At 39.2% G+C, this 514,037-nt stretch overlaps 11 protein-coding genes and 4 long non-coding RNA genes across 23 annotated transcripts; 7 read left to right on the top strand and 8 right to left on the bottom strand.

Moving 5' to 3' along the window:
* Positions 1-16,513: 16,513 nt before the first annotated feature.
* On the bottom strand, positions 16,514-20,103 carry LOC124292570. Its single transcript, XM_046729710.1, has 2 exons — positions 20,017-20,103; positions 16,514-19,809 (listed from the first exon to the last, which is right to left on the bottom strand). The coding sequence occupies exon 2, from the start codon at positions 19,061-19,063 to the stop codon at positions 16,514-16,516; it is 2,550 nt and encodes an 849-aa protein (XP_046585666.1). The 5' UTR covers positions 19,064-19,809; positions 20,017-20,103.
* Positions 20,104-30,469: 10,366 nt separating this feature from the next.
* On the top strand, positions 30,470-94,939 carry LOC124292531. The gene is given in 35 exon segments (XM_046729651.1): positions 30,470-30,575; positions 32,079-32,306; positions 34,050-34,076; positions 36,798-36,983; positions 38,279-38,380; positions 39,893-40,007; positions 40,693-40,855; positions 43,626-43,709; positions 44,251-44,387; positions 44,534-44,665; positions 55,655-55,902; positions 60,761-60,804; positions 76,140-76,346; positions 76,801-76,872; positions 76,874-77,018; positions 77,651-77,761; positions 78,655-78,758; positions 79,828-79,975; positions 80,923-81,202; positions 81,874-82,124; positions 82,442-82,474; positions 82,476-82,562; positions 82,941-83,096; positions 84,591-84,707; positions 85,221-85,394; positions 85,869-86,102; positions 86,658-86,744; positions 87,082-87,168; positions 87,601-87,696; positions 88,331-88,438; positions 89,299-89,454; positions 89,901-89,993; positions 90,457-90,561; positions 90,563-90,601; positions 90,966-94,939. Coding segments are annotated over 34 exon segments (4,335 nt in total). The 5' UTR covers positions 30,470-30,575; positions 32,079-32,144; the 3' UTR covers positions 91,011-94,939.
* Positions 94,940-99,311: 4,372 nt separating this feature from the next.
* Positions 99,312-101,952, bottom strand: LOC124292514. The gene is made up of 2 exons (XR_006902467.1): positions 100,520-101,952; positions 99,312-100,428 (listed from the first exon to the last, which is right to left on the bottom strand). It is a non-coding gene; the product is annotated as an uncharacterized LOC124292514 (long non-coding RNA).
* A 797-nt stretch (positions 101,953-102,749) lies between these two features.
* On the bottom strand, positions 102,750-113,056 carry LOC124292513 (phospholipid phosphatase 1-like). Its single transcript, XM_046729634.1, has 7 exons — positions 112,966-113,056; positions 108,008-108,159; positions 107,161-107,255; positions 106,081-106,284; positions 105,199-105,256; positions 104,687-104,863; positions 102,750-104,157 (listed from the first exon to the last, which is right to left on the bottom strand). Exons 1-7 carry the CDS (start codon positions 113,036-113,038, stop codon positions 103,966-103,968), a joined length of 951 nt encoding a protein of 316 aa, XP_046585590.1. The 5' UTR covers positions 113,039-113,056; the 3' UTR covers positions 102,750-103,965.
* Positions 113,057-117,325: 4,269 nt separating this feature from the next.
* Positions 117,326-169,204, top strand: LOC124292526. Its single transcript, XM_046729646.1, has 27 exons — positions 117,326-117,425; positions 119,019-119,151; positions 119,923-120,059; positions 124,985-124,993; positions 125,185-125,199; positions 127,291-127,580; positions 128,443-128,593; positions 129,309-129,473; positions 129,583-129,692; positions 130,055-130,142; positions 131,678-131,683; positions 135,700-135,731; positions 140,464-140,555; positions 141,839-141,971; positions 142,703-142,780; positions 143,285-143,424; positions 149,834-150,009; positions 150,362-150,445; positions 150,660-150,802; positions 151,151-151,266; positions 153,111-153,312; positions 154,049-154,114; positions 155,301-155,511; positions 158,648-158,699; positions 159,182-159,315; positions 160,297-160,355; positions 166,624-169,204. Exons 2-27 carry the CDS (start codon positions 119,033-119,035, stop codon positions 166,642-166,644), a joined length of 2,829 nt encoding a protein of 942 aa, XP_046585602.1. The 5' UTR covers positions 117,326-117,425; positions 119,019-119,032; the 3' UTR covers positions 166,645-169,204.
* LOC124292528 lies at positions 160,593-161,485 on the bottom strand. The gene is made up of 3 exons (XR_006902471.1): positions 161,469-161,485; positions 160,908-160,971; positions 160,593-160,613 (listed from the first exon to the last, which is right to left on the bottom strand). It is a non-coding gene; the product is annotated as an uncharacterized LOC124292528 (long non-coding RNA).
* Positions 164,136-165,087, bottom strand: LOC124292527. The gene is made up of 3 exons (XR_006902470.1): positions 165,054-165,087; positions 164,493-164,556; positions 164,136-164,199 (listed from the first exon to the last, which is right to left on the bottom strand). It is a non-coding gene; the product is annotated as an uncharacterized LOC124292527 (long non-coding RNA).
* Positions 169,205-175,487: 6,283 nt separating the features above from the next.
* LOC124292569 (transient receptor potential cation channel subfamily V member 1-like) lies at positions 175,488-187,591 on the top strand. The gene is made up of 16 exons (XM_046729709.1): positions 175,488-175,649; positions 176,427-176,577; positions 176,914-177,078; positions 177,669-177,778; positions 178,122-178,209; positions 178,375-178,400; positions 179,298-179,389; positions 180,532-180,664; positions 180,865-180,942; positions 181,747-181,886; positions 182,167-182,342; positions 182,935-183,018; positions 184,056-184,198; positions 185,789-185,904; positions 186,702-186,900; positions 187,514-187,591. Exons 1-16 carry the CDS (start codon positions 175,488-175,490, stop codon positions 187,589-187,591), a joined length of 1,941 nt encoding a protein of 646 aa, XP_046585665.1.
* Positions 187,592-191,247: 3,656 nt separating this feature from the next.
* On the bottom strand, positions 191,248-203,799 carry LOC124292530 (SOSS complex subunit C-like). Of its 2 annotated transcripts, XM_046729649.1 has the most exons (6): positions 203,690-203,799; positions 200,974-200,985; positions 195,912-196,077; positions 195,308-195,347; positions 193,420-193,470; positions 191,248-192,795 (listed from the first exon to the last, which is right to left on the bottom strand). In XM_046729649.1, exons 1-6 carry the CDS (start codon positions 203,718-203,720, stop codon positions 192,697-192,699), a joined length of 399 nt encoding a protein of 132 aa, XP_046585605.1. In that variant the 5' UTR covers positions 203,721-203,799; the 3' UTR covers positions 191,248-192,696. The 2 variants fall into 2 exon arrangements, with proteins under 2 accessions (XP_046585605.1, XP_046585606.1); XM_046729650.1 differs by lacking the exon at positions 200,974-200,985 and having other exon boundaries at positions 203,690-203,793.
* Positions 203,800-203,921: 122 nt separating this feature from the next.
* LOC124292498 (sorting nexin-7-like) lies at positions 203,922-225,619 on the top strand. Its single transcript, XM_046729612.1, is given in 12 exon segments — positions 203,922-204,060; positions 205,485-205,563; positions 205,566-205,675; positions 208,810-208,920; positions 211,442-211,603; positions 212,961-213,156; positions 213,932-214,062; positions 214,528-214,596; positions 216,053-216,138; positions 216,533-216,641; positions 220,705-220,857; positions 223,310-225,619. Coding segments are annotated over 12 exon segments (1,458 nt in total). The 5' UTR covers positions 203,922-203,931; the 3' UTR covers positions 223,433-225,619.
* A 2,765-nt stretch (positions 225,620-228,384) lies between these two features.
* LOC124292499 lies at positions 228,385-232,524 on the top strand. Its single transcript, XR_006902461.1, has 2 exons — positions 228,385-229,713; positions 229,819-232,524. It is a non-coding gene; the product is annotated as an uncharacterized LOC124292499 (long non-coding RNA).
* A 9,071-nt stretch (positions 232,525-241,595) lies between these two features.
* On the bottom strand, positions 241,596-270,533 carry LOC124292497 (dynein light chain Tctex-type 5-B-like). Its single transcript, XM_046729611.1, has 5 exons — positions 270,449-270,533; positions 267,013-267,047; positions 266,495-266,625; positions 244,145-244,358; positions 241,596-242,957 (listed from the first exon to the last, which is right to left on the bottom strand). Exons 3-5 carry the CDS (start codon positions 266,611-266,613, stop codon positions 242,754-242,756), a joined length of 537 nt encoding a protein of 178 aa, XP_046585567.1. The 5' UTR covers positions 266,614-266,625; positions 267,013-267,047; positions 270,449-270,533; the 3' UTR covers positions 241,596-242,753.
* A 344-nt stretch (positions 270,534-270,877) lies between these two features.
* LOC124292496 (guanine nucleotide exchange factor subunit RIC1-like) lies at positions 270,878-344,695 on the top strand. The gene is given in 35 exon segments (XM_046729609.1): positions 270,878-271,077; positions 298,134-298,241; positions 299,059-299,147; positions 303,503-303,613; positions 307,027-307,169; positions 311,140-311,273; positions 312,095-312,110; positions 312,113-312,185; positions 312,801-312,889; positions 313,105-313,249; positions 314,438-314,486; positions 314,917-315,096; positions 316,864-317,094; positions 318,399-318,440; positions 318,481-318,552; positions 319,885-319,974; positions 320,262-320,427; positions 320,615-320,722; positions 321,557-321,684; positions 322,018-322,146; positions 322,328-322,343; positions 322,346-322,423; positions 323,252-323,367; positions 323,809-323,855; positions 323,996-324,120; positions 325,661-325,803; positions 326,686-326,772; positions 327,354-327,438; positions 328,101-328,347; positions 329,407-329,580; positions 329,924-330,036; positions 330,542-330,739; positions 337,328-337,496; positions 337,596-337,784; positions 339,257-344,695. Coding segments are annotated over 35 exon segments (4,272 nt in total). The 5' UTR covers positions 270,878-270,936; the 3' UTR covers positions 339,498-344,695.
* Positions 344,696-347,353: 2,658 nt separating this feature from the next.
* On the bottom strand, positions 347,354-482,413 carry LOC124292524 (cytosolic carboxypeptidase 6-like). 2 transcript variants are annotated; one of them, XM_046729643.1, is made up of 12 exons: positions 482,380-482,413; positions 481,481-481,606; positions 474,812-474,936; positions 474,187-474,281; positions 469,700-469,916; positions 460,677-460,812; positions 459,130-459,244; positions 458,574-458,685; positions 455,978-456,180; positions 360,327-360,439; positions 351,188-351,386; positions 347,354-350,790 (listed from the first exon to the last, which is right to left on the bottom strand). In XM_046729643.1, the coding sequence occupies exons 1-12, from the start codon at positions 482,402-482,404 to the stop codon at positions 350,652-350,654; spliced, it is 1,605 nt and encodes a 534-aa protein (XP_046585599.1). In that variant the 5' UTR covers positions 482,405-482,413; the 3' UTR covers positions 347,354-350,651. The 2 variants fall into 2 exon arrangements, with proteins under 2 accessions (XP_046585599.1, XP_046585600.1); XM_046729644.1 differs by having other exon boundaries at positions 351,203-351,386.
* Positions 482,414-482,996: 583 nt separating this feature from the next.
* LOC124292571 (ELAV-like protein 1) lies at positions 482,997-495,016 on the top strand. Of its 7 annotated transcripts, none has more exons than XM_046729712.1 (7): positions 482,997-483,313; positions 485,067-485,197; positions 485,959-486,199; positions 488,274-488,389; positions 489,882-490,035; positions 491,520-491,766; positions 492,056-495,016. In XM_046729712.1, exons 2-7 carry the CDS (start codon positions 485,147-485,149, stop codon positions 492,402-492,404), a joined length of 1,158 nt encoding a protein of 385 aa, XP_046585668.1. In that variant the 5' UTR covers positions 482,997-483,313; positions 485,067-485,146; the 3' UTR covers positions 492,405-495,016. The 7 variants fall into 7 exon arrangements, with proteins under 7 accessions (XP_046585668.1, XP_046585671.1, XP_046585667.1 ...); XM_046729715.1 differs by having other exon boundaries at positions 482,998-483,313; positions 488,286-488,389; XM_046729711.1 differs by lacking the exon at positions 489,882-490,035 and adding an exon at positions 489,665-489,818 and having other exon boundaries at positions 482,999-483,313.
* Positions 495,017-514,037: the final 19,021 nt, after the last annotated feature.

Raw genomic sequence — 514,037 nt, 5'->3', positions numbered from 1 at the left:
GATCAGCAGAATATCACCCTGCTGGTCCTTCTTGATTTATCATCAGGCACCATAGACCATACGATACTGCTTTCTCGCTTGGAGGAAAGACTTGGTGTTACAGGAAAGGCTGTTTCTTGCTTGATCTAATTTGTCCGCCAGAACTTCTTATGCAGACTCTCATCACATCACGACTGTATTATTGTAACTGCCTTTTCTTCCATATTACTTCATCTCTGACCCACAAAGTTACAGCTAATCAATAATGCAGCAGCAAGTTGTAACAAACGCACGCCGCGAACAGAGCACATAACACACCTATCCTGGAGGCCCTCCACTGGTTGTCTATGAATTTCAGGATTCAGTACAAGAAACTCTTAGCCCAAAACTGTGCCTATGATGAATCATCGTGTCAAAAGCCTTGTCAGCATATACCAACCAACCCGTACTCTACGTTCTGTCGATCATCTTCGCCAATCATGAAAATGGGTGATCCAGAGCCTTCTCTCTGCCTCAGCTCACGATCACCCTACTGTGGAACGATCTACCTCTTCCTATAAGGATTGTGACAAACCTCATTTTAAGACTCATTTACATACACCTCTTCAAACAAGCCTTTGACTAGCTATTCTGAATGACTTTTCTTATATCTCCTGTACAAAGCGCCACTGGAGCAACCTGTATGGATATAGGTTAGGCGGTATGTGAATAATAATTATATAATTACTATTATATTATTTCAAATAAAGAATTCAACAGATCATTCGTTGTTTTCATATCTAATGTAGTTTATGTTAATAATTTGATTTTAATGATGACCCTGCTAACATTTTAAGTTCAAATAAAAATTTGACCTTAATTCTTGCTACAATAGACCATTCTTAGCCAATATGCATGACCTCGAGGTCAAATCGAAATCGAGGCTTAAATAGGTTGACCCAACCTTAGAAAATGGCGACCTCGAAAGGAAAGATTACTGCTGTGTGCCTTTTGCGTTGGAGTGATGCCCGTAAGGATTTTACGGTATCTTTTCACTATATTCCCAAGAATAAGATCAGAAGAAGGCAGTGGTTTACGAAACTACGGAGAGATCCTGGAAACTGATTCATAGTAAAGGTACAAAATAATTACGGCACATGGCATAGTCCTAGATTCTGCCGTGTGTAATGTACAAACTGTTGTTGCACTTCGTGCAAGGTTTTGTATTAGGGGCACATGTACAATGTGAATTTCACATACATAACAGACATTCTAAAAAACACAACACCCACCCCAATTCCACTTTATACATTGTCATGTTCAAAATCAGTGATCACTTACCTCGTTCATATGTATTACTACAATTGACCCTCTCCCCTGCCTGCCAAAACAACCAACTGGGGAGTACACCCCAACCCCAACAAACAATTAATCGCACCTAAAATCATCATCACCCCTCCTAGTCATGCAAATTATGAAACGGTCTGTTATTGCACACCTTGTTTAAGCATAAGGCGTGGACATATGGAGACATCTATTGTCATGATGGTATGGGAATCTTTATTAGGCAAATAATCTGTACTTCAGTGAAATCAGATTTGGCTGCAAAACGTCAAAGTAATTTTTCAAGCTACATGTATATGCAGGGACAATACCACATGCTGTTAAAAAATCTTAAATATGTACTTTCGTTCAAAAATACCGCATACACTGATTCAGTACTTCAGGGAAGGCAGGCATATTTACTGGACACCTGTTTTACAACAACTGAAATATATTTTAGTGTTTAAATATCCATTTCCAGATGCTTAATTACAGAGTCGAGAGCATGTCACCAGCCTCAGGAACCCCATATAAGGAATTCACTACAAATGCCCATCTCAGATACCATAAGAATGTACGCGATCGTATAAGTTAATTTTGCCAACCTGACATGGTTTCAAAGAATTCATTTGCTAACCGAATCCTTTGACCTATATGCTATGTTTTCGTCGGCGGCGTAAAAATATTGATTGCCCAGCTAATTCGTCTAGTAATATGAAAATGATGCTGTTTAATACTTTATCTTTGATATACTGGTAAATCAGTAGATATATATTTATTGTTTCCAGGTGGTTGAAGCAGGATAATAGCGATGCTTTACAATGCTTATGTTACAGTGAAGCAGAGAATACAGTAAGCCACTGACCCCAGTCCTGTTATGAACCCTTCAGGAAATTACATGAACAGGAGAGGCAACCCAAGGAAAAGGTTGACAAAATAGAAAAATTGAACAGAAATCTTGAACTTGAAAAGTTTGAGTTTTAAATTCATGTATGATGATAAAATAAAATTGATTGAACATTTTACAGTATTCCGTCATTTCAAACATTGGTAATCTCGATTAGCTGAACTTTTCATTTATTAACATCTTCCTGTGGTTTTGACATTGATAGACATGAATGTAAATGAAGTTGTTTCGTGCTTTTGTGTTGTGTGTAAATGATGGATGAAAAAGAGACAGCTCTGTAATACATACATTACTAGATGGATTTAGCTGAATAATAGGTCATAGGAATAAAGGTCTTTCATAATGGTATAGTTGTAGATGTAACTCATTTATTGCTGTTTAATTAATAATTGATGAAAACGAATTTATTTCATCCTGTTTGAAAAGAGTTGGCTGGGAATCAGAAAAAAATCATCTCATAGGTAAGAGATTATGAGAAACGTGGGTGGAGAAACTATGATAAATTATGAATTGATCCAGCTGTAATTGTTGTCATTCATGCTGTAATTTAATCTAAAAAGATATTTCTATCAACATAAATACTGCACTTAATATATTTTCAATTTGCATCCCTCTTGAAAAGTTTATTGTTATTCATCAGTGTTACAGTTGGAAGCTACTGTGAATGTGTCTACTGTTATTGGACTCTTTAAGACACCATTTCAGAATAATTTTATTAACTGCACACCAGGTGTTCAAGTTATTTTATTTAGGTTACTAATTGTTTGTTGCAGTGTGAACTCTGTTATGTTAATCTGATATAATTCTCCTTAAAAGGTCTTCAGTTACAGTGGTACAGAATAAATACACCAGATCTACAATAAATCACTCTTTGTGGTATAGTAACACTGTAATTGAAAATTGTTTCAGTCATTCCCTGCAGGAACCATAAGTCCATTTAGGTAAAATAATTATTCACCAAACTGTCAAGAAAGAACTTGAAAAAATCATCCAGTTTTGTCTCTTGCACCACTTTGTGTCCCACCCATGTTGATTGAAATAAATAGTTTCCTAATATGATGATGTGGCGATCTTCGTTGTTCCTCAGCGAGTGTAACATGTAGTTACGCGCACATCGCCATCACCAGTAGGTACAACTGAAAATATGTGAATAAATAACCTATATCTATAAAACAGTCGATAGGACAACACATTTTATACAGAAAAAATACCAAACAAATAATTTCCTTAATTACATGAATAATACAATTGTGTTTGGTCCAGATCCAAATTGAGGAGCTATCTTGATCTACATATTACTTTATAATCCTGATTATCCAGCTCAAAAATTGGGAACAACACTACTCCCATGGAAGTGGATGATTTGAACCAGGTCAGGAAATACGTTGAGTCCTTGTTTTGTTCATATGTTGATAAAGTAAACGTAATTGACTTCCCTTTGCAATATTTCCACTATTGTGACTTTAGGAGTAGCTTCCTTCAAGCAAAATGCCGCAACATGGTAAACGTTAACCTAGATATCTAGGTCATGTGACTTATCGTGATGTGTCAAAAGACGAAGTACAGTAATTATTCACCTTCAATCCGTGGATATGCCACAGAAACATTTTGTAGCCCTTCCCATTTCAAGTGATTCCTTGAACCACTGGACAGTTCTTGCAATGTACCGTTCAAGGGAAATTTGTTCAAGGAAGCATACATTTTAGATTTGTCGCCATTATGCGATTGTAATTTGCCCAATGAAGCATCATCGTTTTGGTACATATAGCGAATATTCATGAGGCCTCATTAAGAATGGTCTATATATGATAAAAATCTCTTCGGCTCCTTTATATACCTAAGCATAATCTTGGTTTTATAAGGACATGTGAAAAAAAAGCCTTTAAAATAATGCGATTGTAATTTTGTCATTTATTTATAGACCGTTTCGGTTGAAAACACGTTTTTGGGGCATTTTGGTTCCGTCAATCTCTTTAAAAACAACAAAATTCAAAATATGATTTAGAAATGTTAAAACATTGGTACCATCTTAGATCAACATGGTTAAAAAAGTATTAATTTATTTTACGCATATTTTACATGTTCCCATATGGGTACATTGGCAATGAAAAAGGCTAATAAGTCGTTTGAGACTGGTATATTCCAACGCAGTTAAGCAAATGTCAAGCTATCAACCCTCTATACATAAAGGGGATTGTACAAACCCAGCAACATTACAGAGGCATTTCTCTCATGAGTTCTCTTTACAAAGTTTTTAATACTCTCAAATAATCGATTCAAAGCAGCAAATATGAAAGATGTTATTCCTGAATCGCGCTACAGTTTTAGAAAAAATACTCAACGTCAGATCATATATTCACACACAACTCTGCCCCTAGTAGAAACACGTTTATCTCGCCGTAAGCGGTAGTACCAGTTTTAAGCAAATTTTGGACCCAAAGGGAAAAATTTACTTATTCTTGAAAGCAATGTATGATAAATGTGAAAGCATGCGTAAGCTGCGGTGATGATTTGACTGATTTTTTTTGTTTACTGTCCGATCGGTCTGAGACAAGGTTGCGTTCCTGTGACCCATCCTCTTCCTTTTTATTAATGAATTATATTACGATAGCTATTCTGAATGACTTTTCTTATATCTCCTGTACAAAGCGCCACTGAGCAACCTTGTATGGATATAGGTTAGGCGGTATAGAATAATAATTATATAATTACTATTATATTATTTCAAATAAAGAATTCAACAGATCATTCGTTGTTTTTCATATCTAATGTAGTTTATGTTAATAATTTGATTTTAATGATGACCCTGCTAACATTTAAGTTCAAATAAAAAAATTTGACCTTAATTCTGCTACAATAGACCATTCTTAGCCAATATGCATGACCTCGAGGTCAAATCGAAATCGAGGCTTAAATAGGTTGACCCAACCTTGAAAATGGCGACCTCGAAAAGGAAAGATTACTGCTGTGTGCCTTTTGCGTTGGAGTGATGCCCGTAAGGATTTTACGGTATCTTTTCACTATATTCCCAAGAATAAGATCAGAAGAAGGCAGTGGTTTACGAAAACTACGGAGAGATCCTGAAACTGATTCATAGTAAGTACAAAATAATTACGGCACATGGCATAGTCTAGATCTGCCGTGTAATGTACAAACTGTTCACTGTGCAAGGTTTTAATATTAGGGGCACATGTACAATGTGAATTTCACACACACACAGACACATTCAAAACACAACACCCACCCACCCTCACCCACACACACATTGTCATGTTCAAAATCAGTGATCACCCCCCTCGTTCATATGTACACAATTGACCCCTCCCCCTGCCTCCCAAAACAAACTGGGAGACACCCCAACCCCCACAAACACCGCACCTAAAATCATCATCACCCCCCTAGTCATAAATTATGAACGGTCTGTTATATTAATTTTGTTTAAGCATATGGACATATGGAGACACTATTGTCATGATGGCAAGGGAATTTTATTAGCAAATAATCTGTATCAGTGAAATCAGATTGGCTGCAAATCAAAGTAACATTTCAAGTACATGTATATGCAGGACACACACATGCTGTTAAAAAATCTTAAATATGTACTTTCAAAATTACTGCATACTGACCTGTACTTCAGGGATACAGGACATATTACTGGACAATCTAAGTACAACAACTGAAATATATTTAGTGTTTAAATATCCATTTCAGATGCTGCTAATAAAGAGTCAGAGAGCATGTCACCAGCTCAGGAACCCCCATAAGGAATCTACCACAGTCACCATCTCAGATACCATAAGAATGTATTAAGATCGTATTAAGTTAATTTTGCCAACTGACATGGTTTTAAAGAATTTATTACAACTGAACTTTGACCTATATGCTATGTTATTTACATATAAACATATTGATTGCCCATACTGTCTAAAATATGAAATGATGTTAGCCTCTATTCCTTGATGTATATTTGTAATTCCAGAGATATATTTATTGTTTGTGTGGTTGAAGAGATAATAGTGATGCTTTACAATGCTTATGTTACAGTGAAGCAGAGAATACAGCAGCCACTGACCCCCAGTCCTACATAGAACAACTCCTTCAGAAATTACATGAACAGGAGAGGCAACTCAAGGAAAAGGTTGACAAAATAGAAAAATTGAACAGAAATCTTGAACTTGAAAAGTTTGGAGTTTGTAAATTCATGTATGATGATAAAATAAAATTGATTGAACATTTTACAGTATTCCGTCATTTCAAACATTGGCACTGATTAGCTGGAACTTTTTCATTTGTTGAATATCTTCCCAGGTTTTGACATTGACAGACATGAATGTAAATGAAGTTGTTTCGTGCTTTTGTGTTGTGTAAATGATGGATGAAAAAAGAGACAGCTGTAATACATACACACATTGATGGATTTAGCTGAATAATAGGTCATAGGAATAAAGGTCTTTCATAATGGCATAGTTGTAGATGTAACTCATTTGCTGCTGTTTAATTAATAATTGATGAAAACGAATTTATTTCATCCTGTTTGAAAAGAGTTAGTTGGGAATCAGAAAAAAATCATTCATAGGTAAGAGATTATGAGAATGTGTAAGGGGAGAAAACTATGATAAATTATGAATTGATCCAGCTGTAATTGTTGTCATTCATGTCAGACTAATCTAAAAAGATATTTCTATCAACATAAATACTGCACTTAATATATTTTCAATTTGCATCCTCTGAAAATTTTATTGTTATTCATCAGTGTTACAGTTGGAAGCTATTGTGAATGTGTCTATTGTTATTGGACTTTTAAGACACCATTTCAGAATAAATTTTTATTAACTGCACACCAGGTGTTCGTTATTTATTTAGGTTACTAATTGTTTGCTGTAGTGTGAATCCTGTTATGTTAATCTGATATGTTCTCCTTAAAAAGGTCTTCAGTTACAGTGGTACAGAATAAATACACCAGATCTACAATAAATCAATTTTATGGTATAGTAACACAGTATTGAAAATTGTTTCAAATATTCCCTTGCAGGAACCATAAGTCCATTTAGGTAAAATAATTATTCACCAAATCAGTCAAGAAAGAACTTGAAAAAAATCATCCAGTTTTGTCTTGCACTTTGTGTCCCACTCATGTTGATTGAAATAAATAGTTTCTACATGATGATGTGGCGATTCGTTGTTCCTCTGCGATTGTAACATGTAGTTACGCGCACATCGCCATCACCAGTAGGTACAACTGAAAATATGTGCGTGAATAAATAACCTATATATATAAAACAGAGTCGATAGGACAAAACATTTTATACTGAAAAAATACCAAACAAATAATTGCATCCCATGAACAATACAATTGTGTTTGGTCCAGATGCACTCGAGGAGCTATCTTGATCTACATATTACTTATAATCTCGATTATCCAGCTCAAGAATTAACAACACTACTCCCATGTGGAAGTGGATGATTTGAATCCAGGTCAGGAAATACGTTGAGTCCTTTGCTTTGTTCATATGTTGATAAAGTAAACGTAATTGACTTCCCTTGGTAATATTTCCACTATTGTGACTTTAGAGTAGCTTCCCTTCATAAATGCTGCGCAACATGGTAAACGTTAACCTAGATATCTAGGTCATGTGACTTATCGTGATGTGTCGTGAAGACGAAGTACAGTAATTATTCACCCTTCAATCCGTGGATATGCCACAGAAACATTTTGTAGCCCTTTCCCATTTCTCTGCGATTTCCCTGAACTACTGGACAGTTTCGTAATGTACCGTTCAAGGGAAATTTGAAACAAGGAAGTATACATTTTAGATTTGTCGCCATTATGCGATTGTGGCCTTGCCCAATTTAGCATCGTTTTGGTACATATATGAATATTCATGAGGCCTCATTAAGAATGGTCTATATATGATAAAAATTTCTTTTGCCTTTATATACCTACATAATTTGTTTATAAGGACATGTGAAAAAAGTTTTAAAATAATGCGATTGTACTTGTCATTTATTTATAGACCGTTTTCGGTTGAAAACACGTTTTGGGGGCATTTTGGTTCCTCGTCAATTCTTTAAAAACAAAATTCAAAATATGATTTAGAAATGTTAAAACATTGGCAATTATCTTAGATCAATATGGTTAAAAAATTATTAATTTATTTTACGCATATTTTACATGTTCCCATATGGGTAACATTGGCATGAAAAAGGTTAATAAGTCGTTTGAGACTGGTATATTTCCACGCAGTTGGGCAATGTCAGTTATCATCCCTATACATAAAAGGGGATTGTACAAACCCAGCAACATTACAGAGGTATTTCTCTCATGAGTTCTCTTTACAAAGTTTTTAATACTCTTCTAAATAATCGACTATCAAAGTGGGCAAATATGAAAGATGTTATTCCTGAATCGCAAGCAGTTTTAGGAAAAAATACTCAACGTCAGATCATATATTCACACAACTTGCCCTAGTAGAAACATGTTTATCTCGCCGTAAGCGGTAGTACTGTTTAAGTTATTCGGACCTAAAGGGAAAATTTACTTATTTCTGAAAGCAATGTATGATAATGTGAAAGCATGCGTAAGCTGCGGTGATGATTTGACTGATTTTTGTTTTACTGTCCGATCGGCCTGAGACAAGGTTGTGTTCTCAGACCCATCCTCTTTTCCTTTTTATTAATGAATTATATTACGAAATTATGGCAAACGGAAAACATAGTGTCCAAATCTTTCCAGATCTAATAGATCTTAATATCATAATTTGCCGATGATGTTATTCTTTTATCAGAATCAGTTGTTGGGCTTCAGACACAATTAAATATTTTAGAACGTTACACAAAGACATGGAACCTATTCGTGAACCTTGATAAAACAAATATAGTCATTTTCAGAAAAGGTGGCCCAGTTGCGGCAAGAGATAGATGGAGTTTCAATAATCAGCCTGTAACTAAGTGAGTGAGTTAACATTTACAGTCACATCGCCAATATTTTAGCAATATCGCCATGTAACTAAGAAATCAGTACACATATCTTGGTTTCATGTTTAGTACAACCATTAATTTTAACAAATCGGTTGCTGAACTAGCCTTGAGAGCAAATAAAGCATTCAATAGTCTGTTGTCAATTATGCATAACTTTGTAGTGTTGACTCCCAAAATATTTTTAAGCTATTTGATTCACAAATACAGCCTATCGTACTCGACGGGTCCGACATATTGAGATTCCAGCGTTTTGATAGTATCGACATAAATACATCTAATGGCGTGTAAAAGGTTTCTTGGTGTGGGACAGTCGTTGGTTTATGAAATAAGCATACGTTCTTATTTCAGTGGGGAAATTAGGTTTTGCTCCAGGTGCAGGATAAAGCAATGTTTGTTCTGTCAGCTAATCCATTTTTCTAAATATTTAATTAGGTATTGTGAATAAAACTCGTCAGCACATCAGTACATGAAGGTGAGGGTGACAAGTTTACTATGACTCGCTGCGAACATAAAATTGAACAAGACAAATATATTTCATTTAATTCAATACCTGCTCAATACAATAAGGATATTATTTGGACATTTACGATGAAGGGGTGGTAGGAGGCAGCCTGGAAACATATGCCATGTCAAAGCCAGTTTTAAAAAGATTCCAGTGAACATGACATGCGAAATATGGTGAGTGTATATATGAATGAATCAGTAAAAGCCACAGGTTGATGTACGTTAAGGAAACGTTCGTAAAATATAATTAACTCCACTGAGGTCCATGGTTGGTGTCTTTCCTTCAATAATGTTCTTCTGTTTTTTCGAAAGTCATCCGACAAAGAATTGTCCACGTGATGTATATCAAATTCTGATGCCTGATTATTATGTATAATAAAAGGCTGCAAGGTATCCAGCAAGTATGAAACATGTATTTTATATTGTAATATTTGCATGTATGTGAGTGAGCTTTAGTTTTACGCCGCACTCAACACTATTCCAGCTATATATGGTGGCTGTATGTATGTATGTATGTATGTATGTATGTATGTATGTATGTGTGTGTGTGTGTATGTATGTATGTATGATGTATGTATGTGTGTGTGTGTGTGTGTGTGTATGTATGTATGTGTATGTATGTATGTGTCTATGTATGTATGTATGTATGTATGTATGTATGTATGTGTGTCTGTATGTATGTATGTATGTATGTATGTATGTATGTATGTATGTTTGATGTATGTATGTGGGCATGTATGTGTATGTTTGTACGTATGTTTGTTTGTATGTATGTGTGTGTATGTATGTATGTATGCATGCATGCATGTGTGTTTGTATGTACATATGTATTTATGTATGTGTGTGTTACTGTACGCATGCCGCTGTATCGATGTGAACAAAATGTGAATATAGCACATGGTGTGTGTAACATTTGAAAGTATGTAGTATCACTGTGCATTTATTTAACGGAATTTTTAATTTGCAACACTTTAAGGTGTCATTTCGGCCCACTGAGGCCCGGTGTTTGTATTGTATATCTGTACTGAATGTTTTGTACCATGTAACACATGATACTGTAATAAACTAGTAATAATGATAATTATTACTTTTATCTGAATAAGTGAAATGGCATTTCTGAGTAACTTCGATGGTGGCGTATGGACACTGAGTAATACAGCACGTCGTTTGATCGTTTTTCAAATCTGATGGATTAAATTGCACTTTATCATTTCTGAACGTGAAACTATCTTCATTATATAGTTTCACTGCTGTTTAAACGACGCCAGCTGATGTGTTTTGTTTGATCGTTTAACGCCACTTCCGGCAAAACTACAGCCTGTAGATAGTTGAGTCTCGTGTAACCAGACAATCCAGTGATCAACATAATTTTGGTGCAATCTTATGAGTCAGCGAGCCTGACCAACCTATCCTGTTAGTCGCCTCTAACCCAGATCTTCACTGGTAGTGTATCCAAGAACACACAAATACATGACGTTTGGGTCTCGTATACATATGCACTAATGCAAAGGACAAAAATAAGCGACAAAGAAAAAACAGACAAATTACCTGACAACACATAAATGTAATAACTGACAAAATTGTACACAACATACCTGTCAAATTATATCAGCAACCCGTTTGAAAAAGCGCTTGATCCGCCTGTTTATGATCTGTGTGGTTATCCGCCAGTTTATGATCATAAATGATCGATTTTCAACACATACACAAATTTCATGTAATTTATTGATACCTACTTGGGTGTCCCACTTCTTCTGGTCAGGTGATGATAGGTAAAGGCCGGTTCTGCCCCACCTGAACGATGGAGCCAAGCTAATTATAGAAACACGTCATGACATGGTGTGGCGCAATACACCAGGCTATTTTTAGAAAATGGAGTTCCCCAAGTTTAAAGATAGCGAGAGCTGGCTTGTGACTATGATGGAGGGAGACGACTTGTAATCCAGCATGTATTCATAATTAATTGTTTAATGACCATAGTCAAGCACGGAGACAAGGCTTGTTTGTAAAGCAGATTAAGGATACAGTCTGGGTGGTAGTGAGATTGTCATAGACCGAACGTGATTGTATGTATGTAAACTGGAAAACTCCCTCGCAAGGTGTTGGAAGCAGTACTTAACATCTTAAAAGAGATATTGTATGGACTGTTATATTTCACTGTACAATAAATGGGAAAGTCTATAAATAGGTCATCTTTTCATCCCAAGTATATATTAAGTGGAATGCAACGGTGAGAGGAATTAGCTCACACATATAGCGAGACGAGGTAGAGTCACCTGTGTAAACAAACCGTTATAGGTCTTACACAACAGCACTGCTTGTACAGTGAGAGCGAAACTTGGTCACACAGTCGGCCAGTCGTAGCCTGTGTAAACCGATCGCTTCTGAATGAGACATGGTTTCTTATAAAAACATATATATGCAATTTATTTTTATACCATTTGTCTTCTCACCATGCCCGCTGAAGGATGGAAAGAGTATTTGTCCAGCATTTACTTTAATCCCAAACACCCAGCCTCCTTCTCGGGTTCAACTAAGTTATATCACATGGTGAAAAAGGAAGGGAAATTTAATATCAGCTTACATCACATCAAAAAAGTGGCTCGCTTCTCAAGATGCCTATTAACTTCAGCGACCTCTGAGGTACAAGTTCAAGCGGAACAGAGTGATCTCAATTGGTTTGAACGATGGGTGGGATATAGACTTGGCCGATGTATCAAATGTAGCTTCGGACAATGAAGGTGTAAAATACTTATTGATAGCTATCAATATGTTCACACGATTTCTATGGGTGGAAACCCTTAGAAATAAAACACAAGACGCAGTCCTTAAGGCCATGAAGAAGTTATTTGCTCGTGCTACTCTTCCACACATTATCAGATCCGACAAAGGTCGTGAATTTGATAACAAGAAAGTGAGATCATATTTAGCCAACAAGGGTATTACCTACTATGTCACTCAGAATGAAACCAAAGCATCTTATGCCGAGAGAGTCATACGAACCCTTAAGGCGACTATGTACAGATACTTTACTTACAAACAATCATACCATTATATTGATGTTTTGCAAGACTTGGTGAAAGATTATAACCAGAGACCTCATAGGTCGCTGAATGAACGTTCACCCATTGATATCTGTTGTTTGGAATGAACAGTACATTGATCCACTGCACAAACAAGTCAAACCCAAAGCAGAGAAGATCAATGAAAGAAGACGGAAAGCCTTTAAATTCAAAGTAGGGGATCAGGTGCGACTGTCACATTTGAGACATGTCTTTCAACGTGACTATCAGGAGAAATGGACGGAGGAAATCTTTATTGTTAGGCGATACTACATGGATGGATCCAATCAAGGACATGGTAGGATCCAATCACAGGTACTTTTTATGCGAATGAACTTCAGAAAGCCTATAAGTCTGCAGACACCATGTGGCGTGTTGAGAAAGTCTTGAAGAAGAGGAAGAGAGCTGGTAGAAAAGAGGTGTATGTTAAATGGATGGGCTATCCTAAGAAATTCAACAGCTGGATCCCAGAGCAGGACCTCCAGGGTATATAAATAATGATACATGTGATGCACTTCTCACTTGGATACAGAACCACCATGGAAGCAACATGTCCAGATTGTCAGAGACGGTTTTCAAGGAAGGATGTTATGCTGAGACACAGGAGACATAAGCACATTATTGATTATAAAAATCCACCGCCGCGGACGCAATTACCCCCGCCGCCGCAGACACAATTACCGCCGCAGACACAATTACCCCCCACCGCCGCTGCAGACACAATTACCGCCGCCGCAGACATAATTACCGTCGCCACCGCAATTACCACGGCCGCCGCATAACTCAATGTAAAAGCAACAGCGAAACCACAATCAATTCAATGATAAAGAACATTTCAAGTTTACCATCCCCTCTAATGCAGTTGTTGTGGGCCCTACTGGCAGTGGTAAATCTATGTTTATCTACAACCTTCTCACGAAGGGATGTATACAGCCAGCACCTAATCACATTATCTGGTGCTATACCCAATGGCAGCCCCTGTACCAGGTGATCAGTGAACAGTTGCCCCATGTGAAGTTTGTGAAAGGAATTCCTTACAATGTACTTGACGATACCTACTTGGATGCTAGAAATAACAACATGATGCTGTTGGATGACATGATGTGTGAAGCTAAGGATGATAAACGTGTCAGTCAGTTATTTACACGAACTTCTCATCACAAAAATGTTATTGTCTTTCTGCTGCTACAAAATTTATTTCCGCGGGGGAAGGAGTCACGTGACATCGCTCTGAATTCCCACTATGTGACTCTATTTAACTCTCCTGTGGATGAACTACAAGTCCAATTGTTTGCCAGACGTATCTACCCCAACAATGCTGATAGGTTTATGTCAGTGTATGAGACAGCTGTTCAAAAGCCCTATGGCAATCTGACTATCGACCTACGGCCCACCAGTCTTGAATCAGATAGACTAGAACCTAATGTAGTCACAAAAGATTACATACCCTCAGTCCCAGAAATACCAAAAGGATACATACCATATCCCGCACCAGAATCAAGACAAAGCGAGTCTGGGATCCGGTCTATAAAAGAGGAGCAACTTGAGCCACCGCGTCATTTGACTCCTGACGCTCAAAGGGTGAACATCCCTGAGGTAGTGGCGAACACTCTTTACTCAGAAGACGAAAACATGCCTTCCTGTGACGAGTGTAGTATTGTATTTGAAAACAATCATGACCTTCAACGTCATGTTAGAACCTGGTGTCCTGAGAATGACGGCGAGCCTCTACAGAAGCGAGTAAAACTGGATGCAGCTGATGATCCTAAGAATGATATCCTGCGTCCGGTAGAGATAGGTACTAAAGTTGATCAAGAGAGAGAAGTGAAAGGGTTAGAATACATGTGGGAACAAACTTTGAAAGCTTGTAAGGAGGACATCTGGAAGAAAAAGGAGGACTTTGAGGATAAAGGAAAGAATGAACGATGGATTGAGAAACAACTACAAAAAATGCTGGCAAACTACTTTTCTTGATAGACTTGCGATAGCCGTTTGTTATGCCAGCTATTTTGGATATGGACCCCTCTTCAAGCCTATATTAGAGAAAATCACTGCCCTGGACCCTGACATGGACCCCAAAGAAATGGATGCTAAAATCACTCAGTGGATGAAACCTGTCGTGAAAGATATTCTCTCTCATGTGGACTTGAGCCAGGCTGAAGATTTAGAACTTGTTGACATGTCTGAGCATGATGATACAGATCATGGTGAACTGTGAACTCCACATTCTTTGTATCATATATGGATGCGTCCTGTGTCTAATATGAATACACATATGAATTAAAACTGTATCCAATATATCAATGTATATGTCTCATGGTCAAAGTGTATTAATGTATATATGTAATAAAGTGTGTAAATAGTATTATATATGGTTGATTTCTTCTTTCTCAACATGATTCAATCGTCATACACAAGCTACAGTTATTATTATAACCTTGAGATGTAGAAGCACACCCAGTAATAACACAACCAAAGATGAAAGTCAATATCTTTATTTCATGAACACAAACACAATATAGTAATCATAACATATTCAAGAATTGAATATACATTTGTCAAATAGCACAATGAACAATCAGTCAATGGACATGTCATGGTTTAACTGTCTATACATGTTACAAAGCTAATGGTGTTTTAAAGCTGAGGCGCATATAGAGCCTTATCCAGCTATGTAATACACAAATCAAACATCAACTGTACAGCTGGTCAAAAAGGATCCGCTCTAGCAAAACTATGTACATATTGACATTCTCCAGTTCTAAGCAAAAAAACAACAACAAAAAACAAAAACAAAACAAAAAACATAACTTGAAGCTACAGTATGGGTTAGCTAGGTACATCAACAATACATAAATATACATCTGAGAAGAGAGGTATGAAATGGCTTCCACAATATACATATTTATGAAAGAATTACAAGTCTGAATCTAACTTAATCTTGTAATGGCCATGGGCTAGTGTGTGGATCCCATCTTTTAACACAAAACGTTTGTCATCAAAAGGGGAAAGACTGATTTTGTTGATGCAAGCAGTGTACAGCTGATGGCTTTTACTCTGAATTTGTCCCACCTCATGTCTGAATTCTACCTTGTCAAAAAAGACACTGTTTGTACAGTTCATGGCAAAGATGTTTGTTTTTTACGGTTTCGCTAATGCCTTTGGCTGTCTTTTTCTCTGCATCAAGTACTATTTCAACTTCCTCTCCATCAACTGTTTTTGTTTCTGTTTCTTTATAAAACATGGAATACATTTTGGGGCGGAGACCTATAAACTCAATCATTTCCTCTCCCTTCAATTCATCTTTGAATTTTCCTAACACATTTTCATTTTGTCTTGAGAAGAGAGGGTGGTCTTTTTCATAATTACTAGTATCAAACAGATGTGCATGCCTTCCCATGTCCCCATACAAATCAGGGGTTTCAATTTCATAGCACAGCGAGTCTGTGTCTGTAAAACACAACTGTGCTTTGGATCCATAGTTGGGTTTAATGAAGTTGTAGTGGAAGTCGTACATGTGTACTTTGGATAAATCTTATATGGAAAAACCAGCGTACAGAGGTTGATTAAAAAACAAACTTTCTTCAAGTGAACAGCAGCTAAATCAGGGTTAAAAATTTTGAATGCTTCAAAAGTGGGTTTGGCACACAGCTTTCTCAGGCGTTTGTCAGAATTGACAAGTTCCACATTCACATGCTTTCGCACATTCATCATGCTGCGACCAAAACAAGAGTTATTCATCAGTTTGGAAAAAGCTTTGTCAGACTTATCTGTAGACTGTCTACGTTTCTCTGTATTGAATAAATGGTTTAAGCCATGGCGTCTGTCTGAACTGAATGGCTCTATGAATCTTTGTGAGAATCAATCCCTGACTCAGATAAAACTGCAAATTTCTATAATGTAAGACATATTTCTGTTTGTTGAACAAATTAGGGACAAGCTTTCCACTTGGTTTTCCCTTGATTACCAGTTTCTCTTTCAATTTCTCAGAGTGTGATGAAAGCATGTCCTTGGTTACTATCATAGACTCAGGAGCAAGGGGATAGTCACTGTGGGCATCAAGCAGATATGTGGGATATTCTAAATCCACCTCTAAAATATATCCAATGTCAGCATCAGGGGTCACACCCATAATATCTAACTCATCAACATCCTCAACCCACTCAAAATTTCGCTCAGGTAGGGCTTGAGACATTGCCCACCCATAGAGATTGTTCGCATCCCAGTATATCAAATGTTTGTTCGGTTTATCTGAATGATAACCATCTTGCCCTGGAAGGTTTGAAAGGCTGTGTTTCTTCGATATCATGCTAATACCACCCCTCATTCCTGATTCTATCATGAGAATTTGGTCAATATCAGTCAAACGCTCAAGCTCAACCTTTCCCATTTTCAACATGGCATCCCATCCCATGCCAGGGAGAGTGTAGTAATGAGCTGGGTCTAAATGATAGTACTGGAGTGCCATTGCTCTAAAACGTTCAAAGATATCTGCTAAAAGCAATACGTCTGTTTTCACATACAGGTCGTGATATTCCCCCATGTTTTGTAATTCAAAGAAAGACCACACATTTTGTGCATGTGCATAATCTCCATCAGTGAGAGAATTTCCAGTTAACTTACTGAAAAAATCTGCCTGTTTAGGGAGTTGAGTCAGTTTAAATTTGCATTCATCATCCATGAAGTCATAGGGATAGACCCCCTTTCTCAATAACAGCTCTGCCTGAGATGGGATTGGAAATTCCTTTCTTAAATGACAGAACTGGGATGGGTCTTTCTTCACCAGATTTGTAACTAAAGTATCTAAGGGAGCTGAAAGAAACTGGAGAGAATCAATGAACCTTAAATTTCCAATGGAGAAGGAAATGTATTTCTCCATGTTGTTAGCTAAGCAGCTAAGCTGTTGGTTCACTGATTTGTCTAGATGTTTAATGAGGTGGTGTGAATCGTAACCCCGTAGATTGTGAAAAATTATGGGTATGACACAATCTGGTCCCTTTCTCTCTTTATTACCTGCTTTGTTTCTACCCTGATCCCCTTTCTTTCCCCTTTTCTCTTTCTTACTCTTTTTGAATTTCAGTTGGAGATTGCAATCCTTATGTGCAGCACCACGATAATTATTTCTTTCTACCATGTGATCGTGGTCGTGCACCTTGACAGATTCTGAATCGAAAGGTTCTTGACAAACATGGCAGGTATCTGCCATTTGAAAGTTCAATTCTGCTTCTTTTGTCATATCAATAGGATATGACGTTTTTAGTTTTTCATTGATGACTTTCTCTTCTTGTAATAAAGCGTCAATAAAATGAGAAATGACATCAGGTCCCCGGTACACTACTGATGGTTTTGTAAATTCGGGATTTGAGCAGACAACTTTATAGCAATAACCAGAAGGTTCATGCTGTTGATAGAGGGTGGTATTTCCTGTTTTGTTACCCTCACTGACTTTTCTGGTCAGTGCCTCAAAGTCAGCATAAATGACAAAGGGTACTTTTAGCTGTTTCTGTATAGAATCAAATTGAATCCATTTGTTATATTCATTTGGTAATCGGATCTTCTGCGGACTGTGCTCAGAACAATAAATGGAATGATCCCCTAACAAATCCTGTCTGCAAAACCCATGTAGACAACGCCTGCAGTAAAACTGGTTGTGTTCATGCTTGGTTCTGTCCCCCATAAGGCGACTAAAATTTCGAATCAAGCAAAAATGTCTCTTCTCTCCATGAGAGAGTAGCAATACATATACTGTTTTGTCACACTTTTGTTTGCTAATATGGAGAGGAAACATCTTCTCTTCATATCCAAAGACATTCACTGAGATTTGATTTTGTTTCTCAAATTGCGGAATTTGGGACAGATGTATGGGGAAATCAATGCCTTGAAGATTCAACTCAGATAGAAATGGAAGATATTTACAAACCCTCTCGGGATGTTGCTTTCTATCTAAAGGATGCAGACCTGCCAATACGGACCATATAAAACATTTTTGGTCATTATTTTTAATATTCAAAACAGCTTTCTTTTCTGCCACATACTTGGGGAGAGGAATGTATGAGCTTGCTGACAGAGGAACATATTCAGCTGTATTCACCTCAAGATGAATGATACCATCCAACATCCACCCGCTCCCCTCAGCCTGAAACTCTTGAGATGAGGTATACAACTTCTGAAACGCTTCAGCTAACTGCTCGTCTATTTCAGATGAATTAGTTACCCAATAGTTTGTGGTTCTTAAAACGGGTTCGGCCAACATGCTTTCATTATTCTCATCATATTTAATGAATTTCAGTCTTAATGTAAGAAACCATTTCATACCTTTCTTCTTTGTCATAAAATCATGCAAAATTGTCTGTATGTTGAACTGTTCATCAGCCCAAAACTGTAGAATGTCAACATTGTTTGTTTCACTGGGGGTAATTGTTGTTGTCCTCAGCGACCCTTCCAGTCTGACCTCCTCCAGTCTGGTTTACCTGCCTTGCTTCATAACGTTGGCGTCTCCTCACACAGCTGTCGCACTGGTTCACACGCTCACTGTAGAAGCGCTCAGGGAGAGGACGGTGACAATTCATGCATTCCCTTCCCCGATGAGCACAGTATTCGCAGAACAATTTCCCGGGTAGCAAACATTTGTACTTTCCACAAAAATTACACGTATGAAATCTGGCTGGTACATTAGAATCCGTGTTCAGTGGATGTAGACAGGAACGTTTTGCCGGCGGTTCTGCTGCTGTTTCACTTCCCTTCCTCTTAATAGTAGTTTCACATTTGTGACTTTGAAGTGCGTCCAGGCGGGAATAACATTTTCCACATTGCTCACAGTTATATCTCTCGTTGTTGTGCACTGTCCTAACATGGCGGAGAAGATTTCTTTTCTGTGTGAATGTCTTAGCGCATGTATGACAAGTGTGCTGTGCTTGAGAGGGTGTCACATTTTCCCTATGGCTAATGTTATTTGCAAGCAGTTCAATACGTTTTAAATTCACATCTGCATCATGTATCAATCCATTGTCTGCAGCCCATTTCTCTAAATCATACAAAGAATCCACACAGTCCAGCAACCTTTGTTTTTCTGACATCCTGTAATACAAGAGGTAGTGTGTTAAATACTATCGACTCTATATACACAAGGGTGTAGTTTATAATGTAACTTATACAATTACGTATTGTAGCCTACAATATGGGGCCAGTGAAATAGTATTATATTTTAAATAACCCCCATTCACATAAACTTGATTGATATTACTCTGAAAATGTGTTGGTTACGCAGTGGTGCTGTTCGCCCACCTTTCAAAATGTTTCTTTCACACTGCAGTATGTGTAGAGAGCTCCCTCGCGGTCCTTACTCCGTGCTGACAGCAGTTTGAATAACCCGCCAACCGCTCTTGACTCTTTTATATAGAAAACATGCAACCAGCATAAGTGAACATTAGTTATCTGTTTGAAATGAAATTGGGAAGGGAGATAACTGCTTAGTTCACAGCATCACTCTTCACTCATTTCTACTCATGTTTCAACCTGCGCACACAGTCTACGAAAGATAGAATCCCATACATACAGAACTGGATCGCGCATACCGTTACAGAAAAGTATATATATATATATATGGTTGCTTTGATTTAAATATTCTTATCTACTCTACGTGATCTGTCATCAAGAAACGCAGCGAGTGTTTGAAACAGTGTCCCCATTTCACCCACAGTAGTTGAGAGGTTATAAATACATGTATAACCTATGGAGAGAGCTATTGAGAAAATCCGTATTTTTTCCTTCCTACCAATGATCCAAATATATAACCTTTCTAACTTTAGACTAGGATTTACATTTCTAACAAAAACCACCTGGCTTTATAAGCATCAATGTAAGGCTATGAATGATCCATTAGGGTTTGTATACAATAGGCGTCTGAAGTGAGCCAGCGTCTCACTATGTTCGACCCAGTTTCCCTCTCAATGGGGTTCACAATAACATTCTTTCCTATAATATAGTCCTGCTTGTCTTGTAAGAATATCAAACCATTACCTATGAACATTTATAAAGAGCTATCCCATTCATAGCTTGTCATTATCTTTAGTCTAAGTATTTTCACTTCTAACCTCAGACAGGATGAAACAATCACGTCAGATTCGTAGCTGGCGCCTCTCTCGCTATCTTTAGTGAAGGGATTCCCTCTACTATACATAGCCTGAATATTGCACCACACCTTGTCATGACGCATTTCTATAATTACCTCGGCTCCATCGTTCAGCTGGGGCAGAACCGGCCTTTACCTATCATCAGTCAGGTTTGATGACTTGTTAAAACGCATCATCCTTTCCCAACTGGGTAAATCGTTGCTCATGATGTGAGTCACTGGATTGTCTGATCTAGACTCAGTTACACATAGATCAAAACCTTGAATATTGCTGAGTAGGGCGTTAAAGAGCAAACAAACAAGCCCTTTGACTAGATTAGTCACGGTCTGTGCAAATTTCATCAGTGGGTAACTGGAAACTGCGCTGTAATTCTTAATTGAATTTAAATATGAATAATAAATATTATAACTTGCATGCATGTTTTCGTTTCAAAATAATATTATAGATGTTAAACAGTGCTTAAATGAAGATTGGATTTACACTTTGTTCAATGATGGCAGAGATATATATTTTTGTTGTAGAGGGGGGTATGGCAGGATATACGCCATTTTGTTTATGACGTCATTGAACACCTGGCTGACCTCGTTTCACCGGGGGGGTCAATGACCTTGTACTCAGCTGTCCGTGAGAAAAATAATGACGTCATAAAACAAAATGGCGTATATCCTGCCATCCCCCCCCCACCCCTTACAACATATTTTGGACGTTGGGGTACCCCGTGCTTGTAAACCAATTCTCAAATGAGGTTCAGAATATTATGTCCTATCTATACACTTAGAGTCGATAATTTCACTCACTTTTAAACTATAGTTTGTTACTTGTAGTTTCATAAAACATGTTTTGTTAGTGAGATGTCCGTAAGTCAAAACATTGATTACACAACAGTCTCGTTTCCTGTTGACTGAGTCCCGACCTATTGCACAACTTAGTACAATAACCAGTCCAGAATTGTGAGACCAATTCATTTAACTGGATACATAATTATTAATAAGTATTATTTGATACATCTAAGCACTTGCATATTGCAACACTACGCTCCTTCTAATCCTTGCAAACACATCGTGCAGCGTGCTCTGTCGTACAGGAGCTCTGACAAACGGAAACCTGGAAATCTCAAAACGAGGCTCTCCCGCTAGAAACGTTTGGCGGTCTGGTACGGACCTGATATTATATCATTCACATTGTGCGTTACAGAACGACACTGAATAAGCGCAAAAAACACATAACAGGTGTAACCAGTGAGCCAGATGCATTGTGAATCATTTTACGACCTCATCAAACAGGGGCAGTCTGTGACGTCTTAGTTAAAGTCATGCTGCCTACACCTCGCCATACGATGTTATTAAAGTTTAAAATTAAAATTCATTTGTAAATACCATTTTCTTATGTAACAAGGAATTGGAATTCAGTGTAACCATAGTTGTTTGGGATGTCTATTTTCACTTTCACACAAGAAAGTTTGGATCGACTGAAAAGTGGTCATTGTCTGAATAGGATAATGTTTTGTTTTGCAGCGATATTCCAGCTATATGATGGTTGTCAGTAAATAATCGATTCGATCATTTTTCGTTAGTTCAAGTTACTTTCGAAAACTCGAAATTTCGAACTTTTTCTCATAGCTTCCATTATTTCCTCTGTATTTTAATATTTTTCTCGAAATTCCTAGTATATTCACGTTACTTCGATTCTTTTCTCGTAATTCCGAGTTTTGGACGTTCCAGTTAGTCCACAAAGCCTTCGAAAAACTTTCCCATGTAATGGAAACTGGTGCTGTTGTTCCTCCAAAGAGGGAAAAAGCTTACACAAGGCCGTCAGTGTTTCAGAGACAACGCCGAAACAGAATTCAACGTCTTTATTTGTTGAATAATGAGCAGTTGTGCCAGTGGGATTTCTTTACCATTATTGAGATTTAGAACATGTAACCATAGTTACCTATTGAGACGGGCCGCTGGTATAATATTCCAAGGGGCGAAAGAAATTGACAACTATGCACTTGCAGATGAATATCATTATATTTTTCATTGCAAAGCATTTGATACTTTGAGGAAACAATTTAATATTTACCCACCCATCTAACCTCTTTTCCCAGTGAAACAAAGTTCACGAAACTATTATCTGTAAAAACATCTCGAAGTCGTACATCTATCATCTCTTGTCAGAAAAAATGTTAATATGTTGTGTTCTGCAATCTTGTACTTGAATTTGTATTTGTATATATGTTTACAATATATGCTCTTGTACCACCAAGGTGGTTTATGAGAATAAAAAATTGAAATTGGGATGGGAACAATAACAGGTTATCCCCTCTTTGCCATTGTAATTCTAAGACATGGTGTGCCGCAAACGTCCAGATCACATGATGTAACGCCGAAATACTGTTAGACACAGCTCACGTGATGTAACGCTAAAATACTGTTAGACACAGCTCACGTGATGTAAGGACGAAATACTGTTAGACACAGCTCACGTGATGTAAGGCCGAAATACTGTTAGACACAGCTCACGTAATGTAACGCTAAAATACTGTTAGACACAGCTCACGTGATGTAACGCCGAAATACTGTTAGACACAGCTCACTTGATGTAACGCTAAAATACTGTTAGACACAGCTCACGTGATGTAACGCTAAAATACTGTTAGACACAGCTCACGTGATGTAAGGCCGAAATACTGTTAGACACAGCTCATGTGATGTAAGGCCGAAATACTGTTAGACGCAGCTCATGTGATGTAAGGCCGAAATACTGTTAGACGCAGCTCATGTGATGTAACGCTAAAATACTGTTAGACACAGCTCATGTGATGTAAGGCCGAAATACTGTTAGACACAGCTCATGTGATGTAACGCTAAAATACTGTTAGACACAGCTCACGTGATGTAAGGCCGAAATACTGTTAGACACAGCTCACGTGATGTAAGGCCGAAATACTGTTAGACACAGCTCACGTGATGTAAGGCCGAAATACTGTTAGACACAGCTCACGTGATGTAACGCCGAAATACTATTAAACACAGCTGATAAGAAAAAGGTTCTAAGGAAACGTACGTAGAATCTGCCGACGTGACTCGATACGACGTTGCCCAGAGATTGGGTTGGTTAGATGGTTGGTTGTTTAACGCCGCACTCAGCAATATCCCAGCTGGCGGCGGTCTGTAAATAACAGAGTCTGGATCAGACAATCCAGTGATAAACATATCGTGAGCATCGATCAACACAATTGGGATACGATAACATGTGTCAAACAAGTCAGTTTGTCTGATCACCCGATCCCGTTAGTCGCCTCTTACGGAGTTACTGAAGACCAATTCTAACCCGGATCTTCAAGGGTTGAGGGTTGAGAGAGAGACCTAACCAAATCTTTACAGAAACAAGATGCTAAAATGTTTCTGGAATGATACAAATTGAAAATATTTGGCGAAATATTTCGTGGGTGTTTTTGAAACATTTGTAGTTTGAGCCGGGGTGTATAGAATGATTTATCTCCAAATAACTGGGCATTTCTGAAATATTTTGCTGAAACGTTATTATAATCTTATGACAAGATGTTCACAGAAAAAAATGGAATGTACAGTATGATATATCTCAAAATAATGGAACATTTCGGGAATAGTTTGCAAAACCGTTAAGATGTTATAACCAAATGTGTACAGAAAACGGTTGTATATAGTATGATTTATCTCAGAATAATGGAACATTTCTGATAGCATGCAAATTCACGTGAATAAAACCTTTTAAAAACATTTCCAAAACATTTGGCGAAATGTAACTTGGACGTTTTCATAACATTTTCGTCCAAGTGTTGATGTACAAGATGATTTATTTCAAACTAATGAATACACATGCTGAAATATACATAACAAACCTATAAAACGAGCTCTACCTTGAACGACACACATGTGTTGTGACCTCAAAGGTAGAATGGTTTTAAGTGTAGAATAGACATGAATATTCATCAGTGGGCGGAGATTATGTGACCACGTCACACGTGTTTCCTACACACGTGTTATATCCGGATTTAGCATCTCGCCACCTGTATCACTACGACGTGGGTTACAAGAACAAGTCGTAGAAGTACCATCTGTCAACGTCTTGATCTGTCAGAGGTTCAAATCACTGATCAACCGCTCTCTGGACAGATGCTCTATTTGACCACAGAGAAGGATAACAGAAGAAATATAGGTGTGTCACGCCAATGCTGTCAGAAACAACACTGCTTCTTGTAGACCAGATGGTAAGAGTTAAATCACAATGTCACTGTCAGGAATCGAAAGTACTGGCCTTCCTTGGGGGTAGTCACCCTTGCTCTGTCTGTAATGTTGCATCAGGTTAGTTTCATCAACACGGGAGTGTGCTTTTCTCCTTTAAGCATTTTCTGCAATTTAAAACGTGCCATGGAAGCATGTAACTTTTTGCAGTGAGCATCTTTACGCCTTGTGTTTTTGATTGATTTAGTTTGAATTTTGTTTTTCAACTTTTACAACTTTTTTGTTTTTTAAGTTTTACAACTTTTTTTTATTTTGGGGTCACATATTTAAAGTGGCACTGATCCAGAGCGATTAATGTTTCGCTTAGCTGCCGGGTGGTCAGTCCCTGCTCCCTCGACCGTGACGGACACGAGGACTGGGCGACCGGGGAGGTACTGCCAGGCCGACAATCGGGTTAATATCTCGGTTTCAGCCCCTTCTAGCAAGTCGGCCTGGCGCAACAGTTTACCCTTGCCAAGTTACAAAGGCTTAGCGAAACAATGGCAGGGGGTGGGGGGGGGTGTTTTAAATCTGGGGACATGTAAAAAAAAACGGTTGGGGAAAAGTAATTTACGATTGGCAAACGACTGGTTTATTTACAGTATATATTTTATTCATTACATCATCACATAACATGTACATTTTATACACTTGTTCATTCATTTATTCATAACTTAATCAATCACATTTTAAATAATTACAATCACTTTTCATACATTACATGAAATTTTGAACAATTTTCATACATTACATACATTTCATTCAAAGTGCAAACACGCAGCAACCTCGTCCACAAACCGCATTGTAGTGATCCGGTTAGCCTGAAGTCTCTCGCTGAGGGTCAAGAAGCGGGTGTCCAAATTTCGATATTTCCTTGTCTTTGGTGGCCTCTTCCCTCCACTGAGGTACTGGTGAAGGAGGGTTTCGTTGTTTTTCTGCTCCCGTTTCAAGAACACAATAAACTGAAACAGGGATGGGTGAGCCTTTGCAATCAACCTCTCCAGGCGACCATGTCAGCTTTCAAGGTGATTGCTGGTGTTTGGTCGGTCGGTTTCGAGATGATTCCACTGCGTTGTTGCCAGTCGCCCATCTATACAGTTAGCTGTAACCTTTATATCCACATTACCTATATATCAACGTCTACCTGTTGATGGTGATGATATGCTCCTTGTTTGGCCAAGATGACGTTTACTGCTGACAGTCTTGCAGGACAGATTGTTCAACATACATTCCAACGATTGCTTGGAATGTTTCTTCTTATTGCTCTTAAACATGTAGCATTGATGAACTAATATTCTTCCTCCACGATGGGACGGAATGATCTTAAGATCTATCTGTGCGTGAGCCATGATTGCTAATGCATGGTTTAGTAAATGTATCATTCCTTTATTTATACTCTTATTTTAGTCTGTAAAAGGCGACGTTTCGACGTAGATTCCTTGTCGTTTTCAAGCAAGTGATGATGACAAATTTTATGGATATACAACTTGTCAAGCAAGTTGTCATCACTTGCATGGCAACGACATTAGAATCTATTTCGAAACGTCTGTTGTGCCCTTAAACCTACAATGGTCTGAAGTGCACAGAAATCAAAACGTCGCCTTTCAGAGAATAAAAGAATTTGTATATCCATAAAAATTGTCATCATTCTTTGATCAAAGGATTAACTGATAACACGCTGATTGATTAATTACTTTTGCCTTACACAGCGGATTTATAGAAAGGTAGTGTTTATGTATGTAGATATAGTGAATACCCTTTGTCGTACAGGGCCGGTGAAAACAATGTCCTTCTTTCAAAGGATTAACCGCCAATACGTTGATTGTTTCCTCATTGTTGTAACTAACTAAATTACTTTCGAAAGAATGGCGGACGCCCTAAATTTTTGTCAGGTGCAAATAGTTGTCAGGTGTGCTATCTTGAGTGACCAATGAGACTATACACCAATGTGAAAAACCTGAAACAGTCACGTGACCAGTTGACAAAACTTTATGGGTGATCAACTATATTTTCACAATGACGAGGTGTCGGTATGCTTGAAAACAGTATAAGGATCTATACCGAAATGTCGCCATTGTGAAAATAAAGAAGTTGACCATCCATAAAGATTTGTCATCTCTATGCCACCAACTTAGCATGCATGAGTGGGTGGACACTGGCGCTTTACAAATATCCACTATTATTATTAACTTCTAGAATGCCACTCAAACAAATCACGTTACCAGTTGAGAAATGAGCTGACAAAGAAACCTGTTCCATGCCATGTGTGTTTTAACAGTCTAATAGGCACAACACATGTATAAATCGTTATAGCTAGTGATGAACAAGAACGGTTTTATGCACGTTTTAACTTCTTTATTGCAATCGATGCGACGTTTCGGTGTAGATGCTAATAATTAAGCATCTACCCCGAAACGTCGCATCGGTGCACATAAGACCATTGTAGGTTTAAGGGCACAACAGTTGTCTACTTCTCTATTGCAATCGATACGACGTAACCTACACCAAACGCCGCATCGATTGTAATAAAGTAGCTGTCTATCAGTCCTAACATATCTTACCACTGGCAGATGAAGTTAAACTTCAAAAAAGCTTCATTTGTTATCATAATAATCAAGATGGAAATGTTAATGAGTAAAAAAGATTACATCTTTGTTGATCAATGTCAGTATATACATGTCATATACGTATACTACCAATTGCGCTTCGGGGTGGCGCAGCAGTGATCGCAACCCAGTCAAGAATTCATCATCTGGGTACTCGCGGGGAAAAACAATAACAAAAGCAACAACCAGCCCCGTGAATTGCTCTGGATCAGTATCCCTTTAAAGCGTTAAAAGTTTCTTTTGGCCGTCAGTTTATGTTCTGACCCTCACATAGAACAGTGAAATATTTTGCTGTGGACATTGGGGAACGGCCAGTTTTGGGTAACATCCTTTGTTCAATTAACAGTGACTTTACTTCCAAAGCAAGTCATGACTCCTATGACACCGTAGATATTTGGACAGCAGGCGACGTAAATCCTGCAATATTCCTGCCATGCGACGGTGGCCTGTAAACACACCAGACAATCACAACAGGCCCAACTTTATAATTTAGCTCTGTTTGGAGCTGATCCAGAAGTTTTTTGCAACAATTTGTGACCAGGTGAAATAACTTCCTATCAAACAATCAAAAACACTGGAAACAATTGACATCAACACCATATAAGAAGACAAAGTACGTCCCATCAGCTGGATCGTTCTGGCCTCTGTGTTATGAAATGTCCAGGTTGTCATCATGGTGGTTGACATCCCAACTGCGTAGATCGATGCTCATGATGTTGATCACTGGATTGTCGGATCCAGACTCGACTATTTACATATAGCTGAAATCTTACTGGGTGCGGTGTTAAACAACAAACAAACAAACGCACATGTCAGTCAATGTCAAGGCTTTACAAGCGACAAGATTTAGGACTCCTTCAGCGATTTGCTCTTTAGAATTACCAAACATTTATACTTTGTATGCCCCGTACTGACATGTGACAACGACATTTTAACTGTTCAGACGGATTCTTTTGTGACTGTCAGCATGAAGAAAGTATTCTCTCTTCTGAGACGAAGGGACAGACACATTCCAGGTATAGTCAGTGCCACACAGACGGCAATGAAGCATGCATCCCATACACATAAATAGATCCGGCGATTCCGTGGTTCTGTGGCGTTACAGAAGCAATGTAGAGAATGCAACAAAACTTGCATCATACAATGTTACAATCAAGAAATATTGGAATTATATAAATTAATCCACACCATATATGCTGTTATATAATCAAAGAGACAAACAAAAGAATGAGATAAACCATCTTTCTTCAATCAGCAACTTAACATAAATAAAAAATATATTATAGTCTGCATATGTAATGGTAATTGTATTAACTGAAATATTTTGTTTGTGTTATACGTGAACTCATTCATTTTAACACCCCTTAAAAGCCAGTCTAATCTAACATTGCAAAGGATGATTTGTATATTTTTTCTTTTCCCCATGTTACTATAGCGGGGTATTCGTGAGTGTCAAGGTGACATTTAATGCTATTCGGAATGCCTTACTATTCGGAATGCCTTACAACATGCAGGGCTGTTTACTGGGTTTGGCAACTCACTAAATCTTACAGTAAAGGGTACGAAATAAAACTGCACCTAGACTTATGCAATGTTTTATTCATAGGCACCAATAGTGAGAGTATGTTGCTTAAAGCCATATTAGCAAGCTTGCACCTATTCGCGGCGATAACACCAACCACATAATAGGGAGGTAAAATAATGTTAATTCATGAGTACGGCCATGTAGAATTCACCCCAGCTTTGTCAAAGATACGTTCCTTGGCTGGTTATCCAACACAAAATGTTGATTTTGTATGAACGATATGCATCCATATCACCAAAGGTATAATAACAGGACATATATGCATCCATGTTCATGTCCTCACACCAGGAGGTTTAAGTTGATATGTAAACATACGTATGTATGGTAAAACGTGTACACTTTGTCAGTCTTGCACACCTTTGTGAATACACCTACTAATGCTAATGCATCCATAAAAAGGGTCGGTGGGGTAGCCTTGTGGTTAAGGCGTTCGCTCGTCACGCCGAAGACCCTGGTTCAATTCCCTACATGGGTACAAGGTGTGAAGCCCATTTCCGATATCCCCCGTCGTGATATTGTTGGAATACTGCTAAAAGAGGTGTAAAACCTCACTCACTCACTCACTCTACAATGGTGTTCCTGACCAAAGTTTCAAACTACTGAATTGTTTTGTGTAAAACATAAATGAATTATTATTGTGTGTAACGAACCATATTGTTTATTATTGCATGTAATAATATTGTGGTGGTAAATTATTTTTAATAAATTTGGGGATCTGCACCCATCAATAGTTTTACGACGTACAAAGCATGATTTCTTCTCTATGTCTTGTCGTTAGTATACAGAGAATAGTTGGCTTTAAAAGGTTTTTTTTATTTTCATGAAAGTTACTTAATTTATTAATATTTATTATCGTAGATCTAAATCTCTCTACTACACACGCGGTGACAGATATTTATATTGATCTCCGGGACATGTAGCCGGATCTACTCTGTATGCGTGTTAGAGTCGGTACTCGTTGAAGAAAGCAATATGAATGGGTATGCCTGTATTTACACCGGCACTATACGCTATTCAACTGAACAAAACGTTCCGATTCGTAAACATCTCTTAACGTAAAAGAGCTTTTCTTTCTGAGGAGCGTGAGGTTTTATTTACCTTAGAGGGGTGGGTCATGTGATGTCAACGTTCTCATGACAACGGCGAATGGGGGCACGCGAAACAGGTGCGTGCGCAGCAAGAAACAACATGGCGGCCGATGAGCACAGCAAAAGAAAATGTGAAAGAAAGTTGTGTTAACTTTCGGCGGAAAGCCGGTTTAGATCATCTAAAGGTATGATTTTGCCAACACCAGTGATTACTCGGTGTATGTCCTTGTTCAACTGTCAGCAAGTCGTTTTAATGGAAAACTGAATGTTTATTATGTCCGGAAATGTGATTTCAGAAAGTTGTCTGCTAGTGACAAGATAAGACAGTCGACTCGTCTGCATGCCGCAAAGATTATTGTTATTCTATCAATAACTGACAGGCCATGATTAGTTATCGTGATTTTTCTTCAGGTCTGAACGGTTGAAATATGTTTACTTTGAATGTGTTCAGGTTGTTTGAGAGAAATTCAATCGATTTTTTTAAAAAAAAGATAAAATATTCAAACACTGGTGAATGGTTTAAGTTTTTTTCATAGGCATTCAGAAGTTGAAAGAACGTGAATATATGACATGATACTTTTAATGGATGGCAAGGTATATTGATTTTTTTAATTTTTTGTTTTCAGAAGTAAACATATTTATTATTCAAATTATATTTTCAGAACTGAACACTCTAACTATGTATTCCCAATTAAGCAGTTGGTGTCACTTTAGCTTCCAAAGAAAGAAGCGATCATGAGAAATATGTGGTTCAAATGATAGTTTAACATGTTTATTTATTTTACATAACTGTAGGTTAAAAAAAGATATTTTTTTTGTATGAAATATCATGTCTGGATATTTTATTTCACTCACTTGAGATATGTGCAACACTTTACCCTTTAATCCCACTCGAGAGTAGGTAAAGCTAGAAATACATGTGTGTTTTAGTTTTCACCATTATATGTATTGTTCTTTACATGAAGGATACTGAGAAAACATATTTAAGGTTATGTTTTTTCATCATTTTCATCCATAATCACGCGTTATTCATTTACTTTGGGTACATCCTTGTCATGCTTATTAGTAATATAGAAACACTTACTTAATATATCATTCGTTCTTTGATTACATTTCTTTTCTCAATTATTAGTTATATTATTCTGATATAATAAGTTTCAAATATTTCATTGTTCTATATCATAGCTTTTCTTGAAGAAACAGATCCTAAGTAAATTAAAATAATGCACATAAGACAAGGGCTGCTATCAAAGGTTCTCAAAATGTTATTTATTCTAATACCCAAAGCAGATAAAAGTGAGGTTTGTTATCAGCTTCTGGTGTTGGTAATGTTCAGAGTAATATAGTAAAGACTGAGAAGGTTATGTAAGTCCATTTGTAACTTCGGAGGGGCCCTGTATTCCTTAAATGTTTTTGTTATAGTACTAGTGTTAACTTTCGGCACAGTGTAACCTCCTATATCTTTGACTTTTTACATTGGGCTTATGACAGTGACCCCTGACTTTCATCCTTAGTTTCGTAAAATTATGTTAAAGCCATTTGGACAATAAGCAGTTCGTGTCCTTGACATGGACCGGGACAAATTACAGCTTTAATTGTTTTATTTCTAATTGATACTGAACAGGTTGAAGATGAAAAGTTGGTTCTCTTTTCCCAGTTATTTTTAAAATGTTTTCATTATGTTTCAGAATTAACTTGTGACATTTGAGAAACCAGAAAGATGTAAGTGACAAAAGAGACAGTACTTTGTCACCATGTCATCATCAGCATTAGGGATATGGAAGTGTCATGAGTGTAGCATGACATTTACCAGCCCTGGGCTGCTTGCTAAACACAAGGGCAAGTTCTGCCCAGGGAACACTGTAGGCCGGACTACAAGGATACTGGACTATTCTCCCAGGCCAGAGTCCCCAGAGGTGAGTGATGTTATTACATAAATAAACCCTTTAAGATCCGGGTTAGAATTGGTGTTCAGCAACCCATGCTTGTCGAGAGGTGACTAATGGGATCAGGTGGTCATGCTCGTTGACTTGGTTGACACATGTCATCGTACGTATCTCAACTGCATAGATTTATGCTTGTGATGTTGATCACTGGATCGTCTCGTCAAGACTTAATTAATATAGACTGCCATCATATAGCTGGAATATTGCTGAGTGCAGCGTTAAACAACAAACCAGCATACTTTTACTTTTAAAATTGATGGTGAAGAAGGCTTAGTGAGATATGTGGAAATATCCACAATATATGCCTTATATAGCTGTGACCATGGTAAAAAGAATCATAATTTTATTACAAGGTTTGTGGAATATCTTATGAATATATGATATAAGCCTGATGAAGCAATTTTAGGTCACTTGTCTATTTGGTGTTAGTTCCTGATTTTATTGAAGTCTTTCCTTTCTGTCATATATGAATGATATGATGACAGTGTTTCTTATTAAGTACCTTGTCATTATTGTTATTGTTATTATTTTTTGGATAGATTCAAACCATAAGATGTAGATTTAGATATTAGATACAGCTTATATGGAAATATGCTGTGACATGTTAGAGCAAATGTTTTCAATTCTAGTACAACAGTAATATCCTGTTCCATGAACCAAGAATATTCTAGGAGGCAGTAAATATAAAAGACAAAGCCAGTAAAGCTGGCGATACTTTCTTCATTGATTTGTCTCCATAGGTGAATAAATCATTTGGCTTCAACAATGGAAATGATTGAAGACTGGGAATTATCCATGCAGGCTTTCTTTTATTACACATTCAGTGCCATTGTGACTGTGCCTGGCATGAAATGATCTGATTAACACCCTGGGATGGCAATTTATGGAATGCACATACAAAGGGTCAAGTGGATCAGACCCCACACCTTAGGGAAATGCAGTGAAAAGGTGGCATGAAATTGCTTGGTTTTCTCCGGTTTCATATGCTGTAGATCTTGGGGGGGGGAGACTGTTTACGACTAAACAAAAACCCATTATAGATCATTAAAGGTGCACTCTAACAATAAGCAGTCTGGATATACAGACATGTAAGACGCATTGTATGAGGAATTTGACTGCCAATTCATCTAAGCCCAGTCCCTCTTTAATCTGAATGGTATCATGTTAATTACAGGCATGTCAATTTGGAAAATGTTTTCTTTTGTCTGAAGTTGGGAATTTTTGTTCGTTACAAATTTCGGAGAAGTTTTAGATTGTATTTTAAACATTAATGGAATACTAAGAGTCTAAAACTTTTACAAATTACTTTTGTTCTATTTTCAGTAAAATGAAAGCTTTTCAAAATTATGAATAATTAATTTTTTAAATTTCTAATTACATTTTGGAAAATTTACTGTTAAACTGGAGATGATTATCAGCCTCTAAGAATGTCCAAATAAATCCTTGAACTGATTGAATAAGAAACAGTGATTAAACAATTAGTTTAATCATAAGGCAATTACGATATTACAGTGACCCTTTTATTAAATTATGTTCACTCAAATCTGTTCATTTTTAATTTCATTTTTACCTCTTGTATCCAAACATGAATAAAATAAGAAAAGTAGGTCACTTGGCCTGAAGTATAGAGTACTAGTAGTTATTTTACCATTTCTGTGTATTTACTGGATGTTTATATATTTCAGTAAGTTATATAATGTTTAATGGTTACAGAAAAAAACTAGGTCAATAGGGGAAAAGGTGAGTGTTATTGTCATGTTATTTTGTGTGCATATGTGGTTTGAATGTTCAATTGTTTATACTTCAAGGTGTTCTTTGCTGTCAGACTCTCATATATCTTTGGTGTTATAACGGCAAAACAATTCACTAAATTTCCAATATCTTGAACGTGTTTTTGTAAAAGTTGGTGATGAGCCATTGCAATACTGTTAAACATTATATATTGGTCATTAAATGCTGCTTAGAAAGGAAACATTTCCATAATATGAGCTTATTGTATACCATGTTTGTGTGTAGCCATGTTCGCTGCAATCCTGTTCCATGCATATCCTGGCATCCCCTGCTTCCTGATGTGTTTATCCAATTAAATATTCCCAATATCCTCTTTACATGTATTTTAATTTCAACAAGTTTTAACATAATTATGATTATTCATACTTTTAATCAAATCTTCATCATGCTTGATGCCTTGGTTTGAAATAGAAGTGCTGTCATAGTTGATTCTATTAATATAAAAAATAAGTTACATGCAGATAATTACATGCAAAAGTTATTTTGCTGAGTATATCTAAATCGTATAGATAAGTTATAAGCTTTAATAATAAATGTATTTATGAACAACATAATCATGAAAATAATGAATATGCTACAATGCATATATTTGTTTAAAGATCACTAGTGTAACGAATATAACAGTTCTTTATTTACAAGTTTCACATGTTGATAAATGTATCTTTGATTTAATACTGCTGTTCATTCTATCGAGTTCTTGTAGTTGATTTCTTGTTTCAGTTTCATCATGTTCCAAATAAAATTGCTTTTATTTGTGTGTTCTTTGTTTTGTGTCACCTTTATCTATGCATGTCTATTGTTTGTTTTCTGCATCTCTCTTGTCCCTGTGTACACATATTTAGACACACAATTATACCAATTCCCCTGTTGTTCTAATTGCATGCGTTCAGAATGGAAACACCATAGTGGCTGAGAAACTGGTGAGATCCTCCGTGCCTACCGTCATCATTTACATGTACCCATGAAGATCCGGGTTAGAATTGATCTTCAGTAACCCATGCTTGTCATAAAAGGCGACTGACAGGACTGGGTGATCAGGCTCGCTATCTTGGTTGACACATGTCATCATATCCCAATTGCGTAGATCGATGCTCATGCTGTTGATCACTGGATTGTCTAGTCCAGATTCGATTATTTACAGACCGCCGCCATATTGCTGGAATATTGCTGAGTGCTGCATAAAACTAACTAAACTCACTCACTCACTCATTTACATGTACTCTCTGTCATTATACATCATACCCTCATATATTTACGTGTCCTCTTGAGAAAGACATAATTTATTACAAAGCAGTGACCAAAATAGCTGAATGGCTGTGGCTGGTTACATTTTTCTCAGGATAGATGAATTTATTTATGCTAAAATAAAGTAAAGAGACATGAAAGTTTATCATGTTTATGAGTGTAAGTTGTAATGATGTGCCAAGATTGTAGATCACAGGGTTTACATATGACCCCATAGCAACATTTCTGGCTATCTGTCTTTCATTAAGCACAAACTAAATTGTTGTCAGTTGAAAATATTCTTATTGCAACGTGATTTATACACAGTCATACTATTGCTCATACGTACGAATAATCAAACATATATTTCATTAGGATAAGTGTGTATTCATGTTTTCATTTAAGAGACGTTCTGTTCCACTTGATATGTTTCCCTGGCATTTCAAGATTGATCTTGTTCATTTCCCCAGATTGTTGATGTCAGTTGTATTTAATGTTTTGTACCTTACTGCTACGTACTCCCTAACATTCTATATCAGCATGCTGTTGTCAAGCAGTCTATCCCCATTGTAATTGTCCTTCCCTGCTTGGCTATACCTACTCCTCAAGACCATAGAAAGCTTTCATTCTATCATGGCCAAGTGCCTATCTATTATGCATTGTCAACATATACCTGGCCTTTTCTAAGGTATGTTGTATAAACCATTGAAAGTTGTGGCTCTGCTTGGCAATTCAAGTTTAAATTGGTAGCAGTATTGAAAATACCTAGTTACAAATCACAACATGGCCAGTGTGTATTTGCTTGGGAAGTTGGTATTATTCAGGAATATAAAAGATGGCATTGTGTATTCATAAAAGATGAATTTGTGAGTGTGTTTTTATTGCAATCAAATTGATGGCTCTCATAATGTGCCCTTTGAAATTGATTCTCCACCCTCTGTCGGTTCTCCATGTGAGACGACTAATCAAACTTGTCACTAGAGTTGTTTGGATAGAAATGACCGTTGCCAATAGTCACGTCTCACCGGATAAGTCATTTTGGGCTTGGCTTCTCGTCAGATAGAGGCTTAGAAGATCTTATCTCAAATTTACGAAAATATTCCATCTGTGTTTGAAGGACAGTTCAAGACTTTTTTGTGATTTCATTTTTAGTCTCATTTCCTTTGATCCTTTTTCAATAGTTTTGTGGGAAATCAATTCTGTTCCTGGGAGAATTTCTTTATCCTTTGGCAATATGAATTTACAATATTTTCATATATTTTCGAAAATGAAATGCTTGAAAACATCAAGCCCTGAGCCTCTAGCTAGGCTTCATGGCAGCATAAATCAACAAGATCGTAGTAGAAGTCTTGTTGTTTCATCTTTTCATAAGAACTTGACAAATCTCTGAAAAATTTAATTTCAAGGCAGCAATTAAATTTTTCTAAAATGCCTAACCGCAAAAAGGTAAGCGAACTCCAGGCTCTGAAGGATCGGAGATCGCGTATGCGAGAAGTCCGGGATCTGGAGGAACGGATGCTTCTTGACAAACTGGACAACACGGAACGGCAACTCAATGCTGGAGTGGGAAAAAATAGCAAAGGAAGACTTCATTTATCTCATCATAAAGATGTACGGCAGCTTCAGATCAATGTAAGTACACTGTATGCACTTGATTATTTTTAAACTTCTATTATTATGGAGTAAATGAATAAGGTTTTGCATCGTTTACAGCAATGATTGAGCAATATTACAGTTAGGGGACAAGAAATTGTCTTCACACATTGTGCTCAGTTGAGGAGTCGAACCAGGGTGACCTTTGGCAAAACAGGCAAACACTTAAACCACACATCTACCCCACCGCCTCTGAATATTATAAAAGTACTCATTACACATTATCATTCTTCGTTTGTCACCACATGGCTTGTGATCATGAATTGCACAAAATGGAAAATATCTATGTGAAAATCATCAGAGTCTACTTGTTACAATGTCATGAAATTTCCCTTCTCTCATTCATACAGTCAGACAACATATCTGAGCATTATATGATATTATGTTTTATGAGACACAACTTTCATGTCATTTAAAGTAACATCAGGTTAAAAATCCTGCAAACCTAAAATGTGTTCATTGTCTAGATTCCATCATGAGTGGTTTGTCATTGTCTTGTCACATCTTTAACTGGTCTTGATGTGTGATGTAGTGTTATTGATGTGTGACCAATTGTCTATAAGCATAGCAAATTAAACATCATACATTTGTGACTATTGAGGCTGTACCCCACCTGAAAAAGTTATTTGTTATCACCTCATGGCCTTGTAATGCTCCCAAAATATTCTCCTTGTGTAACCAACAATGTGATAGCATACAGTGATAAAGATATTACCAGTATGCATAATAATTTACACCACATACTGTAATTACTTATTGATGCAGTTCGTTCACAAAACTAATTGGGTCTATCATGTCTAGAACCTGTACTTCAGTGGCTATTAGTCTTAGTGTCCATGGATTAGTACAAGCTGAGCATACTAGATTGTAAGAAATGTTACTAGACATGGGCTTCAGCCTAAGGACTAAAGTCACAGACTGCTGGTGGCTTTCTCTCTGTCTTATGGTCATCATTGAAAGGCCAGAAGCACTTAGTCATTCATTTTTAATATTGTATTTGTTTTGGTCTTCATTTTTCCTTTTCAAATTTATTCCCAGCATGACTCGTGTGTGTGAGTTTTTGTCACATATCCTCATCCCTATTTATCCAACTATATTGAAATGATTATCAATATACTTGATTAGGTTTAACATGGTCAACTGTGAATGCACAAGTAAACATGATAAGGTATAAGCTGCTGAATAGATTAAAAACAGGAAGTAAAGTGAAAAAATGCATGTTAAATCATCATGTTCTACAATGATTGTTCAGCATGTGTTCCATCATGTTTCAGTATGAGAGACTCCGAGAACGAGAACAAGCATACCCCACCGGCAGACACAGTACTTTTTCCACGAACAGTGACTCTAGCATGAGCATCCACCTCCCTGATGAAGTAAGTCAGTGATGCCCTACAGCCAGCTGGAGTGGAGAGATGCACAGTGGAGGCACTTGATCACAGTGCATGTTATGACACAGCGTGTTAAACTGTTCCTGTTTGTCATAGTTGTTCATTCCTGAAACTTATAAAGAAAATTGGTTTACAGATCCATAACCCTAAACAATTAAATTGGGTACAAAATCAAATGTGAAAACTTCACTGCATAAAATAGTGAATGTTATATGTTATACAGTAAAACCAAAGGGCCAACTTTGTAAACACTTTACACGTGGCAATATGCCAATATATAACAATGTCTTCTTGAATATCAAAAATGATACCTGAAATGTCTGTGGTATTTGTTTCCCACCTACTATCCACAAGTATTTACAAACAAATCTGTAAACCAAGAGTAAACTTTGGCACTTTTGTTTCCTGCACTAGTTTGACATTTTACATTTGTGGTTGGTTACACGAACAGGTTAATCATAATGTATTTGAATGTTAAAACATCATGCTGTTTAGTATTATACAGGTACCACTTAGGCAGTCTGAGCTCAAGTACTTTCGAGGCTACTTTATTTGCTGGTCTTACAAGACCAAACTGAATTTTACGTGACTCTGCCTTTGGGATTAGTGGCAAAAGTCGCACACAGACTGCGTAGAACCTGTTTCTAAATTGAAACCTGTGCCACAAATGCTATTATTGTACACAGTTGAATATTGTTAGCTTTCATTTGTACAGTACGACCTGATGCAGACTGGCATCATTTCCACTTGTGGTTTGTCTGCACTTACTAATTGCATGTAATTTCACTATTAATGTGTTTGTGTGCTTTAAGATAATCAGTGTGTTTGGGGTTTCATGTGTAATTGCTGTGATCACAGATTAGTTTGAATGGTGTTTTGTGTGACATGGGTTTGCTGGGTATCTTATTCCTGTTCACCTATTCTTGCACATGCCAATATTCTATTGTGAGTTAGATGTGAGACTAACATGAAATTGTAAATTTTTCAAATCACCTTGTAACATACTGGTAATGATATTTGGTTTCTGAAAATCCCTTTTCGTTTGAGTTATTCCAGAATTTCATTAGGGGTATATTACTTAGCAAGCACAACTGTTTCTTCATTTCAGTTACAATTCTAATAATAGGTACTTGTTTAACTAGCTTATAATAAATGTTATGTTAAGGCCCTTTTTGACAAATGCCAGTTTTGATGGACAGTAGTTTGTAGAATCAAAAGATTGCTCCCAAAGTGTAGTCATAGTTTAATGACTATCAGACATATTGTCTGCTAGCTGGAAGTACCTCATGGTGTCTACACCTGCTGGTTAGTTTATTAAAGTGTAATAACCTGCTATTTTGCTGGTTCCATGGTTTTATGATTCTTACGTCTCAGTCTTTCAGTGAGAAATATGAGTGAGCTGTGTTCGAAATGGAACGGTATCCTGAGTTTACGGCTATGGTATTTAAATCTTTCAGATTTTAACGTTAGATTAATTTTGTACTTTGTTTTGTGTAGGGTGATGTTCCAAGGAGGAACCCTGACCCACAGCTGGCTCAACTAGCGGCAAGCCATGGCCGTCAGATGGAGATGTTGCAGGGACGTAACAAGGACCTGGAGAGACAGAGGGAAGGTGTGTACTGATCAGCTGGTAACACTTTGAATCACCTGATGGGTCAATGTCAATTTGGGGGCCAATGATTGCTTAGTACAGATGGCCGTCTCCCAACTGTGATCCTGGATTTAAGATTTAAAAGTCATTTTTGTGGAATGAAATGTTAGTGTGATGGCAGTTATTGATACCACTCTGAGCCTTTTATTTTATCACAAACGTTGATGTTAATTGAAAGTAGTTAATTAATATACATATATCAGTATCAATACAAGCCAAACATAAGCTTGTTTTGTTTATTGTTTAATGCGGCACTCTGCAGTATTCCAGCTATATGATTGTGGTTTAAGCTTGTACTATTACAGTGTTTACAGGTTATATGTGACATATAATATGTAACTCTCAAAATCTTTACAAAGATGTGTTATTTAAAGATTGAGTAGGTAAAAGAAACACTTTCAGGAGCGACTGTAATAATCAGATGATGTTTTTTTCCTGTGGTCATGTAATGTTCCTATTTCTGCTGTGGAGTGTTGAATAGAAGTAAGGAACACACGGGTTATACAACATCATCAAGATAAGCCAACATCTCTAGGTTTCAGATATATGTCACAAAATAGTTTGTATTTATCACAAATTTGAATTAGATATAAACTGGCAATAATCGTGCCTTGTATTGTATCAACCTTTTCTTCCATACCTACAGAACTCCGGCGTCGATTAGAAGAGCTTGGACGAAAACCAGTAAGAGAAGAAGACCCATCTAACTCCCTTCTGGATGAACTAAGAGAACAAGAGTTACGCAACCAGAGATTGCTAGAAGAGCTGCGCAGACAACTTGCTGATGCCAGGCAGCCCATCAATATCATGTATGTACCATCAGGCAGCCCATCAATATCATGTATGTACCATCAGGCAGCCCATCAATATCATGTATGTACCATATGTACCATCAAGGTACCATCAGCCCATCAATATCATGTATGTACCATGTACCATCAGGTACAGCCCATCAATGTACCATCAGGCAGCCCATCAATATGTACCATCAGGCAGCCCATCAATATCATGTATGTATGTACCATCAGGCAGCCCATCAATATCATCATCAGGCATCGCCCATCAATGTACCATCAGGCAGCCCATCAATATCATGTATGTACCATCAGGCAGCCCATCAATATCATGTATGTACCATCAGGCAGCCCCATCAGGCATATCAATATCATGTATGTACCATCAGGCAGCCCATCAATATCATGTATGTACCATCAGGCAGCCCATCAATATCATAAATGTACCATCATGTACCATCAATATCAATATCGTATGTACCATCAGGCAGCCCATCAATATCATGTATGTCAGTATCAATATCATGTATGTACCATCAGGCAGCCCATCAATATCATGTATGTACCATCAGGCAGCCCATCAATATCATGTGTATGTACCATCAGGCAGCCCATCAATATCATCAGGCAGCCCATGTACCCATCAGGCAGCCCATCAATATCATGTATGTACCATCAGGCAGCCCATCAATATCATGTATGTACCATCAGGCAGCCCATCAATATCATGTATGTACCATCAGGCAGCCCATCAATATCATGTATGTACCATCAGGCAGCCCATCAATATCATGTATGTACCATCAGGCAGCCCATCAATATCATGTATGTACCATCAGGCAGCCCATCAATATCATGTATGTACCATCAGGCAGCCCATCAATATCATGTATGTACCATCATCAATATCAGCCATCAGGCAGCCCATCATATCATGTATGTACCATCAGGCAGCCCATCAATCATCATGTATCAATATCATGTATGTACCATCAGGCAGCCCATCAATATCATGTATGTACCATCAGGCAGCCCATCAATATCATGTATGTACCATCAGGCAGCCCATCAATATCATGTATGTACCATCAGGCAGCCCATCAATATCATGTATGTACCATCAGGCAGCCCATCAATATCATGTGTGTACCATCATGTACAATATCATGTATGTACCATCAGGCAGCCCATCAATATCATGTATGTACATCAGGCAGTCCATCAGGCAGCCCATCAATATCATGTATGTACCATCAATATCAATATCATGTATGTACCATCAGGCAGCCCATCAATATCATGTATGTACCATCAGCAGCCCATCAATATCATGTATGTACCATCAGGCAGCCCATCAATATCATGTATGTAATTTGATCTGTGAGTGGAATGAAGACTTTCGTTAAGTTATGTTGCTAAATAGGGATCATCTGACATGGTTTAGCAATTACTGTAATTTTGCTTGAGAGCAGTAACTGATTACTGTTGCTTTTGTACTCTATACTCTATACAGTATGATCCTATCCTCCATATTTCACTTCCTTGTCTTTCATCCAGCCTCCTTCTGTTGGCATCTACAGTGGAACCTTGTTTATCTGGACTCTGTTTAGTGAGAAAACAATCTTTCCTGACAATTTTTGTTAGCAACATCATCATAAAGCATCAAAGGATATTACTTTGTATCGGTGATTTGCTACCACTGAAGTCAGTTAATGTGGTTGATCTAAGTGATTTCATTGAGAATGGTACTGTCCAGATAGATAGGGTCTCACTGTATTCTCTTCAGCAAACTGTCTCTTACAGCGACTTGAACATGTTGTCTCGGAATGAGAAACTTACATCAGACTTGCTGGATAGATTTTATGTGATGATGAGGAAGGAAAGAGATGAAAAGTATGAAAAGATTCTGTCCAGAGTTGAAGTAGGAATACAAACATCTCCACCATTGTGGATGGGGAAAGAGACCTCATCTGACATGTCCTTGCTTTTGCATGGCAAAACATCTGGAACAGATGACTCGGACTCACAGAAATGTGTCAGAAGCCTGGCCAGTCATGAATCAAATATGAACAATAGGACTGTAGTGAAACATACACCTGGGTCGACCAATCCTGGTTCTGTCAAGGGAATGACACACCCAGAAGGTGCCCAGAAACAGACGTTTCAGCCAGCATCAGCATGGAGAGAATGTGTAACGGCTTTTAATAAAAGAGGACAGAATGGTGTCCCCCCAGATGTGACCAGTTATGCTGATGAATGTTTAATATGCAAGGGAATGAATATGAATAGACAGTTTAAGCCTGGATACAGGAGTTACAGAGACAATCCAAAATACAGAATGTGAGATTGACAGTTCAGGCAGTTATTGTCATTATTTTGTCTCATCGTTGATGGGAGTGAGTGTTTAGCTCTCTTTCCATGTTTGTGTTCCCACTTTATTTCTTCATAGTTCTAATTCTTTTGTGTTGTCTTTGTCACTTGAGCTCTAATTATATTTCTGCAGTTTCTTGCATTTTGTCATAAGTGTTATTGTGTTCCATACACTATTCTAGTGATGGGAAGAGTCATAGTTCATTGTTTCATCACCAGATATTGCAAATTCATCATCCAAAAGACGAGTTGGCCTTGCTAATCCAAATTTATGGAATATGATGGAGATGCAGATACTGTAATTCTATAAAGTAATGACTACTTGTTGATACTGATATGATAAGTGGTTGTTTCTATTGACTTAATCAAATAACTGATGCTTACCATGTTTAATAATTGTTCATAATTGCTTCAGAGCTGAAGAAAGGTTTGAGCAGAAACAGAAGCAGCAATTCACATACCCCATCTACTATGGAAGCTCCTTGGTGGCAGAAATCAGGTAGGATATGCTGCTCTGTTATCAATGTAGGTCTGTGCCATCCTTCTTCCATCCCATTTCAGCCTACTCCATGACCATAGCCTGCTTCTTTCATCTGTTTTCATTCATGGCTCACGTCCTTAACAAAGTCATTTGCAGCATGTACATTCCTATCTCATCATCACTGGATACTTCACTGTATCTACTTAAGTTTTAGTCCATCTTTGCTCCAAAGTCTCTTTACAATGATCATCGTGAGTGAGTGAGTTTAGTTTTACGCTGCTATTGAGCAATATTCCAGCAATAACACAGGGACACAAGCTTCATACCTTGTACCCATGTGGGAATCGAACCCAGGTCATCGGCATGACGAGCGAACGCTTTAACCATTGGGCTACCCCACTGCCCCTAATGATCCTTGTGTCATGGATAGAGGTGATTTCCATTGATTGTCAGTAACTCCTGATCCTGGCTGGTACTAGTAGTGTTGTCTCTGAGTCTCAGTCAGTGTGTCTGTGATGTGTGTGATGCTATCCTGAAGGACATGTCTGTGTTATTCCAGTGCAATCCGACAGGCATACATTCAGAATGGTGGATCTGATCCCGAGGTGTTGGCTCAGCTGGCTCAGATGCTGGCAGAAGCGCAGGCTATTGAAGATCAGCTACGCAATGCTCCCAAACAAACAAAGGTTGTCAAAGGTAGGAGTGTAAAATGGAGTTACAGTTACATCTTAAAAGTATTCTGGATTAAAGTTTTCTTTGACTACCATTTTGAGTCATGAATTATACTACAATAATTGCTTTGTAAAGTACTTCTAAATCGTATTTGTTTTCATTGCTTCCAGAAAAGAAGACCAATGAGTACATGCACAGCATGATGGCCCTAGAGATGGAGAATGAGAGAATGCAGAGAGAGTTGATGCTGCTGCAGGAGCAAAACATGTTGGCACGCAACCGGCGCAAGGATGATCGTGAAGGTAGGAGTGCCTATCTGTGGAGCAGACTGCGCAGCTTTGTCCGACAACCATCGTCGTCCATGAGATACCTTTCCTTGCTCAACAACAGTGATGATGATGATGCACTTAGATCTATGACTTCTTTCAGCTCGCGTAGACCTCACACTTCTTTAGGGCTCTATGGTTTAGGTGCTACCTTTCCTTTTGGTTCTGTCTATGGGTATTCTTCCCTGTCGCCTCTCTACCATGACTATGATGATGATTATTACCCAATTAGTCGCATCAGCACATACAGAAGTCCACTCAGGTCGATGATGAGGTTTTCCAAGAAAACAACCACGACAGTTGAAGAAGAGGAACCAGAGAAGCCAAAGATTATCTTGCCCTTCTCTGTGTATCCTCGAATCTGGAAAAAACCTAAGCAGAGAGGCATGGTTGAGAATATAGTGTCTGGGTTCTCACCCGGGGAGCGAGTGATGAAGGTGTATTCCAGTCAAGAAGTTGATGATGCTGGTCCAGTGATTCCACAGGGGATTCAAAGTTTCAGGAGTACAGACGGCCGTGTGAATACCATCTACACTCAACGCACCCCAAGAGATGGCAACACAACCAACAGGTCTTATTCTGTCAATGGGAGGCCTCACTGGAGCTCTGCTGGGCCTGTGTTATCAGGTGGTCAGCACTTCTCCTATCAACATCCTCATACTGGTTTGAGCAAAACCTTTGCCTTCACACCAAACTACAGATACCAGAATCTGTTACCATTCACTGCTGGTAGAAGTAGCTACTCAAGTGGTGCACTCACCAGTACGATTCCATCTGAAAGTTGGTACAGTAAAGTCCACCAACTCCCCAGGTCTCGGAGCGACTTCCAAACCAGTGTCTCAACAAGTCGCTACCTGGACAGTAGCCCTTTGGTAACAAGTCGCACCTTAGATCGTGACCCCTTGTTAACAAGTCGCCACTTAGTCAGTGACCCCTTGTTAAAAAGTCGCTACTTTGAGAGTGACCCCTTGTTGACAAGTCGCTACATGGACAGGGACCCCTTGTTAACAAGTCGCTACATGGACAGGGACCCCTTGTTAACAAGTCACAACATTTACAGGTACCCTTTGTCATCAAGCCACAACATTGATAGATACCCCTTGTCTTCAAGAGGGTATGTGGAGAGCTACCCTTTGTCAAATCGCTACATCTCACAGTCATGGTCTCACACACCTTCATCTGCTGGTAACCCGACATTGGTGTATCGAGGAGAGCATATCCCTTTGGATAAGCCTAACACCTACTCAACTGTGTACCAGAATGAAAACTCTTCTGTAAGAGTGATCCCAGTTGACAGAGACAAAAAGAGTAACTCAGATGAGAACAAAGAAAACAAGTCAAAAGGTAAACGGTTTAACTTTGGTTTCAGAAAGAAAGACAAACCAAAAGATGAGACAAAAGATGACAAATCTGGAGATCCTTTCAAAACCAATCCTCAGCTCGCTGCCAGATTTTATGCAGCTGGCACTGCTCTGCAGGCCATCTCTCGCTTCAGCAACAGGTCAGCAGGTGGCCAGACAGGTAGCACTCCAGCCTCCACCCAGCCGGTGTTCCAGCCTCCTGTCATCCCCCGCACAGCTGCTGGTCAAGCTCCTGACCCCATGGCCACTGATCCCAGCCTTGCTGCTCGGCTACAGTCAGCATCTGTATCACTGCATCAGCTCAGGGAGAAGTACTCTCGCCAGCAAGCTGAGATTGCAGAGGAGGCAGAAGAGGCTGAGAGGAAAGCTGAGGAGAAGGAAAAGGCAAGGCAAAGGCACAATGAGATGTTGAAGAAGTTGACTGAGTCACAGATGGAGTCCAGTCAGAAAACTGTTCGTTTCATCACTGACATGAACCAACAAGAACAGGATTACTTGGACGAACGAGCAAAGTCTCGAGCCAAATCCAGGGCTGAGTCTCGAGCATCTTGGGCTGCCTTTTATGAATCAAACCCAACATACTATCGAGACCAAGACAGCTACAAACCTCCTTCCAAATCCTACAAGCCACCCCCTGAGGAGGGAAAGGGAAAGAATACATCCAAGTCCAAGTCCAAAACTGAGAAAGGAGACAAAACAGAAAAGAAATCCACAAAGAAATAATAATGTTGACCAGAGTACCTGTCAGTCAGGAAGAAATTAGCGTGATATCTTTTGATGATTCATGTCAGTACTGCAAGGTTATTTCTACCACTTTCTTGAGCTCTTGTGGAAGTGATATTAATGCAGTTGTGCATGGAATCTGAGCACCATCACATATTTATGTCATCTGTCATTCTCCTTGTCCCATGATGTATGCTTTGCTACAGCACATGTGAGGACTGTGCACTGCCACTTCTCAGGGTCTTTGGATTGTCACTTGGTCCAGGATGACAGGCCATGGTATATGCTTCCCTATTGCACAAGTAGAATCTGCCAGTTCACAGGCTGCTCACCTTTCACTCAAAATAGCATTACCTGTCAGTCATAAGACAACATGTCACATTCCACAGGGTTGACATGCTATGACATATGCTTCTCTATTGCACATGTAAAGACTGCACTTTCACTTCATAGGTCTGTTGTCAATCAAAAGGTATCACCTGACACTCAGAAAACCATATGTCTCATGTGACAGGGTTGACATGCTATGACATATGCTTCTCTGTCGCACACTTAGAGACTGTGCACTGTCACTTCACAGGTCAGTTGTCACTCAAAAGACTATCACACTTCACTCATAAGACCATATGTCTCATGTCACAGGATGGACATGCTGCTACATATGCTTCTCTATTGCACCACAAGGATCTGTCACATCAACGGTTGCCTATTTCTCTTAGTGCCATCACGTGTCACTTGTAGTGCCATATGTCACAGGGTTTGACATTGGTTATCTCTGTTTGTGGAAAACATTTGGTTATAGTTCAAGAATACCCTTTCATTAGCCTTCTTTTATTAATGCTTTTGAATGCTAAAGTATCACATGTACTTCATGTACATGTATATTGATGTTTTGCCTAGTAATAGTTCTACTTTATAATTTGTAGATATGGAGAGTATTTCATAATGATTCATCGATAACATGAGTTTAATTTACTAACCACCTAACAATTCTAAGCTAGGATTTATTGGCAAACAGTGAGGGAAAAATGAATTTAAAAGAAAACAATTTTCTATCTTTCTGGAATGAATGAATTTCAAAGTTGCCTCATTGTTTGCTGTTGTATATTGCGCTATTGACACCCGACCTGTTTGGCTATACTGCTGGAGGTAGCTAGTGTAACCCTGCTTGACATGTGTTTATTTCAGGTGACTATACCATCCGGTACACCCATAGCCACAGCCCCCTCACTTCCAGATATTGCCCATACTGTCAGTACTGTTAGATGAGCCACCTGCAGCTAGGGCAGACTCTCCTGGCATAACTGTTCAGGATCTCTGTGACATTTGGTCATTTTTTGTATCAATAAGTTGAAAATGTACACAACTGTCTAAATAATGGATATTTCTTTCAAATATCTTCTGTTTGAAGAAAATATTTGTCCTTTTTACCTAAAATACATTCCACTTGTCTTTGGCAATGCACTGAATTTGAAAATCATTTTGCATTCATCTTTACCATTGTAAATATCTACAAATGTTTAATGTCTCATTTGGGTTCAGGATTAGAAAAGAAACTTCAGAGCTAGCATAAACTCAGACAAAGAAAATAATTTTACACGTAACTAGTTCCAGCAATTTACCTGAACTAACAAAAATGGTATTTTAGGAAGATAAGCCCAATTATATATGAATTATTTCCAACTTTAATACCTTATTCTGTATATATTTGTATTTTTAATTCCCTGTGTAACAAGAATCAGATGCTGTGATAGTAGTTTCTTCTAGTCATTGTTATCCTAAATATGTGTGGCCACACCAATTTCTTGATGTACAGATTTAACCTAAAGCAAGTTCAAATGAAAAATAGATGTAAACTAAAACAAATTTCATTTCCTTAAACAGACCCTCTCTGAAATGTGGCAGGAAATATTTCGACAGCTTGTTCGAATGTCTAAAGCAATGTCTACCTTTATATGAATTGTTTGGATATTGGATTGTCATGTTTTTTGGAAATATTTTTTGTATTTAGTCTGTCTTGAATGTAATTTGTATACCAAGAAAGTGAGGCTTTAATTGGATGTTGTATGGCTTTCTCAACTAGCAGGCATTTCAGTTACATAGATTACATAATCCCCTGCTACAAAATCATTATCATTGGTTTCAAGAATTGCTAAAACATTATCACTGACTGACTGACTGAGTATGGTTTTACGCTGTTTTTAGCAGTATTCCAGCAATATCATGGCGTGGGACACCAGAAATGGGCTTCACAAATTGTACCCATGTGGGGAATCGAACCCGAGCCTTCGGCGTGATGAGCGAACGCTTTAACCACTAGGCTACCCCACCGCCCCATAAAACATTATCAACAATGCCACTCCAGTTTGATTTAAAGCTGAAAATAAGATAACCTTTGATAAGTAATTCCATGTCAAAGTTTATCAGCTTCTCATCCATTTCAGTTCTGCAATTCAGAAATGTTTATTTCTTCTTCAGCCAATAACGGTTCTAAATGATTCAGCAAATGTTTTGATTCTAAAGATTGAATGATATGAATTTGAATAGCATTTTTAACAAGTTCCAAGCTTGTGTTTATTTCAGGGTCGTGAATTTTATGGATTCTAATAGCCTTGCTTGTTGAGGATGTGTTTACCATAAGCTCACATCACAACGCCTCTATATAGTGCTAGTCAGTATTTTACCAGGGTCATATTTGTGCTATCAGAGTAAGTTTGCTTTCCATTAACTATACCATAGTATTTCATCAGATACATGATATTAGTCTTAACACTTTATAAAGTAGCTAGTATATGCAACCTAGGTGCTAGAGATGCTTGACTTCATAGATTTGAGAACTTTGCCTAACATTTTCTACCTTTGAAACAATATCTGTGTATACAATATTCACGCTGCCATATTGTACATTTTGGCAAAAATATGGTAAATTATGTTTGGAGCAATGGATGTGATCACCTTGTGAATTATTATTGTTGGTCTGAATAAGAGGTCCTTGTTTCTATGTTAACAATTGTTTATAGGGCAAAAATATTGGTACATAGGTAATTTCTCTTTGAAATTGTAGTGTTATCAAACATAGCATGCGTGAGCACTGAATATATGCATTGTAATTTGTATTAGCTTTTATGACAAAAACCTCTCAACTTTGTTCGTAAAAGTATGTGACTTCTTAGGTTAAGATAATTCTTTCTTAGGAAAAGAAAATTATTTCACAATTAATACCTGACTTGTTCAAGTTCAATATCATTGTATACCAGCTTGTTTCCAGCTTGTTTACCACTATTCCTTGCAATTGTAAAAGTATGGTAAATATTGAAGAAACTCTAAATATATCAGTTTTGAAATTCACACATGTTCTCATTTTTAACTTCTCAAATGTTCTGTTTTCATATACTACAATTTGGGGCAGTTGGGTTTGGCATTTGCAATTCTATTATATCATGAAACAAACACAATATTTACCATATCTTATGAAAATTTGAACCTGTACAAAAATCAGTTTATGATTGAGTATTGGACAGCATGAATGTACACTACCTTTAAATATAAATATAATTTATTTATAATATAAATAAAGTTATTTTTACACAATTTTAAGCTTATGTAATAATTTCTTAATGCAACTATTACATTCACAATGCTTTGAACTTTGGAGAATGCTGTACCAATATTTTGATCATAAAGTGATTACATGGGGTGATATTTGGCATTGTGCTATTCATGCTATATTCAGTGCTCAAAAATTATACAGAAAAATAGAAAATTGTTTACTCAGCTGATATCAGTATTAATACTTACTAACATTTCTAATTGATTCAAAGCATTGTTGATGGTCTTTGCATTACTGGTATATGATGCTTGACATTGTTGATATAGCTTCAACAATCATGTCAAGCCATATTGTTATTGAATTGCGGTGATGACAGACAACTATTTGGGCATCATGGACTTGTGTTTTGTTTTGGACATGTCATCTTCTTTGATCCAGACAAACATTCTGGTATATCATGGACATGTGGTCTGCTTTGATCCAGACAAACATTCTGCTATAACATGGACATGTGGTCTGCTTTGATCCAGACAAACATTCTGGTATATCATGGACATGTGGTCTGCTTTGATCCAGACAAACATTCTGGTATATCATGGACATGTGGTCTGCTTTGATCCAGACAAACATTCTGGTATATCATGGATATGTGGTCTGCTTTGATCCAGACAAACATTCTGCTATAACATGGACATGTGGTCTGCTTTGATCCAGACAAACATCCTGGTATATCATGGACATGTGGTCTGCTTTGATCCAGACAAACATTCTGCTATAATATGGACATGTGGTCTGCTTTGATCCAGACAAACATTCTGGTATATCATGGACATGTAGTCTGCTTTGATCCAGACAAACATTCTGGTATATCATGGACATGTAGTCTGCTTTGATCCAGATAAACATTCTGCTATAATATGGACATGTAGTCTGCTTTGATCCAGACAAACATTCTGCTATAACATGGACATGTAGTCTGCTTTGATCCAGACAAACATTCTGGTATATCATGGACATGTGGTCTGCTTTGATCCAGACAAACATCCTGGTATATCATGGATATGTGGTCTGCTTTGATCCACAAACAAACATCCTGGTATATCATGGACATGTGGTCTGCTTTGATCCAGACAAACATCCTGGTATATCATGGACATTTGGTCTGCTTTGATCCAGACAAACATTCTGGTATATCATGGATATGTGGTCTGCTTTGATCCAGACAAACATCCTGGTATATCATGGACATGTGGTCTGCTTTGATCCAGACAAACATTCTGGTATATCATGGATATGTGGTCTGCTTTGATCCAGACAAACATCCTGGTATATCATGGATATGTGGTCTGCTTTGATCCAGACAAACATCCTGGTATATCATGGATATGTGGTCTGCTTTGATCCAGACAAACATTCTGGCATAGCTTTCACACTAACAACCATATACAAGTATGGACAGTGTGGACCTGTGCTCAGACAACCATCCTAGTATAGCTGGGACTACTCTCTGCTTTGCCACAAACAAGCATCCCTGGGACCAATGCTCTATGTTCGCTCGTCACATTGAACACCTGGGTTCAAACACCTGGGTTCAAACAGATGGGTGCAATGTGTGAAGCCCATGTCTGGTGTTGACCTTTGTGTGACCTTTACAAGAACACTTTTATCAGCCTTTGAAAAACAAAGTTAAACATGAAAATGTACAGTGAAGGGCATTTTTTTAAACATAATGATTACTTTAGGTGCACAGCACCCAGACTTGAATCATTACCATTTGTAAATACACAAACTGCATTAAGACCTATCCATGTTTGTTGACCATACGCAAACAATTATATTCATACATTCTTCACCACTAAACCTACTGCACTCAGCCAACAAACATCTATTATAATACACATTCTGTATATGTTAGTCACCATGAGAGGAATTACACAACAAATTTATTTCTCTGAGTCAAGTTCAAAGATCACCACACTGCTAGCTCAAGTACCACGCTATTGAGGTGAGGACTGGGTAATTATTTATCAGAACTCTTGAGATTCCACAGCCTTGTTGAGGAACACCCGTAGCTACCATTGTGACCTAGCTGTGGCTTGTATGCGTAACTCACACAGGCTATTGTATTTTCAGGATCATAAAATGATCTATGAAAGTGTCAAAATAGTGCTTATTGTTTGATTGGTGTACATGATTTGTTTATGCCCGTTGCTAGGGGTGACCCCCTTTCTCAACCAATGTTGTGGCTTCAATTCAGTAATCACATTACATTTATGAGAAAATTATGTGAATGGTTTTGGATTGTATATTCAGGGGACATTTAAGCGTCCAGTGTTATATCTATATGAAAATGAATATAGCTTCAATAAGTTGTTTTGAATATTGCCATCACTGATGAAATTCAGTCTCTTTTAATTATGTAATGCATTCAAATTAGATGCACAGTTGATTAAAGCTGTATATATGTATAAGTCAGACGTCAACCCTGGCTATTGAGAAAAACAACTGGCTATTTAGATGTGCACACGCACACATGCACACACACACACACACACACACAAACAGAGAGAGAGAGAGAGATAACTGTTATGGCTTCCATATCTGTCATTTTGCATCTCAGTTAATGACAAAATATGAATATGATTTTGTTACTTAGCAAGAAACAACACCATACATATCATTGTTGGCTTTGTACTAGAGTAACGCTTAGTAACAAACAAACCCATTTATATTGAAAAGGAGCCCACGGCAGACCAGAGATACAGGAACCTGAGGAAATCTAGACTTGCTTCATTTAGGGCTTTAGCACTGCAGAGAGGACGAGGCAGTAGGGTAAATAATGTGGTTCAGGGACTGTGAGACAGACCAGCTTTGTACAAAAAAAAGCCTCAATATATTTCCCCGTTACCAGACTGCTGGTGATACGAGTTGCCAATGAGTATCACATGGTTACCATTTGTGGCTGATTACACGTCATGCTGTCAACCATTGGGTTTCCTGAACCAGTGTCAATCATACAGCCGATCATGATATAGCTTGAACATTGCTGGCTACAGCATACAACAACATTAACTCCAGTGTCAATCATACAGCTGATCATGATATAGCTTGAACATTGCTGGCTTCAGCATACAACAACATTAACTCCAGTGTAAGATAAAATGACAGTAATAAAAAAATATTGAATGGTAGTGATAGTCAAAACACATATGGAAAGAATCAGTACTTTGAAAAAATGTTTAAATATTGTAGGGTTCTTCTTTTCCAACAACCAACAACATATTTATTCCTAAGTCCACTGGCATTGATCTAAATTATTGGATATTTGTGTATGTATAGATAAAGGTGTTAAAATATCACGTTGACATCTTTATGATGTTCGGTTCACAAGTAATCCTGCTATCAGCTATTTCCTTATCCTTGTGTAAATTCAGCTGACAGATCAACACTGATTTACTGTGGGGTAGATATCCAGTTTCTTACCAGCCTTGATGTGCCTTTGTGTTTGTGACAACAGAGACATGTTAATCAAATAGGCTTAGTATGGTGCATATATAGCTATCTTTTCATGTTCTTTTCCTTAGTGGGAGATAGGTAAATGACACTTACAGGTAAATGACACTTTGTGAGAGTAAACTTGTCCAAAAATATCTGTAAAAATGTAATACAAGTTTTATGTTGATAGTTCAGTCTGTGAAAACAAACATGTTATCAGTTTGAAATTACTAGCCTTAGTGGTGATGTCAACTAAATATGTTATCTCATGATGATTCAAAATAGATTACTGCCAGTGAGGTAGCCGAGTGGTTAAAGCATTCGCTCATCAGACCCGGGTTCGAATCCCCACATGGGTATAATGTGTGAAGCCCATATCTGGTTTCCCCCGCCATGATATTGCTGTAATATTGCTAAAAACAGCATAAAACTATATTCACTCACTCTCTCCCAAGGGCCAGTGAGTTAGCCGAGTGGTTAAAGTGATCGGCTCATCACGCCGGGTTTGATTCCCCCATGGGTACAATGTGTGAAACCCATTTCTGGTGTCTCTCCACTGTGATATTGCTGGAATGTTGCTAAAAGTGGTGTCAAGCCTACTCACTCACTCAAAATGAATTTGCTTGGAATAGAAAGTAACCAAAGCTACTGAAAATAAAGGTGTAGTGAAATTTTAGACAAAAATTCTTTGTCTAGTTGTATCAAAATTTGAATTTAAGGCACTGAAAATAAACTCAGTGTTCAAAGCAGCTTTAAGACGAAAACTCACTCATCAAAACCTGCAAACCACTGGAATGAAACTTAGGGCACACCAACAAGATAGAAGTTGAAGGTGTCATTCTACTGAAAACTTGAAAAGCATAGAAACCAAGGTTCCATGAATATAGCACTATATTTTTATGAACCAATCACTGTAAGCATGAGCAATAATCCATGCACAGTGAGTCATAATCAACCAAATCCCTACCCTGGTCACCTGTTCATTTTCATCAAATCTTATTCTTTACGTCAGTGTATGAAATAAGCCAAAAACCCAGCCAGACATCAGGGCTGTTAACTTCAAAATCTTACAAGCCCAAAATGGATTTAACCACACCAGACAATCAGAAGAAAATAACTAATTTTTTACTCAGATGTATGGAACATGTTATTTATAATTTTGACCAGACCTTCGGGCTGGCTAGCTGTAAATTTAGACCGTCCGTCAGAAATCTAGACCGTGTCGGGCGGAAGGACGGGCTTTATTTCATACACTGTTACTTACATTGCAGGAAACCAGTCCTACCTGTGAATCCCATGGGTTTTCACTAAGGTCATAACATTTGTTTTACTAATAATATACCTGTGGAAATTCTGGGTTAGAATTTGTCCCCAGCTATCAATGCTGGTAGCAAGAAGCCGATAATTAGATATGATGGCCAGGTATGATACCTTTATTGATTGTGTTCTACTGTTGACAGTGGGTTCTTCATATGTGGCTGTGGGGTAGTATAGTGGTTAAAGTGTTCGCTCGTCAAGCCGAAGACCCGGGTTCAATTCCTCACATGGGTACAATGTGTGAAGCCCATTTCTGCTGTTACTGCAGCAAAGATATTGCCGTTGTAAAATAACACACTCACTCACTATTTTACTCACTCACTCACTCACTCACTCGACTGGTTTCTCACTACAGCATTAAACATAAAAACATGTATAGTCAACAGGACTTGTTGGAACAGATAGGAACGCCATTCAGACTGATAGTTAAACAGTTGACACTAGTGACTTTGTATTCAAGATGGAATGAGGATTACACATTTCAGTGTGAAACCATAAAAATGTAATGATATTCTCCAGATGAGCTTGAGCGAGAGATTCGTCGACTGCAACAAGAACATCTCCGCAGAATGTATGAACTACAACGTGAGATTGAGCGAATCCGTCAGGAGCACTATTTGCACTGTCACGAACACCATCACGAAGTTGTGGAGAGTCCAACCAAAGTGATCATCGCTCAGGCACCTCCTCCACCCCCGCAGATCATCCAGCAGGCCGCCCCACCCCCACAGATCATACAGCAACCACAGGTGGTACAACAACCTCAAGTAAGTGGGAGAAAAACAGGGCAGTCTTACATGATGCAAGCAGCGCATGATTCTTTCTTCAAAGGTTATATTCATCATTACATGTCATGAATATACAACGCCATTTAGAGAGTGGTCAAATGTAACATATGTTATATTTGGGATTACAATTTCTTTGTAAAGTACAGATTCTAGTGCTTTAGTTGGGTTGAGTCCCATTTGGGATTCGAACCCACACCCTCAGATTCAGGCACCTAATCACCAGCATGTCAGCCACCTAACCCGCTCAGCCACCATGGCTTCCACAAAAATGGAAGTAGGACAACTGGTAGTCTAGACTGCGGACTTTGTGTACACCTCTGAATGCGTGGGTTTGAATCCCATATGCGACTCAACCCAACAAAAGTACTAGAATCTGTACTTTACTGAGCAAGTGTAACCCCAAATATAACATATGTTACATTACATGTCGTCTTGAACTTTAAAATTCCGGGCTCGATTTAGTGCTTTGTTACATGCACTGGTGCAACCCAATATTACAAAGTGCAACCTAGTTATAAGTCTAACTTGCACCAGGTGCAAGTCAGTTTTTAAGTGGGTAAACTTCTGAACAAAACATCTAAATAATTCAATACCATATTTCAGTCATTACATATTGCAATAAAAACAGTGCAACTGGAATTTGGCTGGTGCAACTAGGTTTTTATCTTAGGTTGCACCTGGTGCAAGTAGGTTAACATCTCTTAAATCGAGCCCTGAAATTTGAACAGCACTGCACAGCACTTGAACGCACACAGTAACAGGTCAGCTTTTTGTGGTTTTGTCTTTTCAAGAATTTTTCATGATCAATGCCTGATTTAGGTCTTACCAGTGAGATTCCATTTACACTATTATTATTTGTTTATTTCTTTTTGGTATAATTTATTATTTATCTAATTTCTCTACACCACTACCTGGAGGGGGATATATTCTGTTTGGTTAAATTGTTACCATAACTACACGTACGATTGGTAAAGGTAGGCCAGTCTATTTAGTGGTACAAGCTAAATCAATTATAGTTTGTGACGCAGAATTACCTCCCTTGATCATGCCAGGATCTAATGATTTGGGGTTTATCCTGATAATGATCCCTTGTATATCAGCACCGTACTTGCAATCACCAAAATGGTAAACTATAGGCTTTCTTCCCACATAAAGCTGATCCTGTGTGATATCACTAAAATCATCTCATTCACTCACATTTGTCACAGTGAGATAGGGCACTGCATCATGTATGACTCCTATAGTTTGTGAAATATGTTGGTCATGTTGCATGTGTGACAAGTAGAAGTGCACCTTATTCACTTTAGATTCACCAGTAGCACAGTATACTGTGAGTTTACTAATATTTTTTCAGGAGACATACACTCTTGGAATGCTAATAAAATGTATTTGTATTTTGGCACTTGGTGTACAATATAACAAGATGTATTTATTTTTAAAGAAGATTGTTTATGTGGTTTGTATGAATGGTAATCTGTTGCCATCGATACCATCAAATTTAAATAAATAAAAAAATTAGACTTTCTCAGTTTGTGACAGGAGAATCTAAAAAATATATTTTTCTGAGGCCATTTGATATTAATTCATGTATTACTTAAAAATACATTCAAGTAGACTGAAGATTTTGTCACACTGACTGTTGTCAGAAACCATAGAACTTGAACCTTACTTGGATTAATCCAGTTATGTTTTCATATACAGTTTTTCAATCTTAACATTAGATTAAAAGTCTAATATGTACAGAAATTTTGTTTTACTTGTGACAAACTTAAAGGTAGACTGAGAGAGGAGGTGTTTTTTTTTTAAGAAATTCAGTTTTCGACAATAAAAAACTGAAGCCTTGAATTTTTCAATATTTCATGACTATTGGACTATTTATATTACCACCTATTTTTATAGTACAGTCATTCCACATCTGAATCAAAATTTGGTTTTCAATATGGCCACCATTGCAGCCATATTGAAAATGTTACTTTTGGCTGATTATTCAAATACATGCAAAAAATCTTATCCATATCCATAAGGAGTCTCTGCTACAAGCAGTTGACAACTTCATTTTAATTAGCATAAAGTGATCTTATTATTGTCAGTAAAATGAAGTTCTTATAATGATTTGAAAACAATAAAAAGTTGATTGAGTTATTTAAACATCATAGGGCAAATGCAGCTATTTCATCAAAATATTGTTTTAATTTTTGTCACCAGTACTAATGGAAGAAAATACCAATGTTAATGTGATCGGTAATTTTGAAATTTATTCAGAATGCATGAAACTCAATTTACGATAATCAGGAGCTTCATTACATCAGTCTATTGTCCGTGTATACCATCACAAATGAGAAAATTCTGATCAAAAGCCATGTTTGAAAGGGAGATAACTCATGTCAAGTCAAAGAAGGGAGCACTTCAGTCACACTAATCAGCATATTTCACAAGCATGTTTAATCCCACTTATTTCTTTCAACCATATCTTTCTTTCTCACATGTTTGTGCAATTTAGTTATGAGAATGTCTTCACTTAATTCAGTTGTGTGTACAGTCAAAGCATGTTCTTATTATTACTACTCGTCTCACATTTCCATAATGTCCCAATGTCCCTTTGTGACGAATGAAGTCTTACATAAGAAACATCACGTGTAGATCAGTTGATGTCAACTGTATGCTTTCTGTATCCAAACATTGCAGTGGCATTTACAGACTTCATTGTTTTGGCTGTGCATAACATGGGTTCATATTTATAGAATAACCGATCAGTTATGATGAATTACGGATTATATGTCCCCAAAAGTCAGTAAATTTTATGTTAGGCCAGATTAATCTTATTTCTTGTTTTACGGATTTTTGTCCTCAGAAAACCTAAAGGCAGGAGGGAAAAAAAATAAAAATAAAATCACCAGTCAAAGTAATATTCTTCTAAATACTCAAAGTATTTTACTTTTGGCAATTTATTAAATGTTTATGGGGCAAAAAACAATCTGAAAAAGAGTGTGTGTGTTTTAAAGTTTCCATAAGGATTTTTTTTGTTTTGAGCAGGAATTTTTTTTTTCCTTTTTTTTTTTCTTTTTCTTGAAAAAGTACGATAGACGGATCCGTAAAACAAGAAATAAGATTGGTCTGACCTTATGGGCTTTTTTATGGGATTTTATCATCATTTCATAATGAACAGACACTCTGTAATTCTGAGTTGCGAGTAGGTTATTCTATACATTACCAGGTACAGTAGGGTAGACTACTGGTTAAAGCGTAGCTCGTCACACCATAGACAATTTCAATTCCCTGCATGGGTACAATGTGAGAAGCCCATTGCTGGTGTTCCTCTCTGTGATATCACTGGGATATTGCTAAAAGTGGCATAAAAATTAACCTCACTCACTCTACATTATACCCAGTCAGTGCATTGTTGGAACAATGTTAAATTGTCCATATACAGTGGAAGCTCTCTAAACCGGCATTCCTTGGGGCCGCCAAAATATGCCGGTACAGAGGGCTACCGGTTTAGAGAACTTTTCCCTTTTCAACCTGAGAATGATCTTCCGTGTGCCGTAAAATACGACTGAACAACGTGTTGATAGTCATCATATTCGACGCTCACTTTGAACTGTTTGATGTCGTATCGTGTCTTCCAGCGTGCCAGCCAGCCATCTGATGCCTTAAACTCATTGACATTTAATTCTGAAGCAAACTGAATAGCTTTCTCTGTCAAAATAGGGCCAGGAATGGACATGTTTTTTTACTGCAAGCAGTCGAAAAACTTTCGTGCGTCAGTGTGTTAATTTTGTCAGATTTACTGTTTTCATTCACACGACAATTAATTTATGATACAAGTGACACGTGTCCCTCACCAATTTACCTCACCATACTGCTTTTATCAGGCAACATCAATGAGCCTAATGCCGATGGTAATCCACTGTGTTGTCAATACACGTTCAGCCCATCAACCAATCAACAGGAGAGCTGAGATGCCGGTTTAGAGAGCGTTAATTACTGTACAAACAGTCCATTGGGAGGTCTTTGCTGTGCCGAAATGCAGAGTAGACTGACGCCGGATTGTGTAAATGATCATAAATTAACTAGCTTCTGCCAGGACCAAATTCTAGTGCCAATATTGAGCACATGCCGGATTGGAGGGCTGCCGGTTTAGAGGGCTTACACTGTAGTCATCAACAGTGGGCAATGTCATCAACAGTTAGTTGCAGTTATGTATTGGTACAATGCGACTTTCATATGGACCACTATGCAAATACGTAACGTCAACACCAGAGAATAATCTCCTGATGATCTGCCAGATTAAATTTGATTTGGCGTAAAAGAAAGAATAGTGACAGGGAGAATGGATACAAAGATAGTTTGGGCATATCAAGTGAGTGAATGAGTATGGTTTTACGCCACTTTTAGCAATATTCCAGCAATATCATGGCAGGGGACACCAGAAATGGACTTCACACATTGTACCCATGTGGGGGAATTGAATATGGGTCTTCAGCGTGACGAGCAAACGCTTTAACCACTAGGCTACCCCACTTGGCCATATCAAGGTTAACAACTGATTACGTTTTGCCAGGTTTCAAAATGGTTTTTTCTAATGTCTGAATAGCAGGGGTCATGCAGACCCAAGAAAGTCCAGGCAAGTATAGAAGGTCTGGCAAGTCGAGATTTTCACAGTCTGAAAATGAAGAAAGTCTCTGGGATCCTTTTCATTACACATGTATTTTATTATTATAATTTAGGAATTGCTTTTTTCTGTAAAATATGTTCATTTCAGAGACTAGATGTTAGTCTATCAGTAGCACTAAGAGGAGACGTGACACTGGTGTATATTCTGGTCTTTCTGTTTCAGCAAAGATATATGGAGGTTGAGCAAGTGGTGCCTTATGACCAATAGTAAGTCAATATGTCCTATTTGCTTCAAACCAGGGTTCTATTTGGATACAAATTTTGGCTGATGTTAAACTGAAACTCTTCTAATGCAATCTGATTCTGTTTCAAACAGTAAAAATCATTTGTAAAATCGATTTATAAAAATTTCAAACCATGTCAGCAGTTAAATCCAAAAGAAATAGCTTGAAATAGCTTGATATTTGGGCTGGTTATGTTTTTGTAAATGTTGTTTAAAAAGATTCAAGTCATGTCCAGACAAGTCCTAAATAGAACCCTTACAAGTATTTGACATGTATATTGTTGAACCCATGTATCACCTCGCACTTAGCACATTGGTGTTATAACCTGACAAACCATTCTTCTCTGGGACTCGGAAGTCAAACATGTATAATTCTAACACCAGTCCTGTTAGATTACACTTGAAGGGTAATGATCCTCAACTTTCTAACTTAATTTTCAAATATATTTAATGAAATTAAATTCTTCTGAGCAAAGATTTATTAAAGAAAATACAGAGTCCCTGAACAAGTATATACAGTAAACTATGTTTATAACATAATGCTTATAACTGTTTGAGAGGCATTCTAGAAGTTGTAAGTAAAAGGAATGACTTCTTTATTGTACAATATTACAACATTATAATGTCGCTATTGTACAAAAAGGAAGTTTATCATCCATAAAGTCTTGTCATTCCTAATGCTTATCAGGGAGGACAAATAGAAGAAACTGTTGTTTGGTTCCGGGCCACTTTGTGTATATTTTAGCCCAAATGGGTATTACGAATTGCGTTTATATTAAACTGAAATTAGTGGTCCTTTTGAGATGGTTATAACCATAGTTTACTGTAGTGCAACAAAGGTCTGTAATCACCTGGATTGTTAAAACAAAGTGGGCTGTTAACATATTACATAGTTTATCAGGTTTGAAGGTTGACGTATCAGTATTGCTGTGATATCCATTAACTGAGTTCACCCACTTGCACTGTGCCCTCTCCTTGCTGCCAGCCTCACTCACTCATCTACTCTTGCCCTACAGTGTTGTCCATTCTGTTCCTGAGTTAATAAAAGCATTTGTGGATACAAACAATTGGTATTGTGTGAGTGATCTTCCTTTCTCTGGAAGCAATATGCTCAGAAAAGTCTAAACATTACATATTTTTCATGTCAAGTCAATATTACAGAAGATTTTGTTTTGACAAGAAATGCCAAAGATTTAAACTAACTACTGACAGTTTTATCATCTGGGACAAAGTCTGTTAATCCATTAATCGCATGCTGACTATATTGACTGGCAGAAAACACCACTCATTCACTCACTAACCTGTCAGAAACATTCTCTATGTTTATTAATGATCTTTGAAAGGATAAATAGAATAGAACCATATGTGGCATGGTGAATGTTTTTCCATGGTGTATATAATGGTTAGTCCTAACATCTGTCAATGTTGATACAGCCCTAAAGTATTCAGTGTGGGTGTTTCCTTCCACATTGACCTGACATGATGTGAAGTACTGATATACCCAACAGAATTAACCCTATTAACCATCACAAAGACTTGCGACACCCATATTATTTTGAAAATTATAATCTTCTTAAAGTTTAAATCTTGACGAGTTAAACAAAGGGTTCTTTTTAAGCTCATTCTGCTTAAAATTGTGGTGGCATGTTTGGCCCAGTTGTTCAAGGCGATGTAATTTGATGTGGAGAGTTATGTCCCCTAGGCCTGCCAGGAACCTGTGATTGTGGGCTCAAAATCCTTGTTCTTCCTGAGTATGGTTCTATGTTTGTCAGCGCCATACCTGTGGTGATGGGTTTCATCAATTGGTACATATCTAAGATCTGCTGTATTTCAAGCTTTTCTGGGTCGGTGGGGTAGCCTGGAGGTTAAAGTGTTCGCTCACCACGCCGAAGACCCACGTTCGATTCCCCACATGGATACAATGTGTGAAGCCCATTTCTAGTGTCCCCCACCGTGATATTGCTGGAATATTGCTAAAAGCGGCGTAAAACCAAACTCACTCACTCACTCTCTCAAGCTTTTCTTGACATGTCATAATATAGGTGGAATATTGTTAAAAGGGGCATTAAAACCAACTCACTCACGCACTCATTAAATTGTAAAAAGTAATCCTACATTGTTGATAATGATTGCATGCATGACAAAAGACCCAAGTCAGTAAATCTGAAGCTATAAAAGGTTAACTGTGTCACGAGATATTACTGTTATCATCATCATCATCATCACCATCACCATCATCAGTTACAAATCTCAGAAATAACTTCAAAGTTGAGGTATCACTCAAGGATTTTGTATATGTCATTATGGTTCTGTTCCTGAGGCAATAATTCCGAATGATAATGTTTCTAATAATAAAATAAAACCAGGAAGACAGATTCATGAATGCATCATCCTGCACTTGATTTTTGGGGTTGAAATATTCAGGAAACATCTACCAAATGTATTACTAGGGCTGTTACAATTCATTTGTGTATTTGGTGAATAGAACCAGATTCCTTCATTAATTCAGTTCATTATTCGCTATCACTAGAATCAAATATTCATTCATTTTTTTTAAAAAAGGAGTGTTTTTTGCATGAATTGTGAGACAAAGTGAGACATGCAAAATGGAATATATCCAAGCCAGTCAGGATTCATTTGACAGTTATGTGGTCACTGGTTCTTGTCATGACACCTGTGCAGATACAGGTTAGAGTTGATCTTCAATAACCCATACTTGTCGTAAGAGGCGATTAACGGGATCAGATGGTCAGGCGCTTACTGGATTGACACATGTCATGGTATCCCAATTGCATAGATCGATGTTCATGCTGTTGATCCCTGGATTGTCTGGTCAAGATCCGATTATTTACAGACCGCCGCCATATAGCTGGAATATTGCTGGGTGCAGCGTAAAACTGAACTCACTCGCTCACTCTTGTCATGAGAAATTAACACAGTCAACATCATCCAAATTTATATTTTGTTATCGTTTGACTGAAGTTAAAGAATAACATCAACTGGTGATGAGTGACGGTATTCAGGAAAAGGTATTCATACCCGTGACCCGGTATTGGCGATATGTATTGTATTTGCCTGATAGTGGATTCATTGCAGCCCTAGAGATAACTAAATAGGATTTACAATCTCGGATATTTATGAAATTTTATCGCGAACTTCCCCCCAGCTTGCATCTCATTAGAGTAAACTGATCGTGGTTACCAGTTTCAGCTATGGTCCCCGCATGAACTACGGCGGGGTGACTTCAGTCACGCCATTTCAGACCATGACGCCAATGCCCTCGCAAGTAGGACCCATGATGCCAATGGGTCAGTCGGTGCCCATAGGGGCACCCATGGGTGGCGTGCCCCAACAATCATGGGTCTCATCGCAAACACGCAGATTTGAATCCGAGGTTTCTTAAGATGTAAGTCACTCAGCCATTTGTTTATTTTCAAGACATTAAATTCCACAACTGACACAACAAACTAGTCGAAGAAATTATTTTTTTAAATTTGACTATTTTCAGTACCCGTGTTTACAATGTGTGAATGAGACTGGTGGAGTTGTAAGTATTTACTTTCATAACACTGAAGAGTTTTGAAGCAGTTGTGGAGTTTTCACAATTCTTCGGCTAGTTATTTTGTGTCAGTTATAGTAGAAAGTAGGAGAAGGTTGTCACAACAGGTAGTCAGTCAGACAATTATAGAACAGTTTCACCATATTGGAATCATTTGGGACAATTTGTTGAAAAAAACAAATGAAAAAAACATCTGAAAATATCAGTTGTGATGATCTCAATAATACCAGTGGTTTTACGTATAATAAATATCACATTTAGTATCCCCCATTTCAAATCACATTTACCCTTCTTGTCATATTTTCATTGAATCTGATTCCATTTCCCGTTTGAAGTAGAGAAAAGTGTTTTTGTTTCATATCTACAGCGTAATAATGGTCAGATAGATTTAAACCTAATGTAGATAACTTAGTGGACAAGTAGATCTTCTTGCTCTTAAGCTTAGCATGCTTTTCTCTCTCTATGCACATAGCATTTAGCATGTCAGTATGTTATATATGTGTCATTTTTATACTGGTAAAATGTAGCATTTATCTAATATTACTTTTTCACATTACCTATCAAACTGACATGATCAGTTTTGCAGTAAGAAGTTAATTTTTCTTAGGTATATTTGAAATTATCAATTTCCATGTCGAAATATATTCTCTGAATTAAATAATTCTAATTAAATATTGGGTATTTTTCTCAATGGAACACATTGATAATACAGTAATTCATGTTCTTAATATTGTGTGAATATTTTACCTTACATTTCAAGAGACATTTTTGCACTTTAAACCAAAAAGAAACAAGTAAAACACTCACCTTGTAGGACGCCATACAGAATTTGACCAAAATTCAATGTGTGACATATCACTAACAGTGTTGTAGCTAGTGGCCTAATCTTAATTATCTTTGTTGCAGTATGGGTATGGGGCAAACTGTGGGGCAAACTATGGGCCCTCTGATCAACCGAAATGTGACTCTACCTGCCATCCCATCCCAGTTGCCTGGAACTTATCAGCCTGCGCCAATGATGTGATGGAGAGGTTTACTGCTCCTGACGTATATAAAGGCCAACTCTTTTGTAGTTGTTTGGATTGCAGATTCACAGAAGTGGATCCAGGATTGGGGGGTGGAGGGGATTGTATCTTTTTAATTCGTCTTTTAAGTTGGGCTGGTGGGGAGGTTACTTGTCAAGTACTTCAATAAGACAGAGGCATTTTATTGTCATTTATTTGATTTTTAATTTTATTATGTTGTTTTTGAATAGGAGTGAGACAGTTCAGTTGTTCTGTCAGTCCAACCTTTGCTATGTCTGTGGCAGGGTTGATGACTTTATTGTTCTGTTATTGAAATGATGTGAAGAAACACCAAAATTCAATCTCTTTTCCACCATCACATTATGAAAATGAAACCAGTAAATTACTGATCCAACTAATGAAAAGAAATTTGGCCTGGATATTAATTACAGTATTGTAGCAGTTATTCTAGCCATTATTAAAGAAATAGATACTATTTGTTATATTTTGTGTTTTATTCTGTAAAAAGTGCTTCAAGTAAAATGACTAATAGCTGTAGCATGTTTGTTTCTATTCAATAAGAGCTTTTATTAGGTGCATCACAGAAACCTGCCAAACTTTTCTTGCATTTACACACATATTGAGGAAACAATCTTTGGTTGCATCAACTAATATATGTTAATGTTGTACTTTTCTCCACACTCTAAAGGCAAGTACAAAAAAGTACAGGCTGTATACATTGTCAGTGATATTAGGCATTAAGTATATATTAAAGAAACCTGCCAATTTCTTATAGAACCACATACACCAAATATTTTTCAAAACTATGACCTTTATATTTTTTTATTTAACAAGATTTTGACTGTGATGTAGTTAGTAGTGCAATAATTACCTTAAAAATATTACCTTGATATTTTATCCTAACACCAACAATTATTGGGTGCAAATTTATTTGCACATTTATTTTGGAGAAGTGACTTAAGATCATATAACTCAAGATCATCATAAGTTATGCTTCAACAAAATAGCCTTATTTTGAGAATCAAAATGACATTCTTTATATGTCTGACTACCGTAAATAAATATTTATTCTTATACAGACCACTGAATAATAATGTAATGAGTCCTGTTTACATTTGTGGTATAGTTTATGATGTCTCTTGCTCAAACCTTGCATAGTACCAGTACATTTCTTTGTATTTGTTTTGTTGAATTAATTGCATGTTTTTGGTAATTGATTATCAAAGAAAACCTCCAGGTCAATATAAACCATTGAAATTTAATTTAGATTAAAAACAAATTTATATGTAATGATTGGACAATTTTTAAAAAATATTTTTCTTGTTAAGGACTGAATCTCACACATGCTTTTATGCATAGATTACCTTATGCACAACTCTTTATATACTCCTTTGTTATAGTTGTATTATGCAATTATTTTATTCTTTTCAACATACATTCATTTATACTTTTCTTTGTATTTCCTGATCAGAAATAAAATATTGTAGTCAATTTCATGGTTGTGTAATTCTTCACATTCTTCTGTGTTTAGCAAAAAAAAAAAGAATTTGTAAATGAATAGACACTTGAAATGGACACACACTTTCATAAATGTTTTTCCTTCACAGGTATAAGCTCCACAAGTGTCACCCATATCACCCGCTTGCTTGTTTCAATACACTTTGGCTTCAAATGCTTGATTACACCATATTTTATACATTATTATTTGTTTTTATCTATAGGATGAAATTTATAAAGTTATTGTATTTTCAATGTGAAGGGTGCAATTCAATAGTTTTAATGTTTATTTGAAACTAAAGGCAATACCATGATGTTTCAATTTGACAAGCTGCTGGTGTTGAAATATATTTCAAAACCTCTAAATTCAAGATGCAGTTGCTTCATCTTCCGTCAACCTTAATACAATCATAACAAGGATGCAAATATATACTTACCACAAAATTCACTGTTGTTATGTAATGTATACCCTCCAGAGTATAATTCATTGGACTTTTGGGCTCGCTTAAATAATAGCGTTGAAAGCGCTCTTGATATGTTGTCTAAGGTTGTCATTGTTGGTGATATAAATGAAGATCTCTTATCCGCTAGAAAACTTAATGTAAGTGAACTCTTGGTTATGAACAAATTTAAGAAATGTTATATATGAACCCACTAGAGTGAGCAAAACAACCAGTACTTTGCTTGATCCAGTAATTGTCAGTGAAGACATTGATGTTGTTGACAGCACTGGTGGTGAGTTTGATAGCAATATCAGTGATCACAGAGGAACGTATGTGAACATAAGTATACAGTTATGTAATAACATAGCTTATAAGCGAGAAATCTGGTGTTACAATAAGGGTGATTATGAAATGCTCAATTATCTTATAGAAAATACAGAATGGAAAGATTTATATGATGGATGTTCAGATGTTAATGATGCTTGTTCACTATTTTATACCAAATTTACTCAACATGTGAAATCATGTATTCCTTCAAAAATAGTAACTATTTGTCCAAATGACAAACCATGGTATGACTCTAATGTTTAGAAAAAAAGACCGACTACGGAGAAAGGTGAAGGAAACTAAAAAAGAGAGCGATAGAAAAGCTTATAAACATCAGAGAAATAAAGTAAACAACATGAAATGTTATGCGAAAGAAAGCTTTTATTCTAATATTAATGGCCTACTTTTGGAATTATATGCTGAAAATAAATCTTCATATTGGAAAATATTACGTTATATTGTTAAAAACTCGGGCTCTACTTCGCATATTCCTCCTCTCAAGCAGAATACTGATGATGAATTCCCAATGCTGTTTTCTGATTTAGAAAAAGCTGAAAAACTTAATACATATTTCAAATCAATATCTCGATTGAATGATAAAGATGTACCATTACCACATTTTCCCTCGAGGACCAACACACAGTTAGAAAAAATGGTAATTTCTAAGAAGGAAATATCTGATGTTATAACATGTTTGCAGCTAAACAAAGTTTCAGGGCCAGATAGAATAAGTCATAAATTATTAAAGAACACCGTTGATTCTATCTATATCTGAGCCCCTGTGTTTACTGTTCATTAAAGCATAGCGTGTATCCAAATATGTGGAAAAGTGCACAGGTCATGCCACTGTATAAGAAAGGTGATCACTCTATTGTTTCCAATTATAGACCTATTTCTCTTATAAGTTGCATAGGAAAACTATTTGAAAGAGTTGTATATAAACACTTGTATAACTTTTTCCATGTTAACAAAATTATATATAAGTACCAATCGGGGTTTAAAGCAGGTCATTCAATTGTCCATCAATTAATTGAACTTCACCATCATATTTGTACATCTCTAGGCAGCAAAGAAAAATATTGTATGATATTTTTCGATGTATCCAAATTTTTTATCGTGTGTGGCACAAAGGGCTTGTACTTAAATTAGAGAAGTACGGTATTAGAGGCCAGCTTTTACAATGGATTTCGAGTTATATAAGTGATCGCAGTCAACATGTCTTTGTAAATGGAGCTATATCCAAACCAAGGTATTTAAAGAACCAATAAACTTTGTTTTTTGTTACTCTTTTAACCATTACATATGAAAGATTTGTGGTTAGTCTTATCCTGAACACCAAATCTATTCTTTAAAAACTTGTGGTTAATTAATACCGAGCGATTAAAAGTGGCCCAAAAGTCGCCTGCTTCACTCTCACCCGCCAACGAAACCACAGACAGGTTACGTAACTCTGTCGCCAGAGCACTGCAGTGACGTCATATGAGGAACGATTTTCAGTTAGTTGTATAGAAAATGTGTAGCACGCTCATCATTTTGATGATTTCTCGACATCAACGGCGACATGCCGAATCGCTGCTTTGTCGTCAATTGCTCCTAGGGTCGGGCGATGGTGTCCCCATGCACAGATTTCCACAGGACCCCACAGTTCGTGCTAAATGGGTTATGTTTGTGAGTGCGGCGAGCGTTGTGGAAGCCTGAAACGATATCTTACTTGTGTTCAGATCGCTTCACGGAAGTTAAAGAATCAAAACTACTTACTAGTTTTAGTAAAATATGCATATGATTGATGACCATAAAGATTTTCTATGACACAGCTTGTAACATAACGATTTCTTCCTCGGAAGTGAGGTTGTGGTCGAAGTAACAATAATATTGTAAGTAGTATTATATTGACACCCACCTCGCTGCCACGAGAGAAATTGTTATGTTATACGCTATGTCATGCAAAATCCTATTGGCCATCAATAAAATACATATTTTACTACCAGTAGAAAGTAGTTTTGATTTTGTAACTCGGTGAAAACAAACCTAAATACCATTTATCCTCAGACTGGCAGATGTTCCCGACAGGGCGCCGCCATTTTTAAAAATAAACAAATCTGTTAGAATTAATGAGATTATAGTTTGTTTTCATCAAGTTAGAAAATCAAGACTTCTTTCTACTCGTAGTTAAATATGTATTGGAATCATAACCAAACGGATTTTGCATGACACAACTTATAACATAACGATTTCTTCCACGGAAGTGAGCTGGGGGTCGAAGTCACAATGCTGCGCGATAAATTTCTTGCTACATTCCTATGGTTAATGTCCACTCACCAGTATGTAGATACTAGTCAATGTGCGTCTTTATATTTGGTCTTATAATCCTAATTAGTTTATTATCATACTTGTATGCATTTTGAAACTAAATAAAAAGCAGACGATCTGCTGATACTTATAGTGAATTTATAACAGAACTGTAATATCTAGACATTTTATAGTTTGCCAATGTGAATCATAATTCGCACACACACCCTAGTGCATGTTGTCTGTCTCATTACACTTCACGGGCGAAAACAATGATTCTGTTGAATGCTACGACAAATGAATAAAAACAAAATGCAAATATTAAAATTAAAACAGATTAAAGTTATAGGAACAATATCAGGCCATTACCTTGTTTGAGGAATGTATCCATCAATATCCACAAAACTGTTCCAAATGATGTGTCTTTTAACAGTTTAATATACGAAAAAGTGATAATTTGTTTCAGGTATTGGTGTATAGTCTCATTGGTCACCCAAGATAGCACACCTGGCAACTAATTGCATAATGTCCGCCTTTCTTTAAAAACAGTAATTTAGTTAGCCAATAATGGGCAATCAATCAATGTATTGCCGGTTAATCCTTTGAAAGAAGGACGTTGTTTTTACGCAGACACCGACACGACAGAGTGTATTCAGTATAGATTAGTAAATCTACATACATAAACACTACCTTTGACAATTCCACTGTGTAAGATAAAAGTAATTAATCAATCAGCGTGTTATCGGTTAATCCTTTGATCGATGTTTATAATGTTGAATATTTACTCCAGACACAAGAAATGGCAAATGGGAACCTTTGTCGGTAATCTAAGTGTGTTACCACTAATTATACCTGTTATAAATTCATTAACTGACCATCAAGTGAATGATGACAAATAACATGTGTAGGTTTATACCACCTAACACGGGTTACAACAAGGGAGTATTAATTGCTGTATTGCATGTGAAAACTTATGGGCCGACACTGTTTTGAGAATACAAACAGATTTTTATATGACATGATTAAATATCGAGGTAAAAAAACACAGAAATGGGATCAATTTGGATCAGTCATTATACAAATAGGGCCTAACGACACCAATCGATTTTGACAGAATCGTCTATGAAAACAAGTTTTAACTTGGAAACTAGGCAAAGCAGGAGACAAAATTAAATGACAGTAGATTGTGAGAACATATAGCTTTCATTTTCCACAACAATTGTCACGATTTCAGGTTTATACAAGCCTGTAAACAAGATTATTTAACCCCTAAAATGTAGATGAATTCTGCATCGGCCCTCAAAGCTATTCTTCATATGACGTCACAGAGGCGCGCCGCTCTGATTGGTTGAAATTTCGTTCACGGGTGAGAACTGTGCACTGTTGTCAAAAAGGTCGATTTAAGTCAATTAAAGGTCGAAATGAGTAGTTTTAATGACGGGGTTTCATTTATAACGATGCCAGTTAGTGATTTATGTATTTGTACCCCCTAGGGTTTATGTGACCTTTAACAGCTGGCGTCCCCCAGGGATCAGTATTGGGACCCTTTTTATTTGTGGTCTATGTTAACGATATTGCTGATAAATTAGATTGTGTAACAAGACTTTTTGCTGAATTTACTTTGCTTGGAAAATCATCGAAAAGTACTAAAGAAATCGAAACTTCTCTTAATGCCAATTTAGACATATTACATAGCTGGAGCAAAAACTGATTGGTCTCATTTAATCCTGCAAAACCAGAAGCAGTGTTGTTTTCCATGATTGATGAAACTGAAGAATTGAAATTATTTTTTGACGGAAAGCAAATTAATTTGGTAAACAATCATAAACATCTCGGAATAACATTAGAAGCAAACGGCAAATGGTCTTGTCACACTAATCAAATTATCAAGTCGTGCTCCAAAATGATATCATCAATGTGAAAATTGAAATATTTACTAAACAGAAATACAATCAACAATATTTATAAGATATTTATCAGACCACACTTTGAATATGCTTGTGAATTATAGGATGGTTGTACCGTACAACAGAAGGAAAACAGAGAAACTTCAGTTAGAAGCTGCCAGGATAGTTACGGGTCTTCCTAGATATACCTCACAGGAAATTCTATATTATGAGACAGGGTGGGAAAGACTGGATGAACGAAGGAAAAGAAGAAAACTTTGTCTATTTTATAAAATTCAAAATAATTTAGCTCCTGTATACTTAAAAGATATTACTCCAGATAGTGTGGGATCCAGATCTAACTATAACCTTAGGAATGCTAACAATATTATCTTTCCTTGTGCAAGGTTAAGACTTTCGTATGATTCCTTTTTTCCATCAACTAAGAATATGGAATAACAGTTCTGAAACTGAAAGAAATCGACCTTCATTACAAAGTTTCAAGTCATATTTAAAGGGTGAGCAACCTGTAGCTCCACCATATTACTCGTTTGGTATTAGAAAATTTAATATCATTCACACAAAGTTGAGATATGTGACTAGTCAGTTAAATTATGATCTGTATCGTTTCGACATGAAAGATTCTGCTTCTTGTTACTGTGACAATGCTTGTGAAAATGTACATCACTTCCTATTAGAATGTAAACTGTACAACATTCAAAGGGAGATATTAATGTTAAATATGAAAAAAATATTGTAAAACGTGATTCTCCAATCACATTGTCACTGATGTCACTTGGACGTCCTGACCTGACTATTCAACAGAATGAATGTATTTTCAAATGTGTGCAAACTTTTATTCATCAATCAAAACGTTTTGAGTGATCACATAAGTCGTGTCCCTTCCTCTCTTCTCTCTTTTACTTCCTATCTCTTCTCTGTATTCTTTCCTAAGATGTATATAATTGAAATTGTATGTATGTAAATATTAGGGAGCGGGTATTTTAAGTTGGATAACTTGTCCCCAATCCCTTTCACATTTGTGAATAAAATATGTTTAATCAAATCAAGGATGCAAATACTTTTGTAAGCGGAAATAATTTGGGGTGGGATATCAGTTGAGCCTAATGTCTTTATTACGCAACCTATTTGGTGTTTTCATTCCCAGTACACACCACTGTGATGGCATCATAAAGTTCAAAAGGAAATCTAAGCATTGTGAATCTAACATCATGATGTTACACTATGTGAGAGAATACCCCCAGGAGTGGAACCATTTTGATACACTTTCTACAACAGTCTTGTTCCTTTCTTCAGGGGGCGGTGGGGTAGCCTAGTGGTTAAAGGGTTGGCTCGCCACGCTGAAGACCCGGGTTCGAATCCCCACAAGGGTACAATGTGTGAAGCCCATTTCTGGTGTTCCCCGCCGTGATGTTGCTCGAATATTGCTAAAAGCGGCGTAAAACCAAACTCAGTCAGTCAGTCCTTTCTTCAGTTAATGAAAGGTCGTGACCTTATTCCATCCTTCAGTTCATGAAAGGTCATGCCTTTATTACATCCTTCAGTTAATGAAATATGATACCCTTATTCCATCCTTTGCTTTATGAAAGCTGATGCCCTTATTCCATCCTTCAGTTAATGAAATATCATACCCTTATTCCATCCTTTTGCTTAATGAAAGCTGATGAAATAATTCAGTTAATGAAAGATCATGTCCTTGTTCCATCCTTCAGTTAATGAAAGGTTATGCCCATATTCCATACTTCACCTAATGTAAGGTCATGCCTGTATCCCATACTTCAACTTATGAAAGGTCATGCCCTTTTTCTGTCTTTCTTCAGTTAATGATAGATCATGTCCTTATTCGATCCTTTGGATAATGAAATGTTATACCCAAATTCCATACTTCAACTAATGAAAGGTTATGCCCATATTTCATCCTTTAGTTAATGAAATGTTATGCCTGTATTCCATACTTCACCTAATGAAAGGTCATGCCCGTATTCTATCCTTTACCTAATGGAAGGTCATGCCCTTATTCCAGTTTTTTACCTAATGGAAGGCCATGCCCCTATGTCCCATCTTTTTTCAGTTAATGACAGTTCATACTCTTTCTTTCATTGAAAGATTATACCCTTATTCAATCATTCTTCACTGAATGAAATGTGTACCCTAATTGCATACTGTTAGTACATCCAGTATTCATGAAAGGTCGTGTCCTCATTCCATTCTTGGCATGCTCTTTGAAAGAAGAGTCTCTCATCCCCTACTTCAACTTTTCTAGATCATTTATAACAATTCCTTATCCTTTATTTCCACATTTCCAGATAATTCTTTTGTTACAACATCCATGTTTTATGAAAGATTATTCTTCAGTATTTGTCCAGTGTAACTGAATACCTTGCACTTATTGCACATTCTCCTGTGCAGAGGTCACAGTGTCAGCATGCAGTGAAGACGGTTTCACTTTAATCAATCACATACTGGATTCCCTCTCAATTGCAAACAATGGTTTGGTGGAGATGTCATTCTGCTAATGAATAACATGAATGGCCAACTATTTCCCATAAAAAGAGAAGTGATCTGCAGCCATCAAAATTATCCAACTAAACAGGGAACTACTTGTCTGGAGCTGGTTAGATGAGGTGGTAGGAGTATTAAACTAAAAGAAGCTTTGAGGGTTTGTTTTGTAGTGTATTAAGACACAGACTTTATTGTTCATTGTTGAGAAGTCATATCAGATTCTGATCTTACATACAAATCAACCATTTCTCCCAGTGCAGTCTATGGCAACATGGGTACAATTGTCTGCTTGTAATTGCATAATTGTATCTTGATTATGACATGTACTCTTCCTATGTGTGTCCTACGTGTGTCCTACATAGTAGATATCATAGATGATAAATACATCATATTAGTGTGATTTATTGTTTGATTTTCCAGAAATAATGAAAGTTATAAATTGCTTATGCAACAGTTGCAACTGATGATTTATAAAAGGCTATCAGTGACTATGTCTCCATTGAATCCACTAAGAGGTGAATGCAATACAGGGTCATGAATACAAATATTTTCCTGAATGAGGTCACCAGTTGATGTTTTATTCTTTCTATTCAATCAGATGATAGAATACTTTATTTGACATGTTTTTTCTATGTTGACAGTGTTAATTTGTCACCACAATGACCAGTGACCTCATTACTGTCAGTTGAAATATATAAGAGTTTTGACTATTGTCCTGCCTGATCTGGTTATATTCCATTTTGCATATCTAAGTTTGATAAATACCAAAATAAAGCATGAATATTGTATTTTAGTGATTGCAAATAACAAATTGAATTCATGGGGAAATACAGTTCTATTCACCAAATCCACATGTGAATCATAACAACCCATCTAGCAGCCTATGCTTGTGTCTGTGTACAACGATGGTGTAACATCATTCACCGGTGCATCTGATTTACATGCTTTAATCAATGTTGTAATGTTACAGACTACAGCTTTAAACAACAAACAAACAAACCATATATCGCTTACTTCATACCATGTCAGCTTCATATGGAGGGGTGGGTTGTTGATGTATCTGATTGCTTACAACAATGAAGCTGATTTGTTGATGACATGCCTAATAAGCAGGATAAACCTGGGATTCAAACCCACATTCAGTGGCATTCTTTATACAGCTACGGGAGGCAACTCTGCATATTGAATGGAGATAATCAACATGAGTAAGGAGTGTCTTATACAATATGTCACAAGTCACAGCAAATATAATAAAAAGTGTTTCTCATACACCGAACAGATAAACCCACATTTTCAAACACTGCATATTATTGTATGATTTAAAAGAATACACATCTCGGAGCTGTGATGCAGCATTCATTTGTCCATGCGTGTTTTTTAACTTGTATTTGTGTCAGTGCATCTGTTCATGCACACATATTGCTACATGAATGAGTCATTTGTGTCATACTGCAAGAATTCTTGCATTTCAAATCTGTAGTATGAGATATAGCATCAACCAAAAGCTAGCCATGATAGGCAAATTGTGACGTCATTATACATTACAGCTTTTATGAAGCATATTTAGGCACTCATTTAAACATGGACATAAAAAAAAACAGAAACATTCATATCATCACATTCAGTTTGAGATATAGCACATTTCTAATCTGTACATTTATGATGAGCATTAGTATCAAGAACATATCAATGTGGGTCATTCACATCCTTACAAAAATAATACCTGCCTACTATCACCTGTAGTTGTGAACACCTGCCTTGTCTCCCCAGTGCTGGCTTTGTCATCTTCTATGACTTCCTGCTGAACCTGGACACCAAGATAACAGCAGCCAGACTCATTGTGGGAATACACAGCACCACAGCCAAGATGGGAGAACCAACATACCTCCCCATGGTGTACACAGAACCTGCCACCAGACAGAACCAGTATACGGATGTCAGCAATGCTGTCATTGGTGCCAGACAGCCTGTTCCTAGGTGAGTTTCTACACACAGAGGTACATATTACTAGAACCTGCCACCTGACAGAACCAGTATGTCAATGTCAGCAATGTATTTTATTAAACATTGAAAAATTCTGAGTAATATATGTTTCTAAGATAGATGAATATGTCACTGAGGCCTTGTGTTGTTTGTTAGTTTTTAATCCACCTTGGCTAGTAGGATTTGAAAGGAGGATGGTAGCTGTCTCTATGGTATGTTGGATTTGATTCATAAAAGGCAGCCCAAGATGCTCAAGACTCAGCTCTTGATTTGGCTTGAGGCTTTGCTCGTTCTTCCGAGTAATCCTGTTCTTGTTGATTCATGTCGGTCATGGAACGAACAGTTTTCTGATTGGACTCTATCTGTCACTCATTCTACTTCTTCATCATATTTTATTGTTGCCTTACTTTTCCCTGTGTATGATGTTTTGCCCCGACTGTGTCTGCAGATGTCCTCCCCAACAAGACCTGGGTATTGTGGTGGAGCTCCAGTGCCAAGGGGGCCCAGCATCAGACCACGACACAGCGACTTATTACACGGGCATGGACCAAGATTCCATTGTTTGACTCTAATGGCAAGCTGCAAGCTGGCAGATTCAAGATTCCATTTAGGAATGTCCCAATCAAACCTTTCATGACCTTCACCGAGCTCAACACTGTACCTCCAGTAAGTTAGACTGCTATGTTATTCCAGCACTTCAGCATAAATACTGACATTGTACATGCTTCAAGGGACCTCAGGGAAAGTTTAAACTTTCATCACTTATTGTCACTATTTCCTCCATGTCTATATAAGTGCTATAAATTCTGTTGACTTGTTTTCAGTTTCAAAAGGTAAAATCATTAATGTATAGTTATTTTTGTCACTTTTTGTGATATGAATGAAAAAGTATAAATGACAGCATTTAAACCTATTCAAATGTGGAAAAATTATAGCAGCAAATATAACAAATATGAACCAAAGATTGAAATATTTTGGAACAAAGGGGTCATACAACCACATTTAGCATTCCCAACAAAGATGAGTTGCAAATAGAAAATTCTTCATCTCGACACTGACCCTCATCTTACCTTCATGTAAAATACTTTAATTTCATTGGTCAAAGACGGTTTAACATGTATCCGTGTCACCCTCCCAGGAGTAAAATGCCTACTGGCTCGGGTGACACTGCTACAAAGAGGCGTACATCAGACCGCCTACTGGCTCGGGTGACACTGCTACAAAGAGGCATACATCAGACCGTATTACCCTCGCAGGCGAAGCATACAACTTATATTGTATCTGTCCCTTGTTTCCAGTATGCCGAAGCAGAACTCTTCTATCGCATTGTCAATATGCGTGATGTGCCGTCTCAGTCACAGTCGACCATTGCCGCCAACAACCGAGATCTCTACAGCCTGGCTCCCCAGGTAGACATTATGACTGTAGCTTTGTAGTGACCGTTGTCCAGCAACAGTAGCAGTACACAGCAATGGTAGTGTCACTTAGAGTGAGATTATGTGAATAAGATAAAATTTCATTTTACTCTTGAAATCAAAACTGTCAGCTGCTTCCCTTAGAGCATGTCAGGATCTGCTCATTTTGGATTGAAGCTTGCATTTACACTGAAAACAATAAATGGTCTGTCAGCAAACTTTATATTTCTGTTGACAGTTGTTCTTGGTTTTAATGTGTAAATTTGAAAATATTCATTTGACCTTTGAGCCAATTACTTTTGATTTGTAATTTTTTTGTTAGATTGAAACATTCATATCTTCTCACTGCAGTTATTCAGATTAAGAAACCGCTCTGTCACACAGTAACCACACTTAGATAATGTAGAAAAGGCACTCTGGCACTCACAATAGAACTGACACTCTGTAACATTTGTAACTCAAGGAACCTGAGTCCAACAACAGTAGACATGTTCCAACAATTAACTGATGTCAAGTTGGGATAGTTAATGCTGCATTTAATACCTAATCACATTAACCGAGTTCACCCTATGATGATATCCATGCTAGAAGTATAACTAGAGTATTATGTAACTGAATATATTTAATAACTGAATTAACCATGTGATATTAACATTACTCTTCACACTAGTAGTATATCAAAGGAATGATATATAACTGCATTATAACTGTAAACAGTGAGTATCTTTAGGAATGTCAAGATTTTTCTGTTACTTAAGAAATTTGTGTTCATGGTTATATTATTATTTTAAAAAAGTAATTGATATGAATTATCAGTGTTTACATGTTCAGAAGTAATAATAGCATTCGTTAACCAGCTTGAGGATCTGTACTTTGTATCTTTGCAGGGAGGGATGATCCTGCATCAGCTCCCTGTATCTCCCCACCAAATCCCCCCTCCCCCCTCAGCCTCTCCCCCTCTAAGCCCTCACTACCACTCACCAAGAAGAAGGTAGGGACATTCACTTTTCTCAAACCGTAGTTGGCAGACTCTCAAAGACATTCTGAATATCAGGAACTTGTCTAAAACTAAACTTAATTATTTAATGTAATATAGAAAAAAGTTATTATAGAAGGTTTTCACCAGATTATAAAAATGTATTTTGGATATTTTGGGGAGATACAATGGCGACCAGGCAAATCACCCTCAGCTTGTAGATATGTAGTTTTAGTTTCACGTCTTTGTAGAAAAGATTGTTGCATAAATATATATCACATGTTCATGATGTTTCCATGAAATGTATTTTGGATTAGAGGTACTTTTTGTAAGAGTTTAATGATGCATACATGTCATATTCTAATTATGGATGATGATAATAAATATTGCGCTTTTGGGCATAGATACAGCATGATGTAACATTGTATTTATTATTATCATTGTTGTTGTTATTATCATTATATATGTACAGCACTGTTTGTCTCTTTTCTCAAATCATTATTTATTAGATAGGACACAGTATTAAGTGCCTTTATTCAGTTTATTTAGTATGAACATAACCACAGTAAATCCAGATGGTATGTACCAAAGAATGTTCCTGAAGTGTGAATGGTTTAGGTCAGGTTTCAGCATGTCTTCACTGGTCTATTAGCTATCACAAGCTTCCCATAGTTATGAAATACACAATGCAATTTTAGAAAGTGGTCAAATGTAACATATGTTATATTTGGGATTACACTTTCTTAGTAAAGTACAGATTCTAGTACTTTTTGGGTTGAGTCCCATCCGGGATTCGAACCCACACTCTCAGAGTCAGGCACCTAATCGCCAGCACACAAAGTCAGATGCCTAGATCGCTCAGCCACCGCGGCTTCCACAAGATGGAAGTTGGACAACTGGTAGCCTAGACTGCGGACTTTGTGTACCCCTCTGACAAATGTTAATTGGCACAGCTCCCACGGCCGGATGGGACTCACCCAAAAAGTACTAGAATCTGTACTTTACTAAGAAAGTGTAATCCCAAATATAACATATGTTACTTCCCATAGTTGTCTCTCTATCAGTACATGTGTGTGTGTTGCAGCAGCCGACAGCAGGAGATCTTTCCGCCTATTAGATCAGGGGGCACGCCCCTGGAGCCCACCCTCGGGTTCCAGGTGGACCGTATCAAGCATGCGGACTCCGGGGAGGGCAAGGTCAGACTGACCGCCTACTACAAGGGTACTGGGAAGGTAAGTCAAGGTCATGTCCAATATATACAAATTATGTTCTTCTGTCACTGACATTTCACAGTGTCACTAAGAGAAAACAGGATGTCAGTTGGCTCAACCTCCATCAAGAGTTGTCTCTCTTGACAGTGCCAGAATCTGCTGATTTGTGTCTCTGTTGGCAGTACATGTGTGTCTGTGATCTGTGTTACCTTGGGCTTTTCCTCAACATGAATACCCGCCGTCATATAGCTGGAATATTGCTAAAAGCGGCGTAAAACTAAACTCACTCACTCACTCAACATGAATATGACATAACTTGATTAAACTGAATAAGTGATTTAAACATCAAGCAATGTCAAAAGAAAGAAATTGTATAAGGTTGAAAGAACATATACCTCTTTAACTTCCTTATGTGGCATTGAATGTTTTACTTAGTCTGTGACTGAGTGTGTAGCCTTCTGGTTAAAGTGTTTGCTCATCACTTTAGAGAAACAGTATTTGAAATAGTATTGTCAGATCTCATTCACTTGCTGTAATTGATATCTGAGTAGAATTTAAAAGTACCTGATTATTGCTTGTTGGTAATTATAATGGGTATTCGGTGAGAAAAGATAGCACAGATCAGGCTGTATTGGTATGTCATCTTACCCAAACTCAGATCAACGTGTTGCCTTCATGGACATGATCTATATATAGTCAACTCCTCACCCACACATCATGGTATACACAGAGGCCTTCTACCTGCAATAAATTGATGGTTAGGCTAAGATTTTGCTTAAATGGACCCAACTCACTCAGTCACTGATTTCAGCATTACTACATTATCATAAACCCATGTCGATCAGCTGCAGTGACACACTTTGGTGTTAAACAATATTGACTGTATAACTCAATCGATTGCAGTTTTAAGCCCTAATTTGTGTCTAGTTTTTAGAACTCACTCAGTCACTGCGCTACTTTTCCTCCAGGTTGTACAATCCAGCACTAGTCCTGTGACCTGTAGTACGACAGCTGTACGCTCTAACTTCAAGTACGGCTACCACGTGTTTGGTCAGCAGGAAGCAACATTCAACGATGTAGCATTCCAGGGGGACATGATTCTTATCGTTCGATTTTATCTACGCAAGAAACTTGGAGGTCATGTGGATGACCTTTACCTTGAGCCTCACTCCCAGGAGGCATCTCTGTATGACGAGGAAGCTCTTATTGCATGGACTGCGATCCCATTGGTCATCTCCCACATCAGAGGTGAGCACAGGGTTCATACGGGTCATAAATCCTGAAACAATTGTAGAGTTTTAGTTTGTGGGTTATCCCTGTTGTAAAGGTCAGGGAAATGGGCATTTTTTAGAGTAAAAATATTATTTTATACTTATCCTGACTCATGTGCTAAAAACCCTGCCAGCCATCCCTGATCTCCACTACATTTCTTTTGGACATTACAAAAATGGAGAGAATGATAAGTCACCAGTCTGGTCACATGGTTTAGGCTTAAGGTGTATGAAATCTTTAAGGGAGACACTTGAGGCATTGATGTGTAGGGCTGACATTCTCAAAAGGCAAAACTAATTGAACCGAGGTTGTGAATTTTACTGCTTTTGTAAAAATCTATACCTGTGTACATTAATATGGACCCTTTTCTGTATGTTATAGACTGCATCTGACATTTGTTTTTCACTGAGGGGGAGATAGCGTAGTGGGTAAAGATCTTGCTCATCACACCACAAGACTGGGTTCAGTTCCCTCTTGTGTGTATGCTGCCTTAGTCATGCAGTTATATTGTTAAGAGTGGCTCAAAACACATTCCCATTTCTTTTACACAAGGGAAATAACTATAGTACTCATTCAAGTTATCTCCCTTAGATCTTGCTTCTTTTTGAGATACTAATAATGTGTCCCACTCTTTCCTGCAATTCCAGATCTCTCGTCTCGAGAACGCCGAGAGTTTAATCCTGCTATCATGAGGATAAACAACGGCACACACACACTCAAACTCTTCACCCCGCCAGTACCAGAGGCAACTCGCCTTCCTCTGGAAGACTTCAGTTTACATGAATATAAAAGGTATGGCCGAGGATCTTTGCGACTGCATATTTTCCATGGCAACCCACGACCAGGCTCACTGACACCTAGCGACGTTTCTGATGATCAAGAGGACAATTTGCCAGAGGTAGGATTTTGCATTTCAGATTAGCTAATGACCACCAGAGATGAGTTTGTTTTCCTCACTAGGTGTCTAGGCGCTGTGCCCATGGTGGCGAACTGAGGATGGAGGTTGAACTTTTTTTTCTTCTTAATGAAAACAGAAGTGTGGAGTAACATTATGTTTTTTCTTTGACTGGTCTTGGTGACCAGACTGATTGTGTGTAATTGTACAAAACATTGATTTTGTGCAGGCTCTCGTTCATCTGACCCAGACATTACTAAGAATTTCTCGTGACTCGTAACATAAAACAGCATTCAGTGTATGTTGTTATGTGTCCTCAGTATGCCTGGCTGCCCTATGAGAGGAAGAACCCACTCACCGGAACCCTTCTTGGCTGGAGATGGCTTCGATATCTACATTGATGGCTGTCGCTACCTGCCAGACTCTGTCACATTTTCTAAGGTCAGAAATTAAACCACTCAAAATGAGAAATTAATCAAGTATAATCTGTTTCAACAAAAATTATACTAAACTAAAATTTGAAATAACTTAAATTTGTGTCACTGTTTGATATCTGCTACATGCTTTAAGGAGTCAGTAATTAATCCATAGCAAAAGGAATACAAATCAGAAGCACGCCATATTTTGATTTGCAAATAACAGGATTGTGTTTGTTATGTCAAGATGGATGAGATTTTAGCCAAGTTATTTGCTGGGTCTTGAATTTTGGGGAGTAAAAAAAAGCTCTTGAATTTTGTGACTAAAATTTTGAATGACCCCTTTGGTTCTGACTAGCTGATGAAGTGTGATGTACCCTACAAGATGCATGTATGTTGCCAGGTTGCCGGGCGTATTCTGGACCGCCGCTACGACGTACACGGCAAGGACATCTCGACAGGGGTCAAGCTGGACAGCGACAGCTACAACCCAGTGTATGAACACAAGGAGGAGTACAGGCTGCCTACTGTCGCACCATCCTCAACACTGCTGCTCAAGGTAACACTACATGGAGCTTACAGTCACACGTAGAACTAGTCCGCCCCTCGTAATCGAACAATTTTGCATTACGTCACAATGTAACGCGACGTCACGATGCATGTCTGTTGCCATCACCTCGTACAGCCTCCTACAGTAAACGACTCCGTTGCATCCCGTTTCTTGGTTTGCAGTTGCTTCACGCAGCTAACGCGTCACTGGTGGAAACATTCGTTTATGTTTTCCGACGTTTTAAATGTCTCAATTCGACTCACAAGTTCTCAGTGACACGGTAACGTTACGCAATGTTTACATTCCCACAATGCAATCATGGAATGTCGCTTGACTACTCAGCTTCATTTGAATGTACTGATCTAAACTTACTTTGCTAGTAGAAATGGGACGTTCATATTGCCCCATATGGTTTACGTCCTCGTGCTTTAACTATAATAGTTCAGGGCGAAAGTGTGGTTTATTACACTTTACATGGTGGTAGAGCGAACTGTATTTCTTAAATAATATACACAGAGATGAGGTCTCACAGTGGAGCCACTTTCAACAATCACTAAGATTCATGAGTTAAGCAGATTTATTTGTCCATTTGTTATATATAATTTGTTATACTCCATGACTTCATGAAATGCACAGATTTGATTGGACAGTCAGTAAAATCACAGTAAGTTAGGCATAAACAAACAATATGTCTGATTTTATGACTGCTTCTCTGCACTTTTATACTTATGACAACATTGTTGCTCTACTTCCATTTGATGACAAACATGGATCACATACGTTTGGTTTCAAATAAAATTAGATACTATCACTTCAGGTTAGCATTATTCTAATTTTCAAACACAGAAGGTTTACTCCCTAAAAAGCTATATGAAATAATAGAATGTCATTTTGGTGGGGAGATTGGTTTTCTATTCATTTTGTTTGATCCCAGGATATCCATGAATGTCACATAAATTTGTTAGAACATGAACAGTAAGGCTTATGTTAAAACTATAAAGATTTTCGAGGGTCCTACATTTCAAATACTATAACAGAAGACCTCCCTTAATGTTGAATAATGGGTTTTCATCACTATGTAGATCACCTCTGTGAATAGAGTGTCTGCTTAGAGAACAGAGGTTTGCCTCAGATTCTCTGGTCAGATCATAACTAAAGATGTTAATAGATGGCTGTCACTGTTACCTTACCTGGTACTTACCTAAAACAAGGCCTGGTCAGAGCATGATGTGTTTGAGTGGGTCAGTGGGGTAGCCTAGTGGTTAAAGCGTTCACTCATCACACCGAAGACCCGGGCTTGATTCATCACATGGGTACAAAGTGTGAAGCCCATTTCTGGTGTCCCCCCGCTGTGGTATTGCTGGAATATTGCTAAAAGCAGCGTAAAACTTAACTCACTCACTCGCTTTAGTTGAGTCTCCACGTTAAACTGTGGCATTATAACGAACTCAAACGGACCGCTTGTAGTTTATACAACTTTATAACTTGAATGTCTTGTTCCAGGTATACACCATGGACAAGTTCTACAAGAAGCTGACTGTGGTCGGGTATGCTACACTCAACCTGTTTGTGGAGTCTGGGTCAGAGAGACAACCAGCTATAGACAGACAAGGCTTACAGGTACGACTTTCACCTGATATATCTTATTGTACAGGCTTTCAGGATTTACACTTCGGCACCCAGGCCAACCTAACTGTATTGGCTTACAGGCAGGCTCTGGATCTATTGGGCCTTACAGGATTCAAGAATGACGAAGTTCTGTTTGTTTTTACAAGGAGTCATTTTTTATTTAGGGAGCAATGTGTAAGCCTCTGAATGGAAATGAATTTGCAAAATGAAGACTGATGATCCATCACTCTTTCCATTGATATATATTGTCTTGAGTGTTGTACAGCGTATTGGAAAGGGGAACGTAGTGGAATGATGTTGTAACCAAAACATGAATATCAAGATATAGATAGAGAGAATCATGTCAAACCTTTTGCCAGTGGTTTACCAGTTGTGGACATGTTTTTCAGTTTTGTTTGTCCAGTGACTTAGATATAGCTGACTACAACAAATGACATAAACTCACCCATTCATTCATTGGTTTTAGAATCAGTGTTGTAGCTTAACATACGTCTGTGGCTGCAGGTGTCCCTCAACACAGGCGCCCATCAGCTGAGGATCTACAACCAGGGACCTAACGGTGTGGACCCGTTCTCTGACGCCTCAATGAGGACCAACAACACCAGGTTTGTGCCTTGTGCCTCCATGCTGATCCGCATCACCAAGGTACCCAAAGGCCCTCAGGGAAAACCACTAGAGGTAAAGGACTTACCACAGAATATTTCATTGACCTGTTGATATTCTGGCAGGAGGCACTAGATTACATTTTTGAATAATTTGTCCAAGAAAATTCTTGCAAAAAAATAATGTTGCCTTAGGCTTTAATAGAAATATGATTGTTATTTCAACATGCTGAATACAAGTTCCTAAATGATTAAATTGTTTTGCTGTCTCTTATTGGTTTCATGCAGTGACAACAGAATATTGAATAGTATGTTTCTGAAATAGAGTTCTTGCTCTGGATGGACAATATGATGAAAATTACTGTGAAAACTATTGCCCATTTAGATTTTGTAGTGATACCAATGATCCTGCTTGTACTTTCAACATGGAGTAAATCAAACATTTAAACTGATGAAATAATATTTCATTCAAAGGAAAAGGAATAAAAATAACACAGTCGGGCATGGTATACACTACAGTAATCCATTCTTTACAACACACTTTTTGCAGTGCAGCAAAGTGCCTCAAGCAGACTGGCTGAGGTTGGGCCTGTGGCAACCACGGCCGAAGTACTCCGACCGCATCTACTATTCCATGAAGTGTCTGCCCACAAAGGGCGAGAGCAAACTGTTCCATGGGTTGATGAAGAGGACACCCATCCCTGTGAGGCAGGCTGTGGCCAGGAACACCCAGGCCAAGGACAGCTTCCTCCGCAGCGACAAGAACATGGAGCAGTACATCAGGGTGAGGATACACTCGGTCAGCTGACCAGTCACCATCAGGGTGTCAACCACTAGCCCAGAGTGGCCGTGAAGATCCGGGTTAAAATTGGTCTTCAGCAACCCATGCTTGTTGTAAGAGGCGACTAACGGGATCATGGTCAGGCTTGCTGACATGGGTGACACATGTCATTGTATCCCAATTGCGTAGGTTGATACTGATACTCATGCTGTTGATCACTGGATTGTCTGGTCCAGACTCGATTAGTTACAGACCGCCGCCGCCGCTGGAATATTGCTGAGGGCAGCATTAAACTAGCCCAGAGTGACCTGTAATGGATATCACTGGAATTTGTTGTGGTTGGCAATTCACTTTTCAAAGATCATAAGGAAAAATCAAAAGTAACTATTCGAAGAATTCATTGTTGAGATTAGGAGCCTAGTATTCATAAAATAAGGCGACCAAGTTCTGATAAATTGTGCCACATCTAAGGAAGATGTCCAAACAGGGAATATGGTGCCTCACTGACTGATGTTTGTTCAGCCCTCAATATGTTCACCTGTGTGTTGTGTGTTACAGAATCAGCTGACCAAGTCCATGGACACCAAGCCCCTAGAGCAGGACCTCAACTTCATCGCTGAGTACAGCCCCAAGCATGGTGTCAAGGTAAGGCTCTTGTCTACTTTTCTTTGTCTAAGACTCTTGCTACAGATTTGTGTTATCAAATTAATGCCTTACATTAACACATCTCATTTGGGCCTATAGATTATCTGTACAGTATGATATTACTGTTGAGTTATATTATGAGTTATTTATGCTTCATAAGCAGATATGGATTGTGAAATAGTAGGATCTATACATTTATCAAGAACTACAAAATTAAATACCTTGCAGATACCATTGGAAATCTTGCTTCTGGAAATGTTTCAAAACAGTCGGAACCATTTGACTTACCTCCAAATTTGATACATCAGTAAGATAGCCATCATTGTGTGTTGTACAGGTGTCTTTAGACAGTGCCGTCAATCTGCCATGGTCCAACTTTACCCACTGTCACATGTGTCTCAACCCACCGGGAGCCTTCTATTTGGTGAGTAGGATGACAGTCCCCGACCTGGCGCCCTTTGTAGTCCAACTGTGTCAGACATTGTAATTGACTTCTTCATAGGACTGGCAATGATAAGGAAAGGTTTTTTTTCTTGTTTTCATTGACAGGATCAGCACAAATATAGAAATATGAAAAAAAAAAAATTGGAAATCATTATTAATTATTATGAAAGTTCTGAGTATGTAAAGTATAATTTTATTGCAAAACTCCACTGACAATAATAAATGTTGGCATAGAGGATAACCTGTGTCAGAATACATTAAATGTAGGGTTATCCAAAGTGTGTTTCTAATATATTGGCATATTTCAATCAGGCTGATTTCCATTGCTGTGGATAAAGAAAATATATAAAATTCCAAGCCAGCACCTGTATTTTTTCTCGTCTAACCCCATTTCCTACATTCAATGTTCCAGGGAACACCACATGCCACCTATGACAAGTTGACATTCACAGAAAACCTTGACCTTCGTAGCACCAACACATCACCTGCCTGGAGAGATGGGTTCAAGGTCAGTATAAACCATCATCTCACTCTGTTCAATCAGTATTCATTATGGTATGATGCATGTGATGATGTCTTCAGGGCAGAGGTCACAATATGAGCCAAATGTTCAGCAACATTAGTTGCAGAGAGCAGATGGATGGGTGACTGTATTTGACAGCTTGAGTCCTGTGAGTTTCCAGCACTTTAGTCCTGTCTCACACTGAAACTCTATATGTGGTGTCTCTTCAGCCAAATGACTGTGTTCAAACATGACTCTCATCACCCAACTGTATATTTGCCCTGGAAATGAAATGGTTGTGTGACTGTTACCCTTCTAGCGATTCACAGGCAGCTTGTGTTGTATATTCCCCAATGTGAATGAAGATTTAGTACAGATGATTCCACTGACAGGGGAAATATGATTTCGAGCACCATGAGCATTCATTTAGTGGTTGGGATATACTGCATTAAGAGTGGAATTGTTCTTCTTATTATTATTATGAAGTTCCTGTTCTCTGTACCAGGTTATTATAATTGTGATTGTGGTCACAGTTATAATACAAATTCAGTGACGATACTTAGGTCTATTGAAAACAATATATAAGACCCTGTTTACAGTAATACTAGATGCACTGTATTAAGGCTTATTCTGTATTCAGCACTTCCCACGGCGCTCGTACCATCGGTTCCTGACTGCCGTGATCCACCTGCAGGAGGTGTTTGTCACCGTCTCCCGGGAAAACTACAAGTATGGCCTACTAGAACAGGTCAGTACAGGCCAAGTCAAGGTGGTAACCTCCTGTTGGTTCCAGAGGTCCAGTCTAAGTCACCTCTTATATTTATATTTATATCTATATCTATATTTATATTCAACCTGTTCCTCCACTGTAGAGGGTCTTTATTGTGCCCCTCTGGAACGGGTGACTACCGGTATGTATTCAGTGGCGTCTGTACGTCCCGATTCTTGTTAACGCGATATCCCATGAACTGTTGTACACAATGTCTTCAAATTTGGTTACAGTGTACATTTGGAGATTACGCAGACACCAGTCGGTTTGGGTGACCTTGACCTTATTTTCAAGGTCACCACGACACTTAGACCACTTTTAAACTCTTTTGTTAACGAGATATCTCATGAACTGTTGTACCCAATGTCTTCAAATTTGGTGACAGCCTACACTAGGGGATTACCCAGACACCAGTTTATTTGGGTGACCTTGACCTTATCTTCAAGGTCACCACGACACTTTGACCACTTTTCAAACTTATTTTAACGCGATATCTCATAAAACATTGCACCCAATGTTTTCAATTATGTTGACAGCCTACATTGGGTGATTATGCAGATACAAGTCTTTTCAGGCATCTTGTATGTGACCAAAAAATTTAAAGTACCGGTAGTAAATATAGATATTCCATTCTGGGGGACATTGCCATATCAGTGGCAAACACTTGTATATGACTTGAATCCGCCGAAGTAGGTTTTTACAAACATTATCCTCATGTATGTCTTCGACTCTTTGCAACCATTGTTAATACAGACATTCCCCTCCAGTAAGTCTTTACAATCTTCAGCAAAACTTATTCTCTGATAACTGTTTATTGCAACTTTTATCCTGTGTTGTAGGCATGGACAGCAGTACAAATGTTCAAGGACAAGTACGCCTACACCACGACATTCCAGCTGCCGCTGTTTGCTGGCTCACCCTCACCACAGATGCTCAAACAGATGGCTCGAGAGCCGTGTCGGGAGTGGCTTGAGAGGAACATCAGGAACAATACTGTGAGTACCAGGAACAATACAGGCATGGGAAGGGAAGGTTCTAGTACCAGGAACAATACAGGCATGGGAAGGGAAGGTTCTAGTACCAGGAACAATACAGGCATGGGAAGGAAAGGTTCTAGTACCAGGAACAATACAGGCATGGGAAGGGAAGGTTCTAGTACCAGGAACAATACAGGCATGGGAAGGGAAGGTTCTAGTACCAGGAACAATACAGGCATGGGAAGGGAAGGTTTTAATAAACAGATCTGTAAGTACAGGCCAATATGGTCAGTGATGAAATATTACCAATTAGAAGTTCTATGTAAATGATGGAATAAATTGATAACTACAGAGAACAGGACTAGATCATGCACAATGTTTACAATTGCACCATACAACTAGAAACAGATTTTGACTAGCCACAAGATGTCTATTGGAAATGCAGTAGCCTATCTTAATTTCAGATCAAGTTGATAGAAGGAGCATCCGTATTTGTGCGAGTCAGTGACGGAAGAAGAGAAGATGAGCTGATCACTGACATCCCCACTAACAAACTGGTCAGTTGTTGGTAGAATATCATACAGTCCTGCAATGATTTAATGCCAAGCCTGTAATATCTAGATTGCTGTATGGTTCCATCTTCACTGACATCCAAACATTGCACTTTTCTTGAACACAAATCATGTCTAAGGAATCTTTCCCAAGTTGAATCTTGAAATGTGGTTAAATCAAAATCCCTTTGAACCCTCTTACTTTTAAAGTATTTTGCATATTATGTTCATGTTTTTGTGTAAATTGTTTGCTTTTGTGATTATTTTGATATATTATATATACTACTCACATTTCAATAGGGATAATAAGTTATTCGTTCCATATATTCATATTTATATAAGAAATCAGCTTGGCCAAAGGTCATATTGTGTATATCAGAAGTGGTACTACCTTGTTAGGTTGGTAAAGTTAATTAAAGCTAACATGGAAATAAGTAGAAATTTGCTACAGTTGAACTGTACACTACAGGTTGAGATCAACATGGACTACATCCCTAACGGACTGAAGGAGCAATACTCCAGGGAGAGGCCTGGCCGACCGATGGCCACTCTCGTACCCACTGGCAAAAGCCCGGGAGCAGTTTATAGAAGGCCTCAGCACCAAGTTCAAGAGTGTAAGAATGGGTTCCACATGTTAACTTGCAGAAAAAGATATCTTGAATGTCTGATGAAAATAAACCTTGTCATGATCAGACAAATTATCATTTAGAAGCAAAGACAAACTTTTAACTCTTGCACTCTATGTGAGATTTCAAAATTGATAGCTTTTCATGACATTTTCTCTGAACCATAAAAGATGAGGTGAAATGGAGGTTAACATCACATGCAGGTGTGTGTTTGCATGGCTGCTTTTACCAGTCCAGACAAAAAACATTTTGTAGTGCTAGCCCATGGAAATCAACATTCAGTTTCTCAAACCAATATCTTTTTGCAAAAGTCATTATTACCCAGAAAACATGATAAATATTTTTGTTACAGTTGGTGTACAAACTGTATGAAGAAGGAAACATCTCCAAGAACTAGACGTCTGAGGATGGTGTAGACTAGAAGACTAGATGTAGCTGCTTCCACAGTTAGACCAGTAGTACAGATGTAACCAAGATGCTCAATGAAAACTGACTCCGAAGTCCGAGTGGCCAGACATCCAATGTGCAGAGGGATAAATATTGGCATGATTACTTCCACAGACAGGACAGAGGTGGGACAAAGGATTGACAGATCAGAATAAAGGCTTGACAAAGCTCGACAAGTTGTCATCACTACCTGGTTATACTTGAACCATGGCGTACTACAAAGGTCAGCTTTTGTTTGTCATGCAACTTGGCTCTGCTCCAAGGAACAGTTTGTGAAGCCTCTGTTGTCCTCTTATGGTCTCGCCATAACAGTATGGAAGTAAAGTGATGGTTATTAAAATCCAGAAAGATCACTCTCAAAATCTGCTGATCAGAAAAGGTCTTAAAATGCCAATGTGTGTGGGGAATGTTAAAGTTCATGATACATCATGATGGTGTTCAACAATATGGATGCTGAAAGAAGATGGTTCTTGGACAGATGGCACATGTTTCTATGGAAACAGGAGTTCCTTGATAAAGATGGTGCATGCTATAGAAGGAATATGGACTGTGACACACCTACTGGTTGTAGGTAAGGTGATTATTGTATTCCATCCAGGTGTTCTCAGGTTCAAGTCTTGCCACCACAGACTTTAGTGGGAAGGACAAATCAAAGTGATTTATACATGACTGTGCAATGGGAAAAAGTTGGAGTCTCTCATGATCTGAAGCTGCCGTACAAGATTTGAAATCTCCACTTTGAACTGACAGTATTATGAAGTCTTCCAGTCAACTGTGTTTTTTGCAGAATTTAGTGCTCTGAGGGGTTGATGCTGCCAAATTTAAAACCTCTCACAGCATTAGAATTCAAGACAATTTTAAACAGATTTTGTTGTTTTGTTGATTCTGAACCTTATATGACAAACATTTACCTGTGTGTGTGTTTTTGTTTATGTGGGACCAGTGGCATTGTAATGTTAACTGATGACAAGAGATTCTATCTACAGAAGATGTGAAAAGTGTGACAACTCCTTTATAAGACAGATGTTGTTACATGAACAACTGTAACTATTGTTACACATGAAGACCGTCAGCAACATCGACTTGAGTCTGTACATGAGATGACCTAAATTATAAGATGAGGAGCAGGGAGCTAAATGGTCGTCTATATTGACATAGGGTTAAAGTTAAACCCATATATCATTTTCTTTTGGTTTGTTAAATATTTATTAATATTTATTTTTGAATAACTGCCTATATCCTGAAACAGCTGTATATATAACTGCAGGAGTTATCGTGTCATTATGACATTTATATTTTACCAGCCACTAACTGGTGAAGACAATTGTTTATAATTACTGGATATGTTTGGTGTGTAAGACATACTTGGGATATCCTGGTAACATGCTACTAGGATGTTATGCCAAATATAATACCTGCACAAGGTGTAAAGGAACAATTATTAGGATATCAACAAAAATATGAAAATATTTGCAAAAAAGAACTTTCGATTTGAGCCAAGTATATAACCAAAGGAGTTAGAATCATGTTCCCCTTAGGAAGATGCTGCTTCTTCCTGGAAATCTCTCTACCTACCATGTCCTATCATAGATCTGTGTCTTACATATAGGTACATATGTATCTTACTCATTTTTCTAATGTTTGTTCTTCTTCCTGACCAAATACAACCGGTAGGGATCTTGAGGAAAACTTTAGATTTAGTTAGTTGCTTTGTTTCCCAGTCCAACACAAAGGTAGTTGGCTTTGAAATGAAACTTTCAGTTGTTTGGCCTACTATTGTGGATTCCGGAAGGAGTTTGTATAATACTTTGTTAGTTAGCAACACTTTGATAACTGGGGAATCATTGCTAATGTGTAGAGCAGAGCAATCCATGCTTCATGTTATGGTGAAGGTAAATAGATTCTTTTCTGCACACATGTAACTTTGCATCGATACAAAATATGTTATTCAGTGCTAATATGTAATATATTTTCATTCAAAGGACTGTGCATAACTTCAAGGTTTTCCATATTCACTGCATTAAGTGCCCTGCCCCAATACGCACAAATCTGTAGACATAATCTCCCCGTATAAAGACTATACAGGTCAGCATGTTAATATAAGTTACTGAGTAGCAGCAGTGCAGGGGTATATAATTAACTTGTAACTATTAACCAAACATTGTTGTTTTCATTAATATTTTGACTAGGTTTGTTCACCGAAACACATTCAACTTGTGTATGTTTGTAACTTGCGCTCACTTGTCAGTGTTATTAAAGCACAGGGAGATTATTACATTGAATATGGTATGTCATATGTAGGACATTTACAATCTAATCTCTGTCAGTTTTTTCTATGAAGAATAGAAATGAGTAATCTGCGATGTACAACCTTTCCAAACCAATCTTAATCAATTCAACAATTATTTCTATTGTATATGTAACCAATTTTATTGTCATTTGATAAGATATCCAAATGCAATCTTGTTATTCATCACAAATGTTGTTTTATCAGCTAAATATTTTATGGTTATGTATTATATATTATATGTTATGAAAATTTTACCAATGATTCAACATTTTTTTTTATGTCATAGAAGAAAGTTTTATTCTCAAAATCACAAGGACGCATTCCTTTTGTCTAATGATTGTATTTCTCATATACTTTCAATGTAGTCAATAGACCAATCTGAACGTGGCATTCTACCCTGGACCTTGTTCCTCAACCTTGTATACTGCTGAATAAACATGCAAGGACTTCAGCGTTTAGAACAGTAGGCATCCTAAATACAACAGGATGACAGAATGTGCTGCAGTATACTTGTAGTAGATGCTCTGTGTACATACCTCAATGTGTCACCTTGACACATACATTGTTGTTGTTTGTTGTGAAGGAGTAGCTGTCCTCAACTGCTGAGGTATTAATCACAGATGCTTCTGTCCTTAGAACTTGTGAAAGAATTGTCGAACAGTTAACTAGGAATACTTCCCGCCCATGTTGTTTCCAGCTTCACAGATTACAGTATTTGCCACAATAACCACCCCTGTCCAACCTCAAAACCAATCTGTAAGTAACCCTAATAATTGACCATCCAGTAAGACTAAAAATTTACATATCATATAAGTCTCTATTTTCATGTAAATTACAGCTGAGTAGAAAGTAAGACAGCTTAGAAGAGCAAACAACTGCCTTACGGCTCTTCTTCAATCAGTTTTTGTTTTATTGACATTTGAACTTAGTTTGTTTAAAAGAGCTCAATCTATGGCAACAAATTTAACTCACTGTTTATGGTTTGAAATGCCCCATTGTCAATTCTCTAAATGTCACTTATTATCAGAGATAGGAGTATTGGGGTAGCCTGATGGTTAAAGCATCTGCTCATCACGCTGAAGACCCAGGTTCGATTCCCTACATGGGTAAAATGTGTGAAGCCCATTTCTGGTGTCCCCCGCCATAATATTGTTGGAATATTGCTAAAAATGGCATAAAATCATACTCACTCACTGTTATCACAGATGCAATATCAAGGATTTAAATGTAAGGTCATTAGTTTTGTTACACGTTTAGCAATGGTATTACTTGATAGGTGAAGAAGTAAGAACTGCTGTAAGTACACATCATTACACCCAGCACTGGACCTGTGTTAGGTAAGTTGACATCAGCCTTACATGGAGAGGTTGCTGCAGAGGATATGTGGTATCTTTATATCATCCATTAGATTAGTTTCTTAATCAATAATCTCAGATATGTTTAAAGAAGAATGAAAAATGTACAGCCTACATAAATATTAAAATTATTTTTGTTAATTATGTAATTTGATTTAATGAAAAATGTGATAATTACAAGGTTTATTTTTCACCTCTAATTATTGTAATAATAAAGTGCTTTTGGACTCGGTATTGATGCTTTGCTGTCTTTTTCCTTTTTGGGGTTTAACTGAAAGGGTGTAGTGGCCGGTTTTCACCTTTACCTGAACACAGCCAAACCATCCCACCAGAAACATAGAACCACTCAGGTGATAACTGACATCACTATGTATCAGTATTCAGTATGGATTCCTTGTCTGATGCAGGGGCGTGTCTCAAATTACCCTAAACACAAACAGAGAGAAGTTCCAGTTTAATAACAATGCTTCCTGTTTGGAGGAAACATTCACTAGGCAGTTCAACTGGGGCAAGAAATCACTATGCCTGTACCCAAGTGAAAAATGTAGATGCACATCTGATTATATTACCTTGACCTTTATCATTCACTGGATTGTCTGGTCTGTGTCAGTGTTAAACAATCAACAAAAACTTTGACCCTTAATCTCTGCCAGGAGCTGCAAAAAAAATAAATTGAAAGTACAGTAATACAGATTGACATATTCTGTTCACAAGTCTTTCAGGGCTGCTTAATCATTTCTTATCTTTCGTCAAACAAATTTATGATGCCAATTTTCCAAAGATGCAATAATTGATACATAAGTAAAAAATTATAATCAACAATGATGTAACATGCTTCAATTAAATAAGTCTATGGTTTCCATTCTTTCAAGAGTTATTGAATCAAACCACAAAAGTTTGTTCAATGGATCATTGTAGAACCTGTAAATCCTATCATCATTTTATAATCAGTTAGTTGCTTGATGTCGCACTCAGCAATATTCCAGCTATTTTGTGGCTGACTGTAAATAATCAAGTCTGGACCAGACAATCCAGTGATCGACAGCATGAGCATGGATCTATGCAATTGGGATACGATAACATGAGTCAACCAAGCCAGCAAGACTGACCACTTAATCCGTTAGTCACCTTTTATGACAAGCATGGGTTGCTGAAGACCAATTCTGACCTGGATCTCCACAGGTAGTCAGTTCAGACCTAGATATTAATGATGTTCTTTTCAGTCAATGTTAATGGCTTTGGTTTGGCTGAATCAGATGATAATACAACCACTGGAACCCCTCAGAACCCTTTCAGTCTACTTTATCAGGCCCTAAAAGTGTTATTTTACCTTTCTTCCTGTTAATTACTGGTGTCAATAGCTGCATAAAGCTGCCGGTAAAGTGTTAATCAATACTCAGATCTCTGGTGGGTTGTGTTCTTGCATCACGGAACTGCTGCACAGTCTAATTACTGAAGCTGTACATGTTCTTGTGACACTAGCTGTATTTTATCAATGAATCACCGGAGACAGTCCTGTTTGGTACACTGGTCTTATCCTGATGGTATTCCAGGTCACAATGGTGATACACTGTACTTTATTGAAGGTCTGGAGGTTAAACACTGTGACATTGCTGATTTGAACTGTTTCTTGATGGTGTGGCGTATTGATTAAACTTCATGCTGTCATGTTCTGAGTCAATTGTAGGCCCAGACTCTGTTAGTTACAGTCCACTATGACGTTAAATATGTCCAAACTCACCCACCAACCCAGTGAAGACTCCAGTACTAAATGCATCCCAGTACTTGCAGGACCTTGATAGTGCTTTCATCATTGCTACTGCTTTCAACTTCTTGTCCTCATTATTTCTACAGTGCCAGTTTAATAACTGAAACTTTGGCTAACAAACAACTTAGATAAACTGTAGATGATGGGATACAACAACATTCACTCTTGACAGTGATCTGAACAATCCTGGTTTTATCCCCTTAATGCAAAGTGCCAAGCATTTAAACATGAAGTGTGATCTTTTGAAGTCTTTTGGTATGATGTGTTTAGTTGGTTGGTTGTCTTTTGGTATGATGTGTTTAGTTGGTTGGTTGTCTTTTGGTATGATGTGTTTAGTTGGTTGGTTGTCTTTTGGTATGATGTGTTTAGTTGGTTGGTTGTCTTTTGGTATGATGTGTTTGGTTGGTTGGTTGTTTTGGTATGATGTGTTTTGGTTGGTTGGTTGTCTTTTGGTATGATGTTTTAGGGTTGTCTTTTGGTATGATGTGTTTAGTTGGTTGGTTGTCTTTTGGTATGATGTGTTTAGTTGGTTGGTTGTCTTTTGGTATGATGTGTTTAGTTGGTTGGTTGTTGTCTTTGGTATGATGTGTTTGGTTGGTTGGTTGTCTTTTGGTATGATGTGTTTAGTTGGTTGGTTGTCTTTTGGTATGATGTGTTTAGTTGGTTGGTTGTCTTTTGGTATGATGTGTTCAGTTGGTTGGTTGTCTTTTGGTATGATGTGTTTAGTTGGTTGGTTGTCTTTTGGTATGATGTTTGGTTGGTTGGTTGTCTTTTGGTATGATGTGTTTAGTTGGTTGGTTGTCTTTGGTATGATGTGTTTAGTTGGTTGGTTGTCTTTTGGTATGATGTGTTTAGTTGGTTGGTTGTCTTTTGGTATGATGTGTTTGGTTGGTTGGTTGTCTTTTGGTATGATGTGTTTAGGTGGTTGGTTGTCTTTTGGTATGATGTGTTTGTCTTGGTTGTCTTTGGTATGATGTGTTTAGTTGTCTTTGGTATGATGTGTTTAGTTGGTTGGTTGTCTTTTGGTATGATGTGTTTAGTTGGTTGGTTGTCTTTTGGTATGATGTGTTTAGTTGGTTGGTTGTCTTTTGGTATGATGTGTTTAGTTGGTTGGTTGTCTTTTGGTATGATGTGTTTAGTTGGTTGGTTGGTTGTCTTTTGGTATGATGTGTTCAGTTGGTTGGTTGTCTTTTGGTATGATGTGTTTAGTTGGTTGGTTGTCTTTTGGTATGATGTGTTTAGTTGGTTGGTTGGTTGTCTTTTGGTATGATGTGTTTAGTTGGTTGGTTGTCTTTTGGCATGATGTTTTAGTTGGTTGGTTGTCTTTGCATGATGTGTTTAGTTGGTTGGTTGTCTTTGGTATGATGTGTTTAGTTGGTTGGTTGGTTGTCTTTTGGTATGATGTGTTTAGTTGGTTGGTTGGTTGTCTTTTGGTATGATGTGTTTAGTTGGTTGTCTTTTGGTATGATGTGTTTAGTTGGTTGGTTGGTTGTCTTTTGGTATGATGTGTTTAGTTGGTTGGTTGTCTTTTGGTGTATTCAGGTGGTTGGTTGTTTTTTGGTATGATTTGTTTGTTTGGTTGGTTGTCTTTTGGTATGATGTGTTTAGTTGGTTGGTTGTCTTTTGGTATGGTGTGTTTAGTTGGTTGGTTGGTTGTCTTTTGGTATGATGTGTTTAGTTGGTTGGTTGTCTTTTGGTATGATGTGTTTAGTTGGTTGGTTGTCTTGGTATGATGTGTTTGGTTGGTTGGTTGTCTTTTGGTATGATGTGTTTAGTTGGTTGGTTGTCTTTTGGTATGATGTGTTTAGTTGGTTGGTTGGTTGTCTTTTGGTATGATGTGTTTAGTTGGTTGGGTTGTCTTTTGGTATGATGTGTTTAGTTGGTTGGTTGTCTTTTGGTATGATGTGTTTGGTTGGTTGGTTGTCTTTTGGTATGATGTGTTCGGTTGGTTGGCTGGTTGTTCAACACCGCACTCAGCAGTATTCCAGCTATATGGCGGTGGTCTGTAAATAATCGAGTCTGGGCTAGACAATCCAGTGATCAACAGCATGAGCATCGATCTACGCAACTGGGATACGGTGACATGTGTCAACCAAGTCAGCGCGTCTGACCACCAGATCCCATTAGTCGCCTCTTACAACAAGAATGGGTTACTGAAGAATTCTAACCTGGATCTCTGGATCTTCACGAGTTGATAATTTAGGGGATAAAACCACTGAATTTTCACTCTCTTGGCAGATATTCTATCCACAAGACCACAGAAAGGGTCCTATTGCCAGGACTAGCTTGTACTAGAAACCAGGTATCAAAATATCTCATGCATCAGTTTTAACAGAATAAAAATGAACAGCTTTTGGAGCAAGTTGAGTTTAATGGCACTGTGAAGAGTGTCAGCATGTGGGAAGAATGGCTGGCGTAATGCAGACAGTTTACCTCTTTAATGTACCCATGAAGATCTGGGTTACAATTGATCTTCAGTAACCCATGCTTGTCGTAAGAGGCAACTAACGGGATCGGGTGGCAAGGCTCACTGACTTGGTTGACACATGTCACCGTATCCCAATTGCATAGATCAATGCTCATGCTGTTGATCACTGGATTGTCTGGTCAAGATTCGATTATTTACAGACCGCCACCATAGCACTTGAATATTGCTGAGTGCGGTGTAAAATTGAACTCATTCAGCTCTTTAATGAAACCGACAAACACAAGAGAGTTGATGACATTCAAAGAATCATAATGATGAATTTAGGATTCATAGCCATGATCATAGGATTCTGGCCCATCAAAGGGATGTAACTCTTCACAACTAAAGTGGAGGTCAAGACACCAAAATGCTTTGTATTTTACATCTTTATTTTCCAACAGATATCGATGGTATTTCATATTTCTCGTGTAACAAATAGTAACTATGTATAAGCATATGTGTGCTATGTAGAATATTTTACAAGCAAAAAGAATCTCTTGAAAATCATTCTAGAAAAGAATCTTCTTCCTATTTCAAAACACGTTTTGCTTCAAAATGTTAATAAACACAATACATATTGCATTGATATGATAACTAAAACTAAACTAAGAATACCAGTAGTTTGAGAAAAACATCGTAAATGATGCTTTCGGACAATATCAGTCATACTATCATCAGTATGAGATAAGGAAAAAACATGATGTATAAAATAGTAAACAAAGGATATTTCACAAAAGTGCAATAATAAATACTAATGAAGCAATAACTATAGATTGCGTTGATGATTGGGCGTACATTATGTGCAAAGTTGAAAGCTCTACTAAAAGTAGACTCCCTAGCTCACCTTCAATATTATTTTCATGTATTTTATTAATAATGTCTACATTGTGTATTCAAAAATTCCATTATTCAAAATATTTCCCTTCTACTTGAAACACAAGCAGAGGAGAAGCTACAGTAGATCTTCAATATGGAGGCCATGTGTCAGCTACAGTTTATAGTGCCACAATTTTACTTGCCAAAAACTGTTGCAAGAAAAAATGTTTATGACCTCTGTGTAGTTTTAATACCAACTACAAGGAGACAGAGATGACCAAATTATATAACAAAAGTACAGGTATATTTCTTGATACACACATAGAAACGGATAAGGGAACACATGAAAATACAAGTGCTCATTTATTCTTTTCCAGGTTTCTTCACAAGGCATGTATTGCACTGTGAGTGAAATTCTGGAAATAAATAAAGGAAATAAATAAAGGAACACTTGTACTTTCATCAAGTTGCAGCAACTATCTGCTAGAAATCTATACAAGAGATCATCATCTGCAATTCCCTATCTTGACTTTACCATATGCTCCTGTTGTTGTTTTTTCAGGTGAACAATTGACTTGCCTTCATAAGTATCTGTGACAGGAGCCATCGGTGGGACAGGACGCACTTGTCTTTCCACTCTGGTGTCCTGACTATCTCACAGTGATTTATAACCTGTGTATCTCATATGGTCCTAATGATACCATGGTCTCAGCTTACAGAAGACATGTATTATTGTAAGGGTTATCTCACAGTGATTTATAACCTGTGTATCTCATATGGTCCTAATGATACCATGGTCTCAGCTTACAGAAGACATGTATTATTGTAAGGGTTATCTCACAGTGATTTATAACCCGTGTATCTCATATGGTCCTAATGATACCATGGTCTCAGCTTACAGAAGACATGTATTATTGTAAGGGTTATGTCACTGTGAATTACAAGTCCTCTATACATTATTGAAGAAGTTGTTTCAAGAATCATAGTTGTATTTCCTGGATTCTGTCAGTGAGGTCTAACCTTGAGCAACAACAAATTGATATGTTTTTTGATTTAAGGGATTAAAGTGATGAGTTGAAAAACACTATGTTACACATGTGGAAGTTATTCTTCAGGGCCTAGATTTTCGAAGCTCTCTTAGCTCTAAGATAGTCGTAAGTGCCATACATTAACATTAACTTACGACTATCTTAGCTCTAAGAGAGCTTAAAAAATCTAGACCCAGATCTCTTTCATTTTCATAAACTTAATGGTGCATCAGTCTTTTCTACACATAAACTTGTTCGGATCACATCTGTAAATGGAGCACGGCAGCCCTAAGACACTAATCCAACAGAGCTGAATAAAACCATGTAACCATAAAACAATAGGCACATCTACCTTGAGTAATGCAATATAATGCGACACAATTTAAATGGCAATTCTCATCTAGTTTCAAGTACAGATATACATCAGCATCTAGATTTTGAGTGACTGAGTATGGTTTTATACCACTTAATCAATATAAGCAATATAAGCAGTATAATAGCAGAAGACACCAAACATGGGCTGAGCATGTAGTACACATATAAGGAATCAAACCCTTCTGGGTGACATAGCTCCCCACTGCCTGTCTAGACATAGAAATGCCAGATCACATACTGTCACAGTATGTCACGGCACTTCGCAATACCTTAGTACTTCCAATGACAAACATTTTATACCTTTTCGAACGGTCTCATGGTTGTCAGTTGACAGTAACGAACCGATAATCCTTGCAGGAATAACAAATTTCCAATCTAACCATTCCCAACTTAGTCAGCTATGATGACTGTCAACAGCTGTGACAGCCAAGCATGGTTGCACCTGCTCCGGTCTAGTGAAGTCATATTTAGCGGTCACACAATTTGGATCCTGAACTGGTTCTTGAATATATGCCTGTCACTGGAAATCTGGTACCTGAAGTTAGCTGGGCCCCATCTCAAATATCACAAGTTGGTGCGCTCAAACGGAGCCAAGAACCAGCTTAGTACTGGTAGTAGCGCCTCGTGAGACTTACAGGCCCTGTTGTACTTTCAGTTCCAGCATGGAGAATGTTGAAAGACTACACGTTGTGTATGGCATAAATAGCACAATATCGGTATCAATCATGGATGCAAGGCACTATAAACAGCAACACATTTCTACCACTACAAGCTTAATAACAATTGTATACATGGTAGAGATTATAGTAAGAAAATATTTGACAAAACCACACATCATACTGGCATCCCATGCAGTTAACCACTTCAGTATCAGTTATGACCTCATGATGATGATGATGATGATTTGGAGATTTTACATGCACTTTCCGACATGATGCATATTTCGCAATCATGAGCACATCCTAACCTTTATTTGTGACATCTTTGTGTTGACTTACAAAAGACGATATCCTATAAAGTCGATTACTCTTCTACTCAGCACCAGACTTACTGTCACATCTTCCAACATCCACGATGTTTATCTGTTTCATTTCTGAAGTCACACATCATGTAATGTTTAAATAGGGAATCAATAATAACTAAAAACTATTTCCATTTGCATATTTCCCCTCCACATGCTGTCATCAAAACCCTACAGACAGCTAGCATATCAAAGTTGATGTGTAAAGCCATGATGATATACCCCTCACAGTGTAGTAGTATATACATATAATAGTATAGTAGTATATCCATATAATTATGCAAAGTGCACTGAAAGGCTTCATTAGGTACATCTGTTTGGATTTCAGAATAAGTGTGTTTGTTTGTAAACAAAGTCCAGTCATGTCATAAGGCTACATCCACAGTGTGGTCCCTAGAGCAGAAACTTCTCTCTTATTTTCAAACTTCACAATGATTACACTGGCCCTTAATGGAGTGTCCAGCTATAATCTAACTGTATGATACCCTGTAAATAATCATGTCAGGCTCCACAATCCTTAATCAATTGGAAACATAAGACTGACTGACTGACTGAGTTTGGTTTTACGCCGCTTTTAGCAATATTCCAGCAACATCACGGGAGGGGACACCAGAAATGGGGAAACATAAGAAGAAAGCTTACCTGAATACAAAACAACTGTAATCTATATAAGGAATGTACTTAATGGCTGTGAGTGTCACTTGTAATAATGACCATACCAACACACACTGCACATCTTGTCACCAACCCAATACCAGCCAATTACAGTAAAATATGATTGTCAATGACTATGTGCAATAATCATATTTGATATAAATAACACTTATAGGGATATTTTTTGTGCAAGATACAGAAATCTGTGGTCCACTGACAGGCGGTCGTGCATACAGTTGACATTGTCTCATGGAGTCCCTTGTACAATCCATCAATCTACATGACATCTTCTACTGCCTACAGTTTCATTGCTGCACCTAAGATGTGTTAATACAGTTGTATAAGATTATATACTAAAGAAAATATGATGAATAAGTAATTGATACCCCACTCCGAGCGAGTATACTTTATTTAGTATACTTTACTCAAAACATACAAAGAAAAATATTTACACACAAAGACTCTCCATATCCTTCTCTCTCCAGACTAAAAATGTTGACTGCTTGGCAGTTAGAAGGTTCAGAGTTCATACCCCAGCTTTTCTTGACTTTTGATTTTATTTTTGATATGGAAATGCTAGAAATCATTCACATTGTAAAATGGCAACATGAAAAGTGTACATAAATTCACTTGTACATGAATAGCAAAGATGTTTCAGCCAATAGAGCTTCAGTTAAAACAATGGAAACCATGGCAACAGAGAAGAATCAGTTATCATATAATGTGTTCACCGGAAACAGATCTTTTACTCGTGTTATCCTCAGCCTACATTTGACTGAGCTGTGGGGCAGACATTTATCAGGCTAGCCTCAAACAAACATTCACATATGCTGCCTAGAATGATCTTCCATGAATGCAGTAAAATGTTTGAAACTTAAGTGACAAATAAATATCAAATACACATAATATACAATGCCGGTCACTTAGTTTCAAACCTTGCATGATAAACTGCTAACAGTGAACACTGCTATTTCTACTTTCATGATATCTTTAACTTTAATTCACAACACAAAAGCTCAGGCACATTTCACAGGTTTGCATGATGGCGTATATTTCACTCCACAAGACACATATACTGGCAAGGATTATCACAACCGTGTTGCATGACACACATGTACAGTCATGACATCCTCACTTGCCATGGCTCACATGACTAATGACATGCGTCAGCTCCTCGTTCATTTCTGCTGTGTCATCGCTAGGGCCTGAAGAGGAAGTCTCCTGGCGGCCATTTTGATGGTAGAGAGGTATTTTCTCATGGCGACTTCTGTAAAATCTCATCACAGACCTCCGCTCCAAGCGAAAACTGCTCATAAATGTTATCTGAAAAACAGTGGATGAAACCATTACCAGTGATCCATGCCTTCAATTACAAATACAATTATATGCATAATAAAAATAATATTAATGCAGAAAAATGTTACATTTATAAAAAGAAAACAACACAAAATGACATCATTCCAGGAAACAAGTTTTAACAAACAAAAAATATTGCAAACATATATGTCAGCTGTCATTTACTCTTCTATTACTGTGGAACAACTATGTTTGTAACATGTGAAAACTAGAAAATGCAACAGAATACAAAGGTAGGGAAAATACATTTAATGAAGTTACACATTTTGTTCCCCCAATCCTCATTTTAGTCAGCTCCTCTGACAAGCATAAGATCCTGGAGACCTACTCATGCACTTGATACTCATGGAATGATGTAAAATGGCAACTGTCAAAAATTGATAAGCATGACAAACATAAACAAGATATAAATAAAACCTTAGTGATTATCCTTCTCTAGATTTTATTTGAAAATGATCAACAAGGGTTCAGCAGTTTGTACCAATTTGGATCTTACCACAAGGCAGCAAATGAGGGTTCCAAGAATAGCTCCACCGAGCACATCACTCCAGTGATGCTTGTAGTCTGATATCCGTGACAAACATGTGAAGAAGGCAAGCCCGAAGGCCACTAGCTGCAAAACTGGGCGGATCAGGTTAGTTCTGGCTGAAGTCAGTCGAGCCTGGAGATACACCTGCAGCAGTAAAGAGTGTCACATAATTGCTGCATCATGTCAACCCATCAATACTGCTGGTAGCTATTCCTGGCCATGCTGATTATTGTTAGGCATAAAAATAGTTCTAAATATTATGAGCTGTAAATTAGCTGTGTCCTGAATGTTTGTTAAATTGGAATCAGACTCAGGAAAATGGGCAGTCCGAGCAAGTGTAATTACAGTGGTTCAGACACCTGTTGTCTGTACACTGACTGGGCTTCCATAATGTACATGAACATACACAGATAACATTAATGACACGGACAATATCTCACATATGGATTACATGAAGAAGTGTGTACGTTTACCCTTACCATCAGGAAGATCATGCAGTAGACTGCTATGGAAGCATGGCCAGAAGGGAAGGACAGTCTGGAAACACAAAACATTTTGAGTGAAGTCAAAACTTAGGTACAGAAGCTCACCTTCACCTGTTTGAGTGTCACCTGTCTGGTTAGAAATGATCTTCAGCAACTAACGGGACCGGGAGATCAGTTGCTGACTTGGTGGACACATGTCATCGTATACCAATTATTTAGATCGATGGTTATGCTGTTGATCACTGGATTTTCTGGTCCAGACTTTATTATTTACAGACCGCTACCACATAGCTTGAACATTGCTGAGTGCGGCGTAAAACCAAACTCACTCACTGTTTGAGTATCAATGTCTTGTAACAAACCAGCATCACATATATAACAGGTATGAATGAGAGAATGCTGTTTGATTCAACACCTTATGTCAACAAACAGTTACATCTTCAAAAACAATGCATATTCATTCACGTTTTGGGTTGTGAAGTAAAATACAATGATTTAGAACTAGAGCTTCAAGTACATGATGTAAGCTTATAAACAGGCTTTAATCACTGCCAGCCTCACTATCAAAGACTCTCTCATGTCATTTGAATGTTTAGGATGAAATATGTAAATATGAACTAAAGAATGGCACCATCTAATTAGTTCTACCAAGCAGTCATGTTTTATGTGAGTCACATCTGTCAACCATTAATAAATTATGTTAAAGAGTGTTTGAAAAACTATGAACAAAGAAAAAGCCAATACATCCACCTTCCATTATTTAAATCATTGGATAAATAATTGTACAATTATACAATTGCTAAATACGGACTGATAACACCATTTATTAAGTACAGAAAATGTTCATATAGTTAAATGACTATTCCACGAACATACCTCATATCACGAAGTTGATGAGCATTTGTTCCTGTACAAGTGAAATCAATGATATAGCCACTGTTGCAGTCTATGTTTGCCATGTCTGGTTTGCACACTGCGAAGAAATGTGGGCGGAGTCTCCCGATACTGAACTTGCCGATTTCTGTCAGAAGCTGAGTGACAGCTGTCCCAAATATGAACACGATGATAATTTTGTAACATTTTTCAAAGTAACTTTTGTGTGTTTATGCTGTTGATCACTGGATTTTCTGGTCCAGACTTTATTATTTACAGACCGCTACCACATAGCTTGAACATTGCTGAGTGCGGCGTAAAACTAAACTCACTCACTGTTTGAGTATCAATGTCTTGTAACAACCAGCATCACATATATAACAGGTATGAATGAGTGAATGCTGTTTGATTCAGCACCTTATGTCAACAAACAGTTACATCTTCAAAAACAATGCATATTCATTCACGTTTTTGGTTGTGAAGTAAAATACAATGATTTAGAAGTAGAGCTTCAAGTACATGATGTAAGCTTATAAACAGGCTTTAATCACCGCCAGCCTCACTATCAAAGACTCTCTCATGTCATTTGAATGTTTAGGATGAAATATGTAAATATGAACTGAAGAAGTGCACCATCTAATTAGGTCTACCAAGCAGTCATGTTTTATGTGAGTCACATCTGTCAACCATTAATAAATTATGTTAAAGAGTGTTTGAAAAACTATGAACAAAGCAAAAGCCAAAACATCCACCTTACATTATTGAAATCATTGGATAAAAATTGTACAATTATACAATAGCTAAATACGGACTGATGACACCATTTATTAAGTACAGAAAATGTTCATATAGGGTTAAATGACTATTCCACGAACATACCTCATATCACGGAGTTGATGAGCACTTGTTCCTGTACAAGTGAAATCAATGATATAGCCACTGTTGCAGTCTATGTTTGCCATGTCTGGTTTGCACACTGCGAAGAAATGTGGACGGAGTCTCCCGATACTGAACTTGCCGATTTCTGTCAGAAGCTGAGTGACAGCTGTCCCAAATATGAACACGATGATAATTTTGTAACATTTTTCAAAGTAACTTTTTGTGTGTTCATTTGGGTCAGTGGAAACAATCCCAAAACAAGAGGTTTTCTTCTCATGAAGAGCTTCGATGACCAAAATCTTGAAGAGATAAGAAAGATTTGAGAATATAAAAACAATTTTTCAAGAAGTAACAACAGCATATTATACATTTGTAAAGCATAAAACTGATACTAGTCCACTCATGGGCCCTTTAGATAAGCAAGTTTGAGCCTGACCAAGGGTTGATATCATGAGCACACATCCATACATTATCAAAAAGATAACACACTATCACCCTGGTCACACATGTGACTAGTCTGCCATACAGACCCTGAAACAAATATATCCAATAAAGCCCATGCAAGTCTAGAATATGTGGCAAGTCAAGATTTCCACAGTTTCTGAAAATGAAGAAAGTCTCTGGGCTCCTTTATATTATATTTGATGATTATAATTTAGGAACTGTTTTTTCTGTAATAAATGTTCATCACAGACACTAGATGTTAGTCTAACAGGTTACCGTCAAATTCTCAGTGCTCTGCTTTTAGTGAGTATGATTTCACGCCACTTTTAGCAATATTCCAGCAATATCACGGCAGGGGACACAAGAAATGGGCTTCACACATTGTGCCCATGTGAGGAATCAAACCCAGGTCCTCGCCGTGACAAGCGAGCGATTTAACCACAAGGCTACCCTACCGCCCCTACTCTGCTTGTATGTCAATCATGGGGCACTGGAGGTCTTATCTGCCCAGCATTCAGTAGTAGACTCTTTTTATGAAATTTGAATACATGTCATATTTCATTCAGAACAATCACATGAATATCATGCTACATGTGTATCTACTTACACACAGAATGGGTAGTCCCAGGCCCACCACACCCAGCAGCCATGTTGGGATGGTGCTAGCGATGAAGGGATGCTTCAGACTCTCGTCGTTACAGAAGAACCCTCGGTGGTACGGGACACCAATCAGGGTGAACAGACCGATGGGGATCGCAACTGCCAACATACAGGAGGTTAAGGATAGAATGTGACTTTGAGAGAAGTATTTAAAACCTAAGATATTCCATCTGATGAGAATCTGACTGATAATTCTTGTCACAGTCGCAAGCTCGATTGGTGGTTATGTGTGTTCACATCCATCAGTTCACAAGGGTTTCAATGGAACTTAAAAGAAAAGAAGAAATCTAATCATTATTCATTGGACTGAGCAAGAAATCAAATCAAACAAATCCATGCTCAGGGTCATAACCTTTGAATCAAAGTGACATGTCAATTCTCATACAGTAGCAAACACTATGGTTTAATGACAACACATATTAAATAAGACTAGAGTAGATTGGGTAGCAACGGGAGTGACTTCGGATTAATCATAATGCCCCTTTGAAGATCATTCCTGTTATTTTGCTGGTTTAATGATGAGGAGGATTAAAACAACTATAGTTCATGTGAGTACTCGTAGTATATTTTGCATACTTTATGTTTTTCTGACTCAATATGACACTGAGAGCATGTCCACCACATTTATACTAAGCCAGAACTATACAGATTACTGACCCAATCCCCTGAAGTTTACCGACTACATCATTGTAACAGACCATTCAGGACCTTCTTCTGAGCCTGCACACCTTCACGATCACAAGTTCTCTTCAATTTTTCGGACATTGCTCTTGAGCGTCCATTTTGTATCTTTGGACACATTATTTTTAATCCAACAACCCAACAATTTAAGATTTAGTGTGCCTTGGACCTCCACAATTCAACGTATATTTACTAACATGGCAACTCATGCATGTTATGAGAGCAGATGGATTTTACTATGCATAACTACACAGGGAAATTTGACAACTTGGTTAACAATTATATTAGGAAATACTGTTTTCAGGTGACGGATTAGTCATGTGTGTTCAGATGACTTCTGTATCTGTCCAATCAGTCAGTAGAAAAATGTCAGAACACTTCCTTATCGCTTACTAAAATAGCCCAAAACTAACTTAATTAAATTACATTTCCTGATGCCCTGTCTTTCATCAACAAAGAAACACAATATCTCATGAGGAAAAGCTTTTCTAAGGCTTTGTTTGTTTGCCCCACTCAACATGAATCCAGTTATATGACTGTAAATAATCAAGTCTGGAACAGTCAAACCAGCTGCTGGTATTGTGGGTAGGGCTGGGACGGTACTCTATGTCACGATACAACACATATCACGATATTTTACCTGCATCACGTATCATGATACATACACCTTGAAAGAATGACACGGTATCAAGATTTAAAAGGATTTATTTCAAGGTATTTGTGTTTAACAATAACACTTTTGTAATAAACAAACAAGTAACTCCATCATACTTGCGTATTTTTCTCTAAATAAGTACTGTAACATGTTTAAGATAATACTGTTTTGAAAAAAAGTTGTGCATCGTTTTGTATCGATACATCAGTCCACGATACGATAGCTGCATCAAACGTAAATGTATCGCGATGCATCGGTGAATCGTCCCAGCCCTAATTGTGAGTGACATTCTACAACGATGCCACATGTAATAAACCATCGAGTCTGACCACCCTGGGATGGGAAACTTGGATTCTGTTAATATCAAGGGCCCTGATTCCAACCTACATATCTGACTTCTGTGTCCAGCTTCCTACAACCATGGAGGATGTGAAACGGATGTAGAAAATTATAAACCAAAAGGGATGCTTCAGACTCTCGTCGTTACAGAAGAACCCTCGGTGGTACGGGACACCAATCAGGGTGAACAGACCGAGGATGTAAAACGGATGTAGAAAATTATAAACCAAAAGAAAAACATATTGACAGCAAGTTTCGACCTATCCTTATTGTACCCATTAATGCCGAGTGCCAGGCAGGTCCAACATCCAACCCGCGACCTTATATGACGCTGTCCACTCAACTCCGGGGATCGACCACCACGGAGACCTTCCACTCTCCACGGGAGGCGGGCTCTTGAACAGCAAGGAATGATGGAGAGAATGCAGTAACAAGCCACTGCCACCTCACGGGATGAACAAGCCACTGACCTTTCGCGGGATGACACAGTAACAAGCCACTGCCACCTCATGACACAGTAACAAGGCCACCTCCACGGATGACAGTAACAAGCCACTGCCACCAAGCCACCGCCACCTCACGGGATGACACAGTAACAAGCCACTGCCACCTCATGACACAGTAACAAGCCACTGCCACCCTCATGGATGACACAGTAACAAGCCACTGCCACCTGCCACCTCACGGATGACACAGTAACAAGCCACTGCCACCTCACGGGATGACACAGTAACAAGCCACTGCCACCTCAATGGGATGACACAGTAACAAGCCACTGCCACCTCACGGGATGACACAGTAACAAGCCACTGCCACCTCACGGGATGACACAGTAACAAGCCACTGCCACCTCGCGGGATGACACAGTAACAAGCCACTGCCACCTCACGGGATGACACAGTAACAAGCCACTGCCACCTCACGGGATGACACAGTAACAAGCCACTGCCACCTCACGGGATGACACAGTAACAAGCCACTGCCACCTCACCGGATGATGACACAGTAACAACACAGTAACAAGCCACTGCCACCTCACGGATGACACAGTAACAAGCCACTGCCACCTCACGGGATGACACAGTAACAAGGACTGAACAGTATACCTATATACCATAATACACTCTTCAAACGACACAGTTTGCAATATTTCTTCTTGATAACCGGTATATTGTGTAAAACAATTGTTGGAGATTTGTAATAATATCTATGATTAAGGTTAATATGTACACAAACTATATAGAAAAAGGCATTCTGTTTTTATTTATCTATCTGAAAGTTATGACTGAACACCTGTACTATTTTGGACATTTTGTGCATATATAAGTCACAGCTAATATTTGCTCTGTACATTAATTAACAAAATGACAAAGTTTACATTCTATAAATTGTATAAAATGGAAAATAGAATCCTTTAATACTACCAAATTTTGATATTGCTGTTATCAGAACCATAACATTTGGTTTTTAGGGTTTTAGTATGTAGAAAATAGGATCTGCATGAACAATCATTGTCACTCCCTGTCAGACACTTTCGCTCCCAAGACTGGAATGATGAAGGAGATGATGGAATTATGCAAACATCCAGTTAGGATGAAGACATTCAGTTGTAATAAATAATATCAATAATGGTGCTGACAAACTTGATATAAAGGAAATATAATCTCCCATGAACTGGTACTGATGAGTACTACCATGGTAACAGCAGACCTTCATTAATCATTAACCTCCTTGGAATAAATTATAATGATAATATATACAAACCATTGAAATCCTTCTTCAAAATATCAAGTACATCTGATTGTTTGTATGGTAACAGCAGCCATTGATGCTATATTTGCCTCCAAGCAATTAAGTACATTGTACTAATATTAATTAGGTACTTGGTAAGGACAACAGCTGGTATGGTAATGTGTCAACAGCATATGGAAAAGGCTCTTGTTAATTCTATTAATCTTGTTAAACAGAATAAACAATGTTCAAAGCATGAGTCAAGCATTGCTTGTGATCACTTCATATGTAATGATATACAATAATTATGACAAGTATTTTCAACAAAACAACAACTGATAAATCTAGAACTGTGGTCATTAGGGCTGTTATTATTCACTCGTGTATATTCGGTGAATCAAAACATATCCTTTCATGAATTTAATTTTATATTCGCAATGACAAGAATTTAATATTCATGACATTTTTCAAAAAGCAGTGTTTATACTTGAATTTGATAGTTATTTATCCAAACGAGATATGCTAAATGGAATATATCCATACCAATCAGAATAATAGCCAACACTCTTGCATATTTAATTTGTCAGTAATGAGGTCACGGGTCATTGTTGGGATATACATGTATCAATGCTGTCAACATGGTAAAACAAGTCAAATAATGTATTTTGTTATTGTTTCATTGTTGGGATATGCATGTATCAATGCTGTCAACATGGTAAAACAAGTCAAATAATGTATTTTGTTATTGTTTCATTGAATATGCTCAATAACATAAACTGCAGACTTATTATTGTATTCAGTAGCCGATATTTGTATTCATTACCCAGTATTGAAGATATGTATCCAGGCGCGTAGCAAGCCAGATTTTTCGTGTAAGCCCGATAGGTTGCAAAGCTTTATGTGTAGATAGTATTGAGGGCTTGCCCAACCTTTTAAGCAGCAATCATGTGCAAATGAGGTTAACTATAAACTATACAATCACAGTGTTACATGGTCCAAGCTACTTGAGTTACTTAATCACAGGACCATGAAACAGGAGTGTATACAGCACAACATTTGTGAGTGCTGAATACTGGTGATGTGGTCCTGTGAATTAATACTTTATGATTTATCTTCAGTTCAACACAGACAAATGCTACCGCCTATTAGAGCCTAATCTCTTGTGTTTTTCCAATAGCAGTTAATCAGTTTGAACACTAAATATGACAAAACTAACCCGATTCCACACAAAACGATGTTATCACGTCACATCTCGGCTAATGACAGACCGATGAACGGACTGAAGAGATGACAAATAGCGTCGATAATCAAGCGTATTTAACAGTACGAGGAAAAAACATGATTGACAGTCGGGTTTTAACAAAACCAAACCGAAGCTCGGACGATGAAACCAGAAACTGCTCTTTACCAAGCCGTTGTCATTACAGAGGCTGCAACCTAGCAACACAAACATGTAATAATATAAGCGGATACAGCTGTAATAATATAAGTCTAGTTACCTAAAGCGATGCACACTGTGTCAATGAAAACTCGCACACAAAGTTTGCCTCGGCTTTGCCGTGAGTTCGCCATCCTCGCTTCTTGATGTGATCAGGGGCAGATTACTCTCAATTACTTACTCACGGGTGGGCGTGGTTGACATGTCGCTTGTCATCAGCTGTTAGTGTCCTGGACGCCTACATGAAGATTATTTCAGCCGTTACGAACTTAGAGATTACTCATCAAACATGAGCAGATATCATGCTGTTTGTTTGTTCAAAGTATATTTTGTCTTATATGTCATCATTAGATATACATTCCTCTTTATTACGTTACGATACATTCACGGCCATATTTATTTAAATATGAACATAGTTATTTTGGGAGACCCCATCAAATCTACTATCTAAAACAAATAAACGTGCATTCAAAACGATCGAGTTAAAATAAGCATTACGTCTTGGGTGTTTATAGGGCATATTCTGTCTGTCTCCCAGTCAGGGATATGAAGATCCAAACCCATGAAGTGTGGAGAAATAAGGAATATACCATAAAACATAATGTAGAACGGTTGAATTACTGGTATACAGTTACAAGAATCGACAATTAAACATACATACCATTACATTAGCATTTAATGTATACCACGAACAACACGTATATTAAACACTACATTTTAGTGAGGTGAGGTGAAATTGGGTTTAACGTCGTGCTTGAGAATATTTCGCTCATATGACGACGTGCATGCGTGTGTATGTGAGGCTGCTTGTACTAGCCTAGACTTAAGCTGGTTTTATAATGCTAGCCCACTGAGATACCATGCCGCAGTGAAGCATGAATACCCCACTCAGACACATTATACTGACTCCGAGCCGACCAGTCCTTGTTGTACCCATTAATGCCGAGCGCCAGGCAGGGACCAACAAGTACCATATTTTAACGTCTTTTGGTATGACGCGGTCGGGGATCGAACCCGCGACCTTCCGCTCTCCGGGCGGACGCTCTAACCACTACACCACGGAGGCGGTCCTACATTTCAGTTGCTAGGTGAGAAAAGCAGATACAAATATCCCATTTATGTCATAAAAAAACCCGCATAATCTAGACGCACACGCACGCACGTGCGCAATTACCAGCCTCTTCCATTACCAACCTCTTCCATTAAGCCAACAGTACTGTAGTAATCTATGTAGTGATTTTACACCTACTAATGAAATGAAACAACTGATTGAAATCTATGTTATATGCACATATGCACCCATGCAGTCGTGTAGAGGCGAGTAATGGCATCGGGTGGTCAGGCTCGCTGACCTGGTTGACACATATCATCGAATCACAATTGTGTAGATTGGAGCTCATGATATTAATCACTGGATTGTCTGGTGTAGACTCGATAATTTACATACCGCTGTCGTATAGCTGGAATTTGCTGAGTGGCGTTAACCAGCTAAAAAAACAACATCCATGCAGACACATACTTTTTCATTCGCATGAACGCATCAATGTGAACCTGACACATACACTACATCAGTACACATTTACCATTCGTAGAAGTATGCACTTTATATAAATAAATATAAAACTCCTTCTATAAATACTGCTATAAATATATTTCCTGGCAGTTACAGCTGTTAGCTATGAATTACTGATAGAGACTACAAACTAAATAATTATATAAAGAGTGAGTTTTACGCCGCACTCAGCAAAGGTTTTACGTCGCACTCAGCAAAATTCCAGCTATGTGGCGGCGGTCTGTTAATAATCAAGTCTGGACCAGACAATTCAATGATCAACAGCATGAGCATCAATCTACGAAATTGGGATACGATGACATGGGTCAACCAAGTCAGCGAGCCGGACCACCCGATTCCGATAGTCGCCTCTTACGACAAGCATGGGATACTGAAGATCAATTCTAACCCGGATCGTCACGGGTCTAAGTACTAATGAAAGCACTGTATAACAATATGGTAGGTGAACACACTAATTACATTATATTCTATCGGTTTCTAGAATTGTTGCTGATCACAATTCATATTTATGTATCATAACAATGTTCATCATACAACATGTCTACATCCATCGTGCGGAGGATATTAAATATTATACTATATTACAGGTGAGGTGAAATTGGGTTTATCGTCGTGCTTGAGAATATTTCAAGACGACGTGCATGCGTGTAAATGCTTGTACTACCCCAGACTGAAGCTGGTGTTATAGTGCTTGCCCACTGGGATACCATGCCGCAGTCAAGCATCCCCACTAGCCGACCAGTCCTTGTTGTACACATTAATTCTTATTTTAACGTCTTTTGGTATGAATCGAACCCGCGACCTTCCGCTCTCCGGGCGGACGCTCTAACCACTACACCACGAGGCGGTTATATATTACAGACATGTAACAAGACTTAAATAAAAGATCCTAGTCCTTCTGATAAATAAAAGAAACATTCAACCACAATGACTGCAGTTCAGAGATCGTCAAACCAAGATGCTGCCGTGACCAGAGAAGAGATGGCTAAACATAAATACATAAATCACTAATTGGCATCGTTATAAATGAAACCCCGTCATTAAAACTACTCATTTCGATCTTACATTAACTTAAATCGACCTTTTTGACAACTTTTAATCGTTCGGTATTAGCTAACCACAACTTTTTTAAGAATGAATTTGGTGTTCCGCATAAGACTAACCACAAATCTTTCATATGTAATGGTTAAAAGAGTAAAAATCCCTGGATTGTGCGGCGTTAACCCCCGATTTAATTCAACCCTATAAGTAAAACTGATAATATTAATGAAAATGATTTATATATGTTATGAAATATATATGCACACATATTGAAAGGAAATGTCTTGTTCATTGCATATTTTTGTGTCGTTTTATAGACAAAACAATGATGTATATTGATTGTCCAGGTGCGCGTTTGTTGGAAACGTTTTATGATTCACTATCATTGTTTTCGATAATATATATATATAACAATACGTTTAAATTCAAATATATATTATTATGCCTCACTGACAGTGATTGCAAACAATATTTTCCATGCATTTTTAATGAGATAGTACTTTGTCGGACTGCAGTCAGTCAATTCATATACCAACGCCCCGAAGTAATTCTTGACCAGACATACCATTTTACGTACAGTGGTAAGTGGTGATCACTTGTCACAAATAGCATAGCGTCAATATATGTTGGTGCTTGTGAAAACCAGCAGGATCTATGTTTCCTCTGGAAATTGTTCGAGTACAATTTTAAATTAATTACATTTAATCCAAAGAAATCTCTAAAAGTATCTTCTAATACAAATTAATTTGTAGTGATTAGGAACGAGATTTAAACAGGATTTGTGAGAGAGTTGAGTTTTACATCAGTGTGTCAACATAAATTGGACTACAAATGAGTGAGTATGGTTTTTGCGACGATTTTAGCAATATCAAACAATATGGCGACGGGGGACACCAGAAATTGGCTTCACGTATTGCACTCATGTGGGGAATCGAACCCAGGTCTTCGGCGTGACGAGAGAATGCTTTAACTTCTAACTTACCCCACCGCCCCGCATAAGTTGGACTGACTGACTGACTGACTGACTGAGTTTGGTTTTACGCCGCTTTTAGCAATATTCCAGCAACATCACGGCGGGGACACCAGGAATGGGCTTCACCCCCACCGGGTCTTCGGCGTGACGAGCCAACGCTTTAACCATTAGGCTACCCCACCGCCCCAGCATAAATTGGAAACAAAGCTCATAGATACAAAAGTCGATCGCGTTTACACAATTTTCAAATTGACAAGAGCACGGATATGATACGGAGACACCAATAGATAAAACATATGACTTCAAGACGCTCCCCCACGCCAAGCTAACACCCCTGAAATACTGCTCAGCGTTCAACTCACTCACACCACCACTTCAGTTGGCCCTATAATGTCGCCATAGATCTTTCAAATTCAGACGCGGAATTCGCCCCATATTCAAAAGCCTCTTTCCTAAATCCATTGACTCAACTGATGTTTATGTGCGTGGATACGTGCGCTATATAAATATCCTTAATAATAATAATAATAATAATAATGTTAATGCAACATTTACGTATTCTAAACCCAACGATAAAACTATGCATTCGGGAACTGCAATTGTGCAAGCACTGTTATAGAACCGTCTGTACGCATACATATCAATAAACTCAGTGGCACTTTCCACAATTAAACGACAATGTGATTGATATATCGCTTTTATTGATTGACACCCTTAGAATGACTGTATATATAGATCATATACACATCAGCTTATTGGTAATGTCCCCAGCGGAGCACATCAAACGGTGCCGCCAGGTGCGCGTTGCCAATAGCGACGAAGGTAAACCGGACAAACTAAGATGGCGTCCGACAGTGGGCATGCGTTGTGATTTACCAGAGCAAGTGTGTACACGCAGTTGCTTTTGAGACAAACAGGATATAATGAATTTTAGGTAGGTTTTTATGAATCATTAGAAAATCATTGTGTAATTTTGCTGTTTTGGGGTAATGTCAATTACAGACGTGCCCTTAAGAAACAATTAGCTCACATTCAACGATGTTACGGATGGAAAAAAAAATGTTTACATTCAGATCAATCGCTTTCACGTCTATTGTAAGTGGTAACTAACAGAGGCGTGTGACAATAGTCATTGTCCAACATATAACAAATATGCTCTTCAGTTAATTACTGCTAAATAGCCTTATCAGCAGCTTGAACAAGCTGTCAAATGCAACATAAAGTGATCCCTTCTTGATACAATGGAGAAATACCTGCAGCATTACTACAGTGTTTTTATATTTCATTAGAGGCAGGAATAGAAATAAAACAACAGATTGCAAATTAATTGTTTGCTTTCTCTCTTTATTAATAGATAGGTTTGCCTAAGTTTACCATGGGGTAGGTTGGGTAGCCTAGTTGTAAGGTGTTTGCTTGTCTTGACAAAGACCCAGGTTTGATTCCCCACATGGGTCCAGTGTGTGAAGCCAAATTCTGGTGTTCCTCTCTGTGATATTGTGGAGTAGAACTAAACTGAAATAAACACCAATACTAGCCATGTAAAAAGATTGTATATAGCACAATCATTGGAAGTGTGCAACACAGCAAGTTACCGATAGTCAGCCAATATGAAGTTTGAATCCCTAGATAAAGCAGAGCAAACCTTGCAGTGTTTAGTTTTAATCCACACATTATGACATCAAACTGCTCATTGTGATGCAGAAAGAATATGACAGAGAGCAATAGAAAATCACCAGATTGCTAGCTTGCTGTGATCCTTTGAACATAATACATGTCATCTAGATCATGTTTGCTGACCAATGTGTATTAATAATAATAAATAATAATAGGGATATTTATAAAGCGCCAGTGTCCACCCACGAATGCATGCTCATGGTGCTGAGAACCTATGTACAAGGAGAAATGAAGAGTCACTGGAAGGCTTTAGTGAAGAAAAAAGTGTAAAGATTATTACCTGTCATCATAATTTCCCAGATTTGGATTCTGTGAATTAGACTTTTGACTACTCATAGTATTATTTAAGAATGCCTAGAGACCATGTCTGAAAAGGAAGACCCATTTCATAAATACTAGCAACTGTGATGATGCATCTGTCAAATTAGACATATTTATACAAGATGGTTATTGTGGTTTGATACCTCTGATTGGCCTATCTGAATCAAGAAGTTTCCAAATTCCTGTTAGAATTATGATTTAGTGTGCAATATCCAGTGAGACTTCTAATTCTAATTAAGTCATGTGTCAGTAGGTGTTGGGCTATATACACAGAGAGTAACAAACTTTCACTGTCTCCCTTTCTTTACTCCAAAACAAAACCTTTTGGGGTGCTAATGTTGATTCTACCTTCAATTTGGAAAATACTTAATGATGATTGGAGTCAGATGTTTCAAATTGTAACACCTGACTTTCTGTCAAACCATCTTTAAGACTGATATGCTCCTGGGTCTAGACTGCAATTATGCCAAGGCCATCTATAACACTCATGATGTTTAAACAGAATCTGAAAGGTGATTTCCACTTTTTGCAGGAACAATTTCTAAGATGGATCGTAAGAAGAAAAGTAAATCTAAGATAGTTCCATCGGAGGAGTCTGACAGCCTGCAAGGCGTCAGTAACCCAGGGTTTGAAATGTCCAGCAAGGGCGGCGCCAATAACATCAGGTGAACTAGTCAACCAATGATTTAAACATTGTTGTGTGTCAGTATGTACAGCATGGGACTGTGCTGTTGTTATGAAGCCTGAACTGAGTGGGAAAAGAATTCAACCAGACGGGTGGCTTGTACTGTCACTGGGACGGTGTGGTAGCCTAGTGGTTAGAGTGTTTGCTTGTTATGCCAAAGGCTGAGTTCAATTCCCCACAATGTGTGAAATCCATTTCTGGTGTCCCCTTCCATGATGTACAATGTGTGAAACCCATGTCTGGTGTCCCCTGCCGTGATGTTGCTGGAATATTAATAAAATTGGCATAAAACCATACTCACTCACTGTACTGTCACTATTATGTTGTCAAGGTGACATGTAATGTGACATGAGTCAGTTGTCTTTTGTGTGTTTTTTAGCCATTGTGTCTATAGCTTCAAAAATTTTCACTTGCACATGTGAACAAAATTGGAATGGTAGATATTATTTAACTGATGTTTGGTTATATGACTCCACTGCTAATAGAACCACTGCCATCATACTGTAATGTTGCTAGGAGGCGCAGGTGGCCAAGTGGACTAAGGTACCAGAATTCATTATTCAGTGTTGTGCACACCAGAAACCAATAATCAAATGTTCGAATCTCTGGTTTCAAGGTTTATCAGCACCAGACCTCGTAGGTTTCACCCAAGTAGCAAACATATAAAACTTGCATGATTTCAGGCTTTTCTCAAATGTGATAATCCAAATATTCTCCCTCACTCCCTTATAATGTGGTGGTTTGTTTGTAGTACCTCAGCCAAATTCCGAGAACTTTCTCGAGAGGTGACAGAGAAATCCAATGCCCTCCACGTGATCAGCAATGTCAAGCAAGCTGCCTCAAAGTGGAACAACTATGTCGCCAGGAAGAGAATCCGGAAGCCAAACAGTAAGTGTCCGTTACTTTTGTTGGAAGTAGAAAGTTATGTCACATATAGATATGTCAAACTGACTTCCCCAGTTTACAGAATAACATACGCTTTTACATAGATATTGAGGTTATTGGTTTCTTTCTCTTTCATGTTAGTTAACTGCAGAAATATGAGATGTGAATATACAAATGTTAGTCATCTTCTGTATCTGTAATCTCCCAGTACCTGTAACACAGTCACACCCTGTAAATCTGCAAATACTAAGCTAAACAGTTTCAGATTAGCAAATTTTAGCATTAAGTCATTATCAGTATTTGGTTATGTCCTGAAATTTTATCAATATTTTAACATTACATGTTGTCCATGGGGATCAATATTATCAGGGTGTCACTCCACATCTAGTCTCAAGTAAATAGAGTAAAGTTTGGGAGCACATGTGATGTGGTTGCCTATCATCAATAACTTCAGCACTAGATTGAAGTAGTTTGTGTTAAAAAAGTTTGCTTTATGATTCATATGTGAGCATCCATTTTTGTTTACAACCATATGTGTTACACATTAAGTCTTGAGAAACAAATTTGTCAGTTGAACATTGTTAGGTTTAGGTTGAATGACACCAACTAACTGCTTTTTTAGCTTAATGTTCGACCAGTTAACAGGTGTGTTAAAGTCAGACTGACAATGGGACTAAATATCGTTGTTTTAGATGGTATCACAGAAAGAGTTGAATATACAGGATTGTCTGATTAAGGAATGTAGACTTTATTGTTAACTGAAACAAAGAATGACAGTGTTTATTTATTTTTGTAGCAGACAGTGCCCCATAACCCCCATTCTAGGCTTCTGGGTTAAAATTGGTCACTGGCAGCCATTGCTTGTCAAAAGACTTCTGTATGGGGTGGTCAGACTTGGGGATTTATACAATGCAACATGGATCACTTCTCTTCATGTCAGTCACTGTGTTGTCTGGTCCAGACTTGATAAGAAACAAATTGCCATCACATCTTGCCGAGTGCGGCATTAAACAGCAAAGGAACAAGTCTCCCCCAAACCTTCCTAACAATTCCTGGAGTGTTTTTGGTAACCAACAAAACCTAACATACAGCATATTGTTTTGAAGTGGTTAAGCTTCTGGATGCATGTTTTTCACAATCTACTTATGGTGTAGACCCAAATGATACCGTAGAGACTGAACTTGGTCAACTCCCTCAGAGAACCCATGTCACATCCGGAAGTTGTAAGTAGCTCAGTACTAACAACATGGGATTTGATACTTCCAGGATTTTATCTCACAACTGCCAATATGTCTCACATATGAGTGTTACCACGCTTTTGAAAGCAGGCATTTAATATTCAAATTTTATTATAAGAAAAACTATTTAATTATAAATCAGATAAAATTCTGGAAATCTGGAGTGAGCTTTGGTGTTTGTAATTTTGTCATTTAACACTTCTACCGATTCAGCCTATCTACCACAATTCTCCATACTGTTATATCCTTGGCCTTACTGACTTGGAGTTATACAAATGGCACAGACATTCATTCACTGGGACGTCATCATATTAGAATGATGATGAAGTATTTTGACAGGACCTTCCATGTTGTTTCAGTGTAGTATGGTGAATTGTTTTGGGATCCATTGATGTCATATTGTGTAAATATATTAATTAGGCTGTTGATTCACCTGTCACATTGTTGAAATTTGATGCAGAAGATTTAGTGTAGTGCATGCAATGGATGCTACTATACAAGAGACACAGAAAGAACAGGGGTGACTGTTTTAGTGGACATAGTATTGCTTACACACTTCAACTGCACTTCTATTTTGAACATATATGAAATATAATGCTTATTATTTTTGTAAAGTTTGGTGCATATATGAAATTGGAATAAAAACATCCACACTGAAGCTATCAGATGTGGACAAAAACAGAAATATCTAAGAATCAAATTTGCAACTGACAGTATAATTTCCTGTTTTCTGATCCCTTACCTTGTTTATGAGAAGTCTGAAAACCAAGAAAGAAATCCCAGCACGTGTATATAAAACATGTCTATGATCCTTCAGTAAGTTGTGCTCATCAACATGGCTGTACATGTGGTAGATGGTTGGCTACGAAGTAGGTGATGTGATGTTTGAACGCATATCTACTGAACTTGCAGTATGTTGAATCTAACACAGCAAACGATGTGTTTGACATTTGTCTCTGATTTGGAAACGCTGATTTTGTAAAAGCGTTTTTACTCAGCTTTAGCACAACACAAGTGTGTGATTTTAGTGCAGTTTGCCATTTCAAACCTCCCTACATGTCTCTGTCAACTGTTTTGTTCAGTAAGGTTCAAACATCATCACTGAAAAGATGTAATCATAAGGATGTCTGCCAAGTATTGAATACTGAGTACTTTTCCTAAAGTAAAAGCATTACATTAAAATCAAGATGAAGATGATTTTAATCTAATTTTCAAATTGAAGATAAAATATGGTTAATGAGAATTTTTATTAACTATCATACAGAAATAACACTACAGAGGCCTGTAGGGAAATAACTCACCATGGTAACAGTTTTGCATAAATGTATTATGGTTGATAAAAATATTTTAGCCACTTACTGAGGAAACGTTCATCTAATGATACTTATTACTCTTTCTGTAAAAGTGCTAAATGTGCTGAATTTTTAACAAATGGATGAATATGTTTGCATATATGTATTTTGCTCAGTTTCTGACATAAACGACTTTTGATTGATTAGGTTATCCAGGTCTATGATGATTCACAATGTATTACACCACAGAGATGTACAAAACTCACTGTTCTAGCGATCTGTTGTAAAATTGGAATTGATCTACATTTTGCTCGGTCTATAATGCTTTTAGTGATTGACTGTTTGGCTTTCGCTGCTTCCTGTTTGTAATAGAGTGACATTAAATATGTTGTACAACACAGATAAAGATGCACGGTGAACTCAAATGCATATACCAGCAGACATCCTTTTGTCTTAATAAAATAAGTATATATATTCTTATGGTATTTGTCCTATAACTTTTGATATAGAAGTGTTGATCACATTTTATCAGCAGCTTTGTCTGCTATCATATGCTAATATATTTATACAATATACAAACACATTCCTACGTTGCGAGTGCTTGGTTTGGGATCAAACATGGACTGGACATGTTATTTTGTTTTGTACCACCTTCCTTAAATCTTTTGTATGTCTTCACCTTCACTTACTGTCTAGACTTCAAAGGGCTGCAAACAAGGGAGCCATACCTGGTATACATTGGCAGACTCTATTGTTTACATCATCCTTTCTGTCATGTCTATGAAACTGTCAAACATATTATCATACATCCTTTCAGTGAGACTTCACAAACCTACCTTAACTTTTGAAAATATATATAGTTTCGTTTTAGGAATTATAATTACTGTCACTTGTTCTTGTCTTTGTTTTTGCCTGTTATGTATGACATGCACTGACCTTAATGAACCATATTAACTGGCCTTAGCCTGTGCTGGGCGGTATGGTTCAGGAATTCTGTAATCAAACAGAGTTCACTTCTTGTAAGGAAGATTCAAAGTGACTTTCTACAACTAGTGGTGGAACCAGTTCATATTATTTCTATATGTCCATACACTCCAGCAATTCCTGACCCACCCCAACCCATGCCAATCCACCCCACCCTGCACACACACCTCATTTCTTGTGGGTAATGTACATGTCCCTATGTGTGGTCTAGGCAGTCTACAACCAACGGTTACATTTACAAACATGTAATGACTCTCATGATGCCAGCTTCTCTTCCTCCAGCTAAATTCTTTTCTTTGTTGTCAAGTTTAATTTCTAATTCATTTCAGTTATCATGTAATTAATTTGGACCAAATGCAAGGGAGAAATTGGTACTTGTCTGCCAACATGAACTATCTTGAAACTAGTAGGCCAATAGTAAACTCTTTACTAACTCGCTAGAATGGTATACCTAGGGACATGCCCAAACACTGTGTATATAATGGCTACTTGCATACTGGTGGCAGTGATGATATCGGAGGTGATGTAGATATCATAAAAGAGCTTTCTTTTTTCTGTCTACAAAGGAAAGATAACCATCTGCTAAAATTCAGTCAATCCAAACTTTAATGGAACTTTTGTAAAACTAAATACACAATAGTTATTAAAATATTGATTGCAATTACTTGACCAGATGGTTAGAAACATTTGTTAACTGTTTATGACAGGTATGAATTCTGATGCCAGTGGAAGTATGTATTGTGATATAGCATGGGGCAGCATGGCGTGACACTTTGATGTAGATGGTTGAAGGATGGTGTCCAACACCCATGGACACTGGTCACAAGGTGGCACCTCACTCATGCATGGCCACTGATTGCTGAGTTGCTGCAATACGTTTGATTGTCAGTTCTTATGTTATTCTGTTAAATAGGATAAATTAGGCTGAAATAACAGGTTTAATTTCAGACTGTTTGATATAGATTGCTGGATGTAAAAGGTTGGATGTTGTTTTCTGCCAGTCAGCAATGCTCCAAGTGTATGTCTGAGCCAGCAGATCAAGTGCGGCTTGATTAGGTCACAGTAATCTTACCTATTCTGCCATGTAAGCCCCACATAGAACATCCATAGAGATCTACCATTGGGTACTCATTTGTCAGTCACAGGATTGTCTGATCCAGACTGCATTATTTACAGGCCACTATCATGTAGTTTAAATACTGCTGAGTGTGGTGTTAAATAACCAACCTGCTATGGCATTTCTGTCCATATTATCATTTCTCTTAACAAATCAGAACTATTTCTGTGTGTCAATAAATAGTCAGCCTGTGTTGTGTACTACAAGGAAATGCTATTGCAGCATCACCTTTCACCAACAAAATTATATATACTGTATCTCAAATTTATTAAATATATTCTTTTCCATTTGTTTCAGAGGAAAATGGTAATAATAGTTTACAATTACACATATTAATTACAAAGAAAAAAATCTATCTTTATTTCTAGACAAAGTGGTTAAACTATCCATTTATTTTTTTCTGACTTGTAAAGTGTGTCTCTTAGTTTCTGTGATGAAATATCACAACTATGACAGCAAGCCTACAATTTACACTCTGTTCGTCAATGCTAAACTAGAGAGAGTCGTTCTTGGTATGTATATCCTGCAAATCACAAGTTTCTTCAGGCACACACATAGCTCTACATTCATATTATTCACTGGTGAAATGTATGGTCATTTTAAGTGACTGTTAGATGTTTATCATGTCCTTGTGTTACCTAGCAACTGCAGAATTACTGCAGCACTTCATGCACAAAACGGTATGTTAACAGAAAAACATAACTGTGCTTCATATAAAGTATAGTAAATATTCACAGTCATTATGTGCTGTTCACATTAAAAAGTACATGTACGTATGTAGGAGTATCATACTCTGAACAAACACACAAATATCCAAATTGTTTGCTCTGCAAATTTTTCATCATGACCTTCAAGCGAAGATGTCTTTCCGTATTGAAAGGTACATGAATAAATTTCTGAATATTTTTATTTTTATTGATCTGTATTTGAAGCACAGTTATTTTTCTCTGTTTGTATACACGGAAACGAGTGTCAGTGATATTTACAGGTAGAATATTTCTCTGTTTCTAACATAGATTTCTGTTTGTAGTCATGTGATGAGAGATATAAATATCAGGGAGAAATTGAGGTAACCAGTAATGTGTGGGGAACATTAGCATTGTCTAAATCAATTATCAGTATTAAAATATTAAAATATTTTGTGTTTTGTATGTATAAGCATCTGTAGCGGCAAAGAAGGACAAATTATTTGAAAATGTTTCTGTTTCATGACTTCTTCTTGTCAATTAATGCCAATCAAGGCAGTGAATAAAAGTAGCTTGTGAACTGTACCCTTTCATACCATGTTTCTATCTATGATTTCCATATGTTGTCTTTGACTGTCACGCTTCAAGTTTCGTCTCATGTTGTCACTTGAATCACACAATTGCACTTTGTAGCCATAGTTGAACATTGTGTTTGTTTGCCTATCCTACCAGAACACTCAAATCAACTCATGAAATTTTCCTTTCATTGGTCCAGTTCCATTTGCACTTTGTTAACCTTTTTCATTTAATCACAATGACTCCTGCTATTCTCCCATGAATTATTTTATCACAAAATGTTTCAATGCTCATTTTAAAACCTCTTTCTTGACAAGACAAAAGCAGTGACATGAGTGTTGGCTGTGGGTTGAGAGAGTAGTCAAGGAGTGCCTCAACGTTTACTTTGGCAAACCAGCACATTTCATGGCTACATATCTGTATATAGAACATACACATACCACTTGTATACCACACCGAACCACACCACACCACACCATGCACCACACATCACCACACACTACACCACACACCACCGCAAACCATGCCACACCACACCACACCACACACCATGCCACACACCACCATACCACACACCTACACCACCACACCACACACCACAACACCACACCACACCATGCATGACACACCACACCACACCACACCATGCATGACACACCACACCACACCATGCATGACACACCACACCACACCACCCATGCACCACACACACACCACACCACACCACACCACACCACACCACACCACACCATACACTACACCACACCATGCACCACACCACCACACACCACCACACCATAGATGGTGTGTACGTAATTTGGTGATGGAAACAGTTATTATATTTCAATATATTATTTCTGGGGACTTTTTTAAAGAATTGTGTTTAATTCCAATGATAAATTTGGTTATGGTAACAAAACTGTGGTTATGGTGAACTTTTTTTTTTACATTCACTTTGTTTGTAAGAATGTATTTTCTTACAAATGTTACATACAATTGACCATTGGAAGACTAGATCAATTTCAGTAAGTGTTTACACATCAACTTTGTTTTAAGCAAAAATGATAAACATTGTGATCTGCACTTCCAGCAGATGTGTCCAATTTCATTAACATATTTCATGTTTTGTATGATTTACATTGTCAACACTTGGAACATTTTCTTTAGAAATGTGAAAATACCGTTCGATTTGAGTTCTATAGTTCGATTTTTATTATTTACATATTTAGGTGAGCAAAGATATCTGTTAACCAATAAGTTAGTGCATTGCTTCATCTTTGCTGGTACTTGAAGGTGAGTACATAATCTTCAATTCAATTACCTGTATGGATCTGTTTAAAGCACATGGGGATGAAGATGACAATGAAAAGCCAAAGACTGGCGGCATCGGCCTGGATGACATCCACAACGAATATGCCACGCCTGGGTCGGAGACAATACGCAGTGTGGGCAAAGGTCACAAGGAGCAGATGATGTCAATAGCCAGCAACAGAGCTTTGATTCAGTATTTCGCCAAACTGGGTCAGTCTGCTGAGGATGAGATGCTGAACTTGGACTTTGTGGATCATCTCCTGAGGAGTGGTGCAGACATCAACTGTTGTGACAAGTATGGGCAGACCATATTACATGAGGTCAGTGTAACAGACCATATTACATGAGGTCAGTGTAACAGGCCATATTACATGAGGTCAGTGTAACACCATATTACATGAGGTCAGTGTAGCAGGCCATATTACATGAGGTCAGTGTAGCAGGCCATATTACATGAGGTCAGTGTAACAGGCCATATTACATGAGGTCAGTGTAACAGGCCATATTACATGAGGTCAGTGTTACATGCCATATTACATGAGGTCAGTGTAACAGGCCATATTACATGAGGTCAGTGTAACAGGCCATATTACATGAGGTCAGTGTAACAGGCCATATTACATGAGGTCAGTGTAACAAGTAAGGGCAGACCATATTACATGAGGTAAGTGTAACAGACCATATTACATGAGGTCAGTGTAACAAGTAAGGGCAGACCATATTACATGAGGTAAGTGTAACAGACCATATTACATGAGGTCAGTGTAGCAAATATGGACAGGCCATATTACATTAGGTCATTGTAACAGACCGTATTACATGAGGTCAATGTAGCAAACCATATTACATGAGATCAGTGTGGGAGAGATGTCTGGCCATTTTACATGAGGTCAGTGCGCTTACATGAGGTCCGTGTGGCAGAGATGTCTGGACATATTACAAGTTCCTTTTGGTGTTGAACTCTGAAAAGTCATGTCATTCTAAACTTCTCCCTAAAAACGCAGAGGGAGAGTGTGATACAGTCTGGACACCAGTCACACAGCACACACACCCTTATATTAAATGTCCTATCCCAAACCAATTTTCAAAAGAATGTCATATACCCCGGTATTCTCGAAGATTGGCCTTGTTTATCACTCTGTCTGTCCCTAGCAGTCTCTGATATGTTGGAGTTGACTTCAGGTTGCTCGTCACTGGCACTGTGATGTAGCCAGGTTCCTCTTGGAGCATGGCGCCAACATCAACCAGCAAGACAAGTATGGCCGCTCTCCCCTCCATGTGGCAGCCGCAGTGGACTACCCTATGATGGTCATTCTTCTCATAGACAGGGGAGGTGAGTGTACAGATCTTTGTAAGTCTGCTGTCAGTTGAAGCTACATGGCAGAGAGTTTGCACTCCACAGCATGAAACATGGGTTAAGATATATCCGCAGGGCCCTGTGCTTGTACACAGTGAATAAGTGGATCAGGTAGTCAAGTTCACTGACTTAGTTACATGTGTCGTTGTTGTCTACCATCTTGTGACATAGCTCTTGATATCAATCATTGGTGAGTGTAGTCCCACTTATCTGTTGGTCACCATCAACTATGTTGAATATTAGTGCAGTGTTGGGCAACAACCAACCCCCAAACAATCACCACTGTGTTTGCTTTCTTAATAGATATTAGCAGTAACCTGGCCTGATACTTCTCCTTTTTTTTTTTCATTTGTTGTTGTTGTCTTACGCTGCACTCAGAAATATTCCAGCTATATGGCAGCCCCGAAATTTGACAATTGTCCAAAGATGTGAATAAGCACTTAGTCTGCAAAGGGCAATAACTCTATATATAACTTTTGTAAGACAATGGACAAATGGGAGTCATGTCGCAACAAGTTGGAGGATCAACAAGGTGAGTGTGGAAGCTGAGAGCATGAGCCTGAGTGGAGCCACCTTGGGAGCAGATCTTGGTTGGGGTGGCAAATATTTTGTAATTTCGACAAAACAACTCTAAATGTAGTAAAATGTTTCCTTGCACATTGTTAATTTATCTTGTCCAATCATGTTCTAGCCGACAAGGAGGCACGCACGTTAAAGGAGGAACAAACACCAGTTCACTATGCTGCAAAGAATGATGCTATCAACTCCTTGAAGGCGCTTGTGAAAAGTGGCTGCCTTTACAAATGGGTGAAGGACTACAAGGGGAGAACACCTATACATGTCGCAGCCGAGCTAGGTAAGCCAGCAGGAAGTTTGGCTTTGGAAACAATGGAATATCTTGGTTTGGAACTTATCATGTGAACAGTCAGTATACCAGGTGCTCATTGAATATCTTGTGTTGTCAGATCGCAGTGAGTCAGCTCGTCTGCTGCTGGAACTGAATGCTCCAGTCGGCGTCAGTGACAACAAAGGGCAGAAGGCCATCACATGGATGATTACCAAGATGGCACCCGTGGTACGCTAGTATAATTATGTCATAAAACATGTCATTATTGTTTTTCATAAAAGAAAATCAAGACATGGAATAGCATTTTTTGTGAGTATTTTCTTTTATCATATCATCCAGCACCCAAGGACCATGAGCAAATGTTTGTTTTGATTTTTCAGCTGAATATATTTATGAAGGCCTGGTGACCTGGTGGTAACAAGATGTCCTCATTTGTCTCAGTCATTTTCCAGGAAACCATGAAGCATGTTTTATATCTGTTACAACCATAACATGAAGATGTTACCTTCTAAACATTCAAGACTAGCTGTATATTTCATATATGCATATGTTCATCTGCCTGTTCTTATCGAGAACCATCTAAATTCCAGGCAAGTGAGGCACTCAAACAGTTCCGCTCGACTGACCGACCGAACAGGAAGCAGTATTATTACCTCAACCTACTTGTCCAGGACAGAAGTATGTATATAGATGTCTCTGATGCCAGTCTCTGTCCTAGTGGATTTACTAATGGCACAAGTAGACTCTGGGCTGTCTAACACTGTCTGTACGGCAGCATAGTACATGTATATGGGAAGGAGGGCATTGTAGCACTCTCTGGCACAGTAGTACTTCATTTCCGTCATAACAGACAGAAGAGCTGACACTTGGAACCGATATTATGTTGGATGTTTATAAATATTTATAAATCAGATATCCTCATTTAATATTATTTGTAAAATGTCTTATTTTGCTCATATTTCTAAAAGTATTTCAATCTACAAAGTATATCGGTTGTTTATATTAATCTAAATGAATGGGTATATATTCTTTGTTAGAAAGCACTTGTCTTGATCTTGCTTTCTCTTCTTCCTATCTTTCTCTGGAACTGAACCCCATAGAAACTGTATAATACACTCACTATAATATGTTGTGGTTGTGACTGATGTATTTAGAAAATCTATGAAGAATATGAATGGGTATGACATTGAAAGTAAATTCTCAGGTAGCATAGTAGGTGTGGAAGCTAGATGATTTGTCTTGATCTGCTGCTGGGCATGTACTGCTATAACATGGGCATTACTGCTATAACATGGGCATGTACTGCTATAACTCTGTACTGCTATAACATGGCATGTACTGTTATAACATGGGCATGTACTGTTATAACATGGGCATGTACTGCATAACATGGGCATGTACTGCTATAACATGGGCATGTACATGGGCATGTACTGCTATAACATGGGCATGTACTGCTATAACATGGGCATGTACTGCTATAACATGGGCATGTACTGTTATAACATGGGCATGTACTGTTATAACATGGGCATGTACTGCTATAACATGGGCATGTACTGCTATAACATGGGCATGTACTGCTATAGCGTTGCGGTGTTGTCTTTAACATTATCATTCAGTATATGTATTTCCTGGAAAAACATTCACAGAAATTGTCATGTGACATGTGCATAGTGAAATATTTAACATTTATCAAGATCATTTGCGAGTTAAAAGATCCTCATAAAATATGCTACAATGACACCAGCTGGTATAGACTGTTACATCACATTCTTATTCCTGTGAGTGGGAATTAAAGTTTAACAATGTCAGTGGATTTTTATTTCATTTCCATTAAATATGTAAAACGTATATTTTAAGGTCACTTAGTAAACCCATACATGGTGAGTTACACTTGGGGAAGATCAAAGTTTAGTTTAAAAATCAATGAAGCTATATATCGTTTTCAGTAATAGTTCTCAGCCAAGAATGTAAACCCTCTACACTGCTGGTCTCAGTAGAACCTTGTATGTGTATTTCAGTAAATTATGTAATATCTATCACCAGTCACTGATGGTGAATTGTCAGTCAGAGCATAAGGAATTAGAAGACATATTAGTCTGTATTTTTTAAAGTGCATTCTTACGGTCTTATTGGACGTGTGATTTGATATTGAATGTTGTGACTGCCATTGCTTCCGTTGACTTCACTGATTGTTTTTGTTTGTTTAGGAAATGGTAAGTAAACCCTTAGATCACAATGCAGTGGTGGTGAGATCCCCTCCTTCGTGTGGTGGCATGCTTGTGTGTTGTGTCGTGTTGTGTTATTGTGTTATTGTGTTGTGTTATTGTTGTGTTGTAACATTAACCATAACAACTTTGTTGCAGGCCAGTTATCACATATCTCACCATGTTCCAGAAAACTGGTCTGATATTCAACATTGAGGTCACATTTCAAGCTGTATAGAGACAGGAATGACCAATGTGAATTATGTAGGAGGAACAATGTGAAAATCAGATCAGTTTTCTGGAACATGGCCTTTTTACACAAGTCAACATTTCACGGTTTAAGTTTGTTACACTTACAATTTCTTTACTGCATGAGTAAGTTGTGGAGGATGTGCTCAATGGCATATCGATGTTGTTCTGCATGCAAACTAATAACATTTTTAAACATTTTTTTTTTCATATTCTGGTTCATAAGTAACTCTTCTGAATTAAGATAGGAACTATAGCTGGCTAAATGTGATTGTTGTCTGAGATACAAGTCAGCCGGTGCTTCTGATCTCTGACTTGTGGACCTACTCCGTATATTTTCAGTGCTGCAGTAGTTCATGTTGTAAGGTTTTCTCATGGTTGGACACAAATAGCCGACTGGGTCTGTCAGTGCTGTGGTAGTTCATGTTGTAAGGTTTTCTCATGGTTGGACACAAATAGCCGACTGGGTCTGTCAGTGCTGTGGTAGTTCATGTTGTAAGGTTTTCTCATGGTTGGACACAAATAGCCGACTGGGCCTGTCAGTGCTGTGGTAGTTCATGTTGTAAGGTTTTCTCATGGTTGGACACAAATAGCCGACTGGGCCTGTCAGTGCTGTGTAGTTCATGTTGTAAGGTTTTCTCATGGTTGGACACAAATAGCCGACTGGGCCTGTCAGTGCTGTGGTAGTTCATGTTGTAAGGTTTTCTCATGGTTGGACACAAATAGCCGACTGGGCCTGTCAGTGCTGTGGTAGTTCATGTTGTAAGGTTTTCTCATGGTTGGACACAAATAGCCGACTGGGCCTGTCAGTGCTGTGGTAGTTCATGTTGTAAGGTTTTCTCATGGTTGGACACAAATAGCCGACTGGGCCTGTCAGTGCTGTGGTAGTTCATGTTGTAAGGTTTTCTCATGGTTGGACACAAATAGCCGACTGGGCCTGTCAGTGCTGTGGTAGTTCATGTTGTAAGGTTTTCTCATGGTTGGACACAAATAGCCGACTGGGCCTGTCAGTGCTGTGGTAGTTCATGTTGTAAGGTTTTCTCATGGTTGGACACAAATAGCCGACTGGGCCTGTCAGTGCTGTGGTAGTTCATGTTGTAAGGTTTTCTCATGGTTGGACACAAATAGCCGACTGGGCCTGTCAGTGCTGTGGTAGTTCATGTTGTAAGGTTTTCTCATGGTTGGACACAAATAGCCGACTGGGCCTGTCAGTGCTGTGGTAGTTCATGTTGTAAGGTTTTCTCATGGTTGGACACAAATAGCCAACTGGGCCTGTCAGTGCTGTGGTAGTTCATGTTGTAAGGTTTTCTCATGGTTGGACACAAATAGCCGACTGGGCCTGTCAGTGCTGTGGTAGTTCATGTTGTAAGGTTTTCTCATGGTTGGACACAAATAGCCGACTGGGCCTGTCAGTGCTGTGGTAGTTCATGTTGTAAGGTTTTCTCATGGTTGGACACAAATAGCCGACTGGGCCTGTCAGTGCTGCAGTTGTTTCACCAAGGTTCTTTTCTTTGGTTATAAGTACATAATAATGCGACTCACCTCCTTTTTTCCATTTGAGAATGTAGTTAATTGTTATTGGTTATCAAGATATAAATAATGATGTTATGAGTTGCCTCCCTTTGGCAATGGTTGGAGTGGGTTCTTTAAGTTTAATCCACCCTCTCTAAGGGCAGGTAATTCATTTGCGGGTGATTTAGTTACACAGTTTATAATCGTTGTGGTTGGGGTTATAACAACACTATGAATGTACTGAAATGGATCATGTCTTTCTTCTCAGCATCAAAGTTTGGTTGTCATGGACTATTATACAACTGGTTTGCTTTGTGCTATTTTCACTGGGCTGTGCTTTGCAAAGCAATATCTATCAGAAGATCAACGAATAATAGAATGTATGTCATAGCAAAGGAAATGAAAATGTGAAATGGTCGATGAAATTTGAGGTAAATGATCACCAGTATGGCAAGATGATTTACCATAAAAATTGTCTTTGCTGATTATTATTAAGATTATTCTGTGTATTTTCTTGTAAAGTAAGCCTGAAATAGCAGTCAGCCTTACACACATTTTCCCACATGATTCAGTTGAATAAATATCAATAATATACATAAATTCAAAGAATTTTGATGCAGTGATTGGATGACATGGTTCTATTTTATATGGAGATATTTTAGTTCCAAGTTTCAGTATATATTTAAAATAATAATATCACTTTGGAGCAACTGACAGTTATTTCTGGGCAATTTTATGAATGGTCGAGGCCTCATGTTCTGGCTACTACAAATGAATTAAAACAACAAATAATATCTCAGTTGTTCAGTTTTATATGATTGACTATTACTCCTTACCAACAGCATCGATCTAGCAAATACAGGCAGCATGTATCCTTGCTTATGGGCCCAGGGTAGCTTTCACAAGCTAGTATATACCTTGATTTATGCTTTATGTGGTACCTGACTGCTTTTCAAAACCGACATATATTACAGCATCATTAGTCGTACACTGTCTGGTTAAACACTGCTACTTGTTGGAAAGTGAATACTTCAGGAACCTAATAAACAAACTTAGCTATTGAAACATTTGTTTGAAACTTTTGCATGGTTGTGCATGATTTCTGTTTAAGTTTTTGTCAAATGTTCAGCAACTTTCATAATCTGAATGTTTTCTTGGAACAACCTTTAACCATTTTCTTTTCTCAAAACATTTTAGTTCCAAAATTTTGCCTAATTCACAGATACATGCCCCCTGTGGGTTTCTGCAGTATGTTTTACTGGTTTCCTATCAAATTATGACATCATATTCCTAGCTTACTGTAGGACCAGTTCTCCGTCACGCATGCTATTTAATTGGTCGTATATTATTATCTAATTGGCCCCAGTTCTTGTTGTAAAATAATGCTTGAATAGAGTATGAGTGTTTTGCCTGTTGCTGCTTGGACATTTACTTCATTGACGGCCCTTCATTGCCACAGTCTGGCATGTCGAGAATCAAAGCTCATTTGTGCCTCAGATCCCTAAATTTGACTGGCCTCTATCCCGTTGACACAATTCTATCCCATTTCAACACTAAACCAAATTTGAAATTGCTTACTGTCTTTTATGGTATAATTGTGTAAACCCCCTTTTCTCAGCCCTCTGTTTCATTTTGTATAACTATCCACATACCGTAACAATTTGTTGGAACATGATCATCACATTTACTCTGTCCTTTTCATTTTTAACTCTGCTCCAAATTGAAATCTAATGGGTGAGCATTGTATATGTAGCTGCAACTTGGATACTTTATGTCATCATAAAACCTGAGTGTTATTTTCAAGGTTTTGTGTGAAAGGGCATTGGGGTAATTTAGTCTAGTGGTTAAAGCCTTCACTCAGCATGCTGTGGACCCGGGTTCAATTTCCTACATGGGTACAATGTGTGAAGCCATCCGCTGGCCCTTGCTATCATATTGCTGGAATGTTAAATCATAGTCACTATTACTCACTCACTCACCCACTTTTGTGTAAAGGAGGCTAGGAAACCTGACAGTGTTGTTGCCAGTAGAATAAAGTTCCTTCAGCTGAATCAACTTTCAACTGAGCACAGAGATAATGCAGGGCAAATGGTTATTAGATGTAGTTCACTGACACAATACATAGATGTTCATCTGTAGAAACTGTGGACATTTCTTTTGTAAATTTCACCATGCATTTTTAAGATATGTAGATTTCATTTATTTTTTTTTTCTGTAACTGATGCTGTTACATTTTTTTAATAAATGGCATCATCTTTTTGCAGAACTGGATCCTGGTGGCCACACACAGACACCTGTAAGTCTCACCACTTGAAGCAACTAATCTCTGTCTGCAGTGATGTGACCTCCTCCCTGTCCCCCTTGATATATCTCTCCCTATTGAGCTCCTTCCCTGTAGTGATGTACTTCATCCCTGTAGTGGTGTCCCCTCCCCTGTAGTGATGTCCCCTCCCCTGTTGTGATGTCCCTCCCCTGTAGTGATGTCCCTCCCCTGTGTAGTGATGTCCCTCCCCCCTGTTGTGATGTGTACCTCACCCCTGTAGCAGTGATGTCCCTCCCCCTGTTGTGATGTCCCTCCCCTGTAGTGATGTCCCTCCCCTGTTGTGATGTGTCCCTCCCCCAGTAGTGATGTCCCTCCCCTGTTGTGATGTCCCTCCCCCAGTAGCCCTCCCCTGTGTGTACCCTCACACCTGTAGCTGTGTACCTCATCCCTGTAGTGGTGTCCCCTCCCCTGTAGTGGTGTACCTCACCCCTGTAGTGGTGTACCTCATCCCTGTAGTGGTGTCCCTCTCCCCTGTAGTGGTGTACCCTCACCCCTGTAGTGGTGTACCTCACCCCTGTCATCCTGTAGTGATGTCCACTCCTGTTGTGATGTCCCTCCCCTGTGTACCTCATCCCCTGTGTAGTGGTGTACCTCATCCCTGTAGCGTGTGTACCTCACCCCTGTAGTGGTGTACCTCACCCCTGTAGTGGTGTACCTCACCCCTGTAGCGGTGTACCTCATCCCTGTAGTGATGTCCCTCCCCTGTGATGCCCTCCCTATACCTCATCCCTGTAGTGATGTCCCTCCCCTGTACCCTGTTGTGATGTCCTGGTATACCTCATTCCTGTAGTGATGTCCCCCCTGTAGTCCCCCTGTTGTGATGTCCCTCCCCTGTAGCAGTGTACCTCATCCCTGTAGTGGTGTACCTCCCCTCATCCCTGTAGTAATGTCCCTCCCCTGTAGTGATGTACCCTGTAGTGGTGTACCTCCCCACTCCTGTAGCGTGTGTACCTCATCCCTGTAGTGATGTCCCCTCCCCTGTAGTGGTGTACCTCATCCCTGTAGTGATGTCTCCTCCCCTGTAGTGATGTCCCCTCCCCTGTAGCAGTGTACCTCACCCCTCTAGTGATGTCCCTCCCCTGAAGCGTGTACCTCATCCCTGTAGTGCTGTGTACCCCATCCCATCCCTCCCCTGTAGTGATGTCCCTCCCCTGTAGTGATGTCCCTCCTGTAGTGTGTACCTCATCCCTGTAGTGGTGTACCTCATCCCTGTAGTGATGTCCCTCCCCCTGTAGTGATGTCCCTTCCCCTGTAACGGCATACCTCACCCAGTGATGTACTGATGTCCCTCCCCTGTAGCTGGTGTGTCCCTCACCCCTGTAGTGATGTCCCTCTTGCCTGTAGCGGTGTACCTCATCCCTGTAGTGATGTCCCTCCCCTGTAGCGGTGTGTGTGTCCCCTCCCCTGTAGTGATGTCCCTCCCCTGTAGTGATGTCCCCTTGCCTGTAGCGGTGTACCTCATCCCTGTAGTGATGCCCCTCCCCTGTAGTGGTGTACCTCATCAATGTAGTGATGTCCCCTCCCCTGTAGCGGTGTACCTCACCCCTGTAGTGATGTCCCCTCCCCTGTAGCTGTGTACCTCACCCCTGTAGTGATGTCCCCTCCCCTGTAGTGATGTCCCTCCCCTGTAGTGGTGTACCTCATCCCTGTAGTGATGTCCCTCTCCTGTAGTGATGTACCCTCATCCATGTAGTGATGTCCCTCCCCCCCTGATGTGTCCCTCCCCTGTAGTGTGTGTGATGTCCTCCCCCTGTAGTGATGTGTACCTGCCCCCTGTAGTGGTGTCCCTCCCCTGTAGTGGTGTCCCCCCTGTAGTGATGTCCCTCCCCTGTAGTGATGTCCCTCTTGCCTGTAGTGGTGTACCTAATGTCCCTCCTGTAGTCCCTGTAGTGATGTCCCTCATCCCTGTAGTGATGTCCCTCCCCTGTAGTGTGTACCTCCCTGTAGTGATCCATGTGGTGTATGTCCCTCCCCTGTAGTGATGTCCCTCCCCCTGTAGTGGTGATGTCCCCTCCCCTGTAGTGATACCTCATCCCTGTAGTGATGTCCCTCCCCTGTCACCCCTGTAGTGTTGTCCCTCCCCTGTAGCAGTGTACCTCATCCCTGTAGTGATGTCCCCTCCCCTGTAGTGGTGTACCTCATCCCTGTAGTGATGTCCCCTCCCCTGTAGTGGTGTGATGTCCCCACCCCTGTAGTGGTGTACCTCCTCCCTGTAGTGATGTCCTTTCCCCTGTAGTGATGTCCCCTCCCCTGTAGCGGTGTACCTCATGCCTGTAGTGATGTCCCCTCCCTTGTAGCGGTGTACCTCAGCCCTGTAGTGATGTCCCCTCCCCTTTAGCGGTGTACCCTACCCTTTAGCAGTGTACCTCATCCCTGTAGTGATGTCCCCTCCCCTGTAGCAGTGTACCTCACCCCTGTAGCGGCATACCTCACCCCTGTAGTTATGTACCACTCACATAAATCAGTGTGATCCTTCTCTGTAGTATTGTGCCCCGAATCAATCACTCATCCATCTAAAGACTGAGGAATCACAGGTCACATGCTGCAATAAAGCATCTTGTATTTACCCGTGTATCATATCTGTTATGATCTATACATCTATTATACATTCTGTTATAATCAATAATATTTACCTTCTATTTCTGATTGGTGTAAATATAGGCACTGACATGTGATGCAGTTTACCAGCATTTCAGTTGTTTTTCAGGTGGCACCAACTAATTATACTGTTCTCTTTTCTTGTGTTACTTACCTCTAACTAATGGATGGGAGAGGTTGACACGAGACACTCTGATAACCACATGATAACTGTGTGTCCATATGTCCATGTGTTCATGTGTCCCTGTTGTCCCTGTGTCAATGTGTATGTCTATGTAAATCCTGCACCCCTTTTGTATCCAGTATAATGTTCTCATTCTGGGAAGGTCGAGATACAAATGTCTGGAGTCAGTAGTCCATAAATTTTGATGCCTTTAGTCAGAAAACCTGTATAATTTTGGCTTAGTTGAAAAGGCTTTAACAGATTTTCGCGTTTAGTGAAAGCATCTGTGTGGGCATAGTTTGTTCTGTTTCATTACTGTAGTTTGTGATTGATAATACCAAACACTAATTGGTTGGTTTTGTTGTTTCAATGGATCTAATTATAGATAAACTCTTCTGAGATGTTAGCTCGGTTACAATTAAATTTTCATGTTATGCTAAGCAAGGTTTTAAAGCCTTTTGACATTAATGATTTACAATGAACATTTGACTCTTCTTATAATAGACTATTTTAGTGTTTAGAAGTAAACAGTATACCCAGTTTGGACCCTAACATTATGATTGCAAATAATTCCTATTACTTGGACAAACCCCAAATTTTTCTGACTCACAAATTGAATTTCATCAATATTCTGTCCTCATAAGTTTGCTGTGTGAAATTTTGAATTTTAACCAAATTAATAAAAAGGTGTTGGTGGCATGTATTTCAGTGTCAGTGTCAGCTTCAGTGTCTGAAGGAGTTTTGTGGATGATGGTATCGGTATTATTGCATGTCCTGCTGTGCATGTTGTGCAGTGCATGTGTATGCATGTGCATGTGTGTTGCAGCTGCAGGTGATGGTGCAGTACTCCCAGTTCCACCTGGTGATGCAGGATAGCGTCAGCAGGCTCATCATGGTCATGTGGAGTCGATTCGGAGCGTATGTTTGGGCCCAGCTCTGCTTGCCGCTTACAGATAGATGTGCCATAATGCATCTAACATTTAGAGTCAACTAATACAAACTACTTTCCTGCAGACTGATATTCTAGATGTACTCCAGATATATAGTTGAGTGTGAGATATATGTTGTTTCATGTAAATAACAACAAAAACAGATGATCTTGTAAACACATGAGAGAAATTATCCAAATTATATAAATCCAATTGTTTACTGGATTAATTTCAGAAGTATTGATGTGGGGACTGTTTCACTATGGCGTGAAGACTTCAAAATACAATATGCAAAAATTACCAACATATAGGATTTAGTTAGGGTTTTTAATCATGTGATAAATAATTTACTGGATAAATTAAAACTGGATTCTTTGCATGCATGGTATATATTTTTAGATTTACACTGCAGGGGGTTGAAGAAAAAGGACTTTATGTTACCTGGGGTCTAAGATTTGTGTAGTCAAGATGTTTTCACACTGCAGTGATAGCATTTTAGGTTAGTATTATTTTGTGATAATAAAATGAAGACAGATGGTAGATGGGAGTGTATGTTTTACCTATGAAATACGGTTCAGGGTGAAGTGTGTTTACTGCACTGTTACACTCACTGTCATGGTTGTGGCAAAATGTCTGTTTTTGGTGTTTATTTGGCACAGGAGATGGTTAATGATTCACTCTCACCAAGGCTTCAACAAGTTGATTGCAGGTTTCAAAGATATTGACTTTTTGGCTTGAATAATAAAATTTCTCTTTCAAAATATCAATCATATGAAAGTTACTTGTGGATTGTTTCAAAACCGTGACAAGACAAATGAACAAGTTGTTGATTTTTTGTGGCCTTGGTGTGTAAGATTATGTACAGTGTGTCGTTAACCCTTTATACAGCAGCTCAAGGAATAGATGGCTTTCCAGGGAATAGGATTTTCATATGGATTTCTTTCAGGTAGACTAATCCAGTTTTAATCCTACCTAGAAACTAACATAGACACTTTTCTATTTTGAATGCGAGTAGTTGCAAGTGGCAACCAGTTATCGCCAACACGATCTTCTTATGTCGACAGTCTTCAGAAAACTTATTGAGACTATGTGGATGAAATTTGGCAGGTTAGTGTCTACAGCATTCCTAGATGTTGCTGCTTCAGTCAACATTCATATCTGCGAGATCTCTCACAATTGTTACAGTAGCTAATCACGTGACATGCAAGTCATTATCCATACAAAATGGCCTCCACTGTGAATCAGACGCAGGTGACATGGCTGGTGATGTGACAATCTGTCTGTACACAGCTTGACTCCTGTTCTTGGTCAGAAACCAGATTGTTATTTGGGGATGTAGAAGTGGATACAGAATAAAATGTCACCATCATATTCCACAATGAGTTTGACAATAGCCAGCTTGTGTTTTATTTGACACATGATCACAATAAATGGAGCAGAAAATCCAGTATTGCTACAATTGTCTCCATTGTTTTGTGTGTCCTTCGGTTGTTGGAAATCTTACTTACACAGGCCCATCTTTAGTGGTCTGGTTGAAGAAGAGAGTCAGTTCCCTTTGCTTGTCTTAAAGGATGACTAAAGTGACTATTGGGTGGCCAAAATGTCTGTTACTGAGTGTGGCCTGTCGATATGTGTCATTGTACACTGATAGCGTGAATAGGATAAACATTTTAGGCTGCTTTGTTCCGACTGAGATTACAACTGACTATGATAACATGTCTGCTCTTGTCTGCTCTCCTAATGGTTAAATGGCTTACCATCTATAATAATATTTTACATGTTATTGTCAGGGAAGGGCCTGAGATCTCTGTTCAAGGCAGATTTCCTCATAGTATTCTTAGGATCACCACTTGTAACAGAAGAGATAAATCAATTATTCTCTATAAAGAATATCTTGTGATTTCTGGTAATTTATTAGCTATAAAGGGGAGAGAACTTTCTTCCATATATGTCAAACCAGAATTTTGTTTGATATATATCTCAGGCCTTTGCCACATGATGTAATGGTTTAACGTGGACACTTCTAGTGTATTTCAAACAACAGAAAGAAATATACTGGTGTTCTATGCAGGACCTATATACTTATAGTGGTAATTCCAGTGCACAAACATATACCATAGATACATTATATCACAAGGTACCTAGCCACTAATACACCAAGTAGAAATAAAACAATATATATTGTAAATGATATATGCATGGACCATTTTTATAAATAATTAAACCTTTAGTATGATAAATGAAAATGTGATCATTATGTAAGCTGTGTAATTCAGTATGTAGTCCGTCAGCAGCAATTACATGTTTATAAAAACATGAAATATGTCTCCTCATGTATTTCCCCAGAGAAATGTCATTGATGCTACAGTTTTATGATATATGGCTTTCAGACGGGGTGCATGGATCAATTTACTAATCAACTTCGTATACATATGCCTATGGTCAGCCATTGGCATTCTTGTTGAGTATGATGAGAGGCACAAGTATATTTGGCCTACCCAGTGGTGGAGAATTGTTCTTCTGGTAAGTAGCAGACATCATTGGCAGCCATCTTGAGTTCTGTTTAAATTGTATTATACTAATGCAGCTCCTTATATATGTTTCAAAGATCAGGTCATTTATTAAAAAGCATCTAAAACAATTTAACATTGGTTTTATCTTTATTTAGTCAATATTGTTTGTGTACAGCCATTTTTAAACATTATGCCCCGTGTGGGCCTAAAAAGTGGGCCAGTGTTTTGAGAATATCATGAATATGTCCATCTGTTTATATAATGAATGGCCATTAAGAGTACACTTGTGGACCCTTGTGGACTCTAGGTGTGAACAGGTCCCAAGCAGCCTATTCTTGTTGTAAGAGGCAGCAAAATGAGTGGAGAAAGCTCAGCTTGTTATCATACCCCAGTGATGTAAGTGTTGCTCATCCACTGGGTTATCTGGTCCAGATTCAGTTATGTATTTGCTGTAGCGTGATGGTTGGAATATTCCTGACTGATGAGTTAAACAGAAACATTCACTCACTCAATGTAACTGACTTCTTTGAGTGGCATTTTAGAAGTTGGAAATGAGACAGAACAAGTATATATGGATGGCAACTTCTTTTATTCTAGATTCTAAATGGTTTTCATTCTTGTAAACGATACAAGAACCAGTACTGAAATGTCTGCTCTAGAATAAAAAAGTTGTCATCCATATATACTTGCTCTAACTCAATGTAACTGTAGAATGTAATCATATCCTATTGATTTCTTCAGCTCACAGCCATAGGTTTTACAGTGTGGCAGGTGTGTGAAGAAGTCAGAGAATTCTTCAGATCTAAAAGATCACACTCGGTGAGCTCATATAAAAAATTATCTCTAAATTTTGCACAATATTGAGTAACATTTTGAGTTATAGATCTACCTGCTGCTCTTTTAAGAATGTTATTTCAAATGGGATTAGATGGTTAAAATAGGTGCAGCTTATAGATCATAATAGGATGGAAGTATTGTGTTTTCATGTTATTTAATTTATTAAAACCTTTGTCTATTATAAAATGATATTTTAACAGTTGAATAAATTTGTAACCATACCATTTTAATGTCTGGGTGACATTGTGACTTGTAATATATATGCATTCAGAACCAAGTTAAAACAATGACAACCAAACACTACAGCTTCGTGGAAACTGATTCAGTTGGACACAACATTGGTGGCCAGAATAACCACATACTTGCTTTCCAACTAACCTATGGTAACGGTGCAGGAACATTTGAAGTGTGAAGTGACAGAGCTGTAACCATGCTGTATATCCAAGGTTTAAATGTCTCAGTTTGGACATCTTACCTTGTTTCCAGAACTGGGTAAAATGGCGCACCAAGGAGATCGAGGAGGATATGGAGTTTTGCCACCCAAGATGGCCAGAGGAAAAACAGTTCCTCAAGTCAGAACTAAAAGCCCTTGACAAGCTCAATCCCAAATACTTCAACGATGCATGGTAAGAGTTCTGACCTGGAGTAACCAGAAGAATTGCACAATGAATCTTGAATGCAATGTCACAAACAAACCAACATGTCATGAAAGGTTTGCTTCATATTCAGTGAACTCATGATCTTCACTCATTTCATTTTATGATCTTAAACAAATTAATTTTTAAACTTATCCTACCTCATGACTTGCACCTCTCTCTCTCGCTTCGACTTTTAGTGGAACGACTGTAAACTTTTTTCCATAGGCCTCCTTGTCCATTCGCCCGTGCACTCCATGCTGCTCTCCTTAATTAGCTTCCTAGTTCCTAATGAAGCTTGCAGCATGCTCCACTAATTGCCCACGTGACTACCTTAAATGATCATTCTCTTTCTTGTCGAACGACTGTGTGGACGTGCTGTATATTAGGGACATTATTTCACCCTAACATCATGGGGAAAACAGATAATCAGTCAAGGAATAGGAAAGTTTGTGCACAATGCAAGACGAATTATTCGTCCCTCGACCATCACTCGTCTTGCAGTGACTGTATTGGACAATGTAACTGGAACAAACGATGTGGCAAGTGTAATTCACTAAATGATGAGGATTTTAAGGCCTACATTTGTGTTTCCTCCCGGGAGAATCGCTGATAGGGACAGGAAATCAACAGAATCTGATCCCACTCCCGCCAAGCGTATCAAGTTACAGCGACAGAAAATCGTACCTTCACCCAAGAGAGCGACGTCTGTGGTTCATGAGGATTTTATGGACGCTTCATCAGATTCTTACTTATCTGAGGACGTTCGGCAACTATTACGTGCGCATCAGTCACATTCCATAGCGTCACATCATTCGCTGGTGATTGTGATCAATAATCCATCATTGCCTGTCCCATCTACACTATCAGGGGACCTTAGATCGACACTATCATCTTCCAGATCATTGGTACATATCCCCTCGATTGTCTCAGTTTGTTTGGAGCCTGTTTCAACCAACCAACACAGTTCCCCCCACAGTTCACTGAACCGGACGGAGCTGGCTACAACAGCGTCGCCAGGGGACGTTCATCATGAATCAACACTTAAGGTTTCATCACCTAATCGCCGATCCAGATCACCACATCATTCTAGATCACCACAACGATCTAGATCACCACAACGATCCAGATCACCATCACAAACCTGATCTAGATCACCGTGCCGATCCAGATCACCGGATCGATACAGATCACAGTCACGATCCAGAGCACAACTATGAGCCACATCACCTGATCAATCCAGATCACCTAACTGATCCAGATCACCAAACGGGTCCAGATCACAACTTTGAATCAGATCATCGGACCGATCCAGATCACCGAACCGATCCAGATCACAACATCGAAGTAGATTACCGGACCGATCCAGATCACCTAACCGATCCAGATCACAACTTCGAATCTAGATCACCTAACCGATCCAGGTCACTGAACCGATCCAGATCACCAAATCAAGCCGGATCGCAACTGCAAACCAGATCACCTGTTCAATCCAGATCACCTTATAGATCCAGATCACGATCACTGTTTCCTGTTAATGCATTGAACCGATCCAGATCACAACATCGAAGTAGATTACCGGACCGATCCAGATCACCTAACCGATCCAGATCACAACTTCGAATCTAGATCACCTAACCGATCCAGGTCACTGAACCGATCCAGATCACCAAATCAAGCCGGATCGCAACTGCAAACCAGATCACCTGTTCAATCCAGATCACCTTATAGATCCAGATCACGATCACTGTTTCCTGTTAATGCATTGAATCGATCCAGATCACTTTACAAATCCAACTCATCTTACCGACCCAGGTCACCTATAAAAGCTAGATCACCTTACAGCGAAATTGACAAATCGGGATCACAGTACAGATCCACATCTCATGGCCGATCCTATTCAGATGGTCGAACCAGAACTCCATTCAGAACCAGATCACCAACTAGAACTACAGCGACCCGGACTATCATATCATACCGGATCACCTAGCCATACTAGGGAATCCAGATCAGCGCCTTACCAACCTACTTAGGTACTTACCACTTCGAGATCTCGATACAGTTCCTCTGACCGACGTTCGGGTGATCATTGTTCTGATGCCACTAATAGGCCTACAGTCTCTTACGATGTTTCGCCTACACGCTCTGAGAATCCTTTGACTCACTCTAGGATCATCGCTGAGTCATGGGAACCTGATCACAATCCAACTCCTACAGCAACTCCGGATCAAAATATATGATGATCAGAGCCATAACCTCAGCCTGGAACCAAATACAGCCTTTTACTCCAGCCCATCCGGCTTCGGTAGCACCTGGCTCTTCATCTGGTCCACCTCCTGAGATTGATCCAGTCCAAATAGTCATGCCCGCAACGCCCGCTCACTCTCAGTTATCTACCCCTGGGGGTAGCTTTGCAGCAGTTGAGACAGCTCAGGTACTCGTTTGGATTGTTGAGAAGCTCCAACTTCCCTTGAGTGCTTCAGCAGATGACCTGGATCACTCTTATACTCTTAGGAACCAGGATTAGTCTACCATCACCCTACCACCTCGACCTTGTATTCTGAAATTATCCAGTACAATAAATGATGGTTTCAAGATACTGAAACGAATGAAGGAAGGATTCTCTGCTCCCAGATATAATCCTTCTACCTCTCATGCCCACGGCCTAACAAAAATCTCCGCAGCTCCAACAGTTGATGAGGACATTAGAACCCTGTGTGGCAAACTAGCTGCTTCGCCCTACCTTATTGAGGACCGAGAGTTGGTTCACATGGATTCAGCCATGAGAAAGACGTTGCCATCTATTAGTTGTGTGATTGCAGCAGTCGACACTGTCAGCTCTGCTGTGGTGCATACTTAGTCTGATCAAGACGCTTACATCCGAGGATGCATGACTTTAGCTCTGGACCAGTTCCAAATTATCCTGGATCAGTTGTCTCATTTTTGGGGCTACACTCTTGCTGTTCGCCGACGTGGACCCCTTAAAATCTCTTCATGGGAGGAGTGATTTAAAACAGAACTGTTTTGCCAGCCATGGCTTACTGACTCCCTCTTCAATGGCAGCATCCAAGAAGTATCTACTAAAGTTGGTAAAGAAACCCACTTTCAAGTCTCGATTGAACTGTTAAAAATACAGAAGTCACAGCTCAAGGACTCATTAAAACAGAGTCGAACTGCACAGTTCACCCCTACCAATCCGAAATTTACGCAATCTTTTTCGTGGTGCATCCACTCAAAGCCGTGGCAGAGGAAATAGATCTGGCCGTGGTGGTTTCTCCCGTCGCCCCCCCAGGAGCAACTCTGGCCCAGGGACCAGCGCCGGGAAGCAGTGACGGCTTGAGACAATCGCATGACTGGGATCTCCCACCCCCAGTCGTTCTGATTTACAACACTCCGGTAGGCGGGAGATTACAGATCTTCACCCCGAATTTGACCATTCTCAGAGATCCGTACGTCACCAACCTGCTACTTCACGGCTACCAGCTACCCGTTATTGGCAGTCCACCTCTGACGTCGCATCCAGCTCATTGCTCATATCCTGTGGACCAGCTTCAGACTCTGCAATCCACAATAGGTACGCTATTAGACAAACTCGCAATAGAGCTCCTAGGTCCATCGCCCATCACTCCAGGATTCTACTCCCCCATCTTCTTGGTTCCAATAAAAATTCCAACAAACTCCGGCTCATCTTCAATATGAAGTTGTTCAATGACCGATTCATGCCTCCATCGCCTCACTTCAGGATGGTGTCGATCAACCTCTTATGCACCATCCCGAAGAAGGGAGACTTCCTCATCAGCCTAGGTCTTCAGGATGCTTATCTTCACGTTCCGATACATCCAGAACACCAGAAGTACCTTTGCTTCATGTTCAACGGGAATCACTACCAATTTAAAGTCCTACCATTTGGAATTTCCATAGCCCCGTTGCTTTTTACCCGAATTACCAAGCCCATCAGAGCTTCCTCCACTTTCAAGGGATCACCTTCAAAAGCTACATAGACGATTGCATCCAGGCTCAACATCGCGAAATCGGAACTTATACTGACTCAGAGACTCTAATTCGTCAGAGCACTGTTTGACACTCGTCAGGGGATGATGTTCGTCCCTCACGACAGGTGGATAAAGATTCAGCGATCACGCATTCCTCGAGCGCTGTCTCAGGCGAGAACCTTACATCTGTGGCAGGAGCTACTGGGCCTTCTGACGTCAGCTCAAGCCTTAACGTACAGAGGCCAGCTCCAACTTCGGCTGATACAGCGATTTCTACGCCCATATCTTCAGGCCGACAACCCCAAGAACTGATTTGCCTTCCAGAACTGCTTCATCCAGTCCATCAGTGGTGTTTCGACGAACGGAATGTCTGCGCCAGAGTCTCTATGATGCCCTTTGCACCGACTCATCACCTATTCCTCGATGCATCCCTCATGGGCTGGGGAGCTCACTTTTTTGACCACCAAGTGGCTGAGCTGTGTTCATCCGACGAACAGGTACTTCATATAAACGAGCTGGAATTCAAGGCGGTAATTCAAGCCATCTCACATTGGGCAACAGAGCTTCAATCAACCAGTCTGTTGATCCAATCAGACAATTCGACAGTGGTTTGGTATATATATCATCTAGGCTTGTCAGGCTCGGCGAATCTGCTACAATTGGCGATCAGGTTCTTCCTTCTCAATAACTCACTCAACATCGTAGCCAGAGCAAGACACATTCCCGGGGTAAAAAATGTGATCGCCGATGCCTTGTCCCGATCCAACCAACCGTCCCCGACAGAGTGGAAGTTACTGCCCGAGATCTTTCAGTCGATGGTCTACCCGTTATCACGGCCTCAAATAGATCTGTTCATCACAAGGTTCAACAACCAACCTCCAAAGTTCATATCACCAATCCCAGACCCCATGGCTTGGGACCTCAATGCGCTGGCAATATCGAGCTGGCCTCCATACCAAGGCATCTGAACATGGCCACCTAGCATGGCCCTACATACCTGAGGCACAATCAGTATGACGATGCAGAGGTGTTCGACATTCACTCTTACTGACCTCTACTCCATGGAGCAATTACGTCATTGAAGTGTGACACTCCCGAAATCCAGTGGATTTCGTTGCGTTCTGCCACCGAAGTTGCCGGCACATTCTTTGACTAAGCTTAGGCAAAGGAGTGAAGGTCAATTTGATGCTGCCCGGAACTGAACGTTAAACCTTCAAGATGCCGAGTTGTGTTTCTCTTTCACCTGCCTCGGTTGGTGTCTGGGGGGGCCTTCTTGAAGCAGTGGCTGGCCCGATTCTAGTCGCAAGACTTTAATTATGGGGGTACCTTGTAAATCGTGGCGAGGCGAGGCCTACTTGCCAAGTTGCGTCCCTTGTCTTGTACAAGGTTGCGGTCGGACACCACATTGCTCGGGAGCACCCATCTCCCTGGGAGTCGTTGTGTTTAGTAAGCCAAGGGGTTCCAGAGAACCAACTACAAGCATAAGAGTTGCGTGCATGTGTAACAGGCCTCCCTTGTACATCGCTATCTACGGTTGTCATCAGTCAACACAGCTCCAAGACCATCTGTTCACACTGTCCAGACAGAAGGGTAATCTGCGGCCCGCCGTTCAACTGTGGGATAAGGGCAAGTCGTGAGATAGAATAAGTTTAAAAATTAGAAAATTTTAATATAAATTGTATATTTATATACTTATCCTATCTCACGCGATGGATGCCCGCCCGGCCTCCCCACTATTCAGATTACAACGTTGGCTCCAAGAAGAGAATGATCATTCAAGGTAGTCACGTGGGCAATTAGTGGAGCATGCTGCAAGCTTCATTAGCAACTAGGAAGCTAATTAAGGAGAGCAGCATCGAGTGTACGGGCGAATGGACAAGGAGGCCTATGGAAAAAAGTTTACAGTCGTTCCACTAAAAGTCGGAGCGAGAGAGAGAGGTGCAAGTCCTGAGACAGGATAAGTATATAAATATACAATTTATATTAAAAGTTTCAATTTCATATTCTTTGATCTAGAATTTTTCTGAAGAAAATATGCCCTGTGACAAAGACAAAAGAGAAGTGCCAGGGTAAAAACATGGTTGGATTTTATGCCACTTTTAGCAATATTCCAGCAATATCACAGCAATAGACATCAGAACTGGGATTCACATAATGTGGCCATGTGGGGAATCAAACCCGGGTCTTCAGCATGATGAGCAAACACCTTAACCACTAGGCTACCCTACTGCCCTGACTAAGACAAAAGGCTAGTGCCAAACAACAAAGAACGTTTTGGTATGACCACTTTACTGCCCCAAACTCTTTAATAAAAGCTTGCACCTTTTAGTGATGTTGTAGTCTTCTTTCAATGTAATTCAATTTTGGGGGTTAGTTTGACTATTGATATTCTTTTTCCTTTTTTCCAGGAACATATTTGACTGGACATGTTATTTCTTCCTGCTTTTGTCCATCACCACCCACTTTGCCGACATAGGCCTTCACAGCAACCTGCTGGCTCGCTGGCACATCCGCATCATGTGCGTCACCATCATCCTCCTTTGGCTCCGACTCATGAAGAATGCCAGGGCCTTCTCCACACTGGGTGAGTTAGGCGTTCACCCTTATTAGTCTCTCATCCATTAGTCTTCAATATTTGTCATAAACCAAGTGAACATGTGTTTGTGTGTGGAGTGTTATGTATTCAGTATACTGGAACTGTAGTTTGTGTCTGTGAGGAGGTTCCTGGTTATAGTGTGTCAAGAAATAAATTGCCAACATTGGCAGTAGTTTGCAGCTGCTCACAGTTATTGTTTATTGATTATAGAACAGCTTCATATCAATTAATGGATCAAACCAAAAACAAACATGATTTACAAATTTCCATGGCTTTAACAAACGATATGTACTGACCAAAAGGTCTAGATACATGGATCTCCCTGATATCTTGTTTCCAGGTCCATTTGTTGTGATGTTGGGGAAGATGATCGGCGACTTGCTGAAATTCTGCTTCCTCTACCTAGAGTTCTACATTCCCTATGGTAAGACTGTGTGTCAGAGTGGCTAGTTGTGTCTTTCTTAAGCTTTAAAGTTAGGCTATCGCAAGCTTGACCAAGATACACCGGGGCAAAGAGTGCTGGCTGTAACAAAGAGTCTATCCGTGTAACCTGCTTAACTGTGAAATGATTTAAAATGCTGAAATGATTGTAAATATGTCCTGGAAAAATCCTCAATGAAAGTGTGTTTGTTTTGCAGCATGTGCCTTCTGGATGATCTTTGGTGGAGACAAGCAGAAGGAATCGGATGGGACTCTGATTGAGGTGGACGGCTTCGGCTACCCCACCGCCATGATGTTCAGCCTGTTTCGACTCACACTGGTGGATGAGTATGACTATGCTGTAAGTATTTCTACACCATCATCAAGCCACCAACAGAAACCAAATACAGAGGCCACAGGTATAATACTATCCTGTCACTGTGAGATCAACTGATACATTTCGTGCGAAACTGGTTAATATTCTCACAGCTGGAGTTCATAGTTCTCTCATAAAAACTGTTTACTCTCATCCAGTCTACACTATGCTGAAACAGGTGTGCTTTTCACCATTAAAAGTAACAGCTGCTTTTAGAATTGCTGTGTACAACAAACATGGAAGGATAAAAAGTTATGTAATACTATGCTTGTTATATCATAATGCTGTGATAGTGAAAAAAGATGTTTCTATAATCAATGTCAAATCTTCCAGAATATGAAGCTTGTTGACTCCTTGATGGCGGACCTGTTGGTGGGGACATGGTTGGCGCTGTCTGCTGTCCTGTGTCTTAATCTCCTCATTGCCTTGCTCTCAGACACATTCCAAAGGTAAGTTATCATTGTGGCATTGTCTTTAATTGTGTTCCTCAGTCTCCATATTGATTTGCCTTCAAACTCATTCCAGAGGTGACTTGTCGTGGTGGACATCTTGCAGAGTTAAAGTTGCACTTGCTGCTCATACTAAAGTACTGTGGAAATGCTAGAAAAATGCTTTTAGCCCTAATATCTTTATAAAGGTGATAAATGTACTATGTTGTCAATATATCAACTCGCCTATTGTCTACCTAATTTTTTATTTCAATCGATTTAACATTCCCATGCATTTCAAGGTCAGTTTACAGGAGAGAATTTGGTACCAAAACAGCAACTTAAGATTTATTCAGAGTTTAACAACAGAAATCTGAAATAGTCTTTACATTTATGCTAATAATACAGGTGGTGTAAAAATATGAATCAACGTTTTTCCTAAACAAATAAATGTTGAATGTTTGTGTTACTTTACTTAATTATCGTTTTCTTTATTGAAGAAATATTAATATAAATGTTAAGTCTTGAATAATAAGTTTCCCGTCATGCATGCACATCTTTATCACAGCGTCCACTATGGCCAACGATTTGCAGTCGATTGTTGCAAAGGTTTATAGGTTTTTCTGCTTAAAAAAGACAGAGGTAAACCTTTCATTAGTGTAGAGAGGGTTTATTACAGAACTTGTAGAGCTGTTGGCATGTCTTACCAACAAGTTTACAATATTGTAAACAAATCAGACAAGACAGGGACCGTCTCATATGCAAAACCGGGACGTAAAACCATTCTTGACAACTTTGACAAGGGAGTGCTTAGACGGCGGTCTACAAACTTTATGAAAAGAAAAATATATATAATATATCTTTGGCCAACTAGATTAAACTGACCAAATTACATCCATATTTTTCAATGAACTATACTGTTGACATGCAAAACATTTATTAAAACGTTGCACATTTCTACAATCAATCGATAAGATAACACAAGTGATAGGATTCTTTCCAATGTACAGTAATTCCTATGTTTATTTCAAAACAAACACACATACACAAATGATCCCTTACATAACCAATAATGTATACTATAATGCATACATGTTAAACATTTTGCAGAAAACATCTATTGAGATGACCCCTAAGCCGCGTGTGCTCAGGTGTCAATTTCACCTGTCGATACCGTGCATGCTGATGACGTAACACAGGCAGTTAATGTTTGTTTCAAATAACGTCCCCACTACCCCTTATATTTCTAAGTTTTTGGTATTTTCATCAGTAAAACACAGTTTAGAGCATGTCTCAAAATTTATTCCCTCGGTCTACATTAGGTAGATATTTCTTGAAGTGTTATTTGTTATTTAAGTAACTGTAACACCTCTGAATTTTAAATATAAGTCAAAAGCATTTTTCTAGCATTTCCGACAGTACTATAATGTTTCCCTGTCTGATGACAGCCAGGCTAATGTCTCGCCACTGTAAAGTGTACAACAATGTGGAGGCTAATGTCTTCCCAAGATTATGAGTTATGACTGATGTATTCCTTGTCCAAAATGTATGAAATAGTGAAGGCTGATTTGTCTCCTGTCCAGAGTGTATGACAGTGGACAGGCTAATGTGTCCCTCAGCTAATGGGTGACTACTGAGGTATTTCCTCTCCAGAGTGTATGACAATGTACAACCTAATGGATGACTACTGACATATTTCCTCTCCAGAGTGTATGACAATGTACAACCTAATGAGTGACCATTGACATTTCCTCTCCAGAGTGTATGACAATGTACAACCTAATGAGTGACCATTGACATTTCCTCTCCAGAGTGTATGACAATGTACAACCTAATGGGTGACCACTGACTTATTTCCTCTCCAGAGTCTATGACAATGCACAGGCTAATGCCGTGATGCAGAGAGCCATCACCATCCTCAACATCTGGGAGGGGATGTCCAAGAAGCGCCGCCTGAAGTTCCTCAACTTCATAGAGGAGCAGTGTTCGCCTCAGTCCGACTACTATGATGACGACCTCACCCAGGCAGGAGAGGAGGACCTCAAGAAAGTCACTATTCAGATCAAGGTAGGTCATTAATGTTTGGCATATTAGGCAGCCCTCTCCAATAAGCATCAGTTTGTCTTGTACAGATCTGATGGCAACTCAGAACTGAAGGTGCATCAGTTTGTCTTGTACAGATATGATGGCCGCTCAGGACTGAAGGTGCATCAGTTTTCTTGTACAGATCTGATGGCCACTCAGGACTGAGGGTGCGTCAGTTGTCTTGTGCAGATCTGATGGCCACTCAGGACTGAAGGTGCGTCAGTTGTCTTGTACAGATCTGATGGCCACTCAGGACTGAAGGTGCATCAGTTTGTCTTGTACAGATCTGATGGCCACTCAGGACTGAAGGTGCGTCAAGTTGTCTTGTACAGATCTGATGGCCACTCAGGACTGAAGGTGCATCAGTTTGTCTTGTACAGATCTGATGGCCACTCAGGACTGAGGGTGCGTCAGTTGTCTTGTACAGATCTGATGGCCACTCAGGACTGAGGGTGCGTCAGTTGTCTTGTACAGATCTGATGGCCACTCAGGACTGAGGTACAGATCTGATGGCCAGTTGTCTTGTACACTTCTGATGGCCACTCAGGACTGAAGGTGCGTCAGTTTGTCTTGTACAGATCTGATGGCCACTCTGAGGACTGAAGATCTGATGGCCAGTTTGTCAGTTGTCTTGATCTGATGGCCACTCAGGACTGAAGGTGTATTATGTACTAAAGTCATCAGTTACTTCTTGACTACTTGTTCTCTTCTCTTTCAGGAACAACTTGATGACATGCAAGAGCAATGGAAAGCAAAATTCGGAGGGTTTGACGGTGGAATATTTGTAAGTATTAATTACATCATTGTAAGATGAAAAATGACATTTGTACAGCACTAGATTTCGTGGAATGAACAAATAAGCTGATATGCTATTGATTGAAACACGATGATCTCATAATCTCTCAAAGATAAGTAAATACTTTGAAACGCCATCGTGATATGTTTTATATGCATTATTTGAAAATGTCCATCCCGTTAGAGTCTACCCCTGAGATTGCTTGTCATATGCTTGTGTACATATTTTAAATATAAGCTGAATAATCCTAAAATGTGTTTGTAAACATCTGAAACATCTTAAGAAAAGCAAGATTTATGGATGCCAAATTCTCTATTGTGAATAGCACGACGTTTTGGAGTGTATGCTTGCTCCTTCACAATAAAGAAGTTGACATCCATAAATCTTGCTTTTCTTATGTATTCCACTTCTAAATGCCCTTCAAATATTTGGTAATGTCTTATATATATTTTTGTGAGCAATATTTTATACTGACTTCCATGCTATCCTATAAGAAATATATATTGAATGTTGATATCATATTGTATGCTAAACTTATCCCTCTGCACATGACGGAAGTGTGCTTATGGTGGCACATATGTTAACAAGTGCCAGCTAGCATGACAGGTTTTTGAAGGAATTTGAGGAGCTGAGAAGAACATAGAAACAAAGTGTCTACGATGGTTTAGTGGTTGTTTAGATTAGCTTCTTCAGGTCTGCCACCAACCCCACCTTCTCATCACCTAGCTTCCTTCACCAGGCTATCTCCTCTCCTCTCTATCTGCTACCCCCATCCACCCCACCCCCTCTATCTCTTCTCTCCTCTCACATCACATCTCACCTGTAGCTTCTGTCTGCCACCAACCCAACCTTCTCACCAAACTTCACCCAGGCATCTATCTGCTACTTCCCTATCCACCCCACCCCCTCTTCTCTCATCACTTCTCTCCTTCACATCACATCTCACCTAGCTTCTGTCTGCCACCAACCCCACCTTCTCATCAAACTTCACCAGGCACCCACCCCACCTTTCTCATCAAACTTCACCAGGCTCTATCCACCCCCATCCAACCTCCCCCCATCCTCTCCTCTCCTTCACATCACACCCTCACCAGGCTTCTATAACACAAGATCCTTCTGTCTTCTACCAGGAGGAGAGTGGTATGGCCTCCACCACCCTTCTGTCTTCTACCAGGAGGAGAGTGGTATGACCTCCACCACCACCAGAACCAGTGGCAGTATTGTCACCAATGACAGATTTGACCATGAGATCCACCTCCTAAAAGACAGTGTGTACCAACTGAAGCTGAAGCAGGAGGAGATCGCAGACCGCTCACGCCGTGACATGAAAGCTGTCAAGACCCTGTTGCAGCAGCTGCTGAGACAAGATGGCGGAGATATGGGAGGTGGGTCCCAGTTTCTATCCACACTTCTTAGTGTACATTATTAGTTGTTCACTGGTCAAGAGGGGGGAGTGAGTGAGTGAGTTTAGTTTTATGTCGCACTCAGCAATATTCCAGCTATATGGCGGCGGTCTGTAAATAATCATGTCTGGACCAGACAATCCAGTGATCAACAGCATGAGCATCGATCTATGCAATTGGGAACCGATGACATGTTTCAACCAAGTCAGCGAGCCTGACCACCTGATCCCGTCAGTCGCCTCTTACAACAAGCATGGGTTACTGAAGATCAATATTCTAACCCAGATCTTCACGGGTTCAAGAGTGGAGCCATGTGAACAACATGTTTATCTTACTGAACACCTCAATGTTAATTTTGAACTGTTTGAAACATGGGTATTGGATCATAATAAGGAGTACCAGAGTTAGGCAATTAGCCAATACCAATGACAGACGACAAGAAAAACAAAGGAGGTATCTCCCTTCCATCACAAAACATAAGTAATTTCCATCCATCATACGTGACTCAATTATTCAAGATAAAGAATAACTAACACAAAGTACCAAATGAATTCCCACAGTTCGGCATTCCCAGTGGGTAATATAGAAAATACTCGCTTGTAAGCAGGGTACATTGAAAATAATAGAAGAGCGCTCAGCCAATCAGAAAACGTCATTTATGTGGGAGGTAAGATAAAGTTCTTTTGCGATCACAAGTATGGTGTTGAGTATGGGGTAAGAATGACTATATCTGTACTTGAGAGAATTGTCCCTATTACTGAGTCACCTTGTTAACATTTTGCATGAAAAGTATGTACAATACTTTATAAATACAGTAACCCCCCCCCAGTTAATCTGGATTCCTGGTGAAATCATTCAGATTAACACAGAGATGCTGGTAACACCTCTTTGTATGTCCAGTAATCAGTGTAAAATAAGGTGTCCAGATTGACAGGGTCTGATTCAACAAGGTTTCACTGTAAAGTATAGAACATGGCAGATCCTATAGTTTTACAGCAATCCCTGCTTTGTGTTTTATAAATTTACAGAGATAGCATAGAAATGATAAAACACATCACTGCCAGCTATGTCAGAATGAGACAGAAACAAGTCTCACATCAATATATACTCAGCAGCAAAAAAAACGCCAGTACGAATTCAAAATTAGATAGGCACTGTAATCAAATCATTACAGAAATGGACATAACAAGCGGATCAAAAATATTTTTTGTGTACAATATCTTGACACATCAATGAATAACTCAGCACACTTTCAAGACATTACATGAACGTTTGCAGTCCATTCAGACCCTTGACTTCAGTATCTAGTGTGACCACCACGAGCGGCAATAACCGCAGCACAGCATCTATGCTTGGAGTGCACCAATCGATAAATGAAGGCCATTGGCACCTTGAACTACACTCTGAAAAAGGCCTGGCGCAATAAATCGTCTGTGTTCGGCCTTGGTATGACATTATTCAGTCTCCTCTGAATTTCATCCCAAAGATGTTCAATTGGGTTTAAATCAGGACTAAGGGCTGGCCACTGCATAATGTTGACACCGTTCTGCTGTAGGAAGTCCCGTGTAGCTCTGGCAGTATGGGCCCGGGCGTTATCATGCTGGAAAATGTTGTTCCGGTGACGTGCGAAATGTGGTATGACGTGGGGTCTAAGAGCTTGGTCGATGTAGCGCACCACTGTGATGCCGCCTCCTCTCCCTGGACCAAGGTTCTGGAACACCACAGGACCCACTCTCTGGTTCAGGCCTATTCCACCCCATACCATGATGCTTGCACCTCTCCATGAGTCTCTTTCCATAACACATTGGTCTGAGTAATGCTGGCCACGTCGTCGCCATACTCTTGTTCTGCCATCTGCAGTTGATACGCTGTACCGACTCTCATCTGTGAACAGAACAGTTCTCCATTGCCTGTATCGCCAGTTTTGGTGTTGTAGGGCAAACTGTAGACGTTCACGTCGATGATGAGGGGTGAGGATAGGTCCACGTTAAGGTCTACGGCAATGGAGGTTCCCGCTGTTAAGACGTCGACATACTGTATCAGTACTGATTGATCTTCTGTGTGTTCCCACTGTCTGGCGTGCTGTTTCGGATGCCTGCATGAAGGGATTCTGTACATGCTGTCGCACAACATGGCGGTCTTGTCGCCTTGTGGTCATCCTTGGTCTGCCAGTACGGGGGCAATCATTTGTGGTGGCCTGGAAACGTTGCTGCAGCCTGTAGATGGTCCAAACGTTGACCTGGAAGTGATTGGCAACGGCTTGTGCAGTGTGGCCACCTTCAAGTCTTCCTAGCACCTGGTTCCTCTGAGCTGTTGTGAGTCGCGGCATCCTGCTGACGTTGTAATGTGAATGTTTCAACCAGGTTTGGGGGTGCAATTTATAGGGCTGGTCCTTGTGAACAGCACGTGCAGCAGGAGTGTGCATGAAAAACATGGAGAACACCGTACCATCTCTGAGATCAGGTTGCGTTTTTGAGACCATTTCCTGGGTTCCATTCTGAGTTTAGGAAGGAATGTCTTTGCTCAGGTAAAGTTGGAGATGTTGTTAAAAATATACAATCAAAACATTAAATGAGTTACACTTATCCGTTTCTGCAAAGGAATTTTCCAAACTGATGTTTCTTTTGCTGCTTAGTATATATGTTAACTAGTGCATTATTTCTTGATCAAGTCTGGCATCAATATATACTACTCATACTTTGCTAAGGATCACAAAAATTCAAAACTTTACATAAACGTAGATTTATAATTTGAAATTGTGTCCATTTAAAACTGGAAAAGTAATTATATGGTAACCCCTCTTTAGGCAAACAGTCACTTTAATCTAACCTTATGCACTTGATACATGAGTAGCCATAAAAATGGTTTTCATGGCACCAATCAACCATTTTGCATATCATGGAACTAGTAACTGACAAGTACACAACACCTGTCAATAGCAGGTATGGGATCCACAAGATGCAATGACATACTGAAACCTGGGGTCCATGCTTACAATAAGCTTAGATATTTAAAACAAATTTGACCCCATATCATAGTTTTCTCTTGAAACCCTGATTTGATCCTTAGCAAAGTGTGAATAGTATATATGTTGACAAGTGCATTATTTCTTGATCAGGTTTAACGGAGTTGGAGTTTCGAGACAGCAGGATGTCAGGGGAGTTTGGAGGGTGAGTGATGTACTTCTGTCCACAATCATAAATATCTATACCTCAGTCAGACATCCACATCCTGGATTGAACATGGATATACTAGTAAAATCCAATGAAAACCACATATCATCATTGAAGGTCAGCTAACTTCAATATCTAAAAGATCAATGTCTAAATGTTGTGAGGAACTTATACCAGGTGATAACTAGACAATGATGTAACTTGTGTTCACTGGTAAACTGTAAAATGACTAAACATTCAAAACATTATCAAGGGAAGGACCCTTTGAAAAGACTAATGTAGTTGAATTGATTGTGTCAGAATTGTAGTCCATGGCAAGCTGATGCTTTGCAATTTCCTCATGAAGCACAGACATTTGTTATTTCCAGTTATAGACAAATGTTAGGAGAAGGTCTGTCTTCAGACTTGTATTCCCTGAGAAACTGAAGCACTATAAGGTTCCTGTTGATGCACATCCAATGTCATGTTCTGTCCTGCAGAGAGCAGGCCCAGCCTGACACCAGTGTCCGCAAGATGAAGAAGAGGAAGAAACCCTCCAAGGGCCCCTACCAGCAGGAGGGCCTCCTTCTACAGGATGAGGCAGCTGCAGATCCCAGGAGGCTGATCATGAGAGGTGAGGCCTTCTTTACATCATTGTCACACACTCTTCTCTCAAACCAATGCTTTGTGGTCAAAATAACTCTGTAAGGCTTTGCGTTTTCTTATGAAGTGACTGTTTAAAGCTGTAATCAGTTGAATAGAAATAAAATGGAACAAAAGAAAGATTTTTTTCAAAGGGTTACCATCTTGGTCCAGTTTATCCACCTAAGAAATGATACTTTACTTGTAACAAAATGTTCTTAAAGGTATAATTGATACAATATTTGTCAATTTTTTATTTGTGGATCTAAAGAAGATCCATATGAATGTTGGAGTAAGGTGGATCCAAGATGGGTTGAGTAGACAGCCTAGCATCTGAGTGGACTGTTAAGTATGAATACTCAATGCCATTTAGAAAGTGGTCAAATGTATATAACATGTGGAATATTAACCTTGAAACCTCCTCGGACTGGAGACATGGTTGACCTTAGCTGTGCATAGTCACTCTCTTTGGGATGGCAGAATCCTATGACATAATCACTGATTGAAGGTTTAATAGAACCATCAGTGTTTTGGGATTTTACTGAAACTGAAAAATATCTGAGACCTGCATTGACTTCCTCCAACATTAAAGGGCATCTTGGTTTGGGGTCATTGGCAGTCCTTTGACCCAGACATTGTCACCTCGTTCAAATTATATCCATGTGTGTGTCAATTTTGCATCTGTTGATAATGTTAGATAAAAACCCAGTTTCACATGGTATCTATTACAATGTCTAGAACTTGGCAGAAAATGGTTATCAGATCATAGAGAACTGTCCCCTATTGACACTCCATGATATCATCAATATGCAGGTCAAACTAGCACAAAACTCAGTTCCCTCACTCACTGCATGATGTAGACAAGTGCTCTGCTGAGTTATTGTCCTATAACATTAGGCCTGAGTTAGAATCTAAACCTTTCAGTGTGACTGTACAAAGTTTAAGACGTCTGCCATGTTGACATCTGTTTCAGGACAAAGAGCAGATATCTCCACAGTTAGTTTCCCAGACTCGGAGACAGCAGAGCGTGAGGTAGGTAGCTACAGATCATAGTTACGCCACTTCAAGGACATGTTGGATTCAAATTTGGATGAATTTATTACGTAAAACTTTTAAATACAACCATGATTCCATTGATGGCTGGATTACAGTGATAATATGTGTTTGTAGTGTAGTAGCATGGAATTTGGGGGTTTTCCGAAATGAAAACCACAAGGCTACGGGGTGTGAGTTGACGGCATCTTTATTACACTGGGATGAATCCACCAATATCCTCCTTATACATAAACCCTGAAACAGTTGGTGATCAATGTAAACCTACTAAGGTATCGTGTCATACACTATATACATCAAGACTTAGACACGTGGCACATCATAGGTATTGTATCAAGTACATGCTGCAATGTCTACAACATACAATACAGGTCAACTCTAATCAATACGAATCACCGCATATATATAATGCCGTGTATGTATATAATACATCTGTAATGAATTCTAGGGATAGTTATCCAGATGGGATGACTGCTCATTATAGATACACTATTATGAGGGATAAGATAACATAAGATATATAACACCTACCAGGTGTGTGGACCTAGGTTTGCAAGATCCAGCAGTCCCTCATACCATACAGTCCTGTAAGGATCTGTAGTAAATAAACATACATAGTACCACAATATTATCTATATACAAGTCAGTACACACCACACATGGCTAATGCATGTCATTAGATGCTAACTACAATAGTACCTAGTACATTGTATTATACCTACTTCCTATCATGAACACTTATGTACATGCATATGCACATGCACCTACCCATATATATCCACATATACGTACATACCAACATAATGTGATTACATTGTTTCACACTACATAACATGCATGGGTTTACGTTGATACAATAGTTACATTAAATGTGCTTGGATGACTATTGAACCCATCATGATATAGCTTCCCTACATTAGATATATATACATATATATGTTAAGTAGTCTATATCATTTCTGCTTTACCAGAAAATGGTAGGGATAAACACCTATATACTTCTATGTATATCAAACAGACATATGCATGTCATATAGAACAGATATACTCACATTAAAACATAATATACAACAGTACAGATGAAGTACTAACCGTGGAAATATACAGAGGTGAGCTGGTATCCAGATACCTTTTAAAACCTTTACACTGTAGTGTGGGACTGCTTACTGCTCGAATGCTTGAGAGTGACTAAATTAGCAGATCAAGCTCTGAGTTTAAACTGTGATGATTACATAAACTAGACAAAAGACTGAGGCAAGTCAGGGCTTTGGCTATTGTAAGGTTGGTGTTCATGCATTGATTGATATGCTTTGCTGGTGCATGCTTCAGTTGTATTGTAAGGTTGGTGTTCATGCATTGATTGATAAGCTTTGCTGGTGCATGCTTCAGTTGTATTGTAAGTATTCTAAGTATGGTAATATAACCATTATTTACAGGTGTGTATTGTGTACATAAAAACAGGTACATCTTCAACTAGCAGCACCAACTAAGATAAAATATAACACTGTAACACAAAAATACTACACTGCCACAGTAGGCACATCTTTCACAAACTTGACCATTAAACTGATTCTAATTTTGATATTAATCAAGAAGTCTTGGATACTTCAATATTTTAGACTGGTTGGCAGTTAGCATGCCTTGTTGACAGACAAACCAACAAGAAGTTACGACAAATTAGTAGTGCAAAAGTTAATAACATCAACACAGCTTTTGGCATTTTAAAAGTTGATTAGTAATAATAAAGGCAAGATGCCTTATGGGTGACAACTTGTTTATTACATTCTGCTGCGACATATTGGCATAGATACTTATGCTGTTGTGTAAGTACAACAGTGCAAAAGCCTGCTTCATTTCTCGGGGGGACATTTAGGTATCCTCGCTGTGTAGCCATACAATATAATTTGATGTTATGTTAAAGAAAGTTGTATTTAGAGAGAACTGTTCTTTACTATTAACTTATTAATCTCACATCCACTACCCATCCAGTATAGTTTGTGTGGATGAAATCAAACTTATGTTTACCGGTACTTATAGAATATAACTGCACGATTCCTAAATGCAACTGGTCACCATTTTGAAAATATTTGACTCAACCAATGATGTAACTTGTGTACACTGGTAAACTGTAAAATGACTAAACATTCAAAACATTATCAAGGGAAGGACCCTTTGAAAAGACTAATGTAGTTGAATTGATTGTGTCAGAATTGTAGTCCATGGCAAGCTGATGCTTTGCAATTTCCTCATGAGCTACTGACACATTTGTTATTTCCAGTTATAGACAAAATGTTAGGAGAAGGTCTGTCTTCAGACTTGTATTCCCTGAGAAACTGAAGCACTATAAGGTTCCTGTTGATGCACATCCAATGTCATGTTCTGTCCTGCAGAGAGCAGGCCCAGCCTGACACCAGTGTCCGCAAGATGAAGAAGAGGAAGAAACCCTCCAAGGGCCCCTACCAGCAGGAGGGCCTCCTTCTACAGGATGAGGCAGCTGCAGATCCCAGGAGGCTGATCATGAGAGGTGAGGCCTTCTTTACATCATTGTCACACACTCTTGTCTCAAACCAATGCTTTGTGGTCAAAATAACTCTGTAAGGCTTTGCGTTTTCTTATGAAGTGACTGTTTAAAGCTGTAATCAGTTGAATAGAAATAAAATGGAACAAAAGAAAGATTTTTTTCAAAGGATTACCATCTTGGTCCAGTTTATCCACCTAAGAAATGATACTTTACTTGTAACAAAATGTTCTTAAAGGTATAATTGATACAATATTTGTCAATTTTTTATTTGTGGATCTAAAGAAGATCCATATGAATGTTGGAGTAAGGTGGATCCAAGATGGGTTGAGTAGACAGCCTAGCATCTGAGTGGACTGTTAAGTATGAATACTCAATGCCATTTAGAAAGTGGTCAAATGTATATAACATGTGGAATATTAACCTTGAAACCTCCTCGGGACTGGAGACATGGTTGACCTTAGCTGTGCATAGTCACTCTCTTTGGGATGGCAGAATCCTATGACATAATCACTGATTGAAGGTTTAATAGAACCTTCGGTGTTTTGGGATTTTACTGAAACTGAAAAATATCTGAGACCTGCATTGACTTCCTCCAACATTAAAGGGCATCTTGGTTTGGGGTCATTGGCAGTCCTTTGACCCAGACATTGTCACCTCGTTCAAATTATATCCATGTGTGTGTCAATTTTGCATCTGTTGATAATGTTAGATAAAAAACCCAGTTTCACATGGTATCTATTACAATGTCTAGAACTTGGCAGAAAATGGTTATCAGATCATAGAGAACTGTCCCCTACTGACACTCCATGATATCATCAATATGCAGGTCAAACTAGCACAAAACTCAGTTCCCTCACTCACTGCATGATGTAGACAAGTGCTCTGCTGAGTTATTGTCCTATAACATTAGGCCTGAGTTAGAATCTTAACCTTTCAGTGTGACTGTACAAAGTTTAAGACGTCTGCCATGTTGACATCTGTTTCAGGACAAAGAGCAGATATCTCCACAGTTAGTTTCCCAGACTCGGAGACAGCAGAGCGTGAGGTAGGGAGCTACAGATCATAGTTACGCCACTTCAAGGAGATGTTGGATTCAAATTTGGATGAATTTATTACGTAAAACTTTTAAATACAACCATGATTCCATTGATGGCTGGATTACAGTGATAATATGTGTTTGTAGTGTAGTAGCATGGAATTTGGGGGTTTTCCGAAATGAAAACCACAAGGCTACGGGGTGTGAGTTGACGGCATCTTTATTACGCTGGGACGAATCCACCATATCCTCCTTATACATAAACCCTGAAACAGTTGGTGAACAATGTAAACCTACTAAGGTATCGTGTCATACACTATATACATCAAGACTTAGACCATGGTACATCATAGGTATTGTATCAAGTACATGCTGCAATGTCTACAACATACAATACAGGTCAACTCTAGTCAATACGACTCACCGCATATATATAATGCCGTGTATGTATATAATACATCTGTAATGAATTCTAGGGATAGTTATCCAGATGGGATGACTGCTCATTATAGATACACTATTATGAGGGATAAGATAACATAAGATATATAACACCTACCAGGTGTGTGGACCTAGGTTTGCCAGATCCAGCAGTCCCTCATACCATACAGGCCTGTAAGGATCTGTAGTAAATAAACATACATAGTACCACAATATTATCTATATACAAGTCAATACACACCACACATGGCTAATGCATGTCATTAGATGCTAACTACAATAGTACCTAGTACATTGTATTATACCTACTTCCTATCATGAACACTTATGTACATGCATATGCACATGCACCTACCCATATATATCCACATATACGAACATACCAACATGATGTGATTACATTGTTTCACACTACATAACATGCATGGGTTTACGTTGATACAATAGTTACATTAAATGTGCTTGGATGACTATTGAACCCATCATGATATAGCTTCCCTACATTAGATATATATACATATATATGTTAAGTAGTCTATATCATTTCTGCTTTACCAGAAAATGGTAGGGATAAACACCTATATACTTCTATGTATATCAAACAGACATATGCATGTCATATAGAACAGATATACTCACATTAAAACATAATATACAACAGTACAGATGAAGTACTAACCGTGGAAATATACAGAGGTGAGCTGGTATCCAGATACCTTTTAAAACCTTTACACTGTAGTGTGGGACTGCTTACTGCTCGAATGCTTGAGAGTGACTAAATTAGGAGATCAAGCTCTGAGTTTAAACTGTGATGATTACATAAACTAGACAAAAGACTGAGGCAAGTCAGGGCTTTGGCTATTGTAAGGTTGGTGTTCATGCATTGATTGATATGCTTTGCTGGTGCATGCTTCAGTTGTATTGTAAGGTTGGTGTTCATGCATTGATTGATAAGCTTTGCTGGTGCATGCTTCAGTTGTATTGTAAGTATTCTAAGTATGGTAATATAGCCAATATTTACAGGTGTGTATTGTGTACATAAAAACAGGTACATCTTCAACTAGCAGCACCAACTAAGATAAAATATAACACTGTAACACAAAAATACTACACTGCCACAGTAGGCACATCTTTCACAAACTTGACCATTAAACTGATTCTAATTTTGATATTAATCAAGAAGTCTTGGATACTTCAATATTTTAGACTGGTTGGCAGTTAGCATGCCTTGTTGACAGACAAACCAACAAGAAGTTACGACAAATTAGTAGTGCAAAAGTTAATAACATCAACACAGCTTTTGGCATTTTAAAAGTTGATTAGTAATAATAAAGGCAAGATACCTTATGGGTGACAACTTGTTTATGACATTCTGCTGCGACATATTGGCATAGATACTTATGCTGTTGTGTAAGTACAACAGTGCAAAGCCTGCTTCATATCTCTGGGGGACATTTAGGTATCCTCGCTGTGTAGCCATACAATATAATTTGATGTTATGTTAAAGAAAGTTGTATTTAGAGAGAACTGTTCTTTACTATTAACTTATTAATCTCACATCCACTACCCATCCAGTATAGTTTGTGTGGATGAAATCAAACTTATGTTTACCGGTACTTATAGAATATAACTGCACGATTCCTAAATGCAACTGGTCACAATTTTGAAAATATTTGACTCAACCAATGTTGCATCTTTTTCCACTTCTGCTTTGATGAAATAAATTGAGCTTATTTTCTCCCTTTGTCAAGGTGGAATGGAGAGCTCCTGTTTTCATTGTAGAAGATATGAAATCAGATTTGAAGGCTGTATTTTTTTTCAAATTCACTGGTATCAAAATCCTTGAAACCTTGAAATTTACACTTGTAGATTTCGATTCAGTGACACTAATTTCCATAGATGTGTGTTCTTTACAGAATGGGGCAGTGGGGTAGCCTAGTGGTTAAAACATTCACTCGTCACACTGAAGACCCGGGTTCAATTCCCCACATGGGCACAATGTGTGAAGCCCATTTCTGGTGTCCCCTGCAATGATATTGCTGGAATATTGCTAAAAGCAGCGTAAAACCCAACTCACTCACTCTTTACAAACTTCTCACCATCCCACACATTTTATAGCCTACATCAGGACAGATACAAATTACTGATGTTCTTATCTGTAAGGTGTTATATACATTTGTAAGAAGTTAAACAGAAACCTTTTCAAGACAAGTTATATTAAATGGAACTACTGGGTTTTTTTTTCACAGACTGATCTCACAGAATGCTGAAGGGGAGACAACTCTGAACAAACACTGAACCAGCAATTAACCAATGCTGAACAAATGGTGAACAAATGGTGAAGAACTGATAATGTTTATGAATGAATGGGATATGATCAGGCAGTTTACATACCTCATAGTTTTGTTGGCTAAAAACATTTTTGCAGACACTTTTGTTTTATTTGTTTAATAGAGTAAGATTATAAATTATTTTACTTTGTTCAGATAACAGTTTTGTTATATAGCCAAATTTTATTTTACATATATGTCATATTGTTCTGGTGGTTTTTGTTTTGCTGAACAATGTATTTTAGGTTCAAAATGTAACATCCCATTGTTTGTGTTCATCTGAAGGTATGTTTATGCACAGTGTGCATATATAGTTTATGATTACACTAAACCACAATATTTAAACTTTTATTTCTATTTAACCTTTGTATTTATTTTCTTATTTTTTTAGCAGGAATTCTGTTTCCTTAATAAAATGCTTTCATTGTTTTGCTAGCCAAATGTCTCAACATATTGTTTACCTGGTCTTGTCTTCCAGTTTGTTTTGTTGGAACCACTATCTCATGGCAAGTTTAAAGTTATAACTAAGTTATTCGGCCATGATTGCATAATGCTAAATTATACCAAAAGATTCAGTGTTAAAAATCATGCACAAAGAAATTATTCTGTACATTTTTGTTTTCATATATCATGTTATGAGATGCATCGTCTGCTAAATTGTAAGCTTTGAGAAAATATGTAACCTTTTGTCCAGATTTGGTAGAAGCTCATATGTCCCTTGAAGTGTTTTCTGGCTTACTCAAGACCAAAGAGATTAGGATCTAAGTGTATGTGTCAATGCTGAAGTGTTACTTGTTGATTTGCTTCACAACTGAAGCTAAGTGGTCAAACCCTGACCTTACGGTAGTCTGAATCTGTGAGATGGGATAAACTTGGATAGATGAGGTTCCCTGCGTTGATTATAGGATGATAGTGACCTAAAGAGACAATGGGTCATCTGACTTGAAGAATATTTTAACCTAATTTGAAGTCATCTGCACTGAAAGACTTTTTGGAACCATTTGAAATTGTTTGGCATGACATTAATATTCTGCTTATCATTCTTGTTTTGCACTCATCCAACATAATTCAACATGGATGCTCACTGGTCGTGTGTCGATATGAGGCAGCAATGATTAGGTTGTTTAGGTTGCACAGTCCAATATGTCCCTGTCCACCAATACTGTGATGTGTATGGCCTCTCCAAAATGTATTTCAAAATGGTGGCTACCTCAGTGGAATTCATACCTCAGTCATGTATGAAGCTGAGTAATAATATACATGAAGGACGAGAGGGAATAGGATTATTACGTTCATATAGAGCAATACATTTGCAGATCTGTTACTGACATGAAACGCCTTGTCTTATTTTAATCTTCCAATATATATGTATGCTAATGTATGTGCCATCCAAACATATCAGGTCTGGTTGCTATGACAACATATAGTGCAAGTATTACATGTTATTTATGAAGTTGGTGCCTTGTCACCAGACAAACTGTGATATTGTTGTGATATTACCTTTTATACATGTATATTTGTACAGAGATAGATACCTTTGTAGATATGTAGTTTATTGTATATATGTAACTTATGATATATATGTAGATGACACTGGTAGTTACATTCTCACCTCTTCCTGGTTAGAACACCAATCATGTATCATGTAACACTTGTAGTATCTGTTCAAATGCTTCATACAAACTTTGCAAGATGGAAATATTTAAACAAAACATTGTCTCAGTTAAATAAGTATAGTTCTCTCTCATTTTAACAAATGAAAGGCTTTCAAAGCCGACAACAAATTTTACATAATGAAAATAAGTCAGTTTTAAGCCTGACATTATTACCGGTAGCTTGTGGATAAACATGCACACGGTTTTGTTGCACTGACAGTTACTGAAGATCAGCTGTTCTTCATAAGGCTGTTGTCATCGGTTCCCAATTGTGCAGATCGATGTTCATGCTGTTGATCACTGGATTGTCTGGTCCAGACTTGATTATTTACAGACCCCATCATATAGCTGGAATATTGCTGAGTGTGGTGTTAAACTAAACTCACTCACTCACTTATAAGGCTGTAGCTGTGTGTTACATTCATCTTTACACATTAAGCCAATTTACATGTTGAACATTCCTTCTGCCTGCTGTTTTCACAATATCAGTTCAAATTTGTTATGATTATGGCTTTAAATTTGTCTGGAAATTGGAATACGTTTGTTATTTATTTTCATTAATCTGTCCCTAAACAGAATGCAATTTGTGTATGTTTCAGAAAGATTGGTTTAAAATATCTGAATATAAATAATAATTGTAAATAGTTTCTTAATGTCATGTACAAATTTTAATTGTCAAAAGGCAGAATGTTTTTGCAATTGTGGAAGCAGCGGGTCCGCTATTAATTACAGGGTACATGTCCCTCTTGGACAACACTGTCCAACATTGTCCAAAGAAATGACTCTCTTTTGTAGCAAATACTATATAGATGTATTTTTATATATCGAATAAATGAGAAAATATACATGTTGTGTTTAGTTGTTTTGTATAGAGGAACATATATAATGAACAAACGGTTCATGACAATATGAATGTCTTTTGTCATGAATATGGTTACGTGTGACACCTTTTGATGTGCAGGGTTGCATCCCTTGAGCACAGCAGAAAGCCATGGTTGTAGGTCCAGATACAGGCTTGCCACAATGATGATTTGTCAGCACCATGCTCATGGGTTTCACAAACAAGGTAAGCATCTGAAACCTGCATCACTTCAGCCTAGTGGTTAAAGCGTTGGCTCGTCACGCTGTAGACACGGGTTCGAATCCCCACATGGGTACAATGTGTGAAGCCCATTTCTGGTGTCCCCTGCCGTGATGTTGCTGGAATATTGCTAAAAGCGGCGTAAAACCAAACTCAGTCAGTCAGTCGGCTTTCCTACCACAGTAAGCTGACAGGTGCTAATATACCTGGAATACTAGTCAAAGTGGTGTTGAACCAAATCACTCAAAGTCTTTTCTTGTGAAAATTGCATATGTTTTAATATGTGCACCCCTCATGTGATTAGGGTACATTGATACATAATAACAAAGTCTCCAAGCGACCATCCTGTCAATTTATTCACACCATGACAATCATGTACAGTTAGGGACCATTCTTACTCAGAATCCCCTAGGGGCATCTGCCTGATAATCCTCAACACTGACGGCATGATGCAGCCATGATTAAGACACATTCTTACCATGAGCCAGTATAGGTATATCAGAGTAGATGCTTTGCGTTTGCATAATTGCATCAAGGGCAGTAAATGTCTGAGCTCAAGCCATGATGTGTAAAAACAGGACATTGTAGCAGTATCTCTGCACAAGACTCTACCTGTTCATGGTACATACTTGAACCTGTGAAGAAGGGTTAGAATTGGTCTTTACAACCATACTTGTCGTAAGAGGCAACTAACATGATTGGGTGTTTAGGCACTCTGACTTGGTCGACGCAGGTTATCGTATCCCAATTGTGTAGATTGATGCTGGATCAATCACTGGATTGTCTGGTCTAGATTCAATTATTTACAAACCGCTTGTATTTGGAGGGATATTGCAGAGTGCAACGTTAAACAACAAACAAACTATAACATACTTGGAGGCCTATGTTCATGATGATGCTGAAACACCACAGATTGCACACCTGGACAATAACACCTAATGAGCAAGGTAACATCACCTGGTGCAGGTGTGAAAGAGGATCATTGTACAGTGACCAGAGCAGGTGTAAGGACTGCAGTGTAAACATCCAACTCAACATCAGAAGGTATACACTTTGAAATATCTGGAATACCATAAATTTGAGTCATCAGCTTTCATGCGGAAGTGTAAGTATGCAGATTCTAATTGATGGAGCAGGTTTGATGTTAAATTCCCTCCAGTGATGTGTACAGCTGACTTCATTACTGTCTGCATATTTCAACACCGAAAACATTTGTTGTTAAAACCATTGTTAGGTGACACACTTTGTGTTCTTTGGTTTGTGAATCCAGTCAGCCAGAGCCACAATTTCATAATAGTTTAGATATAATTTATTTGTCCTACCTCTACATCTCTTATTAATTAAACAAGTAATGAATAAAACAAATCATATCAAATCAAGGGGACCATTAAGGTTTCAAATTATGTGATTCAATATACATTTTTGTATTACATGATGACTTCATGTTTGGAGAACAAACCTTTACAGAAATGTACTGGTAAATATGTATACATGTTACTTTACAAATACTAAATTCCTGCACTTGAAACAGTGATAACATTTGTCTTTTCCGACTAACGTGACTGACCCCCAAATCTTCATGCTAACAGAACAATATAGAGTGAAACTATTTCTTGTAATGTTATTTTGACATTCCCATGCAATTGGTCACCAGTAAACTGTATACAAGAGAGTGCCCTGCTTGGCATGTACTTACATCCTTACAGATCTCACAATTCAAGATACAATGATGTAAATGGACACAATATTGCTACACCAGTATGTCTCACAACTTGTTTACAACAGGGTGGTCGAGTGATTCAAGTATTTGCCTGTCTTGTGAGAAGGCTGGGTTTGATTCCCCACATTTACATTTCTGGTGTCTTACACCATGATACTGCTGAAATATAGTTAAAAGCAGCATACAACCATACTCACCCGATAATATTCAGTACATATATCTCAAATGTTGTATTGTTTCTCTCTGACAAAGTATTTACACACAAGTTTTGGCTTAATCTAACCCATCTTCATAATTTCTTAAACAGGTTGTAGTAAACTCATCACAAATTCATGTTAATAAGAAGAAATAGATATTGTAGCCTACAAACCTGATACCTATCTTGTATTCTGAGATCTGGAAAAAGCTAAAATTATCACTGTAAAATTTACAAAACATTATTGTCTGCATTGTGCCTGTTACTATGGCATACAGTAAATAACTGACACTCTCTGTGTGGTTGGGTTTTTTTATGACAAAAGCTATCCTCTCACTTCAGGCGAGGTCTTCGATCGATTGATTTGGAGCAGTGGCCCCTGGAATGAAACTCATAATCACTGAAAAGGATTAACTGGTTTTCTGTTGACGAAACAAATTTGGATGTGTTAACCTATAGACTTCTGAAAAGTTTCCCTCCAATTAGAATCAGTAGCTATATGATATTAATGTGTGGGTTGTGATGGATCCAGACAAACTGGATGACGTGGTCGGTCATTACATGGTGAACCTGCATGTGTGTTGCTAGGCTGACACATTCCTTGTGTTGTGTTAATCTAGGCAGTAAACGTGCCAGCGTCAGTGAGGGGCGTACTCCTGATGATTTACAAGCTTGTGATTTGATTGTGCACCTTTTGTATTTCAAGAAGTCAATATTACTACAATACAAGGAACAAAATAGTTTGGTCTGATTAGAGTGTAAAATATCTTAAAATTCTGAAATTGAAACAATGTTTTAAATATTAATGGTACATTATGGGTAATCTTAATCTATGATTGATATTTGTAATCGTCTCATGTTTATTGGACTCATCCAGCTGCCTCAGTTTCAGGCAGTAGTCACATAAGGTACATTTCTGTAGATACATGGCAACATACCTGGGGTACATACACCTGGGTCTCACCCTGAACAGTCCCAGCCCAAGCTACATCCTGGACTTAGCTACAATCTAATTCAATTTAAAGTGTCACCCTTACCAACAAATGAACCCCAGCAAACAATCTCACCCTGCCTGTTGATTCACTCTAACACACAACCTTGTGACTGCAAACAATCTCACCCTGCCTGTTGATTCACTCTAACACACAACCTTGTGACTGCAAACAATCTCACCCTGCCTGTTGATTCACTCTAACACACAACCTTGTGACTGCAAACAATCTCACCCTGCCTGTTGATTCACTCTAACACACAACCTTGTGACTGCAAACAATCTCACCTGAACCTATAGTGTCACCCTAACACACAACCTCACCCTACTTGCAGCATCACCCTCACAGCATCACCCCTGCAAACAATCTCACCCAACCTACAGCATCAACCTTGCCAACAACCTCACCACTACACACAATCTCACACCACCTACAGCTTCAACCTTACCGACAACCTCACCACTGCACACAATCTCACCCAGCCTACAGCATCAACCTTACCAACAACCTCTCCACTGCACACAATCTCACCCTACCTACAGCATCAACCTTCCCAACAACCTCACCACTGCACACAATCTCACCCAGCCTACAGCTTCAACCTTACCAACCTCACCTCAACCTCACCACTGCACACACTCACCCAACCTTACCTTTACTAACAACCTCACCACTGCACACAATCTCACCCACCCTACAGCTTCAACCTTTACAACAACCTCCACCACTGCACAATCTCACCTGTACCTACAGCTTCAACCTTTACTACCAACAACCTCACCACTGCACACAATCTCACTCAGCCTACAGCTTCAACCTTTACCAACAACCTCACCACTGCACACAATCTCACCCTACCTACAGCTTCAACCTTACCAACAACCTCACCACTGCACACAATCTCACCCTACCTACAGCTTCACCCTTACCAACAACCTCACCACTGCACACAATCTCACCCTACCTACAGCTTCACCTTTACCAACAACCTCACCACTGCACACAATCTCACCACTAGCCTAGCACACAATCTCACCCAGCCTACAGCTTCAACCTTACCAACAACCTCACCACTGCACACAATCTCACCCAGCCTACAGCTTCACCTTTACCAACAACCTCACCACTGCACACAATCTCACCCTACCTACAGCTTCACCTTTACCAATAACCTCACCACTGCACTGCACACCACTGCACAATCTTACCTCACCCTACCTACAGCTTCACCTTTACCAACAACCTCACCACTGCACACAATCTCACCCCAGCTTACAGCTTCACCTTTACCAACAACCTCACCACTCCACACAATCTCACCCAGCCTACAGCTTCACCTTTACCAACAACCTCACCACTGCACACAATCTCACCCTACCTACAGCTTCACCTTTACCAACAACCTCACCACTGCACACAATCTCACCCTACCTACAGCTTCACCTTTACCAACAACCTCACCACTGCACACAATCTCACCCAGCCTACAGCTTCACCTTTACCAACAACCTCACCTGACACCACTCATCCTCACACTATCTTTTCATATTGATATATATATGAGATAAATAGCCACCAACTTTCTTTCAAAATTACGTGTCACCCAAAGCAGATCATATCAATTGTATGTAGAAACGTTTTGAGCTTGAGTACCACTATCATTTACAAATGACACCCTAATCCACACACACATCAATGTTGTTTGTTTTCAGATTATAAACATGGAATATTTAATCAAATTGATTCAACCTTTTGTAAACGAACAGAAACAAAAGGTATGTTCCCATTTTGCCTATATCCCAATTTGCCTACACTCATATCAAAACAAATTTACTCTCCAGTGGCTAAGCTTCATGCAAGGTTAAACTACAACTACCTTCTATATACAATGGACTAATCAAAGTCAGTTCTAATGTCTTTATCAATTACGATCATCTTCTGATAATACTGTCTCAGATAATTGGATTCATGATTTTAATGAAGCTTAATCAAGTGTCCTGCTGTGTCAAGGAACTAAATGGCTGTCCTTCTCCCGGTCACAAACAGCTGCTTCAGATGCTGTAAACGCTGGTGAATGTCTCTATATACACGTGGTCAAAAGTGTTAAACCAAGCAGGTCTAGATTTTCCTCAGGTTCACCTCTCTGGTGCTCCAAATCAGTTTAAAAAGAGCTAACTGTTCGATCACAACTATGTACTGTCAGAGACCTAGATTTAGTCAGTGCTGTTCCTGTAGTGTTGAAATATAACAGGGCAAAATTTACTTGCAGTGGCTGTCAACACAAGTGGGAAATATATTCCTGTTCAAGTTAGTTGTGCAAGTGATTGAGGTATCATAAATGGTTTATTATGTTGCTGGTTAGACCATGTCTGTTGTGGCCATGCTGTCCAACTCCTCTTATGCAACATGACACAGACATACAGATCGGGTTTTAGGAAGAGTGTCTGGATCTATGAACACTGAAGGTACCTTTTCTTTTATTGCTATGGGAACATGTTGTGCCTGTTAACTGGGAATTCTAAAACAATTTCTGTGTCGTGTTCTGGGGCATTTTAGTTTGTTCTTCTGATGTTGTTTTCAGTCTTAATGTAGGGATATAGTTGGAATCAGTTGTAGATTTATATGCCTTTCTGGGAAGCACTTCAGAGGTTTATAAAGGTATGTTCTTCATTAAGTTTATTGTGCCTTTCACCAGGTCAGAGGAGGTAACTTGTTGTCAAAATTGTTTTATTCTTATCATGCTGTATTCATTTTCTCAGCTAGTATGCCAGGATACATGAGACAAGATTTGGTTCATTTGTTTCTGTGTTCTAGAGAAGAAGCAATTATAGGAGTAAAATCACAATCAAATAGTTATAAAGAGGGCACATTTTCAGATACAGCTTCATCCTTTGATTTTTTGTGTTACTTTGGCCATATATAGCACAAGTCTCTCAGGAAACATAAAAATGTATGTGGGAATAGTTGATTGGCTGATTAATCACTATTTCATCATAATCCCAAAATATAATTACTTTCACAGTGGATTTATAAACATATTCATTATATAGTCAAAACACACTGATATCTTTAGTGTATATTACAGTCAATGCTAATATTACCCATCTATACAGGTCTTCCAAGTGTCTTGTAAGGAGGGATGGCTACTGTCCAGAACAAAGCCCTGCTGCAGTTCTTCTCTGAGGCGGCAGGATCACGTGATCCCGAACTGCTGCCGGATGTATCTGACATAGATGAGCTGATCGCTGCAGGAGTGGACATCAACTGCAGGGACAAGTATGGACAGACCGTCTTACACGAGGTATGGGGAGAAGCACATCTCCATTTCATTGGTGTCCAGTGATGTATAAGGCAGACAACTGTCAAAGTTTATAATTAAATTTTGGACTTTTGACACAATATAACTGCTTTCTTGATTCCTAGGGTGCATTGGTGTCCAAATCACCTAAGTCATCACAAATCATTGAGTAGTCTTAAGTACCTTTAGCACAACGGAAACCTCTGATTGTGTGTTTGAATCCTGATTCACCTTGATTACGTTTCCAGGTTTGTCAATACCATACTTATGTGCCCCTTCATTGGGTAAACCTCTAAACCCTGTATCACATGGACACATGGATGATACCCGTGTTATGTTCAAAGGGGGGGGATTGTGGGTAGCCTAGTGGTTAAAGCATTTACTCGTCATGCTGAAAGCCTTGGTTCGATTCCCAACATGGGTAAAATGTGTGAAGCCCATTTCTGGTGTCCCCCACCATGATATTGCAGGAATATTGCTAAAAGCAGTGTAAAACCAAACTCACTCACTCTGTTCAAAGTACCAAGCTCACTCCTTCACTCTTCATTCTAAGTCTTCAACTTATTGTGTGATTTGTTGAACATCAGGACAAATTCAGTAACCATGATACAAGATGATTTCTGTACCATGTGTATGTATGGTTCTTACCTACCCATTGAAGAGAGTCAGCTTAGGTCAAAGACTTGCTTTGCTGAAACATGAGAAAAAGAGTCATCTATTTTGACTATATTACTGAGCATTATTTGGTGAATTTTATGAAATGTTTCATTCCTCCTCCAGGTAGCCCGTCAGTGGCATGTAGATGTTGCAAAGTATTTATTGAAACTTGGAGCTGCAGTCGACATGGCCGACAAATATGGCCGCACTCCCCTCCATGTTGCTGCAGCTAGTGACTACCCTCAGATGATCAAACTTCTCATTGACTTTGGAGGTGAGGATCAACTTGAACCATTGGGATGTAAACTATGGTGGCAGGAGTTCTTTTGTTGTCTTTCATTGTTGTCCTGGCCTCACATAAAATTGTGTTGATGTCATCTGTTCATTTGTTAGGGGAGAGATGTGAATCCGCTCCACATTCGTTTATTCATCTCTCCCAATTGAAATATTAGGAATTCATGCATACTTTCAGTGCAAAGCTGATAGCCATTCTTAAAAAGATGGAGACAGAGGAATTGAAAAGTGATATGTTTCTTGAATTTACATAGGTTGTACTTCAGTGTTCTTCTATAAGAAAATATTTCCAGCGTAATAATGTTTGCACCCACAGCTGATAAAGAAGCTAGAACTAAGGAACAACATCAAACTCCTGTTCATTTTGCTGCCCGTAATGATGCCTGCAAATCTGTGGCCATGCTCATCAAACTAGGGTGTCAGTATGAAGATGTGATAGACTACAAGGGCAGAACTCCTCTACAGCTGGCTGCCGAACTGGGTGAGTTGGTCACAGTGCAGATAGACATTCACATATAGTTACAATATGAAAATGGACTGAACATGGTGAGTTGGTCACAGTGCAGATAGACATTCACATATAGTTACAATATGAAAATGGACTGAACATGGTGAGTTGGTCACAGTGCAGATAGACATTCACATATAGTTACAATATGAAAATGGACTGAACATGGTGAGTTGGTCACAGTGCAGATAGACATTCACATATAGTTACAATATGAAAATGGACTGAACATGGTGAGTTGGTCACAGTGCAGATAGACATTCACATATAGTTACAATATGAAAATGGACTGAACATGGTGAGTTGGTCACAGTGCAGATAGACATTCACATATAGTTACAATATGAAAATGGACTGAACATGGTGAGTTGGTCACAGTGCAGATAGACATTCACATATAGTTACAATATGAAAATGGACTGAACATGGTGAGTTGGCTGGGACTCGCTCTGATCCACATCTTCTGTGTTTGATGATTCATCTGAGCAATGTCTGTGTTGACAGAATGTTACTGAGATTATTCACCTCATGTTATATTCCTGACCTGCTGTCTGTATTACCAGATAGAAGTCAAGCTGCTCGATACCTAGTGGAGAAGAAGGCGTCTGCCACTGTCAAAGACCATGATGAGCAGAAAGCAATAACATGGATGATAGCCAAGATGCCCCAAGTGGTCAGTCCAACTTAGTGAAAACACAATTCTACTTTGTTAGAACACAATTCTACTTTGTTAGAACACAATTCTACTTGGTTAGAACACAATTCTACTTGGTTAGAACACAATTCTCCTTTTCATCCTCTCATTTTCTATCAGGGACATAGTTTGTCACCATTCAAGGTTTTTACCATTTTAGTTGAAATAAAGTTGTTTTTCACGAGAAACTTGTAAATGAAACATTTAAGTGAAAAACATATTAGTGTCTGGTTGTTAATGTCAGTTGATTTCCTTACTCATGATTTTCACAAGTCACATTACATAATATGTTAATGTTTGTTCCTGTGTGACCTTTATTCAGGCCCACGAAGCACTGACACAGTTTCGGCAGATTGATAGCCAGAACAGGAAGCAGCATTATCTGCTACAACATTTGGTACCTGGCAAAAGTAAGAATCATTTGATAATTACAGGCACTTCTTATTCAAAATTTAGGATTAAAGACTCTGATCAAGAAACATATTCATCTGCAGTAAACGAGGTAAATAGTTCAAAGGATTTTGGTTTTATGTACTGTGTATTTATGTAACACATTCCATGAAATCTTATTGCAGACAAGAATACTCATAGTCACTCACCGGTAAGTATGCACTGAAATTTTACAAAATATTTTGTGACACTACAAATGTTTCATAAGTAATGGTAAGTAATTTTACTCTCTGAAGATTGTCAGATTGCTGGCAGGGTTATCCTCTAATGATCATGTGGACAAGGTGAAATATTTATAAAATAAAGATGTGATGCATCAGTTCTTGAAAGAATATGTAAAATAAAAACCACAATCTGTTAAAGAAGATGTAGCACGTGATGACATATTGATGCTGAAGTCATGAAGAGGTCCCAGGTGTCTGATGTCTTTAGGCTATTTGGGCCAAACAGATCATCACTAGGGGTAGCCTAGTGGTTAAAGCATTCACTTATCACACTGACGATCTGGGTTTGATTCCCCATCTGGATCCAATATGTGAAGCCCATTTCTGGTGCCCCCCATCTTGATATTGCTGGAATATTGCTAAAAGCGTAAAATTAAATTCACTCACTCACTCACTCACTGATGACAGGGGTACCTATTAGTCGGAACTGGAACTGACTGCACCGGTGTTGATGGTGGATGTTACCTTGGTTGCTGTATGATGGATGATACACAAGGCTTTCTGCAAAATACAATATGCCGAATTCCCTGGTGGCGGTCTGTAAATAATCGAGTCAACAGCATCAACATCAATCTACGCAATTGGGATACGATGAGCGAGTCTGACCACTCAATCCAGTTAGTCGCCTTTTATGACAAGCATGGGTTACTGAAGATCAATTCTAACCCGGATCTTCACGTGTAGTTTTGTATGAGACATTGCAGTTTTAATGTTTCACAGTATATCATTTATATTAGTGAACACATTCCATTTTGTATTTTAATGTACTATCATCTTCTTGATATTTAAGAATTTCTAATGTTCAGTATCTATTTGTCTGTCAGATGCAAGTGGCAGTAAACTACCATCAGTTCCATGTAGTCAGTCACCCCTGCATGACACGTCTGCTACAGGTGATGTGGGACAGATTTGGTCTGTGAGTATCTCTCATGTGTGTAGTCAGTCACCCCCATGCATGACACGTCTGCTACAGGTGATGTGGGACAGATTTGGTCTGTGAGTATCTCTCATGTGTGTAGTCAGTCACCCCTGCATGACACGTCTGCTACAGGTGATGTGGGACAGATTTGGTCTGTGAGTATCTCTCATGTGTGTAGTCAGTCACCCCTGCATGACACGTGTGCTACAGGTGATGTGGGACGTTTGGTCTGCTCTCACAGTCAGTGCATGACACGTCTGCTACAGGTGATGTGGGACAGATTTGGTCTGTGAGTATCTCTCATGTGTGTAGTCAGTCACCCCTGCATGACACGTCTGCTACAGGTGATGTGGGACAGGTTTGGTCTGTGAGTATCTCTCATACCATCTCGTGACCCATTGGTAACATCGTCTGTGGTGATGTTCAACCTCTGTGGTTTTTACATTATTTATACATTTGAACCATATCACTTCAACCTCTTGGGAAGCCATCACTGCTTTCCCATTGAAGGTGTTGCTATCATTTGGTTACAGATTTAATCTTATTTACTCACTTGTCAAATGTCTAAATGGTAGCATCATTTACTCTGGTCAGTATATGGCCTCCTATCTTTGATGTGTCAAGTTATATCATGTTTGCTCTGTTGTACTTGATTCAAATGTTTAATGATGTTTTTCAAACAGTTTTAGTTTGACACATCAGGGTTGTTTTAATTTGTTTGTAACTCTGTTTTAAATTATGTTCAAGACAATCAGAAATTTGGCACATAAAGTTCAACACTGGTTAAATAGTGATAGAAATAGGAGGAGTTTGTCAGGATTGTACTCGACATACAACTGTGGGGATTCCACACTATCTGAGGTAGCCATGGGGGATGTGAATATATAACCTGACATTCCACATGAAATATACTGAAGCCCAACTCAGAGACTGTTATATGCTCTCTGCCAAACCTAACAGATCTATATCCTTTCTCTGGATTCAGCTGGTAGGCATAAACACCGTTAATGCAGTCAAACTATGATGTGTTGAAGTTGAACAGACTAAATTAGGAATCTACAGGAACCAAACTTTCACTTGAAGACAACTGTAAGTTTGACACAGCAGAGTTTGATTATAGTTGTGTTTCCTGTGTGTAGATTTGGTGCGTGTCTGAACCTCCTCCTCAACCTGGTGTACATCCTCCTGTGGACTGTGCAGGGAGTCTTGATAGAGTACGACCAGAGACACATCTACACCCTGCCCCAGGACTGGTGGAGGATTGTCCTCTTTGTGAGTTTGTCATCAAATCTCTGCTCATACATCAAATGTCTTCCCTGATGCAGGGTAATAAATATGTTCAAACATTTTATTCTCATAATAGTGTCAGTTTCGCATTTAAAATGACCTTACCTGATAGTGAACTGTGATGTTTGGAGTGACACAGTGATGATGACCCAAGTGATGATGATGCTCTGTACATCCTGTACCAGGTAGTTGCTGTGGGCTTCACCGTGTGGTTGATCGTTGAGGAGTTCCAGGAGTTCAACAGGTCAAGGACAGCTAATAAGGTGAGAGACCCCACTAGTGCATATCAACTAACTATTGTCCTGTGTCATTCATCCCCAAATGTTCTTACACCTCTTTGTTTCCTTTCAGTCAAATCATAATTCCATCTGTCCATGACATTTAGCATTTGTTTCTCTAATGGATTTAACCAACTTATGTGGACTGTGCTTACACTGTGAAGTTATCATACATATAACACACAGCCATGGCATTAAGTCATGGGTTTTAATCCCACATGGACTATTTATGAAAAATACTTTGGCAAATGCAGGAAGATGGGTCACCAAAGTAATGTCAGTCCTTGTGATACATCACTTGTACATGACTGGAACATACCTACACGTTTAGCAATCACCTGTGTCATGAGTGACTTTTAAGCGATCCATTGATTTAATTCTCACCTTGTTTTGCCTTTCTAACCCAAAGGAATTTGTTTGGGTGTAACATTTATAATGATTATTATCTGGTGTTGGTATATTTATATTGCACTAGTTATGGGATGTAGCTTGGCATGGGCCCTTTTTAGATACACTAGTTTTGTTGACTGTTACTTCAAGGTATACAATATTTCCATGTTCAACTTTTTTCCACATCATGTATTTTTCAGGATATTCAGATTATACCTTTTTCTGTATTTCCTGGAACCATTTCACTCATTTCATTACATAATAGTTTGTCTTCCAAGTTAGATTATGTGAAATGTTGCGCTGACAAGGTGGATAAGATCCATTAGAACCAAATTTATAATGCAAGCTCTTGGATACCACCAGCTCACACTTCCCATGTCCACTGTTCTGCACCTGCAGGTGTGGGTGACATGGAGGACACAACAGATAGAGAAGGACTTGAAGTTCTGTCATCCAAGATGGCCGGAGGAGGCAGAGTTCCTCCAGCGAGAGCTCCAGGATCTGAAGAGTCTCCAATTGAAGTACTTCCAGGATAAGTGGTCAGTTGGAAACTCCTTGGTCCAGCCAGTGTATAAACTATTATATTGTACATGCTGAGGTGGCTTAGTCTGTTGTGGTTGACTGACTGACTGACTGTGTTCAGTGATTTTACTGCTGTTTCGTACAATATTGTAGTCATATTGCAGCATGTTAACCTTTCGTGGCTGATGAAGTGTCAATATAGCTCACAGTATGGGGGTGACAGACAATGATCTGAGTGAGTGAGTGAGTGAGTGAGTGAGTGAGTGAGTGCTAAACACTTTATCCTTCTATGTCCAGGAACTATTTTGACTGGGTGTGTTACCTACTGCTGGTCGTGTGTGTCGTCACCCACCTGGCAGACGTGGTGCAGCACTCAGATCAGCTGGCTCGCTGGCACATCCGCATCATGTGCGTCACCATCATCCTACTCTGGCTACGACTCATGAAGTGTGTTCGGGCTTTTACAGTTGTGGGTGAGTAAAACTATTTTTCTTTAACTGTGCTCATTGGTAATCTCAACAAATCACAATCTATCTCTTCCTCATAATAATAGAGAGAATTGATTTCATATTGGTCTACATTGACAGCTAGTCACTGTGCAGAGTTGTGTCCCCTGGTATTCCAGGATCCACAGATTGTGAGCCTTAAATACCCTTGATGTTTCCAAACTATTCCCATGATTATAGGTTCCACCATTTCTTCTTGGAACTGTGTCACTTCGACTTTTCTCTCTTACAGTGAGTGGAGACTTTGTGACACACAACTGGAAAACTGTATAATACAGAACACTCTCTGAAACAATACCAGCTACATCCAATAATCCACAGAGTTTGAATGTTGTATTTCTACAAGACTCAATGTTGATTTGTGAATTACTTCCAATGAACCTTGTTTATGACATTTTGGGTCCTGGGTTTTGGGAACTGTTGTGAATGTTTTTGTCATGTTAAAGATCAATGATTGATTCGGCACATAAATACAATGTTTGAAACCTATTATTGATGTTCCTTGAATGTTGCTGAAAGCAGCGTATACAATACCTGCTTATCTTTCCATATATTCCAGGTCCTTTCATTGTGATGATGGGACACATGATGTCTGACCTGCTCCGGTTCCTCTTCCTCTTCCTGGAGTTCTACATACCATATGGTGGGGGCCATGTTTGTGTAAATCTCATAATCACAGATTCAAAATATTAATCAGAATTCACAATATGTAATGATGGCAAACAAAATATCACATGACCTTATCTGAACTATCCCATGTGTGATAATATGTATCAATTATGGGTCAAACACTATCATCCCCCAAAAGTTTGGAGTCAACCAAGCTAGCTCATTTATTGTTACAGAGTGAGTCAGTTAATATTTAACACCACATTGGCAATATTTCAACCATATTGTGACGAGAACTAATTTGACATTGATAGAGAATAAATAAATGTATACCATAAAATCTGTTGTCAGTGAATAGTAAAACAACTAGACCTCAGTTAGATATAAAACTAACATTTGATATTGAAAAAAATAACACTATACACACAATACACACTACAAAATCAGGCTATAGATTGCCAACAACTGAAGGTAGATCACCATACAAGGGACCATGGGGACTTAGTGTTTTGTTACCTGCATGGACCCTAGCTGGATTTATAGCATCCTTATTATTACACAAATATCAATGGTTTGTGATATGTATTCAACATATAACTGATGCCTAACTTGTGAGGAAATGACACAAAATAATTTGATTGAAAGATGGTCACAGAATGGGATAAGTAAAACCATGAAATATCCATACCAGGTTTGTTCTGATTGGAGTTAAAAATGAAATGGAAATAGCACCAATTGGCAAGTCTTTCTGGGTTTTTTTAATATTTGATATTTCCAAAATCCCTGATACAGAACTGACCAGGCACCCAGGACCAAATAAGCAGAGAAATACATGTACATCAAACTTTGTTTTAAATCAGAGACAGAGTCAAGTACGATCATTTAGTTTCAGTACTGAGCTCTAGAGGGCTGTAAGATAAAATGATGTTCAGTGTCAGCAAAGACATTCTGCATTAAAAACATATTTTGTTTCAATTCATCAGGAGAACCACTGAAGTAAAAAATCCACTTTGTATAAAAACTTGGCTTGTTCACTTTTGTTGTGTGAGATACATGTATTGATGTCCCCAGTGTGTGCCTTCTGGATGATCTATGGTGGAGACAAGGTGGAGGAGGGTGGAGAGGAGCTGGTCGAGGTGGAGGGGTTCAACAATCCCGGTGAAGTCTTCTTCAGCCTGTTCCAGCTCACACTGGTGGATGAGTATGACCTTGAGGTCAGGATAGATGAGTGAATATATATTTAGTTCACCACTGCTATAAATGTAGTTTTTCAGTTCAAATTTAATTTCAGCAGCGTACCATGTCTTTGTTCATCAAACCTTTGATTGCACAGAGGAACTTGTCATGTCAAAATGACCTCTCTTCACATACACTGAGCGAAATAGGATGTGTCCAAAAGAGTTTACATGATAAATCTGATGCAAGTTTACATTCATAGACTGGTCGAATAAATGAATAAATTTAAAACATTAAATTCCAACCCAGTTGTGTGAAATGATACTATTTCTGAACTAGTCTTAGCACTTCCAGGGGGCACAGGTGTAAAGAATAGCCTCCTTTGGTCTGCTTATTGCTTGGTATCCCACTGTGCAGTTCTCCTGTGTGAAGCTGACAAGATGGGATTTAACTGGAATGCTGCTAACAAGTTTTTTAATTTATATTTTTTTTAAACCATTCATTCATATCACCATACTTCAGGACTAACTATGGGTGCAATACCACAGGTGTTAAATTGATGTATCACAATTTTTGATACAGAATTTCAGTCTATTGATCCACTAATTCCTGCACAGTGACATGTAACATATTCAAAATGGTGAAACCATGTCATGTCTGCAAATATATGAAAGTGTTGTTCCACATGGTGTTAAACTGATGTTCTATATGGTGTTAAACTGATGTTCCATATGGTGTTAAACTGATGTTCTATATGGTGTTAAACTGATGTTCTATATGGTGTTAAACTGATGTTCTATATGGTGTTAAACTGTTGTTCTATATGGTGTTAAACTGATGTTCTATATGGTGTCTATATGGTGTTAAACTGATGTTCTATATGGTGTTAAACTGATGTTCTATATGGTGTTAAACTGTTGTTCTATATGGTGCTAAACTGTTGTTCCATATGGTGTTAAACTGTTGTTCCATATGGTGTTAAACTGATGTTCCATATGGTGTTAAACTGATGTTCTATATGGTGTTAAACTGATGTTCTATATGGTGTTAAACTGATGTTCTATATGGTGTTAAACTGTTGTTCCATATGGTGTTAAACTGTTGTTCCATATGGTGTTAAACTGATGTTCTATATGGTGTTAAACTGTTGTTCTGATGTTCATATGGTGTTAAACTGATGTTCTATATGGTGTTAAACTGTTGTTCCATGTGGTGTTAAACTGATGTTCCATATGGTGTTAAACTGATGTTCTATATGGTGTTAAACTGATGTTCTATATGGTGTTAAACTGATGTTCTATATGGTGCTAAACTGTTGTTCTATATGGTGTTAAACTGATGTTCTATATGGTGTTAAACTGATGTTCTATATGGTGTTAAACTGATGTTCCTGTTGTTCTATATGGTGCTAAACTGTTGTTCCATATGGTGTTAAACTGATGTTCTATATGGTGTTAAACTGATGTTCTATATGGTGTTAAACTGTTGTTCTATATGGTGTTAAACTGATGTTCTATATGGTGTTAAACTGTTGTTCTATATGGTGTTAAACTGATGTTCTATATGGTGTTAAACTGTTGTTCTATATGGTGTTAAACTGTTGTCCATGTTCCCGGCACCCCCTCCAGCACATGCTGCAAGTGGACCAGGTGATGACGTACCTGCTACTCACAACCTGGTTCTTCTTCTCCGCCATTCTCTGTCTCAACCTCTTCATTGCCCTCATGACCAACACCTTCCAGATGTGAGTTCATTTTCTCTATAAGGAGCGGACCATTTCATTTCCTGGGCTTGAGTTAAGAGGAGGGGGTGGGGAAGAAGTGTTAACATTTATGGTTCAAAAATAAATAATACCTTAAGTCTAACCTTTGTCCAGGTTGATAATACCCTTACCAGGACACAAACACAGATGAACGTAGACAGAGCTACTGGAGGAACACACATCCTCATCTTCCAAGAGCATCACTAGCCTATATCTATGCAGTAAGCATAGAAATATTCTTATATACGAGGTGTTCTTCAGTGATGGGATTCACCAGTAACTTCTTCTGTCTACAATATATAGACAAGCTGGATGGATTAATGAGACAGTAATGATGATAGTTGGTTTGTGTTATCTCAAGAAAAGGCATGTCTTTCATGGTGTATAACTCTGTATCTAAAATGTTAATGTGTTTTATCCTTCATCTAGAAAAGGGTTCTGGCCTACAAGTCATCTTAGTGCTATGACAATTGTATGTGTATGATAAAGTACTGGCCCAGATAGTATTCGGACGTTGGCCCAATGTTGGCAATGTTGGCAAAACCATTGCCAACGTTGGGCCAACGTCTGAATGCTATCTGGGGGACTGTCTTAGTGTGAAGATCACAATGAACAGACAAACACATCTATATAAGAGACAAACATCATTTCTATAATTATACGAGATACTTCTGAAAGCAGTCTACTGCATGATTGCATGACTATAACTATTGCATGATAACACACAGTGTTCACATATAGTAGAAACAAACTAGCTGCATCATGTTGTGTCCTTCCAGAGTCTATGACAATGCCAAGGCCAATGCTTTAATGCAGAAGGCTATAACTGTCCTCCACACCTGGGAGGCAATGTCAGAGAGACGACAGAACAAGTTTCTACAGCACATAGCCAAAAAGTGCTCTCCCTTGATTGAGTATTATGATGATGACGTCCCTGGAAAGAAGGATGACCTTAAGAAGGTTACAATGCATATAAAGGTGAGCTCCAGCACCTTCACCAACACTACCCATTCTGATTTAACATTAAATGATGGATCCGGACTGGGATAAGGGTCCAAGGGACAGTCTTTCCAGAAACATTATGTGGTATTCCTACTGTGACTTTGTATTCACTTCATGAGTTTGGGGTTCTCATTAAAGGTAAATATTTGTAAAAATAATTTCCCATGGACATGGGGAGTATTTTGTTAATTACTGCTTACATTCAGAACAGAAGGTTTTCACTGGTGTAATGTTAAAAGAGAAATATGTGTACAAAGATTTTCAATCACATGTTTATTCACTACTGCTGTGATGTTTGTGTTCAGCACAAAAGGTTTTCATTGGCGGTTTGTTGTAAAGTTAGCTACGGAAAGACACATAGTATGGTATATAGACACTGATATATGGCAATCAAGCATTAATTCTATGTGATAAACGCAACAGTGAGTGAGTGAGTTTAGTTTTACTCCGCTTTTAGCAATATTCATTGCTGGGGACACCAGAAATGGGCTTCACACATGATACATGCAATAAAATGTATTAGAAAGGTTTAGTGTGATTACTTTCACAAAATAGAAATATTGTATCAGTTTCATTGTTTCCAAAACAGGGTCAGTTGGATTTTCTACAAGAATGCTGGAAGGAAAGGTTTGGGGATTCAGAAGCTGTGGAAATGGTGAGGACCTAGAAGTTTCTACAGGTTAACACAACAGATATCAGCTGCAAGGGCAGCATACGTTATCAATGTTTCAAAGGATCGTTTTCATTCTTAACGATTTTGACTTATATGAATGCTCTCTTAGCAGCTTCCAAATACACAGTGAGTAAAAGAATCCTATAATGTGGATCAATTGGTCATAGTGTGTGATGGCATATTCAATGTTCACATGATAACAGCAAACTTGCTTCATAACAGATCAGCCATAGGAATTCTGGTTAAGGACATGTCCTGAGCATCATTTGCTTGTTGATTGTTTAAAGATCACTTTGACAAAACTGTAATAATGGTGACTGTGGTATCAAGTGTGTGGTATCAAGATCATATAAAATATGTAATATGTAAATATACTCATGGAAACGAGTAAGGGAACACATGAAAGTACAAGTGCTCCTTTATTCTTTTCCAGGTTTCTTCACAAACTTTGCATTGCACTCTGGGTGAAATTCTGGAAAAGAATATAGGAACACTTGTACTTTCATGTGTTCCCTTATTAATTTCTATGAGTATATTTGGAAGATTTTTATTTATTGCATCAGTAAATAATTGCTGATTGCTGACACTTCCACACTGGAATCAAATGCAACCACAATGATCTCACTACAGGAACATTGCAGTATACAATATTTATCAGTGATTATGTTGCAGGAACAAGACCCATCTCTGCAGTTGAACAGTCAGGTGTTGAGCAACATGGTGTTCCATAGGGAGATATACAGTCTCAAGTTGACTCTACAGGATATTCAGCACAAACAGGAGTCTATGATAGCATCTCATGACCGTGACATGAAGACGCTACTCACGCAGCTTGAGAGACTTGTACATGGGAACACCAGATCTGCTCACGGTTAGAGTACAAACAATATCTCATAGAATCAAGGGAGATAACTGGCATGTGTAAAGACACCCCGTGCAGAGCACTTAAACAAGCAGGACAAAGGAAGTGTGCATCATGTGCTCATGTACCTATTGAGAAATGTATTTAGTGGATTTTTAGATAGTAGCATTTTTCTGTTTCTAAAATTAATAGTGATTATGAAGTCCTCGGCAGTACAAATATACATTCCCTATGGTTGTGTTACATGAGGTTTACAAGGAACCTAAGATTGTGAGGTCAGTTCTCAGATTGGCCCTGTCCATGGGTTTCACCACAGCAGTAACTATCTAAGGCCTGCATCATGCTAGGCTTTCCTCCCACATTTGTCTGACACACAGATATATAACTGAAATACTCGCCTGCTATATTACCCGACTTTTAACCCACCTTTTGTCAGTGGTTGATAGCATGAGCAAATATGCCATGAGTCTGTTCAATGCACTGTTCCCATTACTATGAGAAGAAAGGCACACTGGGATCTACTTCATCCACAAATTCTCACAGGATGTGAAACCATGTAACATGTAAATACCTGAAATTGTGAACTTGAAAATTTGAATATCTTTGCATAAATAATAGTTTAATAATTAAATACTACATTTCAAAATTGTAACTTTGTTACCATGGTTACAGGAGATGATTTTGATGGTGACATTGGCATACACGATGTTTCTGCTGACGCAAGTCCTCCAAATGGGTCAGTTTATTTTTTCATATACACTAATCATCAATATTCCATCTTTAATTGAATCTTGATCAGACAAACCAGTGATTGATATTATGAACATCATCCATGACCAAGAGGGTACGATGACATTCATTCAGCCAAATTGTAAATCCCAATAGGGTCACTCTGAGCAAAGGCACTGATGATTGAAATGTCTAGTATTTCCTCTATTCCCCGACTGAAAAAGTCATGAATAAATGCCCTTATGAAGCTAAAACAAACTTCCTATAGCAAAGAAAAACAATATAATAACATTTTTGTAAATATGTGTATTTTCAGTGATGAATCAAACTCTTCAAGCAAGAAAAAGAAGAAGAAGAAGAAAAGAAACCACAAGTCTATTGGTATACTGAGCCAGGAGGTAGAGGAGGAGCCTTTCTTTCAGGACAGAGGGTCAGTACGTGGGCGGACACGAACAGGCACTTTAAGCCAACTCAGGAAGAGAGTGACAGTTAATCTGAACACCAATCTACTAGATCTGACTGACTAGCAGTCTGCACTGTATTTACCTAGGGAGTTACTCAGTTCGTAGATCACACTAAGTCACAAGTGCTGTTTTTACCTGTTTAAATAGATTGAAATTAAGAAAAATGTGGTTAGGAAGCAGGATTTTAAACTGTGAAAATATTGTCCAAAAGTTACCAAATGTAGTCTCTGAGCCATGAACTCTTATTGTTCCAACTTTGTTTAAATAAACATCTTTGTCCTTCCTTTATGCATTAGTATTTTGAATTGTATTCCTTGAATACAAGACACCTCAACCGAGCATCACTATGGTTACATGAAATACAAACTTCAATTTCAAATTTGTACTGACAATTGTTAGAGACATTGGACCTGTTATCTGCCTCTGAGCCAGTCTGTATTACTGCAAGGTTTCTTGTTGGTGACCTGTTATCTGCCTCTGAGCCAGTCTGTATTACTGCAAGGTTTCTTTTTGGTGACCCGTTATCTGCCAATGAGCCAGTCTGTATTACTGCAAGGTTTCTTTTTGGTGACCCGTTATCTGCCTCTGAGCCAGTCTGTATTACTGCAAGGTTTCTTGTTGGTGACCTGTTATCTGCCTCTGAGCCAGTCTGTATTACTGCAAGGTTTCTTGTTGGTGACCTGTTATCTGCCTCTGAGCCAGTCTGTATTACTGCAAGTTTCTTGTTGGTGACCCGTTTCTGCTGCCTCTGAGCCAGTCTGTCTTACTGCAAGGTTTCTTGTTGGTGACCTGTTATCTGCCAATGAGCCAGTCTGTATTACTGCAAGGTTTCTTGTTGGTGACCCAGCATATCTGCCAATGAGCCAGCTGTATTACTGCAAGGTTTCTTGTTGGTGACCAGTCTGTATTACTGCAAGGTTTCTTGTTGGTGACCCAATCTGTTATCTGCCTCTGAGCCAGTCTGTATTACTGCAAGGTTTCTTGTTGGTGACCTGTTATCTGCCTCTGAGCCAGTCTGTATTACTGCAAGGTTTCTTGTTGGTGACCTGTTATCTGCCTCTGAGCCAGTCTGTATTACTGCAAGGTTTCTTGTTGGTGACCTGTTATCTGCCTCTGAGCCAGTCTGTATTACTGCAAGGTTTCTTGTTGGTGACCTGTTATTCTGGTAAGGAAACACCAACTGTTGTATGGGGCACATGCAGACAAGATAAAGATATCAGGCACTGAATTTATGGTGACAATCTGGAAATGATATGTGAAATAACTGTAATCCTAATTTTGTTTGTTCCCATATTTATTGTATTATTTTAAATGTTTACATTTTGTTAATAAACTTGCTGTAATATTTTTTTACATGAGTTGGATTCTGTGATGTTTTGCAATGGAAATTCTATGATGAGTGAGTTTAGTTTTGTTCTCCTTTAAATTCTATGGTGAAGACATAAGTCAATCATTCCTCCTGGAATTCAGTTTCAGTGAGTGAATGTCTGCATCAGTGTTACAGCTGCATCTGTTGTATACCAGGTCCAGGAAGACTTGGGTGTAGACACTGGTGTACTTCATTATACACCGAACCATTCAGCACAAAACACAAGTTGTTCATTCATATTTTATTACAAAATCATCTCTCAATAATCTCAAGATTTGTACAAGTTGGAATATTAAAATATTCCAGTCTTATATTTGATACAAAAAGATCATTTCAAAAACACATTTGTGCCAAAAATAATCTTCCCAGATATCATCAGAAATCGAAATCATTTCAACTGCCATTCCAACATGGCTGCATTGCTTAAATTGTCCAACAGTCATAGTTCCCGGTGCATCCAGCACTGATTTCACTGTTTATTCTCACTGAAGATAAAGCACCCGCAATGTCATCACATGACTGCCATGTCGTCACTTGACTGCCAGCGTCAAAATCATTGAGACAGTTTCACATCACCAGGGCCCACCTGCCTAAAACAACCTTAGCACTAAAATTATTATCCATCTTTGCCTGCAATCATCATCCATTTAAACAAAGAAATTTTACGCTAAGGTACTTCAAATCCATTTTGTTAAAAACTTTATGATTCAAATCAACTCAAAGACCACATCACAAATTTCATGTCAGATATATCCTAATTTGAGATTGTAAGCCACAAAACTATCAAGTGGATAGTTAAAAATACCATTCCAACTCCATATTGAATTATCCAAGGAAGGATAAAAATATAACATGTCTGCAGGTGTTTGTAATGGCTGTGACCTTTTGAACAACTCAAGGGCAGGTAATCATTAGTTGATACTCCAGATTGGAGTGGTTTCCCTTTGTATACATGTCAAGGCCAGGTAAACAGTGTTCAAATTAACTGCTTGCCCACAGGTCCGAGGCAGGTAGATCTCATGGTAGGAATGTAGTCTGGAAGTTGTGTGAGTCCTTATGGCCTGTGATAAAGTTACGTTCTGGTATATTTGTCAGAACAGTTTCTTAAATGAGGGACTGAAGAGATTAGTCAGGATGTGCATCTTCTAAAATCTGCGGGTCCTGTTGGTAGCATGTGTATATCTATTATATCAAACACTGTTTGGGGGGCCTTGATCAATGTACATTGAAATATCATAATTGCTGAGGTCTGCCCTCCTGATGTTTTTGTTTCCAATTAATAATGTACTCCATTTGTATTTCAACACTTTCATAAAACATGGGTAGGTTATTTCTCTTGTCCATATCAAACTGAATAGGCTTAAATTCTGAGAGTATCAGAGACGAAAGTCTGAGTCATTTCCTCGAATAAAATGGGACCTATTTGAAGACTGAACAGTGTGATCTCGTATTTTGTAACCAGTTTCACTGTGGGTGTCCACGTCTCATTAGATAAGATTAATATCTAAAATCCATGCAGTCTTACAATCACACCATACAAGACTATTTGGAATAATACTTTGACACTGTGATTGTAAAGTCGAGTGTAAGTGTGTAAGACTAGGGTTGCTCGCGATGCACGTGGGCCCAGCAGACATACATTTACAGCACATATAGCCTTAGAGTTATCCCCCTGTCAAGATTTGGTTTCAAATCTTGGTAACACTGGCAGTATGAGATTTCCAAACGAGGAGTCCTGAGTGATGAAATATCCCACTGAGTTGGCATGAGCGTGCTGAAAAAATCAAATCAGATATTGATGACATTATTGCTATGTCTGTTACTTTACAGTTGACAGTAATCATATATACATGACATACACATGGTAAAATATTTGTAATGGAATTGGAAGATTACAAGATCAGGAAACCAATCAATCATAGATTTCAGTGTTAATGTTTTCTGATCTTGATCAAGTTATATTCAGTTATTAACCAGTAATGGTAGTATAATGTTAAAAATCACAGAACCCAACTGTTTGTTTACGTCTTGCAACCAACTAAAAAATCTAAGAATCTAAGTTGATATTTTTCACGTTTGCTTTAATAAGTGAATAACATAACAAAAGAGAGAGCATGTGATTTTGTCAGTCAAAGAGAGCCTCTTGTTCAGAGTTCCAATCCAATGGAAGATGACACATTCAAGTTGGGTAAACAATGTTCTCGCTCCCTGTGTGGCCCTTTGACAGCTGTCTGGGGACGAGTTAAAACTTTGTTTTCAAATTATAGCTCTCATTATTCTTTTGATTAGGAACAGCAAGGTTTAATAGGAAGAAACATTGTAAGTGAAAGAAGCCAAAGGAAAGGAGAGTCTGTATGTGTCAGTTAAATTATGATCACATCCATGGAGCTGATCTCACCTGTAAGGCTGCCCTCTGTTGTGGTGTCATGTGCTGCTGGTCTACCCCCATCTGAAATATCACACACATCTCACTCAGATCATCTGAAACATCACACACATCTCACTCAGATCGTCTGAAACATCACACACATCTCACTCAGATCACCTGAAACATCACACACATCTCACTCAGGTCATCACACACATTTCACTCAGATCATCTGAAACATCACACACATCTCACTCAGATCGTCTGAAACATCACACACATCTCACTCAGATCACCTGAAACATCACACACATCTCACTCAGATCACCTGAAACATAGCACACATCTCATTCAGTTGATCTGAAACATCACACACATCTCACTCAGATCATCTGAAACATCACACACATCTCACTCAGATCACCTGAAACATCACACACATCTCACTCAGATCACCTGAAAGATCACACACATCTCACTCAGATTACCTGAAACATCACACACATCTCACTCAGATCGTCTGAAACATCACACACATCTCACTCAGATCATCTGAAACATCACACATATCTCACTCAGATCACCTGAAACATCACACACATCTCACTCAGATCATCTGAAACATCACACACATCTCACTCAGATGATCTGAAACATCACACACATCTCACTCAGATCACCTGAAACATCACACACATCTCACTCAGATCACCTGAAAGATCACGCACATCTCACTCAGATCACCTGAAACATCACACACATCTCACTCAGATCGTCTGAAACATCACACACATCTCACTCAGATCGTCTGAAACATCACACATATCTCACTCAGATCACCTGAAACATCACACACATCTCACTCAGGTCATCACACACATCTCACTCAGATCACCTGAAACATCACACACATCTCACTCAGGTCATCACACACATCTCACTCAGATCACCTGAAACATCACACACATCTCACTCAGATCACCTGAAACATCACACACATCTCACTCAGATCATCTGAAACATCACACATATCTCACTCAGATCACCTGAAACATCACACATCTCTCAGGTCATCACACACATTCACTCACTCAGATCATCTGAAACATCACACACACATCTCACTCAGATCGTCTGAAACATCACACACATCTCACTCAGATCACCTGAAACATCACACACATCTCACTCAGATCACCTGAAACATCACACACATCTCACTCAGATCATCTGAAACATCACACACATCTCACTCAGATCATCTGAAACATCACACACATCTCACTCAGATCATCTGAAACATCACACACGTCTCACTCAGATCATCTGAAACATCTCACTCAGATCATCTGAAACATCTCACATGTCTCACACAGATTATCTGAAAGATCTCACACGTCTCGCACAGATCATCTGAAAGATCTCACACGTCTCGCACAGATTATCTGAAAGATCTCACACGTCTCACTCAGATCATCTGAAACCTTTCCAAGCAATATTGTGGCATGTACATTTGTGGTTGGAGGAAAGCCCAAAGTAGCACAGGACATTTATTACTTTGTTGAACCTACAAGTATGACACTGACAAACCAATCACTTTGAATCTGGGGTGAAAACCCCTCCTTATAACATTCTGCCACCCCACAGGATACACCTCTACATAGCTAATGGTGCCTTGGGTAAATGTCAGTAAGGGTAAGCGTCATACTGATACATTGGGCAGTGGAGCAGCCTAACAGCTAAAGCTGAAGGCCCGGTCAGCACAATGTGAGAAGCCCATTTCTGGTCTTCCCTGCCATGATATTGATTGAATATTGCTAAAAGTGGCGTAAACCTAAACTAACTCACTCACTCACTCATACTGGTAGAATATCAATAAGGATAAGCTTCAAACTGATATGTAGTAGTGTGAACTTACATGTAAGTTGGTCAGTTGTGGTTGTTGAACTGTTGGTCCTCTGAAACAGTCAGTGGTCACATGGAATTACACATCTCTTGAATAGTACTGCAGTGTTAGCATGGAATGACTCACGTAGTATGGTTGTAGATAGTTACCATGCTTACCATTTTGCAAAAAAATATATCCACAGCAGATTGTAACTAATCAATATATTTCCAGACAAACTAATGATTCATAACACAATTTAGGAACCACCAAGATTGGTTGGTCTTTAAAACTGTGCTTTTGGGGGGCCAATTCTTCCCAATAATTCTCACAGGTTCCCATGGTTACAATATTAGAGAAACCACAGATCATAATCAAGGGGAATCAAGAGGGTCCTGGCATCTTGTAGCGTCTCACTGGGTCATTTAAGACAATCTGGATTCAAACTACTCCATCTATCTCTGAAACCAATTATAACCCATACACCAATCCAACTTAAAGAAACACATATTCAGAATCCTGAAAATGGTGGTGCAAAGTAAATCCAAGTCACATGATAATCTGACAAGTAAGGTGTTAGACAAAACGTGAGATATGCACCCTAACTCCTCTTTGCATTAACCACAGAATGGCTTACCCTGGGACTACCCCTGCTATGACAGGAGGGGCAGGGGCTGGGTTGAGATTGGCAGAGTTTCCAATGACTGCCCCAGCAGCTCCGGCCACGCCCCCTCCCTGAGCTGCCATCCTCAGCCTCTTCTTCTGCTCCTCAAGCTGCTCCAGAATCTTACGGTTCTGCTTTTCTGAAAATGGCACAACAGGATGTAAAGCCTCCTCCTCATCTGATGATTTAACAGTTGAAGGCAAGGCACAGTAGCCTTCACTTTGGTGTAAGCAGGACACTTGTCAACAATTCAACATCACTAAAGTGTTTTATGGTGTATATATGTAGGCCACAGGCCCTGACATATAACAAAGATACAGTAATACATATACACAGTCTGGTGCATACAAAGGTATCAGAAGGCAGCAATATTGTCGTATCCAGAAGACAAATGGACATAGATTCCAGAGATAGATTTGTTTTCAGGTTAACAAAATCATCAATCTCATCACATTGGGATTAGGGAAGTATTAGTTGAGGAGATAACACATTGTAATATACACATGTTAATGAAAAATTATATTAATATATCAATTCCAAGAACAAAGATTGTGCAAATCAGTAATGCCAGATCAATGGTCAACCAATACCCACTGTTCATTCAACTGTAACCATGGTAACAGGCAATTAAAAATTATATTAAAATGCTTCCACATTTTCAACATTAAAAACGTTTCAGAAATATTTCTGGTTCCATTCTATTATTGAATGTTTTATTCACATGTATTTTGTATTTAGCTCCTTTGTATGGTACTGTTCCAAGTCTAAAAAGACATTTGTTTCCTTTTCAGTTTTGGAGATCCATACAAATCCCAAAACGTGCTCAAACATATGACATTATCATGATATTAGAGAACATACATACAAAGATAAATGTTATGGTACTGTATACAATTTGGGGAAATCTATATATTTCTATACGCTTTAATAAATAAGATTGCCACATGGAATGTATGCACCATAAACTGATGACATAAATTACAATGAACAAAGTACAAAAATCAGTACAATGTCTTCTTCCAGCTACAGTAACTAATCACTTTAACATGACAGTTTCAATCAATAGAAAATATCAGCTGTTTCATGATCCTTGTATGTCATGTCCACTTTTGCCTGCATATCATAGGAACACAACCATTGAGTAAACAAAGTACAAAGAGGTCTTTCAAGAATATTTGAAGTTACTATGTCTAATGACATCTTGTCTTGGCAATAACATTATGAAGAGATTTAGTAAATAATCTGGAAATGGCCATGTGAACAGGTAAAGATGTACAGATACATGGTACATGTAGGAATGAGCAGAAAAATGTGACAATTTCAAGGTTCAATAATTTCGTAACTCTTACAGATACAGAATTTAATTATTTTTTTACACAAATATTCACACAAAGAATGTCCTGATGTGAATCATGTTAACAATCAGTAACAGTACCACAAACTGTGGTACATTGATACTCTGTGAAACCCTGCCAATTTTAAACCTTTTCTGCTAATCAGACATCAATAGTTTGAGTTTCCCTTGATTACTTTTTGTCTTGTTGCCTTCATCATGTTCATGTTCATGTTCATGTATAATACAACAAGGGAGATAATCAATGCCTTTACACTGTGAAAGAGCACTGTGTGCACCACCATATGCATGTATTAATTTACACGATCAAGTGAAAAGTGAAATTCCTTTGTCACATTTGTTCTCCTCTGTGCAGTATGTGTGCATAGCTATAGACTCAAAACCCAAACAAAAGTACACCACACCAGGTATATTGTGACAGGATGGTCAGAGTGAGTGAGTGAGTTTAGTTTTATGCAAGCGACTCAGCAATATTCCAGCTATAGGACCGATACTTGGCCACCTAGCCCGGCGGAACAGGTTCACCACAGCCAGATCTCTCCAGAATGACCTCCAGAGAGTTGCTGGGAACAGAATCTCCACACAGACAGTGAGGAACAGACTCCATGCTGAAGGTCTCAGGTCCCGAAGACCAGTGCAAGCGTATCCCACTGCCTGCACACCATCGTCAACAGAGACTGAATTTGGGCTAACCAACGGCGTAACTGGAGAGTCAATGCGGCTGGCGTAATGTTCTCTTCACAGATGAGTCAAGATTCTGTCTGGACTTCAATGATGGTAGGGCTGGAGTGTGTGGAGAAACCGTATAGCGAACGATACCAACTGTACGATTGCTGAACATGATCAGTATGGAGGTGGGAGTTTGATGATCTGGGCAGGAATCCAAGTTGGACTGACGAACTGATCTTGTGGTCATCAGGCGAAAGGTACCATGACAGGCAGCAATATTGTCGTGATCCAGAAGACAAATGGACATAGATTCCAGAGATAGATTTGTTTTCAGGTTAACAAAATCATCAATCTCATCACATTGGGATTAGGGAAGCATTAGTTGAGGAGATAACACATTGTAATATGGATGTTAATGAAAATTATATTAATATATCAATTCCAAGAACAAAGATTGTGCAAATCAGTAATGCCAGATCAATGGTCAACCAATACCCACTGTTCATTCAACTGTAACCATGGTAACAGGCAATTAAAATTATATTAAAATGCTTCCACATTTTCACCATTAAAAACGTTTCAGAAATATTTCTGGTTCCATTCTATTATTGAATGTTTTATTCACATGTATTTTGTATTTAGCTCCTTTGTATGGTACTGTTCCAAGTCTAAAAAGACATTGGTTTCCTTTTTCAGTTTTGGAGATCCATACAAATCCCAAAACGTGCTCAAACATATGACATTATCATGATATTAGAGAACATACATACAAAGATAAATGTTATGGTACTGTATACAATTTGGAAATCTATTTTCTATACGCTTTAATAAATAAGATTGCCACATGGAATGTATGCACCATAAACTGATGACATAAATTACAATGAACAAAGTACAAAAATCAGTACAATGTCTTCTTCCAGCTACAGTAACTAATCACTTTAACATGACAGTTTCAATCAATAGAAAATATCAGCTGTTTCATGATCCTTGTATGTCATGTCCACTTTTGCCTGCATATCATAGGAACACAACCATTGAGTAAACAAAGTACAAAGAGGTCTTTCAAGAATATTTGAAGTTACTATGTCTAATGACATCTTGTCTTGGCAATAACATTATGAAGAGATTTAGTAAATAATCTGGAAATGGCCATGTGAACAGGTAAAGATGTACAGATACATGGTACATGTAGGAATGAGCAGAAAAAATGTGACAATTTCAAGGTTCAATAATTTCGTAACTCTTACAGATACAGAATTTAATTATTTTTTTACACAAATATTCACACAAAGAATGTCCTGATGTGAATCATGCTAACAATCAGTAACAGTACCACTTCTCTGTCAAACTGTGGTACATTGATACTCTGTGAAACCCTGCCAATTTTAAACCTTTTCTGCTAATCAGACATCAATAGTTTGAGTTTCCCTTGATTACTTTTTGTCTTGTTGCCTTCTTCATGTTCATGTATAATACAACAAGGGAGATAATCAATGCCTTTACACTGTGAAAGAGCACTGTGTGCACCACCATATGCATGTATTAATTTACACGATCAAGTGAAAAGTGAAATTCCTTTGTCACATTTGTTCTCCTCTGTGCAGTATGTGTGCATAGCTATAGACTCAAAACCCAAACAAAAGTACACCACACCAGGTATATTGTGACAGGATGGTCAGAGTGAGTGAGTGAGTTTAGTTTTATGCCGCACTCAGCAATATTCCAGCTATATGGCGGCGGTCTGTAAATAATCAAGTCTGGACCAGGCAAACCAGTGATTAACAGCATGAGCATCAATCTATGCAATTGGGAACTGATGACATGTGTGTCAACCAAGTTAGCGAGCCTGACCACCTGATCCTGATCCCATTAGTTGCCTTGTACGACAAGCATGGGTTACTGAAGATCAATTCTAACCCAGATCTTCACGAGTGGATGCTTAGAAGATAATCAGAAATCAAAAGAAACCAGCTACAGACATGCTCAGAAAATTCTTATTACCAAAACCACATTTTTTTATAGAGAATACTTTGGGCCTTGAACACAGATAGATATCTACCACCAGTTATATCAGCTGGATAGTGAGTATCCCTGGCAATAGGAACTGAACAATATCCTGAGACAAGTGAGGATGTAGACAAGACGTAGCGGTTGTATCATATGCAAGGTAAGGAATATGTAAATTAACTTTAGCTTTGAGGTGGTAATTCTTTATTCAATTGCAGACATGAAATTTTTTTACCATTATATGTGAATGTACAAAAGAATTGAACAGACAAAATATAAGAAATTCCAAACCAACAATATTTGTTCCAAATAGATTGTTTTTTCTGAATCACTTTACAATGCTTGCATGAATGACACTAGAAGTATGTCTTGCCCTGAACTTTTCCCAACCCATGCACCAAAGTGAAAATTGATTATCATATATAAAAGCGTGATACACATGATCCTAATGAAACAGCTTCATGATGAAACATCTCTGTATCACTATCTCCTCTGAATGTTAGGCTAATGAAACACTTGGTTTTCTGGCCCTCTAGACTTGCACACAAGTAAAACGCTCTTCAACAATCAAATAACCAAGCTGTACATAACACTACCAGGACTACCTTGAACAGGTTTTCTATTACCATGATTTCATCAAAACATGGATACAGCCCAGATGCATCAGAATAGTGCTGAGAATTCTAAGGATCATAACTGGAGCAAATTTGGGATTTGAACTCACAGCCAGTGGATCCTAGTATAGCTGTGTGATGCAACTCTTCACATATACATTTTATACATCTACACAGCTTTGAATGACACACTGCTTCAACTTGAAACAAACAGGCCTTGTATCCATCCGTGTCTATATGTTATACAGTTATTTCTATCAACCTTGCAGGAAACTATAACTTCTTGATTAACAACTGACTGATAGACAAACTCATCAATGTCCATTTACTATGAGATGAAATATGGTAAACAAATTCCACACAAGCATATAAACATTAAACATCTCACGTGAAGCAAGTTCTGAAGAAAAAGAAGATATTATTATCATGATCCTGTTTTCATGATCACATGCTACTGGTTATAAGGTTAATACACATGCAACATAATGTGTTTGATAGGTTTGATAGGTAATGTTAATGTTAGGATAAAATAACATTGATATAAAGAGTATTTATTTTGTTGTCTAGGATTGTGTTTCCAATAAATTGTTCCAGTATGACATCAGGAAAAATTGAAAAAAAAAATCTTGTGCATTCTGGTTGCATAATATAAAAGATTATCCACATGAGGATGGCCTAAAAATGCGTTGTAACCCAAATTACATTGCTGACCTTGCAATGTCTGAATCACTGTCGGCATAAATAAATGTAGGAATGTAAGTAAAAGTTAAGGTAAAACTGCAGTTTATCAGGCCAAACCATAGAGCACTAACTGTGGATCTTACTTCACCGATCCTGCATAACTCCTAAATCCCAAACTATTTTCTTAGCCTCCATTATTATCCCTTATTAGGGCAAGGTATCTGTACCGATCAAACACCTCTTCAAAATCCTGTGGGTTTGGCACCACTTGTTGGCCAAACACCCCTTTCCAGTTCTAACATTGTCTAAGAGTCGGACAATTTTGCAGTCACTTTGATGATATAGGAATGCTTTTTTTTTATGGAAAAAGTACTTTGGTCTCTGTCGAAGTTAACATAAATGCCCCAAAATACACTGATATAGATAATGTGAATTTGCAGCCCATTGAAGCTAGGCATTTAAAACTGGAGATTAGATATTCCAAGATAATCATGCTCTTGTACACAGAGCCTGCACTGCCAATAATTACAAGATGGAAAACAAAGTTGTTGACACAGAATGGCCAGCAAAATCACAAGATCTAAATAATATTGATAATATTTGGCTTTGGACTAAGAGAGATCTTCAATGAGATAATCGTGTCCCCATCCAACATCTAGGGAAAAACACTGACACACACTGGTATGACACAAAACCAGCCAGGATATAGGAGATGATTCAAATTAAAGGTCATCACACCAAATATTAAGGTATGCCATAAACTGTTTAATGAGAAATTGCCCTTCACATGAAACGCAACAAATGTAAATAAACTGCCACCATACTGGAACTGATAAACACTAATAGTCTGTTTGCAGTGCAAACGTACCGACAAATTTCACTTTAAACAAAAAAGTAAATCAAATAAAGTGAAATTAAGATTGCAAACAACTTTTATCCTAAGTTGAATAAACTTCTGAGATTTTAATGTTCATTTGGCAAGGTAAAGTTATGAGGATTCAATCTTCAATTCACTTTACTTGATTTACGTTTTTGTTTAAAGTGAAATTCATCGGTACGTTTTCACTGCAAACAAACTATATGTACTATGACTGTATCTAACCTCTCTTAATATAAAGTGTGCCAGCTAAAATCACTTTGTGGTTACAGCATTCCCTCATATGTTCATTGTTTTACTATCACTTTGTCACTACAAGGGGTTACACATTGACTCTTGAAAATAGTCAGTTGTTTGCGCTGTAAAATTTACTGTGAATTTTACATCTCTGATATTTTTTTAGGTCAGCTGATATACTAACAAAATAGTTTATGATTTAAAGCCAGTTTCTTAGATCTTACTTAAAAAATATGTAATTTTAATAACCATAACTTTGATACCAAATTGAAAAGAAAAATTGGAATAAGTTATTTTGTAAATATTGGATGATTCAAATGATGCTGATAGCTTCAAGCTAAGATAGGCTTATGAGTTATTCAAAGAGCAAACACTTGACAACAATACCACAAGTGCCTTAACAAATACTCAGCGCTCACTTATCAAGTGAACAACACACAATTGTTTCGTTTTGGGCAGCAGCCATACATTGGGGTAATTACATAAAGGAGACAGATAACCCATGGTGTAACTCTGACTAAGAATCTTAGAGGGATGTTTGATACTGAAGTGGTGGCCGACCCAAATATCGTGAAAAGGTATTTGAATGGAAAGGGGATCACATGGCCGACACTGTAGAGTTGGTGTTAACCTACCCTAACAAAACTGACACTAAGTATTGAAGGGCATGCAAGATTTGTGAAGCAAAATCCACCAGGCACAGCCTGAACCATAGGGAGACGGTGATTTCGTAGGCTGAACCAGCTCGTAGACGCGGTGGATTCGTAGCCCAGACTGGTTCGTTGATGGTGATTTCGTAGACGTGTATTAATAATTGAATAATACTTACCTAATATATTTTATTTATTTCACAAAATGCAAACACTTTTCGGTTACATTCAAGTCATAATATCGATTTTCATCATCATTGATGTTGAACTTTCCCCATTTTACTAACGTCTACGAATCCACCGCTCAATCCGCCTACGAATCCACCGGATTTCCACGTCTACGAATTCACCTACAGCCGAACCATAGTGCAAAACCTGCAGTCGGTAAGTTGCTATGTTATGACATTTCTTTCTATTTATACGCAATCGGAGATGTACAGGTATTTTGCAAATCCTACAAAGTGCCGTATGTTTCTTACGAGACAACGAAGTTGTGACATCATTCTGCATGTCAGTTTATAAAACTGGAGACTCGTGAATCGTCATACGTGTTGTGAACGAAAACTGTGTCACTTCAAAGTGAAATCACAGTATACTATTTCCTAGCTCTATTACAACTGATTAAAATCAACGAAATAATTAGATTCTAATTCACAGACCTTGACCGGTATGTGGAGCTTGGAAGGCCATTGAAATTGTAACTTATTCGAAGATTTAATCTCTTATAACAGTGACAAGTGCCTGTTCACTTTACGCCGCTTAGATCAATAGTAAACGATAAAGGTTTAATAACTGTTTTTTGATTGGCTGTTCTTATTCAATATTTACTATTTCTGACCAATCACAAATATTGTAACATATCTTTATTTGTGAATGATCGGAGGGACAAAATTGACAAAACATGGCTGATTCAGGAGGTAGCATCGACTTGAAAGAAGAGGAAAACAATTCCTCCACTCAGTCGGAGGACAATGTCAAATTTAGAGATCCGTTACTAACTGGTCTTGAAAAGGATAGTGACGATGATGGGGTAAGGAAATCATAACTATCCTATCTACGATGTACTTTGATGTCGTTTGTAAACATGGGAGAGATCCACCCCCTGTGTGTTTGTTTATTCAATATTAATTAGTCTAATTATGGATATTTCGCGGATTAATGCACATAGTTTCTTTTCCCTATTAGCAGTTATTTGCACATATCTACGCATGTCCAAATGCTGTAGTGATTTTAAAGACTTATCCAAATAATCGTATTACGATGAAGGATAATTTTTTAAGCTAATGACACCAGGGCCCCAGTCTGGTTATAAGTCTACAAGTACGAGCAATCATTTTCCAAACAAAAACCACCATGTACATTAGACACTTGCAGCCATGCAACTATAATGTGTATGTACTCTACTGAATATTGTAAGGTGTACTTTTGACTAGCACTGGGCAGGTGGTTGATGTAAGAAATTATCCATGGGGTTGATGTAAGAAATTATACATACAAGGACTATAAATATGGTCATAAATGAGATTGAAGCAATTATCATGTGCTGTAAGCATTAAACAACACCCTTTTGAAGCATTCAAACCACCTCCTTGAACACAAATAAAATCTCATTTCCAAATCTAATAAAATAAGGCAGTGCCATTATTATATCATGGCAATGTATATATCCTCGTTTTATCTGTTTTCAGAAACTTAAGAATGTTCATTGTTGCCTCGATTATTGCATGAACAATTGTAATACTAACTAATACAAGATAACTTGTCATAAATTCAACCGGTCCTTCAAGAATTTACAGTGACTGATGATGCAATACTGTTTTAGCCTGAGTAAGCACTTCAGTCCCAAAATGTATGTTGTCTGAAATAGTTAAAACCTATTGTCAAACGTATATCTCAATCTCATTATCATGAGATCTTTTTGTACAATATGATGTCTCTGTGTGAAGATCTGAAGACACCAAAATAGGTCACATGAAGTGAACCCCCAAGCGAACTTTTACCATCTAATCTAAATCAAGGATGGGAGTCTTGTGCATGTGACTTGTTGAAAATTGAGATTTTCTTAAACTTCCTGTTTTTGTATATTCATTGGTATTTTGATATTCAACTCAGTGCTAAAATGTAACGGTAAACATTAAAGCCTTGATTTTTATATTGATCCTTCTGTCAGTGAAATACGAGTCACCTCTGCATTAGGACTAAGATTAAAACATGAATGTTTTGTTTCACTTTGGGGAATGTTTACTGACATGTGTTGAAGCCCATTTCTGGTGTCCCCCGCCGTGATGTTGCTGGAATATTGCTAAAAGCGGCGTAAAACCAAACTCAGTCAGTCAGTGAAGCCTTTGGGCTGAATGTCAGAGCAGGTCTAGATAAATCCCTGTTATCAGTAAACCAATTGTTTTGAAATGTATAACCTAAACATAATAAAAAAATTGTTTGTTTTTGTGACAGATGGAGAGTCTTGACCTGGATGCCTCAGCAAGGTCTGACATCACAGTGTCAAGAAGTTCCAGTCTGATCGCCAATTTCCGTTGGATGATGACTTCGATGGGGAGACGAAAGACCTCTTTGTTATTGTGGACAATCCAGAGAAGCACACAGGAACAATTGAGTCATATATCACATTCAGGGTGTCCACAAAGGTGAGCCAAATTACCCTGCAACATATGATATGTTTCCATAAAAGGGCTGCAGCATAGCTGTTAACCCAAAATGTATCCAAGAAGTGAGAACCATTAAAACTAAAGCGGGGGGCCATTGGCTGCAGATCCTGTTTGGGTCCAGGGCCAAGCTCCCTAGTGTTGGGAATTGGTTAAAATCTCATAATTGATGATTGATTCATTACAACCGATCAATCATCGAAAATAATTGGTTAGCATCATTTATGAAATTTTCCTGGTTATTTTTGTTTGCACAAAAACATAAAGAAAAAACCATGTAGTTCTTTTTTGTGTGTGTGCGCAAATTGCACATCTTTAAAGGAGAACTGGAATGTTAGGAACCTAAAAATTCTTGTGGTCTTTAAAAAAAAATATCATGACTTGTAATAGACAAAACCAACCTTGTGAAAAATATTGTTAATGCAAAAAGTGTTCCAGAATTGTGTGTGTTCGATTATGAGAAAACATGATCGATTGATTGGTCGTTTAGTCACTGCGTGATTATTTCAATTAATCGGACCACCACTAAACATGCTAAAGCTCCCCTGTCGAATTTTTTATTATTTGATTTTTTACTGTATTTTGGAAGCTTGTGGTCATTATTCGAGGTTGAAAGCATCATATAGTGATATTTAGAAAGCATTTTCACGCAAAAAATGTGAGATTTAGGATACTGGCTGTGAGAACATGATTTTCATTAAATGAACATGAGACTCATGACAAAATGTGAGAGTTGACAGGTTTGCTGCAATGCCTGAATGGGTTAGATCGCTAACTTTGTGTGCTGGTGTTTAGGTGTCTCTGAGAGTGTGGGGTTGAATCCCAGATGTGACTCAACACAAGAAAGTATTAGAATCTGTACTTACCGGTAATTGAGGAAGTGTAATCCTAAATATAACATACGTTCCATTTTGACCACTTTCAAAATAACATTTCATCATTTTCTAACAGATTCTATTCAGATTCAGGATGTACAATAATTAATACTATGTGACATCAATGTTAAGTAACCAGGTAAAAATGTGCATTGTTTGTATTCAGATAAGTCTAACTTTACTATACAAATAGAAAAATATGGTTTACTGAAACATTGTTATATCTTTCCATATCATACAACAGGTAGCTGAAGAAATTCTCAGCAAAACTTTGAAAGTGTACAGTGCCCCCTTAAGAGTTTGCACATAGTGTGTACAGTACATGTACTTTCCATGCTTACTGTTTAATGTTAGGGATGACACTATTCACCAATATGTCACTGCAGTGATAATATTCTCAGATGATAATATGTGATAGATACATAGCTATGTGGACTCATATTTGGATAATGTATCATTTCACTCATGGACCTTATTAAGCAGCCATTGATTGACTTTGCTGATAAAATGGGAACTACATCATGTACATATATTTTATGATATTTTTTTATCTTATTAGTTTATGCTGTATTGAAATTGTACAATAGTTTAATAGAAATACCTGTGAAGGTCTGGGTTAGAATATTGATCTTCAGTAACCCATGCTTATCGTAAGAGGCAACTAACGGGATCGGGTGGTCAGGCTCGCTGACTTGGTTGACACATGTTATCGGTTCCCAATTGCGCAGATCGATGCTCATGCTGTTGATCACTGGATTGTCTGGTCCAGACTCGATTATTTACAGACCGCCACCATATAGCTGGAATATTGCTGTGTGCGGCGTAAAACTAAACTCACACAGTCACTACAATAGTTTTAAGATTAAACTCTATTCTAGTCACTCTATTTTCCAATATGAGACAAGATATTCAGGAAGTTTCAAGGTTTTTAAATAGTGTAGTATATGTTACATTGATTTAACCACTTTCTAAATGGCAATGTGTATTCATAGCTATTGGCCATAGGAGCCATGCTAATTTACACTTGTCAGAGGGTTACACAAAGTTTGTAATCTGGACTGCCAGTTGTCCGAAGCCGTGGTGGCTGAGTGAGTCCCAAATATTATATAACATGTTCATCTGACTGTGTTGGGACTTGGTGGCAGAGGAAGTCCCCAGAAAATCAGATGTTTGTAAGGCCCAGTATCCATTGCTTCATGGCTGCTTTGATATAACTGGAACAGTGCTGATTGTTGTATAAGCAATGTTCACTCACTCACTGTACAGTGATTGTCTAGGATTCAAAATAAAATGCTCTTGGCAAAAATCATTGGGGTAAAATGTAATTTGGTTCGAAAGTGGGATTTTCTTACTTTGATTTTTTCAGGGGTATTGTCTTATACAGAAATTTAGATGATCATATATGTAGCAGTATGTTTGTAAATAGTATATTGGTAAATTTTCATGCATCATTATAGTAAACTTATATGAAGTATATTGAATAACCTAAACCTATATATTTAACATTTATTTTCCTTAAATACTTGTGTTTACTTCAGCACTTGCACAAATCTACTAACTCAAAGGTAAGCTTGGATAGTTCAGCCTTTTCATTGTACATAGGTTCATGGGTATTGTCACTTGGTCAGTCACAGGCTTGGCCTGTGATTAGTCTTATTGTTCTCTGGGTTCACATGATTGTTTCAGTCATGTGGAATCACTGATTCAAACGTTTGCTGATGAGTCAGTATATTTCTTTCTGCTGTGAGCACTTTCTTTGCACAAGTACACATAGGGGCTTATATCACTCTACATTTGGAACAGCCTCCCAACATCTCTCAAATCTACGGACTCTCTCCAGTCATTCCTGCTGTGACTTGAAAACCTATCTCTTCAACCAATAACTCTGTTTATTTTATTTTAATTTTAACTTTGTGAAGCACCACTGAGCAGCCACCGGTTGGAAATTAGGTGCTATACAAGTGCATTATTATTATTATTATTATTATTATTACAGCCTGCGTCCCTGAGACGAGGGCAGATCTGGACATCCTTTTAGAACTCCATTTTTTAATAAATCCCTCGAATCACTACAAGTACTCCCTTGTTTCTTGAGAGGACATGAGTACCACTGTTACATATATCAAGTACATGTTGTATGAATATCTTTTGGCTTGGTAATTTCACTTAAATGATAGTGTTTTTCACACTCTATCATAAAAATGTAAGCAATGACTAACCATTCATATGTTTAATCTGCAGACAACTAGAAGTCAGTTTGATACATCTGAGTATGCAGTGAGGAGGCGCTACAATGACTTCCTGTGGCTACGGCAAAGACTTGAGGAAAACTATCAGACCCATCTTGTGCCGGTAAGCAAACTGAAACTAGACATGCCAACTATTATGATTTTGCTGTGATATATTTTTTACATTTTCCTCCCCCATATCACATTATCATTTCATTTTTGTACCAAATTATTAACATGTGTTGAATATCATTTAGAGCAAATTGCTAATGCTCTGGTATTCAACAGTGAGACTATCTTGTCTAATGAGAGCCATGCATCCATTTTCTGTGATACAAGGTCTCTCTGATTGGTTGTGATGTAAAAACACTCTCAAGTCATTTTGTTGACAGGTAATTTAGCCTACTAATTACATCCATGCTTCAATTAGGGTTAGCGTCACTGTGTAACCATGGTAACTCTGCTGAATACTGGATGATATTTGGAAAGTCAAATCAGTCAGTGGTGTATAAGTCATCTGCAGAATTACCATGATCACCATGACTACAAGTATTCCACATAGATGATAATGTGACTTTCATGAATACATGTTGAACTCTATATATTACTATGTGCTAATGTCTGTTGAATCAGAATTTGAAATTGTCTGTTGTCTTCATTTTATTTGACTCTTGTTTCAATTTATCAGATATATGGACTACATGTATTAGTTGGGCTTGCTAGACATATTTCACTTGCTTTTGACTGGTGGCTATATATGTATATGTTTCAATTACATGTTTTTAGTTCTAATACATGTATAAAAGAGTGTTTGTGAACTGGGCTGTGTATTTCAGTAGTATTGGCTAACATTGGGGCAGTGGGGTAGCCTAGTGGTTAAACTGTTCGTTAGTCACGCTGAAAACCCGGGTTTGATTCCCTACATGGGTACAATATGTGAAGCCCATTTCTGGTGTCTGGTGGATTATTGCTAAAAGCGGCATGAAACCATACTTACTCACTCACTATTGCATTATATAACCCATGAAGATCCAGGTTAGAATTGGTCTTCAGCAACCCATGAATGTGGTAAAAGGCGACTAGCGGGATCGGGTGTTCAGGCTCGCTGACTTGGATGACACATGTCATCATATCCCAATTGTGTAGATTGATGCTCATGCTGTTGATCACTGGATTGTGGGTCCAGACTCGATTATTTACAGATCGCCGCCATATAGCTGGAATATTGCTATTCAAACACAGGTATCTGCAGTGCAATATGTATTGTGATATATTCGGAGCTAAAGTATATGACAGCTATCAACATTGATTGTACATGCAGATTATATTTTGTACATGGTAAGCATGTTGAAGTAAGTAATACAATGTCAAAGTCAGCATTATCTGGTGGCTCTGATTTGTTGTCAGGGATACAGGAGAGATTAGTGAAAATGTTTCCATCGTGTTGACAGGCAATTTCAAAGAGAAAAACTTGTGAGTCATGGTCTGTTTTCGATTAAACAATACAAATAACAACAAAACCTATGTACTTTTTACCCAATATGCAGGAATAAAGAATAAATATTGATAAAGGAATTGTGTGAAAAACATTTCAGTCTGCTGGTAACACAGCTTAGCTCTATTTGTGACAGAATCATAAAGGTCATGTAGCGCCAGGCTGGACCTGCAATGGTATACTGCTGTCCTCAGTGTACCACGATATTTACCATTAGTTCACTTTTTATCCCCTTGGCATGTAATGCGGGGGATATACCAGTAGTCAACGCCTCGTCCGTCTGTCCGTCTGTAATCATTTTGTTTCCGGAGCGTAACTAAAAAACAGTTCACTTTTTTCCAACATAAATTGGTAAATATATCAAACACAACCTTTTGCTATTTGCAGATTTTTGGCATGTTATTTTTCCCGGGTTCCAATGAAACTATTCAGACTTAGTCTCAAAAAGGAGGGGTGGAGTTTGTTTCCGGAGCACAACTTGAAAACCATTCAATATCTTTCAGCAAAACTTAGTAGATGTATGAGGTAGATCCCAAAGTAGTGCCTTTTGCTATTTGCTGATTTTTGGCATTTATCTTTTTCTTTGTTTCCATGGAAACGATTTGGACTTAGTCTAAAAAAATCAAATTGTAACTGTCAGATGATATTTTCTTTCAAATATGTGGGGGCCATGGGGATTTGTCATCTTCTGAAGACCATGATGACTCTTGTTAATTCAGTTGTTGCTTTTTTCAGTCCTGTCCAGTATTAGCATATTAGTATATGTATTATGATTTGCCTTTTAATCATGTTAATACATTTAGCCATTGGTAATTTCATTTTGTTAATGTTATTTATAGTCAGGGATAGTCTGTTTATCATTTGCCTATTTTTGTTTTGAAATATAAATATCTGACAGCCAACATATTGTGTTTCTTTTGCTTTGTATGCTCTTAATGTATTGAATCAAAATATATGGTACCAAGAGGTCTATACAGTGATATGTATCATGTTGTATCCAAACGATACTGTATCATTGCAGTTGTAGTTGCTTCAAGGGTGGTAATGTCATGACTGCAGATTGCTAAATTAAGGGACATTAGGTTCAATATGTTTCTTGAATTGTTCAAATTACTCAACTTACCTTTGCCTATACATGGTTTTATGTCAGCCCTTGCCAGAGAAGCATACCTTGAAGAGAATGGACAGGTTCAGCCCTGAGTTTCTGCGAGTCCGACAAGCAGCCTTACAGAAGTTCCTGACCAGACTGGCAGACCACCCAGTCCTCTCCTTTGACAAGAGTTTCCATGTGTTCCTCACCGCTAAAGCTTGGGTAGGTGGTCAGTCAGGGATACTGTAGAATGCGGTTTTTCCAAATTTCCAAAACTCATTGTTGAATTCAATTAGAGCTTTTGAAACCTGACTTTACACATTTATGCCCTTGTTGTTACCAAAAGTTGTAGAGTGGTGTCTGGTGTACGTCACACGAGTGCCGTATTGCGTTGACCTGTGTCGTAACAGCTTGACCTGAGATTTTAAAGATTTGATTGGATAACTGATGACCTTTCAGTTAGGTCACGTTGTGACGGAACTACTTGTTCATTCAAAACAAACACGTGAATTCATTCATTCTATAACTTAGATGCATTGGGGGAATGTAAACATTGCGAACGTTACCGTGTAGCTGTTTAATTGTGAGTCGAACTGAGACATTATATCCGTCGATAAACATAAACACAATGTTTCCACCAGTGATATTAGCCGAGTGAAGCAGTTGCAAACCAAGAAATGGGGTGCTACGGAGTAGTTTACTGTAGGAGGCTGTACGAGAGGCGATGACAACTGACATGCATTGTGACGTCGGTTACCAAGGGGACAGACGAGAATGGCGTAATGACGTCAATACAGTGTGACGTCATGCAAAAGTGTACCACAGAACAAAATTCTTCCGCAACCTCTTTATGAAACCGGTTTCGGTTTGAAACCATAACCATAACAAAAATACGCTATTTTGTCAATTCAATGCATGTAAGACGTGGGTAATAAATAAAATACCACACTCGGTCTCATTACATACGAATTATACGAAACTCATGACCTTCCTATGGTTTCGTATAATTTGTATGTAATGAGACCTTGTGTAGTATTCTCTATATCCTGCCTAATTCTTTCTGCGTTTCATCACATGACAATAATTATTACATATAATCATCCTTTCAATGTGAATCATATTTGCTTGTAAAGATGAGTTAATACTGTCCTGCAAAACTGTTGGAGATGGTTATTGTTAAATAATCTTGTCTTAGAAAGGGGTAAATGGTAAACTAACTTATATAAAGGAGGATGATTTCATCAACTTACTACAGAACTCATGTAATGTTGAATTAGGTTATTACACTTAAATTATTGGTGGGAATGGGAGGGAAAAATGAAACTGACAATTGATTTGAAAAGCAACAAAATGTTATTGATTTATGATCAATCATAAGGGAAAAGTGAAACATTTTAATTATGACTAACAGTGAATTAGATCACAAATCTCTGAAGTATCTGTCACATTCACATTTACTTGTAAACATTGCCATAGCTACAGACGTTGAAACTTTGTTATTCCAGTCCCCAAGGACAAGTGAACTCTTTCACGTACCACTAGATCTGTGTTAAAATGTCCGTGACTGTTATCACTGCAGGAGTTCCAAGCCCATAAGAAACAGGGGTCAGGATTTATCAGCCGTGTGACGGACTCCCTCCACAACATGGGGGCGTCCTACATGATGAAGAACAGGCCCCCGGAGTTTATGGTGATGCATGAGTATATTCACACCTTTGGGGATAAAGTCTGCGTCATGGACCGCATTGCCAGCAGGATCGTCAAGGAACAAACAGGTAGTTGGCTGCGATACAGATGCTGCCTTATTTCTGTGTCTGGGAGGCTTGAGGGCCTCATCATGTCTCCTTGAAAGTACAAGAGCTGAAGCTATACACCAGTGTCCTGATACAATATGTAGTGGTATTCCTTTTTCTTTATATACATGTTAGGATGCACTTTTCATAGATGTCATCTGTCCTGATGTTTCAACTAAAGTACAATATATATGATTTCTTCCTCAATTCATACAAATAATATTCCTGTTGATGGGAAAGACCAGGGACTAAATTTTCATAGATATTGGTAAATGGAGGATCACTATTTAGCCTTGCACCATCTACAGCAATCACATGTGCGTCGTATGGTATGAAGTCAGTTAATGTGTTGCATCGATACACTCCACGTTAAATGCCTTTTGGAATCACATGACTGTATTGTACTGGAGATGATTCAAAATTGCTAGATTTTCCTACTTACCGAAGATATCATGAAGAAAGACTAACTGTAATTTAGCAGGTTTGCAGCTCTGACTATCATGGAAAGTTTGGACAACTTTTCATACTGTGGATTTTTTACGTCATATTTGGATCTAATATGTGCATAGTCTTAAAGGCAGGGCCAATATACTGAAATGAATCAAATTCTGGATTCCATAGATTGAGCTAGAATGTTGATATGCACCATTTCTGTAAGAATGTCTGATGTGCAGATACAAAATGTTGTAAATAGAAATTGTTTAAATCATTGTACGTTAGAAGTTTTTTAACCTTTCTATCTTCTTCATCTGTTCAGAGCTGCTGGGTGAGCTTAATGAGTGGGCACCTGTGTACACCCTGTGGTCTAATTCAGAGGAACAGCTCAGCGACACACTTGTGCAGATGTCCAAGACGATAGAATCTACCTGCCAGATCCTCAAGGACATTGTAAGTGCCTACATTCTACAACACCTGGGACCCATGGATCCACTTTGTAACACAGGGCCCAGTTTTGTACCCATCACCATAGCTTCCCTTGTCTTGTGATGGTCATTATAACTGACTAATGGATGCCATGATAAAATAAACTGATGCTTACACTTAGACAATGTAATTTTGTGTGTGTCTGAACTGAAGAGTTATTGTCTTACATTTCGCATAAGATAATTCCAGTACTAAATATTAGGATTAAGGAACTGGTCACAGGGCAATTTGGATCTTGTTTGGCACCAAGACTAGCTGTGTTATTTTATTATTTATTATATGTTGAAGGTATCTTTCAGTAAAGGAATATAAAAACATACGCTTTAACCAGTCATGTTATTGTTTGGAAGAAAATTGTTTGATGACCCCACTTTTTTGTTAGTTGAGTATTGTGAATGTAGTGGACGTACTGAGAGTTGACTGTTCCAGATTGACTCCACGGATGACCAGCTGCTGCAGCCCGTCAAGGAGTACATCCTGTACACAGAGTGTATCAAGGTCAGTCCTGCCACAAGCAGCTGAACACTGACATACCTGCAAACACACGTTTATCCACAATGGTTTAGATAAGGATGTACACACAGACACACACACCCACAGCAGTCACACACGAGGAACATGATGGTTGATTGTATTACATGACACTTCACACGTTTATCCACAATGGTTTAGATAAGGATGTACTCACACACACACAGACACCCACAGCAGTCACACACGAGGAACATGATGGTTGATTGTATTACATGACACTTCACACGTTTATCCACAATGGTTTAGATAAGGATGTACTCACACACACAGACACCCACAGCAGTCACACACGAGGAACATGATGGTTGATTGTATTACATGACACTTCACACGTTTATCCACAATGGTTTAGATAAGGATGTACTCACACACACACACAGACACCCACAGCAGTCACACATGATGGTTGAACATGATGGTTGATTGTATTACATGACACTTCACACGCTTATCCACAATGGTTTAGATAAGGATGTACTCACACACACAGATACAGACACCCACAGCAGTCACACACGATGAGGAACATGATGGTTGATTGTATTACATGACACTTCACACGTTTATCCACAATGGTTTAGATAAGGATGTACTCACACACACAGACACCCACAGCAGTCACACACAAGGAACATGATGGTTGATTGTATTACATGACACTTCACACGTTTATCCACAATGGTTTAGATAAGGATGTACTCACACACACAGACACCCACAGCAGTCACACACGAGGAACATGATGGTTGATTGTATTACATGACACTTCACACGTTTATCCACAATGGTTTAGATAAGGATGTACTCACACACACAGACACCCACAGCAGTCACACACAAGGAACATGATGGTTGATTGTATTACATGACACTTCACACGTTTATCCACAATGGTTTAGATAAGGATGTACTCACACACACAGACACCCACAGCAGTCACACACAAGGAACATGATGGTTGATTGTATTACATGACACTTCACACGTTTATCCACAATGGTTTAGATAAGGATGTACTACACACACAGACACCCACAGCAGTCACACACGAGGAACATGATGGTTGATTGTATTACATGACACTTCACACGTTTATCCACAATGGTTTAGATAAGGATGTACTAACACACACAGACACTCACAGCAGTCACACACGAGGAACATGATGGTTGATTGTATTACATGACACTTCACACGTTTATCCACAATGGTTTAGATAAGGATGTACTGACACACACAGACACCCACAGCAGTCACACACGAGGAACATGATGGTTGATTGTATTACATTACACTTCACACGTTTATCCACAATGATTTAGATAAGGATGTATTCACACACACAGACACCCACAGCAGTCACACATGAGGAACATGATGGTTGATTGTATTACATGACACTTCGATGTTTGTTTTCCAGGCTGTGCTGCGCCGCCGTGATGCTATGCAAATGGAGTATGACATGATGGTTGAGGAACTCAACAATAACAAGAAAGATGATTAAGATGAGAACATGTAAAGGTAAGACTTTGAATGGTTCAAGTATCAGTGAAACACATTACCCGGTAAGTGTTGCCTTATACCTCAGTCAGCAATATTCTGGCTATATCACACCAACATTCAAACAATCAAGGGCAGTTTTCATAAAGTGATTGTAGTGCTATGACTATTGTAACTCCTATACTAAAACATGATCTATGATCACTTTGTGAAATGGCGACAGAGTCACAACCAGGCAAACAACTCCGGTGTCAGGGTAGTCAGCTCAATGTTACATTGTACCCCAATCACCAATAGACAGCACGTACACAATATGCATCATTCAACAACAGAAAACAGCACCTGTTATCTCTGTGAAGGCTACTTAACATTGTTGAAGTGATAAATTCCCTCTTGGCTTCCAGGTGAAAATATCAGACCAGACATATTCCATTGGTGCCTTCCTGGGGAAGGACCCGGAGGACGTGAAACAGCAGAAGCAGGACAAGCTGGAGCAACAGATAGCTGATGTAGGTTTGTCTGGCACAGTCCCCATGGGGATGGGCAGGAGGGGGCTGTCTGTCTAAATTTTAATTTACAAGAATGGTTGACTTGGTGTAATTGTATCCTGATGGTGTGGGTTCTTGCTCATGATATCAGTTATTGGATCTTCTGGGCAATGTCAGTCATTTGCTGCCCAGCATCATATAGGTGGAATATTGCTGATTGGATTGTTACACAAAGAAGCAAACATATACTCCTTTTAAACAGTGTTGCTTGTCAAAGTTTTTCATTTCTGTATCAACTCTTGTCAGTAAATAACAAAATATTACCTGTTTTGTTAATTCTTTTCCAGAAGAAGTCCACCTTGGGGTACATATAAGCATAAAATGTCCATTTTAAATCCTACGACAGTTGTCACTATATTTTCATTCTTATTCATCTTTTGTTGTAACTTTGCCGGGTTCTCTTTTTTCCAGCCTTGTGGCAGGCAAAATGGCGGACTGCGTGATCGTGGTCAAGAGGCTGTTTAGTGTGATGGAGCTACCGATCACCCCGACGTACCGAGGTCTACCCGTGTACACCGGGGAACCCTGCATTGTCAGGCTACTCCCAGGTGTTTCGGGATCGGTCTAGATCAGTCTAGAACCGCCGAGCTCTGGCTCCGCGGATGCTCTGAACCCCGTGAGTAGCACCGACCCAGGCTTCGGCACTGGTAGGGCACAGTTTCCTGGCGCCAGTAGTTCAGGTCTCGGCCTGATGTCTATCGACGCCTTGAGCAAGAATTTATTGAGTGTGCCGGGTGTGTCGGTCACCTCAATGCTCCGAGGTGTGTCTGAGTGCTTGGGATACACTGATTTATCAGGCTACTGCCATGTGCCTCGGAACCGGGGTTCAGGCTTGTACAGTGGACAAGTCTATTTGAGCTTCGGCTCTTTTCTCTACTTTGAACTTAACACTGAGTAGGTTTGTCCCGGGAGACAAGGCAAGGCAACCATCGAGGTGGTTTCCAATGGTCAGGAAAATGTGGGGTTTGACTCCATATATTTCCTTGTTGCCATTAAGAACGGAATGTTCAGACCCATTCTTATCTTAGAGCTGAACAAGTTAATAGAGCTACTGTCCTTCCAGAAGGAGACACCGCACTCGGTGATCTCATCTGTCGAGACAGGGGATTGGTGCATGTCAATCGACCTCAAGGTCGAGTACCTCCTTGTCTATTGCACCCTGATTTCAAGATTTACCTTCGGTTCTTCTTCGACGGGACGTGCTACGAGTTTCGTGTGCTCCCCTTAGGCTACATTACGGCCCCAAGGGTGTTCACCAAATTGAGGTTTATTACAGCCCAGATAGCCAGATCGCAGCTAGTGCTGGTGTTGTCACCCGTACCTAGGCGACTGGCTCATCGGGGTTTTAGAATAACAGTTGAGTCTGGGAACCTCACGATCAGTGTTGGTCACTTACGAAACTGTGCCGAATTGTCAACCTCACACAGTCAGATGGACAGACGTCAGGCGTCCCTCCGAGGGACTCCCCCTGGAGACACCGTCGCTCTCAGTCCAGCCAGATACATCCCTGCCGGGCTGGGGCGATGTTCTGGGCGACCTGCAGTCTCTTGACAACGAAGTCACAACCTGCACATCAATGTGCTGGAATTGACAGCAGTCAGGTTGGTGTTCGCCCCCGCTCGCCGGGATTTAAATGTTTTGGCCAGACATTCTCACTCTGAATGGGGCGCCACACCTGAATCCTCGGATTCTCTGGGTGGCTTGGCCTCTGTCGGGTCTAACCCCCAGACACACGGAATTCCGGCAGCCGTTGCAGACACAATTCTGGCTTCGAGGCGGGATTCGACATCCGTTCAGTGTGTTGATCGGTGGGACGCGCTGGTGTGCAGATTTAGTTCGGATATTGGAGTTACTATAACCTCGTTTTGGTTGAGAGCCTTATGACCTCCACCATTCCCGGGTACTCCATGGCTATTTCCACCTTTCACACATCGTTCGATGGTGCTCTGCCTGGGCAGCACCCTCTCGTACAGCGCAATTATTCTCAATTGACTTTTCAAGTATATCGTCTCTCTCACTTCACTTGTTGACGTGGAAGACGGCTTTACTTGTGGTGGTGAGCTCTGGTAGAAGGGTCGGGTACATCCATGCGATACCCACTGACCCGACACTGACAGTATTTTATACTGATCATGTCCGTATTCGCCTCCCGGATACCTACCACTCTCAGTTCGATATTACTTTCCACGTGACTGCTCATATCGAACTTCCACCCCTTACCCAGCCTTCCACACCTTGGGCCGATCTTTCGATTGCTCACCCGTTGGAGTGACTATAACAAACCAACAAAAGGGATCCGTACGGGTACCCATGTGTTCTGTTTGGTGGCAGATGACTGGGGAGTCTGCTAGCAAGCGGACTTTATCTCGTTTGCTTATTTCCGTAATTGTTCGGTTACAATGCTAAGATTTACCTTCCCCCAAGGGGTTGAAGGCAGGCTGGGTAGGGCAGATGCCGCTTTGTTGACAATACACAGTGGCACTGCTCAATGAAGAGATCGGTTCTGTCGCTCTTTGGAGCCGGCAGAACGCCTTCATTCGCCATTACGGACTTGACACGCATTCTAAGGATCGTGCACGGTTTGGTCTTTCGGTTTTCTCCAGTGGAGAGTGCCCTGCCACCCTGACCAAGTTAGTAACTGGTCATTGGTATCGGTTCTGTGTTCAATGTCGATATGGTTCATATCACTACATCGTATAAGCCTTACCACCCTTTCGGGTTGGGTCGGGTTTGGGTGTACATATGTCCCTTACCTCCTCTTCACTTAAAGGCAAGAGAGGGCGGGGCCGGTTTTGAACGCTATAAACAGTCATAAGCTATTAACCCGTCTTGCGACAGAATTGGGTACGAACCCCCAACGGGTCACTGTTTGGTATGCCTCTCTTCGAGCCGCATGTCATGTGACCAGGTTAGTGTAATAGTGAGCCAACACATGTAAGGCTACGCTTTTCGGTATTCAGGGGATTTTTGTACGCTAACAGTTTTTCCCTCTTTCCGAGACTTCGGTATTTGGGAGTCTGTGTTAATCAGCACTTTGGGTGATGGTGGTTTACACTTACCCTCCTCACGTTGAGAGCGTTTGGTGGGGGTGTTTTATCCTGCTTTTCACTCGTACAATGCATGGTGTTTGTACTCATTCGATTTCCTCAGTAAGTTTTTAGCGAGGCTAATAATTTCTCTGGGTTTTATCGAGGTCCCGGCAAGCCCTCTTCCAAACAGGAGGGGTGCATTTGAGCATTAGTTTGCAGTACTTATTAGCTTGACTCTTGGGTTATTTGCTTTTAAGAGTTTTTTATGCTTTCCCTTCCCTTATACCTCTCGCCACGCTTCTCTGGTTCTGGCTATTAAGGTTGGGAGTTGTTTCGGCATGTCCCCATACATTCCTTTCCATTGTAATGGTTGGGGCTGGGGTTTTATGTCATAATTGATTTGAGCCAATTGACGTTTTAGCTTGGGCTCTCTATTTCCCGCCCTAGCTACGCCCCCGCCTGATTGAGGTGGCTCGGTAAGTGTGTTTTTTCTATTTCTGCATCGGTTGTAGATTTCACTCCACCACGGGTTTAGTTGCTGCCAGACAGAATGCCGCTCCCGTCTCAATTATCTTTGGGAGTCTGTCTTATGCTTATATGTACCCCAAGAGGACTTCTTCTGAAAAAGAATTATACAAACCTGTAGAGGTTATGAATTCTTTGAAGAAAGTCCTCCTTGGGGTACCCGCCTCCCCTCATTCTGTCTGATACGTTCAGCATGAAAAGTGAGGTATGAGGTAGACAGCGAGAGTTACCTGCACTTGGCTGTAAAATATTGAAAAATATAGTTACAACTGTCGTAGGATTTAAAATGGACATTTTTATGCTTATATGTACCCCAAGAAGGACTTTCTTCAAAGAATTCATAACCTCTACAGGTTTGTATAAACTGACATATTATAATTTGTCAGAAAATGCCAATACCAGCCAGAGGAACAACTGAATGTATTGTACTCTGCTCTGAGTATCACTCACCTCTTATGTTATGACTACAGCTGCAACGTCAGATGGAGATGCTAAATGACCGGACAGTGGTGGCAAATGCGGACTTGAAGGCAGACATGGAGCGCTGGCACAAGACTAAACAGAGGGACATGAAGGACATCTTGGTGAACATGGCCGACAGACAGATACAGTATTACGCAAAGGTTGGTCATCATGTGTGGAATTCTGACCATGTGTATCTCATGTCATTCTCTTCCCACAGAGGTTACTCCTATCATATCTTCCTACGTAACCTCTGTTCTAATACGGCCCTTTCATGGTGTGAGCGTTCAAGACTCGTGATTGGAGGTAATCAGATTTAGTTGTGCAATCAGCAACGTTGTTTCAAAAGTGATCATTCGCAAGGCCTCGGTAATTTCCGTATACTTCGAGAAAACTAAACCTCTTCCCCTGCGCGATGCGCAAACGTTTCTTCTAGACAGAACTCAGTCATGTTATGGCGGATCAGTGGCGTCTCCATCGCCCTCGTTGACAACGGACAAGCTAGCCATTAAACGTCTTGTATGTAACATCAACACAAGTCCCCGGCAGATGGGGGATATTTGTGGCCTCACATTTGCTTGTGTTAGTCAAGTTGAATCTAAGTCGATGTAACACGTGTTCTGATTGGATAGAAAGAAGGGAGATAATTCGTGTTGCGATCTTTTGCCGCTAGGGGATTTTACGAGAACCGGGAAATATGGCCGTATTAGAACAGAGGTTACGTAGGAAGATATGACAGGAGTAACCTCTGTGGGAAGAGAATGATCTCATGTAAGAATGTGGGGAGACTGCGCATGGTCATCACTATGGTTTTGTTATTTTGGTTACAGAAGCTGACCAGGAACCAGGTAGCTTCCATATTAGTTAAATCAGTTGTGATCCTTGGGATGTTCATTCTAGTCAAGGGTGGTTGGGTAGCCTAGTGGTAAAGCGTTCACTCATCATGCTGAAGACCCGGGTTTAATTCCCCACATGGGTACAATGTGTGAAACCCCCTTTTTTGTGTCCCCGGCCATGATATTGCTGGAATATTGCTAAACGCGGAGATAAACCATACTCAAGCACTCATTAAATACAAACCTCTCAGCTTTGTGTGACAGACACTTTGTGTGTGATTCTGTATAACTATCACTGATGTGTACTTTCTATGAAATTGTGTCACTGACAGCTGTATGTGTGGTTGTCACTGACAGCTGTATGTGTGGTTGTGTCACTGACAGCTGTATGTGTGGTTGTGTCACTGACAGCTGTATGTGTGGTTGTGTCACTGACAGCTGTATGTGTGGTTGTGTCACTGACAGCTATGTGTGTGGTTGTGTCACTGACAGCTGTAGATGTGGTTGTGTCACTGACAGCTGTATGTGTGGTTGTGTCACTGACAGCTATGTGTGTGGTTGTGTCACTGACAGCTGTATGTGTGGTTGTTTCACTGACAGCTGTATGTGTGGTTGTGTCACTGACAGCTGTATGTGTGGTTGTGTCACTGACAGCTGTATGTGTGGTTGTGTCACTGACAGCTATGTGTGTGGTTGTGTCACTGACAGCTATCTGTGTGGTTGTGTCACTGATGGCTATCTGTGTGATTGTGTCACTGACGGCTATGTGTGTGGTTGTGTCACTGACAGCTATGTGTTTGGTTGTGTCACTGACAGCTGTATCTGTGGATGTGTCACTGACAGCTATGTTTGTGGTTGTCACTGACAGCTCTATATGTGGTTGTGTCACTGACAGCTGTAGATGTGGTTGTGTCACTGACAGCTGTATGTGTGGTTGTGTCACTGACAGCTATGTGTGTGGTTGTGTCACTGACAGCTATGTGTGTGGTTGTGTCACTGACAGCTGTAGATGTGGTTGTGTCACTGACAGCTGTATGTGTGGTTGTGTCACTGACAGCTATGTGTGTGGCTGTGTCACTGACAGCTATCTGTGTGGTTGTGTCACTGACAGCTGTATGTGTGGTTGTTTCACTGACAGCTATCTGTGTGGTTGTGTCACTGACAGCTGTATGTGTGGTTATGTCACTGACTGCTGTATGTGTGGTTGTGTCACTGACAGCTATCTGTGTGGTTGTGTCACTGACAGCTGTATGTGTGGTTGTGTCACTGACTGCTGTATGTGTGTGGTTGTGTCACTGACAGTTCTGTGTTTGATTGTGTCACAGACAGCTATGTGTGTAATTGTGTGACTGTCACTGATGGCTCTGTGTTTATTGTGTCACTGACAGCCATGTGTGTGGTCGTATCACTGACAGCTGTATGTTGTTGTGTCACTGACAGCCATGTGTGTGGTTGTGTCACTGACAGCTATGTGTGTGGTTGTGTCACTGACAGCTGTATGTGTGATTGTGTAATCACTGTACAGCTGTGTGTGTGATTGTGTCACTGACACTTCTATGTGTGTGATTGTGTCACTGATGGCTCTGTGTGTGTTTATGTCACTGATGGCTGTGTGTGGTTGTGTCACTGTGTGTGATTGTGTCACTGACATCTGTATGTGTGGTTGTGTCACTGACAGCTATGTGTGTGGTCGTATCACTGACAGCCATGTGTGTGGTCGTATCACTGACAGCCATGTGTGTGGTCGTATCACTGACAGCCATGTGTGTGGTTGCAGTGCCTTGCAGCATGGGAGGACTCTATCCGGGCAATCCAGACACCGCGAGAAACCATCACAATACCAGATGACAACATACAGAAACCCGATGACACAGACAATGTGTGTGCAGAAACAACATAGAGACACAGTCACTTAGATGAGCGGGTACTGCTTTAAAGTATTTATACTATATCAAGCACTAGAGATATTATTATACAGCTGCATGCTTTAGATGTCATCTTAAAAGTTCACATATTATGGTCAACTTGGTGTAATCTTGATTTGAAGGACTTTGAAGGTACCAATGTATTTCTTGCTGGACTAGTAGTGAAGTATGACAGGTAAATTTTGAAAGACAATTATGCATATTTATAGATGAGGTGTCAAGTCTTATAATAGCAGCCCTAAAGGTTTTGTATGAAAATGAATGTTGACCATTTGTCAGTCTTGATTTTTCTGTTCATGTATTATAATCATAATGGTGTTCTGCTACCAAGTAATGCTGAAGGTGTGTTGATGCTGATGGAACAAATGTATCCTGGGTTGCCAGTTTCCAAATCACTATATCCAGAAAAATATCTTCTACCTTGCTTTCTGTGGCCTACACAGATAAGACTCTGACTAGAGTAATCCACTCTCAGCAGCATCTTGTGTAAGTGTTCTTCCCTCAACCTAACTGTTTTTGGATTAAGTATTTATCAAAAACTACAGCAATTAGCAAACGTTTTAGTGTGCAGCAAGAAATGTTTTGTGTAGAGTTGTCTGCCCCAGGTTGTGTGTACATACACTGTTGTGGCCTCACTGCACGATACCCTGGTTGTGACATGTGTTGTGTTAGCTATAGCCAGTGATCTCATCTGTCCACGCACTGAAGGCTAGGTTCATTTCTTCATATAATGTCTTGAAACAGTCCAATACTCTGAGAATGTCTCTAGTTATTCTGTCATTCATTCTCAAGGCTATGAGATCAAAAATATGATTTGATAAGGTGATACTGACAATGTGCAGTGGAATATAGATATTCATATTTCAGGCTCCTTTCTGCAAAGTTTTGGCTACAGGTGACTTAATTCAGGGGTACCAGCACCAGCTCCACGATGATGTCAGCCTTGCTAGAAACTGTAGACCCTTGTGTGTTGGATCATAATGTATATTAAATCATCCAAACTCATCGATAGGTCATAGTGTAGATGATGAAATTAATGGACTACCTTTCAGCCATGGAACAGTGATTGACATCTTGACTTTTTGTAATGGGACCAGACTTGGGCAAATAGGCAATGCTAGCAAGTTTGATATAAGCAATACCAAAGTTGGAGTCAGCATTTTGGAAATGTTCAAATAAGTGAACTTTCAGACGTAATCTTGTAATTTCAACTTCAGAACACTTTAGTGTGAAAGTAGTGTGAAAACAGGGTAGCTTCACTGCTTGTGATTTACATTGATTGTGTTCAGTTGTGTGTGAAAAAATAGTGACAAAATGACTTTTGCTAGTTGGTCAAATTATCTCCAGAAGATATAAAATCAATTTGCCATATACCAGATCTATGTTGATTTGTTACACAAAATTTGTTCTTTACCTGCATTCGTACTCATCAATAGTAATCATCATAATAGTTATTACTGTTAATACTCTCCTTCTGTGTTTGTTGGACTGTTTTTTGTCTGATGAAAACTTGAAATTTAAGGATATTGTTATTTATCTCTTGGCCTTTTACCATCATATGTTTATGTGAATTGTTTATTTGAGATATATGAATGGTACTTTATCACTTGTTTTCTACTGTCAGCCATCAGCTGAAACCTCAACTCACTGTGTTGTTCAGCTGTGGCACTTGGAGACAGCAGCAGCCATCTTAGCTGCAACCATCTTACCATTTTTATACTGAATATAAGTTAATGTTTCATATTTATGACTGCCACCATCCTCGGTAATCCAAAGCAGTATTCTCCATTCTACTATGATAAATATACTGCACCCATGTTCTACTATACTGGCTATATTTCAGAAGTGATACCACCAGTTCTGTATCTTTTACATTATAGCAGAGATTCTCGTGATCATGATCTTGAAGTCAACAACCAATCAGAATGCTTCTGCTGAATGTGAGTTTGGCATATATCTCACTTAGAATTGACGCCTTGTACAAGTGTGTCCTCAGTATATGTAATGGAATTAAAACATGTTGTACAACTATTAGGGAGAAAAGATGTTTTTCTGATACAAAGGCAGGGGAGGAAACTCCTTATGATACAAAACATTCCTGTTGGATTGTGACAATACATAAAAAAAGAATACTGATGATGTCGCCACTTGTTTTAATTATGGAAAAAGGGAAATTTGATTGGATGTTGCTTTTATCATTGTGTCATTGAAACTGAACTCAAGCATGGGTAGGGATTCAAATGTGTTCAGAGAATTTATCCTGACAGAATGGAAATTTAAAGCATTGGATCACTGAGGATGTTTACCATTGGATTGGTTTTCTGGCAGCATGCCTGTGTCTTTAATTCACATGTAAGGATGCAATACAATTTGATTTTAGATTGGTACCAAGTCCTGTGTTCATATCATGCTTGAGTTGTCCAGCGGATGATTTGTTGATGTCTAACTGTACATACTGTATCCTGTACAAACAATTTATTTATTAAGGTCATGTGAACTGATTTGATCTCAGGCCTACATTGCCTGTCTTTGTTGTTTCTAGATGACTCTTTGTTGTTGATGATTGTATTGTGATAATTGTTGGAATCAAATAATCATATCAGGTGTGTTTGTGACTTGATGAAGCCTTGTGAAGTAGCTGTTTGGTTTCAAGATGAAGTTAGTTTGTAAGAAAATAACTTAAACAGTGACATGAAATAACTGAAATAGTCACAACTAATAAAGGTCTGCAGGTATGGTGAGAATTGCAGTTGGGTAATGTTTTAAAGGGTCATATGTGCAATACTGAAAACACTTCCAAAGAATATCTTGATCTAATTTCACAATTATCTAGGTTTTGTAAGAATACAAAAAAATGATTACAGTTCGAACATGTTAATTTGTGGAGCAGTGCTTTATTTATGTTTCAAAATCTTGTATTTGCTCTGAAGAATACATTTAATATACCAGTCCACCTAGGATTTGTTAGTTTAAAGTGTGGGTTTACCTGAAGTGTTGTCTATTTCTATACACATATATATGGAGAGATATGTTTAGCCACCGTAGTCTTCAAGGTTGTCATGATATCTAGATTAGACTGCAATAACACTTGGGTTGGTTGATAACGTTCGTAACATTTACTGACTAAGTAATTGGCTGTGTGAACCAGCTGCCTAGACCGGCTGCTTCAGCTGACTCCAGTGCACCTCACTGGAGTTGATCTAACAGTGGCACAAGCATCTGGGTGCAATCGTTTGGAGATCATTCATTCGTGGACTCCTAACACAGTGAAACCTCCTTAATCTGTACACCTTCCTAACAATGTCCTGACCATGGAATTGTTGATCTTCAGTGACCTATCAAACTTACTGATATTCAGATATGGTGGCATGATGCCTGTTTGGTTTGAGGCAGGTGATGGCCATCGTTATTGTGAAGTATATTCCTTGTTTTGGGGTCCCATTTCAAGATGTCTTGTTATAGAAACTGGATGTCTGCAAGGTTGCCATACTAACAGGATCTTTCTGTATATATTTTTTCTTCAGGTTCTAACAGATGCTTATGGTAAATAAACCCATTTCCTTACAGTTATCTTTACATTTTCAATTAGACAAGCTCTAATTAGTTGGTTGTCATTTTTTATTATTTCTTAAAGCTAGTTTCAAATCACAACAGTTTTTTTCTAGGTAACATGTTTATGATGTCAATTTTGTTTTGATTTTTCATAACAAAATCCAAATTTTCTTGGTCTCTCTGAATGTGAACAGCCCTGTTATAACATCACTAGCTATGAAGGTTGTGGTTTACATGCTCTGACATCAACACATCCTGACCAGTTTGTCCACCGATTGGTGTTGTGAAAATGTATATAATACAGTCATTCTCATCATTCACTTGGAAATACTGCTTCTCAAGCATCAGTCAATGATTTGTAGTTTACTGTCAGCTAAAGACTCAGTGTTTTATAGGTCAGTATACACCTGGAAAACAGTTAAGCACCGTTCAGTTATTTTCATACATCCTAAACTTCAGTGTATCTTTGGCAAATTTGTACATGACTGAGAAGTCATTATATGAAAGGCCTCAGATGACACTGGTATCCCCTGGCTGGTGGTCTGGAAGACTGTTCCTTCAGTTGATACCAAGCACTGGGTCATGTCATATGAGGCTAAACAAATAGGATGGAATACTAAAGGTAGTGAAATATATTATAGTCCATTTGGCTCCAAATCGGACTGATGAATTGCAATCTAACTCGAAAACTAATAAACATAAAATACTCAATGAAACGCTGATCATAATCAAAACATCATACCCAGTGTGTCAGGTTTTTTGCAGAATTTTTATCCTAAAAATAAAAAAGTTGTTTAACATACTATCATTAAAATATTGACACAGTTCACTATTTGTTACGAGGGAGGAGTGCAGAGAAAGGGACAGCCAGGTGTTCGAGAACGGATGGAGACGGCACAGCACAGGTTAATGAATAAATAACTTTGTCTGTGAACGTGCTTCTCGAACACCTGGCTGTCCCTTTCTCTGCACTCCTCCCTCGTAACAAATAGTGAACTGTGTCAATATTTTAATGATAGTATGTTAAACAACTTTTTTATTTTTAGGATAAAAATTCTGCAAAAACCTGACACACTGGGTATGATGTTTTGATTATGATCAGCGTTTCATTGAGTATTTTATGTTTATTAGTTTTCGAGTTAGATTGCAATTCATCGGTCTGCTTTTGAGCCAAACGGACTATAGTAGTAGTTATAAAACATAAAAGTGAGTGAGTGAGTGAGTTTAGTTTTACACCGCACTCAGCAATATTCCAGCTATATGGCGGCGGTCTGTAAATAATCGAGTCTGGACCAGACAATCCAGTGATCAACAGCATGAGCATCAATCTGTGCAATGGGGAACCGATGACATGTGTCAACCAAGTCAGTGAGCCTGACCACCTGATCCCGTTAGTCGCTTCTTACGACAAGCATGGGTTACTGAAGATCAATATTCTAACCCGGACCTTCACGGGTAAAACATAAAAGATAATTGTTTTCTGTTTCTGTATTTCAGTGAATTGTCACATTGCAAACAAAACTAAGTATGTTTCGTTATAAAATTAATAAAGAGAATGATTAAAAAATGAGTTTTATTAGTGGAAATGTATTGTGAGTGGTGCTTAAGTTTTTTTCGATGTGTATATTTGCTGTCATGTTTCCATCAGTCGCTGACGTTACAGTTGTAAATATCTGTGAGACTGTGTATACAACTTACATGTAGACTCATAATGACTGACATTCTGTATCACTCATGTTGTGGAATGTTGGCAGCAAAACCATCCGTCATTGGACAAAATTGACGAAGTTTGAATTTTATTTTATTTGCTTGTGCATTTTTATTTGAGTGCAGTTTTATTTTCATATGTTCAGACTACTCTTGTGAAACAATATTGTGTCAAGTAACTTGGACACTATGTATAAGGATAGAATAATGTAAGAGAATATTTGGATATAATGAAATAAGAATATCATAGTGTTAACTTTTTTGGTAACCAGGGTACTTCGGGATTCTGCAGCCAGAATTTGTTACAGATTTATCCCCATTCTTTAACCTGTTGACTGTTTTCTGCTGAAGTAGATATCAACATAATGGCTGGGAGAAGGTTTAAGATGATAGATGCATACTTCTGTGGAAACCAGCTGGAAAGGAAGAACCATGTGTGTTAAAATCAAAGGGTATATGTTTGGTTCAGATGGTCTGTAAGACCTACCAGGAACTTCGGAATTACTGTCATACAAGTTTAATTAATTTTGTAGTATTAACAAAATAGAGAAATGTCATTGTATTTAATGTTTTGTTTTTAAATGAACACCCATGCCTGTAGTCCAGTGGTTGAGGATGGGCCTATCTCCTAATTGATATGGTTATTTCCAGCAGTACCTGAGGTAGCAGAACAAAATGATGCATATGTCTATTGTTTTGTCATTCTCTTGAGTATAATGCAAGACACATGTCTAATCTTTCCTGCAATGTGTCATTATCTGAGTACGACACAAGACATATATATGTACCCTTACCTGCGAGGTGTCATTATCTGAGTAATGGAAGGCACATGTCTACTCTTACCTGCGAGGTGTCATTATCTGAGTAATGGAAGGCACATGTCTACTCTTACCTGCGAGGTGTCATTATCTGAGTAATGGAAGGCACATGTCTACTCTTACCTGTGAGGTGTCATTATCTGAGTAATGGAAGGCACATGTCTACTCTTACCTGCGAGGTGTCATTATCTGAGTAATGGAAGGCACATGTCTACTCTTACCTGTGAGGTGTCATTATCTGAGTAATGGAAGGCACATGTCTACTCTTACCATTATCTGAGTAGGTGTCATTATCTGAGTAATGGAAGGCACATGTCTACTCTTACCTGCGAGGTGTCATTATCTGAGTAATGGAAGGCACATGTCTACTCTTACCTGTGAGGTGTCATTATCTGAGTAATGGAAGGCACATGTCTACTCTTACCTGTGAGGTGTCATTATCTGAGTAATGGAAGGCACATGTCTACTCTTACCTGCGAGGTGTCATTATCTGAGTAATGGAAGGCACATGTCTACTCTTACCTGTGAGGTGTCATTATCTGAGTAATGGAAGGCACATGTCTACTCTTACCTGCGAGGTGTCATTATCTGAGTAATGGAAGGCACATGTCTACTCTTACCTGCGAGGTGTCATTATCTGAGTAATGGAAGGCACATGTCTACTCTTACCTGTGAGGTGTCATTATCTGTCTATGACACAGTCATGTCTACTGTTGCCTACTATTACCACCTATACCATGACACACTATTGTCAATCATCGGAAATAGCATTAGGATTGATGTGTACAATTATTGTCTTGATCATGCACATTACTTAACAAACATGTGCAATATAAGACTTGGTGCATTTGATATCTGTAGCATTTTGGTATATGTATATGTAGGTACATTGTATTGATTACCTTTGACTGATAAACATCTTTGGTCCTATGTTGTGTATACTTGAGAACAGAATGTTATTGGATTGATGATAAAAGTTACTTAAATTAAGTTGGATGAAGGAATGTTTGTTGAAGGCTGTAGATCATAGATGGTTAGATTCTAAACTGAAATATACATTAAGTGTAATTTTTCAGATTGACAAGGGACCAATCAGACACATGTTGATGGGAATATGTATGTTAATATTAATATATCATGAGTTATTATCATTTTCATGATTAGATATTGAGAGTTGATTACAAATTTGAAGCATGAATGTTGTTTATTTCTGAATATGTTGCTTTGTTTAGTTTAGTATATTATTTTCCATGACCTGTTCACTAATACTAGTTTCTTGTATGAAAACACCTGCAAACAATTCTAGTAACTTTTTTATATGAACTCCTTAATGTCCATCAGTGTAAAGAAATACATATACATTTATTCATGTTTGTTACTATGAAATGATTTATTTGATTGTATGTTTGATGACCCCTAAATGGCTTCTGATATGTGGAAATGTGTGTTATGTTGAAAATCACCTTGATTTGATTTCACCATGTTTCACCTTCGTGAAGAAAACCTGTTGAAATGTTTATGTAATTTGACTGATATGTTTATTACTGCATATATACTGAAGGAAACAATTAAGGGAACACCACTTTATGGCAGTATTCCTTTATTTATTCTCAGATTTCCTCTCACAATGCTATTCAAAGCTGGTGATGAAAACTGGAAAATATTAAAGGATCACTTGAATTTTCATGTGTTCCTCTATTTGTTTCTCTCAGTATATTATCACCTAATTGTAACATCATCGGTTACATTTATACATGCTTTACTCAACTTCCTACTATTGATGATCATCATATTGCATGATCCATACATGTACAGGAATAGGTGCCAGGTTTCCAAGGAATACTGTTTTGTCAGGAATAGCTGACACAGTCAACAGAATGGTAGACACACATGCGATGATAGTCATCCTCTTGATACAGGGAAACCAGTATTCTCTGGGATGGATTGCCTAGGTTTTATTTGTTCTGGTATAAGCTGAATAAATCATTTGAACCTCAGGTTTGATGGAAAAAAAGAAAAGAAAAAGGTTTTGGGTATGCAGGATGTCTTGAAACGAACTTATTCAGTTTCTTTCTGGAAAAGAAATGTCTTAAAGTAACTACTCTACAACAGAATATGAAACTCTTTAAGAGGTTGGCCCCATGGTCATATGTGTTCTATGAAAATTGTGAATGATATCAGATAGATGTGTTGGTTATGTTTAGAATAGAACAAATCAACGATTATTGTCATTCCCAACTGAGACATTGTATTTCCATACTTATGGAATAGAGTCATCAGATTGATTGTTTATATTCACCTTAAAGTTTCAGAATTTGCTGATGCAGAGTAACAAGTACTTCTCCTCTCTGTCTTACTCCACAATGATTTGGGAGCTGGTTAAGTCCATGCTGTTTGACTGCTGAAGTCTGTATCACTGACTTTCATTGTAAGATGTATAATGTTTTAACAGTAAATCTGACTGGTGATTGTATTCATGATATTTAATGATATCGACTCAGTCAAGCCAATAATGCCTTGAAATGTTTTTGGTAATGTTTCCTATTTTTGTTTCACAAAATGAAAAACTGGTCAGTTATGAAAAAGAAGAATCATTGAGAGTTGTCTCCCTTTGAAATTCTGACGTCTGCTATTTTTATCATGGGCGGCCATTAAAGAGCTGGAGACTGGCTCAGTAAAGATTGAGACTTCAGTGTTACAACAGAGAGGGAAAACATTTAGCATTTAGGGTGAAACTTTGAAGAACACAATCTTCTGACCAATTACTGAGTTCATAATTTATCTGAAATCTCTTTTTAAGAGTGATCACCATTGGAGGAATATGGAAGAAAGGAAATGGTTTTATATGGCAGTGGGTGTAGATTTCTACAGGGCCACATTTTTCCTACACATTTCTATGTTTACATCCTGTTGTGTTGTGTGTAGACATGCCTGATCAGTGTTATATAAATGCAGATTGATCATCCGATGTGAAGGAAATCAAAGGTGAATTCCTTGCCTTGTGTTGTTTTTATTACTGAGAGGACTAACAGCCTGGATTTGGGGTGACAATTTATGCTGAATGCTGCAGATTTGAAAGATGAGTTTAATATACCCCGACCGCAGCTGAAATATATTTCTTTATAATCTCTGAATGGGAGCTAGAAAGGAGGACCACAGTTGTACCTCTGTAGAGAATCACCCAGTCTGTTTCCATGACCACCAGAGCTCTCCCAGCCTCTTACTGTTACTTGGTTGTGGTGAATTGAATTCATTATTAAAGGGAGGTAACAAGGAATACCTGTCCAGTCCCACCTGGTGGGTATGGCCAATGGAAAAGGATATTTTTCACACCGGTATTTTCACTCAACAAGATTAAAATCTCATTGTTAGGAAACAATGAACTAAATACACTATTCAAAGAATCAGAAGAAAAAGAACCCATACTGAATACACATGTATTGCACTGCACCCAACCACAATGACACTGCCCTAATATTGCTCAGTAATGATTCTGACAGCCATGTGGTCTAATCGTCCCTTTGGGCAAGTCCAAAGAAACATTGTTGGAACAATGGACATAGAGTTCTCACCTTAGTGGTGTAAACATATGCTAACATGAGTAGTGAGTGAGTTTCGTTTAACACCCTTTTTAGCAATATTCCAGCAGAGGACACCTTAAATGGGCTTCACACATTGTACCCATGTGGTAAATCGAACCCAGGTCTTCGGTGTGACAAGTGAATGCTTTAACCACTAGGCTACCCTGCTAGCATGAGGTAGGATCTGTGCAAGTACAACGTCAGCCAGACGACACAGTGCAACATCTCAATCTACAGCATGCACAAATACTGCACACCTTCTCCGCCACAGAATCCACAAGACAAGAAAAACTCAGAAACAATGTACATGTACTTCTGATTTATTCCCACAGTTTATTATAATATAGTTTTTAAAACAAGTATAAAGTATAATCCGTTAGTGTAAAAAATATTTATATCTATGAAAAAAGATACTGTATGGTCAATGGTGTTAATTCACAAGGCAAACACGGGAGATACTTTTTGTCTCCAATCACAAACTGACGACCATATGTCTAGTTACCTCACATGTACAGTTCATGAAAAGGTTATCGACTGTACAACAGTGTGGATGGAAACATCAAGATTGTCTGTAAACACAAATCAGCAGTTTATCTTGTCAATACGTTAAAAAAATATATTTCTACTCAAAGAATATAAATTCCATAGGGTGCATTATTCTGTGTCTGACTAAAGTTGCTTTGTGAAAAGGGGCCTTGTTTGGAGTATCCTAGTGACTCTAATCTCAGGTCACATAGGGCAGGAACTGTGATGTTTGCAATCAATAGCTTTATATATTTATGATGATAAACTTAATTAGTTAATTAAAAACAAAACAGAAAATGATCTTATACTGTCTGTACATGAAGACCCGTGATGGGGTCACATTGAGATAAAGTTTAAAGTGCATGTATCATGATAAATATTGCTATAAAAAGTGTCCAAAAGAAACAGAAAACCATATATACATATGACATTACTGAGTAAGTCCAACACAGGCAGTGACAATATACATTCAGTCTGTACATCATTGATCACATTAACGGCAAACAGACAACAAACCCAGAGGAACCATCTTCCTCAAAATGATTGTAGACAAGCTAGTAAAATAATTGTTCCTTTTGTTGGTGACAATATTTTGCAAGTCACCATTTAAAAAGCCTCACTACCAATAACACAAACTATGAAGCCAACACTGGCTTGTAATCATATTCTGAGAACAGATTTCCTGTTATCTTAGCATTGAACTTATAGATCAACTGAAATAATAAATAGATTTTATCTATTAATAAGATTATTAGATGTCAAAATAATAATAATTTCAAGCTTGCAAAAAAGGTTTTCCTGCTAATGGACTATAATATATTCACACTTGTTCTCAAAGAAACAAAAACTTTAGTATCCAAGGTAACTATGAAACTATCACAAAAGATTCAAATCTGTTGTTTTCTTGAGTACTTGACTAGCATCAGCCTGAGGTACTGTACATTTTATGTATTGCTTAATAGAGGCATAATTCTTTCTCAAGTGTGCAGGTGTAGTAAAAAATATAAGAACACACATGAACATGTTGCACAATGAAAGGCTTGACAAAAGTTCCACCTCTAATATACATGTGTTCCAATTCAAACATGTTTCCGCGGTGCCCAGATGGGTCAAATACTGTAATAGGTAATTTCATAATGATCATCATATATTGTCGCTCTGGTTGATTTCAGATTACACATTTACCAGTGTTTGTGTTTAACACAGCACAGCCTGTAAATAATGAAGTCAACAGGTAAACCAGTGATTTATGAGTTACCTCCTAGGCAGCTACATTCCATGCAGTTGGGGTACTTCAAGACACCAAGCCTAACTACCTGCTTCACTTCGTGGCCTCGTACCACAAACTATGGCTGCTGCGGGAACCCAATTCTTTAAACATTGTTTGGTTTCCAGCCACTGTATCACATCAGCTGAATTATAGAGAAGCAGGATAAAAGACCTTCATCACTTAGATAAAACCTACAAGCAGAACAGATGTTGACAGATCTGTGACTACAATTCGGGCCAATTAAAAAACATGATCAGCGCATCCTGGAACTACAAAGGAAGGTAACTATGGACAGAAAATATACACAAATCACACCACATGAACAGAGGCTTAAACAGGAAGCAAGGCCATAATTCTATGGTCACATCAATAACATTCAATATACATGTTAGAAAATGGGCAACATGCACATCATTCACTGCATGGGCGTTGACGGAGGTATCCCAGAACACCAAGGCTTCATGTACAGTGGACTATAGAGGGTGGAGTGTAGTTCCAGTCGGCTGCTTCTGTGAGGGCGAGAGTTATTGTCAGTGTATGAGCTAGACAAAAACCCAGTTACTGTGATAAGAATCTGTGCACTCCACAGGGTGAATGTAGGTTGAAGAGGGTGGGTTCTCAGTGTCAGAGATATTTGAAGATGAGAAGTCATAAAACAGTTCCAGTTCAGTGAACTGATGTTTCCGACCGCCTTGACTAAAAATATGTACACAGAAAGAACAGATACATTTGTTCACTCAGAGTTCATGAAGCACAAGCTATTAAAATAATAAAAAAACACTGAATATAAACTAATTTTACAACTGAAATCACAATATAAGACCACACCCATTTCTCGTTTGTGCACAAGTCAAGAGAGTGAAAACGCTTTCGTATTGAATATTACTTTCACTCAGCATCTTAATGTTTGTATGTCACTGATAATTTATTAAAGGAGTACATTTAGGAAACCCAATAAATCATGATTTTATATAAAAAATATGCACTTGAGACTAAAAATTGTACAATAAGTAAAAAATTGATACGTCATAAAAAGCATGATCTTGATCATGTTAATATTGAACTTTTACCAGGATCTAATAAAGAGGTCAGTTTTAAACCCTGTGTATTTTCTGACACATCACAGTTTACAATTTACCCTTATACAAAGTGCCAGCTGTTTGTGTGGGGGAATACAACCAACTTCTGAGACAGGAGAAATGAGAGGCTTTACCCCATCTGGATACAAATGTATCAAAATTAAAACACTAAAATATGTAAACAAAATATTTCAAACCTGATTGTCCATTGATACTTCCATCCTTGATAATCAAGTGTAGCAGAAAATGGGTACCCAGTGGGATAAGTCATGTGACTATTAACCTTCTAATGCCTCACAGGCAGTAGAAATATGCTATTAATAGTAGTATTACTATATATCCATTCTACCATGACAGAATTCTTTTTGGTGATGTCACTATCACACCTTTCTTGGAATTTCTCAGGAATGTAATTTGATTGGATGGCTATTTTTAGTGCCATGCCATATGAATCAGGCTGGCGATAAAGCTATGGGTCCAATGGGTCCAGATCCATCAGCATACAATAATACTCTGGATCATCAAAGATGGTACTTTGCCAGATATATTTGAAAATGACTTTCAAAAATATTTTACTCTGATTAAAGCACACCTAATCTAAAACATCAATAACAAATTCAACTTGACACAGTACATTACACATGGACGACTCCCATGCTATACATATGTGCAACACAAAATGACTGGTGCTGAAACAAGAACAGCATTTCACGTGCAACACAAAAACTTTACCATGAGATGATTGTTAACCCAGAAAACAACGATAAACAGGGTAAATGACATCCTTTCATATTGCAAACGCTCAAAGTCTATTCAATTTTGAAATGTTTCCCATAATTATAAATATCCATGTGACATTTTATTGCAAACACTCATAGAATATCATGAACATTGTAACTTTATCAGTACCTGTTTACACACACAAAAAAAGTTCATAAAAGTGAACCCTTGACTGCATAAATAGAACTGGTTTCAATGGAAATAAACTGTCTGGAATGTCTCTCTTACTAATATTCCAAACACACCTACTTTAAATCAAAACATATCTACTTTTCTTTTATCAAGTAAATATGCTCAGAAAACTGATGTCCACAATAATGGTACTTTGTCAAACCAATACTGATAGTTACTCAAAGCCTTGTACTTTTTAATAGTGTATTATGAATATCACAAACAAAATTCCTGAAATCAGAAATTGATGCTTGATGTTTTGTATGTCCCACTGTTTCATATGGAAAACACAAGATAATACAGGTATGGTTCTCATTGCTGAAATGGTGATTTATGTAAAAGGTAAACAAAATCCCATTCATATCATAGACATTCTCTTCTGAGCATGTGATCTTGTCACTAATGCTTTCTCCTTCACAAGGAGTACAGTGAACATGGACATGGGGTAACGGTAATTAATTATTTGGTTATATTCTGGATATTTACACTGATTTGGGGCTAAACTACATCGTATGCATGCGCTATGCATGGATATATGCACCATACAAACAGACAATTATTTATTATTATGCATTACGTTATGTCACAGGGTCAGCTATGTCTGATTAACTTGATAAGATTTTGTAATGTGTAAATACAGCCATACATTATCTGAAAATAACTACTTTAAACCAATAGATGAGGAAATTATAAACAAGTTTCTGTATGGAAATGTTGCAGACATTAATACTGGTTGTGTCACACAACTGTTGTGATGTTTCATATAGCAGTAATGTTATTCTTAAACCATTGAAGGTTAAGAGGTAGTTTCATTCAGACTATTAAGTAACATTAGGCACAAGAATACAATGCCTGAGTAAAAAGTCTCATTTGTAAAATAGTGCCAAATATTTTGTCCCCACGTTTGTTTACAGAAGCACTTACACACCGGGAAAACCTTTTGTTCACTGAGGGAACACACAAACATATCAAGCAGGTTGGTATTTCATTGATGCGTGGAGCTTTCTAAATGTAGTTTCTGTTACCTGGCCTCATCCATAGAAACAACTGCATATTTATTCCATTTACGTTTAATCACTTTACAGTGGTGATGTCAATAACATCCTTCTCCTCAGTAGTAGCTGTCTCAAGTTAGCAGCGGGTTCGTTATTTGTATAACGAATAATGTGCCAACGAATAGCGAACTCGCTGCTAGCACATTATTCGTTGGACTTTGGACTGCCCTCAGTAATACTGGGCCTATCAGCAGTTCAGTTAATTTTTTGTGTGGTTATATTAACCCTAAGTACCCAAGTTTCATAATCAGAGCAAGTATGGTATCTGAACACTTGCGAGGATATCCTGGAGTTGCTAAAAGACACTTAGTGAAAAGTGCCCCTTCAAAATGGGCAACCAGCAGGTTACTTATCACCATGAAAAGCCAAGCAACAATTATCTTAACAAACATGGAAAAATATTTCTAGGTCTTAGATGAAATCTTCTACAGCCACGCATTTAAAACTGAACCGGAACATGAACACAAGAAAAATCCCATCATGCTACACAACACAGGCATATAACACACGGCCATTATAAAACAATTTCCCAGGTATACCACACATAAGGCATTACTGTCAGCAGAGGAATCACAACCATGGCCGCCCTTCACAGGGCTATCTCCCTGGAGCCACCTTGTACACTGCCATGCTGGCATGTCACACACCAAGGTCAGTCTGTGGAGGGGGGTCACAGTCGATGGAAGGCTACCATATATACATCAGCATGTGTAACATTACGGGTATCAACATGTGAAATGTATGTACATAAATGACTTGTATATTTCAATGAAGATGATGTATTACTTACGACATATCTGAAATGAACTCTCTGGTAAGGAAGCATCATGATGGTAACTGCAAATAGTGTTTCTCTTCAGAGGCTGTCAAACTGAAATTGGACTAAGTTTGACTCTAACAAAGACTATCTGAGTGGAGCAACCATTCTTGTTTGTCCAGTGTATTGTATCTCAGTTCAACCCTGATACAAACCCTGGGCCCATTCACCACTGTACCTTCAGTTTAGCAGTCATCACATATCTTGTCACAAACAGAAGTTGTGCTCATGGTCTTAACATTAACAAACATTCCTCATGCTTCTTCTGAACATGTGACGTCATTATTAGCATCATTCAAACAAGCATTAAAATATTCAATTTTATTCCTGTTAATAATTAACTGTTATTATGTGGTGAGGTGACATGATGTTCATCATGTGAGTTCATGTGTGCTTGTACTAGTCCTGACTAATTCCATATTACACAGTTTCACCTCAATTGGTTGGTTGGGTCGTTGTTTAACGCCACACTCAGCAATATTCCAGCTATATGCCGGTGATCTGTAAATAATCGAGTCTTGACCAGACAATACAGTGATCAACAGCATGAGCATCAATCTACGCAAGTGAGATACGATGACATGTGTCAACCAACTCACTCAGACTGAGTACACTGACTTGGAACTCACCACTTGTTTCATCCCTTTTAATGAGTGAGTGAGTGAGTTTAGTTTTACGCCGCACTCAGCAATATTCCAGCTATTTGGCGGCGGTCTGTAAATAATCGAGTCTGGACCAGACAATCCAGTGATCAACAGCATGAGCATCCATTAATCAACAGCATGATCCCAATTGGGAGCCGATGACATGTGCCAACCAAGTGAGCGAGCCTGACCACCCGATCCCATTTGTCACCTCTTACGACAAGCATGGGTTACTGAAGATCAATATTCTAACCCTGACCTTCACGGGTACATCCCATTTAATGGCAAGCACCAAGAAAGGTAACAACAACAACCAGCATCTTTTAACACATTTTGATATGTCTTGACCAGGGATCATAATATCGACCTTGTGATCCATGGACAGATGCTATATCCACTAGGCCAGGGACGAGGTTCTCAGAGTATCATAGCTGGGGTAGTAGGTCTCATGCTACAACAACTCTGGTCATATGTCACAGTTGAGCACATGTTTCAGTCTTGAAAGAACAGTTTAAACTGTCTGGACACAATAAAATCAATATCAATATGAACTAGACTGAAAGCTATAGTGAAGGATACATCAAGGGTATTTATCATCATAAAATAGAGATATAACAATAGTGAACACTGAATAGAGTGTCTGTTTGATTGTGTCTCCATTAAAATCTTGAAAAAGTGCACTATAAAAGTTATCATCTGCTAGGTAGACAGTACATGACAGAGCTATTGAGGTATTTGATTTTAGCTCAACACAACTTTTAAAACTTCATACCAAGGCAAGACAACAAACAAATGAGAAATACTTTTATAAATGTGAGGGAAACGTTAACATAGCTTCTACAATAGCTATAAAAAAATCCACTTCCTAAATAGGGTGGTACAGGACAGGTTATGAAAGTATTGACTATTTCCTTCCTAGAGGTGATACATTCAAAGTATTCACTGAAGTGATACACTACTGTATTAGGAAGCTTCAAACTTTATCTTTGTACATGTAACTTCTATTTGCCTAGGAAACACATTACAATTTGAAAATGTCCTTTCTAAGTATTAACTTTCATATTAATTATCGAGAAAATGAATGAAGTTGTCAACAATGTAAGTAGATACTATCTCATTTCATTCATCTCACATATGAAGTCATCACAATACGACCTCCTTCCCTGAAATCGTAGAATATGTGTTATTTTAATATATGGCTAGATTTGTCTCAATTGCTAACGGCTAAAGGAATGATGTAAATCCAGCTAGGGCCCATGCAGGAAGCAAATGTACTGCAAGTCCCCATGGTCCCTAGTATGGTGATCTACCTTTAGCTGTTGGCAATCTATAGCCTGTTTTCATATTGTATTGTCATCTATAGTTAAACTGTTTTAGATTTAATTACTAGTTTTAAATTCATATCTGTGATAATCTGGTTATTTTACTGTCCGTTGACAGTTTTTTATAATTTACCATTAATTACTATGTATAACAATTAATTGTTCTCGTCACGATATGGCTGAAATATTGCCGATGTGACAATATTTTGTAACTCACTCACTCCTTCCCTGAAAACTGTAAACTATCTGAACCACAACTCCACACAAAACATGTCAGTTTTTGCTGATCACATGACCATCATGGCTACAGAGGCAGCAGACAATGATATGTACATGATTGAAAATTATCCTTGTACGCTCAATGTAGATAACACCTGGTTATGAGATTACCATGATTCTCTGTGTGACAGACAGTGTCAGATTTCACAAGTCAATCTACATGTTTAGATTTCATTTCAACATCAAGAAATAAGAAGCTTGAGTTAGTTTAGGGAAATGTCCAAACATTCAGTGCAGGATAGAAACAGATTCCTTCAGTTTTTCATTTCTTAAGCCCCCAACCACCTCCCTTGTGAAATAAATGATAGAAATGTGGTGTCGATGGACCAAGGATCATTATCTAAGTGAATCTGAGATTCAAACCCATGACTAGCAGATCCTGGTAGGGCTAAGAGAAACAACTCAGTTACACCATCTGTTCCTTGACATAAGACATACAGTTGACTCACATTGAGAGGGTGCGGTGGGGTAGCCTAGTGGTTAAAGCGTCCGCTCGTCACGCCGAAGACCCGGGTTCGATTCCCCACATGGGCACAATGTGTTAAGCCCATTTCTGGTGTCCCCCTGCCGTGATATTGCTGGAATATTGCTAAAAGCGGCGTAAAACTAAACTCAGTCAGTCACATTGAGAGCCAAAGCAGGGGAGAGGGCAGAAGGTATGTATATATACAGTCTGCAGCAAATTTGAAAATGGTGTTTCCTTTGTTTATCAATTTCTACCTCAGTTGGAAATGAGTTCCATTATAATTTAATATGTGAAGTTCTTCCTCAACAAATACATTGCCTTATTTATTACCCAGTGAATTTTAGACAAATTATTTTAAGATAAGATTTCATCAATTCAGGCAAAAGCAATGGTATAAGAAATCTTGCAATGTATATTGTACACCTATCATTAAACTGGTACAATGTATCAGATTTTACATTTAAAATGCATTTGTAGCCAAACCTCTGGATGTTTAAATATTCTGTATAGTTTACCTGGTAAGTTGATCATGTAGCTCAGTCAGTGAATCAGGTGAATTAATTTAGCATCTATATTCATGATCGCCATGGTAATATATCATTCCATCCTACATGGAAGACACCACATGTTGTATGTAAAAGACAATGCAACAGCTGTTTGTATCCAACACATGGCAGATCAGTTACCTGTACCACACCTAAATATATCATTAGTACTAAAGCTCCAAAACTCCAGATGGCAAACATTCTTTCATAGGATTCTCTACATCAAACTTTATCTAAATTAGAGAAAATTGCCAAGCAATTAGGTCAAAACAGTCATAAAGTATTTTGATAAAACCATTCAACTTGGGTCAATAATGGATCAGTAAAAAAGATAACATTATTTAAGATAATGACATTTTTACTAAGTTTGATATGAAAAATGCATAAATCTTTTCTATCGCTTTAGTTCAATTCAATCAATAAATTCATAATAACAAAATCTTATACTTAACAGCTGTTGAATGAAATCCGATCCTGCCTTACCTTCACACAGGTAAAACAATTAAACAATAACTATGGCCAGCAGCCAATGAACAAACAATACTGGTCTATCACAGTGAGGAATGGTATGGGGGTTCATAACTCATGTATACCTGAGTGGTCAACGCTCAATTTACAACATGAAATTTACAACCCCCTATTGCTTATCAACAAGTGTTCATAGCAGTAATACATGTCAGTTATCTCATTCATAGTACACGCCATACACAGAGCCGATCGCATATAAATGTTGATTTCGGAATTCTGACGTGGAGAAAGTGTCGCTACCGGCATCCCACAAGCACCGACTGCTGACCCGCATGTCTTGACCACCAAGCTGACCAATGTGGACGAGGCAGATGATCTTGTAGCGAGGGATCATCAACTCTTTGACTCTTGCCTTTATCACCTGGATGGAGGCATCAATACTGACTGATGAGACATGTATAGCCAACAGATTAGATGCTAACTGTACAAAGTGATTATCACGTTTTAAACTTTTCAAAGGCTTTATTCACAGAAACTGAGAAAATTTGCTGGACATAACTAAATTTCAGTTCAGTTTCTAAAAGGAGAGAACGGGAATATAAAAAAATATTAAATTCCCCAAACATACACATCTTCGTTTGTTCATTACATTACATTACACACACATGCACACTAGTACACACACACATTATGGACAAATATTGTACAACATATTGGAAATTTTCTTGTTTATAGTTTAAGACCTCACATAGCAACAGTCTAACTATATGACAATGTCCTGTAAATAACTGACTCTGGAACAGACATTTTATTGAGTGATACTATCCACACTGCTCTAGTACAAAGACAAGCAATGAAGCAAGTCTCTGAGCGTACTCCACAAATCTACTAACTTTCAAACAGACACAGTTATGCCGGGGATGTCATCTAAGAGGGACATCTCATTCCTTCAAAACTGAATCAATATCAGACTGAAGAACTAAATTAATTCCATTCCTTCTTCACTGAGCATGTGAGTGAGAGTTTATTATCACCACAGTCTGTAATATTACAGATAGTAGCTCCTGATTATTTGTTAGCAAACATTAAATCAATAACATGCAAGACATCTTCAAAGCTATCCAGAAAGTCGGGTTTAAACATACAAGACTATGGAGAAACTATTTTCAGCTAACATCTTTGTCAGATCTTTCCTTTCTTCAACACCCAGCACCTTCAAAGAGTGAACTGGACTAAACACTGCTTTGAACTCTACAGCAGTTGTATCAGGATGTGTCAGTTATATATTTTGAAGCAATGCAGTTGTTAAAAGAACCACATGAGCATGGTTATGTGGCTGGAAAACTAAAGTGGGGAATCTGGGTTTCAAACCTGAGAGCCAACTTTTCTGGCATGTCTAAGGGAAGCAACTCAGCATGTGAATTTCAACATCTTAGACAAATGGGGTAACTATGTACTGTTCTCCTACAAAGGATATAAGATAATAAATGTCACATTTCAAAGCGAACCTTGAAAATGGACCTGGTAATGTTCCGCTTTATTCAACCCCATAGCAATTAAAGAAATGTTTCCAGAGAACAAAACCAATGCCGTCTGCTGCCTGCTTACCTCGGAGAGAGTTTTGGACATCTGTCTGCAGAGCTCTGGTTCGTATCTCTCCTCTGCTAAGTACGCCTGCAGAACGTCCTTTATAATGTTCTGGACCTTGGTGTAAGGGAAGCGTTTGTTTGGGGAAAGTTGGTATGTATTCTCAAACCTCGCTGGGACGCGATACGTCTCATCATGACCTGGCTCGTCCAGGAACGACACAGTGCTCATAGAACTGAAACAGACACAAAATACTTGACACGTTAGAAACTAGTGGAGGCAAATTTATTCAATAATTATTTTAGGATAAAGTCCGGTCTCAAAATTTGAATTCTTCATAAGGGTCAACCTAATTCCCAAGTTGACTTCCTGGTTGTCAACACGTGAACATCTGGGTTCGAATTGGACTTCAGCAACCCATGACTGACATAAGAGGAGGCTAATGGGATTTGGTGGTCAGGCTCGCTGATATCATTGACACATGTCATTGTATCCCAATTGATTAATGCTCGTAATGTTGATCATTGCTGGAATATTGCTAAAATCGGCGTAATACTATACTCACTCATTTATAATCTTGATAACTGGATTGTCTTTTCCAGGCTTGATTATTTACAGACTGCTGTCACATAGTTGGAATACTGCTGTGTGCATCATTAAACAACAAACAAACAAGGTGTGGTGAAATGGGGATTAACGTCGTGCTTAAGAACATTTCGCTCACATGACGACATGCATGCGTGTGTATGTGTGGCTGCTTGTACTAGCCCAGACTGAAGCTGGCTTTATACTGCTAGCTCACTGAGATACCATGCCGCAGTCAAGCATGAATACCCCACTCAGACACATAATACTGACTCCGAGCCGACCAGTCCTTTTTCTACCCATTAATTCCGAGCGCTAGGCAGGGACCAACAAGTACAATATTTTAACGTCTTTTGGTATGACACGGCCGGGGATCGAACCTGCAACCTTCTGCTGTCCAGGAGGACGCTCACACTACTACACCACGGAGGCGGCGAACATACAAACACAACAAAACAAAGCAAGTCAACAGTTACATGACAGCAGTACAAGGGTCGGAGCATGTGATGTTTGTATGTCACATGACAGCAGTACAAGGGTCGGAGCATGTGATGTTTGTATGTCACATGACAGCAGTACAAGGGTCGGAGCATGTGATGTTTGTATGTCACATGACAGCAGTACAAGGGTCGGAGCATGTGATGTTTGTATGTCACATGACAGCAGTACAAGGGTCGGAGCATGTGATGTTTGTATGTCACATGACAGCAGTACAAGGGTCGGAGCATGTGATGTTTGTATGTCACATGACAGCAGTACAAGGGTCGGAGCATGTGATGTTTGTATGTCACATGACAGCAGTACAAGGGTCGGAGCATGTGATGTTTGTATGTCACATGACAGCAGTACAAGGGTCGGAGCATGTGATGTTTGTATTGACAGCAGTACAAGTAGCATGTCACATGACAGCAGTACAAGGGTCGGAGCATGTGATGTTTGTATGTCACATGACAGCAGTACAAGGGTCGGAGCATGTGATGTTTGTATGTCACATGACAGCAGTACAAGGGTCGGAGCATGTGATGTTTGTATGTCACATGACAGCAGTACAAGGGTCGGAGCATGTGATGTTTGTATGTCACATGACAGCAGTACAAGGGTCGGAGCATGTGATGTTTGTATGTCACATGACAGCAGTACAAGGGTCGGAGCATGTGATGTTTGTATGTCACATGACACACACAGAAGAGTGAGTGAGTGGTCAGTATAGATCTGTGCCGCTTTTAGCAATATTCCAGCAACATCATGGTGGGGGACACCAGAAATGGGCTTCACACATTGTACACATGTGGGGAATCAAACCCGGGTCTTCGACATGATGAGAAAACACTTTAACGACTAATATACCCAAGAAGAGACAGAATGATGCTGCCTTTCAAATCACACAAAAGATCATGATCAAAGATACTATTAAACCTAGGTTGCTCTTCCAGTCTGTGCCAAAACCCATTGGCAGTGTTTGAGAAAAATTATTGAAAATACAGAAAACTTATATAAACAGAAATTTCACATGATTATTAATGAAAATATAGTTATGTAGGAGCACTTTGTGAATACATGTCAGGTGCAGTATATATAGAATTTGATGTTGGAGGAAAGACCGAAGTGATGCAACTTAAGACTTAAGAATCAGACAATTGACCAGTTTGGTCACACTTGTCTTGCTGACAATAATCCCGACAATAGCATGAACCTGGGACTATTTGAATCATTGTTATCACTTAGTGCTTTAGTGAGTGAGTGAGTTAGTTTGCATTGCACGGTCAGTAATGTTCAATTAATATTACTGTAGATAAGACAGAAATAGGCTTGAAATGACAAACTGTATCCATGTGGGAATTGAACCTGGACTTTTGGTTTGATGAGCAAATGCTTTAACCACTAGGCTACCAACAAAATATTTGGATGTTAAATAGACACGAGACAATGTTTTGAGAAATCATAGACTCACATCAAAGAATTTGGTCCCTTGGGCACTGTGACCTCACTAAACACCTGTTATGTTTCCATGACACATGTCCAGAACCATACCTTTACAATTTACCATAATTTGATACCTACATTGACAGTAATGTCACAACACCACGTAAAATACAGGAAAATGTGTCATGCTCGGAATAATATTCCATTACCTTCAGTACACATGAGTTAACTAATAACAAGATGACAAAGTCATCAATATCCCCTGCAACGGCAAAATACTCTTTATGAATATGTCTACTAGTTATGATTATGTCAAACGTTTTGGAGTGTAAACAGCAAAGTGGAAGGAGAGTATTGAAAGGTTTTTAAGATATGCTCCAGAAAGGAGCACTACCACCAAATTCAGTTGAAGCCTGGCTTGTTGCCATGGAAATGCAACAAGATGACATCCTCATAGCCACAGCCTAAGTCATGTTTCCATGGAAACAGCAAAAAATAAAATTCATATCTGGGTGTCAACCCCAAAAGGCACATCTAGGGATCATGCTTGATATGTGTACCAAGTTTGATGAAGCTAGCACATATAGTTTAGAAGATCTGCTCCGGACAAGATGACATCCTCATAGCCATAGCCTAAGTCACGTTTCCATGGAAACAGCAAAAAAAATAACATTTATATCTGGCTCTAAAGCCCAAAAGACACATCTAGGGATCATGCTTGACATATGTACCAAGTTTGATGAAGCTGGCATGTATAGTTTGGGAGATCTGCTCCGGACAAGATGACATCCTCATAGCCACGGCCTAAGTCATGTATTCATGGAAACAGCAAAAAATAAAACTCATATCTGGGTCTAACCCATTCTCTTCCCACAGAGGTTACTCCTGTCATATCTTCCTACATAACCTCTGTTCTAATACGGCCCTTTCATGGTGTGAGCGTTCAAGACTCGTGATTGGAGGCAATCAGATTTAGTTGTGCAATCAGCGACGTTGTTTCAAAAGTGACCATTCGCAAGGCCTCGGTAATTTCCGTATGCTTCGAGAAAACTTTTACAAACCTGGAGAGGTTATGAATTCTTTGAAGAAAAGTCCTCCTTGGGGTACATATAAGCATTAAAATGTCCATTTTAAAAGCCAAGGACAGTTGTAACTATATTTCAATAAAATATTTTACCAAACAAAAAACTCGTTATGTGTGGTGAGATCACCCCTACAGGGCCCCGTAGAGGGCCCCCTACAGCCAAGAGCAGGTAACTCTGGCTGTGTACCTCGTACCTCACTTTTCATGCTGAACGTGTCAGACAGAATGAGGGGAGGTGGGCGGCGGTACCCCAAGGAGGACTTTTCTTCAAAGAATTCATAACCTCTCCAGGTTTGTAAAATTCTTTTTCAGAAGAAGTCCTCCTTGGGGTACATATAAGCATAAGACAGACTCCCAACGATGTTGAGTCGGGAGCGGTATTCTGTCTGCCTAACATACCCCCAAGTTCAGTCGAAGGCACAGCCGGAGCCGCGACAGAGAGAGAAAGTACACTCACCTAGTCACCTGACCGCTGATGTCAATCAGGCGGGGGCGTGGCAAGGCGGGGGAAAAGGAGCCTAGCCGATAGGCTATTGGTGGAATTTATAAAGACTGACGCAAGTCCCACCCCCCAACCATCAAAATGGGAGGGAAAGTATGGGCGAGTCCAATATATATCCCTCAGCAACCCAAACCAGCTAAGCGTGGTGCAGGGATGAACACAGTGACTGTAGCGAGTGATAATCGCTACATACGGTAAAAACCACCACCAAAGTGATACCACCACCGATAAAGTTGAGGAATTTATTAACACCTACACCATGAGAAAAGCAAACGTGATTTCTAAGGCTCATTCGGCTAGAGAATCACGACACTGTCCACTGGTGAGAACTGTCTGGCCAAACCGAGCACGCTCCCGTGAGTGTTTGTCCAGCTGATAGTGGCGGATGAACGTACTTCGGGTCGGCTCCAGATAGCCGCTGAGCAGATCTCCTCAATGGGCAGTGCCGCGGCGTATGCTTTTGATGTCGCCACTGCCCTAATCGAATGAGCCTTTAAACCCTGAGGGATGGTTAATCCTTTGTAAGAGTAACTCGAACAAATGGCAGAGACAAGCCACCTAGATATGGTCTGCTTGTTCACTGAAGACCAGCCTTGCCACCGCCATAACAACAGAACAGCTGCTTATCTTTCCTGATAGCAGCCGCTCGCTTGATATAAGCCTTGAGAGTCTTACGGACATCTAAGACGGAGCACGCCAAGAGAGGTACCGGACGATGGAGGCTGAGTGAAAGCTGGCAGTTCGATAGGCCAAGTATATGAAAGGCTTCGCTAATCTTAGGACGGTAGGAGTCTGGCAACCGAATGCTGACTCTGTCTTTGTGAAAGACAGTCAGAGCAGGATCTGCTGACATCGCATGGATATCGGATATCACCTACCGCCTGCCAGACGCTACCGCCACAAGAAAGGCAGCCTTCCAACTTAACAGCTGGAGTGAAAGAGACGACAGATCGTGAAAGAGAGGACCGGACATCCAATCAAGAACGATTGACAAGTCCCACGGGGGACTAATCCGCCGGACAGTCGGACGGATTCTGTCCACGCCTGCTAAAAAGCGCTGTACTAGAGGGTGCTGCCCCAAGAGAGCACCGTCGGCAGGGATATGGAAGGCAGAGATGGCCGTGGAGTAGCGGCTTCTAACCGAGTCTAACCGAGACTGCAAGAACTCCAGTACTTCAATTACAGTTGAAGAAAAGGGATCAAGAATCCCTCTGCCGACACACCAGCGCTCATAACAGGCCCATCTATCCTCATACTGAACGTTTGTCGAATCCCTCCGCGGAGCCAGAATTGTGTCTGCAACTGGTGCAGGAATTCCGCTCGCGTGGAGGCGATTCCGGACAGAGGCCAGGCCACCCACTGAATCCTGGGATTCGGGTGCGGCGCTCCGTTCTGGGATAGTAAGTCCGGTCGAAAGGGTAATAGTACAGGAGGCTGAGCCAGAAACCTGAGTAGTACCGGAAACCAGCTTTGAGCCGACCAAAGGGGTGCAAGGAGCACAAGAAGTCGAGCTGGTTGGGTGGCAAGCTGCAAGAGGACTTTGGGAATCAGGGTAGTGGCGGAACGCCCACAGAACCCTGTCCGTCCAATCGAGCTGGAAAGCGCCTTGGGCGATGGCTCTCGATCCGTATCCGAGAGCAAAACACCGAATCTGGTTCGCCCCCAGATGCAAACAGATCCACCTGGAACGACCAACAACTGGGAGATAGCCCCAATATCCCCGATGGAGCATCCACTGTGTGGGGCCAGGATACGACGAGAGAGTGCATCTGCTCGAACGTTGTCCGCCCCAGGGAGATAAACAGGCATCACCCGTATGTCGAACTGGTCGCACCAGAGCAGAAACTGCCATGCCTCCTGCAGAAGAGACGGGAAACCGCATCAGCCTCTGCTTCAGGATGTAGGTCATTGCCGCCTGGTTGTCCATCTCGAGACGGACCACACGGCCTTGAACCTGCTCCCGAAGTCGCTTGAACACCAACCTGACTGCTCTCAATTCTAGCACATTGATGTGCAGTTGCGCCTCGCTCTGTGACCACAGGCCTGAGACCGACAGGGCGCCAGCAGCACGCTTCACCCTGTGAGGGAAGCGCCCGTCTGAATTGAGAGATCTGGCGATGGGATGTCCAAAGGGAGCCCCTGGATAAATTCCCTGCCAGTGTCCACCACCGTAAATGAGGAATTAGCCACCCTGGAGTGTGGAGAATCAACTCAGTAACCCTGGGTGTGGACCCACATTCGAAGCTAGAGCCTGCTGAATGGGTCGCATCCTCAACCGCTACCAAACGATGTCCACCGCTGCCGCCATGTTGCCTAGCAACTGGAGCCAAGTCCGAGCCGAGGCCCTGGGGAACTCGAGAAATTGTAACACAACTCTCTGGACTTTGGTGACGCTGTCCGAGACAGGGAGACTATCCTCGCTGTCTCGAATCTCGCCCCAAGAACACCAGATCCTGGGTGGGAACCAGTTCTGATTTCTTGAGGTTGATAATCCAGCCCAACTTGGTGAGAATACTCATCACAGAAAGTGTCGCAACTCGACTCAAGTGAGTGGCAAGCGCACGAAGGAGCCAATCGTCTAGGTACGGGTGACAGCACCTGCCCTGTGACCTGGCTACCTGAGCTCGAATTAGCATGAGTTTGGTGAACACCCGCGGCGCTGTGGAGATGCCGAAGGGGAGTACCGAAACTGATAGCACCTCCCGTCGAAGGAAAACCTTAGGTATTTCCTGAACTCGGGGTGCATAGGGACATGGAAGTACGCGTCTTTGAGGTCGATTGACGTGAGCCAATCTCCCTTCTCCACAGACGAAATCACCGAACGCAGTGTTTCCATCTTGAAGGACGGTACCTCTAACATGTCGTTCAGACCTTTGAGGTTTAGAATAGGTCTGAACCCTCCGTCCTTTTTGGTGACAAGGAAATAAGTTGAGTAAAAACCCAACATTTCTTGTCCCACAGGAACCACCTCTATGGCTGCCTTGTCCAGCAACGACTGGACCTCGGCACGGAGCACTTCCGCCTTCTCTAGGGCAGCCGGCACTGGAGTGCAACGGATCCCAGAGAAGGGGGGTGGGTCTCGCTTCCACTGTGGCATGTGGCCTTCCCTGAGTGTGGACAGGACCCAGGGATTGGACGTGACTTTTTCCCATTCCGACAGGAAGAGGGAAAGTCGACCACCCACAGGGATATGTGGCATGAGACATTGAATACCTGACTTCGGCAGTACTCCGACTGCTTGGTCTGGTACCAACAAGGGCTCCGGAGGAATTATAGCTGGGAAGCCGGGCTGACTTCCCTTCCTCTGAAAAGGCTGGTGGGCCCGTGGCTTGCCCTTGCCCCTGCCTCTGCCCTTACCCCTCCGCGACTGCAAGGGCTGAGCCCATTTAACAGATTCCTTCGCCGCGGCAGAAGGATATGCGGAGGAGGCAACCGGGGGCCGCGAGCGAGACATGTGAGGCTGTTCCAGCAAGGGCTTAGAGTCCTTGAAGGTTGAGACAGCCTCCGCTGCCTCCCCGACTACTGTAGCTGCCCCGGGAACAGGGTAGAACCCATCCGAATGGCAGCCAGCAGAGCCTGTTATGCGGCAGGCTTAATACCTCGCCACGAAAAGCCACAGGCTTAATGACGGAGGCCCATCACCGCCGACATCATTTGGCAAGCCGACGACCTGATAGAATCGCTACCAGATGTGACTGTACCTCCGCTAATTGCTTAGCCAAGGTGGAGGGAGACGAATCTTCCTCCACCCCACCCACATCCAGTAGTTGCCTCTGCAACACCGGTAGATGTAGGCGAATGGATCGCCACTTTGAGGCATTGAACCGCATTGCGCGTATTGCTCTTCAAAGGATCGATAGGCGGATTTAAGCGCTGTAGCGCTAGTCGAACGGGCGGAAGCCGGGCGACCTTGCTTGGCTGAAGCCATAGAATTACCCGATTTAACCCCCAGGGCTGACGGATGCGTAAACACAATCGCCAACCACTGGGGATTGTAAAGGCAAGCTTCCCCATGAGGTACCGACGGTCAAGTTCTGGCAAATCGAACCTGACCTGGTACCACAGAGGAGGGTTGATTACCTCAGACAAGACTGAGGGTAATATACGCAGCCTTGTGTCCCCACCTTGGTGGAGCAAAGCCTCCCCTGGGAGGCTAAACTCCTGAGGGTCGGGTGCGCCAGTACTGACCACTACCTGGGGCAGGACAGAGGCAATACGCTCCCGTATCTGCCTCAGGGACGCACCGAGCGAAACCAAAGGCGTACCCAACTCCTCCCGACCCTCATCCTCCTCCATAGCCTCCTCGAATCGATCCTCACTGAGTGAGGTCTCTGTAACCAGAGAGAGCTCTGAGGGATCATCCGAGGGGTCTACAGAGAGGGACAAAGGCTCGAGCAGAGCCGGGTTGCCCGCACACCTGACCCAAGACTCGACACTGAGTCGCTGGTGCCGCGGACGAGGAAGAGCCCGCGCTGGGATTCCTCAATGGTAGACAAAATGATCCCGACATCAATGGCCCGCCAAGCCGGGCGCAAGCGGTGGGACCAAATGGCGAAGCTGCAACTACAGGGACTGAGCCTGCCAAACTACTAACTACTGGACCAGACCCAGAGCCAAGGCTCGGGCCGGTAGTAGTTACTACAGCGAAGGGGTGGCCAGCAACCGAGACGAGACTCGGAGCCGACGCACCCCCGACAGAAACCCCCACACCAGAGCCTAAGCTGAGGTTGGGAGCACTGCCCGCCATAGACCCGGCACACACACCCGTACCTGGCCGGACGCCAATCTCCTGACGGAGGCCAGCCATTGCGTCAGCCACGAGAGTGTGGACCGAATCCATCTGCTTCTGCAATATATCAGAAAGTAAATCAATTGTTAGCTGGTTAGAAACAGGGACAGGAGGGGGGGAAGGTGCCTGTGATGTTGAGGGGATGGCAGGTGACTGAGCCAGAGGCCCCGCATCCTTCGCCCGTTTAGGAGCATCCCCCAAAAGAGAGGAAGCCGCCTTTTCTTTGCTTTTTATCTTTGTCTTTAGGCTGCTCCTGACCCCAAATGTCCCCCTCGCCTGAAGTAAGGACGTGTAGAACATGTAATCAGCACGCCTGGACTTGATGGTGCGGGGAGAAAGCCTGACACATAGAACAACCTTTGTTCGCCATGGGCTTCCTCCGCTAAACAACGTAAGCAAACCAGGTGGCGATCCTGAGGCTTACAAACTGCCGCTACAGGTGACACACCCCTTGGGCTGCAAAACAGAACCACGCTTATGACAATAGCAAGGACTGTAATGATATACATAATATAATATGCACACAACAAAACAGAACAAAATACAACGCCGGGCGATATTTTAACTGTTACAGCAAAGCTATTAAATACTAGCGCAAAGCCATAATAGCTGCCGCAATTATGCATATAGGTGACAAAGAGCAACATGTGTGAGCCGACAATGTAAACGCTGGCCACGAAAACACTCAAGCAAAACTTACCTAAAGCCTGGAAAAAGAGGAATTTAGGCAAGTATAATCTACAAAATGAAATATCAGCCCCTTTACGACCCGACTACAAGGCTTTTTCTAAAGCCAGGAGAAGGAAAGCAAACGGACCCCGCTGTCCGCCATCTTGCCTGCCACGTATTGGAGACAGCTTAACACGCCGTAAAGTTACAACAAATCATGAATGAAAAAGTCATACAAAGATTCCAGCTAGCTCGAGCCAAAAAAAGGAACCATACATACAGGATTTGACTCTATCTCACTCATCGCCTCTCTTATTCAGAAGCTTCTTGACTATGCAATCGACCTACACGGCCTAATTTTACAGCATGAAAAGTGAGGTATGAGGTACACAGCCAGAGTTACCTGCTCTTGGCTGTAGGGGCCCTCTACGGGCCCTGTAGGGTGGTCTCACCACACATAACGAAGTTTTTGTTTGGTAAAATATTTTATTGAAATATTGTTACAACTGTCGAGGGCTTTTAAAATGGACATTTTAATGCTTATATGTACCCCAAGGAGGACTTCTTCTGAAAAAGAATAAAATATGGCCGTATTAGAACAGAGGTTACGGAGGAAGATATGACAGGAGTAACCTCTGTGGGAAGAGAATGGGTCTAACCCCCAAAAGGCACATCTAGGGATCATGCTTGATATGTGTACCAACTTTGGTTAAAGGTCACATGCAACGTAAAACACAACTTCGCAGATTCTGATACCTTTTGGTATGGACTTACCGAAACAAATCATCAAAAATGCAAATTCAACTTATAAAGTTGAAAAACAACGCGATGAAAAAACCCTGCGCGAAATCGGAGTTCAAACGATTCACTATATCAACAAAACATTAGGAAAATAGCTCACACCAAAGCCTTCACCGAGTATTCACCGGACAGCCCGCTTCCAAGTTGCGCGAACCTATTTCACTGCGCACGTGCTATGAGCGCAGCCCAGCTGTTGAAACCAGTTTCCCCCAACTTTGGTTTGCGCAACTTGGAAGCGGGCTGTCCGGTGAATACTCGGTGAAGGCTTTGGTGTGAGCTATTTTCCTAATGTTTTGTTGATATCTCACAGGCACGAGCTTTTTATATGTTATGACAGTAAATAAACTGTTTATATAATTTCATTTGTCTATTTCACCACACGTTCTTCTTACCGAGTCACTTTCTCAGTTCGATACTTAAAAGCATTGTCATTATTTAGCGTTGACAGAATTTCTAACTGTGATATAGATATGTCGTTGTCACAGACAAAACTCAATGTCTTGTTTTATTGACACCTGTGTGTCTGCCTGCCTGTCATCTAATGACAATATTCAATACACAACTGCGATCACTGACCACATGCAATGTGAACTTCAGGCTATACACCATAAACAAAACGCATTGATTTATGGCCCGAGTTCGGTCTCTGTCACATTATGTAATTACACAGACAGGCAGGTGTGATACTTGAACACATGACATGTTATGATGTCTGTTGATTGCAAACTGTTATACACAAAAAATGAGCATGTATTTACAAAACCCAACATCTCTATATATACACACACAATGAGCCGTGAGGGCATCTGCAAATGAACCAGCCGTTACACTTGAGTGCACACCCGACCGCTCTGACTGGGTTCGGTATCCCGGCTGCTTCGTTTCTTAGGAAGTAAACCCAAGTACACAATATTGCACTTTTGATTTGCGATTGTACGCTTATAATTTTGTTTATATGTTTTTTCATAACCAGCAATGTATATTATATGTCATGAATAAGTGATAATTGTGTTTTAATTATGTTTGATTTTTTGGTTGCATGTAACCTTTAAGCTATCATGAATAGTTTAGGAGATATGCTTCCGACAAAGTGTGACGGATGCACAGACGGACGGAACTCGTTTCTATATCCCCCTATAAATAGGTGATATCCTCTTGTACTAACATACCATCAAAATATTAAACATTCTGGATAAAGCAGAACACACCTTATTTTTGCCTTAAGACTACGAAAGATGTCTAGTCTTGTCAAAACTCAACACACAATCATTTCCCTGAAACTGTCATAATTCCAGGTGACCCTCCTTCTGGAGACTATTCTGGAGACTATTCCCTGGTAGTGGTAATAAAGGACCAGGCCCTAATGCCTTGTCCCTGTAATGTCCATATTATATTTGCTGTGTAAGGCTGTTCTCAGCAATATACCATCTGCATGATGGTGGTCTGGACCAGACAATTGCATAATTAAGCCCTGATCAATGTAAATTAGAATACAATGGCATGCATCAAATCAATCACCAAGCCTGACTACATGATCCCATGAAACCTCTCACGTCAAACATTAGTCTGTCATACAGACCCTGAAACAAATATACCCAAGCGAGCCCATGCAAGTCTGGAATATGTGCCTAGTGTAGACTATCAGTTTCTGAAAATGAAGAAAGGATCTTGGCCTAGATTTTCGAAGCTCTCTTAGCGCTAAGATAGTCGTAAGTCAATGTTAATGTATGGCACTTACGACTATCTTAGCACTAAAAGAACTTCAAAAATCTAGACCCTGGGCTAGTTTACATTATATTTTAGGAATATAATTTAGGAACGGTATTTTCTGTGTTCATATGTTCATTTCATTGGATTATTGTTTAACGCTGCACTCAGCAATATTCTAGCTATATGGCGAGATTCGGTAAATAATCAAGTCTGGACCAGATGATCCAATGATCAGCATCATGAGCATCAATCTACTCAATTTGGATACGATGTCAGCGAGCCTGACCATCCGATCCCATTAGTCACCTCTTATGACATACATGGGTTACTAAAGACCAATTCTAACCTGGATCTTCACAGGTTTGTTCATGTCAGAGACTAGATTATAGTCTAGTCAAACATGAGTCACTGAAGATCAATTTTAAACTAAAGTTTAGTTTCTGAAAATATATAATTTTGATAGAAACAAATAACTCTATTTAATATGAAAAGGAATCCTGGTGAGATGGGACATTTAGAACCTGAGGAATACCTAGACTTGCTTCATTTGAACTTTAGCAATATTCCTAAGAAAGAGTTAGCAGAAGGAAAATAATATGGTTCAGTGACTGTGATGCAGACCAGATCAATTCTAACCTAAATCTTCATGGTAAGTTCTCCAAGTACAAGTGTTATGATCTGTGAGGACCTCCTCCCAGCTACTAAACCTACCAGTCGACTGTGAAGTCCTTCCCCCTTTCAGGCAATAACCAAGTCTACTCCATAATGCATAATGACCCAATGGTCTATAAACCCAGCAGGGAATCAACTTTGACATGTACTGACCATTTGATGATAATGGCCAATGGGAGATTTATGAGGTGGAATTTTACAATGCCTAATTTGGCATGGATTTCAACTTTGTTGGAAAGGCTTTTGTCCTAAGAATAATATCAAAATAGAAACTATCATGATAATACAAAAACCTTTTTATTAAACTGTAAATTAACGAGTTTACTTCATAATATATTTTGTCATAGTCAGTGATTTGATTTTGCATAAATTTTACAGGTTACCATTCCATTTAAAAAATTAACTTACTTTCCTGAATATAACATCTTTTTGACAACAATACATTTTTCTTTGAAGAGTTCTAATTGTAAGAAGTCAAAATTAAGGATACATTCTTATGTATGTATTACCTAATCTGAACTCAAGAACAAAATATCTTAAACAAAATGATACACAAGGCAGGTTTCAGATTAGGACATTGACTACAACATGGGCTGATTTTTTTTCAAATTTCATGATCAGCAAATAAATCCAAGTAGACAAAATCATTTTCTATTTCCAAATTAAAAATTTCTTGCAAAATCACTGCAGGAAAACACATTGCTAGGTACTAATATTTTCAAAATGGCCGTCAGGTCAGCCATACTGCAGATAAAGATAGCAATGCATCCAGAAAGAATTCATATTGCTAATACGTGACCAAGAATGCTTTACAAATATATTTTTGATTTATTATTTGCTGCTCAACTTACATGCAGAAAAAGGAAATCCTGCTCATATAAATCATGATTTCATGATTGATACTGTCTTGTATCTCAGCAAAGCTCAGTGGTTCTGTGTCTGGAGACTGAGATAGTTCATCTGGGCATCAAATACTGCCAGGGTTCACACAGATAACCCCAGGAACAGATAATGATATACAACTTGACCTGATTTGTCCTTCAATGGAGTAAATTAATTACACTCACTAGCTCAACATATCTAAAAAAAAATATCACAAAACCTCCATGCTGATATTTTGAACATTATAATAGTTCTTGTTAAGCATACGAGGGTCGGTCAAAAAGTAGTCGGCCTAACTATATTCTCGATGTCCAATGTTTGAAAAGCTTCCATTTTAGTTTGTAGGAATCATTAGCAAAGTCGTATAAAAAATTTCACATATGTGGGTAATGTGATTAACGAGATATTAGTCATCACAACACATTGGGGTATAACATTTCTAGAAAAAATGCAGAAAATGAAAAACGATCCGTCATTTAGTACCTCTTGGATAATGGTATGCCCTCAGATAATGTCATATAAAATATGTTAGTATAGTATTGGATGACTTCCCGTCATAATCAACATTCAAAGATTTGGATTGCTTGATTTATGTTTAGACAGGGCTGTTTTATAAGGACACACCCATTTTAGTCTTTCAAAAACATTGTGTCCAGATATTCAAGCTGGCCCTGTTTACAATATACTGAGAGTTGACACTTGTGTGACCATTCAGTATTTACTTTGAACCTTTAGCATCATGTGTGAAAAAGTGAAAACATTAGAATAAGTTATGTCCTTATGAATTCGTCGTCTGAACGGGGGTGGGTAGTGTCTCCAAAACAAGCTGCTTCAGTAAACATGAAAGGGGAATCACTTTAACAAGCGATTGTACTTTCAAATTGCTTTTTTATCCACTTTAATATCTAAGTTTGATTCTAGCGGACGTCTACCTATCTCAAACACACAAAATGTTTCTTGCATATTTTGTTACCTGAAGTTTGTGGTGCATTTATTGCAGATTTTGCGCTTTTGGGGGGTACCAAGATAAAATTTCAAACAAAATGGGGATCGTAAGGCTGGAACGTAGCAAAACCAATTTGCTTGAGGTTGACAGATAATATGCAGAAAAATAAAACATAAAAACAGCTGCATTTGTATCATTTACTAGGTCAGGCTCACTACTTTTTGACTGTCCCTCGTACATGATGAATGCATACTGAAATCTGACGCTGGTGACTGTTTATTCAGCTGTTGACCATAATGATTTTAGTCCATAATAAATGAAATTATTATATTTTCATCATTGCAACGACCAAACACACTTTTATCAATTAAATATCCCAATTTACTAACACAGTGACAGAAACTGTATCATGTATTCATGTTCAAAACACATGCCTTGAAAAACTGGTATGTTGTTATTGTGTACTAACAATAAACAAAATTCATAACACAGTTTGGAGATGATTGATTAATTTTTAGATCTTCACTCACTACTAAACACCTTGCTAATATCATTATTAATTACAATATCTCCAAATAGCTATTGATGAAGAAAATTGCTAAAATTGCTGTTACTGTGTACACAGATGCCTTAAACTAATAATAACAAGTGTAGAAGTGAGCACAGCTCACACACACCCTTTTCCCACTTTGGGACATGGAAATGACTGATATTGATATATATAATGTGACAAGGATCAGCAGCTCACAAGACTTTCCCCTTGACTCTACTAAACTTTATATACATGTTAGATAATAGTTTTGCCATGTACTGATTACAGTAATAATTTATGGAAACATTATTTTTTTTTTTTTTCCATGGAAACCTGACATACAACTGAACTTGACTTTCATGTTGCACACAATGAAATGAACGTTGGTGAAGATTGTTACTGATTCTCATGTTGCACACAATGAAGTGGACATAGATGAAGAATGTCACTGACTAAATATGTTGCACACAATAAAGTGGACGTTGGTGAAGAATGTTACTGACTCTCATGTTGCACACATTTAAAATTTAAAATAGCAAAAGGCACATCAATGGGTAATGATTAACATGTGTGTGAAGTTTGGTGAACCTAGCATGTAAACTTTAAGAGATATGCTCCGGACAAAACCATCAAACACATTTGGCACTAAGTCGTGTTTCCATGGAAACAGCAAAAAAAAAAAAAATTCTGAAAAAAATAGCAAAAGGCACATCAATGGGTAATAATTAACATGTGTGTGAAGTTTGGTGAACCTAGCATGTAAACTTTAAGAGATATGCTCCGGACAAAGTTGCGGGACGGATGGACGGACGGACCGACAGGCAGAATGAACGCTATATACCCCTGTTACTTGGCGGGGGTATAATTAGAAGATAGTTACTTGTTTTCATTTATGTCTTTATCGTTGATTTAAGACCGCTAATGTAATTTAAAACCGAACGCTGTTAATGAGGTTTTAAATTGAACATTTAGCGGTCTTAAATCAACGATAAAGGACCGCGAAAATTGAAAACAGAGTAGCTTTATCTTCATTCTAGCACGACAGATAAGCTGCTTTAAAACCGCGACTCTTTGGAGCGCAAGAACACAAGGCGTGAAGTGGCCTTTTCCTGGAAATTGCTTGGAATCGCCCAGTTGAGGGACAGGTTGTATAATGAACAAAATAAGACATTTATAACAGCACAAATTTGCTTTATTTCAGGAACCAGTATGGTTCCAGTATGTAACAAGTTTGTAACAGTAGCATAAATAGATCACAAAATATACAGTTTATACTGTGAGCAACTACAGTTATTTGATTTTATCAAGTGAATTATTCACCTCCCCTTCTATCACAATCGACTCGCCCATTCAAGTTATGAACTCGCAAAGTTTACTCGCCGCTAACTTTATTCGTGGAAGTAATTGTTAATAATGACGCTTGCTATTCCCAATCTGGATAAGACCCGACATACCAGCGCTTATGTGGGAAACCTGGACAGTGGAAGTTGAAGGACTGGGCATTACGGGCGGGATGGAAGCGACAGGTTAGGACGGTGTTGTTGATGTCATGTCCGCTAGACCCAGTTTGAAGTATGGCTTGAATACTGCCGCTTTTGGCGCTGCTGACTAATCAGTGTTATATGAGGACAGACTCTGGCAGTTTTGTGCCCAGTAATCTTCACATTTCCCTTGCTTCCACCCCAGCATGTGAAAGCAGTGTAACGGTGGTGGATCTAACACAGTGATTTGTGTACACCCGACTCAACTCGCGAACTGGCCGAGATCCGCTTCATCATCGCTTTCAGTGTGTTGTGACCGAGGGGCTTACTTGTGTACCAAACTTCATCATTCTCACACACATTCTACGAGGCTGCTGAAAGAGGGCTTCATTTTCTGGATTTAACTTGGACATGTACTTTCGAAAAGATACAACAGGACAGAGGGGAGTTCCTGTCGCCAGATATAATGCGGCTTTGTGTACTGAATCGCCACGCTTCCCAGGATGATTTTTCGTGGATTCGCTATGTGTCATGGATATGAATTCACAGCCAACATCGCCTGTTTTGACAACAAAAGAATGAACAGACAACTCCCTCTGGTTCTCACAGCCCCTTCGGCCCAAACCCTAGGGTCAAATCAAACCACACTTTGTTTTGAAGGTCTACAGGGTTTTCCAAATTTTGTTTGTTTCTAATTTTAGCTAAATCACCATCTGAAATGGCATTGTGATGTGCTGGATTATCCAGACCTAACTGCTTTATTTTTTAACATTGCTGCAAAACGGCGCTAATGAAAGTGAAATTCTTTTGTCTTGAAGAATGCTAATGTTCATGTTAAATGGTGGCTGTCTAAGGTGTCTGTGGATCGCTGCTCGATCCCAACATACGATGACTTGGCATAATAATTCCCGCCGGAAGTTCGACTTCAGCGTAGAATCGCTTCAGCAGAGCCGCTCATTTCACCAACTGGAAGTGTCTCAAACTCGAGAGAGTTCGTGAAATTGTAGCCACTCTGGAAATATATTTTAATAAAAAAATATTATTTTACGCATGCGCTTCAATGTTTTAATATCAATTTGTTAAAAGGTAAGTAACAACTTTATTTAACATGTTCAAGATGATTTACATCACCCTCGCTTATCATAGGGATATGTTAGGCCAAATCTTGATCAGTTTGTTGATTTAAAAGGATTGTCTTTGCTCTTACGCTTCAAGATTTTTACTCCCCACGCAGTTGTTTGAAGGGTGGTTTTGCTCCTCTAATCCAAAACAATATGTTCCAGATCATTGTCGGTCACTGTTTTGAAACGCTTGGTAGCAGGTTCATTTTTATATCTAAAACAGTAAAATCGTAAATTTGAGTGAAATATTTACTTATGAATAAATTAAACTGCCGCTAAATTTAGTAATAAGTGATTATTTATGCAAGGAAACATTTCCTACAATACAAGACATAAATTAAGGAATATTTTCAGTCCATTTTTTCTTTCCTTTTCATATGAATAGACATACACCTAGCGCTCGAAAGTTGACGCTTCGCTGACTTTTCAATTTAAGAAATGTGAAACTAATTATCGCTACCTGTAGAATTTTCCAGCTTCAAGTTTCTTCATTTGCGTTAGGCTCCAGAAATTCATCGTCGAACCATTCGCTGTTCAGTTCAAAAACATCAAAGATGCTGCCGAGATAGAAGTCTCCGATGTCAGACATGTTTGTTTACAAACAACAGGGTCAACGAGTTCGTTGTATTCATACGCGGTGAATCGGTCACTTTAATTAGCGGTCCTTAAACTGTCATTTAAGTACAGTTTTGATGAGCTCTCAGCCAATCAGAATCGAGTATCACACATTGTCGTGCTAGAATAATTGATTGTGGCCAATAAAACTGCTGTCAAGCCTTCAACAACGACAAACTGTTTCACAGTAATATCCAGAAAATACTTTAAGAAAGTACATAATACGTAGAACACAAGTGATTTTCTCATCAAATACCATATTTATCTAATCTTTCGATGTCCAAAGTCGACATTTTCATGCATGACTACACCTATCATAAAAATATCAACTGCATGTCATTGATGAGATAAACATCTTTTTAACAAGAAACAACCTTTGATAATGTACATAATCTGTGTTATTTACATTCCTGGTAATACCATTAACATATGCTTGAAGTATCAGACCTTTAATTGTATGTTACATGCATCATGTAAAGAATAATTTGAAACCGACCTACTTGGAAGTGTTGGATGCCTAACATCATCTCAGACAATAGCCAAATATAGAAATGTTCTTATGATTGATTTTGGCAAACTTCTCAGAAATATTTCATAAATGATTACACAATGCCATTTAGAAAGTGGTCAAATGTAACATATGTTATATTTGGGATTACACTTTCTTAGTAAAGTACAAATTCTAGTACTTATTTTTGTTTGAGTTGAGCCCCATCCGGGATTCGAACTCGCATCATCAGAGTTAGGTACCTTATCGCCAGCACACAAAGTTTAGGCGGCTGACTTTGTGTGCTGGCGATTATGTGCCTGACTCTGATGGTGCGAGTTCAAATCCCGGATGGGGCTCAACTAAAAACAAGAAGACAAAGTCATCAATATCCCCCGCAATGGCAAAATACTCGTCATGATTATGTCTACGAGTTATGATTATGTCAAATATTTAGGTGTGTATATAGAAAAGTGGAAGGAGAGTATTGAAAGGTTTTTAAAGTTCTGCTCCAGAAAGCAGCACTATCACCAATTTCAGGCTAAGTCAAACTTGTTGGCATGGAAACGCCAAAAATATGTTATTCAGAATTCCAAAACTACCAAAAGGCACCAGTACACCACCAGATGTATCTATGTGCCAAGTTTGGTAAAGAAATATTGAACGGTTTTAGAGTTCTGCTCCGGAAAAGACAAATGTGCACGGACGGACGGACGGACGCACGCACAGAGTCCATTTTAATACCCCCCTGCAAAACGCATTGCAGGGGATAAAAAGTACTAGAATTTGTACTTTACTAAGAAAGTGTAATCCCAAATATAACATATGTTAATATTTCATAAAGCTAGAACAAATAGGACCAAGAAATATAGGTTCACAAAGGCATTTTTCAATCAAACCCGACATGCTTGCTTGCAAAGTTTGAACAAATTTAAGTAAGGTCTATCCTTAACACAAGAAACCATTGCTCTAGAAAACATATAATAGATATATTGCTATTTCTGACTAAGCTTTGATCTAGTACCCTAGTATATACCTATGTATATAAATACGTTTTACCAATAAGAAACAGCGACATAATTGACCCATGTTTTTCAGCCAGCTATATTCAACTCTGAAGGTATAATTATTTCATGCACTTGTGTCTGGAGTCAGCCCATGCTCCATATACACAGGGTTGAATTAATAGCCCCTTCATGTGATAAATGGCCTCCACTGAACAAAGCTGCAATGGTCAATACAAACAAAGTTATTTACTACCCTCCACCTACTTTAGCTGATAAGAAGGTCATACAGAACAGTTTATCACCAACTGGGAAATATGGTCATCTAATACAGCCAGAATTGGCTGACAATAGACCTTTCTTACCGGCTAATGACCTACACAGCGATTCATGGGAAAAGGCCCAAGTGATAGCTTGTCAATAGTGTAATATAATATATAATATACAATTTTTGGGTATGAATTAGAGCGGAAGACTAAAGAAATTGCGGGGTTATAATTTTTATTCCTTGGTTTATGCATACCAAAAATGTCTGGAATATGAATATTTTAAAGTAACAAAATTAAAAAGTCAGACAAATGATGCTTACTGAATGGTCTCTGTACATACTACTTGGTCAAACACTAGTTTTCCTCGCTCGTACTCCTAGCGAAATTCATTTCTATATTCCTGTAACATTTCACAAAAACGATAATTCTGTAAAACAAATTTACTTAAATTTCCTCATCCTACCAATCATATATTACCACAAATACAAAAATATATCTGAAATTACATGTTAATAATTCAAACAACATCCACAAATTGTTATCTGTCAGACATTCCGAAACAGATAAGAAACCCATAAAGCCAATAATTCAACAACGAAACCAAAATTAGCATAACTACAATATACATTGTATGATGACGCATGGTTAAAGGTTGAATTGTCTTGTGATATTCAACAGTTCGAATATTTGAAAACCCTTGGATCGTTTTGAACTACTTCAGTTTGGGACAATTCCAAGTTGAGTAAAATATATTAAATATCCACAATTATACTTGAAAGAGGGCCTTTGTCATAGCCCTCCTTTCAGGCTTAAGGATTAGGCTAAAGGTACTTAGACTAAAGTTACTTATTGGAAAACATCAAAGATTTCAGAGCCCTCTTGAGTACAATACTCAATAGCTGGTGGAAGTAATCCTGAAACTCAGATTAATCCATACAGAAAACGATTTGGTAAGACAAGTTGTGTGTCCCATTCTACCAAGTGATCGCAGTGGTTATGGCTGCCAAAAGACTGTGTTTAAATATCATTAAGATCATTGTAGTGCTAAAATCACTTATGGAGGAAGGCCCTGATCTTGTCTCACTATCAGGCTCAAGTATATTGATCATAGCCTCGGGTTATCAAAAGTTGGTAATGAAAAAGATAATGAAATATGACGACCGCAAAAATTTCCAGATAGCAGAAATTCTGTTAATATTTCAAAGGATTTGATATCAGTGTTTAAAAGTTTCATTGATACTTGTGGTAATCTGTATCACCATGGCAACTGATTTAACTACTCCAAACACAAACACAGTTTGTTCTAATGGTATCAGATAGAGGCCGGTTCATGTTGATTTCAAAAGAGTTAAACACCATGGAGGCCCTGCTCTCCTCACACCACTGTATACACAAGGACTCATTGTATGGGGAAAGTCACGCCTGTGTGTTGTAAGTAAACAGGGTGGTTTTCTAAGGTGACTTAATTTGCCAACCTAAAGGGAGTATAAATGAATGGTGAAATCAGCAATTTTCATTAAAGGAGGCCTTTGAGCTCAAGCAAACTATGCCTGACATTCATGTGGCCCTTGCGTGGAGTCAAGGTGCACAGATTAAAGAAATTCAGTGTTCATTTTAAGACAGAGTATTTCACTTTTTTAAACCACTGACATTGTATTGCCTTCTATTGTATCCATTTACCAATATCCAAAATGAAGTTAACTACATGTTGTTAAGAGTATTTGTCAGTAACATTCCAGCAACTATGTCTGTAAGCAAGTAAGTCTGGACAACCAATGGCTGACAACATGAGCACCAACCCCCACAATCAGGTATTGTGACACACACCCTATTTTAGTCAGCTTCTCAGGATTTAAATTAAAGTCCAATTCAGTTGTCTCAAGATACAACAAGCATATAATGAACTGACAGATAAAGCAAACTGTTTTGGGTTCAATATGCTTTTGGTACTGACCACATGTATATTTTATTCAAAATCTGTACAACAAACTATCATTATAATGAACTCAAATTAGCATTCCTTTTCAGTTAATTGTAACCATAGTTGACTGTAACTAAGAATGAACTATGTTATAACAAACTCAAAAGGACCACTAATTTTAGTTCATTATAACTGTAGCTGATTATATGCATTTTGACTAAAAGATATGTAGTAAGTGCCATGGACCCCCAAACAGTCTGTGATATTCGTCAGTTCATCATAACCCTGTTAGTTTTAGATGTGGTTCACTGTGTACTGGCCAATATCTGTACAGTCCCTGAATTAAAGATAAGATGATAAGAAGTGACTCCTACTGACCCAACTTTGTATGCTCCATGTTGTCGGGTGGCCTCGCTACTGGCCAGGGACGACACACTTCCCTGCTTCTTTAACAACCGCGCCGCCTTGTCCCGCGCAATCTCTCGATCTGACATCATGTTCAACTAGTTCTGGAAAACAGGACAAAATCATCTGACACCATGTGACATTTCAGCCTGATCAATAAGTTCCTGTCTGCAACTGGGTATAGAACCAATTCCAAAACTAATAAGGCATTATACCGTTTATTCCACGTCAAGTATAATCAAATATAGTAAAAAGTAGATTAATAGAAAAAATAAATAGGACTCTCTGAAAATGGTAATATATGGGAAGGCTATGGGAATATCAAAAGGCTAGAATTTAATTCCATGTCTCAAGAAATCACATTAACTAAAAAGTTTTATTCATTCTATGCCTGTCATGTTTATTACATGTTTATGACAACTTCTGCTTCTTTATAACAAAATTAATCAAAATACAAGAAACTTCCAATACACACCACTAAACTATCTTACCTGTTCTGAACCAAGTCTCCAGCAAATGTAACAATCTGAAACAGATGAAAGCAAGACCTGTGAATATTTTCTGGAGGGAAGGTTAAGGAGACTTGAGCAACTTAAGAGATCCAACATGTCACATGTCAATCAACATGGATCTGGCTTGAAGTACGAGCAATAGGTTCACAAGATCAATGCTAGGAGCTCCTCAAGTTGTGTCTATTGTTGATATGGACGTTACTATGGTTGGACTACAATGTGCAGTAACAGATTTCACTCTGATGGATTAAAACTGGCGTTGGCTGAGTGTCTGACAATTGATGGCATCATGCCAGTCACTGTCTTAGTCTTTGAGTTCAAACACATATATCTAGTGATAGTGACAGCGCCTGCCCACTTGTCAAGGGCTAGAAGACTTTTACATCAACTAGCAATCATTCAAAGTTCTAAGTAATAATATCTTCCCAACAAAAGAATTTTAAATCAAGCACCTGTCCTATCTGTGTAGAATAATTTTTTATGCATATCTTATTCCAGCAAAACATTTCACAAATATGGTATAGATTCCGGATTGAGAGTAATCTTTTCTTTTGGCATTGAGTTTGATAAGTAATTAAAAGTTCAGTACTGGCTTGGTGGTAGTAACCCTTTGACCTGTCCTAAAGAAGGCAAAGATGAGTGAGTGAGTGAGTGAGTGAGTGAGTGAGTGAGTGAGTGAGTGAGTGAGTGAGTGAGTGAGTGAGTGAGTGAGTGAGTGAGTGAGTGAGTGAGTGAGTGAGTGAGTGAGTGAGTGAGTGAGTGAGTGAGTGAGTGAGTGAGTGAGTGAGTGTGAGTGAGTGAGTGAGTGGATTAACTCTGCTTGGAACTGTATTTCAGTTACATCATGGTGTGTCAGTGAAAGATTCCTTACAACATCCAACACTATTCTTGACTTTTCACAGTGACAACATTCTGGACATTTGTGAGAGCGCTATCATTTGTAATAGGGCATGTAACTACTTTCCAAATATTTGACTTATTATATTGCATCGTTTTATCATAAACCTAAAACTCTGTGTTTAATATAGTTTAAACAGCATGCATTGATCATGTGTGGACATTTACCAATTTACAAGTAAGGTGTGAATGTACAGATGCCTGGATTAACTTTTGTATTTAGATTTGAAAACATCAGGTAACTGGCAGAAACTACCACTAGGTAAGTGTAGGACAGTAACAGGGCTATGACAACAGAAAAATCAATTTATCCTAACAAACATGCATTACACTATTTCCATAGTAATTAGCACATAAATCTATCCAGGGTCTCCCTAAAACCTTGATTTACATATCACAGGTTATGACTAACAATTTGTTTCCAACAATAATGAGATGCCATCTGCCTAATAGCAGTGTGTAGATATTATTTCTTAGTTTCTATAGAATTTTCAGCTAGTCAACTATGTCAAGGAGAATTAGGAGCAGTAATATTTGTTGTGAATTGTCCAAACTAAGTGTATGTGTTTAGGGATGAGTTCAGTATTTCATAGCAGGGTAAAAAATTATTTACTTGAGATTTTGAGACATACTCCTCCCCATCCCACCTCCAAATATAATAATCTTTATCTTGATATTCTTGAACTTGTAATACTAAAAAACATACTGTCATTAAGAATGATATTTTAGTACTATTCCATATGTTTTAACACAACAAGAACAATATTCTTGAACGTTTAGATAAGTGATGAATATTTTATATGAGTAGTGAAATGTTCACAGTTTGGATAATGATCGCTTGGTAAATAGGATCAGCGTAATAAGATGGAAGCCTTTGCTATTTTAGCTGCTATATAATTACTGAGAAATAAGGTAGTAAGTTGATTTTGTAACATGGAGAACTTGTAGGGCCATTACACTAACACTCAACCTCAACTTATGGAATTGGGATTTTTATCTGACATCAAAGTTTTGAAATGTTTCTAACTGATGATTTGCCTTTTGCTGATTAAGATATTGTTACATGGTTATTGACATTTTAATCACATGTCATGATTTATGAATGACTGATCTAAGATTAGGTTGTTACAAGTGTTAGTGTTAACCACCAGTGAACTAGCGCTCCGGTTCAAAGTAAATCAGTCAGTCTCACATTATTTTCCCCTCCACTCAGCCCTTTCAGCAATGCTAAACCTCTTGATGAAGAAATTATAGAATTTCCCCATGATTACTGGGACTACTTTTCAATTTAAATGGATTTGGTTGGTTTTAACAGAGACTATAAACATTTATACATTTATCATGGGTTTCTGTGGTACTAAGAAATTTACGACTATGAATATGATCGCTCATATTGCCAAGTCATATAAACATAACATAGTGTTAGACGACATACCTTTGTATCATTTAATGTCAATAAAACACTTTTGTCATTCTGAAGTTCATTGTTGTCCGTATCGGACGAGAGGCGGCCATTGTGCACAAACTTTGGTGACGTCATATGTTTCCGTAGTATTTCCTACAGATCAAATTACGGGTGCCCAGCACATGTCACAATCTCACACGTTGTCAACAGCCAATCCGGGAGTGTCAATGTAGGTTTACAGTAATAACGAAGGTGATAAATTGTAATACAGTAAACGATTTTGTAGAATTAACACAATAGTCACATTTCTTCAGCATAAATTTCCAGTTCATAAAATATGTAGAGTTGGTCAACGGGATACATGAAATGAAAAGTGAAAAAACAACTTAAGAGATGACCCTATCGGGCTTCATCAGTTTAAAAAATAGAGCTGGGATTCCCCCCCTTAGGTCACGTGATTGTTTTTATTGATAACATCAGCTAGCAGAAGAGCGATGTTTGGAAAACTTTGAAGCTGAATAAGTCTATAGAACATGTTTGTAAAGATCGCACAAAAAGGTCATTACGTGCTAGACATAAAGTTGAATTAGTTTTTAATAGTAGATGACTGTACGTACGCAAATTGATGAAAGTCTGAACATTTTTCGCTCAGAGCCGTGCCAATCGACTGATGAACGTAAACAATCGATAGGTGGCGCAATTTGGTGAGTGGCTCGTGAGAAATGATGTCATTAGAAAATACCACGGAAACGTAAGTACCACGGAATCATATGACGGCATGGTACTGCAGTAGAGTGAAGATCTATTATAGGTGTTATCAACTGTCTTAAAGAAAGGAAATTTCATTTATCAAAACATTGAGTTAAAAGATATATGTTTGCTTTTCCATTTTAATTTTTTTAGCTATATGTTGATAAATATCATAGCTGATTTTGTAATTTAAGCAGCTCTTGGCTGTCGTCACCTGTTGACTTGCCCCCGAGAGCAGCACGTGGAAGAATGTCAGTGTTATTTCATCACCAAGTGACAAACCACAAAATCGACCGATCATGTAAATGTGATCAATGAAAACCGATTTTTAATTACGCCCATGCTTTAACTGAAACGAATTACCTTTGGAAACGGTAGTCCCTTGCTAGATTCCCACTGCATCAAACGCACCTGCTCCTGATGCGATAGTTGCTTGGTGACTGGATGCTTTGGCTAGAGACCCGTGTGGAGGCTCACAATCAAATACCGCTAATGTTTATGTTTACATTTAACACATACAAAACAACTTCAAATTAAATCATAGATTTATCGTTTCACATCATATTTGCTAACCGAAAAGGAAGTAATTGTGATTATGACCTTGTTGTAAAGCAACAAGCGTTCTCTGTGTATTTGAAAATGAGTGCTGAAATCTCCATTATAGCCTCCACCGGAAGGGAATCCCATTTGGTGGACACCGATGTATGTATGTTACAAGAATTCTGATTGGATATGTATTTTAAGCTATATCCAATTACTAATGCTCTTTCTAACAATAACTCTGTTTGCAATATGGCCTCTTGACATGTACTTGTGGCAGGACAAGTTGTCCAAATTTTATCACAACAAACATGTATTTCCCAATTGGATGGCCAAAATATCTTAGGAATTCACATAATGATTCCTCTCCAATCGATTTCATTGTCAGTAGTTGTGATCGGATGTTTTTTGCCGTTCTCTCGGATGATACTCTGACAATTTGGTATTCAAAGGTAAGTGAGTCTGCAGTCATCGTTTGACACTGTCACTGTGTTTATATCACTTACAGCCTATTTTCATAAATGTCGACATCAGTTCAGTTTATTGAAATTACTGTGCTGTACAAAGTTTGCCGCAAATTGGTCGTGTGTAGATTTGATGACGGAATATGTGTGGCAATGGTAGGCCTGGTTTTCATTGTTTTCCATAGGACTTTCATTTGCATTCATTTGAACTGTTCCTTTTCAGCAGACAGTATGTCGTCTATTTTGTAACCAGCAACATATGACATATAGTGGATATATTCACCGAATTAAATTTGCTTTACCAGAACATGTGATGTTATATCTCCTATAGTATATTATGTTTATTTGAAATGTGGGTAAGAGTTCCTCCCGTTCCGCCATCCCAAATACTATTTATAAATTAATATATACTAAAATTATTAACAAAACCTAACACAACAATTACTAGAGAACTCACAAAAATAACTAGAACCCAAAAAATTAATTACAATATATATAGGGTCGAACCACGTTGCGTTACCTCTGTTAATCTTCGGAAGAAAGAAGTGGGCGATATAGGGGAACGGAAGGAACTCGATCTTTCCGAAATGTGACATTTCTTTCTTTCACCCTATTCTTCAAGATATTCTGTTATGTTCTAGGAGTATAATAGGTTTCATTTCATGAAACGTTTATTTCATCACAACTCAAAGAACTAATAGCAATTTGTGTCAACATGTAAGAATTTGAGACACATTATTTCCCTTAAACAGGTCCGAGGAAATTAATCTTCACATCAAACCCTGATGAAGGGGTAACATACACTGTGATATTTTGATAAGGTAGTTTTAAGCCAAGTCACCAATTTCCCCAGACATAATATATAAAATACTGTCTTAATTATGATCTTCCGCCTATCCTATTTGAAAATAGTGTGCTGTGCCTGGTAGGCAGCATGCAAGGAGCAGGACAGCTGATTGGAAGATGCATTACCTAATAAACTAATTAGTGTGATTTACCATTGATTGCAGTCATCGTAAAGATATTTATCTCTGAAAGTTGTTTATTGTGGGTCACTTCTTGTTGATATATGATCAATGATAATGCAATTTACAGGCTCAAAACAAGGTTTTATGACCTAATCGTATCATGATTTAATGAGGATTGGCTATTTGAATGTATACTAAACATATTCTAAAAATGACATTGACATCACCCTTGAAATATGTCTGAGAGAATAGTATAATTTACTTTAGGTCATATTTCTTTATAATGATGTATAATGTTCAATGATTGGTATGATTTGATGCATTGTAGTGGAAATGCGAGTTCTGATGAGGATGCTGACTAGGAACTCATACAGGGATGCATGTCATTGGAAATAGGATACCACAGATGCAGTCCCTTCACATATACTGATAAGCTGTGCAGACAATTAGGTCATGTTGGTGCTGTAGGATCTTGGACTGTTGATGTATCGGCCATCATTTAATTCGTCTAGGACTGGTTACACATAGTAGTTACAACATTAGAATTGTCATAAACCCATGTTTATGTTAGAACACAAGCATCATGACAATCATAGCCCTAAAACTGAATTGTGAAGGAAATGCAAGACATTGTCGGTGTCTTTTGAAATGTGCTGGGTAGAATCTTTCAATGTCTGCGAAGGTGAAAGGCTACCTGTCCTCAGAATGATGATATATATCAGCAGGTATTCAAAATTGTCCAATACTTAATCAAAATATCTAGGTTGAAATGCTTGACAAAATGTCAGTTAATGAACACAATTTTGGCGATCAATGTTAGAACTCAGAAACATAGTGTGTCAATTTCTGTACACAGTTGTTTCATCATCTCTATTGACCTTTGTTGACCACTTGCCTGGAGGCATGGTCAGTCAAGCATAAATCATCTTATCTACCTACCAGTAAACCCATTACTGATGCTGACATATTGTTGTTCAAACTGTTGTACACAATCAGGGAAGAATCTTGATCAGACATCAGTTGTTTAATGGATGTGAATGCAGGGGTTGAAAATAACCGTTGATGTCAACATGACAAAACCAGTGCTAACCTTGCCACCAAAGATAACAGGTATTGTGCCATTGGTTGATCATGGTGATAATGAGTAGGTGGGTCATGATACACTTTCCTCATTTACCAATACCGGTACATATCCTGGGCATTGTTTAGGACTCGATGCTGTGTGCCAATGATGAGCAAATTAGTGTGTGTAATGTTGGTACATTCAGAAGTCTTTTAATGTTTAACATTGCACATTAGCATAGCATTTTGTGTTATGATGTAAAGTGAACATTAAAGCCTCTTCATCTTTAGTGGTCCTGTTATCAGTGAAATACATGTAATGAAGCGGACTCGTCTGCAGCCAAAGTCTAGTTACCTTCTATTCAGCCCAGTAAATTCAGTTAGTAATCGTCTAGTAACAGCATGAAAGTCTGCAGTTAAATTATGCTTATTGCCAAATTCAGGCTCTTGGCAAAATACTTTTGGCTCAGACTGTATAACTATACATTACATGTAATAACATGAGATTGAAACTCCTACTTTGGTAATTTTTAATGGCATTTGCTGCAGACTTGGGGTCAAATATTGGCACCAGAGAAGATTGAGATGAATCCCTGATATTGCAATATTGGAGTTACTTTTTCAATATGCATCAGTGTGTTGCCAGATAACCGGCCATCAACCAGTGTTTTTTACTAGAATGAATGACTTAGACTAGTTCTGTCGTGTTATGCATTCAGACTGAGTGTTTTGATTATTGTGAGTGGTGATTTAATGCTAGCCTATGTAGTAATCAGTCTGTGATACCTTTATGCCCAATCTACATTGATATTTCTTTTTGGAAATGTACAAATATGGACATAAATTGACCACTAAAGGCACTGAGTTTGAATACAGGATCCCAGTCCCCAGTATCCAGTGTTTGTGATATGAAGGGACTCAATGGATTGTCAGCTTCAATGACTTTGTTGATTTTCATCGTATCTCAGTTGCAGGCATTGATGATGTCAATCACTGGATTGTCTGGTCCAGACTCACTTATTTACAGACTGCTGTCATATAGCTGGAATATTGATGAGTGTGTTGTTAAAGACCTAAGATACATATACATTGTGAAAATAACTTGATACATTGTAGGTGTACTATGGTTGTATCTATAAGTGTAATTTCAGGATGCATTGATAAGTTGGTGAGTCCTGATATCACTAATAGTTACAGATGGATAAGATTTATCATACATTGACTGAAACTAGAAAATTCAACTATCTAGGGGTGTCATTTTCCAAATGCAAGTATTGAACAATCATAGTTTGTTTGACATGTTAGATCAAACATTTATAAATAGTCACTAAATGAACTCCAAGAAAATGAACTATTAATGTACTTATTATTCAGATGAATATCATGCATATATAGTCATTAGTCTAAAAGAAACTGATCCTTTTTAGTTTTGTCTCTTCACTGAGAGTCTGACTTGATGGTGTAAATTAAGAGAAACAGTTCAACAGTATACACCCTACAAAGTCCATGGACATGGTGCTACGTTAAACGTGAGGAAATCTGCCCACTCTATTGCCGTGGTGGAGTTGAGCTGTATCCCATGCTTCCTGTAAACATATGGCAGGAAACTGTTAGTGTCAAAAAACAAGTTTTATACATTCAGTACTGGAAGTTATATTACTGTGTTGATGGATGAAACAGTGATTCGTCATGTTCATTGTCACTGTCACTGACCTTTGTTAAAGCATTAACTGAGCAATGCATTGTGAGGATGGGATATGGGTCCTTGATTGTATAGCAATAGAGAAAATGTATGTATACACAGAGTATACTCCAGAATGCTTCAGTTTACTTCTGTAGTCAATAAAATGGCTATTATGTGGATAAGATTCATAATGTTTATACAAATACATTTCTTGCTTGTCATGAACCACATGCCCCTCAAATGCCTTCGTTCTCCTTGACCTTGGATTGGATTATGTTGGAGTGAGTTTAGTTTTACACTTTTAGCTTATTCCAGCAATATTACGGCTGGGGAAACCAGAAATGGGCTTCCCACATTGTACCCATGTGGGGAATCGAACCCGGATCTTCAGCCTGACAAGTAAACGCTTTAACCACTAGGCTTTCCCACTGGCCCAGATTATGATGTAAAATAATTAGCAACCTATTTCCATCTCCAGACAATTACACACAACCTTCCTCTACACACAGGTACCATGTACATGCACACTACACATACTGCACTTCCCCATGAAGGTCCGGGTTAGAATTAGTCTTCAGCAACCCATGCTTGTTGTAAGAGGCGACTAACGGATCGGGTGGTAAGGCTCGCTGGCTTGGTTGACACATGTCATCGGTTCCCAATTGTGTAGATCAATACTCGTGCTGTTGATCACTGGATTGTCTGGTCCAGATTCGATTATTAACAGACCGCCGCCATATAGCTAGAATATTGCTGAGGGCAGTGGTAAACAAGAAACTAACCAACTACACACAACACCATGTGTACCATCCTCCATATAACATCACCAACCACCAGGGCAGAAAAGACCACCGCCCCACCTTCTCCTGACCACCACACAAACACAAACACACATTTCTTCATCACTGTGATTTTAGTGCAAATGTCTGATGAAATATTCTTTAATTGTTCATTAAGAGTTGCTGCCTTGGAATTTGAGAGTATTTTAGGTGAAGCTAATATATTTATCCCTCACATGGACAATATTTTAGCCTTCCATTCTTGACCCTTAGTAAACACTCCAGGACCAAACCATTGGAGACATAATTTATCACAGATTATTGAATCACACAAACATCTCCTTTGTGTTGTGTTGAGGGTTATGTTGATGCAGACCTATTTGTTGAAAGACTTCAAATAACTCTGCTGCAGAATTTGATCACACTGATAGCAATGTAAACCTGTGTTTGGTATTAGGTTAAATATTTATGTTGACATAAGAACTCTTTAAGCTGCATAAACTGTTTTTGAAATTAACTTGAGTAAGCATGGTAAGTGTGTCTTGTTTCTTTGATGTATTTGAATCTATAAACTCGTAATTCTTTCATTCTCATCATCATGGTTAAGGCATTGACACTTGACTTTCATGCTGGGTTTCAAAACACTGTTTTCATAGTTAAACCTTGTATTCACTCAATAGATACTGTTTGTTTTTGTCAAGAAATTCTGAACAAACTGCCACATTTCAGCATCTGTTTGAAAGTTTAACACAAGTCAAGAAGGAATTATTGATGTTTGTAACTGGAATGTGTCACTCCATTGGCTCAAGGGATACTGCTGCTGTTTACGTGAATGTATATGGCAGATTTATGGGATTTTTGTCATTCAGCATTTTATGTGGGAAGTGTTCGTAAACTTGGAGAAATCGTTTCCAAAACCAGGATATTTAAACACTGAAAATTTTCATCAAATTTGGTCCTAACACTTCAGTGGTGCTACTAGTGGCTGATTGTCCAGCAGTTGTTACTTAGCATAGTGGATATCTTCATGTTACATGTTGACATATTAATAGGTGATGAAAACTTCTTATGCATTTGAATTTTTTTCAGTTTTAGAAATCAGTTTTGATTTTACCATCAATCATCAGTTATGAATTATGTTTTTCAGTTCTAGAATAGCTATGTATTTAGTTAAAGATCATAGATCACTGACCTCATGTAGTGTACATAATAATCACAAACTGTTTATTGCAAAAGAAATGGTTTCTTACTGTGTCATTCAGGCTTTGGGAACTATTTTCGACTTTTACATTTTACAGCAACAAATAATTGGCACCATATAATAAAAATAAATCTTTTGATAATGATTCTTCTTCTTGACTGAAGTATTGTTTGTGATCTAATAAATTCAATAAACTTGAGTTTGAAGAAAGGTTTAAGAAATTTGTTCACTGGAGAAAAATGTCTGATTAATTGTTGATGGTTGTTTGGTGTTAGTATAAGATTGGTATTTTAGTCATTACATGGATGGTAGAACTGGAGTAATTTTTGCAAAATCAAAATCAGCCATTCTTGACTATCAGTTTATAACACTTGTGGTTAATGATAGTGTTTTTATCATGGTTACACTCAACTTTCCATGCTAACTTTATTATTAATTAGTTTTTATTTTCAGCCATTGCTATGACAGTCTGATCATTGGGGTAAAGCTTTGACATGATTGCATGGCACAGTCACATGACATAATCATGATCATTCCCAGATGTTTATGTTCTATTTTTGCAAACCACATGTAAATATTAGTTTCTTTACAAGCTTGTAGGCACATGCTTACCTCAATCTCTGTAACCTGTAGTAAACGGGAAGCTATTAAGTAGCATCAGTGTTGAAATACTCCCAGTTTAAACAAACCTAGAGGCATCAGGTCTCCCCTGCTTACAGAGATATTAACACAGTCAGCAATTTTAGTTTCTCTCAAATCAAGGCTTTATTTCATGTTGGTTTAAACGCTGCAGGATAAAAAATTACCGATCTTGTGAAAGAGAGTTTAAACGTCTATTTGCAGTGTTGACAAAAGTTGTTCTTCCTATAGTAAGTGTGATTGTGAAGGAAACGTAAACATAGTAGATGTGTTTATTTATAGCTTGCAAGAAGAGGATTCGGTTTTTGTATTGATTTTCCCAACAATGTTCGTTGGCAAAGCTTTGCATCTGATCATCATGATAACACTGGTCATGATCCTTGCTTGAGAAATAAATCTGAACATTTTACTGGAAGTTTACAGGATTGTGTCAGGAGACGCCTGGTGGCTGAGGCTCTGTTTGGGTTTTCTCATGCCAAAAATCTCAATCAAAATCTCCTTTGAAAGTGTTTAGAAATACTGTAAACTATGTTTATAATGAACTCATTTATAATGAACTGACATGTGAAATGAACTATATATTTGGTCCCTGCCTCTTACATCATATTTTATTCAAAATAAATCTAGCGAACTATGTTTATAATGAACTAAATTTAGTGGTGCCTTTGAGTTCGTTATTACTGTAAGAGGTATGTTTATTTTCTTTGTGTGTGAAATATTTTTCCAGTGTTTGAAATGCCTTGTTTTAGAGTGTCACATATGGTTAAAATCAAAATGGCATGTTGAAACCATGCTGTTGGTGCTTGAAGTTCACACTTAGAAATAATGTCCCTTTTACCCTAATATTGTGTGATGATGTTAGCTATTGATCGTGGTTTTTAATCTCATTTATCTTGACATATACATGTCAAATGAACATATAGACATGATTGATGTGCAGTGTGATTCGCAAATAAACCTGGGTATTTAGAAATCAAATGGAGTCAAGATAGAATGTTATCAATCTCAGTGGAAAGAAATAGGTCAACTTTGTACATTGCAACTGCTTTATGTCTATCTCATGGTGAAATGATATAATCTGAAAAAGTTAGTTCTTGTCTGCAAATTTAAATTCCAAAATGCCTTCTTAAACATATTTTAAGAGCTCTTTGGCACAAATGAATGACAGCATTTGTATCCATGTTTTGTTTTTCATTTCCAGTTGTTTGACGATATCTGTAAAATATGTAACAAAGTATCTGTACCTTCATGGTGGCCGTGTGGGGATTAAGGATATCGGTCTCCAATGACCTGAGCCGACTAAATAGATCAAATAGTGACACTCTATGATGTATGTGATTGTCATCATCAGTATTCATGATGTTAATCACTGGATTGTCTAGTTCGGACTCAATCGTTTACAAAAAGGTGTCATATTATTGAGTGCAGCGGTATGGTATGTTTGCCCAAGAGCTAATTAATGGGAACTGGGTGCCATGGTTACGATATGTGACACGACTGACTGTGTCACTATCATAATGCTTCAGGACACATTGATTTCATGGAAATATTGGAGTAATACATCAGTCATGTGTCCAGTATTCTTACAGCAAGTTTGTAATTGTTCTATTTCCTTCTGACATTCTTTGCCCCAATGTTTAGTTACAAAGATTATATTTTGAAGAAATCAGTGCTTAACAACAACACTGGTATTTAATCGAGGCCCAGCCTGTAATCTAGGAAACGGGGGCATGGATAGCCTAGTCATCTTAGGTGATGCCATTCACTGTACAGAGCTGTTTTACTAGGTCATGCCATGTTATTGTGGGTTTGAATCCTGGTTCAGTGTGATGATGTCTAGGTTTGTCAGTGGCATGCCCATTTAACCAAAGTGTTCAGCATCCAAAGACCCGCATCACTTCAGGCTTTCCTCCACATCAACATGATCAATCTGACATGCCCCAGTATAGATGGAATAATGGTCAAAACGCAACTGAATGGAGTGAGTTTTGTTTTACACCGCTATTAGCAATATTCCAGCAATATCACGGCAGGGGACACAATAAATGGGCTTCACACATTGTACCAATGAGGGTAATCGAACCCGGGCCTTCAGTGTGACGAGCAAAAGCTTTAACCACTAGACTACCCCACTGCCCCGAAACACAACTGAAGCCAACACACATACTAATGTTGGAAAAGTTACTTTAACACTATAATACAACAGTTGTGCTCAGATTGCTCTCTGGAAAGGCAGTCTAAGTAAACTTTGGCTCAGTGTTATTTGTTACACTGCTATACTAAGTCAAACAAAACCAAGTCGAAGGTCGTGTCAGCTAACCTTTGAGTGACCTTTGACCATCCAATCAAACGTGAGACGGCCGAACGGATTAACCAATCTGACAATGACTACTGGTTAGGGTTTGGCGGGACTTACAAAACGGTTTTTGGATTTTCTCTTCCCTGGTCGCTGACACTGATCTATCAACAAACGAAAATCTGCATAAAACACAGATATTTGACCTGCACTATATACGCTTTTGGGTTTCTAATGACGTGGTTACTATTAGCCTATATTTTAGCAAGAAGACATCTTTGAATATTGACAAAAATGCTATTTTCAGCGAGTGTTTACTCATTGCTTGTATCACTCAGAAGCGATCGTGCGGAAAATAGCATTCGTAATTGTTCAAGTTTTTTAGGTAAAGGTTCAAAAGGTATGTGTGAATGTTAACTTTCTCGATTTGGTAAGCTGTGTTCTTATTGGTCAGTCCAAAAGGTTAGATGACGCGACCTTCTACTAGGTTTTGTTAGACTCAGTATAGCAGTGTAACGAATAATACTGAGCTTAAGTTTACTTAGATTGCTGGAAAGGCAGCATAGAATTCCCACAGGTATACAAATCCATTTGGTATATCTGATCTAGTCTTTGAGAAACGTTGGAGGAGTTGAATTTCTGTCATTATGACCAAGCACCACGTACATGTGTCCTATTGATTAGTGTCTGTGACACCCTCTGTGAAATAGATTAGTCCCTTATGTAGCCATTAGAGGACGATGTATTCCATGTGTTTCTGTAGTGGAAGTAGGACATGAAAAAGATATTTTGTAATTGGGTTGAGTTAGAACAGTGATGCATGGGTATTAGACTTGCACAAGTCTCTAAGGTAATAATTAATAGTTTAAATGAAAATTTCTAAAAAAATATAAATAATAAGCTTGTGTTATACTTACCTCTTCAAAGGATAGAATTACTAGACATCCACGGGCTTACTATACATCCTTGGATCAAGGCTACATGGGTATGAGCTAGAATATTTACCTAAATAATCAGTATTATGGTTCTGTGTACCAACATAATGGCAGCAGTTGTGATTCAGAAAACAATCCTTTAGGACGAAGTCTTGAGAATTTTAAAACAGTAATAGTCATTTTATTTAAACATGGTAATAGACCAGGTTCCAATCATGACAAGTTTCATTGTTGCCATGTTAGAGTATGAATTTTCATAGATTCTGCTTCATCATTATCTAGTATAGGAAACATTGATATGATTGTCTGAAAGTGAGAAATCACATTTTCAGAGATGCCAACTCATACGATTTTATCGTATTCCTTACGAAAAAAACAACTCAAAATACACGACTATGATAGCAGTAACAATATACAATTTTTTTAACCCCCCCCCATTAAATTGAATTATCAATAGCATATGTACCATACACAATAAATTGCAACCACATCCAATTCAGTATCAAGCAATATGTTTTTACTACTGATTTAAGTGAGTACAATGTTAATAACAAGTTCTTAGAATATCTATATATTCTGTATTAAATTTATATGAAAATTCTTTGGAAAAGTTAATACTCATTTTCCCCCAAAATACTATTTTTTGCATCAGTTTTTGCAGAAAATGAAGATAAGATAATACTTTATTACCCAAGAGAGAATTTAAGACAACAAAGTAAAGAATCGGCACATGTTTAAAAGAGCTTGTGCAATATAAAACATGAGCACAACTATGCATAGTTTTATCAGTTAAAATTAAAAAAATATAAGTACAATCTTTAACAATATGTTAACAGTCAGGAATGCTAATACTAACAGGTACAAAAAACTGTGTGGCACGATTGGTCTAAAATATTGGAACTCGGTAACGGTGTCTGATCTCAAAAGGACATATGTACAGTGAAGAACATGGGAAGAGTCTGATAATATTTTAGAAGCGTGGGATAAGACTGTGAAGTTCTTCCTGTCGTGGTAAATAAGTACTGGCTATTTTGGGCATGGTCAATGACAATGGGATCAAGAGTCTCTTTCTTTGTTCTGATGTCAATAATTTATTCTTTTATTTCAGTGGCTTTTAGCAGTAGATGATGATTTCGTCTTTATATTGTGTAATAAAGGGCTGTTGAGGGCTTCGCAGTTGGTAATATACGCATATGAGTATACATACCTCAGCTGAAACCTGATTTGAGTCAAGTTACATCTATCAGCTATGGTGGACATACCAAGGTCAGCTCAAGGTTACAAGTAGTGAAGTTTATCATGTCAGAAATTGGTTGAGAGATGTGAAAGATATTCAGGGCCATGGGTCTCAAATGTCAGAGAGGTTCATCTCTGTTCCCTCATGAACTTATCCTGTGTCTCCTGATAGAACTGTTTATTGGTAAAAGTAGTTGCTTTATTCAGAAATGGTTCATGATGCCAGTTTTGACATTTCATCGTTACATTCTATGAAGCCAAGTGAATTTGCTACACTTTTTTGAAGATCTCTCATTTGTTATACAAGAACTCTGACTTAATTACCACCTAGCAGGAAAGGAACCGAGTCTTCCACTATTGTGTATATACAGACCTGCCAATGCTTAGTCTCTGAATGTATGTAATTTTTATAGAAACAAGTAATTCCTTTTAAATAGAAAAGGAGCCCCAGTGAGATGGGAGATGGAGAACCAGAACCTGGGGAAATCTAGACTTGCTTCATTTAGGGCTTTAGCACTGCAGGGAGGACTAGGCAGTAGGGAAAATAATGTGGTTCAGGGACTGTGAGACAGATTTAGGAGTATGTACACACTTTAAGCTAAATAGCCTCACAAATATCAAACAAAACACAATCCTTATAAAGTGCACACTCAGATTGTTGTCTGTGTGATTAATGTGTTTGAAAATGTGGTGGGTTCTAATCATGACACTGCACACTGTGGAGGGTTGTGTCTTTGTGTGTAATTTGTGTGGCTGTTTATTTTTTAAGTGTGTGCATATTTGTAGTTTGAATGCTCTCTGCTGGTTTTCAATGTATATATTTGTCTTTCGGTTATTACAATATCAGTTGAAAAAATCTATCAAAAGTGTGTTCAATGGAATAATTGTTTGAAATAGATTGATTTTAGTTATTTTGATTTTGAAAGAAGGTTATTAGCAGACACTTGTTTTTCTTGTATTCTACTCTAGCTCAAGAGTGGTAAATGCTCCAGAATGTATCATGTATGCATCTGTGTGTTTAAGAATACTAAGATGTTCTATATACATATAAGACAGCCTTGTGGCTGTTTTAATAGTTTATCCTTGATCACTAGATGTTGAAAGTTTATCTGAGTCTATCAGTGTATATAAGTTTTCCAGTCAATATTAGTTTATCTCCATCAATTTTAATTTCTCATAGTCTTTCTCAGTTCATCAGAGACTATCTCAGTTTTTCAGTCTCAGGCCTACCAAAGAAAATGTTCCCACTGTGCAGAAAAACGCAGAAAAGCCCACATTAATCGTGGAAATAGCAACATAAACACATTACCTCGCTACTGAAACAGTAAAAACGGCAACGAAAAACTATGAAACTGCAACATTTTTATATCAGCGAACTTTGACCTCTACTGCGCATGCGCATTACGATGTGGGCTTCTTTCCAATTTCCGAGCAACCGTGAATTACCTCGCGTAGAAAAAGTATTAAATATGTCGAAATAATTGCTGTCAATCATTTCATACGAATGGAAAGTAAACTAAACAAGTGTGCACACAAGTATCATGATGATAAATGCCAAATAACACAACAGAAATACTTAAAAAGGAATGTAACTTTTGTCCAAGCTGGAAAATGTCAACATGTGGTCGAGATTTCCTCTTCCATGTGCGCATGCGCAAAATCGAAGTTGCGGGCTCCTCGTTTTATGATGCAGTGTTAGCGATTTAAAGTTGCCGTTTTCACTGTTTCAGTAGCGAGGTATTATGTTTACCGGTGTTGCTTTTTCCACGATTAATGTGGACTTTTCTGTACAGTGGGAAAGTTTTCTTTGGTAGGCCTGAGTCTATAGAAGGTTATCTTGGGCCTGTATCAGTTTCCCACAGTCTATTTCAGTCAATGTCAGTTTACCAGTCTATCTGAGTTAAAGCCAAGTATTCTAAATGTCTGAAAGCCTTGCCTCTACAGTAACAAGTGCCATAGTATTTGAACAAAAACAGAAGGCCATTTTAGGACTGTGTAATCAATCCATTACCAGGTTGTCTATCAAACGTGACCATGGTCAATGAAACTGAGCTGCTGTTGCTGGACAGCGACCAGCCTATGGCCTTATAGGCTTGTTTCTACACAAGATGCAGAGGATGAGTCTCTATGATTTACCATGTATGGTCCATTGAAAATGTGGCAGGTCTTAATCATTACATTGTGACATAGCACAGTAAGGTACCCATCTCATTGTTAACACTGTTAACCTGTTCTTACAGGGTCAGTGACAGGTCAGCTTGACCCCTCTTCAGTTTAGCAACAGTACAGCCAGTGGCCAGGGCTATTTGCTCTGCACTAGATACTGTAATGTAAGGAATGATCTTGCTGGGTTTGTGTCTGTTGAAAATATTGACAAATGTTGATTCTGTCAGGGCATTTATCATGATTATAATCATCTTGATAGGAAGTTGGTCATCAGGGACTGAATCTTTGCTTCCTCCAGTTTTTGTAAACATTCCACTCTAGAATATCTATCTTCACATGCTGTGGTATAGAAACAGTGTTACTGTTTAGACAGATTTGTCGGGGAGAATTGCATTGTTCATGGTATTTCCAGCTTAGAATATATACCGAGGCAACTTAATGGGTCAGTTAGGTGGTCTGGTTCACTGACTTGGTTAATTGTGTGTCATCATGCCCAAAAAGTACAAGTAGCTTCATATGTATGTCGTGTTACCCTATGACAGTCTGTTATAATCTAATAATATATGTTGCACCAGTGAGACATGTTTGTTTATAATGACATGTTGTAAAAGAATGACATGCTATGGAGGGAGGATATATATTTTTGTCATATTTGTTTTGCATGTTACATAGGTTCTATAAATCTACAGAAGTAAGCTTGAGTCTAGTAGATAAAATGATCGTTTTTACCATATGCTTATGTGATAAGAAGTTTATCTTTTTCACAGTCCTTGAACCATGTTATTTTCCTAACCACTCTCCTATTTCTGTAATGCAAGAGCCATGAATGAAGCAAGTCTAGATTGGCTTCAGGTTCTAGTCCCATATCTTTGGGATTCCCAGGCAATGTTCATGTAGCTGCTTCTACTTATCAAGATTATATATTTTCATGGACTGAGTGTTATTGTTTGTTTGAAATACAAGACCCAGACCTGGAAGATCTGGGTTAGAATTGGTCTTCATGCCCCATGCTTATGGTAAGAGGTGACTAACGGGATCCAGTGGCCAGGCTTGCTGACTTGGTTGACACATGTCATCATATCCCAATTACATAAATCGATGCTCAATTGATCACTGGATTGTCTGGTAGAGAGTCAGTTATTTACAGACCACCACCATCCAGCAGGAATAATGCTGAGTGTGTCATTAAACAACAAAGAAAGACCCGACACTGAGGCCATGTTGAACATAGCTTGGTTCTCCTGGAAATATGACTTATTATGAATGACATGGTGTGTGCGAAAAGTCCAAACCCTTCTAAAATGACATTTGATTTTGATAAGTCGTTTCTTATGCATAATTGATAAGATGTTATTTGCTGGTGGTTCATGAATAACAAGAAATAAATATTATTGAGGTATTCACGGAAAGTTAATGTGGTTAAGTTTTATCTTTCCATGTTTTATAGGCCATAATTTTCATATTCCTTACTCAGAGCACCGTGTACAATAATAGTGTTAGAGGAATTTTAGATGATTAAAAATCTGGATATCGGAAATACATGCATATAATTTGAAGTAGCATTTAAAAGAACATTAGATATTTGAGTTATTGGTTTTGCAAACAGATGCGTCAGGATATATGATTTATTACTAACTGTGGCAATATGTCAACTACTCTATTATTCCGAGAAGGATTTTTGATTAGAACTGATGTTACATTGTACAGTACTGTGTACGGTGAATTGAGCTATGCTAGTGTTTGAAACAGTGTTGTAGATTAGTGTTACAGTAGTAGGGAAATTACAAGTATTAAGTGATGAAAGATTTTGTAAAGTGTGGAGTACATGCTATGCCCATGAAATTCCGGCAAAGTGTTGGGTTGTATTTTGTTGTAGATCAGTGTGACATTTCTGTGTAGATTACAAGTAGATACGGATCCAGGATTTTGGAGAGAAGACTTGCTTCATTTAGGGCTTTAGCATTGCAGGGAGGGCTAGGCTGAAGGGAAAATAATGTGGTTCAGGGACTGTGAGACAGACTAGATAAAGTGTTGTGTTGTAGATGAGTGTGACATTGGTACGAAGATGGCAAACAGAAAGTGATTTGGAAAGGAAGGTGTACATACTATGCACTGGAAGGGTGAAGGAGTGAAGAAATCATGTGATAATTTGGCATGATAGGCATCTGATGACTAGGGTCATTGTGTTTGTGGTAGATAGCTGCACCCCTCTAGATCTGCCAGTGACAAAGCTATGGACATCATCAGTAAATGTGGCAGGGAAGAAAGACTTGTGAGTGAAACATAATACTTGACCCTTTATATGAGAAAGCATAAGTAAATGCACACTGTGACACATTGACTTATGTGATATGATATTTGCAAATACTTACCTAGCATCTATTTATGAAGCTTACTGTCAGACTTCCCCCCAAGATCTTTACAAAAGTGCTTCCCCTGTAGGGATTCCAGTTGGTAGGTCAGACTGTGTCGTCTGATTGTGAGTCATCGTAGTGCTGCAACAACATGGATGTTTCTTGGCAGGGAATTATCCAGGATTCCTAACTTCGTTCCCTTGTCAATCAAAATGAAAAGGACCCGTGAAGGTCCAGGTTAGATTGAACCTTCAGTAACCCATGCTTGTCGTAAGAGGCGACTAACACGATAGGGTGGTCAGGCTTGCTGGCTTGGTTGACACATGTCATTGGTTCCCAGTTGTGCAGATCAATGCTCATGCTGTTGATCACTGGATTGTCTGGTCATGACTCGATTATTTACAGACTGCCGCCATATAGCTGGGATATTGCTGAGTGCGGCGTAAAACTAAACTCACTCACTCACTCACAATGGAAAGGAACAGTGAGTGAGTTTAGTTTTATGCTGCACTTAGCAATGTTCCAGCAATATTATGGTGGGATGGCATGTGGGGAATCAAACCTGGGTATGGAAGGGAAGAAGTCTGTATTTTGTTTGTACAGTGAAGCCTCGTTAATCCGGACGGTTGCGTTTCTCAGTAAATTCGTCCGGATTGCGAATAGTCCGGACTACTGAATCAAGACCCAAGTTGCTTCCCTAACTATTACAAAAACGACACGAATCTGGATAAAACAAATAAGCATTTAATGTAAAGCTTAATTCATCACATCAATAATTTTACCGAGTGACATCCGCATGTTGAACCGACGTGTCTGATCACGTCCTTCCTCAGCACAGGTGAGGTAATGTCTTACAAGCGATCTATTGTAGTATGCCTTGAATGTCCGAATTATTCCTGCATCCATCGGTTGAATATGAGACGTGGTATTTGGTCACATTTCGCAAAGTTAGCGAAGCACACTTGTGACTTGCAGCATTGTCGTAAAGCAAAATCACTTTAAGTCCACGTGACCGCATCTGTCTGTCAAAGTACATTAACCAATCACAAAACAGCTCACTTGTCATCCACGCCTTTGTATTGTGGTGTCAATCAAAGTGTAAATGTACAGTATCTTCAGTCGGGAGCTTTTACTGTCTAATTAAAACAACAACCCAGTTGGCCAGTTAATTAAGTAAACATCGCCGGGAGGTGTTGTTACGGTTCGTGAACACGACTTACAACGTCCGGACTGTGAAGCAATTTACTGTTTATTTTACTGATTGGTGACAGCTACTTACCGTCCGGTTCTGGAAACCGAATTTCCGGATTATCGAGGCAAATTATATAGGCATAGATTGGTAACAAGCTGAAATCGCCCGGGAGGCAGACATCCGGATTATCGGAGTCCGGACTAACGGGGCTTCACTGTAATTGTAACATTTGGAGATCTTCTAACTTGCTATTGCTACAGTGAGGTGATAATTCTTGTATCATAATTGAAATCAGTGTGGCAGTACTGCATTGCCACATTTCCATGCTCTAGTGGGTTTCATTTGATCCTAATGTTGGCTTGATATAGTGATATAACCTGTATTGTGTATAACCTGTATTCGATCAAAAATGAAAAAACTAAAAATTGGATTTTCTCCATTTCTTTTTAGCCCTGTTATCAGTGAAATAAAAATCATCTCATTTTAATTATAACCATAACAACATGAATGGCACTTTGGGAAGTGTTACAGATAGATATAGACGCCAGTGAGCAGGTATGTAAGTCTCTGTTTTGCTATTAACCACTTATTTTCCTGGCCAGGACTGGATTATTTATCTGCAATATTACATAGCTGGAATAAGACTAACAGCGGAATTTAGGAACAAACTAACTGGAATGACCTCATACATTTATTTTCAAGATAATTTTATTAATCAAAATGAAAAAAGGGTGTTACATTATTTCAGAACATTTTAACATTATGAGCAATGTTTAAATTGAATATGGAAATTAATGGATATGTTTTGTAGCTTTTGAAGTTAAAAACTTAAGGGGATTCCAGACTGAAATATGACAGCTGAAAATATCCAGACGAAATTGAATTCTTTTGCATTGGAATCAGCTGCCACAGTGAGGTGATAATTCTTGTATCATAATTGAAATCAGTGTGGCAGTGCTGCATTGCCACATTTCCATGCTCTAGTGGGTTTGATATGTATCTTAATGTTGGTTCAATATAGTGATATAACCTGTATTGTGTCGCAATATTGATGTAACTATCCTCAGCAGCATATTCTGGGAAACTGCTAGAGATTGATTACCATGATTATCACGCCCGTCAGCCCCTGGAGTTGACTGCCAATAACAATCACAATCTGTTTCCTTGGCTCAGGTCACATATAGGGAGGTGTGTTTGTGATGAGGAAGGTATTGCTGACCAGATATTGCAGGGGTAGATTTAAGGTGCCACATGCCTGCCAACCAAGGTCTTGATTCAGAGTCAGATATTTTTCTAGACCTGTGAAGTTCCGGGTTAGAATTTATCTTCAGTAGTCCATGTTTCTTGTTAGAGGCGACTAACGGGATCGGGGTGGTCAGGCTCGCTGACTTGGTTGACACGTGTCGTTGTTTTCAAATTGCGTAGATCGATGCTCATGCTGTTGATCTCTGGATTGTCTGGTCCAGACTCGATTATTATTAGACCACCGCCAAATAGCTGGAATATTGCTGAGAGTGGCGTAAAACTAAACTCACTCACTCACTTGATCCAGATTCAAATATTTTTCTGGACCTGTAAAGATCCTGGTTAGAATTGGTCTTCAGCAACCCATGGTTGTTGGATGGGGATCTTCATGGGTTTCTATATATGGGGTGTCATACAACGCAGGGTCGTCCACTGACCCAGATGCACATAGTTTCACCAGTGTAATAATTACGTGCCACCTTAATGCAGCCTTGATGTAACGTTGATGCATCACTATAACATGTGTAGCATGAGACATGCCTGGGCACCAAACAATGGAGTATTGTCCCTTTAAACAGTGCTCCTTCTCACGTTGAGTGGAATATTTGGTGTGTGTATTTAAACAGTTAATTAGAAAGACATGTTACTATGAAACTGTTATTTTTTTGAGAGGCAGTGCTTTAACGAGAGTTGTGAGTTGAGAGTTGTGATGAGATTGGGATGTGATACAGCCCAACACACACACAGCATTGGTCCACAGGATCTGGGGATACACTGAGATTAATTGTGTGTGTATCCAGTAGATGACAGCAAATATGAACAAGCTCTTGGCTATTTACTGTGTTTCACCAAAGGTGTCTGTTATTTAATGTGAGCACTTTGCCAAGGATATATGGGGGAAAGATAGAACTGGACAGGCTTGGATAGATATTCTGGAACAACCTGTCACGAACATGAAGTTGGAGTGAGTGGGTTTTATGGTTGTGTGCAAATCCAGATTGACAGAACAGTGTGGACTTATAGGTCCAGCTGTGTCAGCAAATTATCACAGAATTTAAATGTAAACTTTAGATTGTTCATATTTGTCAGCTGAAAACAGACCTGCTGAACCATATGTTGTCAGCAATTTGAAAATTTTGTAATTCTTCATTATGTTCATAGCCAATTTTGTTTACAAAAGTGTTAAATAAAAGTATGTTTTATTGTAATCAGACATGACAAGGTTCGCTGGGTCATAGTAAGTTTCACAGGTATATATCATTGAAGCATTTATAAAGACCAAAGGATATGCAAAAGATGTATATTTTGGAAAAAAAAGGACTGTTATTTTTCTATGTTGATCAAGAATGGTCCCCAGATTTAGGGGTGAAACGGTATACTGCGGTATTAGTAGAACTGCGGTATTTTGCCTTCGGTTCAGTATACCGTAATGCAATCCAAAAATATCGGTGTTTTCGTACCGTCATTTTATGAACCTTTTTAAACCTTTTGCAAAATGTCTAGAAATTGAATCATTATGTCAAAATCTATGCGTTTCTTTTCTTTTCTGCATTATGATCATATCTCCTATACCGAACCGGAATGGACCGAACAGAAGGTCTTGTACCGCAATATGTACCGTACCGTGGTAAGAGCGTACCGTTTCACCCCTACCCAGATTCCATATATAAACCATTATATTGCTCAGTATTCCAGATAATTGTTTAACCTTAGGTGTACCTATGCCTGAAATTGGCTGAAGAGGAGCACAATGGTAGAATCACCCTTTTACGTGGTAGATTCAGAATGCATCACAAGGGGGAATTATTACTTCAACCATAGCAAAGTTTATGATCAGTCAGAGAGGAAGGGGAAGACTATTGAAAATATACCTCAAAGTAAAATCATGCTCACTTACTCACTCACTCACTCAGACAGATATATAGATATTTGTTTTTGCAAGTGATTGGCTGAGAGAGTGGCACAATGATCTGGGTTAGACATGGCCACTTGTCCATTAGTCTTGAGATTACTCAAAACCTAGAGGGATTAGTATTTTGCTCTACAAAATTTATTTTATTTTTTATAAACCTTGTCTCCAAAGTGTGCAGTGGAGTAGATGGAAATGGCCAGCATTATCTGTCTGAAATTATTCCTCATACCTGAATAACACCAAATGAAAGAATACTCAGAAACTGATGTCAGCCGGCTGAACAGAGCAGAGGTAGCACCTAAAGCATGTGACATGACTAATGATCAATTTAGGCTGTCTTCTCACTACAGTTAGGCCTCACTCTGTCAAACATCTGTAGGTTCCTACCTAATCACTAGTCCTTGTAATTGGTATACAACATAGCCTAGGACTTCAAGCACTGATTCTACCCCCAGCAAGTTGGCCATGATCACTTCAAAGCAAGTTATTCTGAAAGGGAATCCAGTCAATTTGAAGCAATCTCATTTGAGTATTTTCACTGGGACTCCTTCAGAATGTCCAGTGATACTGTTTGCATGTTTAAGTCAAGATAATCAAAACAGAACATTAGAGGCTCACTTTTTGAAGACGTTAGTGGAAAGTGGTGTCATTGAGGGTTCTATTAAATGTCAAGTTGGCAAGAAAATCTTTCATTGTAAATAGAGTCTTTGAGAACCAGACATGTCATGGTGGTGGGCCAAAACCTTCTCAATCCCGTTCCCTGAGGCAGGTAGTGAGCTTTGTAAGGATCAGTGTGAAACAAATGGTAGCCCGAATGGCTGGTGTATTTGGCTGCTTTATATTTATGATTGGCAGACAGAATACCGTTAAAACAGGTTGGCAAGAATATTTTTCACTGTAAATAGTCTTTGAGAATCAGACATCACATGGAGATTGTCGGACACCATTACCCTGAGACTAGTAGAGCTTTGTAAGTAACAAACATGGTAGCTTGAATGGTCAGTGCAGTTTGCTGATTACTGACACCAGAACTGGTGTTAGTTTCTGGTTAGAACTACATGAGCTACAGAACAATAGGGCTGGCTGTAAATATAGATCATAGAGACTGATGATCATTGTCTAAGTATTGATCGATTATCGATAAATATGTAGCTAATTGTTTTTAGCAAGAATATATAATAAAACTTGAAGCAAATCGGCGTGTTTCATATCACTGGTGAGTGGTGACCCATTTATGCATGGGTTATTAACAAAAACAGCATCCTGAGACTGATTTAGAATCATGACTAAACACATACACCTAATGTATTATGTGTGTAAATTAAAACTGTATTTCTTCACAATAGTTTACATAGCATGTTATTGATCACACAGTTTTTATATCAATAATTGTCAATAATTCTTCCCATCAATGATGTTTCCAATTATAGATATTTTTCTACAGAGCTTGTTTCTTTGTTTTGAACAGCTTCATTGTTTCAGGCACTTCAGTGCTCAATTGTTGTTGTTGTCAATCTACAAAGCTTACCTCAATAAACATCAGATCAATGCAATAAGAAACAGTTGGTCTGTAAAATGTGAAGGTGAGCTACAGAATGAAGTCTCCAGAATCTCAATATGGGGTATAACATGACATGACAATACTGAATAGCTGGCACTGTGAAAGGCTTGCCTTGTCTGAAAGGAGAGAAGATTTATCTTACTCTGACATCATAAATGAGATGTTCACTTGAATCTCCAGGAATGTGTTTGCCAGAGATGGATTTAGAACTAAGATCTGTCTACAACACTGACACACATGTGGTCAGGACCTAGATGTTTTTGTCAGCTAAATCAAACACATGTCATCTTAACACTGCATGTTTGGCTTGAGAAAAGATTATTTTTCTAGAGTTTTTGTTTCTTTGCACAAGAATGTTTTTTTGTTAGTTAAAGTGATAATATGGGAATGATAACCCTCAACATTTTGTCAGCAAATTTTCTCATGAGCTGTGGTATTTGTTTGTTAATGAGACATGCCTCTGTTTGTAGCTGGTGTGAAGTTGACAATAGTGTGACGCTGATAGTGATATGATGTAGAGGGCCAGGAGCATCCCGTTCACTCCACAGACTTAATACACTGTAGTGTTGGGAATTGGTTGAAATCCCACAATTGATGATTGGTTCATTGCCAACGAGCAATCATAAAATAAATTGGTTAGCGTCATTTTTCAGATTTTCCTATTCAGATTGTTATTGCAGATAAATATAACATGGTTTTCTGTTTTATTTTTTGTTTTATTTAGAAACTGCAGAAACTGCATTTGCAAACTTCACATCCAATGTAAAATGATGCAACTTGCTACTTTAATGTGATGACTAATATATCATGTACATAAACTTTCTGGATTGAAGGGGATTCTTCAAGAAATATTCAGTCATGACTTTTCAGTAAGTGAAGTGAATAGTTTAAGAATTAAACATGTTTTCAGACCCTTACAACTTCCCAGATATGTTCCATCGTTAAGTGTTTCAAAGACTAAAACAGTATTTCCAAAATCGGTTGTGTTCGATTATGAGAAAATGTGATAGATTGCTTTGTAGTTTGGTCACTGCGACCAGTCTTTGATTATTTCAATTAATCAGAACACCTCCAATACACTGGGCTTGCAGATAGAGAAGGGAGATGAACTATTTGGTACCTATCCAAATAATGTTAAGTGCCATGTGAAACTTTGTCTTTGACCATGGCTTCTTATGATCTGATAGATTGAAATACTCAGTAATGAAATTGATGCATTTGACTCAACATTTCAGTTACTTTTATATAAAACTCCCCAATGAAACTGGAACATTTCCTGAGCCTTATCCTACTTTTACTGTCATGAGGCAGGGTGAAATTGGGTTTATGTTTGCTGACATGCATTTGTGTGGCTGTTTGTACTTGTCTAGACATATGCAAGTTTATAGTGCTAGGCAGATGCAATTTAACGTAGCTACCACAGTGTGACACATTATGCAGACTGTCAGTCTTTGCTCTATCTATGGAGGGCGATGGGGTAGCCTAGTGGTTAAATCGTTGTCTCATCATGCCGGAGACCCGGGTTCGAATCCCCACATGGGTACATTGTGTGAAGCCCATTTCTGGTGTCCCCTGCCGTGATGTTGCTGGAATATTGCTAAAAGCGGCGTAAAAGCAAACTCAGTCAGTCTATCTATGGAAACTGTGCTTGAGGCAGGGAAAAAGCAAGTACCATCTTTTAACATCTTTTAGTATGGTGCATTAAGGGAGGTGTTCTGTCTGCTATGCTGTGAAGGTCAGATGCTGGACAAAGAGCATGTAAGAGGTCACAACTGGTGAGATGACCATTTATAATACCCAGTTAATGGTGACTAAATCACAGATGTCATTGTGGCAGTTCTCGGTCTTTGCCTGACACATGCAGCATGTCGTGTCCAACATAATTTTCCACTCAGCCATGACATGACAAATTAAGGGTAGTAATATGAAAACATTGTGTTCTTAACTAGTCCATATCTTTTTAGCATTTTAACGGTGACTGGTTTTCAGCATTTTGTTTCACCTATTTAAAGGACCTGTGAAGATCTGTGTTAGAATTTATCTTTGGCAACCCATGCTTGTAGTAAGAGGCGACTATTGGGATCAGGTAGTCAGACCTGATGGTTAACACAGGACACTAAGTTGACACTATATAGATTGATGCTCATGATGTTGATCACTGGATTGTCTTGTCCTGATTATTTACAGACCACTGCCATAAAATGGAATACTGCTGAGTACAGCATTAAACAACAAACAAACATTTTGAGTCCAGACAAGATCTTTATATCATGTCCTGTTTCATTCAGATAATTTCAGAGAAATGTGACCCTGATCTGGGACAGTAACTCATGATCTGTACTGTGGTCGGAGGAGTTTACTCTGTTTGATCACTGATGTGTCTTGTGTATGCAGAGGCTAGCACTGCTCTCCAGACTAAACACCTAGACTTCCACTTAACGGTTCCCAGGAGATTTCGGGGGGGGGATTTGATTTGTTAGTATGTGAACATAGACCTCACTTTTCCCCCACTGTACAAACTAAATTCAGGCCTCACAACTGGATTTTAGTATAAAGTTGTGAATAAGCCTTAGAAGTGTAGTCAGTTGGATAGAGAATCAGAATAAATCAATTTGGGGTCCAGACAATCTGATAACTTCATGGAATGGTGTGACATTTGTGGTAACCATGGCAATGGCATAAATACTTGTATAAGCATCAATTTTTCACGTGATCATTCTATCACATTATCCTTTGTATTGTTCAGCCCAAACCCTTCTGTTTTATCTTGGAGTAGTTGATAGATTATTTGATGACGCTCTTTGTCTATGTTGGTACTGAATGTGCTCCATTGATTGTTTTGATGCTGCACTGACTATAACGATATATCATCTGGCCATGATAGACGCAAATGTTTAAATTGACAGCCAATACAATGAGCTTTTTATTAGGGAAATGAAACCTTGAAAATATTGATTTGTCTTTTCTGTGATCCTGTGAAGCAGTGTTAGAGGCAATTGAGATGTTTCTCAGATGTCGAAACATCATTAGGATATTGGCTGCAAAGTTTTTTCTCTTTATTAAAGTTACTAACGATGCTAATGGCATTGGACTTTGATAAATTCATTGATATATGAGAAATCTATAGTTTTTACCAAGCAGTCATCAGCATGATTTAATATAGTTTAAACTTGATTATTTTGAATAAGATACCTTAAATAGCATTAAGTCTCTGTTACCATAGTTACATAACACAATTATCTTGATGGTTATGGTTTTAACCCTTGTGACATGGACAAAATGTAAATATCATTAGTATGATATATGATTAATATCCTGTTACCTGTCTGAAGGATACCTGGTGTATGTAGACTGTTGTGGATGGGTGGACGGACCACAGTCCTTTTACTTGGGTTGAAACGGATAATGATAACATGAACATGATAATGTGTGGAAAAACTATAGTTTGTATAACCTTATTTTTTGTCTGATCATCAGTTGATACTGAGTAGGGAGTCAAATCTTAGTCTCAGCAGTCACTGTTGAATTACTGCTAATAGCTCCATGTTTAAATCCTTGCGATCAGTTTTCTCATGCTTAATATTATTTGAAGTCACAGGGCAGGTGTGAAGCATTCGGTAAACAGGATACAGAGTTGATATACTCACCTGGTCAGGTGGTCGAGCGTTGACTGGCTTGTCTGCCAGACACACCTGTGTCAGGTAACCCCATCTGTTTCAAGGAGTTCTGATTTTACTTGCTCAGTCTGTGCCAAAAATGTTTTAATCTACGAACCCATATTGTCTCCTGGCATCATTTTCAGCAGATGTTCACATGAATGCCAGGTTTGTTATTGGTAGAGATTACAAGATGGAACCTGAACACTGTAGTGAATCTTGGATAGAATCGGTGCCAGCAATCTATGCTGGTTGTGTATGCTGCAATGCTACCAAATGGATCAAGTTGTCAGGCTTGGAAGCCTTGGTGTGGATCATTTTATAAAATTCAATCTCAGGATTGTCTGGTCCAGAATCAGTTATTTACAGGCTATTACTATATGGGTGGAGTTTTGTGGTGTATCACAACAGATAATACTAGGATTGGAACCTGTGGTTCGACTCACAGACTGCCTTCCTTAGCCATATTCTAGTTGCTGAAAATTGGCATCAGTCCCATTTCAGTAGGTAATGAAAATTCAAGATGGAAGTAAAATGTCCTGTATTCTTGATCTCACAATGTTAGCCGCTAACCATGCTGAAGATGGACAGGAGGATCAGTGGAATGGCTGTTTGTCTGTGTTTTACGTAGTTATATGTCTGAATTTTTTTACGGAAAATGTTGTCAAAGGCAGACATAAATTTCCAAATGCATGTATCAAGTGTCAAGTCTAGGATTAGAGATGCTTCTGCTTGTTAGGCAGTTATATATTATGTCAGGTTTCCTGTTTTGATGGTAGACAGGTGCCCTCTGTCCCATACTGGTTTTACAAAGCAAGGCCAGAGCAAGGTGTGATTTCACAGTATCATGCTTATTGTAACCTGATGATGGTGATTGTTGCTTTTGATGTGGTTTTGATATAGCTAATAAAACTAACTGGAACAGCACTCACTCAGCCTGATTTGTGAAGCAGGAAAGGGATGAGGTCGATATGTAAAGCTGATATGGTATTGGAACCATGTTGTGAAGGATTATCAAGATCATGGCATTCCACTGATTTTAGCTGGAGTTGTCCAGTCATATTACTGCCAGATATGGTGGTCATAATTCATTAAACATGAAAGTATACACCGTAGAAGTGTCCGAAAAGATTTGTCATGAAAGTGCCAGAAATAAATTAAGCCAGGATTTGTCTGGTGACATTAAACTGGTTTACCTGCATGTCTCACATAAATCAGTTGCACATGTATGCACTCAGATACTTGGGTCTCTAGCATATTAATCTTCCTTGTCTCCTCAAATATTCACAGTCTATTGTTATGATGGTATCCTGCATACAGGAAGGCCCCACATGTCTCCTAGTGCTTTACCAACAAAAACAACTGAGGGTGATGTTGAAGCTCAAATAAGGTTAGCATGCTCCTATGTTGAGGCATGTCCCCTGTAAGTGTGTGTATGTGTAGGCTCAGTATTTATCAGCAGGGTCGGTGTACTGGGCGGTGTCTTCACATATATATAGTGTTTACACGAGGGGCACAGCTGTGTTGTTGAGTCAGGTCCCTCTCCTTACATACCTCCTGCTAAGACAAATACAACCTTGTCAATTCAATTACAACCATTGATCAAGCTATGCTTTTGAAGTCATCTTCCTTGTACGTTTAAACCTGCTAGCTTGTCTCTAGCACTGTTGATAAGTTTTATAGAATGGAGAATAATTAACTTTCCTAGCTCAGTTAAGGGACATTATTTGTGATACCAGCTGTAAGCTTGTTATTTTTGTTACGTGTTATCTGTTTTGTTTTGACCTGGGAGTGTCGTTCTAAATCTGGATTTGTTGTTTTGTTCATTTTGAACATGACAGGTGTTAACATAAACAGTTTGGCAATAATTTTTTATTTTTAAATGGGAATGACTTATAATTTGTGCCCTTGTTTGTTACTGTTTATGTCATGCAAGTTTATACTGCTCTCGTTTACTGTTAGCATGGGGCATCATGGTTTTATGTTTTTTTTTTGTTTCCAGTGACATTCATTTATTGTACACTACCAGAAGTTTAATTTTGGAATTACCTACAGAACTAATTTTACCTTTTCCCATCCGAAATTATGCTTTTTAATTCATGAGATTTCATTACTTTATAGTATCTTCTATCTGAAATATATTTTTGGTTTTTTTCAGCCCTCAATACAGATAGTAAGTCACAGTCTGTCACAGAAGCAGCTGGAAGAATATGGAGGATATTGTCAGGCAGAATGGAAGCAGGACTCTTCCATGCTGGCTGTCATTGTAAGGGCAGATAACTCTCACTCTTCATGTTTTTGTATCAACATGTCTATGTCAACTTTGGGAATTCCATCACCATGATTACCTGACCAATGTCAAATACACTTCACATACACCTGCTTTCTCATGGCTTTTGATATCATACATAACTTGTACCTCAGAAAAAATATCATGACTTAGAATTTTTTCTTCAAATGATATTCATATCTTTAAAGTGGAATGCGTATGTTCTTGATAGTGTATAGATTAATTAAACATTTTGCTTAGTAAGATATAGCAAGTTCCAGTGAAAGGAATCTGTTGATGAACATGTAACAATTAATGTTATGTTAGAAACATGTATATGAAATACAGAACCACAAAAATTAAATTTTGAACATTTGAATGAAAATGTCCCAATTTGTTTTGTGAGCCTTAAAGTATGGGAGTAATTTCTTCTTGTATGGAACCCTTCTGTAAGTCCCCAGATTATAAAGATTACATCACACACCTGAAATATAACTGATAATACTAAGTGACATAGATAGTATTAGATACACCTTTCTGTAGACAGAAACTCCGTCCCTTTGTGGTATGTAAGAATCAGGACTTTTCAAGAACCTCTAAAGTAGATTTATCATGTGCATCAAAGTTCCAAGGTTACACACTGTTTTAAAATCGCAGTGAACTTAATCATGGATGTGAAAATATCGCATTTCAAAGCCAGCTGTCTATCACCTCCCTGACACACATAGCAGTAATCTATGTAGGCTTAGTGTATTTGTTGACGTATTTGATGTAAACACGGAGTTCTGAGCCAGATGTTGTTTCTCTATTACAGACCACAAAGTGCTATGTTTTGTTCTTCAAAGTGGAAATTGACATCTCAGTGTCCAACCACAACTGTTTGTATGTACAGCAAGAAGGAAGGTGAGTTGACAGTGTAATTGACTTGCAATACCCGGATATAGGAAGGTTTGGTTACAGTGGAATTTATGGGCAATAGGCAAGGGTATAGGAAGGTGAGGTTACTGTGTAGGGCAATAGGCAAGGGACTTATAGGAAGGTGAGGTTATGGTGTAGTGCAATAGGTAAGGCTATAGGAAGGTAGAGGGTTACTGTGTGAGAAGGGGTATAGAAGGTGAGGTTACTGTGTAGGGCAATAGGCAAAGGTGGGAGGTAGGTAAGGGAAGGTGAGGTTACTGTGTGGGGCAATAGACAAAGGGGTATAGGAAGGTGTGGTTCCTGTGTAGGGCAATAGGCAAACTATAGGAAGGTGAGGTCACAGTGTAGGGCAATAGGTAAGGGTATAAGGAAGGTGGGGTTACTGTGTAGGGCAATAGGTGATGTTAGTAGGGCAAGGGTATAGGAAGGTATAGGAAGGTGAGGTTACAAGGTAGGTGTACAGTAGGTAGAGGGGTATAGGAAGGTGAGGTTACTGTGTAGGCAATAGGTAAGGGTATAGGAAGGTGAGGTTACTGTGTGTTACAGGCAATAGGCAAGGGTATAGGAAGGTGAGGTTACTGTGTAGTGCAATAGGCAAACTATAGGAAGGTGAGGTTACTGTGTGTAGGCAATAGGTAAGGGGTATAGGAAGGTGAGGTTACTGTGTAGGGCAATAGGCAATAGGCAAGGGTATAGGAAGGTGAGGTTACTGGGAGGTGTAAGGCAATAGGTAAGGGTATAGGAAGGTGAGGTTACTGTGTAGTGCAATAGGTAAGGGTATATAGGAAGGTGAGGTTACTGTGTAGGAAGGTGATGGCAATAGGCAAGGGTATAGGAAGGTGGCAGGTTACTGTGTAGGGCAATAGGCAGGCAAAGGTGGGTATAGGAAGGTGAGGTTACTGTGTAGGGCAATAGGCAAGGGTATAGGAAGGTGAGGTTACAGTGTAGGGCAATAGGTAAGGGTATAGGAAGGTGAGGTTACAGTGTAGTGCAATAGGCAAGGGTATAGGAAGGTGAGGGTTACAGTGTAGGTTACAGTGTAGGGGTAGGCAGGGGTATAGGAAGGTGATGGGTGATTACTGGTGTAGTGCCATAGGCAGGGGTATAGGAAGGTGAGGTTACTGTGTAGGGCAATAGGCAAGGGTATAGGAAGGTGAGGTTACAGTGTGTAGGGCAATAGGTAAGGGTATAGGAAGGTGAGGTTACAGTGTAGTGCAATAGGCAAGGGTATAGGAAGGTGAGGTTATGGTGTAGTGCAATAGGCAAGGGTATAGGAAGGTGATGTTATGGTGTAGTGCAATAGGTAAGGGTATAGGAAGGTGAGGTTACAGTGTAGGGCAATAGGCAAGGGTATAGGAAGGTGAGGTTATGGTGTAGTGCAATAGGCAAGGGTATAGGAAGGTGAGGTTACAGTGTAGGGCAATAGGCAAGGGTATAGGAAGGTGATGTTACTGTGTAGTGCAATAGGCAAGGGTATAGGAAGGTGAGGTTACTGTGTAGGGCAATAGGTAAGGGTACAGGAAGGTGAGGTTACAGTATAGGGCAATAGGAAAGGGTATAGGAAGGTGGGGTTATGGTGTAGTGCAATAGGTAAGGGCATAGGAAGGTGAGGTTACTGTGTAGGGCAATAGGCAGGGGTATAGGAAGGTGAGGTTACTGTGTAGGGCAATAGGCAAGGGGTATAGGAAGGTGATGTTATGGTGTAGTGCAATAGGCAAGGGTATAGGAAGGTGAGGTTACAGTGTAGGGCAATAGGCAAGGGGTATAGGAAGGTGAGGTGTTAAGTTATGGTGTAGGGCATTACTGTAGCAAGGGTAAGGGTATAGGAAGGTGAGGGTTACAGTGTAGGGCAATAGGCAAGGGTATAGGAAGGTGGGGTTATGGTGTAGTGCAATAGGCAAGGGTATAGGAAGGTGAGGTTACAGTGTAGGGCAATAGGCAGGGGTATAGGAAGGTGAGGTTACAGTGTAGGGCAATAGGCAAGGGTATAGGAAGGTGATGTTATGGTGTAGTGCAATAGGCAAGGGTATAGGAAGGTGAGGTTACTGTGTAGTGCAGGCAAGGGTATAGGAATTACTGTGTGTAGGTAATAGGCAAGGGTATAGGAAGGTGAGGTTACAGTATAGGGGCAATAGGCAAGGGTATAGGAAGGTGGGGTTACAATAGGTAAGGGTAGGGAAAGGTGAGGTTACTGTGTAGGGCAATAGGCAAGGGTATAGGAAGGTGAGGTTACTGTGTAGGGCAATAGGCAAGGGTATAGGAAGGTGATGTTATGGTGTAGTGCAATAGGTAAGGGTATAGGAAGGTGAGGTTACTGTGTAGGGCAATAGGCAAGGGTATAGGAAGGTGAAGTTATGGTGTAGGGCATTAGGCAAGGGTATAGGAAGGTGAGGTTATGGTGTAGTGCAATAGGCAAGGGTATAGGAAGGTGAGGTTACTGTGTAGGGCAATGGGCAAGGGTATAGGAAGGTGAGGTGTTACAATGTAATTCACATGGTACAGACAAGGGTATAGGAAGGTGAGGGTACTGTGTAGGGCAATAGGCAGGGGTATAGGAACATGAGGTGTTACAATGTAATTCACATGCTGTAGACAAGCAGGGTATTGGGGCGTTGCAGCTAAGGGAGCTTCTAATGAATGGGGGTGAATCATGATATAGTGTTAATAGGTTGTCAGTGTGACATGCTATATGCTTGGTGTCAGGGCACAGAAATTGAATAATGGAAATACTGTAGAAGGGTAGATCGTCACTCTTTCAGATTTTTAGTGTTTCAGTTACATGTGAAATATCAGATTCCTCTTTTAGACTGTATATCATATCTTTTCTCAGGTGTTTATGTTTGAGCCAACAGGAACTGGAAAACAATTTTCTTTTCAGTGAAAATAAATCATATCTGACAATGATAAACCAGAATATCCCGAGTGATATCTATCCACATTTTTTGAAAATAATTCTAAAAATGCATTCAGAAGAAGGGATGAATTACAATTTATCTGTAGATATTTCATTTAATTGTTTTAGAGGCATTTTAATTCATCCATGGACAACTAAAATGCAAAATGATAGTCTGGGCAAGTGGTGTATGTTGGTAGACAAGTGAGTGAGTTGAGCTGAGCTGAGTTTTACGCTGCTTTTAGCAAAATTTCAGCAATATCATGGCGGGGGACACCAGAAATGGTCTTCACACATTGTGCCCATGTGGGGAATCAAATCCAGGCCTTTGGCATGATGAGCAATCACTTTAACCACTAGGCTACCCCACTGCCGTGTTGGTAGATGACAGAGGTACACAGCAAATGCACAATGAGGATCAGTAGGTCACAATGTCAGGCAACCCTTCATGATGTCAACCACAGGCTGGTCTGACCTGAACTGTGTACAACAACACTCAAATACATTCAATCTATGTTCAAACAGTATTCACTCTCTCACTCTTGTATGTACATAAACGATTCGCGGTTTAGAGAGTTGTGTAAATGTCATCTTAATTTTAGTAGCAATGTTGTCCAAAGGCAAATCAATAATATCATTATTTATATAGCATTCTATTCTAATACACTACACTCATTAATTGATGTTGTATAGACAGCAATATAGTTTTAGCCCTGCAGTTCATCATATAAATTACTTCAGTGCTAGCCCTGTTATACAAACATCAATGAACTGTGTCAAGCACTGTGTGCAAATGTTAATGAATTTATTCAACCATCAGATACAGACATCAGTGAATGGACCCTGTGATATGGTCATCAGTGAATTTATTTATCTGTATAAATATGAACATTAATGTATTGATTCATCCCTATAATACACAACATGAGTGAATTTATTTATCCCTGTAATACACTTTATCAACTGAATTGAATCAGTCCTGTTATACAGACATCTAGGAATAGTGTCAGTCAGCTGATGAATACTGGGGTATGTTAATCAATTGATTCAACCATTTGATACAGTGAGTGAGTGAGTTTAGTTTTATGCCGCTTTTAGCAATATTCCATCAATATCACAGCAGGGGACACCAGAAATGGGCTTCACACATGGTATCCATGTTGGGAATTGAACCAGAGCCTTCGGCGGCGTGACTGGCGAACGCTTTAACCACTAGGCTACCCCACCCCCCCATTTGATACAGACTTCAATGAAGTAATTCAGCCCTGTGATGCAGTCATAGATGAATTGATTCAAGATTGTAGTGCTGATGCAAAAAACAATTTCTGCCCTGTGATACACTAAATCAATGAACATATTCTGATACAGATATCAGACATCGATTCATCCCTGTAATGCATGAACTTTATGTAATCACAGCATCATTCAAGTGTCTTACTGTTTTCAGAAGTATTCCAACACCACGTCACAACATCAACGGCATCCTAGACAGCGACAGTGTTCCTGCCCTGAAAGTGTCCTGGGTGTCACAGATACAGCTATCAGATAACATCTCCTGGTAAGTCTGAACAGACTCCTGGAAACCTGTAGGTAATGTGTCTGTGAGGTGACTGGGAGATCTGGTAAGAATACAGGTCCCCCACAACCTAGGTGTGTCGTAAGAGGCGACTGAATGGGTTGTGTGGTCAGGCTTGGTGACTCGGTGGCGTGTCATCACATTCCGGGTGGGTGGGTTACTGCTCATGCTGTCAGTCACTTGATTATCTGGTCCAGACTTGATTATTTACAGATAGCTGGAATATTGTTGAGTGGAGTATAAAGCAACAAACGAACTATTATTGAGTTGTAGACATGTTTTTGTCATCATTCCACAGTGGACACAATGTTTTGCTGACCATATGTAGTTATTTCTGAGGTGGCTAATGAGTCCACAACATACAACACACAGGATATATTGTTGCTTAGAAAATTGTATGACTTTTGTAGCTGCATCTGTGTCAGTTTGCCAAGAAACAGATTTAAACTGTGTTATTTTGATTTCTGATTGTGGCTTTTGGCTCCAGTGAATTGTTTCTGTTCAGGGAAAATTAAAAAAAATGAGTTGCTTTCTAGTAAGGAAGATAATGATACAATCATGAATATATCTTGACCTTCATTATTTACATATTTTGTGTCTCACAATATATGAATAGTAAATGGTATGTTATGAAGTTGCAAATCTTTCATGTGAATCATCATGTGAAAGGCAGGCACTGATACATCTAGATGAGCAAATGTGAGTATCAAGTATACTCTTTACTTGATAATGTGGGTTTTGTAAATGTACAGCGCATAGCTTCTGTTGTAAGTAAACATAACTAGGAAAAGAAAACCTGTGCATTTACTTTGCCCATCTCTTTTTGACTTGAGCAAAGAAGAGTCATTTATGGCTGTACTTGTCCTTTCAAAATGTTTGACATAGATCCTACTAGAACAGCCCTCTGAACACAACATGACTATATTATAACTATAACTCTCAAGCACCTTTCAGCTTGTCCGTGATGTATTTCCGTCATAGCCCTTAGCTGTAGTGATAAACTGACATTGTTTACTCAAGCATAAAATTGTGCCAATTGAATTCAGTGACAGCATGATCATTCTGTGTTGACTTCCTTGAAGTGAATTTGTTTATTGTAGGGAAACCTTGACCCTAGAAGGGAAACGCCTTGCCCCTGACAATTGAAGGGAAACGCCTCTCCCCTACCCTTGTAGTTGAATGTCTTGCCCCTATCCCGGTTGTGGATCGCCACACCCCTACCCTTGTAGTCGAATGTCTTGCTCCTATCCTTGTAGTAAATCCTCGCCCCTACCCTTGTAGGGGAACACCGAACACCTTACTGCATGAAGTTAATGCCCTGCCCCTGACCCTTGTAGGGTCTCGCCTCCTGAAGAGATTGCCTTGCCTCTGACCCAGAAGGGAAACACATCGCCCCTATCCTTCTAGGGGAACACCTTGCCCCATCTCCTTAACCGGGATCGTTTTGTCCCTTCCTTTTCAATGGGAATGTCTCCCCCTATCCCTGCCCCCTGAAGGGTGACACCTTGTCCCTGCCCTCTGAAGGGGGACACCTCATCCCTGCCCTCTCAATGGGGAATACAACGCCTTTTCCCTAGATACTGACAAACAAACTACCAGACACTGTAGGATCAGGGCGGGGGGCTCCTCTGTATCTGCCCTGCAGGGGTAGCACACCCAGTCCTACAGGCAGTCAATCATCTTATTTCCCTGACCCACATCTGGAGTAGTTATGAATACTGTCAAGATATATTTACGTTTCTATCAATAGCTCTACCTGAGATATTTGTGTACTTGCATTTTGGACTAGATCAAGTTGTTGGGGCTTCACTTGAAATCATGGTTGTAATTTAATCATGTCTTTTGTAGTTTCCTGTTATGGTAAATAGTGTTAAATGTCTATGATGTATTGTCAAATTAGTGTTTAATTGTGAGTTTCAACAGATTCACCTTTTAACTAAAATTGTGCAGTTTATCAGTAATTTGTATTCAGGTTATTCATGTTTCCCTTCCCAACTCAACACTAATTTGAGTGATGATCAGGTGTGATTAAAAATATGATGATGACATACATCATAATTACCTAATAAACCCAATTTTGACAGCATTTCTTATGATATGCACGACACACTCATAAAACTGAAGTGCCTGACACTTGAGAAACCTGTTCTGTAATGATATACACTGGTACACAGCTGGAGGGTTATTGTTGAGACACCTGAAATTCACACCTGTCAAAGCTGTGAAATGTAACAACATAGAATACAGGTGTGGTTTGATGGAGAATGACATTGGATATCTTTCCAAACAGTGCAAAGATATTTATGAATTCATTTGAATAATTCCTTACATGTTCAATAATTCCTTACATGTTCACTTGAGAAGGCCTGTCAAGACTTAGGCATGTATCAGCTGATAGTGATGCAGGGTTTGTTGCCAGTGTCACTGAATAATGTCATCTGCTGACCTTAATGGCAACAGGTATTAAAATGTCACATTTCAACAACAACATTTTTGTTGCTGTCATCATGTTTATCATGATTTTATGAAGACGATAGCAATTTGTTTTATTTCTATTTTTGTACCTGCCACATCTGCCAAGTAATTTAATCAATGAAAAGAACTTACTTGAGTTCATCTAAACATTTAACATGAAAAAGACGCCTTTCATCCTTTCTCTTTCACATGACTGATAATTTGAAACTTTGAGTTCAACAATGTCTGGTATATTTCAAGCAAAGTATACTACTCAAAAGAAGTTAGGGTTGCATATTCAATATTTGTATGAATTTTTAAAGTTGCCAGAAGTGCTAGGGGAAGCAGAAGGGGTACAGTGTAGTTGTTGTTGTATATATGTGTGTCAGCTTTAGCAGCTCTCTGATTTTACTCTCTGAGCATCAGATTTAGCTCTCTGAGAGTCTGTTTTAGCTCTCTGAGAGTCTCTTATTGCTCTCTAAGTGTCTGTTTTAGCTCTCTGAGGGTCTTGTTTCAGCTGTCTTAGTATCAGCTTTAACTCACTACGTGTCTGTTTTAGCTTTCTGAATATGTTTCAGCACTCTGAGTGTCTTTGTTTCAGCTGTCTAAATGTCAGTTTTAGCTCAGTGACTGTCTGTTTCAGCTGCCTGATGATCGGTTTCAGCCGAGTGAGGGTCTTGTTTCAGCTGTCTATGTGTCTGTTTTAACACTCCGAGTATATATTTCAGCACACCGAGTATATATTTCAGCACTCTGAGGGTCTTGTTTCAGCTGTCTATGTGTCTGTTTTAACACTCTGAGTATATATTTCAGCACTCTGAGTGTCTTGTTTCAGCTGTCTTAGTGTCTGTTTTAGCACTGCGAGTATAAATTTCAGCACTCTGAGTATATATTTCAGCACTCCAAGTATATATTTCAGCACTCTGAGTGTCTTGTTTCAGCTGTCTATGTGTCCGAGATGAGCTGGTGGTGAGCACGGCAGATGGCTATCTAAACCGGGTACGCTGGAGCGGCAACAAGAATGACAAAGCTACATTGCATCTGCGTGATATCCCAGTCTCCACGGACCTGCAGCAGTTTAGAGGTAGGGTGCGTCACTCTGTGGAACCCCGCATTACATAGGGAATGTCAGTGTGACCTACCACTTTTGTCTGCTGTGAGATTGTTTTCACTAGAGGATCCAACTGTACGTGGAGAAGACTGAACTGCTAATATCACTATTGGGCAGAAAGAGAGACAATGTTACTACCAGTAATAAAGGCTGATATAACATTTAGTGTAGTAGAATATCAGGCTATATCTTTTGTGTAATATACATATGCATTTCACCTTCAGTGACCAAGAACATTCACAAATTATGAACTTAGAGATTTTTCTCTTTTGCACCAGCCACATATGTTAAATAATTTAATTAATAAAAGAAACTTCAAAGAGAGGTTGATGTACCCATTTAACTTAAAGAGATACTGATAAAGCCTTTAGAATTATTGACATATTCATGTGATAAACAAACAATGACAAGTGGCTATATTTATACTAATCATATATGGAGGCATATCTCTTACATGTTAGCATAAAAATGGGTCATAGATTGTCTTGTGTGAAAACCCTCCCTGCCAGCTAGTTTCAAGTTATAGTAAAAATAACACTTGTACCTTTCATTGTGCTTTTATATGATCATGTAACCATGGTAATTGACATACAGTTGATAAACTGACAGTCATGCATTTCATGTCTCCATCTGTCACTTTTGTCACATGTCAGTAAGGTGTCCATTTCATCATAACCTTGTACATTCTGCTGTTAATATCACATCACTTTACCACTGTCTAAAGCTAGCTATTTATCTAGAAAGAAAGTAATATGCCACTAATTTTCACTTTTTATAATTAGTTGTTCCAACTTAAAACCAATCAATTTACACATTAACATGATAAAGGATTTGTTCATTCTCAGGATCTTATTTAGGATCATGCCATGCAAAGCTTTTCACGAAGTTTAAGGTTTTGGTCAACATATGCCTTTCACGTCCTTGAGCTTGTGTAGACTGCCTCTGCTTTGTGCTAAGGAGGTTAGGGGTAGGGTGGGGTGGGTTTGTTAAACATGTGCTTAAAATCTGTTTTATTTATGTTCAGAAGAAGACACATTTTGATAATTCAGTTATGAGGAGTTGATCATCTTCAAGAAGTTTTGTCTCAGCATTTTCAGTTTTCTCTCTTCCTCATAACCTAAATATGAATGGTAAATATATCGTCGAGAAGAAATGTTTTATGTTATGGAATATTTCATCATTGTGGATAATGAGAGAGATTTTTATTTGGTTTTGTTCACAAAGATCTAGATTGAAATGCTATTTGAATATGCCCATCTGTTTTTGAGCTTGCCCCCAGTGGAATTGGCCCAACGGAACCACACCCAGTCCCGGTAATTTCATTGTGTAAACAGCACCGAATGATGAATGATTAGGATTTTGTTGGTGAATGGAATAGCTTTGCATGGAGTTGGAAGCTAATGTTCAGTGCATGTTTTTTCAGTGCAAGGTTGTAAAATCCGTGAGTTGTCTCCCTTTGTTGATTGACTCAGTTGAGTTTGAATCTTGTTCTGGGCCCTGTCCCACAAGACGGTCCTTACACACCAACTGTTGTAGCATGTGTAATCATGAACATGGGATAGTTGTAAGTGTGAGGTAGTTTTGTGGAACAGAGCAAGAAGGTACATATGTTTCTATTAGGCCACAACAAATCCACTAATTCTTCATCAAAATCATCATTTTCAGATATACATATCGACATTTTGTTGTTGGTTTAATGTTGAAGCTCAAATGGTCATAGATATCTCAGCATTAGAAATAAAATCCTTCAGACAAGTATTGGGAAAGAATAATGACAAACTCAGTGGACGCTAATTGTATGTTCATGGTGTTACTGCTTTTGTTAAATACTGAGTCAATGTACTCTGTCATGAGAAGTCTTTTTTCATATTTTGTTATTTCTGTTTATGCTATGACCATTACCACCCCCGTAAGGCTTGACCAAATTATCAGATAAACAACTAATGAATTTGTTGTGGCCTGAAAGCTTTTTTAGTTTAAATTGAGGGTTTGTTATGACCAGTCATCTGCAAAATGCTGTTTCCATGTTATATTACATGGTTTGATGCCCTGATAATTATTTTGTTGTTGGATGTCAGCGTTGATGGACTTCATCTGTAATTCTAATGAAGTAGTGATGTAACTGTGACCATGAGTCTACAGCCAAAATTGAGAACAGTGTCTATTCTACTAATGCTACCTAGATTGTTTAGACTGAATTACTATCTTACAGACAGTTTTAGTAGACCTGTAGATTGTATCTATCCATGCAGGGAACAGCATTAGGGCTGTGTAATCTGGTGTTGTGATACAGGTTCTGAGATAAGCTATTGTATTGTGATTGTGGGATATAACTTATCCCTGATCTATCAACACGGTGAGTTTGCCTCAAGCCTGGAAAGATTCAAGATTTCAGTTTAGGTGTGTGATAAATCACCAACAACGCTGTCTACATTATGGTCTGTGTTGAAAAGGGCTTCTCCATTAATGAGGGCATAAAAGGGAGGCAACTCATACTGTTTCATCTGTCATGCTAACAGTAATATGTTTATATGCTCATAACATGGAATGTTTTGCTGATAATAATATTAACATATATTTATATGCTTTATTCATTGATCATGCTTGTATATGCACTCACCTGCCTACTAACATTGTGATAACGTGTTCCATCGCTGCTGTATTGTGTGACATTGTATTAATGAGTTCATCAGGTGTGTCCTGTGAGCTGGTGTGAAGGTGTGTTGTCCAAGGTCCTACTTCCTACAGTCACCTGCCAACCAGTCCTTCTTCCTATCCAAAGTCACAAAAACAACTTGATCTGTTGGTTTCAGTAGATATCTCCTTGCATTGTAAAAGGAAAAATGTCACTTTGGGTATTATAAAAGATATTTAACTGAATGAGTTCAAGAGGTATTTTTTCTGAACAGTCATATCACTGCTTGTCAGCTTAGTTTGTAAATGAGTAAATGAAGTTAATAATTCTGTTGAAGTTTCTGAAAAGAAAAATGAATTTTTTTCCTGAAAGTTTCATCATTATCAGAAGATATTTATTCATGGACTATTTCAGAAAAAACTTCAAGGACAGAAAGTCATTTTACATACTTCTATTAATTGCTGATGACCTTAACAGGTTTGATGCTGCCAAACTTAGGAAATCTGGGATTCAAACCCGAGATCAGCACATCCTGACATGGTCTCTCACAGCACGTTTTTTGCTCCTTAGACAACCTGGACCACCTGGCCACCCTTTCCCCCTTAATTGTCTCCCTAAGGTCATGTGGAGTCTGTAGATTGATGGATTAATACAAATTAATTTAGTTTTGTAATTTGACCATGTGTGAGCAAGGTTTTCACTGAATTGGGCAGTCAGACCTTGGATATGTTGTAAATTTGACTCCTCCTAAAAGTTTATAAAATGCCTTGAACATGGCAGAAACTGTATGAGCATTGACTTTTGATGGATTCATTGTTGTATCAACCAAGCTTAGTCTAACTCTCTGTAGAACATTTTGCATACCCAAATTGTTTTTTTGATATCATATTGGTATATAGCATGTGACAGATGACCTCCTTGTGCTAGATCCTCCCAGACTAGCCAGCCCATGATGTCTGTATACCACACAGCATGACACTCATGGCTGCTATGTATCCTTCAACATTAGGACATGTGTTATCATGTTCGACAGATTATCCTTAAGTTGTGTAAAGTGCATGCAAGATCCAATAGTAAATCCATGTTCTCTTTGTAGTTATGATTTGTACACCAATTTTAAGTCGCCTCAACAAGTCAGTTATTTGTTTATATTAATTATGAATTTAATTTTATATATATTTGTTAATATGATTTCTCCATTTAGCATGTTTGGTGTATAGATTATACATGTGAACTGACTTTATGTACAGTTTGAAGCTTTGGGTGTTTGGGCGTTGACTAAGTAGGTGCTGCTGCTGTGTGTTGCAGCCTCCAAGCTGACAGACAGTGATGGCTACGTGGTTCACATGGAGTACAGCCCCACTCTGGGAGGATACAGCATGGTGCTGTCTAGTGGCAAGGCCATCTTTGTCATTCCTCCTTCATCAAGATCAGAGAAAACTGTGAGTTGATGATGATGATGATGATGATGATGGTGATGATGATGATGATGATGGTGGTGTTTATAATGATGATGGTGGTGGTGATGATGATGGTGATTATTGTTATTATTATGATGATGATGAGGTGATGCATGTGTCATGGTGTGTCAACCAGTTTTAACTAGATTGAGAGGGACTGGGTTGGTGGGTGGTTGACTGTGAGTGAACCAGTTGGAACAAGATGGGGAAATATGGGGCAGGTGATGTTTGTGGTTCACAGTCATTTAATGTGATTGAACTAGATCAGGTAGATTGGAAATGGGGTGGACAGGTGATGTACTGTTCACAGTATGTGGAGAGCAGGTGGTGGTGTGTGGTCCTGTGCGTAGAGTTCAGGTCACAAAACAGTTGAAGTTAAGCAATGTTGGGAGTGGAGAGTCCTGGGATGGGTGACCGTGTTTGGCAGCTTGACTCCTGAGAATTTCTAGGACTTCAGTCCTGCCATACAACAATGCACATGTGCTACATGTGGTCTCACCTTAGGCAAGTGAGTTTGTTCAAACTTGCCTCTGTTCACCCAGGACAAAATGGGTACCTGGTGGGATAAGTCATGTGACTATTAACCTTCTAGCGCCTCAGGCAGCTTTGGTTATCCTGGGTAATAATAATCAGATTGTGTGTTAGCGCTTTGAGCAAGTGCCTTGTACATTGAAAAGGCCCATTATATAATCACAATTATTCTATTGTAACTAAATGAGAACAGCCTTTTGTCTCTCTGGTCTGTGAGCCAGATGCAGTGTTGTCAGTATGTGAAGCAACTTGAGCATGTGCTGTATTTTCAGAGTGCTCATGGTGTTTGGGCGAAGATCTGTCAAATGCTACCTCTCTGGCCGTCAACCACAGATACAGGCTTATAGCATTTGGATGTAAAAGGTAAGATCAGCAGGATTCTGCAGTTGGGAAACATGAGGGATAAATTTGACAACAGGGCAGAATTGCTGTACTTCGTGTTGATGTGCCCTCAGTGAAGCTTCAGAGTGAGAATCAAGGGTTTGTCTAGAACTGATCAATGGCTAATGTTCAGCCCTAAATCTTCAGCATATGTCAGTAAATGTTCCACAAACTGAAATTACAACTCTTCCAGTTCATATTATATAGAAGTAACTAATGTAATGACATTGTAGAAGTGACTTGTATTTCTGTGACCATTTTGAACAAGAGGATGATTTTTCCCAAATTTGTCTGTGAAGGACACTAGGAATCCTGGATAAATCTATAAGAAGCCATGGTCGCTGAGTGGGTTATTAGGTGCCTGACTCTGAGAGGGTGGGTTCAAATCCTGGATGGGACTCAACCTGACAAAAGTACTAGAATCTGTACTTTACTGAGAAAGTGTAATATTAAAATATAACATGTTGAGTCTTTAAGGTCATGATGACATGATGCTCACAACAGTTATAATATGTTTGGGTGGCAGCTGCTTGTCTTGTATTGTGTACAACACATGGCAACTAGGAATGGTAACTTGCAGCATGTTCTTTGTTTCAGTGGTGAGGGGATTGTGTACATGATAGATGAAGTTGTTGGAGCGCTGGAAATCTCACATAAACTAGTCATCTCTAGCAGGGACTACCCAGGTACGTCATTGTGTCCCTTGATGGTGAATTACTCTTTCTTTGCTGACAATCACTGGTTGATGTATAACACTTATGGGAGTTCCTGCAAGTTGTCTTGCATATTTGTTTGGTTGCTTCATTAGATCCCATAACATGATAATAACGGTATCCATTGCATGATAATAACACTACACAAATGACAACACTATTCATTATATAACACACTATATGTTCAGATGCTGCCACCATTGCTGGCTCTGTGCAGTGCATGAAGTGGACACCAGATGGCACTGCCATTGCTCTCACCTGGAAGAACGGTGGCTTCTCCTTGTGGAGTGTGTTTGGGGCATTGCTAGTCTGTACACTAGGTGGTGATTACAGGTGAGTCTATCTTTACCAATCGGGAGGAAGTAAAACAGGGAAGTAGGCTGGGATGATATTGTATCTCAGTCACGTTATAAGTTCTTCACTGGTCTCGCGGGGGACATGGGCTGATGTACCTGAAGGGCGAGGGGAACATAAAGAAACATTGAGGGTACATCAACCCATGGGCCCCGAGGGACCAGTGACCAACGTATTTATCTTACCGAACACCTCAATGGTAATTTTGAACTGTTTGAAGCACGGGTATCAGATCATAGTACCAGAATACCAGACGACAAGAAAAACAATTTAGAGTTATCTCCCTTCCATCGATTTGCATTTGCAAAACATCGGTAATTTCCGTACATCATACGTCATTCAATGTTATTCGAGATGAAGAATTACTACTACGAAGTACCAAATGCGTTCGGCATTCCCAGCAGGGTACATAGAAAATGTTACTGGCTTGTAAGCGGGGTACATTCAAAATAATAGAAGACCGCTCAGCCAATCAGAAAACGACATTTATGTGTGAGTCAAGATAAGGATTGTTGTTCCTATTGTCAGCCAATGGTTTGTCTGGTCCCCACTTGATCAGGCTATGGCCAAGATATAGCTGCAAATCTTAACGATTCTGGTGTAAAGCCAAACTCTTGTACCTATTTACACAACACATACTAACAGTGAATATCTGTAGGGGACTTGGGGTTGAATGTGTCCGTTGCATGCCACTGGTACTCATAACAAGAAGCTAAAACGGGTACCCCTGGAGGTTCGGGGTTATGATTTGTCTGTAGCACCATCTGCTGGTTGTGAGGAGCGACTTATTGGATCTAGTGCTCACTGTGGTGGTCATGTATCCAGTCACTAGGGTGTTTGTTCCAGACTGGCTTACCCACATATTGTAGCTCAGTGATATGAATTGTTTGTCAGGTCCAGACTTCAGGTTCAGCCAAGATGTAGCAGCAAAACATTCTCATTGTGATGGAAGACTAAATATTCTGGCCTAACTACAGTATTGTAATAGTTGCAAAAACGTCACAGGAGAGAGACCTTGCCCTTGTTAGTTTCAAGATATTTTAACTACATGATGATGATGATGATGATGATGATGGTGGTGGTGGTGGTGATGAACAAACTGTAAGATATCTGGAAACTGCAGTCAGATATTTTTAAATGTCTCATTTGGTCACTGTTTTCTTCCAGCTCCCCTTTGGATGGCATTCACCTGTACCCTTCCTCTGTCAAGTCTATGGTGAGTCTTCAGAGGGGTATGTCATAAACACTATGGGACATAGCAGACCACTTTATGGGTGACAAACTTTGAATATGACAGGTTCCATAAGTGCCGCTCCCTGTGGGGTTTTGGGGGTTGATCCCAGCAACCTAAGCTTGTCTAATGCCAGTGTCTAAATGGAAGGGGTGACCAGGCGCTGTTACTTGGTTCATTGTGTGTAATCATAGGTGGAGGACGTGGGCCTTGATCATTAGTTAATCACTGGCTTGTGAATTATTTAGAAGCTCTGCTCTGTTTATGCAGCTCTTAACAACAAACGTGTCCATGAGCAACACATGTGCTGCTATGCCAGCTGGCTGATAAAAAAAAATAAACCGTAGCTCATACTGACGAGATCTGGTTGAAGATAAAGACATGTGGTTCATTCAGTGTTTCTCTTTGATTTCAGGAGTGGGGTCTAGAGGGCTACCATCTGTGGATGATTTCTAACCAATGCGAAGGAGGCGTGTCCCAGGAGAAGGAAGGGGAGGGCCTGGAGAATGGGGAGGGGATCTACCAACAGTGTCACAAGTCAGTTCTGTTGCAGTTCCAGTTCCTCAAGAGTGCCCTATCAGTCAACCCATGCATGGTGAGTAGCTGTCAGTCAACCCATGTGTGGTGAGTTGTTTTTCAGTCAACCAATGGATAATGAGTGTTTTGTCAGTCAACCCATGTGTGGTGAGTTATATGTCAGTCAACCAATGGATAATGAGTGTTTTGTCTGTCAACCCATGCATGGTAAGTTGTTTGTCAGTCAGCCCGTGGATAGTGAGTGTTTTGTCAGTCAACCAATGCATAGTGAGTATTTTATCAGTCAACCCATGCCTGGTGAGTAATTTTTCAGTCAACCTATGTACGGTAAGTAGTTTGTCAGTCAACCCATGCCTGGTGAATAGTTGTCAGTCAACCCATGCCTGGTGAGTAATTTTTCAGTGAACCCATGCACAGTAAGTAGTTTGTCAGTCAACCTATGCGTGTTGTGTAGTATATTAGTCAACCCATGCATTGCGAATGCTTTGTCAGTCCAACCCATGCATGGTGAGTGTTTTGTCAGTCAGCCCATGCATGGTGAGTTGTTTGTCAGTTAACCCATCCATGGTGAGCTGTTTGTCAGTCAACCCATGCATGGTGAGTGTTTTGTCAGTCAACCCATCCATGGTGAGTGTTTTGTCAATGAACTGATGCATTATAAGTAATTTCTGAGTCAACCCATCCATGGTGAATTGTTTGTTAGTCACCCATGCATGGTGAGCTGTTTGTCAGTCAACCCATGCATGGTCAGTTGTTTGTCAGTCAACCCATGCATGGTTAGTTGTTTGTTAGTCACCCATCCATGGTGAGTTGTTTGTCAGTCAACCCATGCATGGTGAGTTGTTTGTTAGTCACCCATCCATGGTGAGTTGTTTGTCAGTCAGCCCATGCATGGTGAGTTGTTTGTCAGTCAACCCATACATAGTGATCTGTTTGTCAGTCAACCCATGCATGGTGAGTGTTTTGTCAGTCAACCCATCCATGGTGAGTTGTTTGTCAGTCAACCCATGCATGGTGAGTTGTTTGTCAGTCAACCCATACATAGTGAGCTGTTTGTCACTCAACCCATGCATGGTGAGTGTTTTGTCAATGAACTGATGCATTATAAGTAATTTCTGAGTCAACCCATCCATGGTGAATTGTTTGTTAGTCGCCCATGCATGGTGAGCTGTTTGTCAGTCAACCCATGCATGGTCAGTTGTTTGTCAGTCAACCCATGCATGGTGAGTTGTTTGTTAGTCACCCATCCATGGTGAGTTGTTTGTCAGTCAACCCATGCATGGTGAGTTTTTTTGTCAGTCAACCCATGCATTGTGAGTTGTTTGTTAGTCAACCATGCATGGTGAGTTGTTTGTCACTCACACCATGTGTGGTGAGTGGTTTGTCAGTCAACCCATGTATTGTAAATTGTTTGTCAGTCAACCCACTGAGTAGTTTGTCACTCAACCTGTGCATGGTGAGTAGTTTATCAGCCAACTCATGCACAGTGAGTAGTTTGTCACTTAACCCATGCATGGTGAGTGTTTTTCAGTCAACCCTTGCATGTCCCTGAGGGGATTCCAAGTAAAACTGACTCCCAACAACCTATGCATGTTGTAAGAGGCAACATAATGGAGCAGACAGCACTGTCTGGTCTAGGTTCAGTTGTTTACATGCCTGAATTGTAATTCGCAGATTGTTAAGTGTGGCATTTAACAACAAACAAACGACCCATATATGTTGCAATATGTGTGGTAGTTAACCCTTGTAGGTGGATCAAGGTGTAAGTAAACCATCAACCCTGTATGTAGCATGATCTCTATTGGTTCCTCTGTTTATGTTACAGGCCAACCATGAACATGTATTTCTCCAAGGGGAGGATAAGCTATACATGAGTACTGGAGACACCATCTCCCGGACGTCTAGTCACCATCACCATCATCACCACCACCATCATAACCCTCAGCACATACGCAACAACACCTCATGTCTTCTAGGCAATGTGTTCATCGGCAACAAGCAGTGGCAGGTCATCCCTATATCACACAGCTATCTGGCCAGCAACTGGCCAATCAGGGTGAGTGTAGTACCAGGGTCATCCCTATTTAGTACAGCTACCTGGCCAGCAACTGGCCAATCAGGGTGAGTGTAGCAATCTTGGGTCTGGCGACTCCTGAGTAGGACTTGGGTCTGCTGACTCCTGAGTAGGACTTGGGTCAGGTGAGCCCTGAGTAGGACTTGGGTCTGGTGACTCCTGAGGAGGACTTGGGTCTGCTGACTCCTGAGTAGGACTTGGGTCAGGTGAGCCCTGAGTAGGACTTGGGTCTGGTGACTCCTGAGTAGGACTTGGGTCTGCTGACTCCTGAGTAGGACTTGGGACAGGTGTACCCTGAGTAGGACTTGGGACAAGTGTACCCTGAGTAGGACTTGGGTCAGATGTACCCTGAGTAGGACTTGGGACAAGTGTACCCTGAGTAGGATTTGTGTCAGGTTGGCCCTGAGTAGGACTTGGGTCTGGTGACTCCTGAGTAGGACTTGGGTCTGGTGACTCCTGAGTAGGACTTGGGTCTGGTGACTCCTGAGTAGGACTTGGGTCAGGTGAGCCCTGAGTAGGACTTGGGTCAGGTGACTCCTGAGTAGGACTTGGGTCAGGTGAGCCCTGAGTAGGACTTGGGTCAGGTGACTCCTGAGTAGGATTTGGGTCAGGTGAGCCCTGAGTAGGACTTGGGTCTGCTGACTCCTGAGTAGGACTTGGGTCAGGTGTACCCTGAGTAGGACTTGGGACAAGTGTACCCTGAGTAGGACTTGGGTCAGATGTACCCTGAGTAGGTCTTGGGTCAGGTGAGCCCTGAGTAGGACTTGGGTCTGGTGACTCCTGAGTAGGACTTGGGACAGGTGTACCCTGAGTAGGACTTGGGTCAGATGTACCCTGAGTAGGACTTGGGTCAGGTAACCCCTGAGTAGGATTTGTGTCAGGTTGGCCCTGAGTAGGACTTGGGTCAGGTTGGCCCTGAACTGGATACTCACAGGACTACCTTGACCCATGGCTGTTCACATAGTTTAATGACATTAACACAAGAACTCATTGGTTGCACTACAAGTCCCTATTGTTGGAGTAAATATAGAGCTACAGTCAGCTTCAGTGTAGGAATCATCAGATTGCTTTATGCATGGTCTAAATAGGTTTGCCAGGGAACTAGTATACAATCCTCAATGGAGTATTTCATACCCAACTCTTGAGATCTATAATGATGGTTACCTGGTATAGTCAAGAAATAGCTGATTTGGTTGTAAACTGGGACTCGTCCCTGCCCTGGCATCAGGCTTACACAGCGTAAGAGCAGGTTTATAACAAATAAGCTTGTGTTACCCAACTTCCAGTATTCAGCAGTGGACCGGGTTGCTGGGCAGTGTGTGGCAGTGGCAGGAAGACAGGCTGGACCGTGCTGGGCAGTGTGTGCAGTCAGGGAAGACAGGCTTCGCTCACTACGCGCTCTTCAACAGAAAGTGGAAGTTGTTTGGGAATGAAACACAAGTAAGTGCCACTGGTTGATGATCATGTTGTGTGTGTGATGGTGTTGTGTGTCAGATGCCGGTGTTGTTGGTGATGTTGTGTGAGGTTTTGAGGGGTACCTGTACATTTCATATGTTTCATACCTGTGTGTGATAATGTGATGTGTGTGAAGCTGTGATGTGTGTGTGGTGTTACATGTGATGTTTGTGATGAGAATGATGTCAATGATGTTGTGCCTGTAATGCTTATGATACTGAATATATTGATGATTTTGATGATTGTTGATAATGATGTTAGTGGGATGTTGATAATGATGTTAGTGGGATGTTGATAATGATGTTAGTGGGATGTTGATAATGATGTTAGTGAGATGTTGATAATGATGTTAGTGAGATGTTGATAATGATGTTAGTGGGATGTGATGTTGTGATGTTGAAATGATGTTAGTGAGATGTTGATAATGATGTTAGTGAGATGTTGATAATGATGTTAGTGAGATGTTGATAATGATGTTAGTGAGTGTTGATAATGATGTTGATAATGATGTTAGTGAGATGTTGATAATGATGTTAGTGGGATGTTGATAATGATGTTAGTGGGATGTTGATAATGATGTTAGTGAGATGTTGATAATGATGTTAGTGGGATGTTGATAATGATATTAGTGGGATGTTGATAATGATGTTAGTGGGATGTTGATAATGATGTTAGTGAGATGTTGATAATGATGTTAGTGGGATGTTGATAATGATGTGAGTGAGATGTTGATAATGATGGTGGTGGGATGTTGATAATGATATTAGTGGGATGTTGATAATGATGTTAGTGGGATGTTGATAATGATGTCAGTGAGATGTTGATAATGATGTTAGTGGGATGTTGATAATGATGTTAGTGGGATGTTGATAATGATATTAGTGGGATGTTTCAGTATTGATGATGTCACATGTGGATATTGGTAATGATGTTTGTGGGATGTTTCAGTATTGATGATGTCACATGTGGATATTGGTAATGATATTAGTGGGATGTTTCAGTATTGATGATGTCACATGTGGGATGTTTCAGTATTGATGATGTCACATGTGGTTGGTATATTGTTGATGATGTGTCACATGTAATGATGTTTGTGGGATGTAGCAGTATTGATGATGTCACATAATGTGGGATGTAGCAGTGTTGATGATGTGGGATGTAGCAGTGTTGATGATGATGTTGGTAATGGTGTTTGTGGGATGTAGCAGTGTTGATGATGTCACATGTGGGATGTAGCAGTGTTGATGATGATGTGTGTGATGTTGGTAATGGTGTTTGTGGGATGTAGCAGTGTTGATGATGTTGTGTGTGATGCAGGAGCGGGACATGGTTGTGTCAGGTGGCATCACCTGGTGGAAGGACTTCATCTGCTTGGCCTGCTACAACATCCCAGGTCAGAGGGACGAGGTGAGACATTAATGTCCAATACAATCAGCTTTTATTTCTCTTTTAATTTAACAAAATTACTCTGAAGACTGTTGAAGATTCTTTTGTCAGTAGTCAAACTAGAAATGAAAAATAGATAGAAAGAGATGTTGGTTGGAACAATTGATAAGTTCAAGGACTGACAAGTCAGAGGGTGATTATTGACCCAGCAGTACTGTTTATTTCACATATTTTAAATTAGTTTACAGTAAAACAGACCCATACACAGCTTTAGCAACATGTCATGGTGTCCCTTTATCCTGTTTCAGATCCGATTCTATCCCAGTGGCACTAAGCTGGACAATACGTTTGCTCAGATAACCAAGGTGCCTGCTCAGGTCCTCCTCCTCAACACATTCAGGGACATCCTCATCATCTTCTGTGCTGATAGCCACGTCATGCTCTTTAGTCTGGAGAGGAAAAATACTCAGTCAAGTATGTGTAGATCATTTTATTCAAACATACAGGTAGTAATCAAACAATTAACTGTAATTAGGGGGAGATCTTGGTTTGGCCTGACTGACAGTTGTAATAAGCTTTGTCCTGCAATTGCCATAGATTTTGGATGCAGTTGCTTGTTTCTTTGAGTGTTTTTAGCTGTCATGTTTTTGTGATGTTTCAGATCCAGCAGTGACTATCAGCAAAATTCAGGAGGTGCCCCTCAACCAGTTTATCCCCCACCCCCTGTGTGTAGCTGGCCTCACACTCACCTCCCTCACATCTGAGTCAGGTATGTAAGATATAAACTGTACAGGTGCCCCTCAACCAGTTTATCCCCAACCCCCTGTGTGTAGCTGGCCTCACACTCACCTCCTCACATCTGAGTCAGGTATGTAAGATATAAACTGTACAGGTGCCCCCCCCACCCCTCAACCAGTTTATCCCCAACCCCCTGTGTGTAGCTGGCCTCACACTCACCTCCCTCACATCTGAGTCAGGTATGTAAGATATAAACTGTACAGGTGCCCCTCAACCAGTTTATCCCCCACCCCCTGTGTGTAGCTGGCCTCACACTCACCTCCCTCACATCTGAGTCAGGTATGTAAGATATAAACTGTACAGGTGCCCCTCAACCAGTTTATCCCCCACCCCCTGTGTGTAGCTGGCCTCACACTCACCTCCCTCACATCTGAGTCAGGTATGTAAGATATAAACTGTACAGGTGCCCCTCAACCAGTTTATCCCCACCCCCTTGGCTGTACAAATGCTCATCCCTCCCTCACATCTGAGTCAGGTATGTAAGATATAAACTGTACAGGTGCCCCTCAATCAGTTTATCCCAAAATGGCCTTCCTCAAATTTCAGTTATCATATGCACAAAACAGGTGCCCCTCATTCTCATCCATTTATCCCCACTCCATAGGAAAGCAAATGGCTCAAATAACATATCACAACAATGAAATGGGAACTAACATCTATACCATTATGTGTACATAGATTAATTCACACAATGATTGTTTGTCAAGATGATTCAATTAGATGAGACCCTCTTTAATGTTTGAAAGAAGACAAAATCAACCTTTGTTATCCATCATTTGACCCTGTCACACTTCCTTATTTTCAGGAACACAGATAAAGCATACTTCCAAAGAAGCTGAGAGTATGTTGTTGAATGTATCTGGTAAACTGTTGATGTTTCAACGAGACCGCAGAGGTCCACAGATCAAAGATGAAGATCATAAATATAGATCGGTAGGTGACACCTTTATTAGTGTATTTTGCTGAATACTTTGTATTTGCTGACACTGTAACACAGGAGTTCTCACAGTTCAACCATACTTACATCAGTTCAAACCATACTTACATCAGTTCAAACCATACTTACATCAGTTCAACCCTACTTACATCAGTTCAAACCATGCTTACATCAGTTCAACCTTACTTATATCAGTTCAACAGTTCAACCATACTTACATCAGTTCAACCATACTTACATCAGTGAATCAAGTGCCTGACATTGTGCTGTGATCACAGTATGTAAACACTATGTGGTACTTTATGTAAGGAATGTTGGTATGTCTGCAGGTGCCGTTCTGTCCGCCGTCTGTCGTAGCTACCTCTGTAGAAAATCTCTGGACAACCTCCAGGGCCAACCTGGGCAAGATGCAATTACTGGAAGCCATGTGGCTGGGCTGTGGCTCACACGGGATGAAGGTCAGTCACTGGACATCTGACACTGATTTAAATGATTTATTGATTGGGGGGATACTCACCTAGAAAATATAATTAATATTTTGAAGATTTTTGTTTCTTCTTTCTGTATTGTTTGTCAGAATCTAGAAATGTTGTGATGAATCCTAAGATGATGCTTGAGACATGAGGATATCTGTTTCAGGTGTGGTTACCTTTGTTTCGAAGAATGAGGGAAAAGCTCACAACTTCATGTCAAAACGAATAATGCTGCCATTCAAAGTGGACATTTACCCTCTAGGTGAGTATACACATTTGTTAACTTAGTGTGTTGATATGTGTGACCACTCATATTTTAGCATGAAAATGTAGGCTCAAAATTGGTGAGGGTAGAAACTACACTTCAGTATTTCTGAGGATATATGACTCGAGGAGATATCTGTTGACATTCTTGACTATGACTGTGAGACTCTAGGGCCTGTCACTGAAACACAGTTCATACAGAGTGATCTTATCAGATGAGTTTGTTTGGTTGTGATCACCCAGTAGTAAATGGCTGCTACCCTTCTAGATGATAGTGAATGTGAATGCTAAATGTTCTCATGCTTGAGCACAGCATAGGGCTGTATATTCCCAAGGAAGCAATGCAGTTTGGTTAATATTGTCAGGAACTTCTCTGATTTAGTATAACCATCTGCTTTATGGGCCTCCTAGCCTCTCATTACTTACACATGGACACAGGATGAGGAGCTAAGGTTTGGTATTTCAAAGTACTTTTAACTGATTGTTCCTACCCCTTTTGGGGATTCCACATTAGAATAGGTGCCTAACACCCTGTCTTTGACTTACTGTATCAGGTGTTCAGGCCCTGTGAGGCTGTTCATTAGGTGTCATGAAAACCAGATGGTATTGACCGTAGCTGTTACTATCAATCCCTGCTTTGACTGGTTGTACAGACTGCTATGGTATAAGTGGTATCTGAGAGTGGTGTTAAACACTCAAACAATGTCCAACCTTTCTTGTTGTGGTCACAATATGGCTGAAATATTGCCGATGTGATGATAAATATTAACTCACTCACTCACTCACTGACTCACTAACTCTGAGGCTGTGTATCATGTGTCTGCAGCTGTGCTATTTGAGGATGCTGTTATTTTGGGCGCTGCATGTGATGCTGTGGTGTACGACGTCTCTTCTCCCGGCCAGGACAAGTCAGCTCTTCCTCTGACACTACTCGAGAGAACTGTAAGTTGAAGGAGCAATATTTCTACATTTGTGTAAACTGTTTGATTCTGTGTCCAGAAACAGAATCTCTCTTGTCTCTTTACTTCATGTTGACAGTCTTTTGCCTTGTTATAAAACAATAGTAATGGGGAATTTGAAGGAAAATTGTTTGTACCCTTTGGAATTAATGTTAGTGTGTTAGGGTGTTATTGTTCAGCAACTGGTTTACGGAAATAATTCAATGACATTCTCTTACACCTTAGCATGTATAAACAATATGGAAAATAGCATGTATCTGATTTTACATGTCAACTTTGTATTTGTCTCAGGTAGGGAATTAATTTTATGATCAAGAAGTTGAATAGAAGAAAACCACCAAGGTTGCTGAAACATCATTCACCTATAAGAAGCATCTAGATGGATTTCATCTGTGTTGTTTACATGTTGGTCTACATGTTTCAGAGTCAGATTTATCTCCATCATATACTGAGGCAGCTGCTGAGGAGAAAGTAAGTATCCTAAGAAATTCTTCAATGTCTTTTTATAGAAGGAATGGTGAGCTCTAACCATTGTACTAAGTTGTAGTTATGGAAAGTAACAGTGTGGATTTGCAACACACAGTTGTGTAGGGTGAGACTGCCTGTTTCAGCCTGGGCGTGCATGCTCTGAACCTGGCCCGGTGCTGTACGGAGCTGCCCTACTTCCCCCATGTACTGGAGCTGCTGCTACACGAGGTGCTGGAGGCCGAGGCCACGTCTAAAGACCCCATTCCAGGTAACCTAGGGGCTTTCACGTGATCACAAGTGATCCAGGAACCACTTTGGGGAAAATTCTATGCTACATGCTGAGCTATCTAGGGGGGAATTCCTGGTCATCTGGGGACCAGTCTTGAGGTATTTCTAGGTTTTCTTTTGAGCTGTCAAGGGGAATTATAGGCTATCTGATGAGCTATCTGTAGGAACTAGGCTGTTTGGTTGACCGGTGTATGAAGCAACTGGTTGGACTGTCAAGAAGTGAGTTATTAAAAATGGGAATGAATTTTGCTGTAATTATGTATCACCAATAAGAACAAGGGTGTTGCTCTATACCAGTGGCATTGATACATGTTAAGTCTTTTGCTTAAAGTGATGGATATTTTTGCAATTAGCACAAATAAGGAAATAACCACATTACTTTCAGTTTGATGAGCAAGTGGCATTTAGTATGATGCCTGTCAGAATGCAGAGCAGATTGATATTTTCTCATTCGACTGTTGATATGTGGATCAACTACTTGACCAGGGACAAGTGGACCAAGGTTTATGTATTTTGTTATAGTATTACGCTCCGTCTGTCCGTCCATCACGTCCGTCTGTCCTTCTGTCCGTCTGTCCGTACGAATTGGAATATGTTAAGAACCGTTCACTAGCTTCTTTTCATATTTGGTACCTAGGTTCATCACAGTATAAGAAAGGTCCAAGTCAGGTTTGGTGACCTTGACCTTCATTTCAAGGTCACAAGGGGACTTTAATGTTTTACCTGTTAAGCTATCTCAAGAACCGTTCACTGGATTTTCTTCATATTTAATACCAAGCTTTATCTAGGGAAGACGCAGGGCCCAGTCGATTTTGGTGACCTTCACATAATTTTCAAGGTCATGGGGACACTTTGAAGATTTCAGCATGTAAACCTGCATGTTAAGCTATATCAAGAACCGTTCCCTGGATTTTCTTCATATTTGAAATCAAGCTTCATCTAGGGAAGGCGCAGGGCACAGTCAATTTTGGTGACCTTCACTTAATTTTCAAGGTCACAGAGACACTTTGAAGATTTCAGCATATTAACCTGCATGTTTTGCTTGTCAGTGAGATATCGCAAAAAATATTCTCTGGATTTTCTTTATATTTGACACCAAGCTTCATCTAGGGAAGGCCCAGGGCCCAGTCAATTTTGGTGACCTTCACATAATTTTCAGGGTCACGATGACACTTTGAAGATTTCAGAATGTTAACCTGAATTGTCAGCAAGATATTTCAAGAACGGTTCACTGGACTTTCTTCTTAGACTTTCAAGACTTCCCTTGAATGTTTTTCAATAAGCAATTTTTAGTACTATTTTAGCATATTTCATACACTATGACATTCATGTCAAGGTCAAAGTCAGTCTTGAAAATATGTGCATGTTTGAACACCTATAGAGCAAGATATCAAGAGAGGTTGACTGGTCATGTTTTTGTTGACATTTAAGTTAAACTTTTATTACTTTATAAGTTTGATTTGATAACTTACGGGGGGGGATTATGTCACCTTTGTGACAATGCTTGTTTCTGGTTACAGACCCTTTGTTGCCGCGAGTGGTAGCATTTATCCAGGAATTCCCGGAGTACCTCCAAACCGTGGTCCACTGTGCCAGGAAGACGGAGGTTGCTCTTTGGCCCTACCTCTTCTCCACAGTTGGCAACCCAAAAGATCTGTTTGAGGTGAGTTTGGGGAGTATTGGAAAAGAATGAAATAGCTATAAGATAGTAATGGTGCTGTAGGAATAGTCAGCCTTGTGTCATCTCTGTGTGTACTGTCACTGCCATGTGATGATGTAGCCCTGTGTAAATGAAGATGCTTTACTGTTTTGTCATATATTGACTACTACCTGCCACCCCACTTTGAAACCAGGCACCACTTACATCTTAAGACTTATCTCCCTTATAGCACCGTGGTTTGGTTTGTTGTTTTACGCTGCACTCAGCAATATTCCAGCTATATGGCAGTGGTCTGTAAATAATCAAGTCTCGACCAGACAATCCAGTGATAACAGCATGAGCATCAAGTCAGCGAGCCTGACCACCCGAGTAGTTAGTTGGTTTCTTGTTTACCACCGCCCTCAGCAATGGCGGCGGTCTGTTAATAATCGAGTCTCGACCAGACAATCCAATGATCAACAGCACGAGTATTGATCTACACAATTGGGAACCGATGACATGTGTCAACCAAGCCAGCAAGCCTTACCACCCGATCCCGTTAGTCGCCTCTTACGACAAGCATGGGTTACTGAAGACCAATTCTAATCCGGATCTTCATGGGTCTTATAGCACCTTGAGAACAGTTTGTATAATACATCATGCTCAAGAAACATTTCCTGTGATTCAGTGAAACACCCTCAGATGCATCCTTATGTGTCATCGTAAGAGTGGGCCACGATTGCAGAAGGTCTTGAGTGACCTATGTAATAGGTCAAGGTCACAGTGAAAGTCTTAAAGGAAGAATGGGTGCATTTTCCTGTAGATATGTTCTATATCCTATTTGCCAACTGTTTGATGTTTGAGTTTATGTTGAATGGCGAGTGAGTGACGTGTTTGTTGTTGCAGGAGTGTCTGATCAATGACACCCTGGAGACAGCAGCAACCTACCTCATCATCCTTCAAAACCTGGAGAAACCCATGGTCAGCAGACAGGTGAGAGGGGTTCTCAGGCGGTCAGTGGGTCAAAATGTGCCTTGATTGTGAGAGGTGTAAGATAGCCTCTATGTTAACACTATGTCTTGTAAGTAACACTGTGTCTTGTAAGTAACACTGTGTCTTGTAAGTAACACAGTGTCTTGTAAGTAACACTGTGTCTTGTAAGTAACACAGTGTCTTGTAAGTAACACTGTGTCTTGTAAGTAACACAGTGTCTTGTAAGTAACACTGTGTCTTGTACACTGTGTCTTGTGTAAAGTAACACTGTGTCTTGTAAGTAACACTGTGTCTTGTAAGTAACACTGTGTCTTGTAAGTAACACAGTGTCTTGTAAGTAACACAGTGTCTTGTAAGTAACACAGTGTCTTGTAAGTAACACTGTGTCTTGTAAGTAACACAGTGTCTTGTAAGTAACACTGTGTCTGTAAGTCACAGTGTCTTGTAAGTAACACAGTGTCTTGTAAGTAACACTGTGTCTTGTAAGTAACACAGTGTCTTGTAAGTAACACAGTGTCTTGTAAGTAACACTGTGTCTTGTAAATTCAGTCTTCTGAATATGTTTGTCATCTGTTTCACAGCATGCTACCCTCCTGCTGGACGCATCGCTGGACGCCGGCAAGTGGGAACTATGTCGGGACTTGGTCAGGTTCCTCAAAGCCATAGGTCAGTGTCTCTACCTCCGTCACATGTAGCCTAATGTCTTCTTGACAAGGAGCACCCTCAGTAGCTGCACATTTGAATCCACTCACTACAGTACTAACTCACTCACTATGGGGCCATGGTTAAAGTATTTGTTCGTCCTGTGGAAGACCTAGCTTCCAAACTCTGTCTTTACTTCAATACTGCTTACTTGCAACAATCACTGAGTTATTCTTAAGTTAGGTCCCAAGCTGTCCATGTTTTTCTTGATTGGGTGATCAGACACGTTGACTTGATAATTCGCCAAAATATCTTGATATGATTGATGCTCATTGTATCAACCACTGGACCATCCGTCTGTATTGTTTACAGGTGAGGTGAAATTGAGTTTAACGTCGTGCTTGAGAATATTTCGCTCATATGACAACGTGAATGTGTGTGGATGTGGATGTGTATGTGCGGCTGCTTGTACTAGCCCAGACTTAAGCTGGTTTTATAGTGCTAGCCCTCTGAGATACCATGCCGCAGTGAAGCATGAATACCCCACTCAGACACATTATACTGACTCCGAGCAGACCAGTCCTTGTTGTAGCCATTAATGCCGAGTGCCAGGCAGGGACCAACATGTACCATATTTTAATGTCTTTTGGTCTGACGCGGTCCTGTAACTCCTTGTTATTTCTCAGATCCGAATGAGGCTGAGATGTCTCCACCGATCGGAATGTTCAGTCGAGTGGGGTCGGGGTCGTCATACCCTGCAGCATCTCTCAGTCCGCCGATCTCACCAACGGACGCAGGAGGGTTCAACTTCAGCAATGTCAGCAATGTGGGCCGAGTGCGGACATCAAGCATGGTGGCTGACCCAGTCCGAGATCTACCAAAACCTAAAGACAAACTCAAACACACTGCCTCAGACCCTTTGGTTAGAAAAGGGTAAGTCTACAATACATTGTGTAGTTATATGTCTTACTTTAGTAATTGCAGGGAACTACACTCAGGAATATTGGCAGTCCTAGAAAATGTGATTCACTTTGTTCAAATGTAGTTAAGTGCTAATTGTTATTGTGAATATCACTTTATGACTATCTTAACAGGCCAAAGTTCCAGCATCATGGCACTATAAACAGAAAGCTATAGATGGAAAATGGACTCAAAACTGTTCAAAAGTCATGCAGCTTCCCTTTAAGAACTTTTCAAACTTAAACCTGAGTGAAACGTATTCATATTGTATCTTGTCAAGTTAAAAACAATAAAAGACTTTCAATAACCATGACTAAAAGACATTGCACAGTTGAGACTACATCAATTATGTCTTGAACCATTTAGACTGCTGGGGTTGAACTATTTAGACTGCTGGGGTTGAACTATTTAGACTGCTGGGGTTGAACCATTTAGACTGCTGGGGTTGAACTATTTAAACTGCTGGGGTTGAACTATTTAGACTGCTGGGGTTGAACCATTTAGACTGCTGGGGTTGAACTATTTAGACTGCTGGGGTTGAACCATTTAGACTGCTGGGGTTGAACTATTTAGACTGCTGGGGTTGAACTATTTAGACTGCTGGGGTTGAACTATTTAGACTGCTGGGGTTGAACTATTTAGACTGCTGGGGTTGAACTATTTAGACTGCTGGGGTTGAACCATTTAGACTGCTGGGGTTGAACCATTTAGACTGCTGGGGTTGAACTATTTAGACTGCTGGGGTTGAACTATTTAGACTGCTGGGGTTGAACTATTTAGACTGCTGGGGTTGAACTATTTAGACTGCTGGGGTAAGATCTGTACAGTCCCAGGTGGAACTAAGGTATGGGTATGTAGGCCGGCATGGTATATGGCGAGTTCCGAGAAGGGTATTTAAAGGAGCTGCTCCCCACAATCCCCGGACTCCCCAGTGAAGTCAATCAGGCACTCCAATCCAAACTAAGAGAGGCCTCCTTTGGGAAGTATGCTGAGGAAGACAATGGTGGATAGTGTCTGCCCTTTGTGTTTCAGGTCGGTGTCCAGCAAGACCAAGATGAATGAGCCCACAGCAGAGCAGGTGTACATAGACATGATCCTGTGTCGACATGCTCGTAAACTGCTCAGCTCCAACCAGATCCGCACACTGGGCTACTTCGCTTCCAACATGGATGACTTCCAGCTTGTCTCCTGGCTCCGTAGGGAGAGGTAGGGGTCATACAGACAGACTGGCTGAAGACAAGAATTCTTGGGATTTTTCACTCATACATGTTATGTGTGCTTTAAACCTGTTCAGATGTGCATTGTTGTGTATTGTCTACCAGTAGATTTCTGGTAGTGAAAGCTGTTAAGTATGTAGCTTTACTTTAGCAGGTAATTGTTGGTCTGGGAGAGGCCTACACATGTATGTTAGCGATGTAAGCAATGACAGGTAAAACTCACTCCCCAAAATAACACTTTTTGTAATCCTCACTCTGAAATCTGAACTCAATCTGAACTCTGAACTCCATAAACCTCTAGCAACAACAGTGTGATCCATGTTTTGTTGCAGGGTTCGTGCAGCCAAGCTGGATGACTTTGTAACAGCCCTCCGTGACATCCACCAACAGTTTGACTGGCCTCTGCCAATCTTGTCCTACCATCAACTGAAGAAGAGCATGGCATGTAAGTCACAGACCTGTTGGCATCTTGTGACTGGCTTGCTGGTGTATCATGATGTATACACACTCTGAGAGACATCTGTAGGATCTCATTACCTTCTGTCGCCATATAGCTGGAATATTGCTGAGTGCGGCGTAAAACTAAACTCACTAAAACTCATTACCTTCTGGGATGTCTTCAGATGTGGAGGATGAAGTGTGTGTTCTGGCTATGCCTATGGTCGTCAGAGAGAATTCAAAGACAAGAAACTATTTTCCAACCTTTAAATGCTGATCAAATGTACTGAATGACTTGATAAGTAGCATTTACATTATCTGTAACTGACTACACGTGCAGTCTTTCAGGATTTTATAAGCAATTGGGAGTTCCTCTGTAGTTTGACATTGATATTTCTGCCACCCTCTTCATTTCCTTTTGTAATTGTAACTCATTGTTGCTCATCCTAACTATGTGAGAAATGTATGGTTTAGACATTTTTAATATATTTAATGCTGACAAATACTTCCAGATTCGTCATCTAGTCTTGGGTCATCAGTGCTAGAGGAGGACACAGCTAGTCCGCTGACTGACAGTGACAAGCCCATGACAGACAGCCAGGAGCCGGTGCTGTTGACACCATTCTGCGCTGTCCGCTCACCTCCCACTGAATCCTTCATGTCCCAGTCAACGTCGGACGATGTGTTTCTCAGACCACAGCATTCCAAGAGTGAGTTGCAGTTTTCACTGTTAAATAGACATCCATTTCGTTTGTCAACAGTGAAGACATTGTCAGCTTGGAATTCTATAGGATTGCAGTTCACTGTGAAGAGTTATGCCCCTTAGCTGTGGCAGGATTCACAAGTCACTCCCAAGATTATCCGTCACTCACCTACTTATTTATTCTGTTTGACCATGGATGATTGAAGCAAGTTCATATATTTTTCCTTATCCTGACTCATGCTCTTTTGCTTGTCTTCTTCTTCTTGCGAACATAGTGGAACACTTGTATCTCCTTATTTGAAGCTCCCTTCAAAATAAAATCACTAATTGGTACTCACCACGAGTTGCTCCCCTTTGTCTCCCCTGGCGGGAAAGGTGTCGCCACCCTCTGGCCATGTGCTCCACTCTCTCCTTCTTCGCCCAGTGAGCAGGATGTGAGAGCGCCTTGTGTCTCCTTACACACCATATCCTTTGATAATCTCTTAGTTTTTACCTCTCATAGGTTACTATAGAGGTATAGCTAGTATCCTTTACTATTTGTATTGATTAATTATCGTATTTCTACTGTTTATTCACGGTATTCGGATTGTTCAGCTAGCTTTACGCTGATGAAAATCTGTACGATTTGTAGATTACGTTTTTCTGCCTCCGATCCACATGTAATATGCCCTAGTTGTTCTACTGCGTGTCGCGTTTAATTCACGCTTGCAGTTACTGCATTAATTTATCTCATTCTGCATTTAATAAATATCATCTTTATGCCTTTAAGACGCGGCTGCAGATAGATCACGCAAACAAGGGCAAAACATGGCAGAGAGTCCAGATATTCCATCCAGTCAGCTGCTAGCGATCGACCCTCTCCCGCCTGGTGTTCTGCTAGAGACCCCTGCGGCAGAGGAACGTGGACGCAGTCCGTTACCTCGAAGAAACGACCGGCCTCCCCAGACATCCCGTCCATTGCAGACCAAGTCTAAGAGGGCCTCATCGCCGTCTCAACGCAGATTGAGGACACCCAGGGCAGCGCAGACTTCCAAAGGGAAATCTACGAAGACAGCAAGAACTTTCTCAGCCGAGATCGTTCCAGCAGCAGAATTGGGCCTCTACGATGATCAGCCGATAATCATCCCCGACTTACGGCAGAAGAAGCGACCGGTGTCAGCGACTGTGACTTCTGCAGAGATCACCATGCAGCCTGATGCCTCTACACCGATCGCCAGACGCCATTGATGTGAACCCCATCGCAGAAAAGACGCCCGACGACTTCGATCACAGATCATCCCAGAAGACATGATGCGGCAGTTTATGAACATCATGGAGGACCACTACAAACTGGCGCTAGCAGGGTCCGAAGCTTCGCTAGGCTCCAACGTAGACAGCACCCCAGAGGCACCCCTGTCAACGTAGCAGCCAAGACGATGTCACCTTCGCGAAGGAAGTCCCGCACCACCTTGACGAAGGACCTAGATGTACAGCCTTCGCGAAGGCCTTCGCGAAGGCGGGAGAGATCATCACCTTCTTCGATTTCATCTCTAGATATGGACTCAGACCATCAGACATCACGGAGGCCTTCGCGAAGGTCATATCATCGATCCCCGGACCGACGCAAATGAAGCTTCGCGCAGGCATTAGGCGAAGGTCATATGATTCCAGATCCTCATCATCTAGAAGAACATCGAGGGACTGCCGAAGAGCTTCAGCTATCAACATTCACCTCACAAGTCTCCGAAGATCATCCCATAGACGATCTCCACTTCGTTCATCACCAGGCCGATCACCGTCAGATCTCCACATAGAGCGGCGACAAGTCAACTAGATCGCCACAAACCTCATCAGATATACAGACAGCTACACGCAGTCCCAAGAGCATCTACAATTTGTTAATGATGATGGTTTTGAGGATGATGGAGGAATCATATTTTCTGATGCAGAGATACGGTATTGGATGGTCAATAACCTAGATCTCACATCACCATCTAAAAGTGGCAATACAGCAGACGATTTGATGAAGGAAGATGATCCAGATGCAATCACTTCTACCCCGATCGACCCGATTGCAGCAGTGCCACAGAATCTAGATGCAGCTTTCCAGAAAGCTACGAAAGTTCAGATACCACATCTGCCCAACTTTCAAGCCAAGAAGTTCTCCACGATAACATGGACTCCTTCTACAAGGCCCAGGACATCGATGAGAACTATAAGATCATCAGCGATGTAAAGAACAAGATTTACAAGATGGATGATCGCAAGTTGGCTCATATAGAAACCATGACGAGACGATGTTCTTTGGGTTAAATAGATCTAGGACGATCAATGAGACTCTTATTACTAGATTCGGATTCCACGACGGAAGATGATAGAATGATTTTTTCTGCCTTACTTATGCAAAGAAAGATCAGCAGTTTTAACGGATCATCTTACATCTGTTTCAGCAGCACTGACCTTAGCTCGTCGTCAAGGCCTCCTCGCCTCCTGTAATTGGGGGGAGAACTTTACAGCCCCACTTTATACAGCCCCGTGGTCGACAACATCCATCTTTGACGGAGAAATAGACAAAGTCGCCAAGGAAGTCTCTAAGGATTCCAGGGAAGTCCTTATGATTAGATCGATGGACACACTAGCCAGCGCCATTCGTCAGACTTCACAAAGATACTCAGGCAGATCTAAGTTCACGGGCCTACAAAGAGCAAGAGACAGGAAGATAGCCAGCTCTAGAGGTAAAGATTCTTTTCATTAAGCCCATATGGCAACTATAGAGGAGGATCAGGAAGAGGCAGGACACCCAGAGGTTCCCGCAATTATAGACGCTGAAACACAGGTTCGAACGACTGGAGTCTTCCACCCCAGCCGCTCCAGTACAGCCAGCTCAAGTGGGTGGACGCCTCCAACTACACTGGGAAAACTGGGGAATATTGCAAGACCCTTACGTCTCCAACATTCTTCAACACGGATTTCATATCCCTCTACAGGCCAAGCCTCCGCTGACAATCAAACCCCCCAAGTTCGATTTACAAGCGCAACAACTACCAAAGATAAGAGAGGCTGTTTCATCACTCCTATCCAAACAGGCCATAGAAGTAATAGATCAAGCAAATGTCGAACCAGGTTTCTACTCCCAGTTTTCCTAGTTCCCAAGAAAAACTCCACGAGAAATACAGACGCATCTACAACATGAGCTTTTCAACAAGAACTATCTACGCAACCCACCGGGGTTTCAAGATGATACATTTACCTCAGTTACGCCAGATGATTCGTCCTATGGACTACATGGGCAGCATAGATCTACAGGATGCCTACCTGCACATCCCCATTCATCCCGATTCCAGGAAATACCTACGATTTACTCTAGAAGGGCTACATTACCAGTGGAAAGTACTCCCATTCGGAATATCATCAGCCCCCTGGCTATTCACGAGGATAACGAAACCGATTATCAAATTTCTACATCGTCAAGGGCTACGCAGTGCGTTTTACCTCGACGACGGGATACAAGTAGATCAAGATCCACTGCGTCTCAAACTACAGTTAAATTACATCATAAAGCTACTAACACAACTAGGTTGGTTAGTAAACTTACGCAAGTCGGACCTAGTACCATCGCAAGACCTGCAGTTCCTAGGTATTCGATTCATCACAAATCGCAACCGTATTATGGTACCAGAAGACCGTTGGCTCAAGATACAGCAGACCATTCCACCAGCTCTACTCTCTCCGTTACCACTGCGACAATGGCAGAGCCTACTAGGTCTTCTCACATCAGCCCAAGACATGACTGTCACAGGCAGATTACAGTTACGCCCCTACAGGTCTCTCATCAACGCACATCTCAACGATGTACAACCATTCAGTCTACCGAAACATCTCAGACCGCATCTACTATGGTGGACCAAGAAATCGAATGTCTGCGAAGGGATTTGTTTAGCAGAGCAGGAATACAAAACCCATCTGTATGTAGATCGCGTCACTCCAAGGTTGGGGAGCTCATCTCACCAACCACACGATATCAGGGTTATGGAATCAGCAAGAATGCACACTCCATATAAACAGTCTAGAAATGAAAGCTGTAATCAACGCCATTCTACATTGGAGCACATTTCTACAAAATGCGCTAATGATCCATACAGACAATTCGACAGTGGCGTTCTCTATTATAAACAAGCAAGGCTCAACGAGATCGATGAACCTTTTGAACCTAAGCTTTCAACTGTTCGATTTAATACAAGATCTAAATCTACATGTCAGAGCAGTGCACATTCCTGGAGCCAGAAATATACTAGCAGACGCTCTCTCGCCTCATCTACCATCACCGACAGAGTGGATGATCAACAGGGAAATTTTTGCACAGATAATCAAGCAATTAGGAGCACGCTAATAGACCTATTCGCCACGCGATTCAACAATCAGCTACCGACATTCGTGTCACCAGTCCCAGACCCCCAAGCTTGGGCAACGGACGCTTAAGTCTATCATGGAAGGCCTCACGCGCATCGCTTTTCGCCAGCAATAATACCTCAAGTATTACAGAAAATCAGACAAACACAGAGCCTACAACTCACTTTGGTCAGCTACCTACTGGCCGCCAGAACGTGGTTTCCCATACTAATTCAAGAAATCGGTCAACCAACACTGGAGCTACCTAAGCGCCAAGCAAACCTGTTAATTCATCCTCACACCAAACAAGTGCACGGAAACCCAGCAATGTTCCAACTACACGTATGGACTGTATACAAATGTGTTTAAACAAGAGAGGATATTCTGCCAGGGCGGCAAAAGCAGTCACGCTTTGCCTTACGCTTACTCAACTCAGAATTTGTAATGACGACAAGTGGCACAGTTTCAAAAATTATGCAACAAAGAAAGGGTTTACAGCAAGAGAGGCTTCACAACCTCAAGTGGCAGACTATTTGTGTTACCTACGCCAAAACAAACATTTAAAAGGTTCAACGATATCAACATATCTTGCCGCTTTTTTAGTTCTGTAATCACCATGAGAACGGGTGTCAAATTGACAAGATCTCCAGAGTTACTGGCCTTACTACGAAGCCCGATTGAGGACCAAAAGCGAAGTTCCACGCCCCAGCTTGGGATCTGAATGTAGTGTTACAACACCTCACGAGTGAGGTCTATGAACCTTTGGAATCGACAAACTTTGAATTTCTCTCACAGAAAACACTGTTTCTGCTATCGCTAGCCACAGCAGCAAGAATGTCTGAAATTCACGCTCTGGATTACGAGAGGATACAGTTTGATGACAATCATAACACAGCGCACCTCGGATTAAGATGGGATTTCATCGCGAAAAATCAACTGCCAGGTCAACCAGACAGATTATTCCACATCCCGGCGCTTATCCTCTATTCTCGGATCACAAGATACACAAGACCTATCACTGTGTCCGTAAGAGCTTCAAAGTTTATTTACTTACGATCCAAAACAAGGAGAAGATTTCTCAAACGCTTATTCATCCCCTTTATCGCCACTTAATCAAACAGAAGTGTCACGGACCACAATATCTATTTGGATAAGGACTGTCATTCTCCGTGCCTACAAGGCAGCAGGCTTGGACCCACCAACAGCATCAAATCCACATGAGATCAGGGCACTGGCCTCTACCCTCGCCTCTACACGGTAACTGTTCCTTGAACACGATTATGGAAGGATGCTATTGGAAATCTAACATGGTATTTGCTAATCACTACCTAAGAGACATCACTACAGAAGATGTCTCTGGCATTCACCATTTCGACCACTGGTCCTCGCCAGCAACTGACAGTCCCTCGTGGCGCTTAAAATATTATCCTCACAAGATTAATATGTATTTTATACATACTCATCTAGCTTATAACTCTACGGAGTTTTAGGGCTATGTATATATGTTCAGCTTAAGTATTCAACCTTAAGCATATACTTTGGTATAGTCAATTTCAGTGCCTCTATCAGAGTCACCTATATATATATATATAATTTATATGTATTGTTCAATATATTCATAATGTAATTCCCTTTAATGGCTTTATATAACCTATGGTTTTCTTTATACAGGAAACATCCTAAATCTAAGCCTTCATGAAGTTCCCGTAGGGGATATTACAGTATATCTATACAAAATCACTAATTATAAATCCAAAGTATTCTGTTACCCACCTCCGTTCCGTAGGATGCTACAAGCAAAAGAGCATGAGTCAGGATAAGGAAAAATATGTAATTTTTAGAGTAAAATTGATATTTTATACTTATCCTGACTCATGAGGTTAGCCCTCCCATCCTCCCCACATAACACTTTGGATTTCCCTGTAAATTCAAGTGTTGGGCTCAAGTAAATCAGGAGAGAGTGGAGCACATGGCCAGAGGGTGGCGACACCTTTCCCGCCCAGGGGAGACAAAGGGGAGCAACTCGTGGTGAGTACCAATTAGTGATTTTATTTTGAAGGGAGCTTCAATAAGGAGATACAAGTGTTCCACTATGTTCGCAAGAAGAAGAAGACAAGCAAAAGAGCATGAGTCAGGATAAGTATAAAATATCAATTTTACTCTAAAAATTACATATTTATTCTGTTTGACCATGGTATGCTGCAAGTGTAATCCTCACTGTCCACAGCTGAAGACAGTAGTGTTGCCACGCTGGAGGTGTCTGACAGCAGTTCCCTACTGGGGGAGTATGAGGTGGTCAACGACACACTCAACAGTGACAATGTCACGCCCGACATTGAGCACATGTCACAAGAGATTGCAAACAAGGGGCCTGTACAGTCCGAGGTGGAACTAAGGTATGCTGGGCATATTGATCGTACAATTAAACAAGTGAACCCATTTGTCATTTACCTCCCTGTATGTAGACTGTGACGTCCATGCCTTGTCTCCGGCAGGTACCTCCTCCAGATCATGCTAGAAGCTGGCTGTCTGGAGTGGGCTCTGATCATGGCCACGGTGTTGCGAGACACGCTGGGGGTGACAAGGACGGTGAACACAGCCAGTCTGACAGACACGCCCCTGGACATGGCAGCCAGGATGAGGGAGGGGTTGTCCTACCTGGAGCTTTGGGCAGACACAGAGTGGTGAGTACATTGTGGTCGACACCGTGTACAGTGTGGGTGAAACCGTGTACAGTGTGGGTGACACTGTGTACAGTGTGGGTGGAACCGTGTACAGTGTGGTCGACACCGTGTACAGTGTGGGCGGAACCGTGTACAGTGTGGTCGACACCGTGTACAGTGTGGGCGGAACCGTGTACGTGTACAGTGTGGGTGGAACCGTGTACAGTGTGGTCGACACCGTGTACAGTGTGGGCGGAACCGTGTACAGTGTGGTCGACACCGTGTACAGTGTGGTCGACACCGTGTACAGTGTGGGCGGAACCGTGTACAGTGTGGGCGGAACCGTGTACAGTGTGGGCGGAACCGTGTACAGTGTGGGCGGAACCGTGTACAGTGTGGGCGGAACCGTGTACAGTGTGGGCGGAACCGTGTACAGTGTGGGCGGAACCGTGTACAGTGTACAGTGTACAATGGCGGAACAGTGTACAGTGTGGGTGGAACCGTGTACAGTGTGGGCGGAACCGTGTACAGTGTGGGCGGAACCGTGTACAGTGTTGGTGGAACCGTGTACATTGTGGTCGAAACCGTGTACATTGTGGTCGAAACCGTGTACAGTGTGGGCGGAACCGTGTACAGATGCTTTACACAATACTGGGTACTGACAATCCTGTGATCAAACAGCGTAATAGAGTTGCTTACTCTGAAACCAAACCTGCATGATGATAGAGGATGATGTTCCTGCTACTCTTCCCCTAGCATTTGGCAGAGTTGCTGTCTGTAAGATACAACTGCTTAATGACACATCTACACTTTGTATAACAATTAGAAGAGCTATGTCTGAAACAGCAAGGTGAAAGTTTAAGAAGTTAAGTATTTATGTTCTGAGGTTGAAATGACCTGTTTAAACGGCAGTTCTGTGCGTTGACCAGGAGTAAAGTGTTGATGTGAAGGGACCCAAATTTTGAAATGATACCAGAACATATACCGTACTTACTTTATTATACTGAACAGAAGGGTCTGAAAGGGCCTAGTCATCTAAGGTGTCTGTGTTCCAAGTGTAAGACCTGCTTCACGTCCATCTTCTCCCAACAGCAACAACACATATGTGATAATACTGAAAACATTCAAACTTTAAATCGACCTCCCTTCATCAGCTTTGTAGAAGGAATTCTCAATGAAGCAGGGTAGTTACATCTTAGCGAGAAGTAGTGGAATCTCTAGTGTGAGTGCTGTGTATAGGCAAGGTTTTACAATATAGATAAACTTGTATATGTAGAGCAACTTGTATATGTAGAGCAACTTGTGTATGTAAAGTAACTTGTGTATGTAAAGTAACTTGTGTATGTAGAACAACCACTGTATGTAGAACAACTTGTGTATGTAGAATAACCAGTGTATGTAGAATAACTTGTGTATGTAGAACAACAATTGTATGTAGAACAACCAGTGTATGTAGAACAACTTGTGTGATCAGTTCTTTTTGTTGTTTACAGTATGGGGTACAAGGCGTTCTTCCATTCTATCAAGAGTCAGATTCACGTGTTGGAGAAGGTCGTAGAGCAGTCCCAGTCGTTGCTGGACGTCAGCATCCCGCAATGTGACTCCCCGACGCTTGATGAAGCAAATGCATCACCAGAGGCTCAATCAATGCGTTCAGACAGTCAGGAGGTCGTGTCTGATACTGAGGAAATTGTGGCAAAAGATGACAAGTCCAACGATTGTTCTATAAGTTAAGAATAAGAAGGTCTAGCCATCCTCTAGGAAAGTTACTGGGAAATAAATCTCAACCATCGTGCCAAACTGAGATGCGATGTCGCATATCGCGATATGTACATACACTGAATATTTGTGAATATGTGAAACTGTGTTATATATATATATATCAGGTTGCCATGGGAACAAGATCCAAAGAGAGGTTTATCAGAGGTCAAATTTACTGTCACAAGTATGATATGTTCTGAACGAGAGACAGATGAAGACATGTTACTCTTTTTCTTCTTCGATACGTGTGTGATAATAATGTGATGTCATAAGATGTTGTCGATTTTCCACAGGCTGTCAAAATTGTAAATAATCAGAGCCTGGTTCCTTTGTAATTCTATCAGGTTTCTTTCTATGATGGATACGTCTAAATCAAATATTGTACAAATTGTCCACTAATCATTTCTTGAGTGATTTTCAATTTCAGACATTTAAATGTCTCTGTAATCAAGGCAAGTATTCAAAATCACTGAATTTCTTTTTCCAAATAACTATCAGTTTGTATAGGTTTTGTCAGTGTACCTCGGTGCTATAAGACCAGACCATGTTTGCTGTGTAGAACCTGATTGTCAGGAAATAGCAGATTACGTTAGAGAGCAGCTCAAATGTTCAGTGTCAGATATAAATCTGAACTCCTTAAATTACGTTTTACTGCTCTAATCTGATAAGAGATCTAGTTGTCACATTTGAACCCTGTAATTGAAAAGCATTACTATGGTACCAGATGGAAGGTAATCTCAGCTGTTTTAGTTTTGCTCTGTAAATTAGTGTTGATATAACCAATACAATGGTACTTATATGCAACAATTGTACTCTGTTAATACAATAGCACCTTCATTTGTATTTTGATTATCTCAAGGACATTCTTCTTGGAAGTCAAATCTTCACTTAAATATTTCCAGGGTTTAATTGTATGTTAAAAACTAAGGCCAGACCAATTTTATTTCTTGTTTTACAGATTTTTGTCCTCAGAAAACCTAAAGGGAAAAAAAATAGAAATCCCCAGTCAATGTAATATTCCTTTAAAATACTAAAAGTATTTTATTTTTGGCAATATATGAAGTGTGTATGGGGCAAAAAAACAATCAAAAAAGTTTTTCTTGGTAAGTTTACATTTTTGGCCAATAACAACATGGGGATTTTATTTTTTGAGCGGGGAAAATTAATTTCTTTTCTTTCTTATTCTTGAAAAAATATGACCGGCGGATCTGTAAAACAAGAAATTGGTCTGGCCCGAAGAGTTTTAGTTTTTCATCTGGCACTAAATTATGGACTGCTTAACATATGGACTGATACTTCCACTGTGATGTAATAAAGACGGTTTCACTAACTCCCCATCAGCTGTGTACATAGACTCTCCTTGTCTCTCCCAACATGCATATCATTGTTTTAGTGGGCTGCACAAGATGTTCTTAGCAGGTCTTCAATGTACAGAATTGTTTTATCATATGTTTGTAAACTCACAAGTTTGACCATGTATCATTATTTTATTCCGGCTGATATCTAACCACAGAGTTTCAAATTAGGACTTGGCATCAGTGGCATCAGTGGATCTGTAGTACAGTTTACGAAATTCTTGAAAACAGCAAAAGTGGATTTTTTTAACAGTTATTTTGTTAAATATGTTGTTTTTAAGTATACGGGACATTGTTAGTTATTCTCTTTTGATTTTATGTATTTTATTTTTCCCAAATACTCATGGATGCAAAATATTGCTGTTTTGGCAAATAATAAGAGTTACCTCCCTTTCACTACAACTGTCACTCAACTTGCTTTTGTTTGGAATGTTTGTTCTACGTTTTGTGTTCATCAGAGAATCCTATGCTCAGAAATTTATCCAGTGTTGGTCTTCCTCAATTATGTATCTTTTCGTTCAATTTTCACTCTTATTTACCTTTCACTGATAACTCTTAGTTATTCTTCATGAATGTTTCACAGTGATAGTCTTTGCACTTGAGTTTCCTTTCGTAACTTGTTGACTAGAATCTTTCATGAAAATAAAAACAGATTTTCTTTTAAGAAATATACAGATAGCTCAAGATGACTTATGTGATACAGTTCATGTCTGTCTCATCATGACATCATTTATATCATCCAAGTAGGTCAGTGACTGTTCTTCAAAATCTCTCTTGTGTTTAGTCTTAAAGACTAAGAACAGATAATAGAGATCTTTAATATGAAAAAAGGAAATTATATCCAGAAGTCCAAATACTTACTTCTCCTGCTTTGGAGATCATTTCATTTCTAATTCTTTGACATAATTTCTTGTAAATATTTCTGACTTATATGAAATTAAGTTCATCGGTCTGAAGCATGTTAGTGTCCTATCTACTGATTGATATCTGATTTCATATGTGGATGAGTGAATTGAAGATTTCAATCTGACAGTTAAAAAGATTACTCCAAACATCAGTTATGCAACCGTTTCCATGTGTTTGCCCCATTTCTTACTCTGATAATGATTTATGGTTTATTAGTGTGGAAATCTCCAATAGGATATCGTCCCAACAGGAACATGACTGTCTGGTGTTTGTCTGATGCTCTCTGGCCCTTTCTGATTGTCTCCTTCATCCCTGTATATAGACACCCAGTCCCATAGTGAACATGAGAACAGAATTAATTCAATAGTTGGAAATAGAATCAAGTGAAATACGTATAAATGCTGAATCAGGATTAACTCTTGCTGTGTGATGTCATAGGGCAGCATTTGTGTCGACATCACTGGCCGTACAGGTTATATATGGAATATAGTGCTACCAGTTGTTATCAAGTTTTGTGATTAGGGTAAATTTTGTACATAAATTAAATCTTATGCTTAGAGAATGTATGTGGCATTGTTTATCCTTGATTTATTTTTGTGCAAAGTTATATTTTCCATTAAAGCTGTCACTTATTAAGGAGTGCCAAAATCTGTTTGAATGCTGATATGTGAACTGTTTTTCTGAGGTTAAAACACATCCTATTGTTTACCTAAACATTGCTTTTGTTTTTAAAATATGATATGCTGTAGTTGTTTAAAAGACACGTATCCAATAAGATGATAAGTGATTCATTCAATAAACAGACACAAGGGACCAAAGTTTCATCACATCAAGCTGAAGTCCCATATCCTCCTTGACATCTTCTTCCATGATCCTGTCTCACATGTAGAATTCACTTTGTTGTGACGCTGGGACCGTTTACCATTTCCATGAGATGTACACCTTTATTCCAATTATGTAAGGAATTCATCAGAAGCCCAGACCACACCTCCACAATCAAATTCAAGAAGCTGCAAATGTATAATATTTTCACATTTGAATCATAGATATTTGAATATTGATGTGATGTTGACCTTTGAAGTTTCATCCCGATTCTAGAATTCATGAAACCATTTTCTGTTCATCACGATTTCCATATGCTCCAGAATTGTTGTTCCCTTTTATGGTTGACCTTACATGGGTACCGTAAATGTTACCAGTGTGATGAAGCTTTAACTTTGTCCCATAATACAGGTGTTCCAAGTATTTTCCAATATCTTCCTGCATCAAAGTCGACCATTGGAACATGAAATGTTGAATTTATACATAGTCCTCATCCTTCTCACCCTTGAAATTGAGCAGTGTACAGATGATTGTTTCCATTGTGCTGCTTGTGACTGCCTCGCTGGAGTGAACACAGATTCCTGTTGAAACTTGAGGTAACCTATGGACAGATGTAGTATTTGTGAAGGATGCCTTTAAATCAGGGTTTTATTGAAATGGCAATACAGGGCAGTGAAGTAAGTAACTGGGTAACAGACCATATGGAAAGATATGAAATAGTTGGAATAGGAAAGGTAAGAAACAAGATACATAGGGTAATGTATATTACATAGTATTACAGTGCAATAACACCGTATTGAGATAGGGGCACTTGGATATCGGTTTACGCTATTCTTCCACATAGGTTTGTTTACACACAAGCAGCCACTGTCTTTCAACTCGGATGTTTAGTGGATGATGGACCAATGATGAGGATAAAATATCAGTTTCACAGGGTATATTTACGACTATAAGTTGTCCAAGTTAGGGAAAGCATGAGATGATGATGTGACGTCTACAGGGATATTTATCTGCAATACTCGACATAATGTATGTCTAGGCTAAGGATGCCTCCAGTACACTACATTTCCTGGCTTTGCTGTAATTACCAGTAAATAGTTCTGCTTGTAACCTAAACCAGTATAACCATTATGCTCGAGATGTTAAGCGAGTTATGCAAGGGGGATAACTCTAATCCTGCTCTCCATCCTCTGCACAGGGAAAGTTGAATTAGAATTGATGCTGATGCAGAGGACAGCAATAAAGTCTTTACCATTTGTGTAGTGGTTTACCTGATACTCTATTCTGTATACTTAGTTGTCAATCACATGGATTTCCATTTTCATCACAGGATCTTTGTGGGCTAGCCTAGTGGTTAAAGCATTCATGTGTCAGTTCCGTGTTTGTCTCCCCACATGGGTACTATATTTGAAGCCCAATTTTTGTGTTCCTTGCTGAGGAAATTGCTGAAATATTCATAGAAGCAGCATAAATCCATACTCACTCATTCCAGGATCTGTTAAATAATAGAAGTAAAGTCCTGACACGGGCCTTACAGAAGTGTTATCTTCCTGACCTTGTGTCCATCTGCCTAACCTCAAGCACATGGACAGAGAGGCTCCCTATATAATTCTTTGTATATACAGACTGCCATTGCTTGCTAAGGTGTACTCTGTGCATCAGGTGTACACAGCTTTATTTATTAATCTGTATATGCTGCGACAGTCTCAGAGTTGTCCTTTGTGGTTCTCAATCAAAACTACAATGTCTTTTTATGTGGAAACTTTTATTGTTAAACTTGCTCAACCTTTTAGATAAATTTTGGCCACTCTGCTACATGTTACTTCAAATTAATCTCAGTATTGTTGGTGTAGATCGAGGCTGAAGCATGCACTTGTATATGGACATATCTAATCACATTCAATGCAAGGTTGTAAGTATAATTTATCTCAGTAGACCTGTAGACTGCACCTCTGTAAGTCAACACTGGTGTCAAGTTGTCCTTGATGCTGTATATTGCCATGTGTTAGTGAAATGTATGTCGGACTTGTGCCGTCAAACTCGTCATTGCAAATCATGAATAAAGAAATGAAATATCTCAATGTCAAATACTGTATTGTCTTCATTCGCATTAGGGCTATGTTTCTTGATGCTGTTTTGTGAGTGAATGCAGTGAGTGATGCATAAACAAAGATCCTTGCCACTGAACCAAGATGACATGTCAGTCAAGACACATTTTTCTTCTCAAATTAAATGCCAAGATGAGCAAGAGATACTGAGCACATATTCAGCCCAATTCTTGAGACTTATTGTCCCATAATACACTGACAAGGATGGACCCCATTGCTCAGGACGAACACACTGCTCAGGCACCTGGTCCAGGTAGGATCACGCCAGACAGGCACCTGGTCAAGGTAGAACCAGACCCACAGGCACCTGGTCCATACTGAGACATGGAACCGTAAGCACCCAAGACATGTATTGAGTGCACCCACCCTGATTTCTTAATCTTAGAGGGGCGGTGGGGTAGCCTAGTGGTTAAAGCGTTGGCTTGTCACGCCAAAGACCCGGGTTCGAATCCCCACATGGGTACAATGTGTAAAGCCCATTTCTGGTGTCCCCCGCCGTGATGTTGCTGGAATATTGCTAAAAGCGGCGTAAAACAAAAAACTCAGTCAGTCTTAATCTTAGACTCTGGCTTTGTGAGCTATAGCACACTATCCCTACAGTATAAAGTACTTTTTGCACCCACTGTTTGGCATAGTTAATCTTGGCCAGACACTGGTCACTTAGTGAGGCTACAGGATGGCTGCTTGCATGCCACAACCACTTCACACTTTTCCTGCCACCTGGCTAGACATGGCAAATGGCTTTTAGCAAGTTGGCTCACTTGTGTCCGGTGTAAAAGGTGGCCCCTTCGCCTGCTCAGGAACATATATGTATAAAGTTGTCTGTCACTCTGCAGCAAACATCTTACACGACAATGACAGTGGCCTACAACTGGTTATCCAGGACCTCTTTCCACCTTACATTTCTTTGAGTGAATGTGTGTATTATACAGAAGTAGGCAATATTCCTAACTACTGAACTCCCTGTACCACCACACTACTGAACTCCCTGCACCTCCTCACTACCAAACTCTCTGCACCTCCTCACTACCAAACTCCCTGCACCTCCTCCTCACTACCAAACTCCCTGCACCTCCTCACCAAACTCCCTGCACCTCCTCACACTCCCTGAACCTCCCTTAAACCAAACTCTCCTGTGAACTCCCTGCACTCCCAAAACTCCTGAACCTCCTCACTCACTGAACTCCCTGCACCTCCTCACCCCTGAACCTCCACCACTACTGAAACTCCCTGCACCTCCTCACTACCAAACTCCCTGCACCTGACTACCAAACCACACTACCAAACTCCCTGCACCTCCTCACTCACTACCAAACTCTCTGCACTCCTCCTCACTCCTCAAAACTCCCCTGCACCTCCTCACTACCAAACTCCCTGCTCCCTCACCTCCTCAAACTCCCTGAACCTCCCCTGTCCCTCCTCCTCACTACCAAACTCCTGCACCTCCTCACTACCCTCCCCTTGAACCTCCTCACTACCTCCTCACTACCAAACTCCCCTGCACCTCCCCACTACCAAACTCCTGCACCTCCTCACTCACCAAACTCAAACCCACTACTGTACCTCCTCACTTCAAACTCCCCTGCACCTCCTCACTACCAAACTCCCTGCACTCTCCTCCTCCCTCAAACTCCTCTGCACCTCCTCACTACCAAACTCCCTGAACCTCCCACTACCAAACTCCCTGACCTCCCCACTACCAAACTCCCTGCCTCCCCTCTCACCAAACTCCCTGAACCTGCACCTCCCTCCTCCTCACCTCCCCACTAAAACTCCCTCTGCACCTCCTCACTACCAAACTCCCTGAACCTCCCCACTACCAAACTCTCTGCACCTCTCACTACCAAACTCCTCCCTCAAACTCCCTGCACCTCCTCAAACTCCCTGCACCTCCCACTCAAACTCCTGCACCTCCTCACTGCACCCCTGCACTCCCCTGCAACTCCCCACTCTCCCACAAACTCCTGCACTCACCAAACCTCCTCCTCCTCACCTCCCACTGCAAAACTCCCTGAACCTCCCCACTACCAAACTCCCTGCACCCCTCCCTCACTACCAAACTCCCTGAACCTCCTCACTACCAAACTCCCTGCACCTCCTCCAAACTCCTGCACCTCCTCACTCCAAACTCCCTGCACCTCCTCTACCAAACTCCCCTGAACCTCCCCACTACCAAACTCCCCTGCACCTCCCTCACTACCAAACTCCCAAACTGCCTCCTCCACTCCAAACTCCCTGCAACCCTCCTCAAACTCCTCCCTGAACCTCCTCCACTACCAAACCAAACTCCTGCACCTCCTCACTCCAACTCCCTGAACCCCACCCACCAAACTCCTCCTGAACCTCCCCACTACCAAACTCTCTGCACCTCCCCACTACCAAACTCCCCACCTTGCTGCCACACAACCAAACACCCAGTCCGATCCCTACCCACATGATGATACTGTATAGTAAACGAATGTTCCATTCTCCACTTTATGAAATACTCTGTATATGTAGTCCTATGAAGCATTCAAGCAATATGTGAATCACATTTGTCAATATTAATATACACAGATGTCTTGAACATTTTGTATCAACTATTAAACATTTGGGTGAAAATCTAATAATTCATATATATATGAGACAACGCCAGTTAGAGGTTCATATGGTTTTCTATTTCATTGATACTGAGGTCATTTGAAAAACAATACACATATTATTTTGAAAACACATCACATGATATATCACATTTCAACACATCAACATTTGAACATTCACTGAGATATACTGTGTACTGCAATATGTGAATTACAGAGTTGTGTCTTATGTCTGTAATGACAAATCATTCAATCTATGGCCACAACTGACAAAACAGTTTTCATAAACCTCATCACATCTCCTTAAAACAAGAAAAAAGATGAAACCCAGAGCCAAATAGTCTATATAGAAAAATCTCTTCTCCTAATTCAAAATAAAAAATGACCTTTCTTGAAATACTGAAATATCCACCCCCAAAACGACAATAAAGAATCACCCCTGAACATAGTGTGTCTGTGCAGTGCTTCATCAGCTGGTCTAAGCCTTCGTCTGTATATCGTAAAACCCATCCCTTGACATCAGACTCATAAACTTAAAGTTCAGTGCAACAAAACTAATTCCATAAACCCGTAGCACGCTCGGTAAACAGCAGCAATTTCAGATGTAAATACTTCAAGAAATTGTGGAAACAAAAGTTACGATGTCTGACTCTTGATGACTTGTGTCTGCCATAATTTTCACAGAGTCACATCTGAATCCCCGGCAGGTCAAACAGGTCCCCCATCCAAATATGTTTTCCTGTTAGTGTCAAAAACTCTAGATTTGTTGCTTATTCAATAATCTCTGCCTGTAATGTAGTTTCCATGCAGACATCTCGCCTGATCAGCCAATGAAACCATAAATAAATAATTGGGATGGTGTCGGAAACCGACTACATCAGCATCCTTGACAGATAATGTGTATCACCTCTTGGAATATGTCTTGTCCTGCTGACTGTTTAGAAAAAGAAATATCGCAATAATTCTTTCATGTCCAGAAAAATGACCCAAGAGATAATCCTTTATTCAGTATTCCTCACCGCAAAGACACATCAGACTCTTTTCTGTCACCCTCCTACCTCGGTGAGAAGAATATCAAGAATAATACATACGTCTTACTTTTTATTCCACTGTATTTTCATATTCTCATTATTTACCCAAAACGTGAAGAAAAACAAGGTACCTGTGGGACTCTTAGTCTTAAAAGAAAACCTCAAAGGCTTCTATTTGATATGAGTATGAATATTCAACCTGCATGAAAAATAAACTTGTAAAGATTATGCAGTCGAGTCATATACACATTTAAAACATAATGCAATATTAAAAACAAAAGCTGTAAAACAATATAAGCTTTCTAAAAGTGGACGGACAGTCGAGCGAAAGTCATGGGTAAAACAATGAAATATAACATTCTGTTGGCACATCCTGAGAGGAATATTCAAGAATAACATGTTGTTCCTCTGTGATCAATATTTGAACAACACACCATGTGCTGGACTATCACAACCACTACCATGATGGTTCCAGCTGTAGGGATGGCAGGCATACTGGCTACCAACATACGGTCATGCTTATGTACACACATTTTAGCAAATGTATTATGATAAACTATAATATAAGCTTAAAATATACTCATGGAAACAAATAAGGTAACACATGAAAGTACAAGTGTTCCTTTATTCGTTTCCAGAATTACGCCCACAGTGCAATACACAGCTTGTGAAGAAACCTGGAAAAGAATAAAGGAACACTTGTACTTTCAGGTGTTCCCTTATTCATTTCCGTGAGTATATTTCATAATATTTGTATACAGGATTTTCCATTCTAATTTTATTCATGTTCATTGTTGTCAATATTATTTAACATAACAAATATTGGTGTATCTTTAGCATACTTTAAAATCAATTGACAATGATAAATATTTATTTATGAGGAGCTAAAATTTTTTTACCGAAGTGTGCTTAAAATATCTAGACTATACTGCCTTTAAACCCTGTGTACATAGCGGCAAGGGTTCTGTGACACTGGGGGCTTCTCTACAATGTGAAAGAGACCTGTACTTCCTGGTGTTGTGTGAGACCAACATGGGATGACATGGTGGTGACTCATCTTCTGGTTGTGTCATGCCGCCAGCCCATCAAGCTACCAGCAGTTGTACTCAAAAGCAATACAGATTTGTACAAGAATGGCAACAAAATTCTAAAAATATAATAGAAAAATAAAATCTACAATGAGACAAAAGTTACTAAAATTCTTTCTAAAAAGAGTATCTATGCTGACTTATGTCACCTTAAGTAAATTCTGTGTGAGTGTGAGGCATGATGGTATAATTAAAAGGTTTAGATTTGGATGAAGATAAAACCTCTTCCAGGGAGAATATCTGATTAACAAATATTTCCATGATCATAATTTGATTTACTTCATAACTGAAATCACTTTGAACGTTTAAATTTCTATCTTGGGCCTTTCAGTCTTCACAAATTCTGACATGAAGGTCAATAGTCCTTGTGACCTTGATCTTCTACTGTTCTGAAAGTGAAGGTCAACAGGTCTGGTAACATTGATCTTCAACTGTTTCGAAGGTGAAGGTCCACAGCTCAGGTTACATCAGTTTGGACATTGAATGAAACTCCTCTTCATCTGTTCACAGAAGATCACACTAAGTCTCTGTCACATTAAATACCTGAATCAGTCTGCCCTTCAGGACAGCAATATTTGTAAAACTATTTTATGATACCTCTTCTCTGAAAGATTTCAAGATTAATACTAATTTGAAACATGAAAGGGTGTTCAATCTGAATCGGAAGGCTAACAGTTCTATGTTGGAAATCCTTCCAGTCAGGAACCACTTGCTATTCATTACCTAGTATCCTCCAGCTTCAAAAACCTATTTGTATGAAGATCCCTGACCACGTCCAGTATTCCTGGCTCAGTGTCACTAGTGCATATCTAGTCCATGCATATTCCGATACAATATCACTCCCATACATCTATACAGCAGGCAGCATCGGCTTCACCACACAGAAGCAGGTCTTATGTTTGTGTAAGTCCAAGTCATCAGGGTTGTAGACAGCGGATGGCCATCAGCCATTGATCCTGCATCCTCTTACTAATAACACTGACATTCCCACACTTGAAATTGACACTCATACATTGCTGCCACTCAAATGTCACTTTCAGCTCACATGTCACCTATTTCCCATCACCGTGGTGACAGTGGAATGGATAACGACATGATGGGTACCTATCTGTACTCGTCATTACAATATTACATCCCAGTTGATTGTGAACAATGGAATGACCACCTGAAGCTAACATACAGGATCTCCTTCAAGGATTTTGATTAATTATGTATTATGGTTATATTTCATACACAGATCAGAATCTGCGATCTCTCTCCTTTAGTTGTAGCCTGATGGACGTGGGCGTGTCGGAGAAGGCGCTGCTGCTGCTGTTGATGGAGTAGTCGGCACCTCGCCGGGAGCCCTTCTCTTCTCGACTAGATTTATCACCGTATCTACCAAATAAAGACAGAATTGTCAAATTAGACACTGGGATATTCTTGATAATGATAAAGACATAAGCATGAAATATATTAAAAAAGGGAAAATTATTCCACAAATAATTATTCTAACCTGAAAAGTGGTACATGTTCCTCTGGTGATTTAGCATAAGATTTTATAAGCTGTACATTGTCCTGACAAGTAACTAAGTTGTAACAAGTTGTTTTACTTGATGTTGGAGAATAACCTGAAGTGGAATTCTGAGACAACACTTGTGATGCTAGGATGCACTAGGATAAGAGACAGTTGGCTACCACACACCTTGGTTCATCCAGTCATTTGCTACTTCATCCTATTCCACATCAATCTATATTTCCAGGATTGTAAATTTCAATTTGTCCATCTAGCTACCTTTGGCTGTAGTACCTGGTGTCGTCCAGGGGGTTCCGCCCGTTTGGTTCTGACACTGCTCTGTCATTGTTCTGGCGCTCACGGTGCCGGTACATCCCTGGCTTGGGGACGATGCTGCTGCTGGGCTTGGCACTGATGTAGCCGATCAGCTTGTAGTAGTCCAGGAATGTCCTTGCCAGGTTTCGCCCTAGCTTCATATCTCAACAGAGTCAAGGTCCATATACGTAATGGTACTAAGCTCAAACTCTCATGTAGATTAAATACAGATTGATGTTGACTGGGATGTATTGCAAGTAGTTAATTTTAATTTATTTCCATAGACAACTGGACAACTTTTGCCTCGACTTTGAACATTAATCAACATAAGCAAACATTGATAAGTAATCATAATGCTTCCCCTAGGCATTTAAGCAGGGCACAGTGCCCTGCCCTAGTTGTTTGGCGCCCTGCCCGTCTTTTAATACAATAATTGATATTCTAAGATGATTCGGTGAAAGATCAAAGGGGCCGACAGTACTTTATCAGATGATAATGTGCACTTTTTGCATTAGGCCACAATGTATTGGCATCACTGCGCCATTCTAGTCTGCCCCTCGTAATCGAACACTTTTGCATTACGTCACAATGTAACCGACGTCACGATGCATGTCAGTTGTCATCGCCTCGTACAGCCTCCTACAGTAAACTACGCCTTTGCACCCTGTTTCTTGGTTTGCGGTTGTTTCACGCAGCTAACATCACTGGTGGAAACATTACGTTTATGTTTTCCGACAGATAAAATGTCTCAGTTCGACTCACAATTTTACAGCGACATGGTAACGTTCGCAATGTTTACATTCCCACAATGCAATCGGGGATTGTTGCTTGACTAGTCAGCTTCATCTGGATGTACTGATCTAAACTTACGTTGGTAGTAGAAATGTGACGTTCATATTGCCCCATATGGTTTACCTTAAGCACAGATGTAATTAAAATAATTTAGAGACCGTAAACCGTCATCAAACTGTTTATCATTTTTCTTTTCTGGTAACGTTTGTCTTAACGTATGGTCCTTGTGCTTCGTTCAGGGCGAAAGTGTGCTTTATTGCACTATACATGGTGGTAGAGCGAACTGTATTTCTTAATTAACACTTGGTTGTTTATATTTTCTATGTCATGTTGAAGTTCAGTGAAATAATAGGAATAGGGGTGCCCCTTATGAAATTATGCCCGTTTTGGATCTGGGGGTGGGGGTTGGGGGGTAAGGAAAGGAAGAGGAACACTAAATCAATATAAGTATCAAGCTGACATTGTAACGATCAGATACTTATTTTGCCAATTTTTATGTCCAAATTACTCATTGTCCATATGATCTGATCATCTGCTATCTGTAGAAATAGAGAACCAGGCATACATGTCAGGTGGGCCATAGACAATTCAAAAGGATTAGATATAGACTGAAGCTGACAATGTTTTAGATGAACAATTTAAACACTGCTATATTCTCCTTCTGTGTATAATATTCATAATTTAATGGCCAGTTATGTTTCGGTAATAGGCCATTATGTTTTTGAGTGCCCTATGATAGACTGCCATTAAGGTATAAACTATGCCTCACCATCATCTAGGCTGGGGAAGATGACAGGCTTGAACTGTTGTCATTAAATGACAATAACACCAAAGCGTTTCTTTCATTCTGAAGAGAACTTCTGACATTTTAATTCTTCATGAATCCTTTCTAAAATCCCGACCTACGTAATGTTTTCCAACGACAAGTGGAATGAATGTATCTCCATTGAAGACATCAATCATGTCAGATTCTCATTGACTCAAATAAGCACCAGATCCACATCTGTTTCTCCATCACAGGGAACTTGGATGAACATACTGTCAATTCAATTTCAACTCATCAACAGTACACTTCCTGATCAGTTTGAGAGTGTGGGGTGATGTGGGGTTGGGGGATGTTAGGGTGCGTTGGCAAGACATTCCTGGGTTCTTGTGGTTTGTTGCTCTGGATTTCAATCCAGGGGACCCCTTTTCAACAGATAGGTAATGACAAGGATTCCTCAAATCCATGCCTGTGTTTCAACACTCACAACCACAAGATTCATAGAAGTTTTATACATGCAGGATAGGTTCACACACAGGAGTAATTTTATGTAAGGCATTTTCAAGGCAATCCAGAAACTTCTCAGTGCTAACAAGACCCAAACATGACTAAAACATCCAAGAACACTACTATTCATATCAAGCCACAAGAGTTTCAATGCTAAATTATTATATGGCTCTGGTACAAGTCTGTTTCATAATCATGCATTATTCACAATCATTTTCATTTCACCACAAACAGAATTTTAAGCCCTTTTCAAGGCAGATTCAAATTTGAGTTTTTCAATACCCGACTGTCACATCTGAGACCTCTGTGAGCCATGACAATGAGGTGTGTATAGTATGTTGGCTAGCCTCTCTAACTTTCGGCCATTGAGTGAGTGAGAGAATGTTGTTATACACCTGAGTCAGCAGTATTCCAGCTATCTCGGGTCTGGTCAAATCTGGACCAGGCACTCCAGGAAATAGTCCCTGAAGAACAATCAATGCATTCACAATGCATGACAGCATTCACAATGCATGACACTCAGTCTACCTGACAACTTGAGTCATAGCTGTTCTGACAAGCTTTACTGTATTGAGGGGTTAGTCTTCCATACATTACTCCTATAGAAGACCACCTGATCTTCAGTCATAGCTGTTCTGACAAGCATACAGTATTGAGGGGTTAGTCTTCCATACATTACTCCTATAGAAGACCACCTGATCTTCAGTCATAGCTGTTCTGACAAGCATACAGTATTGAGGGGTTAGTCTTCCATACATTACTCCTATAGAAGACCACTTGATCTTCAGTCATAGCTGTTCTGACAAGCATACAGTATTGAGGGGTTAGTCTTCCATACATTACTCCTATAGAAGACCACTGATCTCTTCAGTCATAGCTGTTCTGACAAGCATACAGTATTGAGGGGTTAGTCTTCCATACATTACTCCTATAGAAGACCACCTGATCTTCAGTCATAGCTGTTCTGACAAGCATACAGTATTGAGGGGTTAGTCTTCCATACATTACTCCTATAGAAGACCACCTGATCTTCAGTCATAGCTGTTCTGACAAGCATACAGTATTGAGGGGTTAGTCTTCCATACATTACTCCTATAGAAGACCACCTGATCTTCAGTCATAGCTGTTCTGACAAGCATACAGTATTGAGGGGTTAGTCTTCCATACATTACTCCTATAGAAGACCACTTGATCTTCAGTCATAGCTGTTCTGACAAGCATACAGTATTGAGGGGTTAGTCTTCCATACATTACTCCTATAGAAGACCACCTGATCTTCAGTCATAGCTGTTCTGACAAGCATACAGTATTGAGGGGTTAGTCTTCCATACATTACTCCTATAGAAGACCACTTGATCTTCAGTCATAGCTGTTCTGACAAGCATACAGTATTGAGGGGTTAGTCTTCCATACATTACTCCTATAGAAGACCACCTGATCTTCAGTCATAGCTGTTCTGACAAGCATACAGTATTGAGGGGTTAGTCTTCCATACATTACTCCTATAGAAGACCACCTGATCTTCAGTCATAGCTGTTCTGACAAGCATACAGTATTGAGGGGTTAGTCTTCCATACATTACTCCTATAGAAGACCACCTGATCTTCAGTCATAGCTGTTCTGACAAGCATACAGTATTGAGGGGTTAGTCTTCCATACATTACTCCTATAGAAGACCACTTGATCTTCAGTCATAGCTGTTCTGACAAGCATACAGTATTGAGGGGTTAGTCTTCCATACATTACTCCTATAGAAGACCACCTGATCTTCAGTCATAGCTGTTCTGACAAGCATACAGTATTGAGGGGTTAGTCTTCCATACATTACTCCTATAGAAGACCACTTGATCTTCAGTCATAGCTGTTCTGACAAGCATACAGTATTGAGGGGTTAGTCTTCCATACATTACTCCTATAGAAGACCACCTGATCTTCAGTCATAGCTGTTCTGACAAGCATACAGTATTGAGGGGTTAGTCTTCCATACATTACTCCTATAGAAGACCACCTGATCTTCAGTCATAGCTGTTCTGACAAGCATACAGTATTGAGGGGTTAGTCTTCCATACATTACTCCTATAGAAGACCACTTGATCTTCAGTCATAGCTGTTCTGACAAGCATACAGTATTGAGGGGTTAGTCTTCCATACATTACTCCTATAGAAGACCACTTGATCTTCAGTCATAGCTGTTCTGACAAGCATACAGTATTGTTCTGACAAGCATACAGTATTGAGGGGTTAGTCTTCCATACATTACTCCTATAGAAGACCACCTGATCTTCAGTCATAGCTGTTCTGACAAGCATACAGTATTGAGGGGTTAGTCTTCCATACATTACTCCTATAGAAGACCACTTGATCTTCAGTCATAGCTGTTCTGACAAGCATACAGTATTGAGGGGTTAGTCTTCCATACATTACTCCTATAGAAGACCACCTGATCTTCAGTCATAGCTGTTCTGACAAGCATACAGTATTGAGGGGTTAGTCTTCCATACATTACTCCTATAGAAGACCACTTGATCTTCAGTCATAGCTGTTCTGACAAGCATACAGTATTGAGGGGTTAGTCTTCCATACATTACTCCTATAGAAGACCACTTGATCTTCAGTCATAGCTGTTCTGACAAGCATACAGTATTGAGGGGTTAGTCTTCCATACATTACTCCTATAGAAGACCACTTGATCTTCAGTCATAGCTGTTCTGACAAGCATACAGTATTGAGGGGTTAGTCTTCCATACATTACTCCTATAGAAGACCACCTGATCTTCAGTCATAGCTGTTCTGACAAGCATACAGTATTGAGGGGTTAGTCTTCCATACATTACTCCTATAGAAGACCACTTGATCTTCAGTCATAGCTGTTCTGACAAGCATACAGTATTGAGGGGTTAGTCTTCCATACATTACTCCTATAGAAGACCACCTGATCTTCAGTCATAGCTGTTCTGACAAGCATACAGTATTGAGGGGTTAGTCTTCCATACATTACTCCTATAGAAGACCACCTGATCTTCAGTCATAGCTGTTCTGACAAGCATACAGTATTGAGGGGTTAGTCTTCCATACATTACTCCTATAGAAGACCACCTTCAGATCTTCAGTCATAGCTGTTCTGACAAGCATACAGTATTGAGGGGTTAGTCTTCCATACATTACTCCTATAGAAGACCACCTGATCTTCAGTCATAGCTGTTCTGACAAGCATACAGTATTGAGGGGTTAGTCTTCCATACATTACTCCTATAGAAGACCACTTGATCTTCAGTCATAGCTGTTCTGACAAGCATACAGTATTGAGGGGTTAGTCTTCCATACATTACTCCTATAGAAGACCACCTGATCTTCAGTCATAGCTGTTCTGACAAGCATACAGTATTGAGGGGTTAGTCTTCCATACATTACTCCTATAGAAGACCACTTGATCTTCAGTCATAGCTGTTCTGACAAGCATACAGTATTGAGGGGTTAGTCTTCCATACATTACTCCTATAGAAGACCACCTGATCTTCAGTCATAGCTGTTCTGACAAGCATACAGTATTGAGGGGTTAGTCTTCCATACATTACTCCTATAGAAGACCACTTGATCTTCAGTCATAGCTGTTCTGACAAGCATACAGTATTGAGGGGTTAGTCTTCCATACATTACTCCTATAGAAGACCACCTGATCTTCAGTCATAGCTGTTCTGACAAGCATACAGTATTGAGGGGTTAGTCTTCCATACATTACTCCTATAGAAGACCACTTGATCTTCAGTCATAGCTGTTCTGACAAGCATACAGTATTGAGGGGTTAGTCTTCCATACATTACTCCTATAGAAGACCACCTGATCTTCAGTCATAGCTGTTCTGACAAGCATACAGTATTGAGGGGTTAGTCTTCCATACATTACTCCTATAGAAGACCACTTGATCTTCAGTCATAGCTGTTCTGACAAGCATACAGTATTGAGGGGTTAGTCTTCCATACATTACTCCTATAGAAGACCACCTGATCTTCAGTCATAGCTGTTCTGACAAGCATACAGTATTGAGGGGTTAGTCTTCCATACATTACTCCTATAGAAGACCACTTGATCTTCAGTCATAGCTGTTCTGACAAGCATACAGTATTGAGGGGTTAGTCTTCCATACATTACTCCTATAGAAGACCACTTGATCTTCAGTCATAGCTGTTCTGACAAGCATACAGTATTGAGGGGTTAGTCTTCCATACATTACTCCTATAGAAGACCACCTGATCTTCAGTCATAGCTGTTCTGACAAGCATACAGTATTGAGGGGTTAGTCTTCCATACATTACTCCTATAGAAGACCACCTGATCTTCAGTCATAGCTGTTCTGACAAGCATACAGTATTGAGGGGTTAGTCTTCCATACATTACTCCTATAGAAGACCACCTGATCTTCAGTCATAGCTGTTCTGACAAGCATACAGTATTGAGGGGTTAGTCTTCCATACATTACTCCTATAGAAGACCACCTGATCTTCAGTCATAGCTGTTCTGACAAGCATACAGTATTGAGGGGTTAGTCTTCCATACATTACTCCTATAGAAGACCACTTGATCTTCAGTCATAGCTGTTCTGACAAGCATACAGTATTGAGGGGTTAGTCTTCCATACATTACTCCTATAGAAGACCACTTGATCTTCAGTCATAGCTGTTCTGACAAGCATACAGTATTGAGGGGTTAGTCTTCCATACATTACTCCTATAGAAGACCACTTGATCTTCAGTCATAGCTGTTCTGACAAGCATACAGTATTGAGGGGTTAGTCTTCCATACATTAGGGGTTAGTCTTCCATACATTACTCCTATAGAAGACCACCTGATCTTCAGTCATAGCTGTTCTGACAAGCATACAGTATTGAGGGGTTAGTCTTCCATACATTACTCCTATAGAAGACCACCTGATCTTCAGTCATAGCTGTTCTGACAAGCATACAGTATTGAGGGGTTAGTCTTCCATACATTACTCCTATAGAAGACCACCTGATCTTCAGTCATAGCTGTTCTGACAAGCATACAGTATTGAGGGGTTAGTCTTCCATACATTACTCCTATAGAAGACCACCTGATCTTCAGTCATAGCTGTTCTGACAAGCATACAGTATTGAGGGGTTAGTCTTCCATACATTACTCCTATAGAAGACCACTTGATCTTCAGTCATAGCTGTTCTGACAAGCATACAGTATTGAGGGGTTAGTCTTCCATACATTACTCCTATAGAAGACCACTTGATCTTCAGTCATAGCTGTTCTGACAAGCATACAGTATTGAGGGGTTAGTCTTCCATACATTACTCCTATAGAAGACCACCTGATCTTCAGTCATAGCTGTTCTGACAAGCATACAGTATTGAGGGGTTAGTCTTCCATACATTACTCCTATAGAAGACCACTTGATCTTCAGTCATAGCTGTTCTGACAAGCATACAGTATTGAGGGGTTAGTCTTCCATACATTACTCCTATAGAAGACCACCTGATCTTCAGTCATAGCTGTTCTGACAAGCATACAGTATTGAGGGGTTAGTCTTCCATACATTACTCCTATAGAAGACCACTTGATCTTCAGTCATAGCTGTTCTGACAAGCATACAGTATTGAGGGGTTAGTCTTCCATACATTACTCCTATAGAAGACCACTTGATCTTCAGTCATAGCTGTTCTGACAAGCATACAGTATTGAGGGGTTAGTCTTCCATACATTACTCCTATAGAAGACCACTTGATCTTCAGTCATAGCTGTTCTGACAAGCATACAGTATTGAGGGGTTAGTCTTCCATACATTACTCCTATAGAAGACCACTTGATCTTCAGTCAGTCATAGCTGTTCTGACAAGCATACAGTATTGAGGGGTTAGTCTTCCATACATTACTCCTATAGAAGACCACCTGATCTTCAGTCATAGCTGTTCTGACAAGCATACAGTATTGAGGGGTTAGTCTTCCATACATTACTCCTATAGAAGACCACTGATCTTCAGTCATAGCTGTTCTGACAAGCATACAGTATTGAGGGGTTAGTCTTCCATACATTACTCCTATAGAAGACCACCTGATCTTCAGTCATAGCTGTTCTGACAAGCATACAGTATTGAGGGGTTAGTCTTCCATACATTACTCCTATAGAAGACCACCTGATCTTCAGTCATAGCTGTTCTGACAAGCATACAGTATTGAGGGTTAGTCTTCCATACATTACTCCTATAGAAGACCACCTGATCTTCAGTCATAGCTGTTCTGACAAGCATACAGTATTGAGGGGTTAGTCTTCCATACATTACTCCTATAGAAGACCACTTGATCTTCAGTCATAGCTGTTCTGACAAGCATACAGTATTGAGGGGTTAGTCTTCCATACATTACTCCTATAGAAGACCACTTGATCTTCAGTCATAGCTGTTCTGACAAGCATACAGTATTGAGGGGTTAGTCTTCCATACATTACTCCTATAGAAGACCACCTTGATCTTCAGTCATAGCTGTTCTGACAAGCATACAGTATTGAGGGGTTAGTCTTCCATACATTACTCCTATAGAAGACCACCTGATCTTCAGTCATAGCTGTTCTGACAAGCATACAGTATTGAGGGGTTAGTCTTCCATACATTACTCCTATAGAAGACCACCTGATCTTCAGTCATAGCTGTTCTGACAAGCATACAGTATTGAGGGGTTAGTCTTCCATACATTACTCCTATAGAAGACCACCTGATCTTCAGTCATAGCTGTTCTGACAAGCATACAGTATTGAGGGGTTAGTCTTCCATACATTACTCCTATAGAAGACCACCTGATCTTCAGTCATAGCTGTTCTGACAAGCATACAGTATTGGGGGGTTAGTCTTCCATACATTACTCCCATAGAAGAAGATGCCGCTGGTTAGTGTGGAAGCCTTTTGAAACTAAAAGGAATGTCCAGACTAGACTATTCGTGAAGTACTCATCCTCCATGAACTATATCTACAGCTGGGTGACAATGGATGAAGCTACCCTCCCTGCCCCCGTCGTGAAGGATACAGCCCTCCTCTGTGTACGGCATGGCTTGCCCAGTGGTGCTGGTCTGGTAGCTGAAGAACGACACCTCCAGGGTGTAACAGTGGGCGTTCTCGTCCATACACCCACCCAGAGTCCTGCAACACAACAACTTTACATCAACCACAGTTTAACACAGAAGATTTTATGTAAAAACAGATCCAACTATAGTTATATGTATCACATGTATTAGGTACATGTAGCACGATATCCCATGATGCCCCTTCATACAAGATACAAGGTACCTGGGTTAGTCACAGGTTAGTGAGACTAAATATACAGCAATGTTGTTGGACTTCCATTCTAGAGTTTTTTTAATGCTTTTGTCCTACTTTCATCCAGCATTAGAAGAAGCTATTTACTGTGTAATGAAAACACCACACATCAACAGAGTAACAAAGTGGCAAGTTGATCTCATACATTCAAGGGAATGGACATAATTCCATTAAATATTGCTCCAATAGCAAACTAGACCATACAAAACTAAACATTTGCCAGACAATTATTGCCAGATTATATGTTTTCGGACGTCATACATTTTCCGATGGCATTGTTTACTTGTGCTATAACCAGATGGGTTGCGTCAGAGAGACATTGTAAACATTCAGATGATGACTTGTGTTCAAAATAAAGTTGTCTTTTATAAGTTAGTGACATGTTTTACAATTGTTAATGGGATTAACGAGAACACAACGGATGTACTAAAGTGTCCAAAACTCATAATCTGGGGATATAAACAGCATACTCTGTCTCCTCAATCTCAGCTCTCCAGCGTCAAACAGAAACACTGCAATCAAACATTGTTCTGGTGGCCACAAATTGGAGTGAAATATGATTCCCCTAAAACAAACAATTGTCCTATTGCAGGGACCATAAATCAGAGTTTAATTTACCATCAGTCTGCCACCAAGTACCATGGAACAAGAACAGAGCCATTTCCTTGTGGACTACCACTTTCACCATATTCTATACATCATATATGTGTGACCTTGTCAAAATATAGATGACTGATGTTTAAAATTAGTAAGTGAGTGAGTATAGTTTTATGCCACTTTTAGCAATATTCCAGCAATATCATGGCGGGGACACCACAAATGGGCTTCACACATTGACATGTGGGGAATTGAAACCGGGTCTTTGGCGTGACGCGCAAATGCTTTAACTACAAGCAACCCCACCTCCCTGATGTCTTACATGAGCTGCATCAGGACTCATTAAGACATTTAGCAGTGCTCTTTGTAATTCAATTAATCCCACAAGATGAAATTTTGATGCATAAAAATGTATTAGTGAAATGTTTGCCTTTTAGACAAGCTCAGTCTATCTAAACAATGGCGTCCATTTCATCTGAGCTCAATCAGATTATTTGTTTGGTCTTCCCTTTCATCAAGACTGCTAATACCCAGTTTAATATCTGTATGCCCAGGTGTACTTTGTGAATCAAACTGTACACTATGTGTGCACAAGTACATTTTTATTTGTCTGCCATGAACACTTATTTTGTAATGTATCATCAGAGACCATATAATAAGTCTGTCATATTGTCTTTGGTATCATTGACTCAATGTAATAAACATTGTCAGAAGGTATTAACTAAACATAATAGTATACCCCTAAAAACACCAGAAGCTACGTAACAGTATAAATCCAGCAAGGCATGCCACCCTAACATGTGGATTGTTTGATCATGCCGTGTAATACCTTCCGTGGAATACCTTCCGTGGGATACCTCTACCTCCCGTGTAATACCTTCCGTGTAATACCTCCTGTGTAATACATGCCGTGTAATGCCTTCCTTTCACAATGATGAACAACATAAACAACAAGGATCAACAGACAACAGCAATAATAATAATTCCATTTTTGTGTCCAGTACCAATCACCAAGTGTGTACTCATGCCACTGCACTATTACTACTCCAGTTTTTAATCAGTGTGTGCTTGAATTTCATTCTTAGAAATATAAGTCTCTAGAATGCTAACAGTCACGTAACATTCTCCTGCTACCCATTAACTGCTGGGTGATGCATATTTAAACCCAATGTCTGCTGTATGAGGACACAGCCCATGTGATGTGTTCAGTGTGAGACAGGATGGAAGTCCCAGTAACACAGGAGCTGCTTTGTGTCCAGCACCATCCACATTCTGGTTAAGACCAGCATTAAACAGCTGAATTGTTCCAGACAAACGTACCACAGAGTTATCTCCCTTAGACTACCAATACAGCTGTCCCACATTGTATCCAAATACAGTTTTGCCGTAATGAAACATTTCAAACAAAAAAATAACGAAAAAAAAAAAAAAAAAGAATTTGAAAAAGTATATTCGTATATATAAACAAAGCTAATTTTAAAGTTAATGATTCCATATTCTTTTACTACTCCTTTATTCCCCCATCATACAAACACAAATTAAGTAATAAAGTGGTTATCATACCATTTCACGTAAATGCAACCCAAAAAACTAACATAGAATTTGGCATTACAGTTTTTTAACTTCACTTCGCACAATAAGCATCAATACCTTAAGGATTTGAAATAACATTCTCCCCTGCTCCCCACCCCCGCTCTTATTGCATATCCAACATCATATCAACTAAAAAAACACAATATGATGTATGAAGTGCCGATTATTGACATTCTGGTGAGTTGGTAAAGCAAACAGCCCCAACAATGCCATTATTTAAATGAAGCCTACCAGCTGGGCTCAGCACGATACAACATGGCAGCATTTCAATCTACAATACTTCATGAATATTTAACATTACTAAACTGTCACTCTTGATGTTTTCCCAAATATTGGGGACAAAATGCCCATTAGGAAAGATGATGATAAAATAACAGCCCTGGAAAGTGCTTCAGAACATTATCGTAAAATGAGCTCCTATCAACATTTTAATGGAAGATTAACACATTAGTAATTTCAATATATTTGCTTCATAAACTGTCAGTTTAAAGTGTAGCACAGGATACATCACTTGATAATTCACTCATTTCTCGATTTTTCACTTTCGCTTTTAGAAATTGTTTTTATTAAACACTTATCTCAAATTTCCTTATATGACTTTTCTCTGTAACAGAAAATGAGTTCGTTTCTAAACAGTCAATTACACTCATAAATAAAGTACATCTCCAAATATAGTACAGGCTCCAATTGTCAAGTTCATGTGAAAATGGAATAATCAATTATAGAGTGTGACCTTAACATACATTACATCTTATTCTGGTTGTTTTCAAGGAATGGACAAGGGACATCTATATAAACTAGAAAGTGTTTTTACTCATAAAAACAGATGTCTCCCCCTTCCCCCAATTCAACGTTGAGACCTCAACAGAAAAAAATAATTGAAACAGAAAAAAATATAATTGAAAGAAAAGTTCAACCCCCAAAACGCACATCTACATGATATGGAGAGGCAGTATACCAAATTTGGTGAAGATTGTTCAGAAGTTTCAGAGTTATGTTCCGGAAACAATGGGAATGCCAACGCCAACGCCGATGGAAACTCAACCAAAAACAATCTGTCTCCCCGACCCTTCAGGGGGAGACATAATTATATAATAGGGAGGTTTCTTGACTGGATAAAACCAGGGAAAAACATATCAATCGGGGTCATTTTGCAAATATGCAAATAAGGACGGTCAGGTAGGTACAATGTACAGTGTTTACAAACATAGTGCTGACCTTTTCTATCAAGACTCACTAAGTACCAAGTTTATTCTTAACACTGACTGACTGACTGAGTTTGGTTTTACGCCGCTTTTAGCAATATTCCAGCAACATCACGGCAGGGGACACCAGAAATGGGCTTCACACATTGTACCCATGTGGGGATTCGAACCCGGGTCTTCGGTGTGACGAGCCAACGCTTTAACCATTAGGCTACCCCACCACCCCTTATTCTTAACACACTCACAAGTGATAACCACATTTTTCTATTTTCTGCAAGAAATAAACATTTGTATGTTTTTGTAACATCTTTCAGCTTGATAACGGTTTAAAAACTTACACGAAACATCGCTCTATGCAATAAACAAGAAGTTGTTATCCATAAAGTTGTATCTTCCATTTTAAGGATTTTTATTTTTTTAAACATTTCACATCAAGAATATTTTACCAGTTCGTCAAACTAATTGTTCAGTGTTGGCTAAGACGTAGCAAGTACAGTTGAAATGATGTAAAATTGCAGTAAGCTGTTACATAGTTTTTATTGCATGGTTTACGGTTCCGCTGATTTCCTTTGTTCTTATGTAAAAGCAATAAAACTCTTTCTTGTAACATTTCATAAAATCAGTTATAAATTAATATTTTAGCTTCTTACCAACACTGTATTTGCTTAATTTTATACCTATTGTTGTCTTAACTCTGACTCCAGGTTTAAATCTGAAAAGGGCTGCGGAAAAACAAGATGGCCCCCCTGCTGACATTGTGATGTTTGTGTGTGATTGCTGCGATCCAGTCACAATAGTGACACATACACACGAGGCGAGTTTCCAGGAATTGATCTGCCTATGACTCACCACCAACTGCTGATGTAGGTTCAATAGGTCTGCATATATGAATAGAAGCTCAACTCTTCACTACCAACATGTTGCCTGTACACTTGTAGCAGCTCCACTTACACTGGCGATCATGTTATGTGAAAATATTTACCAGCAGTGACAACAGGAGGCAAGGAGAGAGAAAAAAATAAAATAAAAAATAATGAATAGCAAATTCACCAGTGCATAACATCAGTGGTTGTGGTGATGGGTAAGTGAATGAGATTGACGTTATTTTGTTTGTCGTTTAATCAAGTTAATATCATAATATATCAGCTGAAAGAAGACAGCTCGGCACCACAAGACAATGACTTGTGGTGAAACTATGGTTTTGAACCTTTCACACCACGAACCACAGTCAGTATGAAAAGTACAATCCTGATATAACTAAGGGAAGCAACTCTATGTACATTACAGCACTACTTAGCCACTGTGCTCCTCTTAAGGAAGCAGATACTTTGAAGATTATTATTTTGTTCTACATGTTTGAAATCTTAAGAAATCTGCTGTAGAGAGACCCATCGATTGGTTCATAATCTAAAGAGATGCAATTCACTGAGCATCCCCTATGATGATGTCAAGCAGAGACTTTGTAGGCAGCTTGTTCATGCTCATGGGTTTATCCAAAGTTACTGATGGTTTTCCCTACTTCATTGACACACCATGATATAACGTAATGGTTCTTACCATTCTTCTTATACTTAGTACCCAACATATTACTAGTTGAATTTACAACATATTCTAAGATGCTTCGGTGAAAGATCAAAGGCGCCGACAGTACTTTATCAGATGATAATGTGCACTTTTGCATTACGTCGCCAGTCGCTAGAGCGAACTGTATTTCTTAATTATCACTCATTTAGACACAACATTAAACCACCCACTTAGTATAGAACATATTACCATGCACTTAGTATTAATAAATGACCACTCATTCAATATGCAACAAACTACCATCTATTAAATATATACAACAAATGACCAGCCATCTAGTACACTACAAATGACTACATAATAAATAAACAACAAATTACAACCCATATTATCTACAACATATTACAACCCATGAAATAAATAAATAAATAAATAAATAAATAAATAAATAAATAAATAAATAAATAAATAAATAAATAAATAAATAAATAAATAAATAAATAAATAAATAAATAAAATAAATATATAAAACTGAAGTACTTGTACAACAGTAACAAAATTTGACTTTATTATTAAACATTTTTTAGACTATTGCATTCTATTATTATCTGTAATATCAAACATGATAGAGATTTCCAGAACATACAGTATTCCACAGCGGCATAATCCAAGCACATCTAGAAGCCTCAATTCCTTGCTGTTCCTTCAGTGCGGGGTCAATACTGGGCAAATCCATCCTGTCTCCAGTTCTACAATATAGTCTGCAGGAACCTGACCCTAGTCAAATGACTAGGCAATCTCACTGTCTGGAGTAGAAGCTAGTCAGAATATTTTGACATTTCATGTCCCTATCAAATATCACCTTACAATAATGATAAATAAAATATTTCCCATCTCAGACACAGCCTTAGACATTCAATGGTAAAACCGTGGAAATGACCAAAATTTCATCTCTTATATGAGAGTCGGGACCAGCAAATGCTCTTGATTGAAGGTCTATCAGCCCAGCATTGGTGTAACAGGAAAGCATAATCATCATTAGGATGGCAAACCACTCAGCTGAATCCCTTCCACAAATAATCTTCTGTAAATTCTTTTGAAGTAACTCAAATATTCAGTCATTGGAATGTGGTTTATTGAATTTCTACCATTTATGACAAGCGACTCAGACATACAAATCATGTGAATCCTCCAAGCATGTGTCAGTGGAATGAATCACACAGCTTAATAGACAATTTGTAACAAACTCAACACTGCTCTAATAATTCAATACAGTTTACAGTTTTCCTGGGAGAAAGTATCGCTGCATTTGGCCAAGGTTCATACAGCGTGACTGATAACAATGATCCTGGGAATTGGAAAAAAAATATATTCCAAAAGCATTTGATAAATTTCTGTTTATCTAGCTATGCCATCAAGCAAATCGTCACTTAGAGAGGAGGCTGGGGATTACTGAGACTGTGTTTAGAAATGATTCAGTTCCATGATATTCATCACTGTCCCTACAGACTTGGCATTTGGACATGTAGGCATTTATTCAAGGCTGATATTTATTGTTTTCTCATCTTCCACTACCATAGAAGAAGCAAGTATTTGACAAAAAAAATCTATCCAAAGGAAACTATATTTCTGATTTAAAGCAAATTAGCAAAATATATTGGAACACATGACAAATACAACAGCAACTGAAAAAAATCCCATTCAACTGAAGAACATTAATATATTTTTTTGCTGTCATCTACGAGGACTATAAATCATGTTCATGAGCTGTTAATCCTGGTAATGTAGTGATGTGATGAGGACCACTACTCAGTTAGAACACTGGAGCTGCCTTCAGCCCAAGGGCCTCCTTGTCTGGTACACATGCACCACACCATCACATAAAGTGGAATATTAACACTGATCACTACGGCAGTGTCGGTCAAACATTATACCGAATACTAATGGAGTATTGTGAAGTGAGTAACATGTCCAGGTCACTGTCAAGGCTTTTTAAAGCATTTGCATTGGAATTTGAGAAAGGTCTTCACATACAAAAAGAAAGTACAACATTGTCCAATTGGATCAAGTCCCTGTATTTGAATAAACACAAGGTTGCTGGAACAGTGCTTGCTGCTTGACGGTGGGTTTAGCACTATTCAAGCTGTATGATGGCAGCCTTAACTGGTTAATCAGTACCTGACAGTTCCGGGGTTAATCAGTACCTGACAGTTCAGGGGTTAATCAGTACCTGACAGTTCCGGGGTTAATCATGAGCAATGATCCATGCCACTGTGGTATGAAGACATGCAATCAGCCAGGGCCACCCAATCCATTTAGCTGTCTCTTTCCACAACCACAAGTTGCTGGGGATCTATTCTAACCAGGATTCCTAACCAGGCTGTACTAGGCTTCCTCTTACAGCAAGTATAGATGGCAGGGGATCTATTCTAACCAGGATTCCTAACCAGGCTGTATTAGGCTTCTTCTTACAGCAAGTATAGGTTGCAGGGGATCTGTTCTAACCAGGATTCCTAACCAGGCTGTACTAGGCTTCCTCTTACAGCAAGTATAGGTTGCAGGGGATCTATTCTAACCAGGATTCCTAACCAGGCTGTACTAGGATTCTTCTTACAGCAAGTATAGGATGCAAGGGATCTGTTCTAACCAGGATTCCTAACCAGGCTGTACTAGGCTTCTTCTTACAGCAAGTATAGGATGCAAGGGATCTGTTCTAACCAGGATTCCTAACCAGGCTGTACTAAACTTCCTCTTACAGCAAGTATAGGATGCAAGGGATCTGTTCTAACCAGGATTCCTAACCAGGCTGTACTAGGATTCCTCTTACAGCAAGTATAGGATGCAAGGGATCTGTTCTAACCAGGATTCCTAACCAAGCTGTACTAGGCTTCCTCTTACAGCAAGTATAGGATGCAAGGGATCTGTTCTAACCAGGAATCCCCACCCTGCTTCATGGATTGTACTGTGATAAACGTGCTGATATGTGACTGTATGACATGACTCCAGCTATCTTGTCTTATAACTCATTAACACTGCTTTGAACATAATTTCAGTTGTGTTACATGTATGTCAGCTGTCATGTCTGAAGCAATGTCCATCTAATGATGGTTATGGAGCTTGACGAAGAGGGCTCATAATCCAGCACTTCAGCAAGCATTTTGAGATACCTTTAGCAGATCCTGACTTAGGAGGGAACTCCACACATCCCATATCAGCACCTAGTTTTATTTGGCCACCAGTACCCAAAACGTCTTGGAAGATGGCAAGCACCTGCTGAGTCTTCTTTGAAATTTTTACCAAAGACAAAAATATTTTTCTTGTCAATACTGGCTTGATGCATGGTCTCAGTCTAATACGAGATCAAGGGTGGGCCAATCATTTAAACACAGCAAGTTGCTGTGCAGTATTTCTACCACTCACTTATACCAGTAATCATGTTTCCAAATCCAAGAATTACCCTTATCATGCTTATAGGTTTGTCAGCACCAAACCAGTTCTCATGGGTTTCGCAAAAGAGCTTTCAGGCTTTCTCCCAACAACAATATGTAAGTGAAATACTATTCAAAGAGCCATTAATCATGGTAACTGACATCTCGTACAGCATGGCTAGAGACTATTGATGATGAACAGCGTCAAGTCTTGTGTAACATGTTGAGCTATATATAATGTATATTTGCTTAGGCACTCTGTGCATTGATTCTTCTGCAGATCATCTTTCTACAAACATGTATCCTCATAAATAATACAACCAAACACAAATCCAGTATTTATTTCTTCTGGTTGGTAAATCCAGCACAGCTCTAAGACGTGAAGAAGCTCTCCAGCTGTGATGGACTCATATTGGTTCACTCAAGTAAATACTGAAGCAGAAACTGACTTCTCACGAAGGATACCTGATTTGTAGAATGTTACCAGCTGTGAGCTAGTCAAACAGATAGTGTGGCTTTCTGTACTTCACCCAATACAAAACAACCAGCACACGTTTAAGAGGCATTTAGAGACAGGAGTATCACAGAAGTCAAGGATGGCCTGTGGATATCAACTTCTCTATCCTGTCTTTGCGACATCTCAGTATTGATGCTAGCTTGATAAACATACTATCATTAGTGCTGCAACTAATCCAGTATGAGGCGAATATGATACATATCATCAATATTAGGTAACGAATACAAATAATTATTCACGAACACAATATTGTAGTTAAGTGATTGATGTACAATATGGAACGCCCATGTTGACAGTTCGATTTGTCACAGCAATAACCAGTGATCTCATGACACTCAAATTTGGTATGTAATAGTTATAATCGACAGTACTATGTGCAGTCTTGGCAAACTAACATGACTTGCACTACTGCAATGCTAGTACATGTACCATTCTTTCATTTCTCACTTTGGAAAAGGACATATGGGTTCAAGTAAAACTTGCTATCTTAAAACAATCGTAAATATTCGTTAATATTCGGTTCTGGTGACCACGAATAATGAATTGAATTCATGAAGAGCTATGGTTCGATTCACCGAATATGCAAGTGAATCGTTACAGCCTTAATACATATCATAAATATTGGGTACTGAATACGAGTATTGGGTAACGATTAACATAACAAGTCATTAGTAGATGTATTTTTCTTATCTGTAGTGAAATAATACCTAAATAACTCTTCATCTGTTGTAACCATGTCAACAGAGTTGACAACCAGTAATAACATAGAGTCAAAGTACATTTCCCTGCCTGTCTTAGATATATTGGTTTCTGCATATTCTCGCTTCAATAAATAACACCCTAATTCAAGTACAACACTCCTTTTATAAAAGTGATGGAAGGGATATGATTTGATTCCTCAAATATGCCAGTGAACCCAATTTCACCTCACCCCGCCATTGAATTGCAACCGCCTTATCTATCATCTGTCACAAAATGTGACATTTTAAGAAAAATAAAGTTTAACCCATACTGCTTTCAAAACAAATCACTCTGAAAGAAAGACTTCATATATAACAACAGATGAGGAACTATATCAATAAAGGCATAATTTGTACAATTACATGAACTCCACTGAGAACTTGTGAAGATAATTTGATGACCAAAGTTCACCATGAAACATTTGAAAACATATTTGTCAAGTACACATGCTCGGAAAATATCATTAAGATGATATACATACGTGTAAACACAACTGACAGCTTGTAAGGTCCAACAGTTAGACGACAATCCACTTACAGGTTCGAGTTCATACATACATTACAGTATAGGAACAAGTAGCTGTGAGTTGGGTTGGATGCTACTTTGAACAGTACTTCAGTATAGTCCACCTCAGCTGTAAAACTAAAGTGATGCTAGTCAAAGCAATTCAGCACTTTAGTTAAACCACAAACACAGGTAATCAGGACTATTGTGCAGTGGAATTGAAAACTAAACTAACTAAATATGAAGTAGCGAAATGTGCTATTTGGGGAACTAAACGTAAGTCTCTTGGTTAAACTGATCAAATAATTCAAACAATAGCAAATGGGGAACTAAACCAGAGCTACAGATAACTTTTTTGGGTCATACTCGCTTATGTTCATCTCAATTGGGTATCCTCATTTTCCTTTGAGTAACCAAATAAATTGTACTCACCTTACTCAAACTCAATTCGGTATTTTGCCATTTTCCATTAATTTTAGAAATATAATAAAGTTTAAATATTAGTGTTTGTTATTTATATTTGATCTGTAATATGAGAAACTATAAGAAAGACTGCAAGTTGTCAAGTTCATGTCCTGAAATAGAACCTCTCAATATACCTCAGTTATTTTATCTTGCCACCGGTATGCAAGCTAAGATTTGACATTGTTTTTGTGTACGCATGTAAGAGTATTTACAAAATTCCAGCATACTTGTACGCAATAGACTTAATAGGAATTGAGTTTTCACATAAATATTTGCATAATTTACGCAGATACGCAGCTTATCTGTACGTCTGCTAAACATGAATCTCATGACAAATGCTAATGGGGTAAGTAACTTAATGTAATACCTTCAAATTCTATTATCTACACTAATATCTATGTAGCTCTAGCTTAACTTCTGTTTTCTACTATCTAGCACTTTTAGCAGCAAGCTATGGAACTTCGATGAACTATCAAATTCTATCTAACAATCTATCTACACCCTACTTGGATGAGCTAATGGTACGAATCGTGACGAGCTGTCACCTAACTGAAGTAACACCTGAACTCAAGCTACACCTAAACTCAACTGACGTCTAAACTCAAGTCAGACCTTAACCCAAGCAAAACCTGAACACAACTGAAGTCTAAACTCAAGTGCGACTGAATCAATCGTTTCTCACGTGGTCAAGAGCAATCATGCTCCTCGGTTTTCCGGTCTGTTCAAACTGTTTGACTCCAGAGCAAGGACCAAAACATCCTTTTCTTTTGCTGAAGGTGCCTTAGGCAGTGGCAGCATTTGGAAGTAGGGTTGTTTGGTGGTAAGGAATCTGGGTGATGGGGTGAGGGGGTGTAGGGGTGTAGGGGTATAGGGGTATAGGGGTATATGGGTGTAAGGGTGTAGGGGTATATGGGTGTAAGGGTGTAGAGGTATATGGGTGTAGGGGTATATGGGTGTAAGGGTGCAGGGGCGTTCAAGAGTTTGAATGCATGAAAGTAAGTATGTAGTTGGAATGCTGGGGTGTCGGGAGAATGGAGTGTGGGGGTATAGGTGTGTGTGCACACTACCCAATTAATGACTCAGCCAAACATGCACAGCACCCAGAGGATGACGGCAGTGAAATGTGGTATGTGTGACCTTGCTTCCAACAATAACCTATTTCTCTGTATTGCCATATGTTGCCATGACAATGGCCTGGAATAATTACACATACATATATATGTGTGTGTATATATTTGTAGATACCACCTGGACATATTTCAGCTTGCAGATATCAATGACTAGGGTCATGAGGTACTTACAATATTCAATGTTGTTTTTCCAAAATGGTGAACAATTCAGTATACCTTCATAAATCAGGGCAGGTTATGATCCAATATGTGATTCTTTTATTATCATGTACACAGAAACAACCACTATCAAAATCACCAAGATGCTTTAGTGATGAGCCTGATAAAGTCAGCTATGTACCTGAACTTTTGATTACCAGTATATGTGTAGCATCAGAAGCAACAATATAATCTACATTCTTGTTACATAAAACACAAACATAACAATCATATTTTAAAATGAATAATTCAAGGATTATAAAACTCTAAGCCACCATCCATAATTTCTGTTAAACGGAACAGCTGTTTCAATGAAGACTTGATCCGAGCTGGATATGTCTGCTTCAGCATTACATGTAACTTCAGCCAAGAGTTCAGCTAACAACCAAGTGTTAACGGACATTTAGTGTTTGCCTAATGAAGCAAGCTGATAGAACACTCATATAAACCAACTGTCCCCATTCACAACCACAGCATGTTAAGTAACTTGGAAATCAACAAGCATGCCACATGTATCTCATCAATGTCGTAATTTGACAGGTGGTAATCAACCCTTTTGTCTGACAATAACGACATCACTTAACAATGAAATATTGGGGCCAGAATCTAAAAACTGCTATTGAAGTCCGTTACCTAACACTAAAACCAAGCAAATATAATTCAGCGAGCACACAAAGACTGAATCAATAACGGGCGTTATTAACAATACGTCAAACGAACCGGGCTCAAATGCATTGCAGCCTGACACAGCAGTGCCAATGGAATATAAGTGTATTAGCTCGTTAATTTCAAAACCCTACAGATTTCATCAATTACCAGAACAATTCTGACAATGAAGCTTAAAGAGAAAAGAAGCACTTAGGGATATCCGATGATGTGATGGAGGGGGTTGAGTTACCTCCCTTGAGACAAAAGATCCAGACATTTGGCTCGGGACACACTAAACCCTTGCCGAAATATCAAACAGGCATCATTTGCACAGATCACAATATGAATTCTTCATAGGGGTCAATAATGTAACTCCCACGTCCCGACCCACTCATCAGCAACCCCCCACTTGACAACTTTTGCTAACCATTACAATTCCTCAGAGATATAAGGGGAGAAATGCTTTCAAAAGCTTCTTACATCTGTGTATATAAGACATCCTAATGCTTTTAGCGGACTGTAGACTTGCAAAAACTCATTACAGCGTAATTTTGTTGAACAAGTGTTGGATTTCTCTGGGCCATGAGGATGATGGGTTTAAATCAGTGATTGGCAAGTCTCCACGTGTGAATCTGTGAGCACAAATGCAGTATTCATGCACTTGCATGGACGTTGGGTGTCAATGATATTCTTATGGGTAAACCTAGAGAAAACACTTTTCAAGCACTGATATTAAGACAAAACATTTATTTCACCCATTGAGGACAATTTTCAACCATTTCTTTACCCAAAATGATCAACTGTACTTTGATCAAAATTTATTCATCCATCTACACAAGAGTATTGTTAAAAATGTGACAGATTTTAAACATGCTCTGCCTATGAAACCAGAAACAAGACATATATGACACTGACATGAGACAACTGAAATGGGTTTTGACACGTTGTCAATTTCAGCGTATATTTCCCTATTGAAAAGACATTTCACTTCCAAAGTAATGTCAATTGTGGGGAACATTTATGACAACTGTCAATAGCCCTGAACACTTATCTCACAAACAGACAATCACTGCTGTGGGAATACCAGGAATCCTAGCGCCGGAATAACGGTAACTATTAACCAGTTGAGATAGATACATTTAGTCATCCATTCACCCCAATGACAGTGTTTACGGCACTGATTTCATAGGTTAGTTGTAATTATGGAAATACTCCAATGGCTTTTATGGAAATCTACAACGCTGCTCTTTTAGTTAATTTGGGAGCAGAAGAACTCTGTCTCCGACTGAATATCGTTCCAGGTGGAACTAAAGAGTCCAGATAAAGGCAATGAGGACATCACCATGGCAATGTCAATTTCAATCAGCTGATTGATCATAAATGGTACCAAGCTGGCCTGATTGTTCTCTTAACTCTAATCATAAGTGACTTGCTATGAAATATAACATCTTGCTAATGCAGGCTTGATTCAATATTTGCATACAGGAAGCTCCATGCAACAAGCTAAATTCATAATTCTACATCGTACGCCAACCTCAACTAGCAGTATCCTCGTTTTCAAAATCCCATGTTCATATCTTTGCATTATGCATTAAATCTAGATGCAAATTGTCGGTGAGTTATCACTTTCAATTAACCCTTGGTGAAGGAAGGACACACAGCGTCTGTAGAATGATTGTCCTGGATTTCGGAGCTGTCACACCAACCCTGTGTTATCAGAAACCTCCAGTTTTGAGAGCATGGTGCCAGTATTGGCCAAAGCAACAGTTTTCTTGTCAAAATGCAAACCATTTGATACAGTGGAAGCATAACATGATATGATGCATGCCAGAGTACATTTCCAATGATTTTAATCAAAATCCATTTAAGTTGTTCGATACGGAGTAGAAGTTTCTTCTGTTGGTTTTTCTCAAAAGAAATTACGCGGAATTCCTGGCAGGTCTAAGGGAGGCATCAATTTTGTGCATTAATTTTTTTCAAATGTGATTTTAATCAACAATAATGGCAATCTTGATTGAATAGAGTGGAAAACACTTAAAAAATTTCCACCATCAAAAGATCAGATTATTACAGGAATCATAAATTTTGGAAGTGACATTTGAAAATAAATAAATTGATGTTATTAATCTTCCCGTCTTCAACTGATGCATCAGCGGCCGACTTTTTTCACAGAAGTTGCATAACAATATGGAATGATTCACAAACTGTCAATAATTTTCTTATGACCTCTAAAAAGTCCCCGATCAATTATTATACACATTTAAAAAACACAATCTACAATTACTGTGCTGTTTTCAAATCCCAGTGCAATACACAACTGCTGAAGCCATGGTTACCAGTTATAATACGTCATCCCTCCATTACCATGAAGTGCTGACGTAGACCATCTTGAAGCAAATACACTATGTAATTCTGTGATCTATTATCTTTTGTTTTCAAGATGAAAAATATTTCTGACATGGTACTAAAATGCCTCTTCCCTTTTTTCTGATCAATATGCCAAGAGTCAAGATTACCAGCACACACTGAGCTTTTGTATCAAAGGAACTACTGTCTCCATGGCTGCTAGATCAGTGGGCAGTACACACAACCTTCCACAACACCTTTCAGTAGTTACTTTAATCATGCACGCTGGGTCAACAGAAATATTTACCATCAGATATTTTAAGGTAAGGATGAAGATCCGAGGATTATTAACACAGATTGCATATTCTATTTCTCCGAAAGTCTTTTCTGATGTGACTTGTGGGGGACGTGTCTCAACTTTATCAGTCACTGAAACTGCTGATGTCAGCATCGAAACATGGTTGATGGCTTAATGAAAACCTTATGTTGATCACATAAATCAGTAGCGAGCATGTGAGTGAGTGAGTGAGTGGGGATAACACAACAGCGCTTCGATTATATAATGGCATGATATGTGATCAGAGCCCGAACTGCTGCAGGTTTGTGACGCCTCCCACTTTGGTGAGACCCGTTGGTGCAGGTATGGTGCCGACCTAGAAACAATCAGGGCAAATGTGGGATTCAAACCCTGGTCATAGGTGACTGGTGTGCCTAAGGGGTGCAACCATACACAGAGAATTGCCGTGCCTCATCTGACATCGTAGTGCCACCAAGGTCCTGTCAAGCCAACAGACCTTCAAATAAGGTGCATTGTAAACCAACACTAATGATGACGTTGACATTATGAAGATGATGACAAAGACGTCACTAAGGATGAACCTATACCTAGCATGGGTTTGGGGGTGACTTATTTATCCGGGAAATCACACATGGGTGTGTCATTGTACTACGACCGGTTTCATCGTTGTTTCTAATATCAGCCATTGGTTATCTAAACTCCATTTTTTTCAGTATCAAAAACTTTTTAATGACAATTTCAGATTTAACAATGTTAAAATTGAACCACAACATCAGCCTAATGTACAAAGAAACGATAAAGGATGTAGATGTTTTCCATCGAAAATTGAAAGATGAGTATGGATTCACTGACAAATGATCTAAACAGAGCTTTGTTTGTTTGTTGCTTCAATCCGCACTCACCAATAGTCCTGCTATATAGCACCAGTCTGTAAATAATAGAGTCTGGACCAGACAATCTAGTGAGTGATGGCATGAGTACTGATCTATGCAAATGGGATATGATGACATGTGTCAACCTGACCACCTGATCCTGTCAGTCTTACGCCAAGCATGGGTTGTTGAACACCAATTATAACACAAATCTTCATGGCTATCTAAATTGAGCATTTGGGTTTCTAAATACAAAAAGCAGCTATCAGAATCAGAGACAATTCTGCAGAACAAATTCATCTACGCCTCATCTACCCAGTTCTACAGACTACCTGCAGACTGGTTTCACTGTAATATTGATGACTAGCGACCAAACAATAGAACACATAAAGCTTCCTAACTGTCACACATTGCACGGGAAATTACATTTTTGTCATGGAAAGACGAAAAACATTGTTAGAAAGTCAGAGTTGTGAAGATTACCATATCATCATAATCCCCCAAATGTATTCACCGTCAAGTGTCACCGAAACCCTGCCACCCAGAGGCACAAAACACCCTTGCACTGTTAACCTACTAAATGTCAACCTGGGTTCTCTCCCTTTGACTTTAACATGGCAGTCTGAGAGGTCTTCAAATGAGGCTGCAATATGAGCAAATGTTTCCCTTTGTACACTGAATAGATCAGCTACTATAGTAAAAGTGTGAATTTATTATGACCAATAATGAACCATCACAAACAAACAATTATCATTGACATTTTAAATGAATTCTTATTTATTTTATTGCATCAATCAGGAAAAATACACACTGATGAAAACAGTACGTATCATTATAAAAATGCCTTCTCAGGTTAGTGGCTTCAATGAAAATTCTTAAAAGCCTGAAAAAACTTTTGACAGCTCCAATTTTTAATTCTGTGTTAATTAATTTTTGAAGCAAACAAACCCACAAAGTTTCCAATGTATTGTTCCTATCACACAAAAACTGCTATGCTGAATGTTGTATATGTTGTGTTTCTAATAAACGTGTGATAGATTATTAATACACCATACTTGTATATTAAAGGGGATTTAATCATTACAAGGGAAATTACAGTCATTTTGTCATCAATCCAATCTCCTAGATGCTCACAATATCAACTTCTTTTTCATCATAACGGCTTACTTAAATGTCAGTCTCCTGGAATTGCTAATAAGTTCAAAGATAATGCATTTCTCCATAAAATAGATGTGCACACATTTCACTACACGTGTAAGGCTATGGCAGCCCCTGCCCTTTGAAGGTACAACTGGTATTGCTTGCAATAGACGACTATTGATATGAATATTTCACATATGTTGCGGTACATTAACAACCCATTTTATGTAAACAGCTCTTCTCTGTTTGCAGAGGAGGTCATGAATGAAATATATAACAGAAAAACAGGCTGCATCCTAATGAAACTCTTGATATAATAGTTACTCCCAGCATCACACAAAGTGATCCGAACTTATCAGGATTTTCCTCAGCATCCTGCAGGCATCAGAAATATAAGTCAGCTATTCTTCAAACGACCTCACTTGAAACAATAGACAGGGCAAATTACTTTGAACTATTTGATCTTTAAATATCGCATATCAAAGATGATCGGATATAACAGATCGAGGGAACTTGAAATAGATTCCAGCGTAAGTCTGAGCAGAATATGACAGCGGGAGATGTATCTATGACAAGTTTGTATAGACAATCAACTCAGCTTAGGTTCTAACACCATTATCCAGCAAATGATCACTGCAAATGTAAGTAGAGTATGATCCTCCATAGTATTTTGTCATCATACAGATATTTTTAGTCAGTCTCAGCTTCATCAACCTTTAAATTTTATATCAATTCAAAAATAAACTGTTATCTTACATCGGGAAAGATCAGGCCACTATTTACTAAAATTATGAGTATTCAAGTACTGACTGAAAAATCGTATGTACTTTTACTAATTATGTACAGCAATTCATACCCATTTGATCCGCACTGTATTTGAAGTCTCAAAGTGTATGACTACACAGAAATACTATTGTGACCAATATTGAAATACTTTGATAAACATTACTTAAGAAAAAAATGTCAAAGCCTAATAATACCGCTTGTATCCACACAAGCCAGGGCACACATTGTATCGATACATTGATACAAGACACTGTTGGTGAAAGTCTTCAGTCATAGGGACAAGGGTATGAGTGACATTACATCAATAGACATCAGATTACGACAAGCGAGAAATGAATTTACATGTTCACTTCCAGTGTCACGCTTGTCTTAGAAAGCAGCCGAGAATCCAATAACCATAAAAGCTGATAATGAAACAATACATGAGCAGTGAGTGGACCCCAGAGACTAACCCTTGTGAGCTCACAATCTCACACATCTAACCAGGGTTTCGTTCCCAAATATTTTCATGACAGCCAGGACAGTAGTCTTTGGTAAAGGAAAGCTAGACTGATACCTCTGAAAATCAATGTTTACATTTGCTTAATGTTTCTTGTATATATATTTGACTGGCGTTGTTTCAAATTCAATATATACTGGACAAAAATAGTTATTTTTGAAATTATGAATAGTGATCTATTTATTCATTGACACACTGATAGAATATCAGTCATAATAATACCAATATCCCTAACTTATTTTGTCCATTATATAAATCAGTGAACAGCTAACAGATGAGGCTAACAGATTGCACAAAAATCAACATTATTTCTATTACTTTAACCTTACATATAGGTCTGTTTGCAGGTTGACAACACTTGAAAAGAAACTTCTTCCTTGGAAGGCACAGCAAAAACTCAAAGGAATCTGTTCTAAAAAATCCCATCCAACGAAAAAATATCATCATTATCCCTTTTTCTGTTGGACTATTTTTTTTTCCAAAAGCTAAATGTAAAGGTGATTTTCCTCTAAAACAAACCGTGTCTGGCAGTTTAACAAGTGTTATTATCCATCACTAATTGTCCACCACACATGGTTTTCACGGACATGAGTACAGAAGCACTAATGGCGTTCAGGAATGATCTTAAGGCAACAATCAGCGTGATAAAAACAGCTCATTTTACCACTTAATGACCACCCTTTAATCAAAATATGACAGCATGAGAAAGCCAGTAACCGTATCTTTTCACCAGGCAAATCTAACGACGAGCTGAAGAAGAACCCTGTCATATCTCTAATAACAGGTGACATCATTTGCTGTATAATGGCAGCAAGCAGAAAACCTCTAGCAAAACATTTTCTACTCATGTTCACTCAAAAAACAACATGTATCACCATGCTGTTCAAACTATGGTGACATGTCTCAGCTGTGGAGGAATAAACTCCAAACTGTCCTTATTATCGTCATAGAAAATATCAACCCAAGGAGAAAGTCAAAAATCCTGAATCTTGACTGATTTCCTCTTATGTTACAAATTTTGTGAAAGTACTCATTTCCATGATCCATTTGAGAAATTGGGTTTTTTTTGGTTATGTGTTGAAAACAGGTTCAGGCTTCATTTGAAGAAAAAAAAAATCATGTAATCTTGTTAACATTTCTTCTAAAGTCTGTGTAAGTCAATTACGAAATGTAGAGGACTTCAGCATCAAGCCATATTGATTCCAAACAAATTCTTTGTAACAAGACTGAAAATAGCAGTGAGCAGAATTGGTTCATGTAATATACAAAATAATTCAAAATCCTCGTTCAGATTTCATTTTCATAGAAACATTTTCTATGTTATAGAACAAGGATATATAACAGAGTTTGAGAATTCAACTTGTTGTAACGAAACTGATGCATTCTACAGTGAAATGTCCACCAGTTGTACAATCTCATGATGGAGCATGACGCAATGAACATGCAAAAAGTGTTGTCCAGCCTGCAGACACATTCAGGGTGATCGCCTTTGTACTGGTGTCTGAGTCATGCAGATCAATGATCGTGCATTTGAAAGCATTCCATCAGACGCATGGCTGCTGCTGGTGCTGCTGCCTTTGACGTGCAGATGCATGTGCAGCGTGCAGTGATCACGTTCATGTCCAACAGAACATGAAGTGATGCTGATGATCTCATCTGAAGAAGGTTGCTTAATAACCCCGGCCAATGAATACAAATCTAGTGTTTCTAAATATGGCTGTTGCTACTGTTTGATGAACGAATGATGATGTTTAGGGGGTTTAAAAATTCAGGAAATCAGGGGGGTCTCTGAGGATGCTGGTGTCGACAGGCTGGTTTCGCTTTAAATGAGCCTATTCAAATAATATTCAAACAATTGTAGGATACTCCAATTTTTTCACAACAGCACATTAAAAATATTCCGAGATGAGCCAGGAAAAGATCCCAAGTGTCATAAAGTTTAATCGAGTTCCGGAACCAGGGGTCAATATAAACTTTGACGAACTGACGATAACCAATGCATTTTTGGAAGATTCAATGAATAAAATGAATATTCTTGTCTAAAAACAGCAACCTTTTGTCTGCAAATGCTCAGGGTGGGACTTGGGGACTTAAGGACCAGCATATCAGCAAGATGGACCAATGTAAGAGGTTTTCCTTTATTGCTTCAAGACATTAGATTCAAATATTCCCAAATGTCCTTGTTTTACATAGACGTAAAATTATGAGAAGTGCTTCAGAATAATTTTTTGCTGGAAATGTAAATTTTCTACGATAAGATGTAGGACTTACAAATACATGAATGCATTCTGCTTTTGGAAAACTATCAAGACAATGTGAAAATATGTTTGATTTGAATATGCATTTTTAATTTTGTATGCATTTAACACAAACCCCAAAAATGAACATGTTCACCTGGGACTATTAAACATAAACAAAATAATTATAACCACAAGAAATTGTTGAGAGAGAAAGAAATGTTTCACATACAATATGTAACATCTCCAATGAAATAAAGTCTTGCCAATACCACACCTACAACAAAAGTTTTAGTGCTTATTGAGTTACTGTACTTCGAGTGTAGAACTCTGAAAATGACATCACAAAATGAATTTTATTGAACAATAGTTTAGGAATATCGTAGATGGGAAAACCGATAATGTCCATCTGTTACCTATTGTTTACCCCTGTCAGGACACAATCAATGCACTGTAGCCCCAGCTATTGAACAAATCACTGTAGACCTTGAGCTGTGCAACATGACACTCAACATGTCAATTTCCACATAGCAGTCAACTCTCTACATTAATAAACTGTATATCAAGTTGTACATTTCAATATTAGGGATGCCATCTGTGTTTGGCTGCAAACACTAAATAGTATCCTCAGGGTCAATAACTGTTCCATGCCAGGAATCTGCAAACTCTGAATAATGATATGATGTTATCACTTTGGGAGTTGTTGTGAATGCTAAGCACTAAGTATAACTGTTGATGAAAGTAGTCCATTTTAAAAGAATCATGAATTTCACATTTGTATCATTACACAAAAGGTCATCAATGACTCATCAGAGTGATGGTACAAATAGCCAGAGTTCATCATCACTGAATACATACATGTTCAAACTAGGGGTGAAATGATACAGCAAGGTAATGATACTAAATGTATCATGGTACAAAGGTCACGATATAATATGTATTGTGAGACAAAGAGTGATGGTACAAATAGCCAGAGTTCATCATCACTGAATACATACATGTTCAAACTAGGGGTGAAATCATACAGCAAGGTAATGATACTAAATGTATCATGGTACAAAGGTCACGATATAATATGTATTGTGAGACAAAGAGTGATGGTACAAATAGCCAGAGTTCATCATCACTGAATACATACATGTTCAAACTAGGGGTGAAATCATACAGCAAGGTAATGATACTAAATGTATCATGATACAAAGGTCACGATATAATCTGTATTGTGAAACAAATTCATATCTGATTGCATGGAAACTTCTTGACAAGAAATACTACAGAGAAAGTTCCAAAGGAAATCTAGGGAGATTCATGTTCAAAGTTATTTTTAGTAGTATACTTAAAACGATAATAATTTACCGTTTCTGCTCGATATGACAGACAAAATATGTGATGGGCAGTCTTATTAAAAGAGCAGCAAGTATTTAAGCAAGTGTATCATCTTGTATCGATACTTAAAAATGTACCTTGTATCATATTGCTGCACGAAAAGCCTGGTTGCATTGATGAACAGATGTATCGTTTCCCCCCATGTCCAAACACACAGAGCTCCCATGTCCAAACACACAGAGCTCCATGTCCAAACACACAGAGCTCCCATGTCCAAACACACAGAGCTCCCATGTCCAAACACTCAGAGCTCCATGTCCAAACACACAGAGCTCCCATGTCCAAACACACAGAGCTCACACAGAGCTCCCATGTCCAAACACACAGAGCTCACACAGAGCTCCCATGTCCAAACACACAGAGCTCACACAGAGCTCCCATGTCCAAACACACAGAGCTCCCATGTCCAAACACACAGAGCTCCCATGTCCAAACACACAGAGCTCCAACTGATGTAGATGAAGAACCCTGCTGATGGTTGTGCTACGTGCTTTGTGTATCTGCATTACAACATCAGGATACAAACTGATGGTGATAGGACAGGTCTTGTCACTCAAGTGAATTCTAATGTTTGAAGTATGCATTGAAATACTGGCCTCCCAGTGTTCCTTTGGATTTCACTTTCGGGAGTTTGGAGGTATGGGACAAAAGCTATACAATATTTCACTGTAAGTCAATGAAGGGTCAACATAAAGTGTCCATGTTTTGTGACACTTTTGAAGTTCTTTGGGTATACTGTCTAAGCACATTTAGAAAGAGCACCATGTAATATATTGCAAACTATGCCATAAAGACTGTAAAGTGGTTTGGACACCTTAAATATATCTATACCATATTTAGACACTATTATCTTGTTTCATCTCTTTGATTTCATCATTCCAGTAATATCATGGCAGGTTTCAATAATTGACTCAGGGTCCAGACAAAACAGTGGTTGATATTACCAGAGCCCATGTTGCTAGGCACTACATTACCCAACAAGGACCAGGTGAGCTACAGTGGCTAGCAGTGTAACTAGTGTAACACTATATTACCCAACAAGGACCAGGTGAGCTACAGTGGCTAGCAGTGTAACTAGGGTAACACTACATTACCCAACAAGGACCAGGTGAGCTACAGTGGCTAGCAGTGTAACTAGTGTAACACTATATTACCCAACAAGGGCCAGGTGAGCTACAGTGGCTAGCAGTGTAACTAGGGGTGAGCTAACACTACATTTAGGGTAACACTACATTACCCAACAAGGACCAGGTGAGCTACAGTGGCTAGCAGTGTAACTAGGGTAACACTACATTACCCAACAAGGACCAGGTGAGCTACAGTGGTTACTAGTATAACTAATTCTACGTCTAGATCATTCACAAAGATTGAGTCAGCTGTAGCGTTCATCTGCCTCAGGTCTTCCTTGACCATGCCACACTTCCTTGACAAGTAATTAGTCGACCATCCTACACACTCTGTAATTACATGACCTACACTGACTGACCAAACCTACAATCCACTCATCATGAATCAGAGGTACAAACACATGACTAACGGCTGACAAACACTTATACAAACTATGTGTCACAACACAACACAGAAATGCCTGATTAAAAAATTAATTCCTTAAAAATATAAAAATATACCTTAGAAATATTCTTCATTTGAAAACACTAACCACTTAACCTATCATGCACTATCTGTTGAAACATGAACCATGGCCAAGTGCCAGTCATTAGCATCAACTGGTTGACATGCCAACCACTGTGAGTTGTCCCCTGCTGACCTGGAAACACAGGGACATGCCACTACATTAAAACAAGCAACAAACTAACATACAAACTAAACCCCAGTCTCTCCACACCAAATAATCCTAGCCCATTCACCAGCATCACATTTGACGATTTAATTCAGAAAAAAATAACAATATCAAAATTCCTAATTCCCAAACTGGCCCAGGTGTTCAATAGAAGGCATACGCCACAGAGGAAATTCAGTAATTCCGATGGCATGTTTAAAATTGCATTTTGCGGCTTTGTGGCGTCAAGCTATTCCGCAGGTCGGACTATTGATTGGCGCGGACACTTACGTTACTCATTCGATGACTCAATCGAGGGAATCAATCAGGTGTTTTTTAAGATTACAGTCCTGTTTCAGAGGTATTGTTGGTGATGTCATCACTTGGAATTACACTTCTCTGTGACCTTAGGCTACAAGTAACAGTTGTGGAATTGACAGGAGCATGGTCCCCACTAAAAAAAATCTCTGTCCAAATTATTAAATTTTATGGAACAAATTACATTTTTGATTACTTCTAACTATATTCTGAGGCCTGACATTTAAGCAAATATGGATTACTTTTTTCAATTAAATACTGCAGTTTTTTCAAAGCAAACAATGCAAGCATGACATTAAAAGGATGAAGGAAAACCAAAAAAATACTCTTCTTTCCTACAGGCACAAGGGATCAATATTATCCCATTACATCCAAAGCCAGTTTTAGATATTTAACATTCTAACAAATATCCAGTATCTTTAAAGCCATTAAAAAAAACCCCAAAACATACTCTCCACTACAATATTTACAATAACTTTTAATGAACTGACTCTCACCATGTTCAAACCATGAAAAAAACTTGCAAAACTTTTGGGTCCCATTTATTTTCCCAATTGCATCTTTTCCATGTTATTTTCAAATTCTAAAAAATGTCAAAAAACTTTTTCCTAACAAATTATGGCTCTACTTATTTTTCCTATGCTGCCATTTCCTACACTACTTATAAATACTAAAAAAATGAGGAAAACATCTTTAAAATCTGTTTGCAGTACTTTCTCATTCTCAATCTATCCTAGGACCTCTAGATAACAACTTCCAACTCATAACTGTTATTAGTACACCGAAAACCAAATTGGTACGAGGATCTATTTTCATGGTGAATGATCCCTGAACAGTAAGCAATGACTGCAGCATGTAGGCCGTGTGTGGGATAACATTCTTCAGGCTCTAGGAGCTTGTTATGACACAGTATCAAGTTTGCCTTCCTCACAGGTATACTGCAACGTACATCTCCACACCGCACAACACTCTAGCATCTCTCCCAGACATTCCCAGAGCCTCGTTACAAGCAACTTATCCACATGGTCGAATATACTTTACTGTTTGTTGGTTTTTCATCCATGTTTCTGTCATCGGTAGGGAGTTCTTCAAGACACTGAGACTGTCGAAAAGCAGTTTTATTCTATCTCTTTTCTCTTTGTCAGTGTTTCTCTAGGAACAATGTCTGGTCAATTGCAAGGCAAAACATGGATGGAAATTAACCAAGAATGTCTATGAGTCTCAATAGAGATTACATTTAGCAATAGCTCGCCAAAATGTTTGAAATTCTACCAGCTCCTTGGATACCTTTAACACTTACAAAACAGGCCTGGGATTGTGTGCTAGTTCAAATGATCATTCCTTCTTATATATTCAGAACTAAATACAGTACAACCAGAAAGTATTGATAATTTAAATATTGTAATTTTTTTAAAAAGAATTCACTCATTACTCACGTATTAAATGTGAATATTAGCAGAACATAACTCCAAATTCAAAGACAGGTGAACACTTAGTATTTTGTCAAGTCACCATGGGCAGAAATGCAGGCTTCAACGCGGCGGGGCATACTACTGATCAAAGAAGTTAGAAAGTCATGGTCCATGCTGTCCATTTATCGGGCCACCTCTTCTTTCATTTCAGCAATATTTGTCAGATTTTTCTTATTGACACTTTCCTTCATAAGTCCCCAAACATTTTCTATTGGATTTAGGTCAGGGCTATAGCTTGGCCAATCTAATAATGTCATATTTTGGGTCCGAAACCAGGCCTGTGAATGCTTTGAACGATGTTTTGGGTCGTTGTCCTGCTGGAAAATCCAAAATTTTCATAGAACACGTGAGCAGATGGAAGTAAATGTCCCTCGAGAATATCTGTGTACCGCTCACTGTTCATATTCCCTTCAAATACACAGAGGGACGTTGCCCCTAACACAGATATGCCACCCCACACGTTAAATTTAGGACTGTACTTTGGGCGCTGATACAAAGGTTTTTCAGTTTGTTTGGTCCAGAATTTCAGTGTATTAGGAAACAGCCACACAGAACTTTCATCTGAGAAAATCACATTGTCCCATGTAAAATTTCTATGCTGTAAGCACCAGTTCAACCTTCGCTCCTTTTGTTCAGGTTTCATGATTGGTGATGGAATTCCTCGACTTTTCTGCCGACCCATTGCATGCAGCTCAGTTCTAATTGTCTCCTTTTTAGACAGCTACAGTTCCTCTATCAATCATATCCAGCCTTAAGTTTTCTAAACTCCTTTGTTTGTTTTTAGAAACAAAAATACCAAGCCTCCTCCTGTCACTGACAGTCAATTTTCTGGGCCTACCTGCGCCTCCCTTGTGCTCAATGCCATATCCATTTGCAATAATTTTCAAAACACAATAAACAGTGGACAAAGGGATGCCTGTTCTACTTGAAATAACTTTAGCTGATCTGATGTCCTTGTTATAATACTCTAAAATCAACTTCCTCTTCTCTAAATCATCCATACTGAGGATCACTGAAAATTCCGTCTGCTAGCAAGTAAACAAAGGGGGATAACTCTTCACAAACTAATGAAAAAGGATTAACAGAGTTGTCTCTCTTGAATGAAACCAAGCACTTGATAGCTGGTCAAGGTTGTTTATACTAGAAATCCAATTAAACATATTCCTAAAATTCTCAATAATTTCTGGTCATACTATATTTTAGGGTCAGTTCTTTTAGATAGAGGGTCATTGCACTAATAACATGGGGTAGTTGCCAATAATAATATAGCTTTAGAAATTAAGGGGCATCCTAAGATCATTCAGGGTTGCTTCAACACTACTTGAATCTAGGAACCCCTAAAGTCTTATTAGTCTACTACAAACCTTTCGACTTTCACATGCTTAAATTAGAGCCAATGCTACACAATTCATACAATGAATATCAAAACATATGTATAGTGCTTTTGCAGTTAAGCATGACTTGAATTCTAGGAAGAATTCATCCTAAAGTGTGAGTATATTTCATGAAAAATTGCAAGTCGTTTCAGAAATGGAATAAAATTGGTGATTTGCAATGAAAACTATAGAAGTTCTTCTATTCTCTGCATTTATCATGTGGGTATAAATAAATAATTTTAACTGGCCTCAGCCTACCAGGATAGTGCTGCTCCAGCCATTTACACCATCATTTTAAAAACAGCTTGCCACCCCATTCAATTTTTTCAGTTGTTTAGGAAAGTAAAGTTGTAAAGTTAACTTTGCTCAATTTCTCCTTTTTTAAATGTCAAATGTTTGAGTTTTTTTCTATATTTTTCACGAATACATAAATAATTTAACAGCAAAACCTCTAGACCTGATGCACAGATTGCTAGTTGCCACAAACCAAGTGAACTGTATGCAAGATCTGTTTAACAAGTTCTTCAACTCTCCATCATTAAAAACAACATCATTTCACATTTTGCAACAAATAAAAACTAAAAAGCAAACTTTGCCATAACTTGCAACTTGTATCTTCAGCATTTATTCTTTCAAATTATTCACATGAATATTCAAAATGAGCCCAATTCTTCACAAAGAATGACTACTCCACTGTTGCTCGTTTAATAGCCATCAAATAAATCATAAATGTAAATTTGAAAATTGGTGGTTAATAACCATTATGAATCAAAAGTTTGAATAGTGGTTAAATGTGCAACGTCATAACAGTTTCCCTTCTTTGTTGATCGTTATGATACATGCACATTTCAAGCTTGATGCCTGACTGACGCCTGAGATGTGTTCAAGTCAAAGCTACAGCAACAGTGCCGTTAATTATTGTAATTGTCAATTAGGACCTTAGTAATGTAAGCGAAGGTGATAGGACGCAGAATCCTTACTGAGACAGCTACAAACAGGCTAATTTCATGCTTCGCCGACTCTGAATCAATCAGGCGTTTCAAGCCAAACATTTTCATCTCTGCCGTAGCAACACTATCGACATAGAAACGGTATCTTCAGAAAGGTGGCTTTTCATGTGAAGTTATATTTAGCATATATGCAGCATTTTCTTTCTTCAAATCCCATAAATTAAACTTCTTCAACATTCTTAGCATCTTAACTTGCATGTAGGTTACATTTTGAGTAACAAACTCAATTTGTGGGGTGCGCATAATCTGGCTCCAAAAGCAGTAATCAGCACTTCAAGATGACCTGGTGTAGTATATGCATTAGCAGGCACTTCAAACAGGCAGCTGGATGTAGGAGGGGTTCCAGAAACAAGCTGAACTTAGGTCCATGATAAATATACAAGGTGGTTTTATCAATTTCATAAACCCTTAAAACAATGGCTGTGTACACAGGCATGTATACATGACCTTAAAAAGTGGTATCTTAATGATCTGATATCAATTTCTACTTAACACATTGTTTGGTGATACTATTTTTGACCAAAAGTTGTATCATTCATTGAAAAAAACAGAATTTATGTAGATTTCCAGAACAAGTGAGGTCACAGAAAAAAATCTTTAAATAAAACACGTACAGTACAATCCATACTGTCCCATTCTCGTCCTTGTCAATGCAGTATTGGCATCATTGTCTTCATTTATTTTCGCTGATCAATAATATTTTCAAAATATCTACCCATGCATGGTAAATGTGATAAAAAGTGTATTTAACAAAATACATTCTCTTTATTTGTGACCATCCAACCCAAACCTAACCTGAAGGTTACATGAAACTAAAATACAATAATGTTGATTTAAACACTTTGGTAATCAATAAATCATCATTCTTTCTCTCCCTACTCTGTAGTTACATTACATGCATATCTTCAATAATTGTACTACTTTACCACTTGACCTGCAGGAGGGCAAAATAATCCCATTGTGAAACCTTCATCAACATGATGCATATATTATTCTAATTTTAATATTACCTATCTTCTAAACCTGACTTATATCAATTTCTTAGATGCTTCGGTGAAAGATCAAAGGCGTCGACAGTACTTCATCAGACGATAATGTACACTTTTTGCATTACGTCACAATGTATTGACATCACTGCGCCATTCTAGTCTCCCCCTTGTAATCGAACACTTTTGCATTAAATCACAATGTAACCGACGTCACGATACATGTCAGTTGTCATCACCTCGTACAGCCTCCTACAGTAAACTACTCTGTTGCATCCCGTTTCTTGGTTTGCAGTTGCTTCACTCAGCTAACATCACCGGTGGAAAAATTACGTTTATGTTTTCCGACGGATAAAATGTCTCAGTTTGACTCACAATTCAACATGGCAACATTCGCAATGTTTACATTCCCACAATGCATCCGTGGAATGTCGCATGACTTGTCAGCTTCATCTGGATCTAAACTTACGTTGGTAGTAGAAATGCTACGTTCATATTGCCCCATATGATTTACGTTAATCACAGAAGTAATTAGAGTAGATATTTAACCCGAACGTAAACCGTCATCAAACTGTTATCATTTGTTTTTCTGGTAATGTTCGTCTTAACGTATGGGGGCAGACACGTCAACAGTACATCAGTTAGCCCTGTGCGAGGATTCTTAAGTTAGGTCACCGACACCGTCGTTTGTTTTCTGCCTTAGATTAATCGTAATTATCCTTAGAAAGTATTAAATTTGGCATCTTAGAAAATAAATACAGTTCGCTCCACCACCAAGTGTAGTGTAATAAAGCACTTTTTCGCCCTGAACTATTATAACGTTAAAGCACTCGGATGCAAGCGTCCTTGTGCTTTAAGTATAATAGTTCAGGGCGAAAGTGTGCTTTATTACACTATACATGGTGGTAGAGCGAACTGTATTTCCTAAACATCTAATGCAAAACACAACACCAGACAACTATTCAAATAGTACAACATTATCTTACCAGAACTAAATTCTCCCAATACACGTTTATTAACCTTTTGTTGGGTACATATGCCAAGCATTTTAAACCTGGTAATGAAGCTTGTACATCATGCCATATGGAAACATCCTGACTAAAACATACTCCCACGGCAGGAACCAGTTTGTGCCCTATGGACTGACGCTTAATGACAGGGCAATAGGAGCTACAAGCTTCCGAGTATTACACTTCCATAAACCCTCAATTACATCAGCTGGATGTCCCAATGAAGGTTTCAGGACAATGCTTTTTCTCCACCAGAACACAAAATATCCCCATATCTCAGTGCCAAAATAATCAAGCCCTTCAAACCATTTCATATCTGTTATATGGAAATTACTGTCAATGCTTCGAACCCCTTGAAAATGTCATTTTGTGGACAAGATCAAAAATAGATTACTGCAGGCACTATGGGTCGTTTAATCCTCTTGACCACTGGCTAATGGCATTATGGCTCTGTACTGGCAACGGTGTCCCTCTCCAGCTTGTAATTGATGGAATTCCCTGTGCTCTTGTCTCCCTGCACCCTGCTGCTGAATTATACAATTGATGGCTGGAGTAATTGTGACCACTTCAAATGACCAAATGCTACATTGCCGATGAGCATCTGTGCTTGTGCAAACACATGTTCAGGGAAATTTGTCAGATTGAAATGAACACCAGTATTGTCCTAAACTAGTTTGCTTCCAAGCCAAATCTATCCTCAGACTCAAGCTTTCTGTATTGGGTGAGTGCATGTTGTTTGTTTGTTTGTTTACACTGTAGTCAACACCATAGTGCTATCACTGCAGTCTGTAAATAAAAGGATGGTTAGAAAATCTTTGGTTGGTTCCAACTATATGGCGGCAGGTGGTCTGTAAATAACCGAGTTTGTACTAGACAATCCCGTGATCAACATCATGAGCTTCGATCTATGCATTTGGGAGATGATGACATACATCAACCAAGTCAGCAAGCCTGACCACCCGATCCTATTAGTCACCTCTAACAACAAGCATGGGTTGCTGATGACAAATTCTAACCCTGCTCTTGACTGGTAGTTGATATTGTAACAGGAACAAGAATGGCGACATTTAATCAGGCAAATTATCCAGCATGACTCCCCGATCCAAGTACATACGACAAGCACAGGTTGGAATCCTTCTTATATCTGGGTCCAAATTAATGAATGTTGTTTTACGACATAATATTCCTGTATCCAGGTGCATCACACACAAAGAGCCCTCACTCGGTCAACCAACTGTGGAACAGTGATGAATTCCAGGGATAGAAAAAAGGGATGGAACAATGAGCCAGGTCACACACAGCAACAACAAGCAATGTAAGTTGGCCCAACAGACAAGGGATGGAACAATGAGCCAGGTCACACACAGCAACAACAAGCAATGTAAGTTGGCCCAACAGACAAGGGATGGAACAATGAGCCAGGTCACACACAGCAACAACAAGCAATGTAAAGTTGGCCCAACAGACAAGGGATAGAACAATGAGCCAGGTCACACACAGCAACAACAAGCAATGTAAGTTGGCCCAACAGACAAGGGATGGAACAATGAGCCAGGTCACACACAGCAACAACAAGCAATGTAAGTTGGCCCAACAGACAAGGATGGAACAATGAGCCAGGTCACACACAGCAACAACAAGCAATGTAAGTTGGCCCAACAGACAAGGGATGAACAATGAGCCAGGTCACACACAGCAACAACAAGCAATGTAAGTTGGCCCAACAGACAAGGGATGGAACAATGAGCCAGGTCACACACAGCAACAACAAGCAATGTAAGTTGGCCCAACAGACAAGGGATGGAACAATGAGCCCGGTCACACACAGCAACAACAAGCAATGTAAGTTGGCCCAACAGACAAGGGATAGAACAATGAGCCAGGTCACACACAGCAACAACAAGCAATGTAAGTTGGCCCAACAGACAAGGGATGGAACAATGAGCCCGGTCACACACAGCAACAACAAGCAATGTAAGTTGGCCCAACAGACAAGGGATGGAACAATGAGCCAGGTCACACACAGCAACAACAAGCAATGTAAGTTGGCCCAACAGACAAGGGATGGAACAATGAGCCAGGTCACACACAGCAACAACAACAAGCAATGTAAGTTGGCCCAACAGACAAGGGATAGAACAATGAGCCAGGTCACACACAGCAACAACAAGCAATGTAAGTTGGCCCAACAGACAAGGGATGGAACAATGAGCCAGGTCACACACAGCAACAACAAGCAATGTAAGTTGGCCCAACAGACAAGGATAGAACAATGAGCCACACACACAGCAACAACAAGCAATGTAAGTTGGCCCAACAGACAAGGGATGGAACAATGAGCCAGGTCACACACAGCAACAACAAGCAATGTAAGTTGGCCCAACAGACAAGGGATGGAACAATGAGCCAGTCACACACAGCAACAACAAGCAATGTAAGTTGGCCCAACAGACAAGGGATGGAACAATGAGCCAGGTCACACACAGCAACAACAAGCAATGTAAGTTGGCCCAACAGACAAGGGATGGAACAATGAGCCAGGTCACACACAGCAACAACAAGCAATGTAAGTTGGCCCAACAGACAAGGGATGGAACAATGAGCCAAGGTCACACACAGCAACAACAACGCAATGTAAGTTGGCCCAACAGACAAGGGATAGAACAATGAGCCAGGTCACACACAGCAACAACAAGCAATGTAAGTTGGCCCAACAGACAAGGGATAGAACAATGAGCCAGGTCACACACAGCAACAACAAGCAATGTAAGTTGGCCCAACAGACAAGGGATAGAACAATGAGCCAGGTCACACACAGCAACAACAAGCAATGTAAGTTGGCCCAACAGACAAGGGATGGAACAATGAGCCAGGTCACACACAGCAACAACAAGCAATGTAAGTTGGCCCAACAGACAAGGGATAGAACAATGAGCCAGGTCACACACAGCAACAACAAGCAATGTAAGTTGGCCCAACAGACAAGGGATAGAACAATGAGCCAGGTCACACACAGCAACAACAAGCAATGTAAGTTGGCCCAACAGACAAGGGATAGGAACAATGAGCCAGGTCACACACAGCAACAACAAAGCAATGTAAGTTGGCCCAACAGACAAGGGATAGAACAATGAGCCAGGTCACACACAGCAACAACAAGCAATGTAAGTTGGCCCAACAGACAAGGGATGGAACAATGAGCCAGGTCACACACAGCAACAACAAGCAATGTAAGTTGGCCCAACAGACAAAGGGATAGAACAATGAGGCAGGTCACACACAGCAACAACAAGCAATGTAAGTTGGCCCAACAGACAAAGGGATAGAACAATGAGCCAGGTCACACACAGCAACAACAAGCAATGTAAGTTGGCCCAACAGACAAGGGATAGAACAATGAGCCAGGTCACACACAGCAACAACAAGCAATGTAAGTTGGCCCAACAGACAAGGGATGGAACAATGAGCCAGGTCACACACAGCAACAACAAGCAATGTAAGTTGGCCCAACAGACAAGGGATAGAACAATGAGCCAGGTCACACACAGCAACAACAAGCAATGTAAGTTGGCCCAACAGACAAGGGATGGAACAATGAGCCAGGTCACACACAGCAACAACAAGCAATGTAAGTTGGCCCAACAGACAAGGGATAGAACAATGAGCCAGGTCACACACAGCAACAACAAGCAATGTAAGTTGGCCCAACAGACAAGGGATAGAACAATGAGCCAGGTCACACACAGCAACAACAACAAGCAATGTAAGTTGGCCCAACAGACAAGGGATAGAACAATGAGCCAGGTCACACACAGCAACAACAAGCAATGTAAGTTGGCCCAACAGACAAGGGATGGAACAATGAGCCAGGTCACACACAGCAACAACAAGCAATGTAAGTTGGCCCAACAGACAAGGGATGGAACAATGAGCCAGGTCACACACAGCAACAACAAGCAATGTAAGTTGGCCCAACAGACAAAGGGATGGAACAATGAGCCAGGTCACACACAGCAACAACAAGCAATGTAAGTTGGCCCAACAGACAAGGGATGGAACAATGAGCCAGGTCACACACACAGCAACAACAAGCAATGTAAGTTGGCCCAACAGACAAGGGATGGAACAATGAGCCAGGTCACACACAGCAACAACAAGCAATGTAAGTTGGCCCAACAGACAAGGGATAGAACAATGAGCCAGGTCACACACAGCAACAACAAGCAATGTAAGTTGGCCCAACAGACAAGGGATGGAACAATGAGCCAGGTCACACACAGCAACAACAAGCAATGTAAGTTGGCCCAACAGACAAGGGATAGAACAATGAGCCAGGTCACACACAGCAACAACAAGCAATGTAAGTTGGCCCAACAGACAGGGATAGAACAATGAGCCAGGGTCACACACAGCAACAACAAGCAATGTAAAGTTGGCCCAACAGACAAGGGATAGAACAATGAGCCAGGTCACACAGCAACAACAAGCAATGTAAGTTGGCCCAACAGACAAGGGATGGAACAATGAGCCAGGTCACACACAGCAACAACAAAGCAATGTAAGTTGGCCCAACAGACAAGGGATGGAACAATGAGCCAGGTCACACACAGCAACAACAGCAACAACAAGCAATGTAAGTTGGCCCAACAGACAAGGGATGGAACAATGAGCCAGGTCACACACAGCAACAACAAGCAATGTAAGTTGGCCCAACAGACAAAGGGATAGAACAATGAGCCAGGGTCACACAGCAACAACAAACGCAATGCCGAAGTGGCCCAACAGACAAGGGATTGAACAATGAACCAGGACACAATTTAAGCAACACGGGGTGTAAGTTGGCCCCTACAGACAGGGATGGAACAATCCCCAACCACGGTCACACACAGCAGCAACAAGCAATGTAAAGTTGGCCCAACAGACAAGGGATAGAACAATGAGCCAGGTCACACACAGCAACAACAAAATGTAAGTTTGGCCCAACAGACAAAGGGATGGAACAATGAGCCAGGTCACACACAGCAGCAACAAGCAATGTAAGTTGGCCCAACAGACAAGGGATAGAACAATGAGCCAGGTCACACACAGCAACAACAAGCAATGTAAGTTGGCCCAACAGACAAGGGAACACGTGGCCGAACAGTCGCACACACAGAACAATGGCAGGTCACACATGTAAGTTGGCCCAACAGGTCAAGGGATGGAACAATGAGAGCTCAGGTGCACAAGCACGGCAGCAACAAAGCAATGTAAGTTGGCCCAACAGACAAAGGGATAGGAACAATGAGCCAGGTCACACACAGCAACAACAATGAGTTGGCCCAACAGATAAAGGATAGAACAATGAGCCAAGAATTACGCACAGCAACAACAAGCAATGGAACAGACAAAGAGGATGGAACAATGCAGCAACAACAGCAAGTAAGTTGGCCCAGACATGGACAAAGGGGATGGCCAATGAGCAATAGAGTCAAGCCAGCAACGAACAGAAAATAAGTTGGCTAGACAGACAAAGGGATGGAACAGATGGACATGACAACATAACGATAAAAGGTTGGCCCCAACAGACAAAGGGATGGAACAATGGAACCAGGTCACACACAGCAACAAAAAGTAATAAGTTGGCCCCAACAGACAAAGGGATAGAACAATGAGCCCAGGTCACACACAGCAGGCAAAGCAAATAGTAAATAGGCCCAACAGACAGGGGATTGGACACAATGAACACAGCAGGCGACGTACTAAGTTGAAGGAAAGGCAATGAGACAAAGGGATAGGAACAATGGAGCCAGGTCACACACACAACAACAAGCAATGTAAGTTGGCCCAACAGACAAGGGATGGAACAATGAGCCAGGTCACACACAGCAACAACAAGCAAATGTAGTTGGCCCAACAGACAAGGGATGGAACAATGAGCAGGTCACACACAGCAACAACAAGCAATGTAAGTTGGCCCAACAGACAAGGGATGGAACAATGAGCCAGGTCACACACAGCAACAACAAGCAATGTAAGTTGGCCCAACAGACAAGGGATAGAACAATGAGCCAGGTCACACACAGCAACAACAAGCAAATGTAAGTTGGCCCAACAGACAAGGGATGGAACAATGAGCCAGGTCACACACAGCAACAACAAGCAATGTAAGTTGGCCCAACAGACAAGGGATAGAACAATGAGCCAGGTCACACACAGCAACAACAAGCAATGTAAGTTGGCCCAACAGACAAGGGATAGAACAATGAGCCAGGTCACACACAGCAACAACAAGCAATGTAAGTTGGCCCAACAGACAAGGGATAGAACAATGAGCCAGGTCACACACAGCAACAACAACAAGCAATGTAAGTTGGCCCAACAGACAAGGGATGGAACAATGAGCCAGGTCACACACAGCAACAACAAGCAATTGGTAAGTTGGCCCAACAGACAAGGGATGGAACAATGAGCCAGGTCACACACAGCAACAACAAGCAATGTAAGTTGGCCCAACAGACAAGGGATGGAACAATGAGCCAGGTCACACACAGCAACAACAACAAGCAATGTAAGTTGGCCCAACAGACAAGGGATGGAACAATGAGCCAGGTCACACACAGCAACAACAAGCAATGTAAGTTGGCCCAACAGACAAGGGATGGAACAATGAGCCAGGTCACACACAGCAACAACAAGCAATGTAAGTTGGCCCAACAGAAAGTGAGTGAGTACAGGGTATAAACACTGCACCAGAATCCTCCTCAACGAGCTATTTTGGATGGAATGTTCCAGGTTAGATACCATCTGTGTGGATGTATTTATCACTATGGAAGATGTTGAAACATGTGGATGTAAACTAGAGATTGTGGAGATGCCTAGATTCAAATACAGAAGCAAACCTCGTAGAACCCCAATAATTTTGAACACTACAACTACAAACAGATTTGTAGTTTGGCATGAATGAGAAAAAATAAGATTCCTTCCATAAAAACCTTTGATTACTTGTGTCAATTTTAGTGCTGTTTCAATCGTAAAAGCTTTATGTTCTTTGGGCCAACGGTAAATGCTAAATGTCAACCTCAAAGAGAATTTCACATCATGACATCACGTCAGCCCTTGCCTCTGCCTACAGGCACTGTGGGTGTGTTTCTTTACCTCAGCTGGAAGGTCGCTGGAAAAATGTAGCATACCAAACATACAGTGGCTGACAGTGACAAGACATACCAAATATATCTCTGGTGAAGCCAGAGGATTTATTGGACAAATATTGCACAATCAGTCATAATGCCATTCTCAGTAAACGTTATAAATATTTTGACACAGTCCCCACCTAACATTTTTCAACCATAAGAGATAAGAGTATAATGAAAATAAGAGCACACACTAATAGAACATCATTATCATCATCATCATCATCATCAAACAACTGCCAGACACAGCATGTGGTATGTTAATGGTTTGTATTTGTACCAAACATTCTTCATAGCCAGTTAAGCTACAAGTAAGGTGATTATTGAAGTACAGAGATCACACACAGTAAAATATCTCTTGTTCAATAACACTACAGTTTAACAGACAACTTGCAATTAACAAAACAGGACATCTAGCCCTTTCTTACCACTTGCCAATTCCAAGCCTTGTCAAAACAATTATCTATTGCTATAAGCATTTCATGTTTTAAGCATATAAGGCACACAGTGTTAAAGTGTAAAAACACCTAGGTCAAGTAAGCTCATCTACCTAATATACTCAACATCACATTTCCAAGAGTTCACTATTTGGATAACACTGACAGATTTCTTTCTTTGAGTTCATCATGTTTATCTACTTAAACAGATTCAGATGTGTTTCTTTGTTAATTAGCTCATTACATTAAGAAAACACCTATAAATATGAAACTTATTCAAGGGAAGAACAAAACCCACTGCAACTTCTGTAATGTTTTGTTTGACAGAAAAATTATTTACCTCTAATTTCTCATGTTGAATACCTGAATAAAACTATTGTTGGAAACTTGACTGTCACTTCCTACAACACAAATACCCTCTAATATACAAAGAAAAGCTGAAAGCATCAGATGAGGACAAATGATTTCATTATTTGCACAGATCCCTCTTGTTAACTTCCCTGTGTGGAACTCTTTTGTTGTGGAGGTACAATATAGACACGAGCCAGATGGCTCTTCACACCTATCTGGTCGCAGGGAGCCAGAGAGTATCTTGACAGCCATTGTTGCCGGTCATTCATAGGTGACCCTCCATGCATTCTTAATTCAGCAACATGTTGCCATCTGGCTCTTCAACATATCTCATATTCATTGTTAACATGTAAACAAAAGGTGGATGTTTTTTATCACCCTGGCTTGCTTTACTGAGATGGAAACATATCTAATAGCCAACATTTGTGGCCTGGACTCATACGTAGGAGCTGGCTGTAAATTAATATTTCCTTACAGAATACACAATTAAAACATGGAATTAAAGCTTCAACATATGTATCCGAATTACACTTTTTATTTCAAACTAAATCCTATTCAAATCTCACCAAAAAAAACTTTAAATAAAAAAATTCTAGTCAGTTTCCAGTTCATTAGAAAATAGTCTATTGTTTTCGAGCTGTTTACAAAAAATACAATCAGAAAACCAGATATATTTGAAAATAAAATTTCGAAATGAAAAATAGAAACAAACCAGAAAGCAATTAATTTTTTGGGTGATATGACTGTATGAAGTGAGGAAACTGCAGCATGTAAATATTGTTTGACAAAATAACTATCATACCCCACACATCATACTGACTTATGCCTGGAGCCATCCTCACATGTGTATGTCCCAACTGCATACAGTTAATAAACAGCTCAACACACACTGGGTATGTTTTACACCGCACTCATCAATATTCCAGCTATATGGCGGCAGTCTGTAAATAATCGAGTCTGGACCAGACAATCCAGTGATCAACAGCATGAGCATCGATCTGCGCAATTGGGAACCGATGACATGTGTCAACCAAGTCAGCGAGCCTGACCACCCGATCCCGTTAGTCGCCTCTTACGACAAGCATAGTCGCCTTTTGTGGCAAGCATGGATTGCTGAAGACCTGCTGAAGACCTCGGATCTTCACGGGTCGAACACTATATAAACTACCCAAGGTTGTTTTTGTATGTGATTTCAGCTACTTGAAGGTGGTCTTTAATTAATTGAGTGTGGGCCAATCTAGTGATTGACGTCAAGACCTCTGACCCATGGAAGTGGGGATATGATGGCATGCAATCAAACACATGATCTATTTGGTTGCCTCACACATACCTAGGTTGCTAGGGACCTGTATACTCTTACTGGACTCCCTATGGATTCATAGAGAGTAAGTTACAATTAGTTGGGTTTTACACAGCTTTTAGCAATATACCAGCAATATCACCGCAGGGGACACCAGAAATGGGCTTCACACATTGTACCCATGTTGGAAATCAAACTTGGGCCTTTAGTGTGACGAGCAAACGCATTAACCACTAGGCTACCCCACTGCCCCCATGGATTTATAGGCTGTGGGGATACTATAAACTAAAGCTCTAGAAAATAAGATTTCAGATTAATTCAGCTTTTAAGATTATTTCAGTATTGATTTCTGAAGAAGTGGACTAAAACATGTGATAACTACAAATATGGTCCCACCTTGTTAGGAAAGACACTGTAGATGTCTAGCAAATGTACAGGTATGTATGGTGCTGGGAACAGATTGTACACTGATGCCACCAGACCGGACTTTCCATGTGGTCAGCTTTCATAACCATGTAATCTGACCAACCTGGTGGGACACCAATGTCCAATGACAGCCGCCAGAAATGGGCTTCACACATTGTACCCATGTTGGAAATCAAACTTGGGCCTTTAGTGTGACGAGCAAACGCATTAACCACTAGGCTACCCCACTGCCCCCATGGATTTATAGGCTGTGGGGATACTATAAACTAAAGCTCTAGAAAATAAGATTTCAGATTAATTCAGCTTTTAAGATTATTTCAGTATTGATTTCTGAAGAAGTGGACTAAAACATGTGATAACTACAAATATGGTCCCACCTTGTTAGGAAAGACACTGTAGATGTCTAGCAAATGTACAGGTATGTATGGTGCTGGGAACAGATTGTACACTGATGCCACCAGACCGGACTTTCCATGTGGTCAGCTTTCATAACCATGTAATCTGACCAACCTGGTGGGACACCAATGTCCAATGACAGCCGCCTTAATCCCCATTAGCAAACAGCTCTAGTCTCTCCCACAGCAGCTGACGAAGAGATGGAAAATAGGATGAAAGTACTTGACTTAATCCTAATGGTAAAGGGTTTACTGATAACCATTTTATATTCATGTGGGGAGAGGGCAGGGATTTTATATAAAGGAAATACATACATATCAAAGATAACGCTAAACAATGATACCAGTACTAATGTTTTAGTCAGTTGTGAATACATTTCTGGTGTCCTCCGCCGTGATGTTGCTGGAATATTGCTAAAAGCGGGGTAAAACCAAACTCAGTCAGTTGTGAATAAAATCAAATTGCCAAAATATACATCATTTTTGGCAGCCGAATTTTGAAAAATTCCAATTGGATCTAGTAGTTGACATAAAAACCGTTTAATGGACAGTAGTGAGTGAGTATGATTTTACTTTGCTTTTAGCAATATTCCAGCAATATAATGATGGGGAACATCAGAAATAGGCTTCACACATTGTACCCATGTGGGGAATCAAACCCAGGTCCTCATGTGACAAGTGGACGCTTTAACCATTAGGCTACCCCACTACCCCTAATGGCCAGTAGCTAGACTGGAACAAGAGTGAGAAATTACGGATGAAAGTCAAGATGACTTTTTGAAACCAGGGTAAAAATGAAAGACTTAAGAACTGCCTAAATAAAGATAGTATAAAAGAATTCCTGAAAAAACTTCCAGCATCCACAACCCCATCTATTACTCCCAATAGTCAATACATGAAGAACGCTAGACATCAACCATACTTTCCTGAGTCTATGTTTAAAAACGTCTGAAACCCAGCATCTACATGCTCATCTACAATATCTATGTATCACTGATATGAAAGTTCTGTAGTATGATGTTTGCAACTGATACCCAGCAATTATACCTTCTGTCTCAAATTATATTCTCTTTTTGTCCAAGAAGAAAATGTAAGTCAGAAATGAGATAATTTCAAAATGGCAAAGTTAAAAAATAACAGACTCTGTATTTGAAGACCAACAGAAAAAGACATCAAACATTTTCAGCTGAGCTGCTAAAAAAAGGTTTGTCAGTTTGAATGAAGGCATAATTCAGAACACAGATGGATTGCAGCCACTGAAGAGACAAAGAAAACATCTAAATGTAAATTGCAAAGGTTTAAGTCAAACACATACATAAATGCTAGCATAAACGTCACATGCTATTGATTTAGGGGCTATTTGCTTTTCAAAGTAATAATGGAGATATATAGTGAATGAATATTGGTGTGTCAATATTCAAATTTAAACCGCAAGTTACTAATCAAAGGGACACTTTGAATACTTTAGAAAGAGATATTTAACAAGTGTCCCAGGCTGATAATATTTCATAATTCAAAAAGATATTTCTTAAGAATAAAAATAATTACAGTGTTTGCAGGGACTGTTTGTTGTTGTAGTTTCCAACTATGAATGCAATGATTAGATCATGTTCATTTCAGCTGAAATATACATAAGGGATGCAGTTCTGAAACTGATTAGATTGTTTTTGACAAAAGATTAAAATTACAACTGGTATGCCAAGTATTGATTGATGTTCAACATTCAATTTGTTTAGAAAAAGCAAATATCTGATATATTGTTGATTTCAGAGGCTTTATTGCTTTACAGAAGATTAGTTTTCATCCAGAAAAAATAGTCCTCGCTGATTTACAAAGCATGCTTAAACAAACTCATTGGCCAAATCTAACACAGATAATGACGAAAAAGGAGGAAATGATTAAATAATTTGAGGATTTTAATGTTTCATGCTTTCCCTTCTGCAACATGACGATGGTTAAATTGACCATAAAATACAATTTCCATTTGTCGTCTATAACACGTCAATTTCATAAACCTCAAAATTAACACTAACAATTGTAATATGTACATTACAAAGAAAGTTGACAGGCAGGCAAATACACCAACACTGTTTGATTTACAAACCACATAAAACACTCAATTAATTTTCCAATTAAGGTTGGGGTTTTTCAAAACTATAACCGAGAAACAGGTCATTTATCCAATCAGCTGACCTGGGTCACTCTGTCATGTATTATTTGTGAAACGTGTGCGTTGCTCGTCATTCCATACCTGATGTGTTTCATTCTGCATGCTTGGCAGATAATGATGTCTAGGAATAACTCTGATTGTTTTCACACACTGTTGATCTGAAGCAAGCGCTTAGCAACAGAAACATTTGGCATATAATCCTGTTCAGTTTCCTAGTTACAAGCAGTACTCAGAAACTAGGAAAATGACCCTTGACTGACGATTTGTACCATTTTCCTACTCCAAGCAACCCACCAGAAATATAAAACATGGATGTGAAAAACACTAAACAGAAGGCATGTCAACATTTTCAGCAAGATAGGAATAGTTTAGGACAAGTGTGACAAGCGTGTCTGACAATGTGTTGCTAATTTGATGTGTGACTTGTTCACGATACTCCAGTGTATCATTATACAGATGGGATGTTTTTAATGCATGGTTTTTTTCCCTTCCTCATTAACACATGCTGTCAGTAGCAGAAAAAAAATCGGTAAAAATACCAGCCTGTTAGAATATGTCGGTATAAAGTTAACAGCCAATGGGAATTACAATCCTTGAATTCTTTGATGTACAAAGATTCAATCTTTTAAATGACAGCTATGACAAAATAATTGTCATGTATTTTTAATCTTCTTTAAAACTTTAATGACTTGAAAGAGTATTTAAGGCTCATTATAGGCGAGGGTGAAACAATCTTCAACGGTGACAGTTCAGCATAATGCTTTGAGAAAAGCTGTTACTTTGATGAATATTTCATCCTGATATGTTCAGACAATGCGCTAGAGGCAGTCATTCATTGACAGAATTATTTGCATAATGATACCTACATGCGACAAAGAAAACGTCAATGTTTAAAATAAAAACTTGAACAGAATGATCTTTATGCAAAGCTACATGTCACAATTGTGAACAAGATATTATGTTCAACTTAGATCCTCTTTGTTTCATGTGACAGTTTCAGGTCAATGTGTGAAGATGCAAGACACAAAAAACTAAATCACACAGAGTTGAATAATGGTCAACTGTGAACGGAAATTCTGCTTCTTAAATTAATATCATTTCGAAATAAAGAATTAATTAAATGAAACTTCCGATATTTCACAGGGAAAGTACTAATTTAATCATTAAAACAAGAACTTCTTCTCAACATATCATAAACATGGTTACAAAAAGTCTGACAATACTGAAGACTATCCTCGTCCCACGTCAATACGTTTATCTCACGGAATATGTGAATTAAAGAGCCTCATGAGATTTATTTTTCTCTACCCACCTCGACATCCAACTTGACATGAAGAGACTTGTTCTTTGCTTTCAGTTTTGTTTTCTTAAATGTAATTTTTTTTGCTACAGACAGGTTTCAGCAGCCAAGGCTGTGCCCTATAGAATGTATTTCTAAGCATATATCACTCACGCAGGAGGTAAAAACAATGAAATTATCAGTTCCTCGATTTGAGATTGTATGCTATGTTTTCAACGACATTCAAACTTTCTCTAAACTACACACAGCGTTACAATTACGAGAGTAATAAATACTTCCCATGATGTGGTACTGCTACTACAGAACATTTTGAAAAATACTAGTTGTAACATGAACAGTATCTGTTGAAAAAATAATTGCTATTTAATGCTTATAAAAGATAAGGTTTTGTTGCCATGCAATAAAAAACTCTATATCACAACTGGAAAATTGGTCGTTGGAGAAAAAAAGCCAGTGATTTACTATGATTTAAATAAGATTGTTGTATTCTCAGCTGAATGTGGGCGTGTATTGATTGCAAGACACATATTAGTGTATCCCGACAGAAAGTTTGTCGCCGTGATCACTGATATTTAGACACTTACAGATGTAAAGACAAATTCCCAAACAATTTAATATTTTGTAGCAAGCAAATATTTGCTTCCAGAGATACACCAAATAGCTTACGACTTATGGTACAAATGATTCCTAGTTGCTGAGCAACCTTTCATAAAAATGCCTATTTGCAGTTTGCCACAGGAAATATACATAAATTAAAGATGAAAAAGCAGCAGCACAATCAATCCCAGGTAGCACCATCATTTGGAATATAATCAGGCCTTACTAAAAGTATCAGCTTTATCCTTCTTTTGCAAACCTATAAAAATGGACATTCTACAAAATGCCGCTGCTTAAACATATTGTTTCATAGAATGAAAACATGGTAGCTCACTTGAATTTTTCTTGATTTTTTTTTTTTTTTTAATGAGAAAGGTGATTCACAGATAGACAAAAATATGCAAAAATAGAAGAATGATGTAATAACACATATCCTCAATGTATTTACATTAAACTGTGCATTAAAGCATAAATAACAGAGCTGTATAGTTTGTTTAGAAGATGTGCAATAAAACTAAAACTGGGAACTAAAATTACTTTGTACAATGGCACCTAGGTACCACAAATACAGGAAACCCATGTTGCCAGGAAAGAAATGGCTGCTTTTCCTGCGTCTACATGAGGCTATTGGCAACCTGAGGTACTGTATATGAATGCTAAGTCAAACGTTATAAAAGTTGCATCCTATATTGTAACAGTCTGCTATTTTAGGGATCAGTAAACCAAGCCCCTGCAAATCTGAAGCAGTGGATATGTGTGCCTAGTCTGAAGATTTTACAATCACAATTTTGGCATGAGAACAATGAGATTTCATCTACCACAGGGAGAGATGCACCATAGTTGTGATTCCCACAGACATATTTTTTTAATATTGCATTAAATTGAAATTAGACACAATAAATTAGGCTCTAACTTAAATCACGATGCTAAACTACAAGTTCGGCTTTCTGGATTAATCAGAAATTAAACATGACAGAAATCAAAATAATATGACAATAAAATGTCAGATAAATTTTGGAAATTAATTGAAGATTATGATTAAAGTAAACTGAAACTATACGTGAAGAGTCTAGTTTCAATAATCACTAAAACCATAAACTCTACTTAACTTTTTCAGCATATGAACTTTAAACAAAACTAAAATGAGGCCACAATATATTAACTATTAGATTTTCATCCAACGAATGTGTGAATGTAAGTATGTGTATGTCTCCCTGCATTAGATCTGACTAATACCACTTTATAATGCTAGTCCACTGAGATACCTGGCTGCAGGTTCACATGGTTTCCCCCTTAATGAATTCCAGGCAAGGTAACAACCAGTGCCAATACACCTTGGACACTGACTGAACCACCAACCATCTGTTCTATATGCAAACTTCTATCCACTGAACCATATACTATGAGTGAGTGAGTGAGTGAGTGAGCGAGTAAGTTTAGTTTTATGCTGCACTCAGCAATAATCCAGCTATATGTAAATAATCACGTGATCAACAACATGAGCATTGATCTACATTTGGATACAATGACATCTGTCAACCAAGTCAGCGAACCTGACCACACAATCAAGTTAGTCGCATCTTACGACAGGCATGGGTTACCTAAGACCAATTCTAACCCAGATCATCATGGTTAGAGTGAGCGAGTGAGTGAGTGAGTGAGTGAGTGAGTGAGCAAGGAGAAAGAGAGAAAGTAGTTTTTCTTCCTAGAAATATTATAGCTATGGTGTCAGTAGGCTAGTGATACGTGAAATGGTCTTCATTTGTGGCCATGAGGGAATCAAATTTAATTCTTTATTTTCATTCACAGTGATAAAAGGACCTCTTCACTCAGGTATTACAATGTGTATATGAGCTGAATGACACAACATGTGATGTGCCTGGTTGTGTCTCATCATGCCTTTTAACACAACAAATCAATACATACATTCTTGTTGCACAAATCAATAGATATACCTTACAAATACTCTGATTACAAATGTACGAAATGCCAATCAACAAAAAAAAAACCCATCTGTGATTGGAATCGCAAATTTAGCAACATAGTTATGTGAAATAAAGATATTATACATAGCAATAAGAAACCTCTCAGAAATGAAAGCCTGTATATTTCCATACATCTGGGATGATGGTAGTGTACATTTCAATGGTGAACATTACACACCAAGCCCAGATAATCAGTCTGTCTCATACAGCACGCTACCTACTACACTTTTCTGTAATTGTGTTCTCCTGTTGCATCTAACCCACCTGATTACTCGCAATTGGATGTCATTGTTAATCATGTTACTATGTCATATTTGGCATATACAGGCAGACAATAAAATCTGGCGTTCGCATTCCCAGAGATGGTGCACATGGGGGAGATCTGTCACTCCAAGTCAGTCAGTGTAGTCCAATTTGTGACATGTTGCAGATTGGGCAGATGGACATTTCATGTTGTAAGTGGAATGAGCAATATTTGGAAGAAGGAAAAAGCTGACAGCTTTTCTTGAGCAAATGGGGAGAAAGAGAAGAAGAACTGTAAACGTAGAGAAAAACAATTTAGATGTAAAAGAGAAGGAGGAAAAAATATGTAATAGAAGAGAAAGTGAAGGAAAACAGTGAAAAGTAAAAGAGGAGCAGAAAAAAGGGGAAATGTAAAAGAGCAGAGAGGGAAACAGGTGAGGAAAAATAAAAAAATAAAATAGGAGGAGAAAAAGTAAAATGTAAAAGAGGAAAAAGATAAAATTAAAAGAAGAAGAGAAAGAGACATACAAGTAGTTGAAGCGAAATCATAGAAAGCAGGTTCTCTTAAAAATAATGTTAGAAGAGAGTTAAATGTCGCTTTGAAAGGTATTTCAGTTACAGTGTAGCCCAATGTTGAAGAAAGCCAAAGCAACACAGGTATTAAACTTCATCTTAAACCCAGGAGCTGGGTAAGTTGTTTGCAGACCATTAGGATCATAACCAAAGTGAAGTTTGGGTTCAAGACCATCAATATGTCATCTGGCAAGGTTCTGACACACAATTCTCAACTGAAAATGATGAAGTCTTAAACCTCGAGGCAGAATCCCAAATGTCCCTGGAATATCCACTTGTCCTTGTAATGTAATGTTAAACACAACAGTGCTGTGTTGCAGACATAGATATGTCAATTGAGATAGTTCACCAGAAACATGTGGACATGGATGAAGGGCACAATACAAAGCATCATGGTACAGACATGTATCAATGTGAGTGAGTGAGTGAGTTTAGTTTTACGCTGCAATTAGCAATATTCTAGCTATATGGCGGCGTTCTGTAAATAATCGAGTCTGGACCACACAATCCAGTGATCAACAGCATGAGCATTGATCTGTGCAATTGGGAACCAATGACATGTGTCAACCAAGCCAGCGAGCCTGACCACCCGATCCCCGTCGCCTCTTATGACAAGTATGGGTTACTGAAGGTTCATTCTAACCCAGACCTTCACGGGTTCATGTATCAATGTACCATTATATAGTGATGTAATACAGTTGGGAATGTGTCCAGATTTCATCACTTAGCATTGACAATATGTATCGACGTTGACAGTGTTTGCGTCAATATGTATCGACGTTGACAGTGTTTGCGTCAATATGTATCGACGTTGACAGTGTTTGTGTCAATATGTATCAATGTTGACAGCGTTTGTGTCAATATGTATCAATGTTGACAGTGTTTGTGTCAATATGTATCGATCATGACTTTGGAAACCTACAGCTATAGCTTTCAGTTGAATCTTGTGACAAAGATTATTATAACATAATAATTATATTATTATACAAGGAGGGGTGGGTGCGTATATTTGGTATGGATTAATAGTTGGTCTTTATCATATCAAAGAGAATCAGAATGGTCTTATCTTGATGTTTGATGTGACACAGTCAAACCTAGTTAGGCTGAACTCATGGGGACCTGGTGAAAACTTCTGTCTGGGGTTGGAGACAAGCAATGAAGAGAACTTTGAAAGACTCAACATAACGAGATGAGTGATGTTTACATGTAATAACCTTTGGTTGGTACTACGTTTCAAGCTAATATAGAAAATCAGTTACATGTATCCGGTAATACTGTTTGAAAAATATTTTCAATCATTTGTAGCGTTGAATATTGATAGTCATTAACATCTGCAGCCTTATCAGTAACAGCTGGAATAATAGATTCACCAACTTATTCCTGAACCGTTCTACACATGTCAAAGGCAGTGACGTGAGAACACCTGAGTAATTTCAGCTATTGTGTACAGTAATCAGCTGCACATTTGATGTTCTGGTGTGCTTGTTAATTAATCTCAGTGTGCCATGTTCTTAGGAAGCATCCTGTCTTTGATGTAATTGCAATCACAGAGTCAGTAAGTTGTGTGTCAAGTGAGTTGAAAGTTGAAAGTTTGGTGAGTTTCGGTTATTACATTTTTGAACGCAAGTCGTTCTGCTAATTTAGGAGGTTAGGACTCCACCTGGGTCCGAGATAGCAATGAATTTAACAAAGACAATCAAAGAGATCTGAGTATAAATGACTGACTGACTGACTGAGTTTAGTTTTACGCAGCTTTTAGCAATATTCCAGCAACATCACGGCGGGGAACACCAGAAATGGGCTTCACACAATGTACTCAAGTGGGGATTCGAACCCGGGTCTTTCGGCGTGATGAGCCAACGCTTTAACCACTAGGCTACCCCACCGCCCTGAGTATAAATGCTGACAAATATAGAAGGAACATGAAGGTGACAATGGGTAATGAGGAGCACTACAATACCATCATGCTGTTATAGGAGGGATTTCATAGTGATGTAGGTGCCTGATCGGTCATATCAGTGAGTGAATGATTTTGGTTTTACACTGCTTTTAGCAATATTCCAGAAATATCATGGCGGGGGACATCAGAAATGGGCTTCACACATTGTACCCATGTGGGGAATCAAACCCGATCTTCACATGATGAGCAGACGCTTTAACCACTAGGCCACCCTACCGCCGTGAATGAGGACAAATGAGGACAGTATGAACATACCAATTTAATGACAAATTTGTCTGGTTTTTGTGGGTTCATTTTTTAATTTTTAATTTTTTTAACACTATACTCAACAACATTCCAGCTCTATGAAAGTGATTTGTAAATTACTGAGTCTGGACAAGACAATATGGTGATTGACATTAACAGCACTGATTAACGCAAATGGGATATAATGACATGAATCAACCAAGCTTGAACCCCGATCCCATCAGTTGGCTCTTACGACTGACGCTGAAGACTGGATCTCCATGGGTTGACAAATATATCACCTCATCACACAAACTATATGTTTCCAAGTAGTACCAGTAAAAGACATTGAGAAAAAACCCACACAAATTGAAATGTTTAACACTGTTTATTGGACAATGGAAATAGCAACGTTCCACCTGTGCACTTTCATCAGCATATTCCATGAGTCAGACTTGGCATGGTCGGTTGAATACAGCCATCTGCACATTTCATAAATTCTCTTGATGTTTTATCATCAGCATGCTATAGTAACAAAATATCAGTAACACACACCTGTCGCCTTCTAAGCACCAGACTAAGTAATCAATTTTCAATGTACGCACCAAACATTTGGTTAACGTAGATATCGCCATGCTTTTTGTCTACCAGTGTATAGATCTAATAGGTCCATATTTATGAAATTCTGCTATATTAGTTTTTTCTATGCTCTCATTGTCATGGTAATGCTGCCATTATTCCAGAAGTGATACTCCACAGTAACAAGAGAAGACAATGAGAAATTCTAATTTCATTTTATGGCACTTATATGTCTAGGGATGTTTATTCGTCTATTGAGGCATGACAATGGCTCCATACTGTGTCAGCTGAACGGTTGCTGCTGTGGGGCTTCAGAGACCAGGTCAGACAATTCAGAAATGAAAGAAAAACGCTGGCTCTCAAATACAGTTTTTACCAATCCATTTAGATAATTATCCCAGTCTATTTGTATGGGAGATGAATGAGTTCAGGTTCTAGCATCATGAACAAATACGCTCCATTCGGTTCTGTTTCAGAAAGGTCTAGCTATACACAAACAATCACTCCATTCAGTTCTGTTTCAGGATGGTCTAGCTTTACACAAACAATCACTCCAATCAGTTCTGTTTCAGGATGGTCTAGCTTTACACAAACAATCACTCCAATCAGTTCTTTTTCAGGATGGTCTAGCTTTACACAAACAATCACTCCAATCAGTTCTGTTTCAGGATGGTCTAGCTTTACACAAACAATCACTCCATTCAGTTCTGTTTCAGGAAGGTCTAGCTTTACACAAACAACCACTCAATTCCTTTCTGTTTCAGGCTGGTCTAGCTTTACACAAACAACCACTCCATTCCTTTCTGTTTCAGGATGGTTTAGCTTATAAAAGGATGCATACTTCCAGTCCCTTTTGATTCTGCCTTTGCCTTTATCACTGAACATTGGTTTATTTAATACCAACCTGCACTATTCCAGCCATATCATGTCAGGCTAAAATAGTCAAATCTCAGTCAAGCGAACAAGAGAATGAATGAATGAATGACCAACACACCATGCCATCAGGCTACCGATTCAAACCCTCATCAAATGACATTAAAACAAAGTTTAATTTGACAATAATTTTTAACCTTCTCACATTACAGCACATACTGCACACAGACCACAACATCATTAACGTGCATGCATATATTGGATACTGATCACAACACCCTTCTTACAATACAAGCCCCTACTACATAAAAATAACTCCCTTTTGAGGTACATACTCGTACACAAACCTTTTTAAGTACTTACACTAGGACTGCGTATTGGCAAATAAATCATATTGCAATATACTGCGGTTTAGCTACCTGTATTGCGATACTTACTGCGATATATTGGGATCATAAGTGTTTGATAGTATGTGACACTAATTGTACATGTCGATCCTATTTCCTACATTATAAGTCCCTAAAGATACATGTTATGGTTTGGATAACAGTAATCTCAAAATTAGGTTGCATAGTCAGGGATTCTAGATTTTTTTATTATGCAATTTACAGCATTACAGTATGCTGTTTGGACATTGAATGACAAGAAAGTCTGTGTAGATTAAATTCACTGACTGACTGACTGAGTTTAGTTTTACGCTGCTTTTAGCAATATTCCAGCAATATCACGGCGGGGGACACCAGAAATGGGCTTAACACATTGTGCCCATGTGGGGAATCGAACCCTGGTCTTCGGCGTGACGAGCCAACGCTTTAACCACTAGGCTACCCCACCGCCCCAGATTAAATTCAAACCATAAAGATAATCCTCAAAACTCCATAGATGTTTTTTTACCCAAGATACCGGTTCTCAGAAAAAATATTACAACAAGTATTGTTTGAAAAGCGTATTGCGGTATACAGGTAATACCATGCAGTCCTAACATACACATACTACATACAATCTGTATGAAGCCTCCATATTTTTAATCTGACAAAGCATCCTTGGTAAGCAGGCTACAGGACAGGTGCAAACTTCATTTACCTTGCATCTATGAAAGTGATATCTCAGCTGGTCATTAGAACTGTGACTTACCGGTATATATTGAAAATTACAAAAAAACATAAATGACCCTCAAATTGAGGAGGTGGTGGGTAGCCTGGTGGTTAAAGCGTTCGCCAGTCATGCCGAAGACTCAGGCTCGATTCCCCACGAGCACAATGTGTAAAGCCCATTTCTGGTGTCCCCCGATGTGATATTGCAGGAATTTTGCTAAAAGCAGCGGAAAACCTAACTCACTCACTGACACTTAGGCTTGTCTGTAGATGTTACAGAGACGTGGTTACATATACAATCTGTTTGATGTCCCCGAAATTATTTTTTTAAATGAAAAGTGACACTAAATGGCGACAGTCACTGAGCATGGTTAGAATTTAGCAATAGTCTGAGACTGGTAATTACAAATCAGGAAGGACCAGTGGGTAGGAATATTTATAACTACACCGAGGGCAACTCTGTAACATTGTTTTTGTAGACTAAAGAATATGAACACCCATTCCTAATACGGTGACCCAGTGAATTTGGTTTCACCTGCACTTGATCATTAGTTTACTCCAATCTTAGCAAGTTACCTTCAGGTGTTTGGTAAGTCCAAGCAGACCTAGAACCTAGAACTATAACAAGCCAGTAATGTACCCCCATTCCCAGATAGGCAGATTCAATCTATCCTCTCCACATAAATCATACTTTGCTTAAGAGGTCTCAAAGCCAAGCTCCACATAACATGTTACCAACAAACAGTGTGAAGAGTTTAAGTCTATTCTTTCAGCCTCCATGTTTGTCATAAAAGGTGGCATGAATTGCTAGCCGGCTGCATGTTGATGAACGCTATCTCAAAGATATTGTAACATTTTCCCCATGCAGTTCTCACAAGAAAACACTTGGTCTTGCGCCTCATAGCCCAAGGAAGGAACAGAGTCTGGTACACAAATTTTACTGTCGAAGAATATTGATTTGTCTCAATGACTTTTCCTACCTAATTGCCAAGTACAAAAAGGATGAATCCAACAAAAAACTTTTAATCTTTGCCTTTGGAAGGAATTTCATTCAAGTTGAGTAAGGCTGGGTGTTAGGTCAAAAAGACAAAAAGGCGTCATTTTTTACTAAAAAACTAATTCCATTACCACTTTAGCCCTCAGTCTAGAATACATGGCGTGTATTTCTTTGTTCAAGACCAAAAATCATTTTATCATGATCAATTCCTGCTCGTGTGAATATTCATTGCAAACCATTCTGATCCTTTGTAATGGTGTCCTGTCAGAAATTCATTTAACATTACCAAAGAGTGGGAGAATGTTTGATCTTTTCTCAATATTCAACATGAGGCACAATAACTTTCATTACCATAACTTATCCCACCATCTCCCTCAAGCGGTAAAATATCACAAATTTATAGCACACTCTCTCGAATTGACTTCACAGATCATTGGAGCATGATTAAAAGATTTACCATCTTCCTTTATCTTATTAGTGCAATCTAATTTCTTTCAGACTGCGTCATGTTATTCATTCCAATCAGAATCTTTATGGCTTAATTAAAACCACAAATCTACAACACAAGTACAGCTTCATTATTCATCCTCACTTCTGTTCTAAAAAATGCACTTAAAAAACTGTTTCTCCTACATTGTCAAAAAAATGAAAATTTCAGTATCTAGAGCTGCTGAATTGCATTATGTTGGCATGATGTTAAATACAATGTTCACTAAACTCCTCAAAGAAAATATTCAATCACCTTAAACCTGCAATCCCAAAATTGTGAGATTTCCCTGAAAATAACAATAAAATTAAAAAACTTCAATTGAAATTCCAACACAATTAATCTATCTGACCCTAAAGTGACAGGGACAATTGTTAGCCGATACAATGCATTCTGGGACATTGTTTCCAGGCCCTTTCCAATGGGTGGTCAGGAAAACGGCATTCCCCAACTGATACTAGTCTCCAGAGAGCTGCTGATCAATATACAATGTCATGATTCATCGAGGGACTTAGACAAAGACACAAGAACGCACGCACACGCTCTACAAAACCTGTGAGTCACTACCACAACCAGTCAGTAACGTCATAGATCAAATGAAGAATTACTGCTTCAAATTTTAATCTTTATCTGTACTGAAATAGATTTGAAAATTCTCAAACACCATGGCTGAGGATTACATGTAATTAATTACAGCTATGGAACTCAGTAGTCAATAAGCAATAAATCAAATTGGATTATTGTGAGATTTGATTTTTGGGATGTGAAGGTTTTCAACAATGTCATGTATCCAACTGGTATTTATTACTTAAAGGCATACATCACTTCACACAGGTCATACAACAGTTTGCTCAAGTGGATAGAACATGCTGCATGAAAGCCAGAATTTCTAGAAGATGAATCAGTTTCCTAAAGAATGATTTTCTTTTCCTGTTTGTACATGAACATTTCCTTTAATTCTGAAGCTATTCTTTTATGGCTTCGATTAATTTCATCAAATTTTATAAAAATAAGCAATAGAAAGAAGCATTAATGTTTTAATATAAATCTTCAGAATGTTTTCAGAAATTGTTGAAAATGGGGGTATATAGCAGTTTAGAATGCACACAAATGTACTTAAATTCAATCACTCAAAGATGGGTCTTCAATTATAAACAAATGCTTTTTGCCTTGATAGGCATGCAAGTTTTTCTATCAATCAGTTTAAGAGCTTCAAGCTTAAAAATTAAGATTCAGCAGAAAACGATTAAATCACTTTATTTACCAAAAAATACTTGCATAAATTGTCATGGTTCACATAGATTTTTTAAAGATTGTTAAAATTACTTTCCGAAATTCATTGTCCTAGTTTAAAATAATCCTGAAGCATCTTACGAATACATTTTCATATGCAATTTAAAAAGATAAATTCATTTCAAGTACAATATGGAATTCTTAGACATTTTAACTTTCCTGAACAAAATGGCTTACACACGATTCAAATTAAAAACAAGCATTGTCACTAAGGTGACATAATCCCCCGCCGCAAATTATCACATCAAACTTATAAAGTAATGAAAGTTTAAGATGAAGTTAAATGTCAACAAAAACATGACCAGTCAACCTCTCTTGATATCTTGCTCTTTAGTTGTTCAAACACACACATATTTTCAAGACTGACTTTTACCTTGACATGAATGTCATAGTGTATGAAATATGCAAAAATAGTACTAAAAAAATTGCTTATTGAAAAACATTCAAGGGAAGTCTTGAAAGTCTATGAAGAAAATCCAGTGAACCGTTCTTGAAGTATCTTGCTGACAACTCAGGTTAACATGCTGAAATCTTCAAAGTGTCATCATGACCCTGAAAATTATGTGAAGGTCACCAAAATCAACTGGGCCCTGGGTCTTCCCCAGATGATGCTTGACGTCAAATATGAAAAAACTTCTGTGAATGGTTCTTGAGATATCTCGCTGACAAGCATAACATGCAGGTTAATATGCTGAAATCCTTCAAAGTGTCTCTGTGACCTTAAAAATTAAGTGAAGGTCACCAAAATTGACTGGGCCCTGCGCCTTCCCTAGACAAAGCTTGGTATAGAATATGAAGAAAATCCAGAGAACGGTTCTTGAGATAGCTTAACATGCAGGCTAACATACTGAAATCTTCAAAGTGTCGCCATGACCTTGAAAATTATGTGAAGGTCACCAAAATTGGATGGGCCCTGCACCTTCCCTAGATAAAGCTTGGTGTTGAATATGAAGAAAATCCAGTGAACGGTTCTTGAGATAGCTTAACATGCAGGTAAAACGTTAAAGTCCCCTTGTGACCTTGAAATGATGGTCAAGGTCACCAAACCTGACTTTGGCCTTTCTTATACTGTGATGAACCTAGGTACCAAATATGAAAAGAATCTAGTCAACGGTTCTTAAGATATTCCAATTCGTACGGACGGACGGACGGAGCGTAATACTATATCCCCCGCCTCGCACTAAACGATAAAAAATTGAAGTGGTAGAATTCACCTTTTCAACTGTAGAAATACATATCTCCAAGTTTGAATCAGTTTCAGCAATGAATGACTTGGTATTAAAAGGACATGCTCTTAATTTTGTAACTTCTCCAGGCAATGTATGTCTGAAAATCATTAGGTCCAAGTTACATGTAACATGCATTAAGAACATTAGCAAAATACAATCCACCACTATGTGTCCATGTTGACATTAAAAACATATTTCATTTCCTGAAGCTTCCATTATGTTACCATCATGTAACAAGCCCATAATACAGGAAACCCATTGATCAATTATTGACTGCCTCCATTCTTCCAACCATTCACACAATGCACACCCTCAACAAGTTCTCAAACACAGACCATGTACTGCAATTTTAAAAAAAATAATTTCAATTAAAAAAACATCTTTCGATGTTTTGTTAAACCAGCTCTACCTGGTGCCAACCATTCACACTGAAGGCCAAGTTCAGCAAGGTTTTATCGTGAAATATTGATGACATTCATTTCAACCAATGGTGTCATCAATGCTGAAACAGCATCTTGGTCGACATAATGGCGACTGCAATCGTGTAGCCAATTTTCTTAATTGTCAATATAAAACAAAATTCTGGGCGGTGCTGCATGATGTTTTTTCATGTGTTTGTTCAGTCAGTCAATGTTCTCATTGAAAACATGCACAGTGCAAACCAGGCTTTCATTTGTGGCAAGCAATGTTTTCCTTCTTCCCCTTGAGGAAAAAAAGGTTATCTTTTTTAAAGTACAGTAATATGGATCCAGTCCTGCTGGGAGCATATTGACAATTATTGCTGAAATTTTGCCATGTTTGCTTGGTATTCACTCCTCATTGTGACAGAGCACAAAAAGCTAGGACTGGCTTTTCTAAGTTTGGTCGCATGAGGCTGTACCGGTAATACAATCATGTTTGGTTTCTGGAACTTGCCACAGAACGTTCATCGCATGTAACAAAGAACAGCATAATGGTGCTAGCCATCTTGAAAAAGCATTTGTATGTTATTTTGTGGATGCATTGATTTGTAAAAATGGTGTCTAGTACGTTCGTCTCAGATAATTCCAGACTTGACCAGTGAGGTGCAGTTTGGTATTGATTAACATGTTGAGACAGACCAAACGACTACTCAACCACAAGAAGCTGCAATACTTAATTGCAGAAATCGTGAAATTACACCAAAACTGTAGAGGATAATTGGTATGCTTATCGTCTATGTTTCCTGCACAAAAGCTGTCTTTATAAACAGTTGCCATTACTCAAATAGGTAAATAACATGGAAGAAAACAACTGAGAGTTTGGTCAGGGGAGCCAGTACTTTGGACAACCAGGCTCCTTAGCATTCTCTTGAAATATCAGAGATCATTGATAGTTTGGCCAGCTTTCATGAGAGACCAGATCCATCATTTAGCTTTGATGTTTTTGAAAGCCATTCAAGGCAATTCAAGGAAAAGGATAAAATTATGGAAAATGTGCACATTTAACCAGGTCTTTGAGCAGATTTCAGGATAACGAGGAACATTCAAAAGAATAAGAAAATATGGAAGGAAAATGTTAACTTTCAATTTAAGTTTTATTAAAACAGTCACATCAAAAATGACTAATATTTGGAAGCAGATACTCCCAGCTCATTTCAAAATGTCTGAACAAATGGCAACATAAAAGAAACTTAGATTGCATATGGAAAACGAATTAGTTTTTTTTCAGGCTTGTAACTACATATCTGCAGTTAAACACATAAACAAACTAAATTTTCTGTATCCAAAACTGTTACAAAAACACTAACTACTAAACATCTTTTGACATTTAGTTTCTATTCCAAAAGTGCACAAAAATAATTGCTCTCATTTGATCGTGTAGAAACTCCTTCAGAGAAGGTGAAAAAAAAGAGTCCCACCATAGCATGTGTCAGGAGTCAGAAGATGTTTGGAACATATTCACTTACAGAATTCAAATTTAATCAAGTTTCGAGACATCCTGGATCCCAATCTAGCTCATGGACGACAAGATACACTTAAACCTGGGACCTTGTTACATTGTTCAAAGACAGTTTTTTACACTGCACAACAAGTTGTAACAAAACTGAAGCAATTCAGTGATGAACTCCTTGAATTAGAAAGAGTATCGGTTTCTGAATTATTGCCAGGAACTTGACAGCTTGGAACAAAGCAGAACTGACAAAAAACCATCCAGGGATCCGAAAGTTGTGCATGAACGAGTCAGAATAATGCATTTTCATAAATAGGGACAGTGAAGGGAGTAACCATTTTATTTGGCGAATATGGTCATATTCTGGGAGAAAACAAGACGAGAAAATCAATAGCCATGTCAGCTGGTGTGGAAATTAATCCACAGTGTCTATACAGGATATTCGCAAAGAGGAAATAATTTTGACAGTAATATCTTCTAATTTGAGGCAATAATTTCCCCCAGTGTTTGCCAGGAATCGGATTAGATATGATACTGAGAAAACATGTCCTGGTGCCAAGCAAAAAAAATATGGTCAATAAACACAACTAAACCAGTCGATAAGTAGTCCAAGAGTTGCATTTTCATCCAATGTCCAAACGCTTTATCGACAGTATTTAAGACGATGGGAATTCCACAAGGCGTCAACCAAATATTTTCGATATTCTTAGACGGATATTCCGACAGTCTCTCTTTCAACTGTGGTAACGAGACACCAAATAATTACCACTAATCTTCCGTTGGCCCAAGTTCATCATGAAAGCTTCAAATCAGGATATATAATTCGTGTCTATTTTGCGTTAGGAAAATCGTAGAATTGATTGCACAGTTCAGAATGTGCCTTCCTTCCAGGGGCCTGCATGTAGACTTGAATTCAATTTCCTGTCCTGACGGATGAAAGCAACCAACATTCATGGACAATGCAAGGAGGAATTGTTCAACCACAAATCACCAAAATCACCCCCAGAATTTGTGAAACATGTCATCCGCAAACTGATTTTATCGTAAATGCTATGATCGATACAGCCACCTTTGGATATTGCCCAAAAGTGGAAAATGAAATTGAAGCCAGTGTGATGGTTGGAAATATCCAAGTCATAAACGGGATGATTTATGGCATGTCGCTGGCCTTCAGAGACAACCAGGACCTCCCACACTGCGACGACAACAGGAAGGCATCATCCATCGACAAGAATTAAGCAGGGGAAAAGACACAAGGGGTGTTTATAACACTCTGGTTATTCTAGTCAAAGACACCGTTTCCAGTGCACATGGCATTTGCTTGAAATTCAGGCCATACTGACACATAAAACCTCTCTTGCCCTTCATCCTATTCTTCATTATTATCTTCTAAGTTGCAAATGATGGGTTTGGGCGAAAATTTACTTTCATTATCCAACCAGTGACACTCATGAATTTTGATAAATTACCAAGACTTAAACTAACACAGCTCTTGAGTAAAATATGCCGTTAGTGGATTGATCACAATTCCTCATCATTAAAAATAACATTTTGATGATAAATAAACAATAGAAAATTATACCTTTTTTTTTTGCACAGATGATACAATTGATGAGGAAATAATTGTATGAAACCACTTACAAGCTTAGTTTTGTAATGCTTTAAACTAAGGGCTTTTGTTGTGGCAGTTCAGTGACTATAAGCCAAAGCTAGACAGAGGAACAGCGATATGAATCTGCTGAAAAAAGACATGCATTGTTTTGACATGAGGATATTGTTATAGCATTTATACAGCTTGAAATGGATACCGGCAATCCCCTGTCAATCAAACTGTCACTGCTGGAGGTTGCTGCCTCAACTCGTACACTTTGTTTCATGCACTTAACAAATTGATTTTATTCTTGTCAGGGTGGCAAGAGACCAGCAATTTCCTCAAATTTCCTCTATCAATTCACAAAAACATTTCACTTGCTATTCAAATCATGTGCTCTAACATTTGAGGAAAATGTTTTACATTTATAAAATTTGAAATTGCATCATTTGGTTACAACAGATTGATTTCAACTCCCTAATTTCAAAAGTGGCTGATTGCATTCAACCTTCTTCATCTCCTACTGGATGTTTTTTTTCAAAAACCGAATTGAAGCTAAAATTCAAAACCACATGATGAACTCCATAGAACGTCATGAATTCTGTTACCAGAATTACCTGTGCTATAATTAGGAAACTTTAAATGTCATCTGCATTTCATTTTCAAATTGCTCTTTTAAATTGCAATTTTAACTTCTGTTTTGATTTTACAAATTTGTATAAATATAAAATATAATGGTTTCAATTTTTTTTACCATTTCACATAAACTTCACATTAGCCAGGCCATGATAAATGACTTTCCAACGTTAAGAATAATCTATAAGAAATATTAAAAAAAACACTCATCAATATAATCTTATCACAACTTGTCAGATGAGATCAAGTTGATGCCGATCTTGAGCATCAATAAAAAACAAGCTTACACGCATAACTGCCAGAGATATTGACCAATATGCACTGATAATTATCCATCCCTAGAGCTATACCCTACGATGATACTGCCAGCATTATCAAATAAGAAGAAAGTTTGTTGGCTGTTTCAACAAATATCAAAATCCTGCCATGATTAGTCTGACTATTTTGCAAGATGGACAGTCTCCCAATGCACAAGAAGGACCCAAGATTCATATGAACGTGCACATATGACTACAGTGTAGATCGTTCCTGCGACAAAGCCTGCTGAATTAGATGTCATCTGATAAAAGCCTCCAAGAACATTAAGCCTCTCCTAATCACACATCTACAAAGTCTTGGCATGAATTACAGATTTATTTCTTGTAGTGGATGAAGACAAGGCGCGCAAAGAGCAGGAGTAGTGATACGTCCTACGTGTCGAGTTTCCAAACTTCTCCGCTAGGGAATTCCTACTGATGTAGCAAAGGCATGCAATCTCATAATTAGCACTCCACAGACGATCAATACAATAAATACTGCCCAATCTAATTAATCTGCCAGATGCAGACGCGATTAAATTCAGCCAATCTGCGATTCATCAAACTGCCTTGAAACTTGCTCCTGTTTGGTGTTAGTCATGTGACCTGAAGCACGTGCCCTCGTGACCTAGATTCAATTTCAGTATGTTGCAAAAATGATTATCTTCAAAAAGGATGAATTACCTTATCAGGAATCTAATCCTTCAGTAGCATCAAGGAAAATAATTTTCATTTTTGAAAAAAATGACAACAATAATTTAATAAATTAATTTCAGGATTGGTATGGACAAACTTTACTATTCTCACTGTAACCACAATGTAAAAAATCGGTTCTGAAATGATTACGATGTTGAAGCATGATTGTCAAAGCGTATCAATCATTCAGAATATAATTTCCTATCTGTCTTCAAGCTACAGCTAAATATAGCTGCTCGTATAAATTGGTGAATTTATACTGAATAATAAATAAACAGTTTCCCTAATAGCAGAAAGGATGAAAGTGCACTGCAGCTGAGCTTTAATATACAATCTATTAAGGGCAAAAGTATTAATACAAATAATTGCAATGTCTAGCCAAAAAAATTCTTAAAGGAAAGCTTTAGGAGACAGGTACTGAATATTTCATATAGCTTGAGGTGAGGTGAGGTGAGGTGATATAGGGTTTGATATCGCATTCAAGATTACTGCATTTACATAGCAGCTTACATATGTATAGCTGCTTGTCCTAGTCTGGACTATTGCTGGCTTTATAGTGCCAGCCTACTGAGATACCAATTTAACATAGATGCCTACTTGACTTGGAACTGACCTGTCCTTGTCCCCTTAATGCCATTCATCAGGAAGGGTAACTAGCACCGTGTTCCAATGTCTTCTGGTAAGATAGATCTTGAACCACCAACCTTCTGCTGTGTGGACACTCTATCCTCTTCTTCATGGATGTGTTCTAGATACACTAAATGCGTTTGGTCAAATGACTCCATCCTAATATTCATATACTGTTAACACAAGGTCATAGAAGGACAAAATTAGAACTAAACTATTAGTTATTGATGGATGAAAATATAAAACAATGGCAGATTTGTACGTTATTGGAGTGGTTCACGGTTTTAAAAGGCATTTTCTGTGTCATTCCCTCAGGATTTGGACTGAATATGAAAACTTTTACACAAGTGTCTGGTCACTTCCCATATAGGTGTCATCTTCCACCTGACAGTAATAGATAATTTTATAAGTGACCAAAAAAATAAAAAATGAAGATGTTGGTCTACTGGCTACTGAAGACATGGGGTGAGCATTTTAATGCACATGGCTGGAGTAGTGTGGTACTTCTACCTAGGGGCCTGAGTCAATTCAAGTCAAAGTGTTTATTGTATTTAAGGCCTCCGGCCCACATACAAGGAGAATACATGATATTCATATATTAATGATCACAATAATACAAGGATGAAAGGAATAAAGTTAATCAATGCTTAACAGTTCATTTCTTAAAGATAACGCATGTTTTACATATAAGGCAAGTTGGAGAATAACGTTTTCATTATATGAGGATAAAATTGACACAAAGGCAGTTTCGGGATATTTTGACTGATATTGCACTGGTATATATTTGGTTCTTAGATCAACATAAAATGGACAGACAAATGTAAAATGGATTTCATTTTCAATGGCTGAATGACATAAAGGACATAATCTTAAACATTTCTCTATTGACAATCTTCTACCCTTATTTACGAATAGGTCTGAATGACCAAGTCGATACTGAATAAAATTACGCCTGAGATTTTTGGATGTTAGCACAGATAAGTATTTTTCTGGTTGTATGAGACTCTTGAAGGATCTATATAGATCATAACGTGAACTTGTTTCTAATGTGAAATGCCATTCTTGATGATACATGTTGATTGATTGTTCTCGAAACTGGTTAAGAAATAGAGTCTAGCAAATATATGGATGGGCTAGAGAACTCAGCTATTCCCAGGCTGTATTTAAAAGAGTATAACAAGTTGAAGTTGATGCTAGTAGAACAGTACGACAGAATTACATAACATACCCATGCTATGACAAGTTTCCCTCATATTTATCTTACACTCACACTTAGCTGGGGGAGGTTAGACACCTATGTGATCACCAGACTCCCTGACAATAGGAAGCACTCAGTCTGCACTTACACTTAGCTGGGGGAGGTTAGACACCTATGTGATCACCAGACTCCCTGACAATAGGAAGCACTCAGTCTGCACTTACACTTAGCTGGGGAGGTTAGACACCTATGTGATCACCAGACTCCCTGACAATAGGAAGCACTCAGTCTGCACTTACACTTAGCTGGGGGAGGTTAGACACCTATGTGATCACCAGACTCCCTGACAATAGGAAGCACTCAGTCTGCAGTTACACTTGGCTGGGAGAGGTTAGACACCTATGTGATCACCAGACTCCCTGACAATAGGAAGCACTCAGTCTGCACTTACACTTGGCTGGGAGAGGTTAGACACCTATGTGATCACAAGACTCCCTGACAATAGGAAGCACTCAGTCTGCACTTACACTTAGCTGGGAGAGGTTAGACACCTATGTGATTACCAGACTCCCTGACAATAGGAAGCACTCAGTCTGCACTTACACTTAGCTGGGGGAGGTTAGACACCTATGTGATCCAGACCAGACAATCACTCAGTCTGCACTTACACTTGGCTGGGAGAGGTTAGACTCAGTGATCACCAGACTCCCTGACAATAGGAAGCACTCAGTCTGCACTTACACTTGGCTGGGAGAGGTTAGACACCTATGTGATCACCAGACTCCCTGACAATAGGAAGCACTCAGTCTGCACTTACACTTAGCTGGGGGAGGTTAGACACCTATGATCACCAGATCACCAGGACACTCCTGACAATAGGCTGGGAGAGCACTCAGTCTGCACTTACACTTAGCTGGGGGAGGTTAGACACCTATGTGATCACCAGACTCCCTGACAATAGGAAGCACTCAGTCTGCACTTACACTTAGCTGGGGGAGGTTAGACACCTATGTGATCACTAGACTCCCTGACAATAGGAAGCACTCAGTATTCACTTACACTTAGCTGGATGTATTGAAGTTCCTGTGTGACTACCATCACTTCATGAGATACCCCACACTGTTAATACTGTTTCTGAGGTCAAATAAGTTTAAATAATAAACTGAATTCCTTTTTGACGCAACAGGACTTTTGATACCAAAAACCATTTAGTAAAACACACAGTTCACCCTAACATACATCAACAATACTAACCAGACAACAATAGATAGGTTGTATTATTTAACTGATCAATTACACCCGATCCATTATTGGCAATTATCTAGGAAGCATGGACAAAGCCATACCACTGCTGTGTTGTCTGGCAAAGGTCAACAACTTTCACAAATTGTTTGTGACACAACTATACCCAAGAAAGAGATTTCACAATATCAATGAAATATTCACACTATCTTAGCCTGTCATGCTCTAACACATTGCGTTACTTTAAAGGTAAACCAATGCATGAATAATTCACGTCACCACCCTTTGTATTTTCCCCATTCAATTTCCCTGAATATATTGTGTAGTCACACTTCAGTGGTACTTTCTACCTGAATGAACGCAGCCATCAATAATGGATCTCCGCGACCATTGTCACCATGGCTGCACTTCCCCCTGGCATCGACAACACTCTCAGACCGACCCGAACAGTACTTCCATGTTCGGAAATTGGATTAAGCTTCATCCTTCCCTTTGTTACCAGGTAGTGTTCGAGAAGGGAAAATAGATTGTTGGTACTGTTTGATGAATAGAAAATGGCAGTTGGTGGGTGAGACATTGGGATGTCAAGAGGTCCGACACTGATAACTGATTTACCGATAGAAGTCATATAGCTAATGGTCAAATCGTTTTGTTAAGCATTTGGAAATACTCTATCTGTGGAGGCTTTGAAAGCCTGGCTTAGCAATCAGAATAATCATATGGCATGCGATGAATATTGCATGTGTGTATAGGGCAAGTGCATGTGTTGAAGCAAGTGTTAGTTCATTTTGAAATCCTGTTGGATCTGTCTCTATTGATTACTTATTTTCTGTTTTATTGATTTCACTCTTCTAAATTGTTACCATTAAAATATCAATGATTCTTTAGAAACTAAAACCAATTTTAGACAATAAGGAAAAAATCAATATATGCACAATTGTTTCACTACAATGTGACACAACATAACTTTTAAAGATTTACATGTTCCATTATCACACCAGCTCATCAACATAAACAGTTTAAAATAAAGTTTGTGAAAACCAGAAAGCTGCTCTCAAATACAAATTGTAATCTGAAGATGAACAATCTGCATCAAACAATGTGTGGTTACAACTGGACTGCAATATGAAAAAGATGTCTGAAGTGTCTAAGCAGCATGGATGCACTTACAATTAGGAGAGGCCACATCCCAGTAGAAGCCTAGATGTTTCAACATCTTACAATACGGACAAATAGGTACTATTCTTATGCTTATGCAGCTTTTAAAGTTACCAGATTGCAGCAACCCCGTAGTTGGGAACACACATTTCAGGTATTGTATCCTTGTGGGGATCAAACTCAGTGCAAGGCTACCCATCCCCTTTCACCCCCTGACTTTGGCCAAAAGCACACACATCTTGTATCAACTACATGGAGTGCTAAACACAAGTAGGGCAGGAGTGAGTATGGTTTTATGCCAGTTTTAGCAATATTCCAGCCATATCACGGCAGGGACACCAGAAAAGGGCTTCACACATTCTACACATGTGATGAATTGAACTTGGGACTTTGGTGTGATAAGCGAACACTTTAACCTCAAGGCTACTCCAGCACTACCAAGCAGTCACAGAAACCCCCCACAAACTTGACCATGCAATGTTTAGTGAGTGAATAAGCATGGTTTTACACCGCTTTAGCAATATTCCAGCAATATTCCAGCAACATCACGGATGGGGGAAACCAGAAATGGGCTTCACACATTGTACCCATGTGGGGAATCGAACCCAGGTCTTCGGCGTGATGACCAAATGGTTTAACCACTAGGCCACCCCACCACCCCTTCAATGTTTTAGAAGATATACAGCATAAGTAGATTTGGCATAACAAATACATCTGTTATGGTACTCCCCTGCCTAAGCATGTAAGTGACATATCGCTGACGTAACATAAACCGCTAATCCTCTCTGACTCACTCAACCCAAACACAAAAGGAAACTTACATAGCTACCTCTATACATTAAGATCTCATATATTCAAAAATATACTACTTTCTATTCCGATAATAACGAACACAAAGGATAAACAGTATTCAGCTTGCAACTTTCTAAAATCCAATTTGCACACAATGCTTTGAGTTTATCCTTTCGATATGCTTAGTCTGAGAACAACCAGACTGGGTCCCACAAGCAATTTGTCTGAGGCAATCGATAAGATGTTCAAATTTCAAATATCCCTTTTTATCCAGTTTCATAGTAACATCAAAATGATTTATCGCTCGAGTCAAATTTCTATCATTAAAAGAGAAAACTTCCAAAAACTGCAACAGTAAACAAAATCCACTGACTTTTAGGGCTTTGTCAGGTTTGTAGTGAATACCCGCACGACCACCGTAGATGTTGGAGCTATCACGGGACAGGACAACATTGCATCCATTACTACAAATAATCAATAGCGCATGTTGATAATTACAGACTTTTACCCCCAAAATGCTAGAAACAATGCAGAGACATCCTAATACCTGATTAAACTGAGTTTGAAAAAAAGTCATATTTTGAACCTAAAAGGCAGAATATTGATAAAGATTATCTCAGTAAGCGAGGCCAAATGTCATCAAGTGTTCTGCTTGTTTGAAAGCATTCTGCGCTTGGAAGGCCTGCTAAAGATGTCTCTCATGCGTGGCAAAATGCGAGTTCATTAAATAATAAAACCAGGGGTATTGATCAACAAGATGTGGGCTGTGAAAGCACGGCTGGTTGCCATGGTAACGAGATGCCATTGGACAGACCAATCGACATTAGAGCAGCTCGAAGCTTGCATATCAGCTACGTCCTGAGCAGAGGCCCACTGTCTGAAATAACGGTGCAAGCTTGATGGCACAAAGAGATTTATGGGGGGATCGAAAAGAGGATATGGTTTAAAACACAACTGTTAGATTACAAGAACATGTCCCTAAATGAATCTTGTTGATCAATGAAATTTCCACTTTGTTCTTGAGGGTTGTTGAATAATTCACGTGGAAACTGTGAACGGTAGGTCATGTAAGATAGTGCATAATAGAAAGTGGCGCATCACACAATGCTATCAAATAGGCAAGACAATGCAGTTACCGAGTGTTTCCAGGAATGCCACATATCGCATGGTGAGCAAGTGGGAAATGTGAGCAGTGTAAGTGATTCAAATTTGTCTGTCAGTCTATGGACTGCACCCACAAAGTGAGTTATCACCAAGCACCGACAGTGAAATTGACCAATGTGGGCTACCATTGCCAGCCATCCTCATGCCCTCCATGTCTGTGTTCCGCAGAGGTAGAAAACAGTGTTGGACCTTGGTTCATATGGACAAAGAGACCTGTGTTTGCTGTATTCCATAACAGGTCAAATGTAACACTATACTCTTTACGCATTGCTGATGCATTTTTTTCTGTTAAAAATTGCAGAAAATCTGCAATTTAAAATAAAATAAAATACATAATTAAAATATATTCTGAAATTTTCATTCAAAAATTTTTAAAAATTCTTTGTTTAAAAGATACATATGAGTTTATAGTTAGCTGAAGAATCCTCCAATAAATACCAACAATTAAATACATTTTTAATGATTATCAAGATAGGAGCCTCAACATCAAAGATCAGATGTTCTCAAGAAACCCTAAACCGACATTTCTAATTAACACTGATTAAAGTGTGTACTTTGACATACAAACATATCTCTTCATTCAATCACCAACAAGATACAAGAATATACGGCAGAGAATCATTGATTGAAATTAAAATTTGATGAAAAGGACGAAGCAATAAACAATTCCTAACAAGTCTGTGGTGATATGGGGAAAAAACTCATGTACCATTGGCTCCAGGATAATTAGGGTGTTGAACATGAAATATTGATATGACATGTTCGACAACACTATGTTGTAAGTGTGGCACAATCTAGAATAAGATCCCACCTAATGTCTCATTATAAACATAATCACTTATTCATTGCATTAATTTCCTATCTAAGGGGCTCATCAATGATATGACTGATAAGTCATAAGGGCGACTGATCACATACGTGATCATATACGTGATCACCACATGTGATGGCTATAATTACACACTACTGCGATAGTTAAGCCAAAAGGTTTGTGATGCAATTTCAGTGGGATCAAAAGGAAAGTAATTCAGCCATAGAGCAAGCCCAATCTGTTAAATGAAGAAAGTATCAATGAAGGCTAAAATATCAATGAAGATATAATGATGACGATATAATTAGTATCATTACTTTGTTAGATGTTCTGAATTTGCACTCAGCATGACAAATACTGTTTTTCACAGTTTTTCTAAAAGAAAACTGGGTCACTAAAATTTTGTTGATATATATATTTGGGCAAGGACAGGTAGACAGTTTGGAGGCATGTATCCGAGGAAGCATTACCTGACTCGACCAAGGTACCTGTTACAGATTTATCTTTAATTCCCTTACTTACATGACAGTCATGGAGACTGAATCTTAAAAAACCCCAACCCTTGTCATATAGTTAAACGATCAAAATGCTTACTTCAGCCACGTCACCTGGCGATTTGGCCTCGTTTGCCTTTCTATTGAACATCAGATGTTTGGAAGCCAGGTGTTTCCACATAGTGGACATGCCACCATCTTTAAAGCTGACCAGTTCCGCTCAGCACAAGTTGCATTTGGTTCTCTCAGTTGTGGAGTTCAGATCACAATATCTTTCTTCTGTGAAATATTATGGTCACATATTCCCTTCCTCATAAATCGGTAATTCCAAGAATTAATAGGTTACACTATGTGAGTGAGTGAGTGAGTGAGTGAGTGAGTGAGTGAGTGAGTGAGTAAGTTTAGTTTTATGCGCACTCAGCAATAACCCAGCTATATGGCGGCGGTCTGTAAATAATCGAGTCTGGACCAGACAATCCAGTGATATACAGCATGAGCATCGATCTGCACAATTGGGAACCGATGACATGTTTCAACCAAGCCAGCAAGCCTGACCACCCGATCCCGTTAGTCGCCTCTTACGACAAGCATGGGTTACTGAAGGTTCATTCTAACCCGGACCTTCACGGGTCTAACACTATATGAATACACAATGCCATTTAGAGAGTGGTCAAATGTAACCTATGTTATATTGCCATTTTGGGATTACACTTTCGCAGTAAAGTACAGATTCTAGTACTCTTGTTGGGTGGAGTGCCATCAGGGTGTGGGTTCGAATCCCAGATGCGACTCCACGCAACAAAAGAATCAGTACTTTACGGAGAAAGTGTAATCCCAAATAAAACATATGTTACATGTTACACTATACTCTGTGTCAGTACATCCCAACCCGACCATTATGATCCCAGAATCACCAGCTACTTGTCATTCCTAAAGTTCGACTCATCCTATGGGAAAAGATCATTCCAACACGCAGCCGCCAGTCTCTGGAACAACTTGCCCACTCAAATCAAGAATGCTGAATCTTTGGACACATTTAAATTGTCTCTAAAAACCCACTTTTTTAGTCTTGCCTATTACTAGACTTTCTACGTTCAATTGTCTCTCTGTAAATAGTTTTAAGGTATTTTTTTTTCTCCTATAGTATTGTAGCTACATGAGCGGGTATTAGTACCTGGATGTAGTGCTATATAAATACCCACATTATTTTTATTATTATGACAAAAGATGTCCCAAAAATAATCAAAGACTAAATTGGTTATTGTGGTGTTTATTCGTGGATAAATTAAAAGTGTCCTAATGATATTCGCTTTAAGTCCAAGGTTGTGCTTGATCATTGTCAACATGGTCAGTGAAACTGTGATTGGCTTTTACTGCTTGAGAGACACACATCTGTGCTTTAATGCACCAATGTAACACAGAGCCTTATATAGAATGAGCCATTTTGTTGTGCTCATATGAATGCAGAACGAAAATAAACAGTCTGGTTCATTATTATGGTTTTACGAATATTTACATGATGTTACAAAACCTCACGAGTCTGGAAACTTCAATTTTAGGATTGTTACTGCTGAGGTTGGTTGTGTATGAGTGAGTGAGTGAGTGAGTGAGTGAGTGAGTGAGTGAGTGAGTGAGTGAGTGAGTGAGTGAGTGAGTGAGTGAGTGAGTGAGTGAGTGAGTGAGTGAGGTTTTACACCCCTTGTTGCAATATTCCAGCGTTATCACTGCAGGGGACACCAGAAATGGGCTTCACACATTGTACCCATGTGGGAAATCGAACCTGGGTCTTCGGTGTGACAAGCGAGCACTTTAACCACTAGGCTATCCAACTACCCTTTTGTATATATGACTAAACTTACATAACTATGTACCCATGTTTCTGTTCATCTACTAAACAATGTGTACACCAAAACAGTCATTTCTAACGCGAGCAGCTGAATATTTGAATACACCAAGCTCATACAGTTCAGAAAGAAGATGAAGCTCACTCGCACATTCATCACACCTTATCTTTTTGACAGAAGGCTTTCTTTTCAGTCGTTTCAAGTTGTTTGACTTTCAAAAGTGAAGAAAAGATCACTGGGAGACATCATCCATAATTACCATAACACATTAATAAGCATTAAAAAAACTGGCTGCTCTGTCATCCTAATCAAGATGCACACTTCTGATACAAACATTTGCTGAGAAACTTACAGAATCACCTTACAAGATGCTGCTTTCCCTTTATGAGGAATGAGGAAGAGTTTGTTCATTGAGAATGAATATACATGTATATTATAGGACTACCTTTTTCTGTGCAAGAACAGGATGACTGAATTATATCAACAATACAGCCTATACCCCTCCTGAATGAAGATGACAGCATCATGCCCTTCAGAATTCTGGCACAGAGGTGAAACTCTGTGGGTACACATCTCCAACTGGTAGTCAGAAGGTCAATGAGATTTAAAAAAAATATAACATTGTTCTTGAAATCACAGCCTCAAGTTAATAAACTAAAAAAATCACAGGATGTGCTGATGAAAAAAAGTGTTGGAGAAAAACGACATATTTTCCGACTTCCTCTTCAGAAAATACATTAAGTACATGTCTTGAAGCAGGGACAGAAAAATAGTTTGTCTTCAACAACAAATGTTAAATGGATGGCCCTTAAATACTTATATATTTTACTACAAAACAATCTGCCATAGCCGGAGTCATTATCTGGGAAGTGGAAATGTTATCATTTTGACAATTGTGCCCATGTGGTGATTACCACAACACAAAACTTTTAACAATACCCTCATATGGAATGCCATGTGATCTAAACGGGTCGGAAAATCGAGGAAATACTATGTAAATGTACTTCTGTGGGGTTCATAAATAATATGATACAGCAAGATATTCCTGATACAGCTAATTTTAGACATTCATATTAGTTCCTACTGCTGTCTGTTACTGTAACGTTATGATAAAGCGTTACTATGGTTACAAATGGAGAAAATTACAAGATTGTTGTCAATATAAAAGGAAAAGCAAAGATATAGCCCTATTGGTCTAAAAAATCATAAACTTGTCCCAAAGTAGAACAAAATATAGAGGATAACTGTCGGTGTATGTTCTTCTGAAATATGGAGGACACACACCTAAACCAACTTGAACTGCTCTAACCTGTGTGATACGAAGACAGGTCAAGGCTCTCTGTGAACCACTAGTCTGGTATATGCCTGACAACTCTCCAGTTTGTCGGTGATAGCTGTGGTAGTGCTAAAACACCATTCACCACTGGAGTTCCAATACCATCAATGTCTAGGTCCGAGACTTCCGAGATCGATAAATTGACCAGAATTTGTAAACATTGATCTGGTTACAACTGTACAGGCTACTTGAAACAGGTTTGTAAGTTGACCAAAAACCACAAACTATTCACACACATTTGAAAAAATGAAATATATTATCAGCGTAAAATGCTTTATAAAATTGTCCAATTATTATTTTATAGAAAAGGTACTTTTTAAAACATAAGACAAAGGTTAGTGTGAATGTCTTATAACAAATCTAAACAGATACAATAAAATATTCAAGGTCACAACACATTTGTCAATCTGAAGGTCATCTCCCAGACCAATAAAAACTATTTTTGTATCTCCCCAATATTCATAGGCACTCAATTGTTTCTAATTCTAATCATCTTATATAAGATGCCTGAAGCTATATGCAATCAAGCTAATGGAAATGTACTGATATTCAAATGCGCTATTGTATATACAGCATGGCTACAAATTTGGCTTGATGCGGCATACAAAGCGCTTATAGGCCTGGGAAACAATGCATAATTCACAAGGCCATTTCTGACCCTTGACTTACGGCTTTTAGTGCAACTCTTGACGCGGGGTAATAATCTAATAGATCAGTTTAATCTCTCGCCACGCTTACTTGCGCCATTAGGGACCGGAGATAGATGTCTTCGAAAACTACCCCTCGTCCCATACAAGGAATAAGCTAAACTAATCCTATCAGATGGAACAATTGCATTAGATCGGTAGCAGTTTGCTTGTTCTGGTATTGGTGGTCATTGTAAGGTAATATTACACATATGACAGTATTGGGCTGCCTTTACTTGTTTGTGTCCATTGATCTAAAAGGTTTCCCCACCAACTACTCCACTGGTGCTTAATCACTTGAATTGGCATTGTGCCATTAGCCTTGTGTCCGCCATCTTGAGAGAAAAGTATCGATAAAATAGCTGAATTGCAATGCTCTGCTCCATGCTCGGAGCATTAACGGAATGAAGTGCGGGACCAGCAGCTGGATTGGTCACTTAAATCAACTTGTCACAAGTCTCGGTCAGTTTAAACAAGGGAAATTACAGGCGTTTTGATTAAAATTCTAATTCGGGTAAAATCCCCATCATGTAGCGTCATTTTGCTGACGGAAAGACAAGAAACTCTGTTATTAATTTTGTCCGGAGTAGTCAAGGAAATAGGAAAGCGATTTCTAGTCTGGACCCTGTCCGATTAGGCCACAATTAATGGCTGACAGTACCATATCACAAACATCAATTTTCTCATTGTTAAACATTGACCAATCAAAAGGCATGAACATCATAGAGCAAATCACATTTTAAACAAAGTTATCAAAGAGCATAGGTCAATTGGGTGTTCAGTAGAGCGGCAAACCTCACATGAAGTTGGGTGTAAAAATCAATGGAGGCCTTTCAACATGGCCGCACAGTGGGCACCATTCATTAAAATGTGCCACTGAGAGGAATTTCTTCACATCAAATGAAACAAACCCTTGACATGCTGACCTTCTTGTTGCAAGATGATTGAAAATGTTCCCATATTGAATCAGACTTCATAAGTTGGATATAGGGTCAACCTTTTCATTTTTGTTGATCAAGCAGACGTCAAAAACATCAGGCAAACAGTTCTGGTCAGCTTTCAGCTGAATATATTTCAGTCACTAAAAATAGACTTTCATTTCCATATGATTCAAGTTTGCAACTTCTGTGCTGGTGGGACCTGGTATGAAACATGACAGACAACTTTGATTCCCAGGAAGGAGATTTCCTTTGTAGATTCCTCAAAGAAAAGAAAGAAAACGACCAATTGATGAGGGAAGGAAATTAGGGATGATCAACCAGCATCTTGATGACAGTTAAAGCCCTCCTTTAGTCAACAGAAAGTCTCAAAGATGGCCCTGTATGTCATCATTATTTTGACTGTTGCATCAATTTTCTTTCCCTGGCAATCTCATAGAAAATTAACGAGCATAACATCAACAACACAAGATACCTGGACCTGGTTCTAGCTGCCAAAACTTCAACATAGAAGACGACTAATGGAAGCCATTTCACACAAAGTACAAGAACTGAGAACTATAAACAAGCATGGCAAAACGAAACTTACAATTTATAGTGTTCAAAAGTAACTGAGATCATGGAGTAGCATTGGTTTGCTGGACTCTGTAATCATTAACTTCTAACATTATAGTTAAGACAAGGACCTTGACTTACGTCCTGACTGACAAACGTTTAACTTTCAGGAACAACTTCAAAGAGGTTTTTCATAGAACAAATGGATAATACTTTTATATGAAAATAAAGGCTTCTTTTCTAAATGAAATTTATATGAAATACTGTGTCAATTCTAACAATCTTGGTGTCTCACAGGGCATAGCATTCAGTCACAGAATGCATTAGTTACGCATCAAGTTACATGTCAAAGGGGCAGAAATTGAAACTGTCTAACTTTCCTGCCTTTTACACCTGAGACATTTCTGTCAAGTACTGAAAACAACCAACAACACACCAGCATAACATGCAACACCTGCACCCCAGCACATACCTTTACTGAAGAAATGGCATAGAAAGGGCATCACAAACAGCACACACATTGACAACCAAAGCATGGACTGGGGCATGTTGCCTTGTTTGTTGTTTAACTTCAGACTGAGCTATATTACAGCTTGATGATGGCTCCCTCTAACAAGCATGTCTGAACCAAATAATCTAGTGATTGATATTGAAAACAAAGATACACACCGTCTGGGTACACCATCAACAAAATCACTGACCATCCGATCCACTCAGACACCACTTACATGGAACAAGACCCACAGGCAGCTGAAGACCTATTCCAAACCGAATTCCTCACAAGGGTAGATCACAATGAAGGAATAGGCTATTGTTTTACATTACCAGCAATATTTAAGACAGATAACCTTTAACAAGGCAAGATAGTGGTTGACAGCATGAGAAATCATTGTTAAAAATTACAGGTCCTTGTCATAACCCTTCAGTCTAGAAAATACAGGAGGACCATAGATTCAGATATTCCAGCAGCAAATGTAATTGGTTTGGGGTTGGTGGTAGGGTTGGTGGTAATTGGTAATTTGTGGTGGGGTTGGTTGTGGTGGGGTTGGTGGTAATTTGTGGTGGGGTTGGTGGTAGGATTGTTGGTAACTTAGGGTTGCTGTGGGGTTGGTGGGTGGTAATTGAGGTGGGGTTGGTGGTAGGGTTGGTGGTACTTGGGGTGGGGTGGAGGGTGGGGTGGTGGTACTTGGTACTTGGGGTGGGTTGGTGGTGGTAGTAATTGGGGTGGGGTTGGTGGTGGTACTTGGGGTGGGGTTGGTGGTGGTGGGGTTGGGTGGGGTGGTGGTGGGGTTGGTGGTGGTAATTGGGGTGGGGTTGGTGGTGGCACTTGGGGTGGAGTTGGTGGTGGTACTTGGGGTGGGAGTTGGTGGTGGTACTTGGGGGTGGTGGGGTGTGGTGGGGTTGGTGGGGTGGTGGTACTTGGGGTGGGGTGTGGTACTAATTGGGGTGGGGTGGTGGGGGTATTTAGGGTGGTGGTGGTACTTAGGGGTGGGGTTGGTGGTGGTGGGGTTGGGGTGGCACTTGGGTGGTGGTGTAGGTGGGGTTGGTGGTACTGGGGTGGTGGTACTTGGGTGGTAGTTGGTGGTGGTACTTGGGGTGGGGTTGGTGGTGGTACTTGGGGTGGGGTTGGTGGTGGTACTTGGGGTGGAGTTGGTGGTGGTACTGGGGTGGGGTTGGTGGTAATAATTGGGGTGGGGTTGGTGGAGGGGTTGGTGGAGGGGATATATTCTCAGCAATGTCACACACTCCTACCTGTCCCTCAGTACTCAACAGTCAACTCTTACAGCATGTTCTGCCGATCTAATCTGAACTGAAATCATCACAGGGGCAACATTTGTTTTGTCAAGCATCAGGAAAAAGACTGACCCCACGACCTTCATAAACCCAAACTTTCCCAGCTTGCCCGAGCAAGAGCATCAACACTGTCCAAATCAATTCAACAGCACCACACAATTAATGAAGTTGCACAAGGTCAGCTAGGTATCAATTAAAGCAATTTCCTTCTCAATTCGTGAGTCTACCCTCCCGGATGTCAAGTTGTCATCTTATCAAAATGTCCACCAAGGATCTGTTGCATGCCAGCAGATGACCGCCAACCAACCAATATTTGTCAATCAAGCCAACAGTCGACCCTGTCGGCCCAATCTGGGCAACTACATCTGCACAGGCAACACCATCGCAAGCGTCAACAGAGGACTTGCTATGTGTGCTGTGAACTGCCCAGGGCTGCATGGCTGATTCCATTCCTTGTTGATCAATAGCGTCTTCTTGACGAGAGATAATTACATGTCATAGATTCTCCTAGGTTAAGTCGTTCACATTGTTAAACGGAAGGTTTTCAGCTGCCGAGAAAGAAATTTTGTTTTTACAACAATTTAAACACTTTTAGCACAGATGGGGCGGTTTGGTAAGCCAATTTTAACAAGATTTTAAACCTCCGAGAAGGATTTAGTATTAGCTGTGATATAAACAAGGCTCTCAGTCTCATAATGTTGCAATTTTTACTCTGAGGAATAGCATTCCGTACATCATATTGGACATTCTAGACTTCTTCAAAGGAGTTTTTTTATTCGAAAAAATAAGTCACTTTTTCTCCATTTTCCTCTTGACTGAAGGTGTTTTTTTAAAAACTATCAGATTCAGATAATAGCTTTCAGTACACCTGTGAAATGAACACAGTTACTGTTGTCATAAATATTCAGATTACCTTTCTGATGAGTTCTTTCTCATTTGCAACAGTCATCTTTTTTTCTTCAATCATCATTAATGCAGTAATGGAAATAATTCAACTGAACACTTGATTTATAACAAGCTTCTTTGGATCACTTCTTAAAGGGTAATAAGTTTTGAATGACTTTTGAGACTTCATACAACCACTTTTAAGAAAAACATTTGAAAATACTTTTCCAAACCTACAGGCCAGGAATCAAGCTATGCATATATGCCAACTTTAGCAGTGTTTCACAGTGTTCCTGTAGCATTCTCTAACCTTGGCAAAATAATTGTTCCTGGAGTGAAACTAACAATAACGGAAAAGCCTCAGCAGTAGACTGAAATGTGGAGCTGTGACAATTCACAAACAACTGCTAGAGTTTCTAGAAGTGGTGAAATTGATAACCTTGTCAATTTGATGTACACTTAGATCAACATGAAAAGAATTACCTCGGCCACGTCACACAAAGCTATACAGATGACAAGACGTTCCGACATAATTCCTTCCCTTGATAAATACCAGAATGGTTATCAACCACACAAGCCATAACAAATGGTACCAGAGCCTGTTCGCTTGTCAATTCAGATGCTGTTTACATCCTCCACGTCAACCAACTGGCAATTTCATAAGTAAATTTGCTTGGACTACTCTTATATGTGTGTCCACTTGAGTATCTACATATAATCACAAAACTGTGGCAGTCAGTACAAGTATAGTCTTTGAACAATAAAAGGAAATTGCTGGTTTACCTTGCAGAAATTGCTGCCAAGAATTTTGTAATTTTCTACACAAGAAAATAGGATAATATATTTGTTATCAAGATCTATAATATATTTCAACTTTAAAAGTCATCTGAGTGAAATACTTAGCCAATTTCTAAGAATTCTCATGGAGTACAGTGTTTAATCCCTGCTAATGACAGTTACTAAGATAGGAAGTCACAGGGAGATAAATTCTCAATGACTACCTTCTAGTCTGTGATACATAAGATGTTTTATCAAAACACATTAATGTATATATACCTTCATTGTCAAAACTACTGGTCATCAAAAGACATTGATACAGCAGGAAAGGGGACCACTTATAAGAAATGTAAAACCGATTTTCTTAAAACTTCCAGACAATACAAAATTATTGTTATAAACTGCAGATCACATTAAAACTTCCCAGAAACTTTGAGAAGTGAGATTGTTTAGCACTGTGTGTACACTGTTTCTATACACTTCTGTGGGGTGTTATATTTCACATCACTTGTTGACATTAGGGGGCAGTGAGTGAGTTGGGTTGTATGCTGCTTTTAGCAATATTCCAGCAATATCATGGCAGAGGAAACCAGAAATGGGCTTCACACATTGTGTCCATGTGGGGAAACGAACCTGGGTCTTCGCGTTACAAGCGAACACTTTAACCACTAGGCTACACCACCGTCCCAATTAGGAGGCAGAAATGTTGCTTTTTAAACTGACTGACTGACTGAGTTTGGTTTTACGCCGATTTTAGCAATATTCCAGCAACATCACGGCGGGGGACACCAGAAATGGGCTTCACACATTGTGCCCATGTGGGGATTCGAACCCGGGTCTTCGGCGTGACGAGCCAATGCTTTAACCATTAGGCTACCCCACCGCCCCTTGCTTTTTCAAAGTGAGGATTCTGGTTAAGAATATCCTCAGTACGTTATCATGAGCGGTTCTGGGTGAGAATAGATGTCATGTACCTAAATATTTGTATTTCAAGTTGAATGTATTGAACATGTTGGGGCTATATGATATAGTGCTTCTATACCGACAGTCAACCAGCAGTACCTGGTGTGGGTTGAATACACTGACACAGTCAACCAGCAGTGCCTGGTTTTGGTGTGGGTACACTGAAACAGTCAACCAGCAGTGCCTGGTGTGGGGTGGGATACACTGACACAGTCAACCAGCAGTGCCTGGTGTGGGTGTGGTACACTGACACAGTCAACCAGCAGTATCTGGTGTGGGTACACTGACACAGTCAACCAGCAGTACCTGGTGTGGGTGTGGTACACTGACACAGTCAACCAGCAGTACCTGGTGTGGGTGTGAGTACACTGAAACAGTCAACCAGCAGTACCTGGTGTGGGTACACTGACACAGTCAACCAGCAGTATCTGGTGTGGGTACACTGACACAGTCAACCAGCAGTACCTGGTGTGGGTGTGGTACACTGACACAGTCAACCAGCAGTACCTGGTGTGGGTGTGGGGTACACTGACACAGTCAACCAGCAGTGCCTGGTGTGGGTGTGGGTACACTGACACAGTCAACCAGCAGTGCCTGGTGTGGGTACACTGAACAGTCAACCAGCAGTGCCTGGTGTGGTCGGGGTACACTGACACAGTCAACCAGCAGTACCTGGTGTGGGTGTGGGTACACTGACACAGTCAACCAGCAGTGCCTGGTGTGGGTGTGGGTACACTGACACAGTCAACCAGCAGTGCCTGGTGTGGGTGGGGGTACACTGACACAGTCAACCAGCAGTGCCTGGTGTGGGTGTGGGTACACTGACACAGTCAACCAGCAGTACCTGGTGTGGGTGGGGTACACTGACACAGTCAACTAGCAGTGCCTGGTGTGGGTACACTGAAAGTCAACCAGCAGTACCAGGTGTGGGTGGGGTACACTGACACAGTCAACCAGCAGTGCCTGGTGTGGGTACACTGAAAGTCAACCAGCAGTGCCTGGTGTGGGTGGGGTACACTGACACAGTCAACCAGCAGTACCTGGTGTGGGTACACTGACACAGTCAACCAGCAGTGCCTGGTGTAGGGTGGGGTACACTGACACAGTCAACCAGCAGTACCAGGTGTGGGTGGGGTACACTGACACAGTCAACCAGCAGTACCTGGTGTGGATGGGGTACACTGACACAGTCAACCAGCAGTGCCTGGTGTGGGTACACTGAAAGTCAACCAGCAGTGCCTGGTGTGGGTGGGGGTACACTGACAATGTCAACCAGCAGTACCTGGTGTGGGTGGGGGTACACTGACACAGTCAACCAGCAGTACCTGGTGTGGGTGGGGGTACACTGACACAGTCAACCAGCAGTGCCTGGTGTGGGTGGGGTACACTGACACAGTCAACCAGCAGTACCTGGTGTGGGTGGGGGTACACTGACACAGTCAACCAGCAGTACCTGGTGTGGGTGGGGTACACTGACACAGTCAACCAGCAGTGCCTGGTGTGGGTGGGGGTACACTGACAATGTCAACCAGCAGTACCTGGTGTGGGTGTGGGTACACTGACACAGTCAACCAGCAGTACCAGGTGTGGGTGGGGTACACTGACACAGTCAACCAGCAGTACCTGGTGTGGGTGTGGGTACACTGACACAGTCAACCAGCAGTACCTGGTGTGGGTGGGGTACACTGACACAGTCAACCAGCAGTGCCTGGTGTGGTGTGGGTGTGGGTACACTGACACAGTCAACCAGCAGTACCTGGTGTGGGTGGGGTACACTGACACAGTCAACCAGCAGTGCCTGGTGTGGGTACACTGAAAGTCAACCAGCAGTGCCTGGTGTGGGTGGGGTACACTGACACAGTCAACCAGCAGTACCTGGTGTGGGTGGGTACACTGACACAGTCAACCAGCAGTACCTGGTGTGGGTGGGGTACACTGACACAGTCAACCAGCAGTACCTGGTGTGGGTGGGGTACACTGACACAGTCAACCAGCAGTACCTGGTGTGGGTGGGGGTACACTGACACAGTCAACCAGCAGTACCTGGTGTGGGTGGGGTACACTGACAGTCAACCAGCAGTGCCTGGTGTGGGTGGGGTACACTGACACAGTCAACCAGCAGTACCTGGTGTGGGTGGGGTACACTGACACAGTCAACCAGCAGTACCAGGTGTGGGTGGGGTACACTGACACAGTCAACCAGCAGTACCTGGTGTGGGTGTGGGTACACTGACACAGTCAACCAGCAGTACCAGGTGTGGGTGGGGTACACTGACACAGTCAACCAGCAGTGCCTGGTGTGGGTGTGGGTACACTGACACAGTCAACCAGCAGTACCTGGTGTGGGTGGGGTACACTGACACAGTCAACCAGCAGTACCTGGTGTGGGTGTGGGTACACTGACACAGTCAACCAGCAGTACCAGGTGTGGGTGGGGTACACTGACACAGTCAACCAGCAGTACATGGTGTGGGTGTGGGTACACTGAAACAGTCAACCAGCAGTACCTGGTGTGGGTGTGACACAGAACCACAGTACCTGGTCAACCACTGACACAGTCAACCAGCAGTGGGGTGTGGGTGGGTACACTGACACAGTCAACCAGCAGTACCTGGTGTGGGTGGGGTACACTGACACAGTCAACCAGCAGTACCAGGTGTGGGTGGGGTACACTGACACAGTCAACCAGCAGTGCCTGGTGTAGGGTGGGGTACATTGACACAGTCAACCAGCAGTACCTGGTGTGGGTCGGGGTACACTGACACAGTCAACCAGCAGTGCCTGGTGTGGGTGGGGTACACTGACACAGTCAACCAGCAGTGCCTGGTGTGGGTGGGGTACACTGACACAGTCAACCAGCAGTACCTGGTGTGGGTAGGGGTACACTGACACAGTCAACCAGCAGTACCTGGTGTGGGTGGGGTACACTGACACAGTCAACCAGCAGTACCTGGTGTGTGGGGTACACTGACACAGTCAACCAGCAGTACCTGGTGTGGGTGGGGTACACTGACACTGACACAGTCAACCAGCAGTACCTGGTGTGGGTGGGGTACACTGACACAGTCAACCAGCAGTGCCTGGTGTGGGTGGGGAGTACACTGACACAGTCAACCAGCAGTGCCTGGTGTGGGTGGGGTCAACCACTGACAACAGTCAACCAGCAGTGCCTGGTGTGCCTGGTGGGGGGTACATTGACACAGTCAACCAGCAGTACCTGGTGTGGGTGGGGTACACTGACACAGTCAACCAGCAGTGCCTGGTGTGGGTGGGGTACACTGACACAGTCAACCAGCAGTGCCTGGTGTAGGGTGGGGTACACTGACACAGTCAACCAGCAGTACCTGGTGTGGGTGGGGGTACACTGACACAGTCAACCAGCAGTGCCTGGTGTGGGTGGGGTACACTGACACAGTCAACCAGCAGTACCTGGTGTGGGTGGGGGTACACTGACACAGTCAACCAGCAGTGCCTGGTGTAGGGTGGGGTACACACACACAATCAGGAATATCAAAGGAATATTTGTTCTGATAATAAAGGAAGCAATTTGTTATAGTCCCTTTGATGCCTACTGCAGACACTTGTCCTAATTACCAAAAGGGATGTAGCATTGGATATGATTACAAGCATTTCCTGAATTAGATTAAGCCCTCCTCATCCATTTGTAACATTTCCCTAATTTGAATTGTTTGTCAAACAAAAAGGTATAAATTTCTGAAAACTGAGCTCAACTGATCCATCCCAACATGATTCTCTAACACTCCACCAAGGATGGCCGAAAACATTACCTTATCATAGTCAGAAGACCACAAAAGACACCAGTTATTTGCACCTGGTCATTTACACTGTACAGACAAAAAGTCCTGCATGTTTTTATCTGTCAGTAACTGTATTGTCGTCTTGTCAGGACCAACTACATGGAGGGTCCTTGCACACAAATTGATCTTATGCTGATTGCCTCACAAGGGAGTGATCTCAATCACTGGTTCATTACTAACAGCAACCATGGCATTAATTCCCACTGATTGGGGAGAAGAAATGGGTTCATTACGGACAACAAAGAAACATAATCCTGGAACAATGTACATGATTGGATAGATGCACTATTTTCTAAAATGCATAAGGGTAGTTAATTTTATGATAGGAAAAGTGATGAACATGAGTGATTGAGTGAGTGAGTGAGTGAGTGAGTGAGTGAGTGAGTGAAGCTAGACAAGACTTCAGTATCACTGTTAAATCTGCAGTTTGCAATTGATAGAGATAACATTTTTACTGAAATGTCCACATTTTTTAAGGGTCCAAATAACAATAATGTCTTAGATCTCCCCTCAAAAGAAGGTCTCATATTTGGGAAGGATCATGTCTGGCACAGAACCTGGACCATCAACAGAAGATCGCAGAGTGGTGAAGGATCATGTCTGGCACAGAACCTGGACCATCAACAGAAGATCGCAGAGTGGTGAAGGATCATGTCTGGCACAGAACCTGGACCATCAACAGAAGATCGCAGAGTGGTGAAGGATCATGTCTGGCACAGAACCTGGACCATCAACAGAAGATCGCAGAGTGGTGAAGGATCATGTCTGGCACAGAACCTGGACCATCAACAGAAGATCGCAGAGTGGTGAAGGATCATGTCTGGCACAGAACCTGGACCATCAACAGAAGATCGCAGAGTGTGGATCATTTGAAGAACCCAACTCAACATCAGCCAAGGATCTTTGATTTGGAAGAACCAGTCAAGGTCAAACATTTCACCCTCAGTTACAGGTCTTTGGTCTAACATCAACATCAGAATGCAGATAGATGATGTATGACTTAGCCCTATAAGGACTTTAAAAACAAATTCAGCAATAGAAGCAATAAAATGATTTTAACTGTCTTGCATGTGTAGCAAACCATGAAATATTTCTGAGCAATCTTTAAAAGTTAACTTCTAAAAACAACAAAAAGCATCTCAAGCTGGATCATAAAACCACAGGTCATATTTCATTATGAAATTTGAAATGGAAATGAATGGACACAAATACCTTAAATCATTCCTATATAAAAACTCTGAAATGGCAGCTTAACATAAATTGACGATTCTGACACATTTATGACTGGGTTCCAAGGCGAGCAACGAACAAAGACCTTCCACCATGGAAATCCCTCGTCTACAATTTACTTAATAATTGAAAGCCACAACAGGTTCAAGAGCCCAGAGCAGCATCTAGAGGGGAAACTGTTTCACTGTGGAAGCATCAGGAGGGAACGCATGAACCTAGAAGGAGCTGCCTGACAGGAGGAGGACTACTCTGACCCCTAAGGACCTCCATGCTGAAAAATAGTCACAAATAAAAATCCCAAGTGTATTTAAAAACATTCACCCCATGATAAGCCCAGTTCAAGTATCAATGCATGATTCATGACAAATCAATCACCTATTCAAGTGGACTGTATGCTGGGGTGTCGATACAGGGAGTTCTATTGGATTGCGTTCATTTCAGACAATACGTGTTAACAACGCTGGTGAGTTGCACCAATCTCGGCCTTCAAACAAGTGCCATGCAGCCACTTCTGACGCAACATATGAATTTCGAAACATCAATCTCAAAATCACATATTTCCTCTGTATTGTTAGTGTCTGTGAGTCATGTGAGAATTTATGGTTTAATGTTCAAGTCTTGTTGATTAGGCAAATCAATGTTACATAATCGCTGCCGGCTAATGAGACGGCTTTCATGGGGAATTAGCTCTCCTTAAGTAGAAAATCGTTACAGTTCTGTGTAGAACAATGTCAGTCCCTACTCTCTTCCAAGAAACTAATCAAAACCTCGTAACCATCCACGTACAAGAGATCTGAATCAGACGCCCCAAATGGTAAAAACGGAACAAGTTTGTTTTCTCATAAACAGGTTTGATGAATAGGACTGCTTAAAAATATAACTATTTTCATACCTTTACCATATTTTTTTTATCCCTGAGTCAGGTTTCAATGTGCACTTAAACAAGCTGAGGTCAATCAATATCTCACAGAGTTTCTGAAAGTTATTTGTCATAATGTTCGATTACAATTTACGAAGCCACCTTTCAATGACTATACTGAACCAGGCAGTGATTGCTGGGGAGTGTTTTATTGTGACACTGTTTATTTGGAATACTATGGCTGCTATTTTATATCCATGCATGTATAGCGCTTGTCCTCTGATCACATATAAGACATCACAAACCTGATTACAAAGCACTGAAATATTTGTCAATGTTAGTATTGAACGATTATCTGAAAATATTACAAATACTGCTTCTAATAGTACAACCCATGAAGATCCGGATTAGAATTGATCTTCAGTAACCCATCCTTGTTGTAAGCGGCGACTAATGGGATCAGGTGGTCAGGCTCACTGACGTATTTGACACATGTCATCGTATCCAAATTGCGTAGATTGATGCTAATGCTGTTGATCACTGGACTGGTGCAGACTTGATTATTCATGGACCACTGCCATATAGCTGGAATATTGCTGAGTGCTGCGTAAATCTTAACTCAATCACTCACTCACTCTAATAGTACATATTTCGCAACTGGTGTTTTAGAATGACACTTTACACTCTTACCTTTACAAATGATGTATCATGTTTAGGTGGCAAATTCTGGTTATAAATATACACCGCCAGCAAGTCGTGCTTGTAGTTAGAGGTGACTAAAGTGATCTAGTGGTCAGACTGGGTGACTTGGTTGATGTCATCACAACCCTCTTGAATGGATTGATGCTCATGATGTCAATCACTGGTCCAGGCTTGATTATTTTCAAGCCAGTCATAAACATGAAATACTGCTGAAAGTGGTATTAAAAACAAACAAAATAATGTGAAACCATACCTAGTTTGTAATGCTACCATGAGGCCTTTGCTCTCCAAATATTGAACACTGATATAGGCTAAAGATTTGGCATGCAAACAAATCCAAATTCAGATTAATTAGTATCTGTTCTAAGCTTCATCTGTTGAGAAGTCTCAAACCAAGTTTAGTCTGGACACATCCCTTTTGACCTACTTCCTACTGACCAAGTGACTGCCCACACTTATCCATGTCCTTCAAGGTAAAATCAAGCAACATTTCTTAAGAATGATTGTCTGGCAAACACAAAAGAATCATGTTTGCATAGGCAGACCTGGACACCATGGAATGTGTTGTTACCAGCTGAGCTAATAATCACTTATTCACAAAGATTTATTTACAAGCTTAGGTAGCCCTTGCCACTATAATCAATCAAAGACATTACTGAAACTGACCCCAAAGCCTACTATTTTGGTCCAAGGTAGGACTATTTTCCAACATTTATAACAGGAAACACTTTCTTTGAGTGGCATGTTTAGAAGTTGGTGAATCAGATATGAACAATCTTTATGGACAAATAATGAATAAAGAAGCTGTTCATCCATAAAGTTTGTCCTTACCAGTAAACACTTGTTTCGTACTGCTGCAAAAAAATGCCTTCAGTCTGAAAGAAATTCCCTGAGACCTGAATGATATGCTGATATAACACTTACACTTATCAGCATTACTGTAATAGAAGAAGATAATCATATCCTAAAATCAGATAAAGCAACACCAAGGCCTCCCAAGCAGAGACTGCAGATTTGTTGCAAGCTAACAGTGCTGATATTGCTGAGCTGACTCACTAACAATAAGCAAAAACAAACAAACAATCGCATGACTAACACCCATAAGAAAGGAATAAGCTGATCAAAGTTTAATCAAAGTGAATGGATAATGAATGGAGGTGCATGGCACCTTTAGTCCAGAAAGTTTAACATAATTTCCTTGTCATGTTGGTAAAGTAATAAGGGTAGCAGCTCATAATAATTGTTAATTAGCTATCCACATCATTCAGAAATATCTTTTTATATCCAGTCAGCCGCATGTTTCACAATCACTGCAGGAATGTCATAAAAGTTGAAGTGTGCTGCTGAATGTTTAATGGGAGCGTGATGGCGTGTGGGAGGGTGGGTGGATGGGCCATGTGGGATGGGGTAACACCTATGACTGAAAAAACGGTGTAAACTTCGGCATGCAGGATCTGTGACTTTCACAAACAAGTCCTGTTTATCTGTACACAGAATTCTTGTGGAGGATTCATGGATACAGATGATGAAGATGTCACCATGACCATGCCAATCAGTCACATAGTCTACAAACTGTGCTGAGGGGATTCACATGGGTCTTCCTAATTGTGAGGAGGGGGCACAGATAGCCAGATTACCTAAGGTTCTGCAATTCTCTGTGCAGAGATGTCCCTAAGGCACACATTATGTTCTGCAATTCTCTGTGCAGAAATGTCCCTAAGGCACACACTGCAATGCTCTGTACAGAGATGTCCCTAAGGCACACCTTAAATTCTGCAATTCTCTGTACAGAGATGTCCCTAAGGCACACCTAAGTTCTGCAGTTCTCTGTGCAGAAATGTCCCTAGGGCACACCTAAATTCTGCAATTCTCTGTGCAGAGATGTCCCTAAGGCACACCTAAGTTCTGCAATGCTCTGTACAGAGATGTCCCTAAGGCACACCTTAAGTTCTGCAATTCTCTGTGCAGAAATGTCCCTAAGGCACACCAGAAACCTATGACTGTGGGTTCAAATCATCAGGGTTTTTATCATGTTCCAGCCCACCTTAGCTCGTGGGTTTCACCAGCCCAAAGAGGCGAACATCTAAGACCTGCAACATTTGGATACTTTCCTCCAACATCCAGCTGACATGCAGTGATAACCAGACCACTGTTCATCCTTATGGGGTTCCAGGCAGGAATGTGACAAAACCTGGTTTACCTCCGCACCAACTACAAACATATAAAGAAATTCTGAAACCTAATCAGTAATGGATGGGGATTTCCTTGAGTACACAACATCAGATGTGCTTTCATGGCTACAACTGAACTGGTGGTAATGATCCAAACAGATATATCTGTTGTGCAGGAGTGGTGGACACATGGGTAATTTAGCCTGTTCCACTTCTATCTTTATGTGTGCTGGGCAACATGTTACATCAGGTAAAACTATGCCCCCACCCACCCAATCCTCATCAATTCAACAACCTTCCCCATCTGAATTGTTTGAGTGAACCTATAAAGTAACTTTAGACACTAGTTCCATACACAAGTCTTACAAAACCGTTAATAAAAATAGTCCATACAAAACAGTACTGACTGTGCAGCTATTATACACTAACAATATATCATTGGTTTACATGCAACAAAACCTCCTAGAGTAAACTGTACCCCCATACAAAGCTGTTTAGCAATTCATTTTGTACAACAAATGATAGTTTCAACTGCTTGGCTGCAGCAGGCCTTCTCCAGCATCTACTGTTAAATGTTGATAAATGTTGTTGTTGTTCTGCAGGACGCCATCTATGACATCTCGGATGTACAGTAAGTTTCACAAGCTGAGGTTTTCAATTCAGGTCTACTTTTTCTTAAAAATTCAAGTTCCCTCATTTGCCATTCCTACTGGATTTGAGTCAAACAGTTGGCTGGAGTCTACATGGCAGTAGTAGCTCTAATGCATCATTTCTAATCGTGATCCAACCTTGAACTGAAGACATTTTTAGAAGCATTTTCCAATATGAACTGGAATACAACAGATGGAATACAACAAATGGCATTACTATTGCAATGCATATTACCAGGATGGTATACATCCCTGTGTAATACTGATATTTAGTGAAGCATCATGATGTATATCACACTGCATCACTCCACCTGGTCATAGTTTGTAATATTTACAAAGCTGGTGATATTTATTGTTATTGTTCCGGAAGTGAGCCCTGCAACTGTCAGTATCCAATAACAGGCAACATGCTGCTAGTGTGTATACACCATTATTACTTGCCCAGTATCAGAATACTGGCTCTGTTCGCCAATCTGTATTCATCACACTGAGCCACTCTAACCACTAATCTGATCTAGTCAAACTTCTTTTAAGGATAAGTAATAAAAACCCAATTAAAAACAAGCAAAGTCAACAAAAAGAAAACATAAGAGAATTATTTTTCCAATCTGGTGCAGTGTTGCACAATTTGAAAAAAAACAAAGATTAAATAAATATTCAAATAAATATACCAGTTATGCCTTCTTTGTCATGTTATAAAGACTTATAATGCTGGTACACGAACGTCACCCTTACACAACCTGCCTTGTGTTCTAGCTGCATATATCAGCCTGGGCTCAACGTTCAACAAGCGCTACTTGTAAGGGTGGGGATGCTAGGGATGAGGGCTGGGGATGATTGAGTTTAGTCAGTCCAGCCAACGTCTGAAGAATTGTAATGGAAGATGGGCAATCTCACTGCTAGGCTATTGATCTTATTGAGATACTGGTCACATTTCAGCACCGCAGCAAAAACTTCCTTAAACACCAAAGACAATATCCAAACACAAACTGCCATTAAGATCCTGCTACTGTTTAGTTTCGCCAGCAAAATAACTCACCATAAACATCAATTTAATTGGAATTCTGGAAAAACATAATTATTAGTTTACATCGCGGCATCACTTGATGATTGTGTTAAAAGTACGAATTACGAGCAAGCATGAAAATCAATTATCTTTTTCTAAAGTTATTTAATGCAGTGTTTGTGAGTCTCCTACACACGCCTTATGATGTTGATATCTTTTCTACCTGTATCTTGTTTGTACTGTTGCCACCAACAACACAGAATGAGGTATGGATTTCACTGAGTCACTTTTGATTTCTCAAAATTGTTAAATAAACTCATCTCTTGGGGAAAAAAAAATTCAACAGAAACATTCAATAAAAGAGCCATCCCAAAATACAAAGTTTAAGCATGTACAGGAAACAACTTGATAATACTAACCAGTTAATTGTGATTTTCCATTTCATTATGTATGGTTCAGTCATCATACATTTATATCATGAATAAACTAAATCAATACCTATTTTCACTCGTCTGCTAAAACAGTCTGTGATGCATTGACCATCTATCTACCCTGTGGTGAAAATTGTTGTCAGTTGTGGTCGGAAAATATGGCCAACTTTAACACTGATTAATTAAAATGCAATATCTTCATTGATAGTCAATCATCAAAATTAAGGAGCCCTCCTTTCCTTCTGTCAAAGATACTGCTTTCCACACAACTAATCTGAACTGATCCAAAATGTTGTGATATTGTCTGATCACTACCTCCATTACCCTGACATCACTGAAGTATAAATAAAAACACATCTGACAGGCTGTTAATCTGAAGAGAAATATCTGGTGATAATTTATAACAGGTTGTGTAGTCAACAGTGCTTTTGCAATAGTTACAAGATTGATTGGGAGGTTTACCCTCAAACAATTGAACACGATTTTCCATCAACGAATACATATGATTTGCAACCTCTCTCAAATGTTCAATTTCTTTTGAAAAGGTTCATTCACTACTTACTACTTAGAACTTGAAGCAGACATGAGACAGAGTGAGACCAGTGTCCTTTTTCACAAATAATGAACTGATGTAAGCATTTTGTGTTTATATTTGCAAGGTGGAATGTAGTTTTGACTCTCAATAACAGCAAAATGACATTAACAAATTAATTTTGATGACTGATCGGTTGGCATAATCCAATCATCAATCATGATTTTACAACCAATTTCTAACAATTGTCAATACTGCTACAATCTTCAAGTTACCATGACAACCTCTCAATTTACATTTGACATAACGCAATATGTTTCTAAAATCATTATAAATTGTTCTAGCATATCACAGGTTATAAATCTGGCAGATAGTTTTTAAATCCACGGATTATACTATGCTACAACACATACACGTACAGTGGTTATGGAATATAAGTGAGATTAGATCACTGTTTTATTTCTCAACAACATTTAAGTTGAATTCAATGTATGTGCCAAATGTGATAAGGAAGTTCAAAGCCATGAAAGTCATGTATACATACAACTTAAGTATAACCCATTAGCATTTAGCAATGCCAAAAACAAGCCAAGAGTCATAATAAGCAAATTTCTAGGATTCAAACATGTTCAGTAAATCCTTTCACAAACAAGGGGAGCAACTCTGTTCAGTGAACAATGACTTGCCCTCAGAAAGTTAAAACATGGTACAAGCAATAACCTGACTTTAATTATAAAGGTCAATTCTACAGATTAACGATTCACACAAATAGAGTTCTGTCACTGATATTACAGAAGTACCAGTCCTAAAACAAGATAAAAGTTGGCAGATTCTTGTCAAAAGCAGATTCAAAGGTTCCAATTCTTGAATCTGTATGGTGCCAAAATGTCAATCACATGATAATGAAGCAGACCTTGATGCCACAGATCCCGCATCAATCAGTATCTTCATGCATTGAAATCACAATCTCCATCATGCTCATCTTTGAAATACTCCCACATAATTCGAGCCTCCCCAAAACATTAAAGTTTGTATTTCGATAAACAAAAAGGGTTACAAATGATGCATACCATTATCACAGACAAACACCAACCAAGGAGTTCCAAGAATTTCAGAAAGCTAACAAAAGCATCAACGGTAATTACGGACTGAGTTTTGACTTCTTTCTGGCATCGTGCAGGATATCTCTGAATGCTATGCACAGCAATCACAATCTCCTGTGTCAACCCCAAAACACAGCCATGGAATCCATAGCGGTTTCATTTGATCTAAACCAGTGTACTTGATTAAAATGCTTTTTTCACGTGTAAAAAGTCATTTGGACGTCATTAACAAGATACAATCTATCAAGATGCTTCAAGCCTGCCCATTTACTTATTTACATAGATATTGTAACTGATTGAAGTTACACAATTTAATCTGGGCTTTTTCTACTTGTTAACGACTCGGCTCTCACAACACAGTTGAGTTATAGCAGGTTTGTGTGTGGCTGCAAGAACGTCGCCACAAGAAAGGCAAGGAAGTTTGTCATAGATCAAGGTTTATTTCTACACACAGTCCGATTCAGTCACTGTTGGCTTATAATTTGGACACTTAATCAATATCATTACATGGTGAAGCTATAAAAAATTGTATAGAGACAATATACTTTTACATACCACTGTTGTCCCTACTGATTAAGGTTCATTATTCAAACAATCTCATTTCAAGTTGTTGGACAATATGAAATGGCTTAATCAATATCGTTCTACACTTTTCTCGTTTGCCGGTTCCAAACTGACTTTGAGGGAATATTATTTATGTTCCTGTATCTGATTAGACATATTGTTCAATGGAATCTGCCAAAAGTTTGATTAATAATCTTCACAATATGGCAGTGTAATTTCACAAACAATAACGATGATGTCGATCCACGTAAACCGCGATCAAATAAGATTTATTTTGATAGATCAGCTGACTGAAACACAGTTTGAAAATAATAGATGAAGTTTTTATTCCTGCGGTAATCACAACGTCATGAATATGTACATAGTGAAAAGGACAAGGGCTTGTTTATTTCAATCTTACTCAACATGAAATTGCTAGTTTTCCATTCTCTGACATTCCGCTTTTTAAATCCATATTTTCAAGAAAACCAAGTTGTGCAATTTATTTTTCTGAGTTTAATGGCTATTCTTCAGACTGTTTCATAATTGAGCACATGCACAATATGCAAAATATAATCTCACCTTGTCATCCATTTCAAATTGTGTCACAGACTGAAATTGTCAATGTCACAATTGACTGTTTGTATTCTGACAACCAGAGCCACAACAATAATTCAAACTGCATATATATACTCTACAAAAAGAAATCTTGCAATGTTGAATTGGTTGTTTGTGGCTGTGCAGGATTTGGCAAAGAACAGTCCTAGGTAGAGAAAGGTGATTAAGCTCATAAAATTCACTACATTCTGATAATGGCACAAGTACTACTTATGAATTGTTACAGTACATGCGAAAGTGTCAACATCCTTAGCCATCAACCTCCTTTGTTCAAGAAGAGTGCATCCTCACAAGTCCCCATTTCTTCCAGCTTTTATCCTGCACAGAAACCGTCAGCAGCATGTTTTCCCCACCAGCCATAGATCATGTACTGCACTCACTATAATGATTGTCAATCAACTATTACAAGCCCTGCATGCATACAGGTTTCACGATCAACTGATTATTTTGCATGCTTAAAACAAACAGGGCTGCTGAGCTAAGATCTACTTGTATCATTCATCAAAATAACAAATGGTGGAATCACAATTCACGACAAAGGTTTATTTCTGTATGGAAAAAGAATGAATAAAACAAGTATCAATTTCACATAACAAACCAGCTATTCTACACCAGAAAGACTTTCTTTCTTAGTGAGGTAGTGAAGATGTATTCTTCATTATTTAGAATGGCTCATTATTTAACATTTACAGTGTTACTGATCTGCATCTTCAAGTGATTAATGATACTCAGAAAAACCAATACTGCCATTTTTAATCATGTCATTTTCACTTGTACATAGCTATCACTCATTTCTGTGTTACCTAATTCATCAATCACGCACAAAGAAACCGGGAAAAGGGGCTGCTGTTTCAGTAAGATCTGATACCAGCTGAAGTCCATCGATGCAAAAACTGACGCACAACCGAAGATGAATAGCAATATGAAAATGGGTAAATGTAAATATCACCCCATCTGATCATTAATTAGTATATTTCCCTGAGGAATGACAACACGTTATGTATAAATAACAGAGGTTAAGCCCGTCTCCCTTGGAGAATCCTTGCACCGGAGGTAATTGTCATTTCTAGTCAGTGAAAATATCAACATTCTTCATGCAAATACCAAGTTATGTAAGGATCCAATAAATATCAATGAACATAATTTGTTGACGCTATCTAGCTTGTCAATTTCTGTAGTACCAATATAGTTGAACATGGCTTATACCGTCAATCCTTGATAATGACATAATGACTGCTTTTAAAGGTTTTCATGTGGTTTCTAACTGAAGCTAGCTTAGAGATGAAGCCTCTTTCTTTTTAACAGGTTTGAACCAGCTGTTTATGACATTCATGGTAATTATTTGAAAAGACTAGCAAGCCATTAAATCCTGTTCGAGATAAATACACATTTCTTTGGGCTGAGTACAAACAACCAGTAAGAATCCATTGGGTATGTGATGTTCTTGCAAGAAAAGGAATTTGAAAACTGACTCCAGTCCCTGACATGCTTCGTTGAAGAAAGTGTTTGGCAACTGCTGTATTTTTAAAAGTGAACCAGGTTTCAACTGTTTGGGTAGTTTGAGAGTTTGACTCATGTCAAAGGTATCGTAATGGTTGTAACTAGTCCGCCTTCTGGCTGCTCTCCATCACCTCAGGCGGGCTGAAGAGGGCTGTACCTCTGTGATGAAACATGCAGTGTACAAATATGCTTCACAATATAACAATGAAACAACAGAGTCAAACAACACCATTGTGTGAGGGTCATTTTCAGAGGCTGAGGCTAGAAACATTCCATCAGAGGTTCTGTCAGTTATGAGTACACAATGCCATTTAGAAAGTGGTCAAATGTAACATATGTTATATTTGGGATATAACATATGTTACGTTCTGTCAGCTAACAGATTTCATCTGGGGTTGTATCAGTAAACATACTTTATCAGAGTTTGTGTCAGGTATGTTCTTTAACAGGGGTTGTGTCAGTAAACAGATTTAGGCAGGGGTTGTATCAACAACTATACTTTATCAGAGGTTGTCTCAGGAAACATATTTCATCAGGGGTTGTGTCAGTTGTGTTTCATCAGGGGTTGTGTGAGTAAAGAGATTTCATCAGGGGTTGTGTGAGTAAAGAGATTTCATCAGGGGTTGTGTGAGTAAACAGATTCCGTCAGGGGTTGTGTGAGTTAACAGATTTCATCAGGGGTTGTGTGAGTAAACAGTTTTCAGCAGATTTTATGTCAGTAAACAGATTTCATCAGGGGTTGTGAGAGTAAACAGATTTCATCAGGTATTGTGTCAGTAAACAGATTTCATCAGGGGTTGTGTGAGTAAACAGATTTCATCAGGGGTTGTGTGAGTAAACAGATTTCAGCAGATTTTATGTCAGTAAACAGATTTCATCAGGGGTTGTGTGAGTAAACAGATTTCATCAGGTATTGTGTGAGTAAACAGATTTCATCAGGGGTTGTGTGAGTAAACAGATTTCATCAGGTATTGTGTGAGTAAACAGATTTCATCAGGTGAGTAAACAGATTGCATCAGGGGTTGTGTGAGTAAACAGATTTCATCAGGTATTGTGTGAGTAAACAGATTTCAAGGGGTTGTGTGATTTCATCAGGGGTTGTGAGAGTAAATCAGGGGTTGTGTGAGAAAACAGATTTCATCAGGGGTTGTGTGAGTAAACAGATTTCATCAGGTATTGTGTCAGTAAACAGATTTCATCAGGGGTTGTGTGAGTAAACAGATTTCATCAGGGGTTGTGTGAGTCAACAGATTTCATCAAGGGTTGCATCAGTAAAGTGTGTCATGACGGGTTGCAACATTTTACATGTGCCATCAATGTGACCATTAACATGTCATTCAGGGTTGTGAGATGAGTTGATAGGATGACATGAGTCTTATCAAGTTGAGTGGGAATTTTCTTGCAATGGGGATGACTAAGGTTATCAAATCTGAAGCAGTATCAACTGACATAAATTGTGTGTTCAAAGGGGAGTTGATGTCATCTTAAATTTCTCTGAATTTTGTCCTCCTCCCTCCTGGGGACATGGAGTGATAAAGGTCATGTTCCTCCATCTCAGATGAAACCGGGGAGAACCAGTAACAATTCAATTGATGGCAGATGAAAACACTGCATCTCTAATTACATGGCTTTTAAAGTAAGGGATCATAAATTGGAAAACCCTTTTTCTGTTGAAACTGTAGCTGAAATTGATTTAATGGACAAATTCTAACGGAAACACCAATGAAATGAAGGTATCTAAATGGGCACCAGGTGGTAACACCACATCTTATCTAACTGAAACAAGAAGAAGCTGAAGGTCTCAACAGGCCATAGTCATATACCTGGCCCACCAAAACAATGTGCCTATGCTACACATATACTTCACACAAGGGGAATTCTCTTATTTTATACTGTTTGCCTATTAAGTATATTCAGGCAAGTGGTGGGAAGATCAGGACATTTTCCTTCAAGTCCAAATATCAATGTGTTTCCAGAATCTAAATATACGCTCATTCTTATTCAACACATCATTTGTAAATGTACTACATATTCTAAAGACTCAATTCTTGCCTTCTGCCAGTGCCTGCCTTTACTGCATCCCTGTTGAAGTTTGTGTTGGCAAGGGAGAAGTCCTCTGCATTGGCACACAGCAGCTTGGGGAATACGGACTGGCGTTCATATCTCTCCATGTCCTCGTAGATGTTGCCGTACATGAAGCCGTTCATCAGAGTGGAATGGGCGTGCAGGTCTATGTAAAAGTCTACCTCATATTTCTGCAGGGGAACAAGGGTCACACATAACTGTCAACATACCACAGATCCTACTACAACTAATGATATCAACAGGTCTTGCAGTTACATTTGGGAGGAATGATAAAAGAAGACAAAAAAGAGTTAGGTTAGGCACCATTTGAAAGGGCGAAATCCAAAGTGACAAGGTTGGCTGCACGCACTCCAGGGTAACAGTCACACTGTGATGACCCTCCCCTTCCAGTTCCTAAATTTGCAACTGGACTATCAATGACCAATATCTGGCTGATCATGTCCTGACAGTCTCCATCCATGGTATTCAGCAACCACCGGGTTCCCACAGGCATGGCAGGCCAAAATTCCCTGACTTTTCCCTGACAAGTATAGATTTTTCCCTGACCATTTATGTGTAAACACTGGCCTCCTTCCTCCCTTTCAGTCAGTCCTAACCACCCTGTTAAGATATTTCCTTCACACATATCATAAATACACACAATATTTGTTAATTAACATTAATTGTTACATTAACCAAAACATTGATATTTGTGATGAAGAAATTTCCTTGACTCTCCTGACACAATGTCACATAATACTATTACATACATTTGAGCGTGACCATCAAATATATATTCTAAGGTGAAGTCAGTAATATATCATCTGAAAACTTTGTATTTTATGTTAAAGGCTTTTGACAAAGAGCATAAATGTGAAACTAATGATTTAATTGAATTGTTTCATTCAAAGTCAGGAACACATTTCTTCATTATCACAAAATGTTGTAATTATCAAAGGCGTATTTGGAAAGAATATATATGCAAGATATAACTTTACATTCAGTACAACCATGACAACCAGATTATGAACACCATTCAACCACTTTCAATTTTGTGAATAAACAGCAAATGTCAGAACATTGGCCATATTATAAACCTATGCTGTACTTTAACAATGAAACTTATATGGGTATTTTTTGCCAAAATGGGCTTTCACAATTTGCAAGAACCACCATAGCCATCATACTATTTATAATATTTTTGAACAGTATACAAATGAATGGAAAAATATCTGTTAACATAGTTATCTTTAGAAGAGGTGGATCTGTTGTCTATAACGAAAAATGTTGTTTGAATGGCAAACAATTATCTATTGTTAATTACTATGCCTAGGCTATCTTGGACTAGTGTTTTCCCATACTAAACAAGTCATCAGAACATGACAAATCCCCCCGACCCCTACAAATATGAAAGAGCAAATCATCTGACAGTTACTTAAAGTTGAACTTCATTTTTTTAGACAAAGTCAAAAACGTTTCCATGGAAACCAAGAAAAATAGATATGACAAAAATCTGTAAACAGCAAAAGGCAACACTTTAGGTTCTGTTTGATATATCTGCCAATTTTTGTTGAAAGATATTAAATGGTTTTCGAGTTGTGCTCTGGAAACGAAGCTCATCACTCCCTTTTGAGACTCAGTCTAAAACATTTCCATGTATGTAACTGCCTGAGGGACTATATCCCCTGCATTACATGCCGGGGGATAAAAAAGAGTGTTATAAATCTGAAATCACATGCTACTAAGGCTCTTATTAAATTTATATCAGTTTCCCAGAATTTTGGAATTTTAACCCGGAAAATATGTTTCATATTGTTTGATTCACAAATCCAACCGATTGTGCTTCATAGAAGAATATGTCTGTTATGGAACCCAGCTGTAGAAGATGAAATTCACATTATGCTGATTTAAGAAAACAATACAAGCCAAATAATTATCTGTAAAAATATCCTTCAAGTGACTTTGTTTCCATGCTATCCTCCAAAAATGAAAATGTAATATGTAATCTAGGGCTTTATGTAAAACATGCTATGCTTAGAAGCAATCTCTTATCTGAACTGTAATTTATTTCATGAAATGTCTGTAACATGTGCTGTATGTATACTTGTATTGCCTGTATATGGGCCAGAACCCTTAAGTACAATAAGCATCTTTGACTTTGACTACTGCCATGCCTGATTAGCGACATTCTGAGTCTTATTTTTCCCTGACCAAAACCCTCAATTTCCCTGACTTAAACCCGAAATTCCCTGACTTTTGAAAACATATCAAAATTCCCTGCCTTTTCCCTGACGTTCAGAGAAAAGCCAAATTTCCCTGACCTGTGGGAGCCCTGAACCCATGCTTGTTGTAAGAGGCGACTAACGGGATCGGGTGGTCAGGCTCGCTGACTTGGTTGACACATGTCATCGTATTCCAGTTGCATAGATCGATGCTCATGGTGTTCTTTACTGGATTGTCTGGTGCAGACTCGATTATTTACAGAACACTGCCATATAGCTGGAATATTGCTGAGTGCAGCGTTTACCAATCAACTAACCAACAAACCAACCTGACCACAGTCTCCACTGAGTGTCACACTTACATCACTTCTGTCCAGCTCCATCAGCAGGTTCTTGGTGGCATACAGGGTAGGGTGGGCCCACGGAGACGGCTCTAGCCAGTGGCGGTTCAGATCAAACCCCATCAGAGAGCACCTGTGCAAAAATGATAAATGACTAGATTTAATTCAATACGTAGTTGTCAATAGAGAACAGAGAACTATAGAAGCTACATATGCTTATGTTAAGTTTGTACATGATTGGTTTGTTGTTTAACGCTGCACTCAGCAATATTACAGCTATTGGTGATGGTTTGTAAATAATCGTGTCTGGACCACACAATCCAGTGATCAACAGCATGAGCATCATTCTAGGCAATTAAGATACAATGACATGAGTCAACCAAGTCAGCGAGCCAGACCACTCGATCCCGTTAGTCGCCTTATACGACAAGCATGGGTTGTTGAAGACCAATTCTAATCTGGATCTTCATGGGTTTACTTATTTTAAGACGTTTGTAGACTAAGATATATACTATATACTAGGTTACAAACATAGAGCAGCATCAGCTGCAAGTTTAAGTTCATCTAGGAATTTTACCTGTAGTTCCCAAGGAACACCCCATCAGGGTTCAGCATTGGCACAATCTTGAACACAATGTGTTCCCTCAAGATTTTGGCAATTGGATGGTTGCTGACCAGAAAGTCTATCACACCTGCAAATATGAATGGTTTCTGGTGAAGTAGAATTACAAATCTGACATTTTCCTTCAGGTTCACAGCAACAGCTGACTGGCTTGAAGAAGTGAGTGAGTATAGTTTCATGCAGTATTTTGTTGCTGATATGATTACCTTAATATACAATGGATGAAGGAGTCTCGCTCAGGCAGTGACATACACGGGAGTCTCCCTCAGGCAGTTACATACAAGGGAGTCTCCCTCAGGCAGTTACATACAAGGGAGTCTCCCCCAGGCAGTTACATACAAGGGAGTCTCCCCAGGCAGTTACATACAAGGGAGTCTCCCTCAGGCAGTTACATACAAGGGAGTCTCCCTCAGGCAGTTAGTCTCCCTCAGGCATTACAAGGGAGTCTCTCACTCCCACCAGGCAGTGCTATCTTGACACACAAGGGAGTCTCCCCAGGCAGTTAAATACAGGCAGGCAGTGCTATACTCTGGCACACACAAGGGAGTCTCCCCAGGCAGTTACATACAAGGGAGTCTCCCAGGCAGTTACATACAAGGGAGTCTCCCCCAGGCAGTTACATACAAGGGAGTCTCTCCCAGGCAGTTACATACAAGGGAGTCTCCCTCAGGCAGTTACATACAAGGGAGTCTCCCCAGGCAGTTACATACAAGGGAGTCTCCCTCAGGCAGTTACATACAAGGGAGTCTCACAAGGGAGTCCCACCAGGCAGTGCTATCTTGACACACAAGGGAGTCTCCCCCAGGCAGTTACATACAAGGGAGTCTCCCTCAGGCAGTTACATACAAGGGAGTCTCCCCAGGCAGTTACATACAAGGGAGTCTCCCTCAGGCAGTTACATACAAGGGAGTCTCCCTCAGGCAGTTAAATACAAGGGAGTCTCCCTCAGGCAGTTACATACAAGGGAGTCTCACAGGAGTCCCACCAGACAGTGCTATCTTGACATACAAGGGAGTCTCACAGGAGTCCCACCAGACAGTGCTATCTTGACATACAAGGGAGTCTCACAGGAGTCCCACCAGGCAGTGCTATCTTGACATACAAGGGAGTCTCACAGGAGTCCCACCAGGCAGTGCTATCTTGACATACAAGGGAGTCTCACCAGACAGTGCTATCTTGACAAAAAAGGGAGTCTCACAGGAGTCCCACTAGGCAGTGCTATCTTGACATACAAGGGAGTCTCACCAGGCAGTGCTATCTTGACATTCAAGGGATGAGGAAGTCTCCCTTGGCAGATATATCTCCACATACAAAGGACAAAAGAGTCAATGTGGATAGATATATCTTGACATATAATGGACAAGAGAGTCAGTCTGAGCACAAAAGACAAAGGAGCCTCCCCATGCTGTTACCTTGACATACAAGGGAGTGTCACATTAGTCTCACCAGCCAGTGTTATCTTGATGTGACAAAAGACAGGGTGGCCCAGTAGTTAGTTTTACCTTGACATACAAAGGATGAGGGTGTCTCCCCTGGGTGTACACGGGCGGTGATGAACACGGTCTTCTGCTTTTCCTCCCCTTCATGCTCCAGGTTGTCAGGGTGGGTGATGGTCAGCACGTCAAGTCGGCGCTGTTGCTGCAGAAACAACACAACAAACTACTCAGACAAAATCTCAGGAATCCCTGCTTCAAAAGTCCTTCTTATGGGACACAGATAGACTGAGTCTTCAATGATTTCTACATCATTGATCTGATTTACGTTGATGTCCTTGAAAGGGTGTGAGAGAGATAATGGTGTCCTACTGTTGCAGTCAGCAATATATCCAGCAATACCCAACCCTTGTAACTGCTGCCAAACCATGATTAAGTCTGGGCCAAGCCCGGTCACACACTGTAACCATCCTATCTCCATTTCAGTTGACACTAAAACCAAGCTCCGAGGGACCAACTCTGTCTGGCATCCCCCCAGGCCTGAATCGTCAGGTTATCAAGATTTGACCATAAGAAACCAAGTACCACCTCAATCTTTACTTCTTGTCCTATTAAGACACGACTTTGGGAACATCTTTTTACACACTGGAGGAGGCTGCAATACATCTGAAGCAACCAACCTCCTATTCCTGATCAAAATGTTTGGTTTGGTTGTTGGAATAGCAATATTCCAGGTTTATATGGCTGTGGTCTGTAAATAAGTCTGCACCAGACAATCCAGTGATCAACAGCATGAGCAATGTTCTACACAATTGGGATACGATGACGTGCCAACCAAGTCAAACAACCTGACCACCCTATCACGTTAGACGCCTCTTACGACAAGCATGGGTTCCTGAAAGCTAGTTCTAACCCAGATCTTCACAGGTTGATCAAGATGTACTTGAGGGAAGCAGACAATTCACCACACACCCCATGGAAAAGAGATGGGTACATCTTCAGTCCCGTAGTTCAAAATTTACAGCTTAAATCAGAAGCTGCAGTATTTTTAATGAGTTTAGTCAGGTGTTCTATCTTCTACAGTCTATCAGTACTGACGGCAGTCTGGCAATATTTTTTTTGTATTTTAAACAGTGTGCTTGAGTCATTAACATGTCAGACGGGGTCAAGCAGACTCTGGGGAACACACCTCAGACACACACATCTACTGACCTTTCCATGCTGAATGTATTGCAAACTATGACTTTTAACTTACAGACACAAACATTTCCTTACATTCTCTTGAAGATTGTAAAACCCTTTGAATCGTCTGTCCTTTAGTAACCACAGTGTATATATCACAGAAAACATCTGATTGGTTGGTTGGTTGTATATTGCTGCACTCAGCAATATTCCAGCTATATGGTAAATAACCACACAATCCACTGATCAACATCATGAGCATCGTTCTACGCACTTGGGATATGATGACATGTGTCAACCTAGTCAGCGAGCATGACCACCCGATCCCGTTAGTCGCCTCTTATGACAAACATGGGCTACTAAAGACCAGTCCTAGCCCGGATGGGTTGAAGTAGATTGTTAAGAATTGGAAAACTGTTAATCATTTATAAACAACTTAATTCATCTATGAATTCTAAACATCCTAGTTCTTTCAAAGATTATTGCCAAAATACCAAATGTATTCTCTTGAACCCAGCTTTTCCTGGAGAAGATTTTGATGTAATTCCTACAAGTACCATGGCCATTTATTTACTTGGCATCACCAGCATCCATGCAAGGTCAATGTCATTAGACAAAAATTCTAAAAATCAAAATCATTCAAAATACTAAAAAATCCATAAATTTGTACAAAATTTAATGCTTTCTATAGATCCAAATCTCTAAATAATAAAAGCAGTGCCATGAGGGAAAAAAAAGACCTCTTTCGTAATACCAGTAGCCATGAGTCCAATGTTTTTAACATGATTAATGTTGGAATATTGATGCTTGAAATCGTTTCATGTATGTATGGCAGGAGTTTTGCCTCAACTCAGACCATAACTTTACCCATAACACCAAACACTCTTTAGTATGCTACAATAAAACTCTGGCCTTAGTAAAACTACAAGCAAACCTGGCCTTGTTGAGTCAAAACGCTACTATCATGATACACTGGTGTCATACATTGTGATGACACCCGTGAAGGTCTGGGTTAGAATGAGCCTTCAGTAACCCATGCTTGTCGTAAGAGGCGACTAACGGGATCGGGTGGTCAGGCTCGCTGACTTGGTTGACATATGTCATTGGTTCCCAGCTGCGCAGATCGATGTTCATGCTGTTGATCACTGGATTGTCTGCTCCAGACACGATTATTTACAGACAGCCGCCATATAGCTAGAATATTGCTGAGTGCGGCGTAAAACTAAACTCACTCACTTACATTGTGATGACAGAGACATGACGTCAATGTATGTGACAGCGAAACACCCGTTCTAAAGCCGTGTTGACCGTATTGAATTTTGCAGTGCAATCATTTATTCATTGTGTTTTGTCTGAAACCTGATGTCACACTTGATTTTTTCATTCCAGGACACATATTTTGACCTTTTCATGAAGTGAATTAATTATTTGAAATTGCCTACAGGCCGGGTTTGCGAAACAAGAGCTTCAACATTCAAGATTCCATTGCTATACTAGCAGGCAGAAAAACTGTGACAATTTCAACATTTAATTATTAATTAAGCAATGTATATAGTGTGCAGCTGTAGTGACTAGTTCCTACATGCAACAGTGTGCAGCTGTAGTGACTGGTTCCTACACACAATAGTGGCAGCTGTAGTGACTGGTTCCTACATGCAATAGTGGCAGCTGTAGTTACTGGTTCCTACATGCAATAGTCTGCAGCAGTAGTGAATGTTTCCTACATGCAATAGTCTGTAGCTGTAGTGACTGGTTCCTACATGCAATAGTGGCAGCTGTAGTGACTGGTTCCTACATGCAATAGTGGCAGCTGTAGTGACTGGTTCCTACATGCAATAGTGGCAGCTGTAGTGACTGGTTCCTACATGCAATAGTCTGCAGCAGTAGTGACTGGTTCCTACATGCAATAGTCTGTGGCAGCTGTAGTGACTGGTTCCTACATGCAATAGTCTGCAACAGTAGTGACTGGTTCCTACATGCAATAGTCTGCAACAGTAGTGACTGGTTCCTACATGCAATAGTGGCAGCTGTAGTGACTGGTTCCTACATGCAATAGTCTGTAGCAGTGACTGCTTCCTACATGCAATAGTCTGTAGCTGTAGTGACTGGTTCCTACATGCAATAGTCTGCAGCTGTAGTGACTGGTTCCTACATGCAATAGTGGCAGCTGTGGTGACTGGTTCCTACATGCAATAGTGGCAGCTGTAGTGACTGGTTCCTACATGCAATAGTGGCAGCTGTAGTGACTGGTTCCTACATGCAATAGTCTGCAGCTGTAGTGACTGGTTCCTACATGCAATAGTCTGCAGCTGTAGTGACTGGTTCCTACATGCAATAGTGGCAGCTGTAGTGACTGGTTCCTACATGCAATAGTGGCAGCTGTAGTGACTGGTTCCTACATGCAATAGTGGCAGCTGTAGTGACTGGTTCCTACATGCATCTAGTCTGTACTGGTTCCTACATGTAGTGACTGGTTCCTGGTACATGCACATGCAATAGTGTCTGTAGTGACTGTTCCTACATGCAATAGTCTGCAGCTGTAGTGACTGGTTCCTACATGCAATAGTGGCAGCTGTAGTGACTGGTTCCTAGTAGTGACTGGTTCCTACATGCAATAGTGGCAGCTGTAGTGACTGGTTCCTACATGCAATAGTCTGCAGCTGTAGTGACTGGTTCCTACATGCAATAGTGGCAGCTGTGGTTCCTACATGCAATAGTGACTGGTTCCCTACATGCAATAGTGGCAGCTGTAGTGACTGGTTCCTACATGCAATAGTGGCAGCTGTAGTGACTGGTTCCTACATGCAATAGTGGCAGCTGTAGTGACTGGTTCCTACATGCAATAGTGGCAGCTGTAGTGACTGGTTCCTACATGCAATAGTGGCAGCTGTAGTGACTGGTTCCTGCATGCAATAGTGGCAGCTGTAGGGACTGGTTCCTACATGCAATAGTGGCAGTTGAAGTGACTTGTTCCTACATGCAACAACTTAATCACACTGAAGTTTTAAGTTGCAACTTCAAAGACCAAGCAGACAGGTGACAGATGTTTGAGAAGGCAGAATTGAAGAGATGCCACCAAAGACCATGCATAAGCCAATGTTCACTGGCTTGAGTTTCTCACCAACAGAGCAGAGGAACACAGTAAATATGCATGACAATGTACAGCAACTCTATCATTGCTGTATTACCCATAGGGGATGGGTAATGGGAATGTCACTTCTAGGAAAGTCTACAATTGTTCCATTGCTTGACTGTTTACAATAACAGCCCACAGCAATGTTTTGTCACTGTGTGTCCATCTACTGGTAATTTCCTGTTTTGACTGGTGCAACATAATTCAAACAGGGAATTCTTAGATGCTTTCTGTGCCTGGGATGATTAAACAAATTCTAGAAATAGTTGTAAAAACACTGTTCAGGTCGCCGTTCCACAAAGTGATTGCAACCCTACGACTGTCCTGAGGCTATGTTATAATGGAGTCATATGGACCTTCTAACCCACACCATGCTATAACTCCTTTGTGGAACAGGATCCAGGATTCTCAAAACAGTAACAAGGAAATATATACAAAAAATGCCAATTTGTCCATTTTTGTTTTCTCTTTCTCATAAACTATGGGAGCTACCTTCTTCATATATGCTACTCACACTTTGCTAAGGATCACAAAAATTCTCAACTTTACTTAAACGTAAATTTTAAATTTTAAATTGTATCCATCTAAAACTGGATAAATAATGATATAGTAACACATCTTTAGGAAAACAGCCACTTAAAGCAAACCGTATGCACTTGATACATGAGTAACCTTAAAAATGGTTTTCATGGCACCAATCAACCATTTTGCAAATCAAGGAACGAGTCACTGACAAGTACACAACACCTGTCAATAGCAGGTATGGGATCCAGAAGATGCAATGACATACTGAAAGCAAGGATCCATGCTTACAATAGGCTTGGATATTTAAATTCAAATTGTGAATAGTATATTCATCACCTACTTCCCTCTGCACAACGGTACATCTATTCCTAACTGCTACAATATCGCGATACAAAGGTATATGGTCTCTGTTCATGTATCCGAGTGTTGTATCGACTAAATGGTTTAAGTGTACCCCACATACGGGAGCAAATAATCAGGATGACAGAAGTTGATTCCGTTGTGCATAATCTACATGGGACATTACTGTCATAATTATCTGACCGAGCAAACATTTTTTGGGTTATCTTGAAGCCAGCATTCTTCATCCAATTTCTCATGAAATAGCACAAAGGTAATTCATGGTAATATATAAAATAAGTGCATATATAGGGTTGTTTCCATCATGACTTAATGCCCCTTGGCTTAAAACCTGCAAAATCGATTCCCTTGGGGTAGATAATCAATCATCCTTGTAGCCTATGTGCTATCTACTAAATATTCCTGCAAGAGTGAAGCAATTGGATGGTAATGTTAAAATACACAAATATTGTAATGTTAATTTTCTACATGACTTCCACAAAAAATCTGAGACTAATTACCCTATTTTGAGATGTCTATGTGAAAAAAAAGAATGCTAACAATTTCCAAATATTCTATCACCTATTATCAAAACCAATACTGTTATCAAACATTTAGGATTTCAAAACCTATATACCTATCAGCATGTTATTAATTACAAGTACTGACAACCACTCTGAATCTAAGTTGTCGCACCATGCTGCAGCTGGGTTGAGACATCACATAAATAACAACCTTGAAATATCTCCACACCATAATACACAGATCACAATACTTAACAGCATGTTACCAGTCAAAATAACCCTGATGATTCCTTTTTCCCACACAGCAAAAATCAATTCTGTACCTCAATACTCTGAATTTATTCTACTGACAAAAACTATTCACTTGTTAACTTCAACGCACACATGATTAATGAGTTGGCTTCTTAATGAATCAATAAAATCTGTTTAAAATCAAAACAAGACACAAAACCGACGGAGCCTTCACACATTGTTTAGGTCATGAGTGAGTGATCTCCAAGAGAACCAGCCAAGGTCATGATATAGAATTAATAAAGAAATTATTGATTATTGGGCCTGGTGAAACTGGGAAGCTATTGTGCAGAGAAATTTCAATATGCCATTATCAGTAGTTGACCACATGTGCCTGCATGACGAGTGATTTCAGACAAAACTCCATCACTGGTACAAATGCTTGTATTGCAAATGGTGGCCAATTCTCAACACGTGCTGCGTTCCTATTTAGGAATGTGAATCTAAACATAAATACAATATATACATGAGCTGTTTACATAATTGCAAAAACCTAAATTTGGTTTGAGGATTCAAATATAAAAGAAGATGTCATCAAACTAATGCAGCACAACAAATCATTCAGTTTGATAAGACCACAATAAACTAGATATTACAATTTGTATCCCAATATTCACATAATTAGTTACAGGAAGCAATTAAATTTTTATTTTTTTTGTTTAAACATACTTTTCCAGGTACATTAAATGTCGACCTGATTCACATGAAGCATGAAGTTTTTTGTTATTACAATGTATATCAAGTTTTTCATAGCCAAGTTTCAGCACTTGGAACATGAAAATGATGTGTAGCATGTTTGGTAGTGGTGAAAACATAGTATATTCAGAATGGCCTAATGTTATTGATCTCATGAATGACACAAACTGTTTTACTCCTTCCATAGTTGAATATGAAACAAAGCACACAATTCTATTAAGTTTTAATACATTATCAATATATTATTGTTTTAAACTGCTTGTTTTAAAGATGTATGTTAAACAGTAAAAGACAAAGCACTTGACACCTGGAGCTATATTCCATCAACAATTATCTACAGAATTTCTGGACTAGAACCAAAAAACACAAAGCACACTTGCACACAAACAACGGTTGTAAATTTCAATAGATCGATTTCTTCAATTCTGTTTGTCACAACAACTGATGTTGTTTCTGGGACAGCTTCAGCCATGTTCACTAATGTTAAAGGTATCCCGAGAGGCTGGTAGGACTTTGAAAATTTGTGGAAGTTTCAAACACCATTCTGGCTAGCAGACTTTCTCGGTCCCCTACCTGTCTTTGGGTTGGTTGGTTGTATAATGCCGCACTCAGCAATATTCCAGCTATATGGCAGTGGTCTGTAAATAATCGAGTCAGGACCAGACAATCCAGTGATCAACAGCATGAGCATTGATTTATGCAATTGGGACACAATGACATGTGTCAACCAAGTCAGCGAGTCTGACCACTCAATCCCGTTAGTCGCCTCTTATGACAAGCATGGGTTACTGAAGATCAATTCTAACCTGGATCTTCACGGGTTTCCCCACCTGTCACTTCATGTACCTTATGTAACTGATGTGTGAAAATACAGCACTCATACTAGGTACAAAGACTTACTTTCTGTTTGTTGTATATAGCCCCACTAAACAATATACCAGCTATATGACAGCGGTTGGTAAATAATTGAATGTCGGTGACTGACATCCCAGTGACTGACATCATAAGCTTCGATCTACTCAACTTGGATATGATGACATGTATCAACCAAGTCAGCAGGCGTGACCACCCGATCCCATTAGTCACATCTTATGACACACACATAGTGAGTGAGTGAGTATGGTTTTACGCCGATCTTAGCAATATCACGGCAGAGGACGCCAGAAATGGGCTTCACACATTGTACCCATGTGGGGAATCGCAGCCAGGTCTTCCTCGTGACGAGCAAACTTTTAACCACTAGGCTACCATAACGCCCCTCTGACACACATAGGTCAAGAAGACCAATTCTAACATGGATCTTCCCAGGCTCCAACACTTACTGGGCACGTGTACAGTCTGGTCACTGTAAACCACATGTTATCACACGCTCCACAACCACAGGTGACAGTGTAAAACAACCATATCCTCCTGTTGGTGGACTTATTCAGAGATTGGATACTGACACCCTAGGTTCAGCCACATCTGTAGGGCATAAGCACTGAAAGAACTATTTGTCTTAGATTTATTTTTTTCCTGTAATAGCATGTCATGAAAGAAACTATTCTTGAAATATAATAGAATATGACAAAAATTCCCCATTCCGAATTCCTATCATTGTAAATGCTATCATGGCTCCAGTGTGAATATTCATTATATCAATGGACACATAAATGACAACAACCCAACATAGCCATAAGTGTAACCCTACCCACTGGACATCTGCTGGACTGTGACAATGGGCATTTGCCAGTGTCTGGGAGAAGGACAGTCTTACTAAAGTGCAAGAAAAAGATTTCCTTCCACCACGCCAAGTTGTTTCTATAACTCAGCCTTCTTTAGATTACTACCCCTCATGAAACATGGTGATATATCTCACAGTATAGTGTTATAACACAATCCTAAATGTGAGTTAAACACAAACGTGTAGATCTTGTCATGGGGAATCTCATGCAAAGCAACAAAACATAATTATTGTGGTATATGATGTACTGTGACTCTAGAATCACAAAATGAATTGGATCACTAACAGTTCTCTATGCTGATCTACTGTGATCTAATCATTTAGCATATTTTATTTATTTATTTATTTTTTTTTTAAATATTCCAGCAACATCAACACCAGAAATCAACAATAGCTTTGTTGTCACTGTGTTTAACTCTAAGAATAATATCTCTTGACATCACAGCCAATATTTCTTGCATCCTGCAAACATTTCACTTACAACAGGTTTCCACTTTAGTCAGCCATCCCAAGCAGTTGTTAGGCAAGCTGTACCTCATGCAAAAGCCTTTGCACATGACAGGAAACATCACTACTTTCCAATCACTACACCCATTTGATATGGATAGACTGTTGATGTGGAAGGTAATATATCTTGGTGTAACCTAGGCTATCCCGTCACAACATGTAAACAACTTACCACTGTTAGACAAAGTAGTTCCCTGCTGAAGAAGTCCAAGTTTCTCTTCTCGAGATTGTCGAGGTAGCTCTGTAATCGGGTGTAGGAATATGGGTAACAATAGCCAAACTGATAGACATCATCCTCTCGGTCAAAGTTGAAAGCGAAGGACATGACATAATTCTTTCGATGGTCAGGGCAGCGATAATAATATACATGCTTGGCGGGGATTCTCACCCTGTGAAAAGACAAATCATTTATTTACTTACCTATTAAACAAAAGTTCAGATCAGTTAATATGAATATATATTCCTTACCAGATTTGAAAAAATATATATCTTTTCCTGCATATGACCTACAACATTTTCTTTACTTAATTTTTTTCTTATACAATGTTGAAATAACAGGCAGTATAAAAATCAAAGTATTTGAGAACAAAGTATTGATCAGTCTTTCCATGACTAGCCCAAACAAGTCTCTTATAATTTCGGTGTTTACCGGGAAGTAGACATTTGTTATTACAGTAAAAATCCTTTGATGTTGGGGGGGCTGACTGTGCATGTTGCTTGAAGGGAATAACTTTCTGGGTTATACTAAATTCTGAACTATCTAATGAAATAGGTGATATAAACTCACCCCCTTTTCACGTACATGATTGAAATCAATAAAGTTGATATGAACTCACTTAGTTTGTCTTGACAATCATTGACTGACATTGATTGACACTGATTAATATAAGTGAACACAAACTCAGCAATTTGGGTATATATTATGCTGTCCATACTTTCAAATTCATCACTCTCATTATGGCAAACCAACAGTTACAGTATACGTTCATTCTGACTTCACGCCGCTAGGACCAATTTCCCCACCGCCGACCGGAAAGGCTGCCTGTTCCATTACACCCAGTGTATTTGGAAGAAGACACAGGCAGTTGGTTTGCAGTCGATCTACAATCAGGACGTAGACATCACCAGTTTTGTGCGGCGTGCTGCTGTACTGCCTTTGGTGTCAGTCAATAACGTAAATATCTCATTACCATTTTCTTAAATAATAAGATAATAATATTTCCACGTTTCTGAATTTTATATATAAACTAATATTGTTTTGATTGTTTTTGCTTATAGGTTGAAGACGTATGGCTCAACGCCCTCGCCGATATGCCATACAACCCTCGCTGTCTTCAGCTTGCCGACTATATGACGTTCTGGGTTGAAGGTGATCTGCCAGTCCACTCATGGAACCACCATGAGACAACCGGCCCACGGATGAACAACCATCTGGAAGGGTGGCATGGACGTCTTAAGAAGATCGTATCTAAGGCTCATCCAAATGTGTTTGAGATGTTGTCTTTTCTTATGTCAGAACAGAAACTGAATGAAATCCGCCTAGTCCAGTATCACTGTACCTAAGGTGATGCTGGTAACGCACGTTACCAGCATCCCAGCATGGTGGCAGGTAAGATCGCGTGGCGATTATTCCTCTCGAATTAGCAGCCTTCCACGTGTATACAATCAACACTATTTAGCACACTGATAAACTTTGATGGTGGAAATACATTCAATGCACTGAATTTGCTTATTAATGCCTATGTGTTGAAGAATAAGCATTTTTAAAATCGCGTGAGGATGTCGGTAACTCAAAGTCTGGATGTCGGTAACGTGCAATGAATGATGCTGGTAACTCATACTGTCTTGCTTTAGTCGGTAAATAGAAATTGTCGAGTTATGTTTAAACACAAAGGAGACACAAATATCAGTTCTTATGTTTTACACAGATGTGTACTGCTGCTACATGTACATTAACAGTATGAGCGACTTTTCTGCTACATGTAAGCAGGGTGTGTTTAATCACACTATTTATGTGGCGTTTTATTGAATTTGAATGGATTTAGATGTGTGTGCCCATTGTCCATTACGCTGAAAGCTTTTTCTCTGTCCCTCTTCATTTCGGACATTTGACATGTTGATTTCGTTGCAATGTAGACAGTTAAATTACATTTTACAGCGTGCATTTATTGAGTGGGGCTGAATTTATAAAGCTGAATAGTCTGTCAACTTAACTTTAGGGACTTCATATTTTGGCAATATTTTAATTTTGTTATTCGTTTCAGTGTAAAAGTGTTTACATGTATGATCATGTTTCTCTGTGACCTCAGGAACATATTATCAATATCACGGTGATCGCCTATTAAAAATGTTGCCTATATAACTATCTTTATTTTTTCGTGATTGTTTTGATCAACTCAGTCTGGGCATTGGTTCAATTGTTGTAATGTATAACAGGTGACAGGCACTTGCAGGTGCAATATGCAATAGTTTTTTTGTTATTCGTTTCAGTGTAACAGTGTTTACATGTACCCTCATGTTTGTCCGTGACCTCAGGAACCTATTATTGATATCACGGTGATCGCCTATTAAAAAAGTTACCTTTATAACTACTAGTATCTTTATTTTTTCCTGATTGTTTTGATCAACTCAGTCTGGGCATGGGTTCAATTGATGTCTGACAGGTGACAGACACCTGCAGGTTCAAAATATGCAGTCCTTAAACTTAGGTTGACAGACTATATAGCTTTGTATATTCAGCCCTACCCAATAAATGCACAATGTAAAATGTCTTTTAAACGTCAATATTGCAACGAAATCAGCTTGTCAAATGTCCGAATTTAGGAGGAGAGAGAAAAAGCTCTCAGCGTAATGGACAATGGGCACACACATCTAATCCATTCAAGTTCAATGAAACGCCACAACAATTCTCCGGTGCACAGAAAAAGTCGCTCATACTGTTAATGTGGCAGCAGTACACATCAGTGTAAAACATAAGAACTGATATTTATGTCTCCTTTGTGTTTAAACATAACTCGACAATTTCTATTTACCGACTAAAGCAAGACAGTATGAGTTACCAGCATCATTCATTGCACGTTACCGACATCCAGACTTTGAGTTACCGACATCCTCACGCGATTTTAAAAATGCTTATTCTTCAACACATAGGCATTAATAAGCAAATTCAGTGCACTGAATGTATATCCACCATCAAAGTTTATCAGTGTACTAAATAATGTTGATTGAATACACGTGGAAGGCTGCTAATTCGAGAGGAATAATCGCCAAGCGATCTTACCTGCCGCCATGTTGGGCAGTGAGTATGTTGTGAAGGATGATTTGTCTGCAGGTACACTTAGTGTACTTACGTGCGTAGGAGACGCAGCTTCATATGTATTGAAACTACAGTGAAGACTGGATGTGTACTTGTATTATGAAATAGTGAGTATAAAATAACATGATTAAGATAATTTGTGCTAAGATGTCCATTCAATTAAATTACATTTTGTTTTGTTGCCATATCATTAATAAAGTAAAATATTATCTAAAATCTGGCATATTTTATGTATATCACTTCGTTGTACAATTTCTTTTATTTTCCATTTGTGAATTTAGTGTTACCCGTATGCTTATCATCACAAATTATATCCATTGTTCTCCAAATGCAGTCAGTCTGAAAATCCCTGCGTGCCGCCCTTATTTGTTGTTACAAACATCACAAATGTCTACTTCCCGGTAATAAACCATAATTTCCAGTACTTCTTTTAACTATTTTTTGCTGAGAGTACTAGACTGAACTCCAGCCAAAGATATTTACAAAAATATTGCAGTATCAAAGTCATAACATGTCCAAATACAGCACTACAAGATAACAAATACAGCACTACAAGATAACGAATTCAGCACTACAAGATAACAAATACAGCACTACAAGATAACAAATTCAGCACAACAAGATAACAAATACAGCACTACAAGATAACAAATACAGCAAATACAGCACTACAAGATAACAAATACAGCACAGCACTACAAGATAACAAGATAACAAATGCAAACACCATGCACTACAAACAAATGGAAATGCACCATACAAGATAACAAATACAGCACTACAAGAACAAATCACAGCAAGATAACAAATTCAAATGGAAATGAGAATGTCAGAGGCAATAACAAGGTCAACTCATAAACTCCACACAGAAAACAATGAACATTCATATTTATATCAAATTACACATTATTACATGAATGATGAAACTTCATAAAATTGTTTTATCACATTCATGCCAAACACCAGTCAGGGTAATAATAAGTACCATCTTTTAACATCTACTGGTATGACAGAGACAGGGGACTGAACCACAACATTTCTACTTTCCAGACACTCTATCCACTACACTACTTAAGCAGTCTATATTGAAAATTTTAAAAAATAAAAAACATTATCAAACCATTTTCAGTGAAAAAGATCTTTGTTCAGAATAATAAACCCATAAGTTTAAGAGTGGGTAAGGTTCTATACTGCCAATAGCAATATTCCAGCAATATCATGACAGCGGACATCAGACATGGAGAAATGGGCTTCACATGCTGAACATGTAAGAAGACCTTTGACAGGCTGCTTGCGTGAAATCTGCCAATTCTGTAAGATAATTATGTTTGTCATACACTTACCACTTCGGCCTGCTAGTTGATTTGACAAGAGGTGACATTCCATCCCGATACAGGGACTTGGTCTTACTGAAGTTGACAATGTTGAAGATAACACGCTGAAATGAAAAAACGAATTCCTGCCAGAAATGTTGGCATGCAAAAACAGAATCAGCCGGAGGAACAGAGCAAATGAAGGCACAGGAGCTGTAGTATCTTGTGTTTCAGTGCCGGCTAGTTATTACCGCATCCAACATCACCATTAAACATGCCCACAATGTGATGACAGTTATGTAATGACAGAAGTCTAACTTCAGGGCACAGATGACACAGTCACTTAATTTGGCAAAAGTCACTAAGCAAGAAACCGATGATCATGGGTTCAAATCCCAGTTTTGTGATGATGTGTGATTTCACAATTGTGTTAAACACTTAACCTCTATCACTTAAGGTTTCTGCCAGCATCAGACTGACGTGAGCATGGGCTGGTCCTAATAATCCAAGCGACAGAGGGAGACCAATTTGGGATTCGAACCCACAATCATAGATTTTCATAATATGCAACCCTGTGCAGCAAACTGAAGTGCTTTAGTCAAGTAGACAACCCTTTACCCTGGAAATATACAGTTCCCAGACCCTACTGTCTCACCTGGTCTGACCTCACATTCTCCACGGTAAAGTTGAACCAAACTCGGAACCGTGGGTTGCAGGTGTCTGGTCGTATAAACAAGTCATACTCATGCTCTGTGATGTAATCTACCCGCCCCAGATTTCCTGAAAACAGTTCACCAACTGTACAGAGACACAAACTAAACAATACACATCTGGAAAACCAAAATGATAACACAGGAGTGTTAAATTGACCTGTACTTTCACACAATTAAATCCATATTTCATTTGTCTCTATCCAAACATCTATGAAACATAAATCTTAGCGCTTTGCATGGTGATGATGCACTCTTACTGTTGAGTAAGTGAAATTGTCATATTTTTATCATGACCATCAATCTCATCATAATCACACCTACTACCATGATGCTGCTGACCTGACACCTATCTGCATGCAGAACTGAGGACACCTCCCAAGGAATTTTGGTCAGGTGTTTGCTCAGCATACTTTGTCTTAATCTTAATGAAGGATGTATGTTTTTTTGTCAAAGAGTTTTCAGCTTTCTAAAATCTTTAAAGATTCATTTCTTTACAACCTTGAATAAGAAAAAACAAAAAACAACAACCAACAACAGAGAACACATTCATTCCTTTCAAGGTCCACCCTCTGGGTGTCAACATTATCATGCTCAGAAATACCAGGGTGTATAAAAATATCCACAATAATATGATGGAGCAGCCTGAAAACATTACATTCTCAGATGGTCAATCTCAAGATAGAGGAAACAGATATGCTGTTCTGAATGCTTAGTTATATCAAGAATCTAGAATGTTTTTCAGTGGCATTTAGAAGTTGTACATAGATGTCCAAGATATTTTATGGATTAAACTTCTTTTAATTTCCCTCACGACGTTTCGGGACCATTCCAGGTCCCTTCATCAGGTGAACTGATGTCCCTTCATCATAGTGACGACTAGAGCTGGTTATCGTTACATTTTGTCAGATCGATAATCGCTAGTGTCAGATTGATAATCGATTGATTATAATCGTTTGGACAGTCATTTCATAGTCAAATACCTACGTTAGCGAACTAACTTCCGGGATGTTGTCAGCATGTGTCAATTGTTAACGCTAGCAAGTTACTTACATTTGCAGCGTCTTTGGATCATCAAGTATCCTATCGTCTTACGTTTCCGATTGTTATATGTTTTAGATTGGCCATTACAATTCCCGTTTATAGCGTGAAAATGCGAGAAAATCCATGAGAAGCATTCCAAATGACAACAAGGCGATCTCCGCTATTGTTCTGCCATCGATATGCTACGAATCAAGTTGCTTGATATAAAAAACCACAAAAGATTAATTTTAACTCAGGGATCCTTAATGCAATATCTACCTCATAATCAAATGCGGAGCACCTTTAGAATACAGCACCACAACTTCTCGTGAGGACGATCTCTGTCGTAGGTCACGTGTCATTAAGACAAGCAACCAGTTTGTGAGAACCCGGAGGACGCGAACCCGCGACCTTCGGATTGTTAGCTCGACAGCTAACCGACTGAGCTACGTCCACATTGTTGCACAATGTGCAAATTTATCGAGTCATTCCTGTAACGTCACGGAAATGAACAGAAAGAGTTGAATAGGTCATGGAAAATTGCGAAGGTTACGGTAGACTTGGTGTCTCGTGATTTTTATCTACGGACAATTGCCGAATTGATCCGATGCCATTTGGCACACTCGTCCCATTCTGTAATCTGCAAGATAACGTGTGGCATGGAATGAGCCGATATGCCTCAAACTGAAAAGGGTTGTTGATGTCAGGCGTAGATTTCACGGTGCATGCATGAATGACGCGCTTTTATATAAATCGGTGATTTTGTGACAGAAAAGTGATGTAGGGAATACTGTAATGTAATGTGGATCGCACTAAGGAACGAGGGAGACATGAGCATGTGTAGTGACGGCACGAGGGTGAGTTAGCCTTCGAATCATTACTGAACAAAATTTATGTTGCGTGTGAAAGAGGCTTGAGTGCAAATTCCAGGCCAATTTCCATTAGCCCAAAATTTCTACATTAAACCATTTCATAGTGTACTTTCGACGTTTTTGGTTTCCGGTTTTTGTGTGAAAAAAAAAGTATTAAAATGCAAGAAGGAAAAACAACACATGGTACTCACGTATTACTACACGGACCAACTATATTGGATTAGGTCCCTAACCCTAAACCCTAACCCCTTGAAATAATCCTAATAAATAGAATGCATTGACCGAACCAGCAGTATTAAAATGCAAAAAAAACAAATGGTACTCACGTATTACACCGGACATGTAACTACTATATTGGATTAGGCCCCTAACCCTAACCCCTAAACCCTCAGCCCTAACCCTAACCCCTTGAAATAATCCTAATAAATAGAATGCATTGACCGAACCGGCACAAACATGACTGACGTGTCCAGTGTAATGCATTTTTACCACTTCGAAAAATAAAATACTAATAAACAACGTTTCTATGTAATGGTGCACATTACTGAATGAAAAAAATAAATATATGTATGTCAGTTCACATTGGTAAATCATTTAGACTTAATAGTTACTTAGAAACTGAAATATAAAATATATTTACATAATTTAAATAATTACATTGACCAAAATTGCGAATAATCGAATATATATAATATAGACCGGTGTAACGCATTCTCGCTAAAATTAAAAAATACAAAATACAATAATACACAAAACATAACACCTCGGCACCCCGTAATACAAATAAATATGAGCGTATAAGTGAAAAAAGAAAAATATTTCAACCTGGTGCTTGCAACAAATTACGCATCCGCCGGTATACAACTACTGGAAACTCTCAACATCGTTGGGCTTATGCAATGACATAGCTTTGTAGAGATAAAACACCAGTGAGCGGAGCTTATACGCACTCGCAGAGCTAGACAACCGTGCTGCCATGCAGGCGTCATAGGGCATTGTTTCGAGAACGTGCGTTCGAACAAAATCACATTACATTACGTAAAAGGGTATTATGACGTATTTTTAAAGTTTGTGGTGCTGTATTCTAAAGGTAGGCCAAAAGAAGTTTAATCCATAAAAATATCTTGAAGAATCTAGAAGCCTAAATCTTACTAACATAACCAGTGCAACAACCCTCACCAAAGAGTTGAGTTGAGTTGAGTTTTAGGTTGCATCGGCATTATCTCAGCCATATAGCGACGAGACCAAGTCTGCCTCACCAAAGAGGCATCATGACATGTACAGTTCAAAAGCAGATAAGAAAACCTCATTCTTCTACATTACCACAGTCTGGCTGTGACAGATTAACTACTGCAACATGAAAAAATATGTTGTTTTTTAACTTCTATATATTAGTGTACCATCAGCAATGTCACAGTGACCACCTGATCAATTTCAGTCTCAAGTCAAGTACAGTATACTGGGCACCAGTTCTAACCCAGAATCGAGTTGAGGTTTGCATTAAAAACATCTCAGCAGACAGATGTCTCCATCACCTCTCAGTCTTAAAAGGAACTATCTGAAACCAATTCAATAACTTCCAAACCTTAATCTGTATAAAAGTCCTAAAACAAAATCCTATGAATTCATTTGTTTATAAGTAATGGATATATCTTTGAACCTATTGTACACATAAAAAATGATACACTGCATTAAAGAAATAAATATCAAGCCCAATTTTTAAATGACATCTGCAAGATTTTAATACCACACTCGCAATCACAAAAGAAAAAACCCTGATGTGATGTAAAGAAAATGCTGAGATGCAAAATTACTATTTGCTTTCGAACATCGGATCAATAGTATATCAGAAGTCTGAACATAAAATTCTAACAAAAAGCAGGAAAGTTCATCATTTCCTAATGCCAAGGGAGATTTATTTCATCAGTGGTGAGAATCTTGTATTGTTATATTCTGATGGAAAACCAAAACAGATTTTTCTCAAGTTGCTGTTGTTGGTTGTTGAATCTGAGTACTCTACAGGATATTCTCTCCATGTTGGAAGGAAGAAGGAAGTTGTGGACCCTTACATCTTCACCTTAATGGAGAACAGTTGATAACATTGTACATCTAGAGACAGGATAAACACTTGATATTTAACCTGTAAACAAATACAAACTTGTCTCTTAGAATCACTTTCAGTATATTTCAGAGTTATTATATGGAGTATTTAGACCAAACAGAATGTTACAGAATTCAGGCTTCAAACTAGTGGCTTAAGTTGAAGACAGTTCATATTATTCAAGATACTGTTTCTTGCTTTTAATAATATTAACTTTATACTTTATTGAATGTGCATTATTCCTAACATTGCTGGCCTACTGAGATACTAACTCAAATACACTATATGGACTCCTATCCGATTCTAATGTGTTACAAGCCCTGATATACTGATGGGGTAGCTTCGGTGTGCTTATGTTATTGGATGGCACTAAAATTATTGCATATAGACCACTGTGATATAGTTGGAATGATAGATCTGACAGTGGTAGTTGATGATGATGATTATGATGATTATGATGACGACACATTGACAACATATACACTTGTACTGTGAGAAGGGAACAGGTCAAAAGGGCTGCATGACAAAAGGGTTCCCAAACTGAAAAGTTAAAAGGGCCGCAAGAAAGTCAAAAGGGCTGCGAACCCCTAATCACAAGGGCCGGATAAAAACTTCAAAAGAATACTTCTCACTACATGCTCATGGTGAGTGCAGTTAGAAATTGTTCAGTGTACACTAATTTTGCATGAAATTACATTTATCAAAATGACAAGGATGCAAACATTTCAATCATATACTTGGGGAACAGATCAAACCTTTCCTGTTTTCACACTGAACACAATTTGACACAACATGACAAGTGAGGCACTAAGCAAGCAACAATATTCAATTTCCTTCAGTGGAGACACCCTATTTGAAATAAAGTCTTATGTTGGCAACGAGCCCTTCAATATACAGGACTCCAAATTGGTGTTTTCTCTAATAGAGTTACTGAACGTCACAGACAATGTCCTAAAGCATTTTGTAAAATTTGATAATGAAATAGAAATATGTCTTAATAATATTTGCTAAAATTCATAAAATGTCCCATAGACAAAAATCAACTCAAGATCAAGTGTTGGTTCAAAACTTCTAAAATAAGACCATGTTTCGACTTTAGCATGAAGTATATTTAAAATGCAGTGTATACACTCACTGACTGTACAAATGTATAAACAGACGTTCTTTCTTTGTTAACTCCATTATTTCATGGGGTAACAAAAAAATGTTATCCATCAATAATCATTAGTAGTCACCTGATGTGATGATTGATCACAATTTGTGATTGGATACCCAAATAAATATCAAATTGTCTAAGCATGAAAATTGAATGAGATTAATTAGCCAATTAATTCTTGACCATATTTAGTCGTTACTGGCCTCATTTCAGTTTTGCTTCCATAGCGTATGACACCTCATTCCTTTGACAAGAAATGAAGTGTGAACAACTCATTTCTCCTTCATTCCCTAAGGGGGCCAATAAAAATTAGTCCACTTATTCAGATGAATAGGTCTTTAGACGACTGTTAGCAACAACTACCATGAAAACCATATGGCTACACTGATTATGACTGGTCACACATGTTGTATGTACTGTCTATAGTCATTATAAACAGAACCATAACGATACACTTTAACACAATATGATATGTGTACTGATAATAGGGTTATCATATGAAAAGTACTTAACAGGAGGCCTAATCCTTCATCAGAAAGAATGCTTAGTTACAAAAAACAAATTTAGCAAACCCAAGTCAAGCAAACCATGGCTCCTGAACAGTCTGTAGTGATGTAGTAGTATTTTATGATTAATTTGTTTTAATTACAACTCCTCTTAATATTGATATATGACTTTACAATAGAATGCAATACATCATAATGAACAAATATTGCAAAATATTGCTGTGCAAAGAGTAAGGTTTTCAGCAATATTCCAGCAATATCATGCCGGGGACACCAGAAATGGGTTTCACACATTGCACCCATGTGGGGAATTGAACCCGGGTCTTTGGCATGGCCAGCAAAGGCTCTAACCACTAGACTACCCCATCGCCCCTGCTGTGTAAAAACATTTTATGTCTCACAATAATCTCTGCCATTATATCAGAAAGTCATGCATCCATAACAAATGTGCATGTACATTATTATATAAAGGTGACCATTAATGCTGTATTAAACTTAACTGCAAAACTAACGAAATATTATTTCCAGTCAGTATGTATGAGAAGGGTTTGAACCATTATTTTATCATATAACTTATGTCTACTAAATATGGATTAATTGTATTTCTTTTCAATATTTCTGATGATGGGACATACCTCTTAACATACATCCTTTTAGGCTTTATTTACTGACCATTTGGAACGGTAGTTTTCTTTCACATGTGACATTATCAACATCTGTCTCTAACTTAACACAGGAAGTCTGTTGCTTGTGAGAGTAGTTGAAATGGACAGATATTTTTTAGCAATGTGTCATTTGACCTGCCATTTCAAAACTTGCCATGTGCCAAGCTTTTTTTAATCATATTGTACATAATATCACAATGTTATTAGCGATGATCATAAATGTATGGCATTGTGACAAATGTACCACCACAATACTCAAAATAGTGCAAGTATTGAAAGAAGGGGGCTTACCACTTTCAAAACATGCATCAAATATGAGATGTCCTTTCTTTGGTTTACCACTGTAGCCTGGTGGGACAACTGCAAATTTGTTGACATTTCCGACAACTGGTTCTTCAGTGCTATCAGAATCACTTCCTAGTCAACAACATATACAAACCTTTCAATTACAAAATTATCATCAATTATGCTCAGATAAAATGTATGCACATAGAATGATTTACCTGTATCAAAATGTATGCACATAAATAATCTACCTGTATATTTTACATACATTCTTATGATGATATTTCCATTAAGAGCTTTATAACATACTAATATTATTTTTCAAAATACTGATATTATAACTGAATTATTTCATGCTCTTCTTCGGTCATAAACCAGTGATGTGTACACCTTAGTTGCAAACTACTTTCATTGAAGCTTATTACGGAAGTGAAATCCGGTTGTTTTTAATACTGGTGACTCTTTACTTTCCAATTAATTTGTAGCCGGTATAGCCGATTTTGGTAGTGGTTTTAGTCTTCATTATAAGATATTCCTTATTTTATGATAACAAATGTCACAATAATGCATAATGTGCTGGTCCACATTTTCCCATCGCTTAAACCCACAAGAGTAATGATTAAAATTACATGCACACGACTGCAGTTTTTTCACTTTTGCATATAATTTTGTTTTAATTTTCCATTATCTGTTCCCAACGTCATTATCACAACAAATTATCAAATGACATCGTTCCCAGAAATAATTTATTTTATATTTGAATTGTAAATCATTGCATACATAGATTTTAGAATTTGGAAAATTGTCAATTATTGCACATCGATATTCAACAATTCATGCACTTTAAATTCGGTCAAACGTCAGTAGAACCCCAAGCAGGCGGTACTAGGCAACTGTAAACAAACCTGAATCCCCTCGCTTGTCAGCCATGTTGGTTATTTTAAGCTATGTGGGCATGCGCGACTAATAACGGAACTGGTTTACCGTTCTGGGGTTTCCATTGGCTAATGCATTAATCAGTAAAAAACTGTCCAATCGGTGCTTCGAGCGTTTAAACTGTTCTGTCAAGTGACTAGAAACTGGATTTAGAATTCAATGATTTGAGTGTGACGTCAAGAAAGACGGACCCGGCAGCCGTGCATAAAATGTCTGTGCTTTAATTTGAATTAGCACGGTGTATGAATTCCCGTAGATCTGAAAGAAGGAACTTCATATTATGCCGAACAGATCAATAAAACATTAGCCCCCATACATAAAATTCTACCGCCACCACTATTCCCATGAGTATTCCCGCCACCTTAACGGCTCGCACTTGTTTATATCACGCCGCTGAATAAAATAGTCCCAATAACTAACTCGTAATTTATTGTGTGCATAGTAAGTTAAGTTGTTGTTTATGTCTTTACACGACTGATAGAAAATGTCTCATTGCATAATATAACAAAAATAGGTAGTGTAGCCCAAAGTTACACAATTCATTTTTATTGACAGATCGATCTCAGTGACGTAGTATAAATGCGCCATGTAGTAACAGACCGATCTTTGCTGGTTATGTTCTTGTTAGTAGCTGTGGTGTGGAAATTTGGTTACGTTTTCAATTTATTTCAGTGACATTTTCTTAAATTTAATTTATCTTGTTTGATGTAGAAGTGTTAAATTTCAATTTGAAGAAACTGTCATTCTTTGAATATCATTTTGTAACAAAACTGGAGTATTTTCTTCACGGAGCCAAAGCCGCCAATATTTCACATCTTCCAAAGTGCGTTCACGCGCACATCGAGACTGCTGTTATTTTATTGCACAAACTCCGATATAATACAAGGATTATACATTTCTAAGGTAGGTGAAATTCCATGTACCGTTGTCATAAACTGTTTATCTAACGTGTGTAACACTTGAGTACGACACGCGATGAACACATGGGCCTTCGCCGCCTAGCAGATGATGTTTCCTTCATACGTCTGCTGTGTTCCACAGCCCATGATCGTGTTCCCTAAACGCTACCAGCCACCGAAATCTATATTACCAGTGATTTGGGAACGTAGACATAACCTAGTTTAATTGATGTTATGACTGCAGGTGATGAACGGCCATTCTGTCCACACCTTACTTGTCAAAATTTCGCGGCTACTAGCTAACGGGAACAGAGAGGTGTGAGCGAGGCTATCGCGTGCCACCTGCCAAATATTGGGGTCGGCGGCACGTGGGAGCCTAGCTCGGCACGAGCCTGATGACAACAAAGCGGCATGGCTTTCATGTAGCTTGCCCGTGCATGACGGCTATCTTGCCCTGATGTCTGCTTATTGTTTATTTACTACTGGTCGTCTGTACCTGGATATCGTAAAATGACATTGAAATGCATTTAATTCTATTTCCAAATTTACAGGTGGGCCATAAGTACAGAATCTCATAAAATACCGTCCAACATGTATCTGCTCAATATAACCTATGCAGGCCTACATCTTTTCGTTGTATCCAAATTGTAACTTGACCTGTTGTTTGAAAGCGCCAGCTGTTCACACCTCACATGATCATGCGTGGTCTGTCATTGTAATAGTGACTATTTTCGATGCGATTTTGTAGCGTTCGAAATATATTAGCCTCAGTGTAGAGTAGATTTAAACAATTTGTTGACTTCCTATTATTAACACATAGTCCTGTGTGGAATCACTGTTATTTGTAAGCAAAGTATGCAACTGCTCTCTTTATAATGTTGCTTTGTGTCAGTCTTGTACAGAACATTATTTCTGTATACCATATTTATCTTCTTAAATGGTCCGTCCCCCTTTAACATTTATTTTAAGAGGCATCAAAGGATGAAGGATTGTAAAAAAATAGAATAATGAATGGTTTAGGAACATGAGAACTTTCAAATATCACAAGAATATTCAGACTTTGGCAGCCAAATTGCTAAAAATATACCTGATATTTTCCAAATACCAACACTTTTACCTTTGAACAAGAGTATGCCATACTAGTGATGATACCCCAGTACATGTCTATGTTGAATGTTATGCCTGCAAGTAGCGTACACGTTAAGGACGGAGTACACATGTTGAGCATGAGACAAAGTTCATGATAATGTCTTTAACTCCTAAATAACATTAACGATGATGAAAGTGGTCCAATGTCTATGATGCAATCAGTGTGAGGAGGCCTCTTCTATCTGACCAACCGCTGCTCTTTGTCAAGCTTTACATATCATGTGAATATTCAAATATTACTGTAAACTGTTAACCAATAAAGTCAAAGTGGTAGAGCCCTTCTGTTCAAGTACCACAATCACTGACACCCAGAGAGACATTTGGCGTAGTCCCCCTCAACAGAAGCTGGCTTTATCTAGGAACAATTTGATTGGCTAGCAGCACATCAGTATTAATTTTCTCCCTCTCGAGCTGCTATTTATGTTGAGGTCAGGCAGTGAAGCCTGTCATTCATACAGTTGACTGCTACTGTGCACACAGCTAGTAGTCTTCTCGGACCTTTTTTCCCTTTTTGTTCTCTCAGTTATTTTAGGATATTCTCAATGCAGGTATGTACTTTTGTTGTTGCCTTCTGTTAAAGTCGATGTTTTTCTCTCCGTCTGCTTCAGTGGTGCTAAACCGTTAGCTTGCTATTGAATGTGAAATAGTGGCACAGCCGAGAACAAAGGACCTTGATCCATCTGCAATAATGGCACAAAACTGCAATCAGTCTAGCTATCCTTTGTGTAACCCTTGTATGGTAAGTATGTGTAAGATAGAATCATATCACATTTGTTAGTTTGGTGTATTTGCTGATGCTAAGGAGCTGGTGAATCTGATTGTAACAAAGAAATGGAAGCAGTTTCACTGATGTAGAGACCATAAACAGCATTGATTTTTCTTCGGGGCTGCCATGATACAGTGTTGCCATGGATTGGCTTGATATTTCTGTTTAATGGTATCTTTAGACATGTCTATTTTGACTAATTAAATTGTCGATCTGACCCACTATGGTATTTGAGCCAGCCAAAAAATGCTGTGCTGTTTAAGGAGTGCTGTGTATGGGCTCTGTAAATGAAGGCCATTTTATTCTTCCTACAAGCTGCCAGTAAATGTGTATAATATTTGTAATATCTACTGTATTAAGGTTAACAATTGTCCAGTAGTCAGATTATTACATATGTAATGTTGCCCACAAAGTATTTGACTGATTCATCCCAAGTGGAAAAAATCTACTAAGCACATAGTGTATGATTTGGTATTTTTGATGTTTATGCTGAGGATTTGTAAAGTTCAACTATTTTTCTATTTTACTGGCAGGATTCCCTAAGTTCCATGTTTCATACAACTTGAGAATATCATGAGAAAGAAAAATTCATGAAATGGATAATTTTTAATGCGTGTATTGATGGATATTACATTCCAAATCTGGCCTTAAAATTGTCATAAACGCCATCAGGAAATGTTATGTTAGTTTATTAAGAAAGAACTGAAAAATGAATATTTGTATCATGTTTTCAGATCACACTAGCTGACGGCCACAGCATGATGGACCCACAATCCCAGGTTGGGGTGGCCGCCCATACACAAGTAACAAATGGTGGTACTACCTCACCCACAGATTCGCACTCGGATGATCTCAGTAAAACAAACTTGATTGTGAATTACTTGCCACAGACAATGACACAGGAGGATATACGATCGCTGTTTTCTAGTATTGGGGAGGTTGAGAGCTGCAAACTCATCAGAGACAAACCTACAGGTAATTGTTACCTCCTAGCATTTGTATGCAATCTTATAACCATTTCCAGTATTGTAGGATAATTCTGTGAACATCTTCTAGGTGGTAGACAGTCAGTAGTGCTCCTTCCCCATCTGCTGGTTCCCACCCCCACTCCCCTTTGTGTAGTACACAGACAATAAGCAGGGCCCCAGCTGTCTCCATAACAATGTTGACTGGAGGCTAATTGAATAGTAACTCATCGATTCAGTGTGGAATTTGCTATAAGATTTGAATTTGAAACTCAAATTCGGCTTTTGAGGTGTTCTTTTTTAATAAAGTTGAGCATATGGGTATTTTCCTTAATTATGTAGCTATCATATTTAAGTGTTTACTGGTCTTATTTGTGTGGTACTTAGAGGACAAAGTGATTCTTGTTAGAGATAGGAAAGGTGAGGAAATTCATATGAAGTTATTTCGAGATTAAGAAATAATAGGGTTTTGAACCGAAGAGTAATAGTGATAGTGAATTAATTTCAGTGGTATTTAGATTTATCTGGATATTTTGAAACCAAGTGTTGATGTCTGAATTGCTCATGAAATGATGAGTCAAACAAGTTATATTGATTGGACAATTCCAGAACACGTCCTAATAATAGAGTGACCTCAGTAGTGAAGTGATGCTGTGATGAGTTGTGTCAGGATGAATCAACAGCACACTGTACTAGATAAGCCTTTACAAATTGATTTTGAGTCATTGCTTTTGAGACAGGAATAAGTCACCAGATCTGTAGATTGTCACCTAGGTTATTGGTGCACACAGAACACTGCTATGAATAATGAATTAGATAGGAGTTGTCAGTAACAAAGGGCTGCAGTGGTATAGTGAGTCAGTTGATTATGGTAGCTCTCCTCGCGGTTCAGGGATTTCCAGCCAGGATTAATAGTGTACTTTAATTAAGGGTCGAGATCTGTCAGGAACAAGATAATAGCATTTGTATTGAGCTGCACATGATGGCTAATGAAATTAAGATGGAAACATATGCCACATTTAATTATTTTGTTGCTCATTACTCAGACAGGTGCTTTTCAGCATTCTCGATGGTTCTCAGTATTGATTTTGGAATATGCAGCATTATATGGTACAGAAAGTTGCTGTAACAGTTCTGAAGCATGTGACTAGTGGGAATACCTTGTAGTTGACTCATTCTCAGAGATCCTGAACAAAATGTCCCTGTTCTACTACTAAAAAAACAACGAAATAACAGAACTGAAAGAAATCTTGCTCAGGATGACCCACATTTCCAGATAAACACATACAGCATTATTCAAACCTATGCACGTGGAAGCACTTTGTAAGACCCTCTAAAATTGTCTATAGTGTTGTGTGATACAGCCCCGGTGTACTAGATAAACTGGAGTTTAGGGGCGAACATGGAAGTGCCATCCGTGCTGATTGTAGGCAGCAGATGGGGCAAGGAACTTTGATAAGAGGTTTTCAAGATGGGACTTGGGATGTTAGTCTTAGAGTAGATCACCAGCGGGATATGCGATAGTTCAGATCTAGCTCCCTCCGCTTGTTTTTGCAGCAGAGTGCCAGTTGCCAAGCTTAGAGTGAGAGGGAGCACATTTTCCTTCTGTTATCTATGTGCTTATAATGGAATCTGAAACTTGAGCAAAGTATCACATTTCTGTGTTTAACCATGCTATGAATTTTTTGTAAAATATGTAGGGATAGGTTTGTGCACTCGTGCGTAGATTCTTGTTCATTATATGCTGAATTTAGACATTATTTTGACAACCTGTCATCATTCTGCACTTTTATCATCAAGCAAGATAAATTCTGAGTATATGTATGAAATGTGAATCACATGTTTATTATGTCAGTTTGATGTTGCATGTTAACTCAGAAATAAAATTAAACTGCCATTTCTGAACTTTCAGTTTCCATCTCCACAAATATTCTTAAATGTTCAGACAAATAATCATAATTTGGTAAAAGAAATGAAATTTATTATCATGAGTTTATGTAAATGATTACTTTTTGTTAGCTAGGATATATTTGTCATGTTGTGAATCCTTATTTTCATTTTACTGATCCTGTAACGATCTCAAGTTTCCCCTTCAGGACAAAGTTTGGGGTACGGGTTTGTCAACTACAAGCGGATAGAGGATGCAGAGAAAGCCATCAACACACTGAACGGACTGCGGCTACAGAACAAAACCATAAAGGTACCAACACCTGCTTTTCTGCATCACATGTAATAAACATCGTTTTCAGTAAACCTTTCTTTTCAATTACTGCATAATTTTGTAACTGCATCATTTGAGTCTTAACTCTTGAGTTTGGTAATGGGACATTGCATCACCATTAGAATTGATTTTTAATTGAAACTTTTCTCTTATTTTTTCCAATCTTCCTGACAATTTGTTTTAAATAGAGCTCATGCAGGTTTTAATGAGTGACTGCATCATTCTTGTACTTATATGTATTAATAATGCCAAAACAACCCTCCAAGTCCAAAAAGGTCATGTGACTCCTGTCGGCACTCTACTAACTATATGTAGTAGTGTTAAGGTAATTTTAGTTAGTTCATTTGATTTGTTGATTAATCCTTGAGCTCTGCACCGCCCACCTTCATCCACATCCAGCCTGGCTAGAAAACTGAACCTGTTACTGGTTTGGTAGATGGCCTCATGTGCTGCAGGTATTAAGACTGGCAAAAACACTTTTGCTTTTAGTAAAGATCAAGCTGCTTTGACAACAATTCAGTAATATGCCATATGTTGGATTGTCCATAACACACGACACATGAATATTTGAACACACACATCCCAGTACTGTTGCTGGCACTTGCTGTCCTCTCACACATGCCAAATTACGTTTTCATGCAGATTCTAGTGACAAGAAAAGTAATGATTCATCTGGATCCAAGGAAGACATGACACATTTCACCCTGTTGATAGACAGCTGCCTCAGTATTACTGATACATAAATAATGTGGTGCTTATGTTGTCTGTCACACTCTGACATGACCGACAAATTGCACATTTCATTCAGCTTCGCACATTCTTGCCTTTTTGACCACATGCAAAGAAATAACAGACAGCAAAAACAGTAGGTGACTGAAAAGGAGGGAAGATGGTGAGTATGCCAGAAATTCTAGCAAGCTGTGAGACAGACATCTCAGGTATATAAAAAGCCAGTAGAGAAATCAACAGAGAGGCTTACCAAGTCTGCTGTGTGGACAAAACATAGATGTTCACTTCTAATTTATGGCAGACTGGGCAAGCCCTGGACTTGGGATGACAGTGGACGGTGTAGTGTGGAGGATTCTTTGTCTTCTGTTGCTAAATTGTCTCACTTCTACAGCTGCTGTTTTTCAGTTGTTTATGTTTAGTTCTGTTCTCGGCCGTTCTCTCCAACTTCTTTTCCCTGGTTTCTTTCCTGTTGATTTCTCCATCACTGTTTTGTTTTGCATTTTAAGTCTCTTCGTTAACTTTCAGGTGTCGTATGCTCGACCAAGCTGTGAAAGTATTAAAGGAGCAAACCTTTACATTAGTGGCTTGCCAAAATCTATGACTCAGTTGGACTTGGAGAAACTGTTTTCTTCTTGTGGAAGTATCATAACTTCAAGAATACTATATGACCAAAACACAGGTACTCTATTTGGATTTATTTGATTTTGTCAATTTATTTACTTTGTTCAACAATTATTTGTAGGTATCATATGCAAGACCGAGTAGTGAAAGTATAAAGGGTGCTAACTTGTATATATGTGGCTTGCCCAAGTCTATGACACAACAGGATTTGGAGAAGTTGTTTTCACAGTGTGGAAAGATAATAACATCCAGAATTCTGTACGATAATACCACAGGTCAGAGTCTTTCTCATTAGTCTGTGTGCATGATGGGTCTGTCCGTCAGTCCAGCCTCCATACCGGGCAGTTCAACGTTCATTTCGTTTCCGTTGACCAATATTTCACTTCTGTTCTTATGTTATTTTGTTAAACATAGTTGGAATGCGTTGTTTTCCACTTGTTTTTGCTGGATCATCATTTTCCTACTAATCTGCATGATTTGATAACACGTTTTACTTGTGCAAGATTTACCATTTCATCTGATATAATTTATCTACCTGAGCAGATTGTTCATCTTACATTGAAGTAATGCATATGTTTCTGTATGCTTGATGTTCATTCAGCGTTGTATGTTTCCAATACAAGTGGCTTGTTGATCATATCTGCATGGATGTTGTTCAAGAAGTTTTGTCAAATGCTAGATATTTAGTGTGTTATTGCACTTCTTAAGTTCAATTTGAGATACAGGAAGTTAATTCATCCATTACTCTAACAATTCTCATTTGTAAAGATTTTGACAGTTTGGCTTGTTCAGTGTCCCAATGAAAGAAGTGACAAAGGTTTTGAATTAAATGTGTAAGCTTGAGGGACTTGTAAATTCATTGTAAGAAATACCTCCTCTTGTTTGAAGTTTATCTCTAGGTTAATTTTATTTGGTAATTTCAATACTTTGTTGTTTATTTTGGCAAGAAATGTTGAGTTTGTTGTTGTCTGTTTGTGAAATATTTTATTCCAAGGCATGAAGGAGGAAAACTTCGTTGAAAATTTGGTTTTGTTTCTTTGGTTTTCTCATCCTATTGAAATGGTCAGATCCTTCTCGACAGTTGTGAGGCAGTAATTCCCAGAAAATGTGTCATAGTTTTGGCAAAGAAATACACATATTATTTATAAATGTACCATGTCCGGGTATCATTCAAAAAGTCAAAGTACACCCACCCTTACTTTACACTTGGTTAGTGCCTACATTTATATCAACATGTTTGTTTTGTAACACTCGCCATATTTAGTTTGTTACATGTTTATAATTGTATATTTTTAATGTACATGAGTTGTTAAATTACTTTCCACATTTAGTTGTCATTGTTTATTTGAATGTAATGATACAGTAGTGGTGTTTTCCACTGTCAGTTTGCATTACCAGTGACTTCCCAAGCCGGTTGTTTCAACTTGTTTGTACTTGATGGTGCTTGTATATATATTTATCTATATCAAAATGCTTGGTGTAGTTGAGGTATGCTTACACAAGTATATAATTATTTGTCAAGTGTATTTATTGTATATTGTAGTTAAAAACTTGATCACTCTGTGAATGCAATATCTACATATTTAGCCTTGTACTTAAAAGTTAAAATTGAGCTTTAGGAATACTGTATTGAGGTATCCACAGAAAGCTAGAAATATACAAAGACTGTATTTTATTTATTCCATTCGTTTTTATTAAGTAGGGATAATGTAGATCTATATTGTTCAGGTAGTAACATGCTGCTGCTTCACTATTTCAGGTTTATCCAAAGGGGTAGGGTTTATTCGGTTTGACCAGAGAGTGGAAGCTGAACGAGCAATCAACAAGCTGCATGGGCATATCCCAGAGGGGGCCACTGAAGGAATCACAGTCAAATTTGCAAACTCACCAAGCTCCAACAAAAACATGACAACACTTACACCCTTAGCCCTAGCAGCTACCTACGTTTCCCCAACACGGAGGTACTACGGGCCCATTCATCATCCCACAGCAGCTAGCAGATTGAGGTGTGTGATCACTCTTCTAATTGGATCTGTTCATGTTAACAATTTGGAACCTATAGGGGTTCAAAAACTTACTTGAAAATATGGTACACAGTAGCAAGTATAAATTGCAGAGTGTTGGGTTCTATATTAATTAGATACATAAAGGAAATATTTATTGTAAAGCAAACAACAGTTAATTTTCATGTTTTTATATCACAATGATGTATTTTCATGGCAAGCCTCCTTTAAACAAAACTCTTTCTTCAAATCATGCAGATATTTTGTAACATTTTGGTTCTGTACATTGCAGATATTCCCCAATGGATTCAGGCTTGTTACCGAACACAATCCTTCAGACAGCATCGGCAACAACTAGTGCATCAGCTGGCGCTCTCAATGGCACAGGATGGTGTATTTTTGTGTATAACCTGGCGCCGGATACCGAGGACAGTGTTTTGTGGCAGTTGTTTGGACCATTCGGTGCAGTGCAAAGCGTCAAGGTTATTAAGGATTTCCAGACCCAGAAATGCAAAGGATTCGGATTTGTCACCATGACCAATTACGATGAATCCATGATGGCAATACAGAGCCTCAACGGCTTCAGTCTGGGAAATCGCGTACTGCAGGTGTCGTTCAAAACCAACAAATTCAAGGCGTAAGACACGCACGTCTGATCATCTAGTCACCCCATACATTTCTACAACAAAAAATTGCGGACTTTCATTCGTCATGGGCAGACATGACATGAAGAACTTCGATTTGTTTATGACTGCCTATGAAAGGTAACATTCAGGAAATCCATGACGATAATTTGCATATATGGAGTCAAATTTTCCATTATCTATCAAACTGAATCATGGGAGAATCTCCTAAGAAAACCACTTGTGTTCATTACTCTTTGTGCATAATTTATTTGACCCTTTTTTCGGTGTATATTGAGTTGTCTCTATTTAATATTTGTGTTGATATTAAACTAGCTTTTTGTGTCTTAGGAAGGCTGGAAGAGCCAGATCTGTGAAAAATCATATCGCATAATTTATTATCGGTTTTTGAGAAATGTGCTTACAGTGCACGTAGCAAGCTCAAGTTTGAATTGTTTCAGTATTGTTCTACATGTTCCCTCAGTCCATTTATTTATTGCATTATTTATATTGGATCCACGGTTCTTTTGTGGGTTATATTAAATTTTGGTTTATTTGATTTTGTTGTGTCTGTTTTGTCTTGCATGAGCCTATACTTTGATAGGCCCATCCATTTTATTTTGTTACAAAGCGTGTTGTACTAACCCATTGTCTCCTACTTCCAATTTTTACTGTCTGATGACAGTGTGAAAGTTTGGAACTAGACTGACACAGAACTGAATGTATAATAGCAACCACTCACTGACTTAAGTGCACCCTTTTTGATGCCAATCATTCATAACTTTTGTTTGTCTGAACATTTGAGTTGGAATGGGAATGAGTTATTCGTTCCAGTTTAGTTTTATTTGAAGGCCAAGTTTTCTGATTTCCGTTCTCTTTGTTTCTTTAATTTCTGCATGCATTTGAAGAATAACAATGCATGTTTGAATTAATTGGATATTTCAATGTTGATAATGAAAATGAATTTGTTGGAGATATCCCGTCTCATATATTTTACAATGTTAACTGTATGTATACTTTTCATAGGCATTTCAATTTTACGACCATACATGCTGACGTATCAGGTTTCGGATCTTCCACACTCAAAACTGTTGATCAATCTATTAAGATTAATTATTAATGAAGAGGTCACAATTTCATGTATATATTATATATATCCGATGCAATAGTCATGGCATCTTCATCAATTACCACAAAACATTTTTTAATTAAACTCATTTGTTTTGGTCATATTTGACTGAGACAATTTACACATTGTTGAATGTGTATGAAACATTCCGGAGAGAGAGAGAAAGACAGACTGTGGTATGCATATGCCCACATACATTGCATAATGTGTGATCATGCAGGATAGATACTTGTGTATATATTGAACAGCCTTCATGCTAAAATGTATAAACTGAGAAGGGAACAATCTGTATAAAAGGAGCAGTGCACAAATGTGATGATTGATTCTAATTCCAAGTTTATAAAAGTTTTTATACCTTTAAGAGAAACCATTGAATATATGTTTGGATCATTTATTGCTCTTTTTTGAAGGAGCGAACGTTTTGGCAGTCTTGTTGGAAACTGTTTATGACGTATAATTGTTCTATTTTATGGACAAACAGCAAATATTCTTTTACATAGACTTCCAAACTGATGTCTCCTTGTAGGCCCTGAGGCCCAATTATATATGCAATCCCTTTTACCCATTTTAATTGTTGGAGACTATCGAAAATAATAGTGGTCAGTGGAATTTGTTACATGTGTTTTTTGACAACTATGTGTGGCCAGAACTACACTGGCAAATCTTCTAGTCTTGTTGCTGATCTAGACCTATCATTATTCTTCTCCCAATTTACAGTTAAATCATGTGCCAACTATCCGACAGTGCTATATATGGTAGATTTTCTGTTCCATGTTCTCAAATCTGTGCTGTTCAAATTGCACATTTTACCAACTTATTTACCTGTAGTACAAGCAAGAGCAGACAAAAGTTATGCATGATTGTTTGACCCGGATCAATTCTTATTTCACTATTTCAATTTTCAATTTGTCTTCAGTACCCAACTGAAGTTTGACAGGAACGTTGCTATACCTCCTTGTGTGAGTGTAGCTTTTTCCTGATAGATTTATTCAATTTATAGTTTCATCTTATAGATTTTATTGTATTCTTGAGAGTTTTCAATTTTCAAAGTTTTTCTTGTTCAGTGTTTTTTTCTTGTTTGAGAATTTTTTCTCTTGATTCATTCCATGAAATAATGACATGGGGTTAGACTTTGTTAGGATGGCTGTTTCCAAGGGTAACAATATAGTGTTGTTGGGTTACGCAGTTGCAGAAGAATGTCCAACAAAGTCCCACCCAATGAGTTTAGAGTTTCAATTTCACCGTCTCTGTGTGCTTTAAAGCTTTGCGTTTGTATCACTTGTAGTAGATTGTCTCGTCCCCCAGTTGCTAAAAGAATCAGTATCCACCAAATCAAAATGTGCTCTCTCTCCTCTCTCTACTTTCCAGCAGTATGTATTGTTGTATCCAAAGACAAAGAGCTCCGAGCTGTTGTCATTATTCGTAGTTTCAGTTGTATTGCAATATTTGTACTTTTACATGTGAAACTATTTACACAAATAAAAACTTGCAAGAAATTATACTCTCACATCATTTCTTATCTCTCCTGTGATTGAGCCTAGGTAAGACTTAATGACCCGCCCATCATCCTCATGTTCCCAACACCAGCTTATGTAAGTTTGATGGAAGGTGGTACTGCCGTAATTGCTGATGTAACATGTTCTGTTATATATGTATGGGTAGACTTAGACATGAATAAAGTCACATCATTCCTCCATGCTGAAATAATCGTGTCATAGCATTCAGCCTGATCTGTGCCAGATCCCTACCAAAATATATTTGATGATTCAGACAGGATTTTAATTACTTCCATGATTAGGAAGTGATCACACTTTACTAATAGTTTCATGTCGGTGTTTCATGTCGGTGTAATCTGATCCAGTGACTTCCTCTCCCCATACCATGACTGCTTGGCTGTGTGACTGAAGAAAACATACTAACCATCTAATATGATATTGAGGTAGTCTTAGACAGGGTGTGTTCATTCCGCAGCTTGGGCTAATGCCAGGATTTCTTAGCATTAACCAGATTAGTCCCTTGATCATTAAGCTACTTAGTTCTAAACAAATTAGGTATCTCTTGGACATCATGCTTTTACTATTGAGAGAACTGTTTTGGTAAAATGCGATGATTCTGCTTGCAAAGCTGTATATATTTTTGTCAGCTGTGATTTGAGAATGGTGTATGGCATTTCAGTGTTGAATCAAAAGAGGTTCTTGAGAGATACTAAGGAGAGTCACAAAAAGTCCTGCATCCACACATTTCATCTAGGTATTTTAAATGTACACATCTAAAATGGTTTTCAGCAGTGTTTCCTTTCTAAATTAAGCAGGTCCATGAAATTTTCATACTGCATTCATATGGGTGAACACGTTTACTTTTTTAAACCTTAACAATCAGTGTGTTTTAACTAAGTTGAACAGATATTATAGTTTGAGTAATGTACCTCTGAAATGTCTTGAAAAAAATGATTTATGCAAAACAGGTGACAGCACAAATGCTTTTAACAAGTACTTCTATGTATGAGTTGTCTAGTCTTGTTGGAAAGGTGTCTACCAACACTGTCAGTTATCAGCAGTGTTTCATCAGTATGAATCTACCTGGATTGTTAATCATGCCACCCTGTTTGCCAGGAGCATGTGGTAAAGGGGCACCAGGTGGTGGTGTGGGCAACATGGGCGACATAACACTGCACACTGTCACACACCACCACCCTTTCACAAAAGGGGATTATATTTATGGGGAACACTCTGTATAACTGTCCGAGGTGGAACAGGTTGAAATCTACTATAGTGTCTAATCAAACAAATATTCACAAATGAAGAACCGGTCAGGTTGAAGTGGTGTGTATATATATATGCGTACATACAGTCAAGTTTTCAGTTTAGGTTCTCTGACGTTGCTCATGTAGATTTATTACAAATATAATTTTTTATAGAGGGTTAATATTTGTGTCAAGTCCGATATATTATGGGTTCAGGACCAATGTAATTCACACAACTTGAAGAGTGATCCGATGTTCTTTGTCCCAAAAGCTGTATATATATATATATACACCATATGAATGATATAGCCAACTCGGGGCAAGGTGAATATCGTGTTACATTTCGATTTACTAACGACTATACCGTGGTATACACGTGGTTACTATTGGACACAGATCAAAGACGATGTATTCTGTGTATATACAACCATTCCCAATTACCGTACAACCCAAACCCTCTCAAGTCAGTCAGGAATGGTCCCCCGAGATGCCCTGTCGACAGATCGGGAGTAGCTGACTTCACTTCAGAACTCCGTTAACCTAAAAGCCGAGATACATTGCTAGTTGCTGAGTCCCCCGAGACCTTACCAGGATACTCTCACACCTCGAACGCGAGGCCATCACCCACAGGATTTACAAGTATGGAAAGATCACGATACAAATTGATAAGGAAAATTGGATTACTGCGGTGGCTATTTCCCCTCCAGACGGGAATCGTATAGCATCATCTAGAGCGGGTTCCGCTCTCACTGTGTAAAAGTGATTTTAAACAACTTAGGTCTGCCTTGCCCCCCCCCCAAAGATAATTATGCCTAGGATTGTGTTAAGTATTTCATAAAAGGTTTCGATTGACGTAAATATGACATTTAAAATTTAGATTCGAGTGCATTCCTGAATAATTCAACATAACCAACCGCATATTTAATGTTCGGTTTCGGATTTTTTCACATACAATCTCAAACTATATACTTATCTAATGTATTGCTTCAAGTGGTCTGAGATTTTTATGGCGGGAGTTACCACGTAACTAATGAGCATATACAAGCAATAAGAGCATGCCACGCGGGCTACCCGAAGGAGCATCTGTGTTGGTATTCAGCCCCTTTCAATGTCGGAAACAGCTGGCCACACAGTGAAAGAGAATGCATTATCTATATTGTTCCCAAGTCTGGCCACACGACTTGTTCGCGGGACGAGGTGACAGATGGTATAGAAAATATGACCCGACCCAGGCGTGCATTGAGCGTCGTCCTCTTTCACTGCGCATGCGTCCCGTGGGAGGCTTCTTTTAACCAATTGGAAGTAGTCCCAGAGAGCAGGTGCAGCTTCTCGAAAATCTTTTGTTGCAAAGATTGCAACCAAAATAGTGTTTACCAAACCTAGCCCCTGGGTGAGGCGGTACTCCTTCACCCATAACAAACAAATAGGATTTATTTTATATCTGCTTGATCCGTCATGATAACATAATGGCCACACGTCAATGTCACCTGCCAGAAGTGTATATAACAGTGAGTTGTTCGGAGGTGTTACCCCCTTACTTACTTACTCTAATAAACTGAAACAGCGAATTATTCAAACCATTGTCTATACGTGCGTTTATAGACAAATAACTGCGCAATATTGGAAACGTGTTAACTATAAAACAACATGAAATAAACGGGTTCCGAAATCGTGAATGTCCTTGACATTGCCCCGTAATATTAGCATCCCCTAATCATCAGACATGCCAACGCTTTACAGCAATGGCTGCTTGTTACACTTCATGAGTAACGCCGGGTTGGTATGGGTTAGACATCTTGCCGTACCTTGACAATAAAGCAACTGATGTGTGGCTAGTTCAGTTATAACTCACTTGTCCTGGGACATTATAATTAAGCCGTACACGAAACACTTGGATTGGGGTGCAGTAATTTTAGTGTTGCGTTTAGTAAATATGTTTTCATAGAACTATCTATGTGGGTAATTATGTTCTCTCCTTCCTTTAGGTATAAAACTGTTACCACTTCAAGCGTGAAGGTGGGACTACACTCCATTACCTGGTGCAGATAGACATTGACAATCTTTGTGTTAATATTGTAATGATTTGCTGCTTGATATACATTATTGATATTGTAGTTTACAGTTGAATGACTGGTCGATTTTTGTAGGCCTGACAGGCCCCAACCAAGTCTCCCTCCAGAACGTATCGCCAAGTCATCTGTATACTCAACCTACGCGTTTTTCCATACTGACGCCTACGGGGACATAGATAAAAGCTCTAAAATCTACCTGTGACTGACATACATGTACATTGTCCGAATCGGAATCCATTCTAAGCTGACCTTAGTCCCGTTCGTATCTGAAATGAAATTCACTAACCAACGGTATTTTGGAAATGTCAAGGGATGGTCATTTTCCCACACAGTCCATGGTAATGCGCCCGTGTTTTATATCTGACGTTGTTAATTACTCGACAAGTTTGGACCGCGCTAGGGCTTCCGCTCGGCTTCAAATGAAGGTAATTATGACCTCTGTCCAACACACATACCTACTATTGTAACCCCAACTCTAGTCCAGCACTCATGGCTTCTTCCATATATAGCAGCTCAATATAAATAAACCAGACGGCGTGAGAGCAAATATGTGATAATTTGCTCCAAATATATGTCACTGCTTGAGAATCGATTAGCCTACGTCTAACGGCTTGTAAGTTGTCTAGGCATTATAACCTATGGATTTTCACGTCACAAGCAGATTATTTGACATGGTTCTTATTCTAGTCCTGTTGGATCGAAACGTCTATGACATTCGAGCCAAAGAAGACACCTGTGTTTGTATATGTTATTCGAATCGTTGAAAGCGTTCTATGATTGAACTTGTTGTGTTGTCTTCCTGAAATGTAAATCGTCAGCGCCATGTGCAGAGAAACAAGTACCATTAGCCGTAAAAGACAAAATAGTGGTGAAAAGTATGTCACTGGACTACTAAGCTCAGCGATGACACCAGGTGTTCGCAGACCGCCTCCGTGGTGTAGTGGTTAGAGCGTCCGCCCGGAGAGCGGAAGGTCGCGGGTTCGATCCCCGACCGCGTCATACCAAAAGACGTTAAAATATGGTACTTGTTGGTCCCTGCCTGGCGCTCGGCATTAATGGGTACAACAAGGACTGGTCGGCTCGGAGTCAGTATAATGTGTCTGAGTGGGGTATTCATGCTTCACTGTGGCATGGTATCTAAGTGGGCTAGCACTATAAAAAACCCAGCTTAAGTCTGGGCTAGTACAAGCAGCCGCACATACACATACACACGCATGCACGTCGTCATATGAGCGAAATATTCTCAAGCACGACGTTAAACCCAATTTCACCTCACCTCACCAGGTGTTCGCGAAAAGGGTAAGCATGGCATGCCTTACACGCGGAACAGTGTCGTACGGAACTTATTGTAGCAATGTACAGATTTTGTGCAGAGGATTCTTCTCTACCGACGAATGACGAAACTCATGAAATGATCTTTACATGTAATGACAATCAAGGTCTAAAAAATGTATTACATGTGTTTAGATAAAACTCTGGTGTGTCCCATCTTGTTGTGGTAACATACTGTTGATTAACTTAGGTATGGTTGTCCTTGGTATTGCCAGCCATTTGCCCAAAGAGCTGCCCCAGGCAAGTACGTACGTATATCCCACAGATGCTCCATGTCATGTCATTTCGTATGTCTTCTTGTCAGAGACGATTGTAGACGACTTTGGCACGATATCGATGTGGTCTGGCATTGTCATCATGCAGCTCACACTTTCTGAGGATATATCTAGCAAATGGAAGAAACAACGACAGGACGCAAACTATATCTCGCCAAATGTCCATTCACAATAACCAAATCTGTGCTACTGCCCACACCATTACACCACCGCCCAACACTGCTCATGGTCAAGAATTGCTGCCCTGGCATTCCATGCGTTTCCTGACACCCGGTAATCGGAGGAAAACCTTGATTCTTCTGTAAACATGGCGTAACGCCACCGGCGCACATCTCGTGCCTGGTATTGCCTTGCCCACCCACTCTGCCACCTACACTAAGTTGTTAGGCTGTACCTCCACAGCACTTCTTGCTTTCAGGTGGGCACCAGAGAAGGAGAAACACCACAGAAACGACGTTGCAGTTCAATGAATGTGCATCACGTGCTGTTTATACAGGACGTGAAAGTTTGATCGTGATGAGATGTTACGTTTAATTTCAACGCCACGGTATTGTAAATGTACACATCAACGAGAGGTACATTCAAATAATTCGTTCCCTTATGTTCTGTCTGTAGCATACGCATAACAGTATCGACACGAATATTCTGCTGACAGTTTAAGATGGATGCCAAACAGTTTATGATTAAATATTTACACGTAGACGACAATGTCCAATGACAATGATTGCCCTAAACTACACTAAACAGAGTCAAAACATCGTGGTGCATTGCATCCTTAACCAAATACAATAATGGCTGCGATGATTTCCGGTCTTGAACATACCACTCAGTTTACATATCTAAGGTCAATATCAAGCTAACCGGAGTAAAAAGGGAGTATTGGCCATAACTACTTACTGTCTCCCGCTAAACATGAACCTCACACAATCTCATTGGAATCAGCTTTATCAGTGCAACAGGATGCCTCTACCCTGAGGTGGAGATTGTCAGGCAAACTTTCTAATAGTCCAACACGAGCATTCGCAGTAGAATTCGAAGCTATCATTCAAACAAGCATATCCGATTTCTGTATCACGAAACGAAATATCTTCGGTGATTTCTGAAATAAAAAAATAAATATATCGGTGCTGTGGATATTTGATTATCCTTTTGAATCTGAGCGCTGTGGTATCTGTGATGGTTTTCTTTTGCTGTGACCGCATCTTCTGAATGGAGGTAGTAAGGAAATCAAAAGCCGAATTGTTTCAGAAAGCTAAAATCTGATTGGCTCATGAATCGAGCACCCTCTATTTAGTTTGGGCGGTCAAATTCCGCACAGGCTTCAACAGACGCAACCGTCTACTTAAGGGCTGTCAGATCTTTACAAATAGGGATACATCGGAATGATGGATTTAATGAGAATGAACCGCAGCCATCTTCAAATAAAACAGTAAAGAAATAGACGCTGTCCAGTCGCTGTGGTGAGCGAAAACTGTAAACCTACATAATGTCTTGGTTATTATACCACCACCTCTGATCAGCGCATGCAAAATGATTGAAGCTTGGTCAGTTTCAGAAAAATCTTACTTCCAACTGTGATTCCAATTTGCTTTAAATAACCACAAACAAAGGAGACTGAGTCTTTGAACCGTAGTCCAACCGCGTGCCCCATGCTTATGCTTTTCCAGATCTGAGGTCGCAGTTTAGGTTTTTGAATCGTTTGAGATGCACCGCTCGGCAGGTTTCCAAACTACAAGTGAGTTGGTCCTTGACGGTTCTTCTTGATCTAAGTGAGAAAACATTTACAACTACTGTGCATATTACTCTCAAATGCAAAAACCTTGACATAAAATACGATCATGCTCAAAGCATGAGGTCCATTGACATTGACCTTCATCTTCTGTAACACGCATGCACTGTCAAAGCATTGACGTATTGTAACTTCACAGAGAAGATCGCAAACACGAACATATGGCGAACTGAATCTCATATATTGAATGCAAATAACCCCTGACGTGTATAAAGCAGGTTATGTTCATAATCTTTTCTAACACGATGGGCAGTCATTCAGTAAGCACTATCTGAGTATATATGAATATCCAGTCTTTGAAATGCTAACGTAAGACACATTGTGCGTGTGTATGATCGCTGCTAAATGTTAAGATTTAGCCTTGGGACGTAGATGTGTTGAACGACCGAAAAACATCAGTTTTTAGAACAACCTGGTGGAACACACATTCAGCGGTTTTTAAAGCAAAAAAAACCCTACAAAAAACCCATGTGAACTTTCGATCGGTAGACATTCCTTCGCATTCCACGCCTACTCTCTGGATCTGAGGTACCGTTAGTTTGCATTTGTAGATCATTTTGATTCTCAACTGTTCTGACATTTGATACGATACTACCAATTCGCAGTTTGACCTTCCGAACAGCTCTTTTAATGACCTTCAAGTACTCATTAATGCCCCACTCAGCCTTATAAAACTCTCTTTGACCACATTTTCCCCACATTTGGTTTCCTGAAAAAACGGAATCGTTTCCATTATGCCAATATAAACATGAATATCATGCTCTTAACATGTTGCAGAACAGATGCTCTGATATGTCAAAAAAAAGTTTTCGTAATTACATTGTGGTGTTGAAGCCTTCATATAACCATGGTATGGTAGACTTGATGGTTGGGATCAACTGTTATTACAGCTGGATGGGTAGAAATAACAGTGTTAAGGGATGCCATCCCTTGGTGGAGGTTTGGTTTCTTCACTTGCAATCTACAGATATACAGCATGCCCTTGGTAGCGTGTTATGCATCAGTCTGATATGAGTACACCCGTCTGTGCCAGAGCGAGTACAGACCTTTGACAATGACATCGGCAGGCGTCGCGAGGTTAGGTGATCTTAACGTGTAATGGATGCTGCGTGAATAGGTCGCAAGTATTACCCTCAACCATTAGCTGGAAACAACAATGAGCGCCGTAACCTTGGCCTACAGAACAGTGTCATTCTCCAGACTGTCTATAAGCAAATGTACTTTTGTTGAGTAATGGTTTTGGCATCTGTGTACCTGGGAGATTGAGTGTCCTAGGGAGGGTTTATTGTCCTGTCATTAGGAGACTGAACGATGCCAACACAGTTTATATACTATTCCAAAAAAGAAACGCATAACCCAGAAATCTGTTGCTAAAATGTTGTATTTTCAAAACTGTATAACTCGTCCACAAATAGACATTAAGAAATGAATGTTTACATCAGTTTAGAAAACAGTAATGTCTATACAACCAAGTGGATAATTTAAGATAACGGAGACGTTGAGCGCGATGGTGACGACGTAACATGGTCCCGACGTCGGGTCTCCTGGCTCTCAGTCCAATCTCTCTCAACCTGTTCCGTACAGTTTGACCGGATATCCTCCGAAGTCCAGGCACCCTGGCTGCTGTGCTCTCACACGTGGCAGTACGATCACGCAAATGTAGTACCCGGATGTACCGATGTTGGCTGCAGTGGTGACTCGAGGTCTGCCTGTACGGGGACGGTCATTTGTTATACCTGTTTGGTTGTAACGAGCTGCAAGCAGTGATATCGTGCTCAGACAAACATTCAGACGCCTGGCAACAGAAAATTGGTAATCTCCAGCGTGCATTCTTTCAATGGCGATGCTCCGTGTCGCAGCGTCAAGACTTGGCGTAGTGATTTGACCTTGAAACTCCTTCAAAACGGATGCCGATTTCCGAAAGTAATCTGGATTTTTATAGCCAGACAGTGCATGCTCTTTGCTGCACAATTTCAACTGGAAGGTGATTTCTGTTGCGTTGTGGCGATGCCTTTTTAATTCTTGTAAGAAATCTCATCAAAATCAACATTTTCAGGTAAAGTCGACTTTTCACTTGTGCAATTGTGTAAAATCATGTTATGAACACTTATGTTACATATTTTGACGATTGTTTGAACACAATAGGTAATTTATAGATTTTAAAAATACAAAACGCCTATGCGTTTTTTTTTTGGGATAGTATATGTACTGTACACACGTTCCACAGAATCAGAGGGGCATCATTTAGGCACTTTATGCATCGCTGGTCGTTGGTCGAATCCTAGTTCGAATAGGATTCACCTCCCTTGTTGTGACAACAGCATGTCCGTGCTCAACCAAGATACTTAACGTCTTCAACATACATCCGTTTAGGTTTTCTTGCAACACGATGCTGACTTGCTGTTTTATGTAAGTGATAGAGTTTCGTGTTTCAGAAACAGAGGAGATGGGGATTTATCAGGAATTCTTCAGGAATGACATAAATGGGTGTCACAGTAGAACATAGCAGATGTGTGCCACACCGGAACAGAATAGATGGATATTTCTCTGGAACAGAACATATGGATGTACACCGGAAAACAATAGATGGATACCACACTGGAACATAACATGTGGATATACACCGGAACACAATAGATGTGTACCACACTAGAATGCAATAGATGGATATCACACTGGAACACAATAGATGGATATCACGCTGGAGTATAATAGATGATATGACACAGGAGTATAGGAGTATAGATGGATATCACACTGGAACACAATAGATGGATATCACGCTGGAGTATAATAGATGATATGACACAGGAGTATAATGGATATCACACTGGAACACAATAGATGGATATCACGCTGGAGTATAATAGATGATATGACACAGGAGTATAATGGATATCACACTGGAACACAATAGATGGATATCACGCTGGAGTATAATAGATGATATGACACAGGAGTATAATGGATATCACACTGGAACACAATAGATAGATATGTTACCGAAAAGATCAGAAATCGCACCATCATACTCGTTTGTAATTATTCAAATGTTGGGGCGGTTTTTGGTTGGCTGAACACAACGTATCAACAAAAAAGAAGAAATAAATCGGTCGAAGACCTAAAGAAAATCAACTCAACATTAATCTAAGAAGAGGCGTATGCGAGCTGACTTTTGGTATTATGACCAATTTTCAACATTTACCACCCGTCTTTGATGATCGTAATTTATACATCAACACACTTATTGATACCAAAGGTATTCATCCTGGAAAGACGGATCTTTGTACTGAGCAATTACACAGGCGAGTACATCGGTTCACTGAGAACACACGAGAATGCCTTCACTACGTGTATCCAGCGATAATGAGGACCTCCATGCACCATCCATCTGTGACCAGCCCTATAGAAAGAGACCAGATGACGCAGATCCCTCTCTGATATACTGACGCTACCCTACTGGAGGACCTCAAGGATATCAAGGCTGTTCAAGCCATCTGGTGACAGATTTAGATTGCACAATTTATGGGCTTCGATCCTCGACCCTCGACTACAGTACAGCATGACAAAGATTGCTGGGGGCATATCAGAAAGCTTAGTGAAGGATACGATCTCGATTGTAGGCTAATCCGTTGATTAATGCACAGAGAAAACATTAAGTTGGCGACGTTCTGTTGCATTAGCCCTTGTAAGCGACAGGTTGCGACTCTGGGCCGATAAAGATGTCACGGACTCTGGAATAACGGTTTTGCGGCAACACTCATTTGATTCTTAGCGGGGTATTTCGATAACCCTGCAAGAGAGAAGGGGGATGGGGCGGGATAAGCTCCGGATTACACGGTTTAAACAGCACTCATCGACATGGGCAGTGACAGGCTGTCCAGAGCCAACAATGGTTGTAAGGCGATCGGTCTTTCTCGGCATTATCCGTGTTGCAACATCTTGCCGTCTGTTTCCCATCTGTTTCCCGATGGATAAGTGTCTCTTGGAGTAATGTCAGTGAAATAGTCATGATTTTAGGTATGCAGCCTTTCCGACGATAATTCCTTGTATCCAACATTTGAATCGTCTGAAGTCTGGCGGTAGGACGGAAGAGACATTCGTTACAGGATATCGGCAGTGCTCAGGTGTACTTCATATCTCGACCGGGATTGGCAGGGAGCCATTAGAATAAATACTATAGTTACGCTGGCTTTGGTATTATGGGCAATTGTTCTTAGTACAAAGAGACAGAATGCGTTGGCAAACAATTAATACACACTAGGCAAACACGCAATGTTAATCAATCACACCAGGTTTTCTCGCTTCGTGGTTTCTCAGGGCGTGGGCGCTATGCATTACGTCGTTCGCGTTCACTTTTCAGGAATTTGAAAGACTGTTTAAACTGGCACTGCTATTGGAATGCGCTGCGTCTACATATAGAACTTAATAGCGATAACACACTACTTCGTCACATCCCTGCTGCTTTACGAATCCATGTATGTTAATTTGTTGTTTAACGCTGCACTCATCTATATTCCAGCTGTAAGACGCGACCTGCATATAAGTCTTACGAAGATAAACCAGTGACAGATATCATGAGCAATAACAAGCATTGAATGAAGACACTGGGCCTCACCCACCAATATATTTAGTAACCTCGTGCTAATCGGAACCAATCTAAACCAATATCACTACTGGGTGATCTCCAGACCGATGCTCATGATGTTGATCACTGGATTGTCTACTCCAGACTCGATTATTTACAGACCGTCGCCATATAGCTGGAACATTGACGAGTGCGGCGTAAAAATAAACTCACCCACTCACTCCCCACAAACGTTGGCGTTTTGTTTGACTAGATCCATTTATCGGTCCATAAATACTTTGTGACTGATGGCATTTTGATTACTTATATACTCGAGTGTCTTCTTTGATGCACCGTTCATACGTTGCGAGTTCAGAGTTGCGCCCCTTGGTGTATCAGAATATAGTCATAGGTTCGAATCCAATTTTTGATTCGACCCCTTGCATTGCACCAAAGTAGTAAACGTCTAATACGGCATCACTTTAAACTTTCCCTTCACATCAAGTTGACAGGTGATAAAACAAAGATACTGTTCAAAACACCGTTCTAACTCACTGACCTTCAACACGCAGCCTTGTCTTTTAACTGAACTGTAATTGTACAATAGATAATGCAGGCGTGTTTTCAATATGTATATCCAAAGGTAAAAGTAAGTGTGATATTGAAAATGTATTTATAACCGATATAATGACTAATAGTGATATATTGACTAAAGTGGCCCTTGCTGTCTTCTGATTGTGATACACGATCGAAGGTTCAAACAAACCCGAGCAGCTCGGTCCTGACTTTATTGGTATTTGGGTCACAACGAACGTCACACCTCAAGTGTTCCGACCAATTCAAACTACATTGCATCTTTAAAATATACTTAAAAATAAAATTTTAAAAATCTAAAAAACATTATTTCATTCAACCGTAAACATAAACAAATACATCTTAAAAGTTGTGTTTGATTAAGCTTAGATAAAAGTTATGTTAATTGAAAATGAATTACATTATTACACTTAATTTATATATTTAAGAAAATAAGTTTAAAATTCTGCCAAATTGAAGGCTATATTCTTCATACAATTGTAAACATATATTTTGGCGGCGGGGTGGTGTAGGGGTGTGTGTGTGATATGTCTTTGTCTTCGTATAGTGTCATGATGACCCAAACCTCTCGGTCTGAGGTCAGGACTGGCCGCTACCCGACGTCACTGACCAGTGACACCTGGCGAGAATCACGACAATAAACCACATGGCGAAGGCGACAAACTGCGGGTCACCAAGACAATCACGCTTACGTCATAGTCCTCTGACCCTGGCTATGAAAGAAGTTGACAGTTGCTGGAGAGCGGCTGTAGCGTGGGAAACAGACAGCACAGTCTGTCATTTGTCATAACGTGTTACGACATTACTGTCATACAGTGTCATCGCTGTCGCTCTGTCACTGCATTACACCGACGTCTTTTTTCAGGTCTCAGTTGATTGTTTTACGGATAAAAATGTCAATTGTTCCAAATGATATATCTAAAATCAATCTAATTTGATTGGCCGCGATATTGTTTGAGTTTTTGGTTCGTTTGGTTAGAGCTTAAAAGTCCAAGATCTTGAAGGGACGTTAACTGAAAAAAAATCTTGAAAAAATGTTATTTTATTTTATTTTGCCTCTAGCATACTGGCTTATTGACAATTAAACAATAAAAGAAGAAGATATAAATGGCCTTAAGAAAATAGCAGTTTGATTGACAGTGGTGTGATGGATGTTGAAATTTAGGGACGAATTTTTACCACAGGCTCTTGTACATTAAAATTTTAAAATTATGAAAAAATATCGCCGATAGCCTTTTTAGTAACAAAATCGAGCTTTTTCAAATGCCCTTTTTTCAGTTTGTGCCTGTGGAAAATAAACATATTACCATAAAGAAGATTATGAAACTGAAACATACTTATGATATAGCCATTTAGTAATTTCACGAATATATTCGTATTTTGTCGCTGTTGAGTTACGTATAAAAAAATATAACGAAGATTCGTCTATAATGAACTGTTACACAGTCTAACTGTAACCATGAACTGTGCTATACTATCTTACTGTAATCATGAACTGTTATTCTGTCTAACTCTAATGATATACTGTGCTAAATTGTCTAGTTGCAATCATGAACGTTCTTGTACTGTCTACTGTAATCGCGAAATGCCTTATACTGTCTGTCATAATGAACTGTGTTTCGCAGTCGAACTGTAATCATGAACCGTGCTACACAGTGTAACTGTAATTATAGGATACTTATATAGGGCACATATCCAGGCAACTAGTGTTTGCTCAAGGCGCTGATATTTTTTCCCTCGATCATTGGATGTCAATCTCAATGGCACATGGTATTATCAATCTCAACTCCCTGGGGAGTATACAACTCTTGCAGCCACTAGGCGCACCGAGTTATTGTGGCTTTCTCATCCTAACGAGGTACCCATTCACAGCTGGGTGGACTGGGACACATAGTCACAGTACTTTGTCCAAGTTTACTGCACCTTGCTGTACCCACAACTAGGTGTTTGCACGTATTCATGTGGCCACCATCTGGTCACATACCAACGGATTTGTTGGTTCTTTTAAGTGCACAGGGTTGTGTACTGTACACTAGGGGTTGTGACAACACTGAAAGAGTCTGCACACAAAGCTGACTCCAAGGTTTTTACACCCGGTCACAGGTGGGCTCCAACCCGACACCTCAACCTCGCTGGATCACTAGCCTGGCGCCTTAGCCAGCTCGCCCATCGCGCCCCATCCTGAACCGTGTTACACATTCTAACTTTATAATCATGAACTGTGCTATATACAGGTAAGCCATTATACAAAAAATAACTATTTATTATTTACACTAATACTAACAAGGCAACCCCCTGTGTAAGTAGAGGCCACCACTCAGCTGATACCGGAGATACGACTGGAACCCGAGCAGCGTCTAACACGTCTCGTTCATGTCACTCACGATCACGATCACCACATGTTACTTGGGCCTGCTTGTGTTTCTTGTCACAACAATCATACCAACGTTGGTTATTAATATCCCGTTACTGGCTTTGTTAATTCCATATATCATCATTATTCATGATCTACTCCTGTTATGCAAAGGAATGGGAAACATTGTCATTTGAAGTAATCATCTGTGACGTCATTACGATTTACGTCAATAATGAATAAAGGTGTCTGACAACATTGCGCCAGCAATGAGGTTCGTAAACTCGTTCTGATAAGCAAACGTATTTAAAAATCCTTAATGTGATGTGATTTACATCATTTACTTCACCAATAGTATATAGTCCGTAAATTGTATTCGGTCTCTCGTAGAGATAAACGCTACCGAATAAGAAAAGCCCACTATTCTCTGAATATTTAAGGAATACTTCTTCATTATATAACTGTGTTGGTACACATTGTATACTCTCCCCAAAAAGATTTTTCCACACATAATACTTCAAACGGGTGGTCAGGCTCGCTGACTTGATTGACACATGTCATCGTATCTCATTTGAGTAGATTGATGCTCATGCTGTTGATCACTGGATTGTCTGGTCCAGATACGATTATTTACAGACCGCCGCCATATAGCTGGAATATTGCTGAGTGTGGCGTTAAACAACAAACCAACCAATGAAAATAATAACCGAGATACGACATACGCATACAGTTGCACTGAATCCGAAGAACAAAGCGCGTGCTCAATGTGATAGAACAGAAAAACGCGGAAAAAGCCAAAAACGAAGCCGCCAAACTGAAAACATAAAAAGGCACGTGCAAACTGTCAGACATGCAAACTGTGACTTTAGTAGATAGGGGTGTTAAATGCAAACGTCAACAAACCACGTACATTGTGGAATGATGTCAGTCACTGGATTGTCTGGTCCAGACTCCATTATTTACAAACTTACGTCATGAAGCTGGCATAGTATTGTGTCCAGCGTTACTACACAATCAACATAAGAATAATTTCTGACTAATACAACGAAAACGACATGGTGAGAACATTTAGAGTTTAGGATTGAGTGAATATGGTTTAGCAATATTCCATCGATATCACGACAGTGGACACCAGAAATTGAACTCACGTATTGTACCTGTCTTCCCTTCCAGGCTAAGATGTTCAACGGGGCGGTGGGGACGTCTAGTGGTTAAAGCGTTCGCTCGCCATGCCGAGGACCCGGGTTCGATTCCCCACATGGGTACAATGTGTGAAGCCCATTTCTTGTGTCTCCCGCCGTGATATTGCTGGAACATTGCTGATGGCGGCGTAAGACTTACTCACTCACTCACTCACTAAGATGTTGTAAACTGTAAAGGAGTGAGTAAATGAGTTTAGTTTTACGCCGCACTCAGCAATATTCCAGCTGTGTGGCAGAAACTGTAAAGGAAAGCAACCTATTTTTGTGAAGTAGTGAAGGGTGTTTGTATTGCGTCTTTACACGTTGTTGTTTATGCTTCTTGGTAAATTAACTTCCGGATACGTTGTGCATGCACACATATTAAAAAAAATATACTGTTTTTTCTTCGCACGTTGGAAGTACGCCCGTAAGAGCACGTTCATCACTCAGCCTAAGTCGGGATCGCTGGTCTCAACACTTGATCAAGCTCCGTACCATGCCAACAGCAGACTATCGTCATCCGATCTCACTGGCTCTCACAACACGTATCTCGTTTCCACTCAACCAGCAGAACATTGCTCGTCTTTATTACCTGTGAAATTTGGAAGTATCGCCAAAACGCAACAATGCGGCAAAAATCGTGTTGCACGTGAGATACAAACACAAGCATCCCTTTGAACTCGGGCGTTATCTGTCGCCATGACGTCACAGACAGCTGTTTAAAGGTATACCGAAGGTATGAGATATAAACCCAGGACGGTGACGAGAAGTGACAAGCATATACCCCCGTACCAGAATACATGACGAGAGATACAATCAAATCTGGACGAAGCATCATACATCAATCTACGCGGGCGGAAACCAACGATCATGGTTGGAAACATTCGTTCCACCGGCTTGCTCTTTCCAGCGTTATATTGTAGTGTTTCAGTCTAAAATAGCACCGCATGCCAAAATTCACCCATAAAATATGACAAAAACCGGCAAAGCAGACCCAAGTTTGCTCAAATTGCTGGCTTAAGAAAACAAATTCCACCTGGAATTATTTCAGGATCAAGGTCCTGGATCGCGCCAGTTTGCGCGTGCCTCCTCCACACATAGCTGGAGTGGACTGCGCGTGCATCACATTTTATGTGGTATCGTGTTTTTTTCCATCGCGTTAGTGAAACATTTATTTATTTTACGCTGTTGTCAAGAACTTCTGTTACCGCTAGCTTATACATGAGTATCAGCTATGAAAACAAGCTATTACGTTTCATTCCGATGTTATATGACGATAGCTTCTATCAGGCTTCCATGCACGACTGCACCCAGGTATATATAGAACGTGATATCTACCAATGTGACTCATCATTATAAAATATTAATTTATTTCAACAGATGTTTCTGTATTGAGCACATACTGAAATTAATACTCGCTCTTGTGATGTGTGTGTATGCTTACGAAATATTGGACGCATAATTTATGATATATGTTCAGGGCGTTTAATGTGTAAATTAATCAAAGGGTAGTTTGTTTCGCTATATTCATGACAGCCAGTGGGCAGCACGTTCTGTTAACTGTATGACTGGTTGTAGAGGCAGGAATCGTGGTCTATAGTGGGGAACATCGTGTTTCTGCTCCCGAATTCTACACTGTAAAGGAGTATATGTTTTACGCCGCACTCAGCAATATTCCAGCTATATGGCGGGGGTCTGTAAATAATCGAATCTGGACCACTCAATCCCGTTAGTCGCCTCTTACGACAAGCATGGGTTACTGAAGATCAATTCTAACCTGGATCTTCATGGGTCCCACTGTAGAGGAGGGTGGTGGGGTAGCCTAATGGTTAAGGCGATGTAAAGCCCATTTCTGGTGTCCCCCGTCGTGACATTGCTGGAATACTGCTAAAAGCGGCGTAAAACCATACTCACTCACTCGCTACGTTACTACACGGTAGAAGAACATCTAGTTGATACATAAACCAATCGTCATTGTCATTGTCGTTCTTGCTGTTGTTATAAATGTCAACTCATAGGGAATGAAAACTAATGAAAATATTTCAGATGTAATCCGCATACAAGTACAGGCAATCACTTTCTGCGTAAAACGAGCCACTTCACGACGCACGCTCGTACACACACGCCACATACAATAAAGTGGACATATCGTAAAAAGTGAACACATGTCGGAAATTATGAACCTTCGATAAAAAAACCATATGTCTTTAAACATACTCAACTACAATAGTTAATTTCCCACCATAATGAGGTTTCGAGGTATGCCTTTCTGAATTATTAATCCTTTATCACAGCGAGGTGTCCGTTGTCAAGTGAGAAGATGAAGATGAGCGATGTGTAATGTACATACATCACCTTCTGTCAGATAATCAACAACGTACACAGCCGGAGATGCTGCCGACACAAACTACCGCTGTTGCAGGCGCCCGACGTGTGTCGCTACATCCTCCCGTTACTGTCAACATTATATTTAACACGGATATTGTACAAGGTGATAATATGTTCGGAACTAACATGCATAGACATTTTTAACCAATTATATATTTGAGGCACCATTAAGTCCATATATGTGGCTTTAATTCGATGTGTTTGTTGTTTAACACCGCACTCAGCAATATTCTAGCTATATGACTGCTGTCTGTAAATAATCGAGTCTGGACAATCCACTGCCCAACAGCATGAGCATCGATCTACGCAACTGCGAGGCGATGACCGTAGTGTGTCAGCCAAGTAAACCAGTGTGACCACCCGATCCCGTTAGTCGCATCCTACTACAAAATGTGGTTGCTAAAACCGGATTATCCGAAATATGGAATAGTTTACACTGTAGCCATGAAGGTTACACGCCATACCCCGATAAACAAGTGATCAACAGCATGAGCACCAACGCAACCCTTGCGAAACTATGCAACAGTCGGTCAAACACTTTAATCGTCCGATCCTCTATGCATATCAGAACGATATTGTGAATATAGCTCGGCGGTATTTCATCAGTTAATCAGAATTGTTTGAGTATTTCCGAGGTGTCTCAGCATCTGGCAACAACAACTTTACAACCGCCGACACAACATACCCAAAATATTCCACAGATTCCATGGATCCTACGTATCATGGCGACAGATTCCATTACAAGAAAACATCCGTTCTTGCGTAGGAAGCATTGTATTTTTGGTTTATGATATACAAATTAATTATCTTAAAAGAAATAGTGTATATCCACTCGCAGGAAGTCTTTGAGATGTGCCAGCATTCATAACCCACAGCTCTGCGGAATCCCAAATTCCTCTCACATATATCAAGCAACAACGCATCATTCGACGATGTAACTAGACTAGTAGCTTCACCGCCTCGAGAAAATAACGGTATTGTGTGTAATATAGGTTGTCCTATTTGAGACAGAGGCCTGGGCAAGTTATGTTGATAGAATAAACACATTTTCCAAGGGGCATATGCCTCACGTGTTTTCCTGGTAATATTTCGCTGAGTGATACGGACAGTAACAGGGGGGATGCTTGTTGTCAAACATGTTTCGGTGGTGGAAGGGTATCTTCATCAACTAAACAATCCACAGGCCCGTGTTGTCTGTTTCCTTATTTTCGTCTTCCTGTATATTATC

This window comes from Haliotis rubra, unplaced genomic scaffold (assembly GCF_003918875.1).
Source record: "Haliotis rubra isolate DU_JTF1 unplaced genomic scaffold, ASM391887v1 Scf52, whole genome shotgun sequence".
Lineage (NCBI taxonomy): Eukaryota > Metazoa > Mollusca > Gastropoda > Lepetellida > Haliotidae > Haliotis > Haliotis rubra.
This window is presented reverse-complemented; position numbering and strand designations above follow the sequence as displayed.

Excerpts from the sequence above, each read along its gene's own strand:
- LOC124292513 (XM_046729634.1), bottom strand. The coding sequence starts at position 113,038 with ATGGCGAACTCACGGCAAAGCCGAGGCAAACTTTGTGTGCGAGTTTTC. Across the intron at positions 106,285-107,160 it reads ACAAAAAGTTACTTTGAAAA|ATGTTACAAAATTATCATCG; the intron begins ATGTTACAAAAT and ends TTACTTTGAAAA. Across the intron at positions 104,158-104,686 it reads CCCTCATTTGCTGCCTTGTG|ATAACATTTATGAGCAGTTT; the intron begins GTAAGATCCAAA and ends ACTGTTTTTCAG.
- LOC124292524 (XM_046729643.1), bottom strand. The coding sequence starts at position 482,404 with ATGGCTGACAAGCGAGGGGATTCAG. Across the intron at positions 460,813-469,699 it reads AACTACTTTGTCTAACAGTG|CAACAGCGCCGACTTGACGT; the intron begins GTAAGTTGTTTA and ends TTGTTTCTGCAG. Across the intron at positions 351,387-360,326 it reads GCCGTACACAGAGGAGGGCT|ATATGAAGCTAGGGCGAAAC; the intron begins GTATCCTTCACG and ends GACTCTGTTGAG.
- LOC124292571 (XM_046729712.1), top strand. The coding sequence starts at position 485,147 with ATGGCACAAAACTGCAATCAGTCTAGCTATCCTTTGTGTAACCCTTGT. Across the intron at positions 485,198-485,958 it reads CTTTGTGTAACCCTTGTATG|ATCACACTAGCTGACGGCCA; the intron begins GTAAGTATGTGT and ends TCATGTTTTCAG. Across the intron at positions 486,200-488,273 it reads CATCAGAGACAAACCTACAG|TTTCCCCTTCAGGACAAAGT; the intron begins GTAATTGTTACC and ends AACGATCTCAAG.
- LOC124292530 (XM_046729649.1), bottom strand. The coding sequence starts at position 203,720 with ATGGCCTTCCAAGCTCCACATACCGGTCAAG. Across the intron at positions 193,471-195,307 it reads CACAACTGACCAACTTACAT|ATGGGGGTAGACCAGCAGCA; the intron begins GTAAGTTCACAC and ends GTGATATTTCAG. Across the intron at positions 192,796-193,419 it reads AACAGAGGGCAGCCTTACAG|CACGCTCATGCCAACTCAGT; the intron begins GTGAGATCAGCT and ends TGATTTTTTCAG.
- LOC124292570 (XM_046729710.1), bottom strand. The coding sequence starts at position 19,063 with ATGACAAAGAAGAAAGGTATGAAATGGTTTCTTACATTAAGACTGAAA.
- LOC124292497 (XM_046729611.1), bottom strand. The coding sequence starts at position 266,613 with ATGATGTCAGATCGAGAGATTGCGCGGGACAAGGCGGCGCGGTTGTTA. Across the intron at positions 244,359-266,494 it reads CATGGAGCATACAAAGTTGG|TTCTATGAGCACTGTGTCGT; the intron begins GTCAGTAGGAGT and ends TGTCTGTTTCAG. Across the intron at positions 242,958-244,144 it reads TGTCCAAAACTCTCTCCGAG|GTGATAAAGGCAAGAGTCAA; the intron begins GTAAGCAGGCAG and ends GCCTCCATCCAG.
- LOC124292526 (XM_046729646.1), top strand. The coding sequence starts at position 119,033 with ATGGATCGTAAGAAGAAAAGTAAATCTAAGATAGTTCCATCGGAGGAG. Across the intron at positions 129,693-130,054 it reads TTACCAAGATGGCACCCGTG|GCAAGTGAGGCACTCAAACA; the intron begins GTACGCTAGTAT and ends TCTAAATTCCAG. Across the intron at positions 142,781-143,284 it reads GATCTAAAAGATCACACTCG|AACTGGGTAAAATGGCGCAC; the intron begins GTGAGCTCATAT and ends CCTTGTTTCCAG.
- LOC124292569 (XM_046729709.1), top strand. The coding sequence starts at position 175,488 with ATGGCTACTGTCCAGAACAAAGCCCTGCTGCAGTTCTTCTCTGAGGCG. Across the intron at positions 182,343-182,934 it reads TCGGGCTTTTACAGTTGTGG|GTCCTTTCATTGTGATGATG; the intron begins GTGAGTAAAACT and ends CATATATTCCAG. Across the intron at positions 183,019-184,055 it reads GGAGTTCTACATACCATATG|TGTGTGCCTTCTGGATGATC; the intron begins GTGGGGGCCATG and ends TGATGTCCCCAG.